The sequence below is a fragment of the Sebastes fasciatus genome, chromosome 17 (genome assembly GCF_043250625.1).
Source record: "Sebastes fasciatus isolate fSebFas1 chromosome 17, fSebFas1.pri, whole genome shotgun sequence".
In the NCBI taxonomy this organism is placed as follows: domain Eukaryota; kingdom Metazoa; phylum Chordata; class Actinopteri; order Perciformes; family Sebastidae; genus Sebastes; species Sebastes fasciatus.
Genome location: NC_133811.1, coordinates 19,921,902 through 20,498,617, shown reverse-complemented (window position 1 = coordinate 20,498,617; position 576,716 = coordinate 19,921,902). Strand labels below are relative to the sequence as shown.

The 576,716-nt window shown below is 40.3% G+C and overlaps 2 protein-coding genes and 3 long non-coding RNA genes across 12 annotated transcripts; 2 read left to right on the top strand and 3 right to left on the bottom strand.

The window, feature by feature from the left end:
* The first annotated feature begins 12,431 nt into the window (after positions 1-12,431).
* Positions 12,432-13,133, top strand: LOC141754721 (uncharacterized). The gene is made up of 3 exons (XR_012590711.1): positions 12,432-12,613; positions 12,718-12,786; positions 12,845-13,133. It is a non-coding gene; the product is annotated as an uncharacterized LOC141754721 (long non-coding RNA).
* Positions 13,134-136,821: 123,688 nt separating this feature from the next.
* On the bottom strand, positions 136,822-139,984 carry LOC141754855 (uncharacterized). The gene is made up of 4 exons (XM_074614238.1): positions 138,869-139,984; positions 138,559-138,714; positions 138,149-138,241; positions 136,822-137,328 (listed from the first exon to the last, which is right to left on the bottom strand). The coding sequence occupies exons 1-4, from the start codon at positions 139,949-139,951 to the stop codon at positions 137,020-137,022; spliced, it is 1,641 nt and encodes a 546-aa protein (XP_074470339.1). The 5' UTR covers positions 139,952-139,984; the 3' UTR covers positions 136,822-137,019.
* A 25,736-nt stretch (positions 139,985-165,720) lies between these two features.
* csmd3b (CUB and Sushi multiple domains 3b) lies at positions 165,721-574,329 on the top strand. Of its 8 annotated transcripts, XM_074614488.1 has the most exons (73): positions 165,721-165,960; positions 166,056-166,987; positions 257,195-257,417; positions 296,718-296,830; positions 325,222-325,419; positions 370,277-370,484; positions 395,700-395,812; positions 413,260-413,337; positions 418,325-418,412; positions 418,587-418,711; positions 430,473-430,594; positions 442,005-442,108; positions 443,339-443,451; positions 459,411-459,593; positions 459,905-460,231; positions 462,237-462,431; positions 464,561-464,699; positions 466,119-466,306; positions 466,712-466,900; positions 471,048-471,164; positions 472,360-472,575; positions 475,365-475,553; positions 479,696-479,796; positions 481,083-481,151; positions 481,338-481,494; positions 485,683-485,874; positions 490,100-490,226; positions 490,902-491,104; positions 491,561-491,752; positions 492,128-492,266; positions 493,666-493,853; positions 495,922-496,040; positions 496,251-496,326; positions 496,676-496,792; positions 501,595-501,708; positions 501,811-501,906; positions 502,204-502,407; positions 502,725-502,849; positions 503,395-503,491; positions 507,638-507,742; positions 507,839-507,957; positions 508,481-508,550; positions 509,133-509,249; positions 509,533-509,742; positions 511,196-511,384; positions 512,322-512,499; positions 516,655-516,800; positions 522,444-522,524; positions 523,283-523,396; positions 523,533-523,721; positions 524,149-524,307; positions 527,185-527,373; positions 529,104-529,289; positions 530,135-530,329; positions 531,992-532,165; positions 536,278-536,451; positions 541,084-541,269; positions 542,259-542,444; positions 543,508-543,681; positions 549,378-549,560; positions 549,726-549,902; positions 552,664-552,843; positions 554,681-554,854; positions 555,041-555,214; positions 558,494-558,567; positions 560,127-560,238; positions 560,346-560,525; positions 562,766-562,825; positions 564,636-564,794; positions 566,780-566,916; positions 567,314-567,401; positions 569,046-569,181; positions 569,755-574,329. In XM_074614488.1, the coding sequence occupies exons 2-73, from the start codon at positions 166,708-166,710 to the stop codon at positions 569,912-569,914; spliced, it is 10,959 nt and encodes a 3,652-aa protein (XP_074470589.1). In that variant the 5' UTR covers positions 165,721-165,960; positions 166,056-166,707; the 3' UTR covers positions 569,915-574,329. The 8 variants fall into 8 exon arrangements, with proteins under 8 accessions (XP_074470589.1, XP_074470594.1, XP_074470592.1 ...); XM_074614493.1 differs by having other exon boundaries at positions 165,721-166,987; positions 370,421-370,484; XM_074614491.1 differs by having other exon boundaries at positions 165,721-166,987; positions 524,149-524,295; positions 541,084-541,257.
* LOC141754986 (uncharacterized) lies at positions 298,942-302,417 on the bottom strand. The gene is made up of 2 exons (XR_012590747.1): positions 302,215-302,417; positions 298,942-301,818 (listed from the first exon to the last, which is right to left on the bottom strand). It is a non-coding gene; the product is annotated as an uncharacterized LOC141754986 (long non-coding RNA).
* LOC141754987 (uncharacterized) lies at positions 454,075-466,223 on the bottom strand. Its single transcript, XR_012590748.1, has 3 exons — positions 466,084-466,223; positions 462,232-462,375; positions 454,075-454,508 (listed from the first exon to the last, which is right to left on the bottom strand). It is a non-coding gene; the product is annotated as an uncharacterized LOC141754987 (long non-coding RNA).
* Positions 574,330-576,716: the final 2,387 nt, after the last annotated feature.

The following is a 576,716-nucleotide window of genomic DNA, read 5'->3' as shown; positions in this document are numbered from 1 at the left end:
AATTTTATTTCTGAAAAAAAATTTGAACTTTTTGCTGACAGGTCCTGACTCACATTCTGCTATACGGGGTAAACTTGCATGTATTATGCACATACTGTACAGTATACATACAGTATGTAGGGCCTATATAGCCAAAAGCCCCTGCAGGCACAAAAACATACACACACTGTTTTCAGTCTATAGGGACTTGGCTTGGGAACCGGAGGGTCGCTATTTCAAGTCCCTGCCTGGACCAAGTACTGAGTGTGAACTGGTAGCTGGAGAGATGCCAGTTTGCCTCTGGTCTCTTGAGCAAGGCACCAAACCCCCAACTGCTCGGGGCGCCTTTCAGGGGCAGCCCCTTCGCTCTGAAATCTCTCCATTCATTTTTTACTTGAATTTCCCTCAGGATCAATAAAGTTACTATCTATCTATCTGTCTATCTATCTATCTATCTATCTATCTATCTATGGTGTCCAAACAAATGTGTATAAGGGTTCACTTTTCTTCAACCTTTCAGTCAGCACCGCAGGGCATACACACATAGGTAACAAATAACAGGTGTATGCAAGTCCCAATATAAAGTCATTGTAAGCTACAGCAAAGTCAAAATTGAATTGATAACTGGCCTAAACAGGTTGAACTGAAGACTCTCGAGGCAAGTCTCGCGAGAGCACTTTGAGGGTTACCTTCCAGACACGACCCAGCATCACCTCTGATGAGTGATGCACAGGTGGAGGTGATTAGTCTAATTAATTAGCTAACACGGTGGTGTTGGGAGGAGGATGGCGTCCGTCCATCTCTGTGTGCTGTTGGAACAATACACGGACTATTGCTGGAAAAAACGTGTACTTTTTGGGGGATTTTTCCCCACAAAAAACTCAAAGGAACTTTTTCTGAAAGTGAGGATGAAGAAGGACATTTTTTACGCAGTGAGACGTTTAGCCGAAATTGGATGCAAAAAAAAGCTACAGCATGGTAACAGGCTACACCTGACGACTTGTTTGGCAGCAGAAAAGCAGGGAGGGGCGGGGGTGCACAGAGCAGGTACAGAGCAGGAGGGAGAGGAGGAGAGAAAGAGAGAGGAGTGCGGTGCACAAATAACAGACAAGATGAGTGACAGTCGGAAACGAAGCAGCATGTAAAATTATGGTACTCTGGAAATTATAGGGTTTAGTATAATTATATTGAATAATTTAAGTGATACATGTGCACACATACTAATTATAGGTCAACACAGCACTACATTTGGCTGAATTATAAAAGTCAGAAGTGGTAAAATGAAGAACTGTTTGGGAGCCGAAAGAGCCGGATCTTCTTGGTGAGCTGAGTCAAATGATCCTGCTCACTAAAAAGAGCCGGACTTCCCATCACTACCTGTAAGGTTTTCTGGTTAATGTCGTTAAAAGCTCATCTGGATGGAAAACACAGTTTCTGGCAGTTTGATTTCTCTGTTACCTTGACACTGTCGTGATCACGTATTGCCATAGCAACTAAAAGGTGGTGGAGTTGTTGTGCAGTGCCTTGAGGTAGTTTTTCATTATTTATCTGGTCTCACTGATTTTTATAAGCCTCAAATAGAAGTAGAATAGACCATCCTTGGATGTGAACATCCGTGAGACAACTCATAATAACTTAATTTATTTATTTATAAATTAATGTATTTTGGTGTAACTTATAGGCTTTGAAAGCCAGACATACAGTATTAAACCAGTAAGAGTGCACAATTGCTAAAACTTTGGCTGCTTTCACAGGGACAGTTCTGCAGCTACAGTAACAATAACTTTCATTATCAATTAATCTGTATATGTGACCCGCTCTATCAAAATGAGTCGGATGTCGCGGCAGCGCATTCTTGTAAAAACACGTTTTTTTATGAAAAAGTGTGTTTTGAGTTTTTTTTTTTTTTATGCGTTTCTGAATAAATAAAGTCTCAGCTTTAATACAAAGTAAGAATCAATGTAAAATTCAAATGATGAGTCTAGTTTTGAAGCTCTTAAACATAACGTTGTCGTAAAATTTTTACCGGAAGTCTGCTGTATTGACTCGGCTCAATAGAGCTGGTTGACAGAGGAGATAACGGGCTTGACAAGATGAATTCACGTGAGGAAAACATTGCTCGACTTTTAAATTAAATTCCTGTTAGAGGTGCTACATCTAACGACAACTGGACCGACTTAAATTCAGATTATTTCCCCGCACCGGGTGATGAGGACAGCGGGTGCGCCGAGTCGGGTCGGACACCCGGCTAACGCTAGAGGCTAGGCTAGCTCTCAATCCGCTGATCAGGACGGAGAAAGAGAGTTGGAGGAAGGCGAGGAAGAAGATATTCCACTCATGGCTGAGCCGATGATGGCACGAAATGTCTCTGATTATAGTTATTAAATCAGGACAGTGTTAAAGAGACTGAGATCGCCCGGCCGGGAGTACCAGTGTAGCTGCAAACTGTAAAACAGCGCCGCTCTCTACACCGGAGGAGATGAGAGAAGACGCGACCAGATGAAAGAAATGACTGATGGTAAGTTCTTATAGTTAAACTACACTATCCTTATTTTATCTGTTTGTTTTAAAGACTTTTAAAATCTCTAGAGCAGGCTAAGAAGCATTAATAGCAGCTACTAATGTGTGTGTCAGTGTGTGTAGTCTATAGGTGTCTGTCTGTCTCAGGTGTGTCTCTCTTGGAGGATATCATTTTAAATAGCAAAAGAAATAGCTTAACATATAGTAAAATAATATGTTGTATATTAATCTGATATCACATGGTGAATAGGCTATGTTAATGAATATAGGGCTTTATTTATATATGATAATGATCAAGCCTCATTCAACAATGATTCAACATGATTTAGCCAGCTTAAAATCTTTGAGATGACTTGATTTTTCACTTTATGCTTTTCCCTTTATGTCATTTTGTAGATGAGAAACATCTGGATCTCCTTGAGAAGATCAGCTCCCACATGACCCTGTCAAAGGACGCAGTGAGCTCCAGGAGAAGCCAGCAGAACGAGCACAGGCACCACATTTCATAGTCTTTCTATTATGTCTATATTTCTATTATATATAATATTATATAATATTGTACATACATAATATGTACATAATATTTGTTAATATGTTATCCATTTTCTAGTATGGTTTTTTATTGTTTGGATATGGACTTGTAAGTTTGTGCATGTACCTGTGTGCACATGGCTCCATATTTAATATTTTTAATTGTGTATTCTTCATATAATTATTATATTGAAATAAACATATATACTATATATTATATCATATGTACAGTATATTTTTTTTATGTTTTATCAATTTTATTCCATACATTTTGGATTCTTTTCTACATGGACTTCTAGCCCTAACTACTGTACTGCTTGTGGTCATACGCGTGCACGTGGCCACGTGCACATCACGTGCTCGTGACTATGTGCACATGTATGTATGAAAGTATGTGTAGGCTAAATTATGAAATGTTGGTTGTCACTTTTGACCAAGAAATATTGTGTTCATTTAGACTTGAGTCTCAATAAATGTGTTTTAATCAATGCAAAAAATGGCTGAAAATGAATTCTTATCTTTAATGCCCTTTTTCTCAAAAGTAATGTTTCATGACAGTCGAACTTTGAAAGAGCATATCTCATCGAATATTTGTCGTAGAAAGATAATCTTGGTATTGCCATAAAGCTGAGACTTTCCTCTTTACAGTCAGACAGATAACTCAAAATGTGTTTCGGGGTCAATGTGACTCATAATGATGGAGCAGGTCACATATTGTGTTTATGACTAATCCATTTATTGTTTATGAAATGTCAGAAAAATAGTGAAAAATGGCCAAAATAGTGAAAAAGAGATAAATATACAAGACAATTTCATTCTTTGTTGGTGTATTTTTCTTGTTTCTGTGGTTATGTGGCCAAACATGGATGAAGTGATGTCGTGTCATGTCAAGAGGCGGTCCCAGCCTCTGTAAGAAGTACATTTTTGGAGCCATTTGTAAACAAGTATTGAAAGTTTTACATTCCTAAGAAAAGGCCTGAGACCAGGACAGAGTGGACTTTTGTCAACGAGACTGGAAGAAGCTTGAATGATTAGATTATGATTGAGAGAATAAACGCTGTGTGCTAAAATATTTAAATTATTAAAGGGATACTTCACCCTTAAAGGGACTGTTTGTAACTTTTTAAGCGTATAAATGTAGCGGGTCGGCACACATGCGCGTTCGCATATGCGCGCTCGCGTGTGGCTGGAGCCTCGTCTCCGCTGCCTGCTCTCCTTCACTCAGACAGCGCCCGCGTTCTCGCGTACTCGCGCTCCACCTCTAGACGTGAACGCGCGCTCACTCCACACTGCAAAAGAGTTAGTTTAGCTCTGAGAATATCTAGTGAATGTAGAGTGGACGTTTGTGCAGAAATAAATGCTGCAGCTCCTCCAGACCAACAGAGGTTTTCCGTGTCTTGTGAAGTGACGGGGCTCCTCCACGAGTTACGTTATCGTCTCGTTACCGACCGGGTGCCGGTGTTTTCGGCTGCCGGCTGTGGTCGGGAGGCGATAACGTAACTCGTTGAGGAGCTCAGCTGCTGAAGCTTGCGCTGAGGCAGGAAAAGCCACCACTAGGATCAGATCTAAATCATGTTCATGGAGAGACCTTCGTCTGGTCAGCTAACATTACTGCCAAGCAGGTGAAATATAGAGTGATATTGTGGTTTTAGCTGACGTGTGTCACCTCACTGTTTTGAACGATGCTCGTTCATGTCTATTTAGAGCGAGCAAGCGCGAGCTCGACGCTGACTTTCGTTGATTTCACGGCCACAGGTGTCGCTGTTAACAAGCATTTCTGAATCTTACAAATGGTCCCTTTTAAAATGACAATTTGTATCTCAATTAGTTACACACACACACGTTACCTTGATGAGTTGTTTGAGAATTTGTAAACCTGGCCTCCATTTACTTAATTTCATCAAGGATTTACTCTGTTTTCGGATTCTATGTTCACCATGGAGGCATTTGTGAAATTCAAGGTAACATGAGGAGAGTAATTAACAACATAAATGGTCCTTTTGTGGCTGAAGTATTAGTTATGTTAATGAAAAAACCTTGTGCATAAAACATGCTAAGAGTCGGAGACGTATTGTAAGGTGAGGTAAAATCGGAGAGACAGCAATTGTGGTGTGAATGAGCGATTTTAAATGGAGTACTTGAGTAAGTGAGCAGAAGAAAAGAAAATTCGGTACAAAAAAAGCACAGAGAGTGCAGAAAATGAAGAGGTGAGATGAGAAAGACAGAGGGGGGGACATAAATTATGAAGCGACTGGAATAGCTTGCATGACAGAGAGGGAGGGACATGAATTGTAAAGAAAATGAAAGCCCCCACCAAGTGATACGCAATGACCGTAGAATCTCTCCAGCACTAAAGGCATTTAAAACAAGCGAGGGAGATACAGCAGAGAGCTGATGACTGAAGCGAACAAAGAGGGGAGGGGGGCCAAGAGAGGGAGAATGAGTGAACGAGACAGAGAGAGATGGTGAATGAGGTAGGGAAAGAGAGGCAGGACAAGAGAAATGGGGAACAAATGCATCGGAGGGAGTTAAAGAGTGAATAAATGAAGCAGCAAGAGAAAGCAGGGAATGATAATGATCCTTGTGGAGTTAAGGGGGAGAGCATTAGGAAGGAGCAAGGTGGAGATAAAGTGAGTGACGGATGAGGGAAGCGTCAGAGAAAAAGGAAACGGAGGGAAATGAATGGTGAGGACAAGATGACAACAGAGATAGAAAGGTGGAGGTCTTCTCTCATTTTCTTATACGTTATCACTTACTGCCATCCCATCATTCAAGGGCTTCTTTTTTTGTCTGCCTTACAGTGTCTCTTGCTCACCTGCTCTTCATTTCTTTGTCCCATATGGGTATCCTTTTTCCTCTGTATTTTTAGACATTTATTTCCTGGCAAATTAATTTAGCCACTAATACATCCTGTCTCTTGTTGTGTTATCCACTCACTGTCCAATCTAGAAAACAAGGATAAAAATGTAAATGTTTCCTTTGGTTCATCACAATTTACTCAGGCATAGTAACAGTCGCAATATCTCTTACACTGGGGATGCATTCTCTGAGGTCTTACCTATCCATAGAGACCAAGATCATGCATATGGACCTGGTAGTTGTGGAGCTATTCTTGATTTATTTTTGGTATGCCTGTCTAGGCGAACCACTCCTTCCAGCACCGGGGCTCTAAACTAACCTTTTTCACCATCCTCCCGGAACCGTCCCGAAATACAACTTAAGCTGTCCCGAAATGAATGCGGACTGTCACAAATTTAAAATCTTTGTTTTTCTACATTATCATTAATTAATAATTCAAAGTGACCTTTAATATAAATTGAAAAGTGGTTTATTTTTGTTTTGTAATTTATGTATAATTTATCCAAAACTCTTTTTTTTAAAATTTTAAAACGTCATTAGTCTTTTTTTTAATATATATAATTTGCATGTTTGTTTTGATTTTGATGTTAACAATGCAGCTAAGTTAAATTAAAATATTTTTTATGTGTAAAAAGAAGCACATATGGGCCCCCAATAAGCTAGAACCGACCCTGCTAGCTGTGCGTCTTAAAGTTGGAGGAGCTGCTGGACAAGATGCAATTGTCATTGGGAGAGGAGCAGCATGTTGCTACGGACATAATGTAATGGAGAGATCTCTTGCAGCCTTATTACCCAAAGGGGGTGAAGAGGAGTAAGGAAATAAATATGTGGTTAACATTAGCAACATGATTTAAGCTGAGTTTTGACTCCTTATAGTTAAAGGGACTATTTGTAACTTTCAGAAATGCTTGTTAACAGCGACACCTGTGGCCGTGAACTCAACGAAAGTCAGCGTCGAGCTCGCTTGCTTGCTCGCTCTAAATATACCTGAACGAGCATCGCTCAAAACAGTGAGGCGACACACGTCAGCTAAAACCACAATATCACTCTATATTTCAGCTGCTTGGCAGTAATGTTAGCTGACCAGACGAAGGTCTCTCCATGAACATGATTTAGATCTGATCCTAGTGTTGGCTTTTCCTGCCTCTGCGCAGGTAATTTTCTTTCAACTCTCATCCCAAATTTGTCCCAAAATGAATTTTCATCCTCCCCGATCATATTGTTTCGGCCCCGGGACGACAGAATGTCCTTAAGCTCGAGCCCTGTCCCGCAGCCTAAGCCTTAAGAGGTTAAAATAAATCCAAAGCTTGACAGTTGAATTGATCTGCATTGCATTAAGAAAAAAAAAATGACCTGCATCCAAGCTGTTCCTTAATGTTTATTTATTCATTTATTAATTATTTAAATAGAAAATAACAAACTATAAAATAACAAACTCTCTCTGTAATCTTTTTGGCCTTGTAGCAGTCTCAAGGGAATTTCTCTCTTCTTTTTTTAAAAGTGTCCTCCAGTGTTTGTTGCTTCGATGCAGCTTTTGTCTGAGTTACCTGAATGAACTGTATTCCGTTAAGTGTTTATTTTCGTCGTCTGTACATCTTTTGAGCGGATTACATTAATACATTACTCTTAATGGACCCTCAAGGTCAGTGGAGTTTGCAAATAAAAGTACACATAGGCCACTAATTAAAAACACTTAAAAACAATCTAAGAATACAAATATGACAATGTTAGAAAGACTTGAAATACAGAAGGATTAAGGGCAGCGGCCAATCTATAACTGGCAACAATATCCAACACTACAAAGGCAGTTGTCAAACAGGATGTGTCGGATTGTTGATAATCTTATATGCTGTTTTAAGGAGGACTTGTTCAGTATTAAGATGTGCAAAGGATCTTTGTGTTTTGCCAAACATTCAAAGCTGAGGTTAATAACACCCTGCGATCAGTTTTTGTCCTTCTGCAAAGGGATAATAATATTAATACCAATAATCCTACTACTAATGATGATAATAGTAAAGACTGTAAACCACTCAATATAATAGTCTAAACTTTAAAGCAAACAATTATAATGTAGTTAAAAGAAATAAATAAAGTGTTACTGTTCTGACTAGAGCTCCTTAGCAGCGTGGTCCAGATTTGCCTACTCGCAAAGTTCTGAATATGTTTATGTATATCACATTTCTGTTTCCCCAGATTTTTCAATGTGTGTCATGTTTCATTTCCTCTCTTTCCACCAAAAATGGACCACCAGGCATCTACACCATCCATCACTGTACCAGCCAACAACACAATCAGACAGAGGCAGGTCATGAAGATTTCTGTTAGTGAGAGTTGGACTGTAGCAATTAACTCATTCAAAAAGTATCAAACAAAAATGACATACAGTATACTGTATATCACCTATATGGCTTCATTAATCACATATTTAGAGTGAAATAAACGTGAGCAGATTTGTAGCACTTTTCCAGCAGTGTACATTGAAGTGAGAGATGACGCCCAGACACTTAGAGTACAATGAAGCATATGGCAATTTTAAGTCTTTTTTCGCAAGGAGCTATTTAACTTCTGAGAGAACTCAATACAAAATCCTTTTTAAAGGTACGTTTGAAATCAGTTTGAGCTTCTCTCAGCCTGCTGTATGAGTGCAAGAAAGTAGACCGAAGTGGTTAGGAGAATTTGCCTTAACATGACTTTGCCACTTTAACCACTGGAGGAAATGTTGAGTAAATGTAGTTGGATCAATACAGGAGCGACAGATTGTTCCTCATTTTATAGCTAAATAGTACGGAATACTTGCTCATAAATGGAAAAAATGTCTTTCAAGGCTTCTATCAAGGCAGGAAATTCAGTTTGTCCACTTTGCTACACCAGTGATTTAAAGAAAGGGAGTTCAGAAAATAGAAAAACGATATAACTTTGCACTTACTCTATTTTCAACTCTTTGAACAACAACATTCTTGGTCAAGGACCTTTTTATAATACCATCCATCTGCAGCGTGTTCTGGGTCTACCTCGGGATCTCATACTAGTTAGTAGGGGTAGGAAATAGAAAACGATTCACCTATGTATCGCAATTGTTTTTTTTTTACGATTTTGCGTTCGCTTGCATTACTGCTGATGCCACACCAATCCGCCAGTCGACCTCACGCTCCATTTTACTCTTACTTGTGAGCCGCCCCAGTGCTTAGGGTCACGCTATGATGAAGCCAACAGAATCACATCATCTGCAAAGAGCAGAAAAGCAATGCTGAGGTTCCTAAACCGGACACTGCGCCTTGAGATCCTGACCTTGACAATCAAAACGGAACGATGACAAGAGACAAACCTGGCGGAGTCCAACACCCCTGGAAAAGAGCTCAGTCCGGTTATATAAGGACCAGGAGAGCAATACCTCCAACTAATATTAAGGTGTGACTCAGAATTCACTACCTTTTTTATGTAATTGCATGTCAGAATGGTAATAATGTACCAGTAGTTGCTTGAGTTGCTGCTTCAGTCAGCTGATTGGTACTCACCACTAATGCCACTGTGTGAGGTGTCGGAGGTCTTTAATCACAACGGTGACCATATCACAGAGGAGATTATTGTTTTGTTGCCCGCTGAGCATACTGCATATTGAAAGCCTACATGCAGCTCAAATCATACTTCTGCCTTATTAAACATTCACAAAAAAATGATAAAACGTAGCAATTTTATACTTGACAGTTTAATTGTCTCTCGTCTATTATAAAACACAATCATATTATGGTCTATAATCATTTGGTCTGTCATAATATTATTTTTCTTGTTCATTTACCAGACTTTAAAATAAAGTAACTGTCCTTAAATGAACTACTCTTACTTTGATGTATGTATTTAAAAGCATTAAAAATTTAAAAAAAACGTTGCTACACTAAGAAAGTTGATTAAATAAATAATTTAATATATAAAATGAAACATTATTGGCAGTTAAGATATTCAGGCAGTTTAAAACTGCTTTGTAAAGCCCTTTTTCTAACAAATTAGAGTGGCACTTTAGTCACATCTGGTGTGATTTAAGAACTACTAATAGGAGGATGAGATAGACACCACATTGTCAGTTTTTTGTTGATTAAAATTGTGGGAGCAGCATTTTTTGGGAGCTGAAGATTTTCAATATGTGCGTTAGACACTGACCATCCAATCCACCAAATGAGTTTAAAAAGTTTCCAAAACTTGAAATAATGACTTTGTCTCTATTACTGTTAACATCTGCTTCGACAATCTGTTGCAAAAGGATGGTTAAAATATGGAACTGTTAAAACTGACTTTTATTTCAGCTCCTGCAGTGTTGTAGTCAGACTCCAATTTCACCATAATCTCTGCTTAAAAAGTTAATTACTTTGAGTTTTTGGTCTACCATGTACCATCCTAATGCAAGGTGTGTATGTGTGTCTTCAGCCAGGTCAGACCAGGTTGTATATAACAGTATAGGATAGAGGAGAGAAGAAGATTAGAGGGAGGAGAAGAGAGAAAAAAACAACGGGAGGAGTTCAGGGCAGGTGAAGTGTGAAGAGGAGGTGAGGAAAGGACAGGAGCTGAAGAGAGGAGTGGGGTAAAAAACAAGGATGAACAAGAGGAGAAGTGTACCCACGCTGAGACAATTAGTCCCACCTGCAGCTCACTCAAACTGTGAATACCTGTAAACTTGTGTCAGGGTGTGTGTGGGACGCACACACGGCTTGTGTGCCTGTGGTAGTGTAAGGTGTGTCAGTGCATCTTTTAGGCTGTGTGGGATTACATTGTGTCTGAATAGTCTTCGTTTCTTATATATATATTATATATATATATATATATATATATATATAAATTAGGGCTGTCAATCGATTAAAATACAATTGCATGATTGTCCATAGTTAATCACACATTTTCATCTGTTCAAAATGTATCTTAAAGGGAGATTAGTCAAGAATTTAATACTCTTATCAACATGGGAGTGGGCAAATATTCTTGCTTTATGCAAATGTATTTATATATTCATTATTGGAAATCAATTACCAACACAAAACAATGACAAATATTGTCCAGAAACCCTCACAGGTACTGCATTTAGCATAGAAAAAATGCTCAAATCATAACATGCCATACTCAAGCACAACAGGCAACAACAGCTGTCAATGTGTCAGTGAGCTGACTTGACTATGACTTGCCCCAAACTGCATGTGATTATCATATAGTGGGCATGTTTGTAAAGGGGAGATTCATGGGTACCCACAGAACCCATTTTCATTCACATATCTTGAGGTCAGAGGTCAAGGGACCCCATTGAAAATGCCAACATTTAGCATAAGTTTGGAGTGTTATTTAGCCTCCTTTGCAACAAGATAGTATGACATTCCTTAGATTTTTCTAGTTTCATATGATGCCAGTATCTGCACTCTAGCTTTAAAACTGAGCCCGCTACAACCTAAAAATGGCAAGTTGGGTTAAAGAAATTAGTGGCGTTAAAACTAATTTGTGCTAATGCGTTATCGCATTAACTTTGACAGCCCTAATATATAATATTGTTGGGCAGTTTTAAGCTGTACATATTTGAATATCAGTGAAGCAATTCCAGAGAGATACAGAGACAACCAGTGAAAGACAGTGGGTTAAAAGAGGAAGATGGAAAGAAAGAGGGATCGTACTGAACAACGTAGAAGAAGAAGACTGCAGCTAAATAGATGGATAGGTAGACAGGTGGGTAAGTCACTTTCATCCCAGTTTGGCTCTAAATACAGCCTTAGTCCACCTCTGTAATGCTCCACCCTTCGTTTCCTCTCTGCAAATGTTCTTTGCTGCTGGCATGATACTCATTTCCTGCCTCATCTCGACACACCGAGTCAGTCCCTGCTGGTCTGTTCCACTGAATAACTTTCATCGTCATTATTATTTGCAGAATGCTCTGCAATTTTCTCCCTGTAACCACAACACAACACAAATAGCCCAGAATGCTGTATGGGCTCTTATCCCTTCTTTCCCAGAACGCCACATTATACTCAGTCTCTCACACACATACTTGCTTTTCTGTTGTCGTGTCAGTACTGTATGTTGTTGTCCATAATAGCCTTTCAGAATATTGTAATTCAAGTGTTGTGAGAGAAAACTAGACTTCTCATGGCTCTGTTTTCAGGCTTTAAAATATCTAGCCCGTGACGGGAGACTTTGGCCAATCACAGGTCATTTCAGAGAGAGGGAGCGTTCCTATTGGCTGTGCTCCAGCTGGTGGGCACAAACTTTCTCATTTTACAGCTAAACAATACACTACAAGATGTTTCTTAAAGGTCACATATTATGCTCATTTCCAGGTTCATAGATGTATTTTAATGTTGCACTAGAACATGTTTACATGCTGCAATGTTCAAAAAAACCTTTATTCTTCTCATACTGCAGCCTGAGTCTGCCTGCCTCAGAGCCTAATTCAGCCTCTGTCTGAAAACCACTGATTCACAGCCTGTCTCCTCCCACTCTGATTGACAGAAAACGCTGACCAATCAGAGCAAACTTCCTCAACAACAACAGCGTCACCCTCCCCCTCCCTCCCGGAGAAGCTCTGGAGAGAGGAGTGGAGGGAGAGAAGCTAGAATAGAGCTTATAAACCACTTTAAAGTTTATAAACCAGAAACTTCACCCAGCGCACGTTACCGGAGGAATCTGATCAGAAATCGGCGACACATGATGAACATCTGCGGTCCAGATTCCAGGTTCTCCTGACGGTTTCTCTCAGGTAAATAATACTATTTATAGCTCTGTTAGTTAGCTCAGTGTTTACCTCATGCATCAACTCTGTAAACCGTAAACATACACTCTGTTTTACGTCTGTCTTTACAGATCCATCTGTGAGAAATGACCGACAGAATCATCCCAGAGGAGAGCAGACAGCTGAGAGCAGATGGCTCTGTTTACATGGAGATACAAAGCTAACCCGGTAGCATGTAGCTAACCCGTTAGCATGTAGCTACATGCTAACGGGTTAGCTACATGCTACCGCTATGAGACGGTGTGTAAACACAGCGACCATCAGGGTGGAAAATAGAAGATGTGAAACAGTAGTCAGTTCATTATTTCTGCTAAAAGATAAATGTATGGAAGATCAGAGTAATGGTATATTATTTACAGTAGTAGCTGTCTCTGTGTTACCATGACTACAGACCACCGGAGCTTAGCTTACCATAGTTTACCAGAGCTGAAGACTTTCTCCTGTACCATGTTAACATAACTAACTAACAGGTGAGATGATTACAAATGCTGTGAATAATTAATATTGTCATCTGTCAACTCAAATAAAGTTTGACTGTGAAACAGAAATGTGTTGTGTTGCTTACAAGTCACTATTTACTACCTGTACTCTGCTACATGCATGACATCAAATATATATAATATATAAATATCATCTGTTTAAACAGTGTAATTACATAAAGCCTTTGTGAAAGAACATTTTATATTTAGATGATGGGAGTACATGAAGCCTGTTCTGCTGGTTCTTGCAGACTTTGCTCAAGTTAGGTTGAGGAGGAGAGACAGTGACGCGCTGTGGGCCGGGGTCAGCTACTGAAGGTTCTCTCTGGTTCGACCAGGAAACCCTTACATGGCTTGCATTTCTGCCTAATGACGTCAGAAGACTAGGAAAAAAGCGATTTTTTTTTCTGCACCCATTTCCGGACAAACGGAGCAGGAGAAAAAGAGAGAGGATGGTCTTTTATGATACTATGGTGGCCTGTAGACACACTGGGGACAGATATTGATGTTTAAAAGACATGGAAAAGTGCATTTTGCATAATAGGTGACCTTTAAAACATTTGAAGTGAGAAATGGGCATTACAGTAACTGAATATTGATTCATATTTGATCAGCGCTGCCTAGTTTGATAGTTTGATCGGCGTTCGTGAGTGATTGACAGATGCCGTTAGGAGCACTGGAGGACACTGGAGGACACAGAGGCACATGATTTTTTTTTTGGGATTACCTGACACATGCACTACTATCAGGATATAGTGACCGTAAAATCATATTTGCTCCATTTCTACCCACTGCAGCTTTAATGACTGTGAGCTCTCACAAGCCCTCACTCCTAGTTTTCTTTGTTGCCCTGTGTGCAAAGTAGATTGTGACACTTCTCGACTAAATTGGCCTTTAAATAAATATGATAACTGAATAAATTACCTTCAGTGTGTGCATGTGCATGCACATATGTGTCTCGGAGGGACAATTTAGCCTGAGCGTAAAAGCTAGTTGTAAATTATTGCTCACACAGCAAAATGGAGCTGCAAAGAAACACACATACACACTGAATACACAACGACAGCCATGTTTCTTTGACATATACTGCAGCAATGAATCTTTAATGTTGGTTGACTTGGTGTTGAGTCATAAAACAACAAAACTTGAGAAGTAGGAATTTCCCTTTTCACAGCAAAGGGCCTCATAGGCCTTCAAACCGAATGGCTTTATGACTGCATGACTTAAAACTGCATTTATGATGCGTTAAAAAGCTGTTTTGGTATCATGAAGCTCTGACAATCAACAAAGGTGACTAAGCACTTAGTGAAAATACCAGTAAAAGAGTCACAATATGTTGAAAGTAATACGTTTGGCAATGGGATGATTTAAAATGCTCTTTGAGCAATTCAAATGATATTCAACATTGCGATGACTCCACAACCAAGTCATAAATGTGTTCTACAAAGGCTGTATCGGTTCCATTCAGACTATATGGATGTGCAGTGGTGGTAAGGGTACCAAAAGGTAAAAATACTTCATTACATGTAATGCATTGAACATTTTACTAAATTAAAAGTACAGAAGTATTAGCAGGAAAATGTACTTAAGCATCAAAAGTAAAAGTACTCATTGTGCAGGGCATCCCCTTCAGACTGTCACATGTAAGAGGTAATGTACAGCGAGCCAATCATTGTGAAATAAACCCCGAAAGGGCGATGAGGCTTCTTGCATCATCCTGAAGGGGTTTATTTCACAAAAATGACCGGCTCGCTGTACATTACCCCGCGTATTACACGGCTACTTATTTAAGAAATCAATAATTTGACACTAAAAACATCCGCCAGAGTTCGACATCAAAACTGCTTCCATAGCAAAGGTCTGTTATACATAGCAACGGTCACTATGGTCTGCTATACAGAAATAAAAGACCATAGAAAGCTGTGATCGACCAATCAGAATCGAGTATTCAACAAAGCCGTGTACTAAAATATGAAGATCGTATGTTTTCTGTTAAGTTTGCATCTGCGTAACTACTAACTACAGATGTCATGTAAATGTAGTGAAGTAAGTCTATCCGTGTGAAATGTAGTGGTCAAAGGGTATACAGTAGGGGTGGGAATCACTAGAGGCCTATGATATATTATCGAGATACACAAGTCACGATACGATCTTATTGCGATGTTAAACATTTTGTGATTTTATGATAAGATATATTGCGATTTATTACCTTTTTCCAACTGCAAATTATGCAGTTTGTCAACATCTGTTTTATCTAATAAGATACAGTTTTCACTCTGTTCATCTTTTCATTCACATATCTTGAGGTCAAAGGTCAAGGGACCCCTTTGAAAATTGCCATGCCGGTTTTTCCTCACCAAAATTTTGCATTACTTTGAGGTGTTATTTAGCGTTCTTCCCAACAAGCTAATATAACAGGGATAACATTGGTACCAATCGATTCCTTAGGTTTTCTAGTTTCATATGATACCAGTATCTTCACTGGCTTTAAGACTGAGCCCGCTACAACCTCTGAAAGACAGAACAGCGTCTGTTGGATTGTTGAGCAGTTGATAGTTTATGTAAAAAAAGATCAATACTTGACATCCGTGTATCGATATATACAGTATACGCAGAATATTTCCTCACAAAATATCGCAATACTATGCTGCATTGATTTTTTCCCCCACCCTTAGTATGCAGGAACACCAAATGGAAATTCTCAGGTAAAGTACAAGTGCCTCATTGTAGTGCAGAACCGGAGTAAATCTGCTTTCCACAACGGTGGAGTTGTTCAGAAACCAATTCAAATACACAATAAGACATGTCCATCATAGTGTTTACTGGTTTTAGTCTAGTATAAAAACTCGTAACACAAGCAGTGGGATGATTTTTAAAATGGCTATGACCTCAGAGGCCACAGTGACTGATGGATCAGCCAGCAGGTGGGCAGGAGAGAGTCCACACTGTTAGCGCTGTACAAAAGCTTTGCTTCTTGAACCCAAAATGCTCCGATGTATCGTCTACCCACACAAAAAAACAAATGTCTTCGGTCCCAGAAGGGATTAAAATGATCTGTGTTGTGTGGATACTGCAGACAGAGAATCAATAATCAGTGAAGCGACCCATGCTACCATTTACAGTTGGAATTGGACTAGAAACTTTTCATCCAGCACTCCTAAATGGTAGAAAAGGTGCCCTGATGTCGTGATGAGAAAAATGACCACATAGAAGAGTACAAAACAAGCTTGCTTTGCCAAATAAGTTGCAACCACTAACCGACTGACAGAATCCGCCAATAGAGTGATTTTACAGACAGGTTGGGATATGAGAAAAAGCTGAGTTGGGGCACAGTCTTAAGGCAGCTTTTAAGGAGGTAGTGTGCTCTTAGGAAAAAAAGCTTTTCTAGTGGCAGTGGTGAAGAAAAAGTATCTTCTCTCAAAGCGGGCTGTCTCAAGCAGGTCTTTGGCTCGGTGAGAAGGGTCATGAGAACCCCTGCTACACTTTTCTGACACTTTGCTGGTCTTTGATAGAGCGAAGCAAACAGCTACTGACCGTCTCAGCAGGAAAGATGACACTGCAGATATTTCTGAGGGGTAGTAGAAGACAGGAGCAAAGCAGACAGTGATGGACGTCGTGCTGATGCCTGTAAAAACAGATCTTATGGACTCGGATAAGTATTAGTTATGACACAAGTAGTATTTTCAGCTGCGACATGAAAAAAAACCCCTCAATTGTGCTTTTTTGTTGGTGTATGGTGGGCAGAATTTTTGGAGTGTTGTTGATAATGATCCTTTGGGATTTTAACAACCCTCCCATGCTCAGTGCTGTGCCTATTATTTTATAATAATGTGACGCTTTATTGATTAGCATACGGTCCCTCTGCCCCTCACCTCCATGTAGGTCAGAGCACGGGGCTGAACAACGTGTCCTCCTCTGTGAGTGATGGCTCTCTAATAACTGAGCCACCCTGCTGCCCATAATATCCAGGAGGGGATGAGTAGGCTGTGAAAGTGTGAGACTTGAATCTCTATTGTTTTCTGCACATTAAGCTCCAATTTGTTTGTCTGCACTCGACGATGACAGCCGGCCGACCCATGTCGCATCGATGCCGGTGTGGTGTCATCAGCGAGTTTGAGTGCTTTGACAGAGGGGGGGGGGGGCACCGGTTGGGGCCATCATTTGTGTGAGGAGCTTAGAGGAGGGGGAGCGTGCACATATCCCTCTGATGTACCTGTTCTCCTTATCAGGACAAAAACACACACGTACACAAACATGCAATGATTTTTCCCCTGGAAGTGGTATTATGCCAGACAACTCATCATTTGAAGAGTATTTAGTCACCATGGCAACGCACACCGTAGCTCGGTCAAGGGGCTCGATGGGAAATGGATGATCACTGAGTGCATGTGTTTTGTTTGTTTGGAGGAGATATCGAATGAGGAGCGTGCATGCGTCACATGCATGGGATATGGTTCAGCTTTTGTCAGATGTGTCTTTGATATAAAGAAAGAGGGGGAAAAAAAGTAATTGAGACATGAAGACAAAGAGGACAGACAGACAAAAAGAAAGTGATATGAAAGTCCATTTCGGACTGTGGGTTGGAGAATTGCCTCTCTCTGTATGAGTGTGTTCATGTGGCTATAAGCCCCTTTTCACAGCAGACATTTTGACATGTCGATACAGGGCAAACACTGGTGTAATTGATAAAATTAATTATGGTCCCTTTTCTATTTAGTGTGTCACAGCCATTCCAATGAGCCAGCATGCACAATACCAGGGCCTTGGCCCACCTAAATGGAACAAGGCCATAACTAATTTTATTAATTACACCTTTGTTTACCCGGTATTCACATGTCTAAATAGCTGCTGTGAAAGAGACCTATGTACAGTATTTGTGCTTGTAAGTTGGCGCCCATGTGTTCATGTGGTTGTGTTCGACACTGCCTGCATCCAACAGGTGAGGTGTCATGAGACCCAGATGAGGCCAGATAGACGGTGACAGAGGAAAAACCAAGCAAGCAAATCACTTATTTTTAATAACTTATTTTGTAAAGTTATGATTAGTTTGTTTTGTAAAACAACATCAAAAGAGGTTCAAATGGGTTTGAGCTTTCCAGGAAAGGCAGTGTTTTCTAATAAGAAGCACACATCAATTTTCTCAGCAGGAATGCAGTAGAAGAGTTCATTAACATTAATTAAAAATGAATGATAAAACATGAAAAATTACAGAGATGCAAAAAAGCTTTTCAATATTCCGTGACTTTTTGGCAACCAGAAAATAGACTCTCTAAAAGACAGAAATAAAGTTAGATTGGAATCTGAAGGTTAGCTTTTTGTTTATATATTTTTTATCTGGTCTAGCATGGTAATGTATAATGTAGTTTAGATTTAATTTTTCCAGGTATTAGAGATCCCTTCCTAAGATTTCTGCACCCAACACAGTACATTAGAGGTGAATGGATTTTTATATACGGTGATCATGGCATTGAAAAAAAAAATATAAAAATTCCAGATAAGAATGTCCTGTTAAGTCAGGATACTTACTGTAATTGTCACTACTTGCTGTATGACAGAAGAAATAGTCCGTATGAAAACTGCTAGCTGCATTGCTAGATATAGAGATAAGGAAGAAATTATGTATTTTCTACATTTTGGGTGGATCAATCCTTTATGCTCATGTGTAGAATCACTCTCCATCATTAAGCAGTTGATAACGCAAAGAAGGGTGAATGCAGGCCTAAAAGAAAGTCAGAAATCTAGGTAACCTAGTAAAGATATGATTCAATACTATCAGCCTCCTACAGGAAATTAACGGTGTTTTCCTTAATGCACCACTTAAAGATTTTTTGATTTATAAGATGACATTTTGCTCCTCAGCAGTTCCTCATTTACTTCACCAATAACCTCTCCCACGCAAAATTACCTTTCACAATGAAATGCTACCAGTCATCTTCATTTCTCATTGCTGTGCTGCATAGCTTTGATTAGGGCCAATGTCCCTTTAATAGAAAGGTCATTCACTGCTGACTCCGGGGGTCAAAATGATAATGAAGTACCAAAGTGTTAATTATAATCTTTATGTATAAAATAAAGGTTTACAGCTCTCAGATGTTTAGTGGGCAGGTTGTCTATATTGGAACGTACACACACACACACACACACACACACACACACACACACACACACACACGCACACACACACACACACACACACACACACACCAATAGCAGCCCCAGATGCATGCAGGAACACTGACTTAGACACGCAGTCAATATCTGACACCTATTCATAACCTTTAAATATGAGCAAATAAGGCCTCACACATGCACACACCCTGCTGCTTCCTCTAATCAATGGCTATAGATCTGAGTACAGACACACATACACACAATCACACACACACACATGCACACGGACAGCAAAATGACACTCAGTTTCAGTGGGACCTGCCCGTCTGTATGGTTGATCTAGGAAATGTATTCATAACCTTTATATGAGCAATACACACAAGAGATAAACTCAATCCGTCACACACACACACATCCCGAGTGACCCTGCCATTTTCTTTGATTGTGTGATTGATGAGTCTATTGATGTTCCATATGGTTCATCTCTGGGGTTATGACCCAATGTATTGATCCGACACTCTGTGTGAGTCTTTGTGCATGTGCATGTTTTGTATCTGTTTAGCGTTGGAATGTAAATGTGTGTGACGGATTGCGCGAGGCAGTCTGTCTTGATGCATGTGTACGTGTGAATGAGTGGTGTATCAATCTGCCATGACGTGCGTGTGCGCGTTTGAGGCGTGTGTGTGACCTTCTGTCATTGATTACAGACGGGGTGTGATTGGAATAATTGCTCTGCTGTCGGGGGGGCGCTTGTCACTGAGACGTTCAGTAGCTCACCTGTATCCTGCACAAACCTCATATGAGATGTTTGACGTTTTCACAAATGCTTTGAACAGTGGTGAAATTTGGATGACAGACCAAAAACACCCTTGATGATATTATGCTATTAAAGTTTTTTTTTGTAAAAATGCACCAGTCTGACCTTCATCTAACTGAGATAGAGCAGAGTTGCTCAGTTCTGTTCAAATGAAGTTCTATTGTTGTGTATGGTTACTGGTAGAACACCTTCTATAGTACACATGAAATGAGGAATAGCAGTTAAAGAAATACAGTAAGGCAGGCAGTGTGCAGTCTAATCATGTAATGCTAGATGATTTCTGAACCCTCGTGGTTCAAACACTCTTTTTAGTCTTCTGCCAAGTGCAGCTTGCTCCGAATTCACACCAGTGTTAACCATAGAAATGGAATGCGAATAGAATGGACATTCCCATTCAAATCAACATAGCAGGCGGCAGTCATTTTTATGTGTACTTTTCCCATTGCAAAGAACTGTAAATGTGACGTTCTATTTCTATGGTCAATGCACAGTGCTGAGCGCCATTGTTTTTTTAACTAGTCAAATGACCACGGCAAACAGTTCAATGTCTGTTCTACTCTAATTCTATTTCTATGGTTGTAACACATCAGTGGTTCCTAATGATTTTGCGACGGACTATCATCCAATACTAGGGGTGTGTACCTCGGCTTTGGGGTCACGGCTCGGTACATTTTTGGTACAGCAGGGAAAACAAAAATAAAAATAATTAATACATTTTTTAAATTTATTTTAATATAATAATAATAATAATGAAGACTTTTTTGTTCATTTAAAAAATGCAAACATTCAACAGTTGCTCATTGTCCATAATTCTTATTGTAACAGTTAAGGCACTCAAATTCTGGCATATTGTCATAATAAAAAATAAATAATACAAATAAATATCTCAAATGTCTGTAATGTAAAGCTCCATCATAAGGCTGTTGATCATTCCTGAACTGCAGCTTGTGCCCGTTTATACAGGACAGGCACAACAAACTGAATATGCACATGTGCATGCACAATGTAGCGGGCTCAGTCACTTCGACCATATGATTTAATTCCGTATTGTCTACGATCGAGTGTGGTTGCATATACGCAGCGATAAACACTATCATTAGTTACTTTGGCACGGTCTGAATCAGCAGCTGTGGAGAGAAGGACTATCCATCCAGTCTGTTTTTGTTTTGTTCCGCTGATCAACACATTCGGGTGATGCCGTTGTAAATTAAATGTTTGAATTGTATCCACAGATATATCCGGCGTCCCGAATTGAACAATGTCAGCATACAATTTGACACAAATCATTGTCAGTTCAGATTGACTAACCGGGCTAAGCCAAATATCATGCTACAGCACTGCTATTGCTGAAAGACAACAACTGGTGCGCTGCCAAAACTTTCCAGGTAACTCACTCTCTAGAATTTTTGTCCCAATTAGTAGACATTAATAGATTATTTTGACAGTTTAGGTCACATTGCGTATCGAAAGGATGTCGAATACTGAACAGAACGTCCTGTACCGAACGGTTCAGGACAAATACACGTACCTTTCCACCCCTATCCAACATACAGCATATCAACTCTGACTTCTGTTCACTGACTAGATGCCAATTGCTGTTTTTCCATAGTAAAGCAGCAGCAGCTGAGCAGAGATGTGGTGCTGAAAGGAAAGCGTCTAGCTAAGCTTTATTTCTTGTGGTTTTTCTGATTAGAAAAATAAAGGTATCTCAATGGACAAAACGTGCTTTCAATAGGCTACACAATAGTTACACTTCAAGCATTTACTAGAGTAAAGCCAGGGTTTCATCATCCATCAAGTGTCATGATGGGAAAAAAGTGCTTGCATAGAGATACACATCTGAGTAATTCTATTCTTCCATTATATTCTATGCTACTGCAGTGCTTACTGTTGAGTCAACAGGCCAGCATGGGGAATGAAACATCTTCAGAGTAGAGAATGGATAGATGAAAGGATAAAAGCATAATGAAAACAAATCTCCAGGTCATTGACACCAGCAAGTGCTATCTATATATTATATAAATGGAGAGTGTAGTAGCAAAGCTTTATTGAAATACTATCCTGTTGTAAATTGTTTCATAAAGAAATCGTAAAAATGTCCTCTGATGAACTTTTGTTGTTTATAAAATGAAAAAATAACTTTTTACAGCGGTAATGCAAAGCAGATAACATTTCTACTGTAAACACAACAGGACAGAAGATGCTATGTACTTGACCGTCCATGCAAACCACAATTAGGCTGTTTCCCACTGATGTGTATTTATACGTTGGGCTTAAAACAGTATGATGGAAAAGCAATTACAAACAAAAGTGTAATTTTTACCCTTTTTCTTGTTTTGTTGTTCTTTCGGGGACATTTGGACCCTGCATGGTGCTGAAAACAGCTCGCGTACACACAGGCTCTCACAGTAAGACAGTGCTGCAGCTGGAGATCACTGGCCATATACACTAGAACATTGCCTAAAGTCAATCTCTACCTCGCTTTTCCCCCTTCTTTAGTTTCTTTCTGCTGAGTTTGCAAATTAGCAGCTACACTCACATTCACAAGGATCCACGCACACACGCACGCACACACACACACATACACACACACACACACACACACACACACACACATTAACACAAAATCTAGAGTTTATATTGCTGGCTTTTGGCTCTAACATAAATAGAAAGTTCAGGAGAATTTTGAAATTTCACAGAAGATGGCAAAGCAAAAAAAACACCAAAAACTTTAAAGGCCATTAAAGAAACAGTTGGCAACTCCGAAAAGTGAAACACCTTAAACTTGCATTCTTTCTAACAGCCAGCAGGGGGCGACTCCTCTGGTTGCTAAAAGAAGTCTGATTGAGAAAATCTATGAGAAAATGACCCTACTTCTCACTTGATTTATTACCTCAGTAAACATTGTAAACATGAATTTATGGTCTCAATAGCTAGTTTCAAGTCTTGTTCAATACAGCATGATGTACATTTAGTAAATTATGGTCCCTGTCCCTGTTGTTAACATTTTTTAGTCAGGAAAATAAACGTTGACAAATGTTTGTCCATTTCTTATACTGTATATAGTTTACTCTCTGGACTGGCGTGTTGGATTGATTCACAGTTGGACCAACCAACCGACCAATCAATCAATCAATTTACTACATAACTTATCCTTGTTCACACACATGGTATAAACCATCTTGCCAATTTTCTCTCTTTAATCCTTTGTTATAGGTCGATGTGGACCAACATTTTTTTTATTTTAAATAAATCAACACTTAGAAACTATGTTGTGCTTTTTCACTCTCCTCTGTTTGATGCTTTTGATACTTAAAGGTCACCTATTATGCAAAATGCACTTTTCCATGTCTTTTAAACATCAATATCTGTCCCCAGTGTGTCTACAGGCCACCATAGTATCATAAAAGACCATCCTCTCTCTTTTTCTCCTCCTCCGTTTGTCCGGAAATGGGTGCAGAAAAAAAAATCGCTTTTTTTCCTTCTCTTCTGACGTCATTAGAGAAATGCAAGCCATGTAAGGGTTTCCTGGTCGAACCAGAGAGAACCTTCAGTAGCTGACCCCGCCCCACAGCGCGTCACTGTCTCTCCTCCTCAACCGAACTTGAGCAAAGTCTGCAAGAACCAGCAGAACAGGCTTCATGTACTCCCATCATCTAAATATAACATGTTCTTTCACAAAGGCTTTATGTAATTGCACTGTTTAAACAGATGATATTTATATATTATATATATTTGATGTCATGCATGTAGCAGAGTACAGGTAGTAAATAGTGACTTGTAAGCAACAAAACACATTTCTGTTTCACAGTCAAACTTTATTTGAGTAGACAGATGACAATATTAATTATTCACAGCATTTGTAATCATCTCACCTGTTAGTTAGTTATGTTAACATGGTACAGGAGAAAGTCTTCAGCTCTGGTAAACTATGGTAAGCTAAGCTCCGGTGGTCTGTAGTCATGGTAACACAGAGACAGCTACTACTGTAAATAATATACCATTACTCTGATCTTCCATACATTTATCTTTTAGCAGAAATAATGAACTGACTACTGTTTCACATCTTCTATTTTCCACCCTGATGGTCGCTGTGTTTACACACCGTCTCATAGCGGTAGCATGTAGCTAACCCGTTAGCTCTGTATCTCCCATCTGCCCACAGCTGTCTGCTCTCCTCTGGGATGATTCTGTCGGTCATTTCTCACAGATGGATCTGTAAAGTCAAACGTAAAACAGAGTGTGTGTTTACGGTTTACAGAGTTGATGCATGAGGTAAACACTGAGTTAACTAACAGAGCTATAAATAGTATTATTTACCTGAGAGAAACCGTCAGGAAAACCTGGAATCTGGACCGCAGATGTTCATCATGTGTCGCCGATTTCTGATCAGATTCCTCCGGTAACGTGCGCTGGGTGAAGTTTCTGGTTTATAAACTTTAAAGTGGTTTATAAGCTCTATTCTAGCTGCCTCTCCCTCCACTCCTCTCTCCAGAGCTTCTCCGGGAGGGAGGGGGAGGGTGACGCTGTTGTTGTTGAGGAAGTTTGATTGACAGAAAACGCTGACCAATCAGAGCAGAGTGGGAGGAGACAGGCTGTGAATCAGTGGTTTTCAGACAGAGGCTGAATTAGGCTCTGAGGCAGGCAGACTCAGGCTGCAGTATGAGAAGAATAAAGGTTTTTTTGAACATTGCAGCATGTAAACATGTTCTAGTGCAACATTAAAATACATCTATGAACCTGGAAATGAGCATAATATGTGACCTTTAAGGAGGACAACACTAATAACTTATGGCTTCCCTTGCCGCTTCTATATAATGCCCAGTAGTACAGGCAGATTTTGTACATTTTCTAGAGGAGGGTTGAATTGTATTTTGAGGAAATGTTAAATATAATGCAAACGCTAAGGTGAATGAAAGACTGCCAGTCAATCCCTTTTGGAAAGGTGGGGGCAAGAAGTCTGGCTAGGACTACACAAGCATTGCTGATTCCCATCCAGACCACATCTAAACATCTTTTTATGTTTCTGTCAGCATGTCATGATGTCAGCCATGTCAGCTCTTACACATATTGCTGTCCCAACTGTCAGCAGCCTGGAAAAAGGAAGCTGATAAAAGAAAACTGATGGCTTTGGAATGTAAATAGGCAGACTGGTGGACTGGTAGCATCACTCACAAACCAACAAGTAAATGAATGGCTTGCGTATATCAGACAAAAAAAAACATACAGGCAAAGTGATTCATACTGTAGCTGTGCGTTAGTTGAGCAGTAATAGAGCTTGTGTTGTTGGTGCAGGTTCATTTAGTGATGATGATGTTTTACCATTTGTACCGAGGTTAATGATATAGCATAGCATTGTGATTTGTATACTGCTCCTATGTTTTTTTGTAGTTGAGTGGGTGAGCTTGTATGGTTTTGTTATTTCACCTGCTAAAACATGAAGCCTGTCAATCCAAGGTCTTCTGAGCTGCAACGGCTTTGTCTTCGGTGCATTGAACCTGCATGGATTTTTTCAAACCTTGAAGGGGTAGACATTCTGATTAGAGCTGCAAGGGTTAATTGAATAATCAATTATGCCAGTCAACAGAAGGCAGCCATCTACGTCGAAGGATACTGGAACAGTATTCCGTCAAATTAATCGAATCTAAGAAAGAAGCATTTTCCAAAAGGTTTTGTGTATTATGCATGTTTGTAATCCCAAGAGGACAAAAAACACGACGAATATCCAAATACCAAAATTACCTACCCGACGAACGAATTGAGCTTGTGTGAGCTCAAGCATTTGTTTTAAAACAGCTTTATCGGGGGCTCGGGCCGCAGGCTGCCTTGATCCATTCCTGTCTGTTACGTTTGTTTTTAAATTAGAACCTGTAATTGTGCGTTTGCCTCTGCACTTTTTCCGCTGTATCGTTAGTTAGTCATTCTTCAAAGGAAACTGCGACATTTCCTGTAATTCATCATGTGAGCTACACATTGGCTGGCTTACTGCCAACTATCTTTATAATTGATTTTAATTGATTACTTGTGGCAGTCCTAATTTCACGTATGCTATAGCAGACAAAAAATGCAATGCATACATAATTTATGATGTTTGAAACTTCTTTTTGTACCATATGATTGGTATGTAAATTGGTTAAATTCAGGTTGGTAGTTGTGATGAGATGAGGAAGTGAAACCCTTACAGTTAATGGATTTTAGTACAAACGGTCTTCTGTCCTCATACTCGGTATACTGTAGCTCATTATAGTGATAGTCATTGATTAGGGGATATTAATATTGACATTTGTTACAACATTAATTACCAGTTGTTCCAGCACACAGACACCGTGGGTTACTTGAGAGTAGTTCTGTTTTGAAATATGTTATATATTTAATTATTTTTTTCACTCCTAATGTATCACAAATTACAAATCCATTTCCATTGCTCCGGCCAATGTCGTAAATATCTTTTATCTTCAAGGCTAGAGCCAGCAGCTACTGTAATTCGTCTGTGCGTGTGCAGACGTGTGCATGCATATACATTTGTATTCTTGTCTTTCTGCATAAGATTTATTGCATGGCATCAGAGGTCCTGATTATGCATCTACCTCCGGTTGTTACATAATTGATGTTTCACACACACATGCACGCAGAGGAAGTAATCTGTTTGCCACATTAAAGCTATTTTTGGTCCTGCTGTGTGATGCTCTAAGAAAGGCAGTGTTGATCCGTCTGATGCAGCTGTTTGGTTCACACTGCTTTGGTCACATGGGGCTAATATTTGTTTCCCACTAAGACGTGACTGTCATTGGCGCTAATGCATTGGTTGACCGGCACACTGTCAGCGGGTAATTCATAATGATCACATCAGCAATGCCTCACCCGCAGGGATGGAACCGTATGTAAGAGTCCTGGGATTAACTAGACGTTTCATTTGTCCTTGTGTGAAACTCAGAAAAGACTGGGTACAGTTTACAGCCTTTAAACTAGAGGCTTTACGTCTATTTGTATTCTTAACTCATATTGACTCACCTCACATCATCCTATATAGCCAATTCCAGCTCCTTTGCTCCAGTCGTCGGTTTGTGGCCCCTAGGAGGAGAACAAAACAATACAAACATACTTTTGTACCTGCACCTATTGCACTACTGAACAAAGCTAGCACAAGATGATGCACCTCACACATGCATGGCTTTAAGCCCTGGAGTGAGTGTGTGTGAGTGTGTGTGTGTGTAGAAGCACCTTTTCATGACTTTCTTAGGAGTTCTTACAATTTATACTATTTCTAATATGGTGTTTGTTTTGATGTTTGAATTTGTATCGCTGTGATATCTTGTGGAAGGTAGGAATGTCACGGTGAGGACATTTTCCCACCGGTTAGTAAACACGTGACAACACCGGTGTTACCGATTACACCGGACATTTTACAAGTAAAGATGACGTTGAGTATCTGTAGAGCGCTTACTTCGGTCTTTAACATTGGATGGCAGTGTGTCTGGCCTCTCCAGGTGAGCTTTTGCCGCTGCACCGCGCAGCGCACGCTGTACCCGTTCCCTTCTCCGCACAGCGATTGCCTCACGTTATAGTTCCCTTATAGCATTTAAATCCAAAATATTGCCAAATAGGCGCTTTTGCTTTTCGCTTTGACACCAAATCCTCCACCATTGTCAACTCTCTCTCTCATCCCATGTGTGTGAAATCTGCCTCCTGCTACTCTGTGCTGAGACTCTGTTTGGAGCAGACACTTTCACTTTCAGTTTGTACCGTCCGTCATGTGACTATGTATTGATAACACAACGCGGATACGTGAAAATGAACTAAATGGGTTTTATTTCTATTAGAAAAAGCAAAATGACGATGGGGTTGATGGTCGAGTAATATAATCGTGTATGCCTGAACACCGTGTAACACCGACTACAGCAGCAATCCTCATGGAAATTTACTCAAATTTATTAATTTGTAATATAGAAACCATGAACCTTAAAGTTGAAAACAGTTCTCCCCACCCTTAGTTTTTGAGTCCTTCTTGAGAGGAGAGTGCTATAAAGGGAAGCTTTAAGATAACTTGAGTCACTGACTTGTGACATGTATTGAATTGTATCACCACTATATTTTACATGAACACACAATCTAAATGTGGAGGGCTGAGGGCGAGGCCTTACAACAAGAACTGGTTGACCTCTTGTCCTCTCTATGTTGAATTTGCGTGATCTCCCATGTTTTTGTGGAAACACACTTGCATTCTAAAAGCATGCAAGTCAAGTGAACTGGACACTCCAAATTGCCCTTTGGGATGAAAGTGAGTCGATCCGTGTCAATCTCTGTTGGTTCCGTGATTGGCTGGTGACCCGTCCAAGATGTCATGGTGCACTCCACTCAAAGCATACTGAGAGAGGCTGCCTGCTTAATCCTTTCAGACAGTCCTTTTCAACTGCAATGCACTGTTGCAGCAGGAGAATCCAAGGATGTAGCTTGGATCCTGGAGCTTAATAAATATTTACTGTTGGCATGAAGTTAAATGTATGAATAGCAAAAGATAGGTTAGCAGACATGCTTGTTACACCAGAGGAAAACTCTACTTCATCAAGCTTTACCTCACATTATACATCAGCATTTTATACCGTGAAAGTTGGGCTGGGTGATAAATAATATCACAATATTCTTAGTCTATGAAGTCTACGATATACAAAATATATCTATTTTCTTTAAAATAACATAAGTGTTTGATTTAACCATTCGATACGTTTGATCATACCAGTGTGATCGGTCTAGTAAACTAATCTGAGTTTAGAGGGAAGACAGCTTGTATATGATTTTTTAGAGGGCTTTCATTTTGAAATTCCACATCAGAAAGTCCTGATATTGTCTGAGTGACACTCTGAGGTGGTTTGTTAGTATTTTAAAGTGAAATTGGTCTGTGGAATCAGGACGTTTCTCAATGACAGTCTGAGGTGGTGTACTGCCATTTTGAAGTCATATTTGGAAATGTATTCTTTATTACTAAGGTTGACTTGAGTTTTGACTAAATTCTTTCTCTGAAATGCAGTTTGCAGACAGTAGTTTTTTTTAATTATCCTTTTTATTTATTATTTAATATCTATTAATTTTGTCTGTTTTTTTAAGATTTCTTTTTTTTCCATTTCTTCTTATTGATAGTGAGAGAGACGGACAGGGAAGGCAAGAAGAGAGATGACATGCAGCAAACGGCCCTAGGCCAGTATCGAACCCGGGCTGCTATGTAAGTACTCAACCTTAATTGTATGCACTCTACCTGGTGATTTTTATGTATTTATTTAATTTATTTTTGTTTATTTATTTATTTATTATTGACAGACTGACTGACTGACTGACTGACTGACATATTCACGTTCACCGGAAGGTCGCTTTTATTTTGAAGTCCGTTCTTACACGCTCTTACTGTAATGCTTAGTATATACACGTACGGCAAAACAACGTGGGGGTTAGTATGACCGTCTTCTTTTAAATGGAGGCTGACATCTTCCATTACCATTTCTGAACGCAACACGTAAACTCGCTCTGGCGCTTCACTTCTTTCGCTCTCACCATGCTCCTTCCCTGTTCCCTGCTTCCCTCCAGATACAAAATCACACGTCTCATACGTCTCGCACACTTCTTTTTATGTCTGTGAGAGGGAGAGAGCCATAGCAGAGAGCGAGAGAAGCAAAAGGCCAAAGCGGGTCTCATGCCCACTGCTTAAAAAAAATATGTGACAATTTGTACTTGATGTTTACGATATTGTAATTTACTACCCCCCACGTAGAACAAGCCACAATACGTTGAGTATATTCAATATATTGCCCAACCCTAATTAAAGGTTATCTAAAACCCTTTTCACTACAATAAATGTTTTGAGAGCATAGCTTGTTCGACTATTTTAGGTGGCAAATACTCCAAACTAAACAGTATCTTGTGTTTTCGAAAGAAAATGTACTTGCCAATTTGTTTAACATTGCCCTAGGCTAACTAAGCAACCAGTTATCAAGTCTCAGTACATACATAGAGTACTCACTCAGTTACAGTAGTTGTGTGATCAGTCATATTTCAGGGCCTTACATAAAACTTTGCACATATCAGTTGATTTTAAATTTAAAATGTGCTTCTGCTTGCATGGTAAAATTGTATTATGAATCATTTTGTCCCAAATTTCAGCACTATGTATTCATTTTCTCTCTCCCTTCTGTCCTTGGTTCTCCACATCTAAAGCAAAGAGCAAACCCATGTTTAACACACAGTTTTAATGAGGGCATTTTGTGTACTGGCTATTTGAGCCAAAGACTGATTTAGTAGGATTGCCAGAGTTGATATTGTGGAATTAATTCCAGTTCCAGATCTCGCTCAGTACGGAGTTAAACAGAGCTCAGGGTTAAATACAAGGTCTGCTCTGGTAGTATTGGACTTTCTGGTTGTGTGTGTATATTTTAACATTTATTAATCCAGGGATGGTCATTGAAGTATGCATGCTATTTTTCAGATGCACCCTCGTTGACCTTCATACATACATTGACCTCTGGGAGCTACCCTGTAGACTCAGTCTTTTAATGTCAGCTGACAGAAGCAGTTTGGGGTTAATTGTCCTGGTCAAGGGCACATCAATACCTCCAGCCTCTGGTTACATGCCCTTCCACTTAACCTTAAAGGTTACTCGCATTCCAGATATTGTATATGTATGTCCAGATAAAAAGATAGTGTTATAAAATTGTCAAAACACAGTTTATCGATGTGTTTGCCATGTGCTGGCCACATGACATGACATGCTAACAAAGCTGACACACTCACACTTCTTGTCAGATGCAAACATAGGGTGAGAGTAAACAGCTTAGGTTTTTCTCACATCCAATTGGTGTGAAAATAAATATGTAGACAAGGTTCAAAAGACACATTCAGGTCACCCAATATGCATTCCTCTATGCTTCGTCCTTTACAAATACTTTTAAGAAGAGAAAACTTCCCGTCCCTCATTCAAGGTGGCACTGACACTGCCCTTGTACTGAACATTGATATTGGGTCATTTCCTGCTTTATTTATTTTGTGAGAGGTCCTGCTTTCTGAGTTGGCACTATCGACCACTGCTATGGCATGTTGCCCTTCAACAAATGTTTTGGTTGGTGACAACTGAGTGCCCAGTCACACCAGAAAATTTCACAGTAAAAAAGAATTTAATTTGCGTGTCCTACTGAGACAGGTGGTGGTGGAAGCTTGGGATGTAGTGACTACCATTATTGTATTGGCCAATATCGGTTGAAGCTAGTTTAGTTCGGCGCAAAGTGGATTTGACATGGAAAACTCACATGGAAATTAATACGCTTTTTAAGCCCTTTGGGCAAGTAACTGAGATGCTTTACTTGCCTTATAGCCAAACTTACTAAATGTAAAATAAATCTAAAATATAACTCATCAAAACTGTCTTGGCTAGTCTTTTCGCTGTTCCAACAAGCACCATTTCTGGTTGCTTTCTACAGAAGCTTGGCATTAGTAGTTTAATTATTTATTATAATTTGCTTAGAGCTAGTGTTAGGAAGTTAAACAGGTCATAATTCCTTCTCTAATTTCTATTTTATGTTGCTGTGAAAACATCTCGTTCAAACAACTATTTATTCAAGTTTCATGCCAAAAAATATTATTATTCTTTGCAGTTCTAAGAATCATGCACTCTGATTTCACACTTTCTTAAATGGACAAAATAAAAGGGCATGACTATTTGGGTTATTGAAAATGTTAATTAAATGGGAAGTGACAATGAGCAGAAATTGATCTAGATTTATAAGCTTGTATGACAGAGCATACATATGGTGTCCCAGTATCACCCTGGCTTGTTGTATCATAGGACATAAGGCTGTATTGGACCCAGTAAAATAAAGCTCAGAGGACAGCTGAGCCACTGAGAATGAAAGTCAACAATCCAGGGTCTGCAAGCAGAATTCAACTCAGGAGAGTTTGCCCCAGGTGAGGGAACACTGCTTGTATAACCCACGGAGACAGTTTTCACAGGGGAGAAAAAGTGCTTGTATTTCTCTCCAGTTTCAGGTTTGAATGAATTGCCAAATAGCACAAGCTGGTCTTTTGTGATTGTCATCCAACTCTGGCTTACAAAGAAGAGGTACCAATTCCAGAGCCTTGCTTAGATATTTGTGCCCCAACCAGGGTTCACTGATGTCATGTACACCACACCTGGGTTAGAGGTGCTGACCTAACAATATTGTTTGCTCGAAAACAAGGTCTTAAAGGTCTTTCAGGCAGAATTGAAATGCTGGCAATGGGAATAACAAGAGCCCACAGTGGCTGCAGCCTCTCCATTGTGCTTGTTCAATCCGTGTTGGAGAAACATGGTTTGATGTGGGACTACTTTTTGATGAATGTAGTATACAGATTTGATGTTTATGAAGTACTCAGGTGATGAACCACTGCACTTATCAGGTTGTGCTCGCTTTTATTCTGTACAGGATTCAAACAACTATTATCGTAATTGGTTGCTTGAGCGTAGGTGGTCCAGTTGGTCAGTAAGGTGCATCTATAGCTATTGAATTATTCAGTACACTCTACCAGATGAATGTATGATCGGATGACTGAAAGCGTTGACTGTTTTTGTTTCTCTGTAGCTTTAATATTAGACTTGTCCCTAACAAAGATAATGTTATTAGAAATATGTGCAATTGAACCAACACAAACACTGCTTCAATGTCTTCAGAGCTGATGCTGTCAAACACAACAATGTTATGGTTATTCTAATAACCTAATACCTTTTAGTTCTGGAATTGTAAATTGTTTAATGATTAATAATCCTAATTCTCTTTTGAAATGGTTTGTAAATTATTTTTCAGCTAACCAAATTGAAATTGACGAATTTAGGATCCAATGGTAATCCATATCCGATTACTTGTTTGAGCCATGTAAAATGTGTTTTGACATTGAACTTGATGACTGGTATTGAGCTGACTGAATTTCAGTGTTTATTATTTCTAATGATTGAACTCAACTGATACTAAAAGCCAAATATTTTTATCATTCAGTCTCTTTTATCCTTTAATCATTCTGTATTGTTTGATCTTGGAAACAAATTTCATCTCTAACTTTTATGGCCTTTGTAACACTGAGAATTCTTTAGAAGGACTTATGTTTTTGTTGTCTTTGATAAGGTGTGCACTGCAGTAGCAATGTATTCTCTCATAAAACATTCATTGTGATGGCCAGGTTTTGTCTACTCCCCATTGTATCTATGTGTGGTACATTACTTTTTATAAAACAGGTAGCTCAAATCAAGCAATCTGATTAGTTCATAGCTGTGGTATAATAACCACATCCCACTGCTATACATCTAATTCCTTTGGGATTTCAGTATCACTCTGTGTCATAGAAAAAAATGGGTTGTCATGGTTGCTTAGCAACAGGGTCACGGGGGGGGGGATCACTTACGCCAACAGGGAACAGGTTATAGACAAGCCATTAGAAAGAGCACCGGGTTTTGAAGCAAATTTTTGTAGTGGCCAAACGGTGGTAGTGGTAATACAGCTTCAATGTCCGTCACGTGATGCCATTGGGCCCAACAATACTTTTTCCCATAGACTTACATTGCTATAGAGACGTCCGTAAATCAGCATTTTTTTTTTTAGGTAAATCAACTTCCATAAATGCCTTAAAGAAATTAGTTCTGTTAAAACTAATTTGCATTTAATGCATGATTATCGCTTTAACTTTGACAGCCATAATTTTAGTTAGCAGTTTACAACATGGAAAATAGAAATATACTGTACCTGCAAAAAGGTAGTGATGTCTAGATATTGTAGTGCTTATGTATGTTTGGCTGTTATTTCTGCCAGAGAGTGGAGGTTTTGTGGTCACCATTCAGTTTGTATCTTGTTTGATCGCTTCAGTGTTTGTGACCAACTTAGGAATGGAGAGACATGGAATTTGACCCTATTAGTTTTATCTTTTGCCACCTGCATCTTATGCACCTGTTAGGTATAAATAGCCTTTCCCCTAGCATCACCAGCCAAGCATTGGGTAGATTTATATACATATGCTTTGTTGGCTGTGTAAGTAACCTGACTGGGGACTTTATTCAGCCTCGCTGTAAGTCTGCACTCTATTAACTGTGTTCTACAGTAGATGCTGTTTGTTGCTCTCTTCTTAATTACAGAGATTCCTGTTTTAGCTTTTTGGCCGCAGGACGGATTAGAATTTCTTTGTTCATGGACATGGAATGAAATAAAGTGACATACACATACAAAAACATGCCATTACCTTGTCCAACAGAACCTCTGTCCTCCACGACACATACCTGCCTGTCTTTGGCATATAGAAACATAAAGAAACATAAAAAAACATAAACAAGTGAATTCATTTAAGTTTTAATTGAATGCCATCGTGAATACCTTCCAGTGGGATTCAAATATTTACTGACTAATGAAGAAAACTCAACAGCATGCTGTACCAGTTTCAAGTGAGGAAGCTCATTGTTAATCAGTCCTCACAGTCAACCCTGTTACAAGGCGTCATCATGCCCCAAAGTTGTCTGATATGCACCTCCTCCTGTTCCAAGGACAAGCTCCAGCATGCTGTTTGTACTGCTGAGCGGATCAGATGCCCGTCTTTCAAAAAGCAGTATGACATAACTTAAGAGGGAAGAAAGGGGCAGTACTCTTAATAGTGTTTTCAGAAGCTTTTGACCTGACATGAATAAAATACTATGAAGGGAATTTTAATTTTATTCTACAAGAATGCTAAAGACATCGACTGCAGGTGCAAAAACTGGAGGGTTGTGTAAAACATAATGCTGGTATTAGGCTGTCAAGAATTCTTCAGGAACTCTTGTTGGAGTTGTTGCCATGATAAGTCCGCGTTTATTTGTTGAGCTTTGTGATTGCTGTAATTTTGATTGCTCAAGGACAATCATGACAGATGCACTCATGCATCTCCCTGCTGTGCACTGACTTTTTGCTAACACGTTCAGAATATTATATAGTAGACAGCAGGCAGACAGGTAATGTATTAGTAATGATATGTGGATTGTATATTTCTTTAGTCCTTCTCTGCTCCCCTCAGGGTTTACAGACAGACAACTGGGCTGGTAAAAACAAAAGGTACTTCTGTTTGATTCCTATAGAAGTGAGTCATTGTGATTTTGGAACATAGTGTTACTTATAGTGCCGGTGAAAAGGTGTCCGTTTGTAAGCACATAGTATACGCCATTAGAGGTAAGACTGTCTTGTTAAAAAGGAACAAATACTCTGAGACCTTATTTTGATTTTGGACAATTAGATGAAATCATATGTGAGCAATTAGTTGACATACGTTATGATTTATATCACTCTTTTAAGTTGCATAAAGTCAAATTTTGTTTCCTCATTTAAATTGCATGCTATTATATTTTAGATATTGTTCCTTGTTTTGTCACACAGGGTAGGTTTTTGGATTTCCTCCCACGTTGAAGCTCGTCTAAATTTGCACTTTCACGGCCTTTGGTTACTCACCATGGTGTCCCTTCTCTGTTTATTATACCTTTTTATTGACAGCTCTGTACCATGCAAACATACCTGGTGTGAGTACTTTGTACATACTTTGCATTGTACCTTGTCCAAGTGTGTGATTTTACTACTCCCTGTTGTAACCGTTATGCTGTCTTTCCTTTATACCTTTTTAGGAGGATCCAAAACATTTCTGTGTATTGTGACACATAAAGCCCTCGTTTTCATTTCATGACTTTGAGCTCATTTCATTTTAAAACTTTGATAGACCAGGTTGTCATGAAGCCACTTTGTTTAGGAGTGTGTGTGTGTGTGAGAGGCCACTTTCATCTCAGGATATGGGAAGAGTGTCTGCTCCACTGCGTGCACCGGGTTCTGTAAAATGGCCTCATATTCCTCAGCCGTTACACAACAATTTAGAACAATCATCAGACCTAATGAGTCCCACAAGATGGCTGACCGCTACCTAACAGATTTGACAGACACAGAAGGCCACATCATTACATCATTTGGCTCTCTCCAGAGGTGAACCTGTGAAAAACGGGTCTACAGACCAAGGTATTTTATTTTGGTGCTCTGCAGTTAGTAGGTTTTGAGCTCTGAAACCATAAATGCCATCTTCTGTTTCCTCAGTACACTTTTTTTCCTTTGAGCATGCCACGGACAAGTTGTTAAAGTTTTGACACAGTTAGTCTATTTGTATCTACTGTTAATTACAACAGTATATTTATCCCTGACAGAGAACTTTACACTTTAGATATTTTAGTGTTGACACACACTCTGAAGATTAAACACTTGCCAATTTGGTGCAACTCCAAAGGCTTTGTAACTCTGACCATTTGGCCAAACCATAACCCGGAGAATGACCATAACCTTGACATAGATTACCTTAGGGCACTCGTTCACAATTACGATGATCACTTCAAATATAGTCACCTGATGATGGGATTGTTCATGTAGATCACATAAAATCATGATGAAGATTTTCAACAAAGTTCCTCCAGATGACAGATTCCCTGTAGCCCTATGGAGCTGTTGTTGTTAATGAGTGTGTCCCTGTTTTGTTTCTCGTGCAGATGGGCATGGACACATGCATGCAGTTGTTGCGTTACACAGTCCTACCAATGATTTCACTCTATCCCACTGATCTACAGGTGCCTGTGGCTGCAGCTATCAATTATTTTAGTAATCGAGTATTCTACAGATTATTCCATCGAGTAATCGGATAAGTCATACTTTTACTTTATTAAAAAACAATATTAAATATACAAAAGAGAAAAAAGACTGGACAACTAATTGGATTTCCTTTCAGAAAAAAAATACTTTTGTGTTATATGTTGTGTGATACTGAAATGGAATTTAAATGAAACTTGAATAAAGTTTAAAAAAAAAGGAAAAATACTTTTAAGTTATTTTTTAAATTGCATAATCTATTGTCAAAAAACTAAACCCATTTAGTGCATTTAAGTGACATATTATACATTCTGGGTTTTAGAAAAGAAAATATTTTTTAAAATGCAAAAACAAATAAATAAATAATCTTTTTAAATAATGATTTGAAATTGCTTCAAAAATGTATACATACAACATAAAAATAAAAATGACGCATAAACATTGCCTTTAAGTTGTGCAACTTAACTTTAAGAACTACAAGTTTCAACCTAACTACAGCTCAGGCATAACGTACTGTAAGCCTTTACTGCCTTCTTGGAAGGCAAAACGAGTGGACAGGATGGTTGGAACGAGGTCATACAATTTACAAAGCCAACATGTAATGAAAGTTATTCATAAGAATACACCTTCTTAAATGCCTCTACATACGTGTGTGTGTGTGTGAGTAACCCTTTAAAAGAGCATTTTGTTGCAAAGAAGAAAAGTGAGCATAACAACATGCTCAGAACTGAGGCTTGCCCTGCGCTTTGATGCGATGTTAACTGCTGCACAAAACAGACGCTCTGTTGGCGTGGATGTTGCCGAACTTTGCCAGCTTTGCCAGTGTTGGATAGCGTACTGCATTTGTTTGCCACCTTGACAGCGGATTCTCCGTATTGGACAGGGGAGGTTCCTTAGAATACATCAAGACCTCTTTCTGCACAGTATTGTTTAACTGCTGCTCCTCATCCTCTTCACCACTGGTGCTGGAGTGTGATGATCTCGGTATGTTGTCGAGGAACAATATTGCACATTTGCTTTGTGCTGTGCTGGAGGCTCCACTTTCACTTATGTTGCGCTGCCTCGCTTCATTTTTGGCATCCACAGTTTGTACTGTTCTTTGGACCATGAAGGCTCTGTCAGCAGGCAAGAAGTTTTCTAAACCTGGGATCCAGAGCAGCAGCAATTAGGACTGTGTTTGGAGAATCAAGTTGAAACACAAATAGTCTTTTTCATCTTGCTCTGATCTGTTCTGCCAAATAAGCCTGGAATGACTTGACTGGTGCAGTCTCAAAAGCTGAACTCTGCATGGACTTCTTTAGGCTTTGCACTAGCTATGGAAGTGCAGAGAGGGTAACATATTTTTGCCCACTCAGAAACACCGCAGCTCCTTCAAATGGCTCAAGGGCCTGGCTCGGCTTCTCAGACAGGTTCCACTGTTCAGGCTTGAGATCAAGGTAGTGTTATCCTCTCTGAGTCACTGCTGGGTCCGAGTGCAGCAGTCAGTGGCCATCTTTGTTCCAGCAGCCTTGACAGCATGTGATAAGTACTGCTCCAGCGAGTACTTGTGTCTTGCACCAGCATGTGTTGCGGTGTGCCCATTTGCTGCTGCTTACCCTTTAGTTTGGTGCATGCCAGCTCGCTCTTCTTAAAATATTCGACAAGGCGTCTTGCAGCAGCCACACTCTTGCAGATAGCTTGGTGGTTCTTCAGAGCGCTTTGCACAACCATTTTAGGGTGTGACCAAAGACTGTATAAAATATGGATGTAGTCTCCGTGAAGGTTTCTGAAGAGCCGTAGTGAAGCTCAAAGTGGGTGGCTCCAGCTGCCGCCATGTTGGCAGTGACGACACAGCCTAACTCGTCGTTGGAGCTGAGGCGGGCCGGGTGATGCAGCAGAGCAGACAGCTAGCAGCTAGTGACCAGAGACAGCACCCACCTGTCACTCAAAGCGGCCACGCCCTCAATTATGCCTAGCTTTAAGCCTTAATATAAATTTAACTGGTGAGTTCCTTCCGTAGTGTTGTCATGAACAGGGTAAATAAGCTATAGAGATTAAAAAATGTTTATTTCTGCTGTAAAGTTGGGCATTTTAACATGTGGGTCTATGGGGATTGACTCACTTTTGTAGCCAGCCCCAAGTGGCCACACAAAGACATTTTAGGCACCCCCGCATTCATGGCTTCATTTTTCAGCACCGGAGGTTGCCTCTTGGGTGTGATCTGCACATCGCACTGATGCCAATCCATGCTTTTCTTTCAAAATCTGCACTGCTGCTACGACATTAGCACCGTTGTCATGGACAACAGCTTTGATTTTCTCTGGTAGAATGTCGAATTTGGCAATAACATCATCAAGCCGCTCTGCAATATTTGCAGCCGTGTGGGTCTCTTCAAGGGGTATCATTGTGAGGCTGTGGGACTCCCATTTCCCAATCTTTCCCAAGAAAATGACACGTAACGTCACCCCCAGATACACCTCTATTGCAACAATTGTCCAAATATAGGCTGTAAATGCAATACTGTCAGTCTCCTTAAGGGTGTTCTTCAACTCTCTTTGGTTTCTTAATTCTTTTTCTCCATCATTTTCATGAAGTAAGTTGTTGAAGGGAGCTTGTACCTGGGATTGAAAGTGGAAATCATCCTCTGAAAGCCTTGATCCTCCACCATGGACAACTAAACCAGGGCATGTCTGTGACAATCATGTTCAAAATGATGTCTGTGAGCTCAGCCGCTTGCTCAACTGACCACGGTGCAGCTGTCTGCACAAAGCTCTCCATACAACTCTGTGATCTATTGAAAGAGGTGAAATAAAGATTATTATTGATATATATTATGGGCCTAAATGAATATCATACTGTAAGTTCATAAGACTGGCTAATGGACATTTATTTACTATATTGATGGGTTGCCTTAAACCTGCTGACCCTACTCACTGAATATACCTGCTGTATTGAATTGGTGCATTTTATGCTCAAATTGTTACTTACACCACCTATTATTATGCTTTCTGGGGTATTATATGCATCACTGTGAGAGAAGTGTGTGTGTGTGTGTGTGTGTGTGTGATCATAATAATAACGTGAATGAAGCTCAAGCTTTCACAAATTGACTGACAGCAGCATATTATATACAGTGGTTATTTTCTTGAGCAAAACTTGGCTAACTTAAGGACAGCATAACAACCCACCATATTGATTTATGGTCTTACCTAGCCATTACATACAGCAAAAATTAAAGTACATTCTTTACTAGCCTTCATCTCAACTAGCAGTCATGTTGATTTACTTTAAATGCTAACGTTCGCGTTACCTTGCGTCTGCTGCGCTCCGTGAACTGGAAGCGTAGACTGCTGAGATGCTGAAGCATTGACATCGTGCTATTGTGCGATGCTTGTTGGTTTTTACAATACACACTCTGCAGAGTTTTCATTTTCTTTCAGCTTGAAATGATCCACTTTGTGTCGTTTTCTCCAGCTTGTATCATCTCTTCGCCCTTCGCTATTTTCCCTCTCTTCCTCCATTTTGCAATTCGCAGCGTCTTCTTCACGTCACTTGTCCACTGCGGGTTGTGCCACAGTAATAAGGTTCCGTGCGAAACACAGTGCGCCGTTATATGTATTACTCGAGTTAGTCAAGGAATTGTTTCAACCTCTAGCTGTAACACACTAAGACATAAGCCTATATAGGAGAAGAAAGAAATTACTAGCCAGTTAACGTGGATGTAAACAATACTGGTTTCAAAATACTTTAAAAATCGTCTGTGCAAATATTTTATGCGGCAGGAAATGCATTCATCACATTCGTTAGAGCTCAAGGATACACACTGTGCTTTTTGGTCGGTAACATTAAATAATCTTGCAGGTTTTTTGACTATTTATGGCCTAACTGCATCTCTGAAAAACTAATGACTCTTAGTGGTAGTAGTGATTATCCGTGTTAGTGCTACAGGAGCAATAATCTACCCATCTGTGTGTTTGTTTCCAGGTGTTTCTGTTTGTGTGTACGTTCATCGCTGCTGTATGCATAGTTTGTGAGGACTTAGTTTCAATATGTACTGTATTACACATTTGTGTTTATGCCTTTGTTTTTGTTTTCCCCCTGCAAAACAGCAAATGGAATGGATAAATGTTCAATCTTCTGCCAATTTGACTGCCTCAGTAGTCTCCTCTCACACAGAGATATTACACTTTCTCTTCATCTACTGTAGAATGTTTCTGCTGTGTGCACTTTGTGAATGCGCACATCGGGTGATTTTCACCTCTTATGCTATCGTTGTTTGTGTGTGTGTTCGCACGTATGTGAGTGATCTAGAATGACAGCCGCGTGCAGTGTGAGCCGAGCACAGTCGCCTTCAAAGATTCCAACTTGGTGGATTTACGACATACTGGTTGGGAGCTATATAGGTCAGTACACTTGCATGTGTGTGCAAGGAAGATGTGAAGTGAATTTGTCATGTATGAAATACCATTTCAAGTCAAAAATATTCACATATAGTCACATGTTGTTGTTGTTGTTGGACATTTCACGTGAAATATTACATGACAACATGAATTTCACACATGTAAGGATGACCTGAATGAGTCATCAACGTGAGCCAACATTTTCTGGTTAAAATATGAGAGTTTGTACTCTGGAGAGTCACTACCTTGTCTGAACGGTGGTGGAGCAGGTGGAAGATGGTGGCTGGCCAACAGCTGGTGAACCACAAAGGTTTTTTAAAGGCAGACAAAGGCTGCAGCAGAGGCAGTCCCCTAGCTGTCATGCAGTCTGTGTAGTGGGACCTGGGTCTTTCTCTTTCTGGAACCATGCAGTAGTTGTCTATGGACCAGTCAAAGATGTCACACACAGAAAGGGACTAAACAAACTACACATCCCAGTTATTGAGGTTTTTTTTATTTTCATGTGAGACAGAGGGTGAAGTGCAGGGTAAAGAGATGTAAAGCAATTCCTTTTGCCCACTTGCTTATTGATTGGTTGTTGCCAGTGTTAGTGTTCTATCTGTGCTAGGATGTGTTTGGATTGACTGCATTTTGAATTGGGTCGAATAATTCTTGGGTTTATTTGGACTGGGTCTGTCCTCTGGTCTCTTTGCTTTTGGCTCATGAACCTGCAAGTGCATCTTTGTCAATAACTGAATAGTTGAACAGATGATTATTAAACCAGCTTAAAGGTCTGTATTCTGCAACAAGACTGCACCTGGTCCTACATGGGAATGAGGCGTGGGGCATCATAGTTTTATACCGGCTGCAGGTGCTGCAATAAAATCATTTTGTTGCAGACATCCTCTGACAATATTGCTGGACATTTGGGTGTTGAGAAGACCTGAAATACAACTGTGTTGTAAACATATTTTTGGCTGGACCGCAGAGGGCCAGCACTACAAATGCAAAAGTCTGTCACTGAGTGACTGACTGAGTGATGAAGTTACACGATTGGTCAGCCGAGTGTTGGAGTTTCGTCATTGGCCGTTGCTCTTTCAAAATGAAAGCCGGGGAACAGTCCTTTATGCAAATGAGCCCGTCGAGTGCGACACGTCCGGCTCACGAAACTTGGACCAAGCTGTGAAACTAGGCGATCTAGTTCTAAAACAAAACGAGATCCAGCCATGGCATAGCCTGTTTCTCACTTAGAATGTTTTCAGAAGTAGTTTTTGGTGGATTGTTTAAACGGAATAACAGAAAGTATACAAGCAGACCGCCATGCCTGTTTCCTGTTTGAAACTGCAAGCAGAAAACCGGGGACCGATCAGGTGCTTTCCACGACAGGGTACGACCCCACTTGAACGGTCAGTTCAGTGGAGCAGCGTCCCCTAGTGTCCTCGCCGGACCTGGTGGACACATTATAGACATGACCACTAACTATTTGTGTAACAATTTAGCCACAAATTCACAGACTGACGGTACACGGTCCAGCCATATACTTGGTTTTGTCTGAGTCTAGTTTCTGACCTTGCCTCAAACATGACATTGCAGTCTAAATTAAAACTTGTCACAGTAACAATCCAAAATCACTTATCGCACCCTGGGCTCGAGTATTTAGCTACCTAAGCCCCCATGACTATAGGACATAATTACAGGTACACACAAACAAACACACACTCCAACACACACACAGGGGAGAGAGAACATCCACTTACACATTTCACACACCAAACTCAGGAATGCACAGAGAAAACAACCACTCAGAGCCCAGATGGCCTTTTCTATCCACTTTCCCCTGCCCTCATTAAATATCAAGTATCTCAGGGAGCAATAACACACAAGGACATACACACACAGAGGCAGGCCGACTCTCTCTCTGTCTCTTTCTCTCTCTCTTTCTTATATATGTCATCAAGATTTTCCTCTGTTACACACTTTCACACAAAAGCCCTGATTTTTAATGGTTAGTGCAGAAATCTCAGTCCCTTAACACATGTACACGCACACACTCACACTCTCACACACATGCGTAGCGAATCTGTGGCTTCCCTTTAGTGAGTCTCAGACCTGCAGCCCAGCGCTCTGTCGTCCCCCGTTTTCCTTAGTAGAACGCGTGTGAAATGTTCAGCCTGCTTTCAAAGTAATTACACATGCAATCATGTGAAAACGTGTAAAAAGCCATATGTAAATGACTCCAGAAGGCTCCAGAAACCACAACCTGATGTTTTGGCTGTGGCTGTGAAATCCGAACAGTGGAAATTGAGCTGTTAGAGCAATTAAAAAGACTTAAATCTGAATATTAATTATTTCAGGGATTCGTGATATCTGAACAGCTCAGTGGGCATGAGAAGACCGGTGAAATGGCCTTTTTGAAACGGCAGAGATAATGAGGTCTGAAATTCCCTGTTTCTGATGTATTAGCCGACTATCACAGGCTGGTCTCATAAACCCTGTACGAACATTTAAATATGAAACTGATAACACCAAAGTGCTTTAGAGGACAGTTAGAGAGGCGTGTGACAGTCGCTTAAGGTTTTTCACCAACCATACCTGCCAGAATATTGGCACTCATTTAGAAATGTTTCATTCAAACAGATTTAATCTTACTTGGGAGTACAATATTCACAAATTAGAAACATTTATGGGTTTCATCAATGTTATCTAATTTCCCAAAATGTTCCAATATTTGCCAAAATATCATATTATGGTTTATGGGTTTAGTGCATGAAATAGCAAACTAAAATACAATTGACGTCAGGGAATTACCAACCAGATATTAAATATCTTTATTATTACTTTATGAGGTATTTCCAATGTTTTCCAGGACAGTATTTTCAAGTGTTATTCAACAAGAGTCTACAGCCACGCTAGCGGCTCCAAAGGCCTTTGCACACCGAGTCCATATTTCTCGTCCAAAATAGTCACGTTTAATAAAAATAAATACAACCTCATGTTGTGTCAATCACGCTTACACACCAACTCTGAAACTTTTGTCCATCATTAACGTTTTCTGAACGGGTTCAATTTTCTGTATTTTTCCACATCGGTCTAAAGGCAAAAGAGGGTTGTTTGACCACTCAGAGCTACCGTCTGTGCAAACTTCATCATCCAAAATGGTTGTCCTGCTTAGTTTTGTTGTTTGATCGGAGTTCGCTGGTGATTGACAGCCAATAGGAACTCTCTCTCTCTGAAATGACCTGTGATTGGCCAAAGTCTCCCGTCACAGGCTAGATGTTTTAAAGCCTGAAAACAGAGCCATGAGGATGTGCAAAAGTCTAGTTTTCTCTCAGAACACTTGAATTACAATATGCTGAAAGGCTATTATGGAATTTTTGCCCAATGATGCCAAAAATTTTCTATCTTCTGCAGGTTTAACATGTACTAATTATCACTAAACATAAAGTATTGTGTAATTTGGACCTGATGGTGGCACTCGATTAAAAGTTAAGGGATCACCAATGTGGTTGGAATTCACCCTGAGGGGGGCAAGACTGTCTTTATTGGATTTCATGGCATCCAATAGTTGTCAAGATATTTCAGTCTGGGTGCACCAACTGCCTGACAGACCGACGTTGTCATCCATTGACACTTTTTTTAGGCATACTTGAACACAATGCTTTCCTGCTCAGATACAATTTGAGTTCCGCCTGTTATCTGGGGTAGGATGTTCTCCAGAGAGTGTGTCCTTATGCTAATGACAGACTTCCTGGATCCAGTTTAAATAAAATCCTGAATCACAAAGACGTTCATGTGGTTAAGAACAAGACTCCATGGTTTTCTTTTTTCCCCTCTTATGCACTGTTCACGAACACGGGAGTGGAAAATAAGGCTCATTATTTCTTCACAACTAACCTCAAACCTCCTGCCTGATATGAAACCAGTCTAGTTCTTCTATCATAACCCTAATTCATTGGTTGACGTCTTAACGTCTGTTGACTCTACAGCATCAACATTGAGTAGTTTTGTGCTTCACTTAATCACATAATCATCATGAAGCAGACATCCGCACTAAATTTCAACATGTGCCAATACAAAATACAGTATCTCCTCACTGTAGGCTTACTGAACCAAACTGTGCACAAAACACAATTAAAAACACCACCCACTGTTTCAGTATGAATAAAAGACAGTACAATTACTATACTACATGTATTAGATGAGGTTGCTGGAACTGCTACCTCCATGACTGTTACTATGCCAACTCTCCATTTTAGGCCAGAATAACAATATGGGGGCATTGGAGAGCTCACTAACAGTTTAGACATAATCACCCTGCCAGTTTTTTTTTTTTTCTTCCAAACTTGGCACACAGTGGCGGAGCAGCTCTAATAGCCACTCAACAAATGCAGTGCTGATTGGTCATGCAGTGTCTTGATATTCAGCTGTATTGCTTAAAAGTAGCAGGGATTTGAAAACTTGATGTGGCGATCAGAGTAAATCTGATCTAAGTCTTGACAGCTGAAGAGAATATCTCGCGCTCAGTGTTGTGCATTTGACTGATGTGTTTCCGGGAAAAAGCCACTTGACACTGAGACTCTTCATCAGAGGCTGTTACATTGGATCGTTGTCATCAAATGTGGCAATTTTCATGGATGTTTAGGATGGGGGAAAATACGATTTTACACGCACAGTTGAAGTCCATGGCTGTGAGAGGCCAGCATGAAATGGGTACCCGACAGCTCAGTAAAGCACAAAGATAAAGATTGATACAGATGTCAGAGTGAAGACCACTTGGGAGCAATATCATATTACATGTGCTCAGACGATCAAGGTGGCGTACCTCAACACGTTGCACACTGGACAGAACTGCTTTTCTTTTTTCGTTTTTGCTGTGGGATTGTTCAGGATATAGTAGAACTGATTATATGGGAGCCTTCACTGCATCTGTGAAAGGTATTGAATCAGAAGCAGAGCCAAGTACTTTCTTTGGCAGAGTGAAATGCAACACCTCTTCTGATCTATTCATCTATATGTCTGCCTTCAGCTTTCTCTTTTTCCCGTTTCTAAAATGATGAAACTTCACTCGACTGTATGGTAAGTCAAACTAAATTGAATTTTTTTTTTTGTGTTAAATTGGCCATATCAGACATTGACTTGTCCTGTTGTCCACCACCAGTGTTATAGAGGTTTTTCCTTGACCACAACTAAATGAAAAACCATATAAAACCTAACATTTATGTTTTTATCTTCTTTAAGGAGTAATTTTATGACTCTAATGGGTAGCTTTACTGTCCAGTTTTACTGTCCTATCAAGGAGGAAATATTAGGGAAAACACTCTGCAGACTGCTGGTGTGTAGATATATGTGAGTGTAGGGCAGAGCATAAAAGTGTGTGACTGGTAGCTGGAGAGGTGCCAGTTCACCTCCAGGGCACTGCTGGGGTGCCCTTGAGCAAGGCACCAGACCCCCAAACTCCTCCCCGGGTGCTCTATAGTAGCTGCTCACTGCTCCTAATGCTAGGATGGGTTAAATGCAGAGAGTAAATTTAACTGTGTGCTGTGTCCAAAAAACAATGTGTGACAATAAAATCTGATTTACATTTACATTATGTGTGACTACCCTTGTTCTTTCTCATTGGGGTCAATGTGTGTTTTGTACACATCCTTGGTCCACTCAAAGTAGCTGATGTAAACACTTCCACCACTACCGTTTCAGGCTTGCGCATGTGCGCTGTGAGTCCAGAGGAGTCTGAAGTGTATGATTATGGAGACAAATGTACATGTTTGGGAAGTACTGAGCATATGCCTGGGTAAATGAGACTTAGTTTATACTGCATGAGTTGTGTGGGAGTCGTTAAATGGATGTTTTGATATAGTTTTGCTATTGTTAAACCTGGCCTCCATTAACTTCAATTCATCAAGGGTTTTCCTCTGTTTTCAGACGTTTATGGATCCGTTCACCATGGAGGCATGTGAGAAAAACAAAGTTTTCTTCAAGAATTCAAGGCAAGATATACAAATGCTCATTTTAAGGGTGACGTATTCCTTTAAAGCCTTCATGCTCTGATGAACTGTTTGCTCTGCTGCGCTGCTTGCCTCAAAGCTAGGCAGTAACTGCTGTGATCATTTGCTGCTGCTACCTGCTGTTGTTTCTTTTCATATAGCATTTCATAAACACCACCTGTACCAACAACATCCACTTGAGAGTCAAAGATCCTCCGGGCTGCACTTGTGTCTTTGTGAGAGTTCAGAGGCTAGACATCAAATATCAACTCTTCATATATTTTTTCATGCAGCAATTCACAACATTGACTGAAGTTTGGAAGGCATTGGTCAACATTAAAGTGATGCCTAAAGCTTCTTCTCATAACACAGCAACTGTATGGATGGTTTGAATCTTTAACTGAAATGTCGTCCCACCCCTCTCTCTCTCTTTCTCTCTCTTCCTGTCTCTCTCTGCGATGTCTCATTAATGTGTGAAGCAGCCCCCAGGTGTTGTCCCCCTATCACACTTTGCCTTGTTATCTCCCCTCTTAATTGACCTGTGCTCGTTATCTCCTCTAAATTGAGGACCTCTAAACCAGTGTGTAACGAGGAGAGGAGGAAAGAACAGAGGAGAGGTGTTAAGGGTGGGACCTATGACATTGAAGCTCCCACGGGGGCGGGGGGTTCGGGTTGGGTGGTGGGGGATCAAGTGATTACACACACGCACACACACAAACACAAGAATAAGCAGGACAAAAAGAGAGACATATAAGCTTTGCACACACATTTATATACAAAGACACCGATGTTAGACATCACACACACACACACACACACACACACACACACACACACACACACACACAGAGTGACGCATAGTGACACAACACAGATGTGCAATTATGCCTGGGTCAAGTCAGATCTCCTGTCAAAGGTAGGACACAAGAGGTCACACTCTAAGAGACAGAATCGGAGCAGAGAGTAGAAGCATTGAGGGGAAAAAGAGCAACTATAAGATAGGGAAGAGGCTGTTATAGAGGCAGAGACAGACTGGTTAAATGGGAGACAGAGGGTAGGATTATGAATTAATTAGAACGTATAAAAAACAACGAGGCTAAAGTGTGCCACAATTGGCTACTGGCAGCTTCATTTGATTAGCAACGTAAATCAGTGGCTGGACTTCAATAAGCGGAGCTGTGTGCTTAGCATGTTTGTTTTTACATTTTCTAATGGGAATCAATCAAAGTTAATTTGGTACAATTCAGCCGCAAATGTGTGTACGCAGGGAGTGAGAAGTATTGACAGTGTCACAGAGGGAAAAATAAAAAAACACAAGAGCAAACAGCACAGTGAAAGACACAGCTGCCTTTGGACAAGAATTAAAAGTGTACGCCACCAAAACCAACCATGCGTCCTACGAAATTACGTTCCCATACAACTAAATGGCAATCTCAATTATGTTTTGCGGGGAAATGTATTTTCTCCCAGATTACGGTCGCACTTTTAAACAGTTTTATACACGTGGTTAACCTAAAGAAAACAAAATGCAACACTACTTTGTTCGGTTTAGGCAACAAAAAGTAAAAAAACACAATGATTTGGCTTATGTGACTACAGTATGTAAGTGAACTTTGACTTTTAGTTTCACACGGGACACGAACAGCGATCACCTGGGTGAAAGTCCTGTGTTTGTTTGACCCTTACTGGACTTTCTCGCTTGTTATACTCACTAACACATGACGGAATGGTCACTCGAAATACTACATCACCCAGTCTGCGCGTCGCACATTGTACCACGCCACTTGCTGCGGCCTTCTGCGGACGATTTGTTATACGTCAAAGACAAATGTAATGCGCGTCAAAATACATTTCCTTCCAAACATAATTGAGAATGCATTTTAGTTGTATGGGAATGTAATTTTAGGAGACAGGGCTAATCAAAACGTATCATCACATGAAGTGCAGATGTGATGCTGATGCTGCTGCTGATAATGAGTCATGATCTACTTCTACTTCTGCAATCATGTTGTTGGTATTTTGCTAAGAGATAAAAAGTACATCTGATAGTCATGTGAAAACCGAAAAAAGTAGCAAATCATAATTACTTCCCCAAATTGCAATCTCAGATCCCAAACTCCTGTATTAGTCGCATCCTAGTGTGTGTTGTGAATGCCTGTGTGTGGATGCGTGAGCGTGATAAGTACTGTATTTCTTTGATTGATCCCTCTCTTACACTGTGCTCCATGGCAATCACTTTCACAGCTCAGTTGGCATCTGATTATCTCTCTGTCGCACACAGAAACACAAATACAGAAATACTCACAGATACACACGCTGCATTATTTGCATATGCCGCTTCCATCTTGAAATTGTTATTTTGGTAATCAGAGAGACAGAGAGGAAACATAATTATGGAACTGGCTTCCACTTAGTAACAGCGAGGCTCTGTGGGTGTATGCGTGCGTGCATGTGTGTAAGCGATAAGTGGCATGTTTCTTCTTCGAAATTGTGTAGCAGAAAATGTCAGAATAATGCAGTGCGTAAACAAAAATCAGGGCTCGCTTTGTAAATTAACCTCTGAAATACAATATGGAGTCAGTCTATTTCCACTGGTTGAACCGTGGCGTTAGTTTGAAGAAACCATATTCTTCAAGAGGACACAAGGTGGTTGGAGATGATTTGATGCCTTGAACGCTGGTTCGATCCATCTCTGGGATCCTGATTAACAGTTCTGTGTGACAACAATGTGTACTGTAACTCTGCTCTTAGTTCAAATTCTGATATTAATACTAGGGCTGTCATTAGATTATAATATTTAATCACGATTAATCACATGATTGTCCATAGTTAATCGTGATGAATCGCAAATTAATCAAATTTTTTATCTGTTCAAAATGTACCTTAAAGGGAGATTTGTGAAGTATTTAATACTCTTATCAACATGGGAGTGGGCAAATATGCTTGCTTTATGCAAATATATGTACATATATTATTAAAAAAATCATTTAACAACACAAAACAATGACAAATATTGTCCAGAAACCCTCACAGGTACTGCATTTAGCATAAAGAATATGCTCAAGTCATAGCATGCCGCCATAACAGCTGTCAGTGTGTCAGTGTGCTAACTTGACTATGACTTGCCCCAAACTGCACGTGATTATCATAAAGTGGGCATGCCTGTAAAGGGGAGACTCGTGGGTACCCATAGAACCCATTTTCATTCACATATCTTGAGGTCAGAGGTCAAGGGACCCCTTTGAAAACGTCTAAGACAGTTTTTTCTCACCAAAATGTAGCGCAAGTTTGGAGCGTTATTTAACTTCCTTCCTGACAAGCTAGTCTGATAGGTAGTATCATATGATACCAATATCTTTAATCTAGCTTTAAAACTGAGCCCGCTCAACCTAAAAATTGGAAATTGCGTTAATGCGTTAAAGAAATTAGTGGTGTTAAAGTGAATTTGCATTAAAGCGTTATAATCGCGTTAACTTTGACAGCCCAAATTTATACTATACTTGATATTAGGCATTTTATGAATGTTTCCAATGGAAGTCAGAGTAGGTTTGCATAAAACACTTCCTGTTAAGATCTCAGTGGGCAACAGGAATTATGTTTGGGCAGATGGTTTTCACTTGGCATGTGCTGCTTATCCCACTGGCACCTTCAGGTGCCACATTATATCTCGTAACATTGCATTTCCTAGAAATCTGGTCTTGAACACATGGCAAGATTGCATCTAAATCTGATCTAACTTTCCCATATGCAGTGTTAAAGCATCATAACTTCTACTGGCCATGACTCAGTAACTTTTAATCTGATTAATTAGATCTTTGCATAATGCACTGTTGTGCAAATCCCCATGGACCCCTGGGAGGATTTAGTCCTGCAAATATCATGGCAACCTCAGCTCAAACTTCATTATGTCAAGGCAGCAATGGTTCATCAGCATGAAATACATGCAATTAGGGGCCTTGAAACACTGTGTAAAATTTCAGAGGAAGCGGTAATTGGAATTGGCCTCGGAAGTTGCACTACAATCATCTTTTAGACAAACCTTTACCTATGGCTAAGTAATTGATGTCTAATGATGAATCCGGCAAATAAGTCAGTCAGTGTAATTACTCTGTCAGTGTTCACGTTCTAAGAATCAGTAATGCGCATCAATCACAGGAAGTGATATAGCTGACGATGCCTTGCATTTAACGCCTCGGTCTTCTATAACACCAGTTTAGGAGCAACAGAAGTCAGACGGCGGCTGGCGATACCACGGTTTAGCACTATGTGGCTCACAGTTTCACAAACTTGTCGGAGAACTGCGTTGGCCTTAAGGTAACGTAAAAATTTGAAAGGCTCTCTTTAGAACCAGTGTTTTGTTTGTCCGTTCTGGGCTACTGTAGAAACATGGTGGACTCCGTATACTCACTATGTAGATATGAACGGCTCATTGTAAACTAACGAAAACACATCAATTCTTTTCCATTTCAGGTGAACATAGTTCTGAATATTATATTCCATTTCTGCTAATAGATCCACTGAAATGTTACACACTGTTCCTTTAAACTTCCAAGTTACTTGACAAATTAAATAATTCAAATTCTGGCTAAAATCACAATATTAACGTAAAATTGTTAAGTAATAATTCAGTCATAACTACTTAAAAGTCATCTTTTTCTATTGACTTAGACGTCTCTATTAATGAGTGATATTTAAGACACCCAATCCAACTCTCCTGTGCTTTATTTCGGTGTAGATTTATTCCTAACATGTTTGTGTGTGTTTTATTGGCTTAACTTTCCTGAGCAGCAGTTTTCTCAAGGTTTGTTCTATCTCAAGGTAAATGGATACCTCACTTCACAGACACTATATTAAGTAGTAAATAGGGAAGTATGAGAGGTGATGCTCAGCTGCAAATATATACGCACACAATAATGTACAGACACACACACATACACACACACACACACACGTTGAAAGGACAAAGAAACCATTTCAGAGTCTTTTGATGATGCAGCAGAAACTGTAATTGATAAACTGGTAGCGAATAATATGCTTTATGCTACACACCCTGGGTGAACACACACACACACAAACACACACACACACACACACACACGCACACACACACAAACACACACACAGATTTAGTCTCTAAGTGTGTGGTGTGATTATGGCTGTGGTTATTTGCTTTTCAGTGACAGTCACGATGGCCCAATTACCATCACACCTCCTCCCCTCTCTCCTCCTCTTGTTCCCTCCACTTCTCCTCTCTCGTCTCCTCTCCTCTCCTCTCCTACCCTTCGATTCTGACAAGGCATCAACAATATCTGTCGTGTGTCCCATTGACCATTTGATGAATTGCTCTGTCTTGTCCTCCCTCTCCGTGTCTTTATCCCATCACCCTGCTCCTTCGCTCTGCATCTCCAGGCCATTTGTTGAATAATTCAGTCTATCTATCATACCACCATTTGGTAAATATTACGCTATCTTTCTGTCACTTACTGAATGATTCCCACAATATCCATTTGCCAATACAACCTCATAATCATCTCCTCCTCTTCTCCCTTTCTCTGTTTGCCTCTCCAGCCCTCTCTCTGTTGCTCGCCAAATAATTCCCACCACCTCTCTGTCTGCTGTTTGTTGTTTAATAATCATGTATCAAGGATGTGCGTGTATATCCATAGACAATTTTCTGCAGTCGTGATGGGGAAATCTATTACACCCTCGTGTGTGTGTGTGTGTGAGTGTGTCAGAGAGAGAGGAGATAGGACTCGCTATTTGTTTTTGCGGAGCGCTGACTAAAGGCTGGCGAGGAGTGATTGTGTCCAGCGGGTTGTGTTTGTGTGAACGTGTACACTTGTGTGTCTGCATCTGCCAGTATTTGATCATAATGTTGGGCGAAAACTGTGCAGTAATACAGCCTGTGTTTGAATTGCAGATGATTGGATTTGTTCTGTATAGAAGCGAAATAAATGCGACACCGACCTTGTCACAGTTTACCTGTGAAACCTGCGTCTTTTAGCCGAATACAATATCAGATTGTGGTATACTATAGACGGTAATTTGATACAAAATAGGCCATTTTCTCTTGGTAATGTGTTGAACAATGTTGTTACATGTCCAATTCAGCACCGCGGGAGAGCAGTGGCTGTTGGAAACACTGTCACCGTGGTAAGTTATTTTTCACTTTTTGCTCTCTTCTACTCCATGGAAATGATAAAATACAATATTAGCAACATTATCGTCATCGGTATTTATTCAAATTATGTGATGTTGACATTATAACACCATCTATTTTTCATAATGTTGATAAACGGCATCATTACCATTGGCAATAATGTCACGGCTCAAGTAAATCACACTTCACAAGATGAAATACAGTAGCATCTTTACTGTCTCGCCTACAGCATGTAAGGGAAAAATGGAACATTCAACACATTGCAAGTCAGAACACGAAGCAAAACATGAGTGAATAATGTAAACAAACACTGTATTACATACATGGAAGACAACACCGAGTGCAATATGGGATTTTTGTAGTTCTTCTAATCCAGTATTTACATTCGGAGTGGTTGAAGTGACAGCGGGGTGATGGCACGGCCCTGAATAATGCATCTGGAACCGTTCCAATAGAACATAATCATAAAGTTCTATTAATATTAGATCAAAGTCTGGGGTCACGCACTAGCTTTAAAAAAAAAAGAAAGGATTGTGCGTCAGGGATCATGTCATCCCTAGACGACATTGTTAATTATATATCGCTTCGGGTCTTATAAAGAAATCAGTTCACAAAGACAATACACATAGAAAACCACTTTAAAACACACAAACACACAGCCATGCAAGTTAATAATAAATGTGATTTATTCTGCAATATACAACATCCTTTCAGCTCTGCCTGTCTGTCTATATTCTCTTGATCATTTCTGTGTTCTGTTGATTATTTGGATTATAAAGTTTCAGAAAGAATTGAAAAATGCCAGTCGTAAGATAAGGTGACATATTCAAATTGCTTGTTTTTGTCTGACCAACAGTCCAAAACACAAAGATATTCAGTTTACAATGATATAAAACAGAGGATTCTCAGGCAATTCTCACATTTAAGGAACTAGAACAAGCAAATGTTTAGCATTTTTGCTTTATGAATGACTTAAACGAGATATTGATTATAAAAATTGATTAATAGTATAATTGAGTTGTATTTTTTTATCTATATATCCATACTGTTTTCTATCTGTTAATCTCTTAACAGTAACTTTCTATCTTTATTCTCAACAGCTTGTTAAGCACACATTTAGTTTGGTCCATATTACATGTGACATATTCTCGTGGTCCAACAGCAAACATAGATATGTACTTTTGACATGATACACCCACAGAAAATATGCGCAGACATATTTTGACCGGTTCATCCGTTCAACCTGTCAATGTTATTCCACGAGACTGCGGCATGACTAAAATATGAAAACGCACAAGTTGTCAACACTGCAGAGTGACGTGTTTTTTAAACATGCGCTCCACATACTGTATGTAAAATTATGAGATTGGATGCGAAGTAACCTTTACAAGTCTGTCATGTGGAATAGGCTCGGTTATGTGTGGTCATGTTGTGCGTATGCATGAGTAATTTACATGGAATATGGTACCATGCACTGCTGACAAGCCTGTCACATGGGAGATGCTCGGTGAAACAGCCCCGATGTTCTAGTGTTATTCTCCTCTGCATTTATTTCTGTGTGTGTGTGAGTGAGTTTGTGAATATATTGGTCGTGTCAAGAAGCCTCGGTGGAATGCAAACAAGCCAAAATATCTGTGCAGGAATCAGGGGTGGACTCAGGCTGTCTGAGGGGCGGGGATGAAAAAGGGCACCAGCTTGCAGAAAGTTTTCTAGCATGTAGGGCAACACTGCATCATGTTTTCTCCATTCAAGGGCACCCAAGAGGGCACTTTATCATGTTTTATCTACAATAGGGGCATCCAAGAGGGCACTTTATCATGTTTTATCTACAATAGTGGCATCCAAGAGGGCACTTTTGCTGTGCTTTTTTAACATGGAGCACCCCATGCGACATGCGGTCGCCCCCTCCCACATCAAACTGTCTGGATGTTTTTAAAGCTCGTGTCTTGCTGAGACTTGCAAACTGCGCAGCAGAAGTCTAAAGTGTCTCCGCAGGTCAAGACACACATCAGGTACTTACCATGTTGAGAGTCTCCAAACTGGTGTCTCTGTATTTCATTAAAAGCGCAACAGTGTGGTGTCGAGCGGTGTGTCATTATGAGGATGACCGAGACTGGACTTGAATGCTGATTCACAGATGAGTTCAGATTCTGCATTAGTCCCACTCTGCACAGATAAAAAGGCGAGGAGGACAGAAAGCAGGGGAACCCAGGCTTTGAATAAGGAAACACTCAATTCATGGTGATGTCAAAAGTTCACGTTTTCTCTCGACCGCTTTTCTGGGAAATGCCATTCTTGTCATCAAATTCTCGATAGGCGTCTGATGTATTTCGTTCAGTATGTTAAATATTTATTCATACACACTGCAACTGCTTTGCAAAATTCCAGACATGAATAGACCCTATTTATGCTTATGTATTGCCTAAAGTGTTTAAATTTGATTGACAGTGGTGCTTTTTTACTCACTGCATGTTTTAGGTTTTGGAAATATCGGAATTCAAAAGTCAGAATCAACCGCGTAAAGAATTTGTTTCATCATTTCTAAGAAACTCTTTTTTTTTAAAGCAGATATTTCTCATATAAGGTCACATAAATACTAAGTAAAAGTCAAATAATTTATATTTGAGTCTACCGACTGCCTCTATCACAGCTTCCATTCTGACTGGTATGAGTTCTACAAGTTTTTGAGAAATATGTGAGTCCACATTTTTTTCAGGCAGTCTTTCTCAGCATATCTCAGTGAGAGACTTGTGATGTTACAGTAGCTTTCACCTTTTGCCTTTTCAAATATTCCCCAAGATGTTTGGTGAGGCTGACGTCTGGCGACTGTGAAGGGAAAGTCGTGCAGCATGTCGGCACTCTTTGCTCTTCCCTGGACTTCAAACAGACCTGGCACAGCGTCGCTGCATGTTTAGGGCCATTGTCCTGCTGGAAAATGACTCCTTTTCCACTCCATTTCAAGCCAGAAGGGATGGCATGCCTCTGAAGAATAGAGTGGCACTTCCCTTTGGTCAGTGTGTAGCTCATCCTGTTGCGAGTCATCAGTTCCTGAAAAGGCAAAGCATCCGCACACCACAATATTTTAACCTCTCATGTGGTGCTAGGCCAGCGTGGCCTTGCTTTGGAGGAAATTACTTGATCTGTGAAAATCTCTCCAGTGTGGGATGTACTGCCTCCGCACAAAGTTTCCATAGATAGACTACAATAATGCAGCCCTGAACTGCTCTTGTGACATCATTACAGTCAAATGAAAGCTGTGTTTCAAATGAAATCTGTTTTAAACCATTGACGTTTGCAGCAATACAATGAATGGACAGCCATATTAAATTAGTGTATACTTGAAAATAACATGCCAGATATGATCAGGATAAACACATTTGATATATGCAGATGAAGATTTAGATTTGTATCAGTTCAAAATAACGTATCAAAAATAATAAATTGTAAATAGATTCAGTAAACAATGAAAACAAAGTAACTGATGGCGGTAGACTTGGATTGAGCACCACTGTATGTGTGCAGCCTACTGTCCTCAGAGTGATTATTTCTGATGGCACAATAATTTCCTCTGTGTTTAATAAAATTATCTCACTAAATCTGAATCTGCTCTACACGGAGCAGACATTATTTGTGCTTGCTGTGATTAGATCCAGGAACAGAGAAATTAAATGTCTCACCTCTGACTGTTTGTTAAATAATTCCAGATGATCGTCTGCCTTCATACATTTATTCCAGCGAGCTGTTTCAAACAAAGCGTGACTGCTAGCTGAATGTTAAAGACTCCCACACAGTGTATTTTTTTTACTATTAGCTAATACTAGAGACAGAGGTACAAAAACAGCAATGCCAAGAAAACCAAATATAATGAAAAATCAATAATTTCCCAAATTTTTACACAAACTATAATTTTAGAAACAGTATAGGTGGCTCATGCTTCAGTCTTGACTGTTGCTTGTTACTGCAGTAGTAATATTACCAGTAATAATATTAGTCATGACAGCAGCAGTAACAATTATGACTGATAAAGTTGACGTGATAATAACGCACTAATGCAAAATCGTTTCAACGCCACTCATTTCTTTAATACAAAAACACAGTCGATCTTACAGAGGTTGTAGGGGGCTCAGTTTTAAGCCCTCACCGAAATACATTTCGGTGAGGAAAAATTGTCATGGCTATTTTCAAAGGGGTCCCTTGACCTCTGACCTCAAGATATGTGAATGAAAATGGGTTTTATGGGTACCCACGAGTCTCCCCTTTACAGACATGCCCACTTTATGATAATCACATGCAGTTTTGGGCAAGTCATAGTCAAGTCAGCACACTGACAGCTGTTGTTGCCTGTTGGGCTGCAGTTTGCCATGTTATGATTCAAGCATATTTTTATGATAATTGTAGTACCTGTGAGGGTTTCTGGACAACATTTGTCATTTTTTTGTATTGAATTTGCTTTCCAATAATAAATATATACATACATTTGCATAAAGCAGCATATTTGCCCACTCCTGTGTTGATAAGAGTATTAAATACTTGACAAAACTCCCTGTAAGGTAAATTTTGAACAGATAAAAACATGTGTGATTAATTTGCGATTATTTGCTATCAATCATGGACAATCATGAGATTAATCACGATTAAATATTTTAATCGACCGACAGCCCTAATAATAACACTAGTGGCAGATTTTGCATAGTTAATTCTTTTTTTTTTGTTCGAAGTACCTGTCAATTAGACTTTCTAGTGAGCGTTGTAGTAATTGTCTGCATAGTCTATAATTAAAATAAAGTGTGTGTTTCTGTAACATTAAATGCAGTGCTGGTAATTAGTGCTGGTTAGTTTCCATTGGGAAGCCTGGAAAAAAAATAGACCTGATGACACAGGAAATAATCTGCATTCAGGAAAATATGATTTTTTCCCCCCCGAAGCATTGCTCTTTGTACAGTCAAGGTTATTTCACATCAATAATTGCTAAAGAACCAGAGAATAGATTCCAATTATTTCTTATATTCATCTTATGTTTCTTATATGTTCTTTTATGTTAATTATTATTACCTCTGAGCAGCTACTCACCCACGTTACACCCACTCATGTTGTCTTCTTAGACCTTGTCTTTGAACTGTGTTGGAGTGTTAAGCCTATGCTTGATTGACATCTGCCTCACCCTCCTGTGAGTGACAGCTTCCACCTTTATTATTGTTTTCAGTACATGTAGCTTGGCGAGTCCTACCGGGTCCAACTTAAACCTTGATATAGTTTACAAGTTACAGAACACTTTCATGGTTTTTTATATATATATTTCTATAATATTTATATACTTCACTACTTGTGTACAGACCGGACCTGTCTATTCTTTACCTTTATTTTTCCAAATGTTGTCCTTATTCCTAGCTCTTATTTCTGTTTATGTGTAAGTACATCACCATTGCCTCTTTCCAAGCTTTGTCTGAGGGGAGGCACACAGTCTCAGACTTTGAAAACCCCTGCTAGGAAAAATGTTTTGGAGGTGTATTCATGCTGGGGTAGAGGAGGATAGAGAAGTCTACTAAACAAAGTGAGAACGAGCAAGTTAAAGAAGGTGTTGGCTTCGTAGGGATTTGGTAATGGAAAAAGCTGAATGTTACTTGTTGAGTGTGTTTGTGTGTCTGAGGGAGAGTACAAGAAGGAAAAGGGAAAAGCAAGTTGTCTCTTGTCCGAAATGTTGACAGTTTAATATTGCATCCGTATCTCATCTTTCTTCTCCTCTGGCAAGGTGTGTGTGAGAGTGAGCATCAAGTAAAGCACAATATTCCTGCTCTTTCACATTACATGCACACTAAGGGGTGTTTGTGTTTAGTGTGTGTGTGTGTGTGGACATTTTGAAAACCCATCTCAAGCTTTTTCAGCCAATAAATCTTGTTACAAGGTGTGTGTGTGCATATGTGTGCGTGCCTCTATCTGTGTGTATATGTGCGTATGGTGGTGTTTGTGCAGAGCCTTTCTACAAGGTGTACTTACAAACATACAGAGATCAAAGTAACTTACTATCGCATAAAACGGAAGCACAGTAGGGTGGAATCAGTGGTTTTCAACCTAGCAGGCTGGTCTCTCCAGGGGGTCACCAGATACTTGTTGTGGGTTGTAAGGATATTTAAGGACATGGGCTGACATCCTCTTCTTTACTTTGCTCCTGTCTTTTCTTCTCTGTTACTTCCCCTCAATCTATTATTTGTCAGGTTAAGAATAATGCACAAATTTGCACCTTATTGAACATCTGTTTCTTTCACTGTATCATCAGTGAAGAAAACACCTGTTCAATAAGGTGCAAATCCGTGCATTATTCTTGCAATAAATAGTATTAATGGCAATAGTTCTGGACTGACTGAAATTGTATTATATTTCTGCTATCCCCTTATTTTGCTGCTTTTTCACCAATCATTCTGAACACTGACTTTTATGTTCAATTTTGCCCAGACAAATATTTACTCACTAATTTTTCTAACTATCAGTGCTGGTGTGTTTTCATATTAATATAGATGAAAGATGGAGATCTAGATCTTCAGTTTCTAAAATGTTTCCCTCCAGCAGTCCAACTAAATTCAAATGTAAATGCTATGATCATGGGAATCATGGGAATGAAAATCAAACAGTTGCCTCAAATGCTCTTATCATAAGAATATGCAATGGGAAACAAGAAACATAAAAGGAAACTTGTTTAGAATTATTGTAAATTATTCTGCATACATGCATAGATGAATACAAAGAATGTAAATGCTAATACGTTGGCTAACAAACACATATTCGTTAAGAAAATATATGTTATTGGCTAAAGTAGCACAGTGCCTACTATCTCAGGTCATAAACGTATGTTATACATATACATCACCCTTTACCCTAGCACCAAGTTTTGCAGCTAGATAATAAAGTCTGTATCAGTGAGATTTTTTCAAATTCATCATTGTCTTTTTTGCGCAATTTGTAGTAAATAAGAATGAATGACATTTCAGATTACGTTTAGTTGATGAAACCACTTTTTATTTAGTGTTTGACCAAAAAGACCAAGGATGATAATTTTGGTCTGATTTCAGCAAACTGCTTTCAATTTAAAGTCCACCCAAGAACAATGATGTATTGATTTTTAGGCAAAAATAACTGGGACTGAAAATGAACCACAAAATAACAGGTTATGTCAATATAAATACTACTTTTTCAAATTCTACTAAGAGGGTGTCTGGTCTGTGGTTAATTTGGCTGTAGCACCAATTGATCAGCAAAAGCTAAAGAAGGAGTCAGCTCTCTCTGTTGATATAACATTCATGGAATCTCTGGACGACACATTTCCAGCTCTGCACAGCAAAATTCCTATGTATTGGATAGTGACTGTACAAAAACAGGAATGGCTGAACAATGTCATAGCCACATAATCAGTCAATTTTGATTTATTGACAATGTAGTGTCTATTTTAATTAGATCAAAATAAAATTATTGGCAGGACAGTAAGGACTAGGCTTGAGCGATATCGATCTTATCATTCCTTCACACATTCCCGACATTCACCGGGGTATACGGTATATGACGGTACATGACGGTACATGACGGTATATGAAGGCCAGTGGGCACTGAAAGAGAATAGATGGTCCACCTTAAAGCACACCTTAAGTGAGCCTGAGCCAAAGTTGTCGCTAACCTCAGGGCTAACCTCCTTCACTTTAATCAGCTGGTGGCAAGCAGGACACAGGAACTTGGCTTGGGTCTTGAGGAGTTGTAGCATTTATTCACCGACAAATAGCCTAAACTGTACACACACTGCACTGCTACGGTCACAGCGGGTGGTGGCGGCAGACTGGCAGTTGAATAAAATCATGTGGCTATAAACTGCTTTTGTAGTCGGAAGAATACTAAATCCCAAATACCCCCAAATACAAGTCTTGTAACGATATCCCCGCCACTCGTAGTCGCCATTTTTCTCAGCTTAGCTTCCTGTTCCACTAGTAGAAACTGACCTCTGGTAGCGTGTGCTCTGCACTGCAATACATCCCATCAATACAGTATCATAGAAAGCAAAGCGTCTGTTTTTATGATGGTATTGAAAATCAAACTGTTGGGATTTCTAAATACCCTGGTATGCCGTAATACCGCCCGAGCCTAGTAAGGACTGTAAATGGAGAACCCTCTGTTCTCCAGGTTAACTCTGTTAGCGCAAACAGTGCAAACAACGGCAACAGTGCTGACACTAACCACTGTTAGCTTTGTCAGCACTTTAGCTGTTGTTTGCACTGTTCGTGCTGTTACTGTAGCACCGTTAGCTGCTAGCCGCCAGCTCAACCGCTGCCATGTTGAGAGCCACGTGGAGGCAATTGCTCAATCATAGATTTGCTCTGAATTCCACAAGGAGCTCCTTTAACAAAGCCCCCTCACTGTTGAAATGACCCTGTTCCCACCTCTGTCAGAATAGCAGAGCAGCTCCCCGTCTACCTCATGGCACTCTCACCTCCTCTCACTTTTTCTTATTCTTATTTAAAAAAAACAACAACCTCAAACTCTCAACTTACCAAAGATCTTGTGTTTTATTTACTGCAACACTTAACTCTGACACTTTATTGTCACAGGAATACACAAAGGCTATGAATTTTGTATTTCCTCATTTCTGGCTGCTTGTAATTCAGGAATATATTCTCAGTCCACGTTTTCATTCATTATTCACAAGTCACTCTCGATTAAAGCAGTGAAAACTCCACATGTAAATACATCAAACCAGGGAGCCAGACTTGTTTAAACATAAACATGAGGGGACCCCAACGGAGCAGCCTGTCACCTTGGGACCTATGGGCTCATTAGATGACACCACAGCTCTTTTCACGTGGAGGTTCTAACGAGTGAATGTTGTCTCCCCGGCTCATTAAAACATATTAGCGCTCGTGTCATTTGGGGACCCAAACTGAGCAAACGTAGTCTCTCACCCTGGGAGCCAGGCTCATTACAACATACTAGTACTGCTGTCATGTGGGAGCCCAAAATGAGTACATATATTCTGTTACCCTGGGACCGAGGCTCATTAAAGCGTATTAGTGCCTCTGTCATGTGAGGATAACAGAGTCCAGCCCATTTTGGGTCTTGACCTGCAGTTTAAAAAATGAGACCCTGAGTTGGCCATAACGGAGCGACAACACCATCTCCTTGTCCAAACTCTTTTTGGCCCTCATTGGACTCTATTTTTCCCATTAGTCATCCTGTTGCTAATAGCGCCGAGAGAGAGGGTTAGCCCAGAGGTCATTCAACCAATCAGCATATAACGCTGTAAGTGGAAAGTGGGATGATTATCTCTTTTTCTTCTCACCTTCTCTCATCGTGATTGCATCTCTCTCTCTCTCCGACTCTCCTCTCTGATTGTCTTTGTCTCGCTCTCCCTCTGTTCCTGTCCCTCACACTCTCTCTTTTTCCTCTCTCAGTCTATGGTTTTCTCTTTATGTCTCCCAACCTCCATTTCTTTCAAAGTCTCTCCATCTTTCATTAATCACTATGTCATTCTCCTTTAGAAAACGTAGTTAACAGACGGATGACTGCAATCAACTTCAGTTCACCCACGGGTCACTCAACACATATAGTCTATAGAGTGTGTGAGTGCTGGCATGCATGTGCGTATGGTTAGATTTACTGTACCAGTGAATATGTGGCTTCCGTGTGTGTGTGTGCATGTGGGGTTTTGTCCATAGTTTGACAGTGATTGAAGCACAGTGCTCTCTTTTTCATACGCGATACGTCAATTCACAGTTCTATTAAATCCCACAGTAGATTGGATGGCACATGATCTGCATATTGCAGCAATATTATTATTGTCAGTGTTCTGATGAAACCCCGTCTATATCATAATTGAGAGATGACCCAGGGCGTGTATTAAATGTATGGAGCCCCTTTGATCATGCAAAACTGTGATGATATACAGTGTACTGTAAAATTAAAAAAAAAGAAAAAGATAAAGGAAGGCTTGGAGATGCACGCTCTCTACAAAAGAGTGATGACGTGTTGAAATCTCTGCGAGGAAATAATTAGAAGAGAGGAGTCGAAGAATGGAGGAGAGGCACAAAGGAGAGAGGAAGGGGAAAAGGAGTGAATGTAAAGACAAAAGGGGCAAAGACAGACTTTTAGAGAGGGGAAATGAGGTAAAATGGAGAGGAGTGTGTTGAAGATAAAAGAGAGGAAGGGAAGAAAGGTGAGAGGTCACCTGAATCCAGCCTGGTGAATCATGGTGCCTAATTTAAACGTTTTTAGTCACTGACCCTGAAACGTTTTTTTCAGTGCTCTCTGCTCAACTGCTCGAGTGTGCAGCCATTAAGCACTGTAATTGGACACACCGATATATGGCCTCAAGATCACATGCACCCACACGGGTAAAGTATCCATTTCCCTCTGTGATTGGTTGGGAACGATCTATAATGAGGGCTTGAATATGAATAGTCTAGGAGATGATACATTCACGTAAGAATCCTTCCATAGAAAGCTATGCCAGCAACATGAACCAGAAAAAATTCAAAATATCACATGCTTAAGAAGCAAATATGAGCAGCGACGGAGACAAATGATTCATGTGGCTGGATCCAGGCTGCAGGGAACGAGAAGAGAGATTTGCAATGTTAATTGATGTGGGAACAATAGCTCTAATACTTTGAGACAAGGAGGGATGTAGCAGCAGGGGTGCAAGTGAGAAGAAGGAAAGCGGAGAGGGAAAGAAGATATTAGCGGAGAGGGGGGGAAAGCAAAGGGATGAGAGGAGAGTCGAGGAAAGAAAAAAAGTGAGAAGAAGAAGTCGGGGAGGCGAGATTAAGAAGTGCTGAGGAACTGAGAGAAAGCAAGAGGTGGAGAAGAGACACAACATGAGGCCAAGAAGGCGGATGACTGGCCAGAAAGAAGAGTGGGGGAAAAAAGCCTCTCTAAAGGGAGGAGGTAACCAGGGTAATAGAGCTGATAAGAAGGGAGAGGATGATGAGAGGGGTGCAGAGGACAGAAAAGCCAGATGTAGTTAGAGGAGGAGCAGAGGAGAAGAGTACAGACAAGGAGGAGGGGGAGAACAGACGAACAGGAAAAGGGCGGAGAAATTCAGGGAAGGTGTCCTATTTTAGAATAGATGATGTCATTTATGCTCCAGAAAAGAATCCAGGCATTTTACGGTGACACCCCCTAAAGCAGGAAAGGACAGTGGAGACGACATGAGAACTGATGGTGTGGTTAAACGCGTTGAATGAGATGTTGTAGGATTGTGATCTAATACAAACATGTTATTTGGATATTAAGTACATCAAAAGTGGAGTAGTTGTTATTAACTTTGTGACTTTAAAGATACTTTTATATTTTGCATAATTTGTAGTTAAAGTGGCAAACCGTAAGATTTCAGTCCTGGTTGATTTGGCGACTCCCTGCTTACTGGTGATAACAGCAAATATGGTTTAATACTACATGTCCCAGAATACTTGGGACAGCAAAACAAACTATTGTTGTTTGCAATAAAGAAGCCAGGCAATAATTGGCCTTTTTCCATCATTCTGTGAGCAACCGTGATCTGATTTTATGCTGCACAGGGCATGAGTCTGAGAACAGCGAAAGTAAAAGTAGTTGGTTACCTCGCCGAGAAGTTGGTGTGCAGCCTGTCGCCTGCAGCTCTTCATCTAACAACCCACTGTGTTTGCTACTTCCTGTTCCAGTACTCCTTGCAGTATTTCAGACTGATCCGCTGTCAAAAAATTACGAAAATGGCCGTTGTGTTTTGTAGACGGTCAGTGTCAAGCTCACTGACGAACAAATTACATTTCCTGTAACTACTTTATAATAAAAAATCAACTCATGTTTCACCACTTAAATGCTTTTAATGGGAAGCTGCAGCAGCAGGAAATGTTCTGTTTGCATTAGTAGTAATTTAATACAGCTTTTTATTCCGGGAATGTCGCCACGGACGCCCAGTTCTGCAAATATATAAATTTTGCAATACTTACATCAGTGGGCTTTAGGATCAATCACCATTGTGTTACCTCATTTGGCACTAGATAGTGACTTAACAGACATTCATTTAAACAAAAATCTTTGAGATTATTCCTTTAAGTAGCAAGTAATGCCAAAGTCTTTTTTTTTTTTCAAACAATGACGTTAAAGTTTGCATATATTTGTATTTTGGGAAAAACTATTCATTACTCATAACCTACCAACAGTAGTGGAGGAAGTATTTACATTCTATATTTAAGTAAAATTACCAATACCACACTGTATAAATACTCTGTTATAAGTAAAACCTGCATTGAAAATGTAACTTAAGTAAAAGTGTGCAAGTATAATCAGGAAAGTGTACTTACAGTATTAAATAGGGATGTCCTGATCAAGTTTTTTTAGCCCCTGATCCCGATCCGAGTCATTTAGTATTGAGTATCTGAGTCTGCCGAGTCCCTAGATAGATAGAGTTCCTAGATAATACAGCTGCACAGTGCACACTTCAAGTACGTAAAAGTCAATAAACTCAATCCAATGCACATGCTTGACAATTGATTAGCTCAGCATTGCGTTGCAAGTTTAAAAGTGTCATCCAGTGTTTGTTGCTTTGGTGCAGTCTTTGCCTGAGTTACCTGAATGAGCTGTATTCCGTTGAGTGTTTATTTTCATCATCTGTACATCTTTGTGCAGATTACATGAATAAATTATTCTCATTGGCTTTTTATTCGCAGTGCTCCGCCCGCTGTGAAACTCCATGCACCATACATGATAGCAGAACGCAGGAGACTCTCACACTGAGCTGGAATGAAACTAGTGCACATAAATTAGGTAAATAACATAAATAAACAGACTCATACTGTGTTTTGCTGTCGTTTATGGTGCGTGATGTTTTGCCGTGGGCAAGTCTCAGCCCCTGCTCACACAGACATGGAGCTCAGCGGAGTATAGGAGAGACGGACAGCAGAGAGTTGGAGATTTGACTGTGTATGACTGCTTCGCAAGTAAAAAGACCTATATAACAAAGCATCCCATCAAGCTCATTATAGCCCATACCGATCAGTTAAACAATGCATTGATAGGCCTCCATACTGATCTTTGAGATCAGACTGGGACATCCCTAGTATTTAAAATTACTCGATTATTATTACTCATGCATTAATGTAATAGCAGGATTTTACTGTTGGACAATGTACATATATACATAGTCATTGGTGGTAATCATTCCTCTTCTCCATACCTTGGAGCGTCGTAACTACATAGTCAGAAATGGGGGACAAAATGGACAGCCATCGTTCTATATAAAAAGTTCAGCTGAAGCTAAAATTAGGCCTAAGCACTCTCAGTTAGTCAAATCAAGTGGTACTAGAGCAGTGCCCGTCCGGAACGGGTCGTTTGTTTGGCCCCCGGAAGTTCTGGTTCTTGATTTGATGAACGGCTCTCGAGATATGCTATGGGCAGTCATACATACATACACAGACAGAGAATATTTCCATTATAGTTAGATGATGCTGCTGCTACAGCACCACCTATTGGCCAAATGGCACCAAATTTGTCATGGTCGCTCTACAATCATGTCTACATACGTCCACCAAATGTGTGTGCAATATCACAAAGCGTTCAGGAGATATGACATTTTCTATAATATAAGCCCCGCCCACAACGTTTGAGCTAACGCCAGCTTTAGAAAAAATGTGTGGAACATCAGCAATCCAAAAAAGTAGTTTTTTTCCGGCTTGGTCCAGAGATGTTCTCTACCAAATTTGGTGTTGATCGCTCAAAGTTTGCAAGAGGAGTAGCAAAAAATCTGATTTGGACAAAATTCTAAATGGCGGAAAATCACTCTAAACGAAAATGAGTTTGGCTTATGGATAGATTTGTCTGGTCCCACAAAATCTAGGAAAGATTTAGGGAGAATTTTGTTTCTGAGACTTAGGATTCAAAAGTTACAGGCCAAAACGTTAAATTCATTGTTATAGCGCCATCATCTGGCCAAATTGCCCCACATTCAACACTGCACTCCTTTAGGTCTCGAGCAATACACCCGCCAAGTGTGAAGTCGATCGGAAAAGCGGTTCTTGACATATGTGAATGACACACAGAGGGACAGACAGACAGACACTTTATTGTTGGATAAGATTTGTCCTAGTAGTTGTGCTGTATGTCGGAATAATGCCGGTGTTCTGTTTGGGAAAATCAACTACTACTGTAGGACCTCTGCAACATCTCAGCAAGGAAACACTGTCTGGGAGAACACAAAGAGAGAATTTTATTCAAAAGAGACTGTAACTTTATAAGATACCCACTTGATTTATCTAACTCAGACTGCTGAAGCCTCATTAGTTTTGGCTGAACTTTACAATACAATTTTGCACAGTATGCGGACTGTAGATTCTGTCTTCCATATCTTACAGCGTAGTCATGCAATAAGGGGATCGCTTCACGGTCAGTGGACAGAATAATGATTACAGCAACCAATACCTCTTTCAACTTGCATATGGCATGTGAGTATTGTATTAGGGTAGACTTGTAAATAAATAGACCTTTCCTTTAATAGATACACTTAATGATAGTACCTTTGCTTTACATTCCTTGGTGTTGCAGTACTTCTTTTGCACGCTAAACCCAAAATAGCCTCAAGTTAACTACTGCAAACATAAACCTATCTTAAACCTGCCTAACTCCATTGTAATCCAGTCTGGTGTTCACTGATTGGTAAAGCTGTATAGTGGTTTTATGGCTGGAAAAGGATAAAGGAAGTGAGTTGAATGAAGAAAAAGGGGAGAAAGGGAGGACACAAGAATGAGGTAGCTTCACAGGTTTGAAAAGAAGAGGGGATGGATGGGATTACACTATTAAGAGCAAACAAGGATTTTCAACATCTGCGCCACAAGAGCAGATTAGACCGGGTGCATGAGGAGAGAGAAAATAGAGAGAGCAGGAGAAGACAGTCGATGAGTTGATAGGAGAGGAGAGGGGGGAAAGCACATGAAACGATTTGACGAGAAGAGAGATGACATCACGTACATGTCAGCGGTGGATGGTGGAATCGGGGAAGAGAAGGGAGACGTGAAGGGAGAAGGCATGTAAGAGAAGGAAGGGAGGGACGCTGGGGTTTCATATGTCAGAGCTTTCACATGTCATATGTCAAAGTCAAGGTTCCACGTGTCAGAGCAGAAGCTGGAATAGGGAGGAAAGGAAATGTCACATGTCAAAAACAGCGTTGTAATTTACTGTTAATGAAGAATACCAAGCAGGGGAGAGGAGGATGGATGTAAAGGAGATAAATGGAGTATAGAGAGGAACGTGGAGAGGAAAAGAAATGGGAACGTAAGGGTGAGCAGATCTGTTTAAAGACCAGAAGAAATGAGAGCGAAAGAGAAGGAAAACAAAGTGAGGGGTGAAGGATGTGTCCGTTGTGGTAAGATGTGTCTGCCGTGCCACAGCTGGCTAACCGTTCCCTTTTAAACTGTATCAATCATTCACATTCCGTCTCACATATATTTAGAGCGAGTTCCTAATTGCATTTGAGTCATTTAAATGTTTTAAAGACTGGAGAACTGAGAGAGATGGCGGAAATAAGAAGGGCATAAGAGTGGAGAAAAGGGGCAGATGAAAGAAGTGGGGAGAGAGGAGGGAATGTCATTTGTCACCAGAAATGTGTAATTATTTGCTGCGGAGTACAATGAAGCATCGCTACAATGACAGCTTTCTGACGTCAGCCATTTTCTAGTATAAGGAGGAATATTAATGACACAGTTAATGCTAAAGAACAGAAAACTGGGAGCTGTATAGATGGGAAAAAAGACTAGCACATAGGTTTGTGTATCATTAAAAAATCTGGCTCTGAGCCACACCAACCATTTAGTAGCAGACATTTAGCATCTCCTCTGTGTAATTCAGTCGGCTGAACACAATTACCAAATAAAATGCAAACCATCAGTCTAAAAGATTATATACTCAGCTGCTTCGTGTGTGGCAGAGGTTAAAGTTAAGTATGCAATAAAGCCTGGTTTCGTCCGAAATCGCATACTATACACTACATACTCAGTAGGCATACTATCGTTCAACATACTTTTGTTTGAATAAACAGTATTTGTTTGTATCTTTTTGGACGCACTGAACAGTAATTTACGTCGTCACTTCCTGAGAGCCTCCGTGCCGGTTGGAGACGTGTAACCATGGTAACCCGTGCCAACTTCATGTGACTAAACAACGTTTTTTGCGAATCAAAGTCTGAATTAATTTAAAATATATATTACGTCTAGCAAAGTAAAATCTTATACTTACAGTTAAATTGTCCTGTCCGCCATTATCTGTTATGAACGTTGTTGTTACTACCGCATTGCATTGTGGGATATTTATGCCGCCATAGTGTCCAGCGTTGCATACTGTCGTATGCAATTCTGCAATTCTGAAAATCTGAAATTCTTATCGGTGATACTGCTTACTTGTTATCATTGGTGCACTCCAACCAGATGTGGAAATACTCAAATCCACATGTCAAGTCAAGTTGATTTTATTTGTATAGCCCAAAATCACAAATTTGCCTCAGGAGGCTTTACAATCTGTACAAGATATGACACCTCTGTCCTTACAGTACGACCCTCTTATCGGATGAGGAAAAACAGAGTAACAACATAATGAAAATACATCATATAAATGTATACATATAATGTGAACATATATGAGACAGTGGATCAGGGAGGATGTCAAGCAGCCAAAAAGATAGAGCCAGAGCAACACGACCGCCTCTCCACCATGGAACCTAGAGAGAGGACCAGATTTCTGTTTTCAGTTCACAGTTGCTTGGTAATGTAAACGTATGTTTCTCATGCCAATAAGCCCCTTTGGACTGAATTAAATCGATAGAGGGGCTAAATCTCCTGGAGGATGGAGGTCCAGGTCCATCATGTGGAATGAGGCACAAGCAGCCAGGAGAGGCACATGGTGGCTCAGTGGTAAGAGCTGTTGCCGCATAGCAAGAAGGCACTGGCTTTGAATCCAAGAGCCAACTGGGGCCTCATTCAACTCTTAATTTTGCCGTATTATCGGCACATTGTTGCACACATTGTCTGATGAGTATAACAGCAGAGATAATGATTTTCATTTAAGCCAAAGAGATTAACTAAAGAGGTAAGACTGGCCTTCCAATCTGCACTATACCCAGACAAAAGGGTGCCTTTGCATGATTGTGCAGGTGGCTAATATTCCCACACATAATGCAAACTGCCCCTGGCATACAGAATTAAATGAATGTGTGTGTCCTTGTGTGTCTGAATGTATTTCCTAATCTGCTTTGTGTGTGTAATCAGTACCAAAGTTCACTGCGGGGACATGCCTTTGGGTGATGAGAAGAGAAAGGATAGGAACGGTTTCCGGAGAGGGAAAGAGGGAAAATAGAAGAAAAAGAGAAGGATGGGGACACAAGTGAAAGAGACTGATTCATAACTTCAAGAAATCAACACTGATAAAACAGAGAGCGAGGGCGACAGAGGAAAACATTTTTAACATTTCATGAATTGTTACTGAAGTCGCTGCGTCTTGATTGCCTGCTGTGCTGTTCACCTTAGATGAACTGTATCAAAAGTCTGTATTAGAAGGGTTTTTTTCACATTCCCCTAGCGTTTTTGTTCTGTCTAATGCTCTGTCAACAGAATTTAGTCCCCTGTGTTTCTTCTGTCCTTGAGTCAGCCCCTTGACCCGGAGAACATTCCACCCCTCTTAACTTCCCTATTAAATGTTAAGCAGCATGCATTAGTAAAGATGGACGAGAAAATACAAGCATTTGCTACCCTAAAATGTGAGCTTGTACCTGTGAACACAATTTGCATTACTCTTGGCAGTGGGAAGCTGGTGAGGGATCATGTCCTTGTTGGTAGGCTCACCTGCACTGGTTAGGGTGAGATATGGGGGGAATTGCGTAAACCTGCCGGATGTTAAGCTGAAGTTATACCTTCCGTATCTGCGAGTATGGGATGGTCTGCTGAGGTCCATGTGACGTAAATTTCGTCATCAGAGGGTGCATGCGTAGGCTCTGTGCGGACTTCCGCGTACCAGCAATTTGTTGTGACCGCACGGACCTGTCAGCGCAGCCACTACGCTACAAGTGGTAGCGTAGCGATCTACTGCGCATGTGTGGAACGTGCTCTCCGAGTGGACAGTATAAACCAAACTATGCGTCCGCAGCCGTCCGTGTATGCGTGCGTTCTGGACTATAATCGAGGCTTTACACAGTCTGGCTACCAACACCATGTGTTACTCAGGTAGCACATGGCTCTCTATATCCTCCTCAGGTCTAAAGTGGTTCAAGTAGTGACCAGGATCAAAGTACACAGACAATTTGATAGAAGCATCACCAATCCGTCACGTGGCAAGGTTGATATCACTCTGTATGCAACGTGTAATGGCTTCAAAGGTGCCGAATGCTTGTCCTCTTCCTCTGATTCTACCTGACTCCCGCTATTACTGACATGGTCACATTTGTCTGAAGTGTGTAAAGACAATGGTGAATAGAAGACTGGACTTTAGGGCTGTATCTAAGGATTATTTTCATTGTCGATTAATCTGTTGATTATTTCCTCGATCTCGAGAATTTATTTCTTAAATAATTACTCAAACCGATTAATCGATTATCAAAATAGTTGACGATTCATTTAATAATTGATAATTAATCGAATGATAGTTGCAACTTGCAGCTCTACTCTACTTGTCAGAACATCATGAGGCCGACCTATGATAATGTCAGCAACATATTCAGGATGAAAATGGCCTCCAAGCCGTCTCTTAAAAAACAGACCTATTATGTAAAGTACACACCCCACACTCACTGCACATTCTGTTAACTTGGTGGCAGTGATTATGGAAATAGATGTTCAGAGGCTGATATGTGTTTTCTTAGATTAGACATTTTATGCACATCAACTCATTGGTGTTCGAAAACTACATTCTGCATGAATATTCAGCGGTCGGTGTACGACACATGCAAAACACATGAAGAGAATTTAATTTGGAGTACTCTGAAGTTCAAAATGCAAAAGCCCCGTTTGCTGTGATGAAAAGGAAAGGAGGGAACACAGTGTGAATTAGGCGCCCTGAACACTACCATAAACTTGCTGGAGCCTTTACAGTGAATTTTTGTGATGAGCTCTACTTTCTAAATCTGAAGTGCTATACTGCTAAATATTGACATCAATCTTTTAACAACCGTTAAGCTGCTTAAATCCCTGTGAGCATGCTGTATCTCAGCGGAGCAAGTTCGGAGACTTTGTCAGTCCTGCTCTGGATCCGGTAATAACGTCTGGACCTTTCAAATTTCATGATCAAATTAACATTTTATGGATGTTGAAAACAGAATTTCTCTTTTTATTCAAACTGAACTGTAGATGAGGCATAGAGTAAATGTTTAGCTTCATGAACAACGCTTGTTGTACAGTTAAAGTATTAATGATATTTTGCATCTGGGAATTCACCTGGTTCACAAATCTATTTGATATTCTACGTGTTATGTGGATTTAGGGTTTCTTACTGAAAACGGCTTTGTAAAATAATAATAATTGCATCTTATCACTTATTTAAAATAAAATACAGAGAACTTCATGTTCCCTCAGCTAGAGTTAACGGGTACATGCAGTGAGGAAGTATAATGAGGTTAGACTGAGATGAGGGACTGCAGTAGAAGGTAGACCCCTTTTCAATTGCCCACTGTCTAACACCTCGTCAAAATGAGAACTGTGTTTTATGTTTAAATAAGCAAATACAAAATTTTTCATGAATACATGATAATATTTTTGCCATTGTAGCAAAAATATTCCAGGAGACATTTAAATATTATAAGTATTATCTTTTCTTTCTTTTTTTTGCTGATATACTCAGACTATACGCATTAAACATTGACATGTTAAAAGCATCATTGTAAATGTGCCAGGTTTACGCCCCTGGAACTGCTGCGACTTGCACTCGAGTGGGGTCCACACAGGCAGCGTTTCTGCTCCTGCACTGCTACTGCCAGCCCTGTCTTTCTACAAAGACTTTGCCTTTCATAATGGCCATTTCATTTCATAATGAACGTCATTTTTATTTATTTTACACAGAACAATGTTAAGAAGCGTGTGCTCATTTGTAAATAATAGTAATAATCCACAATTAATAGCCGGTATTCTATTAATTTATGGAGCTGTGCAAGTCACTGCATTTTCCACAACATTGTTCTGCAAATGTTTCAGAATTAAAGCCTTTTGTTAACAAATGAAAGGATTCTGTCCACAGAAAAACGCAAGAGGGCTTTTATTTTGAAATGAAAACAGGAAGTATTGAGTTAGAGATAAATTTAGCTTCTTTCATGACATTCTACAGATATAGACATTGAAACTGTAATGTTGCTGTTGTGATGTCAGTATACTGTAAAAGATTATTTTCACTGTCTATCTTTGCTGTGAACTGCGAGCGGCACATGAAAAAAAAAATAGGCAAGACCTCGGCTGCTCTGACCTGTTAACATTGGTGCCGAAATAAAAAGCAAGAGGCGCTATTCACGCATTATGTGGCCCGTGCAGGAGCATAAAATCTGATTTTGACTCATAATGCCTACAAAACTAAAAACTGAAATTATTCATCTTTTATTAATTCATTTGAATATATCATATTTTTTTTCTGTTTAAATCCTATGATTATGATTTTTCTGCCGATAGCGCCGCACACACACACACACACACACACACACACACACACACACATGAGCATATCCAGACTTCACATGGGCAAGAAAGCATGTACGCACAGTGTGATAGTAATCATGACAACTCTCCCTGTTTCTCTATTTCTTCATCGCTCTTTCTCCCCTCGTATGTTTGGCAGCATCTCATTTTCTCACACTGGAGCGAGAGAAAGAAAGATGAGGGAGATATGATATGATGTGATCAAAGAGCTGAATTGATTTGAGATGTGACTGGATTTAAACAGCCTTCCGCCTGGCAGACATTACTTGATGTCACAACTCTGGAAGGTCAGAACAAAATAATCGTCCATTTATTGTTTTGTTTGGAAAATTTGTAAAGCAGCTGTTTTGTTCATGGATTTATTTTCTCCGGGCTGCCCCATTTGAAATAAAGGTCTATCCAGTAAACCCAAGAGGCCCTTTGCAGCAGGCTGCACACAAAACATGAGCAAACTGTTCAGAATACTAAAAGCAAAACAGATATTTAAGATTTCCCACCATGAGTCTGATGCAACATTCAACAACCTACCTATATTTCAAGGACTTTGAGTATTTTCATGTTTTTGTTAAATATTTAATTTCCTTCCAGATGCATTTGGGCTGTTTTTCATCTCCAGGGTATAGTATTGTTTCAAAGCTAATCAGGTGACTATATAGTTCAGGGGTTTGCAACCTTAGAAACGCGTAAACCGATGGCACACTAGCTATAAATGTGCAAGAGAGTTTTTTTGTAAATGTTAAATCGCCTCTAATCCACATGCCAAATTACCTCTTTCACGGCCATTGGCAGTGGCACGGTGTGTTATGTACAGCTCCCGTAACCTGGCTATTTTGGCTTTACTTTCTTATAGTGGAAGGAGGTAGAGACGCGTCAACCATCTTTATATACAGTCTATGATTTCAACTCAGATGTGGATGTTTTCATAAGGATGGGAGCATTCTTGTACAGTGCTCTCATATGTAATTACAATGTCCTGATTATGGGAGATAGATGTTGCTATGCACGTATGTATATATGGATGGAATAAAATTACAGATTTACATTTCGATGTGTTGTCATAATTTAACTAAATGATAACCGTAATGTTTTTATGACACACGATTAACAAGAAAATTTAAAAGTGCCACCTCATATCAAAAAGGTTGCTGACCCCTGATATAGTTCCTCTAAATATATGTATAATGTACATAGCAACTGTTAGTACTTATAAGCGCCTATATTTTATTTTTGTTAGTTGATTCCTTTCCAAGATGATAATTACCTGATTTATTTGAAACACTTTCTCTACATAGATGATATATCAAGAGGCCTATAGTTCCGAATGAATAAATAAGGTCCTCGGTGGAGATGTTAAGGAAAGAAGGGAAATGAGCTTTTAATGAGTTTGGAGTTAACACAGTAGAACACCACATCATCAGTGAAGACTGATGAGAAGTGGGGCGTCTCCAAAGTGTGTTTACAAATAAGTATTCGCTCTTATTGCATACTTTCTGTTTAAAACGTTGCAGCATATTTGACCTGCTTCAGGCTCCAGAATTATTTTTCTTTCTCATCTCTCTTGTCTCTCTCTTTCTGGTTGTTTAACTTGTTGCAATGACAACTTAGACTAGTGCCCCTGAAAGCTCCCGGTACATTTAACTTGATGGTTAACCTTTTAAAACACACAGCATTCACACACATATGCAGAAATTCATACACACACACACACTGATCTTTTGCCCCTGAGCCAATAAAAAAGAATAACAGACATGCACATTTTTTCTCTCCTACAATACACATGAGTATCCATAAACAGTCTGAAAATATTGGTGCTATTGTTTTAATCCATGACAATGAGTGTCATATTCAGTCAACCCAATATAATTTAACCTGTATGTGTATTAGCAGGGGCGGGAAAAAAATGTATTCACCTATGAATCTTAATTTTTTTTTTTTTTTACGATTTTGGAAGGCCAGAATCGATATAATTGCTTTATTTGAGTCTATGCAGAGAAAGATAGAAGTTAACACTTCTATTGTTGTAGTCTGAGTAACGTGACGTCATATTCGTTTCAAAAACCAAAACCAAAACAAAGCTCCAGCCGGCCGCAGCGAGCCGAAACAACTTATCAGAAAATGGGGGAGGATCCGCGGAGATGCAACCTGCACCCTCACATTTTAAATCCAAAGTGGTAAACATTACACATTCAGTAAAGTATGGAAACACTTTGGGTTTCACACATTGTAGGAAAAGCAGAGCTAGACATCACGGCTAAAGCTGCATGCTAACTCTGTCATGGACAGCTAATGTTATCATATTGCGGTAACGTGCGGTCAAGCCAGCTGTCACTCTCATCTCCGTGGTCAAATCGGCCGATGTTACAACTCTAGAGCACCCATATACTAATATTTATGTTAAATGCATTCAAACGGCCCCGATGGAGCTGACCTTGGATGTATAACGAGAACAGAGCTGACAGGAGAGCTAGAGACGGACTTGGCGAAGTTACTGGAAGTATACACGTGTAACTACGTCTGGTTTTCAAAATAAGGTGTTAACAAAGGAAACTGTATATACAAAGTACATATATGGAAATAAGATTCATCGGAATATATTCACCAGAAGTATAAAGCATTACATTAAAAAAAAAAACTGACAATGACTGATATATTTGACTTCAGGACATCTGTGACTACATACAAATCAAACATTTTTATTGAGATTTTCCAAAGTAAAATCCCTAAAAGTGTATGATTCAACCTTTCCACATGCTCTAGTGTTACAAAACTACAATAAATCATAATATCGAATCGCAATACTTAAAAATCGCAATACATATAGAATCGGCACCCAAGTATCGTGGTAATATTAAATCGGGAGATAGGCGTATCGTCCCAGCCCTAGTGTGTATATGAGTATATTCTAAATGCTATAATGATAGAACATAGACTGACACTCCCATTGGAAGATACACTACTCTGTATTCTGACTGATTAATTCAGCTCTCTAATATTTGACATATGATCCCAATTGTTCTAATCCAGGTTAAAGTAAACGGGCCATTCACAAGACCCAAATGCAAAACAAAGCACTTGAGCCTTGAAAAAGATTGTATTATTAATGTGTATGTTAATGCACTCGTTTGAATGTTTTATGAAAGTTATTCATCTGCAGATCTAAGTAATTAGTGTTTGTATTTCCCGGCACAGACATTCTCCTGATTATCTTTAATAATATCATAGCATTAATGTGCATGTAAACACCCACTGCGGTGCACCTGTCAGCGCGTTATTACTCCACTTCTCATTCTGATATTTTATTCATTTATGACACATGCTTGTTGTCTCTGTCAAGGGCCTGACTTGAATTCACATTTATCCACTTTACTCGCTCCGCACCCACCCACAGCACAGGGAACAGAATAGATGTTGCAGTGACAAAACAGAAATGTCAAAGCAGTGAAAATGACACTCTCTAAATTAAAAGGCAAATTATGTGCAGTGGATTTCCACATTTTAGGCCAATTCAGTGCAATTAAAGCACAAGGCTGTTTCACTGAGCTCAGAGTGAGAGAGAGAGAGAGAGAAAGTGAGTCAAAGATGAGAAGAAATGTTACGATTCTTCTCACGTATTGTGCTAGCAGACTGCAGTCTTCTGATATCAAACAAAGTCATGTTTTGTTAATTAGATCAAAACATTCTGATTGGTTAATTAGCTCTTATCTCATTTCAAAGCAGTGGGTCAGAGCAGAAATGTATTAACGCCGTTGTTCGGATGATGTTTTTGTTGTTTTTGCTCATCCGCTGTTTTTGCTTTGTGGGATCCTACATTCGGATGTCGCGCGCATGCAAAAGTGCACGTACGCCCACACGCTGTAGAAAAAGACATTATTCTCAAACACACAGACATTCAAGTATATAGGCTTTTTAGTCTGGAATCATTTCAAACACAAGCAGTCTTTGTTCAGCAAAAGAAATGATTTACCAGTCAAGAATATAAAACTAATTTCACTCACGACAAGAAATAAAATGACAGGAATGTATGAGAGAGAGAGAGAGAGAGAGAGAGAGAGAGAGACAGAGAGAGAGAGGGAGAGAGAGAGAGAGAGAGAGAGAGAGAGAGAGGGAGAGAGAGGGGCTGAAATGAGAGGAAGGAAGAAGACAAAGGCGCGTTTTTCCGGACCGTATAGTATCCAAAAGAAACTTAGTGAGACAGACTACGTGATAAATACTCCTGACCGAAAGCGCAAAACTCGTGTTTGCCATGTGAACATGTTAAAAATGTATCACTCTCGTGACGTGAAAACTCGCTCCCCAAGACATGACCCCTCTCCGGTAAGTGGTTGCTCCGCGCTCATTGTAGCCGAAAAAAGTCCTGGTGACGAGGATGGCTTGGCTGTACGCCCCTCCTCACAGCACAGTGCGCGGTTACCAAATTCAGAGATGCTGAAAGAGTTACCACATCTGCTTAATCATCTGAACGCAGAACAGCAGCAGGACATTGTTAACTTAGTAGCTGAGTATCCGTGTCTTTTTGGTGATGTTCCCACTCGTACGACGGTACTAGAACATGACATAGATGTAAAAGATGCCCGATCAATTAAGCAGCACTCTTATCGTGTTAACCAGATTAAAAGAGAGCTGATGAAAAAAGAGGTAAGATATCTGTTGGAAAATGGCCTGGCCAAGCCCAGCACTAGTTCGTGGAGCTCCCCCTGTTTGCTGGAGGCTAAATCAGATGGTTCACCCAGGTTCATTACTGATTTTCGTAAAGTAAACGCCGTCACCGTACCCGACTCATATCCGTTGTCGCGGATGTATAACCACAACCAGCGGCTCATGCGCTGAGCCCTGCTGGTACAGGAACGCAACCTTGTGATTAAACATAAAAAGGGTTCAGAAAATATTGTGGCCGACGCCTTGTCCAGAGGGTAAGGAGTATTGGTTGGATGTGAGGTTGTGACAACTCCGGTGGGTTTGTATTTATGTGGGGGGGTGTTACGGTCGCCGAGGTGACCGTTCGGTATTGTTAGTATTGTATTGTTGTATGTTGCTGTGCGGCGCTGTTCCCTGTGTTCTTTTTCTCTTGGTGCGTCCAGCTGTCCCGTCGCTCCAAGACAACGTCACGTCTTGGAGATTCCCTTCGGGGCCACGCCTCCGGAACGCTCTCAGGGGGATGCCCTTTGTTTCCCGCCGTTTGTGGTCCTGCCTCTGCCACGTCACAAGTGGGAAATAATTAAAGGCCAGCTGTGACCAGACCAAGGCGGGCAGTGATTTCATTTGATCTGTTCCCCGTGCCTCTCGACTGTGTGTGTGGAAACTGTTAACTAGAACCTGTGTATAAGTCCCACTGGAGTCAGTGGACTTTAGATTGTAATATTAGCTGTTAACTAGTTTGAGGTACTCGTGTTTAGTTATATTTTGTTGTGAGTAGAACAGTTGTTTGAGTTGTCTGCTGGTTAGGCTCGTTCAGGGCTAGGGTGTGTGCCTTTTTGTTTCCTCCGTTTCGGCCACCCCTAAACCCTCGTTTTTAGTTGTACTAATTCCATCCATTGTATGTGTTATATTGCTTTAATTTCAATCACTAATTAATAAACAAGTGATTGCCTGATAACATCGGCTCAAATGTTACTTCCTTTACCCCTACCCCAACTCCGGGTTGTAACAAAACTAAATTAGCAATTTGACCAGGTCAATAATAACCCCTGAAATTCTCTTTTTCTTCAGCTTTATGAGCCTGTGAACAGACCTTGCATACTTTCTTTTGGTAATATCATACAGTCAGTTGTGCATCATACCTTGAGCTCAACTAGTGGAACATAGTCACCACTATGAGCCTGAGTGGAAAAAACACAAAAGCAACATAACAGCACATACACACCCCATTCAAGATGGCAAGAACCAGGATCCAAATCCAGACTCAGGATACAGGACTCGTATTATACAATATGGTTTTATGAAGGGTGATGACAGGCTTATATCGAAATGGGAAAGCAATATGAGGAAAAGAATACCCAGAATAATGGGCAGGCGACAAAGCATTAATAACAGCCAGGCAGGCAGACTGGTAGAGTTTGAGTTAGGTAAAACACCAAGGCAGCGTAAACAATCTGACAGGAAATGGGTGAAAAACACTTTGTAGAAACGTTTTTAGTGTATCTGCTATTTTGTCGCCGATGAAAAAGGCCATCATCAATGGAGCTCCGATACTACGATTCACCATGGCAACAGGTATATAAGCCTCTGCCTCCATTTCAATCCAGTGGACGAAGAGAAATTAATGCATGTATATTCGGACACTGCACTTTAAAAAAAAAAGTGAGTCAGAGCAAGGAAAAGTGTTAATGAGTTTTATTCTGTTTTGTCCATTAAGTCATTGTTTACCAGACTTAGCCTACATTTCCTTAAAGGTCACATATTATGCTCATTTCCAGGTTCATAGATGTATTTTAATGTTGCACTAGAACATGTTTACATGCTGCAATGTTCAAAAAACCCTTTATTCTTCTCATACTGCAGCCTGAGTCTGCCTGCCTCAGAGCCTAATTCAGCCTCTGTCTGAAAACCACTGATTCACAGCCTGTCTCCTCCCACTCTGCTCTGATTGGTCAGCGTTTTCTGTCAATCAAACTTCCTCAACAACAACAGCGTCACCCTCCCCCTCCCTCCCGGAGCAGCTCTCTCTCTCTCTCTTTCTCTCTCTGAGAGACGAGTGGAGAGATAGCAGCTAGAATAAAGTTTATAAACCTGGGCACAGCACCAGCGAAAATAAAGTCCATCCACTGGGTCTTCAGAGGATCCGAAGTGGGTACATGGTGCAAGCTTTTGTGTGGAGTATTGCAGCCAACAACAGAACAAGCGGGTTTTCCTTTCAGCATGTTTACTAGTAAACAGTCGAAATAACAATGGCGGACGCAGCTTGCTGAGCCGGCTACTCCGTGGGCGGGGTTACCAAGCCGGGGTATGGGGTGAGGGGGGTGCTGTTCTGTTTCACTGGAAACAGGAAAGCCATATATGGCTTGCATTTCTGCCTAATGACGTCAGAAGACTAGGAAAAAAGCGAATTTTTATTTCTGCACCCATTTCCGGACAAACGGAGGAGGAGAAAAAGAGAGAGGATGGTCTTTTATGATACTATGGTGGCCTGTAGACACACTGGGGACAGATATTGATGTTTAAAAGACATGGAAAAGTGCATTTTGCATAATATGTGACCTTTAATGGAATTCAACTTTCCATTTTTTTTCAACTTCAGTTCTTCTTTCAGCTTTAATCTGACATGACATAAACACCGGGGCCGGCAACTGAAGATGAAAACTATAGTTAAAGATTCAAATGTATTATAGATATATAGATTAAAGACACAGAGACATGATTGTAAGCTCACAATCTGATCCAGTAATAATGTGTTTGGTGTTTTGCACTTGAAAAGACGTCAAGGTTAAAATAGAATAGATTTAAAACAAGACTCAGTCAAAAAGTATATAGCTGGACTGTGTACGGTCAGTCTGTGAATTTGTGGCTGAATTTTGTACACAAATAGTCAGTGGTCATGTCTACGACTTGGGGACGCGCTGCACTCAATTGGTCGTTCAAGCGGTGACGTACCCTATCCTGCAATGCACCTGATTGGTCCCTGGTTTTCTGCTTGCCGTTTAAAACAGGAGACAACATGGCGGCCTGCTCGTAAACTTTCTGTTATTCCGTCTAAACAATCCACCAAAATCTACTTCTGAAAACATTTTAAGAGAGAAACAGAATATAGCACAGCTGAGTCTCATTTCATTTTAGAACTAGATCACCTAGTTTCACAGCTTTGTCCTAGCTTCGTGAGCCAGACGTGCGACCCTGGATGGGCTCATTTGCATAACGGACTGTTCCTCGCCTTTTCATTTTGAAAGAGCAACGGCCAGTGAGTAAACTCCAACACTCGGCCGACCAACTGTGTGACTTCATCACTCAGTCAGTCACTCAGTGAAGGTAGGGCTGGCCCTCTGTGGTCCAGCCAAAAATCTGTTTGGATCTTGGCTCAACAGTATTCAGAGGCTTTATTTCAGCTACTTCAACACATGTAGCCAATTTAAACAGTCACTAAAATAATGTTAAATACATTCACACACTATATGCAGCCTATTTAAAAAAAAAACCTCACTTCCAAACTCCATTCTGCAGCTGCACCACGATCCTGCTCACTCCGAAATATTAACATATAATCTCCAATATTAAGGGAATTATGTTCCATCAGTGCGACCAATCACATCCTGAGTGATAGAGATAATTATTAATTAATCCGACGTGTCTAAGCTTCATACCGATTTTTACTTTTTAAACTGAGATTACACATTATATGCAATGAACGTTTCAGTGGAACGGCTCTAACAAACTGACAGCTGTCTGTGTGCACAGAGTCACAGTGTTATGAAATAAAAGGACAAGCAGAGGTTTATTCTGAGCTTAGGGTGACTTGACGCTGTGTAATATTTGAATGTTAGAGCAAAAACCGCTGTTCAGAGAAATGACTGACGGCGCATAAAAGCAGTAACTTTAACCTGAGTAACTAATATCAAGCCAGAATTTAGATTCTGACATACAGTTAACCTTCAATACGCGCTTTGATACGGACTGAATCAAGGAGGAAATAAAAGTGTGTTCACAGAGTCAGTTACTGCGTTATAAGACCCTGCAGGTGTGTAGAGTAGAGACACCTGGTGGACAGGTGAGGAATCTGAAAGATACACACAAAAGACACACAGAGAAAAGGACGGATGCAGAAGGAGATGGAGCTGGTGTCAATGGGACACACACGGTGCTGGAGATTGTAACCCCCTGGCTTACAATTGGGAAATAATTGCACAGTTCAGTGCCACTGACAATACTCGGAGCATTTTGGTTGCCATTTGAATAAGCTATCAGGAGCAGGCACCTGGGACAGTGGATATTATCAGTAATATGTCAAGGAAAACTGGCATGCAAGTAGGCTGAGATAAAAAAAACACACCACTGTCTTCTTTCTGTGTGAGAATATATGAGTCATAAACCTCCAGAGACACCAGAAATGTTTTTCTCACTCACAGAATCACCTCGGCATTTGACAATTTACCGGTTGTTTATCCTAACCTCAAGCAAACAAATAGGCTACTTGCCATTGGATTGTATATACGGAGTTTACAGAAACCAGTATCAGAAGTGCCTCTGATACAGCCTAAAATAGGTATGGGCGAGTACATTATCACGCCATCATATCATTTCTCAGCTCATTTACGCTACACAGAAACAACAACAACACGTGTCACCGACTGCTACCCGATCCATACATCCTGTCTGATCGGTACTGCGCATGTGCAATCCTCAACAGAGAGGAGAAAGAAGCGAGATGGATCACTCATCAGCTATTTCCATTTCTGATTTTGTACTATCGCGTTCATTCTCTTTATGCATTGTTCAAAGGTTTAACCTGAGCTAGGCCATGCAACATTGATAGCTATCATATCATATCCATACAGAGTGAGTATTGTGCAGCTGTTAAAAAATAATAATATATTTTAGTATTTAACACACTGGTATCTGATCGGTACTCGTTATCGGCTGATACGCAAGTTCAGGTATCGGAATCTGTGTCTGGGAGGAAAAAATGGTATCAGAACATCTCTTGTTTAAATGTATAATGGGAAGAAAAAAATAGCTTTGATAAACTCCAACTCAGAGTTGCTGTAAAAAAAAAAAAAAACTCAACCCCCCAAGTTAGATTCCTATCACATTCTCATTGATGTCCTGACTCTGAAAAGTCCCACCTTTGAAAACAAATCTCTGTTATATCCACAGTAATTGCTAAAAATTGGTCATGGCTTTCTGTTGGAAATCCTGGCTCCAGACTGCCAGAAAAATCTTTTTCTGTGGGCGAATCTTTGAGGGGTTTACACCAAATTTCATGGGAATCCCTTCATCAGTTTTAGAGTGAAAAGCAGACAGACAGCAAACAGGAGCAAAAACATGACCTCCTTACTGAAAGTTAGTTTTTTCATGGAAGCGATTGAAAGTAAGGAGAAAATACCACCAAGAACTCAGTGATTTATCCCCGTTTCTGTGGTCTGGGACCTTGGTTTGGTATGTTTGGTCCAGATTATCTGGTAATGTGAGGGGGTTACAGATCCAATCTTAAACCTCCCAAACTGTTCGCAGACTCATCGGGGCCGTCCCGATTAATTTCTGACATGTTTAGTATTTAGGAGTTAAAATCTGGATGATAACGTCAGAATTGTCCAAGTGGGACCACTATAGCCAATGAAAGAGACGAGCCAGAGTAACTGACGGTGTTTCCAAGCAGCGGTAAACATTCTAGCTTTTGGGGCTAACGTTAGCCAGCATACTACTGGGTTAAATGTTTCCTACTATTTTCTAGATTTTATTAATTGTACCATGTTCTTTTTCTTCATAATTTCATTATTACCTGGTGCGTTGGCAATATTGTCCTTGTTACATTTATGCCAATAAAGCATATTGAATTGAATTATTAAAACTAAAATCTCACCTCCAGATCTCGCTGAAGAATAGACGACCCGTGTTGACCGTGTGCCCCCAACCAGTTTCTCATTCAGACTCTTTAAGCCATCTGCTTTTGATTTTTCTCACTGCAAAGCATACAGCAAGTTGTTGCGCCCCATTACGTTTACATCTGCGTCCCCAAGAGACACGTGAGGTGAAGCATTGCTCTCTGTCTGTATATATATATATATATATATATATATACTAGGGCTGTCAATTGGTTAAAATATTTAATTGCAATTAATCGCATGATTGTCCATAGTCAATTAATCGCACATTTTTTATCTGTTCAAAATGTAACTTAAAGGGAGATTTGTCAAGTATTTAATACTCTTATCAACATGGAAGTGGAAAAATATGCTTGCTTTATGCAAACGTATTTATATATTTATTATTGGAAATCAATTAACACAAAACAATGACAAATATTGTCCAGAAACCCTCACAGGTACTGCATTTAGCATAAAAAATATGCTCAAATCATAACATCGCAAACTCAAACCCAACAGGTAACAACAGCTGTCAGTGTGTCAGTGTGCTGACTTGACTATGACTTGCCCCAAACTGCATGTGATTATCATAAAGTGGGCATATCTGTAAAGGGGAGACTCGTGGGTACCCATAGAACCAGTTGTCATTTAGATATCTTGAGGTCAGAGGTCAAGGGACCTCTTATACTTATGTAGTGTGTGATACACCATTATTTTTCAAATCTAGTAGTGTGTGCACGTTTGGGATTAGAGAAAAGTACATCTGTGAACTTTCTCCTTATGTGTAATATGTCAGAATTTTAAAACTCCTGTAGTCTGAGCCTGGCTTTACTACTTCATTTCACTTAGTTAGCTAGATAGGTCATAATAACTCGCTGTCTTTTTGAAAGCAGTGGCAAAAAAGTTGAGTGTTACCAGAGTCATGATTTGATTTTTGCAAGTCTGAATGGGAATAAATATAGTGTCAAAGTACTTCCTTCAGTAATTCCTGAATAATTGAATACATTTTCATGCTGAGATGAAAGTTTATAGATGATAATAGTGTCTGATTGTGTCTGAGAGACATCAGAGGTGTGTGCGTGTATTTGTAATGGGCTTAGATGAAGACCAGATGAATATGTATACGTGTATCTGCCTGAATATACCTGTGGATCTTTGTGTGTGTGTGTGTGTGTGTGTGTGTGTGTGTGTCTCTGCCAGCTGTAGACTTGAAGAGGAGGCGGTGAGTTGTTTTGTGCTGTTACCAGGGTTACACCAATACGGGCCCCTGGGGTTTTAAGGAAGGGTTGCAAAAAGTCACCACACAATGCCTGCAGAAAAATAAATTGCTTTCCTTCTCGGATTCTTCCCCTGTGTCTCTGTCTGAATATCTGCCAGTTTGCCTGTCCATCTGTCTTCGTACTATCTCTCATTTGTCTGCCGTCTGCCATTTGTGGAAGTTTAAAGTGGTAACTTCTTACACCGGCAAATTCCAGCCCTCGAATGTGAGAGCAATTTCATAGGGATTCTACCGTCTTTTTAGAAGTCAACTCATTTGCCAGATGAGTCACTAAAAACCTAATTTGGATGAAACTGTGTTGAGAGGTTCAGATTTTATAAACCCCCTGAAATAATTAACAATCAGGAAAAAAGGCTTTTTAATTGCTCTTGCATGGCTCCGTTTCGACTGCTCAGATCGCTGCAGCAGATGCCTTGATGCTGTGTGTCAGCCAAAGCGTGAGGGAGCGTCTTTTAGGCGTCGTTTTTTTCATGCTTTTTATAGTCCGTATCCCACAGAAGTTGCTGATTTTGTTTTTGTGTCACTGAAATTAAATCAGGAGAACACATCAGTGGTGATTACAGAGAGATTGAGTGAGTTTAAGGGAGTGAGAGGGATCGTCTGAGCGCCCATCTGTTCGTCTGTGTTTCTCTGTGTGTCTCTATGTTTCTATGCGGGTACTTGGATGGCCACGTATTTGAGACTTTCTCTCTGTTTCTGTGGATAAATGTGTGTTTTTGTACGGAGTGCAGCCTTGTGCAACATGTATGACTATCTCAGAGGGACAGCGAGCTTTCTTTCTTTCACAGTCGGTCAGCAAAGCAAGACTCTGTGTGTGTGTGTGCGTGTGTGTGTGTACAGTTCATGCACGTGTGCATGGGGCCTAGACATAAGACTAGCTAAACCCCAAGGTGACCTAAGAGAAGTTTTAATGGTGACAACATATCCTTTTTATTCCTCCAGGTAGAGTATAGTCTCAACCAGACTAAGCTCCTACAGCCATGCTAGCATCTCTGTGAGGCTGTGTTCAGACACAGCAGTGTTTTGAACTGGGCTTGGGTCGGGTTAAAAATGTTCAAACCGGTTTGATATCAAGCAAAACACCTGACCAGATCGCTTTACCGAATCTTACCACTAGGTGTTGCACTTGACTCTTTGGGAATAGAGTGCTCCAGGGATGATGAAATTTTGCAGGCCAACCAGGAAGTTAGCATCGCAGTGTTTCCCTACACAAAAAGCCAATGGGATTTTTACATTAAGCGCTGTGGCAAACACACGTTTATGATACACGTTTTGTTCAGGAAGATAATCTTCAAGAATGAATTTATGATTTTTGAAGTGTGAATGTAATCGGCAGAAGTAAAAAGCAAGTGGGGCAATAAACAAACTACACTACGGTTGCATGAATGCGAGCGGACGAGTCGGCGTTAGCCACAGTCCTTATTTCTGGCATATAACTAAAAACCCATTAAAAAAAAACAATGTCTTTGAGACGAGGGAACTGGAAGTCCTAAAAAGCTAACTCATTTCCAGGTTGTAGGACTCATTCCTGTAGCACTCTATCCCTTAAAGTTCAGCCCTACTTAGGTGAACCTGTGCCAAATTTGACCCTAATTTTGGGGCTAACCCCCCCCTCACTTTCATCAGCACACAATCCCAAAACAATTGTCATTGGTTTTGATAGTTGTAATATTGCCTCCGGACAACAGTGGAGTGTGCTTGTGAGAGAGAGAGTTATTGGTACAATTACAAACGCACTTATTTTTACAATCTATTGGCCAAGCCAGATGCTGACAAACATATCATTTCCTAAAATTTCAAAGAGAAATGTCAAAGTTAACATAGGCAGCACCATGATATGCTGGGAAAAAAAGAAAGTATGTACCAAGGATTGGTTCACAAGAAATCTAAAATACAAAGTTTTCAGGAACATTTAGGGGATGAGTGTGGATCCTGCTGACGCACTTTTGCCAGGTCTCTCCACACAGATTTGGAGGCAAACTTTCTACTTATATGGGAGCTAATAATTTGCTCAGTTACTGTATATCCTCTTCTTCCTTTCCACCCCACTTCTCCTCTCTGTCTGCCTGTCCTTCTTTCCCCTCTGGCCTACTGCCTTCTCCAGCTCACAGTCTAAGTGTGCGGATTATCGCTGGATGAGCAGTCATACTATGAGAAGTCTAATCCGTCATTAAGAGACAGAGGAGTTACACAGTATTTAAAAGACACGGAACGACCTGACGTGTGCTTGGACGCACAAATGCCAATTTCAGAAGGATACACATGCAAATGAACAGAAAAAAACTTGTTATTTTCAGAAAGATGAAAATGGGAGCACCCAAACAATTTTAGGAATCCAGCATCTCCTGAAATCCTGGCTGTTGTTTTACACCTACATGCTAAACAAGATGTTTTGGTTTGGAACATTGTGCAAAACATCTCTGAAAAGAACTGTATCTCATCAAGAGTCAGATTAATTTTTCATTTCCATGCTCTTGTGTAAACAGATATGGGGCAATGAATATCATTTATTCAATGAATATTGCTGCTCTCAGGCAAAAAAAAAGACAGAAAAAGGTTTCTCAGATAGGTTGAAAATGCACACAATGATTAGTGAAAACCCATTGTATAGTTTCAGAACAGCAATTCTTTCCTTCAGTCCTGAGAAGACTTTTATCATGTTTTATCATGACACAAGTGATATTTTCATACTAAATGTCACGTCTGTGAACTGACTGTGTTTGAGACAAAACCCACCTGTTCCGCTGAATTGGTGGGCCGGTCGCCACGCTGCGAGCTCAGCTGAGTGGTCCAAGTTCCTACAATCCTAATTACCGACACTTCAGAGTGAGATGTGAACACCTCCTGCTTAATTAAGAACAGCTAAGGAGGATGTTCCTGCTGTAGCAGCTGACAAAACTCAACATGTCAACCTTCAGATGCACCCTGACATCCAGTATTGCAGCCTGCCTCTCTTCAGCCTTCTCCATTTCCAAGGACGAGGTCCAACTTGTTCATCCTGCTTGGCCGCTGATTGGCTGGCAGCTGCCCTTCATGAAGGGTGAGTAAAAGGGCAGGGAGGACTGCACAACCCTGCACAGCCAGGCAACCACCTGTTCCAAATGCTCTTTTTTGGAGACTGCAGCCACGTTTTAAGTCCGAGACCACCCGTCACTTCACAGCACCCATCGCAAAAGTTGTCCACGTCAGTCAAATTCAACACTTTGACATTTTGTTTGGATTATTGCCAAATGTTGTTGCCACTATCCTACAAATTACCCTACATTGTGTGGACACTTTGTACTAAAATTGCCTCAAATACGTATACACCGCCACCTTGCACTGTAAAATGAGGCCTTATTTTCCCCCGTTTGTATAACGTACGTCGCGACTTGCTATTTCATTACATTAACTGATTCCTCTACATTTAGTTGGATATTTACATAAATCATGTCTGATGTAGAGTGGTTTGAGCCACTCAGGGTTGCTATTTCTGTAGGAAAATGTCAGATTTTTTATTTGATATACAGCCAGACAGCGGCACTTTGACCAGACACATACTGCACATAATAACCTTTAAGAAAATTAGAAAAAAACTTCTTTTCTACTTTCTTTCATGTTGTGTGCAGGTTGCCTTGGCAAGCAGGTGGGTGGATCAAAGTAATCTGAAACTTGTTGACACTAACTTAGTCTTGGATTCAAATTCAAAATTTTGGTTTGGTTTGTTTGGTTTCTTGCCAACAACTGGCATTTCAAATTATCCTGTCTCAGGCTGTTCTCATACAATGTTTGTAGCTATACCTACAAAAGTAATGCACTGTGATTTGTATATATGCCACAAAATCAATGCATATGTAATCCACGTAATGGTGGACCAGGAAATATAAAGAGCAACAAACGGCGCTTAGGGACGGGGTCGGGATGGATGGGTGGTTCAGGAAATACTGGACTCCGGCCCAGGAGACCGGTGTATGTACCTCGAGTGAAACCAGATGTCAAAGTTGATTTATTTGCCACTTAACATTACGGAGTTATTTTAACCCAAACCATGATCTTTTCCTAAACCTAACTAAGTAGTTTTGTTGCCTAAATCTAACCAAGTTGTTTCCTGTGAAGTTTATTTTCAAAAGACTGTATGCATGTAATGAGCGGAAATTGACACATGCTGCAGGACATTCGTAGAAAATGCACAAAAAATGAGGAATAACTTTTTTGTAAAACATCAAACGAACTGTTGTATGAGGTATCCTCATACGTTCCCTGTCCTCACCTAGAAGATGATAATAACGACAGTGTTATCACTCTTTTGTAATATTGTGGTTGCGTGTATAGGCCAGACAAGAAGCATGTTGAAAATTCAAAATTCACACGGGAAAAGGTTAAAAGACTTTGGGAGCAGCAGGGAATAACAGCCCCAAGGTTGTGCCAGTGTTTGAGCCCGTCTGTGACTCTGTGTCTCTAAGCGTTCGTGATAGTATTGTGCATGTGAGTGGTGTCACAGTCTGACCTTTAGAGAAAGGTCAGTCCATTTGGAGGAGGAATAGAAAGACCACGCACAGACACACATGATGCCTGGTGATATAGATCCACTGCAAACGACAAAACCAGACTTTGTTGACCTTTTATCTATCTATATATCTATATAAGTAAGGAGTTATCTAGGAACTGATATAATTCATACAATGTGTGTATCTTTGTAGTGTATTTTAACCATCCGCTGATGGCATGGTTGTTGCTTTCCTCACCCTTTAACACTCTTTCTTCCTTACCTTGCTTCTCTGTGCCCTTCTCCTGTGCCTTCATGTTCGCGCTACACTTACAAGGAATTGGTGAACGATCAATAACCTTTCTAAAGAGACAGGTTTGACCCGCCGACATTAAATGGTGAGATGACTAGGCCTATTGCAGTTATTACATAATCGCCTGATCAGGAGTATTTGAGCTGACCACGTTCATTTTGCATAATCATTTTAATACAAATAGAAAGTGGATTAGTTGCGTATTCATCCACTGGGTAAATTAAGTGTCTACTTCACCGCAAGGTTACAATGTCATGAAAAAAACATGTAAAACGAGAGCTTGACTGTCTAGATCTCACTGCTGTGGGGCAGGTTGTTCTGTTTCAGCTCATATGAGACCATATTTGTTTCTTTCCGAAGCAAGATGATGACAGAGAGCTGCCAATAACGTCTCTCTTGATATATAGCGGAGAGTCTCTTCTACAGGTGCAGCTGTGTGTTACAGTTATACTGGAGTCCAGCTTTGTAATTAGATAATTCAAATAAAACTATTTGGATGGACACATGGTCTTAATTAATAAGAGTAAGCGTGTGTCCGTTCAGGAATAGCTCAGTGCATAGTGAGTGTGTGGTCGAGTGACGGTGGATGTGCTCAGAGCAGATGGGTGTTGGCGATCGGAGAGGAGAAGAAATTAGCAGTAAGGTTGTTCAGTGGTAGTAAATGTACATTGTAACCCTGAAGTGATCATCAACTTTGGCCCTTGATGCAGAACAAAGTCTCTCCCGTGTTCCCTGACCACGCTTTAACACTGGCTTTGTGTTTCCACATTGCATATTGCTTAGGGCTGTCAATCGATTAAAATACTTAATCACGATTAATAGCATGATTGTCCATAGTTAATCACAATTTTTTTTTATCTCTTCACAATGTACCCTAAAGGGAGAATTGTCAAGTATTTAATACTCTTATCATTATGGGAGTGAGCAAATTTGCGTCCTTTATACAAATATGTATATATTTGTTATTGGAAATGTATTAGCAACCCAAAACAATGACAAATATTGTCCAGAAACCCTCACAGGTACTGCATTTAGCATAAAGAATATGCACAAATCATAACATGGTAAACTCAAGCCCAACAGTCAACAACAGCTGTCAGTGTGCTGACTTGACTATGACTTGCCCAAAACTGCATGTGATTATCATAAAGTGGGCATGTCTGTAAAGGGGAGACTCGTGGGTACCCATAGAACCCATTTTCATTCACATATCTTGAGGTCATAGGTCAAGGGACCCCTTTGAAAATGGCCATGCCAGTTTTTCCTCGCTAAACTTTTGTGTAATTTTGGAGTGTTATTTAGCCTCCTTCGCGACAACCTATTATGACATGGTTGGTACCAATGGATTCCTTAGGTTTTTTAGTTTCATATGATGCAAAGATCTTTAAGTTGCATTGTTATCTCATTAACTTTGACATCCGTAATATTACTGTAACTTTTGGAAATACAATCAAGCGTCATTCTACATTAATTAACTGCCTTGAGCCATGTTTTGGTTCCATTAGGTCGGCCTAAACAACAGTTTTAGAACAAGCTATTTAAAATAAATCTATATGCAGCAGAGCGAGAGGTAAAACATTGTTTCAGCAAACTATTAATTGACAATCCTTTGCCAATGATCGCATCATTTCGATGAGCAGTCATTGAAAAAAAAGTAAATGGATTTAGATCTAGTCGCAAAGCCAAACACAACAGCACCGCTGTGTAGTATAAAATGAGCAGAAATAGTCTATCAAAATGTTAATCACAATTATCTGTATGGCAATTAATCATCAACTAAAATTCCTGATTGCGACAGCCCCAATGAGGACATTGTCAAATGCCATGAAATAGAATAGATCTTTATTGTCATTGTTCTAAGAACAACGAAAGTTTAGTTTAGAAAGTTTAGCAACGTAAAAGATAAGATCAGTTACATTAATAGTGCAGTATGAGTCGGTGTTTTAAAGAAATGTTGGCCATCTATTGGAAATGGGAAACAAACGGCAGTCTCCTGTGTTCAAGTTGGCCGTTTTGTCGCCGTATATTTGGCATTTGCTGAAACAACTAATGCTCTCGTTTTTTAAGGTAGGACAGTCTCTTTCTGTGTATTTGGGACTTTTTTTCACTGCTTTTACAGTATTTGATCAAGCCACTGTATTAGTTTGGGCATGTTTTTTCTTTTTTACTATGTTACTAATCATCAAGGAATAAATATACAGGGAATTTTACAGTACATGGCCATAGGGAATAATATAAATGAAAGAACAAAAAGACAGTGTTATAATCTAAACATGGCATGGAAGTATTCCCCGTTCATAATGGGGTGGATTGTTTATACACACACAGAGGGACGGGAAAGCCAACAGTAAATATAGTGGCACAATGGCGCTGTGCCCTGTAAGGGATACATAACTGATTCTCATTATCTGACAGAGATGAATCCTTAATTACTGTTATTGTTTTTCTGAATCTCACACACACACACACATTCACACAGACGCATACACACAGTAGGTCATTACGGTCCCTTAAGTCATGGACATTGATGGCATGCTAATGAAAATGTTAGAGTGGTGGGGGTGGGGTGTGCTTATAATAGGCAGAGAGATGGTAATAAGGGATTTATCAATGTCATTGTGGCAGTGAGTTAGTTAATGCATGGGGTCCTGTCTTGGCATTATGGTAATTGAATGTGGATTATGATTCTATATTAACAGAAATGTGGCCATATTGTCTTTTCTTTCAATAACCAAAGATTACTTTGAATTATATCTCTTAATGGCTGTCAGTGGCAAATGTCTGGCGTGCAGTTCCTATAGTATTTGAACTGTGAAGATTAGCGTTCGCTAAATTGATTTTGTTTCCGTTTTAACACATTTGGTCTTTAAACCAACCAGTTGTTTTTCAAACGTATGCTGACAAAGAAGAGAAGAAAGTCTGACAGAGAACTATAGAGATGGCGTGTTAATTAGATGACTTAACTGGCTAATTAACAAATGATGAAGTGTCATGATGCCCCTGGGAGACGCATACACACACACACAAACACACACACACAGAAACAGCTGTTGAGGTTCCCCATTGCAATTTGATGAGGCCAGATCTCATCATGCCCAAGCAAACACACACACACACACATCCAGTCTTAGCACTGACGCATATTCATCCCGACAATTCGACGTGTGTATGTGTGTTTGTCTGTTTGTTTGTTTGTGTGGGTGTGTATGTGACACCTGCAGCTTTGACAGCTTTTTTTTCTGCATTTGTGTCTCCGTCTATCTCGGTGTCTTGGTGTGCATATTGCTGTAGTGGTTGAACACGGATGTGTTTTTAGTGACTTTGCCTGGTGAAATAATAATGTGTTCTGATTCAGCTTCCTTCTTTAAAGCCACAGTAGGGTCATTCAAAGAAAACCAGCGAGACAAATTCACCCTCTTCTTTCTTCTCCCCTCTCAGTAAGAAGGCAACAATCGGCACACAGCTTTGCTCAATAGCCCAATGCTGAAATGGACTAAAAATGGACTTTGGCGCTGATACACAAAAATGAACTAAATGGGTTTTATTTCTGTAAAAAAAAAGCAAAACGACGGTGGGGGCGGTGGGTAAGTAATGTAATCGGTTTGTGCCCGACCACCGTGTAACATCCGTGTAACACCGGTAACCGCAGAAAAGCCTAATCGTGACATGAGACTAGATAACATCTTATATGGTATAAGTGTTGTCTTTTCCTGGATTTAAAGGCTATACTACAGTAAAATTACATATTTTTCTGAACTTACCAGACTGGTCTAGCTATTCTATTATTTGCCTTTACCCACCTAGTCATTACATCCACATTACTGATGATTATTTATCAACGATCTAACTGTCTGAATATTTTGTGAAAACACCAATAGTCAACCCTACAATATCGTCGCAATATCGACATTAAGGTATTTGGTTAAAAATGCCGTGATATTTGATTTTCTCCACATCGTCCAGCCCTAATATACAATAGTTTTGCTGGATTCAAACAAAATATCAACGTTATAATGACGAAACCCATGATGCTAAGCAGGCATTGCTGCTGTGTTTTTGCATTGTCCCTCAGAGATTATGTGTACAGTGAACAATGGCTACATATATGATCACAACCCACAAGTGGGGCCCCGTAGGCTTAACCATTCATCTTTACAAATCTGCACACTTTCATCTTACATGTACATGAGGATTAGCCCAATCAACTATATGGCGACTGCGCCTATAAAAAGGCAGCGGCAAGCTTATCCGACCCGTCCCCTGTGACTAGTGGAACAGCGGGGGGACTTGGTAGACGGCTTTGCAGGGAGTCTGATAGCTACACCTCCTGCCATGACACTGACTCGACAACATATAACATTAAGCCGCCGTGCAACATGTCAGCCTGTAGTAAGCTGCCACTCTTTAGCTATTCCACCTGCAAGGCAGATTATGTGGGCTACTGCGTTTATTTTTTGGAATAATTCATGACCAAAAATCAAGGTTTAAATGAGACGGATGGAGAATGCAGGAGACGGGAACAGAGGGGATAATGTGTGTTTGTCGATAACCTTTTTAGTGGGAGGTGTGGGCTTTGTGGCGCTTACACAGTTTCACAGCTTTCTGTCTGAGTTTTCAGCCTGATAAGCACCATTACTCTGTTTGCTGGTCATAGCAGCGGCCTCATCAGTGCAAACACCCACACACCGAGACTAGTCGGCTCCATTTAACTCCATGTACTCATCTAACAGCCAGCGTGTTTCCCAGCGACCCTACCTTTGAGCGACTTGCAAAGCGGCGTAAACTCCACAACCTTTTCCTTGGGGAGAAACCAGGTGTAAATAAGCAGCTGCGCCACCTCGGCCACGTCTGTGCTTTCACTCACTTGCGAAACAAATTACAGGCTGGCAATCTCCTGCTCCACAAACTGAAGTTATACCTCTTTATCAGATGTTTTTCTTTTCAGAAAACCAATTCAGCTTTGATATGATCAAACCAAAATCAGTAGCATCTTTACAATGGGCATGGAGACTAGTTGTGTGTAGGTTCAGGATAGGTCTCCTGGGTTGAATGGGAACCAGAAGATAGCTGAAATTAAAGTGTTTTTAATCTTCCAGGACATCCACTACTTCTTCAGAAAGGATAAATGGCTCCCCTTAAACTTTACAAAGCGAGCTTCACATAGCCCCGTTGCAGTTTTTTTTTCTCTGTCCATCCCATTATAAGGCAATGGTGCCACCAGGTGCAGCCAGCTGTGAGATCAGAACACTTCCTCTTGTTGCTGCGAGTAGATCAACCCATAGTGGGATGCAATGTAAAGGGCATTTCCTGCACCGCAGCCAATGAATGCTGTTTAGGTACCAATGATCCTGCTCCTGCTGTCAAGGGACAGTCTGCTCAAACACATCTGCTCACAGAGGACAGCCGGCTTTAGAGGAAAAAGGAAGTGACAATCCCGTCTTTACAAGCTCGTCCTCCAACACATCTGCTTCCCCGAGCCGCAGTGTTAGCTGGATTGGTAAAATGATGAGGAGAGCGGTGACTCAGCCCCCGCTCCTCGCTCCAGCTGGGGCCAGGGACGACGGCCACGATCTCAGCCCCGGTGTCTTTGAGCCAGAGCCGTAGGCCTCACTCTCCTCCAGGCTGATGTACTGGGCACAGAATAGGTTTTATACACCAGGGCAGCAGTTGACTCCCACTCGCCGAACCGGGCTCCGAACTGAGACATCATTATCGGCCGTGCCCATCAGCCCAAACACCGGTGCCCAGAGCCAGTGGAGCATGCTGCTGATTTTAAGCTGGGCTTGTCGCGAGCCCTCACCTACCATTGAGGCAGCATGCTGGGGAAAACCGCAACAATAAAGGGTCCAAGGCGAGAGAGAAGAATAACCCGCTGCTCCTCTGCTGCTGTCGAAAGAGACATGGAAGGAAATTTAAGTCAGGATTAAATAGTTTAACACTCTTATCAGCAGGGTTAGTGGACGGGTTCAGAGGAGGTGGTGCTGCCCTGCTCGGCAATGCACAGTTAGAATTGCCAAGCAGGGCCATTTCCCTCTCTGTTTAGTGATTGAGCTGCAGGTCCTTCTAAAAACCCAGATCACCTTTTGTTTATGAAGAGAGCTTTCTCCCCCTTCCACTTGGCACTTATAACAGCAATGTAAAACCTGTAATGAAAGGATGTAATGTCTCGGGAGAAGCAAAACAAACATCATTTATGCGAAGAAATGCTGCAGATTATCGCTTGAAATGATGAGTTGTTCTTCGTCTATTGGTCAAGTATGTGCTTTTAGTCAGCCACCTGGGATAAAACGGCACCGTCAGTTGGTCAAGTTAAATAAGAGTACTTTAAAATGTGTTACTATAGCAACCTTCAGATGAGCCTGTGGGTAATGAAGCTGGATATACACAAGTTGTGGTATCATAATTAGCTCCGTCCCTCGGGAAAAGAAAGGAGGTGGCAGCTTTACACTGCCTATTTGCCGTATGATCTGCAGACGAGATTTCAGCCACAGCGGCGTCGTAATATCAGGCTTCTGGCTCATGATCAAGAGGTATGGATTCGTATCAAATCAAATGCACTCAAGTGTTTCAATGTTTAATACTGTGACGCTTTATTTTTCAAACCACAAGGCAGTGTTTGTCCGATTTAAAACGGTCAGAAAAATAAGATGTTTTGTTCCAGTCCCTCTTTTTTTTCGGTGTCCTCAATAAGCCCACTGTGTCTCTTTTTGTCTGTCTCTGTAGAGCAACTATTTTAAACGACAAGGGGAGGGTGTTATCATTTGGATAAATGTCAAATATTCAACACTTGTGGCCAAATCCCACCCTTCCATCTCTCTATCTTTCAACCCCCTTCATCCCTCTCCCTCCTCATTAGCAGTCTCCTCTCTCCCCCTCCCCCCCATCACTCCATCCCTCCTCATTTCTCAGTCAGATGGGGCTTTGCAAGGCAGAAGGTCACAGAAATGTCTCACTTACATACACACAATCTCTCTCTCTCGCGCACACACACACACACACACTCTAGGTCTCCCCCACTTTTTTCTCACACACTTGCACTCTTTCTGCTCTGTCTCACATGAGAATGCATACATTATTAAATGTCTCTCCTGCTTTCCCAATAGTCTCTTCCCCACTCTCTATCTCTCCTCCTCTGAATACAGTACATATATTATTCTTTTTGGTCGGACTCCCTGGGCTTGATATGATACAAGAGGTGACAGATATGGGGTTGTGACCTAAAGCTGTTATAAAGCTGGGTATATTAAATACCCAGAGGAAAGAAGCAAGCAACACTTTCATCTAGATGCCTTTGAGCAAGGCACTTAACGTCTCCATTGTAGAAGCAAAGTAGGGTACAGCAATCTGGTTTCACAATAGAACGCTCCAGGGATGACGTATTTTTGTAGGTCAACCAGGAAGATAGCATTGCCCCGATTCCCTCGACAAAAAGCCAATGGGATTTTTCTATTGGGTTATGGATTAATGAAAATAAGCTCTGTGGCAAAAAAACATATATGATACTTACACGTTTTGTTTAGTTAATCGCCACAACTGAACATCACTTTTACGATTTTTGAAGCGTAAGTGCAATCGCCAGAAGTAAAAAGCTAACATTGAGCTATAAGGGAGCTACACCACGGTCACATGAGTGCGAGTATACACAACGAGGCTGTAAAGGCGGACGAGTCAGCGTGATGACGTTTACTAAGAGGCATTTAAATGGGGTCGCAAAAAATGACCGTAAAAAAAAAGTCTGAAAAATGTTGGAAAAAAAGGCTGAAAAAATGTCCCGGAAAACAAAGTCTGAAAAATGCCTGAAAATTTTTTTTTTTTAAAATGTTGGGAAAAAAAGTATAAAAATTGTTGGAAAAAAGGCGAAACAATGTCTGAAAGAAAAGTTAAAAAAAAAAAAAAAAAAGTTTGAAAAATGTCCTAAGAAAAGTCTGAAAAAGGTCTGAAAAAAAGTTTGAAAAACAAAGTTTGAAAATTGTTGGAAAAAAGTCTAAACAATGTCTGAAAAAGGTAAAAAATAAAAAGTGTTGGAAAGCAAAAAAAAAAGGTGGAAAACAAAAGCCTGAAAAAATGACCGTAAAAAAAAAGTCTGAAAAATGTCCTAAGAAATGTCTGAAAAAAGTCTGAAAAAGTTTGAAAAAAAGAAGTTTGAAAAATTGTCCTTGAAAAAAAAGTCTGAAAAATGCTGGAAGAAAAGACTCTGAAAAATGTCTGAAAAAAAAGTCTGGAAAAAATGTCTGAAAAATGTTGGAAAACATCATGACTGATGTGATTTTCCTTAGGAGGGTAACAAGAACTGCTGTTTTTCTGCTTTGGTTGGTGCTTACAGGTGGTTAATCCCATTGAGTCATCAGCTGTCATAGAGCAAGATTGATTTAGCATAAGTAAGTCATTCAGTTTTCCCTGTTTTACTGGCATCATGATAATATGCATCGTTTCATCATCAAACAAACCAGAAACTCGTGAAAATGAGAAAGAGGAAGCAGGAATTGAGATAGTTAAAACAGCTAGAGCAGATCCTCCAGTGCTTCTCTTCTGACAGTGCTCTTAGCAATGTTAGCTGGCCGGGGTGCCAGAGGAAAGACCCCAGCATCCAGCATTGATAATGTACCCTTTGCAAAAAAATTCAATAACCACCAAAGGAGCTTTATTCTGTGCTGAGAGGAGCAAGACTCCTGGCTGGGAGGCACTAAAGAGCACTTAAGGACTTTTTGTAGCCATTTCCTTCAGCCCCTTGTTTGTCGAGATGTGAGCTGTAGTTTCTCAGTCAGTTTTCAAAGATTTCCAGAGTTGACTGAGTTGCTGCATCTGCCTGCCTTCTGTCTGCACTTGGCTCCCAGATCAACCAACACTAACCTTATTTATTCATTTATTTTTCTACAAGTTTTATAGCCCCATTGGTAAATAGATAACCCTTACGCACCAGTAAGAATAAATATGTGGAGCGCCCATGTGCATAGTTCAAACACAGTGGTTGTCAGGAGACTTCCAATCTGTATTATAGACACTGAAGCCCTGTTTTGACCGCAGGAACTTTCCTCTGGAACTAGGAATCATTTGAGGAACTCATTTAATTTCGACCACAGGGACCAGGGTCTATATTACCTTCTGGGGACATTGGGGCCTTATTACCCCCCCTAAAAAGGCCCTGGTTGGGGTAGTACTTTCTGAAAGTTCAGGAACTTTTGGGGTGGGGTATGCAGGGATGACCATCGCTGATTGGTCAAACACACACAGTACTCTAGTATCAATTAATAGGAACCATTTTAGGGCAAGGGGAGAGCATTTCTCTTTGTTTTATAACATTAAAAGTAAAGTTAGACTCTGCTGTAGGCTTCCTGACTCATTTAAAAAAAAAAGCAGAGAGAAAAAGAGAGAGAAATCGTGTGAACGGTAGAAGAGAAAGAGATGTAGCGTGGTGGTGCCGTGAATGAGAGAGAAAAACATATTTTCTGATTGTTTCACGGTGTTTATGGTACAGAGCACACATATGTAACCATCAATCGCTCAACAGATGATTTACTGTGGAGACAGATTCTCTTAGTTTAATTTTCCTCCGCTGCATTTCATTCATTACATCCAACGTGCATCAGTAAATAGCAGCAACAGCAGCCCTGGTCAGATGCCATGTTGCATATTCAGCGGACTAAATTGCCTAATCTTTGCAGGTCTTTAGACCGCTATGGAAACGTTGACAACAGTGGGCTGATGGAACCGTTTTGTTCCTTGAAAAGTAGTTCCAGGGTCTAAAATTACCAGGAACTTCTTGGTGTAAACCCTGCTTAAGACAACCAGTAACTGGTGCATAAAAAAACACCATTCCAGTCTCTTCCACTCAAGCGCATCAATAGCGTAAAGGCGCACGTAACTATGATATTCAATCTTAATTTGGTTAAATCTCCACTCCTACATTTCAATTACACTTTGAAGAATAATTTCTAGCATTAGAAACTACTTTTGAATCCTGAAGTACTTAGGATTGTTTCTGAGTTTTGCTTGAAGTGCAGTGTAACAAGTGGAATCACACCAGTCTGGCAGCTGGAGAGAAAGGTAATTGTGCTGTGGTCCAAAACACATTCACAGTGAGTGACAGAGAAGAAAGGGAGAGGTAGGCAGAGGTGCATAGCTGCGTAACACCCACAAAGGATGACAACAAAGAGGCTGAATCAATAGTCCTACTCTGTGTTTGCACTCAGTAAGACATCTACGGAGTGACCCCACCATAACCATAGAGATTAGTTGTCACACACTTGTCAACTCCACACTCCCTCTGTGCGATGATGACTGATTGTGATTCTGTGTGTTTGCATGTGTGTGTCTGTGCGTGTGTATGCCATTTCATGCCTTTTTGAAATAGTTTGAATCGTCAACAATGGGTGTTTTTCTTGCCAACTACCTTTCCATCTGAAATCTATATTCCACTTTGGGGGGATTCAAAGGCACAAATCACCATCTTTGACTCCCAGCACTTCAGGGATCAAGAGATGGCTGATCTGAAATCATGCACATGCAGTACATGTTTCACATGATGCAAGAAACACTGGGATTTTTTTTAAGCCCTATTTCAACTAAACTGTGCCACACATGTTGTAGATTGATGTCTCTAATTGTAAGGGGATGATTAGAGCAAAGCTTTGGAGCGAGTTCCCAGCGCACCCTTTGCAATAATGTTGTTTATTTAAGCTGACAATGCTCTAGACATTTTTTTCAGTTATGCTGCTGATGCACCGCTCATTAGCAAGCACTGCTGCTGCTGCTGCTGCTCATATAGACAGTTTCAACGGAACTTCATTGCTAGGCAACAGCTTGGGTCCATGTCTACTTCCTGTCAGCTGATGTATTTCACATATGCTGTGTCTGAAATCGTACACTAAGCACTACACACAACGCATTTAGAATGTTTTACGTTTACAACTGTGAAATGGTCTGTAGCATTTCAGCCACCGCCTGAAGGCTCTCCTTCTTAGTTCCTCAGGGTGATTTATTGATATCATCCCCCCAATCTTTAGTCTATTCCTGCAAGAATGACAGTCGGAGCCTAGGTGCCAAATATGACAATGATTATACAGAAATATGTACCGAGTGAGTTGGCTGGCTTTGTGCATTTTAGTTGCATGATTGAAATGAGATGTGACCTTCATAAAAGACATTTCCCAGCTCTGATGTTTGATTAATGTGATTTTTTTAATCCATTTATATGATTTAACACCTCGTTGCAACCCCTTGCCATGGGTTGCATTTCCCCTCTGACGTTGTCTTCAAAGGGTAACACTACAGTGCGTCACAGGAAAGAAACAAAGATGAGAGAGACGTACAAAAAATAAACTCTTCTTTCCTCTGTAACCACCTCGTAACTTTCTAGATTCACATCGTGACCCCTTGTAGAGGTCCTCCCGACCCTCAGGTCTGGATCAGTGGGAGTCTGAAAAGTGAAGGCAATGCGGAAGTGCCTTAAACCTGCATTTACTTTATTAGCCAGCAGGGGGCGACTCCTCTTTTTGCAAAAATAAGTCTGATTGTATAGAAGTCTATGAGAAAATGACCCTACTTCTCACTTGATTTATTACCTCAGTAAACATTGGAAACATGAGTTTATGATCTCAGTCGCTAGTTTCAAGTCTTCTTCAATACAGCATGATGTTCATTTCGTAACTTATGGTCCCATTGAGAGTCAAATAGACCATAAAGCAGGTTATGCTTAAGGGCATGGCTACCTTGATTGACAGGTCGCTACCACGGCCGGTCTGGGAGTTGTCCGTGTTTTCGTCTTAGAACTTTAACCCTTTAACAGTGTGTTTTCAGTTCATCAAAGTTAATTGTAAAATTTTGGTCACCTAAAAATGTCTTATTCAGCATTTGGTGGTACGTAGCTCCACCCTCTCATCCAAAATGCCAAATTGGGACTTCAAAATAGCAGTTCACAAACCAAACCAATGGGTGACGTCACAGTGACTGCGTCCATTTCTTATATACAGTCTATGGTCTGGAACCACTCGACTCAGGGTTTGAGGCACCAACCATGAACCGCAACGTCCCCTATTCTAAACCAGCTGGGGATCCTTAATGCATTTCTCTCTCCTCTCATTTCTTGTCATCTCTACTGTCGATATTCCCAGTCAAACTCAGACGGGGTTGTTCTGGATCACTGGGCCACATGTGGAGCATAGCGTGAGTTCAGGCAGAGAAAAGAAGTCGTGCTTGCATTAGCCGATCATTTGTGCTGCACCATCACTGGCTCATTCTTCATCTGTTCAAATCCAAACATATTCATGCCGTCAACACAGTCATTATTCTCCTGCTACACTCAAACTAACACTATTTGTTGGTGCAACTCCCTCTGCAACCCCAGCCTCCTCCTGATATGCTATATTTTTGGTATCGTTGATTTCATACAACAAAGATTTAATGTTCATGTATGATTATTAAGGAGGATTTCCTTGCTCCATGGATTCTTTAAAAACTCTAAACAACAGAGTTTTTGTGGCAAATCTGACTGCATTACCATTTTCTATTGTATAAATGGTTAATTTCTAGGATGTAATGTGAACAACAGATATTCTAATTGTGTCATTTGACTGAGGCATTATCTGTTGAATTGTTACAGAGCAGATACAAGTGCTAAATTTGAAATTCTGAGCATTAATATAGCAGCTAATACATATTTTCTATGTAAATATATAGTGGAGTCTGAGCAGTGAATGAAGTCACTCTCCCTCTGTGTGTGTGTGTGTTGTAATCCAAGCTTCTCCATGCTTAGTGTATGTAGCTGGTCCAAGTCCCTCAGTGTGTGCCCCACTGGCTAGCTAATCGCTGCCGTCCCGACCCGAGGCACCGTCGTAGTAGTGTAGCACCCACCCTCCGATTCCCCCCAGGTTAACATTGTTAGCTCTGTCAGCACTGTTGCTGTTGTTTGCACTGTCAGCGCCGTTATCGCCGTTAGCTGCGAGCTGCTTGCTCAATCGTTGAGAGCAATGTGGAGGCAATAGATGCTTTTGAATATAGCACCTTTAAACGATGGTAAATAATATCTGGGATCTCTCCTGTCATGATACAAGCTTACAGGCTAAGAAATCCAATAAAGGCTAAGACATGTCTTCAAACTAATTGTGCAAATATGGTGACCCACAAGTTCTTTGACCCGCCGTGACCTGCAAATAGATTGCCCTGCCATTTCTTTGCCGTGTTTACAAACTCTGTCTAAAACCCTATATGTCGGCTCCTCACCTTAACAACCGCACTCAAATAAGCAGCCTCCTCTCTCCAAAAGTGCATCTACGGGTGAATGTGCACTCATATCTTTGTGTGTGTGTGTGTGTGTGTGCGTGAACATGCGTGTGTGTGGTATCACCAGCAGAGCTGCGAAGTTAATTGGCTTCAGCTGAGAGGAGAAGCAAGACAATAGCTTTAAACACACACACACATAAACACACACCCTGTCAGAAAAAAACTCCCATACAGATATACCACACACACTTTGCTCAAACACAGACGCACACACACACACACACACTCCCGCGGCGTAGCTTGGCTGAATCCAAACACTGAAGCGTATTGTTGTGTCTTTATTTAGACACATGGCTTACATGGGCCACAGCAGCACCTGATAACAATGTCTGTGTGTGTGTGTCTGGGGGTGTATGTGAGTGCTCGGGTCACAAGGGTAATATGTGGGCCAAGAAGCAGGTTTTGTGTTTTAAATGGCCGTGGTGCATGGCAAGATAATTTCACCACCCAATTATATGTGTACCTGCCAAACTTGTAGAATAGTCGAAGTGGGCTGCCTGCTGGAGGTGTTAAAAAAGCTGACAGAGCTGACAGCAACCACAACAACACCCACATTTTCCAACATTTGTGTTGGTTTGTCTCTCTCTCTCATAAATTCTTCCCATTCTCCCCCTGTGATTTCTGACTTCCCCTTTTGTTTTCTTCTTTTATTGACTATTTTCAGTCTGCTCTTTTGAATATTCCCTTCTCTGTATTCTCTCTCTCTCACAGAAACACACACACACACACACAGAAAGCTGTATTTTAGCAATAAGAGATAGATAACTCCAAATCCAGCTGCTTTCAGATTGTTTTGTGTGTAGCTTTGAGTGTTTGCTGTTTGGCAGGGCAGGTGTACGATCTCTAAATGAGTGTGAGGGATTCAAATAACGCATGTTGTCGTTTTTACGAATGTGTGTGTAGGATGTGTGTGTGCGCGAGAGAGATGGTAGGAGAGGTTTCATCTCGGTGAAGCCCAGACGTGCTCAAGCACCTGTACTCCGAGACCAATTCTACACACACACACACACACACACTCATTAACACACACAGAGTAAGAGAGACACACACATCCGTCCTAATCCAGCACCACTGCCTCTTATGCACTCCTTGGTGAGAAGAGAGAGAGAAGGAGAGACAGTGGGAGAGGGAGTGAGAAGTGAATTCAGAGTTGAAGTGTTTTGCCTAGGTATTCTCCAGCAGGCTTTACTCTCCATCACACATTCGCACGCGCAGTTGTGTACACACACTCTCCCTTTCTCTCATTCATATACACACACACACACACACACACACACACACACACACACACACACACACACACACACACACACACACACAATCACACCACAAAGTATGGCGGTGGAAATGACTTTCAGATTGTTTCCTCACGAAAACACTTTCACCGGCAGAAAAACAAACAGTGCATTTATCAGGGTATCAGATAGCCAAGGCAGAGATAGATTTCACTTACAATGGCCATGTACATTTAGTACATTTTAACACTGTGTATCTGCAGAAACAAAAGCATTTTCTTTTCAGCTCGGCCTGTTTTTGTAATGCATTGAAGAGCCGACGCTGTATCCCACCTTAGATCGAGGTGTACATGAGGGTGATACTCACAACAATGTTTTTGGGGCTTTTGCGGCTCTGCTGAGTTACTGGTTCACTACAATGTTGTGAAACAGTGCAGACATGGAGAGGCAGAGATCAGCACAGCAAAGTAACTAGTTCATGGCAAACATGTAGGTCTTTCTGCTTGTGGTTGTAGATCTTTTGCGGACAAAAGCTGAAAGCAAGGCAAAAATCATTTAAATATTTCTCACCATGTTTCTGCCATGTAGATTTTAAAGGGATAGTTGGGGTGTTTTGAAGTGAGGTTGTATGAGGTACTTAACCATAGTAGGCGTATACTTACAGTAGATGACGGTCGGATTATCCCCCAGTATCGAGAAACAGACATGTGCACCGGCACCGGACCAAAGCAATACAGTGCTTTGGATGGGAACAGCAGAAAAACTTATTTTAGCCACCTAAAAGTAAGGCTAACCTAAAAAAATTGATATCCGTTTCACTATATTTAAAATATTTTCTGATAGTGAACTGAATTGAAAGTGAAAGGTATTTATACTGTTTTTGTCATCTGAGCCTGCTGACTTTGGAGTGAGCATAGATATGTTTCAGTTCAGTTCCCCGTCGAAAAGGGCTGTCTGATGGCAAGATAAAGCTGTGAACAAATTCTAATACGTCCACTTAAACAGTCACTTTCTTTTAAGTGTCTAAATTATGCTTTTCTGCAGTCCCCGTCCACTGCATTGAATTCTTTGGCTCCGGCGCTGGTGCTCCTGTGTTTCTCCATGCTGGGGGTACGCCGACCGTCATCTACTGTAGGTAATACACCTACTATGGATAAGTATCTCATACAACCCCACTTCAAAACACCCCAACTCTCCCTTTAACGTGAGTTTGGTTGTCCACTGATTCTATTTATGTGACCTTGACAGTGGTAAATTAATTTAACTGTCAATAAGACTGACTCCTTTTTGTCGATTAGTCAACTAACTAAGATTTCTTTAGCCGATTAGATCTTTTTTTGTGATTTTTCATGCTGGGTAACTTATTTCTAAGAAACTTGTGAGCACATCTCTGGTAAACGCAAGATTTAAAGTGGTGCTTCTTTGTGGAGAAGCTCAGTTTTACAGCTCTGTCCATTAAATCAACTAATTGATTAGTCGACAAAATCCTATGAGTGTTAATTAAATAAGAATTTCTTTGGTCAATGACACCCTTAACTGTCAGACAGTTAGTGTATTAACTTGTCTGAAAAGTCTCTTGGCTGCCTCCCTGTCGCTGTCCAGAGTGCTGATCCTGGGTCCGTCAGCATTACAGGAACTGTCCGAGGTGCTAGCCCTTGTTGGTGCCAGCAGGCAGGAATGATGGGAGTTCATGGCCAATACAGATATTCAGTCAATCTGCTTGTCATTGCTGTGTCCTGTTTTTCCTTGCCATAGAGCAGTGTGTCTTTTAGTCACAGATTGCTCAGTCTTGGAATCGACTGTGCCAGGCGACGCCAGTCCATCTAGTTTGTCTCTCCTTGTATAGTGGGTGTGATAATTAGCTTCTGTTTAGCTGCTCAGTATGGTCCTCTATTTGTTGTTTTTTTTCCTTGCAGCTGTGTGTCCACAGTCGGTGTTCATATTTTGCTCCGGCCCTGTTGGCAGCAGTTTGTATTAGTTGTCCTGCTGAATCATATATAAAGAGACTTTAACCTGTGCCAAACCTCTTTGTCATCTCTGCAATTGGGTACTACCCACACAATGTTGCAGCATGCTCTTTTTTTCCCCCCACCACCAATGCCCTGTTTCACATTCACACTACATTTCAAAGCAGACATTTTGTTAAGCTAACAGGCAAAAAGCCAGACCCATGAGTGACTGAGTGAACTCCACCAGCAGATACCTGCGTGGCATCTATAATCCAGCAGAAACCTTATAGTTTCATTACTGTTTTTCAAATGTATTACTCTTCCCAGGTGAAACCTTTTATCTCTCCTTTTTTTCTACTGTAATTGACAGCTGAGTTTGAAACCTACATATTATTGAGGAGAATGAATCATATGTGGAGAGAAGTGAATAAAAAACACGACTCCCTCCTATCCCTTTCCTTCTCTCGGCCTAGATAACAAGCCTTCTTCTCCACCTCCTTCTCCCTCTCCCTACCTTTTGTGTCTTGAGGGAAGATTTTTACATGCCTCTTTGGCTTTGCACAGGCAAATCACTCCTCCTATACTGTAACCAACATTTATCCCAAGAGTGTGCACTGAAAAGAAATTAAGATATTGCCTCATCCAGTCTATGGACATACATGAAAGCATACACTTTCATTTCTAAATTAACATGCAACGGTAGGGGTGGGGGAAAAATTGATACAGCATAGTATTGTGATATTTTGCGTGGCAGTATTATATCGATACTCGGATGTCAAGTATCAATGAATCTTACCAATCCAACAGCTATTCTTTCTTTCAGAGGTTGTAGGGGGGTCAGTTTTAAGCTAGAGAATGAATATATTGGTATCATATAAAACTAGAAAACCTTACCAATCTACCAATTATGTCATGTTAGCTTGTCAGGAAGAATGCTAAGTAAAACTCCAAAGTTCTGCAAAATTTTGGCGAGCAAAAACTGACATGGCCATTTTCAAAGGGGTCCCTTGACCTCTGACCTCCAGATATGTGAATGAAATCTGAGATGAACACAGTGAAAACTGTATCTTATTAAATAAAACATATGTTTACAAACTGCTTAATTTGCAATTTTGTAATAAATCATAATATATCGCAATATATCTTATCGCAATACTTTGCAAATCGCAAAATGTAGGGATGCACCGATACCGGATCGGATATCAGGCCGATACTGACTCAAATAGCTGGATCGGATATCGGTGTCAATGGGGCCCATCTATTCAATTAAATTCTCTGTTTATATACTATATACATTATATACTGGCATTTTAATTCCGGTTTAAGTTTTGACCAATTTGTTGCTGCATTAAAAGATTTACACCTGAACTCTAATTCCTGATAATTTAAAAGATTTTTACCAAGTTACTGGTGTACGATTTGTTATTTAAATTTTATTTAAATATCAATTCAATACATTTATATATATATGTATGTATTTGTTAAATTTTGTTTTACAAAGTTAGGAGAGCAATATTTAAGTCAAGTCTGATGTTGCCTTACACACTTACACACAGTGAGGCATACAGCTTATTAATTAAACACTGGTAACGGATCGGTACTCAATACGGCCAAAACCCAAAGCCCAGGTATCGCTTTCGGTATTGGGACTGAAAAAGGCGGATCGTGCATCCCTAGAAAAATGTTTAAAATTACAATAAGATCGGGCGGGACTTAAATATTGTGATAATATCGTACCGTGGGGTCTCTGGTGATCCCTCATCTACACAACAGCTTTAAAAAGTAATACTTTTTGATGCATCTTTTTCATGTAAAGTGACTTGATTTGACATTCAGTGCACCGAGTCAGATCAACTATCTTCATCGATCAAGAAAACAGCCTGAGGGTAGGACCTCTTCTTGAACTTGGAGGTTTAAGCGCTAATCCTACAATACAAATCACGGAGACGCGCAGGCTGGGAAATCAGTGTTTGACCTGGACGGCGTGGGTCTTTACGGGGTAACGTAGATGAGTACAGTCATGGCTGATCAGTGATTGATCAGCGCGGTGCTTGGATGTTAGAACTTTCTGCTTTGTCACATGTATCATGGGCTTCATTTAACAAAGTATCTGTGATAGGACAATCTCTCCTCACAACCCCTGACATCACTGGCCTCAAACCGTTGAAGCACATCCGCTACACACACGTACGGACCAAAAATGACTGTGCTAATGTTCCTACCGTCTTCTATCTGCTGCTAAACTTTTAATTTGCATCCATCTGCATGACCTGCACATACAATATATCCTGCAGTGCAGATTTGCACAGCATACACACTAATACACTAATTACCTATGAAACCAAACACCCCAAATAGCTTTTTACTTTTAATGTTTCCCTTGCAGATTTGCAGTGTTGATTAGCTCATAACTCGCAATTTTATAACAGTAGATAGTTTGTTTTGGTGAAGCCACTTTATGGAGTTTGCATTTGTGTATAGGTTATAAACCAATTAGCTTTTTCCGTTTGAGAGTTATTACTGAAGTTGAGTCATATTTTTCAGTGACTTGGAATTGGTGCTTATTTTCATTCTTTTCTACCCCGGCGGAGCTGTAACTGATCTAAAATTCAGTACATATATCGGCAGAAAAACAGAGATCCTGTCAGTCTTCTTCTGGTGTCCGTGCTCTGGCTTTGTTTATCAAGCTCTGCATTGTGTTGTCTCTGAGACACTCCTGGGTCTCTTTGGTAATGTATGTAGATCTTGATCATTCCACAGACCAGGTTTAACCTGAGGGATGGAAATGTTTTTTGTTATTGTGACCCCAGGACTGTGGAGCAACTTTAAATTCTGGATATTCCGATAAAGTTTTTTTCAGCCCTATCCTGATTCGAATCCTTTAACATTGGGTATCTGGCTGAGTCCGATCCGATACTTATATTTACCTAAAAGTTGATTATATGTCTGAAACACTAAATAACATCTGTAGACTACTAAATTAGCCACATCGTATTCTTCACAACCCACTTGATCCAAATACTGAAGTCCTGGTTCAAAACTATGAAGTTGAACAGTTTAAAGGTGCTAAATACGGAATTCAGAGCATTTCTATTTCCTCCACACGGCTCTCAACATGGCAACGGCTGAGCCGGTGACTCGCTGCTTACAGTGAAAACAATGGCAACAGTGCTGACAGAGCTAACAGTGTTAACCTGAGCAGGAACAGGAGGGTGGATGCTACACTTCCTCAATGGTGCCGTAGGTCGGGGCGGCAATATCAGCTGTAACCGTCGTATGAGCGCAGTGCAGAGCGGTGGCCGTGAGCTAGCCAGTGGGGCACGCTCACATGCACTAAAAGGCACATGCAGCCGGCCCGGCTTTCTCAACAAAGCACAGAAAAGTTTGTATTAAAACACACACAGATGGAGAGTGACTTCATTGTCTGCTCAGGTAGACATTACTCCTCTATATCTTTACATAGCAAATAGTCGTTTGCTGCTACATTATATTAATGCTTTGGATTAGGGATGCATCGATACCACTTTTTTTCAGACCAAGTACAAATACAAGTACTTACATTTGTATACTTGCCGATACCGAGTGCCAAAATGAGTACTTAATATTACTGTTCTAATAATGACTTTGCAAACATGTTTTATTTCCATCAGATGTTCCTTACTTTCTGAGGGGAATGCTACTGCTGAAAATGACGTGATGCGATGAGCTAGAGAGAAGGTGTTTCACTCTGATAAAATAGTTGGAACTACATCTACACCCAGTCCACTTGCGATTGTAATGCGGTGTTACAGAGTGGAGGGTCTTCCGTCACAAACAATCTTTGTCTGAGTACAGACACCGACCACAGAGAGCACTTTAACCAACAGACAATGCTCACAGTACAGGCTGTCATTAAGGAGAAAACGTTACTGTTGTCCTTCTCTGTCTTCTAGCATTGACGTTTTTTTAGTGACATAGGTTATTTGTATGCTTGTATTGAGAACAAGCTAATGACTGTTTTTTATTCCACAACTCTTCAAGCCTAATTTTAAGCCCCAAATCCACGGGTGTAACAGAAACCTGCAGCGTGTTACTTTCACTCTCTTTGGGTCTTAGGCAGAAAAAGTTGAAGAGGCTCTCGTCTCACAGTGGGCTCTGCTTACGGAATGATAACTACATGCGAGCGCCAAAAGGCTGAGTTAGAACAACATACTGACTGCAAGATTGTGTCCTGTGTGTGTGTGTGTGTGTGTGTGTAGCACAGCATGTGTGTGTCTGAGGTATTACTGCAGACATGCTTGGGAGGTTTTCATCTGCTGGAGTCTGTTGCCTCAACCCTGCAGAGAGAGAGAGAGAGAGGGGAGGAGAGGAAAACAAGAAGGTGAAGCGGAGAAAGCCGACGACGGGGGGAAAGTGAAGAAGAGAGTGGTGGAGAGAGGTGTTTTTAGCGGAATTAGATTGTTCCTGAGTGTGAGTCAGGCTCTCTGCTTCAGCCTAATGGTGATGGATGGTCCACCGCTTTGAAACAATGGAACACACATAGATGTACAGCACAGTGAGGCATGCACACACACTCGCAATACACACCTTTACAACCTACAAGCTTTAACGCTGAGTTTACTGTATGTTACCTGAGACGTTTTTGGTTCATTTAAAGCATAATCCATACAGATTGGTCAGAATTGACAAAATTAAGACATGAAACAGCTCAATTCGAGAAAACTTGTTTGTGGAAGAAAGAAATCCTGGATCACTTAGCAGCTATTCCACCTCAGTGATACAGGGACCATCAGTCAGGTTGGATTTGTTATAGTTCATGGGATGGTAGAAGAAAATCAGGACACTTGGATTTCCAAAGCCCTTCTCTGAAAACAAAGCAAGAAAACATGTTGTCGAGAACAATGTCAAACACAATAAAGGACTGATTTAGGTTAGAACCAATGTTACACCCAAGATTAATCAAAAGAAATCAAGATGAGGATTATTTGTTTCTAACAACCATTCATTTTATGTTGTCAAGTTGTCTAATAACCAGACTATTTTATTTAACCTCTCACTGTTTGTCCAACTAAGAAGAAATGTACGATAATAAGGCGTAACGCTAACGCATCAACGCATCAACGCAATCGGTCTTCCGGAGGTTGTAGCACATTCAGTTTTAAAGCTAGAATGAAGATACTGGTATCATATGAAACAAGAAAATCTAAATCCATTGTTACCAACCATGTCATATTAGCTTGTCAAGAAAGAGGCTAAATAATGCTCCAAACTTACGCAAAATTTTAGCGAGAAAAAACTGGCATGCAATTTTCAAAGGGGTCCCTTGACCTCTGACCTCAATATCTGTGAATGAAAATGGGTTCTATGGGTACCCACGAGTCTCCCCTTCACAGACATGCCCACTTTATGATAATCACATGCAGTTTGGGGCAAGTCATAGTCAAGTCAGCACACTGACACACTGACAGCTGTTGTTGCCTGTTGGGCTGCAGTTTGACATGTTATGATTTGAGCATATTTGTTATGCTAAATTCAGTACCTGTGAGAGTGTCTGGACAACGTTTGTCATTGTTTTGTGTTGTTAATTGATTTCCAATAATACATACATTTGCAAAAAGAAAGCATATTTGCCCACTCCAATGTTGATAAGAGTATTAAATACTTGACAAATCTCCCTTTAAGGTACATTTTGAACAGTTACAAAATGTGCAATTAATTTGCGATTAATTGTGATTAACTATGGACAATTATGTGATTAATTGCGATTAAATATTCTAATCAAATGACAGCCCTAAAAAAAATGCAAATATATGAGTAAAAATATCAAAAGACAAACATCACACAATGTAACAAAGAAATGCAAATGCAAGGAATGAAAATAGGACAAGTGATGCATACCGCCACGACCTACATCCTCTCTCTCTAAACTTCACTAAAGTTGGATTTGGAAACATACTGCAAGTCAGACGTTCATGTTGCATCACCTAAAGCTATAACCTGAATGCTGATGGACATGGGACTTTTTCTCCCAAAACACCGAGTACAGACTCAGAAATGAGTTCTGTGAGGCAGAAATTTCAACACTATGTGTAGTGATTGTTAAGTCACAAGTATTGATCGATACTGATGGTTGAAACAACAACAAAAAAAGAATCAAAGAGTAAATGTGCACAGGAAGAAAGAGCATTTCTAGATAGGTTGCAGTGCTATGGAATGGATAAAGACGTGCTGTTGGATGCCAGGTTGAAAATCAACAGGCACCGTTTTGACTTTGCTACCTATGATATTCTGTTTATCAGTAAAAAATAATGTTTGAAAAGTGTGATGCATCTTTGTCTTTGTGTACCCTAAAACCTGATACTTTGGCCTTCATTGCAAACATCATTTCCTACTCAAGAGGTGTGAAAGCACTTCTTTGCCTAGTCGGTCAATAAATGCACATAATGACACAAAACACTTTTAATTTAATTTCTTTGAAATGGTCTATGTCTAATAAAAATCTGAACTTCAAAGGAAAATTTGAAGGTTGAGATACATTCCTTGAGAATTAATAGTTCTTCCTGTCCCTGAGGCAGGACTGTTGAATAAGCGTACGTACGTGTGCGTTTTATTTTTTTTTAAAATTTTTTAAAAAGAAAATATTGATTCTATATTGGTGTATGTGGCCAGGGTCATATCTCATAGCTTAGACTACATAACAAGACTGCTCGGAAGGCTGCTTCCCACCAGGTCCTGACCCTTTGACATTATTGACCCATTGACAACAGCAATAATGAAGCTTGTTCTGCTGCAAGTGTACAGTAACTCTCTGCTAAATTGTTCCCAGCAAAATCAGCGTTTAGTAAAAGGTTGGACTCCAGTCGCTCCCCGGAGCAGAGAGCTCATATTGGTCAATTCGAACAGTTGGACCTTTAAAATCATAATACTTTGAATTTAGGGCAATATAACAGTGGTAACATTGACACTGGATAACAGCATTTAGTTGTGCTTTGGTATGTATGTTACTATACTATAACAAATAAAGCTGTCTGACAGTAAAAGTTCATGCTGTCCCAATCATTCTCACACAGTCAGCACATAACATTACTGCACTGGAAAGTAATGAAAGGTGTCTGAAAAGTAACTGGCCTTGCTCAGTTTTTATTGAACTCATAAATGGGAATAAAAGTGACATAAGCTATTAACGTGGTCTGGAGAAGTTGTATTTCCCTCCAACATGCAAAGATGGCTTTGGTTTGACCGCATCACCTTACAGCTCCTTTGAATGAAAGAAATATTGCGCCATAAATATTCATTTTAAAAGACACCACAGTGGATTTTTTTGTCATACAACCCCTTTTTGACTTTAAGTGGGACAATGTTCTTTAGTGTTGATTAGGATGTTGTTCGACCATGTCATGTATTGAGTAGGCAGCACTGACATTGCATCTCTTGACAGTGTACCTAGAGGTGAGCCAAACCTGAGTGGGAGTTTTCATCATCTCGGCCATCACATATTATAGGTGCTGTCAAAAGAGAGTCATGATTTTCTCATCCTCCTGTATCTTTTATAGCATGGGAATTTGGTCTTCAATTCTTCTGTAATCTGAAGCCTTTTCTGTTCTGCTTACCAAATTAACTAGTCTTGCAAAAAGTTGCAAAAATAAGTCAGATTGTATAGAAGTCTCTGAGAAAATGAGTCTACTTCTCACTTGATTTATTACCTCAGTAAACATTATAAACATGAGTTTATGGTCTCAGTCGCTAGTTTCAAGTCTTCTTCAACACAGCATGATGTTCATTTAGTAAATTATTGTTCCATTTAGAGTCAAATAGACCATAAAGCAGGGGATGCTTTGGGGCGTGGCTACCTTGTCATTGACAGGTTGCTACCACGGCATTGTCCGATCTGGGAGTTGTCCGCGTTTTCGTCTTACAAATTGAACCCTTTCACAGTGCGTTTTCACTTCATGAAAGTTAATTTGGTTGCCTAAAAAGACTTATTTAGTTTTTGGTTGTACTTAGCTCCACCCTCTCGTGTCACTTCTGGTTGCAAAAAAACAAGACGGCTACGGCCAAAACGCTGAACTCAAGGCTTCAAAACCGCAGTCCACAAACCAATGGGTGAAGACACCATGACTACGTCCACTTTTCTGTATACAGTCGATGATCCCAACCATAAAGAACATTTTCACCATCTGAGTCACGTGGCTACTGTTAGAGAAAGACACACCATGGATTGCTTGGCCACTTTGGTTCTTATATTGATATTGATTTATCACATTTTCCTAGAAGGGGTCTTTTTGTTAATACAGCAGCTGTCACCCACCAAACCTCTAGAAATTGTTCTTTATTTCTACATTTAATATCATGTTTTTATGTATTGAAAGTCCAGCAAAGCTTTTCCTACTCAGCTGTGCATGCGCTGAGCGTGTGTGTCTGTTTTTTCCTTTCTCCTTCTCTGGCACATTTCTCGAACACTTGTACAAAGCAATACTGTGTGTCAGCGGATGCTATCAATGTCGTAGCTTCCACAGATGTGCGCGTTGGCTGACGTCCTATCTGACACTGTGTTTCTACCTGGCAGCGGATGCAGGTGCTGTCCTGGCTTCTGTTAGATATTGGCTGGAAGTCCCACTCCCGCATAATTTTTCTCCATCTGTTTCCTTATCTCTTTGTCATTGTCTAAATTGTCTGTTTTGAACCCGCAGGATATTTTCTTGTGAGGTTTTCTTGGGACCTTTCCCTGTCTTCTCCAAAGGGTCTAATGTGCATTATTTTGCTTCGTTGTATTTTATGTTGATGCATTCTATGTTGCCTAAATACGTCTTGTGGTGAATTCTTGATTAGTTAGATGTACCAGATTTAGCTGCTGTCAATACTGCCAACATGACTTGCCCTTTGTGAGTAGATGATTTTACCTTGAATCCACTCTTCCATCCCTCTTAAAAACGCTTTGGAATACAATTTTGGCTTGGCTGCTCAAGCAAGCCATCCAAGATTTAGAGGATCTGTTAAAATCTGGTGTTGATGCTCCAGTATCTGAATCAAGGCAAAGTGCTAATACACCCTCCAGTTAAGTGCACTCTCTTTAAAGGGGATGTCATTCTCAGTACATGTTGATTACTAATTGTATGACTCTTCCTCTCGTTCACCAGTTCTCCCCTCTTTTAGCTTCTCTCTGTTTTCTGTTTCACTTGTTTCTTTTATTGATCTAACCTGGCCATAGGGACTGCTAAGTAGATGCCCACACTGTCAGTCACACACACACATGCAGAGACTGAGTCATGCACAGTGGCCCTTCTGTGAGCCATTTCACCAGGGGCGACGTAACATGCCACCTGCGTGTGTGTATCTGTGCGTCCGTGTGTGTCTGTGTGTGTGTGTGTGTTCTGCCCTTTTGCAAATGTATGTCTTATGATTAATTCTTGTCATTCATCCCCATGTTCCCAAAACCCATTCTCCGTGGCTGGCTCTTTATCTCCCTCTCCGTCTCTCCCTCTCTCTGTTTCTCTCACTCTTTCTCGCACTCATTTGCTCTTGTCAGTACCAGATTCTGCCTGACATTTTTCCCATAATCCTCCAGTACCAGGAAGTTAAGCCCTGCAGGGGCCAGACTGACATTTAGGAACTGCTCTCTAAGCAGGATAGCTGAACTGCAGAGAGACACACACACACATTAATACAGATACACACTTGTAGATACGTATGATCACATATTCACACACAAACTCTCCCACACATATATGTAGAAACATGTAAGGAATCTTGCAGGAATTGAAAAGTAATATATTTCCCAATGTTGGCCATGTTTTATACAGCTGTTGGAAACATTCAAATGCATCATCTATTGACAAAACTATGAACTATGGAGGACCACTTAAGATGATGAAGAGCCTCAGCGTACAGTATTTAGCTAATTACAGTTGTCAAAAGTCATCAATAGGACAGCATTTCAATAGCGATTTCTTAATGAAGTTATTAATTGATCCATCCTCATAAGTGAGGCTTCCCTTCCCTGCACGCTTCATAGAGGAAAGCAAAAGAGCAAAATGGGTTAGAGAGTGTGTTGGGTATTCTGAAAAATGAACATGAGTATTAAAACAGTTTCAAATATTCAATATCGATATGTATCGATTAGGGCTGTTGATGTGAAAATAAGGCGTTAAAATAAAGTTGTTTTAACGCCACTAATTTCTTTAACGCATTAACGCTACTCGCTATTTTTAGGTTGTAGCGGGCTCAGTTTTAAAGCTAGACTGAAGATACTGATATATGAAACTAGTGAACCTAAGGAATCCATTGGTATCATACTAGCTTGTCCCGAAGGAGGTTAAATAACGCTAGAAATGTTCACAAAATTTTGGCAGGGAAACTGGCATGGCCATTTTCAAAGGGATCCCTTGACCTCTGACCTCAAGATATGTGAATGAAAATGGGTTCTATGGGTACCCACGAGTCTCCCCTTTACAGACATGCCCACTTTATGATAATCACATGCATTATTAATTGAGTTCCAATAATAAATATATACATACATTTGCATAAAGCAAGCATATTTGCCCAGTCCCATGTTGATAAGAGTATTAAATACTTGACAAATCTCCCTTTAAGGTACATTTTGAACTGATACAAATGTGTGATTAATTTGTGATAAATAGCAATTAACTATGGAAAATCATGTGATTAATCAAGATTAAATATTTTAATATTTTAATCGACAGCCATAATATATGTATATCTATATATATATCGATTGACCCTATTTTTTAGTGTTTGAAAACACTATTCTGAAATACTCTTGTGTTTGAGTTCATCCAGTGGCATTATTTCTCTGAAAACTTTGTGAGCCATCTCTGCAACCTGAGTGACTTTTCAGTAAGATCATAACAAATGGGTGAAATTAATGCGGGGAAACGATTCATCTTAGATTCATGCCTGCCTATGAATATGTCGTTGCTGCCTCTTCATATTTTTTCGCAATTTAAGTTCTATGCCTACTCCTAAATACCTGCAATAACCCATTTTATTTCCAAAAATAGCTAAGTTTGAATTGAGCATCTTGTTTAATATTCATGCTTGTCATGTAAGGAAGCCCAAGCCAGTTTGTCTTTATATTCACTTCTATATATTAGTTTCACAATTGGATTCAGTAAAGTTCAAAAACGACATTTCTACTATTATTTTTGATGTCAAGTGCTCACCGGGTAGCTGATTATGTACAACTAGTGCCTGTGCAAATATATGTTTCCCATTTCATGTATTTCACTGACCCTTAAATGGGCGAGAATATCAAAGCGCACCTCCTTCAAATGCAGTCAGAGGTTAATTGTGGACTCTAAATTGCCCGTAGGTGTGAATGTGAGCGTGAATGGTTGTCTGTCTCTATGTGTCAGCCCTGCGATGGACTGGCGACCTGTCCAGGGTGTACCCTGCCTTCGCCCAATGTCGGCTGGGATCGGCTCCAGCCCCCCCCGCGACCCCTAACGGGATAAGCGGTTGCAGATGGATGGATGGATGGACCTCCTTCAATGAGCCGCTCGTGGGCAAATCAATCGTGCTGTCAGTCCAAATGCAGTTTACTGCTCGCTTCCATGTTTTGCTGTTGAGGTTTCACAAATTATAGATGTTTTCCTCCCAAGAATGAATGGCATGCATGTCCTGCTAAAAGAAGTTGCTTCTCGACATCATTTTGAAGAAAATCACAGTGATTTGAACCCGTGTTGACTCTGCCTGTGCTGTCATTATATACTGTATGTGCTTACTTTAAAGTGCTGGCACAGAAGGTAAACACACCAGGAGAAATTAGATGAGACATGGAAGGAAATGTGGAGTGGGAGAAGTGAAAGAACATCGTAGGGATGAAGGATTGAAAAGTATGGATAGTTGAGGAATCCGAATAAAGCACAGCAGCAGACTGTTCGTATCTCAAATGTCATGAGCTTGGAAATTATATTTTCTGCTTAAAACTATTTGTAAAATGTGATTTGGCTCCACTGTGTCATTTCTACAGCTCTGGTTTATGAATATGAAGAAAAAATCTTTTGGAACGAGCTTTATTGGGTCCGTTTTTTCTTTGGCGTCTCGCCTGTGTCTTCAGAAATCATTAGAAATGTCTGTCCTCCCTCCCCTCTCCTTCTTAATCGACCCATTCATCCATCCTTCCAAAATCTGCTCAGCTTTTTAGCTCTACCCATCCATCCATCCATCTTCAACCGCTTATCCGGGATCGGGTCGCGGGGGCAACAGCTCCAGCAGGGGACCCCAAACTTCCCTTTCCCGGGCCACATTAACCAGCTCTGACTGGGGGATCCCGAGGCGTTCCCAGGCCAGAGTAGAGATATAATCTCTCCATCTAGTCCTGGGTCTTCCCCGTGGTCTCCTCCCAGCTGGTCGTGCCTGGAACACCTCCCAAGGGAGGCGCCCAGGAGGCATCCGTGCTAGATGCCCGAACCACCTCAACTGGCTCCTTTCGACGCAAAGGAGCAAGGACTCTACTCCGAGTCCCTCACGGATGACTGAGCTTCTTACCCTATCTCTAAGGGAGACGCCAGCCACCCTCCTGAGGAAACCCATTTCGGCCGCTTGCACCCGCGACCTCGTTCTTTCGGTCATGACCCAACCCTCATGACCATAGGTGAGAGTAGGAACGAAGATTGAACGGTAGATCGAGAGCTTTGCCTTCCGGCTCAGCTCTCTTTTCGTCACAACGGTGCGGTAAAGCGAATGCAATACCGCCCCTGCTGCTCCGATTCTCCGACCAATCTCACGTTCCATCGTCCCCTCACTCGCGAACAAGACCCCGAGATACTTAAACTCCTTCACTTGGGGTAAGGACTCATTCCCTACCCGGAGTAGGCAAACCACCGGTTTCCTGCTGAGAACCATGGCCTCAGATTTAGAGGTGCTGATTCTCATCCCGACTGCGTCACACTCGGCTGCGAACCGATCCAGTGAGTGCTGGAGGTCGCAGACCGATGATGCCAACAGGACCACATCATCTGCAAAAAGCAGCGATGAGATCCTCAGCACACCGATCTGCAAACCCTCCTCCACCCGACTACGCCTCGATATCCTGTCCATGAATATCACGAACAGGATTGGTGACAAAGCGCAGCCCTGGCGGAGGCCAACCCCCACCGGAAACGAGTCCGACTTATTGCCGAGGATCCGAACACAGCTCTCGCTTTGGGCGTACAGGGATTGGATGGCCCTGAGAAGTGCCCCCCTCACCCCATACTCCCGCAGCACCCCCCACAGTATCTCCCGGGGGACCCGGTCATATGCCTTCTCCAAGTCCACAAAACACATGTAGACTGGATGGGCATACTCCCAGGCCCCCTCCAGGATCCTTGCGAGAGTGAAAAGCTGGTCCGTTGTTCCACGGCCAGGACGGAATCCGCATTGTTCCTCTTCGATCTGAGGTTCGACTATCGGCCGAACCCTCCTTTCCAGCACCTTGGAGTAGACTTTACCAGGGAGGCTGAGCAGTGTGATACCCCTGTAATTGGCACACACTCTCTGGTCCCCCTTTTTGAAAAGGGGAACCACCACCCCGGTCTGCCACTCCTTAGGCACTGTCACCGACTTCCACGCGGTGTTGAAGAGACGTGTCATCCAAGACAGCCCCTCCCCACCCAGAGCCTTCAGCATTTCTGGGCGGATCTCATCAACCCCCGGGGCTTTGCCACTGTGGAGTTGTTTGACTACCTCAGTGACTTCCACCAGGGTAATTGATGATGGTCCCCCATCAGCTTCCAGCTCTGCCTCTACCATAGAGGGCGTATTGGTCGGATTCAGAAGTTCCTCAAAGTGCTCCTTCCACCGCCCGATTACCTCCTCAGTTGAGGTCAACAGTGTCCCATCCTTACTGTACACAGCTTGGATGGTTCCCCGTTTCCCCCTCCTAAGGTGCCGGATGGTTTTCCAGAAGCACTTTGGTGCCGACCGAAAGTCCTTCTCCATGGCTGCTCCGAACTCCTCCCACACCCGCTGCTTTGCCTCCGTCACGGCAGTGGCTGCTGCTCTTCGGGCCCGTCGGTACCCTGCAACTGCCTCCGGAGACCTCCGAGATAACATATCCCGGAAGGCCTCCTTCTTCAGTCGGACGGCTTCCCTGACCACCGGTGTCCACCACGGTGTTCGAGGATTGCCGCCCCTTGAGGCACCTAAGACCTTAAAACCACAGCTCACCGCCGCAGCTTCAGCAATGGAAGCTTTGAACATCGTCCACTCGGGTTCAATGCCCCCAACCTCCACAGGGATGCCAGAAAAGCTCCGCCGGAGGTGTGAGTTGAAGATCTCTCGGACAGGGGCCTCCTCCAGACGTTCCCAGTTCACCCTCACTACGCGTTTGGGCTTACCAGGTCTGTCCAGAGTCTTCCCCCACCCTCTGACCCAACTCACCACCAGATGGTGATCAGTTGACAGCTCCGCCCCTCTCTTCACCCGAGTGTCCAAAACATGCGGCCTCAGATCAGATGATACGATTACAAAATCGATCATCGACCTTCGGCCTAGGGTGCTCTGGTACCACGTACACTTATGAGCATCCTTATGTTCGAACATGGTGTTCGTTATGGACAATCCATGACTAGCACAGAAGTCCAACAACAAACGACCACTCGGGTTTAGATCAGGGAGGCCGTTCCTCCCAATCACGCCACTCCAGGTGTCTCCATCGTTGCCCACGTGCGCGTTGAAGTCTCCCAGGAGAACTATGGAGTCCCCTACTGGAGCCCCATACAGGACTCCATTCAGGGTCTCCAAGAAGGCCGAATACTCCGAACTGCTGTTTGGTGCATACGCACAAACAACAGTCAGAGTTTTCCCCCCCATAACCCGAAGGCGTAGGGAGGCGACCCTCTCGTCCACCGGGGTAAACTCCAACGGGGTAGCTCTACCCTTAAAGGCTTATTAGCGCTCCTCCTCTGTGTGTACATGTCTAGCTGTCTGTCTCTCATGCACTCCATCCCGTCTCCTCCCTCCCTCTCATCCCGCGCTATCTCCCTCCCCATCTTGCTCTCTCCCCTTCGCCCCCCACCCCCAATAACAGCCTCTGGCCATGAAAAGTTTTACAGATGTGAGTTGGCAGACCTTGTGTGGCTGTGTGTGTGCGTGCACATGAGTGTGTGTGCGTATGCTGGCAGACCTTGAGACCTGTCAGTGTCTCACTGTGTCAAACGAGGACGCTGGCATCCCGCCAACCCCTCAACCCCCCCTCCTCTCTCTCTATCTCTACCTCTCTCTCTCACTCACTCACAATCATGCAAACTCACAGGCAGTTAAGAAATCCCAGCACAGTGAACTCAACTGGGCACAGATCTGGATGCTGCAAACTAGTTGCTAACTACCCTGCAGATACAGTTTGGCCATACAGACTGAGTTGGCCCTAAAAAGCAATTTTGCTGCCTGGCACTTGATTGGATGCGCCCCGCATGTCTCCCATATCTGCCTGGAAGACATGCCAGTCCACCTTCAACAAGTTCACTTGTTGCCCATGCTCTGTCTGCGTTTTGGCCAGGAGTAATTCCTGTATGTGCTGCTCTCGTGTTTACCCTGCAGAGTGTGCAACAGTCAACCTTTCCAGCACAACTACCTCCCTTTAGTTTTTGTATATACAAATGAGTGCAACGCCACGAATGCCTTCGGGGAGAGACTGTCCAAAACTGTGCGCCATCAACAGATTATTCATCATCCTGCTCCGTGATGGCTGGCTTTGAGTGTGGCCACTCGAAAACAGCTATAAACGCTTGTGCTTGTGCAAAAGTGTTTGGACGACATGTCGTGCAAACTTGTTCATGTACTTGTATTTGAATTATTTATTCACTTGTGCATCAAAATGCGTCCTCTTAACTTCGTCTGCTTTTCCATCACAAACTAAATTCATAAGGAAACGATTTTACATAATAATGTAGTGTAAAGTTTGGTCACAAACATTTGGTTTTGGTTGTGTTTATCATTTACAGTTATTGCCCGTTGTGGTTCGTATATTTTGGCTTTTTTATTCTAACTCGCTTATTGTACAGAAACAAAACGGTGAGCCGATCTCAGATGAATTACTCAGAGCGTAATGTCGGGTACACGCTAAACGAGAATCAAGCCGATTTTGGTTCCGATTCCTCCCGACAATCGTTAGCAAAGCCCAGATGTTTTGATGGTTCTGAAAATTATCTTTCCAGATTTTCCTGTGGTTTGAGGTATGTTAAGAGTATTTTTTACATATCCCGATCGGCTCGGAAGTCCATCCTGGCCGCATCGATCTCAAATCGTAAATATTAAACATATTTAGGACAGCTGATGCCGCATTCACATGGGAAAGAACAATAGCCAATTGAGAACCAAGCTGACTGAAGTGGAAGGATTTGTGGCAACAATGCGAGTATTTATTCAATATGTCTCCATGACTTCATCCATATTTTTTTCTTTATTCTTCGTCAATTTTCAGTACAAAGTGCAAAAACTAACATTGCTAATTCTTCCTGACTGTCATCCCCCACGTTTGTTTACATTAAAGTCAAGTTTGATTGCGAGAGATTTTGCAAGATTTCACTTTTTTTTAATCGGGACTCTTATTGTTCATGAATGGAATCGTTGCTCACCACACACTATAGGAACAAAACAAAAACATTATCATAACATGTTGTTATGCTTGGGGTCTTTCACATTTTCAAAATCTGTTTTGTGGGCCAGCCTTAAACTGTCAATCACCCCAACCTGATGCTCAGCTCCTGCACAGAGCACACTAACTGCTGTTTATATGCTGTTTTTCCCTTTTCCACTCTCTCTAAGTTTAAATTTCCTTTACCAACATAACAGGACTGCACCTATTTAAAAAAAATCTATATTCCGTATTGAACACTGTAAGTAAAAGCACACGAAATCAATGGTTTTCATTAAATTGATTTTGGGAAAATTAGGATTTACCAGGTGTTTCTCACTAACGTGCCAAGCTTTGCTCTACATGCCAGATGAGAACAGCTTCAGATGGCGCCCACAATGTGCTTGCACAGCTGTTCTACTGTAGTTGAGTCTTTATTATCTTCAATAAGAGGCCCAGACCTCACTGCCATAAAGAAAAAACACATCTCAAAATATATGTAAACTTTCCCCTTTTTATGTGTTTCCAAAATGATCTTTTATCTTTGGGATTTGGATGTGTATGCCTGTGTACCCGCCAAATTGGTTCATATGGGTTTCTTTACAGCCTTAATGTATACACACAGCAGTTCTCCAATGGTAGAGATGGAACAGAGATTACACATGATTATTCTTTATTTTGGACTGAAATGACAATTTTGCAGTTACTTGCTCTAATTGATGTGATTACCTCGAGCAGGTAAAATGTATTAACCTTAATGTGAATTGCTGTATGTTGCCTTGAGAACAGACAGTATGTTCTCGCACTTTAATTTGTGTGCATGCTATATTCAGTCTTGGCGTCGTGCAAAGCAACAGCGGAGGATTAATGTTAACGCGAGGTACTGTAAAACACCTAATACGACCTACAGCCACAGGCGAAGCACTGCTGAAATGGAAAAATTACACATATGTATGTTGCTGTGCGTTGAATTATTACAACAAAAACTTAACTGGAGAAACTTCTGGAGCATCACAATAATGAGGGGAGTGGGACACTACCATGTGATCATTTACACTTCTCGATTTTAGCAGATAAATTACATGAAATTATATAAACGTCGCCTGGTCCTCCTCTAAATACATATTAAATACCTTATATACTACAGAATGTAATTTATTCTCGAGAAACTCCCACTCACACGCACTTACTTTAACATCATGCGACATCTGGACAGCGATGTGACCTTCCAATATGAAACAGACAGCTGCCACAGGGAAAATAAATTTATAGTCATCATGCTCTTTTATATCTGTTTCTCTCTCTACAGTTCTGTGCCCTCTTTCTTTCTACTTTGTTCTCCCGTCTCGCTCCCCTGTCTTTTTCTTCCACATCTCCCTGTCTTTCGCCGACCTTTTTCTTTGTGTGTCTGTCACTTTATCTCGGCCTGTCTCTGTTTCTCGCGATCTGGCTGCAAGGAGAGCAGATGGCACTGATCCATAACTTTAGTTAAGTGACTGACTTTAATGAGGAAGGACATAACGCACAGAAAGAGAGAGCTCAAGAGAGAAAACCAGATGAAAGCCAAGAGATTCCCAACATGCGAAAGACAACTCAGTCAGAAAAACACTCGAGTTGCAAAGTTCAAAACCTTTTTTGACAACAAATGGTAATAAAGAACTATATTTGGCATTCAACACTCTGCTCCTCAATGTGCCCTACACAAACCAAGCAGCATATTGAAGACTTGGCAAGAAGCTGCAGTGTATATACAGCTCGAACACTGTCAAGAACATCTTACATAACATAACATAATAAGCTAATATGAGAGCGATAGCGGACCGTCTGCTCTCCGGCTGGATACCAGAGGCTGATGCTACGTGCACATTGAAATCATTACGGGAAAAAATAAAGTAATTTTCTCGGAATAAAAAACAAATGCACACGGGTAAAAGGGAAGGAAAAGGCAGCAAGCCAGTAAATAGTGAAGCGGACAATTTGACCCGGAAAGACGTGATCAGTATGAGTGGTTTCCACCCTATTACAATTTCACATTACTGTCTAATAGGATAAAATGATGAAGTGATAACATTTCGGACAGACATGGATGTAAACTGCAATTTGACTGGTTGGCCGAGGCGTTCAAACAAGAGGCGGTAATTCTAGTTACACATAATCCCAGTTTTGAGGCACCTGAACATGGAGACTGTCTCCCCAAGAAGAACGACAGCATCAGTCGTATCAGCCAGTGCCCCAAAACAGCATCCGTTTACTCTAAAGTGACTAAGCCCTCTAGTGGCCACAGTAATTATAACGAGAGCAAAGGAAATCAAGTTGTTTTCGTTTCTAAACCTAACTTAACCTTAACCATAATGTTGTCACATCGTAAAATGGATAAATTTTTCCACCAGTGATTTATAACAGTTTAGGAAGACACAGACCAATGATGTCATCCTGCCAGTTGGAGTATCATATAAGAAAACACTTGTGTCATTCAAGAGGAACTGGGATACTAATGGTAATTTAACACCTAATGTAGGTTTTTAATGAATGTCTGCTTTCTGTGCAGGTTCAACTTTGACTGATATCAACTGGAAAAAGAAACGCAAAATATGATAAAACATAATATAATGAGGATCTACCTGCTGTAGTGAATGTGTGACAGCAGTAATGCAGAGGATAAACTTGATGTCACCCACTCATCATTACTTCCATTCCATTAGATGAGTGATACGACTGACAGTCCAAATCTAGCAGAGCATGGTAATCGCAGCGGCCAGGCCGCCAGAAAGCAAAGTGAGTTTACTCAGTCGGTGCAGAGAGGACAAAGGGTAGCAGGGATGTCAAAGCAATGCTTGACAGATGCAGGTAATCCGAGGCTCGGATAACAACAGACTGAAGTATACGGGGATATGCATTGCCATGGAGACATCATACCCTGAATATGATCAAAACCAGTATAAGTGCTTTGCACATGTACATGTACATGTACATGTTGTGCATGTAAATGTACTCAACACTCCTAATAACAAATTCAACAAAATTCTTGAAACAGGATGATTAGAGTTGAAAATTATTTCAATTAAGTTACAATATCATGCAGATGCAGCATGTTTCACATGCATTTAGAAAAAAAAAACAGCACTAAATTGCATAAGCCTAAGCAATATTGGATAAATATTTCCATTAGTATATTGATAAGGTGCTGCATGATTCATCTTACGTTGCATGGCAGCCGGATTCTAGTAATGCCATGAGATCACACGAGAATTGCGGGATCACACATCACATGAAAATCCATCTTGTCACGGCAATCAGCAACCAATCAGCGTCCTGCGAGGTGCTACCGGCAGCTACGGGCGTGGCTTAAGTGTGTGTGAGGTGACACGGAGAGGTGACTGTTCGTTCTAAACAACAATGGCGTCTCCTGAAGAGATTAGCGTAGATGCTGTAAGAACATAATTTTTATAAGAACTAGAAGTATTTCTTCATAGAAAGAAGAGGAAAGAACGGCACTGAAGGCGATGTTTTTGCTCTTCTCCTGACTGGCTTTGGCTAGAGTTTGATTGACAGATGGTTTATCCAAACACCTGCCAAGTATTTTTTGAAAGTGTCTGCCCCTTTCCAAACAGTTTCCAATGACGGCTTCTCAGATGGTTCAAACTATTTGGCGTCAGGTTATGATTCACCCGAAAAACCTGCCCTTTCAAACTGACATATATAGTAAAAAATCTTGAAATTGAGAGTTTCCTGCTTTCCTCAACTATTTGACATGAGGAGACATTCGATTTGTATTGTTCATACCAGTTCTAGCCTGTGTGGAGGTGCGCAAAGCAAAAATTCCCAGCTGTGTAGCAGCTCTGCAGGTTTTCCATGCTACAGTCTGGCTCCCCTTGCTCAATACCCCGAGTTAGTTCAGTCTTTCCTATTCTGCTGCAGGGATTTACAGTGCAGTGTCCCATGGGGCATGAACAGACAGGGGCTAAAACCCTTTCATGGGGGTGTATTTCGGACAATAGACTCGCTGTGTGTTCTTTGGACGTGGTGTACGAGATGTACAATAACTACTATGGACCCAAGCTGTTTCATTGGGATTTGGTCAAACTCCAGTCCCCATTATCTGATCACAGACAGGTCAATATACTTTCATCAAGAGATTAGACAATGGCTCAGCCTCCGGGGTGCAACCCTGCCTTCGGGGGAGCCTCCACACTGCTTTCAAATGGACTCCAGCTAATGCTCACATTTTTTTCATTTTACGTTACACTCATATGAAGTGACAGTTTCTTCTGCCAGATAATAATGAAGGCATCAGGTCGCCGTAGAAGAACTGTTATATATATATAGAGCCTCATTTTCTGTCAACACTATTTTCCAGAGAAGTCAGCATTTAATGAAGACCAAGGTCAACATTGTTATTACTGTAGAATACAAGATTGAACAACAGCATGCAGTTGTAGATTCTTTATTGTTTCATATACACAGGCTGACAAGAATTTACAGCAGAACAAGCATCAGCATTAAATTGGTAAGTGGTCAGGTTATGAGGGTTTCTGTGCTCTGAAATCTTCAGGTTTTAGATGATATTTCAACTGATGCAGGGCCGGCTCTAGCCCTTTTGGTGCCCTAAGCGATATTTGGATATAGAGCCCCCTTCCCAATAACTGTATTTTTTATAATATATAAACCATGGCTGCCAATCGATTAAAATATTTAAATCGCGATTAATCACATGATTATCCACAGTTAATTGCGATTAATTGCAAATTAATGGGAGATTTGTCAAGTATTTAATGCTCTTATCAACATGGGAGTGGGCAAATATGCTGCTTTATGCAAATGATATATATATTTATTATTGGAAATCAATTAACAACACTAAACAATTACAAATATTGTCCAGAAACCCTCACAGCTACAGCATTTAGCATAAAAAATATGCTCACATCATAACATGGCAAACTGCAGTCCAACAGGCAACAACAGCTGTCAGTGTGTCAGTGTGATGACTTGACTATGACTTGCCCCAAACTGCATGTGATTATCATAAAGTGGGCATGTTTGTAAAGGGGAGACTCGTGGGTACCCAGAGAACCCATTTTCATTCACTGATCTGGAGGTCAGAGGTCAAGGGAAATTTAAAAATCTTTGAAAATAGCCATGCCAGTTTTTCCTCTCCAACATTTAGCATACGTTTGGAGCATTATTTAACCTCCTTCACGACAAGATAGAATCACATGGTTGGTACTAATGGATTCCTTATTTTTCATAGTTTCATATGATACCAGTATTTTCGCTCTACCTTTAGAACTGAGCCCACTACAACCTGTGAAAGATCAATTGCTTTAATGTGTTAAAGAAATGAGTGGCGTTAAAACGAATTGCATTAATTACGTTATTATCGCCTTAACTTTGACAGTCCTAAAATAAACAATAGGTCCCTGATATTGTTGGCTTACGTATTTATTCAGTTTCACTACAGCAAGAGTTACAGGGTTGCAGATGTGTATTTCTTTCTTTCTTTCTTTATTTGTTCATTTGTGACCTCAATGCAGAGGCAATCTTTTTTTTTGGACTGGCGCCCTCGGCGACCGCCTATATGGCCTTGCCTTTAGCCCGCCCTCAATTTATGAATTAGGATGAATATTGAAAAAAGCCCTATAAGAGTGTCTATCACCTTCCCAGGTAGTTAAAAGATGTTTGGAGCGCCAGTTTAGAGGGACTAGAGAAAAGATCTAAGGCTTTAAAATAAAGAAAAGAATAGTGACAGTGTGAACCTCAAACATGTAACAACTAGTAGTGGGATCTGTGGTATAATATCATGGTGACAAAAAAAATTTCTGATTGATTGACAGGCCTTTAGGGAGACACTGCTTGCACAAACACACACACACACACACACACACACAAAGGGAAGCTATACAGAGACATATATTAAATATAAAACTCCACGGGTTGCCAATGTGATGATTGGGGTAAATTATATGCAGATAATAGAGGACCATTTTTCTCAGGAAAAGAAAAAAAAATCCCTTACCAGACTGAAAATATAATCTCCTTATCTCCTCTCTTCATTTCCTCTCCCTTCCTTCTTTTTTACTATCCATCTCCTCCTTCCAATCTGTTTTCCTCTTAGTCTGTCTCACTTCTCTTTTCCCCTTCTTTTCCTCTCTTCACTCATTTCCTTCTTCCCCTGTTTCCCTCTCACCTCGCTCACACCTCTGCTCAGCAGCCCTTTTCTCCTCTCCTAACAATTCGCGGCTGAGCTTGAAAAAAAACACACTGTGTTTATGTCTAAATCTCTTAGCTGTAAATTGAGAGCCACCAGTTGTTATAACCCTCTCTGTCTCCCTAAACACAAACTTTGTTGTTAAAGGGTGGAAGGCACGTCTTATGCTGCCTCGCCATCAGCTTTCTTTAATACAGAAATAAATAGAGGATTGACCGGCTTTAGAGAGGAATAACTTCAAGATTGAACATTGAGACAAGGATGGCAATGTAACGGCGCGTTAGATCAGCAGAGGACATGTCAGACGGAGATAAAAAGATGTTAGTCGAAAGGCCTGTGGCTCCAAATTTTGAGAATTGCTTAGGTTCCTATAAACACTCCAATTTACTCTTCAGGAGGAGACTTTATTTTAGACAATTTAATTTTGCAAAACACTCAAAAAGGTCCTCACCTCGTACAAGTTCATCATCCCATCCCATCATGTCAGGCCTCTTCACGCCGCACAAAAACAATTTTAACTCAATCTACGGAAGCATAAATTAAGCTGTTATGTTCAGTTTATTTGAAATCGCTCTCCAATTGAGGAGATGTGAGCGATATATTAAACTCAGTAAGCAGTAAGAAAATGATATCAGTGCTCAGCTCGTAGCTGCGTCACTGACAGCAGTTTTGCTTTTACATCGTCAATGGCAACATAAAAGCTCCGTTCATGAGCATTTGACAGCTGATGCAGTCGGGCCTTAAAGTGGATGGTGTGGGATGGGTTATGCATACAAAATATTCCTGAACACCCTCCAGGCTGGCAACAGCTAATGCTGCTGCTGATTTTACTGCGGGGGGAGGTGTTGCAGGGTTAGCTGGTAGTTGGCACACTCAGCGCCTGATGGGCTCTTTGGCATAGCTTTGTGAAATGAACCAATGACTTAAGGTCCTCCACTGGACTGACAGCATGTCATAGAGAGGGGTGGAGGTCAGTGCCTATTATAACAGAGAGTTTTGCTAACATCCTTTCCTCCAACTCTGCCAGTAAGCCCCGGCTCAGTCCAATGTCAGAGCTACAGTAGCCTTTCTCAGACTCCCATGTGTCCCCTGAGTTGACGTTTCCAGCCCTGCAGCTGCAGCGTTACAATAGCACAAAAAGGGACACTGGCTGCAGCAGTCTGGTACAACTGTACAACAGTGTGTTGTACAACTTGAGACACAAGAGCCTGGTGAAGACAGGCCTGTTTGCTGGTCTAATCCATTTTTTTCTGTGCAACTCACTTCAACTTATTCTTACCTTCCTTTACTTTGAAATGTTAATCAGGTTTACACACACCCGTTAAGATAAGTATACTCAGTCTCCAGCGAAGTTGCTCTCAGCTGGGAGAAGTGTACTCCAATGATGTCAACATTGAGACCGATAAAATCCTGAAATTTCATTTTAAATCACTCCCCTTTCATAGGAATCATAATATATGCTTCATTTCAAACACTAATATTTAGCTACTCACCTTGTGTGCCTAACAGGGGGAGAGGAGATAAGAAGCAAATGGAACTTGTTGGATGACCTGAATGTCCTTGACGAGTCCAAGAGGAAGGTAAAGTAACAAATCTCTGTGCATGTCTTTGGTGTTTAGTTTGGTTTAACACTATTTACTTGGGCTGTCCTCGACTAAAGAAATTCTTAGTCAACTGACACTCATACAATTTTGTCAACAAATCGATTAGTTGATTTAATCAGCAGAGTTTCTCCACAAAGAATCACACAAAAGCACCACTTTAAATCCTGTTTACCAGAGATGTACTCTGTATGGGTTTTTGGAAATAAGTCATTCAGCATGAACAAAACATAAAAAAAGACTAATCAACTAAAGAAATCTTAGTTGACTGAGACCAAAACGACCGATTAGTTGACTAATCGACTAAGAGGGGGGCAGCCCTACTATTTACATTAGGAACAGGTTTACAATAACATCAGATTGTCTTTATTTGAATAAGACTAATACAGAATAAAGCAAACATTATCACATGCATCAATGGAAACTTTCCTGAGAAGTTCAGTCAGCCTGTAGAGAATCCTGAAGATGGTCTGTTTTGTTGGATTTGGTGATATCTGAATTGGTCTGGTGGTGTTAAAGGAGCAGTGTGCAGGATTTAGTGGCGTCTCGTGGTGTGCTTGTGATTCACCAAAACACATGCATCCACAGGAATAAGTGGCACACGGTTAATTCACACTTATGGTTACTCATGTATTTTAAGATTTACAGCCTGTCAAGCCACCAAGCCCTTTATCAGTAGACAATGAAGTCATTCAGATTCCTGTCTTGTCCACAAACTTGAGGAAGTGAATCCATAGCAACATGTATCACATTTATGGGAAAATAAAAGGTATTGACAGGAGTATTGACCGTATTGAATGAAGGACCAGTAGTCATTTGACATAGAGGCTTTAGGCTCTGCACGTGTAATTATCAATGCCCATTTACATGAATAAATGATGGATCTATGTTTCAGAATTACCTTGAGATTGTTCTTCAGTGGTTTGCTTGAGATTATGTGACTAAAATTAATGGGTTTTATCAGAGAAATAATATTATTATATATTAGAGAGGCACTTGGTTATTTTCTTATGCTGTAGTTAAGCACCATTAATCAAGGCAATAATGGAGCATAGAAAATTCAGACCATTTCTATTAAAAAAATAAATAAATAAGAATCCTTTCTATTGTAGTTGATCTAAAGAGTAATGTGTTAATTAGCTAATTGGCACTCTTCATCTCGGCAGCACAGTTCATAAAAATCGGCTCTTGAATGAAGGGATGGATGGCTGGATGGATAGATTAATACGGCAGTTAGAGGGAAGGGAGAGCAAGTATTAGATGTATAGATGGATGGATGGATGGATGGATGAATGGATGGATTGGATGATGAGGGGGTAGAGTAGGGATAGAAGGGAGTGTGAGGGACAACGTCAGAAAGGTGAGGAGGCAGAGATCAAGATCAGACCACATCAATGGAAAGTTTGAGAAGTGAGAGACGGAAAGAGAAATATTCCCTATTCCCGATCTCTGGTCTCTCCATCCTGCATTCCTTTTGTGAAAGTCTTAAAGCAACGACCTCTTCAGTAGTCATGAAAGACATAACACGATAAAGAAAAACTACATTCATTTGAAATCAATGAAATTATATTTTTTCTTCTTTTAATATATATATATATATATATATATTTTATTTCAATCCATGCACTCTAAATTGCAGTGGTTGTTTTTTATCCAGGCAAATAGAAATAACCTAATTGCATGTTTTGTCCCTGCATCTGCATTTAATTTGATGTTAGCATCAGTACACATAATTAGTTGGGAAGCAAAAGCAAGGCAGGGGAAAGAAAAAGAAAAATATACACTGATTTACGTAACTATATGCAATTAAAGTCAGTGTTACCCTCATATGTTCCCCAACTCTGAGGAGTGTTTTTTCCAGCAGGACAATGCTCCATGCCACACAGGTGCGGATGAAGGACCCCCAGATCAGGACCCTGTCATGGCCAGCCCAATCTCCAGACCTGAATCCCATTGAAAACCTCTGGAATGTGATCAAGAGGAAGATGGATGGTCACGAGCCCTCAAACAAAGCCCAGCTGCTTGAATTTTTGCGCCAGGAGTGGCATAAAGTCACCCAACAGCAATGTGGAAGACTGGTGGAGAGCATGCCAAGACGCATGAAAGCTGTGATTGTAAATCAAGGTTATTCCACCAAATATTGATTTCTGAACTCTTCCTAAGTTAAAACATTAGTATTGTGTTGTTTAAAAATGAATATGAACTTGTTTTCTTTGCATTATTCGAGATCTGAAAACACTGCATCTTTTTTGTTATTTTGACCAGTTGTCATTTTCTGCAAATAAATGCCCTAAATGACAATATTTTTATCTGAAATTTGGGAGAAATGTTGTCAGTAGTTTATAGAATATAACACAACTTTTCATTTTACTCAAACACATACCAATAAATAGTAAAACCAGAGAAACTGATAATTTTTAAGTGGTCTCTTAATTTTTTCCAGTGCTGTAACAATGTGATGTGTACATTTGTATATATATCAAGTGTTGCAACTTTGGCGTGCTATTTATAGTGTTGTTTTGTACAGGAGGGTGGATAGCTCCACAACTTTCTGTGTTTGCATGAATTATTAAATGATGGGAAGGATGAGAGACAGCTAGAGAGAAAGAGAGGTTCAAACATTCTTGGAAGGCATCCAGTTATTCCAGTGGAAGGTTTCTTCAGCCTCTGCAACATCACGGAGCACAATTTGTCTGTCATTGATCCATCTTTAAACCGGCAACCTAGTGTTTTTTTAATCCACTAACCAGTGTTATACTGAAATATTCAGTTTGACTTGTAGTTGAAAGTGAATGTGCTTTCAAATATTGATCAGGAAAGGGAGAGGGTGTCTGCCGCTCAGCGCTTCATTGTAAAAAGTTATTTTATTTATTTTTATTGGGGTGTTTTCTTTCTGAAGTATTTGCCTATGAGGGTGTCTACACAGTCTCTTAGAAATTACATTTATATAATTCTAGTTTGCAACAGAAAATACATTTTATAAGAAATGCAATGGCGCCATCAGTGTAAAGACAGGCTTTCAATTAACGCTTCTGCCAAGTTGTGCATACTTTTGTTTTCCCCACAATATCTGCTCTTGCAATACAATATCCGCTCGTAGCAACTAAAGCAAAATTTAACTTTATGTTACGGTCCCCATAAAACTTGGTTAAAGTTTGGGAAAGACCTAACAAGGACATTAACATAGGACTAAGACTAAATAAAAAAAATAGCTGACAAAATTATCACTAGGCCACAGTGACTTAAAGGTGCTCTATACAATATCCAGAGCATTACTATAGCAGCAAACAACTATTTGCTCTGTAAAGATACAGAGGAGTAATGTCTACCTGAGCAGAGAATGAAGTCACACTCCTTCTGTGCATGTCGTAATCCGAGCTTCTCCGTGCTTTGTTGACATCGCCGGGCCTTTTAGTGCATGTTTGTGCATGTGAGCGTTCCCCAATGGCTAGCTCACGGCCGCTGCTCTGCACTGTGCTCATATGGTGGTCACAGCTGAACGCACCATTGCAGAAGCGTAGCACCCACCCTCTGGTTCCCCCTCAGGTTAACACTGTTAGCTCTGTCAGCACTGTTGCTGTTGTTTTCACTATTAGTACTGTTAGCACCATTAGCTGGGGGTGGCTCAGAGGTAGAGCAGGTCGCCCACCAATCGTAAGGTCAGTGGTTCGAACCCCGGCTCCTCGTGTCCTTGAGTAAGATACTGTGAATGAGTATTTAGATTAGACCCTGATGGGCAGGTTGGTACCTTGCATGGCAGCCTCTGCCATGTGTGAATGGGTGAATGCTGACATGTTGTGTAAAAGCGCTTAGAGTGGTCGGAAGATTCCATTTACAATTTACCATTAGCTGTGAGCATCTCAGCCCTGACCATGTTGAGAGCAGTGCGGAGGCACTAGAAATGCTCCCAATCACATTTAGCACCTTTGAAGCATGAGAAAGAAAGAAGATGAACTTTGATTTTGGTTTATTTATTATCTAAATATGTATTTCCACATTTCTTTCTTGCTGCAATATGTTTGTTTGTTGCCCTTGAACAAGGTCAGAGTTATATATTGCACATGCACAGTTTTAGAGCCACATTTAGTCAGACAAGGATGTCAGATTTTTTTAAGAGTCCATTAAATTGATGCCGTCAGCCAGAGCCCTGACAATTTTTTATTACTGCAGTGATCACTTATACACTGAAAAAAATTGTACTTTGGATCAACTTAAAAAAATTGCTCTAATTTTTTACAGCTAAATTTATTAGTTTTTCTCAAATTGTATTTATGATTTGGTTGAAACCGTAATTATGATTTAATATAAATCAAAATATTTGTTTGGCCAAAGTCAAAAACTTACATTCACACAAAGTAAAAAGATTATTTATTATGAAGACCATAAACTATTTTTTTTACTTTGTTACAACTTAATTTTTCATTTTGGATAAAACTAATATTTACTATTACATCCAAGTAGAGTTTTACTTTGGAATAAACTAATTAAAATGCTCTAATTTTTTACATCTAGTTTTATTAAGTTTTCTCAAGTCAAATTTCTGATTCAGTACAAACAAACAAAAATTTTAATTTACCTTAATCAATATATTTTCTTTAGTTGCAAGCCAAAATGATACTTTATCTGTGTCAATATAATAGCATTTTTTGCTTTTTTACAACTTACATTTTCACATAAACAAAAGCTAGTAGAAGTTTCACATAAAATCAAATTAAAAAAACATTTTATTACAGACAATGTTTAGTTTAGTTTACTATTAATAAAGACAGGAATATTCTCTTCAAATACCTAAATGTTTATTGTGATGTCTTTTTAAAATATGCATCACCTTTTCTGTTATGTACTAAAAAAAAGAAAAAAAAAAAAACCAAAAAAAGGAAACCCACAATGAATTGTGCGGCCAATAAAGCTAGCAAGTATACTCAACACTTGAGGAAAAATACATAGTAACTATAAAATCAAATAAATCATGATCTTTTCAATGTTTTTTAAACCTTATGCAACCTTTCTGTAACCTTAACCACAGATATCTTAACATGTGAAACGGGTTTGTACATCTCTCCTTTAGAACCTGAGATATGTAATGTAATAGCCATTAAGAAATGTAAAAATAGATTCTAACAGTGTTAAAACTTGACTATCCTTTGATAAAATGACCAGAATGTATGAATGTCACATTATTTTGAACCATTACAAATGTGAGATCAAGAGACCCAAAAAAACAACCAAGGAAAAGTGCAGTTCAATTGCTGGGGGTGCAATCTATGAACAAAGCTTGCTCTTTTGTGCATAAGTCAGTTTAAGAACATTACCATTACTAGTACTGAATTGCTGGTCATTGTGAATTTAGCATTATTCACATTTCAGTGTTAATAACAGTGCCACAATATTTATACCACAGAAATAATTCTGTTAACAGGGAAAATCTGAAATTAAGGCCATCTATCTTTCAACTCTTCCACTCCTGATTCCTTTCCCATAATGTCCTGTCTTTGCAGTGAAAAAGTCTTGTCCATTTTGTCCTTTATCACTGCACAGTTGTTTCGCTTCTTCACATCACTTAAAAGTTAGGTATGTCGTTGGCCTTTCCACTTTTTTTTTGCTGGCAATGCATCCTCTGGAGCCAGTTTTGAATTAAAGTCTGTTTCTCTCTCTTATTTACAATTAACAATGAAACTCTTCCATCATCTTGGAATGTATTTGAATACAAGCTATAAAACAGAACAAAAAACATGCTGTATCCAAATGTCTTTCTTGATTGATCCAGTATTTAGAGCTTGACACTCAGACTGCACACTTTGCGTGTCATTTTCTTTGGCTCTATCTCCATGAATATTTTCTGTAGTGCATCAAAAGTGTATTTGAGCTCACCTGGATAGCTCAAGTTTAGAGCATAGATGAAGTCAAATAACATGGCACATGCATGTGCGACCGATGGCAACTCATTAAGGACTTCCACACCTTCAAGAACAATCCCAATGTCATGTGGTGGCTGGAGAGGATCCTCCTCCTCCCTGATGACAAACACTGCCATTGTACACCTCTCAAGCTCGGTTTCAGCTTCATCCTTCTGCACAACCTGATAAAAAACAAGACATTTATGAGAAAACGATTCTGATGAAACCACTGACTGATGTACCAATACAAGAAAATATCTATACAAACAATTCTCTCAATCAAATCTCAATAAAAAACTTAAATTGGGGTTCTAGTGATGCGAAAATGTTAATGACTTGCAAAGTCCAGCAGATTAATGGCAGCTCCTCCAAATATTTTCCTCATAGCAAACATTTGACTTTATCGCAAATAAAGCATTGGTACACGTATTAATAAAACCTATATCCAAAAAGTTATAACATCTTAAATAGTACAATACAGTAGCATACATACTACTATAAGATTCACTATAATGTTAAAAGATACAACTGCCTTGTGTCTTCATATTTTCATTAATTTCAATCTGGCCACAGACTGACACTTTCCACAATCCAATATTTGGATATAATATTGATTTTATGTTCAGGCTTTTGCTGCTCCATTTGCACTGCTGCTGCTCTGAAGTGACAATTATTTCACACTGCACTTAAAATATCTTAATACGTTCCAGCCAAATATAGCCACACTATAGCGTTTTACAAAATATTACATATAAACTAGCACATACACTTTAGTCGTTGTGTTAGACATATTAAATTCTAAAAAAACGTGAGGATTAATGACCACTGGGGGGGCAGAGAACTCCACAATAATTATAGGCATAGTCAAATGTGCGGTACATGAATGTATGATACGCTTGACTATTTTTATAGGAACTGACACCATGGATATGAGCTTTAAAGTTTGAATATTCAATGTTTTATTTTGTCTAAAGCTTAAGTGATTCATGCAAAACTACTTACCAGATACTCCTTGATAAGTTTGTCCACGTCTTCCCCAAGGTACAGAATAAGGCACTTCAGCAGACACTCTCTTTTTTGATTCACCTCGAGGCTCTAGGTGAGAGCACAAACACACACATATAATGCAAAACTATGCTGTCCAATTTTGCAACTTATCGGTGTAACCTGAAGATTCAAACACTACATAATGCACATATGGGAGTTACAGCGATTGTGATTTACAAATGCTTTTAGCAAACCAGTTAAAAGGCCCGTCAAACTGAGAAGATAAACGTAGTACATCTTCCAACGTGTAATCTAACTCCACAATCAAATGTGTTGACAAGATGAGCACTATTGCTTCTATTTACAATGTTACTATTTATGTGATATAAGGCACATTTTTGTGTATTGTATGTACCAGTACATACTTGATCAAGAACTTTCAGTATGTTCCGGGTCTTCTCCCTGACAACTCCTCCCTTGTTTCTGATGATGTCAATCAGCTTGCTGTGGTGCTTGTCCAAGGACGCCAGGAATCGCGGTTGAAGTGGAACAGTTGTGATCCTCATGAATTCAGCATTAATCTTTAAAAAACAAAATAGCACATGCAAATGTTCTTACATTACACGTTACATTACAGCGGTGTGGTGTGTGAAATCTTATTTTTGACATCAAGTAGGTTTCTTATGATAGGGGATAATATCATTTACTTTACAGGCCACCACTGAAGTTACTTACCTCATCCATTGTGAACAATGCAGGCCATCTAACTTTCAACTCTTCCACTCCTGATTCTTTTCCCACAATGTCCTGTCTTCGCAGTGAAAAGGTCTTGTTCATTTTGTCCTTTATCACTGCACGGTTGTTTCGCTTCTTCACTTCGCTTAAAAGTGTCAGTCTCTCATTTTCTAATTTTTCAGGGGTCTCTCCAGTTGGAATGTCAGGTATGTGGTTGGCCTCTCCTCTCCTAGGTCTCTTTACTTTTTTTGCTGGCAATGCATCCTCTGGAGCTTTGGACTTCAATGAATTTGCAAGTAATTCAGAACACCCGATGCCCTTGAGCTGAGTTCGGTAGTTGCCCATTTTTGTCTTCAGCCGCTGCTTCCACCCGTAGCAACCGCTGTATGAACCAGGTTCAGAGAGGCATGGATGCTTCTTGATTAGTGCTTCGGCAACGTCACTGAAGTCAGAATCTGTTGGGTAGGCTTTGTACTTGAATATCTCTTCAGCTACCTTTTCCAGAATATCTGACTTTATTTTTGAACTCAGTGTCAACCTTGTCTTGTTTGACCTATACACGGCATTTCCCTTTTCTAACTGCAGTTCAGTGTCAAAGGAGAATGTTGGTATTGGAAATTCTCTTGGCCACATCTCAGTTCTTGTAGAGACAGTGCTGGAGGGTGTGGACAGGAGCTCTGTGTCATCTGATTGAGTTGACACTAAATCCTCACAGACATTGAGAATTAATTCTTGGCTGCAATCATCAGTTATGGGGACGACCTTGACAGTTGCAAAATCCTCAAGTTCCGCAGTAGATGTCAAGTTCACTAGTGCATCTCCAAAGTCTCTGTCTTGGTACTGCAGTCTAAAATTCGCATTTAACCCACACACTTTCCTGACTTCATCCATAAGCTGCTCCATCGTCTCTGGAATTCCATTAGGCAGAATTAGCTTCCTGGTGTCATCAGGATTCAGAATAACGCGCAACTTGGCTGGCCTTTTCACGGCCATGGCAGCCCATCCAAAAGGATCTAGTAAAAGTAAGAATAAAAACAGTAGTGTTAGTTGGAGTGCAAAATCGGACATTAACTTACATCTCATTCATATTCACAAATTCACTGATTCACAATTCTTCCTTTTCACAATATTATACACAGGATACTATATAATGTATACAATCCATTCTCATCATTTTTGATTATGCTTAAAAAGAGGAAAAGTAATATTCATATGAGTTCACAATATTTATATTACAACACGTTGTTTCAAGAGCAAAAAGAGCAAAGTCACCATATAAACTAACATATTCCTCTTAGCAAAACGGTAACTCTGGATTAAAAAATGTGTAGGGCACAGAAAATTGTCAATCACCTGTCGTACTATCAATCCCTCCCTGTGTTGCTAATCTGAGCAGATTTACTGCTTGGAGGGTACCCTGATGGAGGGAGGTGGGGGTCTGGAGGGTACCCTGATAGAGGGAGGTGGGGGTCTGGGGGAGCTGCATGGTTTTTCTGGCCTTTTCAGACATGGGATACCTAACTTTTAAAATAAACGAGGTTCCATGCAGTAACCAGACAGCGAGCTGAGGCTGTAAACAGACTGGCTGTGGATGAGAGACGGCCGGTGAACGTGCGTCACCTCTGTCAAATTACGTTTTGTTTGTTAAACACAAGTTTTAATAAATTGATTTCGTTTTTACTCCAAAGGTTTATGACACTTACAGTAACGTTCATTATGGTCGTCAATTCAGTAACGTTAAAGTGTCCGCGGAGTTTCACCTAGTCCTCCTCACCTGGCTCTGCGTGTCTCTGCAGCTCTCTGTGTCTCTGTGTGTCTCTGTGTGTGAGAGCGGCGGAGGAGCCCAGCCCCGCCCTGGTAGAAACATGTCCAGACCCGCCGGCCCTCTACCCTTCTCCCGGTCTCCCGTTATAACACAGCCATGCCTCTCCCGAGCACTTTTCTCATGTGAACTCCGGAGAAAATAACTTTAGCTAACAACATTAGCTCCAGTATTGACTTTGCACTTGTGAAACGTTGGTAAAGAAAGGTTTCTCTCTACATGACACATTAAAGCAGATAACCTGGTTTAGCTAGTGTTAGCTAACAACCGCGCAAAATACAAGAGACAGTGTAAAATAGTTGTCCATCCTGCCACTAACCATAAATGTACACGGAAAACACATGTGCCCCTAAAAACAACACAATTTAGAGTTCTTACCTTGTTTAAAAGAGTTTTCTTGAACAGCAGTCGGTCCTCTCTGTTGAAGCGAGGTAATGGCGGACAGCAAACTTCACGAAGGAGCGAGCTGATGTGACGTCATGTGGTCACGTGACATGAAAATCTCTGGTTTGAAGTGAAAATACTATTTGAGTTAAATTATTGCTTTACTTTACTCCAGGGGGAGTATTATTTGCTTTAAAGCAAAGTGAAAAAAACTGGTTTAAACTAGAAAGCATGATTTTCAATCAGACCAATATAGAAATGTACTTTAAATGAATGACACAGGTGATTGACTTTTTTCAGTGTAGGCCATTAGAAAACTATGTATTTTTAAGAGGGGCTGACTTTGGTCATTTAGGTCTATAACGTAGACCCATGGTAAGAGACTTAACATTGAGTTGCTTTACTATAACCTGGTTTGATGTTGCTGTGCATTAGCAGTTGCTTTACCTACTCCCTCTGTGTCTATCTCTCTTTCTCCCTGGCTATGAATCATTTCTGTAGCTTCTTTTAAATACTGTATGTGCAGTGATCAAGTTGGCTTTGTATTGAACGGTTGAACCGGTACACAGCAAAGTATCCTAAACATCCAGATCAATGGAATAACATGAACCCGTGCTGTGCTTTACATGTATCTCCAAGCAATTTACAACTCCTGCTAATTTCATTTGTTTCAAAGCCTTCATGCTGAATTACTATAAATAGTGAATGGGCAGCATTGAGTTTCTACAGTACACCTCTTACATCTGGACTACACAGTTCCATCTCTGTATGTGCTGCAAGACGCTACCTGCATATTAATGCTCGAATCTAGATTGAATGCACATTGATTCTGAGCATCAGTATTGTCTGAAATAAAACATGGCCATAAAAAAACAACTTGAAAGCTGCTCTCAGATTGATGGGCTCTGAGGTATGAAAACATGAAAAGAAGATTTTAATGTTTTTTTTGCGGTCAGATATTCCCTGAAATTGAAAGCCAGCATATACCTTTACGTACAGAGAAACTAAAATCACTGGAATAAGGATAGTTTAATTTATGTTTTGCATTGTATTGTGCCAACTTTTTTTTTTTTTTTTTTAGTAAATATCAAGTTTTTCCTTTAGACAGCTTTCAAGTTTTGTTTCAAAAATGTAGATGTCATCAGTGGAAAAGAAAAAGGAGCTGAAAGAAACACACGCAACGCTTGGTCACATACAGGTCCCTTGGCTTGACATAATAGCTGATATGCTGGGTCACGTTCAGCAGACACTGCGAGTGTGTTTGTGTATGCCCGTGTGTTTGTGTGTGAGAACAAGTAGAGGACATGCAGCCTGGAGCAATGAATTCCAATAGCTTAGTACCCAAAGGATACACACTCACACACATACACAGTAATTCAAACCCTCACACTAACACGCAGCTTGTATACAGCTCCAAACTATGTTTTATTCAGGGCAATACAGGAGCCTAAAGAAAATGCTAATGCAGAACTTTAAGATTTCTTACATCCTGCATACTCAGAGATGGATTGATTTGTTGTGTGAGTGTGTAAGAGTGTCTTTGCATTGCATTATTCAAAACAGAGCCACAAACACACACAAAAAGCAAGAATACTCAGTGGGCCTCCAGGACAAATATGAATCCATGACATTACTTAGAAGGGCTTTGGTGTTGTTGGCTTTGTTGGAGTTGTCTGGGCTAAAGGGAAAATTCGCCACCTTTTATGTGGATGTCCAATCAGTGATGATAGTAAATGTAGTCGATTGAAGCAATAAATACCTCAGTGCGTGCTATATTGACCCAGAAAGCTGAGTTTGAAGCTGCAAAATCTGTTGTTCTTCCTGCATCCAGCGCCGTCATTTGACGTGACAGTGGCGTAGTAGGATGCAAGGAAGAACAGGTTGTTATTTCAGATTGCATTTCTAGTCTCCGCCTCTGGGTAGCCAGGGGGTGTCATGCTCTAGATGCTGCTCAAAAACAGAACTTCCTTCACTTCAAGTTCCATTATGTAAATAAAAACTAGCTGTTTCCAACAGCGAAAATGTCATCCCAAAATATGAGTGCAGAGGATACATTCCACAGTGTTTTGGCTGACTCGGATTTTCAGCCGTATTTATTCGAGCCAGAGCATAAGGCCGAAGATATGCAGCGGAGAGAGGCCGAGACTGCGGCTGCATTAATTGTGCAAGTGGATATGTGCGGCGGGGGACCCTGGGCGCCATAAGCTCTTCTGGTACACATAAGCACTGCCGGCATGGCGCTGAGAGCAGGAGAACTCATCTTTCTTGGTCAATACAGCAGGCTCTAAGGAATTTATTGCTTCAATCGACTATATTTACTATCAACACTGATTGAACATCCACATAAACTATGTAAAAAAGTGTGTGGTAAGCATGTTGGAGAACTATGGGGCCAAAAAAACACAAATGACCCTCTCTGGAGCCATTTGCAGCAGAGCCAGTGCGTAGAGTGGAAGTGTACGTGGAAAGTGAGTGGTGAAGCAAGATAGAGAGAGTGGCGGCGAAGGGAGCAAGAAACGTTATTGACTCAGGCCCAAGCAGGAAAAGTTAACAGTGTTTCGTTTGTCTATTCTGGGCTACCGTAGAAACATGGCGGAGCAACATGGCGGACTCCATGGAGAGGAGACCCGCTCCCTATGTAGATATAAACAGCTCATTCTAGGGTAATGAAAACACAATGATTCTTATTATCAGGTGATTATACACTTAGGAAAACATACCTATTAATATTATATTCCATTTCTGCCAATAGATCCCCTTAATTGTTACACATTGTTGCTTTTAGCGCTTTGCTCAAGGACAGTTAAGAGAAACTGGGTTATACTCAGAAACCTGCCTCTATCACTTTATAACAGTATGTTTTTGTCATCTTTACCAGCCGCGACCGCAACGCTGTTATTGTTTTCACCTTGTGAGCCTGTGCATTTGTCATCATGGCAAAATGTGGTGCTTGAGACACATACAGTAGTGGGAACTACCACAGAGGCGGTTTTGAGTACTTTGGCAGGTGTTTATAATCCTGTCTGTCTGTCTGTGGACAGATTTTGTGGCCGGGATAGTGTCGCAACCATGCAAGATGCAGTCGCGAAACTTTTTATGTGTGTAGTTCAAATCAAAATGACGGTCGAGTTCAAAGATGGGCATGGTCCAAACAAGCGGGGTGAAGGGGCCATTGTCTATCCTACTTTACACCCCCACTTGGAGCCCCTGGCACAATTTGGCATCACACAGGTTTACAGATGTGTAGGTCATATCAAAATGAAGGCTGATTTTGATGATGGGTGTGGTCTGAGCAAGGGCGTAGGAAGTAGGGGGGTAGGAAGTGGGGAAGGGGCCATTGGTACTCCCAATTTAAGCCCTGGCGAAGAGATTTGGCGAAGAGACTGATGTGATCCCATCACAAGATGGTCTCGAGTTTTAATTTCCTTTATTAGTCTACAAGCATAAAAAATGAACAGAAACAGACAGGTAGGCAGCTGGCCAGTCAGACAGATAAATGGTTAAACAAGCAATAACGTAACTGTCTGATACGCAAATGCATGAGATGATGAGGAGGAACTTGAAAACTGGCCTGAGAATGTGCTCGTGCGAATGTGTATGTGTGTGTTTTTGTACTTCCATCTTTGTGGATTATTTTGTACTTTATTGAGAGTGACATTTTGGCTGGTCCCAACTTCAAAGGTTCATGGTTTAAGAATTCAGAGGGTCATAGTTAGTTTAGGATTAGCGTAGCGGTGATTAAGGTTAGGGTATAGGTATTTTCTTTTCTGTTAGGATCCTCACAAGTAGAGAAATACAAATGCATGTGTGTGATTGTGCTGCATAAGATCATCAGAGTACCTCAAACATAATATATTATTTTATTTCCAGCTTCTAGAGAGACATTTATGTATGAATCATCAGTATTCAGTGTACAACCAGGGGAGTAACATATTTAGATGTTCCATTTTAACACACACCCACTTCCACTCACATGCACACACAGAGTTAAAACTCCAAGCGTAATTGACATTGTTTCTCGTTGTCGGGTTGTGATCTTAGTGTTTTTATTCCAATTTGCTTGGCCCACAAGCTTGCTGTTAGCAGCGCCTCCAGCTGTGTGCCTTTTGATTTGAATAAGGCATGCTAATAATGCCAAGAGGCCATTTCAGGCAAAGTGAAGTGAATGATTTTTTCAGACAAAGTCTTTGAATATTTCTGAGCATATTGTGTTTCTCCCGTTGCAACCTGCATATCTCTGCATACGTGTATGCTTTTTATCCCCATAGTCTGTAATAATCTCAAAAATATTTTGAGCTACATTTACTCAGGATTTAAATTGAAGGCACAGAAATACATACATGTTGCAGTAATTCAACATAAATTCAAATATAAATCAAATATTAAAGTTGATATGCAGACACTACATTCAGTTAAAGACTTAACCATACCCCACATTGCTATTCATATATGTCTCACTGACTCACATAGCTGATACAGGTATGCTTTTAAAATTAACACCCAGCACAACAATAGGAAATGATCACTTCATTTCTTAGAGGAGGGCTTATAAAGATGTCTCGACCTCAGCCATGCTCTGGTCTCTCAGAAACATCTGCCACTGATCTTCACTAACATATTCATGAGCCTTGAGGTTTCTGGTTGTGACCACTGCTGCGCAGAACTCTCTCCCCCCCTCAGGGTTCGTCTCTACCGGATGCGAATCAGCCACATTTTTTAGTCATCTGTCTGTTAAACTGTCATTTTAACAAATGCTGCTGTCTGCACCAGCTCTGTGCAGGCTGGAGCTTCATCAGCTTCCATCACTCATGCATCAGTACAACCTGAAGCGTTTCTCTATTCTTGAAACCTAGTTTTCCTTTTTCTTGCATTCGTAAACCAAAGGATCTGGCCTTCATTATCAATCTATATCTTTATGCAATAATATAATGCTCTAAAATAAAAGAAATCAGTTGGCCACAGAAAAGGAAAGTGAGAGAAAGATGGAGGGAGACAAACAGATAACAAAAATACAACTGAAGTGAAGTGAAGTTCATGGGCCCTTGAGATGTAGAGGGTGGGGGAAAAAAATCTATACAGCATAGTATCGCAATATTTTGCTTGGCAATATTGTATCGATACATGGACGTCAAGATTCAATCTTTTATTATATAAACTAAACTCTTAACAATCTGACGTGCACTATTCTGTCTTTCAGAGGTTGTAGTGGGCTCAGTCTTAAAGCTAGAGATGAAACTAAAAAACCTAAGGAATCGATTGGTACCAACCATGTCATGTTAGCTTGTTGGGAAGAACGCTGTATAACACTCCAAAGTTATTCAGCTTGAGCTTCAACCTGAGCCAGGCCATACAGCAAAGATGATAACTATATCACATCTATACATGGTCAGTAGTAAACAGCTGTTAAATAACAATAATACCAATATATTTTTATTATCATGCTGGTATTGGATCGGTACTCCATATCGAGAAGGAAAAAAGGATATTGGAACATCTCTAATGAAAACTCTGAGAGGAACAGAGTGAAAACTATCTTATTAGATAAAACAGATGTTGACAAACTGCAAAAATTGCAGTTGAAAAAAGGTAATAAATCACAATATATCGCAATACATTTTATCCCAATACTCAGCATATCGCAAAATGTTTAAAATCGCAATAAGATTGTATTGGGACATACTGTAAGTATCCTGATAACATCGTATTGTGAGGCCTCTGGTGATATCCACTCCCCGGTTTTACTCTGTCAAGTTACATCCAAGCGTGCTGGCGGTCCAGCTCTAAACCACCGGTCCCCTCAGCAATGCTCTGACACATTCTGCCGAGCCGATGCCTGAGCAGTAGAGCTTCCTGGAGTATAAATGTCGTTGTCTTTGTCTCTGGTGCACCAACCCCTGCCCTCCCCCATGTACTGGCAGGTAGAAGACTGCTTCGTAAAGTCAGTGGTGCCTGTTTCAGAGGTTTTCTCTGAAGGCTTAGCAGGGGGATACTAGTTTCAAACAGCCAGCTGGTGCCACAATGATGATGCTGCCAGATTGTTAATAATCTGCACCCATTCTCTCTGTGACATCTTGGAAAGCAGCCACTTCCATTGAATCAGTTTGGAGTCCAATGACATTTGGTGCACCCAAAGACCCTCATCTGCTCTTTATTCAACTGTAGTCCTGCTGGTATATCCAGCATTGTTTTTTGCTACTTTGCGACAGTTTGTGCTCTGTAACTGTCCTTAAAGTGGACATCCTTCCCAAATGCTTTTCCCCCACCTGAACAGGCCTACTTAGCCTCCCGCTCACCTGAAATAGACACGAAGCTCCAGCATTCAATAATTCATCCCAGCACCATATTTGTCCCCAAGTAGTGAACAAGAGGAACAGGTATTTCTGGTACACTGTGTTTTTCTTAACCTGAAAGTGTTGAGCCAGTTGGTACATTTTACCACAATAACGAAATGACAAAAAAAAAAAGGTCTATTAGCAGACTCACAAAAGCAATGCCACTCAAGCAGCATGTCATGCCAGGCCTGACCAAAGCTTACACAGAACATTTGAAAAAGTCTCCTGGTAAGCCATTGTTGCATTGGACAATGCATAATTTTTAGAGGCCATGTGTGAGGCCAGTTCAGTTATTTCTCACTCTGTGTGAGGCTAGGTACAAGAACAGAACACAAGTTGATTTCACATGTGAATTCATGTCGTTTTCTGTGAGCAAAACTTTAAGTACAAGACTTTCTCTCTTAGTATAATATCCATTGTGGTATTGTGTCTTTTTTTGAAAGGTGCAGTGGAGATTTTGACCAAGGATGGCACTGTGGAATAGGGCTGCACGATTAATCAAATATTAATCACGGTTACGATTTTGGATTCCCACAATGATCGACTGTGATAGAACACAGGTCATAGAACAACTCTGCTGGATAAATCAAGTGCTCCCTTAACTAACAGCTAGAGATGAACCGTCAATCAGCAGCCGATTGAAGCTGACCGTTTTCAGCAGTCTCATATTCATATATTCAATTTTATGCTGGTCACACACACATGTGCAGCCACCACATGATGGTTTCACATTAGAACACAGCAGCACAGTCAGTAACGTCTTTCACACACAAACACACAGCATTTCGTCGGTGTGGAAGTTCCTTCAGTGTGAGAGGAGAAGACAAAGAGCTGCAATTTGTCACAACTGTAAATCCAAAATATGCGAAAAGGAACAACCTTAAACCAATCTTAAGAACAACTAACTTAATCAAAATGTATTATAATGTAATTCCTTCTCATGCATACTGCTCAGAGTAATCGCAGTGACCGGCTCGTTTGCCGACAGCACGGAGCACATTGTGGTGCTTTCAAGCTCTACTCAGTAAAAATTAATGTTATTATTATAACACTATCATGATGCGCTCACATGTAATCTTGTAAAATGACGTTTTTGTCAAAAAACTTGAATAAAAACAGTTGTTTGAAGGAGATGTTTTCACAGCAATATCAAATAGATATTAGAGAGACCTACCTAACACTAGCTCTAAGCAGCTTATAATATATAATAATTAAAACAAGATTTCTTTGAATCAAAGCAAATATTTAAATAAAGTTACAATAATTTATTTCCTAATCATTTGAATTTTGTTTTTATGCAAATAATCAATATAGATGACAATAACAAAGTAAAAGGACAACATTTAGAGTTTTTGACGATTGGAATTTAGCACAACATGGATGTGAAAACAGCGCTCCGTTTTTTTAAATGTGAAATTGTAATGAAAAGATTTTGTCCTTAAAATCTATGAATAATCGCAATAATTAATAATTGTGATCTCAATATTGATCAAAGTAATCGGGATTATCATTTTGGCCATCATGCAGCCCTATTGCGGAACGACATTTTGAATGGATAACATGAGCACAGTTTTGCTTGTTTATTGTGCTCTACATACGCATAATTGACTTCCCTGTTCTATGTTCAGCTTGTTCCAAAAAGGACCATCTTTAATATAGTTTGGCAAATTACTCTTTATCACCTTTTTTCCATTATTTTATCACTTTAAGTTCAGTATCTGAATACTTCTACTGCAACTATCAAGACTTGAGGTGAAACAACTTCACAAATGTGGCACCAGATGTTACTGCAGTTTGAGCATGCTGGAGGTCTAGATTTCAGCATTATGTCTGGGATTTCACACCTTAGGAAAGTCAGATGGTGACCGCTGGCTAAGTGACAGATACAAGAAAGCTCCCTAGCCCTTTGTCTTCAATTAACAGTGGGTATGAGACATAACAGCTCTTAAAGCTAGAGTTGTCAAATTTGAAGCCAGCACCAACACTCCCTGTTCTAAAACACCAATAGCAGTTACCTCGCTGTTTATCGGCTGCTTTTAACACCTTCTCTCTTGTAGCAGGTGCACAGCACACATCCTCCATTCCCACTAGTCTGTGAGATGCCATAAACCCCCCCTCCCTCCCTCCCTGATCCTGACCTCAAGCACATCAAATGCACCACTTAAACCAACGTGAACTAATACTACAACCACCTCTGCAAAGGTGGACAGACTGGAGCTAAACCTGAGAAAGAGGTGGCGCAGGTCCTCTACAGTTTGTTCACCTGTAAACAGCAGACCAGAGGACAGTGGGTGTGAGGAGGAGGACGAAGACAGGAAGTGCATTTTTTGGCTACAGCATCATCTGGGACTAATTGACTTCATATTCCACAAAAGCCTCTCCACTTTAATACAAGCGGTTGTATTGAGTGATACCTGGCACAATCTGTTATCTGTCACCGTGCCTCTGTCTGTCTCTGTCTCAGAAGACAACTGCAGCAGGAACACCTGACCTTTCAGTAGGAGACTCCCCTCATCCATCTATCTTTTTCTCTTCAATCTTCTGCCCCATCCCTCACTCCCTCACTCTCATCTCTCTCCATCACAACATCCATTTTCTCTCCATAAACGTACCTGATTGCATCTTTATATCCTTCCTTCTTTATTTTCCTTTTTCATGAAGTTGACAGTTTATGAAAAAATAAACTAATTATACTGATTGTTAGTGAATCTACTAATCATAAAAAAAGATTAATTTATATATTTTAGAGCTTTTTTATTTTAATTAAAAGTGCTCCGAAGTTACAACTCAGTCATAATTTTTCCCTCTAAAGAGAACCCTACATTACCATGAAGCAGTGTTTTCCTACTAGTTTTAAAATCCAAGTATAATTTATAACTTTAATGTTCTTTTATTTGGTATTTCTTCAGATATGGGTCTGATTTATTGCTCCAAGTTTAAGGACCAAAACAAAGAACAAAATATAATGATGATATTGTCTTTCTTGTTTTGATGTTATTGGCAATCTCAAACCGAGGTCATTTTCTCTATATTCTGCATTTTCAAAGACTTAGAAAGCTTCTGGTTGTTACTGTTGGTACTATGATTTCAGTAAGTGATACTAACTAAAATGTCTGAAGATGCTATTTTCATTTTCACATTTCTGAAAAGTGCTCTGGCTGAGTGGCACATAATCGCTCTGCTGTCCAGGAGCCTCATTTATACATGTTGCGAAGGCACAAAAGAAGGTGTATACCACTTTCTAAGCCAACTTTGGGATTTCTAAATTACAAACTTGACTGGAGAATGTGCCTGTGTCCACACGTACACACATAAACTGGAGAAATGAGAAGGAAGGATGAAACTCGAAAAACAATACTATGGTGTAAAATAAATTTACATATTGCCTTTTACAGTTTAATCGGGAATCATATTTCATTGGATCTGTAATTATTAAAAAAACACTTGCAAGTTATGAAATGTAGCCTCTTCCAATAAATAATATTAATTTATTCTGTTCTATTTATTTTGATTATATAGTTGATTGAAACAATGGTGTCTCTGAGTTTGTAGGACGGCGTCTGTCAGGCCACTGGAGGGTTGAGACGCACGGGGTTCGTTGGAGACGCTGGGGCTGGGCACATTCAGTTCCTCCTCAGCTGCAGCACCACCGATCCTGCAGCAACTACAAACATAAAAAAATCATTTTTTTTCCTTGTTTAAAATGTTTAAACTAGTCAGTCAATTAAAATATTTAACTGCGATTAATCGCATGATATTTCATAGTTAATCCCGATGAATCTGACATTTTTTATCTTTTCAAAATATACCTCAAAGGGAGATTTGTCAAGTATTTAATACTCTTATCAACATGGAAGTGGGCAAATATGCTTGCTTTATGCAAATGTATGTTTATATTTATTATTGGAAATCAATTAACAACCCAAAACAATGACAAATATTGTCAAGAATCTGGTCAGTGTGCTGACTTTACTATGACTTGCCTCAAACTGCATGTGATTATCATAAAGTGGGCATGTCTGTAAAGGGGAGACTTGTGGTTACCCATAGAACCCATTTTCATCCCTTTGAAAATGACCAAGACAGTTTTTCCTTGCCAAAATGTAGCTAGTTATTTCACCTCCCTCGCGACAAGCTAGTATAACATGGTTGGTACACATGGATTCCTTCGGCTATATAGTTTCTTTTGATACCAGTATCTTCACTCTAACTTTAAAACTAAGCCCACTACAACCTCTGAAGGATTGATTGTGTTAATGCATTAAAGAAATTAGTGGCATTAAAACAAATTTGCGTTAATACCCTATTATCGTGTTAACTTTGACAGCCCTAGTTTAAACACAACTTGTTTATAAATGAATTGGGTTTACTCACTTCTCAAACGACGACCTACAAGTTACGTACCTTGGGTTCTCCGGTGTTTCTTGCATATCCGTGTCCCCCTCCAGCTCCGTCACTACCCCACTCAGGAGGGCTGCTCCGATTACTTCAGCCAGTCGCTCATCAAGGGGGTTGAGCTCCGGTGTCCCCTTGCCCCCGCCATGGCTCAAACACTCTGTCTGTTAACAGCTATGGGCCTTTTGGCTTTTATGACTTTTATGTCAGACCACTTCTTTTTTATTTCGGAGAGGGTCCGACCTTCTGAGCTGGCAGCATTCACTGCTTCCACTCTACAGCCTTTCTGACATTTGTAATGCCCACACTGTGTCCACCAAACGATATATTCTTCCTGTTCACTACCTCCCCAACTAGTATTTTGATCTCACACTGGGTGAAATTCCATTCTTTAGCCTATATTTCTCTGAATTCACCATCATTCTCTGCATGTAGTCAGTATCGATTAATATTACTTAGGGGCGTTTCACTGACTATTTATATTCAGCCGTGGGCGTTAAACTGGTGGGGCAAGAAGCTTGCTTACGTGCGCCAAGTTTCAAGTTGATGGGGATTTAAAAAGGGAAATCAGTGTGGGGGACGTGCGTATGCACTGTTTTATAAATCAGCATGTGTTGGGGCATATGCACTTTTGTCGCGTCCAACCATCTGACGTGAATTCTACGCACAGTTTTATGAAAGAGGCACCAGGTATCTATAGGTGTACTTAACACTGACAAGCCTTCAAGCTCTCTAAGTGAGACATCAAACATTTTATTTCTTGCACGTTTAGCTGTATGTGATGAAGGTAATAGCCTGGATTCAACACAGACAGCTTCTCTAATTAACATCCTGAGATAAATATTGACTCCAGTATCCAGTATGTTACCATCGACCCCAGGGTTCCTCTTCTTTCTTACATTTTCTGTACTGGATTGTTCTGCATTTTGGCATAAAAGCTGTAGCTTTTGAAAGATTTTGATCATATTTTACAACTTTAAAATGCTGCTTTCATACACTGCCCTGCTCTTTTCACAACAACAATGGAACTTGCACCTTTCTGTTATATAAGTTTGATTACTATACAGGGTCTACCATCGTGTTTACCATTCGTGAACTTGAACTGAGTGAGCAGGCAGGCATTCAGGGACCATCTCAAGGACCATTTGACATGATACATGGTTGTTGATGGACAGTCAGTGGCTTTTTCTGTGATCAAACAGGTGACCTTTCAGTAATTGGTATCTCAAACCACTAGCTCACCTTGCCCATAATACTCCCCGTCACCCTAGACCTCCATCTTCATTCATATCACCTCTGCACAATGCTATGAATTGAAGTAAGGAATAAAGCGTCGGCTCAAGTTTTTTTTGTACCTGGTTTCTCACATAAAAAAACTCTTTATTACACTCTCCAACTTTAAACGATGCTTTCTTTCCAATTTTTAAACCCTGAACCTGAGTTGAAGGTGTTTTTGTGCTGTTTAGAGAAATGCATTGAGTGATGGCTTGCATAACAGCATGCGCGATCTTTATTTGAGGTATTTATGAACATTGTAGCACAATGCCTTGAGGCTCCTCAACCTGGTTCCCAGGAGTGTCCTCGGCTGCAAGTTTCTTGTCTTTGCAAAGTTCTGAAATCTATAAATCTAAAATATGGAACTTGCATTATTACACCTCTGCTTACTGCTCTCACATGCACACACAAACTCACTCTTACGCACACACACACAAATGACAGGAAGGGCTTTGATTAAACTGTGATTATGATTGTGTTTCTGAATGTCGTATTATATTCTGACTGTGTGAGAAGAGTGTTGTTGTGAGATAATTATGTATTATTATGATATTATTGTGTGTACCCTGGAATTAGCAGGTTAACATTGCTGTCCAACAATGGCACTGAGCACTTGCCTGTTTTCTTCTCTCACTGACTTTGCCTCTCTTCTGCCTCGCTGTTCCTTTTCTGTCTGTCACAGTCTTGACCACTCTGACACTTCATCTATTCTTTTTCCCTCTCCAGATGATTCTCATAAGTCCCTGACACAGATACAGTAGGCCTTTGTGGAGAACAATAACATGATGATGTACTCTCTAACAATACAGCCAATGGAATACACCATGGGCATAATGTAAAATATGTGTGACAGCAGGTATCAGATCAGTGCTCAGTCAGTTTGTTTTGTGATTTGTTTTTATGGAAGTCGATCTGCAAAACAGTGCATTTTTTTCAGTTTCTGAGTTTTGAGAAGAAGGTACAGTATGTAGAAAGCAAAGTATTTCAAGTACCAAATGCAGATCCAGGGAGGCAGTAGGGGTTTGCTGTACCCTAAGGGTGCTTTCACACCTTACCTGTTTGGTTTGGTTAAATCAAACTCGATGATCTGTATAAAGCCATGTCTATAAGCACGTCAGTGCCTTCATTTTTCCTAATTAATAGGTCAAAAGCTGTTAAAATTGCTGTGCTTGTATCCGACTCCGTGTACTGATGATGCAGGATAAGAATCGACAAAACAGTCCAATCAAGGAGTTACCAGTCAGTCTGTATAACTTAATGTTAACTCCTCTGGTTAATTTCAACCAGGACTACAATGCAGCAATGTATATTTATTTCCCCTTGATCCGGGCCAAATGAACCAAACTACTGGTGGGAAAGCCCCCTTAGTGAAAAAGCAATGCTTCATATGAAGTTTATTAAGAGAATGGATAGATTATTTGGATCCCTCAGGGGCAAATGTGGAGTAAATTATATGTTTGGCTTTTCAATTCAATCACCATATAAATAATAAATGTTAAACTTAAAATGTCAAAAAGCAGATCACAATAAAAACATTATAATTGAAAGCTAATCAGCATCTCCCATTGTCAAAAGTACAAAGAAACTCTTGCATCGGAGTCACCACATCTCAACATCAGCAGCTTTTTGTTGGATTAACCACTTCTTTACAAACTTCCTTATCACTGCCTGACATATGGGAACACTTACGCTGACAATCATAAGACTCGCAATGTAAGCTCTTTGCAAACACAATAACATCCCTATGGCATCACTGTAAGCGGCAGCAAGTCCATGCATACTGCTCTTTGTACCTACACCATAGCTGAGCAGTAATCCCTGAACAGAAAGATCTGGGCATCAGTTGAGCTCATTAAATGAACATGTTGCCCTGAGCATATACTGTATTTTCTGTCATTGTCGGTATGCATCTATATCATCCATTGAGTCATTTGTAAGAAGATAACAGGGGCAGCTGTGGCTCAGAAGCAGATTGTCCAGTAAATCAGAAGATCAGCGGTTTGATCCCTGACTTTTCCAGTCCACATGTCAAAGTATTTTTGGGCAAGATACTTAACCCCAAATTGCATGATTCAAAGTGCCTAACTCTGCCATCAGTGTAAGAATGTGTTTCAGTTGAGCTAATATCCCAACCTGCTTGACCATTACTCACATAAAAATACTCTAATTCAGCACTCCCCCCAATCTAACCTGCATGATCTGATAGCCAAACTCCTTTAACACTCATTTTATGAAAAAGTTGTTCTTAATAAATACAACACATCTTTGAAACAAATCTCATTATTAGGTGTTACAAAAAAGACACATTTCATCGCTTCATCAAACCCCTTGTGGCATAATCCATGCCAGAGGTGTAGATAAAGTGCTTTCCAGTTTTCAGCAGCAGCATATTAGCTCTAACCCTATACCATGGCAGCATGTTGCTAGGTAACTCGCCCCATGCCTGCTGTTCTCCTAAATGCTGGTCATCTCAACTTGTGGATGTTGTTGACGTCATTGCCATGTGATAGGAACTAATAGTTGGACAATGATATGGTTCCTACAGTATGTACTGTATAATAATATCACATGTCATTTGTAAAGCACTTTTCTAGACTCAAATCTCCAGTACAGTACAATGGGTCTGATTTACAGAGCTGCTACGTGACTCATTCAAGGACACTAAAGAAAATATATATTCAGCTGATGATCCTTCATGCACGTCTTATGTAAGTCTTTGTGAACTGTGTTTTTTGTGGATGTCTGAAAAGCAAGCAGGAAACCACATACAGTATGTCTACACGCTCCTCCTTGTGCCTGTAGATGCTCTTCAAAGTACTAAACACGCACACACACACACTACACACTACATTGTTCTGAAACAGAAGCTATGTGATAGTCACATGTATCTCGGCCAATAACAATTTTTCTGTAGATATATAAAGCTAAAACAGAGGGTGATCAATGAGCAAAAAAACAAACAATCATGATTCAACAATCAATCAATGATTGGCAAGACTTGACCAATCAGATTTGACTATGTACATTCCTGTACATACACGATAATGCACACGGCCAAAGCGTGTAATAAGAACGCAATTCTTGCTTTAGGCCTGTCATTTGTACGTCATGTAGTCTGTACAGAATGCAATATAAATGCATCCGTGTGAACATGCTACGCTAGACCTAGTAACGTTAATAAAAAAGGAGAAAGACCGCTTATGGCGGGCAGGAGGGGAGGTGGATTGGTCCAACTAACGCAGAACTTTCAATCAGGAGACCGTTGTAAGCTACGTTAGTGACGATTGTGCAGCAGCATAACATAACTGTGATTGGCCCTGGTGCAAACCTTTTTTCTTGGGCCCTCGCCCCAAACACAGCCGCACGCTCGTGAGCACACACGCACCTACACACACAATCAAACAAATGGAAGTCCATTTAACATTTACCATAACTCAATCAAACAAATGGATCATGGAATTGCTGCATGATCTTTTTATCAAGATTTCTTTTTTTTTATCAGATTAATAAAAATTGGATGATTGCTGACTATTAGACACTGGATTTTAGTTTTGACTTTTTATAATTATACAGAATTACAAGCACAACAAACCTCTTTTCCCTTTTGGACTTGGCATAATGGATGGAGACGCTCGTACCCCACTGTGCTCATCCCCCCTCTCTCGCTCTCTCCTTTGATGATTTTCTAAGTGTGACCTCATTGTTCACTTCATTAAACTGAAAGCCATAAATTCAAACAGCCCTCATCCCAAACACACATAGTCTACATACTCGCACATGCACACACCGCACGTGCGCTCCTTATTTATCAGGTGTGGCTGTTGACAGCTTCTCGGTTGGTGCTGAGATTTACAACCCCAAAACGCCCTGCCTGTGCATGTGTGTGTGATCGAGGGTGTGTTTGTGTCCTGTGCTGATAGTGTAGAGAGGAAAGAGGTAGTGAAAAGACGGAATGAGATGTAGATAAATAACCATTTCAGAAGATTCCTCCTTTCCTGCAAGCAGTGTTTGAAGTAGTGAGAGAGAGGTAGAGACAGAGAGAGGGAGAGAGTATCAGAGCAGGCAGTACGATACTTAGATTCAGTCCATCTCACTCAAAATAGCTGCACATCACAGTCCATCACTGCTTTATTAGAGATTACACAAAACAAACACTTATGACCACACACGCGCGCACACACACAAACATGGTGCAGTAGATTGCATCCAAATCACCACTATCTGAAAGTAATGGGAACTGGTGGCTGGGGGCCACGTCCGCTTTCACCCCTTAAAAACCGCACGCCACATCAGTTCCTCGCTTCAGTGTACAACAGCACCACCAGAATTGCTCTCAGACTTGTCTCAATGGTTTAATCCTCCAAAATGTATGTTTTCCGTGTCACTGGTGACAAAACATTCCTCTCTTATCAACTGAAACACTTAGGAAAGATAAATATCACTTGAACACGACGTCAGTGGGAGTAAACAAAGTAAAAAAAAAAATTTATCTGAGCATCAAGAACGTTGCTGATGAATTTACAGTGCACATATGTAGATGTCTATCTAATAAATTACTGTTTGTCATGTAGTGAAAATGCATTATTTTGTTACCAAACTAGGCCTTCAATTATTAATCGTAAACGTCAAAAAGACATCTGTACACAGCAGCAGACATCAGTTGTACTCAAAAAAGTTTCTTGTTTTGACAGTAGGGCTGTCACAATCATGAGTTGTTGTAGTTGATGATTAATTGTCTAAACCCAGGCAAGATTTAGAAGGAGTTACTCCACCATTGATCATATTTTTTTTAACTGAAACACACTGTTGGTCTGTGAAGAGAAGTATGTTTTGTTAACATTTAATACAGTTTGGAGGGATGCACTCTGGTACAATCTGTTAAAAACAGGTATTTATGGTAAATTCTTGGATGTAATAATAAAATTGCATCAAAACATCAAACAATTTGTTTTTGTTACTGGTATTGAATCAGAATTTTTTTCTAGCAGGAAGTAGACAGGGTGAAAATGTATCGGCATTGTTGTTTACATTATTTATCAATGACCTATTATCTACTACAGAATGGCTGTCAGCCTATTAATTTTGATGACACCGTAATCAATAGTTTTATCCAGCTTATGGTACAAATATATGCCGATGATACAATCACGTCTATAACAAAAGATGGGTTAGAATTTGCAATAGACTGTGTGGGATTTCTGTGAGAAATGGAAATTGAAGGTAAATTAGTGATCAAACTAGACTTTGCATACAATCGAAAAAATCTATTGTCCATAGTGTTTCCATCCAAACACTTTTATGTGAATTATCTAATTGGAAAAGCTGGACTACAATATAACTTTCCCCAGATCTGTCAAACACACTGTTGCACCTGTAGTAGAGACTATAAATCAAGAGAGATGGTATTGGCACCTCTTTGTCATCATCTTGCTTCGGAAAGCAACAAATATGGTCTCGTTTGAGTTGAAACAGATGAACCTGTCCAACAGCAGTAAGATCTAGACAGCCAAGCTCTCTTTTAACATGTTTTTTTTTTCTGACATTGGAACCTTGTGGTGAAGTACACACTTGATTTACCCACCAGATGAATACAAAACAAATTAACTTTACGTTTTGCCACATTTGTAACGTTGGCTTTAAATTCCCTTCATCGTGGAATCCAACGCAAAATGATTAAGATCCGCCGCAATCAGGCGATTTTATAATAACTGCGACAGGACTATCTGACACACGAGGTTCCTTGTGTGTCAAAAGATTCACATCTGGGAGGTCCGACAGCAGTGAAATCACAACTTTTTATAAAGAAAAAGGGGCCTGGGGCCATGTTTTAATCTGTGCAGTGGTCATGGGACTTACTCAGCACATAAGGCACTATGTTAGCCTTCACCTCAACATGAACTCAATATTATACACAAAATGTTGTCAGCGTGTCAGACAAACCTCATATCGCCAGTTGACTGTTGCACATACAGGGTTTCTGGGGGACACTGACAGTAATGCCATTCCTCCCCTCTTCCTCTTTTCAATCAGATGGCATCTGTATCCATCCTCACAATAACCGAGGGTAACACTCCTGATGTTGTCTGCCATGTGTGAAACTAATCAGAGCCAAAGCACTTGTGTGTGGGAGTGCGTGTGTGTGTGTGTGGGCGTGTGTGCTTGCAATAGCCACTGGCACCTTGTTGTAAAGTCAATGATGCTGCCGCTTGTTGTACATTTCCCCCCTTCACACAGACCGACACACACATTTCCGCGCCCATATACAATCTGTCTCTCTCCATACACACCCCACAAGCAACATAGCTTGAACACAGCTGGTGATGAACAAATATTCTCTCTGTTGAAGAGTGTGTGGGCATAAATGCCTCCGTGTGTGCATGTGTGTGTGTCTGTGTGTGTGTGTTTGCAAAATGGGAATCACTCGATTGTGTCGACAGCAGCCGCCTTCCCGCCCTCCGGCACTGTGGCTCCTGATTGGATATCTCGTTAGTCAATTACCTCATTTGTGGATATCCCGGTGAGGGACCATGCTCCACTGACAAAAACTAAATAAATCCGTCCTTTTTGTTTTGCTTGGATGCTGCTCTTTACAAGACTTCTTACAAAAGGGAATTTCCACAGTATGTTACACAGTCTCAGTTAAGCCGCCTGCTCATTTACAGACGTGACCGCTTTATGCCAGTCCCAGAAGGGCTCAAGTCAAAAAGTCAGAATACACATCTGACAGGGTCTTGTTGCCACCCTGCTGTGAGGATGTTGCTCTTCTCGAGCGTAGCCATTGCATCTGTAGGGAGTCCTCTTCATGTCCAATAGGCTTGATTTTTGCGATGAATCGTGGACCCCGTGGTCATCGTGGACAATTTGAACTTTCAGCAGTATGTGAAAAACCGTGTGAGGCAACTACTTGAGTATCTTTCTCTTGCACATTGTTTTAACTACAGCTTACTTGTCTGTAGTGTGGGTGGATAAATAGTGAAGAACAAAAAGAGAGATAGAGATCACGCCTTTTTTGTAATGCGAGACCCTATATAGTTCACTGCTCATCCAATGTGTGTTATATTAAGCACGATTTACTCTGGGAAAGTGTGGGGGTTCTTAGACCTTAGTTCTTAGAACTATAAAAAAGTTCCTCCGGTCCAAAATCGCCTTGAATGTTTTATCAGAAGTGCTTATCAGATGGTAGAACAGCGTCTGAAACCCCAGCGTTGGAATTGGGGGCTGCTTTTGAACATTTCTTAAACTTTCTGAAACCGGCAATCTGCAATTCACGCACACTTCAAGTAGCAATTGGCAGCGGTTCTGAAAGTTAGAGCGTTAGCAGGATTTTGAACTGTTTTTTCATGCCCTTTTTTTACTCTTCACACAACCACCTCCATCACTTTTCATATGTACAACAAATTTGTGCAACACTTTTGCCTTTGAATGTTGTCGGATGACATGTCGTACAAGCTTTAGTGGTTTAGTGCGCATGGTAAGGCAAGGCTATACTCAAGTCCACCAGTTTAAATCAGTCTCAAATTGTGAATTAGCAGTTCATAATTATAGAATGAAACTTCACCTGCCTAGTGTTAGTGCTAAAATATCCCTCAACTCATGCTGCCAGCGTCTCTGTTAGCTCTTTCAAAAAGAAGGCATTTGTCTGACTGAAAATACAATTGTCATTGCTCGGAAACAGAAGGACAGTGCTGCTCTTTCTTGTAGGTTACTAATGAATTCCCTTTAAGCTTTGCCTGCTGCGCCGCATGATGTTTCAGGAGAACTCACAGACACGTCAAACACAATACCAAACTTAATCTGTGTAAAAGGGTCGTTAAAAGATTTGCCGCGTTCCGCCCTGCCATCCACAATTTCAACAATAAGGATTGTATACCGAGGAGAAATTGCGGATTGATTTAAGCACTCGTCAGCTGTTGGCTTCAAGATCCGAAGAGACGGGGGGGTGTCATATTAAATCGTAAAAAACTAAGTGATTGCTGCGATCAGAACAATTGCACAGTAATGGACGCAAATAAATAGGTTTTTGGAAAAATAACAGTCATATATATTAACTCGTTTGAGCCAGTGGTTACCGCTCTGTAGGGAAAAATAAGGACAAGTTGACGGGTTCAGTTCTGTCACCAACATTACTTTGAACAAGACACTGATGCCTCTACCTGCTTAAGCTGCTCTGGATGAGGCTTAATATACAGTAGAATAAGTATGTAATGTGAACCTCAGTTCCCTGGGTTTCTAGGACATGCTGGAATACATTACATCTGCCTTTCAGTATAGGTCGACTTTTTGGGGCCGACTGCCTGCATAGAACCATTCAGAAAAGAGTTTATTAACTCATGCAAGTCTCTCCAGCTCGGCCATCTCATCCCTTCTCATTTTCTCTCCTCTCTCACTTTCTTTCTCCCTCTACTACATACATTTCCATTTATTTTTTTAAGGCACAGACTCCCATCCCCCCTCCTCTCCCTATCTACAATTCTCTAGCCTGAATGTTTTACATCTTGTACCTCCCAATTTTCCCCTTCACCATCTTTTCTGTCTTCATTGCTCATCTCCTTCCCTTCCGTTCTCCCTCTTTTCCTTCCCTCTCATACTCATTTTGCTCATCTCCTCTTGCCTTCTCTCTTCTCTTTGCTCACTTCCCTCCCTCTCAGGTCCTCTCTCCTTCTCTTATCCTATATTCTTCTTCTTCCTTCTGCTCTCCTCTTCACACCCCTCTATATCTCCTACCTCACACCCCTCCCGCCACTTCCCCTCTCCCCTCTCCTCTCTTGTCCTTTCTCTTCCTGTCTCTCTCTCCCTCTCAGGACACAAACCTCACACATGGCTTATTGATTTTCTGAAAGCAACGCTTGGACGTACAGCCGATGTAGGGCCCACAAATCTGCACACACAGAGGATGTGAGACACACACATGCAGTCAGGTACATGCGTACAGGCAGTATGCACAGCATGCACGCTCCCAAGTCGTGCGGTGAATATTTAGATGATGCCAGAATGATTAACAGCGGGTTTGTGATACTGAAGGAAGAGGGAGGGAGAGGAAGGGAGAGAGACTGCGCCTGTAGATGGCAGAAGAGTGCTTTAAGGGAACGTGTGAGAGCAGATTACACATACACACTCACACACACATATAGAGGCACACAAGCACACTCACCCACACGTATTCTCATTAACCCTCACACACAGGCGCATTTATATAGCTACACCTGTGAGGATATTCCTCCGCCTTACATCAATTCCCTAAACTGATTTCAGACAAACACACCCTTCAGCACACAAACACATAAACGCTGTAGATTACACCGACGCTGCACTCAGACTGAGAATGATTGGTCAAGAAATCAGAAACATGATGTTTTTTCCTAAACCTAACTAATTTGGTTTTGTTGCCTAAACCTCATGACATGCAGAATGTCCTTTTAATGTCGTGCTATTTATACGCCTTCCCTAACCGGTCTCACTCCCAACTCGTCAAATACCGCTGATTGGGCAGCGCCCCTTGGCATGGGAATCCGACGCACGGAGGTACCCTTTATCGACAGTATGTAACGAACCGCCGCTTTCAACTAACTCCAATGTAAACCGACCAGCGGCGTTATTCAACACTCAGGGCAAGTGACGTAGTATTAATAGCGTGAGAGTCCGCTTAGGGTGTGGAGGTGGATGGGTAAAAAAAAAACACAAGACTTTCAACCAGGAGACCGGTGTTCATGTAAACTAAAAGTAACATTGACTTATTTTGTCGTTAGTCACGTCAGTCGTTAGTTAGGTGAGTCGTCGGTATCCGCGGTCCTGTGAGTCACGTGAGTCACAAGTCAGTGAAGATAACGTCAACCACAACCGTTTCCTAACCCTAACTAAGTGGTTGTGTTGCCTAAACCTAACTTCCTGTGAAAACGGAAGTGAATTTTGAAAGGACACTATGCATGTAACGAGTGTATTTCGACACGCCGTCCCCGGTACGTCCAAAAGTAGCTCAAGAAAGGTACGCTGTGGGTGTCTCCGATGCCGAGGGACACTGAGAATGGGTGGCCTTCCCCTGAGATTGGGTTGAAAGATTAGTACTACTACTTCATTTTCAGTGATAGCATAGCAGTTGTAACTCCCAAGTAATTAAAGCTTACTCACTCTCCTTTCTACAAACGGCTAGGTTTCCAAAAACTACACCTACCAGCTCCCAGCTCTCTTAACTCAAATGGCCTCAAGATCAAGGTCTCCACATGATCTCGAGTCTGAGCACAGCCCATTCATAACCTTGAAGGAAAAACCACATGCCATGCAGCAAGAAACGGATGGTCGGAGATGGGTTCTGATGCCATGGCTTCCTCTGAGGCTAAATAAAAGATTAATGTATGTGAAAAATAGATACCCAGACAGTTCATTCAGTAGTTAAAATCTGCTCAGTGTCTCAGAATGAAACCTACACCTCAGATTCCTTCATGCCCATTTCTATCTCTACTTACTGAAGCTGTGATACATTTGGTTATACCACGATAATAAATACGACTTTGTTGCCGTTTTGAGAAAGAAACCCAAAAGTATTAAACTCCAGTTGCCTTAAAACAACAATAATGTCAGCTGGCAAACTCTGTATGTCTGAGTGTTATGATCTGAGTATGTATTTCCCAAGCTGTCTTTTTTATTTGTGCAGCAAATTAAGTTCACGGCGGCACTTAGGCTTTTTGTTGTTATTGACTTGATAGCTACTTTATCATTTTCTCTTTTTAAAGTGAAATCCATACACAGTTTAATTCTTTGCCTCAATATTTTTGAGAGTGTAAAAGAAGTGCGTTTGACTGACAAAAGAAAAGGAAACACCCCAATTACAACATTTTTATTATGAAATTACATTCAATAAAACTGAAATATGTGATACTATTGTCAGTCGGAGGTGACAGAAAGCAGTTTCTCTTATTACTGCCAGCATGTTTTGGATGAGATTATATTTTGATTGCAACAACCTACCAATGCTGCAAATACAACTAGGAAAATGGGCCAAGAAGTTACTGGGGGTTGTCAAGATGTGACATTTAGGGGACAACAAGCATATAGTAGCTGTTTTAACAATTGATAGTAGTGTTATTACTGGTATGAATAATAGATTTCAATTAGGGCTGTCAAAGTTATAATAACGTGTTAAAGCAAATTCATTTTAACGCCACTAATTTCTGTAACGCATTAACGCAGCATGCAATTTTATGATTGTATCGGGCTCAGTTTTAAAACTAAACATGAAACTAGAAAACATAAAGAATCGATTGGTACCGACCATGTTATGTTAGCTTGTTAGGAAGAAAGCTAAATAACACTCCAAAGTTACACAAAATGTTGTCAAATTGTTAATTATGGTTTTACAACCTCCGAGACCCACAATCCAGACCAATACTGGTATACCAATCCATTGGTATAAACCATGCTATACTGGCTTGTTGCCAAGGAGGCTAAATAACGCTCCAAACTTATGCTAAATTCTGGCGAGAGAAAAACTGGCATGGCCATTTTCAAAGGGGTTCCTTGACCTTTGACCTCAAGATATGTGAATGAATATGGGTTCTATGGGTACCCACGAGTCTCCCCTTTACAGACATGCCCACTTTATGAGAATCACATGCAGTTTGGGGCAAGTCATAGTCAAGTCAGCACACTGACAGCTGTTGTTGCCTGTTCGGCTTGAGTTTGCCATGTTATGATTTGAGCATATGTTTTATGCTAAATGCAGTACCTGTGAGGGTTTCTGGACAATATTTGTCATTGTTTTGTGTTGGTAATCAATTTCCAATAATAAATATATAAATACATTTGCATAAAGCAAGCACATTTGGCCACTCCCATGTTGATAAGAGTATTAAATACTTGACATATCTCTCCTTTAGGTACATTTTGAACAGATAAAAAATGTGCGGTTAATTTGCAGTTAATCACAATTAACTATTTTAATCAATTTTCAGCCCTATTTTTAAATGCACATTATTATCTGGATATACATTATCAATAAGGTAATCATCTTTGATGTTTTACTGCATTTACACATTTATTTGTAATATTAACAAACGCAGTAGCAGGTCATATTTAACATTGTTGAATTATATTGCTACTAAACACATATTGACTAGAAAATCAATTAGGTTGCCATGAAGAACTCAACAGCAACACTTCACCAGAGTGTCTGCTTCTATCATGTGCCATCAAATCCCAAATCCTCTTCCTTGAATTGATTTAATTTCAGTGGACAAGTGGATCAATGAGTGATGACAAGAGGAGCCATTATTGGTTGACTATTGGGTGAAGCTCAACGCATCATAGGGCAGTGTTATTCTCCTCATATGATTTCCTTTTATTTGAATTCTGAATATATTTCATGTTTTTTGTTTCTCTTCCTCTTCACTTTGATCAAATTTGGGCATCCTGTAGGTAAAGTTTTGGCAACCGCCCATTCCTCCATGCCAGTAGACGCCCCTGCATTTTGTCCTTTTTTTCACACTGCGTATACACTCTGCGTAAGCTGGTGATTTAAAAATAAACCAACATTCACCCAAAACAAAAAATCTAGTTTTAAAACAGAGAGTCCATTTTTAAGCTGTTATTTCCAAGCAAAAAAAAAAAGCACGTGAGTGGAAAGCAGGAGCTTCCGAGGAGCACTTGAAGGCAGCATCTCTCTCTACCGGCGGTGGAGGAAGGAAGGAAGGAAAGAGACGCACCGGCAGCTCCACCAGGGAGAAAAGACCTAAGTAGACCAAGCAGAGGGGATGATCCACGTCTCCTCTGCTTTTACTGACAACAACACGGATTGTCATCTCATCTTTTTTCCTCGGAAGAACTAAAAAAGGAGGAGGACTGATTCAAACACACAACGAGCAAAAGCTTTCTTTGGGTTTGGGCTTGTTTTGGTGAGGAGATTCAATGACTGATGGTGATGGTGATGTGTGAAAAAGAAGTGAAACGAGTGGTAGACTGATGATGAGAGTGATTTCTCTGCTTCCAGGAGGGGCGAAGATGCAACATTTTGCACAACGCCGTTGTTTGTGAGAGGAGAAGAGGAGGAGAAGAGAAGAAGAGAGGAAGGTTTGACCATTACGCACGAGTCGAGAGACGGAGGAGAGGAGAAGAGGGTTATCCGGACAGAAGAAGAGATACAGAACAAATACCCCTGTCCGATTTTGAGGGATTTTTTTTTAATTCTAAGAGATGGTGCAAAGGGAGGAGATGCTTTAATAGAAAGAGGGATATTTGAGAATGAAGAAGGGATGCAGCGCAGAGAAGGAAGAGTGGATCTGAAGCCTCTCCATCACTCTTTTTGCACAGGACGGAATAATAGAGAGACATTGACATCGACAGAGTGGATTTAAAGACAGACAGAGAGACAACCTGTGTGCCCGTCCCATGATCCATGATCCCACCTCTCTGTACTTCTCTTTCTGGATGTTGACTCATTCATTTTTTTGGGTGATATGAAGGATATGAAGGATTTATCTAGTCTATGTTAGAAGGAGGAGGCGAGGAAAACGCACGCGTCTCTCTCTCTCTCTCTCTCTCTTTCTTTCTTTCTCTCTCTCTCTCTCTCTCTCTCTCTCTCTCTCTCTCTCCTCTCTCTTTCCCTCTCTCTCTCTCCCTCCGTTTTGTGGATGTGAAGCAGCATGCGGCCCGGTGAGAGCTTAGAGGGCTCGCGCTCGGCTCGCGCAGGATGCATCGGTGTTAATAATAATCTCGCTAATAGCGGCACGGAACGCTGTTGTCTCGCGCACCCCTCCTCGTCGCCAGAGAGGATGAGGATGATGATGATGAAGCAGAGGGGGACGACGACGACGAAGAAGAAGAGGAGGATGGTGATGAGAGGGATGACGGACGGAGGGATGACGGTGATGCGCTGTTTTCTGTGGAGTCTCGTTCTCTGCTCGCTCTCCTCGCGCGCGCAAGGTAAGGGGGGGGGGATGCGACATACACACACACACACAGACACACACACACAGTCCACACACACGCAGTGTGACATAAACGCCCTCGCTCACACAAGTACACACTCATGGGTGAGACTTTTTGTCTCCCCCTCTCTCCTGCAGTCATCAGGAAGATGCTGCTGCTTCTTCTTCCTCTGTGCGCGCAAGTGGGGTGAAGAGAAGGAGTGTGTGTGTGTGTGTGTGAGGGGTGTCTGCGTGCGCGCGAGGGTGTCTGTGAGGTGTCTGTGCAAGTGTGTGCGTGAGGTGCGTGGATGTGTTGCGGAGGAAAGAGGAGAAATATAAATTGGCTTACAGGGAGGATGGAGAGAGAGAGAGAGAGAGAGAGAGAGAGAGAGAGAAGGAGGGAGAACCGGCAACAGCCTCTTTCCCTCTTTCCTCATTTTCTGCTTGCTTCAGTTTGCTCTCTCTCTCTCTCTCCTCCTCCTCTCTCTCTCTCTCTCCTCCTCCTCTCTCTCTCTCTCCATCCTTCTCTTCAATACAGCCATTGAGCTGGTAGCCAATAAATATTCTTGCGGTAGCTCTTGGGCTGTGGCAGTGAACGTGAGCTGCTTATACCAAAGTGTGTGTGTTTGTCTCAGTGTGTGTGTGTGTGTGTGTGTGTGAACGTGAGTTGTTTATAGTGATGAGGCCGGAGCCTTACACAGCATTTTATACCCATTTCTTCATCTTCTACTGTATTTCAGTTAAAAATATGTTATATAATGGTGGCATCTCCTCCTTTCTCTCTCTCACACACACACACACACACACACACTTTCTTACTTTGTCCCCCTCTCTCTCTCTCTCTCTCTCTCTCTCTCTCGCTCTCTCTCTCTCTCTCTAGCTCCCCGTCTCCCTCCCTCCTCTCTTTCCTTCTTGGGTGAAATAAAATGTTAAAATATTCACAGTATAGCACACTCTCTCTTTGTCTGTCTGCATCTTGGTCTTCCTCTGCTTTCCATTTTTAGTTTTGGTCTCTCTGATCTCGCTCAGAAATGCAGTATGGACACACATTTGAGAACACACACACACACACACACACACACACACAGACACACAGATATATACACTCATGCAAACACACCCAATTGCTGCATCAGGTGAGGCTTCAGTGGTATGGAAACTATTCATCACCGTATCTTGAGGAAGAGGAAGGGAGAGGAGGAGGCGAAAGATGGATAGGGAGGAAGAGATTGAGAGACTGACAATGGGCTTGTGAGGAAGTGAGGCAGCAGGAGGAGAGGAAAGGAGGAGAGGAAGAAGGAAAGGAGATAGAGTTGAGTGAGAAAAAGATGATGGAAAGAGACGGACCAAGTTTAGAGACACAAGCAGGACTGGGTTTCTAACTAGCTTCTGACATCACCAAGCATCGTTGATTTAGTCAAGGGTTGAGATGTGGTGAGCAGAAAGGTGGAGTTTGTGTTTGTAAATCACACAGGAAGACAACAGAAACCTCAAAAACACTGACTACTGTGGAAGCCATCGAGAACCATTTGTCATTGTAATTGTAAAGTCCGCATGATGCTCCAGTGTAGGGTGATCATGTGTAGGCTGACGGAGCAGAAATAAAATGGATTTCTACGTCTAGACTCTTGGCTTTGCACCATCACGGATTGTATTTTCACTCTAAAAAAACAGGAATCTCCAGCCTTCTTGTAGCCTATTTGGAAAGGTTTTTTTTCATGGTTCACTCTGATTGACAGATGAGAGCAGGCTGTCGGACGAACACAAGAAAGGTGGGATTCCCTCGGGCACAAAAGATCTAATTTTAAACTCTTTGGGGTCCAGATCTTGGCAGTGATCTCCTCATGAGGCTGTGAGAGACCTCGTAGTATCAGATACTTTCTCCTGGTATATAAATGTGGAGGCTGACTGAAGAATAGGTTTAGTTAAAAGCAAATTCCCATTAAGATTAATAGAATGTCAATGTATAAGTTGGAAAAGCAAGCAAGCACATAAAACTTTTTTTTCTTTTAAATGCCAATGCTGAAAGGAGAGGTAAATAAATGTGTAATTAAATGTCCCCTTGATCCATGCTGACATTTTGGGCACCAAGGCTTTAAAAAGAGGCTGGAAAATTAAAACCAGCCACCAGCCAAAACGCTGTTACATTTTGGCTGGTGGCTGGCGAATTAGTCTCCTCTACCGGCTCCTTTGGCAGGTAACCAATCATTGTACGGGCCCGCAATTCTATTCTAAAAACCAATCTGAAAAGGTAAAGTAATGAAATAGGCAGTAATGGATTCGCACGCTGCTGTAGACAGTGGACAAAAAAAATTCCTCAAACTTGCTTAACACATTTTTGACACCGAGACACAGCGCCGTTTTGCAAAGTAGTAGCGTCTCTTTTGTCGTGATGGGTTTTAATTGAGGAGTTCCTCAAAGTCTCGCCATGTTAAAATGAGATCAGGAGGGCAATCTTGTGATGAGAGGTTTCAACACGCCAGCTTGCTTTGGACCCTGTCTGATCTGACAGGTTATTATGAAACTCTTTTTGTATATTTTTGAATGCAGTAAAGTTTATGTCAAAAAAACCTCAAATGAAGTTCCCCCTCTAAGTCAGATGCTGAAAATTGCTGTACATGTCCTCTGCTCTTCCTCTCCCCCCCTGATCCCCTTGTGTCTGTTTCATCTGCTCTCCTCCCAGCCGCTCCGCTCAGCTTAACTCCACCTCTCCTCCTCCTCCTCCTCCTCTTTCTCCTGTCCCCTGCCCCTCTGTTTCCCCTCTCCTCCGCTCAGCACTTCTTCTGTGCTTCTCATCTCTCCTCTGGGCTCCCACTCTTCTCTTTTCGTCTGTCAGATTTGTCCTGTGGCTCCAGAGGCTTAATTTACTCACCAAACATACTCAATCGCACATGTGCGCACATGCACACAAGACAAAACCCACACACATTTTTCACCGTCTCCCCGGCTCTTAAATGTATTCTGGGCTACATTCAGCCTGTCAGGATCAAACCGAGGAGCCGAGTCCAACCTCAGCAAGCCTGCACCTTTTGCAGCAGATCCGTGTTTGAGCTTCTTTTTAACACCGCTTCTAAGATTAACCTTATCACAGGTTTTTACTGACAGTATGGATTTCATCAGCGCTCAATCATAGGGATAACACTGATCAATCATCGAGCACTAATTATCTAGCAGGCTAATCTATTTCTGATCATCGGTGGGGTGAGGATTTAGAACCGGTTCTACTTAAAGCTGCAGTGGGTAGCAAATATGATTAAAAAAAGTTATTTTTATAAAACGGTCACTATATCCTGACAGTAGTGCATGAGACAGGTCATCTGAAAAAAAACATGTGCCTCTGTATCCTCCGGTGTTCCTAACGGCATCTGCAAGATTTCACAGACCGGAAGAAAACAAGCAGTCAGAGCCGAGCTGGAGCCTGCCGTCTCTGAGCAGTTGTCAATCACTCGCAAACTGCGATCAAACAATCAAACTTGGCAGCGCTGATCAAATATGAATCAATATTCTTGTACTGTAATGCCTATTTCTCACATAAAATGTTTTCAGAAACATCTTGTAGTGTACTGTTTAGCTGTAAAATGAGAAAGTTTGTGACCCGGCAGCCATGTTGAGGTCAGTTGAGGAAATACCAAGCACCGCCCACCAGCCGGAGCAAACTTTCTCATTTGACATTTTTCATTTTTGGAGATGTTTCTGAAAACATTTGAGGCGAGAAATAGGCATTACTGTAACAGAATATTGATTCATATTTGATCAGCGCTGCCTAGTTTGACCGTTTGATCGGAGTTCACGAGTGATTGACAGCTGCCTCCGTTGAATGAACAGCCAATAGGAATGCGCTCTCTCTCTGAAATGACCTGTGATTGGTCAAAGTCTCCTGTCACGGGATTTTTTAATCGCTCTGAAAACGGAACCATGAGGATGTGGAGAAGTCTAGTTTCCTCTCAGAACACTTGAATTACAATATGCTGAAAGGTTATTATGGATTTTTTGCCCAATGATGCCAAAAGTATTCTGCCTACTGCAGGTTTAAGGCTATAGTCTCCAGCATGTGACCCAGTAATTAAACCAGAGGGCTAAAAATAGCTAATTCAATTTCTATTGACGAGCCATGGAAATGTAGTGCTTTGTTCCTGCAACATGGCTAAATTGAAATTTATCAGTCATCCCCTGGTAGCGTCTAGTAATTTAATGCCGGTCATCAGTGCGCAGTGAAACGGTCCTCCAGCCAGGTTTTATAACCCATCACTGGATATCTGAGATTGATTGGTGCGGACTTCAACTCTCATGTTGATTATAAGTCATTGATTGATATTGTCCATTAATACTCAACTGCTAATCATTTACCTGTGTTAGTTACTGGTTGGGTGATCATTCTCTTGCTGTCAATTATCGATTGATATTCTACAGTACGTACAATTAATAATGAGGTTTATTGAAGAGCTCGGAGGCCAAAAAATAAATCATGCCTGCACTGACAAGCACAGGAGCATTACGTCCCTTTGTGTTGAATTCACACACACGAGCATTCTGACTATTAGTACACGGTGTACACACACCGAGGCAGACGAGCACTCTCACACTGAACATTAGCGCAACACAGACTCTCTAACACACATTTAATCCTCTGGCTTATGGCTGCTTTCTCAGGGAGCGAGATGTGTCTGTCGCAGAGTCAGCCTCTTGATCATATAAATACTTTTGACTTACTGAGGAAGAGATGGAGAGAAAGGGGGGAAATATGGGGGGAAGACGAGGCTGAGAAAGAGGGGGAAGGGGCAAGAGTAAGGCATAATGTATATGCATTTTATTCATTTTATACGGTTGCATCCTCAACTACATTACTCATCTGTCCCACTTGACTTTCATTCACCTAATCCTCTCCTACAAGCTCCATACAGTGAATCTGTAATTACTTGTTTTTTCTTTCTATTTCACCTCCTTTCCTTTCCTTTCCTCTCCTCTACAACCTCTCCTCACCTTTCCTTTCTTTTCTTTTCCTTTCCTTTCCTCTCCTCTCCTCTATAACCTTTCCTTTCCTTTCCTCGGAAAGTGGTTTTCTGGATATTTTCAATATGATGGTTTTGTCTGACGGTGATCTGAGCAGCATTCATTTTCCCCAAAAGCTGGTTTTCTTAATGCAAAATAGTTATCTATTAATGTAATTTCTGGGATAGAGTTGGCCCTTAACCCTATAGGTGCAAGTGTGTGTGTGTGTTGCTTCATATTTCTTAAAGAATATGAAGCCTTTGATATTTTCCAACATTAGAGGGCATTGAAATTTCAGTTAGGTTTCTCCCTCTGTGCCTTTTTCGATCTAATTTGTGCTCCCTGTACTCCTTTTCTCACTTTCTCATTGGATTGAAAATCCTTGCACTGTGGTGTTACTACAGTGGCTGCACTGGGAACTCCATCGTTGAGTAATGAGCGAGTAGGTGTTTTGCTGCGTATATTCATATTCTTGATATTAGGCTGCTCCATACTCGTTTCTTTTTCCTCTCCATCCATCTTCCTCCACCCTTAATCGCCCATTCTTCTTCTCTCCTGCCTCCTCCCACCAACATTCGCCCATGGTGAATTTGTAATCACCTCCTTTCTCACATCCCACATCTGCCGTCTCCTTCCTCTCTTCTCTTTCCTCCATTAGTCTTGCCTCTCCTCTCCTCTCCCCTCTCCTGCCTCCAACCCCCGTCCTTAGTGAATTTGTTATAAGTGTTGATTGTAATAGGAAGCTACTCGCGGGGTACAGCTCTGATAATCTCTAATGTGTATTTTCTCTCTTAGCCAACAAACAGGGCGCACATTTAATTCCTGCACACAGATTGGCATCCGAATGATATGTTTTTAAATTGCTGGAGAGCCAAATCTACTCGCGTGTTTCACATTTGTTGCCTGCTATGATTTTTTTTCGAGATGCCAGCTTGCACATATTGAGCGGGCTGCTAAATTGAAAGAAGTGATAATTTTGCCATGCAAATTGGACTAAAGAGAGACTGCACTCCAGTGAGCCGTTCCAGCTGTTCCCGGGCCCCGTGGATCCATTACAGCTTTTTATATACAATTGCGCTTTTCCCTCCAAGGTCTAGTGCAAATGTGCATTTACAGGCTGGTGTCACGAGGGTAATAAGTATAAGCATAATTCATCATAATTGAATGCAAAGACACAAGGGCGTCCTGCAGGAGCCATCAGCAAAGATGGCTCTGCCTCGGACTAACTGTAAAAAATGATGGAATTCCAGCAAGTATATCTTTTTAATGTGTCTCTAATGTATTTTGTTACTGCAACTTTATTATAATTGTGTATTTCATCCAAAATTCCACTAAATACTAATATACGCACGCATACACAAATCAGATGCAATGCTTAAATCACTATGAAGCATTCCAAATATGAAACAAGGCTCTGATTAAAGGCCCGTCAAATTGGGAAAATCAACTGTGGTTCTCAGAAGGTGACTTTTGAGAGATGTATGAGGTTTCTGAAGAACACAGGCTGTTTGTACGTACGCACAGACACACACGCGCGCACACACACACACACACTCAAACTCAGACACACACGCTTTCACGCGTACACGATCTGTCAGTCTTCCATAGCCTCTTCATTATTTCAAAGATGATTAGAAGTAGACATGACGTGAACATGTTGATTGGGCGCACACACACAATCACACACACACACGCCAATAACTACACAAAAATATGCTGGGCACATAAAGATAGCATGTGTTACCCTGAGGTTGTGACCGCAAACACACAAGCGCGCACGCACACACACACACAGACACACACAGACTCTCTCTGATGCGTTACAGGAAAGACAGATGAGAAATTAACAAAGACAGACAGTCTCATATCCAGCTGGTGCTCCTTGTGTGTGTGTGTGTGTGTGTGTGTTTGTCTGTGTGTGTGTGAGTGAGAGAGGTGTTCTAATCTATGTAAAGAAACAGGAAACACGGCCAGTATACTGTATGAGGGGCTATTTTATCTAAGATGTAAGCTTGGGTTAAAATAACGTCTATAGGAATGCTTCTATATAGATAGATGGGCACGTAAACTCAAGCGTCGGTCAAAGGTTCGATCCCTGGTGACAGCCGGTCGGTCTCTGTCAGACTGCCCTTGAGGGTAGATACTGATGCCCTTAATGACCGTGTGCTCTCTGGGGGAAAATACATGCAGCAGCTGACATGAAATTCCTACAACACCAACACAACAACCGGACCGAAACGACACAAATAATGCAGAATATAAAGAGATAGAAAAGGTTGTTGATTATCGTTGTGAAAGCAGGCTGTGTTCATCACAAAAGCTCCACAGACCACATCATGTCGATGTCACGGCAACCTAAGATTAACTTGAGCTGAATACATTTTGTGCCATTGCTGTCACTTTGCCTTTGATTCGTACCTATTTAAGTAATTTGGCTGCCAGTGTCCTCACTGCGTTCTAGGCTGCTCCTGCTAGTGAAGGAAAAAGATGGTCAAATGAGGCAAACAAACAAAAGCTACACTAAATGCAAATAATGAGCCTCAATAATTATACTCCAAATTATTGACAGTTTAATTTAAGGGTTGAAACAGTTCTTTTAATGAGGAGCAAATTAGTCGTGAATAGCATTGCATTGTCTTCGTAGAGGATTAGGAATACCACATATAACAGCTTACCACAGGCGCAGTTTGCATTGGTTCAGGGGACTCGCTGAACCCTATAGTGGCCGTAGCCAAAAGTGCATGTCGGGATATCTATATTTTTTTATAATAACACAGCTAATAACAACAACAATGGCAACTAATAATTTATTGTAATGATGAATTATATCAACCTTGTTGTGTCAACAGGATAAGCCAACAAGATAAGAAGATAGATTTGTGGTCTTTTTATTTACTTATAACATCAGATGCCCTCTATGCACACACCGTTAAATATGCATTTTCTGTTACGTCATGTAAACAAACCATGTACCTATCATCTTTGCGCTTGAGATCAGACGGGAGACGTAACCACTTAAAAGATGGATGATACTTATTATCTTCCAACATTGCTACTTTTTAAACTGAAAACACGTTTTTATAATGTGATATTTGCTGGAAATGACTTACAATATAGCAAACAGCAAGTAGGAAACCTTAAGGCGATCTCCCTCCAGCCTGCTGCTGCCTTATTTAGGTTTTTGTAGTGAAATGAGGAGGTATCGTATAGATCGTTGATAGATCTCATTTCAACTTCATGAATCAGCCGGCCCACGTCCGTTGTGGCGCTTTCAAATTGAGTAACGGGATTAAATAGAAACAGGGCGTCCGACAAAAGTTCAGCTCCGAATGGCGTCACACTGTGCAGTGATGCGCCGCTCGCGACCAGTGAGGACATTCCAGTATAGAAATCAAAGCAAGCAAACTGATTTATGTCAATGACGCTCGCTCGCGTCACATTCACTTAGGACACAGTGTAATATGTGGGCGACACACCACATCCCAATACACTTGACCTCTCTGTGACGTACACATTACATTCCCTCTAGATTTGTTTTTGTGAACCCCCAATCTTAAAGTTCAAACTGCGCCTATGCAGCTTACATATGACTTGAAAACACCTTTTCACACTGAATGTCAGAGTAGAGACTGCATAAACCTGTCACCTATATAACATGTGCTTAACACCTACAAGCAAAACATATTAAACATGAACATTATCTAGATTAACAAGTTATCATTCATTATCATTCATCGTTCATAATGAATGGACGTATGCACATTGTTGTAGGTAATAATGTGCAGATGGTGTACCGGCATTCATAGTCTTTATTCATGAACATGATATAAAGCGTTGATAAATGACATCACTAATGATGTGCTATCCCCGTTGAACATGTTTAGAATATGATTTTTAATCTATCATTGTAATTGAACTCTTCATTAACTCCACTCTTATTTGAGCTCCATCATCACACAGTTCAACAAAGCTCTCAGTTTCTTTATCTGTTGTAATTAAACACGTTTACAGACGCTACCTCTAATATTTAATGGTTCCTTGCTCTGCTCGTTATATCTTATTTTACTCCGAGGTCTTTGTCTAATGTAGCAATGATGTGATGGATATCAGATTTTTTGGAACACTGTTGTTGCTATGGTGACCATGTGAGCGTTAAAATTCAGCCGTTGGTATAGTGCATCACTTAGCAATGCAACATAGACACACGCACACAGGCATAACGATAAAATATGTGACAAAACAAAATGTTTCAAAGGCAATTGAAATACCTAAAACCAGTTTATTGTCTTCTAATATCACAAAATTGTTGTTTAAATGTGCTTTGGTGATTTTATTGGTCTCTTAACTTGACATATTTATAAAATATGCAGCCATTTTTTAACAAAACTAAATGTAACACATGGCTCGTGCCAGTGTAGGAGCGAGAAAACATCTCAGTTAAGTGAGATGTTCATGCATTAGTAACAAATTAACATAGAGGCTTAAGGGACTTATTACTAAGCAACAGTAGTTATTTTTTGATTATTTGATTTTCCTGTTATTTTTATGTTTTGTGGAAACAAATAATTTGAATATTTATTCAGTGGTGGTTAAATAGTCTCTAAAGACATTAACACACAAGACACAAAGTAATTTGATTAGTCAGTTTGCGAGACAAATGAGCCGTCTGTTAACCCAACGTTAGTCTTTGCCGTCCCAATAATTTTAATTACTGTCAATAATAGTTTCAAGTTGTATTTTTTAAGATATATTAAGTGCTATAATTGGTTTAATCAATCCAATAGGGGGCCTTTAACAATCATCATATAACAAAACATTTTAATTTAGTTTTTTTTTTCCAATATGAGAAAATAATATTTTCAATTTCTGACACGCCGGGGTATTGGACGGGAGAGAAAAACAAAGCAACAGGAGGTGTTTTTGTGTTTATGTGTTTAGACCTGGCGTGTGATGACAGGAATGCCCATGTGCCCCACACCCACAGAAACATGGCTGTCAGCAGACATCACACACACTTCGCTATCCAAACGCACACACACGATCTCACTAGCTCATCACCTCGTGCTGTTATGCTCATGAGGATAGTCTATTGTTTTATCGTGCTGTTAAATTAATTCCCCCGTCCCCTGATCTTAAATAATTTTTTTTCTTTTATGACATCTCACGACATGTCTAAATCTTTGCAAGCAAGAAAGTAGTTGGATTATCATCATCATTATAATCATTCACTCGTGCTTGCATGCATACACACGCTCACTTTCTCCTATAGTCTTATTGGCTAGGAGTCTCAGAGCTCTGCAGGTGATGCATTTCCTTCCTAAGCCGTGATGTATTTCCTGTCTGAGCATTGCGCCTTGGGAGCCTTTTTCGTACTGTTGTTCATTCTGTCTATGTGTGTGTGTGTCTTTTTGTGCGCAGGATGCATTTCTGTAGGTGTGTGTGTACGTGCACACATGTGCTTGTCTGCTCCATTCCCAGAGAAGACTCATTTCCCTAGCAGGCCCTGTCAGGCTGTTTCTGGGCGCACTCAGTTCACAGCTGGAGGCACTCAGTTCACACCTGCTTACCTAACATCTCTCCTCTCTCCTCTCCTCTCCTCTCCTCTCCCCTCAGTCATAACATTAGTGAACTCTGTACCACCATATAACACTCACTGATTCATTTTGGCGCAGCTTTCTACAAGATAACTAGAAGTGAAAAGGGAACTGGTCCTTTATACTTGGCAATCAAATTACTCCAAAGAGACCGCGCAGCCAAACACTTGCACTGAGAGTCTAAAAGTCCTATTTTTACATCGGTATTTAGCGCAACTCTTCACTAAAATTGCTGTTTTCTAAAGCTTTCATGCTTGGGTGGCCACCAGCGTGCTCCAGAAAGGAGGACACCTCTGCAGGGCAGGCAGAGACGATAACCAAGACAGCTACAGCCACAGTTAATGTGTGTGTGTATACAGTATATACCATATATACACACATATACTATAAAAAGAACTCATCAGCCCCAATTCGGCCTCTGCATGTGGACACACACAGCCGCGAAGAGATTTAAACTTCAAATTGTGAACAAACAAAGGAGAAACACAGCAAATATCAGCAAATAGGAAGTGGGAATTAATGTATATAATAATAAAGTTACTGACCAGCCATGTCTCAGCAAAAGGCTTATGAATGAAATGGTAATTTGTAAGTCATTTTGTGTGTAATAACGCTTTCGTTGCTTTTGGCATGACACGTGTTCGAGACAAGGATTTGTGTCCCAAAGTTTTGTTGAGTTATTTTGCAGCTACCTTAGTGGCGTTTGTGACAGCCTTAAAGTGTATACGCCTGCCCATGAGATCAGATTTCATTTATATGTACAAACTAACTTTTGTCTGATGTGCAGGGAAATTAAGTTTGCTTGCACAGATATCCCAGAGGTGACGGCATGCGGCTCGCAGACAAAGCTCAGCAGGGTGTTGCAGTGGACAACAGTGAACGTTTTGATCTTTGACACTAGCCGTCTGTTTCCCCCACACCGACCCTATCCCTCTCTCTCTCTCTCTCTTTCTGTGTCTCCCTACCTCTCTCGATCAGGGTCAGCGGGTCAGACAGAGAGCAGATGCTTAACCACACTGCCACAACCAAACCTGACACCACGACATGCATACCCTCAATCTGTCATCTCCCCTTGTTAAATGTTTTAGTCTCTTTCTTGCCTGTTTTATTGTCCATTGCTTGAAAAGCAGTGGAGACTGATGAAACAAAAGCTGGATTTAACTCAGTGCACTGATTGATGGATTGATTGATATAAAGTATGTAGTATATATATCAGAAGTTTGTGTTGTAAATGTTTCCATTTACAACATATGTTAGGATTCACACCTGGGTTGAATCAGGTGAAGTCTATATGGACCTTTGTGGTTACATGTGTAGTATTGACTGATGTAAACGTGATGTCTCGAGCTGATGAAGTCCATCACTCCTAACAAACCTCCTCGTCTTATGTGTAACTTCATAATTTGTTTGGATTTGTTTTCTGTTCACGTCAATGCCACAGGTACAGCAAATGATATGATCATTAAGCTAAAAGATGTCTTTCTTCTTTGGCGAGCTTCCTGTGATACACTTTGACTCTGTTGCATTTGGTGCCAATGTCCCTTTATTTTTTATGTCGTTTTAAAAAACCCACGACAGTAGCTAAGTGCCTCTTTGGCTTGAAAGGCATGACAAACAATTTAATCTCCATTTTCTTATTAATAGAAAACCATAACCATATTTTTTGGTTGAGACATTGCCCTTCTCCTTCCAAGTTTCCTAAAAAAAGTATTTGATGGAAAAGAAAATTAATTGTCCCAACACATATCCAGTTTTGTTTCAGGGCAACACAATAGCAGTTGGTTTACAGTGTTATATTATGTATTATATTTTGTAAAAGGATAGGGAAAACACAATACAAATCAAAATCTTGGTGAATAAGATTAAGCATTTATAAATTTAGAAATATTAGACTGAAAAAAAGTGGAAGTATATGAAACACATCACTGCAATTTATATTAAAGAGACCTAACATTGTCATTATTGAATTATACTGTAGAAATGTCTTAAACCAATCAAGAACAACCCAAAGCAAAATGTAATATGGTCTCTTAGTAACTCTCACTTGGCCAAGTGATGTCTTCAGCTTGCTGCTGATCTTTTGGAGGTCATTTACTGTATATCCTCCAACAAACAAAGGACGCAAGAGGCTATTCTAAGTACTAGTCGATGTCCGAATGCCTGGCAGAGGTTGAGCTGAAATGAGTTTCTGAGATCAAAAGAAACCGAACGATAAAAGGATAAAAGGGATTGAAAGATAAAAAGGATTTCAGTCACTGGATCAGAATTGCTCCTTTATAGAACAGAAATCAACAGAATTAAAATCCATTCAAACACAAGGAATGCATCACTGGATGTGTCACAAAGGTCACCGCGTTCAAAAGACATTTCTCTGGACTCCACAAAACATTTTTTCTTACACTCCACAAAAGTCACTAAAGTGGCGGTCCACAAAGCATCTCCACTCAGATATCTATTTATCCGAGGTATAAAGTTTGTGCCGTTCAGTTTTCCACTTATTTTTTTTAAGTGAACAAGGACGATGGGAAAGGAGGTGATGACATCAGGCCATTTATTTATTAATTATGAGCCGAGGTTGTATGGGCCATGTGTTGAGCATTCCTACATCAAGTGTTCGAAGGCAAATATGATAACATTTTCCTGCCATTTTCATCGTCTCTCTGACCAGTTTGTTCTGATCTGAAAGCCACTTTGGCTGTAAATTTAACAGGCTGGGAACATTTAGAAAACCCCAGCCACCAAAGTTTTTAAAATATTAATTTGATGCCCTTTGCGTATGCATGAACTACTTAACTTAAAAAACGACTCTACTCGTGTTGATCTGGTTAAGCCATTAACCTAGTTCAGTGATTTATTTTGTCTTTTCAATTACAGCTGAAAATACAGGCCAACTGTTGTCCCACATAATGAAATCGAATACAAAATTGTCCTTCAAATGTATGTAAGACGCTGCTAATTGGAGTTTGATGAGTGTTGGGAGAGCAATACGTCTCACCAGTTTACACAAGATGATCTAAGGAAGTGCTACAGGTCAACCCGAAGTCATCTCTTTGTTACTGCTTCTGTCATTTATGCAGATGACATGCTGTTTTACGACTTGTTAGATGGAGACTAAAGTAGTTTTCCAGCTATAAGTTAATTTTTTTTTTATTCATGCCGAGGAGAAGAGGTTTGCTCTTTCCATTAAAAAAAGGCTGAGCATGTGGATTTATGTGTTGGCTATGTAGATGTTACTGACCTGTCTACCTCAGTCATTAGGGCCGATAACTCAAATTAATGACATGTTTTACCTTGAGACAGTCCTCATGATTTAGATTTGAAAGGCTGATAGATCTGTCGGGTTCAATGCAAGGACGTATGATTTATAGATATATAGAATGATGAATAGATTAGCAGCAGACTTTATAATTTTGCTTTTGCACAGAGCAGCAAACCAATTACTTGTGTTTGTTGGAAAAATTTTATCAGAAGACCAAGCAATTATCATCAACAGAGCTGCTGGGCAACTTCATCTCTCTCCTATGGCTTTTGTGCACAGAGTACACAGTATGTTTACCGAAAGGAGCACAAGAGACAACATGAATAGCAAATGTAAGTCTCAAGTTCATAACAACAAACCAATGTATAGCGTCTTTGTTTCTTCATATAATGGTTATATAAACACAGAAATTTGCATTTAAAAGGATAGGGAAATAAATAAAAAAATAGAAATAGAAAATACATACAAGTAGAAATGCTATGCATCACTTTGTTTTGCCTGATTCCCCATGATAGCAATGAGGTAGAGTAACATTTTGTTGAGCTTTGCATCAGTTTTAATCTCTTTTCCTGATTATTTACACAGTAATACATTCTTGTTTTTAACCTTGACATCAAAGGAGATATTCTTTCCTATAGACTATAAAAATAAAACTGAACATTGAGGTAAATAGATGGGACAAACCACCTGAATTTGTGTTATGATTTGGATTGTCAATCGATTAAAATATTTAATCGCGATTTATCGCATGATGGTCCGTAGTTAATCGTGATTAATCTCAAATTAATCGCACATTTTGTCATCTGTTCTAACTGTACCTTAAAGGGAGATTTGTCAAGTATTTAACACTCTTATCAACATGTATGCATATACTTATTATTGGAAATCAATTAGCAGCTCAAAGATACTGCATTTAGCATAACAATATACTCAAATTGTATCATGGCAAACTCAAGCCCAACAGGTAACAACAGCTGTCATTGTGTCAGAGTGCTGACTTGACTATGACTTGCCCCAAACTGCACATGGTACCCAGGTACCCATAGAAACCATTTTCATTCACATATCTTGAGGTCAGAGGTCAAGGGACCACTTTGAAAATGGACATGCCAGTTTTTCTTCGCCAAAATTTAGCCCAAGTTTGGAGCGTTATTTAGCCTCTTTCGCCGCAACATGGTTGCTAGCATTGGATTCCTTAGGTTTTTCAGTTTCATTCAGTATCTTCACTCTAGCTTTTGAGCCCGATACAATCTATTAATCCCAAGTTCTGTTAATGCGTTAAAGAAATTAGTGGCGTTAAAACAAATTTGCGTTAAGGCGTTATCGCGTTAACTTTGACAGCCCTAGTTATAATTAAGTCAAATTTGTATAAAGACCCCCATTTAGTTGTAGCAGCTTTCATCACGGCAATTAAAAAGGGAAATAAACAGAAATTATTACACAGAGTGAGGCAGTTCTGTGAAGCTGAGTGAAGGAGCTTTTTAGAAATTTGAGAACCACCTGAGTTCAAGTGCACCCTGCCTGCTTCAGCGTCCTTAAGCAAGTCACACAAAGCTGAGTGAGGAAGCTGAGTGACGACAATGTCAACGCTGATGATGGAATAATGTGAGTTAATGTGAAGTGTTTGAACAAGAGTGTGAACTCAGTGTGGTAGTGGCATTGTGAAACGGCATCTTATTATCTTGCGGGCATTGAGCGGTATTGAGAACAAGCTGTCACATTCAGTTTTTACAAGTTTTTTTTTTGTGTGTGTGCTTTGTTGCTGCTGATGTGCAGCCACTCAACTTAATGCACCATGATGTAGTGTCAACTGAGCGTGAGCTGTGGACTATCTCTGCTTGAACTGAAGACTTCTGAGAATCAGTTGGCAAACATGACATATTCATCTTCATGCTGGGTTGTTTACACAACACGGAAAGGTGACGGATCTAATTTAAAGGCTTACGAACCAAAACTCATTTAGGCGTGTGATTGACAAACGGTCCCAGTGGACGAGGCACAGGTAGCCTCCGTGTGTCCATCCATCCGTCCACTCCACCATTTGTTGCTGTGTCTGAACATACTGCGGATGTCAAGTTGGATTTGCTGGCTTGTTAGAAATGATCTGATGTGCTGAACATAAAACAAATGTCTTCTGTCTAGGATTTTATTGCGGCTTGGTTAAAATGTCTCCCCAGTTTTCATAGTGCTTTTATTGGTAGCGTCATTACCACGGCTGTCAATCGATTGGAATATTTAATCACAATTAATCGCATGATTATCCATAGTTAATCGCGATTAATCGCAAATTAATCACACAATTTTAAATCTCTTCAAAATGTACCTTAAAGGGAGATTTGTCAAGCATTTAGTGTAAGTTTGTAGCGTTATTTACCAATGGATACCTTAGGTTTTCTAGTTTCATATGATACCAGTATCTTCACTCTAACTTTAAAACTGAGCCCACAACCATCTAAAAATCTCAAGTTTCGTTAATGCGTTAAAAAAATTAGTGGCGTTAAAACGTATTTGCGTTAACGCGTTATCGCTTCAACTTTGACAGCCCTAGTCGTTACACGTAGCTTCTCATGATCATCATGAAAAGAAATCATGATCTCTTGCCTTTTAGAATAAAGGAATAAAGTCAAGAGTGGCCTTTTTAACGAACGCCATTCTCTCTAAAGGCTTACCCCACTCCTCAAAGCTTCACCATATTTGTGTTCACTTGCTTGATCTTATTGTTTCCATTTTGAAAGAGGAAGGCTTTGTTTGAAAACTCCCAGATAACTTTGAACAGTCCAGAAATCCCCTTTGAAATGCACGATACTCTTATTCAATTGATGAACATTTCGTAATCCAAAGTCCAAACATGTACACAAAACTCTAAAAACCTTCCGCAATCCTGAGAAGCCCCATGACGCAGAAATATGACTTCTACAGCTCATGATAATGGTGACAGCAATAGAACATGTGAGAATAGAATCAAATGTAGTAATAAGATGAGAGGCAATGGTATTTTGAATCCAATCTAATTGAACGAACAGAGCTTCCTGGTCGCTGTCGTCGCCCCGACTTTAATTTGGTCTAAGATGGAAGTAAATTGACCCCTGATGTTGCTGTCTGTACCCTTGGAGGGAAGAGTTATGAGTAAGAGCACCGGGGGGAAATAGATGGAGCAGGTACTAAGTACCGATGTAACTGTGGAGGAAACCGGTGGGGTGCTGAAATTATAATCGCACCTCCTCTTCACAGCTCAGCAGGCTTTCAGGAACCTGCCAAGATCACATTTAACACACACAGATAGACAGACGCACTCAGACACTCATACACACATGTAGAGAAGCGGCAGACAGTCCGCCTGGAACACCGACGCGCATCCACCCACACACACAGACCTCCTACTAAAGGGATATGACTGTTCAATTTGTGGGCATTGGCCTCGGTTTTGGCTCCAAACTGTCAATGGGAGTCAATATTGAATATATTTCTAACATGCGGCTGATTATCACTGGAGGGTGAATTAATTTAATTCATAGTGCAACTCTTGCCAATGTTGCGATTAAGCCAATACTCTGATTACTTTAAGCCGATACATGCATAAATCCCCCATAATAAATCTTGTTAATTCCAATTATCTGAACCATATTGTGTAGGTGTTTTTATTTTTTTCATTTTTTTAAGCACAACACGCTCGTCAAATCCACATCCCCTCCGTGGTTAGAGTGCCATCAATCAGACGTTGCTGTTTACATTTTAGGAAGCGGTTGGAGACGACACATGCAGCTGTCGCATCCCCAGAAGCTCTAAGCATTTGGTTTAAGACACCATGATTTAGCGATGATTGGTGAGATTGTAGGGTCTTAAGAGAGTGGGTGTAACTGTGGGCACTAGTTTCTTTTGTTTAGCAGACACTTATCTAAACCATACACAACACAGTTGTGTCTTTATAATTGGGTTCATCCAGAACACAGCAGGCTAGTGGGAATAACTCTTAATTAATGCTTAATGTTAACATGAAGAATTAACTGATAACGGAAACGAGAGTGTGAAAACAAACAGGGCGTGCTTTTAATGTAAAAAAGGCATTCTCCTAAATGTAATATATATTAGTTTGAATGCGTATCAATAAAAGAAACCCACAGATTGCACCATTAGAAACAATTACCTGATGTTATTTACGACCGAAAAATAACCTGAGTAGTGCTACTTGTTACCACTTCACCTCTAATATGGTGTGTGTGCCAAAGACAGGGTTTAGTATTGATTTTCTGTAAAAGTTGAGTGTGTGTTTTTGTGTGAGTGGCTACTCGTGAGTGTGTGTTTGTGAGTGTGTGTGTGTGCATCTGTTTGTGCGTGTCAGTCAGGTGGTTTATCTCGGCTTTGTGAGAGAGGCAGCAAATCTCCCTGTAATTACAATCTGAACATCCCTGACATTTTACCAAGACTCCCCAGGTGTGTGCATGTGCGTATGTGTGTATGTCTTTGTGTGCGTATGTGTGTGTGTGCTGAAGGCCTTTTGTCTTGCGGGGCTGAAACAGCTGGGTGCTCCTCGCTAATTAACGAGGAACCTCGTAATTACTGCTAACTGGCCTACTATAGCTGACATAGAAAGAGAGAGAGAGAGAGAGAGAGCGAGAGAGAGAGAAAGAGAGATAATCAGGAGACCGGAAGACAGAAACAGAGTGGAGTAACGTTACAATAGGCAAATATTTAAACGGTGAAGAGGACAATGAGAAAATGCAGACCGCAAAAATGACCTGCAGCAATGTGGTGCTCGAAAAGTTTTAGGCTTCAGGCTGCTCAAAGCCTTTCCCTACAAGATGATAAAATTGTGTCTTGTTTTTATAGTTATAATCAAAAATTACTATGGCGGTTATGATAACGTTGTACTCACTGAAGTAATTACTGAGGTCTGGGATCACAGTGTCATCGTTAGGGCTGTGTATTGGCAAAAATCTGGTGATACGATACGTATCATGATAAAGGGGTTACGCTTCAATGCAGTGGAAACCGCTTATAGTGATCATGGTTACAGTGATCAACTGCTTCTATTGATCGAAAGGCTTGGGACAGAACCATTCAAATGCTGTTTAAATAATTTTCTTACAGTAGTCAGTTAGACTGCTTATAGTGTTCATTCGGGGTCTTTTCATACCTGACAACATATGGAATGTTAAAGCTATGTTAGACTAACATTAGTTTAATTTTTGTTTTGTTTTTTACTTTACTCCCTTGATACTTTGCCTCGCGGACCATCTGCTTTTCGGCTGGATACCTGAAGCTGATGATGCGTGCACATTGATATGACGAGAAAAAAGGTATTCATTTTCTCTGAATAAAAAACGAATCTGCACGCAGAAAAAGCACCTTCGCCAAGTGGATTGATAATGCCTCGACATATGATGCCCCAAAAGTGAAACTTTGCTGATCCTCGACCGGCTCTGCGGCACACACGCAGACCGCCGCCCGTCTCCCTCCATGACGCTATAGAGCGAGAGAACTAGGAGCTGTTCTGCATGCTTGCTCGCACTGCAGAGCCGCCCAAAAACGGCAATGTCTCGGGTTTCAACATGTGGCGTATCACTGAACGACCAGTGACAAGGTCCGCCTGGTGTAGATGGCCAATCACACCACAGTAGTACTGGCTAATCACAGCACATTAGGGCGGGACTTGGCGCAAAGCAAATGGGAAAAAAATAACGCCTGGTGATGGAAAAATGTAAACAGACTACAGCGTACAGAGATGAGCTGGTATATTTTGAGTAGGTGTCTTAAACCTTTGCTAAATCCTGTCGCTAAGTGCAGTTGATTGTTCTTCTTTTAGCAAAAATATACCATCCAATTCGTTCTATACTGACGCTATAGCAGCTTTAACAGAAAGTTCCACATTAACTGCAGCCATCTTGATTGTTTTCGAAAATGCCTCAACGGCGCTCTCGTTGGACTTCCTCTCAATCACGCCCCATTTTAGATAAACGGCTGTGATTTTCCCGGCACATCTCAAGTAGCTGGAAATCTGTCCAAAGCAAAGGGAGGACCAGACACATCTACCAGAGCAAATAAAACATGAGTTCACAGATTTGGTCTGGTTCCAAGGCAAAGAAATCACTGCATACGACCAAGAAATAATCTGGCACATACTGTAACAACCCGTAAAAAAGAATAGATGCGAAAAATGAAAAATGCACTGAATTCAGGTGAAGAAGAACCTTATTTTAAGTCTTATTTTGATGCATTGATTTGATATTAGCAGCACAAGCTGAAAGCACAACGTCAAAGTGAAAGTAGCGCTCTATTGATTTAATTTTAGGTAAAAAGTATCATTTCTTTTGCTTCTTGGAGATGCACTGTGCATAAAGAACAAAACTATTAAAATAAGACAGAAGTTAATTCCCCTTTAAATTCACATTAGCTGACTTGTGAACTTTATCTGGTGTTGTTTTACCAAATAATTTTAGTTTTCCCTAGAGTAAGGTGCTAAGTGCTATCTGTCTGGTTGTCTGTTCCTGTAGCTAACCAGAGTTTCTTTTGTGCTCAGTCAGCATCATGGCTAATAAAATGACAACGTGAGAGACATTTAAAAAGTCCTAATGAAGCCCAATGATCATAGCAAACTACCCAATTAAATGCAGCTGTTGTGTACAACTGTCTGCAGAACTGAAACCGGAGGAAAACATGGTTGAAACATCAAAACAGAACAACGATATCCCACAGTTTCTGCTTCTTGGGAATTTTATAAGGGGCACACACACAAACACACAGTAGCAGTACTGCAGGGACAGATAGTAGAAGAAGAGAGAGGCACATCAAAAACAGAGAGAAACCAATATGAACATAGAGATGAGAGAGAGACAGGAAGGGGTTGTTGTTTCTCCCCAGGCTAAATGTCACTGCTGCCACATTGTTTTGGTCACATAAAGCAGCATTGCTAACCCTCAGTGTGTGTGTGTGTGTGTGTGTTTGTATGCATGCTTGCGATGTACATATAATGTCACGTTTGTCTTTCTCACTTGCTCTCTTCGGTTGCCTTGGGAAGATTCTTAAACCCTACCTTAAAAGGTCAAGTAGATCAGTCGAGACACACACGCACACTCGGATTACATGACATAGAAAAAAAAGAAACATCACATTCACTTCTTGTTGCGATGAAGTTGAAACGGATAAAACCACACACCGCTGACAGCCACATCTGAGAATAAGGGACATTTTCCTACAAAATAAGAGACCCATAGTTCTCAGGTTCCCGCTGTGTCTCTCGGATTCACACTGATGATTAAAGGAAAGAACCGTTGTCATGTATATGCTGTTTGTTTGTCTCCACTAGTACATATATAGATATTCACAGTTTTATCAAAAGAACATGAGCTGCATGCGTGTTTCTACTATTGTTGGAATCAAAGAGAATGCCTAATCAGCGTTGTATCATCATGTATGCGTGTATGCATATTTTTTGTAAGCGTAATTTGCTTGGGGTCTAAGCAGTTGGCTATTGATCTATGTGTATGTGCGTGTGTGTGTGTGTGTGTGTGTGTATAATGGTCCATATCACGCTGTGTTGATTTTCATGTCAGACAGCAGCGTTCTCTCCTCACTCCATTACTTCCCATCCTGTTGTGTGTGTGTCTGTGTGTGCGCTTGTATGTGTCTGTCTGTCTTCGTCTGTGATTTCACGCCCAGAACAGTTCTTGTGCTTTTTTTTTCTTTCTTTTTCTTCCAGGCTTACAGCTGTTTAATTGTTCCTCTACCCAAGCTCTCACACCCATATGCACACACACACTTCTCACAATAACAAGGTGAAGTAAATGAAATGCCAAAAAACGCTGCTCCACATCATTATGCAAGCGGCCTGTGCACTGTCACAAGAGAGTTGTGAAAACTGCTGAATTAAAATAGGTCCAAAACACAAAAATAAGCAACTGTGTACAAAGCACATAGTCATTAATGACAGATGGAGCCTGCCACACTGTATCTAAATACAGGACGCTTAGGCCTTTAAAAAAACTCATAATGCAGCCTATTATACGTTAAACTACTTCAAATTGTTTGTTCTTATTTTTTTCCCCTCAGGACGCAACATCCATCGCAATGCAAAGTTTTCCACTGAGCTTTTCTCATGTTCAGGATGTTAGGATCTTAAGTGTTTATAAGCAGAGTGCAGGTAGGAGAGAAGCTGTTGGATTCAGACAGCAAAAAGATGAAAAACTAGAGGGATGCTTACATGTTGTGGCATGTTTTAAGAGGAAAACATTTTAGGGTTGGTTTTAAATACAGTGTTGATATTGTTCTAAGGAGGAAAAAAGCGCACTTCAAGCGCAAACTCAAGCCCAACATCAACAATAGCTGTCAATGCGTCAGTGTGCTGACTTGACTATGATTTGCTCCACACGGCATGTGATTATCATAAAGGTCAGAGGTCAAGGGACCCCTTTGAAAATGGCCATGCCAGTTTTTCCTCGTCGATATTAAGCGCAAGTTTGGAGCGTTATTAGGCCTCCTTCGTGACAAGCCTGTATGACATGGTTGGTGCTAATGGATTCCTTAGGGTTTGTAGTTTAAGATGATGCCAGTATCTTCACTCTAGCTTCAAAACTGAGATCAGAACAAACCTAAAAATCGCATGTTGTGTTAATGAGTTAAAGAAATTAAAATAATTAATCTAATGATTATTTTCTGGATTAACTGTTTGGTCACAACCAACAGTGATGTCACAGGGTCCTCCTGAAGTACACCTGTACATCACTGCATCAAGGTGAGAAGTTAAACCCCTGAAGGGTGTTAAATCACTCTTTTATTTTTTTACATTATTTATTAATTTATTATTGTAAGAAGTGGGAATTTTAAAAATGTTGGTATTGGATGCAAAAAAAAAAAAAATGTTGTCACTGAACGTAATAGTATATCGACATTCTTGTCTGATAATTGTTGGAATTAGAAATTATAATATACTAAAAATCAGTTGATTTGTTATTATTAAAAGGAGGGACAGACCCAGTTCGTTTCATTCACCCACGTCTAGCAAACCGCCCCATGAACGACTCTTTTGTTTCTGTATTCTTTAATACCAGGGTGGGACTGAGGGCGAGAAGTGGCATTTACAAATCCGTCTGCTACTTCAGCACCACGGACAGCGCCATGGATTTATCAATACACAGCACAGTAAGGCTGCTGATATTTCAGAGCCGTGGTCGGGCAGATAGATTCAAACTTACACAAACTTGAGATAAAGATAAAGGATCAATGGGTCAGGGAGACTAGACTAACATTTCCAACTAAACCACCCCTCTGCCCACCACAAAACTGAATTTATAATTTGCTACAGTATATTTCAGAAAGTCAAGTCAGTATCAAACAGAGCTTTAAATCAGAGCATCCTGTCTCGAGTTAATGAAGTCATCAGGTTACACTTTTCAGAATTGAACCATAAATACAAAATTATGGACTGACACAATGGATTCTTACAGTTTTTGTTTGAGATCATACATCCAACTGAGTTGTATTTAAATGTACGGTATGGCTTACCGCCATGACTCATAGAAAATCCACATACTTTATACAGTCTCCATGGGTGCTCTCAATCACTGTCTGTGGAGCAGCTCCAGAATTTGTCGCGGGATGACATCACCACAGTCTCTCCCTTTTGTGAGCTCCAGTGCCTTTCAGGATTTCTTTTGTGATGAAATGTTGTAATTTCCTTTCTTGGTGTACCTTCTCTCCCTTTACCGGCCTCGTCGAGTTCCACTTCACTTAGCGATTGCCTACACAGAATACCTTTCAACAGTCCCCAGACAATAGGCCTGAACTTCTTCTATTCAGTTGAGGGTTATACGTGTAGGTGGAGAGAGCAGTAGCAATAGTCTGACAGTTTTTCTTTTCTCTTGGGTCAAGACAAAGCACGCGTCACACCTCTTACAATGTCTCATAGCGGCATTACATTCAGATATATAGATGCTGACGTCAGTGGAACATTGTTTGTGTTTGCCTTTATGATTGTTGTTACACAATAATAAACCCGGTAAGAACACTGAAGGAATGGCACATAAATCTGACGTTCACCTTTTTCTCACCTTTCTCAACTCTATTGTTGAGCTGAAAACTCTGTCTGTGACATTTCACTCTCCACATTTATTCAGATCTGTAGAATTGAAATAAGAAAAAAAAAAAATACCGTTAGACAACAGTCAGAAAGGCATGCTAATACACCCGAACAATTTTTAAAGAGCACTAAAATGTTTTTGGGAGCATTTTCTTCTATGATAACCTCATCTTATGGGCCTTAACCCTGTATACAGCAATTCACAGAGCACCGTCCTGCAATTTTAAAAGCCTATTCCTCCGAAACCTTTTCAGTCACTGGTCTCCACGGAGGGGGATGTAAGGTCATTGGTGTTACTTTCAGAAAATCAAACTTTTTTTTGGCAATATAGGGTTTTCATCTTGCACTATTGACATCCATTTGACTGTTTGTGCTCCTTGGCCCAGCTATAAAACCTGATTGTACCTGAAAATGGAGTCACTTTACAAAGGGGGATGGATATCATTCAGACAAAAGTGCAATGGATGAACTTGATTCTTTAAATATAAGTCAGAGAAAAGTTAATCTCCTTGTGGAAGTTCTCAAAATTGCTGATGAGCTCCACATCTACTTATTATCTTCGTGGAGCTGCAGTTAGAATATGATCCTGCACTTAACGTCTATAGCCCGTTTCCATTCGCTGGCTTTCTGACAGCTGTAAGGGATCCCGAGGACCTGGTCTAGTATCTATACACAAAGCACTGCTAATATATAGTGATCCCTTCGCTAAGCCCTTTATCGCGGCAATTAGCTGGATGTCTCTTAACGGCCGGAGGAGAAAAGGGCTTTAGAGCGGCCAGCACAGGTGTGAGGGGGAGGCGAGAATGAAGAATGGATTCAGGAAGTGATTCATTTACTGGCTGACTGAGTGAATGACTGACATGCAGGCTTTGTACCTGCTGACTGACCAACTGACTGACTGATGCAGGAGCAGACTGTGCTGGCTGACCCAATGATGAATAAAGCCGCTCGCTGACTGTCTGGCTGACTTGTGTTTCATAGAGGTCTTATGTGACGCATAGAGGATTTGATGCTTAGTACTAAGGTACTTTAAGGAAATCAACAAGGCCTTAGCCAATGGGGAAATCTGCCTGGTGAGATAATACAGACTCTCTCCTCTCCTCTCCTCTAAGTCGTTCCGTGCAAAACAAACAAGACGCAGTACAGAATGTGAAGGTCAGTAGCTTTATGTACTTGAATGGAGAGGCATATAGGAATCAGCTCTGTGCAAGATACAGGCATGAAGTTTAAAGATGTGATGGACACTATGAATGCATGTACCATGATGTAATTATGCAGTTGGATGTGCTTTGCCATCTGGTTTCTATTGCAGATCATTGGACGGTTATTTAAATACCAATTCCAATTCTTAACACTTTAGAGATTGTTATTCTTCGGTGCATTTGTGAACCATATTGTGAGTGAGTGACGGAGTGTGTATCTGCGCTGTTGGTATTGAAACAGGTTGTGTGTTGCTAGTCTAGGCTGTTTTCTGAGTGAAAAGATTCATAAATGCTTGAAAACACACACATACATACACACTTAATGGAGACACACTTCATCTTCATGGACACATCGCATCGTATAGTCACAGTCACTGCGAATAACTTTCATTTTGTGTTGATTTTGGCGGTCTCTGTCAACTAAAGCGTTAGTGTTTCTGAGCACCAGATTCCCTTTAGAAACATCTCATTTTTTTCTTCATTTGAAGAAGCGAGGAGTGGCCAAAATGTCCTCACTTTCCAAAGATGTCCTCACTCTGAAGGTCTGAAACTCACATTGGCACTCACAAAGATAGACGTACAAGTACACTCTCACACACACATACACACACAGTCATTTGGTATACCAGGGGACTATAGTTAACTAAGACACAAACAATGTTTTCTAAATTTGTGACACCACATAGTCGTTAACAGACACCCTGATTTTTTTTTTTTGTGTGTGTGTGTGTGTTCTGCGGCAGACAGCTGATGTTAAAAAAGCTCTAATGCTCTTTCTCCAATCTGACAACAACATCAATGCAAATTGTCCTGGGAGACGCACATACGCTCGCACGCACAGAAACTCAACTGGGGGATTTGAAGTGATTTGTTTTCATTCCACTTTCACGAACGCAGACAGACAGACACACAAACAGCAGCCCTGACTGAAACACGGACACTTTACCCGCCACACGCGCACACAGATGGGCACGGAGATAGACGCACACCTACTCAACGAGACAGACAAACGGACACACAGAAAGGAGATAACTTGAACTTAAAAGAGAGGCGCAAACAGAGAGAGACAGACGGCGGTGGAGTGGGGGGGAAGAAAGGCGAGACAGACAAAGAGGTGTGTTTGTTGTTAAACCGGAGTGACGGAGGGTTATATTTGTGCGACGGCTGCAAAGTCGCGGGGAGGAGATACAAACACCAAACATAACAGATAAGAAACGCAGGTTGACTGGTTATCTGTGAAGAACTCAGAGACAAAGAAAGAGAGCTAGACTGCTTGTGTGTTTGCTCTGTCAGACACCTGAAGCTGCCTTCAGGTTATGTCAGGTCACGTTTAATACCGGCCTGCTATTTCAGCTCTTTCAAAGGTTCCCGATGCCACACTAGCAGGTTAAATTACACGTGTCTCCGGAGTCAGTTTACCGCTGATAAAATTGTTTGATATGGATGCGATGTGTTTTGTTTCAGTGGACGTTTCCAACAGGTATTCCCTCATCTCAGCCTCATTGTTAATTCCCTTGAAGTGGTCTTGTTTGTAATGCCAGTCAGTGGTATCCAGGGACTGTTACAAGCTTCCTATCAGTCAGGCTAGTTTCAGAAAAAAAAAGCCACACACACATTTGATTTGAGCTCGTGGCTGAATTTTGAACAAGCATTTTCTTGTCTTGATTTGGATAAAAAAAAATTGTATATTCATTTTATCAAATAAATTCAGGCCTTGAGGCATTTTAGTTCCACTTCTCCCAATGGGCATGTTATTGGACGACTGGAAAACCCACACAGACGAGGTGGGGCTGTTGCCATGTCATTTAGCATCCGGTTAGCTTAACTACTGTAGATGCTGAGGGGTTTTCTCTTTAAAGCACAGGTTCAGCTAAACTGCAGCTAACCTCGATGTACAGTTTGATGTTATCTGATGAGGGCGAGATTCATAAGAATGCCGTAGAATAGTGCAAGATGTTTACTCGGAAAATGTGATTTAAGACAATTTGGTCCAGTTCCATGATTTTGCTTCAGACAACGCAGGTTTATTCCCATTTTAAAGCAGCAGTGGGTTTAAAAAAGTTACATTTATAAATGGTCACTATATCCTGACAGTAGTGCATGAGACAGGTAATCAGAAAAAAAATCATGTGCCTCTTTGTCCTCCGGTGCTCCTAATGGCATCTGCAAGATTTGACAGACTGGAGGAAAACAACCAATCAGAGCCGAGCTGGAGCCTACCGTCTCTGAGCAGCTGTCAATCACTCGCGAACGCCAATCAAACGGTCACACTAGGCAGCGCTGATCAAATATGAATCAATATTATGGTACTGTAATGTGTATTTCTCGCTTCAAATGTTTTCAGAAACATCTTGTAGTGTTGAGCTGTAAAATGAGAAAGTTTGTGACCCGGCAGCCATGTTGAGATCAGTTGAAGAAATACCAAGCACCGCCCACCAGCCGGAGCAAACTTTCTCATTTTACAGATAAACAGTACACTACAAGATGTTTCTGAAAACATTTTACGCGAGAAATAGGCATTGCAGTAACAGAATATGAATTCATATTTGATAGGAATAGGAACGCTCTCTCTCTGAAATGACCTGTGATTGGCTAAATTGGCCATTTTTTAAAGCCTGAAAAGAGAGCCAAGAGGAGGTGCAGAAGAATTGAATTACAATATGCTGAAAGCTTATTATGGAATTTTTGCCCAATGATGCCAAAACCATTCTGCCTACTGCAGGTTTAAACCTTCACCCACTCCTAAGCTAATGACGGAGCAACAGCCTCGGCAGCATTACCATGCAGACTCCAGACAGAAAAGCACCAGATGGGTCAGGTTCAAAATAAGGACCTTCTGGCTGTGAGGCAACAGCGTGCTATCCTTTGAGCCACCATGAATAATATGATTTGATCATTCATATTATTATATAAAGCTGAGGGAGCGAGACACTGACGGTATTTCAAGAATGAAAAAAGCCTCATATGTAAGTGCTACAAGACATCTCCTATTAAAATACCGTCACCCTGCTTCTGGCTTTGTTTACCTTGTGACTGATTGGATTGTCTTTCAATCGATTGTCTCATCTGTCACAAGGAACAACAGGGAAATCTTCTGAGAGCGGTCAACATTGATTTTGAGGCTGTGTAACCTCTGACTTTGTCAAGTTTATAACCTCTGGAGTAAAATTAACGTCTGTTTTGAGCTTTGATTCATTGCGAACATGTCAAATGGGCTTTGTTAAATATTTCCAATATACCTGAGATTCACACTGTCTAATCCTGAGTTTTCTAATTAACCAGAGCCAGAGATACACGGTTGATGTTGCTGCTTTTCTCTCTGTCCGTCTGTCGACTGGACTTTCCAGTTTTAAACTTGACCAAAGTCATTTCAATAACACAAACACACACACACACATACACACACAGACTCCCCAGTTACATCTTATGCCTCCTGCAATACACTGATAAGGCCCTCTCTGTCTCTCTCTCCCTGTCTCTCCCATTTTCTTTGTCTCTCTTGCTTTTTCTCCGTCTCTTTTCCATTTTGTTCTGTTTTATTCCAACTATCTCTCTTGTTCTCTTGGTCTCTCCCTCAATACCTCTATCTTTGTGTCTCCCCATCTCTGTCCACCTCTCTACTCCCCGCCATCTCTCCCTCTCTCTCATCCTCTCATCTTTCTCTCTTTCCGTCTTTCTCTCGTCCATGGACGGATTATGAGACAATGGGCCCCCTGGGCACAGACATGCAGAAATCCCGACCACCTCTCCTACATAGGAGCCAGACACATAGTTGACTGTAGTTGTTTACCCTCTTTTTGTTGTTTGTTGTTGTTGTAGTCCCGATACCGATAGCAATACCTGGGCTTAGAGTATCGGCCGGTACAGATCCGATGCCAGCGTTTAATTAATAAGATGTACACCTCACTGTGTGGAAGTGACTGGGATCATTTTGTTTTTTATTCGTAGGGCAACATCAGGCTTAAATTAAACAATGCTTGGTAAACTTGGTGAAAAATCTTCAAAATTAACAAGGTTCAAGTGTAAACCTTTTAATGCAGCAACAAGTTGGTTGGTTAGCAGGATTTAAAATGGCATTATATAATGTGTATAGTATATAAACTGAACTGAATTGAATAGATCAGCCCCATTGTCATCGATACCTGATCCAGCTGTTTGAGTCAGTATCGGCTGCATAACTGATCCGGTATTGTTATCAGTGCATCCCTACTTTGTGGTCATTTTGTGTCTCTTTCTAGTTGTTTTGTGTCTTTTTGTGGTCATTTTGTGTCTCTTTCTAGTTGTTTTGTGTCTTTTTGTGGTCATTTTGTGTCTCTTTCTAGTTGTTTTGTGTCTCTTTGTGGTCATTTTGTTTCTCTTTCTAGTTGTTTTATGTTTCTTTGTAGACATTTGTGTCTTTTTGTAGTCATTTTGTGTCTTTTTGTAGACATTTTGTGTATCTTTGTAGACATTTTTTGCCTCTTTGTGGACATTTTATGTCTCTTTGACCATTTTGTGTCTCTTAGTAGTTGTTTTGAATCTCTTTGTCATTGTTTCTTGTCTCTTTGTGGTCATTGTTTTCTCTTTGTGGGAATTTTGTGTCTATTTGTAGTTGTTTTGTGACTTTTGTAGTCATTTTGTGACTCTTTTCTAGTTGTTTTTATATCTCTTTGTAGTTATTTTGTGTCTCTTTTTGGTCATTTTGTGTCTCTTCCTAGTTAATGCTTATCTCTTTGACGGGTAGGCCTGTTCAGTAATCCATCCATGGTCCCCACTGTATTATTTGTCCTTTAAGATCTTTCAGTTTCAAATCACTCTATATCCCCATCTTTATCTGTCCACTTTGACAAGATGTTAACCACATCTTCCATTATATTTTTATGTGTTTGATGTATTCTCCAAGAACTTTTTACACTAGAATCTTGTAATGTTTGTTTTGGAATTCATTTGGGCTCAGGGCATGCTAGTTTTATGTCCACTAACAACACACATTTTAAGCATTATCTAAGGCCTTATTTTATGAGTAGAATTGAGTCCTGTTGCTTTGCAAAAATGTGCTGAGCACTATAGATTTATCCGAGTGCCCTGAAGCAACATATTGTAATGGTCTGTTATACCACAAAGAGGAAAGTATCAGCTCAACTGCTGATATTTACATTTAAAAAGGGGCATACAGTATTTACAAAAGAGCTTTGAGATAAAGACGAATCCTCTAAGGATGGAAAGTCAACTCTGTCCTTGTGCCCTTTCCAGTACTCTATAGAAACCTTGATAAAAGCAAACTATCAAGCTCACATATCATTGTAGGAACTAATATTTACACAGTGGATTATACACCATTTATCTATAGGCTTTAGTGGTGTCAGTGATGACAATCACATCCCACAAGGACATGTACTGTCTTCTGAAGTCACTCTGCTCAGGTCATTTATGCTTGCTTATTATTATTATTATTACACAATTGATGCTTTCCTCAATATAATACTTTGAAGACAGCTTTTCAGTCAGAACGCTAACATTGTTAACAAAGCAGTAATACCCACTATTGTTTTCTGAACTCAGATTGTAGTTATTTCGTTGTTTCACCTGCTGCACTACCATAATACCCGTAATCACAGTACGCAACGCTATCCTGGGGATTATTGGTAGACTGTTCCTCAGGCTTGATTTTATTGGACTTGAGCTCGCACAAGACAAGTTTTTAAATTTTCATGCACTTCTTTTCCGTTTTCCAAGTGCAAAAACGCATAATTTGCTGAAGCTCTTGCCTCAAAGACGACTCAAATGACTGCGATTATTTTGTCTCTGGGGGGAAAATTGCTGGAACAAATCAGCAGCGGGACAATCAGCAGCTCGTAAGTGCGATCACGACCACAATTCAGACAGTGCAGCGTCTTTCTTGACTATGAAAAGAAGACAACTTCTTCGTCCTAAGTTGAATCTTGTGTCTTCTTCAGCCAAATGAGCTCATGTTGAAACTGCTGATGTAGCAAACGCTGATGAGCGATTGTCAATCTGATTTTGGCCCTGTTAGCGGGAGTGTGGGGCTTTAAGGATGTCAGTGTCGGTCAGTTGGTTGCTCAGATTACTTGATTGTTTTTTGGCATCAGTGCTTTTATTCAATAGTATGCAGTCAAGATACAGATGAGGAATGTGGGAAGAGAAAGTGAAGGTTATGTGTCTTAGACTACTTTGGTAGCATTGCACCCAGTAAACTCTCATATATAATGTTATATGAGGTAAAAATAAATAAGAAATCTGATTAAATTGAGGAAAATGGCTTATGAGAGTAGCAGCTAATGGAGCTTTTTATATATTGCTTCAATAAAACTGTAGGTGCACTTACATCAGTGGTGAAAAGTATGAGAAACTTATACTAGAAGAAATTTCAAGGATAAAGATACCGCCTGCTGCAGAGTATCATATCTTCTTAAAGGCTTCTTTTAAATGCATAGAGGTGCACAGATATGGACACCACTATCACATTATGATCACACAAAAGTAAATAACAGTAGAGCATTATTATTGGAGAATTTCACAGCAGTGAAATCAGATAGTCATGTAACGGACTGGAAAAAAAAAGGAGCCAACGTAATTGTCTGCCTTTTTTTTCTGCGTAAATACAATCCAATATCACTGTAATGGAGACAGTAAGAGAATATCAAATTTTCTTTTTCTTTTGTAATTCCAGACTAATCATCCAAGCCTTTTCAAAACAGTAAAAGTGTGCTAAAACAGAACCTCAACCCATGCTAAGATTACTATCTGAAATTGATATCATCAGTCATAGAGTGCTATCAGTTCAAACTAAATGACACTGATAACACTAATCTTTTGCTGCATGAGGGTGCGTATGTTTGCATGTGTGATAACGCTAGCATGTCCTTGCATGTTCATGCTGGTCGTTCTCGAAGACCCTGTTGAAGTTTAGCACAAGCCGTTCATTCAGCTGTCACATCTCATTGGCTTCTGGCGCTCCTCTAAATGGTCCTGCGAGCCAATAAAGTTTACTCAAGGTTACGATGTCACAGCAGCTGTTTCCTGAAGAGATGGAGTAAATTAAATGGGCCAGATGACTCAGCAAAATGTCCTCACGCGCAGGCTGACACACGCACGCACACGCGCTGATGTATCGTCGCTCGCACGTAAACTTTGCATATAATACACCAACAGCATGCAGACACTGAACACTCATAAATATTGTCTATGTGTCACCCCGCAAACTACCAGGCACCCTCTCTCTCTCTCTCTCGCTTTCTCTTTCACACTCACACACAGACACTCAAGCACAAACACACATGAACGTTCAAGCACACACACACGTCTCCCTCTTCTGCACTCAATATGGCTCATGGCACTGAGAACAATGACTAGTGCAATGAGTGGCATGTACAGCTTAACTTGAGCTTTGGTGTGTGTGCGTGTGAATGTCTCTGTGTGTGTATGTGTGAGCGTATTTGATGTCAGCAGGGTTGATTCACACTCACTTACCCCCCGACAACTGGAATCATACCACCCGCCTCTTGACGAGCTCACATCAACACACACTCGCACAAAGCTAATTAGGAGTCTTCATTATTGTTGGATTATGCTGTTCAGCTCCGCAGCTACAGGCTTTTCTTTATGGGTGGAAAGGAGCTAAGGACTCTTAAGTACATTTAGCAGACTGCTAGTTTGACTTAAATAATGGATTTGTGCACAAGACTAACTAATGGAGAAGAGTAGTGATACCCATACCCAATGCCACAACACACAAGCCTCCAGTCCTCTTCCTGGTTTGTATGCTGTAGTGATGTATGTTTTTTTGTTTGTTTCATTTTACTACATTTGGGGGAAACAACTCCTCAGTCCAGCCAACTATGTTGGTTATCTTTTGTGCCAAATGGAAATGCTTTGTCTTTTTTGTGTAATTTTTCTTAAGCGAACTAGGGTTTTTACGAATATTTATGGGAATGGTTGAAGGAAAAAACTTTGATTTATTATAACCTTAGTCTTATATTTGTATTTTTTTCCGTCATCTGAATTCAGGTAGTCACACGGGCTGGAAAACAAACATCGACGTTGGCCAGATTTTTTTTAAACTGAGGCAAACAGTCACATTATTACTGTTTGCGCAAGTTGTCCTTTGTGAACATCAGTTTACAGTGGCCTGGTTCAATTTTGGTCTACCGTACTTACTGTGGTTGTGTGCACTCACAGTTTTTTTCTGTGCAATGAGGCATTATTACTGACGTTTTACTGTAGGTACGCTCACTTTCACTTTACCTCCAAATAAAATCCGTCCATCCATTTTCTGCTGTTTAAGCAGGTCCAGGTTGCAGCCGCCAAAGTCGTTTATTTAATACCTTTCTACCATAACGGACAAAGAGCTTTACAACTTAACCTTGTTAATCCATGTCTTGTGTTTATGCCTATGTGTTTGTGATATCTATGTAAAAAATCCTCCTTGAGGACAAATAATAAGCTATCTGTCCATCCATCTGTCGATCTATCTGTCCATCCATCTGTCCATCTGTCCATCCATCCGTCCATCTACAGTATCTAATTTGCCTGTCGTTCACCCATTCACACACACACACACACCAATGGAGGCAAAGCTGCCATACCCATCAGGGACAATCAGGGTTCAGTTCAAGGACACTTCAACATATGGACAGGAAAGAATTGAACTGCAATTAGTGGACGGCTTGCTCTACAATCCATGTCCTCTAGCTCTTCCTTGGGCAACTTGACATATTTCCAGATTAGATAGATCCCTCCAGTGTATTGTGGGTCTACCCAAGGTCTCCTCATGGGTCATCCAGAAAGCTTTCAGAAGGAGGCATCAAGGACGCATCCTATTCCAATGCCCAAACCACCTTAACTGACTCCTTTCAATGTTAAGGAGCACTAGTTTGTCTTCAAGATCCTCCCGGATGTCCAAGCCCCTAACCTTATTCTAAGGGTGAACCAGCCACCCTGCAAAAGAAACTCATTTCAGCCACCTCTCCAAATTTAATCGCAATTGATTGCATGATTGTCCATAGTTGATTGTGATTAATCACACATTAATCGCACATTTTTAATCTGTTCAAAATGTACCTTAAGGGGAGATTTGTCAAATATTTAATGCTTGTATCAACATGGGAGTAGACAAATATGCTTTGCCCTTTGAAAATGGCCATGCCAGTTTTTCCTCGCCAAAATTTTGCGCGAGTTTCTCCTTCTCAACAAGCTAGTATGACTTGAAATGTTTGGTACCAATGGATCCTTTAGGTTTTTCTAGTTTCATGTGATGCCAGTATCTTCACTCTAGCTTTTAAACTGAGTCTGCTACAACCTAAAGATAGAAAATTGCGTAAATGCGTTCAGGAAATTAGTGACGTTAAAACAAATGTGCTATTATCGCGTTAACTTTGACAGCCCTTTTTTTACAACCTGTCTGATGGTCTGAGCAGATCAGACTATGTTGAAGTGATCACACTTGGTGAATACAATCTAATAACCGATAGAATTGATGGCCAAAACTACAAAAACAAGACCCACGTTTAAACGAGAATTTTCTTTTAAATCCTATTTGGTGAGAACCATTTATCATCATTAGTCTGCAAATGGAGATTAAGCTAGATACCTGGTTGGCACGTACAGTACCAAAGGTGTCATTGCTCAAGGGCACTTTGCCAATATTGGGAACTGAACCTTTTCATTATGTTGCCTCTTATAACCAATCAGACACACTCCATTGATCCTCTTATTGGTCTTTCTTCCCCTCTTTAAAACCACCCCACTCACCTCCACTCTTCTCCTCTTCACTTCTCTTATGAAAATCATAAAATTAAATATTTAGCATTTCCTGACTACAGCGTGTGAGTCTTCGTGTCGCTTTGTGTGTGTGTACGTGTGACGGTGCGTATTAGTGCAGATGTGTTTGCCTCTGCTCATGGCTGCCTGGCTGTGTACCCGCGTGGGTGTGTTTGTGTGTACTTTAGTATGTGTATTTGTATGTGTATGTATTACTTTTGGTCACGACTCTCTCCTCTGCTGGCTTGTTGCTGCCTCCTTACATCATCAATCCAAAAGATCTTTAAATCTCTGCAGCTGCTTTTGATTAAAAACTGCGATTGCATTTAGTATTATATCGCAAAGGTTACTCCGGATCTCAACTCAGAGAAGAAATCCTTTATACGGTGTGGTGTGTTTTTCACAGAGAACAAGGTTGGCCCGAGGAAGAGAGGCAGAAAGGTGGTTAGTTCAATCCACCACTGACTGAAGGATGCACTCCAGCGGTGGCTGGTATAAACACCTACGACGCCTACTATCCCTGCCAAAGTGGCCTTGAACAAGGTGTCGACACTTTCTAAAGTGTTGCTGCACTCTGGGTGACCCCGCTCTCTGACGCAGAAATCTTTTAAAAACTCAAAAACTCGCCTTCTATGCAAAATAGGATTTTTTTTAATTTATTTTTTTTAGCTGAAGCTGGAGTAAAAACTAAGCAGCACCTGGGTAGTCCTGACTTTATGTAACTGCGTGACTAACAATGCACAGTAAACTCCAGACAGCTATTTTAGTCTTGCGCTGGCTGCGATGACAATCAAGCTGTGAAAGAATGACACCCATGCTGCGCGCTGTCCAGCACGACTCTCAAGATGCTAGCAAAATTAGCTTTAGTGGCAACTGCACCATGTGCTTTGTTATGCTTACGACTATAATCGTGCCAGCATGATATTTTATGGTAAAATATGCATGCTGCAGTTTTAGCTAGCAGTCTGCCAAAAGCGCCACAGTAGAGAGCAAGGGGACGAGCAGCTGGCTGCTGAGCCCGATTTAATTTGGAGAAGGTGGCGGCTTGAAGAAAAATGTCTTGATGTCGCTCCAATCAGTGAACTGATCAGTCATTTAGTTTAATTTATTTTTATGGTTTTAGTGGAACAATGTTTGCTTTGTTGAGAGGCAATATCAAACGTATATATTGTACAGTATGTGCTGGGTTTAAAGGCTCAGACTGTATGTGATGCTGAAAGAGTCGGCCTGTCTCTCGAATGATGAACTGAATGCTGATTCCTATATGAACTTATAAGATACAGCAGGAGGGATTGCTCTCCACTGCAGTGGGGATTAAAGTTTTTTTCTGCTGCAGACTTTTGAAAAAGAGCAACCCATGCTACATGTAGAAGTCATTTATAATCATATAAGATATGGAGTGTGGGAGAATATTGAATCCACTGCAGCTCTGATGGGGGAATGAAACATTTCCCTGCAAGTGTGTGTGTGTGTCGGTGTTAGACCCTCGGGTATCAGCTACCCTAGTTTAAGGTGTGATGCACATACACACACACATTGAGATAACATCAACCCTGAGGGGCAAAGTTGTGCTGACCAGATGAGTTGTTTTCCTTTTCATCTAATATGTGTGTGTGTTTGGCTGGTCGAGGTTTTGGTTGTGATTTTGGCTGTGTAAGTATGATTTTTTTTATCCTCTGTGTGCATGTGTTGTTTTGTGTTTCATGGGTCTTATAGGGTCATGAAGCGGACTCAGCACTTTATGAACATTCGCACGAACTTTGTTGCTGTGAAATTATGAGCAAGAGCTCGAAAAATGTGCTGCTAGGTTTTTCAAAAATTCCGACAAAATGAATTTCCATTCAGAAACAAGGCCACATATTAATTTAAAGTGTTCTTCTTCTGTCTCATTTCAGTTAGCTGAATCAGTTTTTCAATAAGCCCTGCTTCACATTTATTACTGTTATAATCTATTTTGAAACTGTTTTGATCGTATTTTTCAATTTTCAGAGGCGCTTTTGCTGATGATTTGAAACTGAATAGTCCTATAGCCATTATTCCCTTTTTCAATGTAATCAAATCATTTTTGCCAGCAATTGTATATGTGTCAGTGTGTATGTGTGCACAGTGGTGTTTTTGTATATCCTGGTGTTTGTGAGTGTTTCCCTTTCAGAGTCTCAGAAAGCTGCAGTAGAGATGAAAGTAGAAAAGAGATGGAAGAGAAATATTCATCTTGTTCTGTCTGTTTCCGGCCCGTTGCCAGCTCTCTCTCTCTCTCTCTCTCTCTCTCTCTCTCTCTGTTCCCCCCCTCTTTGTGTCTTCAAGGTAAAAAGCTGCTCCCTTTCTCATTATTTGTGTGCATGTGTGTGTGTGTGTGTGTGTGTGTGTGTGTATGTCAATGTAGGTATGTGTGTGTGAGCGTCATAGAGACAGAAGGATAGTTGGCGAGTCAATCTTGCTGACCTCATGCAGTTATGCAGTTTTTCATTTTTGTTCAACCCATTTGCTGCGGTATACACACACAAACACACATATATATATACTGTATAAATATACATGCAAGCACTCACACAAACAAGTGTGTGGCTAAAGAAAATAGAATCATAGTTAAACCAAGTTAAAAAATTTCAGTCAATGTTTTGCCCGTATCAAACTTTTGTTTTTCCCAGTGGGCAACCTCGGGGTCTGAAAAGTGAAGACAATGCAGAAGTGCCTTAAACTTGGATTATTTCTACTCTTCTGGTTGCAAAGAAAAGTCTGATTGTATAGAAGTCTATGAGAAAATGAGCCTACTTCTCACTTGATTTATTGCCTCAGTTTATGGTCTCAATCGCTAGTTTCAAGTCTCCTTTAATACAGCATGATGTTCATTTTGTAAATTATGGTCCCATTTAAAGTCAAATAGACCATAAAGCAGGGGATGCTTTATGGCAGGGCTACCTTGTGATTGACAGTCCGCTACCACGGCGTTGTCCGCATTTTCGTATTACCGATTTAACCCTTTCACAGTGTGTTTTAAATCCATTAAAGTAAATTGTAACATTTTTGGTCACCTTTAAATGTCTTCATCATTCGGTTGTACTTAGCTCCACCCTCTTGTCTCACTTCTGGTTGCAAAAAACCAAGATAGCTACGGCCAAAATGCTGAACTCGAGGCTTAAAAACGTCAGTCCACAAACCAATGGGTGACGTCACGTTGACTACGTCCACTTCTTATAACCAGTCTATGGTTTTTCCTTAAAATTCACGTTAATAATTGAACGTTGGTGAATAATATAGACATCAAGTGTAAGGAATGGGTGGTTTTGCATGCGACTGTGTCTCTTTACCTTCATTTGCAATATTATCAAATTTGACAGAAGTGCCTCCGAAGCGTTTTTAAATATGAGGGAGGAATGAGAGGTTAATGTGATTCACTAGTAGAATATATAACAATGTGGAGTAAACTTTGTCTTGACAGATACAATGGAACGATGAAAAAAAAGCAAAGCATTATTATGAAATAATAGAAATATGGTGATGAGAGAGCCAAGCAGGGTATACACTCCGGAGAGAGAGAGAAAGACAGTATACTCAGGGGAAGAGGAAGAGGAGGAGAAACGAGAGCACAGTGCAGTATACTCACGAGACGGAGAGGGAGCGAAAATGAGGAAGCGAAACGAAGTGCTTTGATTTACACATTTAAACATTAATAGCGCTCTTCAGGGAGAAAAAAACAGCATCACTGTGTTATTAACATGTTGCTTTGAGAGGAGCAAAAAGAGAGCTTGCAACATGCCTCCTGCTGGAAGCCTCCAGCGACCCAACACAGCCTCCACGCAGGAAATCAACCCAATAGCTAAAGGCTACAGGATTGATGATAACAGCTCCGTGTTCATCACCATTCACAGGATCTCTCTCGGAGTTTAGTTGGAAGTGCTTAATGTGTTTTCGTGTCAAATGTCTGAGGACAGGAGGAGAGAAGAAGAAGTGTGTGTGTGTGTGTGTGTGTGTGTGTGTGTGTGTGTGTGTGTGTGTGTGTGTGTGTCAGTGTGTGTGAAGGCTTCAGGGAAAAGAAGGAAATGCGAATGTCAGTGTGGGAGAAGAGGAGAAGCGAGAAAACATGCTTATAGTACAGGCAGCTCCTGGGGCCAAACACATGCACAAACACATTTACATGTATGTCTCTTTTCACACACACACACACACACACACACAGATGCTCTTTTTAAGTGAATTCATTCAGTGATTTAAAGTCGCTGGCGTTGAAATCGTCTCCAAATCTGCATTTTAAGTTGCTTTTAGCTGCATGATTGATGTTTTTGTTCCACAAGATGCAAAAAAAAACATGTTTCTTCTCCTAGTATTTCGCAGTTCACTGACACCCCTTCATACTGCATTCAAGCGTAGATTTGTTAATTGTTGACACTCTTGCTCTCTCATACCTCCTGCATTCTTGCGCATAACTTTGATCCCGCTCTCGTCAATGCAGCGGCACACAGAATGTTTTTGGGTGTGGAAGAGGAGTTTCTTATCTCCAGTTGTTTGTATGCTTTGTTTCCCGCACATTTCTGAGTGCTTTCTCATTATCATTATACAGGAATATACACAGACCATCTCTGACTTTGCCTTTATGAACCACTTATTATAGTGACAATCTTTCTCTAGTTTCATTTTTAGAAATCTACCGTCTGTCCCTGCGCAACCTTTACTGCATTTACCTTCCCCTTCCCTCTCTTTTTCATGCTGGGAAGCTGTTTCCTACCCGGCTCACACCATCACTGCTTCTTAACTCGTCCTCCCTCCTGTTGTCTTTACCTCTGTCTCTCTCTGCATGACCTCAATTCACAGGCAAGCTCACATCTATTGCTCTCTCTGCGTCTCTCTGCGTCTCTTGCCAGGTGTAGCTGTGTTGAGCTTCGGGCTAATGTGTGCGAGCGGCACAGTGTGTGTGTGTGTGTGTGTGTGTGTGTGTGTGTGTGTGTGTATGGATTTATGAAGCATGTTTGCTGTGTGTTTGTGAGACCTTCTGTTTTTCTATCATTTCACTGTCCTCAATTCACAGGCAGCCCTCAACCCCCCCTTCTCTTTCTTTCTTTTTCACTCTCCTTTTTTGTCTCTTTTTAGCGCATGCGTGCGTCTCTCTCACCAGGTGTATTTTGTTTTCAGCTTGAGGCAAATGTATGTGTGTGTGTGTGTGTGTGAGAGAGAGAGAGACTGAGTGAGAGGGAGGGTGCCCTAGTTCTTGCAGTAAAAGTCGAGGGGAAATAAAATAAACCGCAATCAAGGCAATAACAGTAAAACCCTTATGCCGAAAACTGTAAAAATGTCATGTGTGTGTCCGTGAGTGTTTCCGTGTGTGTCTGTGTGTGGTTGTGATCTTAATTGTGAAGGAAGCGCACCCCACCCTCCCTTCCAGCTGCTCTTCCAGAATCACTCTCTGGCATCCAGCAGCACCCTAGTGGCCCAAAAGTAATTGAAAGAACTCAAATTATATTAATCAAATGATCTGCTTCCTAGTTTTCTTTTGGCCCAGTCTGGGAGGTTCTCGTGCTCAATTTCTCAGCATATCTCAAGAAATCCCCTCCAGCCAGAAACACATCAAACGCGTAAAAAAGCCTTGTTAGAAGGGGAACATAATGGAATCTGTTGATGGAAAAGTCAACTTAGTACTGCGGCTCCAAGTGATGGCTGTTTTTTATAATTAATGTATTCAGTATGATATGTAAAGAGGAAATTCCGCATAGGTTACCTTGGACTCGAGGGACGGAAAAGCAGCCAATCAGTGAGAGTGTTAATTAAATGTACGGGTCATTGTCCAATCATCAGGGGTGTCATTTGGCCTCAGCAGTAGATTATGGATTCAGTGATTGTGGTTGGCTTGTAATGAGCCTTCAGAGATAGCTAGTGAATTTCACTGGGCATATGGCTGACACTTACTTAAGAGAATAAGCAAGCACTGATAGTAAAAGCCAACCGTAATGTTAGTAAAAGAGATGAGTATTTATGGAGGGAGGGAAAGGGGAGCGTAGGCTGGCGAGATGAGAGCTGTAATCCCAAAGACCTGCACTATATGACCTAAAGTATGTGGGCACTCGGATATTGCACCATGATTGTTAAACATGTCATAACAAAACCATGGGCATTATAGTGATCTCATGATTATGGCTTTGATATGATGCACTTCTTATATAGCTTGATACCAATCCTGAAACGATACAACGGCAAAAACCTAAAACATAACAGGAAAAGTAATGGAATAATAGATGATTTTTTTTTTTATTATCATTAATTAAAAATCAAAAAATTTATTTTATGCACTAATCTGATGTCCCTTTACTTGAGTTTATGTGATTTCTTTGATAGTTACTTTTATATTTGCAAGCAGATATCATTTATTAAACAGCATTTAATATTAAAACTGCCCGCTCCCAAGGGATCCCAATCAAAATGTCATCTTCTAAAGCAGAGCGCTGCACACACACACACACACTGCCCCACTGTAGCACTTCGACGCAACTCATATGAATACAACTCTTATTAATACACTGTTATTTTTAAAGTAATAGTAATAATAAAATGTGATATTGTACTGTTTTTTATGACAGGGTATTACAATACATTTTTAGTATCAGTATACCATGCAACACTCGGGCATTAAAGTAATAGATTTGACATTTTGTTAAATACGCTTATTTCCTTTCTTGCTGTGAGTCTGTATAGTAAATATGAAGCTACAGCAAGGAGAGGGTTAGTGTAGCTTAGCACAAAGACTGGAAACAAAGGGAAACAGCTAGTTAAGCTCTGTCCAAAAGTAGCACTTCTGTTTTTGTACAGATTAAACTCACTGGGTACATTTTTAATTAAGCTTTAGAGGTGCTGGCAGGTGCATTTTGTGACTTTAAGAGCTTTCCCCGGTTTCCAGTTTTTGTGCTAAGCTAACTGGCTGCTGGTTGTAAGTGTTGGAAATGAGCTTTTTTTTGTCCACCTGCCACTGTGGCTGCTGGATTCCAATATCTACCAACCACTCAATAGACTGCCATTGTTTCTTTGGCTGGTGACTGAAGCAAATCCAGCAGCCACTTGCATATTTCAGCAGCATTTGGCTGGTTGCTGGTGCTAATTTCCAGCCTTGGTTGTAGCTATAATTTACCATTTCCCCCACTCTAAATGACCAGAAACAAATCTTTGGCACTAATTTCTCTTTACTTATCAGCAGACATATACTGTACAAGTCAATACCAATCAATACATCAATATATCTGGATAACCTAATATTGGTCTAGCTCTTATATGGACATATTTTTGATCATATAGTGTATTGGGATTCCCTTAAATTTTTTCTCTACTTTCACATTCTGCCTTTGCACACCGGTATTTATTGTTACTGATGGCTAAGGAGGGTACAGGAGGTTAAATTATTTGTATGCACTGTACAAAAACCATAACCGCCTCTAACAAATTTCCAGTTTCATGACAAGAAGGTAAATATTTTGAGATCAACGTTGATGACTCTGATTGCAACATAAAATCACTAAATTTTCTGTAAACACGTCTTCGCATTGTGGTTTGAAAATTGGGTTCCTCTGAGATTTGTTGGTTTTTCCCAAGGAAAGGGGCTAATGCACATTCACCAGTGTGCTGACAGGGGGGCCTTGTGAATGATGTAACCCAGAGAAATATCATCAATCTGGGAAAGCTGCTGTCTCTTCTCCCTCCTCTCTCTTCTCTATATCTTATCAACTTCTTGTTTCTCCCTCCCCTCTGTGCCTCTCAATGCTCTCAGTCCCTTCTCTCTCCTCCCACCATCTCCCCCTTCTCTTACCCCCCACCTCATCTGTTTGGCCCTAAATACACTCCTCTCATTTTTAAACCCTGCCTGCTCTTTCTCCTTTCTGTCAATTTCTCCCTTCATCTTCTTTTGTTCGTTTATCTCCCAATCCCTTTGTTACTCACTTCATAAAGCTTTTCAATTTCTCTCAGCATCTCTTTACTTTATCCCCCCTTTTCCCCCCCTTTTCCCCTTTGCTTCCTCTTCCCTCTCTCTCTTTGAAATGCAAGAGAGAGAGGGAAGAGGGAGAGAGAGATTGAAAGGAAGATGAGATTGAAAAGAGGATGAAAACCTGAAAAGAATGGATCGAAGGGGGAGGGGGACAGTGAAGAAGAGAGGGAGGGGAAAGCGAGGAGCCGATCAAAGAAAAGGAGACTCCAGAGAGAGTTCTTGAATTAAATAGAAGATTAAATCGAATTAATATTGAATTGAGAGATAGAATAAGAGAAGAGAGAGAGAGAGAGAGAGAGGGAGGGGCAGGTGGATGATAAGAGAAACGTTCCATGTAACATATTTAAAGTGACTGGTTAATAAAGACATGCTCCCATTCTGGCAAGAAGCTTTACGATACACTGTTTAGTTTGTACCTACGGGAATGATTTTTTTTAAATTACAATCTAATGAAAGCTTAATTAGCAGGAAATCACATGTAAGTCACGTCAACCTTCATAAGCCCCGTACCAATTCTTGAACTGAAAATCCGCAGATGATGCAGGCGACAAAAAAGGCATGTCGACCACAGCGATTGCCAAAATTCACTGGCAAACTCTCATGTGTTTACTAGCCAAGTTTACATGCTGAGTTAGCTGGCAGAGTAGACAAACTAAACCAGGTTTTGCCAGGTTTTATTTGGTGACTTGTTAAACTCCTACTCTTCTTTCCAAAAACACAACAGCTCATAGTGACAATTTAGACGAGCATATGTATGGGGAATTTATTAGAAAACTATTTTTACACTCAACCTACGCACCAATTGAGCAAGCCTTCACAAAAAAATTGCCAAATATTTTAAGGCTTTAACCTTTTTGCATATGGTCAACGTGTGTGAGCCTTCACGTGTGAATGTTAGTCTGTTGTGCCTGCCCTGTATAAACTAGCATAAGCAGCAGTTGAGGATTTACCAACAGCCTTAAGGTGGAACATTACATTTACATTACAGACATTTGTGATTTTATTTTTGTAATTCATTTTTACTTATTGACAATATGTCAGTATTTGAGTGCCTTAACTGTTATAGTAAGAATTATGACCAATGAGCCACTGTTGAATGAGTGGGAGATACAAATATGTTTTTTTAGCATAGTTCTGGTTGAGCTTATGCCTCAATGTATGGCCTTAGTTTATACTTTCATCATATTTATATGAAAATAACAAAGCTGTTTGCACTAATGACTGTAGAAGACCTATTCTTTCAATTAAGATTTGTCAATGAAGTGTTTTTTTTGTTTTTTTTAAGATCTTTTTTTGGGGCTTTTTATGCCTTTTTTTTTTATTGAGAGTGATAGTGATATTGGTGAAATGGGGAGAGAGAGGGAATGACAGTGCAGAAAGGGCCACAGGTCAGATTCAAACCCTGGGCCGCTGCAGCAAGGACTCGCCTGCTTGATACATGGGGCGCCCGCTCTACCCGGTGAGCTAACCGGCGGCCCCAATGAAGTGTTTATGTTCCTTATGTAAGCCATACTTTTGTTAAGGCAAACATTTGTTTACTTATTTTTGCCAAATAAATAAAAAGCATGTTGAAATCAGAACATGACCTCCTTGCTGGAACATAAATGTACCGGACCAAACCGAAAACCATGACCCCAAAACCGTGATATGAACCAAACCGTGAATTTTGTGAACCATTCCACCCCTAGTATACAAGAAATTTCAAAAAATGGTCTCACTATGTTAAATGTCTACTATGGGGACTAACATCATCACACACGAATACAATTGAGCTCATTAAATCCACAAGAGTCTGAGATTTCCAGTCATACCCAATTTATGCAGTTCCAAGACTGTTTAGGGACCCCAGTATGCAGAAATATTCAAAAACACCATTTTAGAATCAGCAAAAATAACATTGTACTGCATTAAAAAAACTGCATGGAATTTACCCCAAACTTCATTGTATTATCAGAGTGGGCATGTCTGTAAAGGGGAGACTCGAGGGTACCAATAAACCCCATTTTTATTCTCATGTCTTGAGGTCAGAGGTCAAGGGACCCCTTTAAAAATCGCCATGCCAGTTTTTCCTTGCCAAAATGTATAATAGATTCATAGCATGACATGGTGGTACTAATGGATTCTTTAGGTTTTTCTTGTTTCATATGATGCCAGTAATTTCACTGAGCCTGCTACAGCCTCTGAAAAAAAAAAGAAAGTTGGCCAGAGTGGGAGAGGTTAAAGCAGCTACAATCAATATTTCTGTAATAACAATGCACTACCTGACTACAATCTTCAAAGGGGTTGCTCACAGTGATGAACCCACAGAGAATTATCAACCAACTCTCCGTCAGCTCTGTGCAGCATGTCAGTGTCTCTCAGCTCGTTGTTTTGATTTTCTACAGTCTGTTCAAAATAAACTTCTATCTTAATAGGAATCAAGTTGGTTAGGTTTAGCAACAAAAATTAGGTTTAGGAAAAGATCTTAGTTTGGGTTAAAATAACTCACAATTACGTGGATTACATACGGTGTTTGAGAACAGTCTGAAATGAGCAACTGTTGCTAACAAGTTCACCATATCAACTGCAAAAATGGTGTCAATATTGTGTTTGCAGTGTGTTTCTGCTGCCCCAGAAGTGACCAAAATATCAGTTAATGCAATGCTAATGCCATTGCCAATTTGCCATTTTGTATTCAAACATGAATATATATTATGAACTGTATGTCACACACTACAAGTCACTACATATGACACAACCTTTATATGACGCACACAGCCTTTCTCTTTAGGCCGGGTAACCACGTGAGTTACTGCATTTGGCCTTAGGCTCATGTTTTTGCAGCTTAGCCTGGAAGTCAGTCACAAGACTATGTACTGTACAATAGCGCTACACCCCTTTCGCAGCAGCTAGCAATAACATAGCCATGTAGGGGCATTCGCATGAGTCAAGTCTTTCAGAGGACGGCAGTCAGTTTCACTGCCCGACTGGCTGGAACAAAGTGAACTCTCTCACCTCCTTTTCAACCACCTCTGTTGTGAAAGAAACTTCCCCGAGCTACCTCCTCGACGGCCAAGAGAAGAAGACAATCTTTTGTACTCGGTATTTCCCAGGGGGTGGACATGTGTAACTCTTACTGAAAACATTTCCGTACCCTTCAAAGGTTCTTACAGGACGAATTCCTGCTACATCTTAGTCGTCAATCTCAAAGCGATTTGGAATTTTTTAAGTCCTTCACAATCAATCACGAGTTAAGTCCTGATTGACAGCAGACAAACCCTTGAGATGTCAACCTGCCTGTAATAATGGTCTTTCTTTCATGCTCGCTTTACCTTCCTTCATTTCTCTTCCCTTTTTCCCTCGCCTGCCTTGTTCCTCTTTTTCCCAGCGGACAACCAGGCATGTAACCGCCACCTGCTTTTTCTTCCACAAGCCTCCATTTAACATCTCTTACACTATTCAGATCATTTCTCAGTACGTAGATGTACACGAGCCCCTTTTCTTTTATCCCCTCTGTCCTTTACTTCTGTTCATTGGTTTCCATCTTTCTCTGCCCCGTCTTTCTTGATGACTTTGGGGAGCACTGGTCGCTTTGGCCATCAGATAACAATGTCCTTGATCAATACACTCTGTGCGTGCATGTGTGCAAGTCTGTTGTCAGTGTGTGTGTGTGTGTGCGCAAAAGTGTGTGTATAGCCTTTTAAGGCATATCTCTTTGGGATCAGCATGTGGTTGAGCATTGAGCTTTTAATACCCTTGCTAAGGCTATAGGGGCCAGCGTTCCTCTCCTATCGTCCTCCCTCCCTACCTAATTAAGCTTTTAATACAACTTAAAAACCGTAGAAGACAATGTCACTATTCATGGAAAGAAAGGGAGGAAATGGGTGAAAGAAAAAGGAGGAGGAGGAGGGAGAAGAGTTGGAGGAAGGAGGGGGCTAGAAATAAGGAGGATAGCAGAGAGAAGCTGGAATAAATGAGAGATGAATGGCAGAAAGAGAGAGGGATTACAGGAGGAAGAGATGGAGTGTATATGAGAGACAGTTGGCAGTCATACCGATTTAAAAGAACGCACAGTATTTTCCATAATGCTGACAGTCTTAAAATGCTAAATTAGCTGAGAAAATGTCACAAGGTCTCAAGGGATTCTCTGAGTGCAGACAAGAGATGGAAATTTTGACTACGTTTCACTGAGGTTGAGTAACCGACTAACCGACTATAGACAGGGAAATGTCAGTAGATCTCTTGGGATAATCCAGAGGCGTAACACAGATACTGTCGCACGCCTCAACTAATCTTGACTATAGTGTTACAAATGTGAGTTAACACATGAAATACAAGCATATATTCATATGTTCCTGAACGGTTTGAGGCCTAGATTTGAAGAGAATCTGAGTTGCAAGCATTAAGAGAGTGAGTGCAAGTAAAAGTAATTCATTTTGACTGTACAGTCACCTATTATATCACAAGATCAGTCAATCATTTCCGCATGCTTCAATCAGGCTACAAAGTAGAGTTTGCATTAGTCACTAAGTGGTGACTCATCTAGTGGATAAATAGAGTAAACAGATGTATTTAAAGTTCCTATATGCCAAAAATAAACACTTAAATGCTTTAATACTGAATTTAATGTATATTCAGGAGCTAACCTGACCTTTTAGATTGAAGACTGTTGTGCGTTTTAGACATGGGGGAAAAGCTGGACACTTTATTCAAACAAAACAATCTTTAAAATGTTTGCTACGAGACAACGCAAGGTAGATTTATGTGTTAAGCAACTTTGAAAGACAGCCCAAGGCAACCAGATGTGGGTTACATACAATAAAGCAGATAAATACAGTTTCAGTGCAGTAATACATAGTCATTAGAGAAACTTGATTATTTAAAGGTACAGGGACACAAGAGAATATCTAATTTATATTTCAAACCAGCTAACTATGGGGTGCATTTAATATCATCAGAAAGTTGGTTCCATTTAATAGTTAAATTCAGCTTTACTTTAGAGGTGCTATTACAGTAGTTGACTGATTCATAAAGACCTAAGTGACCTACTAAGGTTTATATTGCTCAAGCAAATCATAAATGTCTTTTGGCCGTAGACTATGAAGCAATTTATAGCATAAATCTATTCAATTACTAAGTGGTGGAAGCCAGGGTAAAGGAAAGCAGTAATACTCTCACTTCTCACACCACTCTGGCCGCAGCATTGTGAGATGTATCACTGTTGTCTAATGATCCTTTTGGGGAGATCAGACAGGTTTTCATTGGTTTTAATGGTGAATGCTTTTAACAGTGCTAACAGGTTTTAGGCTGGTTGACTGCCTGTGCAAGGCATCACGGAGGCTTAATGTCAAGTTGTGCTTCAAATCGACTAATAGTTTAAGCACCCCATGGTGTTTGACATTTCCCTCCTCTTCTTGCCTGGATTAGATTAGTTTTGTTTAAAAGTTAAAATAAAGGAAGTGCAGGGAAGAGCCACATAACAAGATTAACTATAATACAAGCACACCTAGAAAGGTCAGAGACTCATTTCCGCAGTGAAAGACTGGGTACGGCATATAACACGGCATATAAGACGGGGAAAAGGCACTGAATAACACACTCAGCAGGCTGTTCTCATACACCGTTCATAGCTTTACCTACGGAAAGTATTTTACAGTAATTTATATATATCCCACAAAATCAATTTGTATTTAATTCAAGTAATTGTGAACCAGGAAGTATAAAGAGCAACAAACGCAGCGTAGCGAGGTGGTCGGGGTGGATGGATGTCGCAAAACACCAGACTTTCGCCCAGGAGCCCGGTGTTCATGTCCAGTGTGAAACCAGAGGTCAACGTTGATTTGTTTGTCACGTAACTTACGTACTTAGTACTCCGTACTAACTTACGCCACTTCCTAAGTTATATTAACCCGAACCACAACCTTTTCCTTTTCCTACGTTTTGTCACGTAACTTACGGATTTAGGTTACGCCACTTCTGGTATTATTTCAACCCACACCGTGATCTTTTCCTAAACCTAAGAATTATCGTTCCCTAAACCTAACTAAGTTGTTTTTGTCACGTAACTTACGTACTTAAGTTACACCACTTCCTGAGTTACTTTAACCCAAACCATGATCTTTTCCTAAACCTAGCTAAGTAGTTCTGCTGAAGACAGAAATTTATTTTGAAAAAACTGGAGCGGTAATTGACGTGTGTCATGTGTTGCTGGACATTCGTAGGAAAACTAATGGGAAAATAAGGAATATCTTTTCGTAAGATATCATAGGAAACATTGTATGAGGATACGTTGCACTCAGCACTGAAACACAGTCTTTCTTTTACTTAAGTGTTTCTTTGCATCTCCCATGATAGTGTAGTAGGAACAAACAAGTGTGTTCAAACATGTTCACCCATGATGTGGATGTATCAGGATGTATGTGTGTCTACGTGTGTGCGTGTGTGTGTGCGTGTATGTGTGTTCGTGTGCGTGTGTGTGCGGTCTTCAAAGTGTTTATTTTAGGTTATTTTAGCGTCAGCAGGGTTCAACTTTCATCACATCTGGATGCCGTTTGATCAACTTACTCATCTGTCTGTCTCACTCCCCCCCTGTAACATCAAAGAATGGAAGTGTTGTTTTCCTGTGTGTGCTTGTGTTGTTGTTGTTTGTTACACAATGCTAACTAAAGGCCCACAAACAACTGATAGTGTTGTGGATGACACAGCAAAGAAAACAGCAGAGATGAATATGAATTCAGTCTGGGTCTTTTCAGTGGGCTGAATCGCTGAGCAACAATGCTAATTAAGTCAAAATGAAATGTGAAATGACTTCTTGACCTTGTTCGGTAATTTTCAGCGCCATAATGTACACCTACTTCAAAATAAACTCTAACAGAAAACTTAAGCTAATTACCTCATGCTGCAGGAAAAAAAACAACAATAAGACCAATTATATTTTTTTAAACGTCCTGGACATTCTTCCTCTCATGAATCTGAACAGCCTTTCTCACTCCAATATCCTATTTAAACATGAAATGCAACAAATTAAGTGAGCAACTTGCTTAAAAATTGTTATGTTTATTTGACTTTAAGAAAGGTAGTAAAGCATTTAGCTCAATCTTTAATCCACTGTGTATTAGGGACTGTACATACATTATTGGGGTGGGGAGGGAAGCGGAATCTTATTTCACTCACCATTAACAATATTTTGAATGGATCCTCCCTTAAACTTAAAAAGAAAACGTGAAATACCCTCCCCCCAATATCTGGAAACAATGTATATGTGGCAAACAATAATTCTCATGAATAGGTGTGTCACAAGAACACCAAGTCAATGCTAAAATTCTTAAAATGTGACAGAATCAGGGTTTGAAACTAACGGCGTCCTGTCATCCCAGGGACGATATAAAATGTCTTTGGAAGGCAGTAAACTCATGATGTAATGCTACATTGTGAACAACAAGTCCGTGTTGAAATCAGCAGGACGAATATCTAGTTAAAGTTAGCTGTTAGCAGCCAGTAAGCAGCACAGTCCTTCACGCATTCAGACTATATTCTGTAAAAAGGAGTATTGGGCAAAGGTAAATTCGAAGGTTATGATGATGTGTTCAAATGCAATCTTCTATGATGTAGTTTTTGAATAAATCAATTTGTTTGAAGGAGATGTTTTCAAAGCAATATGAAATAAGATGATAGAAAGGGAATTATGACCTGTTCAACTTCCAAACAAAAACCAGTATACAAACGGTAATAAAGGAGTGCATGTTGAAGTACATGGGATTAATTGTTTTACTTTGGTTTTTTTACCGTGGTATCGAATAGGCTTGTCACGGTAGTCTGTGTTGTTTTGCTTTTTTTTACAGAAATAAAACCCATTTAGTTAATTTTGGCGTATCAGCGCCGTGTTATCAATACAAAGTCAGACGACGGACGCTACAAATGGACAGTGAAAGTGTCTGCTCTGTATGGATCTTCAGCTCAGAGTAGCAGGTGTCATATTCACACACACAGGACGAGAGAGAGTTGACAGACAAGACGATGTGAAGCGAAAAGCAAAAGTGCTTATCTGGCAATATTTCAGATTTAAACCCAATGCTATAAGGGGACCATAACGTTAATGAGGTGAGGAGGACATAGCGGTCACAGCCGGTGTGCGGAAACCAGCGGCCCCGCAGCGAAAGCTGGAGAGGCCAGACACACAGCCACCCGACGTTAAAGATCAAAATAAGCGTACTACATATATTGACCGTCATCTTTTCTTGTAAAATGTCCGGTGTAATTAGTCTGGTACTAATTACACCGGACATTTTACAAGAAACCCTCCCTTTAGCAAAAAGAAAAAGTGCATAACCTTCTTTTCTGACCCGCACTCCCTTATTATTAATTTGGTACGGTCCCTTACAATGCACAAGGACCTGCTGGTATAGACATACTGGCCACTGCAGCAATCAAACCCCGGCTCAGTGCACAAGTCTTGTGTGACCTTTTGGATATTCAACTGTCATTAAATGAGTGACTGTCCCTGAGTTGAATCAAACATCCTACTTACTGCAATTCAATGAAGAATCACTTTTCATAGCACATTTATGTTTGGTTCAAACAGTAAAGAGCTGTCAATAAATAATATGTGTCTTGGTATACAGTATTTTTCTATTTATGGTTTCTTCGGTTTGACCTTGTTGTAAGTAAGCCACTTACCAATGCTTGAAAGCCACTTCATACTCCAGGAAGACTTGAAACCTTTGAAAAGAATTCTTGACCTTAAGGTTCAACTTAACTTTATCACCAAGGCCATTATAATAGGACACATATTTTAAGTCCTCCTAAGAGGCTCTCGGTTTAAATCATTCAGGGATGCAAACCAACTCACGCAAACAAAGCTAAACAGTCAAGACGGGGGCATTTAATTATTCTGGACTGAAAAACTCCTTCCAGCGAATCTTTTTCCACCCAACCTAACAAATTAATTGGCCATTTATTCAGTAAATGCGCATAATAAATTCTCACACCGGAACCACCTGGCGAATTCTAACTTCGACATTCAAACATTTGAATTCACACATCGTGGTCACTTTTATTTATTTATTATTATTTTTTTTTCTCTCTTCTGGGTTGTGACATGGGATCTAAAATCCTTGCTGAAAAGAGCTGTGCGCTGTGGGCAACTCCTAAGACGTTGACTTTACACTAACCCCTGACATTTATCTGTAAGGGTGACTCACATTAAAACACACACTTGTGGAAACACACACACACTTGGTCTTTTTAAGGCCTAGTGGTCTAATGCGAGCTGTCAGCTCTGCCACATTGTTTTGACTTGTTACAAGGGATAGCGCTGGAGGGTGAAGGCGTGTGTGTGTGTGTGTGTGTTTTCCTTTATGTACAAATGACAGCATGTGTACATTGCATGTTTGTGTGTGTATGTAAACTGTCAAGAAAAATTATATAAGACAGAATCCCATAACGAAAATGTGCATGTGCATTATGTGTTAAGCATATGTGTCCATTTATATCAAATGCTGAACGTACTCACAACTGAAGGTGCGTGTAACACCGTAGAAAGATCCATCTCTTTTGTCAGGCTCGCTCTTTTCATCTCCTCTTTGTTTTCTTTTCCACTGAAAACAGATTTGACATGGCCCTCACACACACACACACACAGATGTGCACTTTACAGCACACACTCCCACTCACAAGCACGCACTTAGATGTCTTTGAGGCAGATTATATCAGATTGTAGATCAATGTTTCAAAGAGAATAAAAGTCTTTCAGTGTACACGATCTGTAAAAGGAATCACATACACACCCATTGAAATAATCGACTCCATCTTTGTCTCTCCTCACTCTTTCTCCTCCTTCCAGTAACATCCTCAGATTGGTCATCTCACATCTGCATGCTCACAATCAGATAGAGGCATGGAGTTCTTCCTGTGATCACTTCCTTCCCAAACGGGTCTCAATGCTAAATTTACAGCCTGATAACATTATGTGAAGGGGGGAAAAAAATCCCTCGAGCGGGATGCATGCATCTGTTTCTGTGTCTGTTTTAACAAGCTTGAATTAAAGAGCAGGGAAGCTTCACTAACAGCAGACTGAGCGACATTTCGTACAGATGTTGTCGCGCGTTTAAGGGTGAGTAATCTTGCGGTCACAGGCCCTCAAGGTCGTTGCCACTTTTCTACATGCGTCACTTCACTGTGAATGTGAATATTAATGAGACCTAATTTCTGTCTCAAGCTATTTCACATCCTCAGATCAATTAAAATTGCAACTTAAAGGGACATTCCGCCACCTTTTATGTGATTGTCCAATCAGTGCTGATGGTAAATGTAGTCCTCTGAAGAAATAAATTCCACAGTGCGTGCTATATTGACTGAGAAAGCTGATCTCTCCTATTGTGGAGCCGTGCTGGCTTTGCCTACATGTACCAGGATGCATTGCGCGCAAGCGGCGAGTTCGCTACGTCTGATAAATAAACAAAACAAACTCACAAAATGTCAATGAAGGAAATATTCTTGCACGTTCTTTCAGAAAAATACAACCGTACACCTTCTGAATTCAAGTTTCTCTCTTACACCGAACTAACTAACTCATCGTAAAACATACTTCATTCAAACTGGACACAAAATAAAACTCACCAAACTCTCACAAACACGTCTAGGTTAGTCTTTCTTATGACAGTTTTTCCGCTACAAAATTTAGCACAAGTTTGGAGCGTTATTTAGCCTCCTTCTTGACAAGCTAGTATGACATGTTTGGTACAAATGGATTCCTTAGGTTTTCTAGTTTCATAAGATACCCGTATCCTCAGCTTTAAAACTGAGCCCGCTACAACCTAAAAATCGCAAGTTGCATTAATGCATTATTATCGTGTTCACTTTGACAGCCTTTGTCGAAATAAATCCTTAATTCATTGAGTAATATGTGAAAATATGCCGGCTCTACAGGCCGTTTTCCACTGCTCTATCTCTCTTCCTTGCCCGTGGCCCTGTTGAGCAGCGGCTCGTTGGCGACTCCCCTTCTTCGGAGGCTGACCATTAAATTAGCAAAATCCAATGACCAAAACCACCCTGCTGGTCTTGGTTGTGTTTTCCAGTTTATATTCGGGATCCTGGAGAAAGTCTGCAGCACACCTTTCTCCCATTGAGGAGGAAAACTTTCATGCTTGGTATAGCTTGCTCTCTCTGGGTTGTCGTCAGTGACAGCATCCAACAAAAACTTCACATGCTGACATTCATTACAGCAGAATGATTTTGTTTCTGTTGGTATGGGAGGGTAATTTGAGCAAAGGCGCCACCAGTCGGTGTTTGCCCTCGGCAGCTCAGGTTCTAGAGGGTCCCTGCCGGCCATATCCTCCCTGCTGCAGCAGCAGCCTCGAGCAGCCTCTAGCAGCCTTGAGCAGCCTCTCTCCAGCCTCTCTCCAACTGAATATCCGAGTCAGGCAAAAAACTGTAATTTGTATACTGTAATAATCCTCGTCCTGCACTGTACTGGGATGCCATTTTCACTGTTGGAAACGTTACACAAACGATGAGAACAAGGACGTTTTGGCTACCAAAGCTGAAATAGCCCTTTGTAGTTTTTCCGTATACCAAGTACGTCACTGGTATACGGAAGAACAACAGATTTTGCAGCTGTAGAACGGCAGCTTTCTCGGTCAATATAGCACGCACTGAGGAATTTATCGACTACATTTACATCAACACTGATTGGACATCCACATCAAAAGTGTCAAATGTCTCTTTTAAAAAAGAAAACATCAGCTCCAACCAATTTCTGACAGCTGCGACATGCAATCCCCATCAGCCTGGTGATGCAAGACATGTAAACCTTGCCTTGACATCAGAGGGTGTGTGTGTGTGTGTGTGTGTGTGTGTGTGTGTGGAGGGGGGGAGTGTTGAGTGGGTGGAACCGGCAGTGAGAAAACACTTGTGAATTCTCAAGAAAGGTGGGAAAATGTGGTCATGGTAAGTATCACCGAGACACGCTCCCCTCCCTGAGCAGCTACCTTCTTTCAGTTTGCCCGTAAGCAGAGCGCCTAACCACCAAACGCTCCAATTACAAGCGAAGAAAACTGTGGTTGTACCGGGCAGCCCTCAGGTCTGAATATGTTTAGCCGTATCAAAACGAAGCGGGGATTTGCTGTGTAAGGCGACGCATGTTGAGCAAAACCCTTCCTGGGATAAGTAACACTTTAAAAGACACTGTGAAATTGAGGTCAGAAGAAGAAAGAGATACCTCGGTGCTGAGGAAATGTTGGCAGCTGCGATTTTGATTTTGCCCTCAGAAAAACATACTGACTTTAAAGATACAAGCAGAAGTAGAGTCTTTATCTCTCACTGTCACTCTGTCTCTTGCTCTCTCTCTCCGCTGCTCTGATCATAGCAGCGGCGCCCTTTGCTATCTCAATAGCTATCTGTAATGGGCACAATGTTCAAAGCAAAGCAGTGGTGTTTGTGTCTGGGTGTTAAGTGTCTCGGCATGCCTGCCTGTGCGAGCATGTGTGTGTGTGTATCCTTGTAAAAAAATTATTTTCCGTGGCCCTGCATGCTCTCTCTCCCTCGCCATCCCTCTCTTTCTCTCTCTCATCCCTCCGGAGTAGTTGAAATCTTCCTTCCAGTCAATTGAAGCCGTTTTCATGTCTAGCACCCTGCGCCGCTGCAGGCGATGTGCGTGCGTATCTGTGTTTGCGAGTATGAAGTGAGTCTGCATTTTTGTGCATGTGTGTGTGTGTAGGCTGCTGCAGGCAAGCCGTGACTGTGTGATGCCCGCAGAGCATAGAGGAAGGGGGGAGACGATCCTATACTGTCTGTTTATAAATCAGCAAAAGTTCAATTATCCTGTGCATTATGTGTGTTTAAATCAGGGGATCTTATTAAAGCCGGTCATGTGAATCCTAATTTTCCATATAATAATTGTATTAGCCTGTAAATAGACGGCCATTAGCACAAAACCCATAATTCTGCCAGATTGTGTGTGTGCATGTGTGCCTGTGTGTAAGTGTATGGTTGTGCTGTTTTATGTAATTCCAGTGACATTTGCAATTACAACAACTCAAGTGGAACAGACCCCACATATACAAAACGTATTTTAAATATACTGTCAAGTTAGCCCGAATTACACCAACCTCCATTCATTCATGATAATTTAAAGGAAAGCTTCATCCTCAAGTATTTGTATGCACATAGAGATGCTCAACATATCCCGTGGATGCATTGGAGTGTGATCTGGTGATGTTGCATGTGCCTTTCTCATGGGTTTCACCTTATATAGACAGAGGAGTGCTAGTAAAAAATGGTTGGAATAGGCCTACATGATACAGAGAGTCTGTGTGCGTGGCTTTAAAACTGAAATATTTACTACTATGCAGTTTCATTGTGTGCATTTACATGCGTTTAGGTAACGGGGCTACAGTGGGTTGATTTCTTAACGGTCATGTAAACAAGGAACCTGGTTTCCGTAATTGGAGTTGGGGATTAGGGAAACCTGATTTCCCCAGGTAGATCTCTCCTGGAGAACAATTTCTCTGCCATGTATACGCGTAACCGGGTTTCTAATCAGCTTTTTACAAGTATGCATGTGCATGACAAAGACTTCAGTCAGCGGGAGAGTAAACGGGTGGATGAAACGACAGATCATGACATAAAGAGACGGTTGGGGGGTGAGGGGAGGAATCTGATGCTGCATGTGTACGTGGATTTACGGTAACCATGTTACTACAGTGCTTGTTAATATGTTCCCCAATTGCCCACGCAACCTGGTTACTTAAAGTGACTTTAATCAATATTTATCAATAGATAAAGACACAGTTCGCGACTATAGCTTTAGCATTCAGCAGCTACAGAGCCAGATGTTTCCCCCAGGAGTTGGTAGAGACCAAAAAACGGAAACACAACTGCAAATGAATGATAGTGTTGCTCTGTAACGGCTAAATGTGTAAATAAGCAACTCTTTCAACTTAATAGGTCAATGTTGTGTTCACAATTTGTTTCTGCTGCCCCCTAGTGCCCCCAAAACACTGTAGTGAAAGGATGTTTCATATTGCCATACTTGATGACCGTTTTATATAAGCAATAGCTCCCGACAGGCCGTGGTATATTGTGATTATATCACAGCTAAGCGGCGTTGTTCGACCCGACGCAAACAGCCCTTAGCTGTGATGTAATCACAACATACCTGTCGTGAGGTGAGCTATGGCACCTATATTATAAATTACATTATAAAAGTTAAAATATATAAAATGTATTGACCACTTACAAGCCTATAGACCTTACTACATATAGACACTCTGTTATCCTGGTTTGGTTTAATTCCCCTGCTTAATTGTTCCGACATTGTGTATGAGCTCACCTGCACGCATGTGTGTGCTAGTTTGTCAATTCAACTTGGTGCCTGCACAGCAATCATTGGAATAAACCCAATCGTGTATATCACCAGCACCCATCAGTATCGTGCAATCATTTTAACCATATTATATTGGCCTCGGGTATTTTCTTTCACAAACAGTTTACTTTTAGTAGCTTTATCGACTGGCACAGATAGAGTTACGGCACGTTCAGTTTCACGAGGTGCAAACATTGATGCATTGTAGTTCATTAGTATTGGTTGGAATGAGGAGTTTAAGTATCTCATTATCTAAATGCTGTTTTGGAGTTATCTAATTAATATTGGCATGTTTAATGATCTAAATGTTGTTTGAGAGAATGTTATTAGTTTTTCGACGGAGGCGTTTAGTGACACATGCTCCGTGCTGAATGTTATTCGAAATAATTTCATTAGTGTTTGTTTTAATGGGGGGTTTTAATGTGTCTGAATGCCGCTTTTAATTGTCTCAACTGTTGTGGTTCCAGAGTGGCATTTAGGCAACAGATAAACAGCTGGAAATCGCCAAAGGCTAGTCATTTTTGGATGTGGTTTGTAAATCATGTCAGATTTCAAAGTTTGTGATCTTCTTTTCTAAAAAGAAAACCACTTTGTGTACTATGATAGTGTAGTTTTAGAGGTAAATTAGATAGAACAGGATCATATACTTTGCGTTTAGATACAGATTGTTCATTATCCAGATGTTATCTTCTCCATTTACTGTATATTGAAATCATATTACATGAATTAACACATTCTAAATGAGAAATATTGAATTTCACTCCACTAAGCCAAATGGTATTAGACTGATTCCCTGAAATGCTCTTTTCAGAGCAAGCAGCGTATCTGCGACAGGATGCACTCAAAGCAGGTGTTTCCACCCAGGTGTGGTTTCTGACTTAATTAAGTTAATTAAGCTAATTGGTTAATTAAACAATCAATTATCCCATCATTCCCTCCCGTATGCCATTACAGTCATCGCACTAAACTCGGCCTCTGTCCAAATCCTCCGCTTGGCTTCAAATGATTTAAATGAGTGCATCTGTCTCCAGGATTGATGGATGAATGAATGGATTAAATGAGGAGGTGAAGGGGAAAATGATGGATATGCACAAACAGTAGAGGGAGCGGTAACGGCTGGATGGATAGATGGATGAATGAAAGGATGGATGAAACAGAGGGAGGGGTTAACTTTTCATGAGATGCAGTAATCGCGGTCCTACTCACTGAAATACTCCCCGTGCTCATCAGCAGGCACATTCACTCACCTTTACTCTCTTTTCATGTCACAGCTCACATTCTTTGCCATTTTTAGGTTAATTAAAGTGCCGCAGGCTTTGTGAAGCCATCACATCAACCATACTGACTCTGAAAATTATACTTCCCCCCACCCCCAGCATGACTAAAAATAGTTGAAATATCTTTTTTTTTATAGTGTAGCTACCCAGAAATAAAAAAGGAGAATAAAAATCACCCAAACGTCTGTGTGACACGCAACATTAGCCACTCACAAAGAGTTCAAAAAGGATTCATGACACATTTTACCTTGTGTTTTCAGACATAAGCAGGTGAAAATAATATTATTTTTAAATGTGAAATGGTTAGCTTTTCATTGACAGACTGAGTCTGTAGCACTATTTTAAGTAAAATTCAACATGCCTGCTATTCTCGGATATCATTTTGTATCCTTTTCTTATTCCCACCTTCAATTCAATTTAATTCAATAGGCTTTATTGGCATGACATTTGGCATGTGTTGCCTAAGCACGATAATGATTATGAAATACAATGAAAAAAAAATAAACAAAAACAATATTAAACAGAGCAATAAAAAAAACAGTGAATAATAATATTATACAATAGAATAAAATAGATAATTATACAGGTAAATGAAAAGGAGATGGTGGTGGTGGTAATCAGAAAATGGTACAAGTTACTCCTACTGGCTCTTTCTTTTCTCCACTACCTCCCTCCTTCACACACACACACACATATATACTGTATATATAGATCTCACCCCTTCCCTTCCTCCCTCTCTGTATCACCTCTGTGGATATAGTAGTCATGCAGACAGCTAATGTCAAACCACCAATTACACAGTCAGTCGCTTTTTATCCTCTCCCGCTCTCTCTTGTTCTCTGTCTTATACAATGCAAGTACCCAGTGACACTCACTTGGAGACATGTGGAGAGATCCCTCACCCCTACACACACATACACACACACAAACACACACAGGGGTTCCGGTGCCATGTTTATCAGTCACGGCAACAACAAGTATTACAACATGGTAAGTACCAACAAACTAAGCCTTTCCCATTTAGCCTACACAACAGCACATACACACATGTCACAAACACACACACACACACACACACACACACACACACGCACGCACACACACACACACACACACACACACACACACACGCACACACACACTCACACACACATATACACTGACTTCAAAGAGGAGATTAATCCATACATGTTACTCGTTTTGCCGCTTTCATTTCTCTCTCTCTCTCTCCCTTGCTCTCACTTTCTCTCTTTCTCCAATACCATTATTGGAACCATCAGCCAGAGTGGTGGCATGCACTGGCTCTGATACACACACACACACACTCACACACACATAGTGCCTATCTGGGCAGTCTGCCCGCTGCATGCTAAGCTAATGAGATTGGCAAACTGCCACACTACCAATATCAGTGGCAACCTTCCTTCCATTCTCTCTCAAATGCGCACACACACACACACACAGAAAGAGACACACAGAGATCCACGCTCTGAGACACCAATCAAACAGATGCAGACACACCGGTAGACACGGGTGATCACACAAGAAGAGAAACTCAACCACGTGCACAGAGTTATGCCCACAAAGACAATTTTCTGCGGTTAAATACAAAACAGATAGCTGGAAAGGAGGGAGGCATAATTAGCTGGCAGGAGTTTCAAATGAAAGGAGGCGATGGAGGGATGATGGATAGATGATGCGGCGTCCTGTAATAACTTTATGTTTTCAGAGTCAAGAAATTTTTAAGCTGTCGTCTTTCACTGAAAATCTTTTGCCAATAAAACATCTTTCAAGCTGTTTTCCTGAAATGTAACACACACACACACACACACACACACACACACACACACACACACGCACACACATGATGTGGTGAACATGTTGTGCATGTGTTCCTTTCTTCCTTCTTTTCTCCCTTTTATCAATCATTGTCAAGTAATTGGGACTTTATTACAACTCTGAAACAATTCACATTCACATCCATAGAAATGGAATAGGAGTAGAATGGACATCCAAATCAACGTAGCAGGATGGTCAGAGCAGCGGCTATTTTTATGTGTGCCGTCGCCATTGCGGCATAACTTCCATATAAACTAAGCCGACCTGCAGCAAGTCGCGGACTCACTGAGGTGAGGTTTTGCAGTAACGACTTAAATGAGCAGTGGAATAGTAACATTACAAAGCATAGATAGCCAGAGCCAGAGTAAATAAGTACAATTAAACAACGTAATGCTTCATCCACTCTTGTCACAGCGGAGGAAAGCACATTGCTATCGCCGGATGAGTGACAACTTTGTTCGGCTCACTTTCTGTAATCAGTGTAGCATTAAAGCATGGTGGAATGCTACCGGTTCCTTCGTTTGGAAGTCAATGGGTTTTTAGTTAGAGGCCTGAAATAAGGTCTGTGGTTAACACAAGCTGAAGAGATTTTAACGTTTTGTTTTACGACATAAAATATATCGATAAATACCCCATTCGTGAATATTGAAGCCTTTACGTGTGTTAAAAAAGACGGTTGCTAACAAGTGGCTAAATAAGACTCCTAAATGCCATCACGCTGACTTGTCTGCGTTAACAGCCTAATTCCGCTATGCTTTAATGCTACACTGGTTATAGAAAATGAGCCGAACATTGGGCCGGTGGCCAGCAGCAGTGCTGGTTCTAAGGACAAGGTACCGGATGAGCTGCGACCACACTTTACACCCCCGCTGATGTGTGTTGTCACCATAACAACTAACAACAATTGCTATTTTCTTTTGTACTAGTCAAATGACCGTGGGAAACCGTTCTATTCCTATTCTATCCCTATGTTCACATCCTTCCACCCACACATGCATTAAAAAATCACATTCCCAAGAGGCTTGAGAACTGTAGTTGTAAGTGTCACAGAACATTTGACCGAGGTTGTGACTCGGTGCTATTGTTGGAACTTTCTGTCCACAAGCGACACCAAAAGTGGGTAGAAATCACTTTGAATTTCCTTTATTGTGCTTGAAAGAACTGACATGAAATTTTCATGAAGCGGTGGCCCAAATTCTATTAAACTTTAATTCGGAACGATGCACTTGTTATGGATACGAAGTGCATTCTGACCGAGAACAACAGCACTGCAGACACATATGTGTATTTATTTGTTAAGGGCCAGTTGGAGTTAAGCCTGCATAATAGGAGGACTTTTCAAAACGGTGAGAGTGTGAGGCGGTGAAAAACGACAGCGTAACAAGAGCCAAACCAGTCATTGGTTCAGTTTATAGAACAGTGTCCCTCAATGTCTTTGAAGAAACTACTGAGTTGGCTAAATGTATTTCATTTGCAAAATTGTTAAAGTTTAGAAGGTCCTGCCTGCCAACATTTTGCCAACTTCTGTCTTAAAGGGAAACTTTGTAGATGGAGGACTGCAATTCTGTAAATTGAAGTGAAAAGCACTGTGATATGAGGTTGGACCAAAATAGGCATTGATGTAATAAATACAATCTTAAATGGAAATTTAAAAGGAAGCCAGTGTAAGGCAGTCCAAATTAAATTTCTGGTGGAGCCAGATTAAATGGTGTGTGTGCAGGTACAGCTCTTTTGTCGTTAGACCTGTGCCTCTTTGTCAAATTTCTCATTTTTGTAAATGTGTGTGTAAGAGAGAGCAGTTTTACCAAGTTTCTGTGGTGTCGGTCTCTTTGGCCAAGCCAACAATGCTTCCAGCTGGGCTATTTCCTCAAGTCATTCATCATTTACTGAATGAAATAAATGTTTTACAGGGATCCTGCAAAAAAACGAGGGAATATTGTCCAATCTGGGCTAAGAGCCGAGTGAAAATGTCCCAACATTTAAAATTTGCATAACTTCATTTACATGGGGAGATGTGCATGCATTTCTAGGAAACATTCAACTGCAATTGTGCATTTTGTCATTTGAATATGGCATGTATTGCAGTAAAAACGTACATCACATATGAATTACTTGGAATTAAAATCCGGAAACGGGTACAGTGCTTAGCAAGCCCATTGGCCATGTGTCAATTTTCACCTCTTTGGATGTTTTTTTCCAAACATTGCGGCTAGACGTGCCACACATTCAGACTTCTACCCACATATTATTCTATTTTGAGAACAAATATATGGTCAAGAAGAGTGTTGAGGCTGTGAAAAGACTGCTGGAGACAAGGAGAGCCTGTATTACACATCTATACAGTTATATATGCTATGAAGTGACTACACACTTTTATTCTCACCTGAAAATTGGCTCTTCATCCATCGCTACAAAATGAAATTGCTTCTTTCTTTGTATACTTCTTCCCCATTCCCTCTTCCTTTCATCCATCCTCTTTCTCCTACTTTCACTCCCTTTTTCTATATCATCTCTTCACTTTCGCAATTAGTATTTTTCCCTTCTCTTTTACTTTTCTCTCCTCCGCCCTAAATGTTTCACTTGTTTTCTTTGCCCTTCTTACCCTTACTCTCTGCATCTCTGTCACTCCCTGTGCTTTTCCCCCCCTCCCACTTGTCACCCCAGCCCTCTGCCTGTTGCTACGGTTACCAGACAGCGAGGGAGGAAAAAGAGCAAGGAAACCAGGAAGGAGAGAGAGAGAGACTTTAAGAAAGATGAAATACTGTGTGTGTGAAAAGGGGAAGATGGAGATGGGAGATATGGAACTGATGACACAGCGTGGGCTCATTCTTTCTATTTAGATTAAACAATCATGACAGTTAAAGTAACACGCTCTCAAACTTTGCCGTGTAAAAAAAAGAGACTGAGTCATCAACTTTAGTTAAAAAAAGACAGTCAAACCTCCGCCCTGAATAAACCGTGATAGGTGATCATCTGCTTAACCTGCCTGGATTCCTCTGTTGGGTTGTCTTCGGGGGTCTTTACTGAGCTTACAATAAATCAGTTTCATAGTTCCGGTATGTGTTTCTTGTATTGCTGAGAAGTTGCCCAAATAGCATTAGTGGAATTTGATAATGATAATGGACAGTAAAAGTACAGTAAATAAAAAACCTCAGAATGAATAATAGCATAACGTCCACTGTTCTCTCCGTCGCTGTCCAAGGTCCTGAACTGGCTCTGAGTGCATTCTCCACTTACAAATATGGGGATGCTATAAAACTGACTATATTGGTGGGTTATTGCTTACGTTTATAATTTTTTACTGGCCGTCCAACAACACATGCAGCTAAAATTGGTCATTATTGATCAATCTGCTGATTATTTTCTTGAATAATTAATTATTTGTTTAGTCCATGAAATGCCAAATTCAGGGGAAAATGCCCAACTCAGTTTCCCACAGTCCAAGGTGACATCTTGTAATTGCTTGTTTTACCCAACCAGCAGTTCACAACCAATTATACTGTATATATTTCATATATTGTCATATATGACAGTAAAGAAGCAAATGCTCCTTTTCAGGAAGTGGGAGCCAGCCAATATTTGCCATTTTTGCTTGTAAAACGACAAACAAATAATCAATTGCCTAAGTAGTCTGAGATTTTTTTTTGTTCAACTAATCGTCAAATAAATGTTTAAAGTTTGTATTCTGTATGTTTTACTCATGGCCTTTGTCTGGAGTTGACTCATACTGTATATTAGGGCTGTCAATTGATTAAAATATTGAATCGCAAATTAATCACACATTTTTTATATGTATATATATATGGTCTTTGTTCTAGAGTTATGATAATATAATGCCTTGGTGTAGTTTGAGTCCATCTTCAGCAGCAGAGAGGAGGTTGAAGCCTATACCCAGCCATGAAGGAGTATCCTGCCTCTTTTTTTAAAGCAGAGATGCAAGCGTTACTCCCTGTAGTCCTCAGTCGTCTACGGTCCCACTGATGTGTATCTTGAGTTCAACTCTGAACCGGTTAGTTTTGCTTTTCTGTACTCTTCTATACTCACACTAGAGGGTCGGAGGTAACAACAGAATTTCCCTACAGAGATCGATGATGTCAAAGACTTCTCTGAAATTGTAATGAGCTTCCCAAGGCAGAGTTCCCTGAGGTAACTAAATTTGATCCAGACCAGCGAATTGTTCATTTTCGTCACCGTTTTCTACTCATTAAACATATCACTGTCATAATTCATCCTTTTGACACCTCCTTTTTTTTAAATTAATCATTGCCTGGAAACAATCAATTCTCAGTCTAGACCGCTTGTGATCAATCACAGTGGCAATGAGTTGCTTTACCCATGTTTGTAGACAGTAATCGATTGATGCCAATACAGTCAAACTGGCTCCCCAATTACTTGCAGTGTCTGAAACCAGAGTTCAGTGGTCACCTTGTTATCCAGAAAACTGATTTATAGAACTGGACACCACACACCAATTTAGGGTCAGCGTGTCAGTGATTAAAGTACCCTATAGATGTACAGTAAAGCGGGTTGCCATATCTGAATTTGTGCCCCAAAAGTCACGACTCAAGAGAACAGATACAGTTTCTGGCTACATTATTTTTGTTATTCAATACTTTTATACCTCACCTGCTTCATTAGTTGACATAAAATAAACAGAGACGGCAAAGATGAAAGGGAAAGAGAGGATGACATGATTTGATAAAAGTGCGGTTCACTGAGAGAGCTGGAATGTTTTTAAATGTCATAATGGTGTGTCTTTCCAATCTGGCAGTCCTGCCAGAGTTGTTTTCACAAGTTTGGAAACCTTTGCTGTTTCGTTTTTAGGGCTTTCAGATCTTGCCAGGTTTGAGCAAGAGCACCCAATATAAAAAGAAATGGATCACGGGAAGCAGTATTGTGGCCTAATTACGCTTTTCAGTTGCCAAGAAAGATTTCTCAGAAATAGACCCAAGTATAAGAAGATAATGGAAGTGTCTGCCCCAAATGGCATTGCTGAAAAGAAGCGGAGATTTAAAAAGTGTTTATATATGGTACGTTTCTGGGTGAGAGAGAGAGAGAGAGAGAGTGCTGTAGGTGGAGTAGGGATAATCAGCTTCATGTCCCGGCTACAGCATCCATGTGCCCTGCTCAACTGTCCTTGAGTGAGACACTGAGTCCCTCATATAACATATTATGGTTATAGCTATGAATGCCTTTTCCCCTCCCTACTAAGCAATCTAAAAAGTCTTTGGACAAAGGTTGTAGGATGGATTATGGCGGAATGGTGCACTGCTTTGTCATTACAGCAGATGTTCAATGTTGTTAGTTGCATGACGTCTGTGTTTTTGTTGTTGCAGTTAGTGCAAAGTGCAGAAGTACCCTTTAGTGTCCTAAAAACCCATAACCAATTCTGCACTTTGTTTGCAAAGATAGTTATATTTTAGTTGATTGTGTTGTTGCATATCTTGTGTCATTGAGAGCTGTCAAAGAGTCTATGTTTTTCTGGCTGTGTATGTTGTACCTTCACTGTAGTTTACCTGACTTATGCCCATATTCTTCCTTACTAATGTATGAAAAGTTATGTTAGCAAGGTGGATTATAGTTGCAGCTGATTAGACTGTTGTCAGGCTATTAAGTAGGCGTTATCGGTCGCTATAAGCCCCATAGATGTGGGTCAATAGGGGCCTACTACACGTACGTTTTATCATCTAGTCATACGGTAGATCACATAAGGGATGGAGGTTGGGGACGATCGATGGGACACAAAACACAGGGTTTTCACCCAGAGGACTGGAGTTTGCATCATGTGTGAAACCAACAATGTGTCGTTGTCTTCGTGTTCAGAGTTGTTTTAACCCAAAACACAATGTTTTTCCCTGAACTTAACTAAGTGTTTTTTTCCTAAACCTAAAGAAGCCTTTTTGTTTGTGTTCAAAGCGTGACGTTTTATTTAGTTTTACAACATGTTAGAACATGTTGCTTTTAAGTTTCACTTTCACTTTTACAACGTAGCAGGCCCCTAATGACCCACATCTATGGTGCTTATAGCGACTGATAATTCAATGGCCTGATAACAGTAGAATCAATGATATAGGTGATATGATATGAGGTTTAAGATGTCCTTTTGATCACAGCTCTTGCTCAGTCCTGTCATGGTGTGTTTTTTGTCTTGACAAATATGTGGGTGGTATGAGGACGTTTTTATCATGCACACGTGGTAATGGGAATATTCAATGGTTGTCACATATGTGGAAATGATGTCCAGATGCACATTTCTTCTTTTTTTTGTTATTTTTTTGGGGGCATTTTTTCATTTTATTGACAGGACAGTGGATAGAGTCTTGGAAAGGGGGGAGAGAGAGAGTGGATGCGGAAAGGGCCACAGGCCGGATTCGAACCCAGGCCGCCGCGGTCAGGACCAAGCCTTGTTACATGGGCGCCCGCTCTACCAACTGAGCTAACCAGGCACCCCAGATGCACATTTATGTGATCAATTGTTGCCTTTACTTCACAGTTCCTGCTGGCATGTAGAGAAAAAAAAAGGGGACTCTGGAAAATTTTTTAAAGGAGTGGGTAGCTCACCTCAGTTGTATTAATGTGTGTCTTTCTTTTTGACAGTCTTGAATGATTAGTCTAATTTCATTCACATATGACAAGTGAGTCCCTTAAAGGGCAATTCAATGACGTTAATTCTGCAATAATTCACCACCCAACTTTAATCTGTATTTAAAAACGTTTCTTCTTAAGCCAAACAGCAGAGACACAGGCTGCAAAGATGATGTCATCTATAGACAAACCCCGGAGCTACTGCATAGACGGTAAATAATGAAACAGCTCCTAGGACACTATGACAGCACCAGTGGTGATTTTATTGGCATAATGGAAGAAGTCACAGCTGTAAGCCCTACAGTCAGAAACTCTACAACTTATTTGGATGTATTATCTCAAACCAAAATTTTATGAGCCCACAGAGTCAGTTTCCACTTCACTGTCGGTGGAACAACTCCAAAAAGTGTCGCCTAATGGGACTTGACAATGAATTTGGTGTTCAAAATAACTGGTATAGTGAAATTTAAATGTAGGTCTTGACCTTTTAAATGTGGGATAACAGTAGCCTGAAGGTTAGAAGTTTGCTGGTTTAAATTTAATAGGGAAGATGTGGTGGAATTGTGGGTGACACACACCATCCACCTTCCCTCATGACTAGCTGATCCCTTGAGCAAGCGTCTTACTGCCCCCTGCAGATGTGTTTAATGGCAGTTATGAGTCACCTGCCAGATGAGATTGTGTGGAGCCCCGTGGATTTGATGGAGGGTGGTGTACATGCGCGCTCAGCTGAATCCCATCTTAAAGTAAGTGATGAAGGCCTGTGGGTTTTGCTCGGTGACACTTCTCCACGTGTGCCACTCAGATACCAGTCAACTAGCTTTAGCACTTCCACTTATGCATTAAACATTATTTTTAAAGTACAATCCTCTGTCCAATCTTACTGTTCAAATGGCACAATGCACAGGATTCATATTGTTTATCAAGATACATACGAGTTGAAAGGTGCATTTAGTCTCTTGGCAGAAGTCTTGTCTCATCTTTTCAATGTGTGGCTAAAAAGTTTTATGGTGGTTGGAAGAGTTTTTATGTCTTTCCACAGCTATGTTAAGCTTTAATACCTCACTAAATGCTCTTGAGGCAGCACTTATTGGTAAAGGGAGCCCGAATGTGGCGTGAGAGGATCTCATGCTCATTACTATACCTTGGTGAACATATTTCCATCTTCTCTGCATAATGCAACTTACAGTATCGGCCCTCTGTGGCTTAATGGAATGTGTTTTAAGACCCGTGTTGGTGAGCAGCAACACTATCAAAGCAAGACACTGGGTTTCCCTCAGCTCTGGAAGTGCTATTCAGAATAAACAAAGAACACAACGGGCTCTGCTGGTTGTCTTTATAGTAAATCTCCTAAAGTCCTTTAGGGCAGTGTTTCCGAAACTTGTTTTCTGGGGACCAACTTTTTATATATGACAAACCATTGCAACCCAATTCACAACAGGCCTTATACATAAATCATGACTAGAGCAAATTTGTGCGTAAATGTTCCTGACCATTTTTACTGTCATTTCCGCATTATCTTATATTATCTTGAATAGGTAAAACCAGCCATTTCTAAGAGATATACATTTGATAAATCACAACTTAATGTCATGCATGTGTCATTGAAAACATATCCACATGTTAAATCATTTATAAATGAGACCAAATGAATGTATTTAACAGGCTATCTCACTTTTTTCATTTCCTCTCATCAGTAAATAAACAGAATGTTCGTTAGCCTCTCATATTAGATTGAATATTATAAGTAGGCTACAATTATCAGAACAATACGAACATTCAGGCTCCCTCATGTGGCTCAAAGGTGCACTGTAGATATATATCTTAAAAGACTATGGAATGAGCCCCAGTCCGAGGCTGGAGCGAGAGCTGGGAGGCGGAGTTAAAGGAAACGCTACTGCGCCTGCTCTATGGGCCCAATGGATGCGGAAGATCGCCAGATGATCCATTTTAGCTTCATGCGCCACTGAGCAACCCTCATAGAAATGAATGGGAGCCCACCTACAACACTGTATCCGTTTCTCTTAATACATCCATAGTAGTAACCCTATGCCGCCATGATTATTGTTTACATCATGCAAATCCAGAAGCTCTTAATGGTCTGAGTTCTCTGGTGTGCCCTCTCGTGGAATCCCCCAGTAACACACCATGGTACATAGGCAAGTATGTGAACAATTCCTTTCACGACACAGCCGGTTGTCTACACAAATCTGTGGTTAAAAAGCAACTATATATCTCAGACTTGAGGGCTGTTTCACATGCCTCGAGCTGTTCATTTTGCACACACTTGCCCTTTTATGTCACTAGTCATCAGAATGCAAAGTTGTTTAAAAACAGCAATATGAGCAGAACATGATTATATGCACATAGTTTAATTAGATTACTCCTCTGCCCACAATAATTGCAATAATTTGATTACCGCGTGTGTCTAAGTCTCTGTGTCAGGATTTCCAAGTTTCAATTTCCAAGTGTTTCATTGATCGACTCTGGCAGAGAGAGGAGCTGGATTGCTGCTAATCTGGCAACTCTGGAAATGTCAGTTGAGGGATCTCTGTGTGTGTGCGTGTGTGTGTACCTATGAATATGTGTGGTTCAGAGGGCCTCCTCCATCTGTGAGATGAGCTGTGTTACCACAAACACACACACACACATATACACACAAAGACTCTGAATTCAACATGATTAGTCGAGTGGAGCTTTCCCTTTGTGTTCAAGCTGACCAATCATCTTGACCTGAGTAATTGAAAGGGCAATGTCAACAAATTGTTGCAGTACTTGTGGAGCCTTTTTTGATGACTTCCCTGCACAGATGGATACATTAAAGGGAAAAAAAAAACAATAAATGATTGAATCATGTGCAATGGGTTTCTGCAGTTACCAGATCTCAACCCAACTGAGGACCTATGAGAGATTTTTGGACGGTTATGCAGAGCTTTCCACCTCTATCATCAAAACACTAAATAGTCTCTGGCTGGGGTTAACCTCAATATTGACAAGCCAACCGCATGGGATGGCAAGCAACCGCCACAAACGCCATGTTCACGTTTTTCTTTTTTTAATTCTTTGCAATGGGAGTGCTGCATTATTACACTTTGCTACTAACGGCAGTAGCGTGACGAGGCGCTGAGCGTCTATACTGTGCTGAATGCTACATGTGTGTTGCTTTTTTTCTGGTCGCCAAGAGTTAAAAAATGTTCACCTCCAAAAAGACCAGCCGCCACATCCTACATGTAGGCTACAAGTGCTGAACAACAACAGCAATAGAGGAGAAGTTAATACTCATAGACCGGCGGATCCGTCCTCTCTCCCTATGCGCCTCAACCTTTCCTTCATTCAGAGCAAGTACTCTACTTTGTGCCAATATTTGGATATTCCGTATCATAGCAACCAGACTCAACCAAAACGCAGCTGAAAAGAAATTCTGCGCCTCATTGCCCTTCTGTGTTCTGAATTTAACATTAAACATGTATTTAATTCATTTTAAAACAGTCATCTTTGTCATTTTAAAAGCAACAATATACCTAATAATAGCTTAAAGCTTATTTATATAGCACTAAAATCCGGATAAATAAAGTAATTTTCCCCAAAAAAAAGAACAGGTATTAAAACCCTCTTCTTTATGGCTTTAAACCAGTAAGAATGTCCCATGACAATGCCATCATGAAACTGGAGCAGGGGTACCGCATTATTGCCCAAGGTTCTGCTGGCGCAGGGTAAGGGGATATTCCCCGGGCGAATACAGGTTTTAACTAGAAAACAAACAAACAATGGAGCAGATGAACTGTCGCTCAGAGCGGTGCCATGTCGCGCAGTGCTGGTCCCACATCACTCCATTGTTTTTTGATTCCTCGTAATGAGACTTAACTTCCTGAATCCTCAACTCAGTTTATATCAAAGGTTTGTTTTCCCCCCTTTTTTTTTCCTGTGCTCAGAGGCCCCCGGTTTGACAGGAAGTGTTCACTGAATATTCATGTAAAGAAGTCCTTGCAGTGATTTGTGATGCACATTTGCTGTTGAGAGTTGACTGGGTGAATCCAAATGGTGTTGCTTGAAGTCGCTATCTCATACGAAATGAGTTTGAGGCATATGATTCAGTGAACATACAACAAACTGCAGCCATTTAAACGACTACTCCGACTCACTTTGTATGGAATTAAACATGTTACAGTTACTGTTGCATGCACACGTAAGTACTGTTATAAATGTATTTATGTTTATGTGCAAGTTACTGAGCTTCTCTTCTCTTCTTATGTGAAGATAGCATTTAAAAAATACTTTATATTTTTCATCGTTGTAATTTCAAAATTTCTAGATATTAAACAGTTTGCCCTCTCAGTGTGTGTGAAGCTGATAGCTGGGTTTGAAAGATGAAAATTGAAAATATTTTTGATATATTACTCATTAAAACATTTCTGGTAAAGTATCCTGACTTCATTCAGTCTGAAAAGCAGCGGGATTGTTGTATAACTGATGATTATTCAACTACTAATTGAGACTCCTTTCTCTTAACTAACGCTTTGTCTTGCAACAGCATAATTAGAAAGAGAAGTATGTGTGTGTGTGAGAGAAAGTGTGAGGGAAACAGTGTGTGTCTAAAGTAGGAATGCCAGCGAGAACATTAAAGGTAGAGTCAGCAATTCTGGAAAAAGATTGTTGATATTTGAACTCAACACCCAAACAAATACCCCCCTCCAGATGTACCTTCCCTCTCGCTCCCACTGCCTTTCTCTGTATACATCCTCGGTCCAAGCCACTTTACTCCTATTTACAGAGCCAGGGCTGTGTATGATCACCAGATCTTTTTTTCAGCGCACACACAGAACGGACAGCTAGCGGGCCGTGAACAGATATTCGATACATTTGACACAAAAAAAGGTGTATTGGATTATAATCGCTGACTAATGACTTTTGGTTATAATGAATGAATATGTGTGGGAATGTACATGTGATCACGTGGGCCATTTTTAACATGTTTTTACCTTTGCTTTACTGAATCTGTCGATATCTTAATGAGGGGGGCGGGGGGGGTCTGTGTAGTAGAGGAATACAGTGGATATGTGTCTTTATGCTTGAATGCCTGAATGAGGATGTGTGTTTATATCCTTGGGCTGTAGTACTCGAGTCCGGTCTCGGTCTCCTGCCTTGTTGGAATTGTCTTGGTCTCGGGCTCGGCTATTGAGAACTGCTCAAGTTGGTCAAGCTGCTGATTTGGGATCAGTTGTACAGAACTTTAACTGATTGTACCAACACCGTGTTTTTATCTGTTTATTTTATGTTTAATACCCCGGAACGAAAAAATAACCAGTAGTTACTGGATATAACTCTAGTTCTATGAGTGCGAGAAATGCAGGGAGAGGAAGAGGGTTAGTGAGACGCCGCTTGGACGACAGATATGACCAGATTATCATAGTTTATAAAAATGCAGCGCAGTGACGATACAGCTGTTTCATACATTGGGGTGGTCCCGGGGTAGAAACGTCAGTAGCAAATATCGGATCAAATTCAAGGTTAACTCATGGATGTGAAGTTAGACTGTAATGGTTCTCAAACCTACATTTTATGCAAGGATTAGTTTGATATAATACATTTCTTGATAGATCAACGTCAGTGTTCTCAACATACGACCCCCACAGAGACTGATGAGCGGTGAACCGTTAGCTGACTTGGGAATTCCCCCTTACATCCCATACAGTATTCAGATTTTCCAGAATACATAGCTGATTCATGAAGAGGCAAACTGACTGATTTTAAAATATTCCACAGAACAAAGAAAAAGAACAAGGAACACTTGGCGCTTTGATTGCTTTATATGCAGTCCTACCATGACATCCATTTCCACAGCTGGCCCACTTTACTGTGAATTTTAAAGAGCTGCATGCACTGCATGAACCTCTATCATAAAGGCATTATCTTATATACTGTACCATTGCTGCGGAAGATACAAGGCTGTTCTAACCACAAAAACAACGACTGCACTCATCGTTTGTACAAATAAGTAAAACCATATATGTTTATGTTTACCTGATGAGGGTCTCATGCAGCTGTACATGTTATAATAGTTTTCTCACAGAGGCAAAGATGGAAGTGGCGTGATATGTGATAGCATCACAAAACCTCTTATGAAGGAGGTTTGGGTCAACAAGGCGTCTGACTTGGACACAGAAGACTGCTGTTGGAATCCTGTTTCCTACCTACTGTCAATGTTGCTTTCTTTTAACCCTGACCACGGGCTTTGCCTAACCTTAACCAGGTAGTTTTAGTTGCCTAAATCCAGCCAAACCTCAAACATATTGGCGGCAGATCAGAAAATAGTCCGATGAATATGTTTTTTAATGGTCATGTGCATTTTGGAAGGCACTGACGAACAATATCATCATGCTGTTTTTTTGCGTTTCCTGATGTGCTGACACCAGATCAGGGTGGGTGGAGTTGTTACTGGAGGATAGTCTGTGGTGATTTGTTGCTTTGATTGGCTGGTAAATGTACCTAAAAAACGCTATATTAAACTGCAGGTTTCTTTGTCACACCATGTAAAAGTAGACATTGATAGTAATTATCAGGAAATACAGTTTAAAGGTAAAGGTTTACATGGTGGATAATGATTTACTTAGTGGCCTATTTGCTCTCAGATGTCTCTAGCAGGGAACAAACAAAATGGTTTAGTGATAATGTTGAAATAAAACAAGAATTGTAAAGGGAAATCAGTAAATTGGGTAGCGGTGTTTGCCCTGCTGGCATGTTTGCCTCCTCCAATTCACCCCGCTGTATACACTGTATCTAGAGTGGAAGGGGAAATGAAATTTGAATCCTCCGAGTGAATCCTGTAATTACCCTCTTATTGAGCTCATCCCGCTGTGGCTCGATGTATAATACCAGCTGGTGCTACACGCAGGATGATGGAGGGATGGGAAAAGAAAGCAAATGTAAGAAAAAAGTAAAAGTGTGTGTTTCTGGTTTCTGCGAGGATTAAACCCAAGGAAAGGGGACAAAATTACATATCCCAAGTCATCTTTTTTTTACTCTTGAAATCACGAACGGCAGAGAGTGAAAAAGAAAAATGACACAGTGGAGACGAGCAGAGGAGGGGGCAGAAAAAAGAAGAAGAGTGAGAGGCAGCGAGAACACCAGGCAACAATAGACGGAGAGAGAGAGAGCAATGGAAAGAAATGTACCAGATGAAAGTGGGGTAAACATGGAGAGGGTTGGGGTTGCAGTACAGTAGAGTTCAGTCCATGTTTCTTCGGTAATAGACTGCAACTAACCTGTAAGAAAGAGGAGTGGAAGAGGAGGCTGGGTATGTGTGTGTGTGTGTGTGTGTGTAGGACCTCATTAGTCAGATTGGAGATGATGACACTCAGCAGACACAAATCAATAGTAACCCCCTAAGACAGCATCTGTCTCCCCGTTTCTCTCTGTCTCATTAATCCTTTATTCTGTGTACTACCTGCCCATCAGTGAGGGTTTTATGCATCTACAGTATATGTTGTCTATATGTCTTTGTATCGGTGTGCCTGTGCATAGGAGAGGGCTCATTAGATGACTGATGAAATCAATACACTGCAATATTGCACCTTTTTCCTATTTCTCTCTCTTGCTCTTCTCTTCCCCTTTTCCAAGCACAATATGTAAATACAGTAAATTCGAAAAATGACAAACCCAAGTAATAGTCCCTCTCTCACTCCCTCCCACTCTGCAATGCTCAGACACACAAACACAAGCTTGTATTTACTAAAAAAATGCCCCCTGCTTAGCATTCTTCTCCTGCTCTCAATGACCCACTTTCTTAGAAAGCAGATTTTTTTTTTGTAATTTATTAGTGAAAGTGAGTGCTTGCTTATTTCTGTTTCTTCCTGTCCTCCCTGCTAACGCCTCATCTCCCCATTCCTCCTGTACGCCGCTGTGGTAGTGCAAAGCCAGGGGTCCTTCAGGCCGCCATTTAGCCAGCCGCCAGTAAAGCCAGCATACTGCAGTTAGAAACACCCTGCAAATAGTATTGTAATTTAGATAATTTGAATGTCTCAACCTAATTTGCTGTACACATTGCTATTTTTTTTTTTTTACAACAGATGAATAGAATAGGATAGAGTATTTAAATATAATTTCACGTTTCACCTTTCACTTTTTTACGTTACCTGAAGGCCACCGTAGTTCTCCGGCACGCTTGTGAAACTGCGGAAACGTGAGCCGCTGAGTACAAAACCGTGGTACCGCCAGCCGCCGCCCCACTTCCATTGCTCCTAAAGTAGGATTATTATGGTAAGGATGGCCTCTGAGCGAGGCGAACAGCGTTACCAGGGTGTTGCACTCTGCAGTTACCACAGGCTTGGAAAGGGAGGAGTGAGTGGAGGGGTACTCAGTTGGTTGCAATCTGCAACCACAATGCTAGATGTTGCCAAATCCTACACACAATGTTTACGTATAATGAACATCATAGTTCGAGAAAATTATGGTGAGAGGTTTGTCATCTACAAAAAACAATTCCCTACTGTCCATACAGTAGTATTTTTATATAGTTATTGGAACAGTGGAGTCACAATTTATATCTTAGGAGAACGATTGATTGAGGATGTTGACGTCCTATCTGGTAAAGAAGACCCTGGTATGAACGGGAGCTTTCTTACAATGCTAATTCTAAGAATATCCGCAGCAGCAGTGGAGACAACAACTAATACTAGTATATAATACTAAATATTATTGATTCAAAGAGTGTAGCTGAAGCAGCAGTTGTACTAGCTGTGGTAATTAAAGTAATATTGGTAGTACTAGTAACTTTTGTTGTGATCATTGTGCTAATAGTGGTATGTATCTTGGCTGATGTTGTTATACTGCAGTTGTATACACTAGTGGATATACTACAGTGGAAAAGTAGTATATGTTATCACTAAAACACTTCAAGTAATAAAAGGCAAGAATGAAGTACAAAAGGGCACCGGCATCAAAAAGTTTGAACCATTAGTTCTCCATATGTCATTAACCATCGGTGCTCAGAGCAGTTGGAAGGCACAATAAAAGGAACAGGTCAGCTGAGGAGATGTGTTCTGACTTTGAAAGCCTAATCACATTTAAAATGAAAAGGTATTAAGGTGAAATAGCATTAATATGAAAGTAACAATGAATCGAGATGGTGGGGTATAATTTATAGCACTTGTATATAATTTCCTGGGAGGGTATGAAAGCCCTTCAGAATTATAAATGGCCTCAACAGTAAATCTATGTTTCTACAACTCACCAACAATATGGATTACTGACAGTTTCCATTTTAATCTGAATACATTTGTGCTTTACTGAAACCTCATATGTCCACTCTTGAGTCAAATAAGGAGATTGGTCTTCTCAAGTTAAATTAAAGTCGCAGTGTGGAGCAAATGTGCTTAAAAAAGTTATTTTTATAAAACGGTCACTATATCCTGACAGTAGTGCATGAGACAGGTAATCTGAAAAAAATCATGTGCCTCTGTGTCCTTTCTCACATTTGAGGTGAGAAATAGGCATTACAGTAACAGAATATTGATTCATATTTGATCAGCGCTGCCTAGTTTGACCGTTTGATCGGAGTTTGCAAGTGATTGACAGCTGCCTCCGTTGAATGAACAGCCAATAGGAATGCTCTCTCTCTCTGAAATGACCTATGATTGGCCAAAGTCTCCCGTCACAGGCTAGATTTCTTTTTAAGCCTGAAAACAGAGCCATGAGGAGGTGTAGTAGTCTAGTCTTCTCTCTGCACACTTGAATTACAATATACTGAAAGGTTATCATGGAAATTTTGCCCAATGATGCCAAAACCATTCTGCCTACTGCCGCTTTAAGTCCAGTATTTCATTGCTGTACAAGACTTGCTTGACTATTTAAATTATATATTCAGCACAGCATTCTCTTATTTTCTTGTTTATTTTATAAACAAGAATCTTATTCTGTCTTTTTTTGTAATAGCTGCTACAAAGTGTTGCCTTTACCACTACAAAGAATGTGATGTAACCGTCTTTTGTGCTATCAAACTACAATAGGTGCCCACATACTGCAGCAAGCTGGCTAGAAGTTTGAGAGCAAAGAGATTACTGAGCTTGAGGGTTACAAAAAGCCCATCACTTTTTTTATTTTGTTGAGGAATTAAACTCACAACTCCCCCACAAAGGTTTAACAGTAAATCCTGGCATCCACAGGCTCATAATGATCACTTACACTACACTGCAGCTGCCCTGACACTGCACCAACACCTGGGCTTACTCTTAACTCGCATCTCACCCAATAATTTCCACCCTCAGCATAACTCTAGACAACAAAAGCCTAATGGGACAGCAGACCTTGTCAACATGAAATGGACCAGCGAGCAATTCAGAAACAGCGTTTTCGCGAACACCTACAGTAGAGACTAATGGAAGGTCTGACCCTGCTGGCTAAATCATACTTCAATTTCACGTTGGGCCTGCTAGTGTTGTGTTGAATAAATGCTGCTGATTAATAACTGAATTAGATTTGTTTCGTGCCATAGACATATTACTGTATATTAAAGGTGCAATGTGCAAGATATGGCCAGAATTTTAGTTCAAAGCATTCAGAAAATGAACTAACATTATCAGTCGTTGTATGTGTTGCAGAGATATCTACTGAAATGAGCATGCTAACCAGTCCTGTCTTGTAATACCACTTGATCCTTGAGAGGCGATAGTGAGTCACTGTAGCGTCCAGTCTGCCCTCAGTTCAACATGAGAGGATGAAGATGTAGAGCTGCCCTGAGGGCTTGTCAACAATACATGCATGGTCCATGTGTGTTTTATGGTTGTTTTTATTGAATTAAATTCAACGTGACAGAAACAAGAAAACGACTCGCATCCCCGACTTGACCTACCCGCCGCCGGGAGGCTGCTTCGCCGGGAGTAGAGCTTGAATTCAGCCAGTGCAAACCCCAGCTCTGGGGGAACTGATCCAGGGGGAATGCCCCAACTCCCTGCCGGATCAGCAAACACAGGTTGGACCTGTTAGGGCGCGGGCAGGACGAGACGAAGGTGCAGGTTTCTGCCACTTTGGATTTAGTCCAATAATCGAACTGTCAAAACGTACACAGATCGTACAGCCTCCGGTTAGTGGCACAGTAAACACAGATGGCTAACGTTAACTAGAAGCAGACGCCACACGTTAAGATTATAAGATAGCAATGGCTATGATCGGCTCTCAGAGTTTCAGCAGTTTGGTTGAATTTTGCTGGTTCTTGCAAATTTCAAATTTAGCCCAAACATCCACTCGGACTCAAGGATGAACTGATTCGATTTTGGTTCCATTTTCGTAAATGCGTTATCTCAGGAACGCCTTGAGCAAATTTCTTCAAATTTAGCCCAAACGTCCACTTGGACTCAAAGATGAACTGATCAGATTTTGGTGGTCAAAAGTCAAGGTCACTGTGACCTCACAAAACACGCTTTTGGTCATAACTCAAGAATTCATATGCTAATTATGACAATTGTACACAAATGTCTAGTAGGATAAAATGTATGGACCCTGGCTACATGTTAGACATTGCATCTTTAAGTGCCAAAACAAAAGTCAAAGCAGAGGATAATGTCATATCTACTTTATTTCTATTTTGTACTTTTGTACATATTTATATACATACATGCTGCTACAGTATGCTGAGTCACTATTTTTCATCCTTAGCCTCACATCTCCTCGTAAATATTTAATGTTTTACAGCAGTGGAGTCTGGTGGTAATTTCGGCTTTAATTTCATGTTCATCCCTTTTTTTGGTTGTAGTTGTAAAGGCCCTAAAACTGTTCTGTTCTTTGGACACTTTTATTAAATTCTAAATACGTCCTTTTGTGTGTTAGAAAAAAGTTGCGATAATTAAAATGTCTTCTTTAATATCTCGCATTTCAAGTCCCTGGAGGCTGTGGTGTATAATGAATTTAGCAATAAAAAGTGGTAACAGACCCCTGTATTAGATATCCTTAAAGTAGGTGGGTAATAATTAGAATTACAGTTATCCCTCCACCAGGCAATTCTTGAACAATAGTGTAGTGATTAAAAACTGACACCAGCACTGTATGAATGAATGATGATTGCAGGTTAGCTTATTAATATTTAAATGAATAGTTGCAGTCATAGCACAGCATGTGTTGTGAGAATTTAAGCAGTGGCTTAAACATGACACAGTTGATGATAATTAACAAAGTAATCCAGTGTTTCCAGTCACGTATCCATGATTTGTGGCAGTGGTTTTTGGAGGCTTTTAGTTTTTGATGCCGGCATTTTTTGAGGCCTTTAATTAGCGTAGGCCGATTATTTCTCAACAGTGGTGTATTATCTGAAGAGGCTCTGCCACCTGCAGTGGCTTCACTGGATGTTTGCAGAGTAGCATGTGTCTGTCGGTCTGTGTCTTTCTCGCCTCTTCACCACTTCCTCTTCTCTTCTCTCCGATTCCCTCGACACAACAAAGAGTCCCCTCTGTTCTCATCGGTTCTCGATCAGTCCCATTTGTTTACTGTTTTACCGAATCTTTGTCTTTTTCCCTTTCATGTGTCCCTCTTTCCCACTCTGTGTCCCCCCCTTGCTCCCTTTCCTCTCTCCTTATCTCTATCCCATCGTCCCCCTCCTGCCTCTGACTGACAGTGTTATAAATTGATTTTCAGCCCGGTGTGTTCCCCCTGTCTCTCTCTAGGCATTTCCCTTATTTAGCCTCAACCACTCCAGGGTATAGTCTAGACCACGGGCCGACTGTCAGTCACAGGCAACGTGGAGCAGTCTAATTCTTGGCTGACAAGCGGTCCTGACAGCAGGAACCAATGGGACGCTTCAAACATGCTTACTCTCCCTCGCTCTGTCTCTCTCTGTTGCATTTTGTCTTTGCTATCTCTCTTTCTTCTTCCTCTCATTCTCCCCCTGTCTGCCCCCGCCACTCCACTCTTCATTTGGTCACCCCTTTCTTTTTTTTTGCTTTTAGTTTGTCTACCTTTCTGTCACTCTGTCAACCCCCCTCGCCTCTGTGTTTCCTTTCTTTCTCGCTCCCAAAGCCACCTCAAGAAAATTAACAGATACTATCATTTTCAAGAGACATGGACAGCTCATTTAAATTAACTAACACTGCACGCCTGCTTGTGCGCAAATACACACACATCCCATTTCGCCCCTGGAGCTCGAGTGCTGCTGTGATCTGAATACTGATTGGACGGTTTGTCTGTGTGCGATGATTTGATTGGTCAGTTTGCTCCACTGGGAAAGCCATTCTTTAATCATAAATGAGAGTCTGTGAGATTAGACGGAATAGCCCTTTAAGCGTATCTGGTATCACTGAGGCCCCCAGAGAGACGCAGAGACGGAGAGAGAGATGAAAGAGAGACGGACAAATGGAAAGAGAGCGAGAGAGAGCGATGGAAGGGAATTTAAAGCGTGTTTTTCCCGGAGTTAGACTGGTGTAATGTCACCACACTGCTGAGAATAAGAGTAATATTTTATATCACAGGATGTGTGCTCACCCACACAGATATGTGTCATATGGAGACGTTGCTGGCCCCCCAAAGTATGAGCCGGGGACGCCCAGCAACCTTGAGGGGGCTACCGTGGGTCCCATTCAAATGAAGTATAGGGTAATTCCACTGTTTCCTCATTTAGTAGTCAGCGCCATGAGGAAATGACTATATTGATCATAGAGTTCCCCGTGGAAAATGACAAGCTTGGTAATTGATTTCACCCCCTCAGAATCATCAAGCTTATATCAGGATGTGTGAAGTCACATTATCTCGGCAATGGCACTATCTCGTATGGCAATGGTTGACTTTTATTCATTTATATATTCGTTTTGGTTTGGTTTCAATCATTTTACCCACTTTTTGATGTTGTTTTTACTCACTGTCTTTAAAGGCTCGAGGGGAGCTGGAGTCTGTAAGCATATATTAGCCTTCTGGCTAAGGGCATATAGTGCTGCATCAAAAAGGGAAGGGGAAGTAGTGTGGGTGTGTTGTTACAGGTACCTTTGAGAAGCTGCAATGCAAACCTCAATCCATTTTGAAGTCTCGTCAGAAGCAAAGACACTCCACAGTTTACAATCATTTGAGGACGTTTGGAAAATTTTAAAGATGCTATTGATAACGTTGATAAGATTCAGCCATTAGATGTCGCTCCATTGCATTCACTTCACAACCAGTCGTTGCCGGACACTTAACGCCACTCTCGGCCATTCATCTGTTTTTTCCGCACTAACTGACGACACAGAGATACCACGTGATACCAGCGTCGTTTTACTATTGGCTTACAAGCCTTGTTAGAAGAGGGAACCAAACGTCAGATATCTTCCACTGATATAAACAAAACATTACATTTTGGAAACATCAACATTTTTAATATGATTAATACACAGTTATATTTTTTTCGAGGAAAAGCCTTACTTTTATTCAGCACCTTTCTAAAGATTCTGTGGATGTATTCTTTTTTTTTAAATATGTGTCTGCTTAAAAATGTTATCAATTAGACCCTTAAAGCTGCAGTGGGTATAAATGGAGCAAATATGATTAAAAAAAAATACTTTTATAAAACAGTCACTATATCCTGACATTAGTGCATGAGACAGGTAATCTGAAAAAAATCCTGTTCCTCTGTGTCCTCCGGTGCTCCTAACGGCATCTGCAAGATTTCACAGACCGGAGATAAACAACCAGTCAGAACTGATCCGTAGTCTGCCGTCCAGCTTCGGTCTATGAGAGCCACGAGTCAATCACTTGCAAACTCCGACCAAACTGTCAAACTAGGCAGCGCTGATCAAATATGAATCAATATTCTATTACTGTAATTCCTATTTCTTGCCTCAAATGTTTTTAAAAACATCTTGTAGTGTACTGTTTAGCTGTAAAATTAGAAAGTTTGTGAGCTGGCGATCATGTTGAGAACAGTTGAGGAAATAACAAGCACCGCCCACCAGCCAGAGCATAGCCAATAGGAACGCTCTCTCTGAAATGATTGGTCAAAGTCTTTCATCACGGGCTAGATTTTTTAAAGCCTGAAAATAGAACCATGAAGAGGTGCAGAAGTCTAGTTTTCTCTCAGAATACTTGAATAACAATATGCAATGATGCCAAAAACTTGTTGCCTACTGAAGCTTTAATGGCAACTGACAGTTTCTCCTCCATCCTGATGCATGCAAGGCAATAACTTTCACAGCACTCCACAACACAAGCTCGCAGGTACCTATTACCCTGCGTTTTATTGCTACAGCCCTCTGCGGCAGCTCCCCTGCTGCACCAACAAAGTGATATAATTGAAGCTGATCTGGGGCCTGCATTTTTTGACCCAGAGAAATTGAGAAAGACTCTTAGCTGCCTAATGCAGGCTGTACAACATCCTGACCAGATCACAGGGCCAACACAAACAGACACTCACATTCATACCTACTGGCATTTCAGAGCCTCCATTAGTGCACCTTCCTTGTTTTTGGAAACTCCACACAGAAAGGTCCAGGTACTCATGTTGTGTAGTAGCAGTGGTTACTGAGAGCTTTTCATGATGTGCTATTTAAAGTTGTTAAACTAGCCCAGGCTACATTTTTAGAAAACTTTAGCACTGTAAAAAAGTGGAACGTCTTGAAAATGATGTGACGGGTGCCGGCATAAGCCACTTGTTAAGCTTGTGTATTTTTTTTCTGCAGTATATCATCTGAGACATTCAAGATGAGGAAATCATGCTTTGAGGAAAGAGATCAAGCCTATATCGCGGTCCAGGGTTCATTAAATCCACTCAATTCAAGAAGCAGATTTTCTTCTTTGTCTTTAAGCTTCTTTTATCCAGGGAAGGTTTTGCTGAGCATGCACGCTCTTTTCCCGCTAAACCCTGTTCCTCATTAGGATCGGTGCATATTCACACCTGGGAGCTACCCAGTCCTACCACAAATCTTTTACTGTTTGCCAATTAGCATTTCTATTTAAGTCTTTTGGGGGAAATGCCTTGCTTAAAATGATACTCCACGCAAAGTCATTTTAGTATTACACACACACGCCTTCTGTAGACTCCAAAGGTGGTGACAAGTTTCTAGCTGTCTCCTTTATAAGTGGAGTTAGTGTGTGTCTGAGCAGATTTGGTTAAAGACCACTAACATTGAATACATACAGAGGCACAAATGCTATTTCAGTATGTGTGTGTTTGTATGGGGTGTGGTGAACAAAAGCTGTAGTCCATGGCAACAGAGTCAGTGGAAAGGGTTAACTAGTAAGGGCCATGTGTGTTTGTGAAATAATGCATGGATTTGTGTGGTTATCCCCTCTGCCTGTTCGTGTATGTGTGCTTGTGTGGTGGTGTGTACATGTGAGTGTGTCTGTGTGGACCTCTGTGTGTGTACATGTGTTTGTGTATGTGTGTGTGTCTGTGTGTGTGTGTAGAATGGCTGTCAGTTTCGGTCTGGTAGTCAGCATAATTAGAAGTCTCTCTTTTACCCCTGTCTCCCTCTCACTGTTTCTCTCGCTCTACTCCTCCTCCCTTCCTTTTACTCTCCTCTCTCTCTTTCTATATTTCTCTCTCTCTCTCTCCCTCCTACGCTCCCTCGCCTCCATCCCTCTGAGTGATGAGGTTTAAATCATCCTTTCATTCTTCGCGCAGTGATGAACGAGGGGAAATCTGTCCTTTTCTCTCTGTTTATTCTGCTCTCCATCTCTGTCCTTCTGTCCCTATTTCACTCTTTATTCACCCTCACCCTGTATCCTAGCTATTCAATTTAATGAAGTTAACTGCATTTAAACTAAGACGCCCTCCAGTCTGTTGAGTTCAGATAAAAAAGTGATGGACTGAGTCATATTTTCCTGTTTGGACTGTAGGCTACAAATTGCGGGGTTCATCCGGGATAGCTTTACAAGTCGACAATTTTATGTTACATTTCAAGCCAATGTGAGTTCTGATTTTGTTTTATTGAAATGAACATACATTTTTTGTGAGATTAAACTTCCTGATGGAGCTAATGCATGCCTTACAGTGGCTTTATTGGGAGAATAGAACTGCAAACAAGCTGAGGTTGGACGTGCAGGCCAGTTATTGTGTGTGTGTCTGCGGACGTGCCAAGACTAGCACTAGCACTGGCTAGTCCTTACAACAAGTCCTTATTTGGCTACAGAGAACTGCTGAATACCAACTGTTGAGCTCATCTCCTTATTACACAGCCTTGTGTCTCCCTCCAACCTGCATGACCAACACCTATACATACTGTACATAAGAAGTGGACATTGTCACCATGACTTCACCTATTGGTCTGTGGATTGCCATTTTGAATCCTCGAGTTCAGCATTACCATATTGTTTTTTATATAATAATAAGACATTTTTTAGGCAACCAAAATGTTAATATTAACTTTCACGAACTGAAAACACACTGTGAAAGGGTTCAATTTGTAAGACTAAAACACTGACAACTCCCAGACTGGACACCGCCGTGGTAGCAACCTGTCAATCACAAGGTAGCCATGCCCTAAAGTATACCCTGCTTTATCGTCTTTTTGACTCTAAATGGGACCATAATTTACTAAATGAACATCATGCTATATTGAAGAAGACTTGAGACCATAAACTCATGTTTACAATGTTTACTGAGGTAATAAATCAAGTGAGAAGTAGGCACATTTTCTCATAGACTTCTATACAATCAGACTTCTTTTTGCAACCAGAGGAGTCGCCCCCTGCTGGTCATTAGAAAGAATGCAAGTTTAAGGCACTTCAGCATTGGCTTTACTTTTCAGTTTCACTTTTGAACTATAATAACTATTGGAATATATACTTTATAAAAAGGCATACAGAATATACAAAATTATATGGTACTAATACAAGATCCAAACATATACATATTTGATTATTCCATGTCACAATAAGAAAACCATCCTATCAACCAGGTATCTGTGACTTAATGGCCTGACTCCACACATATGTGTCAAGGTTGAATACACTTCATGCAAACACATACTTTAGCCACTAGAGGGATCATTTTAAAATATATATATACCATGAAATACTTGGCCCACAAGGGACAACAGAACAGAAAGTAAAATATAGTTCCTAATTCAACATGTCCTGATCACTAGGAGCATATTCAAAAAATGTATTATTCCATTTTAAAGACTTATAAGGGAAATGTAGCAGTGACTAATATACAGAAAAGGAACATACTGTTACCTCAGGTATTTAATGACCTGTTTGTACAGATATCTTGTCACTCACCCTTCTCATAGCTTGACTGACTGTATATAACATTCACAGGGGGACTCAAGCCTGTAAATAACAGGAATTGTGTTGTTTTGTTGTTGAGAATGTTTTTAAAAAATTTTGGCACATAATATCACCCCTGAGTCGCCAAAGCCACATGTCCTGTTAAGTAACTCCTAACTAGTCTAATTGTAGGTGCATAACTAAATCTCACCCCTGGGAGCTCAGTAAACACTTCACTTAGAGCATCATCACTCGAAGTAAAGTCCCAATTGCACTTTATATTATGCTTAATTTACAGCCTTTCTAACTGTAATGTGTGATAAAAATAAGGCCTTTGTGTGAGTTCCCGTCATTTTTCCTGGCAGAACAATTCACTCGTCTCCAGTAATAAGGTTCTATTGTGCGCTTAATCCTGAATCTTGTCCTCATAACGCCTCTGCTCGGAGCGCTGCTGCGTGTCAACAGACTGGGTGACAAAATCTTGATTGCAGTCACATAAGCATCAGTCAATCTGTGGATTTGGCTGTAGGGGATATTGACAGCCATCGAGCAATATTCTGTTCCAATATATGTGTTTTAATATATGAAAGTAAAAAAAAAGAAGATTAAACCCCAGAAATGTATGATAGTGTGTGGTCATATTGCAAACTTAATTACAAAATTGTGTTAACCATATTCACATAGGTATAGAGAAATCCGATAGCTCATCTCCAGAACCAGAGAAGAATGAGATTGCCTTATCAATATACCATCTGAAACGAGGTGTTGGTGGTGGTAAAATAACATTAAAAAACAACCGTATAGTTAGATGCATCGACTCATAGCAGTGTGTTTTTCCCTCCTTGTAAAGTACACCTTTAAAAATGAAAACATTTTATTCAATTAGTTTGATAATTAAATCATTTAGACGTATCAAATTAACTAATTATCTCAAAACCTCTCTGCATTCATGGCGGACAATGTTTTATAAAGACTCCATATCAATAATAGCCATAATCCATGAAGCAATGTTTGAAATCAGTGTTTATCTTGGACATGCAGGGGTTGTTACATCACAGAGTTTAATTAAAAGAATCAAATACATTTGGATAGAGGCTCTGATACGTCTGCCGTTTCTTTGTGATTGTGGGTATTTGTTGTCCTCGGGTGAACCGCTGCTTCATGGAGCATAAATCCCACTTAACTTCGATCATAAAATGTAATTCGTGTTGGGAACCATGTGGATCTACCCTTTCTGAACAGGGCCTTTATGGCAGTTCAATAAGTTCTTTTCTTGCTGTGCTGTGCACAATCTTTTTTTCTGCAGCGTCTTGAAGAAGAAAGCAGACAAGGAGGTGGCATTTTCAGCCCTTTTGTTTTCTTTTGAAACAATCAAAAAGGGATATGGATGTATACGTTGTGAGCGTATATATGTTGATTTTAGTTATTCTGTAGGTCTGTGAATATATGTATGAGTGTGCTCTGCCTGTCCCTCCCGGTTCCTCAACATCTCCGCTGTGATTGGTTGTGAAGGGACAGAGATACCGACCCTTAATTGCAGCTCAGACTGCCATTGGTCATTATATCCGTGTGATGGTCCTGGAATTGTCTGGGTAAATGAGGGTTGGACAGACACACACAGGCACACCAGACACACACTGAGTTTTTTGGGTTGCGGTTCTGTCTGTGTCTGGATAATTGGTTGGAAAAGCATCCAGCGGGATCACCCTGCTGTCCCCGTGGCCCTGGCTGCCATGGTAAATAACGAGGTTCATAAACATGAAAGGCAGGGGGATGATCATCGTGATTTGAGCTTTGCACTCAGAGGAGATCAATTAAGGCATCGGAGTTCAAGGACTTTAAACAAACAGTAAGAGCAATTTTCAATTAAAGCTTCAGTAGGCAGAATGTTTTTGGCATCATTGGGCAAAAAATCCATAATAACCTTTCAGCATATTGTACTTCAAGTGCTTTGAGAGATAACTAGACGTCTGCAGCTCCTCATGGCTCTGTTTTAAGGCTTTAAAAAATCTATTCTGTGACGGGAGACTTTGGCCAATCACAGGTCATTGCAGAGAGAGCGTTCCTATTGAGCATTCCTATTGGCTGTGCTCCGGCTGGTGGGCGGTGCTTGGTATCTCCTCAATTGATCTCAACACAGCTGCCGGGTCACAAACGTTCTCATTTATCAGCCAAACAGTACACTACAAGATGTTTCTGAAAACATTTGAGGTGAGAAATAGGCATTACAGTAACAGAATATTGATTCATACTTGATCAGCGCTGCCTAGTTTGACCGTTTGATCAGAGTTGGCGAGTGATTGACAGCTGCTCAGAGACAGCAGGCTCCAGCTCGGCTCTGATTGGTTGTTTTTCCTCCGGTCTGTGAAAACTTGCAGATGCCATTAGGAGCACCGGAGGACACGGAGGCACATGATTTTTTTTCAGATTACCTGTCTCATGGACTACTGTCAGGATATAGTTACCGTTTTATAAAAATAACTTGTTTTAATCATATTTGTTCCATTTCTACCCACTGCAGCTTTAAACACTTTCATTTTAATTTGGAAAGGCATACTGCTGCAGCTATTGTAGAGCGTTTTTTTTTCATTCCTTCTTTCTCTCTATTACCAGTGATATAAAACTGAGGATGAATAGGTTTTTATCTTGGATGATTAAAAAGCAGACAAAAAGCACACGGTGACACTGGATAAGAGAATGTCAAATGCAACAAAAAAAGAAACAGGCACAGAGGTAGTGATTTGCAACACCATCTCCCAGCAAGAAGACGGAGGATCAAGCCCAATATAACAACAACATTCCTCTCTGCTGTAGTGTCCTTGAGCAGGATGAGGCTAAATCCCTACCAGCTCCAAGGGTTTCTGCTCTGTAAGCTGACTCTGCAGTCTGGCTCTCCTGTGGAGTGGAAGAAGTGAAGAGTTTCTCCATCGGGGATCGATAGAGCATCGCAAAAAAAAAAAAAAAAAAACACTCTGGACTGACTTCACTCCTGGACACTCCGAGGTTTTCATCTAACACCTGTGGTCTGTTTGATATAAAAGGATGATTAAGATCAAAGAGAGAAGATAATGATCCTGATGTGAACCGTAAAGTCCAACGAGATCAATTACATTTACATTTGACAATTTAGGCATTTAGCAGGTTCTGTAACCTGGAGAGGTTTAGAATGAGCACAGCAGCAGAATGTGCTTCACTTCTAATTCATCAGTACAAGCAGCTGGTTAAAGGAAGTGCAAAGGATAAAATCTAAATCTACACACTCCTCTTACTCCACATTAACAACCTTTTAATATGTTAATGTCAGGTTGTACCACAGCCACAGAGGATGCTGATCACTGTCTGTTAATATTGTATATTTGGACACTTAAAACATAGTTCCCATCAACAGTTTATAAACATAAACTGTATATAGGAAGTGGACATAGTCACTGTGACCTGTAGATGGCCGTCCCAATCTTGGGTTTTGGTCGTCACCACCTTTTTTTTTTGCAACCAGAAGTGACATGAGAAGGTAGAGCTAAGTACAACCGAATGCTGAATAAAACATTTTTAGGCGACCAAAGACGTTATAATTAACTTTGTGATTTAAAGTTATTATCACGATATCTATAGAAAATTTAAAAAAAAAAAACTGTTTAAATAAAATTATTTAAGAGGCACTGGATTACTTACTTAATATTATCATATTATCAATATGATATCATTATTTCATTTTTAACTAACACGGTTATTGTCAATACCTCTATATCGTGACACCCCTATATGGTATAAGTCTGATAATGCACTCTGAGGTGTTCTGGTATTGAAAATAATGTCATTAATTAGTGTCTGGATATCCAGCAATGTGACATGTCCTGTATGTTGGTCTGCTATCCTACAGTATGCAGAGAGAAACGTCAACATTATGCCAGTTGCAGTTGTTTGTTTGGCATCTCCTCCTCTCCCTCTCCTACTCTCTCGTGATGAAGAGGCTATAGTAGCTCATTAAGATCTAGTTGTATTTATTCTCTGTCACTCCCTAAAGAAACCATTAACTGCCTTTGATGCTGCATATAGTGTGTGCAGGAGTTTGCATTTGCGACATCTCTCTGTCGATTTTTCATCCGAATAGACAGTGAATGTAGATATATACTGTATATCTCTTAAAAATAGAAACAAATGCTTGCAATCCATGTTCATAAACATTGTCAAATCTGACTTACAGACCTATTGGTGTCACGCATTTCGACATGTCAGTAATTGATTGGCAAAAACAAAGAAGTAGCCAGCTTTTGATCTTTTAGCAGCACACAGGGTGAATCCATGAGAATGCTCTGGTCGCTTATTGATTTCGCCTGTTAAGTCAGGTGGAAAGAGGGGGGGGAGCTCAGTGGCAACTGAGTTTGGGTTCAAGCACCCCATGCTGAATGTGACTACCAGCCCCTGGGGTGCTGCTCTGAAACAGACCCTGCCCTGTGCCCTCGCTGTGGGGGAGGCCATTAAAGAGAATATGTTCCTAGCAGCACCACAAAACTACAGATCCATGGAGCTATAAGACTCTCTGACAAATACTTGGTGCTTGCTACAGTATATATTCCATTAATATGTAATCATACATCAGCATCAAAGAACCAAGATGAATCAGACCTAAGCTGACCTACTTAATATGCCGACTTATGCTTTTTCCTACATTGATGTGAACCATTCATTTGCTTCAAAAAGGCACCTTTTAGCGCTATTACCTGTAAAAAAAAGGCCAGTAGGTCAGCACTATTCAATCCATTTATTAAAAAAAGTTGTCAAAAAGAATGATACTTATAGCACCATGTAGTGCCGTTGGGTCCAGAGGGATACAGAGAAGTAGTGTGTGTGCATCTGTGTGATTTTGTGTAATAATAGTGTCCGAGTGTGAGCGTACCCTGCAGTTGTTACTCAGTGTCTGTCAAAACACAGCACACGCTGCCAGACACACACTGACGAATGCCAACTACATGCACAGAGAAACACACATGGATGCACAAAGACACACATACAATATTCCTTCATTGTCGGTGCTGTTGTTTGTTTTAAACTCTCTGCTTTGTCTCTTTATCCTCTTGTTTACAACACAGTAGCTGTTGTTTGCCATCATTTCATTTTCTCATTATTAGAGTAAATCAAACTTTGTTAAAATAAATGAAATGTTTCTCTCTTTTCTTTCTCCTTCAGGTTTCATCTACACATGTGGCGGCACACTGAAAGGCCGAAATGGCAGTATAGAATCGCCAGGCTTTCCCTATGGCTACCCCAACGGGGCGAACTGCACCTGGGTCATCGTCGGGGAGGAAGGAAGTAGAATCCAGCTCATGTTCTTGTCATTCGCCATAGAAGAAGAATATGACTTCCTGTCCTTGTATGATGGACACCCGCACCCTGCTAACTTCAGGACGAGGTAAGACTAGTTATTGTTTTAATGAGAGCTTGTTATGCCTCCCCGCCGGCGACAGCCATGCCCGGATGTTTTCGGGTTGTCCATCCGTCTTTACGTACGAACGTACATATGTCCGTCCGGTTCATGCTTGTTAACGTGATATCTCAGGAATGCCAGGAGGGAAATTCTTCAAATTTGGCACAGAAGTCCACTTGGACTCAAATATCAACTGATTATACAGTATTTTGGTGTTTAAGATAAGATAAGATAAGATAAGATAAGATAAGATAAGATAAGACAACGTTATTGTCTGTTACAGGTAACATAAATTTGTCTTTGACAGGCTCAACAATAAATAGATAAAACACATATAAGACATAGCCAAAACAGAGATACACACTTGCCCATTGGACACGATATACAGTACAATTATAACTACAATTACAATTATAACTTAAAGGTCAAAGTTCAAGGTCACTGTGACCTCATATCCGTCCATTCTCGTGATATCTCAGGAACAGCTTCAGTGAATTTCTTCTAATTTGGCACAAACGTCCGCTTGGATTCACGGATGACCTGGTTTGATTTTGGTGGTCAAAGGTCAAGGCCACGGTGACACAAATGTCTAAAAGATCATTTGATGAAGTGATGACATTTTGGACAGACATGGATGTAAACTGCAACTTGACTGGTTGACGGAGGCCTACAACTACGAGGCGGTAATTCTAATGTCTTGACTTGTGGTGGAGACAAGGTGGAAGTTTTGTGTTTTTTCACTAAGTCATAATGTAATGGCAGTGGGCTGTTAAGTAAGACAAATTATAATGATTTTACACATTTTATTTAGACTACTTTCACAGCAAACTATTTTACGTCTAATCTCCATTAAAAAGTAGCACGGCGAACACAACACAAACACCTGTTATGGCATCCAGCCCATTGTTTATTATTGGGTTACCAGTGATGTGCAGCCAGTTTTCTTTAAGCTGAAGCTATGAAAAGCTACTCCTTTGTGTTTCTGCCAATTAACGATGAGCTGCGATGAGCTAATGTGTTTACATGATCAAATATTAGGTATCATGAATTCAAAAGAAAACTGGAAACAAAAGGAACCAGACGGATGTACTGCTTCTAAAAGACGAGTGTAGAAATGAATGAATCTCATATTTTGAGTTTTGATATGAATGCGTTTTTTTGGAACGCACATACTGTTATAGAACGACACAAATACTGGTTGTTTCAACAATTGTAGAAGATGTTATCGTGCTGGGCTGGATTCTCTCGAGCAATACTATTGCAGCGGAACAAATGACCTTGTATAGCAACAGGATTCTGTCCTGCTGTAGTACACAAATTCCCCAGGCTCAATCAGTGACACTGCGGTTTCCCTTTAGTTATTGAACTATTCTATCGAGCTCCTCTTGCAAGAAACACAATACCCAGAAAGAAGCTCATTTCAGATAAGCTATTAAACTCTCCTTGCCTTATGATTCTATCAGGCAATCAATAGTGCCTAATAGCATCTGTCTGCGACTCTATCCACATTCGACATGTTCTTTTAACCCTGCAATTTAATTGTTATTAACTTATTCAATTACGTGAGAGTGCTGTCTATTGACATGTTTGATTTCCACATGGCTAAACACTGATGGAGGAAATACTTTCGTTTGTTTATTCACACAGGAGCAGCGCTTGCTTAGACTTTTAATTGTTGCATGAGGTATTCGATAACCTTTAAATTGTTTTTGACAATCAATAGAATAAACATTTACTGAAGAATGGTATGAATGAAAACTTAAAGTTCTACAGTAACACATTCATATGTGCAGCAATTCCTTCTCCTTCCCAATAGAAACCAAACATGACAACCAATATATTATACATGCTCGCTATGGGCTTCTCTGTCTTGCTCACGTGGAAGCAATAGAAATTAGAAACTTAACTGTGAATGAGCCTCGTCATTTCATTTTGGATGCCGCGGATGTGAACATCCACCTGGAACTAATTCTTGGAATCAAGAAATATCCAACCTGAAACTAAGGAAAGCTCTACACAAGAGGCTCTTCTGTTGGCTCCTCTTCTTCAAGGCAACAGCAGATTTAACACACCAGCCTTGGCCAGCCAGTTTGGTGAGGGACGCACGCACAAACCCACGGAGGAACAGATCTTCCAATCAAAAGAAAAGACAACTGAAAAAGATTCCAGATGTTAAGACCAGCATTGTTGGCCACAAACAAGTTCATTTGCAGGTCGCAAGCAATGCTAACACACAACTCAAGTGCAACCTTTGTTCTAATACTCTTAAGAGCCCCGAAAACCTTTTTTTTTTAATCAGTTAGCTTTGTTTATGTGATTGGATTCTACATGAATGCACTATTTCCTTCCACAGTTATTGGTTATTTCACATGAGAGATTTCTGTATTTGTCTTTTTGCTCACTAATTTGAATTGGACGGGGCTCGGTTTAAAAAAAAGGTGATGTAATCATACATTTCCATGCACCAATCAGAGTTTAGCAACATGTGAATCAAAATTTAATGACAGTTTTGGGATCTTTTTATGGCAATGCAGATAAGCTTAGATTTTGAGAAACCAGAGGATTTCTTTTTCAAACTTTAAATGGTTGCTTATTGAGTGACAAAGACATTTAGAAAAAAAGATAGAAAATGATATTATAACAAAGTTTTTAGGAGCTTTGAAATTAAATAAAATTGTAATGTCAGTGTTATTATGCCTTAAGGCCGTTATTTATTTATTTTTTTGTGTTTTTTTGTCATGAATACTTTGAAAAAGTTGTTGTTTTTTTCTGGAACAAGGCGGATTTTCGCACTGCAAATAAAGGCATCAACCAGTCACGTTGTGCGGTACCAGTTGAGTGGAGCCAATATTTATGAAACAACAACACACAGGCTCAATAGTCCGAATCAGGACGGCAAACTGTATTACTCCTCTCAACCTTAACATAAGGCAGCGCAGACAAGATTCATTCCTTCTGTATGTACTTTTCACAAGAAAAGCCTTAGACATATAATATTCGCAGGTGAGTATTTCACATTTTTGTGTTGTTTATTCGTCACGCCCGCGGTGTGTAAAGGCCTTTATTCAGCCCAGTCAGTTTCGTCCAGGAGCACAAAAACTGGAACAACTACCAAACACAACAGAAAGAGTGCATACAAATCTGTCACTGGCCAAATTACAGCCTCACTATTCACTGTCAACTCAGGAGATGTAATGCTGAATTGCATTGTCAACATTAGGCAGGGGCGTCCACTATCGATGAAGTCCTGGCTAAGGTCATGAGAAACAGATTTCTGTCATTACATCAGGCATGCGTGAGGAAACTATCACTGACGTAATGCTAAGCAAGAGAATCTGGTTTGGTTCAGTTGAGGGTAAAGGATGTGGGTCATGGAGAGATGAAATGAGTCCTCTTGATACTTGGTCATTTGCTGAAAAGCAATTCTTTCACCGTGGGGAATGAACCATGTTCATTTGGTTCAATGGGCATAATTTCTAATCAGCCAGTTGCAATAATAAACCTTTCTTGAACAATCCGGTGGCTTTTAGTGCTCAAATTGCTATACAGAGCTAATTAAACAAGGGAGCAAAACAGAATAGAATAGAGTAGACTAGATTAGGGTGACTGTGAGATTTTCCTGCTTTGTACAGTGTTTGATTCCCGATTCGGCGCCGAAAAAGAGAGAGAGAACAAACAGATAGGAGGAGAGAGAGAAAGTGAAAGATGCCCTCTATGCTTTTATTGGTTGATTAGGATTTCCTGCTTATCTGAGATAACAGGAAATTATGTGCTGCGCGAGTGTGTGCACGCACACGTTCACGTGCATAGGATGGGTGTGTGCACGTGTCTGTATGTGAGGAAGATTTATGGTCTGCATGGTTACAATCGCCCCGCTAGTTAAGCCAAATTACCTCTTCTGTCTCATTCTTTCTCTCATTCACACCCACACACACACACACACATACATGCACATACACACATATGCACTGGGACACACGTGCACTGGGACACAGGGCAAAATGGTGATTAAAAGGTTAGATCCATTAACAAGAAAATGGTAATTATGGGGAGAGTGATTAACATGGCTCACACACACAGAGAGACATGTTTGTGCATGCACACACACACACAATTGGCAGAGACACACACTAGTCTGATCTCCCTCTTTTGGTGTCATAAATGTTACTGAAGGTCTTGTGTTTTCTTCTTGAGATTGTTCAAATTAAAGCTTCTAATGTCACATGACTGACACTCACCTCGTCTCACTGGGACACACTGGGAACGTCAACAGCGCGTGGCGATTGCGGAACCTGTTGTTTTTTATTTCGGCGCCCATGTTAACAGGTTAGAGCAGCCCCACTGCCCGTGTGAGCAGCGCGGTTCAGCTGTGTGTCAGCTGCGTCTCTTCTGGAGATTTGAGGTCTCGCCTATTTTTACCACGAGCCGCGTGCGGTTCACAGTAGCAGTGAAAACGATCTATTGACACTATATTGACATCATAGCAGCAACATTACTACACTTTCAATGTTTGTATCTGTAGAATATGTCACAAAATGTCATGAAAAAAAGTAAAGATTTATGTTTAAATCAACACTTCCCGCTTCCATTTCAAAATAAAAGCCATCAAGCGGTTTCTTCTGTGGACAGAATCCTTTAATTTGTTAACACAAGACTTTTATTCTGAAATATTTGCAGGACAGTATTGTAGGAAATGCAGTGACTTGCACGTTTCTTAACCTTTTCTGTCTAAAATAAATATAAATTACATTTATAATGAAATGGCCATTATGAAAGGCAAACTATGTAGAAAGAAAGAGCTGGCATTAGCAGCACTGCAGCAGAAACGCTAATGGTGTGGACACAACACGCGTGAGACACACAGCAGTTCAGCGAGGCAGCCGTCACGCACTGCTCACGCACTCCGTCTGTCTTGGCCGTAAAGCATCACTTCCTCCATTTGAAACACACAAACACAACAGAAAATCAGAAAAAGGCATAATTTCTCAAAAGGTATGGAAATTTTACAGACAGTTTTTTTTCAAATGCTCGAGGTGATGTTGTGTGACCTCCAATCAGGGTGACGTCTGTTTATGAGTTTCACCACTTATACTTTAATCAAGATTTAAGTGATTTTCCAATGATAAGTTCTCATAAAGGGCACCCACCTCCCTTGATTGCCGCATTGCTGCTGGAGCCACATTCCAGCTCGGCCTGTTGACAGCACAGCAAGCAGACACTTGTGTTAAACGTTCGTCTGGCTGATGAATCATGTTATTAACTGACTTTCACGTTAAACACAGATTCAAGCACTGTGAAATAACAAATCCTCTCAGTCCCCTCACTGTTATTTATTGGAAGTTGGAATTATTGACTGTGACACACAGTGTCTTGAACTTTGGGTGTGTCTTGTCTCACCTGTCCACCCTCTTCATGATGCCAGTGCAACAAACAGATATGAAGAATGGGAGCTAGTTTTGCTTCTTCTGTTTGTGCCTGTAGAGTTTCTTTTTAAAGCCAGGATGCACATTAATATTACATATTACCTTATTCTCATTATAGTTTAGCTTTTTTGGTCAGTGATAGCTGCAGGTCAAAGCAGGTTTAATGGCATTTCTGTGTCCCCCAGAAGCTTTTGAAACATATTTTCTCTAAAGTTCTTCCACTAATGCTGTCTTTTAATTGCTAATACTGCATAAGTGAATTCATTCCAGAAACAAGGTACCCCATGTGGCATCTCAGCCGCAAAGTTGGGAATACCTGGAGGAAATATGAGCTAATAAATATGTAATTGTACGAACAATTTCCACTCTAGCTCTTCCAGGGAGGGTTTTCTTAATTAGATTGATAAAATGTTTTAATTAGGGGGATTAAAGTATTTAATGAAACATAGTTCCTCATTAAAATTACTTAAATTATAGAATTGATTGTCTTCTTCGTTAATCTCGTAATCACTATTGTAGTAAATGGCCGGTACAACTTGACTTCATTAGGAAATATTAACAAAGGAACAACAAAGCAAGAGCCAGAGGAAAAAGTGTGAGTACCAATCTATTTGAATTTTTTGTATGGTACTGTACAGTACCTTTTTTCCCTGATGAAGATCCAAGCAGGATCGAAATGTAGTCAATAAAAATATTGTGGCAAGGAACAGTGTGCAGGCGTTACATTTTTCTTTACTGACGCTGTTTTGATGGCCTCTCACCTACGTGATGTGCATCTAATTAATCTTCTTCAACTGTACCATACCTAAGAACTATTAACCTTATTTTAACACAAACTAATGGTCTGTGTTATGTCCATAATGGATGATTTTGCGAGACAAGATATATGTCCATTGTCAAAAATCTGTGTAGATGCTAATCCCAACCCTCACGACTGGAGACTGTACTTTTCCTCTGAGCTTTTTAACCTTGACGGTGATCTTTCCCTAACCTTAACAAAGTAGTTTAAAGGAACAGTGTGTAACATTTCGGGGGATCTTTAAGCAGAAATGGAATATAATATTCATAACTATGTTTTCATTAGTGTATAATCACCTAAAACTAAGAATCGTTGTGTTTTTTTTTAGCTTAGAATGAGCCCTTCACATCTACATAGGGAGCGGGTTCTCTTTACGGAGTCCGCCATGTTGCTCCACCATATTTCTACAGTAGCCCAGAACGGAAAAACCAAACACTGGATTTAGAGAGAGCCTTTGATGTTTTTACGTCACCTGAAGGTCACCGTAGTTCTCTGACACGCTTCTGAAACTGTGGTAACGTGAGCCACTGAGTGCAAAACCGTGGTACCACCAGCCGTCGTCTGACTTCCATTGCACCTAAAGTAGTGTTGTTATGGTAAGGATGGCCTCTCAGTGAGGCGAACGGCGTTGCCACGGTTTTGCACTTGGCAGCTCACATTACCGCAGTCTCGGAAAGGAAGGACTGAGCCGTCCCAATCTGCAACCACACCACTAGATGCTGTCAAATCCTAAACACTGTATCTTTAAACTTTAACCATATTACACTTTCTATGCACAGATAATATATGACTAATTGATCGTCATTGCAGATAATCCAGGGTTTTGCAGATCATGTCTCTTATCATTATTCTGTTTTGTGGGTAGTTTGGTTAGCAGGTACTTAAAATACAATAGTGCTATTTGGATTTTGATTGTGCCTCCTGGCATTTGTGACCTTATTAACTGTAACTTCCTCTTCATTTACTTTGAGATTTTGGATTGAGATATTTTCCCACATTAAATAATTAAAATAACTGCATGCATTTGTAAACAAACATTTGTTATGAATCACATTTTGGTTTATGATCACCGTCTGTTGTCAGAGCAAATGTATTTTCAACTCATTGACATCCCTGCCAGTTTGTGCCAGTTTGAGGATGGACCCTCTTTGCTTTTATGGCTGCCTGGGCACCGGGATAATCCAATCAACCATCCATAACTGTGGTACTAGTGTGCATGTTAACATACTCATTAACAGTGAAGACAGAGTTACAAAGAGAGATGAGGAAGAAAACAGGAAAATGGGTGACAGAGAGGCCGAGTTAAGAGGCAAAGACAGAGTGTGTTTGTATGTAATCATTTTTGAATTGTATTGGAGCCTCCTGAGGTGTGCCTGATTTATCCTAAGAGGCCCTTAAACAGACAGTGTGACATTTCAAAATTAAATCTGTTAATTGTCTTCATTGGTCATTTGTCAAATTATGTTGTTGGCTCATCAGCTTGTTGGTTATCCTTTGCTTTGAACGTCTCTTCATTTTTCATTTAATAGAAATGTCAGAAATGTTTTTTAATTTATTTCTGATAAAATGGCAAGTGCTTAACACAGCTCCACTGAAGAATGTCAAAGTAATTTATGTCAACAGCTTTAATGAATAACCTTAAGTAAGTACGGCACAGATAAGTGGTGGTTCTTTTTATGGCTCTCGGTGTGTTTGTTAATAAAACTGCTTAATGTGTTCATGTATTTATTTTCTAAGACCAAAAGTTGAAGCTGTTTATTTCTGGTGAGGTTGACGGACGAGCACTGTTTCCTGGTTTGGTGAAAATTAGCATAAAGTCCAACAGTACATAGCTTTCCATTGTTGCCTCAGTTGCTTCCATCCCGTCACCATGCGTAGCAGCTGATGTCTTCTTATTGTCACAAGCTGCCATTTGAAACGACTGGCTTCCTGTCACTCACTGATGTTTTGTCATAGTGAATGTGAACGCCTGGTAAGGTCGCGGCACATAAATTGTTGGAGTAGAAGACGTGAGTGGGACAACAAGTAGACCTCAGAGAATTGAACAGCTGTCTGAGAATTAATAATGTGTGAGCGCCAAGGGAGCGTCTGAACGTTTTTGGGCATGGATGGGTAGATGGATGAAACGCAAGTACTAAATGATGGCAGAAGCAGAGCATGTCTTTCTTCGCCAGACTTTCAGGATTAAAATAGGAAATTACCAGATGGAGGATTTGATCCCGATGGCGTGTGGGACTGACTACATGTTGCTTACAGTCAAAAGCTTTGACAAAAGCTCAAATGCTAACTTGTCATTGCTGTCAACAGGGAAAATAAAGTCAAAAGGCAATCACTTTTGGTAATTGCAACAGAAAGTGGGGCACAAAATTCTGAAATAAAGTCATTATAAGAGTTTTGGAGAACGATAAAGTGTTTCAGATGAATAATTGAGAGCAATTCAAAGACTTTGAATACACCACTTACTGAAAGCCTACATTTAGACGACTCTTTTGTGAAAAACACCAACCTTCCCACCCAGACCTGAATATCTGGACGTATTTAAAGATGTATAACCAGAGGGACCTGCTTTGATGAGGAGGTATCTGCAGCCCACATTTCTGCTAAAAACAAAATCAAAACAGCATGAGGAAATAAAATCATTTCACACATTTAGGGCACAAGGAGGATTAAGGTTTAGTAAAGTGAGAGGCTCAAGGATTGTTATGAAACTAATGGTAAAAAGAGCTATGGATATTGTGGTGGTTACCATATTGTTATATGGAGATATACAGGCCCTAATAATTGTCAAGATTTCCTTCGTCATCATTATACAGTATGTCTCTAGTCTCTTTTGCGATATGGATATTATTAATCCTATTAGTGTTTCATTTTTTCAGCACCTATCTTTCATCCTTTCTTGAGCCCTTCTTATGTCATTAATGTTGTGTTTATGTGAAGTGGGAATATCCATCATAGCATCCTAACAGATGACTTTCTGGTGTCCATGCATTCAAATTGAAAGATTTGTGTAGACTTCAGGTTCCGTTATAACTATTGTCTTTACCTGTGCACACTTGAGATGTAAGTTTATGTTTTACAGCAAGAAACTGCAAAGTCCGGCTCTCAAAACCAGCTACTGAAGTTGTATCCGATCACTGTATGAATATTTGATCAATGCAATTTGTCAATCTGTCCATTCTATCTAGTGGCTATATTTGTTTTGTGCAAGCAAACCTGTTCTTAAACCGTTTACTAAAATAAAACTAGGTTTGAACAGTCTGACTGGGTTCGATCTGGATAATCTCAGACTCTAATCATTAGAAATGTGGTTAGGATGTCTGGATTATATTTATACAGAGGTCAAAAACACTGGAGGTTTTGAATGTAGTGGTGCGTACTGGTTTATTTGTGGTTTCAGAGAGATTCAGAGCAGACTTTCATGGTCATGTGAGCAATTTATATTGAACAAAACCTCAAAGTAAAAGTTTACCATTTCATATTACAATCTTTATATGACATTAATCTCTAAAGTTGTGATGTGAGTCATGGACCGCATTGTTGTTTGCACTTTCCTCCAACGATTATATGTCTTGGTGAATAACATCTAACAGCCCAAGGAAGTTGTTACATATTATTTATAGTGTGTAGCTGTAAAAAACAAGAGTTTTCTGGTCTAAAAAAAACAAAAAGAACATCTAAATGCAAAGAATGAAGGAGGAAATGCCAGTTTTTGTTGAGTAAAGTCATTATTTACATATTGTAGAGTTTTCTAGAAATACGCCCTTTTTTCCGATTTCCCCTGAATGCAGCATACAACCTACTAACAATGATGCTTAATTAATCAGGCAAATTGTATTTGATTCTGAAAGCACAATTGCTGGATTAATATTGACCAGAGAGTTTTAAACCACATATAGCATAATAGGTTTACCGCTTAGTTTCCCTTTTTGTTTCTTGCTTGTGGATTAGAATGGAAGATGTGATATTTTTAAAGGGACTGTTTGTAACTTTCAGAAATGTCTTGTTAACAGCGACACCTGTGGCCGTTAAGTCAATGAAAGTCAGCATCGGGTTGGAGTCTGAGTCTGAACAGCGTAGCCACACGCGAGCGTGCATGGGACACCGACCCGAATTGATTTATACCTGTAAGAAGTTACAAGTAGTCCCTTTTAATAATTTGGTTGTTGCTTGTATAATGTGACTTATTGATGAATTATTTTATGTTGATACGTTCAAGACAAGAACATCAAAAGATGAATTCAGTGTCACAGCTGTGGAAGGAGAAGAATAGGTGAGGTTTGGTTAGAACAGCGGGCCTGAAGGCTTATTTTGTCAGATGTCATCGGAGCAGCTCTGTGATGTGAGAGTAAGCTGGGAGTCCTGGGGGGTGCTGGTGAAGGAACTGAAACATGGGCATCCGACCGTCTGTAGGCAGGTCAGAGAGTGAGTGACTGAGGTTACAGAGGAGGGAAGCAGGACTGTGGGAGAGGTGAGAGGCCAAAGGGACTGGTCAGGGCCCTGGCAGCCTGTTGTTTTACTCTGGGAAAGGAAGCATAGTGCAGTGTGACAGTTATACTGTAGTGAAATGCTTCTCTTACCCCACCATCAGACTGCCCGAATTTCTTATTTCATGGTAGTGGTCCATTTTATGCTCTATGTCACGCTGTCAAGCTCCCTAAATAAATCCGACAACATAACGTATATGGCCACTGAAGGGGCAGTCAGAGCATACTACCTGATATCCCATCTATCCCAGCCAGCTACAGCTTAGAAACTAAATATCAAGCATCATATTCTGATTTTTGGAACCATAACTTATAATAATGATGATAATAAGTATTGTGCTTTTAACCACAACCTCTGTGACTATGACTCCAGATGATTTTGCTGAAGCACTTAAAGAGGAGAGAGAAAAGGGGAGACTGGAGAGTAGCAGATGAGAAATAGAGGATGGGAGTCCTAATGTGGAGAGGTGTCCAGAAGAAAAGGAAGACGAAGAGGAAAATGGATGAGCAAACAGAGGAAGCCCCAGGGGAAAGAAAAGATGCTCAGGTAACCAATATAGCAACAGCAGAGTAGCTTTCTTGGCAAACCCATAAATCGTACTGATGTATAAAATGTGACAAGACAATATATGCATAATGCAAATTATTCATAAAGTTTAAATATTTAATTATGGCTGCCTCCTCTTAGTTGATTAGTTGATAAATCTGTTGTTTTGGTCTTATAGTCAACTAAGATTTCTTTAGTGATATATATCAAAAAAACTTATGAGCACTCTGCTAAACACAAGATTAAAAGTGGTGCTTTTTACTGATTCTTAGCAAAGAAACTCAGTTTTACCAATCTGTCCATTAAATCAACTAATCGTTTAGTCAACAAAATCGTCGACTAAGAATTTTTTTGGTGGAGGACAGTCCTAATCGTAATGCCCAGCAGCTCGGTCACAATATTTATATTATATTCCATTAAAGGTATGCCACAGAAAAGAAGGGGAAGGAGCTTTTAATCAGATGTTTGTGGATATTTTTTTTAGGTTAAAAAGTCTGTAAATGTGTGTAGACAAGCATGCGAACAGCATTTGCAGCCTATAATTTGCAAATCCTGCCACTTTAGATGATGATCCATTCTCGACATAGGTGCCGTAGGGTCACATTTATATTAGATGTCAGTGATGTGTGGGCCTAAACATGGCCACAAACCTTTATGTTTTTCATTTATCATACAGTTTTTAAATCTATGAGAAAATGACCCTACTTCTCACTTGATTTATTACCTCAGTAAACATTGTAAACATGAGTTTATGGTCTCAATCGCTAGTTTCAAGTCTTCTTCAATACAGCATGATGTTCATTTAGTGAATTATGGTCCCACTGTGAGTCAAATAGGCAATACAGCATACTGTTAATCGTAACATTTTGTTCGCCTGAAAATGTCTTATTCAGCTCTTGGTTGTACTTAGCGTCACCCTCTCGCACTTCTGATTGCATAAAGCCAAAATGCCGAACTTGAGGTTATAAAAACGGCAATCCACACCCAAATGGGTGACGTCACTGTGACTACGTCCACTTCTGATATACAGTCTATGGCTTTGATACATGGTATGCTATGTGTAAACTGAATAAGTTGAATAGGGCTCGTTTTGGGAGATACCGTACATTTTGGATGCATAAAACATACAGTATCTACTTTACATATTTGTGTACTGCTTTGGCTAGTCACTTATGTTCAATGAAAACCAGTCATTATGTGCTTGATTTCTGTATGACAGAGCCAAAGCTACAGTATACCAAAAGAAATCCATTATTGTATGTCACAAAAGGCAGGATCTGTTAAATCTATTGTACTTGTTTTTGGTTGCCATGTACTGGCTAGTTTATTCCCTCTTTCCTGTTTCTGCCCTGACACAGTTTGTATCCGCAATCCTCTACAGCACCAAGTTTACACCTGGCTAAGTCACACCTACACCCTCCTACATGCACAGAAACAGAAACAGACACACACGCACAGTCACAAAACTAAACTTACACAGAACATCATGAATAAACACACACACACACACACACACACACACGCATACAGATAGACATGCACCTGCTACACACTGGCCCAGAAAGAAAAACGCGCACCAACACAAAGGCCGTGGGAAACGGCAGTGTGTGATTGGTGTGAAAATAAGCAAATATGGTCTTTGATGTTAGGACAATATTCCTGAGCGGAATTGAGTACACTTTTTGGGAAGGAAAATCAAGAGGTGTATATGTAGATGTATATGTATGTGTGTGTGTGTGTGAGAGAGAGTGAGTGAGCGGTTTGTGTGAGTGTGAACCGAGGTGTGTTTACCCCTGAGGTAGTGGTATTTCATCTCTTCCTGCATCAGTTCTGCCCTGTAGGGGGTAAGAGGTGTGTGTATGTGTGTGTGTGTGTACGTTAGAAGATCCAAATAGCTTTGCTTAGGTTAAAAAGAGAGGAAGGAAGAGAAAAAGAACATGTTTTTTTTTCTTTTTGTGGCTTTTTTCTCCCTTCATGCTCCTGTGAATGAGGCTCAGACCAATGTTTTCCTGCTCCAAAATCTGAATTACTTTACATTTGCCTGTGCATGGCATCTTTCTTAGTGACTTTGTTGAAAAATTAAACATGCAGTGGCTCAAACATACTTAACTGACTGCTTGTATGAACACAGCTTCCCATCTAGTACCAAGGGAATTGCACAGGAAGGCAATGAGCCTCTTGCAAGAACATTTTCGTATTTGTATTTGTATTGTTAATGCTACTCCTCAATATGTTTTGTTACCTGTCCGTAAATGAGAATAGAGAATTGTAAGTGAGCATACCGTATGAAATATACCATATAACAACAGTACAGTTGTGCTGGTCTCAAATTAACTTGCAAAAACCAAATAAGCCTCGTCTGGACAACTGCCTTGCTGCACCAGCTTTTATTGCAGTAAACAACATTTTTGGCACAGTGGGTGTCCATCAGGTGTCCAATTTGGTGTAATGTTCTCTGCAAGAAAACTTCGAGCAGCGAATATGTTGTGTGGACTTGCTTTGATTTGTGCATAATTGCAAAGTCTTGCACAGTGCACTGTGCGGGGTAATGCTGTGGATTTTTGTATTTGTGCTTCGTTAGAGGGATGCTTTCATTGGAAGTTGCAAAGATATTTTCAGCCATTTAAGAAACCAGTAATATTCTTATTTAATGTGAATGCAGTGCTGTGAAAAGGGCACATTGCAATAGATGTGTGCCTCTGCAAGGAGGGTATTCAAGTATCTGAGACTACAAACACACTTTTTGTTGTACCTTTTTTTCCTTTTTGATACTTTGCTAAATACAGTTTATTTTTGCAGCTTTGTGTCGGCTTTTTTATGTCAAATTACAAAGACACAAAGGAGGGAAGACAGAGAGAGAAAAAAGTTTTATGTGTTTGTTGAAATATAATTTCCTGATGGATTTAGCTCATCCATCATAACTCCTTTTTTCTTCGAGTTACATCATTTCTCTGTTTCTCATTTTTACTTTCTCTAAATCACTGTCTGTATCTCTGAACTTAAGCTTTCAGTTCATCATCATTCCTGTCTTGATATACAGTCACTTGTATCATCTCTCTTTCTCATAATCTGTCTCAGTCTTTCTGTCAATGTCTGCCTTTCTCTGAATGATTGTAATTCACTCTTTCATCTTTCTGTTTCTTAATTGCCATCTCTCAACCTCTCTCTGTGTCTCTCTTTTCACAATATTAATTCAACCCCCCTCTCCCCACCCCATCTGTTTCTCTCTCAATTCTTCCTATAAATGTCATTAATTCAGTACTGATAACCAGCTCTGTTCTTTTCAGCTCAGCCTGGCACAGATTATAATTATAATCATTACAATAACTTCAACAGTGCAGTACAATATTCAGGAGTCAAATCCCCTGGTGAAATATCTCTCTTGAGTCTTTGGAGCTCCTGTTCTTTGTGTCATATTGTGGCCACTGTAGCCTGGAGAGATTATTTCTGCAAATATTTAATACACCTGAGACTGGTGTTAATTGATTTTTTTCCCCTCATTTTCTATGAGTGGTGTGTTTAGGCTAATGAGAGAAAAGGTGCGCCACTTCACATCATATGCAATAACCTATGCATTACACTGAATTGATTTAAATACCAACTACCTAACACTGCTTGATGAAGGCAAAACTTCTACTTCAGAATCTGCCTTGTGTTTGTTCACATCTAGTTATTTCACTCAACCTTAAAGTTCATGTCTCATCCACATGTAAGAAAACACCTAACATATCATAATGAAGGTAAACAACGAACATGGCTATTGTTAATACTCACAGCTATCAAGCTTGCATGTTAGTATTGGGAACTTTAGTCTGTCTAGCCTTATTGAGGACTCCAGTCACGTGCAATGAGTACACTAATGAGCGTGCGCAGGTACTGTATTGGCAGATAAGCCGGTATCTGCGCGCACTCAGTGCATTTAATGCGGGCCGATAAAAATTGGACAGGCTTTTTACAGGCCTGCGACAGCTACAGATGCCAGATTTTTTTTTTTTTTGTCTGAACATTTGATTTATTGATTGCTGTCGAGAGAGAATTTCTACAAATATAACAAAAAAATGCTTATAAAATGAATTGCCTACCTTAGCATTAAGTCATAATCAATGTAAAACATAACTGGGTGAATCAGCCAAGAAAACTCTATACCCAAGAATGAACTTTTATTCATTATGAAATGATGCTACTTGGAAACATAGATGTTACAGTTGACAGGTTGACATAATCTCTGTGGCAGTGTAAACAGTGAGTATATACTGTATACTGTACTAGGGATGGACTGATGTGTTTTTTTTAGGGCCGATTCTGATACCGATTATTAGTAATCAAGGAGACCAATAACAGATATATGGAACCGACATACATTTGCAGTAAAAATTGAAATCTCAGTGTCAACATTTAGAATAGGCCTAACACAAATTCCAAAAAAAATTTTTTTTTAAATGCCTTTAAGCATATGTTTGCCATTGCTCTTCTCATGCTGACATCATCTTTGCTAACAGTGACAAACAAGAGTGACGGCTGGTTCCATCGCAGGTTGAATGCGCATCGGCAGGTCTGCGTTTTATAGCCCACGTCTGGTGTATGAAATGTTTGCATCATCACTGCACTACGTTTTTTGTAAAATATGATAATCTGGTCTCGTGTCACATCTCTCGCCCGCGTCCAGGCGGTTGTTACTAACGGCAGACTGTAGCAGAAACTGTGGGTGTTTTTTGCAACTTGCCTTACGTTCAACACACACCTCAGCTTCCTCACCGGAGCAGCTCCAGTCTGTGTTTGTCTTTGCCTGTCTGTAGTAGTATCCTTCAGAGTTGATTGGCTATTACATGTGACGTGTCACCAATCAGATAGTGCCGCGGGGCGGGACAGTGAGTGAGACTACAGAAGGTTGACATATGACGTGTTTGTATTGTTCTTTCGCTAATATTGAGGGTACATAATGTTCCTTTTAATAAGTCATAACTGAGAGAAGTGTTCTTCTTCGAACACTTTTTACAAATATTTTGCGATACTGCTAACTCCATTTTTTCCTATAGTCTGATGCCAAATTGCTATTTGTTGGCAATATAACCACTCACTACCATTCTCATAAATATTCATAAGTGGCTTTACATATTACGAGCAAGGCACGCACAAACACTTATCGAAGTTGGCACGAGTCTTGAAACCTTTAGCTTGTCATTGCAAATCTCAATGTGGCAATAAACAAGGCAATCGTGTATGTGTGTGTGTGTGTGTCTGTGTGTGTGTGTGTGTGTGTGTGTGTGTGTGTGTGTGTGTGCGTGTGTTGTAAAAAGTAATGCTTTCCAAATAAGAAAAAGTGAAGCTTGTGAGTTTTCTTGGCAACAGCAAGATGTGCCTTCATGATTAAAGCATTAACACTTTGGCAGTTCTTCGGGCACTGTTCCAGCATCAGAGGTTAACAAACTTTTTTTTTTGCAGTACAAATTCAATGTATGTCTAAGTTATACCGACTGTGGAGTCATTACTCTATGAGTTTGTAAATATATTCGTGACATTAGATTGTTGCCTTTTGTGTGGCCTTTTGCTCTTGTCAATTTCAAATTGTACTTTTGAAATAGATAATAGATAATAAACTGTGTTTATTTTTTAGGATTATAATATCACTGCCCCATTTAGGCAGATTTGACTATAATTACATATGTGTATTCCGTTAAATTAATGTGTTGCTTAGATGTATTTGTATGGTGTGTAAGTCCGTCTCACACTGCCGGGGTTGCAGATGAAAGAATAAGGCTACAATGGTCATACACTCCACAATTTCCCCAAGGGGATGAATAAAGTATCTTTTATTATATTCTTTAAGAATACATCTAAGCGACACAGAATAACACGGATGTAATTATAGTCAGATCTAGTCCTGCTCTAGATGGGGCAGTGATATTATAAGTCTGTTGATTTACACATTCACACGTCTGCGACTGTGCCAGCTGTCCTTCCTGCATTTGGCAGCTGCAACCATGTTGCTTTTAGCCTGGATTATGTGTATACGTTTTTCACATTTTTCTAATATTATAGTTTGTTCTTCGTCTGCCAACCGTTCATATGCTGCTTGATGTGAACGCGCTCATAGCCAGATTGAGAAACCCTGGGTTGACTTACTGAGTTGAAGGACCGTTTAGTGTGATTGCTGTTGTTAGGGTTAGTTAAGCCAGCTAACAAAAAGATACCCTGGCTATGTTGAACTCACTTTGTAGTACAGGCTTCTGGTCATGGCTGGATCTTCTTAACCCTGTTTGTCTGGATAGCAGGCTAATGAGAACCAGGGCGGCAGAACAAGTCAGCCAATATACCTTGGATGACTTTCCTGTCTGGTAATATTGACAGTCCTGTGTGCATAGGTGTGTGTCTGTGTGTGTTTGTGTGCGTGTGCAGTTCCAGTAATCCTAGTGGTTAAGCTGGTAATCCCCTCAAGCTGCCCATTAGCCCCTTGACACACACATACATACACACACACACACAGCTCCCCCAGGGCAGTCACCTAGGTGTCAGGCAGACTGGTCCTCAGGGAGGGATCACTATGATCAGCCACAGAGCTGGCCCACTGCCCCTGGAGGGAGGAATGGAGACACTGCCTGGCAATACATACAGATTAAAGAGAGGGAGACAAAGGCAGATGGGGAGATGAAGAAAAAAAACAGAGGAATGGAGGGCGAGAGAGGGAGAGAGGCCAGATTGGGTCGATTTGAGGAGAGAAGAGGAAAGGAGAGAACTGGAAAGGGGTAGACAGTATGTAGGATGAACAGACTAAGAGGAAAAACAAGGATTAAAAGTAAAAGGAGAAGTTGTTTTTGTCTCATTCTTCTCACTGAATTGGCCTCTGAGTTGAATGTTGTTATCTAGAGAATTTGAAGCTTTCAGATACTTTCCCCTCCAGTATTTGACAACAACACCAGATATCTACTATGATTGGCTATTTTTTTTGTCTCGTACTGAACCCCCCATTTCTTTATATCCCCTTTTATTGTTTGTGGTTGTTCCTGTCTCTGAGATGGCATCAGCTGATCTGTGCAGCGCTGTTTCCTTTGAGTTAGTATCCTCAAACAGATGATTCACCTGAGCCACAAAATGGACTTACTGAAAAACACAATGCCTCTGGGGATATGGTGTCTTTGTTCTTGAAATGCCTCTTTTCCTCACTCAGGTTGATGTGATAATCAGTGTTTGGACTCTTGTGGCCCTCGAAACCTGTAAAAAGCCCTCATAGGTTTCAAATGTGTGCCTGTCAGTGATAAAATAAGCACACCGTCGTTATTTCTGTAAAACACACTTTTCATAGGTGTGTGGCTTTTGTTCAGACAACAACGGCTTGCTGGCGTCTCGTAGACACCCGCTGTCCCTGTGAGTTTAGTAGTGATCTGTGTGGGCTGGATGAGATGCTTCTCTCATTATATGAAGAGAACCACACTGAAGCGCTACTATTGTGACTCATTCAGTTTGAACACTGAACCCATCAGTACTCTACATTGACGTGGGACGACAGAGGAATCGTTCCCTTTAGTATGTCACATAACACAAACAGCGAGACACAGCAACAATGACTCATTCACACTGTGGGCACGTTGTTTCTGTTTTCCCACACCTCTTTTCTGTTTCCACCACCACTTTTAGACAAAATGTTACAGATGGTGCTCTCGCTTGGTTCAGCACTGCTTCATTGAAACTTCTCATGTGTTAGTGTGTCTATGCCTGCAATATCCTCTGTGTCTCTCTCTTCTTTAAACAATGTAAGGTGGTCACGCTCATCCAAAACCGTAGTAGGCCGGTGCTGGAACAGTAGAAGACAGCAATGAAACATGTAGAAGAAGGTCCGCACATGCTCTGTAGAGCTTATGCTCAAGACGTCACTTAGATGTGCCAATAAATTGCACTCTAAGGGAGCTACAGTGTGCGAACCGTCTTGATACACATAATGCTTTGTCTTCTCGTTCTATGTTTTTTTCTGTGTTACAGTAGAGAAGAGTCGTATTAATTCTTTCGCTCAGAAAAATGCAAAAATAGTTGGTGTACTTTAATCATTTAGGAACTAGAGATTAATTTGTTGTCCAGGACGATTCAGCGTCTTGCTATGTAGAGTTTTATTCTAGCCAAAGACCCGAGCAAAGTTTACAGCAGCTAATTTCACTTACTAGCATTCCTTTAGCCAGAAATTCAATAACTATTAGGTAATAATTACCTCTTAGTTCCTGTGATTGGAATTGCGAGCTCTGTAATACTAAAAAAAATCCACTAAAATTAGTTGTGCAAGTGAAAGGAAAATCTATATTCGTAATAATAATAAAATCTATTCTGTTGATCAAAACAAACTATAGAATTCAAACATTTGTTTGCTAGCTAAAAGACCAGCCATGTAGCAATAGCTAAAATTATAAATGTATCAAATGTATTGCTCCATGCCACAAACACTCAATTTACTTAACAACAATAACACAAACAAACTAACCGATCGAGGCAGCGGTAGACCAGCAACTCCCGTGTTCTGCGAGGTTAAATTACTGTTTTTGTCAAAAGAGTCTGGTGGCTCTGAAGGGAGAATAGATGGTCATAACGGCGTCAGTTCCCCGTCAGAAAGGGCTGTCTGACGGCAAGGTTAAGTGGTGAAAATAATCTAAATATAGCGTACACTTAAGCTTTTTTATGTGGCTAAAATACACGTTGCTGACGTGGTCAACCACAGGAGTATATCTTACATGATTAGCTTGTGTGCTGATACACCTGCCTGCAACTACTGTAGGTAATACACTGACTACAGATAACTACCTCATACAACCCCACTTCAAAAAAATCTGAACTATCATTCATTGACATTAAAGTTTTGGGTATGCTGTTCTATTTAATTTAATGTGTTCTGTGTTGTTTTTCTTTGGCCTATCGTACGCTATAGGTCAGGCTGTGAGATACTGTCAAGTTCTACCTCTTGAGTTAGTTTGTGCAGTCCTGTCGGTGTTCTGTGTAGTTGATCATTGGACTCATATAAACGTTTGAAAACTATAAAACTTCCCTAGAGGCTCAGATTCAGTGCACATCCAAGTAATTGGCTGTCTGTGACCCTGTCTTACTTTACAGCACTGCTGATCATTCCTTACATGAAAATGTTGCTCATGACAGCTTAAACTGCAGTTTGGCTTAGATATGCTAAAGAAAGCAAAAAAAAGGCACAGTATGTGATGTGCGTGGCTTCAGGTAGCACTGGGGTCTGTTATCTTTGTGTAACCCTTTCATACAGGAGACATACAAGTAACACCGATTTACTTTGAATGCCCAACCACTTTGAACCAACTTTGACTGCTGTCAAAGGTTAATCACTGGTTGTCAGCATTAATAGACTCAATAGCAGTTCCATACACCTCTTTTTTTATACCACAGAATTACAAAGAATTGCTTTACATAAGAACGAAATAAAGTGAAGTTCTAGTTCTCTCATGCTCACCCACTCAATCGTATTGTCCTGCTCTCGCTGTTTCTATTGCTATCTTGCTCTCACTCTCTGCTCTTCTTTAGGAAGTCAGGAGGAATCTAAGTATGGACACACAGGTTGGCTGATGAACTTTGACCCATTCAGTGACACCACCACTGCAGATTTAACCAATGTTGCTGTGTCGGTCTGTACATTTTATTTAAAAAGAATACAGTCTTCAGAGCCTATGTTTGAGACAAGACTAGATTTGCAATTCTTTGTAGGCAGCGGCCAACAACAGGTGACGATTGGTACCTCACCACATGGTTTTGTGATGCCACATTTGAAAAATATGGCTCAGGCAGTGCAGAGCTGTGACACTGGTCATTTTAAGCTTTTATTTTGTGTTATTCTGTGGATAGTGATGCTGGTGTGAGACGGCTGATTTGCTTATGATTTATTTTGGAATGGGCTTCACATTTTCAGTAAAAAGCCTGCATTACAAATTGGGGATGATAAATTTGAAAGACATGGGCATTGACCAAGCAGCGAGTGTCCAAGTCTATTATCTCACACTGATGCTCTTTTATGTATTGTGTTGTTTTATGTAGTGTAGGCCTGTTTGTTGTTCTGTGGCTGTTTTTTTTTGTTTTGTCTGCCTGCCCAGGGACAACAGATGTAAATTAACTGCTGTAGCTAACTCTGGTGCAATTACTTTTAATGGTGCGCTGTCCCTGCAGAAATAAACACTACAACAAGAATAAAAGATATTTTTTAAAATTGCATTTTCGAAATTGTAGAATCTAGGGTTTCTACACCATCGCTCAAACTAAGTACCTAAATCAAGATGTGACGGCCTCCACCGCTTTGATTTTGAGCATTATTTTTTTAATCCACTTTAATTCATACTAGGCAAAATTAAATGTATCAATTTCAAGATGCATGTCGCTCCCACACGTCCCATAAATTAGAAGTTTGTAACAAAACACCCAAAGTAAAGTTAGCGCTGCAGTGTAAAACTTATACATAATGAGACGAATGAAGATATAATGACATACAAATCTCAACTAACATGTAACTAACTTGATGGGCACATTTATCTCAACATCTTCATCCCCATCTTGGACTGATATACAGTACATGGAAATTACATTTAATATATAGTCATGTGGTTAATTGCTTATGTGTGCACTCAAACTTGTAGATGGACATATTTAAAGATTACATGTAGGGGTCTAGAAACACTTTCAATCTCCACCCCGGAGGGAGAGTCAGAGACAGAGAGACATACGGAGACATAAAGGCCCAGAGACAGAGAGAGAGTGAGAACAATGTGTTTCTCTCTGCTCTATTGCTCTCTCCATTATCCTTCAAGACAGAAATACAAGAATTCCATTAAAAGACCATGTAGTGACCTTAAAACACATGCACATGCGTGAACACACACTCTGTTGATGTATCAATTAATCACCGTCTGTCACTTGACCATTATAGGCTGTGTATCCTCACTGGACCATGGGAATTATATAATGTGAGTGTGTGTGTATGTGTGTGTGTGAAATGTCATTCTACTCTATAATGACCATTGTTATTCCCAGCTCTTAAAAATGTTGTAAGCTCCAACAGGCTAATAGGTCTTTTTTGTGTGGTTTTGTGTGCGTGCACGTGTGTGTGCGTGTGTGTCTAAGTCATTAGTATGCAGTACTGTGTACCAGCCTTGTGTTATTAAACATTAAAACTAGATGACAGAATTTGGCCTGAGCCCTGGGGCTATAACTAACACAGTAGGATACACTCACGGAAACACACACGTACACAGCGGCGACCTCAAGACACTCACACACAAAGAGGCATTTAAATGTCCATTGGCGGCTAAAGCCATTTTAGAGTTGATCCTTAAAGAAGCAATTTTGAATGAAGAATGTCATTTATTTTCACACAATAGCGTATTAAAGTCACTGACTCTGGTCGGCCCATTGCTACTGATGTCTTGGTCTGCACAGGAACTGAAGACATTCACTGGCTTTGTGCCAGATACCCGTTGCACTTAACATTTGTGAGTCTTATTTATTTAGTATGCTACACAGTACATGCAGATCTTTTAACTCACATTCTATGTTCAAGAGTTTATACCTATACCTTTGTAAATGCTGTGAATATTACTGCTTTCATTTAGCACTGTGTTAATGGTATTTGTAGTTATCAAAAAATCCCCCAAAGGCCCATGGATAACAGGACTTTACGGTTGAGAGCACCTCAGGGTGATTTTATAGATAGAAGCTATACTGTATTTTCTGGCTTTAAACAAAACTTTAGAACAAAGTCCATTTGGATATTAAAACTGACAAACACCCCATCTGTCCACAAGTTTAGTATATGGTATCAAAGCATGTAGTGAAGTGGGAATTGAGCAGGAAGCAGAGCGGACATAAGTTAACCTGACTGTGAAGTTTAAAACGTTCTACTCCATTTCACTCTAGTGCTGCTTTCTGCAGACAGAGACTGGTCTAGTGTCAGCCCATCTCTAAGGCTGTGTCTACATGTATACAGACATCTCTGTCCACACTCAAACGCAAAAATGACTGCAAATGCTCCGCTTGCCGTAATATTTAAATGTCACCACAAGTGAAAACACAAGGTAAGGGTCAAGGAATTATGTTACTACCCTTCTCACTCCCTTTCCTTCAGTTTCATTACAGTCAATTCGATAACAGTTAGTGTTCTTGGGGGGCTGGGTTTCCTGATCGAACTGCATGACTTTCATCACTCTGCTGTCCTCAACTGTCTCTTAACTCGACGAAAGGGAGGTCATTCAGGTTAATGTCCATAACCCTTCTGAGAGCTCAAAACCTCGCCTTCAATCGCCCAAAACATTCAGCCTCGATATGTTTAATGTGTTCCCTGCTTTGGCCTCCTGTGACAGTAAAATTTTTTACAAGTCGCATTAGTCCGAGCAGTGCTAACAAAATGTAAAAAGGCCGGTAGTCCACCATCTTTGTTATTGTTTCTGGTGCATGCTCATTACACAAAGCAGCAATGGGCATGCACAAAATGAGAAGAGGACATCATCGTTTCCCAAACGCTCCGTTTTACATGTTCACACATATATAAAGTAACCAGAGTTTATAAAAATCTGCACCCTAGAAGGCGTTTTTTGTGACCCAAAACTCTGTTTGCGTGTGGACAAGAAAATACCAGTTTTTACAAATATCTGTACACGTGTGGATAGGGCCTAAGGCTTCTCAATTATGATAGGGAACTGGGGATGTCATGTGGAACTTTCTCACATATGTAGTTTACAAGTACTACTACACAATAGAAATCAACCCAGCATTGAGTCAATTGTCTATGTGTAAAATTATAAATTCTACATTTCAACCATTTCATCTTTTTAAACCATGTAACTAACTGCACATGTAAGGACAAAAAAACTATTTGATAGTACATGTGCACAACGAATGTTCACACGAAAAGAGATACCTCACAATATTATGGGAAAGATAATTATTATCATTAATCCATATACATGAGTGTACATTAGTATTCCAGCTTCATTAATGGGTGTGGTTGGGTGATGTGATGCATGCAAAGATGAGAAGAAGCTGCAAATGATAGCTTTCCACAGTACTGTGAAAGTTAGACTTAAACTCCTTGCCCATCCTCAATGCTATATATATATCCATGATATATGTTGGAATCAAGCTTTTGGTAGACTGCCAAATTCATCTTAATGAGTCTTGAGTTTTTCACTCACCCATTGGAAAGCTCAAAAGAGGTGAACAATTTATAAAGGAACTTTAGCTATGGGAGAGACTGCCCATTTTTTTTAAACATAATTCCCGGTAATGTGTATGTGTGTGTGTAAGCCATACTGCCAGCTGCTGTTCAGTCATTAACTGAATCATGGTGTGGGCCATTGTTTTGTATGCTTTTAGCATTCTTTGTTATTTTTCAAAATCTGGTCTTGACATCAAGTAGATCTCAATGCAATTTCCAAAGCTCTAGTAACAGCTTGTGGAAACCCGAACTGCTCTTTACACTTTGATTTCCACTCAGAAGATTCGACTCTCATCACTGCTTGAAGGCAAAATTTAGTTTCACAATGCAAATTTCTAAAAACTGCATTTTAATTTGCTGTAAGTGTAATGTTTTTTTCTTATTTTCTGAAAATATAATTGATTTTTTAGTTTAAATGTGTTGCCTTATGATTATCACATTCTTCATTTGGTACTTTTTGTTTTATCCAAAGACTTCACACAGACAACATAAGGGTGTGGGAAATATGCCTGTGGTTTTTGTTGCCTTTGTTTTTAATTTGGATTTGTGTAAAAGTTATTTCACATAAACAGGAAAAATGGGCCAAAAGACTTCAGGCAACAAGCCATTTTAACATTCAACCATTCTCTTAGTACATGCATGTACAACTACGTGCCTGCCAACATTTATGTGCTGCTTGTGTGTGTATGTTTGTTAATGTTTGTGTGCGTCTGCTGTTTGGCTCTGTGACACTGTGTTGTGTGGTTTTGTTGCCTCTAACAAGTCAAAGAGATAGTTATTACCGCAGGCAAGGTTATACTCCTCAGTACAAACAGACACACACACACAGAGGAATACAAGGTTGTTTATTGCAGTAAACATGACAAATTGATAAGATAACAATGGGACCACTAGCTGACCTCTACAATCTAACATTTCAAAAAACTTAATATCATCTCGAGCCAACAAGTGCCTCACTGAAAGTGAACCATTTTACAGGAGTTTCCCAGCAAGCCATGAGCTCACTTTAAGCTCTGTCTAGCAAGGTTTAATTAATCACATTTCACATTAATAAATTATTGATAGAGGAGTAGACGAGCTTTGTACAAAGCAAAAGAAGAGTCTGAAGGCAGGACAGATATATTTAATACTGTCTGTATTCATTTGCTTGGCAGGCTGTCAAACACGACAGTCAAAACTGAATAAAAACGGCTAGCAGGTTCAACGTTGGCAACAGAAATACAAGTACAGATAACTAAAGGGCCGCACTGCTACGGTAGCTTAGATGATCTGACCTAGGATAAGGGACATGCTCCAACGAATGAAAGGTGACTACTTACAGAAATAGTAGGGTGATTCACTCATTCGGATTGAATATTACCAGCACACTAGACTTGAGTCCTATAGAGTGCTGCAGGAATGCGTCCTAAAACCCAGAAATGAGTTAGCATTTTGGCACTTCCTGTTCCCTTGTCTGGAAGTCAATGCTTTTTTTTTTTATTTAGATGTCTGAAATAAGGTCTGTGGTTCAAGAGTCTGTGGTGTAAGAGATTTTAACGTTTTGTTCTACATCATAAAATACGCTAAATTAAACGTGAATGAAACGTCATCACACCAAACACTAGCCTGCCTTTAGCTTAGTGGTGGTGATGTAAAGTCATGTGACCGTGGTGTAGTTCGTTTGTTGCCTGACGTTAGCGTTTTACTTTCGGTGATTGCATTTACACATAAAAATCATAAAAGTTGTGTATCACAAATGTTTGTTTGCCACAGAGATTATTTTATGCAATAATCAAAAATCCAATGGAAAAATCGCATTGGCTTTTTGTCGAGGAAACCAGGGTGATGCTAACTTCCTGGTTGGCCTACACAAATATTCAATTATAAATGTCAGGTAACTAGAGGAAAGAATTTTAAATATGTCTTGAAAAATGTCCAAGATACGTTTTTTGCATGCAATTGCTAGAGAATGTGTAGCTGCTCTGGTGTGGGTCTCAACCTGTGTGTTTTAGTGTGTGTGTGTGTGTCCTCTCCCATCATATTTCTTCTCCTACATTCTCCCTCTGTCTTGCACTGTCCCATTTCATCCTCTCCTCCTTGTCTCCCTCCATCCATATATCTCTCCACTGACTGTCCCTTTAAGGTGCTGTCAGCCGTGACACCTCCCCTTTAAATGCCAGCAGACTCATGCAATCTGTCTCTACCTATCTACAAAATACAGGGGTGTGCACTTGCAGGCACACACGACATTTGTGTGCATCACCACATTAATGTGTGTGTGTCACTTCCAGAATATGCATTCACATGTTTGTTTGCCCCTTTTCTGTGTCAGGTTTAATAGTAAGTGATGAGGTAGCTAGCAGCTTAAACAAGCTTTAGCTCAGAGGGGCAGCACACACTCACTATCTATCTAACCGCCTGAGAGAGAGAGAAAGACAGAGAGAGACAGATGGACGGAGGTTCACAACATTTCTCATTTAATAGTGGAAGTAACTAGTTTTTGAACAAAGGAGGGATACTGTCTGCTGTTACCATAGAAAGTCTCATGAGGAAAACCAAGTCCAAGTATACAGGTTGGCATAGTGACAAGTGAAAGATTATTTTGCATGTGTAATATATTTTCCTACCTATTTGCTAAATAATCTGTGAAAATTACTTTTACACACACATCTGTAGATTATGCCAGATAAATATTTATATGAGATATGTTTAAAGAAATAGTAACAATGCTAAGAGAGATGTGACAATGCTCTAGGGCTGCACGGTTATGACCAAAAAAATAATCACGATTATTTTCATCACTATTGAGATCACGATTGAGATTGTTTATTGATTTTAGGGACAAAATATTTGTATTGCAATTTCACATTTAAATAAACAGAGCTCTGCTTTCACTTCCATGTTGTGCTACATTCCTGCTGTTATACAAATCTTTGCATAAAATTAAGACTGGTCCTTATTTACAGTGCATAGAAGCAAAATAAAATTGTAATGTTTTACCCACAATTAAATCAACGGAGCACTGTTTCAATTTAACGTTGTGCAACATTCCTGTCCTTCCATTGTTGCATCAAAATACGACTTCAAATAAGGTTTGTCTTCAACTGAGTTAAGTGCATTTCCGTTTTTCCCGTCTGCTCTCTGTTGTATATTACTCTTCGCCTCTGAACTCCAGCTGCAACATTCAGGAACGTTTCTCTGAGCGGAGCACTCATTTTAAAAGTCAATATCACAGTCGATCATGTTCATTTAATTGCGGGAAGCCAAAAATTGCGATAGAGATTAATATTCGATTAATTTCGCAGCCCTACAATGCTCCAGTGTTGACAAAAAGTTAATATGCTCAACTCAGACAGACAATCACAGTCAAACATGTTGAAGATCCCACAAAATCTGCATGCAAACACGAGAGGAGCCAGTATTCTACTCCGCAGTTATGGATCGGGCCTTTTAATGTGTTCAAGTCAGTCCGAGTTGCTGCATGTTTGTCTTGGAACCTCTGTGGCTGACAGGGAGGTTAATCCACTATTCAACCCCAGTCAGAGTGTCTCTCCCCGGGGGTGCACAGACGAGAACCCCCCCCCGCCTCCTCGATGCACCACAAAAGAGCTTATCATCCCTGGGCATCACAGCAATGCTGAGGGTGGATTGGAAGGAATGGATGTTTGCACTGCTGGGTGCTATTAAGTGACAAAGAGTGACACACACATATATGGTCATGCACATGCGTATGAGCAGGTAGGTGCTCACTAATGACATACGGCAAGATAAAAGGGGACCGCACATGCAGGCCAAAGTTTCTAAATTTAATAAACACACACGCAGGCACACATGCACATCGGTTAGCATGCATAAAGACCGACAGACAATGCCATGCTAGAAGCACTGAATGATATCTGCTGGAAGGAAATTGGTTTTCTCCCATTCTGACCCTGAGTCTGGTGTAGCTGAGAGTGTGTGTGTCCATGTGCATTCAAGCATATGTGTATGAAGGTTGAGGAGGTGTACTCTGCCATTTTTGTGAATCAATGTGTGCGTGTTCATCTTTTGTGTGTTTTCAGAGGTCATTGAGTCTGAATATCTGTTCAGTCTCATTGTTAAATATTTTAGTTTTGCCTCAACAAATATGATATGGTGCAGTGAATCAATTACACAAAATGATTCCCTCTCACTCTGATTTAACTCATACATTTTAGAGACTTAAGCGAGCTAACATCTCTTTCTGTCCTTCACTCTCTCTCTCTCTCTCTCTCTCTCTCTCTCTGTGATGAATGGAGCCAGTCAATGAGTGGGGTGTAAGGGTGACCTGGCCAGGGGGCCTATGTGTGTTTATGTGTATCTGTATCTTGTGAATTTACGTGTGTGTGACTAATTTAATGGATAGCATGTCACCACGGTCAAGGACCCCCCCCCCCACACACATACAAATGCACAGGCACACACACACAGACACAGTTCAGGGGGGTAGGGAATGACTGATTTACAAGACACACCAGTGACTATTGACCACATGTACTGTAAACTGAAAAATGACTGTGTGTGTGTGTCAGTCAGGCTGGTGTTGTTAATCAATCACTCACTACAGACCCTGAACTTTGGACACGAGTAGAGGAAATAAATCTACTGACATGAAGTGGAAGAGAGGGAAGGAGGAGACATATTTTTACGAGGACAATGCTCTTTTCATGTCACTTTGAATATTTACCTCCAGCGAGGAGGTTGTGTTTTTGGGTTCGGTTTGTTTGTTTGGCAGCAGTATTACGGAAAAACTACCGGCCCCATTTGAATGAAACTTGGTGGAAGGTTGTAGCAGGAAGAATCCATTAAATTTGGAGCGGATCCGAACCACGGAGCGGACAGACAAATTATTTTTCACTTTCGATAACATTGCGAGATAGAGCATGGCCTCGACGGAGCTCTGCGCTCTTCGAGTCCCCTTCTAGTTTACTAGTTTACTAATGCTAAACTACATTTAACCTCTATTTCTCAGGTGAAATGTATTAATGGAGTAGAGTAATTTGATGTATTGATGTGCTTTTTTACTTTATTTATGATCCTTCATTAGAGTAATTACCTGAAAAACTCCCTTTGAATAAACAGAGACGGTTCGGTGCCTCAGCTATGACGTCCTTTACAATATGTTACAAATTAAATTATATTTTAGTGCCGAAGATAATGACAGGTCATCTTCTTAAAGTGTTTCAGTAATGACCTTCACTCTTATTATTTAATCTTAAATCCATGTTCTAAGTGTAAAATTGTTCTTTAGTAAAAATGTCTGTAATGTGGACGATGCACTTCATCCTCTTACTCCTGCGAGGAAAGTTTAGTTACATTCGTTAGTAATGTTATTTGACTCACACAGTAAAACATAGGCAAGAGACAGTGATGAGACATAAGACAGAAACATGCTCAACACAAAGTTAGAAATTCATCACCTAGTCTGAAATAAATGAACTTTATGGTTTCTTGATATGTGCTTGTGTGTGTGTGTGTGTGTGTGTGTGTGTGAGAGAGAGAGAGAGTTTGTCTGATGATATGAATATTAACTAAATACTGCATGATGAAACAGCAATGAAATAAAAGAAACTGATGTTAAAGAAATAAAGTAAATACACCATTCAAAATATAAAAAAAACAATATTGGAGTGTGTGTATGGGTTTGATTAAGTCTGCGTAACTGTTAAACGGATCAAATATGGCAGGTTTCATTTTGGAATAAATTGCATTTAAAGATAATGTATGGCTTTGGCAGAGAGTGTATTTGACTTCAAAGTATCCTCATTGTACATTGTCTTTATCTTTGTAGGACTGGAACTTAGGATAAAACACAGCATCATCTGCATATATTAACAATGTTCAGAAGTCAAAAGAAAACATTAAGTGGTGAATAATAAAGTTTAAACAAGTATGTCATCACAGGTGTAATACATGACAGCTACATTAATTTCTGTTTGAAAAGCACAGGTTACCAGCAAGAAACATGTCCTAACAGTTAAATACTTTTTAGTAAAAGTGCTAGACAGTTTGACCAAAAACAAAATCAAAATGTGATGGACTCTACACTTAAGCAATACAGTGAAAATGTAATGAAGTTTTCCGGCTTCCTCCCACAGTCCAAAGACATGCAGGTTAGGGTAAATTGCCGTTAGGTGTGAATGTGAGCATGAATGGTTGTTTGTCTCTATCTGTCAGGCCTGTGATAGTCTGGCGACCTGTCCAGGCAGTACCCTGCCTCAGCCCCCCACAACCCTGAATAGGATAAGCGGTTACAGATGATGGATGGATGAATGGATATTCATCTCTTGAGTTACATGACCCTTTAGGGTCAAATAAAATAAGACAAGTGTTCTCCCAATTCAATCCTAAATTTAGTTGCAGATCTATTTTCTGCAGGCATTAAAAAAGTGAAATTGTGTAATGACTCATTATTATGAGTCACTCATTATGTATATAAATACCCCAAAACATGGAGCAAACAATACTGCCCCCTCACACTTTATCCCTCTCATCTGTCTGCTGTCTGTTTTGTCACATCTCTGCTAAATCAACTACTTTGTGTCACCAATACACTATAATAATGGACAAAAGGGACAATAATATAGGCTCAACCCCAAATAGTCGTATAAAACATGCAAAATCTAAAAAGTTCAGTTTTGCTGTTCACAATTAAGACAAAAATATTGATTGATGTTTGCTCTGAGTGGGAAGACAAGCAGAGAAAAGAGTATGAAGAGAGGCAGTGGGCAGTGGGGCTTTCTTGGTGTACATGTCGAAAGCTACCTGTCTCACGGGAAAGAGAGACGAGTGGAAATAAAGTAAATGGTCAGTAAATTGACACAGTTACTGTTCTCCCAATGGAAAGAGTCGTAGAGTCGAGATGGAAGGGAGGGAGGGATGGAAAAGAAAAGATGGAGGAAGAAGAGATTCAGAGCAGTTTGGTTTGTGAGGTCAGGCTTTAGGTCAGTATCAACTCAATAAAATACACACAAACTAAAGTACACGTAACACACACTCACACACACACACACAGATGTACACACTTTCTATAGCTCACAGGCAAACATGCCCAGTGGTCTCTCGGTACTGCTACTTTGGTGGTTAGGGACTGGTAGCTACACATACTGACACCAGCTGAGGGAAAGTAACAGACTTCATTACTGAGCTCTTATCCCCATTAATTCTGATGAGAAAAAAATGTAAACTGGCACCCAATTCTGTTTTACATTTAACAAGTACTTTGGCCTTAAGGTTGGTGACATCAAGTCGCTCAATATCTCTGTAATTTATACATGTGTTTTAAGGTACTGCAGTATTGCCTAACAGCCTGACCTACCTAAGATTTGATTTAATAATGTCTGTCACTCTGTTCATGACAAAAATGTATTTGACTATTGTGTTATGTGCGTTTCAATTGCTGTAATCTGTGCCTCTGCACTACATTTTACTTGCTGTTGACCACCATTCTTTGTTACTTTGCTCGATTGTGTAACAGTGAGCACATTGTGGTAACCTGACCCGCCAGATGGTTCGTTTCACAGAACCATCTGAGAAGCCGTCATTGGAAACTGTTTGGAAAAGGGCAGGCACTTTCAAAAAATCCTTGGCAGGTGGATGAACCATCTGTCAATCAAAGTCTTGCCGAAGCGCCAGTTGGTAGAGGAGCGAAAAAATCTTTTCCATCAAGAAAAGCTTTCAGTGCCGTTCTTTATCTTCTTTCAATAAAGAAATAACGCTCCAGTTCTGATATAACTGATGCCATTGAGGCATTTACGCTAACCTCTTCAGGAGCCGCCGTTGTTGTTTTGAACGAACAGTTACCACTCCGTGTCATTACACACCTAATCCATGCCGTAGCTGTGACCCCCTGTCACCGGTCAGTTATGTAGTTTTTAAAACACAATGACTTAAAGACTCACGATTACAAGACATTAAATTGTGTGTAGTGTGAACAGTACTATGATCTGACAACTTTGAAAGTTGTGTAGTGTGAACTTGGCTTTAGGATGGATACTGTGCCTAGATCAGGTAGGTTTAGTATGTTGTTCAAGGTTAATTTGAACACTACAACTACAAGCCCACCCTCCCCAAACCACCCTAAACTGACTGTTTCTCAGACTATTTCTGTTGCCCCCCCTTCTATGGATGACAATATTGTTACTATATATTTTATTATAGGTAATATGCCTGTTCTGAAAAGAAAAACATAAACATGTAAATCAAAACCCATGCTGTATGTTCATCAAAGCTGGTCAGCAAGACAATGTCATTATGCCAGAAAATAGTTGCTGTCAGTAAAGTGAAGTGAAATGTAATCTATATAAACATAATTATGCATGAAACGGGTTCATTTCACGTCCAGACAGACACTCACACCGCTCCATGAATATCTATCCCAAGCATACGAGAGTGCATGGTCTGTAGGTCCGTATCAGATGACTCTTTGATGTGATTAAACGATGCAGTACACATCAGATATGATTTGATCCGAGAAATTATTTTTCGACATGACACAAAAAACCTCAACTCTGCACCACTTGCCTCATTCTGTCCGCCCGTCCATCCTTTTTTCTTTTCTTTTCTTTTTACAGTTTATCTCTTTCAACCCTGTCTCCCCGTTCTTTCATGGCAGTAATAATAATGAAAAATCTCCTTTCCCTCTTGGCAATAAAGACACCATCAGATACAAGGGAAGGAGAGAAAAAGAGAAGGAGAAACAGAGAGGGGGGGGTCTGACAATCGCATTAGCCAGACTGCATGGTTGCTTTTTTGAAGAAAATAAAGAGAATGGTGTGTCTCTATCTGTGTTTGTGTGTGTGATCTTGTGTGACGCCCCTTATGTTTGTGTATGTGTGTGTGAGAGAAAGCACTCTGCTGATATTAGCTAGTTCTTCATTCACTTGCTAATGTGATTTCACTCTATACACAAACACACACACACACACACGTGCATACACCAGTGCACACACACTCCCACAGGAAAAGACCTTGAATGTCAGACACCATCTGTTCCATCTCTCTTTCACTTTCTGTTAAAGAATTTTGGTTTTACCTCATAAATCTCAAAACGCATAAATCCAAAGATAAATTGTAACACAGGAAATAGAGTATATATAGGGTGTGTATGTGTGTGCGTGTGTGTGTTAAAAGTTTGTTTCTGCAGGAGTGAAGCATTACAAATAAGATATTGGAGAGGAAGCGTAAGAGAATGGTTCGAGGCTTATTTACATAACACCGTATTTGCTTTTTTTCCTATGCTGGCTGTGTTTTTATCAAGAAGCTCCTTAGAATAACATGAATGCACACGACGTTTCAAAAGGATCTTCCATTTTCTTTATTTTTAGTGGTGATTGCCTTTTGGAACAACACATCTTGTTGAATTGAAATGTGACAAAGATGTGTCGTTGTATTGTTGTAACCACTGAATAATGTGTGTAGGTGAGAGCAGTGATCTGTATGGGTGAGCGAGCGGCATGAGTGCCCACGGAGACGAGACAAAACTCTGTCTGTAAATGCAGGTCATCAGTGTGTTTGTGCCACTTGACGAATAGTTGTAATATAAAAATAATAAACTGGAATTGATGCAACTAAACTGCTACATTCTTCTTCTTGTGGCGTTACCGAACAGCTGCGTTACCACCACCCTCTGTACTAGAATGGGGCCCACCCTGATTTGCATGTATGTGAGAAATGCAAGACGGATGCAATTGGATTTGTGATCTGGTTAACGGGTCAGCTGCCCTGGTCAGATTATGTCACACTTACTTTTTAATTAGTGTGCAATTATGCTGCAACTACTGTACACTTTATACAGCAAAAAATTGTTTCCTTGTCAACTATAGTTGTTTACTTCACTGATTAAAATTCTAGCATCCACTAATTTATATTTAGCAATTGTTATGACATGCCTATTTCTTTGATGGACCATGACAATTCATACCACTGTTCTATTTGTGATGCATTACCGCCTCTGACAATAGTGTTTACTGTGAAAATGCTACTCAACAACTACAACTACTCACTCCCCTTCCCCCGCTGCCGTAGTTTCAGCTGAGAGATCAGCATCGTAAAACACACTTCATTCAACCTCGACTGAAACAAAATAAAACTCACAAAAAAAAAGACTTGGTTAGTCTTTCCAGCAATCACCAACTCTGGTTTGGTCCAAATAAACCCTTATTTCACAGAGTTAGATATACTGTATATAATATGCAGACTCTGCATGTTGTTTTCCCCCGCTGTTTCTCTCTCTGCCTGCAGAGCAGCGGCTCACTTCAGAGGCAGAAAATATGACGAACATCTCCCCAAAAAACAACCTCCGAAGCCCAATCCTAGTTATGTTTAGTAAAAAACATCATGGTTTTAAACGACTACTAAAAATGCAACAAAACTACTTTGTAAGGTTTAGGAAACAAAACTACTGGGTTAAGTTTAGTAAAAAAAACATCATGATTTGGCTTAAAATGATTATGTCAGTGAATATTGACTTTCGCACTGGACACGAACAGCGGTCTCCTGGGGGAAAGTCATGTGCTTGCTTGACCCATCCACCACACCTCCCAACCAGACATAGTGGACTTTCTTGTTATACTCGTTATTATTCCACGTAACTTTCAATAACGGTCGCTCTGTATAGTATGTCACCTGCTCTTCGCGTCATTCGTTGTACTACGTCACTTGATGCTTCCTTCCGCGAACTATCATTACAGACAAACGTCAATGGCAAACTGCAACAAAATACATTTCCCTCCAAATGTAATTGAGTATGCAGTTCAGTTGTATGTTGGCATAATTTTTAGGAGACGGGGCTGGTCACCAAGGTTCCACACTGATAGTATTTCCAAACCTGCGTGCTTTACTACATCTTCCTTTACAAATAATTTGCATTTTACTCTGCTTTCAGGATTGCCAGATTGCAGAAATTGCATATATTGCTACACATCTAGCCATTATGTTTTGGTGCTATAGCATTTACAGTAACACAGCTGAAAAGTTTGCATGCGAACATGCAGAGATCATTTGCTTTGGAGGTAAAGCATTGTTACACCCCGTGCTTCATTACACGCACATCATGACTAACGTGTTTACTGTATGTTGGTCTTAACATAGGGAAGGGGAAAGAAAGTCAAGGGCAGTGAAATAAGAGAAATGAAAGCACATTGTTAAAGCATAAAGTGCGAGAGGAAGATATATTAAATGAGCGGAGATGAAAGGAGAGAATGAACCAAAAATAAGAAGGCAGCAGAGACAGAAAAACAGAGAAGATATGGATTAGGAACAGAAGGTGAGATTAAAGAGATGGTTGGGTGCTTTTAAGAAAGTGGCCACCATTCGTGCTTTGAGTGGTATTGGACTAGATGAGAGAGAAAGAAGAAATAGAAAATGAGTAAGTCAGCAAAGAAGAGCCAACTGAAAGAGACTGGGAACTGACAACAAGGGGAAGCAAATTGACATGAGAGATAGAAGCATGTTATTTGGGGTGAAGCGCAGTTTGGATGAGCAGAAAAGGTGGACAGAATGATTAGAGGAAAGTGCATGTGCAGGAGAGGAACAAATTCAAGTTAACTATGAAAGGAAAATGGGAGGAGGGACGGGAGATGGCAAACGAGTGGAGAGGGAAAATTAGAAAAATGAAAAGAGAGGTTAGAAACGGGTAGAAAATGAGTACAGTATGAAAAGGAGGAGGTGAGAGGGTTGAAAGAAATAAAGAGGAGAATTGAGAGATGAAAAGATGAGAGGAAAGGTGATAAAATAGGTCCACAATGGAGGATGAAAGCAAGGTAGGAGGGCGAGGAAGAAGATGAACGAAGGGTTGAGAGGATGTATAGATAGGGGGCTGAGAGAGGCCAGGCTCTTAAAGAAATGGTTGGTTGTGGTTGTTTTTCTGATAGAAAAGATGAGGACATATTGTGAAGAAAGATGAGGGCAGGGATGGGGCAGGAGAATATAGATTGAAGGAATTCAATGCATTGAATGTGGATGTTGAAAATATTTCAAAAACACTTAATCATTACTGGAGATGCATGTTATCTAAGGCTTCCTTGTTTGTGGTGGGTAGAGGTCAGACATAATATTTCCTGCCACAATCACATTGGCCAGTTTAACAACTCACAGGTAAACATATTGCTCGGAGAACATTGGATTTGTCCCCCGTGTCAAGTGTTAGATATACATGTTTTCTTCTTTGCATTATGAAAGATAAGGCAGGAAGCACATTGAGTGCGGAAGAAGAAAACACTTAATAATGCGGTACACGCAGTTCTGAGGAGTAAGTAAGGAACAATCTGGAACTAATGACTATCTAATGGATAGCTATTGAATCAGTTCCAATAAAATAAACAAGGCAACACATGTAATGCTGAAAGATCCGAGAGATTTATGTTAACCCATGTTTAAAAGTATCACACTCTGACTGGGATGGAGGGGGAGGTAATAAATAAAGAGAGACAGATGCCAGAGGGAGAAGGTCTGTAGGGTTAGAAGAGGGATGGACGTGAATGTAGGTTGAAAAGAGAGGTGATGTAGGAAAGGGAAATGAAAAAGACCGAGGAAAAAAAAAAGGTATGAATGCCAGGGAAAGGCGGAGAGGAAGAAGATTGATTTAGGTGGGTAAATGCCACAGTAGACCCTTTCACACAGCCTGTTCAAGGTGGGACCGCTGCACGGTTCCTGTTGTGTGTAAAAGGTACGGACATGGAATGGGGGGGCAGTGTTGCTCTGCCGCTAAGCTGGCAGTGTACTGTATGTAGTCACAGAGCCAAATCGATGTCTGTGTAAAAGGGACAGCTGGCATTGTGGTACTACGCACACACACACACACACTAGACGCAGACGGTCCTGTGTTACAGGTGACGCCTCTTTTGCTTCCGCAAATGCTGGCATGCTATTTAAAATCACACACTGGGGCAGCATTATGCCGCCGTTGTTTGGTTCAGAGTGAAAAAGCGAAACGGGCGTAATGGCGGGTCTTCTTTACGGCAGTATTGTGGAATCTCTGCGTAAAAAAAGGGGCTAGAGAGAAGAGCAGAGAAAGTGTGGAGGAGGGAAAGAAAAAGAAGAAGCTAGGCGACTTAATGCTAGAGGAAAGGCTGGTGCGAGTGAATTGAGGTAAGAGGAAGAGAAGGAGGAGGAGAGATGAAAGAGGAAGGGAGGAAAAGGAAGGAAGGAGGGAGGCGAAATAAAATGAAGAATGGTAGCTGGAGGACAAGAACAAAATGTGTTGCAGTGGCAGAAAGGTTTGGCTCTTGTCCATACCTGGAAAAAAGCTGGCCTTCCATTCCTCCTTCTCTCTTCTTCCGTTTAACTCAATGAATCTAAAAGTTGAGTGCATACCTGGACAGTTGTGTGCAAGCTTCTTTTTGGAGGACACACTCAAAACGTGGAGTACAGATTAAAGGCGGCTTTGCCTCCTTACTTGACTTTTTTGTTGCTATACTTTGATCTTGTGGCTTGGTTTATTTAAATATATATTATTTTATCTAGTAGTAGGGTTTGGTGCAGCCCTTCTTTGTGTTTTCAAATAATAATGGAGAGTTGTTTGTGTTCTGCCCAAAGGCTCTATGCCAGGCAGCGGTACTCGTAAGAGCAAACATCAGACATGTAACATCGGACTGTAATCAAACTGGAAGTATCGTTATGGATGTCTCACGGTTTCTTGAAAATACAGCTAATATGCACGTTTTGTATTAAACTTCACTAAATGTATTCAAAGATAATGTTTTGTATTTGATTAATTGATTTAACAGAAAGTAAAATGCATAGATTGTGGATAACATCCAAAAGTTAACAACATAACCTGTATAGAATTTCAGTAATAAAATAAGTATGACAGGCATTTCAGTTTTTGGAATTGTATAGTATGGGTTAATTGACCAGTGATGAAGATTAAGGCTGTCAATTGATTAAAATATCGAATCGCGATTAATAGCATGATTGTCCATAGTTAATCGTGGTTAATCGCACATTTCTTATCTTTTCAAAATGTACCTTAAAGGGAGATTTATCAAGTATTTAATGCTCTTATCAATATGGGAGTGGGTAAATATGCTGCTTTATGCAAATATATGTATATATTTATTATTTGAAATCAATTAACAACACAAAACAATGACAAAACCCTCACAGGTACTGCATTTAGCATAAAAAAATATGCTCAAATAATAACATGGCAAACTGCAGCCCAACAGGTTATAACAGCCGTCAGTGTGTCAGTGTGCTGACTTGACTATGACTTGCCCAAAACTGCATTTGATTATCATAAAGTGGGCATGTCTGTAAAGGGGAGACTCGTGGGTACCCATAGAACCCATTTTCATTCACATATCTTTAGGTCAGAGGTCAAGGGACTCCTTGAAAATGGCAATGACAATTTTAGCGTAAGTTTGGAGTGTTATTTAGCCTCCTTCTGCACAAGCTAGAGTGGATTCCTTAGGTTTTCTAATTTCATATTCCAGTACCTTCACTTTCATTTTAAAACTGAGCCTGCTACAACCTCAAAAAGATGGAATTGCGTTAATGCATTAAAGCAATTAGTGGCGTTAAAACAAATTTCCGTTATTGCGTTATTTAAACTTTGACAGCCTTGGATAAAATAAATGATCACAGGGTAGTCAAAGCTTTCACAAATACCATATGCACTCTTCCAGGCACAATATGCGGTTCTTTTTGTGTTTACCTGATGAAGGTGTCTGTTGGGTTTCTTACCACATCAATATGCTAATCTCTTTATTGCTATAGGTTAACAAGCTGTAAGGCCTTTTGTGTAGTCAACAATAGAAGGGTTATTGTTTTTCATGAATGTTTAATGTGTCTGGTAATTTGCTGATAATGTCAACATACTCTTCTCTGTGTTTCTACAGGCTAACAGGCTTCCAGGTCCCTCCCCCTGTCACCAGTACAGGAAACGTCTTCTCGTTGAGGTTGACCAGTGACTTTGCCGTCTCTGCACACGGCTTCAAGCTCAACTATGAAGGTCAGACAGTGTCTCTATGTGTATGTGTTTGTGTTTCTGTGTGCGTGGGGTCAGGTGGTATGTGGGAATGTATAGGCTGTGCTTCAGTGTTGACATCTATAGTGCAGAAAAATGAACAAGGTAAATAACAACCACTGGCGACTTACTAAATGTCAGATAAAAGTCCACATACTGTGGGTGTGAGCCATGTGAGAAAGAAAGACATTCAGACAGCAGGAACTCCCTCGGTAGAACCCTTTGTTTTTCAATGCAGAAGTAATTGAGCAGGTGCGCTGTGTGCTGTTTACCTGAAGCAACCCCTGTTGATATTTGCTAGACACATAATACGTAGAGAAAACAAAATGCAACACATAGAACCTCAAACATAAAGTCATATGTTTTTCTTTTGGTAACACTTTACCTTAAGTCCTCCTATTTAGCATGTGTGAGCTGTATAAATATTTAACAAATTGATTTTAACACACTATAATGTAATTGTAAGCAGACATTTCTAAGTGTTTATGAATGTGCAGTATTTGTCAACAATTATAAGTTCCGACATGAAGACGTATTTTATATAATTACAACGGTGTTTTACAGTATTGTCATTCATTATCTGTTCATACACCAGCATCTGGTTATGTGGAGTTATAGTTGTTAACAAATACATTAATAAACACTTATATCTGCTTACTGTACCCTAAACATGTATATACTGCTTATAAATACTAACTAAGGGGACTTAAAGTAAGGTGTTCTTTTATGTTGCAGACTTAGAGTACGTGCTTTCTATTCAATTCAATTCCTTTGAAAGGCCGTTCAGATTCTGAAAGTTTTCAAGGAAAACTGCCATGTTCTGAACTCAATCCCCATTTTTTGACTCCTTTCCACTCAGCACAGGAAAGGACATCCTAATGGGTGACAAGTTCATTCCTTTTCAAGATGGCAGGTTGTCAAATCCTGAGAGAGAGAGAAAAGCATGGACAGGGCATGACACAAAATGAGAGCATACTGAAGGCTCTGTATTATATAAAGGCTTGCAGGGACTGACGCAGAAGTTTTGTGGTCATTTTTATATCAGAGAAGACCAATCTACCCAGTTTTGCAAATCAATCCATTTAGGACTGCAACTAACGATTATTTCCATTGTTGATTAACCTGTTGGTTATTTTCTCAATTAATCCATTAGTTGTTTGGTCTATAAAATGTCAGAAAATGTGGATCAGTGTTTCCCAAATCCCAAGATGACGTCCTCAAATGTCTTGTTTTGTCCACAACTCAAAGATATTCAGTTTACCGTCATAGAGGAGTAAAGAAACCAGAAAATATTACATTGTACAATGTACAATATACATTTAAGAAGCTTGAATCAGAGAATTTTGACTTTTTTTTCTTTAAAAATGACTCCCACCTTATCGATAATCAAAATAGTTGACAATTAATTTAATAGTTAACACCTAGTTGATTAATCATTGCAGCTCCAGATCCATTTTGACCCACCAAAACCAAGTGTTTGGAAACTAAAACATCTTACTGTATATGCTCATATGATTTAACTTCAGCTAAAACAGACATATTTTCTTTCTCTGACACATGGGATTTCATATAATGAAAAATCAGTGTTCAGTATGTATTGACGTTGTTATATTTGTTCTTTTTTTACCATGGAGTTTGAACATTTTAACAAAGAAAAAGCGAGGGAACTTGTCCCATTCCAGGAGTAGCTAACGCGTCCCCTTTTGCCCTCTCCCTTTAGGGCCTGAGTAAACACCACGGTACCATTTTCACAGATGAAAGAAGAGATATGAATAGTTGAAGTGATGGTTAAAATTAGAACTCACTATGTATCAGCACCATGTCCTGTGTGCATTAACGATTTCAGATTAGATTTAGATTAGAAAAAACTTTGATGTCCTCAATGAGGCAGTTAGTTCCGGAGCATAAAACAGAGGAGCGTAAAATTGTCTACCGGAGGCACACACATGACACTGAGCACACCAACAAAACAAATAAGTACACAATTATGCAGCTCCTTGCTTATTCACTGAGCAGATATGTGAGATGTCAACAGCTGAAAAGATGACGGTACTGTTTTATCCAAAAGATTCACGTACATATGACCCCATATGTCATTTTAAAGGACACAGTGCAAGACGTTTATTTAGGCAGTAAATAATTCACATTACTCACGTTTAGGTTTTACAAAGTCATTACGCATGGGTGTGATATCAACATTATAATCATACACTTATTCTTACACATCAGTTGCAGTGTATATATTAAAGTTGCAGAGGTACACAGATGGTGTATGAGACGTAGTCATGGTCATGTAGTATTTATTTTATAGTCCTGTGTACTGCTGGGATATTAATACTAAATCTGGTTATGGCTTATTACAGAATGCACTGTAACCAAGATAGCACAGGAGATGGGTTTTCAAGAAACTAAAACTATAATAGAGAGTGTGGAAATATCATTTAAATACAAGGCACACATACTTAAAGCAGTATTATGAATTAGAGTCAGCCATTTATGCCCATATTTACAGGAGGGAATGTTCCCCATTAAGAAATGTATTCAGGCTTCCATGCCAACGTAAAAATAACTGGTATAATATTTAATGTAAATTGAATGTATGTTTGTACAATTCTGTTCACTAACTTTCAGATGTCAGCTTGCTAACATTCACATGCACACACACACACACGCATACACACACATTGTTGGTCACAGCTGGTTGCTGTGGAAATGATACACTGCTTAACTGTCTCTCTGTGTGTTCCTCTGCATCCTTCTGTGGGCCTTTGTGCTCGTCTGGATGTAGGTCGGATGGTTGGTGGGTGTTCAATTTGTTGATATGTGTGTCTGGTGTGCCGCATAATGACAATATCACTGATTGCAAAGTGCCTTGGTTTAAGTCTGCACACATGCTGCGTCTCTTGTTGATGCGTGTGCAAGTGTGTGTGTTTGTGCTACTTGTATGTCCAAGCAGTTGTCCCAGATTTATTCACTGGCACTAGTTTCCGCTTGCTACTTGGCTCATGTTCATTCCGTGTGATTGTGCATCTCTATGGGTGTGTGTGTGTGTCTGTGTGTGCGACACAAAGAGAGTTTGCTCCAGGGGACTTATCTGAAGAGTTTCTTGCTGCTGATACATTCATCTGTTTGACTTACTCTGTGTGTGTGTGTGTGTGTGTGTGTGTGAGAGAGAGAAAGGGAGAGTCAGACTACACTTGGCATTTGCAGAAATGCAACATTATGCTGATGATCTGTCTGTCTTTCTATATTCAGCATCTCGTACAGTCCACAACACACAGTTTTGGCTGTAAATTTATACAGAGAGGAGGAGATTTTCTCAGAAGGAATGATCCACCCTGGTATGGACAGTTTTTGGCAAGTCATCCTTACTCCGTGTAATCCTTCTGCCTAATCTGTTACTGGAGCCATTTCAGATTTGAGATTTTTTAGGGTTTTTGCTTTAGCATTGTCTACAATACATTTAAAGATAGGAAGTGTGTAAAAAATACCTGCTCATCATCATTATTGGTGGAATTGTTGTTTACAAGTACAACTCAATATAAGATAGGATTTATGATATAAGATTTATTTTGTTTCTGTTGAGTTTGAATGAAGTGTGTTTTACGATGCTCCGCCGCTCAAACACATCTCCCGGTTGTAACTACGGGGGGGCGTGGCGCCGCACATACACACCTGCGCCAAACTGAGCGTGCCACACACGTTTTAAGGCAGCGCCTGCGACAGTAATAACAAGACAAAATGTATTTTTTTGAGACAAGACGTAACATAAACTATTCAGTATTTTTAATTACTATTCAAAAATTCGAAAGTCATGACCCATCCCTACTTAATAGTTAATATGTGGGTTAAAAAAATATCTAAAAATCTTGATAATGAGATAACATAAATGCTTAGTAATATCATGTGCAAATGCAAAGACCCAGATGCTATCATCAAATAATGTATCCAGATACAGATCCCACATGTGTAAATGGTATCTAAGAGTTAGACTACTACCTCCATGTGTGATGCCAGTTACAATCTTGCAATTTTGTTGTTATAATCTAATGCTGTGTTCACACTACGAGCAACACAGCAACAGGCTACAAGTCATTTCAATGGAGGCTGGCGACAGGAAGCAACAAACTGACGCCCCTACAAATAAAGTTGAGCTGATCTAAATTTTTTACAGCGATCCAATCACACGGTGAAGCATCAACCAATCGTATGTTTTTTTGTTTCACCCTGTTCCGTTCCATCTAAAAGAAATGCTGTTAGTTAAATGCAAGTGCTATTTAACACACTAAATACGTCAACGAGCACCTGAGCAACACTTCAACTGTGACCCGCCGACAATGTAGCTGACCACACTTTTGCAGTTTTGTTGCTTTGTCGCTCGCAGTGTGAACATAGCATAACAAAACCAAACTTCTACTTATTTTAATACAATGATATATCCTGTTTAAGATAGAGTTAAGTTAGAGCATGAGAACAATAAGCAGATTATTAGAGCAGTATCAGAAGTGATATAGCCATTTTTCACAGACTGCTGTGTAGAGGAAGGCGAAATTCTGGATTTACCAAAAAGATGTATGCTCCAACCCTCACCTTTGGTCGTGAGCTCCCCAGGTCATGACTGAAATAATGAGGTTGCTTTACAACGTGACTGGGATCACCCTTAGGGATGGCATGAGGAGCCAAGAAATGTGGAAGGAGCTCAGACTCCTTCACATTGAAATGAATTGACGTCATCTGGTGCATCTGATGGGGAAGCCTCCTGGACATGTTGCTGTGGAGTTATTCCAGGCACGTCAAACCAGGAGGCAACCCTGGGGCACACCCAGCAGATGCTGGAGGGCTTTCATATCCCACCTGGCCTGCGAACGCCTCGGGACTCTTCCCTCGGGAGCCCAGGAGGAACTGGAGGATGTGGATGGAGGATGACGTCTGGACTGCTTTGCGTAACCTGCTGCACCTTGGAGCTGGATATGCTTTAGAGAAAGGATGAATGGATAGATGGATGGATTACCACACTGTATTATTACATTGTAAGACAGAAATACATGAAAAAGGTTAATTCACTGATCGCTGTATAGGAGGGAATTTTGCAATTTGCGGGGCTCTATCCTTTTCAGTCTGCTTGGTGGGATGCACTTTGAAGTTATCCTTGAACATTTTCTCCCCTTCCTCTGAAGACTGTCAGGTCATAACTAATTCATACACCAGCACATACCATACAGTGTGTATATACGTGCATGTGTACGTGAAACGGAAAGAGAATGATGTATTATTTAGCATGATGTCGAAGGCAGTCTGATATTTTGCTGATGAGACAGAATTACAGATTATCGCAGCACTTAGACATACACATGCACTCACACGCTCACCCACTGTTCTTTCTCAGCATGGTCATTGTCGAAGAATTATTCCTTTTGTTTCCTCTTCCTCCTCCTCCTCCTCCTCCTCCATCTTCTTCTGCACCACCTTTTCCTTGTTCATCTTCATTCAGCTTCTCTCGTTGTTATTTTTATATTACATTTGACCTTTATGAGGACAACTGCAGTAAGTAGTGAACAAAATAGTCGCAAAAATGTAAATAGATAGAAGTATCAATTTGGAGATAATAGGTTTTATATCACCTTTTTTATTCTATTCTATTCCATGCTGATTTACTCTGAAGCCACCATATAAAATTACATTTTCTGACATGAGAACACTAATTGTATGACACAAGTTCATCACATATAGTATTGCAGTTATATTAAGTGTGTGGGTGGGTGTATCACAATTCTTTTTTTTTATGATTTTGAAATAGATTTTTTTAATGCCAGAATAGATATATTGGCTTCATTTGAGTCTATACAGAGGTATTTTAGGAAGGAAGTTACGGCTTTTATGGTTGTAGTCAGAGTAATGTGACGTCATATCTGTTCCGTATCCGTCAACCAAAACAGACCGCAGTCGGCTACAGAAAGCCGAAACGAGAGTGTACAAAACAGCAGAGTTTCCACATGGATACGACCTGCATCCTCACATTTTAAATCCAACGTGGTAAACACTACACATTCAGTAGAGTATGGAAACACTTTGGGTTTCACACATTGCCAGGAAAATCAGAGCTAGACATCATGGCTAAAGCCGCATGCTGACTCTGTCATGGACATGACACGTTATCGTATTGCAGTAACGTACAGTCAAACCAGCCGTCAATCTCATCTCTGTGGTCAAATCAGCCGACGCTACAACTGTAGAGCACCCATATACTGACATTGATGTTAAATGCATTCAAACGGCAGAGGTATAAAACAGTACATGTCCCTTATAAATTAAAAGTAAAATACCACTAATTTGTGAGGGAAATGTCTTTATTCTTTGGTTTTTGGGTTGCTGGAAAAGTAATAATAAAAAATGACAATGACTTATATACAGTATCTGACTTCAGGACATCTCTGACTACATACATGCTGAAAATCAAACATCTTAACTCTATGGATTTAGATATTTTCCAAAGTAAATGTCCCTAGAAGTGTATGATTCAACTTTTTCAACTTAAAAAAGTTAACAAAAATCGCAATAAATTGTAATATTGAATCGCAATACTTAAAATCGTAATACATATCTAATCGGCACCCAAATATCGTAATAGTGTCGAATTGGGAAATAGGTGTATCGTCCCAGCTCTCATAAGTGCTGTGGGTGAATTTTCTCTCTAATTGTAGGCCAGTAGTTAGTTATTTGTCTGTAATTGGAGGCACCCACTTTGAAAAAAATCAGAACACTGGTTTGCGTGATATCAAAGAAACATCAGACCATGTTAACCTCAAACATAAATGTACATAACCCACATTCATACAATATGCATTGACACCTCCATGTGTTCAGAGGCACGGGCAAACATAGAAAGCACACACAGGCATGGACGTACATACACACGCAGACACACAGCTCCCAGAAGTAATCATTTTCCTCAGAACATGGCCTGGAGAACATGTTCTTCATCCTAGAACATGCTGCCATGTGACTAACAAGTCAGCAGAGATTTCGCTTCACTCCCCTCTTCCTCAACCTCTCTTCACTTCTGCTGTTTTTCATCCTCTCCTCTGCACTCACATTATCGCCACTGGTTGTTTTTCTCCTCTCTATAATATGACAATAATACGCGTTTTACCTTCGTTTACACTTACCGCAGATAGTTTACATAGTGCCTCAAGAGAAGGTATAAACAAAGACTTAATAAAATATAGAAGAGGGAGATAAAAAAGAAAAAAAACATTCAATGGAGAATGGTTAAAGGTGCAAAACACACTAAAATGTTTCTTTCTTTATAGGAAACAAAAGCAGGAACAGCAGGTTCCCACATAGTCTATCAAACACAAATCAAAGTCAAACACATTACTTTAAATCTTATAAAAGTAATTTTATTTTACGTAATGGCCTGAATTCCTTTTGAAGGTGGTTCCACTTTAGTAGCTGAATTCTGAAGGAACCAGAGATAATAATTCTGACTGAAGCAGGGGTGCAGATAGTGGCAGTGCTCCAAATTAAATAAGATAAAGGGAGGAATGACCTTCTTTCGATCTTTCTACTCCTTTACCTTTATCTCTTTTGGGTGCTTGAAATAGTATTTTTGCAAACAAACAATCCGCTGCTGGCAGCAGGTTAAACACTCTGGGAGCTCTCACTGGCCAGATGTCACTTGCATCAATAGACCCTTCTCCATCTGGGCATTTATCCATCAGTTCCACATAATATCATGGAGAGCGTTACTTACTCACAGATGTTTACAGCCAATCCAGTGACCTTCTGGTCACACGTTCATCTCCTGAACCTGCTCAGCTACCAGCTTGATATAAATGATTTAGATTTTCTATGAGGGAGCTAGTAGAAGTCTTTGCTTCACTCACAGGTCAGGGCTTACTGTATCAATGATGATAAATGATGTTTGGACAGTGAACACACACACACAGACGTGTCCTCTTCTCTTCCCTCTGTGTGTGCAAGTGTAGACGTACCTCAAAGTCATATTTGCGAGCTAACGCTGAACAATTTTGAGGAAAAAAAACAATATGCGAATAGCCCTACTATTTAAGAAAAGGTTTTTCCTCAAAATCACTCTACAGAAAAGCTGACTGTTCATGTCTTTTAAGAAATAAAATACTATAGCAGTGCTAATTTACATAGGAAATAACAGATATGGATCTAATTAATGGTACTGTATTTCTAAGCCACATAAACACAGTTGACCATGTGTGTTCTATTTTGTAATTTTTAAGCTTTTAGTGGGATCTTTGTGTGTTTTTTTTTTTTAACCTCTTCTACTCCTTGCATACGCAGGCATCCTCAACCGAATTTTCTTTCTTACAGAGGCTGTAGCAGGCTCAGTTAGAGCTAGAGTGAAGGTATCATTATGAAACTAAAGAACAAAAGGAATCCATGTCATTCTAGCGTCTATACTGTTGACCTGCTATCTCTCCCTAAAGATCCCCTATCCCCTGGACTTTATGTATAAATCAACATCCACCAACAACTTGTACAGTTTCCATTTTATCTTTTGATTTACTTATCTTTGATTTACATACATTTTGCCACCACTTTGTAGTTACATTGTATTACATTGTAACTGCAGTGAAGGGTATAGCGCACTTCTAAACTGTTTGACTTGACAAGCAACCTAGAAAATAAAGAGGAAAGTAAGTTAAGTAAACCAAAAGAAGAGTGCCAGGATTAAGGCCATTTGCCTGTAAGGCCATTGCTCCCTCTGGGTCCATCAAACATGTGGTCAATGGCCACCCTGGTCATCTGTTGACAAAATTAAACCAAGTTTGATGCAGAAGCATCAAGGAAGTGTGCTGTTTTAGTTAGAACATGGTTTAATGGCGTTTCCACATAGAATTCAGTAGAACAAACATCTTTCGTTGAGAAAGCTTTCCTAAATTTTTCATCTCCTGCATCAATTGTGTCTCAGGCTCAATCACTATTTGCCAGTCACGGCAGTAAACACAAGCCAACAACATTCAATCCACACATTGATGAGTCTGATCAGACTTCTGCATGCATGGCCACTGAAACCAGCTCCTCAGAGGAAACACTTCATGTAATGTGAAATTTAAATGATTGTGCAGCTGATGGGCAATGTTCCGGCGAAAACTGAACGGTAGTGTCTCATGGTGCTAAATCCCGGTTAGATAAGCCTTTGCATCCGTATTTAGAGGCAACCATTAAAGGAGCATTCCACCGTTTGTTTCTCCGTGTCTCTGATCCCTTATCAGCACTTGATTGATTGATTTTGACTCTAGTCTCTTTGACATGAACATGATCTGAGTGTAAAAGTCAAGCTCGTGTGTGTGTGCTTACATCTAAGCGCATGCATCAGTGATGTATATTGCACAAACGGCGTTTGTGTGTCCACGCGTGCATGCGTATGTGATTGAGGTTCTGGCTGTGGCTTCTCTGATCTTTATCAAAGAGACCTGAGGGGACTGATAATATCCACTCCTCTATCATCCCTCCATCTGTCTCTCTGTCTCTCTGTCCGTCTTCTTTCTCACTTCCATTGATCATTCTGTCGTTCTCTACTTCCCTCAATTCAACAATTGAATCCAGGTCAATTAATGGCATCATGGGAAAGAGAAGGTGACCATTATAGTGGAGGCTGGTTAAAGGAGCTGCACGTTAATAGGATTTGGAAGGTGATAATATAGTATATAGAAATTAGGGCTTTAAATCAGTGAAAATATGTAATCATGATTAATCACATGTTTGTCCATAGTTGATCGCGATTAATTGCAAATTAATATATATGTGGTAGATAAAGAAACCATACAAAGTATTGAAAGTAGAAGGAATTATAGAACTTCAAAGTCAAATACAGAGTCTAGTGACAATATGGTGACATACTTTATGCATATAAGTTTTAACACGGCTATCTGTTTTTCTTTCTCCTTACTCTGTATCTATATTTATTTGTTTCTGTCCCCTTTTCCCCCACAGATTGTACACTACTGTATACATATTCAGCACCCACAATAGACCCATTACAAAAGTAAACATGGGCATGTGCCTACACGCATATACAACTGTGGCTCTGTTCATATATTAAAAATGAGAAGTGAATAAGTCAGTTCTGTCCCTGGAGAAAAATGTTTTTACAGTCTTGGAGAGTGGGTGTGTAGGCGCGCATGTGTCTATGTTTAATATATACGCATGTGTCATATATTCCCGTGTTTATACTGTATAGCAGGCAAGAGTGAAGCATGTGAGATTTGAGAGGGAAGAAAACAAGTGAGACGGAAGAGGGGCATACTGTATATAAGGAGTAATGGAAAGCAGTGAGGAGAAGAGAAGGAATAGCAATTAAAGGAAAAAAAGAGAACTGTGGGAGAATATAGAAGAGAAGAAAAAACGAGAAAAGCAAACGTACACTGAGACAGCAGAAGAGAGTAAGGAATAGGAGAGGATAGAGGAAGAGAAGAGGAACTCCCTGTAATAATGTAATGTGCTCTATGCTTTCTAGTTGAACAGGAGAAATCAATGCCGTTTTAAAGCTGTGTGTGTGTGTGTGTGCGTGTGTGTGTGTGTGTGTGTGTGTGTGTGTGTGTGTGTGTGTGTGTGTGTGTGTGTGTGTGTGTGTGTGTGTGTGTGTGTGTGTGTGTGTTCATTATCTACAGTGTGAATGCAGCTCCTCACTGTTCCATCCGCTGCAAGGTCAGCTTCAACGCAGGGGCATCAATCAAAACAATCTCACACACACACACACACTCACGCGCGCACACACTGTGACAGCAGGTGTGGTGAGCAGCTTGTACGATACAGAATTTTGAAAGAAAATCTGGGTTCGGGACACGGACCATGTGCAAACAAAAAAAAAAAATCATGAAAATCATACAAATGTCAGTAACCACCAATACCTCATATACCTATAAATTAGTGATTTGGGATTTTGTTCATATCTGTAGCTATAGTGCCATGCAGCATTTGCAACCAGCTATAAAATACAGTAAGCCGCAAATGAAAAAATAATAAACCATAAGTCTTTTGACAGGACTGTGACAAAGTCATACATCTCATCATACGAGCTGTCTCGTTGCACTCTTTAAAATATTTTACTTTCTAGTATTGCATTATTGTTTTCTGTTTTGCTTGGCCCCAATCTCATGAAAAGCAATAAACCATGAAAACCACCCTCAATTTTCTTGCAAATATAGAGAACATCAAATACAAGCATTTAGCATTATCCTAAAACTGTTTCTCACCAGTGTGATGTGCAGTGCGGGAATGCTGGACGTCACTGAACGTGCTTATTTGCATAAAGGAGTGTTCTCGCCTTTTCATTTGGAAAGACGGCAAATGAGGAAACTCAAACACTCGGCCGACCAACGGTGTAACTTGATCACTCACTCAGTCATTCAGTGACAGACTTTTGCGTTTGTAGTGCTGGCCCTCTGCGGTCCAGCCAAAAAGTCAAAGTAATTATTACGGCAACCCTCTGACACATAAAGCAACAAACAACGAGTGAGGTTTTCAGTGTTCTACAGAAAGAAGTGGGACTCCACAAGGTTAGCCGACATTGTCAAAAGCAAAAGACATTAGCTTGTTATCTGGATCATTGTATATAATTCTATAATGGTATGGTACAAAATAGCTGCCAAATCTATCAGTGTCAGACCTTCAATGACTGTCCACACAATCTATCAATTTGATCTCTGGATAATGTAATTACAGTAAATGCCTGCCAAACGTCTTAGTATCTGTCTAGGCAGGATCCTGTAGGTGCCTCACATCACAAAAAGTCCAGCAAATGACAAATGACTGAGATACCTGGATGAAAACGAACCGATTAGATGATGGATTTATATTAAGAAGCTGCCAAATGTTTTAATGCCTGGAAAGGATAGGTGTCTAACATCATAGATTGTCCAAAAACAAAGTCATCAGTCTGATACTTGGATAATGTAATCAGAGTAAAGGGTAGAATAAAGTGCCTAGATTGGCAAGATAGGAATTTGACACGTCAAGAAGTCCAGCAAATCATATATTGGCCACATATCTGAATGATATTTAATACTATGATGGAATTATAGTGACGGCTACCAAACCCCTCTGTGCCAGGACAGGATAGAATTTACGTCAGATGATATATTGATTTGATATTCAGGTCTGTCAGACAACCAGTGGCGACCTGGCTAAAATATAGGCTATGCTGGTACATAGTTAATATCAGTGTGTGTGTGTGTGTGTGTGGAAGTGTGCATATGCGCTGCAGCAGTGCGTGTTTGTGTTTGTGTGTATGCGAGTGTGTTGATAATAATACGGCCTCCTGGCCAATGTCAGTCCATTATTCAGCTTTATATCAGCCAACCAATCAAACGGCCTCCCTTCAGGGTCACCACCTCGGCCCATCCAATCAGCTCCTCCTGCCAAGCAGGAAGGAATGTCACCTGATTAGCATAACCAGAAAATGAGCAGGGTCATGCTGACGTTGCAGTTTCTGATGCCGTGAGTCAGACAGCGCTCCGAGGCAGGATTTAGACAAAACGCATTCCTCAACGCTGTCAGCCAATCAAAGAGGATTTTCACCAAATGTAACACCATCCCATATTATGCGATAAAGAACATCAACAGAATGATCTCGGCTTCTCATCAGCAGATTTCATTATTTAAGGGCATTCCACGGAGGTTTTCTCTCAATATTTAATTTTCTAATTAATTGTTAAAATGACTATCAGCTCTGTATTCTCCAGCTCCTGTGCTCTGCTTTCTATAAGCAGATTTTGTTATTTCACTACCCCACTGCTTTTCATTTCTTAACTACTGTCTCCTAGGAAGGAGAACTGCAGTATAGCTGGGAAAGTACAGTAGCACAGCACTACTAGCTTTGTTCGACTGCTCAACTGATTCACTGGATTTAGTTTTCCCTCTTTTGATACAGTCGGGAATTTAAGGATTGGAAACGGTTTTTCACAATGAATATGTTCACATAAGATTATATCACAACACAAGTGTTCAACGTTTGGCCCCAAAGGCCTTGACACACAAGATGACGGTCGGCTGACGGTCGGCCGACGGTGAGCGTCCGTCAGCCTAGTTTTTTCTGTGTACCGCACCGTCGACTCTAGTCTGCCAAAAGACGCTTTTTGTTTCATGTATGTATCATAACAACAGCTTGTATATCCACACTCCTCGATCTTCCGGTTTCCCTTTTTGATTAACAGACTACCATGACCTGCTGGTGTGGAGAGTTATTTCATCTCACGCAGGTGCAGAAAGTACTTGGTAGTTGGCCGTCGGCTGTAATCTTTGCAACTTTTTGGCCAAAGCAAAGGCGACATGAGGCGACGCAGCTTTTTGTCTTCATCGATGCTAGTTCTTATTATTGACACTTTGTCGATTTATTTAACACATCTGTATGACACTTCTTGACCAGTCTCTACAATACAGCATTTTAACTCTTTTTTAAAAAAAATATTTACCATAACTTAATAACGGTAATGAAACTTTGTGCACTGATCGTTTTTGTTTGTAGTAAAACACATTATAAAACAACAACTGCAGAGCCAATATTTAAATCTTTGGGGAAAATATTAAACTAACTGATCAAATGCAGTTAGCTGTGGAACAAAAGCAAGTGAATCTCATTAAAGTAACTCCTTTACTTTGCAATAGATAGGCGACAGAGTTTTGCCTTGTGATGTCTGTGTCTGTCACAACAGATAGATGCAATTATTGAAGTTTTGTCCTGTGATGAAAAGAACAACTTTGTTTCATATTGAATCCCCAGTGACTGTGCACACCCAAATACACACAAAGACACAAACAACACAAACACTATGTCATCATGTGATATGAGTGAAATATGTTAGTCTTGTGCAGAGGGAACACTTGTTGGGTTGTGGTTGATGGTAGGTTGTACTACACTAATGGTACAAAGACTGGTGGCAGAGGATGAGATGAAAGAAGAAGAAGAAGAAGAGATTAAAAGGGACAGGTATGAAATGAGTTGAAAGAACTGAGACAGGACAGAGGCCGGCTGCTTATGTCTTCAAGTGTACTTCAGCGTAAAGGCTACCACCACACTGTATAGTTTGATATCACTTCAACAAGAATGGTTTTGAAAGCCAACATTAATCCATCCATTGATCAGCTTTTGGATCAGGGCCATGTCAAGTATTTAAACCAATCAACTAAAACAGCTATAGCAGTTTGTTTCAGAGAGTCAAGGAATATGGTTCTGGAAGCCTTATCCTTGTTTAACCTTAGTGCTAACAGTTTTGTGCAAGGCAGGGCTGAAGCAGCTATCAATTATTTTAGTAATTGAGTAGTTATTCCATAGATTATTCAAGTAATCAGATAAAAAATATGTTTGCTTAATTAAGGAGCAATAGTAAATATACAAAAAAGAAAATAAGACAGAACAACTAATTGGTTTCCTATTTAGAAAAATCGTTTTTATTGCTTAAATGCGTACAATATTGTCAAAAGTAAACCCATTTAGGCCAATTAGACTGTTGACTATTAAATAGGCATTATCAGTAGCTATAAGCCCCATAGATGTGGGTCAATAGGGGCCTACTACACCCACTAGTAGGTTTAATCATCTATTCACATGGTAGATCACTGAAAGAAGGTATGAACAAACATGATAGCAACAACAAGCAACCATAGTTATTATGACAAGAGCAGAAGTAGAAGTCAGACGCTGTAGTAAAGACAGAATGTCTGTGTAAGGGGTGGAGGTTGGGACAGGGTTTTCACCCAGGAGACCGGAGTTTGCATCCTGTGTGAAACAAACAATGTGTAGTTGTCTTTGTGTTTGTGTTTTGTTTTGTTTTTTCCTTCAAAGAACTGGATTTATTCAAGTTTCTTACCAAAAACTACATTTTACATGATTCAATTTAATTTAGGTGTTGATTTTCTTTGGCACCCGTAATGTTTGTTTTTTTATTCTTTATTGTGTCAATAGGAAAGTGAGGTAATGCAATATTTTTGCACCTCAATTTACATTCTGTTTGGCTTTCAGACACCATATAATCATTGCCTTTATATGTAGGATGATTACTCAGCTGAGTCTGTTTTGGTTGGTTAGTTTCACAGTTGAGGTATATTTGTGTGTGTGTGTGTGTGTGTGTGTGTGTGTGTGTGAATGTGTGTTTTTGTATGTGTGTCGGCATCTGTCAGTCAGCTTTCCAGGGGGTCGCTTGATGTTAAATTTAATAAGTCACGCTACAGTAACCACAGCTATTAGATATCACACACATTATGGAGCACACACACACGCAAAGCTAGCTAGCTCACCTCGACTGTGCAACCAAGCAACACACACACACACACAGATGTTATCAGTGATGACTCTCACGCACACACACTCAAAGACAAACTAGGTGCGGTTTTATTAAATATGCACAGTATTCACCAGAGTATGGCTGAAGTTGTCAGTCACTGTACACACACACACACACACATTGACAATGACTGTCTCTACAGGCAATAGTCTGCACATGGGTTACCAGTTAATGTTTCATATGCCACTTAACAGCATTAACCTTGCATAGCCCTCCATAGCTGTCTGCTCAGTTGGTGTTAGTTTGTTTGAGGACAAGCGTAAGGTCTGTCTGAAGGTATTGGCGATATAGGAAAGTGACAACAGTAAGAGCCGTGCTAGTGACCCCTAGAGACAGCAATAATCATTACACCCACGATACTAACTGTCAGGTGGAATGATCAACAGCATTAACAGTACTGTAGTAGAGCTACAAACTGTCAAGTCTTGAGAAAGGGCTGCACGGTGAATCAAAATTTGATCAAAATCGCAATATGGCCTCTTGCAATTTTCAAACCACAGGAGTCGCAATAATTGTTAAAGACGAAATGTTGTCAAAATAGCATTTTAAATTAAATATTGTCACAATTAATCGCAATTACATCTATGTATTCAAAATTGTTCAGCCCTAGTCTTGAGGATAGATCTGGAGAAAAAGCCACAGGGTCATTAAGATAAAAAAAAGAGAGGGCGAATGTGTTGAGCATGTTTCTTGGTGAAACATCTTGAGTCCAAAGTTAGAGGAAATCTAATTTACATCTTTAAATGTGTTTGTGTGTTTGCCCTTTCCAATGCCTTTGTGCCCTTTGTTAAACAAACAGAGAGAATGTGGAGTTGTGGTGAAGAAGTAGTTGGGTGGATGTTCAAGTTTGAGTTTATTTGAAGAGCTCCGCTTCACACAAAAGCAATTTATATTGGTGGAAGGGTGGCACTGGAGGTTAGTTGTGGCATGATGGTCTGTGTTTGGGTGGCTTTGAAATGGCAAATTGAGCCGACCATCTGCCAGCTTCGGAGCAACATGTCTTTATCCCATCAAGTAAACCACCAGCTCTGTAAAATTCCTTTTGTGCCGCCCTCAACTCCTCTTCTCTTCTGTTGTCTAATAATAGTAAAGCTGAGGTTGAGATCAGTGTTTTGTTCATAGTTATCTATCTGACTGAATATCATACTGACAATAGCTGATAGTTGGAAGACAAAAGAGAGTAGATGGATTGAAAGACAAAAGAGTGATTTTGAAAAGAAAGTATGTGATAGGGGAGAGAAAGAGTGCTCTGGTATTGATCAGCACAAAAAGGCCTTCTGAGAGGGCACACTCATTTACTCAGGTCTGTTCAATGACAACTACGGCATCAGATTCTTTTTTGAAAACATTTCTGCCCCCCCATCCCTCCCTCTCTCGCTTTCCTTAATGGATATTGATTTAGCTTTAGGAACATACAATAAGTTGTGCCAGTTGTGTCTTGCTAACCTCTTCTGCCTCTGAACTCTCTGCCTGTCTCTCTCTCGCAACCTTTGAGGTGAACCTATCCTTCAAGATGACAGTAGTGTGAGTGTAAGTACAAATCTGTGTGTCTGCGTGTGCATGTGTCACAGCGCAGTGGAGCTTTAGCAGAGTGACAGTGATGTCAGACACATAACGATTTCCTATTGGCTGTCGGCCCCTGAGGCCTAACGACCTGTTATTGATCTGCCCAATTAGCATTCACACCTTTAATTAATACTGAAGCTTGATGTGCACTCACAAGCATGTGCGCACACACACAAAACATACACACACACGTGCACACACACACACAGAGTTTTAATTAATAGTGAGGAGAGGGGTGGCTGTGAGAAGAGATAAGAGAAGAGGCGGGAGGGAGAGATGGATGCATGAGACAGAGAAGAGAAGGGTCAGTTAGAAAGAAAGAGGAAAGCAAATCAGGACCCTGACTTAACTCAGCGTAGCCCCTTGATATAAGGGCTAATGGTACATCAGAGCTCAATGGTATACTGACCTTTGAGAATACAAACAACAACTTGTCTTTGTGCATTGAGAAATTTGCTATTAGCTCTACTCTACCTCCGTAGTATGGGTGTAACGGTACACAAAATTCATGATTCATGTCCCTCGGTTTTGGGGTCACGGTTCGGTATGTTTTCAGTACAAAACGCAGACTTTTTTAATTTATTTTGAAAATGTTAACATTCTACAGTGCCTCATTGGCTATAATTCTTATTTTAACAGCTGAGGCACCCAAATACTGTCATATTGTCAATAAAAGATGAATAAATAAAAATAAATAACACCTTATGGCACCTTTTGGTTACAGGGCAGGCACAACGGGCTAACTGAAATACACATGTTAATTTGGTATTGTTTACGATCGAGTGTGGTCACATATGCAGCGATAAACACCATCATTAGTTACTTTAGCACGGTCTGAATCTGCAGTGGGATGCTGCCTGAATGCTATGGGGCCATCCAGTTTGTTTTTGTTTCGCTCAACTAATCAACATATTCACGTGATGCCGTAGTAAATTAAATGTTTGAAGTGTATCCACAGATACTGTATACCCAACTTCAGTTTAAGAGTGTCGGCATACAGTTTGACACAAATCTGTTTTTTGTTGATCTTGATTAAGCCGGCTAACCGGGCTAAACCACCTAGCATGCTACAGCAGATAGAGAACAACCGGTGCGCTGCCAAAGCTTTCTGTGTAAAGCTCTCACTCCAGAATTTCTGTTCCACGTGTGCGAGTAGTGTACTGTTTGGGTCACAGGGCGCACCGAAAGGATGTCGCGGACCGAACTGACCGTCCTGTACCGACCAGTTCAATACAGTTACACGTATTGTTACACCTCTACTCTATAGGTGTAATCTTCAGTGTAATACTGTGGACATGATGAAAATCTGTCTTACAGAGTTCGTTAAACTGTTTAACACACACACAAGTAAATAAATACAGTGCTGGACAAAAAGATTATTCAACCAGCTGTATTTCCAAGCATTGTAATTGCAAAAGGTCCCAATATATTTATTTAATATGACCATCTACAATAATTCAGTATGAAAAAAAGCTGTCTGTTTTTGCAATGCCTGTTAACACTGGGCCTTATACCATTTTTATTTGATGAAGTCCAATGGAGCTGATTTGTTCTAGTCTTCAGAAAGACGGAGTCAGCCCTTTCAGGTCAGATCAAACGAAAGCAGATATTGTACGGCTGTAGATTCTACAGAAAAGACCCAAACAAACTAACCCATGATCATATGCAATCCTGATGGCTGCAGCCTGTAAACACTGGACAATTAGTGAGAGAAGGTTTGTATGGTATTTTTTCTTTTCTTTGTATGTGTGTGTGTGTGTGTGTGTGTGTGTGTGTGTCTAATGAAGTTCTGTTGGCAGGATGTCTTTAGGGGGAAATCTAATGGTTTATTGAACCAGGCCTCAGAGAAACATTGATCACCGCATCAAGGAGCTATACCCACATGGACACACAGACACAAATACACACGCACACACTTGTCTTGTATATACACGTGCAATGGCACACACACACACAGTCACGAGAGCGTACACACACACACACCAGTGAAGTGGAGGTATAGGGCTTATAATTGACATCCCCATGTTTCTTTGTGAGCAGTCAGACTGCCATCATTATCTGCTCATTCAATTACATACAGGGAAATTGCAAGACTGGAAATAAAACCTAAGTGCATCTTTTCAACTAACGTTCTTAGATGGATATTCTATCCACAAAAAATGAGGTAATTGCGTCGGACAGGGTTATTGTCTTTCTCCAAATGATTAACTTGTTTCACCCGGTCTCGTTAAATTGCATCCCCACCCGGCTGACTCTAATTGTGTATTTCTCTCATATGAAAATGTATTCTTAACTCGAATACATTTGGAAGAAGGACCATACTATTCACTTCACTGCATTTATGTGAAAGTGTGTCCTTATTAGTTCTTTTGATTAACTCATGTTGCATGCCCAGTGGCCCATATCAGGCTGTATATTGACATTGAGCTGACCAGTATCATAAAAAGTAAACAAGGGAAAAAGGGATGCATTTTAGGCTAACCAACAGTGGTTGAGAGACACAAAGTTAAGCAAATATTATCAAATACATTTACTTTCATATTGTACTTTTAACACCGGTATTTTTGCCAGTTTGGCAGGTATCTGCTCCAATCAGTGATCATCCCTGATCATATTGAATTACCAAGTAAGCTAGTTCTGGCTCGGTAAATTCTGTTGTCAGGTACTGTCTCTATGGCAGCACATACTGTCTTGATGCTTTGGTGCTTTTTAGGTTTAAGAAAGGATCACCAGTATTGGACCAGTATTTGACACCATGACGGCTCAGAGCTGCTTCATGGCCGTATTGAATACAGATAATTATTGTTCACAGAGAACATCAAGGCACCACTAAGGCAATCCTCAGGACTGCTTTTACCTTCAGGGAGATTGGTGTGTGTGCGTGTTTGATTCTGTGTTGCGGCGTGTAATAAATCCAGAGAGACATTAGTGGTCTGTTGCTCTGAGTCCACGATGTTTGATCTCCACTAGAAGCTACGATCATTAGCAACACAGTTGTGTGTGTATTAACTGATCTACACAGCTGCCAGATGATCTTATGCTTTGAACAGCCGTTACTCTATATGGGAGCTCTCTCTTTTTCCCCCGCTTTAACTCTCCCTCGGAATCACCTTGTGCTGCCACTTAGTCCGTTTTCCCTTCATTAATGTTTTCATAATTAATCATAATTACTTATAATTACACCATCACCAAGCAGCTACCAATCGAAAGTGGTTTCTGGGGGGAGGTGCACGTGTAATGTGTGTGTGGTATATTAGGGAAGTTCATCCCTGTCCAAAACAAACCCAACCCCAGATACAATGTTGATATTGGATGATGTCTTTGAATGTTAATGCCAATGTTTTCCATTAATATTCCTACACTATCAGTGACTGACAACTACAGTATGGATAAATGGCAAAGGTAAAGGTTCAGCAACTAAAATGGTTGGCTATAGTTGTGAAAAGATAGCCGTCATATTTAGAAAAAGCCAACATCCATTGGTATGAAACCGACCACAAATTCAGGTCTCTGGCATGAAAGTTTCATGCACTAGTCCCATATCCACCACCCTAACTCTTGCACCCTTTACCTTTCGCTCAACTACATATAGGACAAACTACTTCCTGCATTCCTGCATCAACAAGATTGGAGCAGGAGACTTGTTTATTGTTGAAAACGATCTCTCTTGAGCTGGGCATACGCTGTACGATTTTAACCCGTTTTTGGCCCGAAGTTTGAGCCACACAACTCATTTTAGAGTCGGACTGGGTGTCTTTTGTCGCGCAGTGTACAGGGGACACCCAGAACCAATTAACTCCTTCCGACTGACCATCGGATGAGCCAATTCCCCAACGTCAGTGCCTGTTTTTTACTTCTTTTTTTTACAGTAATCAGAGTGTAGCTATCAAGATAACAATGCACAATAGAGTGTAATAGTACAGGATGAGTAAAACATGGCTAGCTTGCCTCCAATTCTCTCTGAAAAATGGACAAGCCATGCTGTCCACGTCTTCCTAGTCACCTGTGAGTCCATATACGCCGGCGCCTCTTTTTTTGTAGACGTTTCAGCAGGCACGATGGCACAGATGATCGAGGCAGCACGTTTCTGTCTTGTTATCATTGTGACCCGCACATACCTCTAATAGCAAATAAACTACCTGCCTCAGAGTTTTCAAACTAATCTTTACAGCCAGAACGGCCCTCAGGGGCCAGCGGGCTGTCTTTTTTTTTTTTTTCTATTTTAGATGTACAGTGTGAGCACTCAGGTCGTGGCTGACGATCAGATCGTACAGTCTGAGCACATAAATTGTGAGCTTAGGCTTTACATCCAAAACGATCTACTCGTACAGTAAGAGTAGGAGTTACACAACAACATTTCTAAAATCCTACAGTGTATGCTCAGCTTTACACAGTCAATTTATAAAGAAAAACACCAACAGAAAAAAGTTATAGTTATTTTACCTTTTATTTTAATGCCTCCTTATGACCAAGTATGGCTCTGGCTCCGTCCCTAAGGAGGACCCAATTAGACACCAATTTATTTTGGCAACATGATTAAAGCAGACACATTGCGTTGCAGTTGTCACCAAAATGCAGTGTGCTTGAACATTTTGGTACTGACAGTGTTAAGTGGTCATGTAATCACAATCAAGTGGATGATTGGTGTAGAAATGGAACTTGTTGTAAAGCCAACTACCCTAAATGCTTTCCCTGCTGTAATCTGCAGAGGTGAAATTAAATACGGCCATTATCTTTACACAAGTACTGCAGAGGGGTACTGTTTTTATGTCTAAATTAGGCATTTCCATTCCATTTCCAAGTTTAGAAGTTGCACCCACAGTTATCTGACACATTCTTTGTACAATGTCTTTGAAGAAAAAGATAAAATCAGTAATTCATTTGACAGGCCATGGTCAGAAGTATCTTCTTTAGATCAAGTTAGAGATCTTCTCTCGCCAGGAGAATCAGGAAATGTGCTTCTAACACGAGGACCATTCTCCTTGAGCTGAATTTACCCTCAAAGTTCAGATCATTTTGTGCCTGTGTATGCAGTGCTCTAGTTAGTATTACTTTAACGTTGTTTCTTTAGACCAGGACATGAATGAGAAAATGGTGTTAAATGATTAGTTATGTAGCTGGTGCTACTGCCTTGCTTCGACACAGGGAGTCGACTCAAGACTCAGGGAATTTGTCTGGAGTAGAGTCCGTACTCTTCTCCCCTGCTGTTCTTCTTATTGGACTGTGGATGATGATGGTTGGAGGAGGCCAGAACTGTGGGTGCTCGTTGTACCGCATGCATTATTGCGTTGCCTGGGCTCTTCTTGTGTAGTGGTGTGTTATTATCAACAATGAAGGGAAGTGCGCTCTGCCCGATTTACTCTTATCAAGCAGTGACTACTTATGAATCTTTATCACGCTCTTTAAGCTTTTATTAGGAAGAGGCATGCAGTAGTTTAACCCTCTTATTTATTGTTGGTTTTAAAATAGATTGTAAAATAGGAACGCTGCATTCCTTCCTTCCTTAGCTCCTTCCTATCGGTCTTCATTTTTGCTCAGCGTTTGCACAGCGTGATCCTCAATAATGGGCTTTTCAGTAGCGTTTTATATTTTATGCTGTTAATGCTTTTTATAGAAAGGTGTCACACTTTTCAAATAGCGGATGTCTCATCTTGGCATTAATCTTTTCATATTAAAAAGCACACAGCCATGTAGAATAATTCCATATTATCCTATTCGTGATTGTTGAGCTGTCATAGTTAGAATATGAGGAAATCGCCTGAATCCTAGTATGAATGACAGTTGCTTGACAGCTCTGCAGCAACTTTCTAACAATAGAGGGATTGCTTGAGGAAAAAAGTTTCCACTGTCAATATTACAAATATATGGATGTATTATATTTTGAGCAAAATGGGCTCATAAATGCCTTATTTTTTCAACCATAACACTCCAAAACTGCAAGGTAACCTCTTAAACCTCAACTCAACTTTTCTGCTGAAGTTTCTCAGAGTTTTGCTCAGTAAATTGAAAGCTCTTTAATCTGTCTATAACATTGAAAAACAAATAGATATTCTAGTCACACATGTTCACTTTGCTGAACAAAGTTAATCTAACATTGATTTAACCAATAATGATGATGCATGAATGAGATGCATGGAAGTTTACTGCATGTGCTGTATAATTGTATAATGAATCAAATCCGTATTTGTATTATGATAAATATCAAACTTGATAGGACAAACCTGCAAACAGCTTAAAGGGTGTGATGATCCATTAAAAAACCCTCTTATTGCCATTTGTGAGATGTGAAAGTACAGTAACGGCATGATTATTTTTTGATTGTTTTGTTTTTTTTAACTTTCCCTCCTTTCCATATTCATTTTGACAGAACCGAAGTGAAGATTTTTAGAAAATCAGTTTTCCTTACCAGTTCACATTCAATTCCAATTCCAATCTTCGAATTCAGTTGGTAATCCATCACTGTGAACAAGAAACTGACAACCATGTTTTGCCAAGCTGTGTCATGTATGTCAGGCTGACAAACCGTAACATATATTCATATACACACATACACTCCGCCAGAAAAAACCTTTCTGGCGGAGCGGAAACCCTGCTGCGGAAAATGTCAAGCCCATCTACTTTTCCTGGTTTTAAAATCTGTCCCACTTTAATTTGTAATTGAATAGCCCCATTATACAGTGCCCCTAGTGTTCAACACAAGGAAATGCATCTCCTTAGTTCATTTGTTAATTGTGTCTGTTTTTTTGCCGTCCAGTCTTATAAAATATGCGCATGGAGCATTATTAAGACAAAAGAGGACCAGTTATGCATGGCGACAAATAAGTGAGGAGGGTTTTTTTTATATTATATTAAGAAAAACTTTATGTGTTACGCAGCTAGCTTGCAACCAATGTTAACTGAATATGCAGTTGAACATTTCTCTTAGAAAAAATTTATAGATAGAGCTGTATTACATTCATCAATCAGTTATTAATTCGCTAATTCCACATGCTAACTACCTGTGGCACACAGTGCATACAGTTGGTCCGAAATCTGCTGCAGAAATGAATAATTTTCAACAAACTTGAGGCCAATTTCAGCCCGAAAAAAAACAAAACGCAAGCAAGACTTTTGCGAACCCATCAGAGATCACGGAGGTTCCCATAGGAATGAATGGACTTCTGGTTGACTCTCATACGTACACAGAGCTATGGGAAAACGAGACATACATAAACACACTGATTACCATACACAGTAACAAGTGTTAATGAGGGAAAAGTGTTGTCATGTTAGCTGAATGAACGCAGTGGAATCTAAATAACAGTATTATAAACAGACTAACTTCAATGTGAAACTAAATCTGTATTTTTGCTTTTGGCATTCAACAGAAAAATGATTATTCTATCAAATTTAAACTTAACGGACTAACAATGTTTTATGACACAAGTTCTCCACAAATCTATAAAAAAGAGTTGGTCAAAGTGTTGAATAAATCAAACTGACTCGGAAGTTGACAGCCAATGAAACCTTTGATAGATCGAAGTGCCCCAGAACACATACCGTATCTGTTTGTTAAAGACCTCAGGATTCATCCTCCTGTTCTGTCTAAAGTCCTTCCATCTTTTACGCGCAAATGTCTTGAAAAGAATTTCTGAAAATCATTTTTCAGATGTAGTAAATGGAAATCCATGTACGTGGTTTCTTATAACAGATTCCATGCATTGTTTTCAAGCGTTTCAGCATCTATTATGTTTAAACTTGGTTCATCTTTTATAAAAGTTACTGCTGACGGAGGCGTGAAGCCTCCAAACTCATTGAATCATCCCTCTCTGTCTCTGCCTCTCTTTCCCTTTTTCTGTCTCCCGATTTGTCTCACTGCGTATGTCTTCGCTGTCCTTCACTCCCCCTCTCCAATCCTCCAGTCTGCGGTGTCATCTGTCTCACTAAAAACTCTGAAAGCATGGCAGCATTCGAGCACTTTGCTCTCACTTTTTACCAACCACTCAGTTATTTTTTTCTCCCATCTCACTTCTTCCCTCTCCATCTCATGCTCCCTGTACCCACTGTAATTGCTTATCTAGGGAGAAATAAAATCCAGGTAAATGGTTATGTGTGTGTGAGTGTGTGTGTGATAGAAAGAATAGCTGTATGCTTGTGTCTGCCCTGCATGCAGACCTTTGTGTGTCCCTATATATGTGTGTCTGTGTGAGACAAATGCAGATAGTTCTACAGATGGCCCATAAAAGCAGCAGCTTGTAATGAAGCAACTGAGACTGAAATCATGGTTATGGTAAACTGGGGAGAGACAGAGATGGGGAAAGAGAGGCAGAGATGGATACATAGAGAGAATAGAGAGGAGGAAGAAGTGCGGGTAAGAGAGAATAAATAAGAGAGGGCAGGCAGCAATAAACCATGAAAAGGAGTGTGGTGTAGCCGCTGGCTACTGAATAAACTAGTGTAATGAAACTATGTGATGTTCACAATAAACTAGGGAGAAACAGTAAGGAGGAATGAAGGGATGGACAGAAGGGGTGATATAGTGGTATGGATGGAGCAGGGGAGAGATAGAGAGGGAGAGGCAAGGAGCTGGCATGTCATCAAAGTTTTTAGTTGAGGAGGAGGGAGCGGGGGAACAGGAGGGGAGGGGATGGGAGGAGAGTGCTAGGAAGAGACATTGAGGGAAGAGGGGGAGAGATTAAAAAAAACAGGGGATATGGGAGAGAAAGATAACAAAAAGGTGCTAAAAAAGCAGAAAAGAAGGAAGAAAATGAATCAGAGAAAACTTTATGAAAAATAGAACAAAGATATATAGAATGGAAATGTGATGGAGGCACCGTTTACAAACCAAGTGGCTAGAGGCCTTTGCCCACCAAGTCCATATTTTTCGTCCGAAATTATCACGCGTTTTCGTAATGGGTTAGATTTCTGTTTTTTTCCGCATCCGTCAAAAGGCAAAAGAGGATTGTTTGACCACTCAGAGCCACCATCCGTGCAAACATCATCATCCAAAGTGGCATGATAAACACTCACTTCGTCTTCCAGGACAAAGCACTTTACTATAAAGAAATAGATGCGGAAATTAAAGATAGATTGTGGCAGGTGGTTGCTGAACAGCTTGGAATCGGGGATGGTCACAAAACAAAGGATGTACTAAAGATTAGACAGTGGTGATTGTGCTCTGGGCAGCTAAACTTCTAGCTTCTTGCTAATGTCAATCATTCATTAGCCCCGTTTTGGACTGGCACTATCCATTGCACCCACGTAACTAATTCACTTTTGTCTCGTATTGCAAATTAGAAATAAAGAATTAAATAATAAAACACATCGGACTCAGTTATGCACGGTTTCTGTTCGTAATGATTTTATCGGATGACGGATTAAAAATATGGATACGAAAAATACTTACTTGGTGTGCAAAGACCTTAACATGGGAAAGTGTTGGTGTGTGTGATTGCGATAGTACCCTGAACAGACAGACCGGCACTGTATGTGTGTGTGTGTATGTGTGTGTGTGTTGTGAGAGTAAATGTGTGTCTGATAGGACACTGAACACCAAACATCCTGACACCGAGCGGGGCCACACTAACTGGCAAAATCGATAGGCCAACAGGTCGCAACACTAGGCCAACCTGACATCCAATCACAATACAGCACAGGGGGTCGCCACAGTGATGGATGACCCTGGGTGTGTGTGTGTGTGTGTGTGTGTGTGTGTGTGTGTGTATGTGCAGTGTCTAAATGTGTCTTGTCAGTGTGCTTTTCTCTGTAACTGTGTGTCTGTGTGAAGATAAGGAGGATGGCGGTCGGAGGGGGGTCTATCAGGGTCTTTAGCAAAACGATTTTCCTCTCTCGTTTATGTTGTCTATGCTCTGTGAGAACCGGAATTAAATAAACCCTCTAAAGAAAACCTTAAACAGAAACTTTATATCAACTAATTACAGCCCATGAGGGCATTCATGGGTGTTTTTGTTTTTCTGCAATGGAAACTCATTTAGAGGCAAAGTTATTTCTGTTATTAAGTTATTTTTGCTCTAGTTATATCTATTTTTAAATGATCCACAAGCTTTGGTCTAGTGGACCCCATCACATTCAAAATGCATGCTAATAATAAAAAAAGGTAGCAAGAATCATTTAAAGGAAACTGAAAGACTGCGTATGTGTGTGACCACTGACAAAAATGCAAAAATGTCCCCATAATCCTCAGAGTAATCAGCAAGCACTGTGGCTGCGGTGGCGGTACCGAGAGACGGGGGTGTAGAGCGTGGGAGGAGGGTGTAATTGAAAAGGCATGGCAATAAAGTCATTGTATAAATGAATCGAATAGCCAACCAAGAATCACTCAATCGTTTCATTTGCTGACATCAAATCTTCTCTACCCACTGTCTGCTTTGTGAATGATAATTGCAAATTTTTTTGCCGTTAGCATGGAAAAAGATTCCCTGCAGCTGTACACTAGCGTTCTTCATTTTAAGATTATTGCGCATATGTTTGAAGTTTGAGGAGGGAAGGTTTTTCAGATTTTCCGGTGACATTTTAAGAAAAGGGAGCAGCTCTATCTCCACCTCCACTATGAATTCTCCCTTTTCTCTCCTTGGCCCTCCCCTTTGAACTTTTCCCATTCCTCCCCCTTTCCCTCCCCCTGTCTGAGTAGTTTCTTACTTCTATCTATCATGTTGGGCATCCTCTGCTTCTCCCCGTCTCCCTTTTGTTTTATTTTTTCCATCTCCCCCTCTTTCTGTGTCTCTCTAGCTCTTGCCTCCCCCTCACCCAATCTGTCTGTCTCCCTCGCCCCCCTCCCTAAACCCCTATCTGTCTCAACAGTTTCATCGTTGTATCAATCAAGGTCAAACAATAAGACCAGAGTTGGTCCCTGTTCTCCCATCTACTTCCTAGTTTATGGCTTGAATTACCCCTTCTCTCCCTCTCTCTCTCTGTCGCTCTCCTGTGTCGGTGTGTTTGTATGTGCGGATGTTTATATGCACACTTGTGCATACGTCTTAGGCACAGAACTGTAAATGTGTCTAGAGGGAATAATGTGATTAACCATAAAACACCCTGCTATTGTCTCCCTCCCTTTCTCTGGGGCTGAGTTTAATTTGCTTTGACTGAGGGTGCAGTCAAAATATCCTTTTTACAGCCACGATCATGCTTTGCAATATGTGTTAAAAAGAACTATCGGCTGAAGGACATTCCCATATGTGTGCTTGGGGTAAGATTTTAGAACAGGCTGTAGGTATTTAAACGGCATCATCGTGATGCAAGTGTCTGTGAAACTGTGTTTTAACGGTAGATCCAGTGTGTGTGTGTGTGGACTGGGGCTGTAAGTGCTCCAGAGCTGTCTCTGGATTGGATGCATCGCTGAGCAAGGGTTGGATATATTATTGGGTTGAGTCACGGTCGAGTTAGGGGGGGAAATGCATACTTTAACATTTTCGTGCAATTAATTCAAAAAAAGAAATTGAAAAAGCTTAAATCCTTCTCTCTGTCTTGTTTTTTTCTCTCCCTCTGCAGAACTCCACAGTACAGCTTGTGGAAACCCTGGTGTGCCACCCAAAGCAGTGCTAAGTGGTGCCGGCCGTTATGCTGTGGGAGACCGCGTGCGGTACAACTGTGTTCCTGGTTACGTCTTAGACGGCCATGCCACGCTCACCTGCATCACCAATGCTGGAAACACCGCCGTCTGGGACTTTCCTGCTCCGATTTGTCGAGGTATGGGCGACTAAACCTGTATGTGTGTGTACATGACTGGATATGAAGAGTTTTATTCTAAAGTAAAATTGAATCGCATGAAAACAAAATGACAAAAACAGAAAAGGCTACTAGCAATTAGTTTATTTTTTAAAGAACACTTGACCAAATGATATAAATAATGACCTCCATATATTTCTTTTGAAGAAAACCCTTCATATTCATGTGTCTGTGAGAGAGACAGAACGACAGACAGACTGTGCATGCATTCGTGCGGGTATGTGAAAGCGAGCCAGGCAGGCAATCCAGGAACGCTTGTCTGTATTGAGTGTGTGTGTGTTTTTATGCCTTACTTTATAATCAAAAGATTTGTGTGGGAGAGGCAAATATGCGGAATGTACTCTATGCTATTGTCTATTTTTGGATTTTCGGGGTAGGTGTAGATGATCTGTGTACATAGTGTTGTATGCTATGACTCACCACATAAATATGCTGAAAAAGAACTTATTGCATAGCCCAATAACCCATATTGTGTAGGTGGATGTAAAACTAGAAACGTGTATGTGTGCGTGTCCAGTCATGCACAGTTCTCATTAAAATAAGTTTGAAGTAATCCATATTCTAATTACAACAGCAGGATCAGCATCTATAATATATCATATATAAATAACATCTTGTTGAACAGATTCACGTCATATACTTAATATAAACATTGTAGATAAAGATTACGTTAAAGCTTTAAAAATATCTTCATCAAATATCTGTAAATAACGCCCTATTAATGAGAGGGTTGGTTGTACAACCGATCCTATCGAGACTGACACTCAAAATCTGCAGATGTATGCTGCCTTCAGCCGCTGACAGCTCATTGTTTCACTATAGTAGACCATATGATTGAGTCCCAATGGCTCTCATTGGCCCCCATTTACAAAAAAAGTAAATGTGCTCGAGTATGCATGCTCACCCAAACACAGAGAATCAGAATGAGTGAGAATGAGTCACTGTTAAAGTAAGCCAAACATGTAGCAAGCCACAGAGACGCAGATAGTTTTCTGAGTACAGTAGTTTGTGGACAAAACCAGCAACTGAAGGCGTCTCCATATTGGACTTACAATTGACAGGTGATGACAAAGAGGACTCCAATGGAATAAATGTCCATGTCTGGGGTTTTTTTCTGGATGAGTAAGTAGGCAAGTAAGACCCCCTTTACAACTGGCATTAAAATGTGTATATATTTGGACTGTCAAAGGTAACGCGATAATAACGGGCGGATTGTGATCCAATCAGCCAAACCACCTCCGGAGGTGGTCAGGGATGCATTGTGACCACATTGAACACAAGTATAAATTGACTTTTCTAGACCGAGCTATCGGGTCTCAGTCGAATCTCAATGTGGACACTGGAGATGCATATTAATACCAGTTGTAAATGTAATCTGGTTAAATCATATCTACATACAAGACACATTTTAATGGGGGGGGTCTAAGTGATGACTAACCATAATCATAGCCATAAGAATTTGACAGCGTAATTACAGTTTATCTCCCGTTGTGTTTATCTTGAGTGGATGTCGGTCGGGAGATGGGCCTGTTAAGTCACATGACACGGGTGGTGCTTTAAAAAATAGGGGCTATCTGAAAACATCTGTCAACAACATGTTTGTGAGTGGCCAGATGGCAGCTGCATGTAAACCCTGGTATCTGGAAGGGATGTGCTTTAGGGGGAATGGAACTGATTGGTGGTTTAAGGTGTCAGGACTAATACAGAGTTAACACTGGAACCATAACATACGCTCCTGGTCACAATACGCTCATAGGCGAACGCACCCTTGAGGTGAACAAATAACATTATGTTACACCTGTTATGATTTCTCTACCCTGAGCTGCTTGGAAGCTGTAAGATTTTGTATTGAAATACATCATTAAATTACAGTTACCATAACATATAAGGATGCACCGATACCGGATCGGATATTGGGCCGATACTGGCTCAAATAGCTTTAGATATCGGTAACAATTGGGCAGATCTATTAAATTCAATTCTATGTTTATATACTATATATACTTGAATTTTAATTCCTGTTTAAATTTTGACCCTTCCTGTTAACTTTGAAGATTGTTTTAGCAAGTTGCTGGTGTATGATTTATTATTTCAATAATAAATAGCAATTCACAAAATGTATATCTATTATATTTATTTGTTACATTTTGTTTTACAAAGTTAAGAAAGGAATGTTTAAGTCAAGCCTGACGTTGCCTTCCACACAGTGAGGCTTACAGCTTATTAATTAAACACTGGTATCGGATCGGTACTTGGTATTGACCGATACCCAAAGCCCAGGTATAGGTATTGGTATCGGGACTGAAAAAGTCGGATCGGTGCATCCCTAATAACATACTATTCCAGTGACTCTCATCTGACTGTCAATCTGGCTGTCATCAATGACCTGAACTGGCAAAGACTGAGATTTAGATATTGACCTATGCCACTCCACCTGAATGCATTGCGGTCGTAGATGTGATGAGCAACACAAAGTCAGTCATCCAGAAGAGCAACATCTCTTCACACACAGGAGAAGGCATTTACACTTCTCATAGGGGACCCCTCCTAGGAGAGAGGTGTCGGATTCAATATTGAACTGGGAGGGCTGTCAGTTCATGGTATGTGAACTCTTTAGTGATGCAAGCAGAAGTGATAAACAAGAGACATACCGCCAACCGCTACAGAGAAATAAAAAGGCTAGGTGTAGATCACCACAGCATAAAACCTCAGGGAAAACTGCTATAGGAGCTGCACTCAGACTACCGCTCAGCAGCAATGATTCGGGTGACTCTGTCAACAAGGTTCAAGGACACACACTGGAAGCATTCACGCTAATATTCATGTGTGATGGCAGTGGACAGGATTGCAGTGACAGCAGCAGGACCTGATCACACAAACAGTTACGCAGTCCAGGCCAGGTTCTCCTTATCAAATTTTTGCTTGAACTCTGCATAGTAGGAGACGTTTGTGAATGTTTTTTAGAGACAGCGCTCAGCTCAATCCTGTAGTCAGTCTGTAAACGGAGGACATAGTGGGGAAGACACTGGATACTGGCTGGTGGTCACTAGTTCAGATACATTGATGTCACGAAACAAGTATACAGAGGTTAAAGCTGTCATGGATCAGCTCTGTGGAAACTAGTGGCAGTTTCATTAAGAAGGAGATGCAGAACAATCGCCTGGCATTTCAACATTAACGCTTACCCCCATAGGCCTTCTATGTTTTTATTTATACCACCTAACTAAACACAAATGAGAAAAAGATGGAACAAAATCAGATCCTGTGGTTACCCTAACTGAGATATCATGAAAATGTACAGTAAGATAGACAGCCCCGTAGGCACGGACGACACAGCGTAGAAAAGCCCTTTAGTTAAGACTAAATCTTTATTTACATGCTCTTTTCATAGAGTTGGTTTAAGAATGAAAGAGGCCATTGAAGAGGTCTTAAAGAGCGATTCTCACTAAACGGAGCAGATGACTGCTAATTCACTTATTCTCACTTTCTATTCATTTAAACTTAAACTACTTTCATAAGGCTGCGATATGACCCCAGATAATTTATGACACTTTGGTTGGGATTATTCTCAAAAGTTGAATGCAAAGGGTTTCCCCACTCAGTAGAAGTGATAACGCATCTTTGATGACTACTGAATTGTCTTCAATTACAAGCCCAATAGATTTTACAGACTATATTGGTGAATATCTGACCAAAACTACTAAATAAAGTGCTGCAACCAAATAAGGTTGAATATTGTCATTCAAACATCACAAGAGGGGACAAAAATGCTAAAATAGACATGTTAATTTGCTCCACTTTTAACCTCAGGGTACTCCGTTTTGATGGCCAATATGTATAATGCTCGTGCATTGTTCCCAATCAGCCCTGCCTTTTCGTGCACAACAATGCCAACCAAAAACTAATACATGCATTAATGGGCTGAATCGTTGCACAACATACCTCACTGTGCAGTGAACTGTAATTTGGGTCTAGGGGAGGAGGGGAGAGAGAGAGGGAAGAGGGGGGGAAATGGCAACTTGTCAGTGCTGGATTAGCAATGTCTCTGTCACTCTGTCAGTGAGGCTAAGAGGAGCTAAGCTACTAATACGTTCACACCAACTCAGCAACACACACAACTATTCATACCTCCCCCCCACAAACACACATCATGCAAAAAAAAGCATATACCCACACAACAACACTCACACATACACACAGAGTTGTACGCTTGCGTGTTTCTTCTTGTGTGTGTGTATGTGGTGACACCTAGAGGCATTCATACCAGCCGTAATAGCTTTCTATCAATTATTCAGCCATGCAATCAAATGACTTGAAATACAGTGCTTTTAGCAATATCACAGGAAATGTGCTCGCTTGCGCTCTCTCTCTCTCTCTCTCTCTCTCTCTCTCTCTCTCTCTCTCTCTCTGTGCATGCAATCTTGTCCATTTATTCTTACAATTATATAAATGTAAACATGAGCACCTCTCCACATACATAAGTACTCTTATGTACACTGTGGTTAAATTATCATGCATTCATCGTGAATAAACTACATAAGGATAGAATACCCACTCACTCAACATGGTACAATGCGGCTACTTTCAACACTCTCTTCACATTCATCACTCACCTTTATGACCAAAGCTTGCTATAGGGGAAATCAGTTGACCGCCTTTTGTTCCGACATTGAGCAATAGAATATAGGCGCACGACGTGTTTATTGGATATGCAGCACACTGCCCCTTCTTTGTGGAAATCAAATGTTGTTTCCGATTGAGTCTCTCTCCTACAGATACTCAGTCCAGTGGGATTTGGGAATTTAGATAAGTCGTAAGTGTAAATATGAATATTATGGCTTCATAATCCCTGCCTTTCAGTTGGAGCCACTATGGCTCTGAATGCAGGAACAAACTACAAACCAACCAAGGTACACCCTACAATATAATGCACCCTAATATAACAATAGAACTACAGTTTTACATATACAGCATTACCATAGAGATGTGTTAACACCCCTTTGACATGGTCCAAAATAATAACCTAGTATTTGTTGCATGGTGCTGGATCACATTACGTTGAGCAGGTGTTGCTTTTACTGTTCACTTTATTTATTTAGTGTGTCGGAAATGTTTTCCGACACACTAAGCCACCACTGAACAATCACTTTGCAAATTAGATTGTTTTCCAACAGGCATAAAAAATGACTGCCGTCACTGGGAACGTACAATATAATGCCATGCAAGCCCCCGATGATGATTCTAGTGGTTTAGAGAGACATCATTTTGGGATGCAGTTGGTATGAGTGGAACTCTCCTATGTAGTCTTGATTCTAAAACCCAAATTCTGCCAGAACTCAGTTTGTCTCACCATATGATATGCCGTGTTTATTGTTTTTATAAACTATGTAGATAACTTCTGGGGTCACTACAACAAACCATCAGTTTGTTATATAGTGTGCTTTGTATTATACAGTATGCCTTCCATCAGTTCACCCTCATTGTGAGGTCCTCCTGTTCTCATGTGATGTCTCAGTATATCCAATCTTACACCATTTGAAATTGGGCTAGTATTGTAAGGGTGCTGTTTCAGCACACTTTTATTGTACCCAAACTGTGTTATATAGTACCATGAGCTAAATATAATGGAAAAAAAACATACTGCCCAGCTACAGTATGCCACAGTAATGCAGTAGCAAAAGCATAAAAGGGTATATACGAATGTGTTAAGGATAGATTCTACGTGGGCCTCTTGAGTGCATCTGTGTGTTTGTGCGTTTATGTATGAGTGTCAGTATCTGTGCTTCTAAGTTGGTGCAGAATTATTTACAGGACAGAAATACCCTTCAGCATTCAAGGCATCCATATTCACAGAAATCAACACACACACACACACGCACACACACATCAGCATACTTTGCCCTGAGAAAATTCCATCATGATCTCACAGATAGAAAATATGCTTATGAATATTCATGGTTTGGGTGAATGTGTATTTGTGCATAAGTGTGTGGGGTGGGGGTGACCTGAGTGAAAGAGAGCAAGACAGAGATAAACTGAGACACAGCATCAATGAATATAGTGAGCAAGGAAGAGAGCTGAAAATGAAGGAATTTCAGAGAAAATGTGATTGACCCAGTTTGTGTATGTACTGTACAGGTGCATTAATACACCGTGACTAACTGAGTCAACCATAAACTAGGGATTGCACCGACTGCAAAATTCTGGGCAGATACCAATGTTTAAAATAATGATTCAGCCAATACCGATGTTTTTTTTTTATTATTAATTTGTTTTCTGCTGTTATTTATTCCCCTTTTGTGCCAGGGAAACAAATACCTCTTGATTAAAAAAAATAACAGCTGTTTTAAAGTAATTCATTATTTCATTACACAGTCTTTGAAAGAGCACAAATTCAATCATACACATTTATGAAACAACGATTAATATAGGCTGACCTTTCAATGAAAAATATTATTTTTTGCTTAAATAACTGCTTCAAAAGCCTTTTCAGCTGCTGTAGCCTACAATTACCCACTCAAAAATAATAGTGTTTCAGTACTTACATAGCTATTGCCTTCTGCAATTGATTAACTAGTGGACTAGTAGGACGACGATGCGGCGGCCCAGACGTGCTGCTGCAGGGCATGTGGAGGATGTTCCCAATGTAACATACTCTCGTTGGACTGACAGGCTTCTTGTGACACATTACGCACACACAAGGTTCGTTCCCACCCAGACCGCAGTGATTGTTTTAAGTCATTGTTTTACTGCTTATCTGCTGATGTCAGTCAGTCAACAAGGCGATATCAACCAATACCGATGTTCGGCCGCCGATAAATCGGTGCGCCCACACCATAAACACAGATGGATTTCTGTGCAATATCTTCTAGTCACAGTAAGACCATTTGGAGGTGAGAGAAAAAGAGAGAGTTGGGTGACACAAAGGGAACAACAGTGGGAGGTGGAGAGAGGGAGAAGTGCTAGAAGCAGAGGAAGTAGGGGGTTATTGTTGAAATTGAAAAAGTAATAATGTGCTATGACAAAACTCGAAATTAGACTGGCTGAGAAACGGAAATGAAAAGAGTACGTGTGTGTGTGGTTGTTTGTTTGTGAGTGTGTGCTTGTGTGTAGTCAGCATAACGAGATTGAGCCTGCTGCTTGGGTGCATGTTTGTGTGTGTTCACAGGGGTGTGGGCATTATTGGTTGAGCTCATGGTACTAATTCTGCTGCAGTCTGATCAGGCAACACTTTAATGCTTTTCCTGTTGTGAGCAATAACACTGCAGTCATACTATGTCCCAAACAAAGGCCATGCTGTGTCAGAATTTAGCTTCAGCTTGTGTCCTTACATAATCCTCAAGGGTCATGGCTCTAATCCTTAATCACTATAAACAGAATCTGCATTCATATGAAGAATCTCTAGGCAACAGGACTAGATTTTGGTATCTGTTTTTAGTCAGAGTAGTATTGACCAATCACGTTCGAGCAGGCTTTGGTTGAATGCAGGTTAATAGTCCGTGTGGAGGGCAAAAGAGGCCGAATACATTGGCCGAAATGCAATTTCGGAACCCACCGGCTATCATCGATTATTTAGCTTTTTATTGGCTTAAAATGAGCATGAGAGTCTCGCATCTCGAGTTGCTAATCAGACTGTAAACAATGAGCAACGTACGGAAAAGGAAAGTCTTGGCCCTGATATCCGCTGGCTTCACCAGAACCCCACAAATACAGCCCGTTGTCCCCAGAGGCTTATCTGTCGTCAGACCGATAGCTGATGGATTCCGAGATTGGTTCAGAGAAAAGGTGCAGCTAATTCTAGAGGTGGCATGTATGTGTAGAGTACAGGTTGACGTAAAAGTAGACACAAATCACAATGGATCCAGGCAACAATGATCTGCTTTAACTTCAGTGAAACATTTATCCTGAAGATGTGAGACTCCACTTCATGAACATACAGAAACGAGATGAAATATGAGAGAAACTGGAGAAAAAAAAAAGACAAACTACTGGGATTTCTAGTAAGTTTTGAGTCTGACTTTATACTGTCACACACACTCACACACACAGGCACACACAGTTGGGTATGCATTGTCAGCTAGCTACAGGCTAATATCTGTACTTTTGCTGCATTGGCTGTTTGTGCTGAATAAAACAGACTCCAAATCACTCCATATTTTCTGCAAAGCTGAAATTCACTTCACATTCAGCATCAAAGCCCCTGTAGTTATAGCTGATGGGGCTCCACTACCTGGGAGTCTGAAAGCTTGTTTTAAACTTCACCTACCTTTCCTAGTATTTACTTTGTACTTCACCAGCATCCTCTCCAAAGTCACTGCTATACAATAATGTATGTGTATGTATGCAGTGTATTTAATTCATCATAAAAGCTCCCTTTGAGCTGCGCATCACTAACGAGAACAACGTCACTGTCAAGCTTGTTTGCAGCAGGATTATATATTTTTTAGCTTCGGTATGTTAGCCATGAGTTTAAGCCAAGTATAGTCTGACATACAACAAACACATATAAGACATAACTGGAAGGCAGTCTGGCGGTAATGAAGAAATAAAAATGCTAATTTTAATCGGATCTGTTCATTCTAGCTTAACAAAGGGAACATTTAATATAGAAAGAGAATGAAAGAGCATCAAATGCATAATTGCTTGAGAATCTTGTAACATTTGTTGCAATGGATACATTATATCTGCTAATTAGGAGGGGTGTACAGGTGGTCTTTAGGGGTAGATAGCAGGTCAACAGTAAATGTCACATAGTGGTGAACATGATCTAAAAGCTGGGAACCTGACAATTAATTTGAGATGGAGCACTGGATGTGAAGTTGTTTTAGTCATAAATCAGAAAATTAATTAATTTGAATAAATTTTGAAAGCGCATAGGGGCTTAGAACATTATGTTAGAAGTATATGATGGCCATTCTCATGCGTACTTATGTATCATAAGTTGTTGCAGCAATTTTTGGGTTGATACCATTTGTTACACAGATTTGGTGCTAAATTTACACCTTTTTTTTACCACTTGAGAATTGATAAAAATGATCAATAATCCCTCCATAATACCACAATAAGACACCAAGACCTTGAGGAACACCATAGAAAAAGCCATGCTGTGATTTGGTATCAAAAACCTTTGACATTTGGAGATTTCTGCAAGAATTTAATTTTTCAGCAATTAGATGGTGAACATTTCTGTTCTAGAAACCTCCTTATTGTCAATAGAAAATCAATACATCCTTTGAATGCCCTAGGTCTCTAGTTTCATCTTATCTTATCATCTTATACAGCAAGGTCAAGTTTCAAAAAATGGTCTCACTACATGAAATGTCTACTATGGAGACTAACATCATCACACATGAATACAGTTTGGCTCATTGGGTCCACAAGAGGCCATCGTGTTTTTAAGAGTTCAAACTTGTATATTATTTAATCCTTGTTGGCTATAGTAGTAATGCCAAAGAGGACATTTTTAATGTGGTTTACAAGTCGACTCTCTGGTCGTATACTGTAAGGATGCTTTTGACAGTATGGTCTTGAGCAGGTGTTTGCTTTCTTTCACAGTCCTGGAAACCCACAACATTTTTGAACATTCCAGCAGAGGCTGTTTCTATCTATCAAATATTGAAGTCATAGGGCTTTAAAAAAAAAAAGCTACATCACATGGTGCATGCCCCTTTCATTTTAAAACACAACAAAAAACCTAAACCAGGTGTTAAGCAGTCGATATTAGATTATATTATTCACACTATTTCCTCAGCATAAGCTTATTGGGGATGTTTGCTCTTTTTTCAACAACATTCTGCCAGAGTCAGTACTTTAAACTCTGCTGAAGTTGGTTGTTTGACTTCCGCATAAACTTTCTACGACTTTCACAATTCACTTTACTTCTGTGTGTGTGTGTGTGTGTGTGTGTGTGTGTGTGTGCATGTGTGACAGAGAGTGTGAGTGACTGCTTCTGACAGTGCGCATGTCTTTTTGTGTTTGCGACTGTGTGTGTACATGTGCGTTTCGCCCAAGGCCATCTATAATTGTTGCTTGGTGAAATGGTGAGATGGTCACGGGAGTATTGTTATCGTCATGACTGTTAGTTTCCAGGAAGCATCTTTTTATTCTTTCTTCCTCTCTCTCTCTGCTTATTTCACCTCTTAAAGCTGTTGTCTCCTCTAATTTGCTTTTCTTTGTGTTATCCGCAAATCCTGAGCTTCTCTTTTACCAAGGAAATGAGTGATGCAGAGGATAAGATGATCACAGTTCAAAAAATTAACCATGTACAACTAAGGCATTTCTCTTTAATCTTAGGATGTGCATGCTTACCAATATGAAGTCACTGTGGTTAGACATTTAATAATGCGACAATGCTATGTTCAAAAATTGGTAAAAAAAAATAAAAAGTGCAGAGATAATCTATATACTCCATCTGGCCACAAGATGTGTTTGAAAGCTTTGGAAACAACAAGAAATGTAGACCTTATGTTGAGAATTTGTTGCAGTTTTAGTTTGTGTAATGTTATTTCATGCATCAGAGACCCACACAAAGAGAGTAAAGCGAGAGCAATTTGATATACATTATACTTCTGTGTGTGGGTGTGTGTGCGTGTGCCTAGTAGTATTAACTAGTTCAGCTGAGCTTTTACAGATTACAGTGTTTAAGCAGGTAGTTTGCTGCAACCTGAGAAGACACACACAGACACTTGGGCACATACACACTCCCCCTTGAAGTGCTGGAGATTCAACCTAGGCTGTCGTATTGATTTAACCATGTTGCACAGACAGACTGGCTGTATGCTTATGTATTTATTAGGGCTGTCAAAGTAAACGCGATGATAACGCGTTAACGCAAATTTGTTTTAACGCCACTAATTTCTTTAACGCATTAATGCAATCGATATTTCGGAGGTTGCAGCGGGCTCAGTTTTAAACGTAGAGTGAAGAGAAACCTAAGAAATCCATTGGTACCAACCATGCCGTACTAGCTTGTCGGGAAGGAGGATAAACAACGATTCAAACTTGCGCTAAATTTTGGTGAGGAAAAACTTTCATGGCTATTTTCAAAGGGGTCCCTTGACCTCTGACCTCAAGATATGTGAATGAAAATGGGTTCTATGGGTACCCACGAGTATCCTCTTTACAGACATGCCCACTTTATGATAATCACATGCAGTTTGGGGCAAGTCATAGTCAAGTCAGCACACTGACACACTGACAGCTGTTGTTGCCTGTTGGGCTGCAGTTTGCCATGTTATAATTTAAGCATATTTTTTTATGCTAAATGCTGTACTTGTGAGAGTTTCTGGACAATATTTGTCATATTTTTGTGTTGTTAATCATGCGATTAAATATTTTATTCAATTGACAGCCATATTATTTATATTTGTGTCTATGTGGCTGTATGCATCTTTGTAATGTCTGAGACTCCTGAAATTATCAAATTATCTTCTTTATATCAGCAGCAGTAATCTCCTCTCCAACAAGAAATACATTGCCTCTATTAGCAGCCAGGAATGACGAAACCAAGACACTGACAACAGGTCAGTAAGGATGACCTTATCTAATTAGAATCAGCAATCAATGGTTGCAGTTGGAAAAGCAAGATGCAAAGTGGCTGGAAAGTAAATCCGTTGTTAGTCAGCTTGTCCAAGTGGTAGCTAGGTGATATTCATCAGCGTTCTGAATTTCCCTCTTTAAAACAAAGTGTTGATGCCAGTACAAATTAAATAGCTTTGTATGTGAAGCATCTGTTCCTCATTCCTGTCAATTCAGCCAATTATCTCAAGGCACATCTATTCATAAGTAACTTTAAAGAGAATGTATTTTGCTAGAATGCTTTACAAAACACAACAAGCCCAACATAGCTTTAAACTAATGATATGCTTGTTAGCTTAACCAATGTGCACCCAAAGACTATATTTAGTACAGAATGTCACAACATACGGACATTCTTTAGACAAGTACCTCACAGTACAACTTTGAAAGTTTACAGATTACATGAAAAGTCACACTTTTATCAATGGACAAAGTCAGGATTTTAGAGGAAATGAGGAAAAACGCTAACATTGTGTTTATTAAATGTCTTCAATATGAAATATTTTTTTGACACTGCATATGCGTCCATCTTTGATATTTATGAGTTCATAGATACCAAATACTTGATAGTGTTCCTTGTTGTTTCTGCAATACAGACATTTTCTTTTATCTAACTATATTTAGTCTTTTGTAGGAAATGCCCTAGAATAAACAATACAAAAGTAGGGATTTGTATTATTTCCTGTACACACATGGGAGGGGTTCCTATCTATATAAAATCCATATAAATAAAAGTTGTGCAGAACTATTATTTGTCATACAGCAGGTGAAAACATTCCCCATTAGTGTCAATGGGTTTCAATGCATTTTCATGAAGTATACTGTATATTTATAAAGTACAAATCCAAAAGAAGACATTTTTAGTGCAAGAAACTATATTTATAATTTTCAACTCTTACATATTTGCTTTTCTTGTGAATGCAATACTGTTTGACAGTCAAAACTGTATGACCATCTGTCTGCACTTAAAGTAACCAACAGTGATAGCAAAGTTTGACAAAAATAAAGCATGTTGTTCACTGTGATGGATTACAAATAGGTCTCTAAGGCAAGTTTCATATAAAGTATTAAACACTGAAAAGAATGACTACCTCGTTCGTAGGTAAAATGCAAGTAAGGACCAAACAAAAGCCTAAACAAGTGATATAACCGTGGTAATAAATTAATAATTTTACAGAATTTAAGTTATCAAAAAAGACAAAACTCTTTGTATGCATGTATACAACTCAGACACAATCATATGTCACAGAAAAGTGCAGTATTTTAACCTCAAAATACAGATTTTTAAAGACTTCTAAAGACTTATTTTCCCTCACAACAACAACCTCTTAAATGACTCCAAAGTAGGATAAAAAAAAAAAAAGCGTCGCTCATGATGTTTACGTCTACGACTGGAGCAAGTTTGTTTCCCTTCTTCCGTCTCCCTCACTCTCTCTGTCGCTTTCTTTCACACACATACACACACCTCGTCCAGCTTCTCTATGGTCTCATTATTATCTTGCTAATGGTTCCCTGTGGATGTAAAGCTCTGCTGATCCAAGCAGCTGGAGACATAACACACACAGACGTACCGCCAAACATACACACACTCACACACACACGTACCTGTAGAGAGTGAGATAATCCAGGACCATATGTTCCCACTAGTGCAAAAAAATGACACATTTAATAATTTAATACGCTGCCCTACCTCTCGCCACACACTCTCTCTCTCTCTCACACATGCATATCCGTTCTGTCCATGCTAATCCCACTCTGTGGAAGCCAGTATGGGGACTTAATTCTGTAATACATCCTTGTTAATATCCAAGAGTGCAATTACTGAAACACCAAATTATAGACTACTAATAAACTATCCAAACTGTGTTGGCATATTTTACTCTTAATTTCTATAAAAAAAAAAAAAAAAAAGTAATCAGTGTCCCATCACAAACTGGGCATGGTTTGTACTTTGAAATTGTTTTGGCTGACACTGTTCAAACATTGTTCATTTTAATAAAGATGAAATGAATGCCATTATTGAAGTACAGCTTTTTTTATGTTGTTCTGTGGTATGTTTGAAGTAAGCATCTTTTATACAATTGCCAGTAATTCATTTAGATTCATTAAGTGAACTAGTTTTTGTTTTGAAGTTGAACATTTTACAAACTGTTTTGGCATTTTATTAACAGGAATACCATTAAAGGTACAGTGTGTAGCATTTCGGGGGATCTATTGTCAGAAATGGAATATAATATATGTTCTTTTGGTGTATAATCACCTGAAAATAAGACTCGTCGTGTTTTGTTTTTTTTTACCTTAGAATGAGCCGTCTATATCTACATAGGGAGTGGGTCCTCTCTTCACGGAGCCGGTCCCACAACGGACAAACCACTGTGTTAACTTTTCCTGCTCGGACCGGAGTCAATAGCATTACTCGCTCCGGAGTTAACCCCTGTCACTTCACTCAGCCGCCCGTAAACAAGACGCGGGAAACCTCTATATACTTGAGGAGCCGCAGCATTTATTTTTGCACAAACTGCAACTTCAACTGAACATTCTCTTGGTATTCTCAAAGCTAAACTAACTCTTGTCTGCTCCACTAGCTCACGTGTTCGCTCACGCACATCCGCCGCCGCTCTCTCTCTTGCTTCACCACTCACTTCCCACATATACACACAAAGCTTTTAAAACCTAAACTAAACATAAACTTGCTCTAGAAAGGGCCGATCGCGTTTTCACCACCGTAGTTCATCTACACGGCTCCAGTTGGTTGCAATCTGCCACCTCACCGCTAAATGCTGCCAGATGTTACACACTGTACCTTTAATATATTGAAAAACAGAATGATCCGTCACGACATATTTAACACTGATGACAACTTCTTGTTAAACTGTAGGGAACCAAATAATTGTGAAAAAAAACTGACTGAACTTTATGAAGCACTACTTATATCCATAACTGTTGACTTAGGTCTAAACATTCAAACTTCCATAAACCAGTTCATCATTTGAAATTATATTCAAAACACTGTGTTCACAGTAATGAAACTCCCTCTCTGCACACCTCTCCCTCTCCCTCTCCCTCAGATCAATGTACCAGTCTTGTAGTGACACTTGAAGTACTCTTATCTCCTCTCTGCAGACCTGCTCAATTCTACCTCTCTCCTCCCAAACACTTCTCTCTCCCCTCTTTTTCGCTTCCTGTCTTGTCCTCTCTTCTTCCTTGCTCTGCACATACTGTATCTCTCCTCTCCTCTCCCCTCATTACATTGATGCTGATGATGGGCGCTGTCTAAACTTTGGTTAACAATGACATATGAGGTTGCTGTTGCAGCTCATCTACAAGCACTCTGCACCGCTAACGTTTTCACAACAAGACTGATACGACTGCACTCTTCCTCCTCGCTTTCAGCCCACTTTCTGTTTCATCTCTTTCTCTTCTCCGTACTCTCTAGCACACACTGATGTGCTATTTTGTGTGTGAAATCCTTCTCTCTGTAACCTTTAGTGTTTTCCATGTTATATTTGTAGCAAAACTCGACATAATTCGTTATATGCAGAGTAGCGTCCATGACCTCAAGGCTGCGGTGGTAATGGTCTAAACTACTTCTCAATAGGGTGACAGAATGGCCTTGCATCGCAGCTTATGGTGTCATTTCCATTTAAATGCCAATTTAAAGTCTGCCCACAGCTGCTTCTCCTTTGTGTATATTCAGTCAAAGGGTACAGCATTACAGACAAGTGTCCAAGTGAAAAATAGTGAAGGGAGAGGAGAGAGAAAACCAATTACTTTTTTTTTCTTGAGCTACATGGGACAGGCACAATATTTTTGTCAAACATTGTAATATGGGTCACATGGCTATTTTTATTTTATTTTTTAATTAATCAACCTTTCTTGGTAAGCGTAGTTGTTTGATGGTATGGTATGGAAGTTCTCGAAGTATTTACATAAATAAAGGAACACTTTTAATTTGCTATATCAATCTTATTTATCCATCCGGAACTGAACCAAACTGCACTAACTTACCCAGAGATTGGATTGCCAGCCTGACGCACACAAATATCTGCAGCTTCAACACATTATTTATTTATCAAGAATCAAGTACCGGCAGTTGTAAGCATCAGTGCTGCAAACTTACACAGCGTTAGTGCTTGGCTGTGAGATCAGCCGATTTCTGGTTATTTATTTAAATGTACACCATCACATGTGCTTCAGATTATTTATTTTCTTAAATGAAACAAAGCCTCCTCCTACAGTTTTGCACAGCCATCATTGAGAGCGTACTCACCTCATCCATAACAGTTTGGTATGGTACGGTACCAAGATCAGTTATATCACAAGCACAACCAAAATGTCAAAAAAAAAAAAATCTCTCACCCTGCCCAACACCTCATCCAGCTGATGCCCTCTAGGAGGCGCTATAGATCCCTGCACAACAAATCATCCCGTTTTAAAAACACTTTTTTTTCTCCACTGCAATAAGAACTCTGACCTCACTAAACCTGACAGATATATTGAGCCAACCCACCATGCTGTACCAATAGCAAATCCCACCGAGCTTGGTCGTGTGGTCATTAATTAATTACTGATTGATTGATGCAGCAGTAGCACACCTGTGGTGTAGTTCATTCACATTCACCTGGAGGAAATGTCGGTCTTCGAAAGGTACAGAGTAGCTGATCTGTCTGAATAAATCAGTTAGTGATATGATATTACATGCAATGATTTTTGTATTATCACAGTAGAGAAACATCATCTACACTGAGCATAATAAAGTATGCCTTTGCACTTCCTCCTCATAAATAAAACAATACTGTGTATAGCCAACATGTGAAGTCTAACCAAGACATTTCCATTTACAATTTAGTTGTATGCTTCAAAGGCATCAGTTTAAGTGTACGCTATATTTAGAATATTTTCACAGCTTTACCTTGCCATCAGACAGTCCTTTCTTACAGGTAACTGCAGCCATTATATCGTTGTCTTCAAAGCCACCAGACTCCATTCACAAAAACAATAATTTGACCTTGCAGAACACTGGAGTTGCTGGTCTACCACTGCATCGAGTGGTTAGTTTGTGTTATTGTGTGACTTTCAGATCTGAACTAACGTAATAAATAGTCCTTTTAAATTAGTGGTCTAACTCGCAATGGACAAAATAACAGAAACACCTTAATATAATACCACACAGTATTGTATCAACCATTGCTACTGAGATGATCTCAAAGTTACAGTTGCAACGTGTTGGGAAATTGGTAAAAACAATTAGCAATATAGCTACATTCCTTCAAATCTACAGATTTGAACCAACTTCAGTGTGAAAATTGTCAAACATGGAAATAGCTGCCAAAAAAAGGATTTTGGTCCAATTCCAAGTAACTCCTGTAGTCTCAGTGTTCCTATACTTCTTGTGTCTGCGTGTCTTTCGGTGACAGCCTCCGGCTCCTACACAGGAGAAGATGCCAGACTTGCCAAGATTCCAGTCTGTGTTGTACACACGAGCGATTACACGACGACATGTGACAAGACAATACAATTACAATATACCAGCTTCACCATCACACTACTTTTTGATAAGAATGTTAGTGTTACCTGCAGGATCAGTCAACCTGAGGCTAGTTCATGGCAGTAATTGAAGTATTAGTCTGTTTCATTTGCAAGCACATGCGCCCATGTAGCATTATCGAAAAGGCTGGATTTCTTTGGAAGGTACTGACCCTGCAAGTGAGGTACTCAATACTTATTTATCAGCATTTTAGGGTCAAATGTATCCCTGATCATGCTCCATGCATCTGTTGGTGCTGTTGGTCCAGCTGTTTGCTGCACTTTGTTGAAATTGTAGTTGAGATTTTTCTCTCCAGATGAACTCCATCAAAATAAGCCAAAGACAAAAAAGTGCAAATTTGGATTTAGACACAAATTAGCAAAGAAATTAGCAGTTATCATTACTTCGAAGACATCACACCTCCACAGCTGCTTCACGACACCTCCATTGTTGTCGTCATTTGAATAACACATGTCTCAGTTTTGCAGTTTCATTTTTACATTTTTATCTTTTCGTTCTTTAGAAATTTGTCTCCTTTATAAGAATCTGTCAATATAAAAAGTATGTATTTATCTCCTCAGTTTCTGAAAATATTATAATTCAGTTGTCAGTGAGTTCAGCAGCATGCAATTAAAAAATGTGTTTTAAAATTTAAGATTTTTTTTTATGTTGTTGAATTATCGTGTGTCCCTATGACCCTGAGGGCTGTGTTGTCTGGAGCCTCGTGCTCCTGGTAGGGTCTCCCATGGCAAATTGGTCTTAGGTGAGGGGCCGGACTAAGAATGGTTCACAAAAAACCCAATGACGACACGAGGCAGAGGAGGAGTTACCCGGCCCGGAGGAAGCCCGGGGCCCACGTCTGGAGCCAGGCCCAGACGGAGGGCCCGTCAACGAGCGTCTGGTGGCCGGGCTTGCCACGGAGCCCGGCCGGGGATACCCCGAAAAAGGAACGTGGCACCCCCCTCCTCTCCATCCTGTGGGCTCACCACCTGCAGGAAGAACCGCTTGGGTCGGGTGCGCTGCCACACGGGTGGCAGTGAAGGCCAGGGACCTCGACGGACTGGACCCGGGCGGCAGAGGCTGGCTCTGGGGACGTGGAACGTCACCTCTCTGTGGGGGAAGGAGCCGGAGCTTGTGCGGGAGGTGGAGCGCTACCAGTTGGATCTGGTAGGGCTTACCTCTACGCACAGCCTCGGTTCTGGAACCGTACTCTTGGATAGGGGTTGGACTCTATTCTTCTCTGGAGTTGCCCATGGTGTGAGGCGCCGGGCGGGTGTGGGGATACTCACAAATCCCCGGCTGAGTGCCGCTACGTTGGAGTTTACCCCGGTGGACGAGAGGGTCGCCTCCCTACGCCTTCGGGTTATGGGGGGGAAAACTCTGACTGTTGTTTGTGCGTATGCACCAAACAGCAGTTCGGAGTATTCGGCCTTCTTGGAGACCCTGAATGGAGTCCTGTATGGGGCTCCAGTAGGGGACTCCATAGTTCTCCTGGGAGACTTCAACGCGCACGTGGGCAACGATGGAGACACCTGGAGTGGCGTGATTGGGAGGAACGGCCTCCCTGATCTAAACCCGAGTGGTCGTTTGTTGTTGGACTTCTGTGCTAGTCATGGATTGTCCATAACGAACACCATGTTCGAACATAAGGATGCTCATAAGTGTACGTGGTACCAGAGCACCCTAGGCCGAAGGTCGATGATCGATTTTGTAATCGTATCATCTGATCTGAGGCCGCATGTTTTGGACACTCGGGTGAAGAGAGGGGCGGAGCTGTCAACTGATCACCATCTGGTGGTGAGTTGGGTCAGAGGGTGGGGGAAGACTCTGGACAGACCTGGTAAGCCCAAACGCGTAGTGAGGGTGAACTGGGAACGTCTGGAGGAGGCCCCTGTCCGAGAGATCTTCAACTCACACCTCCGGCGGAGCTTTTCTGGCATCCCTGTGGAGGTTGGGGGCATTGAACCCGAGTGGACGATGTTCAAAGCTTCCATTGCTGAAGCTGCGGCAGTGAGCTGTGGTTTTAAGGTCTTAGGTGCCTCAAGGGGCGGCAATCCTCGAACACCGTGGTGGACACCGGTGGTCAGGGAAGCCGTCCGACTGAAGAAGGAGGCCTTCCGGGATATGTTATCTCGGAGGTCTCCGGAGGCAGTTGCAGGGTACCGACGGGCCCGAAGAGCAGCAGCCACTGCCGTGACGGAGGCAAAGCAGCGGGTGTGGGAGGAGTTCGGAGCAGCCATGGAGAAGGACTTTCGGTCGGCACCAAAGTGCTTCTGGAAAACCATCCGGCACCTTAGGAGGGGGAAACGGGGAACCATCCAAGCTGTGTACAGTAAGGATGGGACACTGTTGACCTCAACTGAGGAGGTAATCGGGCGGTGGAAGGAGCACTTTGAGGAACTTCTGAATCCGACCAATACGCCCTCTATGGTAGAGGCAGAGCTGGAAGCTGATGGGGGACCATCATCAATTACCCTGGTGGAAGTCACTGAGGTAGTCAAACAACTCCACAGTGGCAAAGCCCCGGGGGTTGATGAGATCCGCCCAGAAATGCTGAAGGCTCTGGGTGGGGAGGGGCTGTCTTGGATGACACGTCTCTTCAACACCGCGTGGAAGTCGGTGACAGTGCCTAAGGAGTGGCAGACCGGGGTGGTGGTTCCCCTTTTCAAAAAGGGGGACCAGAGAGTGTGTGCCAATTACAGGGGTATCACACTGCTCAGCCTCCCTGGTAAAGTCTACTCCAAGGTGCTGGAAAGGAGGGTTCGGCCGATAGTCGAACCTCAGATCGAAGAGGAACAATGCGGATTCCGTCCTGGCCGTGGAACAACGGACCAGCTTTTCACTCTCGCAAGGATCCTGGAGGGGGCCTGGGAGTATGCCCATCCAGTCTACATGTGTTTTGTGGACTTGGAGAAGGCATATGACCGGGTCCCCCGGGAGATACTGTGGGGGGTGCTGCGGGAGTATGGGGTGAGGGGGGCACTTCTCAGGGCCATCCAATCCCTGTACGCCCAAAGCGAGAGCTGTGTTCGGATCCTCGGCAATAAGTCGGACTCGTTTCCGGTGGGGGTTGGCCTCCGCCAGGGCTGCGCTTTGTCACCAATCCTGTTCGTGATATTCATGGACAGGATATCGAGGCGTAGTCGGGTGGAGGAGGGTTTGCAGATCGGTGTGCTGAGGATCTCATCGCTGCTTTTTGCAGATGATGTGGTCCTGTTGGCATCATCGGTCTGCGACCTCCAGCACTCACTGGATCGGTTCGCAGCCGAGTGTGACGCAGTCGGGATGAGAATCAGCACCTCTAAATCTGAGGCCATGGTTCTCAGCAGGAAACCGGTGGTTTGCCTACTCCGGGTAGGGAATGAGTCCTTACCCCAAGTGAAGGAGTTTAAGTATCTCGGGGTCTTGTTCGCGAGTGAGGGGACGATGGAACGTGAGATTGGTCGGAGAATCGGAGCAGCAGGGGCGGTATTGCATTCGCTTTACCGCACCGTTGTGACGAAAAGAGAGCTGAGCCGGAAGGCAAAGCTCTCGATCTACCGTTCAATCTTCGTTCCTACTCTCACCTATGGTCATGAGGGTTGGGTCATGACCGAAAGAACGAGGTCGCGGGTGCAAGCGGCCGAAATGGGTTTCCTCAGGAGGGTGGCTGGCGTCTCCCTTAGAGATAGGGTAAGAAGCTCAGTCATCCGTGAGGGACTCGGAGTAGAGTCCTTGCTCCTTTGCGTCGAAAGGAGCCAGTTGAGGTGGTTCGGGCATCTAGCACGGATGCCTCCTGGGCGCCTCCCTTGGGAGGTGTTCCAGGCACGACCAGCTGGGAGGAGACCACGGGGAAGACCCAGGACTAGATGGAGAGATTATATCTCTACTCTGGCCTGGGAACGCCTCGGGATCCCCCAGTCAGAGCTGGTTAATGTGGCCCGGGAAAGGGAAGTTTGGGGTCCCCTGCTGGAGCTGTTGCCCCCGCGACCCGATCCCGGATAAGCGGTTGAAGATGGATGGATGGATTATCGTGGTTGTTTTATTTCCAGTCTCTGATTTATTCACAGTACAATGATTTTGGCGGCACAGAACGAGGTTTTTGTCAGCCAGCAGAAGGTTTGTGTCAGGTGCACTTTAGTTGACTGCAATATGATTGGTTTAAAAAATGTGTTTACCATGATGGCTTCTTCTTTCACTTATTAGTCTGCTGACACTGCAACACACACACACACAATACAGTGCACACCACAAGCATCCAGACACACTCATATGCATGCATACACAGCCAGAGTACAAGACACACACACACACACGCACACAAACTTTTCTTTCACGCTCTAACACAGACACACACGGACACGCAGACACACACTCAGCATAGTGGCAGTGCTGTAGTCAGCAGGGGCTCATTTAGTCACTAAACGATTCAGGATGTTCACAATGTCTGTGTGTGTGTGTGTGTGTGTGTGTGTGTGTGTGTGTGTGTGTGTGTGTGTGTGTGTGTGTGTGCGTGCGTGCGTGCGTGCGTGCGTGCGTGCGTGCGTGCGTGCGTGCGTGCGTGCGTGCGTGCGTGTGTGTGCATGTGCATGTGTGTGTGAAGGCTCATGGCCAGCAGTGCCATGGATTTTAAGGACAGCAGGTTTCTCCTCCTCTTTCCAATCCTGTCTGACTCTCTTGCGGTATCTACTCCCTTCTCCTTACCCTTTCTCCAGCTCTCTCTAAGGGACACCCTTAATCGTAACTGACTTATTCTATCCTAAAGTTTGGAACAGACTTGTACAATTTTTTGCATTTGATATTGATGTTGACAACTGACCAGCAACATCGTCAATCCCCCATCTACAGTGTCCTGGGACACAACTTTCTTTAGCGTTTTTGTGAAAGAGGCATCTGATTCGACAGGATCATTAGCTGTAAAACAAAAAAACTAGAAGGCCCACCCTGACATCCTTTAGTTATAGGATCTGCCCTCTTTAGTGGTCTATTAAGGCAACACTCACCACACAAACCTCAGCATAGTATGAACCCTCCGTATTATCTATTAGAGTGGCCAGTAAGTTGGCTCTGTGTTAGCACCGATGTTAAAATGCAAGTGCACAGCCACAGAGCCTGCATCCTCCAACAGTTAACATCTCATTTTATTCAGTAAGCCCTTCATATTGCTCTTCACCAGTGGAGTGTTGCTCACGTCCTTAATTTGCCCTTCTGCTGCAGCTGCACTGTTTGCTATAATGATCCAACACGTCATGACTGTTGTTATTTGAAAGTTGCATGCATTCATAATCTGCATGCCTTGTTGTTAGACTCGTCCCCGCTGTTATATGAGGCTCCGCAATGTGGAATTGTATTTTAATCCAGCGGTTTGTGCAACTGTTTGAGGAAGAAAATAGTGGTGATGAAGAAATTGGTTAGCAGGCATACACAAATAAAGAGTCTCGGTTAAGGTATTTCCATATTTAAGTAAATGTCAACATTGTGTGTGTGTGTTTTGAGTGTGTTAATACGAGTATGTATATTTATGTGCAACCTGTGTATATGCACTTAATTGTTGGTTGGAGGGAATTAAAGATTAGTAATGGCTGCTTAGTCACATCTATGATACGCACATGGCTGCTTTGACAACCAAAACAGTCGTTTACACGGACAATAGGACAATAATCATGGCTGCCATGATAGAACAAAGAGGCTGCTGTAAAATTCTGCAATTACATTGTCACAAAGGGATAGATTTGTTAAAGCTCCTCTGTGCTTTGTTTACGTAGCCGGGCTGTGTCTATTAGCATCGTTAGCTGCTAGCCGCCGGCTCAGCAGTCTCCATGTTGAGAGCCGCGTAGAGGCAATAGACATGCTTTGGATTCTGTATAGAGAAACTTTAACATAAACTTACACATATTGCAAATATAATCATCTATAATGTTACAAACCCTCTAGACGTCTAGAGATAAGGGAAGCAACATCCTGCAGATGTAGTCAGTCAAAGAGTTACAACTTTCTGCTCAATAATAGGATACAAAAGCAACAGAATAGGAGTCAGGTGAGGCGAGGAACAAAGGGAAGGGCTGCATGTGGAGCAAAATCATGAAACAAAAAAAGCAAACAAAAAAAACACGTTTCGTAATCCATCATATTCCCACTGACTCACTACAGTTGATGACGGCTGAAAGAAACAAAATAAAAGCTTACCTTTTTAAAATAAAACACACTCTAGTAACCACCCATAAGATCTGATGTTCAACTAGACAGTCAAATAACTGTGTGGTGCCGAAATAACGAATGTATGAAAAAAACAAAGTAAGCCTACTGCCCAGATCCCGAAGCCACACACACACACAAAAGACCTGCGTAGCTAACTATCACACAAGTTAACATTGCAACAGAGCGACACTGAGGCAGACTGTTTAAATCACAGCCGCCTCTGGCATTTTTCACGCAGTGGCTTTTATCAGCTTGGGTGATGGATCAGACAGTCTTGTGATTGTTGGCTGGAACCGGTGAAAAAGAGGGGAAGGACCTGGCGAAGATGGGGAAGACTGGGGCGCCAACACAGGTGGGAGGTCCGGAGGCGTTGACCAGGGGGGATATCCCTCCGGAGGAGATGGTGATGTGTTGACTGGTTTGCTGTCAGAGGAAACAACTGCACCGCAGTCACAGAGCTGTCACCCAAAGACCGTAACAGTAGTACTTGTTGTAGTAATAGTATTCCATATTATTGAATAACCTGTATTGAAGGAAGTGTGATTAAGTTGTCAGTCAGGGAGACGTGTTAACATTGTTAACATCAAATGTGTGGATATTAGGCAGTATATATTAGTTAAAGGGGACATATCATGCTCATTTTCAGGTTCATACTTCTATTTTGGGTTTCTACTAGAACATGTTTACATGCTTTAATGTTCAAAAAACACTTTACTTTTCCCATACTGTCCATCTGAATATACCTGTATTCACCCTCTGTCTGAAACGCTCCGTTTTAGACCCCCTCCCAAAAAAGCTCAGTTTGATCTGATTGGCTTGTAAGAACAATATGGTGCACCTTTGCAAAGGTAGTTCTCAAGCTGTGGGCGGTATATTCTATTGAACCTGCATGTGACATAGGGAGGGGAGCCAATTCTGAACGGCTTGTTGAATCACAAGTTTTCTGATTTAGGCAGCCCACAGAAAACTGACTGGGTCGTCTTATTTCACAGTTTGTGGGTTGGAAGGCACTCTGGATACCCGCTTGTATGTGCACAAGCACTGAAAAAGAGATTGTCTTCATGATATGTGCCCTTTAAATGTTACAGTAGTTATGTGTTGAGTTTCATGACCCCTCGGCCCTTGAAAGTAAGTGTTGTTTAATATCATAAATACTGTATATAGATGTCAGTCGATCATACAGTACATGTGTCACGTTTATGAGCTAGAACATATTTTGCTGTCAGCACTCTGTCAGACAGACATGCAAGTGCTGACAAGTATGCTGACACACATAGACTTGTTAATTCTTATGAAAGATTGATATACCTTACATTTCGTACGTCATACTTCAATGCGCAGTAGTTATTGTTTGTATAACGGGCAGACTGTATATGTGTTAGAGATCCAGTAGAGAAAATGTTACCATGGGAACAGAACCACCTCCACTACCTAGCAACATGTAGAGTTCTGGATCTGTTGACCCTACTCCCTCCTCTTTTCTCTCTCTCTCTCTCTCTCTTTCACCCCCCATCTCCCTCTGTTTCTCTTCCTTGCTCTCTTTTTCTCCTGTCTCTCGATACTTTGACAGGTTAATGCTCAGCTAGCGTGTCTGGCTTACATACACACACACACACACACACACATACACGTGCACACACACAGCCTGGGGTGGTGTGAAACAGGGGATTTCAAGGGGGGACAGCAGGATAGACAGTTTAATCTGAGAGAGAGGGAGGGATGGTGAGAAAGCAAGAGGGAGAGGGAGATCCAGAGGCATAGAGAGAGAGAGAGGAAGAGAGACAGAAGGGGGGAAAGGTTATGGCCAGGTAATGTCAGTGAGAAACCGAGAGGAAGTGGAGAAAGGGGAAAACTGTATTACTCTTCCACTCCAGAGAGAGGAAGTGAGTTGTGGAGATCCAGGGCAAAAGTTTTGCTTTTGTAGACATTTTATTTAGAGTACATCACAAAACAACAGTACAGCAGGGCTCAGAGCGGCGTTGATTCATCCTACGACCAGTTGTAATGCTGTCATTTTATTCTTTAGGGCCCCCAGAATAGGTGCCCATGAGGTGATAACTAAATCTGAATTAATAAACAATATGGACACTAAGCACTCTGCTGTTAGTTGTAGTTTTGATTCAAATCTATCTTAAAGGAGAGATAATAACTTCAGGTTTAAAATGATATACCTGCTGTTTAGGTGGTGATTAAATCCCCATAGATAAACCTGAATATGTTGGCTGCTCAGGGGCCCCCTGGTGGTAAAGGGCCCTTATGCACCAACCTGCTGTTTGACAGTTGATGATGGATCTGGCCATGCCCAAGTTTAATGCCTGTGTGTGACAGTGTGTGTGCTCAAAGTTGTGTGTCATCTCAGAGCTGGTGGAGTGTGATGGTAAATACCCTCGACAACATACTTTCCGTGTGTGTGTGTGTGTGTATCTGACTGTCTTGTCTGCGTGTATGTGTGTGTGTGTGTGTGTGTGTGTGGGTGTATACGCGCATCATTTTTGGTGCATTCGCGTGCATGTGCGGGCATGCAGGCGCGTTCATCTGTATTTGTCTGTGCAGATGTGGGTGTATGGGCTTATCCCAAGTTCCCTTGGGACAGTGCTGATTGACAGCTCTATCCCCGGTTGTCATGGTGATGATGATGGATGTGTTTTGGGTTACCACGGAGACCGCTGTTTAGGCGTTCTATCTGCATGCATAATGTAGTTTTAGCATAAAGAGATTCTGTAGCTGACAGAGAGATAGAGAAAAGGAGACACTGAAGGGACTCGAAACAACTTCACTGGCTGACTTTGCTGCATGTAGTTGGCGTTCCATACAGGCTCTAAACATTATGCACTCCCTGAAGATCACACATTAAATGGGATGCATTACAACAGTGGTTGGCCTAGATGAAGCTCTGCATGCAGATCGAGATATGACAGACGGGCAGACAGTCAGAGAGACAGGCAGGCGAGTGTTCAAAACAGTGCACGTCCTCTGATAAAGATGAAAGAGTCGGTACTGTGGAATTATAGAATTTTAACTATCCTCCACCTGTTGTGCTGAATTTTTAATACCTTTATCTGCAGAGTTATCCAGAAGTTCTACTTTTTTTTTTTACAATGAAAGCACAGGAAAAGATCCGACCCCCAGTGGGATCAGAGACATGAGATGTGTTGGAATGTGGTTTCCAAAAAAAAAGTTACAAGCACTTCTCAGGGCTACACTTCTTATGACTCACTAACAAACAGAACCGTTTTTCTTTTTTTCTTTTTTGAATTATTTAAAGTGCGGGTGAGAGGGATTTTAGTTTTGATTCCGTGTTTGCCACAGTTTTGATTACTGTGAAGGTTGTAATGCCAGCTTGTACAGTATCACACAGAGTAGCTACACATTGTGAATATTTATCCTTGAAATGAGTTGTTTAATTATGTTTTCCTGCCGCTCAAAGCACTTTTACTACACCATTCACCCATTCACACAGACATTCATACCATTAGTTTAATAAGCTGTATGCCTCACTGTGTGGAAGTGACTGGGATCATTATTTTGTGTGTAAGGCAACATCAGGCTTGACTTAAACATTACTTTCTTAACTTTGTAAAACAAAATGTATCAAATAAATACATAGATATAAATTTACTAAATTGATATTTATTATTAAAATAATAAATCGTACACCAGCAACTTCAAAATTACCAGGAATTACAATTCTTGTGTAAACCCTTTAAATGCAGCAACAAATTGCTCAGAACTTAATCAGGAATTCAAATGTCAGTATATAATGTATATGTATCGGTGCATCCCTAAGTACCTTCTATCGCTGAATGAAAATTGATGAAATGCCACGCTACACCATACTGACATGAATTTAGTCATTCATATTCATTTTCATGCATCAACAACACACACATACATATACACAGACACACTCCCTGAGGAGACGCCACTACACATGCATGATTTGCTTGTTTAGTGTGGCCTCAGGACTACCGTTTAGTTAAACTAGGCGTGTCTGCATTTTACATGCTGTTTAAAAACAAACACACACGCACAGACACGCACACGCATAGTATAGTTACCGAAATAGACATAATGTATGTGTGGTCATACGTGCTCTCTTTCACAAAAAACATGCACATTCATGCTTCTGCACGCAAACACACAGCTGTGTGACACTCGGATATATATCCACACAGATGCACACACAAAAACACAACACACACACATTCTCCGTTCGGTGCTGGTGTATGTATCAGTAGTCAACATGCATGGCTGGCTCATTCACAATGTAGCAAGCAATCAGGCTGTTCACCTATGCATGACTCGGAGATACACGCCGGTTATCACACACATATTATTTGACATACAAATACAACTATCTGTGTTTACAAAAAACAAAGACACTATCACTCATAATCACAATTACACTCACGGGTCACGGAAATGCCACCGTTTAGTGCACCCAAATACGCCCAGATACACTTGATAGTCCATGTTAATGAAAAGCACATTGTATCAAAGGAAAGCTCGCACACACACAAATGCAGTGATCTTGTGTAAATGCATACAGTCAGGCTAAATCAAACAATAAGGAAACATTTCCTTGAGCATGATATATTGGTTGAGTGATCAGGCTCCAAGACAGCTTGTGTCAGGCCAGTGGTCCTATTTAGTCTCTATTTATTCACTCACCTCTTCTTCACATGCAAGTGTGGATTTGTTTTGGTGTAAAGTGTACAATTTCAGAGGCATTGCCTAAGACACTGATTCTCAACCCTTTTGGCTTGTGACTCCTTGTGACCCTTGCTCATTTTTGCTTCTCAGATTATTCGTCTTGAGTAATATATGAGACCTATAGAGTAGGGCTGCCACTAACGACTAATTTTCTATTGGTTAATTCATCGACTATTTTACCTATTAGTCGATTAATCTAAAGGATTAATTTTCCTCCAAAAAATCAAATTGACCATTTCATTTAAGTTAGTTTTATTTTAACAAACTGTAAGCTATGTCATTGTATAATGCAACACAAAACAAAACAAAATAGACTTCCCCTGAAATCTGAAATAAAGATATTGTAACAGGGTATCAAAATATGCTCCCCATTTCCTTACATTACACTTAACCCCTGCTTGCAATCAAAATGAATAGACTAGCATTTTTCGTCAAGGCAGCAAAAATCATCATAACACACCAGCTCGGTGTCACTGCAGCTCGGTGTCACTGCAGCGGGGGCACCGGACAGTGGCCTACAAGCTGCAGCACACGGCGCTCCCTCCCCTCGCTCACCCATTCATAACACACCTTTGCCGGTGTGTTGGCATCAACATAAGCCTAGCTCGGACTTTGCCGGTGTGTTGGCATCAACAGACGCTCAGTTCGAACTTTTGCCGGTGGTCACCTTTGCCAGTGTGTTGGCCTCAACACAAGCTTAGCACAGACTTTTGCTAGTGTGTTGGCCTCAACACAAGCATAGCTCTGACTTTGCCAGTGTGTTGGCCTCAACACAAGCTTAGCTCGGACTTTTGCCAGTGGTCACCTTTGCCGGTGTGTTGGCCTCAACCCAAGATTAGCTCGGAGTTTGCCGGTGTGTTGGCATCAACAGAAGCTTAGTTCGGATTTTTGCCAGTGGTCACCTTTGCCGGCGTATTGGCCTCAACACAAGCCGAGCTCGGACTTTGTCGTGTGAGCAGGGGGAGCTCCTTGCACTGCAGCATGGAGGAAAACCGCCCACTACCCGCCCGCTACTGCCCACGCTGCAGTGACACAGAGCCGGCTGAAAATCTGCAAAGATTCCCTTCAAACACTTATTCAAATGAATTTCTAAAGTAGCAGGCAGACAACTTTATGGATTTATGAGTCTATTTAACAGCTCCAAGGACAAAAATAAAAATAAAACTTGCATTTTCAGCGTCAACGTCATCAGTTACCCTGACTAATCGCTGCAGCCCTACTATAGAGGGAAAACTATCCAGCATTTTGAAAGAAGTTAAATCAACAAATATTTGAGAAAACTTTTATTAACATCAGAAAGTACTACATTTTCCGTCCTATCCCGTTAACTATGTCATGACCTTTCAGATTTATCTCGACTCTGACACCCAGGTTAACAATCAGTGACCTAACTGGTCTTGTATACTCAGGACACACATGAAGACATAGACAGTATGGAGTCGGTTCTGTCTATTCAACATAGGGTGTGTCTATAGGCGGCGCATACATATGCATGTAGCTCACCCTCGTAGACATGGGCAGTCAACGCCATTTACATCTCATGCACCCTTATCCTTTGGATATGGAAAGTATAATTTGCTCCTACGTTACCGGCTGTACTTGATGGCATGCCGTGCACTTTAAGACATGTGACAATAAAAAATTAATTCTGTACAGGGATAAATGGTATAGTCAAATCCATATGTTAACACAGGTTGTACTGACTACTGACTATAATCCATGCCTCCTTTGGAGTGCCGTCGACACCTGGGATCTTGTGCAAACCTTTACAGTAAAGCTACACCATGTTAATCAATGTTACCATGGATTAAAACACGTGGCAGTTTTGTCCCTGAGATATAGAATGTGCTGGAATGCTAACCAGACATTAACTACATTAGATCCTGTAATGTACTGTACGTGCCAGGGTAAAACATATACCGTGATAGCTCTACACTTGTTCAGGAAGCTGTACAACAGTGTGTGAAGATTAAGCACTGTGAAGATTGTTTAAAGATGTTGTGAGTATTAACTAAATAATGTTGAAATGGGTTGCGCAATGTCCAGTTTTTGGGTTTGAGAACTTAAATCTCCTCAGGCGATGCATGTTTTAAACACAGAAAGACACGTTGTGAATAAGATATTAGAAGCGCGTTGCATTGCATTTCTCCCAGAGGAGCACTTAAGCCTCATGAATAATTCAAACACACACTAACTCACAGACACTCGCAAACGCACGCTACCCGCCAACAGACATGCACAGATACACATGCTCACGCTGGGCGTATGTGCGCACACACACATCTTGATACCAGGCAGTTCCTTTATTGATCTCCGAGTATTTAAAACTGCCTGAAATGGACCTTTCCTAGTAGAGGGTGGAGTGATTGGTGGAGTGAACGTTTGCTGGTGAAAAAAAGAGATCGGGAATGAGCAGAAGAGGATGTTAAGTAGAAAGGCAAAGACAGGAGCTTTGCAGCGTCGTGCATGCAACATTCATGTGAGCAACCACATTGAACAAGAACTGAATTCATGGTCAGAAAAACTGAGAAGGTGGGGAGTGGGAGGAAAAACAAAACCTTAAAGAAACGATAGAAAATGGGAAAAACAAGGTGCTTCAGGCGGCAGTAGAGAGAAAGTTTCCAGCACTTTGTTCTCTTGCCTTTTATTAAACATTCAGTAGAGACAGAATGAGACAAAACCACAAGCGGTGAGCAGATCAAAATACTCAGACACTGTTTGGGTATCAGCCAGATACAAACATAATCCTTGGGCTTTCCATTATGCATGCTATTTTCCATTTTTGTAACATAATTGTTGCACTTCGTGACAAATTTTGTATTCGACTGTGTCGGTTTACTGTAATAAATTGGACGAATTTTATCATTTTTTCCCAAACCCAAAACCTAACCGAAAACTAGCTTCTTAGTAAAGTAAGCACTGGTGAAATGTTCACAGTTTGGAGTGTTTCTTTTTACTCTTCTGTCCTTTAAATACATTTTCAATTTTCCTACCGCACCTCCCTCACACACATCATAACACTCATACTGTATCTCTCGATATCTCTGTGTGATATTATCTGAAATTCTTATCTTTAACTCGCTCTATCTGGCGATCTTTCTTTCTCCTTCCCTGTCTGTCTCTGTCTACATCCCACTTTTGTCTATCTACCTCTGTCTCTGGCGTTGCTCTCTGTATTCATATTTCTCTATCTCTCTCTTTATCTCACCATTGTTCTTGCTAATCCTCTCAATCGCTGCCTTGATCCATCTCTATCCAATATTCATCCATCTTCCTTTCCATTTCTTTCTTTTCCATCTCTTTCTCCCTCTCCCCGTGCTTCTGTTGTGTCTTCTAATTGGTTTTCTTTCCTTCCAGCCAGTCAGTTCTTCATTAAATCATCTGTCATCATCTCGGTTTGGTCTGTCATCTGTCTTTCCCACTCTCTCTCAACCTCCCTCTCTCTCACTCTCTCTATCTCTCTCTCACGTCTTTATCAGTAGTCATCAACATTTTTTGACAACTGGATGATAGATGCAACTTCTCAAATGTTAACTTAATGCATTGGTATAGATGGGTCCGTCCTGAAAAAGCTCTATAGTTGCCGTTAACGGTGTTGAATGATGGGGATAGATGGGAACATTGTTACTCTCCAACTTCATCTACGTAGCCATTCATTAGTTTGCAGTTCTTGAATGTCTCTCTTTATGTGTAACTCTCATTTTCAAAATGACTTCATTGACGTCATTGCAAAAAGTAGTTTATTAAAAACAATTCCGTCCTCTCTCTCTCTTTCACAGGTCAGGTTGCATACAATTTATTCACGAAGCTCTTAAAAGAGGTTTATAATATTGCTTGAAAAGGCAACAAAACATAAATACAGATAAAAGCAGAGTCAGAGTAATCACAGGAGCATCTCTTTGTTTTGCCGTCGCTCTTATTCTGTTGCTTTCTATTTTCACCAATGAAACACTAATTGACTGAGAGTCTCAAAGTCATCATAGACACTGCTCTTTCCCCCCCTCCTCTCTCTGCTCCTTGTCTTTCCTTTCTATCTCAGTCTCTTTATCTCTTCTGATCAGTTTCCGTCCCTTCTCTTCCTGTTCTGTTTTATGTGACTTCTCTTTCTAGCATGGAAGCTTTCTGAACACAAGTGAACATCAATGACGTAGGGCTAGGCGGTATATCGACTTTAAAGGTTTATCAATATATTTTCAAACGAGATATAGGAGGAGACAATATCGATGCATAACGTTTCTTCCGTAAAGCCGTGCCACTGTATGGATCTAGTTTCTCTCAGCGCGGTCAAGGAACCCCTTTGAAAATGGACATGTCAGTTTATCCTTGCCAAAATGTATTGTAAGTTTGCAGCGTTATTTAGCCTAAGTTTTCTAGTTTCATATGATGCCAGTATCTTCACTCATTAAAAAAAAAATACATCGAGCAAAGTGAGATTTAGCATAGTTCAAATTATTGACGGCAAGACTAGATGTTAACATGGACACCTTTTTGCTCTTGAAATCTTGCAGCATAACCTGTTACATCCTGTATCGATTTGCATTTAAATGCCCAAGTATTGATTATGGAAAGCAAAAAATAAGGTCATCTATATACATTGTGAAGGTGTAATGTGGCTTGGTGGTGGTTTGTACATGTGACCAGCTTGCTGACTTTTTCTTGACTGATATTGATCAGCATGTCTCCGTGTATAAATTGATTAAGTAGGGCTAAATATCCACTAGATAAAGGAACTAGTGTCTGACTTTATGGTTGTGGTTGATCTGTGTCACGACTCATGTTGCATTTGCCTGTACAGACCATAGATGGCTTGTCAGAAACTGTTTGGAAGAGGACATTTTAACTTTTGTCTCATAAGCATTTCTGAGAGACTGTCATCACTAGAGACATGTGGCATTTTGCTATCAAATTCCTTGTGACAGTACCTTATTATTGTGACGGTACTCGGTGACAGTAATCTAATAACTCTCTTTTTAGAAAGACACATCACTTTTCAAAGTGTCATCTTTTTTTTTTCATTTTATCATTTTATGCCTCTCTTCTTGTACATGGCTTATCTAATAGAACAATTATCTTACCTGCCTTCATTATTCACACACTGAAGGTACACTGTGGATGTTTCTTGTAAACAAACAGTTTTGTCTGCATTCAGTGTATCTCACCATAGCTTTGTGTATGTTGTCCGTGAGACCTAACATACATGTAGGATACTTTGAAACCTGTTGTGTACACCGTTAAGACATCTTATTCCCTGCCTTTTGCTTGTGCATTTGCTACAGTCCTTGGCGCATTACTGACGTCATATAGCTTGCATGCAATGGAACTTTGCGTCAGTTCAGGCAGAGCACTAAAGTGGCGGTCATGTTGGCCGTTGGGCATCACCTGTCGCATTCATTCTCAGTATCACTGGCTTGTTCATGTAACATCTGTTTGGCTAGTTGCTGACTAAATAACATCCCGTCACATTCATACAAGTGTACATGGCAGCCCTTGTAAGTGTCAGTTCTCACTATACTACTATCACTATCACTGCTATGATGCCAGCACTGCTTGCTTATACAACTCCACCCACCGCCCCAAACTCATGGGATTTAAGCCTATAGCTTTTCAACTATCTTTGATCCTGTACTATTATGTGTTGGATGGCCAAGTCCTTGACATAAGTGTCTCTGACTGAAGTACACATTTGCATTATAGCCCTCTGCAGTCGGCAGGAACATGAATCACTGTATTGTGATAGTGTTTCTAATATTTTGTCCGACCCATTTATATCAGTGAGCGTAGGCTAAATAACAGACACACCTCTCTATGTTTAGCTCGGTTTACCGAATAAACTGGCAACTAAGTGTAGTTTTTGAAATTTGCTTATGTGTGTGTGTGTGTGTGTCCGCACAGGAGAGGGAAGGATTGAGAAGTAAAGAAGGGCAGGAGAGACAAGAGTTGAATGTATTTCATCAGGGCTGCGATGCGTTAAACTCTCAGTATGCAGCTATTTGTTTAAGATGTCAGGGATGACATTTAACACCAACCAACACCCAGGGTCTCTCTCTCTCTCACTCTGTGTCTCTCCCATACACACACATGAATGAAAGTACATTCAAAGACACAGACGCAAAATCAGGGACGGACACAGGTGAACACACACACACACGCACACACACAAACGCACACACACACACACACACACACACACACACACACACACACACACACACACACACACACACACACACACACACGCACACACACACACACACGCACGCACACTGTCAAACATGCTCATGAAGAGACACACAGTCTGACCCACCCACTCTCAGAGAATAAAAGAGAGGGAGACGGGGGAGGGTGAAGGAATGAGAGGTAATACTTATAAATCACAACTTTAGGAGTTTGTCGTTACGGTTGATAATTTAGAAACTCTGTTTAATGACCAAATGAGAAAACAGGGACGCTAGACTCATCTATCTCAATACTGCTCTGGAGTCAGACAGCGAGAGAGACGGAGAGGCTTTTTTTTCCCATCCACCTTCTTTTTTTTGTTTACTCTCAACTTGTGTATACTTTGTCCATTTCTGTTGCGTTCCATTTGATTTGTCATTTAGTTTAACATGTCTTACCTCCTTTTGCACTCCTTCTTCTAACTGCATGTTTTTGTACTTTGTACTTCCTTTCTGTTGGGGCAAGAGGGTGGTTCAGTTAGAGCTACCACTCTAAAGCCACAGGATCTGCAGTGCTGAAGTGTCCCTATGCAAAAAACTGCATCCATCCCAGCATATATACATACATAACTTCATAACAACTCATAACAACACAGCTTCATAGCAACAAATGATGCATAGCTTCATAACAACACATACTATATCTTCATAACAGTAGATAACAACACAGCTTCATTACAACACATAACACATGGCTTCATAACGGTACATAACAACACATAACACATGGCTTCATAACAACACAGCTTCATAGCAACGCATAACACCACGGCTTCATAACAATACATAACAACACATAGCTTCAAAAAAACACATAATGACACATAGCTTCATAACAGTACATAACAACACATAACACATGGCTTCAAAACAACACATAACATCACAGCTTCATAACAATACAGAACAACAGATAGCTTCATAACAACACATGATGACACAGCTTCATAGCAGTACATAACAACACATAACACATGGCTTCATAACGGTACATAACAACACATAACACATGGCTTTATAACGGTACATAACAACACATAACACATGGCTTCATAACAACACATAACAACATATCTTCATAACAATGCATAACAACACCCGCTTAATAAATACACATAGCTTCATAAAAACACATGCCAACACAAAGCCACAATAACAACAAGTTTTCCGAGGCCTGGCTTGACAATCCCAAATACAAAGCCTGGTTAGTAACAATTCCAAATGGGAAAAGAAAGCTGGATGCAAACTGTGTAAAATCTTGTCAGAGCATCTTCCCCGAGTCACAAAGTCAAAAATGGTCTGAAAATCTACCAGAAATGTGAGTCTGGATAAGTATGGAATTTTGAAATGGAACATGTGTAGCAACCCTGTGTGATGTAGTCCATCTTGTCATCTGCCAAGGCAAGCGAGCAGTAGGATAAACAGAGTATCACCTTAATGTTATTACAGAGTTTTTTTTGCCAATACTAGCCAAGCAATAGCCACGGTATTCAAATCTGGTATTGTCACCTTCTGACATAAGTTAAGGGGGGTCAGTAGTGAGGGCCAAATGGCATCAATAATGGGAAGCGTAGAATCACAGTATAATGAGAATCAAATTGTGTCTCACTATATGTGTCAGGGTCATGAGGCTAGTGTAGGAAAAAATAATCATGATAGCGATCTATCTATCCATCAATGTCTACTCACTCCATGTCTCCTTCTGGTGATTTACCATTAAATCACTCTTCTGCCCTAATTGGTCTAAATGTTGGGCTGTTAGTTGACTGGCAGACAACATCTGTTCTTTGATTTGTGGACAGATGGTGGGATGAGATGAAGGTCAGCATGGTTACTAGTTGTGTGTGTGTGTTTGTGTGTGTGCACCCTAAACGCTATGACTGTCTAAAATGTAATGCTGGCAGGCAGAAGAGGGCAACCAATATGTTTATAACAAGGTTTAAAAGAGTGATAGAAACACATGATAGCAATATGCGAGGGGGGAAAAAAAGAATGATGGGAACGGCACTTAGAAAGGACTGCATTTGAAGTTAATAAATCCCAGTTACAAGGGCAGCTACAGAGATGAGTCACACTAAGTTGAATGTGGGTATTTGTCTGCTTTAAATGTGTTCTGACGCTTTTGTGAATTTCCTCTGAAAAATGTGTCAGCAAAGTCACAAAACATTTGATATACCTGAATACCTGAGGGGGGCCTCCTACATCAGCAGACAGTGGTCACACGTTGAAGCTCACAGACAGGGACATAGACAATCTAAACAGGATATATTCAACCCAACAAAACAGCTTTAAAAGCAACCACTGAATTGAATCAACATCTGAGTAAATCTGAAAAAAAATAGTCCACCCTGATCTTCACAAAGCCGGTATTTATGATAGGGCTGCAATGATACAATGGCACATTCCGGGTCTGAAGAGATTAAAACATGTACTTGTGGAAAAAGTTAAGTCATACAGTATATCATGATTTATTCCGCGTCCAGATGGGTTTACATTTGGCAAAAGGAAGGATGCCTTTAGCCCACATGTCTGCTGCATGGTCGAATAGCAGCCAAGGAATAAGAGACCATTTTACAAGACCAGATGGTGCAAACACTGTTCTCTTGATGCATCATTTTCCATACACACTACTGAAACGTAATTTCCTGAACAACTAGATTAAGTCAGCTGTCTTCCCTGGAAGTTCTTATGGTGTATTTCTGTTTCATTTGCGCTTCAGTGAACTGCAGGCTATACCCTGGAAGAACAGTCCAATATCCTGTTACACACAGTGCAGGGCTGAAGCATCAAGAAAGGCAAATAGTGGCCCTACTTTTGTATATGAAAATGAAATGCAAACATATAGAGTAAATGGGCAGACTAATTCAACTGATTAAAACAGACCATTATATCGTAAAAGCCAGAATATCAGTAGTGGATATACACTAAATGGCAACTTTCCTGAACAGAGGAGATGTTGGAAAGGAGACAAAGGTTGAACAGAACACCATGTGAGCCTCCAACGGAGACTGTCCTCCAATGGAAAACCCACAGCATCAGTTGTTTCAGCAAATATCCCCAAACTATACATTCACGTCCAAGTGACAAAGCCCTCTAGTGGCAGTAGAAATTATGACAGTGAGCGTGAAGGAGGATGTAGTGTGACACGGTTATAAAGACACAATCTGCTTTTTAAAATGTGTATTTATTTGTTAAAACAAGTGTGTTAAAATAAGTAGGACTGAACATAATCATAAAAAATAAAAGATCTGGGGAATGAAGTGTCAACTTGCTGGGAATGAATAACGATAGTCGTTTGAGGAAATGATGGATTTGATTCATGGCACACTTTTTAAATAACATACTTTTTTTTAATCTTTGGGCTTCGGGGACGGTATCAGGAATTTTCAAGTCAAAAGGCTCAAGTCTAAGTGAAATCACGAGTCATTGATGTTAAAGTCCAAGTAGAGTTACAAGTCTTTTTTGATTTTGTTAAGTCGAGTCTAAAGTCATCAAATTTGTGACTCGAGTCCTCACCTCTGCCCTAAGCCTAACCAAACCTTAACCATAGCAGAAAAAAAATGTTAATTTTAGTAAAAGTTAAAGACATTGACAGATGATGGTGTCCTGTCAATAGGGGCGTCATATCAGAAGATGCTTCTATGTATCGGTATAGGATATTTACAATTTTCTTTTGTGTGTGTGTGTATAATTTGGAGGACTTTGTGCTCCAAAAGGAGGGCACACGTTACAGGCTCACATAAAGTATAGGTTGTATGTATAGAAATATAGTAGTATAAATATACTTTCTCTGCAATCTGATCCATAAAATCAGTTTATATGGGTCACAATAACATTTCTGCCTATACCCCGTCTTTTTTTTTTTTAAATCGCTTGTATGCACATTGTTGCTGGACTGCATCTAAAAGCTAAGTTGAATTCCATTTCTACAATGCCACTGATGCCAGCACTAGTTTTGCGGATCTGATGGATCTGTCTATAAGATCCCATTGTTATGCATACAGAACTGTTACTTAATGCATCCTGGCATGACTGGACGGTGAAAGTGACATTGAGACCACAAGTGAAATTGCACCCTCTGTGCTTTCAGGCAGCAGCTGCAGAAGGAAGCTTGATGAGTTGCCCAGTAACTCCTCAGACCAGGGGAGGAAATTTATTATGAAGAATAATATAATAATATGCTGGATCATTTGTGTGCACATGTTTTAAAAGTCTTCCTCCTGTCTTATTCAGTCATTCATGGCAGGTAAACTGAGGTATTAGAGGTATGGAGGGGAGTGATGAGGGAGAAAGAGTGCTAGCTATATATATTCAGCTTCCCAGCATATGGGGGCAAGAGGTTGATGGATGGGTGGGTGGATGTAGATAAGAGAGCAGGAGGGATGGATGGATACAGCCTGAAGAGAGAGGAGAGGAGAGGATGATGTAGATGGCCCATAATCCTTAGAGGCTGACAGCACACTGGGTCTTCTGTGATTGAAGTCTGTATGTGTGTGTGTATGCGTGCGTGTGTGTGTATGTGTGTGTACGGATCTGATAGTGATAGTGATCTGCCTATCAAAGTGATGCAGGGAAGGAATGGAGTTATGGGATAGAGGGGGAAAGGAAGAGGGGGAAGAAACGGCGAGTGGGGAAGAGAAGAGAGAAAGGGATGAGGCCAGTAAAGCCATTAAACATAAAATCAATCAGCAGAAAGAGAGAGAGAGAGAGAGCGAGGGACGGAGAGTGAAATGCGGAGAGAGTAAGATCTTAAAAGAAAGACACAGCGAGACGGAGAAGGATAAAGAAGGAATCCTCAGATGACTGCGATATTGATGACAGCACAGTGGGGAAGAGGGGATGAACGGATGCGAGAGAGGGGAGGCAGGATAAGGAGGCTAAGAACGAGTGATCAAAGCACCCCGGGCCATGAGAGAGAATGAGCAAAGGGAGGGTGAGATGGGGAGAGTTAGGACGGGGGTGGGGGGATGATGATGAGGAAGGAGAAGTGGGAGGGTGAGAGAGGCAAGGCTGAATGAGGAAGAGAAAAGGAAGTATGGAGGGGAGAACAGAGGGAGGGAGGAGGAGTGGAGGAGAATATGTGCTGTTTTACTTTTAAAATAATCTTGATACAGAAATGGTGTAGAGGAGGGGCGTACCGAGCAGAGACCAGTAGGGAAGCAAAGAGAAGTGGTGCTACAACAACATCTAGACAGAGCGAGGGATGGAAAGGCAAAAAAGGGCAACACCAGTTCACTGATGTGATAAGAAATGAAGGCAACATGGTCAACACTACCTCTCACAACACATACAGTCACACTCAATACTAACATATAGCGCCCTCCCTCCACACACACTTTCCTTCCTCCTGTGGGTCAGTGCGCTGGGGCATGGGCATGAGTTCAGCCTCCCCAGGTTGCTGTCTGAAATAGAAAGCAGAAAACGAAACAGAGCAGAACAGATAGTCCTCACTACCTATAGATTTACCCCCTTATGCTCATTTATCTTCTGGTTTTCTAAATCTTTCACATGTAATATGTGTTTATCCATGTGTAATGCAGAGATAATATAACAAAATCGGACAAATTCATGCAGGTTCACGAGAAACTCCCTCAGCTCAGAACTCCAGCAGGGCTCTCGGAGCTCCGGCGGGAGGTTGGAGAAGCTCTGCGCCTGGCAGCGGCGGCTCCTCCTCTGGCCAGGAGCAGAGCTTCATCTCACTGCTCCGCTGGTCCCCTCTGGGAGCCAACAACAACCCCACGCTACTGTAGGCCCAGGCCGTATTGCTGGGCCCGCTGGAGGGAAGGGAGGCACGGGGTAACTAGAACCAGGATGGCGCAAAGCAGATTTGTGAGACGCTGCTGCTGCGGTAAAATTGGAGGTTTTCAAAAGGTACTCTGGTGCTTGGAAACACTACCACTTGTGTCCAAAGAGACCACCAAAAGCAACACAAAACCGTGACTATATCAAACATAATGTGTCCGTGGGGATTGTGACACCAATGTAAAGTGACTTACATAGTAATGTTACTTTTGAACAGTAGGCCTAGTGCATGTAAGTACATGCATAACCCAACAATTTCTAACTTTGAGAACACACCCACAGTGAGGTGCAGACCACCACAAGTCCATCAAAATGAATGCCATTGTTAGAGATTCTTAACTACATGTAAACTTATGTACAGTGGATGGATGCATGGACAAGATGTAGATATGAGAAAAAAAAAGTTTGTAACCTAGCGTAACAAAACAACAGTGCTTTAAAGTTTTAATTTGCTGTTCTAACTGGGAGATTTTTGGATAACCCTAATCCATAATACAGTATCTTGAATCTAGCCAATGCACACAGGTTTAGGTTCAACCTTGACTGAACAGGGTAATTCACCAAATGTCAGTCACGTCGCTATCAGTCATCTCGTAATGATTTTATAATCAATAACTTTCATTTTGTGTCTCATTTTGAAGCAATCTCCACTTATGCGTTGGATGTGGCTTCAATGACCTCGGTGCTCCGTAGTTGTCAGCCTCAGATTAATTTAAATGCTTATTGGATTTAAAGATTTCGGCTGTAAGCTGATCAGACACGTATGTAATGAAATTCCATTCTCTGACTCAGATCATTTTTATTCAATATGCTATGCTTAAAAAGCAAGCTACAGTATGTTTGAATCATCACAGAAAAATAACAATATGGAACAGTATTCACTGTCACCTGCTTGTAATGGTGAGATTGTTTTAATAGTGACATATTCATTTTAACAGCTGCTGTAAAAAAAAAAAGAAGAGATGGGAGCAGAAAATGATGTGAGGTAGACACAGTAATATTTAATACTGTCACACAGATGTCCCATCATGATTGATGGAGCAGGGGCGAGCGATATCCAGAATTAGCAGGTGCGACATGGAAAGTTGACTGGTTCCGTGTCATGTCTGATGCACGCACATTTAACAGAAGGTAATCAGTGTTGGCTATAGGTACGTGGTCTTCTCCCCCACCCCTCCCCCTGTGAACACCCAACAAATGTCACTTTTTATTAGAGCAGCTGCTCCTGAAGCGGTCTCTGCACAGCCCCGCCGTTACTAGATGACACACATCGGAATAAGTGAGGATCCTAATTGCATCATGTGTCATCTAAAATTATCACATGGAGTCCTCACATGGCTCCCAGGTTTCCTCCACGATCTACATCAGTATTCAAGTCGGATATTTAAAAAAAAGTAATGATTAAAAAAAATGTTTTATGCTACAGGTCACAGTAATGCATTTTGAGTGACACAAATCCAGTACATCATGGCTGAAAGCCCTTGATGCTACAACATCATAATGTCAAGTTCACCAAAGGTCCACTGCACATAAGAGTCGCTGCTCACTAGTTTAGTAATCTGTTTTTTTTATTTCACAAGTTCATTTCCTCTTCTTTAATAAGAGCCACACATCAGTGCACCTTGAGGCCGTTCCACCTGTCTGTCAAGTGTCACTGGCACATCAGTAAGCTGGAGGACTGGAAGAGGGGCGTGTGTGTGTGTGTGTGTGTGTGTGTGTGTGTTTAAATGCATATATATGTGTGTGCATGCGGGTGCGTGTCCACCAGTGCTTGCGTTTCCACGTCCTGTGGATAAACCTGTGACAGCTGTCATCCTGAAAGCAGCACCCTCTCCCAAGCTGTGGACACACACACACACACACACACACACACACACACACACACACACACACACACACAACTGCATCATTGCTCTTCTGCAAATGTGATGGGGTCTCAGCAGGGCTTGGTTCAGGGTGTTGGGTCATTTATACGAATCTCTTTGACTGTCTAGCTGTGGAAGGAATGTCTGTCTGGATAACTGAATGGCCTGTCTGTTAGTGCCTGCCTGCCTGCCTGCCTGTCTGTCTGTCGGACTGACTCAGCTGCCTATATGAATCTGTTTTGAATCAATGAATTGTTGTATAAATAATGCATTTCTCTACTTCATTTTCAATACATCAGCACCTGTAGTTTGGGACAATGCACGTCTTTGTCACCAGCTTGTGTCAACACATTTTGACACAAGCATCATTCCTACTAAGGTGAAAACAAATAAAAAGCTTGTATTGTTCCCAACTTCACGCTCTGATCTATTGAAACAAGGCTCGCTCTATCTTAAAGGGATAGTTTTGGATGTTTTGAAGTGGGATTGTATGAGGAACTTCTTCATAGTCAGTGTAATACTTACAGTAGATGACGATGGGCACACCCCCAGCTTGGAGAAACAAGACAGGAGTACCGACATGGAAGCAAAGCAATGTACTGCTGTGGATGGCGGCAGCAACAAAACGTATTTTAGCCACCTAAAAGAAAATCCCACCTAAAAAAAAAATCTATATCAGTTTAAGTGTACGCTATATTTAGAATATTTTCTGATGGGGAAGTGAACTGAAAGTGAAACTTATCTGCACTGTTTTTGTCAGCGGAGTCTGGTGGCTTTGAAGAGAGCATAGATAAGTTTCACTTTTAGTTCAGTTCCCTCTCGGAAAGGGCTGTCTGACGGCAAGGTAAAGTGGTGAAAATATCCTAAATATAGCGTGCACTTAAACGGATATTGATTTTTTTAGGTGGCTAAAACATGTTATATATTATAAATATGTTAAATATTGCTTTGCTCCAGTGTCGGTGGCGTGCCGACCGTCATTTACTGTAAGTAATACACTGACTATGGATAAGCACCTCATAAAACGCCACTTCAAAAACACCCAAACTATCCCTTTAAAAATCATTTCAAACCACCTATTTTGTTTCATCCTGTTTTCTTGTTTCCTATCTGATACAGTTTGTACCAACCCTTTGCCTATTCCAATCTGGTTCTATATTATTTGTTTCACTCTAGTTCTGTTTGTCTCCGTTTGTTCCTATCTATTTATGTTCCCCCCGTTATCCTCCATGTATTTCCTGTCTCTACTCAGTGCACTCTGTTCTGTCCGATTTTCTAATATCTTTTCTAATATGTTTCTATTCATTCCTATTGGTTATCGTCTGTTTGCTTGATGTGAGTCTCGGACCACAGTCATTCTCTGTACCCCTCCTCTGTGGGTGGAGTCTGGCTTGGTCCCCTACCTTATCGCTGTCATCTGTACATGCATCCCCTCGAGGCAGCACCGCCTGGGTGAGCCTAAAGGATGGTGCATGTATACCTGACAGCGCCTGTCTACACTCTTATAAAGGATGTGTCTTTTCCATCTTATCAGTGAGTGCAGTTTAAGGACAGCACACACATGGGTGTTTCTCCGTCTTCTCTTAAATGCTGATGATATCAACATGTGATGTGTTGCAGAGTTATATAAATCATCCCAAATTGCACTCACTGGTGTGTAGGAAAATGCACGTCTGCTGTAAGAGTGTGTTACATACAGTATTGCCTCTTTTATGTATAACTATAAATTATACAGGTATAATTTATACCATGTTTTCAGTCAGACTTGAACGCTCTCAGAAAAAAAGGATCAACGTTGTATCTTTCATCACTGGGGCAGCGGATACTCGGCTGGGCTCAATTTGCTTTTCTATAAATACCTTTTTTTAAAAGATGTATTTCAACCGATTGGGAAAAAAACATTCATCGATCCACGCCGTGTTTGGAGAAAGTGAATTGAGCCCAGCCCTCTTCAATATCTTGCCGTACAACCAATGTCCCAGTGACAAAACAAGGTACAATGTGGTATGTTTTTTCTCCGTGAGTGAGTCTATATAAATTATATGTGTATAATTTATGCCGTGTGCACAGCGCAATCCATGTGTCTTTATCTGTTATCCAATAATCAGTACTACTACTCAATTATGAATAATACTATCAATCAGATGTGATCAACAATTAGAGAAAATTTGGCAAATTTACTATCACATCTAGTCTATATGTTTTGGAACTAATTGATACACTGACACCAGCCAATTGGGAAACAGCTGAATCTAAAAGTTCCTTGGTGGTGATTGGAGGAGACGAGAGCAGAAATCTGTGATTGGACAACTTACCTTGTTATTGGAGGAGAGGACAGCAGCTCTGAGTGTGACAGGAACTGCAGCCTAACCCTTAGACCCCCCAACCCCTCAACACCCCATCCCCCCGATTCTAACTGGCTAAAATAAAACCGCATCATTCTCCAAAATCTACTGGCTTAATGGGAGAGAACTATGACCATGTATATGCTTTTTTCATATCTACTTCATATCTGAAGTGTGATGTAAGCTCCATATTTTCACAATATGGTTTGCTAATATGACTTGACAGTTTATGTGTCATTAGAAAGTCATCCATTTCTAACATTCAAGCCACAATATAACATAATGAGCCAAGAGTGTACCTTTAATATACTCAAATGAAGGTACCTCATAGAGGGAGAGAGGTGGGGAGTTGGGCTGGCTGACCTGTAATCGATTTGAGGCGTTTAAGAATTTGATCTTAATTGCTAATTTGGTAATAAATTGAATTAATACATTTGGAAATTGATCCGCCCCATCTTATATAGCCGTTAAATTCAAAATAATTCATCCAAAAAGCAAGAAATTTAATTTAATTAACAAAAAAAAAAGTCCGCCCCTCGGTCCCTCCTCCACTCCCTAACCCAGGTTTTCTATTTGTCACTCTGATTTGATTGACAGCTGAGGACACATGTGGGGGCACTGTGAGGGGCGGCAGTGGGGTGGTGACCAGTCCCGGTTACCCCGGCAACTATGGTAACCAGGCCGACTGTACATGGATCCTATTGGCCGAACCTGGAGACACCATCTCTGTCATCTTTACAGACTTCCAGACAGAGGAGAAGTACGACTTCCTGGAAGTTGAGGGATCTGAACCACCAACCATTTGGTGAGTCACAGTTATTTAATTAATTCATACGTGCGTGTGTCGCAGTCATGATGTTGCTGGGAAACCGGATGATGTGAAAGTGGCAGAGCTGTCCGTTTATCAGCGTCCAATTCAATATTTCATGTTTTTCGAACAATTTCGGAAACGCAGTGGAGAGATGATTCACGGTTCAGTGTTAAATTGCAGGAGGGTACAAGACATATTTCCAGTTGTAAGAGACATACAATCATCCGGATGATGCAAATGAAAAATATGTACATATCGTACTACAAATTTCAGGGGTGGATATTGAGGTTTTGACCGGGTGGCTTGAAAAATGAAAAATGAAAAATACGGTATGTGAATATCCATTATTTCACGGCACAAATGCAGGTAGGTTAAAGTTGACATATCCAAACGAAAGTAGAGCGTTAGAGCATAAAAGAACCCACAGTCTGCAGCAGGAAAACATGTGGTAAACAGTATGATAGAGGTACAATAGAGCTCCACTGGACTCGTGCTGGTGGTGACGTGTGATCGTGGTGTTTGAAAAAAAAGAAAAGGATTCAGTTGACATTTTCTGACCTGGCATTTCTGCAAAGGTAGTGTAACCACGTAGCGGCTGAGTTTATTGAACAATTTAACCACACTTGGAGTACAGTAATAAAAAGTTAGAACAAGTAATAAAAATAAGTTTCGAACTCGAGTAAGAACAGGTAATAAAATGAAAATGTTATTACAGATATAAAGTACAGTTTTTATCTCTTGTTCTTGAAGTATTTTCCATGGAAAAAATAAATAAAATCTTGACGTATGATATGTGTGTGTGTGTGTGGGCGTGCACATGTTCATCCATCTGCATGGGCCTCGTATTTCAGAGATGAATTAATTGATCTGTGCTATTTTTTTTAGACTTTTAACAGCCCTCCATGGCTTTCTATCATTTTTATCATGTGTTTTCAGATGGTACACTCATAACAATATTTTATTGCGAGTGCTGCTTATCGACTGTTGGGTAAATTAGGGTATTGATAAACCATTGCTGTTGCTGTAACCAATTTGAATCTTATATGGTCGGGGATATTAGTGTGTGTGCGTGTGTAATTGATTTGGAAGTAATAACAGCTAGGAAACTGCTTTTAGAAAAGTGTTAGTGTGTCTATGCAGGTGCGTACCATCATGCTTGCTCATGTGTACCCTTGTGTGTATAGGTGTGCATGTATATATGTGTGTGTACAGTGGTAAACATGTTAAAAGAAGCACAGAAGTTGAGTGCTGCTGCTCAACAACTGACACATTTCCACCAATATCTCTTGTTGGTAACTGATCATGCTCTCCTGGTCACATTTCATTGCACTTATTCAATTGAAAAGTAATTTTATTATTCGTCCGAAATGCCATATTTGATCATTCATTGAAAAATGGCCAGATGGTGTTATTATTCACTTTCCATGATGTAGACATTAAATAAAGGCAAAACACTATTAATCCTCAAAGACAGGCCGATAAGGAGAATAAAACAAAGGTCGAAAGCAAACTTTTATGTTTGATTTCATTTATTTTACTTTGTTTTTATTTGACCTTCAATACAGTCTTGAGTTTGAAATCTCCTGGCCAAAATGACAGTGCAATTGTAAATATAGTACAAGACAACATACATGCAAAAGTAGACCAAGTAAAGTAGGTTGATCGTCAGTAATCACCGGTAATATTAGGGCTGTCAAAGTTAACGCTATAGCACGTTAATACAAATTTGTTTCAACGCCACTAATTTCTTTAACGCCTTAACGCAATTGATCTTTCAGAGGTTGTAGCCGGCTCAGCTTTAAAGTTAGAGTGAAGATACTGGTATCATATGGAACTAGAAAAACGTAAGGTATCGATTGGTACTAACCATGTCATACTAGATTTGTCACGAGGACAAACTGTCATGGCCATTTTCAAAGGGGTCCCTTGACCTCTGACCTACAGATATGTGAATGAAAATGGGTTCTATGGGTACCCACGAGTCTCCCCTTTACAGACATGCCCACCTTATGATAATCACATGCAGTTTTGGACAAGCAACAAAACATTTGTATAAGGCAAGTATATTTATCCACTCCCATATTGATAAGTGTATTACATACTAGACAAAACTCCCTTTAAGGTACATTTTGAACAGATAAATTGATTATGCTCTCAACTAGTACAGATATCATCTATGAGAGACACACATTCAATTTAAACATATCAATTTGTAACACATTTTAGGAAGCATAACGCCATTCAGAAAATTTGTTTCAAGGTTTCATTTTGAACTGGGAGCAAATACGAAACCTACAAAACTACTGTGAGAAATCACTTTCTTAAGAGTATTTACGACCAAAATATATTGCTCAGAGTTAGACTGTTGGCCTTTGGGGGGCGGTAGTGTGTGATTTAGTTTGACCAGACATGAGGGTCTTGGCTCATGTGAGATACTGCTGTGTAGTTATTTACTCGCTGAATTATCTCTCATACAGTATACTGAGGTCAGTGTGATTTTTCTCATATCTTGGATCTTTTTTCAGCAGCCAGGCTTATAATATGGTTGAACTGAGAGGAGAGCAGCGACATCCAGACGTACAGCCTGGAGCAAGACTTATACCAACTTGCCCTGGTGTTGCGAATAACTGAAGATGCTAAACTGACACGATTTACAGAGTTTTCTTCTATAGCTCTTGGTTTTCTACCAACTTAGGGAGTCAAAACCTTGAACAGTATAGTTAACTTCCAGAGCGGTAAGCAGCCTGTTTAATTTTCCCCTCTGGGATCAATATAATAAATACATGTATGCATTGTATTTTAGTAGAAAATACACAGGGAAAAATAATAATTTAAGAAATGACAGCGCCTGACATATACACATTAACAAATATTTCATATCAACCTTATTGTCCGTGTTAGTAAGAACTCTGTGTTCACAAACAGTGAGGCACTCACTGTGAAAGTATACTTTAGAAGGCACAAGGCGCCTAATTTAAGACTTTAATGGCTTCCCACCTGGAAAGAAAACAAAGCACTCCTGTGGGTAAGAGTGTCTTGTTCATCAGAGATGTCTGAAAAAGGGACATTGCAGAAACTGTGGATGAAAAAAAAAATAAAGTGGATGTGCTACAAAAGTCAGTCCATGGTTCCACTCCTGTCAAACATGAAGATGAAACAACGCTTGGCATAATATCAGCCAAACTGAACTCCCCAAGGAGTGGATAAATGTTCCCTAGTTTGAAATATTAAGTTCCTTTTGAGGCATCCTGATGACGGGGTCAGAATCTGGTATAAACAGCCTGGTCCCGTGGATTCTTTCATCCTGTAAATGGTGCAGGCTGCTGGCGATGTTGTAATTGTCTGGAGAATGTTTTCTTGACATGAACTATGCTGCACTAGACTCAGTAGTACCAATTTAGCATTGTTTGAATGCCAGAGTCTGCCTAGGCTTTGTTCCCTATCCAGGTGCATCCCCTCATAGCCGCAGTGTGCCTGTTTTTTTCAGTTGGATATCAGAAAGCATGCTTCATCTCCAGACGGCTCCAGGGAAATGACAGTGATGTTAGTTTCCTACAGTGACCTACAAAGTCCTCCCATCTCAACACAGTACAGCACCTCTGGAATTAGGTTGAATGGTATAGCGTGGGCGGCACAATGTGTCATTGCAGCTCATGGATGTGTGCTGGAAAATCAGCAGGGACTTTGTGACGTATAGAGTTAGCATGGACCGAGGTCTCTTAAAGAAGTCAGTCTGTTCTAGGGGAATAAAGGATGTTGCTGGCTGGGTGAAGGTGGATACTGATGGTGTATTCTGTGTTTGGCTTCTGTGTAGTATGGTGGGAGCATCGCAGAAATGAAAATAATCAATGGCATTTTTGATATTGGTTAGTCCTGTATGACATTTATAAAGTAAAAGTGTCAAATATTTGCAGGTTATAGCTTCTTAAATGTGAGGATTTTTCAGCGTTTCTCTGTTTCATATCCTTGTAAATTAAATATGTAGCATTTTGACTGGTGGCCAGACTACTAGACGTCACTTTGGGCTCATTAACTTGTCATGAACCTTATTGGAGGTGGGGAAGTTAACCCCTTACATTTTCCAAGCCCATCAGTTAGTCCTCATTACTGAAAGCCCTTTCCCCATTAAAAGCATCTGGGACTGTCTCTATATACAGTGGATGAGATGGCTCCATGTTTCCCCCTTGTACAGCACCAGGAGGAGCTTGTTGGAAAATAAATGAAATTGATTTTGTAGTTAGGTTCAGTGCGAAGATTGGAGATCAACAACTGATACTTGCTTTCACATGTGTCTTTGTCAGTGCAAGTATCGATGCAGGTTTGCATGTAAGTGCATGCTATGTAATGAGTAGGGCTGGGCGATATAGAGAAAATACAGAATCTAATACCTCGATATCGATATTGTGACGATATTGTAGGGTTGACCATTGGTGCGTTCAAAAAATATTTACACAATGAGACTTTTGATAAATAATCGTCAGTAATGTGGATATAATGATTTCGATATAATATCGCTATATTGCCCAGCTCTAGTAATGTGTGGCATCTATTCTCTTTCTGTGTATACACAGTAGCATCAGCTGATATTTGTCCTCTTTGTCCCCACGGAAACTCCTGAAGCTTGATATTGACAAAAAGTCACTCTGTAAACATTACTGTATCTATCCCCCATCTCTGTAAACAACCTTTATTTATCTGTCTTATCAGAATGATGATGATCACGGAAGAAAGAGACACATTGAAATGACATTAAAACAGCTGCGCAGGTAGCATACTAAATACTTTAAAGTCCAACTTTATGACCGTACATCAGCAATTACAGTGATAACTGTAGTCGGCTCAAATCAAAACCAAAGAAGTTTATTTTATCAAAGAGGAACTTGAAGCACAATGTAACCTTTAATGTGAGAGGCCGGGAACAAAAGGGACTTTCTTTAGAGGTGATCTTGACGACAGACTTCCACCAATGTGAATGCTATTAGCACTGTTAGCACTTAGCAGACTGGGAATCAGCCACAGCTGTTTCTGTTTGATTGGCCGTAATCTGTTGTCAGTCTTCTTTTCCTTTGTAAATTATGTGTTCCCTAGGCCTATTTGAGGTATCACATTGAAAACATTGGCCAGGTTCTGTAGAGACAATAAAAACACCTGACTGCTGTCTTTGGCGCTTATTCAGCAGTGATCCAAGCCAATGACAAATAATTTCTTAGGATTCCTGGCTACTTGATGGGGCGGGTAATTGTATTTTCACTGATGTTCATCTACTATTTTAAAATACTTTTTTTTTTCTGTGTTTCATTTGATACCATCCCATTTTTTCCCCACTTTACAACCCCGGCCCGATCACGGCCGGTGTGATCCCATCGCAAAATGGTCTCTAGTGGTCTTTGTCTTTGATTGGATTTCATCTGTTGTAGTGCATTCATGTGTTTTTTTAAGATATACGTAGTTATTGTTATATGTAACAAACACAGCCAAAGCACAATTCCAAAAATGAAAGAAACACAGAGGACAGATAAATATTCAGAAGATTACCTGCCAATTTAGGGATGCATTAGAGGACGCCTTGGCTAATGAGAGTGCCCCTGAGAAGTCCCAACACAACGTAACATAATTTCCAAACAACACTATTGTCTTGTGTGAAAGGGTGCAAATGAGATCTTTAATTATTGTGTGCACAATAACTACCAAGACAATCTGAAATCAAAGGATGCTCGCTTTCAAGAGGAGTTCAAACACTCAAATATTCAAGTAGCTATAAGTATCAACCTTCTTGTTAATATCAAGTTTTTACTCAAATCTAAACTGGCTGAAAATGAACGAAAGATAGATAGCCTTATACGTGCCACTTTTTCACCAGACGAAGTCCTTAAAAAAAACATCTGGTCTCCTTCAACTTTAACGGCTGCACTTGCTGCAGCAGGATTTAAACAACTGACCCTTTTGTTGCAGAGTAGTCTTTCTGAAAACTAGGCCATGCTTCCTGATCCCTTTAGCAATTGCTTCACAACACTCAGGGCTAATATACTAATTTCCATTGGCAATTTGCGAAAGAAGCTAATAGCTAAAATGCTAATTTCCAATGGCAATTAGCAGAGAAGGCTAATGGCTGATTTGCTAATATGTGAGTGTGTGTGGAAGAATTTGTTATGTGTTTTATCAGTCAGGGCTGCAGGGGCTGACAACAGCCGTCTCACACACCCCCAACACACACGGATGTAGCCTACATCCGTGTTCATACGCAGATTGTCACTCCTGACAGACACACACAGTCGAAAACATGCACACTCACAGAGACTCTCCCTCTCACATGGACACTTTTGTCTAATCAGTATGCGGAGAGGTGTGCTCGCGCCTATGAGAGTAGTATATCGCTGTGAGCTAAGTGCCTGTAATCCTAGCCTAACTGCACACACTAATACACATTCACACACACACACACACACTCACACAAACACACACAAGTTTTATATTTTGTTGTTTCAGAATCAGTTGCCCTTGAAACCAAGTAGAGCATCTTAAATTGCTCTCTCTGTCTTTCCCTCTCTGTCTCTCTATCCCCTGCCTCTCTACCTTTCTGTCTGTCTGTCTGTCTGTCTGTCTCTTTCTCTCCCTGTCTTGCTTGTCTCACTCTCCACGAGTCCAGAATATAGCACGCTGTTTAGTGCTCTTAGGTGCACCTACTTGACAGCCCATCACCAAATCCATGGTAATGGCGGACTGGGCCATTCAAAGTCTGTCATTTACCAATCTCCCGCTTGTCGAGGATTTGTTTTTTAGCGACACTGAAAAATTAATTTTGTCAGGTTTGAGCTGGATGCCATGTCGCCAAGCGCCTGGAGTCATATCACTGTAGGCGAGTTGGTTTAGCAGCAGACAGCTAATTCTGCCCGGACGCCACAGTGTGACACAGATACTCACATACATACATTGTTCAATATGAGCTGGATTCATTCTGCAATTCAGATACAGTATGTGTACATGAGAACCGCTCAGCCAACTGCATGTCAGCAACGTACTTATCCATGTACACATTTATCACCGACAGTTTTTAAGAAGTGTCCTGAGTCATTTCAGTACGCTTGGTGTTTCAGCGGCTAACAGTGATTGCATTTCATCTGGTGTAGGGCATTCATGGGTTTTTCATGACATACGCAGTCATTGTTATATGTAACAACCAGAGTTTTCCAAAATGACAGAAATGGAGGACAGATAAAGATTCAGAAGATTACCTGCCAACTTAGGGATGCATTGGAGGATGACATGGCTAATGAGAGTGCCCCTGACAAGTCCCAAGACTCACAACATCATTTTCCAAACAACGCTGTAGTCTGTGTGAAAGCATGCAGATGAGATCTTTATGGGCACAATAAATACCAAGACAATCTGAAATCAAAAGACGCTTGCTTTCATGAGAAGTTCAAACACTAGAATAATTTGAATACGTAATTTATAAGTACGCATTTATGAGAAAAACAAGCATTTTAAATTCCTGAAAGAAGATTTATGTTAGTGATTGAAGATCGTTTTCATTTACAACACACAAACACATTGAGGCATGATTCCTGACAAAAGTCACAACAAAAAAGGAAGACCATGTGGATAAATAAGCTTACAACACAGCTCCATAACAACACAGAGATTCATAACAACACAGCTTCATAGCAACACATAACAACACAGTTTCATAACTACCCATTACAAAATAGTTTCATAACAACACAGCTTCATAACAACTAGGGGAGGGAGTCACCAGAGGCCCCATGATACGATATTATCACGATACTCAAGTCACGATACGATCTTATTTCTATTTTAAACATTTTGAGATATGCTGAGTATTGTGATAAGATGTATTGTGAATTATTATTTTTAATTAAACTGCAAATTATGCAGTTTGACAACATCTGTTGTATATCTAATAAGATACAGCTTTCACTCTGTTCATCTCAAAGTTTTCATTCACATATCTTGAGGTCAGAGGTCAACAGACCTCTTTGAAAATGGCCATGCCAGTTTTGTTTCTCACCAAAGTTTAGCCTATTTTTGGAGCGTTATTTAGCGATAACATGACATGGTTGTACCAATCGATTCCTTAGGTTTTCTAGTTCAATAGAATGTTAGTATATTCACTCTAACTTTAAGACTGAGCCAGCTACAACCTCTGAAAGACAGAGTAGCGGCCAGGCCCGCCGTCGGATTGTTAAGAGGTTAATAGTTTATGTAATAAAAGATCTAAACGTTTTTTTTTCATTTTTTACCAAATTAACAACAACAAAAAAGTTTCTGTTCTACCTTGTTTACAGTCTACATTATAACAGGTATGGCCATCCTGCTGACATAGTTTGATTTAATAGAGAACAACAGCTAAGTACTGTACGATTGGAACGAGTCCAGGCTACTCCCAGAGATACAAACCCAATTTCTCCAACATCATCAATCAAAATTTACTCATTCTGTGCTGTGTTGAAATAGGTCTGGTGGTATTTCGCTTGGCTCGGCGTCACACTGCGTCTGTTCATAACCCATCACATGTTTGTGTGTGACTCTGCATGAGAAATGTGAAGAGTGAAGCATTTTTTCTAGCTGTGCTCAAAGGCAGTATAGTATTTGTTTGAGAGTCGCAAAAAGGAGCTGTGTGTAAGAGGCACACAGAGTTTAAGTGTGTGGGTATGAGTGTGTGTGTGTGTGCGAGTGCGTGATGTTATGCTTGCCGAGTGCTAATCAATGCTGCTGGCGGAGAGGATGCTGGGATAGCAGCACCATCCTGAATAGGAAATGGAGCGGTGACCTTGAACACAAACATACACCCCTTTTCTGTTTCTCACACACACGGCAAACAAACACACATATCAGATTATTTCAAATATGTATCTAAAGATACAGGGACACACAATCTTATAAATACACACAGGCAGGGAGGCAGACTTGCTCGGTTCCAGAGCTCTGAATCAATGTCCATAACACAATTTTGTGTAGCAGTTCAAATAGGTTTTGTGTTACTGTCAGTAATGACTGTGACCCTGTTTGGAGAAACGCCTCTGTGTGCAGGATTTAAAGGCACTCTGTGGAGTTCTTGACCGCTAGTACTACAGAGCTGTGTTTTGATGAGTGGGTTCCCTGTTCTGTTTGTATCTCATGCAAGCACATATGAGGATGCACATGTACAGGCACGAGTGGGTGACATGGTGATACACATTCCTGCCAATGGTTTCCCACTACTCCCCTGAGTGACAGGTGTGGGTAATGTGCCGAGGAAAAGTAGCCATGTGCCAGCAAAATGCAGCGACTCAGAAGACGGCAAGCTAGTAAACATGGATGTGAACACTTTTTTCAAAATTTGGCAAATGCTTTATGAGGAAGGAAATGTATTCAAGGCATTTATGAAGCCTCGAGGATAAATACGTTGTTACGTATATAATTACGTGATGATGTCCAAGATTAATCGCAAATTAATCACACATTTTGTATCCGTTCGAAATTAACCCTAAAGGGAGATTCAAGTATTTAATACTCTTATCAACATGGGAGTAGGCAGATATGATTGAATTATGCAAATGTATTTATATATCTATTACTGAGACTGCACCGTGGGGACCTTCTGTGAGTTTGCATGTTCTCCCCGTGTTAGCGTGGGCTTTCTCTGGGTTCTGCGGTTTCTTCCCACAGTCCAAAGACATGCAGGTTAATTGTTGACTCTAAATTACCAGTAGGTGTGAATGTGAGCGTAAATGGTTGTCTGTCTCTATGTGTCAGCCCTGTGATAGTCTGGTGACCTGTCCAGGGTGTACCCTGCCTTCACCATCCCCGTGACCCTGAATAGGATAAGCGGTTAAAGATAATGGACTCTGCTCAAATCATAACATGACAAACTGCAGCCCAACAGGCAACAACAGCTGTCAGTGTGTCAGTGTGCTGACTTGACTATGACTTGCCCCAAACTGCATGTGATTATCATAAAGTGGGCATGTCTGTAAAGGGGAGACTCGTAGGTACCCATCATCACCATCACTCCTCTTCATCCCCTATGGGACATAAGGCTTCAATGAGCTCTCTCCATTGTATTCTGTCCTTGGCAGCATGTTGGGCCTCTCCCCATGACAGGTTCATCTTGTCCAGCTCCTGTATGATAGTTCTGCGCCAGGTGGATTTGGGCCTCCCGGGTTTTCTTTTGCCAGGTGGTGTCCATCTTAAGGCGACTCTCGGGATCCGGTCCTGTTCCATTCTCAGCACATGGCCTAGCCATCTCAGACGTCTGTGTGTAATTTCTTTGATGATGCTCCGGCTACCGGTTTTCTTGTACAGATGGTGGTTGGAGATTTTATTTGGCCAAAAGATCTGGCATATTCGTCTGAGGCATCCATTGTGAAAAACTTCCACTCTCCTCATATCAGTTTTGATCACTCGCCAACTCTCTGAGCCATATAGCAGAACAGACTTGACATTGCTGTTGTACAAAAGCATCTTGGTTTCTCATCTCGTGGGTACCCATAGAACCCATTTCCATTCACATATCTTGAGGTCAGAGGTCAAGGGACCCCTTTGAAAATGGCCATTACACTTTTCCCTCGCCAAAATGTCGCGTACATTTTCACCTTGCTCCAAGGATTTATAAGTGTCCTCCAGTGTGTGTCAGTGCACCTTGACATCACTGTTGGGTTTTGTTACAGATACAAACGAGTTGCAACTGTAAAGACGTGAAACACTTCCAACCAGAGAGTGCAGTAAAATAATACTGATGCTAAGTTACTCTTTAAGACAGCCTGAGCCTCATTCTAGTATGTTATGTTTGTAGGTTACAGAGACACTGCAAAGTAGTAAAATATAACAACTACAAACAACTTCAACAGTTTGATGACCGTTATTTTACTATTGAGTTAGATAAACATATGATTTTTCACTGCTCCGGCAATTTTGTAGCCAGCATTGCATCAGAATTAGTGGCTGTTTTCATCACAGTAGAGTAAGATAACACCAAGTGTTGTTTTGTTCTTTTCCCCCAAAATGAACTGCTGCAAATCACATCAGCCACTTATTTTCGGAGCCAGGGAGGACTCCAGAGAATCCATTAGCAGACGCAGTCATAGGCCTGACGACTCTCATATAGAGCTAGTAAACAAGTTCATGATGCAGGCTATTTGCCTGCGGATCTATTTGCAACATTAGGGCTTATAGGTTATATCAGTGACCTTCACACTGTTTCTCTGGGGGTATCAATTTTTAAATCCAATTTCTGGTGGCCCAAGGTATAATTTAGGTCTACAAGTCTATTGTCTAGGCATGTCTAAGCAAATTTACCCCAATATTAACCCACACCTTTGACAGCCTTTGAAACAAATTACTAAAAACTTTTGGGAACCCACTTTTGAATTCGTGGGAGCCAACATACAGGAGAGGAAAGGGAGAGTAGAGAAGAGGCAAAATGAGAGGCGAGCGAGAGAGGTGTCATGGTGTTTTAGGGAGGCGGTGTCAGGTCACGCAGAAGAAGACAAGAGAGACAAGAGAGGGCTGGGTAGAACCGAGGAGCAGAAAGGGCAATTGGGGTGACAAGAGGAGCCAGGAGAGAAGAAGTGGAGATGAGAGGTAAGAAGGTGAGGTAGGGAGGAGACGAAAGCAGAGGTGCAGAATTAGGGACAAGGAGGGTGGAGATGAGAGTTGACAGGATAAGAGAGGTGGAAAGAAGCATAAAAGGAATGGTGGGGGAGACACAGGAAGAGAAAGCCATCAGGGGGACTCGTGGGTGAGGAAAGAGGTTGTAGAAAGAAAGAGACAGAGACACTGAGAGGGCTGGAGAAAGGCAGAGAAGGACAGACTGACACAGACAAGCACAAATAAACTTTATCTGACAGCTTGCTACCCGTACATAAAGCTAAATGTGACCACTGCAGTGAGATTAAAGCCATGTAAACAACTTAATCCACCATTTCTTTAACTGGGGTCATATAGAGAGTGTTCACTCTAGGATTAACATGTGTGGAGAACTGTGAAATTAATAGCATTATGCGAAGATTGTTCAGAGATGTAAACACCATACCCCGACTAAGCCTGTCCATCTGAGTTCTCCCGAGCTGTGCAGCTTGCCCAGTATATGAGAGTGTCAATTTTTAGAGCAACTGTCTGTCTCGCAGCTGGCATTAACGGTCTCAAATCTGGACAAACTGCAGATTGCAGTAACATCGGAGCAGCTGAAAAGGCAGCCGAGGAGACAGGCATTTGCATTTTATGAGGGCGGTTTCTGAATTTACTAGTTGCCTATAGGGGAAAAGGCGCATCCTCCTCTGCTATGCATGTAAACAGCTTAATCAAATTACTCCTCGAATCAAAGTAAGGTTTATAATTAGATTAGTGTATGATAATTAGATTATTGTGTTTGTGCAAACAAAGTCAACAAAGTCGACATTATACACATTCACTCAGGATAAGAAACCCAAAATAGGTCACTTCCACTCTAGGGCTTTGAGGCATCTTCAACTTTTGCACTTTTTTTATGCTGAGCACCGTGACAGAGCTAAGTCTCCATTGTCTTTTATGCATTTGATCTTTGTATTTTTTAACTGTCATCCAAACTGTTTCCCGTGGCTTACAGAGACTCCAAAACACATTTCTCTGAGTAAAAAAAAAATGACCGTTGTTCTTTTGACTACTTCCTTACTTTTAATGTTTTGGTGAAGGTCTCAAAGACTGATATTTGCCAGCCTGTTCTCATTCCCCGGGTGTCAAATACCGAGGCTTTGTCACGCCCCTCAGTGTGTGATACTGGCACAAAAGGCATCCTTTAGCGGCGTTATGAAACACGCTGGGCGTTCAATTAACTGCAGTGTAAACCCATCCACGGCAACGGTAAACACTCCAAGAAAGTGTGCCAGGAGGGTGGTGACATAGTTTAAAGACCGTAAAGACACACACACCGGGCGGACGGGAGGGGAGGTGGATGGGTCCAACAAACACAAGGCTTTCATCCAGGTGGGTTAAGTTTCACTTTCACGTTAGAATCAGCTGTTCGCTCGTGTTCCGTTTTCACAACGTTCAGTTTTATTTTCACTTTAAAAATGTAGTTATTTTAAAGGTCCAGTGTGTAGGATCTTGCAGTGTCTAGCGGTGAGGTGAGGAGATTGCAATCAAGCGTGTTGGAGAACTACGGTGGCCGACGCAAAAACGGGAATGGCCCTCCCCTAAGCTAGTTGTTGTAAGAGTAGTGTAGGTCATTTGGAGCAGAGCCAGTGCGTAGAGTGTGTGTGTACGTGAGTGGTGAAGCAAGAGAAAGAGAGAAAGAGCAGCGGCGACGGGAGCAACTAACTTTATCAATTCCAGCCCAAGCAGGAAAAGTTAACGTCCGTTCTGGACTACTTTCGAAACATTGCGGAGCAACATGGCGGACTCCGTGAAAAGGGACCCGCTCCCTGTGTAGATATAAACGGCTCATTCTAAGGTAACGAAAACACGATTCTTATCATCGGGTGATTATACGTTAAAGAAAATAATATTATATTCCATTTCTGCTAAAAGAATTGTTACACACTGGTCCTTAAATAAGCCCAACCATGTTTTTTTTTTCCATAACCTAACTAAGTGGTTTTGTTGCCTAATGGTAAAATGACGCCAAGGGGCATGACAAAGCGGCAGTATGTGACGAGTTGGGATGTGTGTTGTATATGCAGTGAATGGACTCTGCAGAGTTGGCTTTTTTTGTTTGTCTGTCTCCAGTACCACAGCAGAAAGACCTATTTCTGTTTTTTAAATCACAACTTACTTTTTTATCGTAAAGCTTAAATCTGTTGGCTATAAAATATAGTTTTTATTATAGACGATATTGTCAGACATTAATTTCAGTGAGCACATGTCATCACTACAGGAGCAGCGTTGTCGTAGGTCACTGTTGCCGGGCAGTGAAATTTGATATTTGCCGTTCCCTCGGCAAATAACCTTTTCCAGGTGATGCTAAGCCTAACCCGAGGGACCAGGCCAGAGTTTGAGCACCACCGGAGCATGATATGTAGTTGGGCCAGGCCACGGCAAATTAACTCCACAGTCATAAACAGGTTGTCATTGTCATTCCCTGCACTAAACCCAGTCTGTGTGTATGCATATAAACACATACTGTATGTACGTCTTTTTTGGGTTGTATGCGTTTCTGCGTATGTACTTGTGTGTATGTGCTTGGAAAGTGTGGTGTATTGAAGTGTCAGCCACGGGTAGCGGTGGCTAGGGTGCTGAAATTATAATACAACGTAATGTAATAATAATAACACCAGCTCCCTCTCCTTGTCTCCGTCCCCCTTCTCTCCCACTTTCTCTCCCATTCTCTGTCTCTGCTCTGATTACTGTGCTGTCCCGCAGGCTACACACACACACACACACACACACACACACACACATGCACGGGAAAGAGGGGTTTGTGAAGAGGCAGGGAGCCGCCCAGAATTGCCATGGCTTCTGGGAAGAGACTGAGCTAAAACAAAGGAGTGAACAGACAGAGTGATGGAGAGTAAACCCTGGAGAGGGAGAGTATGGGGAAGGGAGGAGAGGAGGGAGACATGGGGGGAGTAAGGAGAGATGAGAGAGGGGGAAATAATAGAGAGAAGTAATAGTTTTTAACTCTATTATTCACTGGCTTTATGACCCAGTTCTTCGTGTTTTTTTATGTCAAAGGAACATAATCATTCTTAAAAGAAGGGCTGAATACCTAACAAGGTTAGACACAGAACAAAAACACTATTCCCTAATGATAATTATTACCAATGAAACATGTATTTAAAACGCAGCTCTGGTTGAAAAACATATTCAGTTTCACCTAACATCACAAAATCACATTTTATTCAGTGATGGACCAATTTGGGTCCAGACCTTGCATTTCATCTACTCAGACAGATAGACAAGTAGACAGATATCCACATGGTAACACTTCAAAACATGATATTGAATCTGGTTTATCAATGTGGCGTTAACAAGCCAATATCAGATTTTTCTTTCTTAGAGGTAATACAGTATCTCACAGTTTGGCTGGGACTGTGATTTCCACCACATCAAGAAGTCGAAGAAGCTAGAAGCGTAAATTACCCAACAGATGGTATATAATGTTTTATACCGGGTACTTACCTCTATAATAAACAAGACTCAGCTGTTTCAGCTTGGAAAGTACAGTATATTATTTAGTTTAGGTTTTATTGAAGCTATGTTTTTTTACAGCATCACAGTCGATGCTTTGGGCCGTCCATATGACACTAAGATATTTAGCTTATTCAGATGTACTTTGAAGATACAGTGCATGGCTAAAAATATATACAGACACCCGAACATTACACCCATACATGAACCTTACTCTTCTCAATCCAAAACCATGAGCAATAATATGCTGCTATAACACCGCCCCACTGGTCTGGTTTCAGGCTTTCCACAAATTGATGGAACCTGGCTGCAGAGATTTGCTCCCACTGAGAGTTTAGTGAGGTTAGACACTGATGCTGGGTGATGAAGCCTGGCTTGCCGAGGGCGTTCCAAAAGGTGTTTGAAGGGGTTGAGGTTGAGGTCATGGTTCTGTGAAGGCCAGTCTTCCACAGCAAACTCTGAAAACCCAGCGTAGACTAAAAGGCCTTGCCCAAATTGTCGCCACAGCATTGAAAGCAAACTGTATGGGTATGGTTGTATGCTGTTGCATTTAACATTTGGAGCAAAGAAACCTAGCATAGACTGTATATAAGAAGGGGACATAGTCACCGTGACATCACGCATTGGTTTGTGGACTGCCGTTTTGAAGCCTCGAGTTCGGCATTTTGGCCGTCGCCATCGTTTTGTTTTTAGCTAAGTACAACCGAACACTGAATAAGACATTTTTAGGCGACCGAAAAGTTTATAATTAACTTTTAAGAACTGAAAACACACTGTGAAAGGATTAAAGTTGTAAGACGAAAACACGGACAACTCCCAAACCGGACAACGCCGTGGTGGCAACCTGTCAATGACAATGTAGCACCGCCCTAAAGCATCCCCTGCTTTATGGTCTATTTGACTCTAAATGGGACCATAAGTTACGAAATGAACATCATGCTGTATTGAAGACTAGCGATTGAGACCATAAACTCATGTTTACAATGTTTACTGAGGTAATAAATCAAGTGAGAAGTAGGCTCATTTTCTCATAGACTTCTATACAATCTGACTTATTTTTGCAACCAGAGGAGTCGCCCCCTGCTGGCTATTAGAAAGAATGCAAGTTTAAGGCACTTCCTCATTGGCTTCACTTTTCAGACCCCGGAGTCGCCCACTGAGACCTACCTAACCCAAACTATGCAAGCCAGCCGCGTAAGTGTATGTCACAAGTGATTTTGTCATTTGAATGGCTTCAAAGGTTAATGCCTTTGACACTTGCTCATTTTATGTGATTTGTTTACCCAATTTTGTCCACAGCCCACCCACTCATGTTTTATTTCAGCCCTCAGCTGTCCGTTTAAACAAGCCGGTTTAAAAACACCTTGCTGCTCTATGAGGAGGCGAGCGAGCGAGGAGGAGGAGGAGAGAAATTTAGATGAGATAAAGGGAGGGGAGGGAGAGACAGAGCAGGGTCCTGTTGTGAACACTGATTACTCTCTGCCCACTTGAGATTGATGGAGAGTGACACAGCAGGCGTGCTCACGCAAGCATACACACACACATATAAACAGCACGCACAAATACATACACACACACAATGTATCAAACAGACACACACGCAGAGAGGACTTCTCTGCCTCTGTATACTGATTGATGATGGCTCCAGCTCGACTACATTCAGCTCAACACTCCTGCAGTGTGTATGTGCGTGTGCTCATTTCTCTGTGTGAACGAGCATTTTCTCGCTCTGCATGTGCGTGCGTGTTTGCGGGTATATGTGTGTGTGTGGCAGTTCCCACCTGTCTTAATTAGAGGAGGCTATTAAGACAGATTGCCTGATTAAGTAGCGTTCCCCTACTGTCTTATGAATAGCCACACACATGCACACACAAAAGTTAGCGTCGGCTAGTGTAGCTTTCTATAAACCCCATGGCCACCGATGTCAGGATTCTGCATGTTTAGTGGACAGCCATTCATTACACAGCAGGGGGAGACTCTTAACCTTGTCTCTCTCGGGTCAGATATCAAGTTGTCAGTGCCACAAGTCCATCTGTCTTGTCTGTGCAAGATGTCACTCATGAGATTAAAGTCCTCTGCTATAGAACATCCACAGTAAACAATGTTACTGCCTGCACGGAAACGTTAGACCTTGATGATTATACAATTGCATTTTGCACCAAACAGGAAGTGGAATAAATCTTATGATGAAAGTGAGGCGGTCAAAGTTAAAGCAATAAAAACTCATTAACGCAAATTTGTTTTAGCGCATAATCACATGCAGTTTGGGGCAAGTCATAGTCAAGTTCACTGTAATAAATATATACATATATTTGCATAAAACAAGCATATTTGCCCACTCCCTTGTTAATAAGAATATTAAATATTTGACAAATCTCCCTTTAAGGTACATTTTGAACTCTGAATGTGTGATTAATTTGCGATAAATCACAATTAACTATGGACAATCAGGCGATTAATGGTGATTAAACATTTTAATCGATTGACAGCCCTAGATGAAAGGTACTATTAATTTGAAATACATTTCTGTGCAGTTGTTTGGACTCACAGTAACAGCATAACGCTGAAAAACCCAAGGTTTTTTCTCCTTACATAACAGAAAACATCAGGTTACTTGTCTCAGATGGATCGCTCTGTTGTCAAATAGAGTAAACAGATTGTTTACAATTTCCATTCATTCTAGGGCTGAGTGAACAACTGTGATTTCCAAGCAATTTGCAGTTGTTAAATGTGTGAGACGTGCTATCACAATCTGCAGATTGCACTCTGTGCGTCACAGTTGTGATTGAGCTGAGATATAACATACTGTCAAAACATGTCTAATCTACAGTATATGTCATCTAATGCTATATTAACTGAGCCTCATTTGGAAACCCATCCTGCTGCTGATTTGTCTTTATTTTTGTTTTCTGTAAACATACACAATCACAGTAAATTGCTGCAAATTCCAAAACAAAGCTCTGAAATATGTACAAAAGCATTTCATTTGATGATGAAATGTTTCCTGTTATGTGTTCAACACGGCAGAAAAGATCTGCTGTTTATATTTTATTAACACTAAAATCTGCTCTCTAGTAACACTGCTTTTGTGTTGTGTGATTACAGTCGGCTTAAATGCTAAAATGAATAATTAACAAGTTAACAAAAGAACTAATGTACCTCTGTCAGCCTCGGTGTGTCTTCCTCCCCCCTTTGCTGCTTCCCTTTCTCTCTCCCTCCATGTCTCACCACACCTCCATCGATCTTTGCCACCCCATGCTTCTTTACTTCCTCCCTCTCCCTCTCCCTCATTCCCATACTGCCGATAGAATAGCGGGTTTGTATTTCCATGGAGGAAGAGAGGCACAGAGGATGGATGGGAGGATGGTAGACAGAGACGGAGAGAGGGAGAGATGCTCTTTTGGTCTAGTGTATTTAATCAATTATGTTCTCTTGCTCCCTCTGGCAACACTCCACTTGATATTCTCTCTCTCCTGCAGACACACACATAAATGGTCACACACTCTCCATCACAGTATCTATTTTATGTAGTTGTAGTTGAAGATGGAACACAGGAGACCTTCGTAAGTTTTCGGTATAATTACCTGGGAACAATAGTTGTAATGTGACCTCCCCAGTGCTCAAAGTGGGCCGGTACTCACCGGTGAGCAATACCTGCACTTTACTCTTTAGCGTACTTTGACTTTTTCTTGTGAACCGGCACTTCTCACAAGCTGCCGGTATTCTTTTCTACCCTCTCCATATCAGGTTCTTAGGGCGTCTTATAATAGCAGGGTTATATCTGCCATAATATGGCGCAGCATCAGCGTTTCTGCCTCATATGAACATAAAAACAATATCTACGGACAAGCCGATGCACGGCATGGCATGGGGGAGTTGGGGTGAGAATAAGTTCTCAGAACTGTTCGTCATAACTTTTTAATTTGTGTTTGTCTTTAAGCTTCTTTAGCATTATCTGTAGTTTATAATAATGGTCCAATATGATGTGAAATTGCATAGTTTCAGTTGTCAAAAACCTTAAATTTGTCTTGGGGTTCTATTTTTATCCTCATATCTCTAGTGTCTTTTATTCACTGTAGAAGGAATGTAATAGGTAAGGGATAATGTACAGCCAGCCGGTCATTGTTGCGGTCGCGGAGGGGTCTTGCATCGTCCTATAGGGGTTTATTTCACAACGATGACCCGCTAGCTGTACATTATCCTGCTTGTTACACGGCTACTTACTTAAGAAATCAATCATTTGACTCAAAAATGGCCCGCCAGAGTCTGACATCAGAACTGCACCCATAGCAACGGTATGTTATAAATAGCAACGATCAGCTATAAAGAAATAACAGGATGTAGAACGCCGTGATTTACCAATCAGAATCGAGTATTCATCAAAGACTTGTATAAAATGTAATAATGATTGCTGATAACGTCCGATACACACGCCAACATGTGAATAAAGGGAGAACAGGCACTTATTTTGTTCCACTTCAAGCACTGGACCTACTTGCACATTTCAAAGAACGACATTGTTGGTGGTTGATTGCTGACAGGCTCCTGTGCGGTTCTGAGTATTCATTATGAAACATTTCCTCCCGGAAGGAACTACCGCATTGGGATCCACTTTGCTTTTTACAATAGTGTGAGATGGAAATATAACCAGAGCAAGTAATTTCCTCTGGTTCCCCAGAGAAGCACACCAATTCTCTTTATTTCATAATAGAGACGCTCAGTTTAAATATAGGATCAAGAGACCATCTCACAGTCTTTTATTTCCATTTTGTTTCTTTAGGAATATGTCTTTTATTTCATGCAAACACACTATTCCACAAGCTTTGTTGATGGCCCATGACATCTTCAGAAAACTCTTTTACTGCGTTTCCACTTTTCCAAGTTTTAAAGTGTTAGTAGCCCTTAGTAACAAGCCTGGCTTCACCCAATCTATTTTACGCCTATGTCACTGCCAAATCACAAAGTAGGACACCCTCTCAGACCAAGGTATTAAAAAAAAATTATTAGAGCCCATCTGAAGAAGATCTATAATACCTCGGGGCAGCTCTGAAGTGCCTTTATAGCAGATATCTTGGGAGAACACTTACCAGTCACAGACAGGAGCCATCAGCATAGATGAATGATTTAATAATGCATTACAAATTGTCCACACTGGGAAAATCAACCAGCTTCTCAGCAGCTCAGGCGCTGATGTTTTTTGGAAGTAGTAGGTTTCCTGCTGAAAGCATCATTTTAAGCTTTAATTATCCATAAAAGTAGTTACCAAGCGCACATCCTCTCGTCTTTTTTTTTTTTTCCAGTATCCTCGTCCTTCATGTAGTTTCTCGCCTGGCACCTATACAGGAGGAGTTCCCAGCTGCTCTGGGGATCCAGATGGGTGACCTTTTCAGTCGCCAGCTTGTTTCTCTAACCTCCCAGCTACTGCTGTAAGAGAGATTTTCTACCTTCATCCTGCCGCTTGGAGTTGTTAAGTGCTTCCTGAGCATGCAGTTTAATATTTTAACGTCACACAAAACTGGCTCTCGGTATAGATTTATGATTTAATTCCTGTTTTAATATTGGAACAGATTGAATATGCACACACGCTGCCCCTAATGATGCACTCTGGGTAATGATGTCATAGCAGGAAGTGAATTGAGAGCTGTAAACATGAATTATATGTTTGTGTGTGAGAGAGAGACAGAGAGGAGAGGGGAGAAAGCAAGGGGGTTTGTAGAGAAGAAAGTGGGGAACAGAGAGGTTGACCTACAAACAACTCCGGCAAAATAATAGTATCAAGATGAAATGCTCCTGCTGTGTTTCTTTGCTTTTCAGCCCGCATCAGATTATAATATAGGACCACATTACAGTCTTGCTAGATACACATAGAAAAGATAAAGTATAGAAAGATTAGAGAGATACAGAAGGAGCCAGATCTGTCTCAAGTGGCACCATGTACCTTCTCTGAAGCACTGGTACCTTGTTCCCATTGTTATCCAAGTGTTTGACACAACCTTTCAGTGCTACAGTATTTGGTCGAAGCCGAGGCTAGTGTTCAGAGTTCTTTCTCTGGAGAAGGTTAATCTATTTTGGGTAGTCGTAGGTCCCTCGAGAGTTGGTGCTCCTCTTGTTCCAATGCCTGTCGTTATAACTATTAGTTTATGCTTCATAATCCTTTACAGTCTTTGCAGTTAGTATATAATAATTCACCACACTGAAGTATAGTAACAAATCATCACTTGCAGCAATTTAAATATACATTTATATTGTTTTTATTTCTTCTCAAGTGAAACACTGCGTACGTAACTTTAAATGGGAATCTATACTTGGGGGTCATGTGGCCATATTAGTCATTTAATTCAATGATAATATCTAAAATATCTCTTAGTGCAGTCTTTTCCATAAATCTACCTCATGTCTTCATGCAAGCAATAATACATGATAATGCTCTGGATACATTATTTTTTGTCTTTTGTGTTATTTCTATTTTTTTTTTATAATTCACATCAAGTTTGAGGTAATCATTTCTGTCCAGATATAAGCGGAATGAATTGCCATTGGAAATTTCAAATGTCTTTTGTCCACATAGAGACACAGATGTCAGTGATTATTGTCCAGCAGCTTTATTATCTGAACCTCTTCCATCTCATTTACTGTCCGGTCTCTCTTCCAGCTAATAGACTAATCCAGCATTGTTTGGCCATTGTGTGTTCAATTTGAATACAATTTCAATAGTCTCCTTGAATATGATCTACAAGGTGGTGACTGGTGTTTTATTATGTACAGTATAATGAATTATTTGGTTCCAGACGAAGACAATTGAGGAAACAAATAACCGGTTTCAAAACGTGTTTGTTTGTTTGCCCAGAATAAACTGAAAAAAGACACTTTATCCGTGAGTGCCGGTTATTTGTTTTCTTCTGTTCTTACTACTACCTGGCACCCGATACTGTTCAAGATTTGGAGACGTGCTCGCTGCTATTTTCTATTTAGACAAAGAAAATTACCATTGCTTAGGGGTAAAGACATCAAATATGAACTGCAACGTTCCCGGGTTGAGTGCGACCGGGGGTTCTTTCTCTTCCTCATTTCCATTGCTCTGTTAGCTACTTCGATCAAAGAACATATATTCATTCGATCCACAAACGATTGGCCAGCTAGTCGCCTCAAGTCTCATTTGATTGGATGAATTTTTGTAAATCATCAAACATTTGAAACCATTCACAGGAAGAGAAGAGATAGGGATTTTGATCAGATTTTGATGTAAAAATACTCTTATACTGCTTTTTTAATTGTTCATTTAACAGGTAAATGAACAATTAACACAGAGACACAGGATGAAAACTGTCATGGGGACTTTAAACATATATATATTGCTATTACAGTGTTACTTTTTTCCAGAGTGCATGACCAAAAAAATCTCATAATATAGGTGCCTGTTTTATTTTTGTTGGTCACCAATACTCACAGTTGTGTTATTGTATTGTTGTGTTGGCATTGCTATATGTAAATCAGGTAGTTTGTGTCTCACTAAGCCTGTGAAACTACTTTGTGTGTGTGTGTGTGTTTACTTGTGTGTGTGTGACTAATAGCAGACATCAGAGAACCCTACTGATCTAGGGCACAAGGTGACCCTCCCTCTGCTCACTTGCAAGCAAACACACACACACACAGAGAGAGAGAGAGAGAGAGACACACCTTCTAAAACACCTGCTCAGCATTCTTGTGCTCCACTTTATCCCGCTGTTATTAGAGGGTACGCGTGTTGGATGGTAGTGTATATACACTATTATGCCACTATCCGTGTGTGTATGAGCACGAGTTTGTGTGCCCGTGTGTGTGTGTTGATATTAATGGACTGCGAAGGTTAACAGCAGGGGTTTATAGAAGGAGACAAGCAAACATGAGAGGGCAGTCCATTTCATACTCATACCTGTGTCTCAAATGTAACAGCCAAGGTGATACTATTGGAAAAAAAAAACGTAATGGGAGTAGAAACAGCACCTGTTGGCTGACGCTACAGGATGAAAGCACCATTTATCAAAGGACTGATGCACAGTATAGAAGAGGATTATTGCCAGCAGAAACTATATTTCAGCTGCAGATATTTGAAATTATACAGGAGCAAGGGTGTTTTATTCTCTAAGTGTCAACTGGGTAGCAGTCACCTCCTCTGAGGCTGCCAACAATGACACTCTCACTTTGCCAACCACAAGAGCCTTGTTCATCTCCTCAGCCAATTAAGGGATCTCATCCTCCCCACTTGATGAAAGAATTGCAAATTGGGTCCTAGTATCTGCTAGTGCTGTGTGCACCATCAAAGCCTCAGCTCATAAGCTCGCTTCCAATGCAATAAGGCTAATATTGTTAAAAGTGATCCAGTAGTTGTATGAAACCTTGTCGTATTTGCATATAACAGTCTATTAGGTACAAAACAGGTTAATAGTTGTGGACAGATCATTTAGAAATAATACAAATTAGTATACTGTGGTTCAATACAACACAAACGTCCTACAGAAGCTTTAGAAACTAACATGAGAAATGAGTTTGTGATCAAAAGTGGCAATCTTGGCAAGAGGAGTGGGCAAATATGCTTGCTTTATGCAAATGTATGTATATATTTATAATTGGATATCAATTAACAACATAAAACTATGACAAATATTGTCCAGAAACCCTCAAAGCTACTGCATTTAGAATAACAAATATGCTCAAATCATAACATGGCAAACTGCAGCCCAACAAGCAACAACAGCTGTCAGTGTGTCAGTGTGCTGACTTGACTATGACTTGCCCCAAACTGCATGTGATTATCATAAAGTGGGCATGTCTGTAAAGGGGAGACTCGTGGGTACCCATAGAATGCATTTTTCATTCACATATCTTTAGGTCAGAGGTTTACTTTGCCAAAATGTTGTGCAAGTTTGGAGCGTTATTTAGCCTCCTTTGCAACAAGAAAGTATGACATGGTTTCTTACCAATGGATTATTTTTCTAGTTTTCTAGTTTCATATGATGCCAGTATCTTCACTCTAGCTCTAAAACTGAGCCCGCTACAACCTAAAAATCGCATGTTGCATTAATGCGTTAAAGAAATTAGTGGCGTTAAAACAAATTTGTGTCAACGCGTTATTATCGCATTAACTTTGACAGCCCTAATTTGAACACATCATGATAATGTTATATAATTTACCTTCGCTTAATACTCAATTTTACTGAATGGAGCCTGCATCATATGCATCATAATGTAAATCAATGGCACCTCTCTTGCTGAGATCGGCAGGATGAGAGCTAGTTAACGTCAGCTGTTAGCAGTTGGTTAATAGTTAGAAGTTAGAAATAATAATAATTAGTATACTGTGGTCCAATATAACACCAACTTCCTACGGAAGCTTCAGAAACTACCATGAGAATTGAGTTTGTGATCAAAGTTGGCAATCTTGGCAAGAACAATGCATAAGAAATACCAATTTCCTACTTCATTAAGAGCAATTGAGGCACCTTTTAGCATGCAGCATAATCCCCAGTTACTCCCAGTGGAGCCGCAGAAACAGACTGGCAGCGTTGGGCGGTGAAGTCCTGACACTGTATGTAATTCACTGTGTCATTACAGACACAATAGGCTTTGTTCTCGCCTCATTCTAGACAGCAGCTACACTCACAAAGACACACACGGAACTACACAGGCAAGACGGAGAGCGCTAAAAGAAATCTAAGTGAAGCAAACTAAACCTTAGGCTGATTTTTTTAGTGTCTGTTGTTGCAGAGACATTTTTACAGCTTGACTACCTTGTTTTACAGACTTGGGCTTTGTTCTTTTACTGAACGGCTGCACAATTTGATGTGTTTTTCCTGCTCCTTCTAAGTATTTTTATTGGGTATGTTCTCATACACATGTGTGTGCTCGTGCATGGTCTGTACTTCTATCATTACAAGAGCTAATTGAAGTTTAAGACCTTCAGAGTGAGGTATTTTTGCAACACTCCTCTGCCTGATCCTCAAGGGCCTATTGTAGGATTAGTTGAAAAAAGGTTAACGGCCAGGTTTTGTAAGCTTGTGTGTGTGTGTGTGTGTGTGTGTGTGTGTGTTTCAGTTTCTTACAATGTCCTTTCTTTCTTTATTTCAGGTTGTCAGGCAGTAATGTCCCCTCTCCCGTCGTTAGCAACAAGAACTGGCTCCGACTGCATTTTGTGACTGATGCCAACCACCGTTACCGTGGTTTCAGCGCACATTATCAAGGTAAGATGGGTAAAATGGGATTACATCCAGAGAGGCAGGCATCTTAATGTACATACTTGCACACATATATGCATAAAGAGTGTTCATGTATGCTAAACAGAACTCTGTATATACAGTATCCTCAGATCTCTTTGTGTTTGCTAATGACGGTTCTTTTAAAGGTTCTGCTTTAGCTTCTTTGCCATTTTCTTTTCTCTTTTGCCTTTCTGTTTTTCTATTTCTCTCTGCTGCCTTTTTTTTTCCCTTTTCAACTGACAGTTTTCCCCCCATCAACTTGCCTCTAACTCCCTTTAATTACGCTTGTTGACTCCAATCTTCCCGTCTCTTCTCTACTACAGTTTCTCTCACTGTCTCCATCTTTTCTGCATCTCCCCTCTGTCTAGTTCTCTCTCTTGGACTCTTTCTCTCGGGTAACCGCTCATAGGCGCACAGTTTGATTTCTTTTTGACGCAAACGCTAACTGGTGGGAAACATTAGGAAGTTCATTTGCCAATGTTCACGTCTCCCAACAGCGATAATGAGCGCTGAATGTGTGGAGCAGCCTCACAGACACGCTGGAACAGATAGGGTTTATATTTCACACTTTACTTGTTTTTCATACCCTCCCATGTTCCGTTTTAGTCTCAGATCACCTCTTGCTCAGTACTTTTAAACACTATTGGCCCCTTTTTTGTGAATCGCCGGTGCATGGTACATGAAGTCCATTCAACATCACAAGGTGCACACGGCATGGAGCTGTGTTTGATATTTCCATGGCCAGAGGCTTGCTGCGCACCTGCAGCACAGATGGAAACAGGGTGTGATTGAAATACACTATCAGTTGGGGTTTTTATGGGCCGGCATCAATCACGGTCTACAAATCAACTCTACTTTAATCAAAATATTGGGAACATGTTTTATTCGTGTGTTTATTGTTGTAAAGTTAAACCAGTGTAAACTAAAGTCACGGAAACAGTACAGTGTGCCTTCCTCCACGCCTCATTGACCCGGTCTGAGTAGGCTGGCGGGCAGCACAGGCGTAAATCACGGTCATGCTTGACACCGAAATTGCACCGTGCCCCTTGATTATTACTGACACACTCCCTACTGTGCCTCGCCTCTCACTTCACAGCACATTCAAGTTCACAGCAAGTTACCAAAATACCAAGCAGACTCAGGCAAGAAAAATAAAGCGTGCGCCCATCCAAACTGCCGCCTCTCGGGAGCATGTGCTGTCCTCAAAACCGGGCCCTGTTTGAATAGTTTGTCAAGGAAAAACACTAAAGATAATGTGGATATGTTATGTTGGCATTTACAAAACACAGATTACGTTCAAATATGCTTCTGTTTCTATTTTCTTCTCCCCTCCCTCTCCTCTTATTGCATTATTTCTACGTGTATTTTTCATAACGCCGTTTAACACTGTGGGTCTTTTAGACAGTAATTATGGTAATTTGCTTATTTTTCGTAGGGCTGTTGCCAGCTGTCACAGTCGCCACTGAAAAACATTTCTAAGCATCTTTGAATTGATATTCATCTTTCTTCAGACGACAAATCGTGGTTTTCAATACATGAACATTTAGCGTCTGAAAAACAGGCTATTGAGGTAGAAATTAGCATCATTGCATTGAGCGGAGAGATTGCTAAGAGCCAAATCAGTGTAGAAATATTGTTTTATGGCTGGTATTATTGAAATGTTCCAACCCTTTAACCAGCAAATTGATTCCAGCTGTTTTCCTCTTTAGTGCTCATTGAGATTACTCTCATTAAATATTTAGATTTGAAAAAAAGTTTTTTTATGACCCAGTTAAATTTTACTGTATTGGTCACATGCGTCTCTTGCAGGACTGTGGTCAATTAAGACAATTAAGCAATTGAAACTGCAATTAATTCAGTTCATGATTTTAGATTAACTCGGCATAATTTCCCAATCTGGGTATGACGAGCTTGTTAGGTTGAATGTGACCCCAGATGACACCTCGCTGCAAATGTTGCTTGTGTTTGATTTTTAAAGGACAACCACTATGGGAAGATGTCTGTGTGGTTCTCTTTTGAGTCTCCACTGGGAAATATCTAGTAAAGTCACAATGCCAAAAAAAAAGTATTCTTAATGTACACATGCAGCATATACTGCAATATAATGGACCTTTTCAAAAGTTAAATCATTATTAAACCTCATCCTTCTTTTCCCCTTCCTCTTTCTTCAACACAACTTTCCTCCCTCTCCCTCCCCTTTAATTTTTCTCTCCCTCTTCCTCCGCTGATCCTTCTCTTCTTGTCCATATCCAGCATCTACATCTCTCCTTCTGGCTCTCAGATATTCTTGATTGATTGACTGACAACCCGACCACTCCCCTTGAGATTTGCTTTTAATTGGTTTAATTGATCTTAATTGATCTTAATTAGTTTAAAAGGTTAATCAACATGTTAATGGCGGGGTGTCAGTGTGATAGGTTAGCTGATTAATTAGTGGAGTTCCTAACAAGCTTGTGATTGATTGGCTACTTCCTGTCAGCTGTCAGTCATTCCCATGGCCTCGTTGGTTCTTGCATATTAGCAGAAGGGCGGGTTGAGGTGCCTGAAAAAGTTCCTCCTGATGAGAAACCTGTGAAACCTTCACATGTGGTTCCTAAGAATCCTGCAGATTAATATCATCTCTTCTCACACTACATGAATATATTCTCATACAGTTTTTTTTTTCTTTGAAATATAGTTTAATTTCAGTGCGTCCTGTGGATTTCAATAAACCAGCCAGTGAAAAAAATGAATACATTACCTGAATTTAGTTTATCTACTGTATTTATTAACATTACTACACTATAAGTTGGGAAATGTGTGTCAACCGCGTCACTGCGCCGTGAGGATCGATCAATTTTCCGACTGCAACATGCCACTACTGACATTGCAATCTGATTGATGGATCTCCTATTGATTTCATATCTTGTAGAACCTTGCAAACCACTGGCAAAGAAAGGAAACTTAAACACATATTAATGTACACGTGCAGTTCTTTTAAAGTGTTCATTTGATTATTTCTAAACTCGTTAACCATAACAGATTATATTATTTCATTTTTACTCTTTTACAGTTTTAGACTGTTTGTTTCCAGTATACTTTTATTATGCTCTGTTCCACCGCATTTATTATTCTCTAACCCCTTCAGATTTACTCTTTAATTAGCATTCTTAGGATGTGCATCATCTCCACTTTATTATAAACAGTTCCACTTAATGATAATCCACTTTTTTTAGATTTTACTTTGACTGTAATTCCACCCCGCAAGCCATATGTTGTTCTGGTCTGCTAAATTCTGCTTGTCTCCAGGAGAATAAATTATAATGGCAAAGCCCTCGGGTAGGGTTAGTGAAGTTTAGTGGCAAACACTGTATGAAAACAATTCCAAATTTGTCTCTGAGAGACTAAATGAACAAATCTGCTTTGGCAGGGCTTGTTGAGTTCATAAGCCATCGCTATGAGACCTCAGAGGGAGACGTTTGGCTCTAGGTGCTGCCAGCTAGCTGGACAGACTGCCGGTGTGTGTGTGTGTGTTTGTGTTTGCGTGTGTGTGTGTTACAGGTCAGCCACTCATCTCATAAAAACCTCCTCCTTCTGCTGCTGCCCAAATGATGAAGTTCTGAATTGATAATAATCTGCTAATGATTCATATCCACGTTTGCAGAGAAGCAGGCGTAGGGAGGCTGAAATGAGCAAAGAGCATCACAAAGGAACATCAGAGAAATAGAGAAGAGGGGAGGCGGTAAAAACAGTGAGGAGATCCAGAAACGAGATTAAAAGACAGAGGGAGACGGAAACCAACAGAGCGAAATAGAGAACAAGGCAACAAAGAGAGAGGTAGATAGCCAGAGAGAGACGGGGGGGGGGTTAAGGGGACAAGTAATTTGGCAGTGAAGTTTGGCTAAATATTTAAGTATTAACATTAAGAGTTTTTTAATGTCCCGCTGTCATAAATGGCTGTTGTAGACCACTTCAGAGGAACAGAGAGTGAACGTGTGTGTGGATGGATGGTTGTGTTCTTGGACGTAGGAGAAGCCCGTTTGTGTATTAGTGTACTGAGTAACATAAAGCCTGCAGCTCCTCTGCATGGCTAAACAACATTTACAGAGCTAATTGTCCATTTGAATGCTTAATTGATGCTTCAAAGTGATTCACAATGGCAAGGTTTGAAAACATACCCCTAGGCTATAGATGTTGATGGACCTGTTGATATTTAAAGAAATGATCAAATATCTATAAATGCTAGCAATTTTAATTTCTATCATATGTTACGTAGAATTAAAAGGACAGTAGAGCCAATCAGAGAAAATTACAGTCTATTTTTTTATAAGTGTAAGTGTAATATTCATACATTTCTGTCATTTTTGACTGTTTTGTCAATATGTCATACGTTATCTCTCGGCTCCTTAATGCCCCACTTTACAGCCGAATCCAAGCACAACCATTAAGTGTCCATTAGCATGTTTAATTAAAGCTCAGTAATTATTCAGCTACATCTCTGAGCAAGAGTAAACGATTTCCACTCCAGGACCGAAATGCATTTAAAGATTCAGTTCCTCCAAGTATAGAAAGCGTATATGTGATTGCTGAGTATGCTTTGAAACACGCTATACAGTAGGGTCTTTACTGTAGCCGCCTACTTTTGCAGGCCAAGATGCAATCAGAGTTGATGTAGTCTCACTCTGGGAACTGCTGTAAGATCATTTAATCATCCTTGTACTCATTACATGTCGTTTTAGGACTGTACCCAAGCTATGTACGTGTGGGGTCTCACCCTGGGACGCTGGTTTATTAAAACATTCGGCTTGTATTCTGATGGTCTGTGGACCGTAGGCTAAAATACCACATGGGGGTTTCCTTAGAAATCGGCCACATGTTATATAATAGCTGTTGACGTAGACTGAAAATGGCATTTCATGAATATCTTGGTACAACTTGCAAAAAACAATTCAAGTCAAAGAATCCATCAGTAAAAAGTATATAATAATGTGTAAATATTGTTGACATATTTTAGACGTTTGGTAATATTGCACTACGTGTTGAATATATGCTATGAAAACCATCATATACTGTCAGTTCTGATGTCACTTTCAACCCTTTAGACACTATCTTTACCATTAAGCTATTGGACGTGTTTCAACACGTAAAGAAAATGAAGATGCTCTATTTTTCATTATTTATCAGATATTTGCATTTACAATTAGATCAATTTAAATGGGGTAAAACCCTACAGATAGTGTACTTCGCATGGCAGCTGGATTCTCGCTATCTCACGGGATCACGCGAGAATCGCTGGATCACTGCTGAGCTACTGGCAGCTACGGGCGTGGCTTAGGTGTGTGTGAGACGACAGCACAGAGTGGCGATTGTTACTGTAGTTCTAAAACAACGATGGCAGCTCCTGAAGAGGTTAGCGTAGATGCTGAAATAGCATCAGTTATATCAGAACTGGAAAGTATTTCTTCATTGAAAGAAGGGCAAAGAACGGCACTGAAGGCTTTTCTCGATGGAAAAGATCTTTTCCCGACTGGCTTCAGCAAGAGTTTGATTGACAGGTAGTTTATCCTAGGGCTGTCCCGAAAACCATTTTTTTGGGCTTCTAAGCTTCGGTAAGAAAAAATAATAAAATATTCAAAGGAATTCAAAACTTCACGGGGCAGCATGACACGGCAGGCTGACATGTTCTTCAGTCTGTCCGTCTCCATCTCCCCCATTTCAGTGCCTTGGACAGTGCCGCTACTGCACTACTGTACACACATACGCACCTCTACACAGAACAAACAGCAATATCCATCTGAGAATAACTAATAGTATAATATATGTTCCTTATTTCATGGGCTCTTTTGGGATTTATACATTGTTATTACATACTTTAAAAAAATAAATAAATAAACAAAGCATTCAAATAGTAATTGGGAGGTTGAATACCATGGCAACGGTCAAAGCATCCGGGCCAGCTCTAGCTCATCCAATAACCTGCCAAGTATTTTTTTTTAAAGTGCCTGCCCTTTTCCAAACAGTCTCCAATGACGCATTATCAAATTGTTCTGTGTAACAAACCATCTGGCGGGTCAGGTTAACAAATAGTAGCAATCGTGACATTTCCCTTGGTAGTCATAGAGGAGGCACTAGTGGTGGGTGGTTGATATCAAAGTGACATAGAAAGCAATGACAGTGGTGAGACATAACAGATCAAATAGTTTAAACATCACTCAGCCAGGATGATCATTTGTTGACAACAGTTCCCAGTAAAGTCATTGGATAATAACTGAGGTGGATCCCTAATGAGATGATCAAATTAGACGGATAATTGTCTTCCTGCTTGAACCTTTAAAAGCTAAAAGCTTCATTACTGTAATTATCGTTTGAGATCTAAAGCCATTTAGAAGCCACTGAAACAACAAATCAGATTGAATGCTTTATGGCACAAGTTTGATCTTTATTATATGCATGCCATCATGGGGTCAGATCTATGTCATAATGAATAAATGCACACAAAAGGATTTGCAAATGCATTTCAGGATTTATATATAAATTACTCTCCACAAAAATATTTTTCAATGTGCACAAATATATTTAAATATATGTATTTAAAGAATTTGCAATTTTAATCAAACACATTTGGATGTTGTTACATTTATATACAAACTTAAATACATATATTTGTGGATTTCTATTACATATATTTAATACATTTATATACAATGATAACTATTTTTTGTGTGTATTGAAAAATAGTTTTATAGAGAGAGTCATTTATATTTAAATCTTGGAATACATTTTAAATCCTGTGTGCATTCATTCATTATGACACTGATTTGACTCAATGCACCATTTCTACAGATCAAATTTTGATAATGGACAGCTGGTCGCTTGAGTTACATCAGCTTGTGGACAGGTTGGGGAAACCGCATTGTGGTAAAAGACTGAGTGATGCTCAAAGTTCCCTTCAGCAAAGTGCTGATGCCCAGCTGTTGCATTGCCATGTGTAGTGACTGTGGTAGATCAAGCCAGCTTCCAGATGTGACTGGGTGCGTAACAGTATGGTCTCACCCCCCAGCAAATACACCCTTAGGCTGCAGCTGGAAATGGGAACGTGTTCTCAGTCATCTTGCCTGTTAAATAAAAAAGGAACATGAACAGCTCTCCCCTAAAGCTAGAAAACCAGTGATTCATGTTGCCAAACGACCACAAAGGCCACAGGAATAATATATGAGAAGACAATTTTACAGTGAATTTACCCTTTAAAAAGGTCAACTTCTATCAGTTTCAGGGTCATCAATTTTTCAAGAAAAACATTCTCACTATGTAATTATTTATATCAAGAACTGGGGGGAGGAGCCATAGCCAGCCATTGAGTCACACATACTCAGCTATTCAGCCACCTGTAAGCTACGGTTCATTCAGGTAACTGATATGAAAGTTGTTGGAAATCCATGTAATCGCGATAAATTGATTAAACCCTTTGCTAAACCCTTCTTCCGAAACAGTAATTCATCATAGCTTTGCAACCGTAAATAGGTGCGGCAGTTATGTCATGCTATAGAGCCCTTTTCTGTTAGTAAACATGATGACATATTTCTGCAGGTGGAGGCAGGATAATTCTTTGAAAATGTTAGCTAACGCTGGCCCGCAAGTTGTTTTGGCCTGTTTTTTTAACAATGGCTGGAGAATTTAAGACAGACTTATGTAAAAAATTGTATTGGGCAAAGGTAAATTCTAACATTATGATGATGTGTTCAAATGTAATCTTGTAAAATGTAGATTTTGGCGAGAAACTAGAATAAATCCAGTTGTTTGAAGGAGATGTTTTCACAGCAATATAAAATAGATATTAGAGAAGGAATTATGACTTGTTTAACTTCCTAACACTCGCTGTAAGCATCTAATAATATATCGTTAGAACTACTAATGCCAAAATTTTATTTATCAATAAAAATACAAATTGTATCTCCTATCATTTGTATTTGTGTGTTTTATGCAAATAACAACAACAGATGACTATAACAAAGTGAAAGGAACATTTCAATTTAAAAACAACATTTGAAAGACAAAAATGATCTGTATCGGTCGATATGGCTCATCAACAATCTGCGGTAGGTATCTGCAGCAAAAAAGAGTGATAGGGGCATCTCTACAAGTTATATTTGCCCCCTTTTTTTCCTCATGTGTTTTCATGAATCTCTCATGCAACATTTTCATCACAGTATCATTTAGTTTTACTCAATTTTACTCCTGATGAAACGCAGCCATTCGGTTAGCCAGACAGCTATGCAGTTTTTCAGCTGGAGCCTATTGAAACAAATTGCAGTGCATACCATCACGCATTAAAAACCAGCTATATTCTTACAGTGTAATTGTCATTCACAAAGTCATCCAGTCAATCTACTGGTCAATCAGAATTTTTCTACAGTTTCACTTACTGTAAGTAGCTCGGTTAACAGTGTCAGGTAAAAGCTTAGAGGATCTAGTCAGTCAGCCATTTGGGTCTGGCAGTCCGCCAGTTAGCAGGTCAGTCAGCCAGCCATCTTGTCAATTGAATGGTTGCCAGTGTTTCCATTTACTGTACGAATTTTAGTCTGAACACTGAGAAATAATGTCTGGCTCTTATTAATGAGCATTAACATTACAGAAAGTGGAGGTTGAGGGAGCGGATAAAAAGTAAGGATGAAGAGATCCTGGCAATGCCTCAAAGTCAGGATGTCTCAGTTTACCAGAAAACACGATGATTAAAAGCACCAAATGAACCTCACTAGAATCTCCATGTCTAAATCTGTTAAACAGACTTAAGAAAAAGGTGTGATCAGTATTTGAAGCAAACGGGGAGGAGGGGGAGAATTAAACATGGCTGAAAGGATATGATTCAGAGAAATATACCGGGTCATCAGAGGATCCTTTTCACTGCATCATTGCTACATTATTATTCTCTCTCAAACAGCAGAGGTTGTTTTTGTAATGCATAATTTCAACGATGTTTTAAAACTGTGTAGTGCTGGTTTTAGACAAATTACTGAACATTTTAAGTGGAATTTTGTGCTATTATAATGCATTCAAGATAAAGGTTGTTACAGACCTTGTACTCTGGTATTGTAGGTGAATGATGGCCTTGTCTTTTACATGTATTTACACACCCCAAATGCTGTGTCAATGTAGCCGTCTTTCATCAGTTTCACTATATGTGCAAAGCTGGAACAATTAATATTAATACTATAAAAAGTGCAAATTGGCCTCTTACATATAAACCATGTTTAAGTTGATGTCCGTAATGATTTTAACTAATAATATCTATACCCATTTGTGTGGTGATCACAAAACACTTAAACCCATTTCACACTTTGCTAATGTTGATTGGTTTGACATGTCTGCACCTCTTCTAATTCATGCTGAAAGCAAGCTAGTGCCCTGGGGGTTGTCCTCCAGCATTTTCACATCATATTTTATATTTTCATACATTGAAATTTAGCATAAATGCAGGAGTATGACTCTGTGCTAGCAGGTGCGTTTTCAAGGTTTTGCAAAGGCAGATTCCAATCAGCTAATTAAATCGCAGGCTTCCACACAACCTTCCATAACAATTTCCCTGTGTTTGCTCTGCACCTATCACCACTGGATGTTATATATTTCAGCTTTTAAGTGATGCAAATATTGTAAGCATCAAATACTCACCCCCTGTTGGCTCAAACAGTAACTTTTAAAAGTATGCAGTGCCATTCAGTGTTCTTCAGACAGAACAGCAACCTTGAGCAACCAAAGCTTGAATTCATGCCTGTCATCATGTTGGGAAAAAAAAGCTGAAAAACATCCATTGAAATTTCTAAAACCACACCTAAAGCACACTGGCCTCATGCAGTTACTGAGTTTGTGGTTAAAAAAACAAACGCAACATATTTTTGCTTATTTTGCTGACAAATGTTACTTCAGCTGCTCAATAATAGGCAGCCGAGTGGTCCAGAGATAGCTGTTGGTGGCACCTTAATTTCAAACAATAAGCAACAAAAAGGGGGATGCCATGGTACAGCCTGTAAAAGACCTCAGCTGGGTTAGGATGGTCCAATCAAATATATTGCTGTTGTATTCCTTTTTATTACAGTAATAAGGCTGTATTGTTATGGTAAGACACAGAGGACTGTCTTGTGTTCAGCGCACAGGAAAAATGTTTTGGAAATCATTCAGGTGTTTTTTTTTAAACTGTAATTAGGGCTGTCAAAGTTAACGCGATAATGCGTAGCGCAAATTTGTTTTAATGCTACAATTTTTTTAACGCAACTTTTGGTTGTAGCCAGCACAGTTTTAAAGCTAGTAAAGATACTGGTATCATATGAAACTAGAAAACCTAAGAAATCTACTGGTACCAACCATGTCATACTAGCTTGTTGCGAAGGAGGCTAAATAACGATATAATACAAATTTTTGCGAGGAAAAACTGGCCATTTTCAAAGGGGTCCCTTGACCTCTGACTTCAACATATGCAAATGAAAATTGGTTCTACGAGTCTCCCCTTTACAGACATGCCATTTTTATTATAATCCCATGCAGTTTGGGGCAAGTCGTAGTCAAGTCAGCACACTGACACACTGACAGCTGTTGTTGCCTGTTGGGCTTCAGCTTGGCTTGTTATGATTTGAGCATATTTTTTATGCTAAAGGCAGTACCTGTGAGGGTTTCTGGACAATATTTGTCATTGTTTTGTGTTGTTTATTGAGTTCCAATAATAAATACAGGCATACATTTGCATAAAGCAAGCATTATTGTCCACTCCCATGTTGATAAGAGTATTAAATACTTGACAAATCTCCCTTTAAGGTACATTTTAAACAGATAAAAAATGTGTGATTAATTTGCGATTAGTCGAGATTAACTATTTTAATCGATTGACAGCCCTAACTGTAACTAACTAGGAAGATGAAACATGATGTCCCCATGACAGAATGGAGGGAACGGTCGGACTGACTGCTCTCACTGACCTTCAGTCGTCACCTCGAAATCAATAGGCTCTTTCAGCAATGTGAAGAAAGCATTTTTTCTCCAACATCAGCATAATGAAAATGTCACACCGATCGTCTCATTCCTGTATTTCAGTAGCATCTTGACCCTGACCCTAACCTGTGACTATTTTAACAATGGCCCCTGCACAGGAAATAGGAACAATGCAATACCTTTTATGCAAATGTGAGTTTAACTCTAAATCACTTCTAATTCGATGTAAAGACTTCACCTACTGTAGTCATTCATTTGGTATTCTGTGATGCTGTTTCCTTGCTCAGAAAGTGTTTTGCAATAATTACTATGCACCGCAGGCACACAAATGCTTGAAGTCTGTTTACATACTGGAAACCTTTCATTTTTATCATTGAAAGATAAGATAAAGACACAGAAGTCCTTCTAGATCAGGGGTCCACTGGCTTCCTTTCCTCTGTAATTTACAATTGTTTACTCATTCTTTGGGGCTCTGTGTTCAGTTCTTTCTCTGCCGATTCTGTCTGAATATAACAGGGAAATACAATCTTCAGTATGGATTGGGTTTAGCAAATACTGAGAGTTACATTGATTTGATATTCTGTCAACACTCTTTTCCCCGCATGGCACTCTGCTCTAATGCCCAACCCTACACCCTCAACACCTGTGGATGTGCGGACTGTGTCGCTGTGTGTGCCTGTATGTGTGTCAGTGTGCTTAGAGTATACATACAGTGTATATATATATATATATATATATATATATATACAGTATGTGTCCTTGGACATATGTGTGTCTATCTGTGTTCCTGTCCACATACATAATTGTGTGCTAACGTATCTGTATGTGTGAACTCACTCTCGCCACTGCTGGCGAGTCTCCTGCTCTCTATACACTTCTGTGCATTTACAAGTGGGTGTTTCTGTATGTATTTGCGTCTACTTTAAGATGATGAATCTATCAATATGTGTGCTTCTCTGTATACGCAATGAGTATGTGCAGCTGTGTGTGTTTGTTTGCATCTAAGTGCACGTGCGTGTGCCAGTTTGTCTTGTGTCTATGCGTGTGTCAGGTGTGAGCAATCTGTTTCCTTCCCTGCGGCACAACCTACCAATCACATCCCTCCATCATCTCTCCTCGTTACGTATTCATGAGTTTCTGTGTCTGCAGGGCGGTGATTGGCTCTTAATGAACAACTGACGGCATTATCAGTCAGCCAATGCTATGGCAACAAAATAAGTCAGTCAGTACAAAAGAAACACCAGTCAACCACTGGTACGGGGACATTATTCAACTGGAGCAGCGAGACAGTATACCCCTCAGGGAGGCTGACATATTGGATATTGTCGACTGCATGGTACCTTTGATATGACTCTCGCAATGCCTCAAACCTGCTCATGATCAAGTGCACACATCTTGGAATGCTCTGAATAATTACAGCCAAGAAAACAACAGTGCATTTAACACATGTGGAATATACTATTTAGTTTTTCATGTAAATAAATCCCCAAGTCCTTTTCCTTTGTCAGCTTCAGCTTAAGAACCATTAGTCAAACTAAGTTCAGATACACTGTAGGCCTCAGGGGGGTTCATATATGAGCTCATCAATCTATGAACTACCCCTTTATCATCTTTTATGTTATTTTGGAGCTTACATTTTGCCAGTAGTGGCTTTCTCCTTTTTTTCTGCTGTTGCTATATCAAAAAGAGCAGCGAATGTACTCGGTTGTATTAATGCAACCAGTTTGCATAGACACAATCTGGTGATATGATATGATTGCTGGTCTGTAGTTACAAAATGTCTCATCAGATGTGGAGTGTTCCCACCCACTGATTGCACTCACTAATAGCTTACTGTATATTAAAACTGTGATTAACCCAATGTAGGCCGAGGCATGTATTTAGCATCGTAGCCTACACACAGTTACTCATATTTCTATCACGACCTTCTGACTAGTTCAAATAACATTTGAGCCAGCTAGTCCAGCTAGAGTCTTTTATATATACATATTAAACTGTGACAGAAAATGCACCATTAAAGGTGCTAAAATCAATATATTCAGAGCATTAATATAGCAGCAATCAACTATTTGCTATTTAAAGATATGGTGGAGTAATGGCATCCTGAGCAGAGAATGAAGTCCCTCTGTGTGTGTTGTAATCCGAGCTTCTGGTTTTATTTTTTTTTATTTTTTCAGAAGTTATTTACTAGATTTCACGTCACTTAAATAAATAGTTTGTTATTTTAGGACATGCCATTCTCATATCTCTCTGTTAAATGTGAAGCTGCAGCCAGCAGCCGGTTAGCTTAGCTTAGCATAAAGACTGTAAACAGGAGGAAACAACTAGCCTAGCTCTGTCCTTTTGCTGGACTTCCGTCTCATCTAACTCTCTCTAGCAGACGTCAAACTATTGCTTTAAAAGTCTCTACTTCTTATAAGCATTAGCTGGTAGTTCAACACCTCTTGCAGGAAGTGCATGGACTGTTTCATTTGACTGATTAGTAGTTGTCAACTACATCAAATCTTTACCGCCTCTTTGACTTAAACAGCCAGTCTGAACTACTCAAAACCTTTCTTTAGCGTGGACCTGTCCAGACCAATCACAGTTAATAGTTTAACCCCCCTATTCAGCAATTACAGTATTAGCAGTATATAAACAGTTAATAAATGGTTTATAACACTATCATGTAGTTGCACCCAAGTATAAGGACATTTTAGGTGTTGTTTTAGGAGCTGTTTAGATGCTAGAGAGGGGGAGTTGCTCATTTCCGCCTGTTTACCATGGGAATGTGACTGTTCAATTTTGGAAATAAGACAGATACGTCTGTGTTTGGAGCCGAGTTTCTAAACCCTTCCATGATATTTTAGTGATCTAGATCACCTTACCATAGACGGCAGTAAATATTTGCTTTCCCATGTGGGTACACTAAAACTCCAGCGAGGGGGCATCTAGCCCAAAAGCTGGTGAGTTCAATTAAAGTGCATGATGCCTGTCTGCTCGCATCACCTCCTTAGAGAGAATATCTCACTGCTCAACACTAGCACTCTTAAGAAATGTGAAATCCAGATGGCATTGTGGTTAACAGGCAAGTATGACTAAAATAAGTGAGTCACTGAGCTTCATCCTGCCTTGGGTAACAGAGTAGGTGTATTTTTTGGTAATACATTTTGAGAGAGAATATATTTAGTTTTGGTTTGAAAGTACAGTATTAAGCCTACATCAGACTCAAGGAGATGCTTTTTGTAAAAAACATATGGATCAGTGTGTATTTTATCAAAGTGTTTAATGTCTGTTCTCTTTCTGTTATACCTTAGTTCAGTTTTTTATTTTTTCCGTCGCTAGTTAAATATAGTTTTGTTAAATATGGAGTATTTTACTTCATAAATATGGTTTACTTAAATGCATCTGCCCTTCCATCTGTTGTTTGCAGTAGAGCTGCTGCTTGTAGGCTAGAATATTAACATGTGCATATTTAACTTTGATGCATATTCACACAGGACAGGTTTTATGATGCATATTAACGGGGGCTTGATACAGTGAACGAATTTGCACAGACAAATCTGACTTTTAACAATTTTTTGGCCCAGATTCCCCGATTTGGCTGCCTAAGAGGGGAGAAATACATTTCAAACCTGATTATAAGACTTTGATCTAGATCAGAGCTTCCCCTTGTTGTCAAAAATAACAAGTCTGTTGATGAATGTTCTTAATTTCTGACACTTGGGACATTTTCAAATACGAGTTTAATCTGAAGGCAGCCATACAATTACATAATGAATTGTTTGTCACCACTTTATGTTGTGCTATACTATTTGTTTTTCATGTGTACAAATAAAATCTATACCACCCAATGTTAGAGGGACTAAAAAATGTTTTCTTTATCCATCCAAAATTGTTGTCATGTGAGCAATGCAGTGGAACGGGAAATATATTCACTCCACTTTTGTCTTAGTTTATTGTGAAGTATAGTTTTTAAATACAGCTGTAGTTGTTCCAATTGTTTGTGAAACGACCTGAAAACATTAGAATAAGCCGGGGACGTATGAATCTCTGCTATTATATATTATAAATGAAATGCAGTGAAAGGCACTTCTTATGTGAGAGGAAGTATCAGATATCAAGCGTGCTCCCCCTCATTTTGAATAACTATGACACCAGTGTCAGGAATAGTACATTTTATTCTTTGTGTAGGTGGATTGCTGTGAAGTTAGTTAAAGTGTTTTTGCATTTGGTTTATTTGTGTGCTGCGCTTCGAGGCAGACGTAAACTGCTGTGATACATGAGTTGCTTGGAGCGAACTCATTAATGGAGAATTTATGACAGACTTTTTTTTAAAGGTGTAAGGGAAATTCATATGTGTTCATGATTAGTTTAACTTATTTATGAAGAATTGCATTGTCATTCGTCTTCTTGAAAGAGAGTATACGTTTAGTGAAGACGTCATCACAAATGTGGACATCATTATACTGCTTCAAAATACATCAAGGCCTAGAGCTAATGCGCTTTCAAACCAAACTCTATTAAGTTTTGAAATAAATCACCGTGTTCTTGTGATCTGCAGGTATCACAGTAGACCTTTTAAAGCACAGAACCTTGTGAGTTTTTATTTACAGCGATAAAAGGACATGAATTCTCATCCCCTCGCCTCACACAAAGGGACATTCTGAGCTGAACCACAATAAAAAGCGAGATAAATCGCACCACAAAGTTTAGCTTTTGTTTTGACTTACACTGCCTGCGGTTAGATGAAAACCTGTATATTCCGATGTGTTGTTTGTTGTCAAGTGTGTTACATGAGGTATTTTTGTCATATGAGAAAAAGTGATAATGTCTAGGAGTTGTTTAATTAACGAGGGATCACTTGCAGTTAATTTATGAAAGAAGATTGTGTTAGCACTTTTAAAAGGCTGTCTAATGTAAGCAAATGTAAGTGTAATGTGCATTCACTGTCACAATTTAGTACACGTTTGTCAACAGCATTTGTGATACATGTGCATGTTCAACAGGCACGACTTAAAGGAATACTTCACCGACCAAAATGACAACTTCTATATCAATTACTCACCTCGAGTTACCTTAAATTCTTGAGGAAAAGTTAGTTTTTCTCGTATGCCTCCTCGGCGAATGAAAAAATCAAAAGACGAAGAACAGTCTTGATGAATTGAAGTAAATTGGGACTGCGTTTAACAACATAAAAACTATATCCAAACGTCCATTTACACACTCTCAAACAACTTGTGCAGTATAATCCAAGTCTCGCCCCTTGTCAAATTATCATGCTGGTAAGTTAACACAATAATACACGAATGGAGCTAATGTTCAGCCACTTTCCATTAGATTAATCGTTAGCACATTAATAGATTTGGTATAATGTCAACATGGTAAGTAGAGTACCACTAATATGCGCATGTATGTCGCAACATTAGGATAATTGTTGGCATAAAATACATATGATGTAATTTTAGCATGTCAAATATAATGTAAATGATGAATGTGCACATATGGAGCCTCTGTATAACATTAGGATAATTGTAGCGCATTAACTCATCTGCCATTTGTCACCACTCAATGGATTAGTCAGGTCATTATGACAACAGCGTGTGTCAGCCACTCTATCAGACATTCATTAAACTGATTTGTCACTGTTCTTTGTCATGGAGGACAAGATATATTTGTGTTTATGATTTCATTATTTATGTCGGTAATGTATTCATTTATTTTGACAGGGGTAGAGCAGAAAAAAATCTAATCTGGAGGGAGTCAAATTGAGATTACCCCAGGGTGTTTTGTTTTTGTTATTATTGCACGGTTTCAAATACAGCTCTCGCCCACTCACTTTGTCTTCCATAGTGCCTCTCTTAACCATACATGCTGAGCTTCAGTAACATTCAGGCACAACCCTGCTAACCCTTTAATGAAATGATGTCCCCCATGTAAGAAAACAGAGGTCCTGCTGACAAGAACTCCTCCGTCAGTTTGCCTCCTCTTGTCTTTGATTCACGCTGATTAAAGGAACCATTTATTTTCTAACGTACCATTATCTGAATGCTTTGATTACAGAGCTGCATCATTGTCATTTTGATTAAAGCTGCAATTTCCTTTACCAGCTTTTGTTTAGAATATGATGGGGCTTCCAGCAAAAACACCTCGACATCTAAATATATGTGTTTGAGTGGCAGCGAGAGAGAAATGTTAAGCTTTTCATGAACAAAAACCCAGAATGGTGCTATTGTTGAGATCCTACTTTCTTTCCTCTGTCTGCTTCTGTCTTTCTCTCTGGCCCCTCTCGCTATCTGTTTCCACCATTTTAAGATATACTTTGCCTTTGTAACTTTCTTTTCTCTTCTCTCTCTCAGCATTGTGAGGGAGAAGAATCTGCCTTTTATTTCATTTTTTTTTTAAATTCCTTCGCTAGGTCTCATTTTTTTTTCCACTTTATCCAATCTGTTGTCTGATTTTTTCTTCTCTTTTCTGTATTCTGTTCTCCTCCGCAGTGAAGCGATCAGTAGATTTTAAATCGCGGGGCGTTAAATTGTTCCCTGGCAAAGACTCCAGCAACAAGTTTTCAATATGTGAGTTCACATCTTAATGTCACTATGGCTAATGAACTAACGTGTGATGGCTTGGTTTGGCCTGAACTGGTTTTGTTTTTTAGTTTTGGTTTTGCCTTTTTATTTTTGTAAATTTTGTCTCTTAAAAGGGCTGTCAGTTTCAACACTTTGTGCCTCTCTTTATTGACACTGTTACTTTGTAGACATCAAACACAAACTGTGATAAAATCTGTTAAAATTAGACTTTTTTTTTCGTACAGAAATGTGTTGAATACGCCACAGCCTTTATAAGAGAGCATGCTTTTGCGTTCTGCTTGACTGCTGTGTGTTTTTGTTGTTTGATGTTTTGTGTATGTATTTTTGTCATGGTGTCTTGGTTTATGGATGCTTCTTCATGGCTTGCTTTGATATATTTAATCACGGCTTGTTCTGATAAGCTGGTTTGTTTTGGATTGCTTTGGGCTTGTTCAGGGGATGTGAATCAGCTGTTGTAATATTGTTTACCGCCCCCTCCTGCCTCTTCTCCTTTATTTCCTTCATCCCTCTCTTCTCTTTCCTCTTCTGATCACACACCTAAACTATATTTGTGTAGACCTTTTATAGACAAGTCACATGAGGGCATCAAAGCAATTATTGAATTTATAACAACATCCCTCTGCCGTAGAGGCCAATGGTAAAATTATACCATTGGAACTAATATTTCTCTCCAATTATCCACGTCTACATGTGAGTATAACCCCTCACAGATAGCTGCAAATTAAAGCACAATTTTGGATTTATTATTCCAATATTTATACACAATACTTAAAATCCACGGATCCACCCTTAATAAGTATTCCCCATTAGTTAACTGCTCTTCTTTTGGAACTACCACAATTTCCTCCAGCTTTGTGAAGTTGTAAGACATGGAATCTAACTCGTTAATAAGACAGCCTGAAGAAAAATGATCAAGGTTAAGGGTGCTAATGGTTCATAAGTCATTTGACGCACCGTAATGCAAAAGTGGTCACACGAGTATTATTCCATTTCGTTCAAAGCCTTTTCGACACTCTGACATTGAGAGAACATGTACAAAAAGCAAGAAAAATCTCCATGATCAGTCCTTTTTTTTCTTTTTTACCAAAGTCCCACTTATTAAGCTGTCAGTACGCACATAAACCTCACATATTTTAGAGTTATCTTACATCCATTTCCCTCTTTATTTCTTTCTCACTTCTTTATGCCTTTGTTATACGTCTTCTACTCTGTCCTTGTCTATATTACACACACATGTACATGCACATACCCTCACACATTATACTCATACTCATAATGGTGATGATATGTATGTATGTTAATGTTTCCCATCTAGTTTAATCACAAGCAACACAGTACAAACATCAATTAAACAGACATTTGCACACCCAAAGGTTCACACTGTACATAAATATTGAACATGCACATATTTGCACATACGTGTCGATGCAAGGACATACGCTCATACATGCTAAAACACAAAAAGTAGACCTTGCTCGTCCATGTCTGTAATTGGTTTGCATGCTTGCTAATGATGTTTTTTTTTTAGCAACATTTCTGATTTATTTGCTTGTTTTCCCTCATTTCCTCGTCCACTTTGTGTTTATGTATGAATAAATACTGTATGAGCTGAGCTAAGCACAGCACAGAGACACGGCACATCCCAGATTCATCAGGTTTGCTGACAGGTTGGGGAGTCATGGTTGAGGTTTGATTCTACAGCTGTGAATTTGTATGTTAATTAGTCTGGCTCCGATTGGTTCAGATGTTAATTTGCTCTGCTCTGACTGGTTTAACTCTCCAGTGAAGCACAAAACCTGTGTGCGCCTATGTACATATTTATGTTTCTCTACATGGGTTTTTGTGTATGTGCATGTATGCAAATGTGTGTAAGTATGTGACTTTTGTTTTTGTGTGTGTGTGTGTGCGCACAGTACTGATACTGTAACCAGTCCCTCTGTTATGGTGTTAATAGTCCAGATGGTCAAATTAGCCGCTCCAACAAAGCAACAAACTATCCACTCTACACACACACACACCAACCACCTGCTGGGTTTGTTGATCGGACTAAACATGTACATGCATGTTAGTGGAATAGCCCGAACAGGCTGGAGGGAAATAGAAATGGGCAGTGTTAACACTCGGCCTGTGTTCGTTACACCTAATTGAGATCTCTGGCATCTGCATTTTTGTTTAAGATAAGATACATTTTTACTTGTTATGCAACTAGTGCCAGAACAATACATGAAAAATACTAAAACAATACTAAAACAGCATACTTAGGGCATACTTTTTTAGCTTTTATTTCAAAACGGTAAATAACTTAAGGCCATTTACACACCAGGGGCACTTTTTTTCGTGCGATTAATTTACAGGTCAATATATTTTTTTCAAAACTGATGTTTTTGTCATGAATACTTTCACACACAACACGAATATTACACGGCAAAAAAGCAACAAGGTCAATTTCAACCAATCACGTTGTGCGGAAGGGGTTAAGTTGCGCCTGTGTTTATGAAACAACAACTCAGAGGCTCCGTAGTCTAAAACAGGACGGTAAACTTGCAGATGTATAAGAAGACCTGGATATGGTGCTGCTGCTCTTCCATCCAAATTTGTTCCATTGGCCACTGCAGCAGTATTGCAGCAAAAAATCCCTCTGCGGCCCTTCTCTTGATCCTCCTTGAAACTCCTTGATCTTAGAAAAGGGATTTAAACATCTGCGAGGTCATCATAATTTAAAGTTTATGGGCCGAGAAGGAGCTTACGGGAGGGGCCAGCGGGAGAAACACTACTGCACATACTCAGTGGGCCGCATACCCCGGAAGTAAACCCGCAAGCTAGAAAACTTCTTAGCCTTAGGCACAAGACGAGCAATTCTCATTGGAATGAATAGGCACTATCTCGGGGCTCGGTATCCAGTTCTTATTATAAATCCATGGGTAAACTATATTACTCCTTTCAACCTTGACAAAGGCATCATAGACCAGAGCCACTCCTTCTGTTCTTACCTTTCACAATAAAAGCCCTAGACATATGATATTTAAAGGCAAGTATTTAGCATTTTCGTGTCGTTTATTCATCATGCCCCCCGATGTGCATTATTTTTTATTATCCACCCCGAAAAAAACAGTGGAAATTGAGATTCAAATAGCAGATACCATTTGCAGCCTAATGCTCAGCAGTTTAAACATTATTATTATATTATAAAAACATTATGTATTATTTTCTTCCCATTTTCCTTTTTGCTTTGTGTTAGTGAAGTATTTTTTGAGCTGTGTTCTCTACTAAAAGACCTTGTTCAGATGAGGTGAACAGTGGCTTATTACAGCAGCATAAATAGTGTTTAGACATAAAAGCTAGGTGAAGATGAGTTTAAACTTATCGAGTGAAGATTTGCGGAAAACAAAAATAATGAGACAAAGAGGACATCGTCCCTCTCCATCCAAATAACTTAAAATGAATTATACTCTTCCACAATCAAACATAATTGGATCATACTAATGAAATAAGTGATCAACAGAATACTGCCACATTTTCATCGAATTGCTGCTTTAGAAATGAGCTGAATATTATACTACACCAAAGTGCATGATTAGTGTTGTTTCCCTGTCTTTTGAATATCAGTCCGTGCATTTGAATATCAAAATGCACCACGGGGGTGTTTTGTTTGCTGTATAGTTGAAGTAAATAAGCACTCAAGACAGTTTTTCCCTCTAGTAATATTCCACTGACAGCAGGCATTAGGAAAGGATGAACGAAAAAAGGCATCAAAATCTTCAGAGTGGCCTAATTTTACATTAATTTGTGTGAATGAACGATGAGGAGAACTCAGGGATTATTCAAATAATTTTACTCTTCGCCGTGATCTCATTAAGAAATGCGAGAGATCCCGTCACGCGGGGCCTTACATGGAGTAAAAATAGGTCATCAATGGACTCCAGCTCATTAAGATGCTGTATTACAACTACTTATTTTGTTGTGACCTGCTAGAAACAGCTCTGTGGCACATGATGGTTCCTTCTCAGACAAAACTTTTAATGAAAAAGTTTTAATTTAAAATGTGTTTTGAATTGGAAAAGTTTAAAAATGGAAAGCTTTTGAATTGGAAGAGTTGTTTGCGTTTGGCATTCTTTCACTTACCTGACAGCTATGCTAAGACACACAACCCTTTCTCTCTTTGCTCATCCACACACACACACATACTGTCCGTTGCTCAAAGTTAACCCAGCAGCTATGTTTCTTGAAAGTTTTAAAACTTTCAAATGCTTGAGAGAAATAATAGACTCTGAATGGTTGAGTTTTATGGAAATACAAATTCCATACTGTAGTGTCTTTAAAGGACAGCCAATGAAATAATAGCTGTGGGGTTATTTGTATGGAAAAGGAGGCAGGGGAGACCGAGTGACAGGAAAAGATTAAGAACCCAAACAAGCAAGCAAAAAAAAAAAGGTAGTAAAACAAAGACAGGGGAAATAAATAAATAAAAGCTACATACATACTGTCAACAGCAGTATTGTAATTAGAGGAAGAGACAAGAGTAGAGATGAATCTTGTCAGACGCATGTGTGTTGTGATGTCGCAGTCTCAAAGTATTTGTACAGTTCCGTCTTGTCTGTGTGATGTTTGGAGTGTCACTGTCAAGATTAGCTCTTGTGTTTCTGCGAGAATTAAGATCGTATCAGGAGTGCCGTGTCGACCCTGTCTGTCTGCCTACCTAGCCGTCTAACCCGTCTGTCTCTCTATCTCCTGGTCTGTCTGACGATTTTCTCCTTCCACCTGTTTCCTGCCTGCCTGTAAAGTGAATTAGTGTCGAGGCAGGCAGGCTTCCAAAACCGAAACTAAAAGTGGATTGCCGGAAATTTCCTGCGGCCGTCTTGTCTTGTGCTGATTGCTACCAAATGACAGATGAGTCACTTTACTGTAAGTCTTGTCTGTGCCTCATTCTGACCTGTCTGTCCCTGGCTCTCCGCCTGTCTGTGTCTCTGTGTAGTAAATGAAGGTGGTGTGAAACAGGCATCTAACTCCTGCCCTGACCCGGGAGAGCCAGAGAATGGAAAACGCCACGGCAGCGATTTCAGGTACAATTTGCACGCTCAAACTTCCACACAGGGACTTTAAATTAAAATTGTTTGAATTCAGACATAGATGCAAATAAAGTACATAAAGTATATGCATTTACAAAAAAATGCTTGTCCATATATATTTCTGTTCGTCTGATTTGGTGTACTCCCTCTATGTGTGATTGTATGTAGCATTGAAGGTGTGGTGCAGTTCAGTTGCGGAGAAGACTACGTTCTTCAGGGCAGTAAAAAAATCAGCTGCCAGAGAGTTGCCGAAGTCTTCGCAGCCTGGAGTGACCACAGACCCGTCTGTAAAGGTAAGAAACGGCTCTCAACATGCGTCTAAAGTGTACAAATTACTGACACCACAGTAACAGATAAAGAAGGATGAAAATGGCAGTAAGCACACATGCGAAGGTAAGAAAACACTCCCCATGTGCACTGACCCAAACTGTTGCCTGCGTGTTGGCCTGGCCTCTCCTCAGGATGGCTTTGTAGTGCTGAGTTTATAGTGGAAAGAATCCCAATTCAGTTTCAAGCCTCTGGCTATGAAATTATGAAACAAAACACTTCATAATCCAATGTTTGCCGTGTAGCGCCTCACCAACATGCTGCAGTTGTATGCTTTCATCACGGGAGTTATGATAGTGATTGTTCAGGACCCGAAATTACCCCCTCTATCATAAACACAATATACTGTGGATAAACACCACTATAAACAAGCTCCAGGTCTGGTCATTACTGCTCAATATACCTCACAAATTGGAATTTTGCAACACAGTTTTAAAGGTGACACAAGATCTGCTCATACATACAGTACAGCGACAACAGTGACTACCTATTTTAACGTTTAATGGGGACACGTGCATTTGTCATCTTTTCTCTAAGTGCTCTTATTATAATTAACATGCTTCAGCACTGGTTCCGGTTTCACATCTGCCGCTGTTTTACACTTGCAACACACACCCACTCCCATATGCACACGGGCGCATGCACAGAGGGAGCGAGACAGAAAGAGAGAGAGAGAGAGAGAGAGAAAGAGAGAGAGAGAGAGAGAGAGAGGGCGTCTGTCATGTTAAATGCCAAAGTCGTTTGTCATGTCTCCCTTCACTAGGCTTCAGACTGTGGCTGGAGACACATACTTTAACATAAAAACCAATATTCACTGTGAGTGTGTGTGTGTGTGTGTGTGTGTGTGTGTGTGTGTGTGTGTGGGAGAGAGAGAGAGAGAGAGAGAGAGAGAGAGGGAGAGAGAGAGCTTCAACACCTAACTAATAATCACTGAGATATGGAACTGCAAGGGAGAAAAAAGTAGGGACGGAGGAAGTGAGGGCGGGGAAACAGAAGGAGGAGAGGAAGGAGGCAAGGAACAGCTGAAAAATGTCACACCTACTCTTTCTGCTTAAATTATAACCCCTCTGTGAAAGTAAAACTCACTATATCCATCACAAGGCATTAGCATATGAACGCCGGCTAAAGTTTTGTGCATCCGATATGAGATTAAAACTATTGAAACATAACTCCCACATGTAGATAGAAATGTTAAATTGAACCATTTGCAGCTTCCCCATTTTAATCTTACTGTATAGGATGAAACACTGAATGCATCAGACCTGAATGATGATTTTGTGATGTGAACGTTATTACCTCCGCCAAGGCCGCACGTCAACGGATCTGTACTCTATATCGGCCGATACCCAAAGCCTAGGTATCGGAATTGGGACTGAAAAAGTCAGATCGGTGCATCCCTAGTTTTTGCTTAGTAGAGAAACTTTCTCTCTATCGGCCCACTACAGTGAGAGGTCAAAGTACGAGGTCAGCTATAGAGTAGCGCTCTGGGAGTTGGTAGGGAGACAATATGTTGCTAAGGGACACCTGAGCAGGGCAGGCATAGGCCGTGCACTCTTGCCCCTCTGGTTAAAGGACACTGTCTAAACACAAGCCTTGACAGCTACCCTGGGTCTCTCTTGTGAACCAGACACACAGGAGGACTGACCTTCATTAAGCTTTTTTGTTAGCATGACAGCGCAGATCGTTGTACGCCGGCAGGATATAACCTGGCCAAAGCAGTTAGGATATGTCTGGCTCACTTGGGCTCTGATTGGTCCCTGCCAATCAACCCTATTACCAAGCTCATTATCAGAGATATTATAATGCTGATACCCTTTGATTGGCTCTTTAAGATTGTTAATGGCTCTTAGGGATTCATCATCACTAAATACTTTACTTTATAATGAGCAATTAAATATAGCTGCTGGCATTAAGCCAATCAAGTGTCACATTTACCTGCATGTGATGATGGGCTAAGCCTCCCAAAAGGGACAAAAGTCACTGATGTTGTCCCCTGAAGCAGTTAAAAAGAATGACCTCTATCACTGGGAAACAGAGGGATCAGTCCTCAGTCAGCGGGGATCTTTGTGGGAAAGATTTGTGAGCAGGGTGAGACACCTTCAGCGAGCTACTGTAGCTTCTCAGTAGCAGGCGTGCATTGTTAAAAGCTCTGTTGAATCTAAAACACAGTCGCTGGTATTCCCAGCGCGAGCAACTGTTCAGTGAGCAACTTTTTTTTTGACAAAGCCATGACAAAGTGCACAATCCTGCTCCATGGTTGTTGCTAAGTAACTAGTGACTCTGCTAGTTGATCTTTGTTATTTTTAGCATCTCACAATGGAGGGCACTGTTACTCCAGCATGGTCCCCTAATGCCCTAATATAAGCTTCCTAACTCGGTTTATGCTACCCTGTGCTAAAAGGCAAACAGTGGGAACAACTATTCATGTTCACAGGATATGACAATTTTAGGTGCATACTAGAACATGTTTACTTGCTTTAATGTTCTGAAAACACTTTATTTTTCTCATATTGGCTGTGCTGCAACACCTTTTTTCCACCCTCTTTCTGAAACGCTCTGTTTGAGCTCCTAACCCCCCATCCTGAAAAGCCCAGACTGCTCTGATTGGCCTGCTGCCCACTCCGTTGTGATTGGTCAACTGAACCATACTCTTTGGACTCCGCTCAAGCTCCGCTCTAACTAGCTTTGTTTGAGGACGTGCCAAACTAGCTGCTAGGCAGGTATTATGCAAATGTGTTAGTTGGTCACCATGTTGCGAAGAAAAGGCGGGACTTCAAGCAAGGCGTTTCAGGAGCAGTGTTTCTGTGGCATGGACTTTGCTCTTTGTAACTTTGCAGGCCTTTTACATGCACAAAAAAACAATATAACACACTAAAGGAAAGGGAAAAATCACAAAAGCACAATAGGTCCTCTTTAAATTATCCACAATTCATGCTTGATTAGACAATATTGTTGGAATAGAAGACCCCGTTTTCTGCTCATGCAAGTACTGCTGAGTGCTATTGTTATGCAGTAAACCTCTGTCCTACTTTGGTGAAACAGAAAGACATCCATCTTCAAAAATCTCATAAATCCCAAGATAACCACATTGAGGTTGCTTGAAGGACAAGTTACATGTAACACTGGAATCCTATCTTTTTGACAACATTGCTGAGTCTTTATTTGAGCTATATGCCAAGATCACTCAAGAGAGAAAACAATAAAGAAAAACCACAATACTATGCAACTGTAAACATTGCAAGTGTACATTTAAAGCTTGAAATAGGGTGTTTTGGTGGCGGTGGCTTAGCTGAAAAGCATATAAAAGAATATAGAGACTACTCCTCTATTTTTAAACTTGAAATCTGTTTCCCCTCAGGGACAAAAATCCAATATTGAAATTCCGAAAATAAAAAATGCCTCAGAGGCAAAAGAGAGTGGCTAGTCTAAAGCTAATAGACTGTGAGTATAATAAAATTTGCTGTTGTCTAGAAGGCTTTTATTTTATACATTCTTTGCTAGATGCCCTTTTTAACCAGTCAGCAACCAGGATACAATAATGACATTGTGTAGACATGTCCAGTCAAGAAGTGTAAGGATTTCTGACACATCAGGCTCTCTTACACTGAATGCAAGTGCATGTGTGACCAATTCGTTTTTGAAATCTTGTGAAACACAGTGGCAAACACAGCAACATCTGGAAGAGGAGCTAGTGCAGGACTACATTGTTAGTATGATACCATAGTATGAGCAGGTGGGGTGATGGTGGGCTTCAGTAATGGCCAGACATCAGCTCATCTCATCTTCTGTTTAAGCAGCAGTTTCTGGCCTCTAACAGAGAACCTGCCTATGATAAATATAGAGCGATGCCTACAAAAGCTCTTTAAATCTTTTGAAGTTTTACAGAGACGCCGCAATTTCTGATCATGCAGTTTGATTAGGGGTGTCACGATTTCGATTGTCATCGATCGAAATGAGCTTTTGATTTCGACAAAAGTAGGATTGGCGATGCTTGTTATTTTTTCTCTCCACCCCTGTCTACTTGTGCGCATCCGAAGAAAAAGAAAAGACAAAGAAAAAGAAAAAACACTTCAAAGACAACGCGTATCTTATTGGTAGCCTGCAGCTGCACTTTGGCCACTGCCGGAGTCGGAGATGATGAACAAACAATAGAGCTCCTTCCCTGAAAATCAGAATATTTAGAAACTGCTGAAACCAATGGAAAGAGAAAGAAAAAAGAGAAAGAAAAGAACGCTCAGCGAACTGTTTGGCGAATTCAGCCTATTGCGCCATTTCTACTTAAAATCGATTTTGTGTCTACATCGCTTTGTACGGTAAAGCATGTGGGCGTCGACAGGGACTTCATGGTGCATTCAGGTACACCTCGTTAACTCTTTTCTAAAGTATCAGGCGTGATACCATGTAGCCCTAATCTTTTTAAAGAATTTGAAAATGTAAACGTCAGGGCATAAAACCGATGATCTGTTGATCTCTAGGAATCAATACTCCATAGTCTAACAATGGCATAGCTGTCAGTGCTGAAACAAAAAAATAGAAGTTTAAAACAAATTAAATTATTGCCTTTAAATTGAAAGTCGAACCATGGAGTTGGAAAATTGTGACACCCCTGATCTAGACAACGGTTTTGGACAGAGATATCTGTCCAGTTAGGCTACAACTGCAGTGAGTTGTAGTACAATAACATGTTTCTAGTGTTATTATCATTCAACTATATTTCTGTTTACTAAAGGGTATACTCCAAACTATTTGCACTGTATAAACATGAAACCTGTGTGGCTTACCACTCAAGTGTGTGGAAAAATACAGAAGGTTGAGTACCTACTTTGATAAAAATTTAATTAAGGTACCTGCTATGTTTGAAGCGGTGGTGTGAGCTGATGGAAATACCAGTGCAGTTTCATTCCAAAATGTGTAAGCCAACAAAGAAATCATGCTGCATCTACATAAACACAACCTGAGTAGCACCAATCCATCCACTTTGGCATAAGAATGTTCATTGTAAGCCATCAAACAGATGCAAGAGCAGAAATATGTACTTGATCCCAATGAAAATGTCTGTTTGCACCTCCACTGGCTTTACAGTCGCAAGCAAATAAATACAATTTTGGAATGAGTTCAACAGGTAAGCCAGTGTGTGAGAGCGGAGAGCGGCCATAATTGTATTTCATTACATGTTCATTTGAGTGAGAAAACATTGTGTTCTCCTCTGCACAGTGTCCTTATTTAGCCTACTTTGTTTCATCCTGTTGAACAAAAATGGAATGAGAGAAAAGGCTTTGTCTAGCTGAACACAGCTCATATTTGACCTTTAGATCCAGACCAGCCAATAGCTAAAGTGGGAACTCATGAATAGCATTGTGAGCGAGGCAATCTGTCAGGTAGCATCAAGCCAGCTGACTTATTAAAGGGTCACCTCTGTCAAAACACTTAAATACAGCTTAATGTGTCGTTTGGAACATTAGTCAGAAAACAAAGTGAATGTATCTTGAAAATGTACCCTTTATATATCAAAACAGTGGACCAAAAGAAAGAGACAGATGAAGATAAAGAAGAGAGAGACAGAGTGGTAATCACTTTATTAAATACAACAAAACAATCGCGGAACTAAATACAAATAAACTACAAAAAAACGCCATCAAATCGCAATGTCCTTCTGTGCAGTCCTCCAACACTTTATGATTCAGAGAGAGACAGAGACAGAGAGTCCATGTGGCACCTTGATAAATGGACAGATGGCGAGGCCACCAAGCCAACTCTCTCTCTGTCTGTCTGTGTGTGTGTGAGTGTGTGAGTGTGTGTGTGAACTCCAGGGAGTTCAGTCGATCTGCCCGAATATACCGACTCAACGAAGAGTGCTGTATGTCAACCCGATACACACACACACAGACACACACATGCCCATATGTTGACTTCAAACAGGAAAGAAACTTAAGCGTACAGGCATTGTACAACTACACTAAATGACTTTGTGCGTGTGTGTGTGTGTGTGTGTGTGCGCGCGTGTGTGCGTGTGCCCATTAAAGCTTTGACCAGAGCGAGGGCCATTGGAACGCTGCGTGCCAGCTTAATGATGTCATCAATCATTCTCTGTGTCCATTGGTCAGTCTATCTGCTCCCGTAGGCAGCCTGTTAAAACAGCCAGCTCGGCCTTCCTGCAGAAGCTCCTGATCTCTAATCTGACTCAACACAGTGGTTTAAGTGTGAACACATGAACTTGGGAAAAAGTTTTCATCTTAAAAAAAATCGAAATTGAAGTGTATTCCACTCGTATGTAGTTTTTTTTTTTTCTACATTGTAATATTCATCCAAAATCAAATTTACTATGCATGTTGATACCATAAAAACTGTCAAACACACTCCCTGTAATTAAAATTGAACATGATCGCTTGTCAAGTAATATTTGTTTCCTTGTTATCGACATGAAAATAGAAGATGCCCCCTAACCCATTCTGTCAAAACCATGATTTGAGGTTTTCATTTTAGCTTACCTGTCTAACTGGTTAAAAACCTTAATGAGAAATTTCCTTTTATGGCGTTATTATCTTTTAATAATTAATGTGATTTAATCATGAAGTTCCTTTGATAAAGAAATTAGCATCACACTTAGCTGTCCCCAAGGCACACCATTGATTGATTCCTGCCATATTTAGCTGGATAGTCTTCCAACTGGATGGAGTTTACTTGATACAGAGGACAATCCAAACCAATAGTACTGTATTGGTAAAAGTGTGAAATAATGATTAAGTTTAAATAACTTTAAAACATTCAGCAGTTAAGAAAACGAGCACTGGGACCTAAGATATGTTTGTACCAAGAGGATGTTGCTGGTGGAGTAGATTTGTGTACTTTCGGAAACTCATCCGTATGATTCGATTTTTTATTTTCTATTTGATTTACCTCACCCCCAATTCAGTTTAAATGCTCTCTGGCTGGGCTGCAGGGTCAGACACATAATCTGGAACAGGTAGGGGTTAAGTGTCCTTGGTATGCTTCGGCGGTTATTGCTGTATGGATGATTGAACCTGAGCCCTCCACTGTGGCGACGACTCACTAACCACAAAGGCCATCCTGCTGAGAAAACAGCAGTACTAGACCTTGAGTGTAAGGCGGAGATCAGACAGAAGGAAACACTTTCTGCTATGCTAGAATGGAGAATCAAGTCAAAACATTGTGAAGTTGGAAATTCAGACTCAAAAGAAAAAAACATTTCTCCCTGCAACCTTCCCAATGCTTATGGGGAGTGTCAATTAGCCTATGCTCTGAAGCCATAAAACAAAACTTTGCAGAACTGTGAGCAAGGCCATTGGAGCTACACTAAAGGCTTTGGCAATGTGATCCTTGCCTGAAACATCATTTCATTTTGGTCCGCATCCCAACGGTTTATGAGTGTGCGTGTTTGTGTGTGTGTGTGTGTGCGAATGAGAGAGAGAGAAAGTGAGAATCCTGGGGGAATCCAGTTGATCTGAATATATAAATTCAAAAGAGGAAATGTTGTTACACACACACACACATACACACTGCGGTTCCTGCCTAGAGCATTCAGTTAATCTCGCTCGTGATTCCAACAATATGCTTTTAGTACCAGATAGACCTCATCAAAATTTTTAATTTGATCTCGAATTCATTATCGCTTCAATGATAGTGTGGCCCTTCTGGCTTCAAGCCCTCTATACTGTGTGCCAGCATAAATAATGATGAGGGAGAGAAAGAGAGACAGAAAGAGACACGGACGGAGACAAAGCTACATAGACAGACAGACAGACAGAGGCTGTAAGACAACCATTAAGAAAATACTCTATTACTATACAAAAATAAGCATCTTACTTAAAGCTGCACAGTAGGTTTTTATTACTAACATTGGATGAAATGACTATGTGTAATATAAAAGGTGTCGCTCTTAGTGACGAAAAAACACAGAGAAATACCACCCAAATGTGCACCTCTGCTGAGCTTTTTAGTGTCTTTTAGCTGATTGTTTTGTTTTTCTGGCCTGCAAACTCAGCTCTCATCAACCTAATGTCTGGCCGCAGCAAGCAGATTTGTTTTCAGTGAAAAAGCTCTGATATACATACTATACACTACTTGCCCAACATCAAGCTGCAACTTATGGGTAAACAAAGCAAAGTTTAGCAGCTGAAGAGCCAGATATGTTTCTTCGGACATGGTGGAAACCAAAACAGAGCAAAAAGAAGAGGGAATATTGGATTTATATGCGTCAGGTTGTCAGAAAAAAAGAAATCCAAATAATGCTACTATCAGTTGGATATGTTAATAGCCAATCGTTTGTCAACAATAGGTGAGGCAAGCAACTTTATAAGGTGATAATGGTTCAATGTTGTGGTTGTTCAGTTGCGCCAACTACTCATATAATTAGAGTAGTTTTACATATATATGATGTCTATACATACATACTGTATACATCAAATTTTATAATCTGATGTTTGTATATAAAATCTTCACCAGCAAAGTAACCAGTAACTTTAGTGGTCAGCTAAATGTAGTGAAGTAGAAAGTACAAAACTTGTAAAGTAGTGGGGTAGAATTCATAATTATACATCATCAATCCATATCCGAAGAGTGAAACATACAGAAGGCACAGGCAGAAAGGGACAGGAAGAGACATGGAGAGAAAGAGAGATAGACAGACAGGTAGAGCAAATGATAGAGTGTACTGTAAATCATATAGTACATACAAAGGCTGATACAGGGACCAAGACAGCGTGAATAAAAGGCGAGGAGAGACAGACAGACTGATGCGGGGAGACGCAGAGAGACGGGCGGAGTTTAATATAAATTATGGGATGTTAGCTCCTCTGGTAATCCTGGTGATAACTCTCTCCGCGCTATCGCTATAGCAACACCGTGCCCATTTTGCTCTTGGCACGGCGATGGGATGGCCATTCGTTCAGGCCACGCTGATTGAGCTGTCAACGCACACGCGCCCAGTTACAAAGACACACACACTTAGAGACATGTAGATAAGTCATTTTTCACGTGCAGCTCAAACACACACTTCATCTCCCGGTATCAGTTCATAAATTGCAGCGAAGCCGAACACAAGAGAAGGTCAACTGAAGATGCATTGAGAATTAGAGAAACAAGCATGAACTTGGTTCAGTCAGGGGGAACTCAGAGAGACGGGGATAGCACGGAGACGCAGACAGAGAGTCAGAGAGACAGACAGGAGAGGTACAGGGTTGTCTCCAAGGGATCTTGTACTTGTTCCGACAGTCTCTTACAACGCCACACGGACGCACCCCATTACACACACAAAGAAACACAAACACTGTGGTATGATTCTTTTACTTGTCCCTTGCCTTCATTCTAACCTCTAAGTCACAGTAGTGATTTTGCGTGGTTGTGTGAGAGTTTGTGAACTGTGTATGCATGGCGAGTATGTGTGAATTATGTTTGGGTGCACGTCCTTGTAAGTGTTTTATTCACATGTGACACGGCTAAATGTGTGTGCACGCAAGCCTATTAGTTTAAGTGTTTCTTGGCTGCACAGTATCGCATGTGTCACTGCATGTGCACATGTACTCGTTTGTAAAATGTGACCATAAAAGCATTCCCGCTTATGTGCTTTTGTGTGTGTGTGTGTGTATGGCTGTTAACTGTTTGTGTTCCCGCGGCCTACCTCTGAACAAACTAATTAAGGAACAAACACTGCTTCAAACCAACCAGAAAATTACCTCCCAACTCTAACAGGACGACCCAAGGACAGACGAGCAGGTTCTCTATCACATCCAGTCACAACACACAGCCTAATAAAGGCTTGGTTGGCTTATCGAACAACTAGCATGTGTCATTTTCAACACCCCACTGAGTGTAGCTTCACAGTTAGTGTTTGTGGGTTTGTATGACTTTGTGTTGACACACAGTGATATGCTTTAATGGAATTACATTAATACTCTCAATTCAAACCGCATAGCGGTGATGCCAGATTGGGCTTTTTTGATTAAGTTGACCTAGAAAGAAGAGTGTTTTGCTGGTAGGTGAGATTTTGGCTGCTTTTTTCCAACATTTGGCAGGGTATTGAAAATATCGTTTTCACAATATTACCAAACAAGCTGTCACTTTACGGTCAAGAACACAGATACACAATTCAGTAAACGTCCTTGTGCCCACGCACTATATATTGACTGATTTCATTTGAGAAATAATTGTTGTATTCTGTCATTGTGAGGGATAACGGAGGACCTTCTTACCTTGATGTCATTATCATCATTGACGTGGGAATTTGTGTATTTGGTTGTCTGACTGCACTCTTTTGTGGGTTGCGATAGATTTTTTATCTAACATTTTATCTTGGTTATTTGATGTGTTTCCTATTGCGCATGTAATGGTTATATGGTTTTATAAGGGTTTCTGGAAAGGTTATGATTTGGGCTGTTTTTTTATGAATTGGGCAGGTTTTAAAGGAACAATATGTCGGACTGACAGCTGGCGTTTAAAATGGTTAGCAGCAGTCCAAATTCAAAACATCGGAGCTGTGGCCCGTCCGCTCCCCCGGTGTGACTCATAGCAGTTAGCGCACGTTTTCGCAATTTGAGCGTTACCCTCTAAACATGACCGCGTTATCCACTTACCACCAGCAGTAGTCAAAATCACTTCACCGGCTGTGTCTCAAATCCTCGCTGCCTCGATAACCCAGCTGCACATGGACCACAGAGAGATGTGCCGAGGCTTTTTCAGGTCCAGTAGAATCTAATGTTATGTTATCTCTGTTGGTCCAGTTCGTTAGCTTCCCTCCATGGCTACAGAAGGCTGTGATTGCGTGCCAGTTTGTTTCATATGTGGCAACGGGGTGTCGAAATGGGCAGTGGACGGGATCACACCGGCCAAAACGAAAACAGACGTTCTAGACCGGAATGGACATTTCAAAGGAGAACATATCGGCTGTAGCGTTGTTGCCTGAGAAGCCAGTATTTCAATTTAGCATGTTTCCTTAATCTATGATGACATGTAATGCGTATTTTATGATTTAGTACAGTATATGTATTACATATTGGTCCTTTAAGTTATGATTGGGCTGGAAACTGTCAATCTGATCTGGCAACACTGCCGCATAGTTGTACACTTTTACAGTACTGAACCAAATGTAGCTTCATTGCTCAAGAAGAAGAAAGCCTTTGTATCTGTTACATCTTGTACCTAAGATGTGCGTTGTCCCAAGCTACACTTTCTTTTTTCTTCCTCTTTTTAAGATGGAATATAATTCTTACCGAGCTAGTAGTTGGAAGTTGTTGACTTTCAATAGATTCTGAGAGTAAATTGCTGGTGAGTGTCTCTATGAGTCAATACTACCTAATCCTGTGGTATTTCACAGCCAATAGCGTCCAATTAAGTACTTCTGTCCAGGGAGATGTCGCTGACAGTATCAATAACATCTTTCTGACCTTATGTTCCTCTTTCTGTTCTTGTCTGCATTTGGGTCTCTTCTCTCTTCTCTTTCTGTAACCACACTCTTAGCATTGCATTGGTGTCACTTTTAATTGTTTTTACTACGATGCTACTTTGATCCACAAACTATGCTATATTTTGCTGTTGGATTTGTTCAGAGAGTCTGTGGCAGAGCACAAACCTAATGGCTTAATTATAAAGGTAATTGTCTCTCTCGTGTTGTGCTGTGACTCAACAGTACACAAATTGTTGTTGCTAATACCGCTACAGATTTTCTGCAGTTGCTAATAACAATGACATTGTGTTTTTTTCTTCTGTTCACAGTGAAGACATGTGGCAGTAATCTTCAAGGGCCGTCAGGAACCTTTACATCTCCTAACTTCCCAATTCAGTATGAGAGCAACGCACAGTGTGTGTGGATAATTACTGCTTCAAATCCCAATAAGGTAAATCCCCTCTCTCTCTCTTTGTCTCTCTCTCTCTGTCAAACAAACACTGAAATTCAAATTGTTGATGTAAATGAACACACATTGCTATTTATCATTTTGGAACTAAATGGAATATGACCATAATGTGACTTCATCCACTCCATCATGTGTGATTTATACACTTGTGCCTTACCCATAGAAGCACGTATACCCATGTGTTAACACTTTATATTAAGGTACACATATTCACCATTAACTAGTTGCTTATTAGCATGCATATTAGTAACATATTGGCTCATTTTTAGTCATTATAAATCACTTGTTAATGCCTTGTTTTGCATAACAGTCTTTTTTTTAAGAGTTTTCACCTCATTAAGCTCCTAATTACTGCTTATTGATAGTAAGTAAGGGAATTGTTATAAATGAATTATGTTCTGTTAATTGCATAGACTGTATAAAAGAAGTGGACATAGTCACCGTCATGTCACCTATTGGTTTATGCACTGCCGTTTTGAAGCCTCGAGTTCGGCATCTTGGTTTTTGGCTGTTGCCATCTTGACTTCTATACAATCTGACTTCTTTTTGCAACCAGAGGAGTCGCCCCCTGCTGGCTATGAGAAAGAATGCAAGTTTAAGGCACTTCCGCATTAGCTTCACTTTTCAGACCCCGACGTTGCCCACTGGTTAATTGCAGTAGTTGTGTGCTATACTGGATTTACTAAGCGTGAAGAGGAGGCAACTTTAGAATAGGGAACCTGTGTGGGTTAATAAATGTCAAACTACTAGTGAATGAGTTATGAGCAAGACCTCACTTTAGAATGGTGAACATACATACATAACATACATAGTTAGAACGACTTAATTTAGAGTTATTTGGACACTATTAACACTTGTAGTTTTCTGTTTTATTACATAAGAATAAACCATATTTATTAAATGTTATTAAGGGGGAATTACTAATCTTGTGGTACTACCACTTTATAAGGCTCATACTGAGCAAAGCATATTAAGATCATAATTCATGTATAACAACTTCCTTACTTACTTTCAAGTAGCACTGGGTAATATGACAATATATAGCGTCGTATATATATTTCTGTCATTTCTATTGCGATATAGACTAGGCCTTTGTTTATTTCTTTTTCTGTCTATAATTTCACTGTAAAACATTTTGCACTCAAGTTCTTCAAATTAGAAAATACTCAGTACTTTTCATTTGTATTTAATTCACACAGGAGTATACACAAATATTTTAACCATGTGTTTATTTCACATAGACTATTTATTTATTGAATTACCAGCAAAAGCGTGCTATATCGTCATATACAGTATATTGGGAACGAGAAATGACGCAACCTATATCGTGATAGAAGATTTTGGCCATATCGCCAAGCCCTACTATCAATAAACTGTAATTAGGAGGTTATTGAGGGAAAACACTTAGTTGATGGTCTAGTAGTTGTAGAATATATTTATGCAGAATAATGCATTAATAAATACTTTTTTAATTACTAAAACAGAACTATATGCTACTAATATTCATGGTAATAAACAACTAGTTAATGGTGAATATGTGAACCTTTATATAAAAACAACAATACAATTTGTATTGTATTGTAAAGGTTCTTCATTATGAAGCTATTTCAGTAAACCAACACAAGTGGAATCCATTCACTATTATATGGAATCCACATTTGTAGCATGTACAGAGTTGATATTTTACATGTAGGCTGTGATCACATTACTCCACACAAGTGTATCCAAGCTAAACACATTGAGGGGGTGATGATGATAACCAAACTTAAAGCCTACAGGTGAATGTTGAGATATAAGTGGGTCTTGTGAAATATTAAAAAAGCAACAGCAGCATTGGCAGAGCAAGAGTGGGGAGCGCTTATCATCTTAAAGTGTGCCATATTGTACCAACAGTGTGTTTGATATACAGTATGCTGCAGTGAGTACAGTATGTCATGTGTGAGCGTAGCAGCTCAGCTCAAGTCGTCTGCCTGGACTAGCTTTGATCTAGCTTGCAGGCTTTGCTCCGTATTAATTTTATGCATTCAATGTAATTTTAATCGGTAAAACACAGCAGTCCTTACAGGCATTTACAAAGTTAGTTTAGCATCATTTTTACATAATTGAAATGTGTTTGATAATAATTCATGTAGGAGGAGGTACTGTAAATTACATGCTAGTCGGAGCGTATCAGTGTCTAATTCGGTGTAATCGGTTAATCCTGCAAAGGGGGCACACGATAGGCTGGAGGTTAGATGATAGCTGCGATTGGTCGCTCAGCGTCCCAGGAGAAATCTGATTGGTATTCAGGATACACTTCCTTATTCCACTCAGGGTCACTGTGGTGACCGCTCTGTCGTCAATGGCAACACCTGCGTCAGCACCATAGGGACGCACATACTCACACGCACACACACAGAGATACACTTTAACATACATGCTAGTGCTCAAATACACACAGTAGCTCTTTTAACACCCACAAAATACACACACACACACACTCACACTTTGCTGCTTTGCTCTCTCCCCCCGACTCTCTCACACACCTCTCCCTGTCACAGCCCAAGGCCTCTGGTTTATGGCCTAGAGCAATACATTCTCCGTTGAAGGCTACAATGTATATGTGACTGTTGAAGGCTAAAGCACTAATACCCTCCTGCACCCCGTAGCTTGCGTGCGTGCATGCGTGTGTGTAATGTGCACCAAGAAGTTGAAAATGAATGTGTATGTATTATGTATGATTATGGATATTGCCAAACACGTTGACCTGGATGAAGACCAGATCAACTGAAGCTACATCAAGTCATTTTTATGGCCCTTTATCGTTAAAAGATTTACAGAGAGCACCCTATCATATGCTGTAATGTTCCATTTCATTTCATGTGCATGTCATGCACCATACTGAATCACATGCATGTCTTTTATCACACCACATCATATATACAATATGTCACGCATCATGTGCGACGCTTCATCAAACTTAAGGTCGTCACGGGTCTGTAAATTTGTACAGCAGCTGTCCTGAAGGAGATGGACGTCCTCTTCAGGACAGGCCTTTAAGTCGCAGTGCCCTGAGGCAGGGGTCGAGTGGGGTCCTGGGACCCACAGGGGTCCTTGAGGGGGTTCCAGGGGGTCCACAACAAAAAGGGGAATAGTTTATTTTGAGTATAATTCCATACATAAGTAGGGATGCACCGATGCTCGGATCGGATATCGGGCAGATATTAACTTTTAAAGCTGGATCGGGTGTCGGTGACAATGGAGCCGATCTATTCAATTCAATTCTATGTTTATATACTATATACATTATATACTGTAATTTGAATTGCTCTTTAAGTTTTGACCAATTTGTTGCTGCATTAAAAAGGTTTACACCTGAATTGTAATTCCTGATAATTTTGAAGATTTTTAACCAAGTTGCTGGTGTAGGAGTTATTATTTTAATAATAAATAATAATTCAGTAAATGGATATCTATGTATTTATTTATTAAGAAAGCAATGTTTAAGTTAAGCCCGATGTTGCCTTACACATAAAAGAATGATCCCAGTCACTTCCACACAGTGAGGCATGCAGCTTCTTAATTAAACACTGGTATTGGATCGGTACTCGGTATTGGCGGATACCCAAAGTCTATCACTATTGGTATCAGATGGGGGACCCTGGAAAAAAATCCGTCACTGGTCCAAGTCTGGCCAGTCATTCTCCTCTTTGCTTCGCACAAAATGCCTAAAAAGTCATCTTAAACAAAATAACCTGACCTGAAAGCAAGTGGAAATGGTGGTCACATTCATCAGTTAGACACGTATAGAAATTATGTAAGAGGCTTATTAATACACTAAGCCCATTTAGAGAGCCAGATGAAGTTACAAAGCAAGAGAAAGGGATGAGCATGACAAAGAGTGACAAATCATTTAGTACAACTCCAAATCAGCTCCCATCCTCATTCATGTTTCATCTGTCTTGGTTGTTTTATTCATGCGGGGCACCTGTGAAGAGGCACATATGAGAGCATTCATATTAATAATATCATAAAGAAACTTAAACCTCAGTATGTAAATGTAGATCTTGCTCGTGGATTGGCATCGTTGGTACTGTAAGACTTGTCCTACTGTAAATTTTTGGCAGAATTTAAAGAATTTAAAGTTGCTTTAAAGTTGGTTTGAGCCAATAGCATTAATCAATCATATCGAGGATATACTTTTTTTTTTTTTTAAATAGTAAGTTCATATTATATAGTTTGGAAATACTTCAGTGACATGCATTATGATTTAAAGGAGCCAGCTAAGTATTATTCTGAGAAGAGCTGTACTTTAACAAAGCCAATATCGTACATTACAGTACACATTTATTTAATGAAAAGGGGGGATGTAATATTATAGAGCTTTTTAATATATTGGAAATTAAATCACATAAATGACTTTACCACACAGTACATTATATTGTAATGATTAATTTTTTATTTCAATTTTTAAGTAGGACTGTCAATCAATTAACATATTTAATCTTGATTATTCGCATGATTGTTACACATTTGTTATTTGTTAAAATGTGCCCTAAAGGGAGATTTGTCAAATATGTAATACTCTTATCAACATGGGAGTGGGCTAATATGCTGCTTTATGAAAATGTATATATGTATTATTCAAAATCAATTAACAACATAAAACAAAGACAAATATTTTTTCCAGAAACCCTCACAGGTACTGCATTTATCATAAAAATATGCTCAAATCGTAACATGGCAAACTTAAGCCTAACAAGCAAAAACAGCTGTCAGTGTGTCAGTGTGCTGACTTGACCATGACTTGCCCCAAACTGCATGTTATTATCAGAAAGTGTGCATGTCTGTAAAGTGGAGACTCGTGGGTACCCATAGAACCCATTTTCATTCACATAACTTGAGGTCAGAGGTCAATGGACCCCTTTGAGAATGGCCATAACAGTTTTTCCTCGCCAAAATGTAGCACCAGTTTGGAGCGTTATTTAGCCTCCTTCGTGATGAGCTAGTATGACATGGTTGGTACCGTGAATTCCTTATGTTTTTTAGTTCCATATGATGCCAGTTGCTTCACTCTAGCTTTAAAACTGAGCCCGGTACAATCTCTGGAATATCGATTGCGTTAAAGAAATTAAAATTAACTTGCGTTAATGCATTACTATCGTGTTATTTTTGACAGCCCTATTTTTAAGGTTACAAAAATGCATTATATGGTTTACAGACATTGGTCACCTTCTTGTTAAGACTTTCCTCACAGTTTGTGTTGAGGACATTTCATTGTTTTTAGGAACATGATGGTCGAGGAACTCACAATCTGTCATGGCTCAAGTGAGTAGTAGCAACAGGAAATTGCAGGTTCGGAGACACATCTCGTGGAGTCAACGGCAATTTAGTAGTTCAAATACAGGCTTATATCGGGCAGGTGGCGGAGGCAAACAAGCAGTGGGGAATTGGCAGGTAAACAACAGGTAATAGGCAAGAATAGAGTGGGAGCATTAATGATCTGGCGTACTGGCAGTAAAAAGCTGTCCTCAATTAGGAGGGAATGAGGGGCAGTTTAGTGGGCAGGTGAGTGGTCAGTTGATCTCCTGAGGAGAGAAGGCAACGAGATACACAAACACCGTCTGGGACCCGGAAAAGAGAGAGGCTGAAGAGTAAAGGAATAGTCCCAACTGAGCCTGCCTCTCCCACTAGCTTTTTTATTGCTTGTACACGTCTCTCCCTATTTCATCCTTTACTCCTTTTCTCTCAATCCCCCCGTCTCATCCTTCTTTTTGTCTCTTTTTTACACAACCCATCCCTCTCACTCCCAGAGGCACTGTCCCCAGAATTACCCAGATTCTTCATTAAAGAGCTCAAGAGCCTGAGACCATCATATTATGGAGAAAAGAGAGAATAGAGAGAGGAGGATGAGGGCACTCATATCACTCTCTCCATTCCCCCTACATATTCTACATTTCTCACTGTCTCCTTCTTATACTCTGGAGGTAAAGACACTCAGGGTTTCTATAGCACTCCCTCTTGTCTCTTTGTCTCTTTCCGTCTCTGTCAGCCCCGTTCCTCTCCATCCCTCTCTGTCTGCCCACACCCTCTCTCTCTCAAGTTAAGTGTTAATGGGGTTCTATAGCTCTCTGATGTTATTGCTTCATTTAGTTTTGGCAGAATGAGCCTTTAGAGCCAATTCATTCTCCCCTGTTCTCATTTAACCTTGGGGATGGCATGACGGGACGGCCATCATTATACCTCTCTTCTCCTATCTTCTCTCAGAAAAACAGATCTTACTGTACTATTGTCTTTTTCTTCATTTTCTCCATCATTTAGTTTCTCCTTTTGTATTTCCCGTGTCACCCAAAGCACTTTCTTCTTATCATCTGTTTTGTTTTTCAGTTCACTAGCGAACATGCAAATGCTAGGTCATGCTGTGTTATATAAATTGACAGCGATAAGTATGAACTGGCTTTGCGTCACTTCATACGCATTTGCATGCACAGTGTAATGCATGACCCATGGATAGAGGAATACTACTGCAGTGCTGGCATGCTGCATATTTAGTTAACACTGCTATGACCAAGGAAAATGAATGCAAGGATATTTGGTAAGAAGGGAAAGCTACACTTTTGGGTAGGCTCTTTGCAGGGTAAGGCAAAGGCCAAATAGAGCGCCACCTTCTGGGGGGGCGCTGGTCACCCTCTAAAAATCAGAAAAAGAAAAAATGAAATAAGAAATGCCTGTGAACACACTTCCTAATGTTCTGCATTGAGGTAACAAATGAACAAATAAAGAAAGTAAGAAAGAAATACACTTTTCGCCCATGTAACTCTCATTGTAGAGAGTTTTTAAGCCAACAATATCAGGGATCAATTTTTTATTTATATTATAATAAATACAGTTATTTATGAAAATAAAAATCTTAAATTTTTTGTCTTGAAACCATTGAGATGTCTGATGTGTATTGCAGTTTACGGGGCTAGTGATATGGTTCTGAGGGATTGAAACCCTAACCCTAGAGTGGCGCCGGCGGTGGCAGCGTGGGGGCCTCCAAATTCCAATTCCGCCTAGGGCACCAAAAGGGCAAGAGCCGGCCCTGGCTCATTGTACTGATTTACGAGCACTGAATTCAGTAATACCCTGTAGGCCTACAGAAATAAAATCAAACATACACACCGAAGCCATGAGGCAGAAATCACAAGACAAAAAAAAATCACTGCACCGGCTTCTTTTTCTTGCCGTTAGTCATCAAAATGACGTGCTTCATCTTCTTGACAAAACGAGCGGCGTAGCACTTTTTTAGGGCTCAGGTTTAAACATGTTTAACATTTAGTAAAAGAGCACTGTGATTCAGATTTTTCAGCACAGTAGTTGCATAGCAACAGTAAAAGTCATTGCCTTACAGTACATAGTCTTTCCCACAGGTTTCTGTTCAGATTGCTATCTAAAAAGGAGGCACCTGGTGGATTCGGCTCAATGAAACATAAGTAGGGGGAAAACGCTAAGTTGCAGCGGGCTCTGGCCATCAGTCTTCATCAGCTAAAGCCCGGGTCTTCTCGCAAAGGTGCAATTTATAGCGTCTAGGCAGAAACATGTTCAAGGGGAGCGGGCGGCAGGGTTTACTGTAATACTGTCACAGACAATCTATTATTCCCCGGCCCTGTCTGTGCCCTCTTTGCATCACTGACTGCCTCGCTCGCCAGGTGTTTCAGATATTCCTACAGTAACTGTATCTTCAAAGTATCCCCAGATCTTATTATGGTATGGGTAGGGAGGAGCCTCCCCCACCTCATTGTCTCCACGACAACCAAAGGAAGTGCTTTATCAAGCAGAAATCCAATTCTGTCGCCTCATTGGCTAGAAGCCATAGATGAATGGAAAGAAGGAGCAGCCAATTAGAAAGAGAGAGACCAAGAGGGTGACAGCAAAGAGAGAGGGAAAGATAGGAGGATGGAGGGGGAGAGATAGAGAGAGAGAGAGAGAGATGGATGTTTCTATGAACACCAACCTATTAGAGGATAGGAGAAATATGTAGAGTGTTCAGTTTCATATATCGAACACACACACACACACACACTGAAAGAGATACAGAACGCACACATAAACACTAACCCACACACTCTCAGTAATGAGGTTCCAATCTAAGTTGACTTCAGTACAGCGTTCACACACACACACACACATAGGCACAGTGTAATGCAGTTATATCCCAGCTGTGTTTAATGCTGTGTGAACAGTGCTGATGTGGCATTAGGGTGTTCTGTAAAGGACGTATACAAGGAGATAGATGGTCCAGTTTCCATCGTCAGAACACACTGGCCCTCCTCTATCTTTACTGCGTGAACAAACAGGTCCGGTCGTTTTCCTGCCATAGAAACAAAGAAGGCTGGATGTTCTCCATTACATAGCCAAATAACTAAGCCACTAATGGACATTATTTCTAGCCATTTCCATTATATGCTACTCGCTCAAGAACTGCTCCCCTGCTCCTGTTTGATTTGTTGATGCCTTTATTGCTCTCACCTTGTTTTTTCAAGGCTCTTTTTTATAATTTTATACTCCAAGTGTTTATTTTTGCGGCCGTCCGCAGACTTACAAAGGTATTTCTCATATGTAAAAAAACAAATGTAATCTGTGACAAATGTGTTTCCTTCCAAAAATAACTGAGAATGCAATTTAGTTGTATGGTAATGTAATTTTTCATGCTGTATTGAAGAAGACTTGAAACTAGCGATTGAGACCAACAGGTCATGTTTACAATGTTTACTGAGGTAATAAATCAAGTGAGAAGGTGAGAAGTAGGGTCATTTTCTCATAGACTTCTATACAATCGGACTTCTTTTTGCCACCAGAGGAGTCGCCCCCTGCTGGCTGTTAGAAAGAATGCAAGTTTAAGGCATTGGCTTCACTTTTCAGACCAATTACTCATGCCCACTGGGCTTAATATAAACCTTCTGGGATATTTTCCAGTAGAGAAGCACTGTCTGAAGTTCTTCAGGAAACCATGAAGCATGTAAAAGTCCAGAGGGATTTATTTTATGGCATGATATATATTTTCTTTTCAAATCATAATTTTGATGAGCCAAAAAGACTAAAGTCGGTATGAAATCCGACAAGTACATCACTTTTTAACATGCATACTGAGCATGTAACTACTAAAGTGAGCTGGTTATTGAAACAAGAATTTCCAACGTGATATTTTCACTATGATAATCATAATGATTAACCCTTTAAATGCAGGATCTAGTCTTGCCTTTGGATAAAATATGTAAAAGCATTCTCTGCGTATACCGGTGTACCTTATTCATCATCAGACTTCCTGTTGTATTGAACGCCTGCTTTGGGCTTATAGGAATATTGTGATAAGTGTGAAAATGGTGAGTATGTAATCACGGAAATAGACACATTAATCTCCACCAAGCTGTGCCTGTCTGTATAAGTGAATGTATTTCTGTGCGCGTGTGTGTGCTTGCCAGGGAGAGTTTAGCAGGTTTGTAAGGTGATGCTTTAATCCAATCTGCCTCACATGCCGATAAGACTGAGTCAGCATTGTGAGCAGCGGGCAGATCACTGCTTCATCTTTGTAACCCCCCCCCCCACCCCTCATTCAACTGCTCTCTGGTCACGTCAGGTGATGGTGGTGTTGGTGCTTGCTTGATTTTATTTTGGTATGGCTTCATCATGTAGACGTAATATCGCACAAAAAGTACGGCGGCTTCTGCTGCCACAAGCAAAATAAAGAATTAACTGAGCTGCTCGGTGTGGAATAAATAAAAATCAACCCCATGAACAAAAGCGAATCAGGCGACACTGCCAACAGATAAGCAGTCAAACAGCAGGTGCAAGTGGAAAAGGCACGGCCGCTGTTTTGTGTGCTCAGTTTTTTCATTTGTTCCTTCTTTCTTCATGGAATCAGTGGTCATAGTAAGAATAAGCTGATTATACTTCATGTCCCCAGGGTGTCCAGGTTGCAGATAGTGGAAGGCAAAAATATAACTACATTTACGATGCCTGACTCAAAGAGAATGTTTGAATACAGACTACAAAAACAGACGCTCAGAAATAAGAAGATATTGATAAGCACGTAAATATGCTCACTGTTAACACGCCAGCATAGAGGAGAGTCAGACCAGTGTGATGTTTGGGATGTTTTTGAAGTCCTGCAGCAGAATATTGAATCTGGAAATCTGTAAGTTCCTCACAAGGAGAGAGGAAGAAGAGGAAGGATGGGCAGAGTGAGGTTTCCCCCCGAGGGTCAAGTCAGAATTCTAGTTTGAAATATTCTAACACTGCACATTGCTCACATCAAAGATATGCTCATTATTACCCACCACTCCTCTTTGTTGCCACCTCCTCTCTCCTCCCTTCTTCCATTTGCCTCCATCTCCTCTCCCCCTTTCTGTCCGTCTCTTCTTCCTCTCCTCTCTCCTTTTCTGTCTTCTTCTCTGCCAAATGTGTTTCTCTCTGGTCTGAGATGAAACAGAAAGTGTTGGTTTAATAATTCCCGATCAGAGTTTCGAGCTCTGCGCCGATTCTCCTAGCTTCCAGTGCAGCGCAGGAGGTGTTTCTCATCTCTTCCTAGTTCTTCTTGTAACACTGAATGAACTCATACCACACTGTGTGATGCATTAATGAATTCTAGTGATTCACCTTTGGTCAAGGGTAATTCCCTGAGAGGGGAAATGTGTCTTTGATATGGTCGTAGCTGAAAGTCTAAATATAAAAACTGCTATGGAGCAGACTGGTTATGATTGGGGTCAGTGGAGGGCAATATCATTTCATGTAGTTTCTACTTTTTCTTTACCATGCCTTCCATTTTTAATCTGTATGTTGCTTTTTTCTTATTTCAGTTCATTTTCAAAGTCATTATTTCAGTAAATCTGTACTCTGTGGTATCAATGAATTTACCACAGCTAATTTCCCTAAAGTCAAAACATTTGACATGAGACATAAAGTTGTAATTTCAATAAAAAAAGTCACAGTATTACAAGGAAAAGTTTAAACGTTACAGCAATAAAGTTGAGACAAAGGCAAAAGTTTGCATGTCGCCCCCTCCCTATCTCCCCCTTTCTAAACTGTCCACTGTCCTATCAATAAAGGCCTGAAAATGCCCCAAAAAAATAAATTAAAAAAATAGAAGAAAAAAAAAAGTGGTGTTCATTTGTTGAGATTATTTTACAGAACAAAACATGTAAATATCATAAACGTGTGTTTACTGCAGAGCGTATTTTCTGCAATAATACAAAACCCAATGAAAAAAATCCCATTGGCTTTTTGTCGAACTTCTAAACTGATGTCTCTTAAACTGGGTTCAATAAACATTACCATATGCTGTATGGTTCTGATGTCTTTAATTTTGTCTGGTTCGGGCTGGAAGTGGCTTCAAACTGACGTGCATGTGTGTGTTTTTGTGTGTGAACTTTAGGTAATCCAGATCAACTTTGAAGAGTTTGACCTGGAGATCGCCTACGATACTCTGACCATAGGAGATGGAGGGGAGGTGGGAGATCCTACAGCTATATTACAGGTGTAAGTACACTATCCTTTTACATAATCCCATTTAAGCCCTGTGAAAAGTTATTTTTTTTCTAATGCAAATCAAGAATAGTGTGTGTCAAATGTAGACAGACTGTAAAACCCTCAGAGAAAAACTTGAGAAATATAGCAACTTGACTTTGCTACATTATTCCTTTATGAATAAGAGGTGGGAAATCCCACACTTTATAATCTCTCTAACAATGCCAACATGAACAGTGTAGTAGCTGCTTGTAAAAGAACAATTCTGAGGCAAATTATATGTTTAATTTATAATTCTTAGATTATTTTTTACTTTATAAAAAAAACTCCCAATACCCTTCAAATTAAAAGAGGTAGTTAGCAAAAAAACACACTCAAAGAGTGCTTGAAAATCATGCATTTGAAGTTCAATTGTCTTCTTAGAGCTATAATGATGAGATACGCACAGAGCAGGGTCTGCTGTCGCACCAGGCAGATTATGGCTACAAAACAGCTTCAGCAAAGTAATGTCATGAGATAAACTCCTTAGAGATGGATGTAATAACTTTCAGAGAACGTGCTGCCTTTGCTGCATTTTTGCATTTTCTTTTAGTGATTTTATAAAGCAGATTGTGCAACACACAATGTGTTTCCATAATGACCAGCTGCCGTCATGAACAGCAGCGCTATTGTCAGACTATCAAACGCTTCACAACACAGTTAACATGTTCCACATAAAGTCTAAATGATTGGAATAAAAATCTCTACCAAATCTCCTTTTTCTGCTTTGTCCATTTTCATTCTGGTTCTTGATTTAAGCCATCAGCTGTCAGCTACTGGAGCTCGAAATCCTCCATCCTCTTTGGTCGCAGTTGGTCACATCGTAAAACATTAGTCTGCATTATATGTGCTCCACTTAAAAAGATGTTACTAAATTTTGAAAGTGCTGCAAAATGGTGTGTGGAGTCCGTCACTGTTAACTTTTTATGCCTAAAAGGTGTTGGCAGCCTGAAAAAAAACGCTGGATAGTATGAATGTACTCTGAGTAATTTTCTTTCCTGAGGCAGCATTCTGCAAAACCAAAGCAAACCAAATCAAAGCATTCACCTCCAGCGCAGTATGCTGCTCCAGCATCAATTTGTTCACACTCAGAGCAGCACTTGAGAATTTGATTATGGCTATGATTGCACTGATGAAAATTATACATTTTATAATGCTGATTATCATGACAATGATTTAATATGAATGTATTTTGTGCTCCAGGCTATCAGGTAGCTTTGTTCCTGACCTGATAGTCAGTATGACCCACCAGATGTGGCTTCACCTGCAGTCCGATGAGAGCGTCGGATCTATAGGATTCAAAATCAACTATAAGGGTAAGAAATGAGCATGTGTTTGTGTGTGTGTGAGAAAAAGAGAGACGAGAACAAGTAGATGAATTCAGTGTGTGTGAAGGGGCTGAGAAAAGATGTTCAAACTCAAAAGGAACCACCTCCATGAGTTGTGCTCCATCATGGATGCACCACTTTACAGCCGCTCCTTTTCCAATGATTGTGTATGGGAAAAATGCTTCTTGGGCCGGTGTGTGTCACGTGATGAACGCTGAAGTTGCAATACCTCGTGCAGCCACTACGCCAAACTTGCTTCACAGCCCAGCTGCGTTCCTGGGGGCTTAGGCATGACCAGTAGCTAATACTATGATATGTTTGCAAACGTTAGGAAACAAGATAGTTTTGTTAAACATTAAAAAGAAGATATTGCTGTTTAACCTACTAAGTCAATTCACTAACTTTTGTCTCTTCTCTAATTGTTTTACTGTTAAGGCTAGTGTTGTCAAAAATATCAATAGATATCAATACTGAATATTTGAAATGGTTTCAATATGCGCTTTCTGCTCTCTCTTCTTTCCGACAACAAGTTTGATGCCCTGAATGTTGTGTCAAATTTCCCCATAGTATCGAAAATGGTGTTGAATATTAATATTTTTCAAGGTATTGTATCAAAGTTAGAAATTCCAGTATCGTGACAACACTAGTTATGGCACAATTTAGCATGTCCCAGACAAACATTTCAATGGTTCTATCACTAAAATAAAGCAAGAACATTAGAAGACATGTTTGGATAATGATGAAGTCTTTAAAGGGTCTTTATTCGATATCCAGAGTATTAATATGGCAGCAAACATGTATTTGCTACACTGTTAAGAATTTCCCAGTAAAATAACAGTAAAGAACTGGCAGCAGGGTTGCCATTATTCTACTGTAAAATTAACATTATTATACTGTCGCTGAAATTTACAGCTTTGTACTGTTAATGAAAAATACAGTATAAACAGGTTTTTTGATTAATTTCACAGTATTTTATAGTTAATTTACTGTTTAAAGATACATTATATAGCTGTTTTTCCCCTTTCTTTTACATTATCTTACTGATTTGTTTTAATGCACTATTTAGGTTGTATTTTTTACATACATTTTAATAAACATTATTTTTTGCCTATATGAATCAACTTAGCAGGTTACAGACAAAGGAATAGTCACACTAAATACAATTAAAGGCACTTGTTAAGAAAAAGGCTATAATTAAGGCTATGATGCCCAAAATGTCTGTCTATATGGCTACAAGCACAGAATGCAAACCATAAAAACATGTGAGTGAAGAACAGAGCTAATTCACTGCTTTTACAATCATGTACAATGTGTGAGAAAAGAACATCTACAGCTTATCTTATTGCACTTTACTTTTTATTTTCATATGAAGTTCAACACAGCGCCAACAAAAACCTGACACAGATAACAAACCAAATTTCAGAAGAAATAGCATTTCTGAAGACATCTGTCAATCTTACTAACCTTACTTTGTGGAACAGCTACAGACAGTTGAGCTATATCATAGAGTTAAAACAAAACTCTCAAATAATATTTTGCCTTATATCATAATGAGCACCAACACCACCAGACATGTGACATCATGTCCAAGTATGAATATTCAGTCTCTAACAAGGCACATGGATAAGTGTGGAAGTCCAAGTATTGGGCGATGGTCGGGGAGTGAGTTAGTGAATGACTTATGGCCCACTCAAAGACACCAGTTCTCTCAATCCAGCCTTGGTAGCCCGCTGACTGTGTGAGAGAGAGATATATGAGTTCCAACACAACTTTCATTGTAACTTCTCACATACAAAATCAGCGTGTGTACCCCTCATTTCCTCTTATCATGTATGTAATGTAAACTCACCATTTTAAATGAAGTCCCACTCAAGTCCATGAGTCCCATCAGCAGAGTGGCTACATGTGGATATACGGTTGTAGTCTTGTCTTGTAGCTCGTGAATTTGCCAGTTTTCTTTGAGAAGACTTTGCCCTGTCCATCCTTGGTGCCTCTCTCAGGGTTTATTCCTACGGTGCACCTGAAAAATGATAGTGTTTCTTCAGGTACTGTGTAAAAATCAAGTTGTGTGAATCACTTAGATTAATGCCACAATAAAAATACAGGTTTTACTGAAAGTATCTAACCTTGAGATTAACTTGAGCGTGCAGGTGTAGAAGGTGGAAAATAATGCAGCAAGCCCCATCGAGAAGGTGGGCTGGATCCCCTCACATATGAAGTGGCCCTCAAGGCTGACCATCCAGCGCCAATAGCTTCCTGCTGTTTCACCTGAAACTTAGAAAGAATTTTCCTCAGTCAACTTCATGGATTTTTAGTCAATGTTTTAAATGAATTGTGTTGAGTGGTGTGCATTACTGGTTGAGAAACCGTTTTTTGATCAATTATGAATATTCTGACCATCTGATCTATAGAACATGTGGTTTTCAGATATCATTCAAAAACACTAGTTAGCTAGTAAATAACCTTGCCTTCAATTTTGTATCTGCTCTGCTGAATTACCACCCAATAACCAACGTGCACTGAAGTCTTAATGCTACTTTAAATGTTGAAGGGACTTCCATAGACTGTAAAATGTATACACCGTCGTTATGCATGAATTCACTGGCAAAATACATGTGTCAGCACATTAACTTAGATATTAACTTGAATACATAGATATTAAAATGAGCTCCTTGTGTTGTCCGATTAATATGCAATCATCTGTGAAATTCTAGCTAGCTGTTGAATCCCTCTATCATGACATGCACATATTCTGTAATGCAAACTAACTGGAAACATCACTGATAACCTTTGCACAGATTTATTAATTAAATAAAATTACTACTTACCAAATAATCAGTAAGATGGGAATGGATGAATAAAAGAACGGATCCAGCCTCACATGTGCAGATCAGGTGAAATGCTCTTCCCAGAATTCAAAAAATACTGCATCAAACTGTTATTCATGATACTTTAGACTGTTGATCAGCAGTAAAGTGCTGTTTTTTAAGAATACATTATAGTTCAGTTAAAAAACGGCCTATGAGCATAATTTAACAGATTTTCTTTTGTATTAACAGTAAAGCACTGTTTTTAAGCAATAACAGGTTAATACTGTTGAAATTCTGCTGTAAATTAACAGCAATTGTTTACAGTGTATGTAAAGATACAGAGGAGTAATGTCTACCTGAGCAGAGAATGAAGTCGCTCTCCCTCTGTGTGTGTTGTAATCCAATCTTCTCTGTGCTTTGTTGACATAGCCGGGCCAGCCGTGCGGCTTTTAGTCCATGTTCTTTAGGGGTGTGGAGGGCACTGTTAGATCTGTCAGCACTGTTAGCTACGAGCTGCCTGCTCGGCCGTCGCCATGCATCTATTCATATGGAAAAGATCATTCTCTTTGGACATAAATTATTTTAATTTTTGATCCGTGGAGTTTATTTCAGGGCATTTCTTTCAACTTTTAAAATTAATTTTCTGGTTTATTTGTTGGGGTCCAAAATAAATGTTTTTCTAGCAACACCTGACCTTTATCTTAAAGTCAATTAAAAACAGTTTGTCTCTGTTTTGTTGATTCAGCCTCTGCCATAGTAAAAATATTAACCTTTACAAAGATCTCTATTTGATAGATGTAATGTGAATCTGATTACGGTCCATGAACAACAGGGAGGTGAGCTCCGCTACACAAATTAACTTTCTGCGCATCATTCGGGTGTCATCATCTTTGGATTTATCGCCATAATGAGGTCACAGTGCTGAGTCTGGTAATGCAGCGAGTTCCAAAAGTGGTGGGAAAATGGCACATTGTTTTGATATATCTTTGCCCTCAATTCTCCTTGAGTTACAATGTGAACTTCAAATAATACAGTGACTAAAAGAACAGACGGTCCAAAATGAATTCAAGTTTTTTACTATTGTTTTATGCTGTATTTTTAAATGTTGCAGCATTTTGTGTATACTTAAGTTGAAAATGTGTACAAAGTTAATCAAATAAAAAATAATCAAGCACCACAAGTCCATCATAAAGGGCGTCTGCTAAGGGGCTCCACAATAGCTGCACATATCTTCATTAAATTCTCCTGAATAATTTCCCCATAGTGATCAATAATGGAGAGAACCAACATTTAAATGGGTCCATACTTATAAAATACTCCACTGTATGAGCATGATGGCCTGACGTTCTTTTATTTGCAGGGATTAAGCTGCCTATATTCACTAAAGTAGGTATATTCTACTGTATACAATGGAGAATACCTTTATACCTATTCTTCATACAAGCATAATTAAGTCGTTATTTAACGTTATTTTTGGTCAATATTAGTCACAGATATATTGGTGTTAAAGTACATATCAACTGCAGGTTTTAAGTTTTTTTAAATAATCGTTTTATTGGGAAAAGTACAAAAAATAAACATATATTTCCCCCCTTTTTCATCCCCCCGCACACCAATACACACACAAAAAACAAAAAGATTCAAGTCGATCCTGCTGCACCCTCTCTTTAACTAAATTGTAGTAAAGAAATGCTTAAGATACTTTTGACATTCCTAGATACACGTACACCACAGTGACAAAAAAAAGCAGTAAAAACATTCACCTGGATGTATAGTACCCTTAAATTTAACTCTCTCACTCAAACCCAAATACCCTGAAAGGTTCCATCAATACTCAAGATAAATGTGTTTTTCTCTGAGTGCTGGCTCCATCACCCACAAGATTTACTATAAAGGTTGGCGCCTGTGGTATTAGTGGGTGGCTGTGTGAGATGTGTGTGTGTTTTGAGAAAGAAAAAGGTAGAGAGATAGAGAGTTTGTGTGTGTGTGTGTGTGTGTGTGTGTTCCTTAAGCCACATCCCATAGACCTTGGCTATGAAATATAAATATTATCAGTAACTCTAGCCTTGCTGCAAAGTCACCGATGCACTACACAATGTATGTGTGTGTTTGTGTGTGTGTGTCAGACAGGTCCTCCATCAGTGAGCCAACGAAGCTCTCCCAACAAGTCACTCACCTCTTTCACTCCTCACACTCTCTCTCTCTCTCTCCGTCTGTTTCTCTATATCTGTCATTTTTCCTCATTAGCCACCTCTCTATCACCATTCTCTCTTTCCCATCTTTCTAAAATCACAATGATTTTCTCTATCAGTTGCTCCCTAATGCACTGTTGTTTGGTTCCTCTGCTTCCCCCCCCCCTCTCTCTCTCTCTCTCTTTCTCTCTCACTCACCTATTCCTTTTATCAGACACACAAGAGTGGTGTCTCTTGTGTTGCCTTTGAGCTGACCACTCCTGCTTCTATGTTTCTCTTTCTCACTCTTTCGGCTCCCCGTCTGTCTCTCTGTTTCTGCTTCTCTCTGTCTCATCATTCCCCCTCTCTCTGTGTCCCTCTCTTTTTCTTGTCACCATTCATCTATTATTAAAGCCAAGGTCACCAACCCAGCAACACTTTGACTCCACTCCCCCGTTGCAAGGCATACAAATCACACACACAAACAGACACACATACACACACACAGCGGTCCAGACTGCCTGCCTGTATAGCAATCTTTCCGTCTACCCTGAATCATGTGCATGTCACACATCTATAGATTTAGGGGGGAGCACTGCGACATTATTGACATAATTTACATTAAAGTTTCAGTGCGTTTCTGTCTGCTCTATGAATAAATGCATTTATCATAAGCGTAAATATCTGTCTGCACAGCCCATAAAGAGGTGTCAGAGGTTTTAGAGCGTAATATATCCCTGTGTGTATATTGTTTGTGTGTGATTGCGGAGTTATACAATACCTATGTACAAGCACTTTCAAAGCATAATATTGAGTTCAACAACAATAAAACAGCATTTCAGTGATTTATTTTCATTTTCTATGAAATGAAAAAAGATATTGGCGCTGTTACTGATGCATGTCGGGGTTTCTCTGTTTGTATTTAAAGAACAATATCTGACTTACAATTGTTATGTGGTTGGTTTGAAAATATAAACCACCACAGTACACCACAGTAAGGTTATAACAAGACACTTAATAAGATTACACCTCAGGTTATATCCAAGGAATCATTTATTTATTCATTTTAATTTACTTACTATAGTTTTAAACATTATTTTTGTCCTTTATGGGGCAATTTTATCATGTTTTTTTGCATCAATATTATCATGATACTTAAATCACGATGCGATCTTAATGCAATTTTATACATTTTGCGATATGCCGAGTATTGCAATATGATATACTGCGATATTTTGTGATTTATTACCTTTTTTCAACTGCAAATTATGCAGTTTGTCAACATCTGTTTTATCTAATTGGATACAGTTTTCACTCGGTTCATCTCAGAGTTTTCATTCACATATCTTGAGGTCAGAGATCAAGGGACCCCTTTAAAAAATGGCCATGACAGTTTTTCCTCGCCAAAATTTAGCGTACATTTGGAGCATAACTTTGGAGCGTAAGTTTGGAGCGTTATTTAGCGTTGGATTGTTAAGAAGTTAATAGTGTATATAATAAAGGATTGATAATTCCGCCGACGTCCGTGTAACGATACAATATTGACACGCAAAATATCGCTGTACTATGCTGTATCAATTTTATGTTTTATGTATTTTATGAGTCAGTCATGAATACATCACCTCATCAAATACAGCACACTGATATCATTTAAATAATGTTCTAATTTGTTTAAGTCTTCAATAAATAATACATATTCAATATGTGAGCATGTCTTATCCTTCAAACTGAATGGTCAACTTCATGAAACACAGAGCAGGCAGAAGAAATGTGCTGAATATCCTTCTTGGAACGGGGAGATATCAGATAAACCTTTCTGAATAAAGTAATGTATTATTAACTTTCCCAGTCACATTCTCAGTCAGAAAGGAGGTTTAGTGAGCGGCAAGCAGGAGCAGCGATATCCAGCATGCACCTGCTTTGGTTCCTCTTCTCCTCTTCTATTTTTCTTTGTAATCCGTGATTGTTTTGCAAAGTCTGTTCAAGTGTTCAGTCAGAGATCTCTGAGGGGCTTCAGCAGTATTCCATCACCGGCTCATTGAGATTTTAAGGGCCGCACCTGAGTGGGATTTTATAGCAACACCATGGCTTTCTATAATTTAAATGCAGCAGCTGCCAATTGGATTGATGTAGGATTCAACACTTCACACAGAGTAAACCTTCTGCTCCACTTAGGAGTAGCAGCTGATTCCTGCCAATTCAAACAGGCACAGGTGCTCGTTTGCCCTCGCTCACCTGCTGCTCACTAAAGTCACATTGTGACCACGGACGCGGCGAGTAAAGACACCTGTCACCACATCCGATTGATTGAACTGTCATGTGGACGGTGGTGTGCGTTGTGTCTTTTCTGTTGCCAGAAATAATAAGACATAAGGGCCATCAGAACTGGATCATTTTTAAAGTTAGAATTAGTGCTCGGTAAACTATACTGTACATTACCAATATAATTTATAAAGTATATATTAATACAGTATACAAATCTGCCTGTAAGACACATGTCTGCATGTCTCCAAGTATCCAAGTATTGAGTATTATTTCTCCAACATGGTGGCCTTACATGACACAAAACCTAGAACAATAAGTGCAAATATTTGCTTCACCTCTCATCCGTTTCCATTGAAATACATGTGAGTGGTGATTTTGAGAATTTGTTTCCAGCGATGAGTCATTCCCTCGAGCTCCGGCTTTTTTTAAGTGCATCATTCTAGCATTATCCCATCATCCTGTGTTATATAACGCTGCGCTCGGAGACTACAAAAGTGCAGCATAAACGTCAAGTGCCTGCCTCACAGCCGGTTGTAAAAGAGGGGTAGATGGTACACGTGTCAATCTCATGACAAATGTGTTTTATCTAGTTTGCTCCACATGCTCGATGTTACTGGCTTTATGTCATAGAGTGCCATTAGCTTACTTGCAATTACTCTGCAGCCAAGGTTCATGCGTCAAACGCATGATACGGCAGCCTCTGACGGGAGAAGTTAAAAGAAAAAGCGTCATCCCTGAATTTGGATGTTACTGTAACGTCACTGTTTGGGCTACTGTTTTTCCTCTCTCCTCTTCACCGAGTCATAACGTCAGCTCTTACTTTTGAGATTTCATTTTCGATTTTTCATCTGCTTTTTATAGTTTTTAATAAGTGATGTGTTTTATAGGAGGAGAAGATGTCAAGGTGGATTTTTATAGCACAGTTGACCCCTGGCTGGATGGATCCGTAGTGTGTGTGTGTGTGTGTGTGCGTTTCACGTCTCCCTGCATTTGTGCGCTGTTTCTGGATTTAACTGTAGATGAGTTGAAAAGGTTGAAATGTTGTCTCATATTATTGACATTTAACAACATGAAGGAGACTACATGACTGGTCCAAATGGAGAGATTACGTGAGGAGGAGAGAACACAATTTAGCAATAAACCCAAGAGCAAAAAACCAGAACCAAACTTTATGAGGGTGGGAAAAATATTGATTCACCTATGTATCGCGATTTATTTTTATTTTTTTACGATTTTGAAATTGACTTTTTAATGCCAGAATCGATATATTTGCTTCATTTGAGTCTATGTGGAGGTAGAAGGAAGTCACCGCTTTTAATGTTGCATTCATATATCGTATCCGTTTCAATAACCAGAACAGAGCTGCAATGAGCCGAAACCATGGATGTATTCATTGTAGAACGAGAAAGCAAAAAACGGCGGTTGGTCGACCTGCACCCTCACATGTTAAATCCAAAGTGGTAAACACTACACGTACAGTAAAGTATAGAAACACTTTGGGTTTCACACATTGCCAGGAAAAGCAGAGCTAGACATCACGGCAAAAGCTGCATGCTAACTATGGTATCGTGTGGTCAAGCCAGCCGTCACTGGCATCTCCGTGGTCAAATCAGCTGATGCTACAACTCTAGAGCACCCATAAACTGACATTTATATTAAATGCATTCAAACGGCCCCGATGGAGCTGACCATGGATGTATAAAGAGCACGGAGCTAACGGTAAGAGCTAGCAATGGACTTGGCGAAGTTAGTGGAAGTACACATGTGTGACTACTTCCGGTTTTCAAAATAAGGTGTTAACAAAGGGAAGTGTATATTCAAAATACATATATAGAAATAAGATTGATTTGATTATATTCACTAGCAATATAAAACATGTTATGTGTCTCTTATAAATTAAAAAGAAAATACTACTAATTTGTGAGTGACTTTGATTTTGGGGTTGCTGGAAAAACTTCAATAAATAATGCCTGATAATGACTTCAGTACATCTCTGACTACATACAAACACAAAATCAAGCATTTTTACTCTATAAATTTAGAGATTTTACAAGGTAAAAGTCCCCTAGAAGTGTATGATTCGACTTTTTCCCATAATGTAGTGTTAAAAAAGCTAACAAAAATCGTAACATTGAATTGCAATACTTAAAAATCGCAATACATATCGTATCGGCACCCAAGTATTGTGATAGTATTGAATCAAGAGATAGGTGTATTGTCCCAGCCTTAGACTTTATATGGTATCGTATTTGGATACGTATCATTTACTGAACACATTTAGAAGCATGGTTAACCTCAATAACTACAGCCTCTCTTACTTTCATATTGTGAAATTGCATCCATGCTGACCAGTAAATATTTCCTGCGCCCAACCCGTGTGTGATTTGTGTTGGCTCCCACAGGATCTCAGTCCTATTGCTGCGCCGTAGTCCAGCTACTGAGCCGGACCCTGTTAATCACACAGCACTAAACAGCATTTCATTCAGAGTGGCTGAAACACCGTGAAATATGAATTCATGAAATATTCATTCACAACATAACCAGAAATGTGGTTCAATTTTACAGTCAATAACCTCACTATTCGGGAAGTGAGCCAAAGCTGCAAGGACGCTTTTTTTTGTTTGTTTGTGTGTGTGTGTGTGTGTGTGTGTTTGCATATATATTTACATGCTCGTGTGCTTCAGAGGTAACCTGTGAAGGGCAGGGGTTCCTTAATCACAGAACTGTAAACAGCATTTCATTTTCTAGTCATGAATTATTGACTCATGTAATGTTCAGTCCTCTTGTAGCCAACCAGTGTGGCTGATATTGAAATACACTGTATATATCTGTAGTTCATTCAGTCAAAATTCATCATACAAATGATTCTTTCTCTTATTAGGACTCAGTAATATATTCCATACATTTCAAATCACGTATGGCATTGAATAACCGAGCTACGTGAAATATTTATCCCGATTCCTATTTTGACTTTGATTGTCATTTCAAACTTACAATAAGTAGACGGGGATTGACTGACCAATATTGTGCTTACTACTTAACATGTAAAACCCACGAGATGCAGTTTTGGCCCTCACTGGTCATGAAGTCATTTGAAAGGCTCATCAAGAAGCAGCTCCAGATGGTTCAGAGCTCATTAGACTCTTTGTTTTTAGTAGAAGCAGGAGAGATGTTTGTAAAATGCTGCTTTAACCTCTTGCTTTAACATTTTAGAGGTTTTACTCACTTGTTTTGATGCAACAAAGTGTACTAAAAACAAAAGGATGCTTACATTTCTTTTGTTATTCATTCAGATTTTCTAACATGTCCTCAGCTGGGGAGTGGGAATTACCGTAACATCTTACTGGAACAAGAATCACAAAAAATGCCTTTGAGATGTGGTTGTCCTGTTCTCTCACCTGTACTTTCTGCACATATATGACAGACATCTTTTTGAGGACAGGCACATCCTGAAATTCACTGATGATGCTTGAAGCTCAAGCCTTTTACCGGGTCATCGAGACAGTCTGGGCCGGGTAGTTGAGGAGTTTTTACAGCAGACTGGAGTGATGTATTTTCTGCCCCATGATGCGTCCAGATCAAAGAAAACAGCCCAATTATTAGCTGTGATCCTGAAGTCCAATTTACAGAGAGTTCCAGGTATTTGGGAGTTACACCGTCGAGTATAAAAATGTTCAATTTATGTAACAAGAGATGACAGAGATTGTGTGTTTTAATGAGAACAGAAAAATTGATGTCTTCCTCATACTCCTCCTGTCCAATCAATCCTCAAAAGCTCCTCTGTGGCCTGGTTTGGAACCTGAGTGGGGCAGAAAAATGTCAGTATTGAGAGTGTAATAAATTAGATCATTTTCATTCAACAGACCGTCCTCGCTGACGTCTACAGTGGGAACTAGTCAAATGAGCCACTCCCTTTTGGTCACAGATTCAGACAACCACAAGCTAATTAGACAGGCTGAATTTCCCTTTTCTCTCATCACAATGCCAATCTGCTTGAGGGTGCACTCAATTCCTCTTCTTCTGTGGCTATTATAGCTATCTTAGATTATTATTTTACGTCGTTTAATGTAGAGCTGTCAATTGATTGAAATAGTTAAGTGCGATTAATTGCAAATTAAATCTGTTGAAAATGTACCTTAAAGGGAGATTTGTGAAGTATTTGATTCTCTTATCAACATGGGAATGGGCAAATATGCTTGCTTTATACAAATATATCTATATATGTATTATTGTAAATCAATTAACAACACAAAACAATGACTAATATTGTCCAGAAACCATCACAGGTACTGCATTTAGCATAAAAAAAATGCTCATATTACAACATAGCAAACTGTAGGCAACAACAGCTGTCAGTGTGTCAGTGTGCGGACTTGATTATGACTTGCCCCAAACTGCATGTGATTATCAGAAAGTGGGCATGTCTGTAAAGGGGAGACTCGTGGGTACCCATGGAACCCATTTTCATTCACATATGTTGAGGTCAGAGGTCAAGGGACCCCTTTGACCATGACAGTATTTCCTCGCCAAAATTTAGCATAACTTTGGAGCGTTATTTAGCCTCCTTCACGACATGCTAGTATGAAGTAAGAAATTAGTGGCGTTAAAACTAATTTGCGTTAGTGTGTTATGTCAGGGATAATGTACAGCTAGCCGGTCATTGTTGTGAAATAAACCCTGATGAGCAGCGGAGGGGTCTTGCATCGACCTGAAAGGGGTTTATTTTGCAACAATGCTGTACGTAAGTACTGTAAGGCTGTACATTATCCTGCTTATTACACGGCTACCTGCTTAGGAAATGAATAATTTGACCCAAAAACGGTCCTCCAGAGTCTGACATCAGAACTGCGCCTATAGCAACGGTCTGTTACACATAGCAACGGTCTGCTGTAAAGAAATAACAGGCTGAATATTCAACAAAGCCATGTAATAAGATCACGTTAAAGTTGGCAGCCCTAGTATAATGCGTCTTGCTTTTGTTATGAAGACATTGGTAAGGGATACACATGTTGAAAATGAAGCACAGCAACAGCCAGGAGTTTACAGCATGTGAAAAACATTAGACTATGCATACAACCATACATTCAGCCTTCGATTACTATTAGCAACCTAGCCGTAAAAATCAATTTCGCAATGGTCACAAAAGAGTTACAGCCAATAAGCCTTTTCTCCTCCAATCTCATTATCCCCCCGACAATCTATTACCTCACTCTCCCAGATCTTTACAGGTACTGCATTTACACTCCGTTTATGTGTGTGTCTGTGTGTGTTTTTGCGTGCATACATGTGTATTCCCATGGAAAATATGGTGCGAGCATGATGGAATATTGTAGGAAAGAGTGGAATGGGGCTCAATGTGCAATCACAAACCTAATATTGAAGTTGTACACACACACACACACACACACTTGAAGGAGCCTAATCCCCTTTGTGAATCTGTCAGCCTTGTTGTTACAAACACAATAGGATTATTTGTGTGTGTATGTGTGTGTGTGAGAGAGAAATGCTTGTTTGCCTTTGTGTGATGCTAAGGGAGAGACTGACTGTGGATATGTGATTGCGTGGCTCTGTGTGTGTGGTTCATGCATGTATGTGAGAGAGAGTAGTAGTATAGGAATGTTCCGACAGTACGCCTGTTTTCTCTCCAAAGCAATTTGTTTTCTATTCTCCTGCAAGGTGTGTGTGCGTGTGTGTTCATGCACAAGCACGTGTGTTAGGCAGGTTGTGATTGGTTGAGTCTGTGGGTCTCATAAAGACGGTGTCATGATGGAAATTAATGCAATACATCACGAGCGCGCACTCAGACACGCACGCACATACATATACTAACAGTGGAACAGACAGGCAAAAGCACACACCTTTTCTTCCCACCACGGGCCACTCCTGTAAATAATACTGAAAATGAGGGCGGAGAGCGGTGGGGATAACGGAGAGGAAGGCTGGGGAAATAGAGGTACATTTCCTGAAATAGCATACACCAAATTTGAAAAAGAATTATGGCGACACAGTGGCACCGTTTATATAGAATCAGAGGAGGATCTGTGTAACCTTATGGTCCGACTGAGTGTGAAAAAAGAGGTGTCGTGAATACTTGCAAACTCATGGGAAAGGAGGCGCGCAGAAAGAGATGGATGCAAACTTGCTCGAGGCTGCGTGAACTAAGAAGTAGAAGCATTCGAGAAATTCGCCTGACGCAGCAAAGCAAGAGCCAGTCATCTTCAAGCAGGACTCTATTCAGTTTGGCAGTATATTTCTGCTCGAAATGGATGATGGGCTCTTGCAGCATGACATGGTGTTTCACAGGAGGGAGAGATGGCCATTGGGTATTTGAGGCTGCATGGCGACCACAAATATTGTAAAAGTCAGACTCCAGACACTGGATAAGTTAGCTGCCAAATATAATCACTACATGTTCAACCAATCTATAGTATCTTATCATTCTCTTTTGCAAAAATGCCAGTCAAAACTAGTTAAGTAATACATTACAGTAGCTATCCATGTGGCTCTAGCTCAGGGCTGCCCAAAGTGGGGCCTGTATACCAAAGTTGGCCCACCATGAGGTTTGATTTGGCCCACCATGAGCGTTTTTGTTGTTGTTGTTGTAGTTTTTTAATTAAAAGACCTGACTTTACTGTCTTTCGGAGGCTGTAGCAGGCTGTTTTAGAGTTAAAGCTAGTTAAGATACTGGTATCATATGAAATTAGAAAACCAAAGGAATCCATTGGTACCAACCATGTCATGCTAGGATGTCAGAAAGAAGAAAGTTAGGCTAAAATTTGGCAAAGAAAAAATGGCATAGCGATTTTCTCAGGGGTCCCTTGACCTCTGACCTGAAGATGTGTGAATGAAAATGGGTTCTATGGGTACCCACGAGTCTCCTCCTTACAGATATGCCCACTTTATGATAATCACATGCAGTTTGGGGCTAAAACATGCAGTTTATTTGAATACAGCATACATTTGTTATTGCCTATTCTAAAAATGGTGCATTTGAATATTTCTGCATACTGGGGTCTTGAGCCTAATTGTATTCAGCAATTGGGTTTTAAGGGTTAACTATGTAAAAGCTAAAAGAAGAGCTCTAGCTGCTTCTAGTTTAGTTACAGTACAAAGAAAAGACAAATGTAAGTACTTGATGATTGCTAATTAACTAACTGCTCCTCCGGTTGCATGCCAATTAGCAGTGTTTGAAAACACTTGTGATTAAGCTGCTTAATTGTATCTATTCTATGCTATTTACATTGTTATGCCTACCTCTTGTATGTCACAATTTATTTTCTGTACATTAGCTAAGACATCTATGAACCTAATTAGCTAGCTTATTGGGTTAGGTCCTTGTTACAGGATAAGGCCAGCAATATTCTTTATTTTTCTTATTGTCAAAAAAGACCAAAAGCAGCAATATGTTAGTCCTTCTCTCAATATGTTCTAACTTCCCCTGCCTGTCTGCCTCAAGCTCATTGGTTCCTACTGAAGATGTAAAGCTTTTGGAATGAGTCATAAATATATCTATATGAATGAAAATATATGTTTGACACTGGTCGATTTTGAGATTTTGGGCTATTTGGCTTCAATAATATGTCTTCTTTCAGACTAATGTGAAGATAACATCTAAAATACACATTTAGGTGTTTATTTTACTACTTTGTCTATTTCCGTCTGTAGATTTCTCCTAAATTCATCTAAAGGTAGCATAAGATAATGCCTCATTTTACATATTTAAACATATAATTCAGAAAACTTTTAATACAACAATTAATGTTGTAATGTAAGTAATCAACTGGGGAAGTTTCATGGTGATATCTATTATCTTAGAGATTTTTTTTCCCTTTTCTCCTGTAGTGTCTTGCGAAATGTTGTGAATTTTACAATGTATATCTTTAAAGGCTGTTTTTCTCAAAATTAGGTTCATCTCATACTCTGAGTCAGAAATCTCTTCCTCAGTAGCACTTACATACACCAAACTTTAATGTCATTCCTATCTGTATTCTAAAGGTCTTTATAGAGGGGTTTGTTCATATATATCATTCATAGCCTTTATTTATAGAACATTGTATTCCGAAAAACATGGTGACATTTTTGATGTTGACAGTATTTTCTGATTTATGGAGTGATAAAAAGAGATATCCAAAATTCTACTCCCTTTTTAAAAAGCTTTGACTCTAATATGTCAACAAAATAAAACAATAATTTTGAATTTGGCTTTATCCAATGTTCAGATTTCTGTTCTGGAAATGTATGCAAATTAGCACATATTTCACAAGATAAGGCCTCATTTGCATATTTAATTATAACATTTCAGAAAACTTGTAATACAAAAATGATTGCCTTAATGTAAGTGCTCAACTTTCATGCTGGTATATATTTGTTAATTTTTTTACACTATTCAGGTGTGTGGTGTTTAAAAGATTAAAAAATATTAATTTTTTTAGCAAATGTTACTCAAATGAGTGAATCGTTCATTTGTTTTTTTCTGCTGCGGATTAATACAGATTTAGTGCTCTTATGAGTATTTACGGCAGCAGGACATTATACTGTATATGTGGGACTGACTCAAAATAAATAGTGCTCATGTTAATTAACCAACATGTCACCCAGTCTGACGATTGGGTCTATTGATGTGTGTTTTTATGTTTAACGGTGGAGGTCTATGGCATAGAGAAATAACACTCAGATGTTAATGTCTCCTTTGTCTTTACAGAAATAGACAAAGAGAGTTGTGGCGACCCTGGAACGCCTCTCTATGGAATAAGAGAAGGGGACAGCTTCTCAAACGGAGGAATCCTGAGGTTTGAGTGCCAGTTTGGCTTCGAGCTTATTGGAGAGAAAACCATCTCCTGCCAAGACAACAATCAGTGGTCAGCAAACATCCCCATATGCATATGTGAGTATTAAAATCATGCGCAGGTTATTTTCAGGGACAAGGCTGCAGAGGGAAAAGAAAACATGGCCTGTGCTCTGCCATGATGTTGATAACATTCAGTTTGACCTGTCACCATGGTGACAGTACAGAGTTTATTATGGCCCGAGCGGATGATGACCGATGATGCTGCGGCGATGAATATTTAACAGGAAATTTCTCTCTCTGCATCTCTTTCCCTCGCCCTTCCCTTTCTATCCCTAAATTGTTATTTCTCCTCATTCTCTGTCACTGTCTGTCTGTCTCTTTCTGTCTGTCTTTGTTTGCTCCCGCAGTCCCCTGCATGTCCAACTTCACAGCTCCCTCAGGAACCGTCCTCTCCCCAGATTACCCAGAAGGCTATGGGAACAACATGAACTGTGTCTGGCTCATCCAGTCTGATCCGGGCTCCAGAATCCACTTGGCATTTAATGACTTTGACCTCGAGGCACCCTACGATTCCCTAACTGTGAAAGACGGCGAGACAAATGATGCCGGCGTCATCGGGAGGTTCTCTGGAGCTGAGAATCCTTCCCATCTGACATCCAACACTAACACGCTGAGGCTGGAGTTTCAGGCTGATCACTCCATGTCAGGAAGAGGATTTAATATCACATACAGTTGTACGTCATCTCTCTATATTATTTCATTCTACTTTCCTTATTTAAAGGTAAAGTGTGTAACATTTAGAGGGATATATTGGCAGCATATAATTTTAGTAAGTATGTTTTCTTTAGTTTGTAATCACCTGAAAATACGAATTGTTGTGTTTTCGTTACCTTAGAATGAGTTGTTTATATCTACATACGAGTGGGTCCTCCACTAGATGCTGCCAGATCCTACACTGCACCTTCAAATACAAAAATACCTATTTGATATACTGTGCTGTAAAACAGGGTTAAATGTGGAAACAGTATATTGATAATATTCAACATAAGTTTAATACATGGTTATGGTCGAAAAAAGAAGAACATTAAGGGTCATATTTATTTTCTGTTGCGGCATAATAATGCCGGGCGTCTGAGGCTAAGACATTGTTTTCTTTTGAAGCTATATGAAACAGTACTTCTCATATGACTCTATATAAATGCATTTATGCATGACTTTCAGCCTGGACTTCTAGCAGTTGTATTAAATGCGAGGTGGTTTCATTGTGAAACCTATATATATATACAGTATATATCCATCCATACTTGAAAACATCCCTTTTGCCTGAAATTTGTCTGCCGCAATTAAAATAACGATATAGTTCCTTCCTCTTTCTTAGTTTTCATCACTTAAAAAGAGTAGGTGCGACTTTTCTTCCCCCTCAAATATTGGATGTTTCATTTTAGATACAATGTCTTTTAATTCACTAAAAGTTAGATCAGCCTGGAGGCTTCAACAACACAAAAAGTTTGTTTCGGAAAAGACAAACGTCATTGATCCAAGAGGTTTCATGTGGTCAGTGCTGCTGCTAAGAATAGAGGAGTAGATTGCAGAGCAAAGAGAAAAATAAGGCATTAAAGGACCACTTTTTGACTTGTTTGTAGTTGTACCCAGAGTCAGATGAGAAGATCATCATTTCATCATTTTTATCTCTGTGCGTCCAGTACAAAGAAAGGTCCAGGATGTGTTAGCACAAAGACTAGAAGCGAGAGGAAACCGTCTAGTTCTGTCAAAAGTGAAACAACGCACCTTACAAAACCACTCAAATTGCCTCTTTTTAAACATCATACATTGTGTCTTTCACCTGTGTCAAAATAGAAACCAAGACATTTAGGTGAAGTTAACATCTCAGATGTTCTGTCTTCATTGTAAAGTTGTCAGCTGTGCAGACTTTTGGAACTGATCAAAACCCAGGTGACTCTTAGATGCATTGATCACCAGTTTCTAGACAACAGGATACAACATGTACACTAAATAAGATAGTTTTAGATTTGTTGGAAGGCATATTTGTTCATTTTTGATGGTGCTGGCGAACTGTTTGCCCCCGCTTGCTGTCTTTGAGCTAATTCAGGCTAAACACGTCTCCATACCAGACAAACAGAAATGGAAATTGATATTGATCTTCTCGTCTGACTGCGGGTTTGACGGCAAACAGACAAAATGTTAACGTGTTCTGTCCACAAGTTTCCTCACAGTGTTTATGTGATTTCAGCTCACACCGTTCTGTGTATATCTGATTTTATTTGTAATTTTTTGGGTCACTGCATTTGTCATTTTTTAAATCTCTCTATCACCTGATCACCAGATTGCTTCAACTGGCAAAACATGAGCAATGTAAGGTTGGGCTTCACAGCCTTCTAATCTGAGCCGGACCATATCCTGAAGCTCACATGAGATTTATCAGTTACATTGCTTGGATCCAACCCGAGCTCGGTGCAAATATACTCTAGCATGAGAAATGAGCGTATTAGCAAAGATATAGAACAGACAGATTACAGGAGACATTTTCCTGGCCAGGACTGAACACCCAAAGACGTCACGTTGCAGCAATAGATCTATATGATTAGCTCTCAGAAAATGTCATCAAAAAGTAGAATGCGGGTGTCCGTTAAATGAAGGCTGCATATTCTTTGATAACATTTCTCGTGTATGTGTCTGTCTCTTATCATATCTGTGTCTTCTTGTAACTTCTTACCCCAGCATTTGGACATAATGAGTGCCCAGACCCTGGCATTCCCATCAACGCTCGCCGCTTTGGAGACAGCTTCCAGCTCGGCAGCTCCATCTCCGTGGTGTGCGAGGACGGGTTCATCAAAACCCAAGGAACCGAGACCATCTCCTGTCAGTTAGAAAAAGGAAAAGTCATGTGGAGTGGGCCCATACCGAAATGCGAAGGTAAATATTGACTTCGTTGCTGATTAAACTATTAACTCGGGAACAATATGTCATCTAAGATATCATTACTACAGCGTAAAGACCCAGGAGGTGGAAATGATCTGCTGTCAGCTCAACAGAGGGGAAAAAAAAGATGTGGAGGTGCCCGGTTAACCTAAATATCCAGGGAAAGAACTATTAATACACTGCTGCAACAAGTACAGCTACTAGCTTACAAAGACTGAGGCGAACCCTTTGTTGTCACCAATATGTGAGAAGAGATCTATGGAAATGACCTTTAATCCAGTTAATAACAAACATATGAATAGATATAATTATCATAATGGTATGTTATAAAAGTCAACAGAAACAGTGACCACTGCCTCGAAAAGTCAAGTGCACTCCACTTTGACTGCAGCTATTTCTTACACAATGATTATATCCATTTCACACTGCATCTCTGTAATTTATCCCCCATATACAGTCAGAGTAGTTATATTACCATTTAAATATCCAATAGTTTGCCGAGGTGGCATTAGCGCAAACTACGTATGTAACAATTGAAATGTAAAGTTGACCTGTTAATGTCAGCTGGAACAAAAGAACTAACTAGTACTTTAGCTGTAACTCTCACAGCAGATATAATTAACTTAACACGTTGATGGAACTGTGTGATGGCACAATGAAAGGCCATGTTAATTATGCTCCAGGTCATTTAATGCCCCCAGATCCTTTGTAGCTAATGTGTGTCTATAACAGCTTGGGTGAAAATCCACTTACCTGTATTCAGGAGTTACAGACCAGAACAAATTAACTTCAGACACTAAGTTAAATTCTAAACAAGATCAAATTTAACAGAAGACTGGAACAGAATGGCTCCCGGCTGAAGAAACCGTGTGTTACCATTTTGTTAAAAATCTAATTTTATGTTTCTGAATGTTGATTATGAATGTGCTTCATTTTTTATGTTCCATTGATTGCTAATGTATATATTTTTTTTGCATTAAATGCCATCCTTACGTTATGTGGAGTCCAATTAGTGCAGTTAGCGACTGGCTTGTGAACATAGTGGAGCATTTTAGCAGCTAAAGAGACAGATATTTCCCTCAGGAGTCGGTGGAGACCAAAACAAAGCTAAAAGGAGAGTGAATATTTGACTCATCATCATGGATTCATCAGGTGGTCGGAGACGCAGCTCCAAATGAATGCTAATGTCGCTCCATGTTTGTTCGATGTATATATGGCAACGGTTTGTTAACATGTTCACCACATCTGTCAGTGTTGTGTTTACAACTTGCTGCACTGCCCCCAAGAGGGCAAAAGAGTCCATTTAATGTAGGATTGAATAAATACATTAAATCAAATGAAATCTTATTGCCTTTGGACTGATTGCACAGTGATAAGGTCTCCAGATGGAGTATAGCTTGTTATCAGTAACTGATGCAAATCATACCTAGTACCTACCGCTGCATGCTTGCCCTGTCTGCTCTCGTTTGCTTGGCTTTTTGTCTTTGTTTGTCAGATTGCGTGCCTTGTGGTTTTACTTGTCTTCGGGTAATGTAATGTGATTTTATGTTGTCTTGTTTTAACTGTTTGTGCTTATTGCATGCTTTACAGTGTTTTGTATTAATTACCTGCTTTCTAAAAGTCCTACTTTGGATGATGCTGCCTTACTCCTTTTTTATCCTGTTCAATTGTTCACGTTTTGCTTTCTCCTTTATTAGTTGTTTTAATGCCCAATTTTAGCATTATGACCAAGAGACAAAAGTTGAAAATTTACACTTCATTTCACATTCATTTACACTGGCACATTGAGTGATGGTGATCAATGTGCATTATCTCTTAGAATAAATAAATAAAATATTAATAATCTTGTTGAATTGTGAAATCAGAGCATATAAATTCCTCATCAACCAGTTTACTGAATAAAAAGTATTCAAGAAAGCCTCCATGTCAGCTGCTAGTGAAGCCGATTCACTTGTGAGATCTGTCTGGTGTCATGTCTCACTCACCATATCAACTTGAACATGGACTTCACCTACAATGACACTAGACCCGGGTGGTCTTGATACAATTTCATCTCTCGTCTCCCCTTTGTGTCCACTATATCTCCCCTCACCTCCTTCTTTCTGTCCCCTCTCCTCCTCCAGCCCCGTGTGGAGGACACTATTCAGCCCCAAGTGGAACGATTTTGTCTCCTGGGTGGCCTGGTTACTACAAAGACTCCCTCAGCTGTGAGTGGGTGATTGAATCAGAACCTGGACGCTCCATCAAAATCACATTTGACAGGTGGGTGGCATAATTCTTTGATTGTGCATAATTATGAAGACTCTCAGAGCTCTGAACAGGCAGAGCTGCGCAGAGTCATCAGATAATCAGATATAATAACGATCTCTTAAATTTCACAGGTTGTGTAATTAATATTGAGAGTTGTATATTGATCAGGAAGGCTGGGCAGTATTTTGGTTTATATCATGTGCTCTCTGAGCTGTGATAGAAACAAGACTTGAGAGGATCCTGTAAAATAATTTTTCATTGGTTTCTGTTTCAACTTTATTTCATTGTAAAGTGCATTTAACCAGATTGGCTCAACAACCAGTAGGGGGCTTAAAAGACTGGACCTCTTAAACTTCTTTCCCCTGCGTCGTGTTGACTCAATTACACACATGTAAAAAGAAAGTAGGACTTTGATGGATGTGATTATCTCTTGATCAATAGTAATATTAATTCAAAGCAGTGCAATGTCAATTTAGCAGGTTTTAAGAACCAACTGGCCATCAAAGTGATTCAGCCCTTAAAGGTACAGTTTGGAGACATCTAGTGGTGTGGTTGCAGATTGCAACCAGCTGAGTACCCCTCCGCTCACTCCTCCCTTTCCAAGACTGCGGTAACGTGAGCCGCCGAGTGCAAAATCGTGGTAACGCTGTTCACCTCGCTCAGAGGCCATCCTTACCATAATAACACTACTTTAGGAGCAACGGAAGTCAGACGGCGGCTGGCAGTACCACGGTTTTGCACTCTACAGTAGTTTCACAAGAGTGTTGGAGAACTACGGTGGCCTTAAGGTAACGTAAAAATGAGAAAGGCTCTCTCTAGAGCCAGTGTTTGTCCGTTCTGAGCTACTGTAGAAACATGGCAGAGCAACTTGGCGGACTCTGTGAAGAGGAACCGCGCCCTATGTAGATATGAAGGGCTCATTCTAAGCTAATGAAAACACAACGATTCTTAGTTTCAGGTTTCATTTCTCCTTATAGATCCCACAAGATGAAACACTCTGCTCCTTTTAATGATCCCGTGAACCTTCAATTAATGCACCTCAAAAAATATACTTCAACAACAGCATCATCTGCATGTTGCCTTGACAATCTCTCACTTTAATGTTTGGGCGTATGCTGCAAACAGATCCAGCATAAAGTGAAGAACATAATAATAATAACTTTATTTATAGAGCAGTTTTTGTACAAGAGATGTAGCTCAAAGTGTTTTCCAAAAGAAAAAAAAAATCTAAGACATTCAAACAAGCAGATAAATTAGACAATTAGAGGACAGTAGATGCTAAAATATATTAGTGAAGTTAAAAAACAGAGGAAAAAATAAAAAAATAAGCCTGAACAATGCTGTTGGATATTAAATGTGAAAGCGTTTATCACTTTTAAAAATAAAAAATGATTACCAGCATTGTGATATTCTGATATTGTTGTCTTACAGGTTCCAGACGGAGCTGGGTTATGACTTTCTGGAGGTCCACGATGGGCCAAACCTTTTGTCTCCTCTGGTCGGCTCCTTTAATGGTACCCAGGTTCCCCAGTTTCTGTTCAGCAGCAGCAACTTCCTCTATTTGCTGTTTACCACCGATAACAGCCGATCAAACGCTGGCTTCAAAATATTATATGAAAGTAAGTCAGAAAGAAATACAGCATATTTATGCATATGTATGTACATACTGTATGTGGACATGCATTCATTGTTACAAAGCCGACTTTAAAATATTGTCCCTACAGATCTGAATAATACACATGCACTTTATACATTAACAGCACAGACATAACAGTAGATGTGCATGATGTCAGGACACAACATTACACAAGTAGCCCACGAGACACAGATTCACAAGCTGGCCTAACATGCAGGTCATTACCTGCGAAAAACAAACCACCATGAATGCACAGCGTGGCGCTTTATGTGGAGATTCACACCATCTGTGAGTGTTAGATTATGCAGATCAGCAAAACTGCAGATCAAAGTCTAGTGTTTATGCACATGTGTAACAGTTGGACATCTAATCCTTTTTTTTTTTTTAGGCGTTACGGTGGACAGCTACTCATGCCTGGACCCTGGCATCCCCGTTAATGGTATTCGGTACGGGCAGGATTTCTCCATCGGGTCCACAGTGTCATTTGGTTGTGATTCTGGCTACAGACTCAGCCACGAGGAGCCGCTAGTATGTGAGAAGAACCACTGGTGGAGCCACCCTTTACCTACATGTGACGGTAAATACCTACAAAATAAATAGAAATATTTGTTGTAGCACTGATCAGATATTATGTTTAAACAAAATCTGATTCTTGGGAAAACATGTGATGGCCTGTTTTATTGGGTTTGAAATATTTAACTTGACAATAAATTAACATAACATAGCCCCAAAAAATATTATATATGGACTTAAATGAGACTGCCTCTTTAGATAATGTTTGTTGATATCTCACACTAACCTGACACCCCAAATTATACCATCATCCTCAGTTCTGTATCATCTATCATCACATGTAAAACAGCCATTACCCACTCTGTTATCCTCATAACTTTACAGTCTCTTACTTAGTTTTAGTTTTGACATAAATTATTATAAGATGACCATCTTTATGCATGAAATCCAACACAACATCTGATCTAGGTGCAGAGACAGTGTACTGTACACAGTGTGCAGTGTGGGAGCACATACTGTCATGACATGGCCCCATCTTGACTGCAGTCCTGCTAATGATAGCACACTGATATTTATGGTACAAAAGAATCCTGTTCCACAATGAAACAGCCAGTTCTCAAAAATGACATTCCCTCTGACTAAATAATGCATTTTTAAGTGTTTTTTTTAAAGATGAAAGGTAAGAATTTTTTCAGAAACTTGACCCAAAACATTTTTTTTTTAGACAAAAATAGATTATCTAGTTGATCCATTAAAAAAAGACACAAAGAAGATCAGCAGTAGAGCCCAACCATCCCTATACAGGGAGCTGAGTCACATAGAACATGTTGTTCTGCGACAAAACCACTGGTTGAATCTCTCACACACACACACACACTTGGGTGTACTCTGGGGCAATTTGCAGGGAAGTCTGCTGTGGCTGATAGGGGATGATTTGAGGAGAAGATTAGAGATCTGTGGGCATGTACAGTGTGTGTGTGTGTCTGTGTGTGTGTGTGTACTGTATGTCAGCACATGTATGTGTTCTTGTGCCATGTGCCTCCTGTCACCTCCTATCCTGTGTGAACCGTGAACACAGGACGGTTAGAGGTAAGGTTGACGAGAGCCCGTGTCGGTTGTCACCTCCTCTCTCTTCTCTCTCAAATCAAGGAGTGAGGGGAGAGTAGCTGGAGGGAGGAGGCGATCACTCTCTCTCATTCCAATCATAGAGGAGCTGGAGAGGAGGGAGGAAGAAGAAGAGGCGCGGCACCGCTGCATCGGTTTTTGCGGCGGCTTGCTCGGTTCGGCTTGTTGGCTCATTCGCTTGTTAACCACATTTGAATTGCACAGTTCCTGGGACCGGCAGTGGTTTCCCTCCAAGGAGGCAGTTTGAGCATATAAACATCAAACACGCTGCCTGGAATTTGCGGGCTGAATGCCATCATACTGTGTTTACACAGCATGTACCCATACAAATATAGGGACTATTTGCTGCTGTGGTTGGTGAGAAATGGTCCAGCATGGTGATTGACGGCGAATCGACTATGAATTCAAGCAAGGCGGCTCTAAAGGTAGCTGACTCAGCACTGTAAAATGTTGCAGGAATCAAATGATGTTCAGATTATGATAATTTCTAGACGCTGAACTAAACTAGTTTATGTAATATTTAGGTATATAGAAAGAATGACCATAATAAATCAGATTTTCTCAAAGCCGAAGGTTTCCATTAGCAAGTATGTGGATTTAAATGAATCAAAGTACGATTCAAATAACTTTGTTGACCTTTTTTTGAAGTTTGATGTTTTAGTGGAATCACTCAACCCAACTTCATTCACATGAAAGACAGATGGATAGATAGAAAGACCTTCTAACAGATAGAGGTGGAGAAGGAGATCTTAAAGAAAGATAGAGAGAATGAAATGGAGAGAAAGAATCTGGCAGAGATAGAGATGTGATGCAGTGTTTCAAATTTCTCACATAACTCAGCATTCAACATTGGGAGCTTCCTGGCAGAAAAGTATTAATAATTAATAGCGCTGTGTGTGTGTGTGTGTGTGTGTGTGTGTGTGGGAATGCAAGCTTTTGTGCAGGGTGAATGAGTGTGAATGGCAGGCTGTGTATACAATATGTGTGTGTGTGTACGCCTCCGTGCATTGATGTGTTTGGTTTAGTTGGAAATATTCTCACTCCTCTCCGTTGTTTTCAGGGATGCTGATGTTGTAAAAACGCTGTTGGTTGAAGAGTGAAGATACTGATGCTCTGTTGTGGTTTGAGCACATTTTCAGTGTCAGACTTGCCTGTTTTATGTGGTTGTTGTGGCCGTGGTTACCATTTGTACGGATTGTAATCTGGGCTGCAGTTCTCAGAGTTGTTGGTTCTCAGCTCCAATTGAACTGGTCAATGTCCTGCTCAAGGAAACTTCAGCAGAACTTTCTGGTTTGACCTTCCCCCAGCGGCTCTGCCACCGTTGCACTTTTAAGGGTAATGTTATGGCATTTTATAGGTGTATTGTAAGAGGAAATGACAGGCCAGTCGGCCAACTGTAAGATGAACCAACTGGAGCGAGTAGAAATGAAGCACCTTGCAACACAAGCATGCATTAGTATGCATAGAATGAGCAATTTCCGAGCTTTTCCGAGGACCTGGTCTCAACTCTGAGCACCTCTGCGCGAGCACGGGTCTCTTACTGCATAACAATGTACGCGGCTAAACCGTGTGCAGAACTTGCAGGGTCATCCTGAGGCCGCACTGCGTGGTTCAGAATGTTTTAAGTAGTTTATAAGAAACATTTGCACTGCTTCACTGCTTTGAATATAACTGCTTCGAATCACTTGAAATCAAACTGTATTAACTGGAGGGGCAATTCAGAAACAAAAGACATTTTACGGTTCTTGCACACAATGCAGTTATTGCACAGCATTAATGTTGTGGAAAACTAGCTTAAATAATATTCAAGTATTGTTTTTCTTGAGATTTTTTTATTTTTTTTATTTCATGTCTCAGTTTTCTTCCTTAAACCAATTTGGAGCTCAGAGACTGTCCATCCCAAAGCAACACAATCCAGCAAATATGTTTCAATTCTCCCACTTCTCAGTAAAATAAATTACACTTATTGTCCAGATGGTCACTTGTTATATAACAAGAAACTTTGCATTTTAGTCAGTAACTCCAATTACTCCAATAACTTTGTGTTCTCTACTTTGTTCCTCACATTCCTTGGCTCACAACGTATCCACTGCACATATTTCTGATTGATTTTAATTGGTTGTTTTATGCAGAACCTTGTTAATGCTATTAAAACTGAAAACCAGACAACATAAAACTCCAAATATGTATTTAGAAAGTGGCACTGAAATACGGTTGATCGGGTTTGATCATGCTCAGTAATGCAGTGATGAGGTCAGGACAATGTGGAAGATACTAAATTAGCAGGCAGGGATCTTGAAGCTTGAGCTAATTATTACGTCTAAGCAGAGACGTGTTACCTTTTTGTTCTGCTAGAAAACAGATGTTATTTACCACAATGTTAGCACCTACAGTGTGAACATGTGGATGTGTTGAAGAGCTGTCTCCTATGTGCAACCACCCTCCAGCAAAAGTGAAACAACTAAAAAGAAGTCTGCACGATTCAGATACTGGTTCTTTAAACAGAAAAATAAACCTATTCCTAGTTCATCTCTCAGGATCATTATGCACTGTCAACATATACTGTATGAGGAATGACTAGAATCACCTATGCAGTTAATCATCCTCAGGGGTTGGTTAGTTTCAGGGACATTAGACTATAAACAGCAAATAATCCATTATTTATCATTCCAATGTGTGGTGTATTTTACATTATTTATGTCGTGATTTTATTAGTAACAGTGGGAGGAATAAATCAGAAAAAATATCTGAAAACATTTAAAGTAAAGCTATAAGGGAATACACATTTCCCATTTCCAAATATGTGACAAGCCACACAATTTTTGCAGCTGTCAGTGCATGCAGACCTTTTCTACCCACAAGTTTGAGAGGATCTCTCTCTGCATCTCTCCCTCTCTTGTGGCGTTTGTGTGTGTGTGTGTGTATACGTGTGTGTACGTACTATAGAAGTGGTATTAAAGGTCCACCGGGAAACATTATCTGTTTCAGCTATCAACAATCTGATGCTAACCTTCTCTCTGCCTCCGTCCCCTGTCTCTGCACATCTCTCTCTCTCTCTTCCACTCTGTCTCTCTCAATCTGTCTAGCTCTATGTGGCGGGGATGTTAGAGGTCCCTGGGGAACCATCCTTAGTCCCGGCTATCCAGACAGCTACCCTTCATCTCTCAACTGTACCTGGACCGTTGAAGTCAGCCACGGGAAAGGCAAGAGACACACACAGATCCGCACTCCCTAATAGAGAGAGACAGAGTGAGAGACAGTAGCAAGTAGCACTCACAGCAGTGCAGCTACAGTTATACTACGACCACAAACGTGCTATACATTGGATTCTTGGTGTTTTTTTTATAGTTTATAGCATATTCTGAAGGGCATGTTTACATTCATATTTATAGTTACTACTGTTGGAAACAGGCCTGTTGTTCAGAACGGGCTGAATCCTTGGCCTGTGGTGTTGCTGTTTGCAGATTTCTCGAGGAACCGCTCACACAAACAACTTCACACTGTGCATCCTTGAGTCCTGAGCAATACAACTGCCACGGCGTAGTTGCATCTCACACCCAAGCAACTCACGGTCAGAAACGGGAAAAACACACTCGGGTCACGGCTAATAGTGGTCCGAAACATCGGTGAAATACACTTAGCGGAGGCAATTTCCAAATAGCCGTTTTAGTCGCTCGCTTTGACATAACCACCGTCGTTGTAAAGGAGAGCATGGATTTCATTAGCAGAGGTATTTTACTGGCGGTAAACTAATAAGTTAGTATGGTAAACTTACACAATTTGAGTTGTAGTGGCAGAGTGGCACTGTTCCTGTAGGCTATCCGGTCGTTGACTCCCGGGAAGTCAAGAAAAGCTTTGTTTTAATGTTATTCAGCATTCATGTAGCATTCACAGGCTATATCCAGGATCAAGCAGCAAAAGCGAGCAGTCTTGGCGACATGCTTGTTTCTGTCTGCAGAGCCCTGAAGCCCCGGCCCCGCTGCTGCACAGTGCGTTTTTTGCTTGTTTATTCAAAGTTTATTAATATTGAACGTGTCGCGTGTCCAAATTGCACCAATTTTTATAAAAAGTGCTCCCCTCGCCAAGTGTGAAGTAGATCGGATGAACGGTTGTCGAGATATGTGTTATTCACAGACAGACGGACAGAGATTCCTCGCTTTAGTTGGCTGAAGTTAGTGCATATATGGAGAGATGTTGGTTTAAAACTCACAATGTTTAATGTATTTTGTAACCTGTCATGATATTATCAATGCAGAATTAGTGTCTGCTGTAATCACACCGTTTATGTATTATTAATTATTTATGCTGATTATAATTGTGGGTAAATTGATGAGAATGAAACAAACTTGTTAAGATTGTCTCCCTGTCCGTCTACCCGTCTGTGTGTGTCTCCAACAGGAGTCCAGTTTCAGTTCAGTTCCTTTCATCTGGAGGACCAACACGACTACCTCTTGGTTACTGAGAACGGAAGTTTCCTGCAACCTCTGGCTCGCCTGACTGGCAACGAGTTGCCTAGCAACATCAATGCTGGTCTCTATGGCAACTTCAAAGCCCAGCTACGATTCATCTCTGACTTTTCGATTTCATATGAGGGCTTCAACATAACTTTCTCTGGTAATTCACTTGATTATAGTCGCATTGCACTATTATACTCTAACAGTCTACATTCAATTGACCCTGAATTTAGTCGTTTTTCTCTTTCTTCTCATACTGGAATAACTCAGAGTAATATTGTAGGTTGTCAAAAGGTTTTAAATTCATACCATGCTGAATGCAAAGTATGGTATCAATCATAAAAAGTTGAGTAGGACCTCCACCAGAATCAGCCTAGAAACTCATGGAGGGGGATTCAAGACACCACAGTAAAATTATAGCTTCTCTTTAAAAAGAAGAGTGCACCACTCTACCGGAATAAAGACAATTACAGTCTGTTAGGTTTATTTCAGGTCATAAAGTTACTTAAGAAATGCTGTTAAGTTCATTTATATAGCACCTTATCGCAGAGTGCTTCAAGATAGAGATAAAAACTTACAGACATAAAATACACCATATAAGTGTGGGTAGCTAAACAAAGGCGGGTTTAAAAGTGGTGAGTCCCGAGCTGCTTTTTAGAGGTGTCCACAGGTCTTAAGGTCTGACAGGCCACAAACACTAAAGCACCATCTTATTCAGTTTAAAGCATGAAGTGAGGCACAGCTGACAAGGCCTGATCAGAGGATCTCAGTGACCTTCCTGTGATATAAGGCTGAAGCAGCTCACTAATGTAGGTGGGTGCCTGACCTTGCAGAACACTTAAGTGATCAAAGAGCTCATTCAACAGATGATGAAAGAGAGAAACATGTTTCTTCACCTCAGGGTCAAGACTAACTGGTGCACAATAAGAACTGTTTAAAAGGTTTTTCCCATTCAATTCTTGATTTAGGTAGGGCAATTGTGAAAAAAAGAAATTGATGATTAAATGAGATGCAGTTGTGGAAGAAGTACTCAGAAGTACCACGATGTATAAGTACCTTAAAACCTTAAGTAAAAAGAACAGTCGTACTATAATCAAAATGTACTTAAAGTATCAAAAGTACAAATGATATATTAGTGTATTTGTATTATATTTTGGGCTGTCAATCGATTAAAACAGTTTATATAAATAGTAGTCCAACTTTGGAGCGTTATTTAGCCTCCTTTCCTCTAATTTCATATATCTGTTGCTTCACTCTAGCCCTAAAACTGAACTTGCTAGAGCCTCTGAAAGAATGTAAAGTCATTCGGGGTCATCCCCGGGCTCACGGGTCTCTTAGGGTTAAATGAAGAAAAAATACGGGATCTAAAACAGAGCCTTGGGGAACACCACGAGTCAGCGTCAAAGGGGTCTGCAGGGCTGACCCAGAGACACCCACCCTCTGCCTACATAAATCCGCAGTGTCAAAAGCTGCACTGAGATCCAGCAAAACTAAGCTCCTGCATCCACACGCATCAAGATGTCTTTGGAGGTTTTGACAAGAGCTGTTTCAACGGAGTGGAACCGACAGCAGCTATGACTGAAAGTTGTCAAGAATACAATGCACATTCAAGCTTCTTGGCAACCACTTTTTCTAAAACTTTAGCTTTAAATGACAGTTTAGAAATAGGCCTATAGTTTGTGGTATCTTACTGCTTTTCAGGGAGTCCTGAATACTTTTTGTTGACTTATTGTGCCACATGAGAATAGTTTCACATAGCACAGCCACCGCCAACACAAAACTGTTGCTGTGTTAAGTGAATGTTAAGCTCTGGCCTCGAGTACTACCCATAAAACTTTGAGAATAGCTAAAGAACAAAAGCTTAACAGAGGAGAGAGGTCACACAACATTAAACTGAATGTAATCCACCATTAAACAATAAGAAAAAGAGAGATGGAGATGGATTCCTCATAGACCGTCGTGCTAGTTCTCCACCACCCTCGTCCAAAAGTAAGATAAGGGTTAACGGGCAGAATTAAGACAAAGTCCAAGGCTACAGCTGCCCTTCATAAACCAAGATAACTTGCCCAACTGCCCTCTCAGCGATCTCTCGTTGACTCTGGGATAAAGGAGCACTCAAATCTGAGTCGACTCCCAGATGGCATAAGCTGATACTCGGAATGTAACACATGGGAGGTGTCACCAGAGATGCGACTTGCCAATCTCAACATGCTCAACATGCTGCCTCCTCCCGCAGCACACTCTGAAATACATATCACATCCTCAGTCTTTCAGCCCGGTGAAAATAAATGTCCTGCTGTGCCATGCTAAACACGAAATCAGCAAGTGCATTTCAGGACACGCTGGAGTCAACTCAGACTCCCAACTTTTGGACTAATTGTTCACACTTGTGCATAAGTTCTAAGAAGTCAAGATTGTATTTTAATGGACTTCATTTTCAAGAGTTTTTTATCACAAAAGTTATTGAATTATTGAAAAGGGTTTCTTCGCACACACAGAGAGATCATGGCCATGAGGCGTTTGTTCGTTTTAGTTAATATTTAATGGTAACGTTGTTGGTTTTACTTCAGATACTGGGGTGGATTTTCCTGGACTTTGAGAGTGATGACTATTGATTTGTTGATTTAACACCATTAGTAGAGGACACTCTAATCTCATCACCTCTCACTTACTCTTATGGCACTTATAGTCAACACTCAGCAAAATTGAGTGTTGCTCAAAAAAATCACTGAATAAAGTATTAAAAAAAAGATTTTTTTTTAAATGTATATTTCCTTCACTGATATAATCCATCATTAGTTTTAGCAAATATAAGAAAGATGTACCTGCATAGATCATTTTATTTTCAATCCCTGGTTTTTAGCCGGAAGCATAGAAAGAGCAGAGTGTGTGTTTCATGTTTATTCATATATGTGTTATGTATTCAATCTCAATCTGTTTTTCCTGCAGAATATACTTTGGAGCCGTGTGAGGACCCTGGGATGCCTCCGTTTGGCAGGAGAAACGGCTACAGTTTCGGCATCGGAGACACTTTGTCTTTTTCTTGCAATATGGGATACCGCCTAGAGGGGGTGCCAGAGGTCATCTGTCTGGGAGGAGGGCGGAGAATGTGGAGCTCGCCTCTACCAAGATGTGTCGGTATGTGCTAATATTACTCCGGATTTTATTTTAATGTTATTATCTAACCTCCTGTCCCGTGTGATTTAGTGGTAAAAGAATACATTTGTCGAAGATTTCAACAAATAATAAAAGTTTCTAAACACGTGAAGATATTTGTTATTTAGAATTTTTAGTCACAAAGTAGCCTACGGCAAATTGCAAGTTGTTCACATGTAGCATTTTGGCAGGTTGTCCTCATACACCATTCGTAGCTATAACTACGAAAAGTAATGCACTGTAGTTTGTTAATATCCCACAAAATCAATTGGTATTTAATCCAAGTAATTGTGAACCAGGAAGTATAAAGAGCGTCAGTGGCCGCATAGGGAGGATGCGTGGGTCAAAAAACACCGGACTTTCGTCCAGGAGACCGGCGTTCGTCCCTGGTGTGAAACCAAAAGTCAACGTCGATTTATTTTTCAGGTAACTTCCGTACTGAAGTTACGCCACTTCCGGAGATATTTTAACCCAAACCACAATCTTTTCCGAAACCTAACTAAGTAGTTTTTTTGCACCTGTCTAAAGCAATATCAATCTTTATACTCACAAAATGTCTTGTCAGCAATTAGTGATAATGAAATGGTGTTTAGTCAATTGCTATCATTACAGTGAAGACACTGTATATTACTTTCTCAATTATCTCATGTTTTACAAAAAAAGACAAATAAGATTTGAATTATGTAACAGACGATGGAACAGCGTTGGCCTACGGTGACCAGAAAACCATTGAGCTGCTTAGCTACTGATGAATTGAGGCCTCGGATAAAAACTTTTAGTGTGATTTAGAACAGAAAAAGAGCATACCTGCTGTTACTACTTCCAGGTTGGGAAGTTGACTGTACCCCTGTCCTTGAATTTTCTAAGATTCTTTTGAAACTGTTTTCCAAAAACTGTTATTAAATACAGTGAACGTGACAGCAAACTGAATAGGACTTCCACAGAGAGTAGTTTGTGTAAAAGCCTCATTCCAGTTTCTGGATGAACAATAAATGTCAGTGATATTTCTTTGACGTGAGTGATCAGTGGGCAGAGAGTTTTGGCCTGTTCACAATCCTGTATCAGCCCTCAGAATTGTGAGTTTTACAGTCAAGGATATTTTACCAGAAATACAACTCCGAATTTTTCATTCGACTATGGAGCATTTTAGGATTCTTCATGTCTTTGGATGCTTTCAAAACGTGTTGAATAAACTGGAGTGAAAATGACAGATGAGGCAGAACATAGTAGGGCTTATGTCGTGGTCCAGTGTACAATCGGCTGTATAACTTCATGCGCCACAATGAACTCTAATCCATAATTAAGCACCTCAAGCAGTCTGTCATCTACAGTGTTAGAAGCAGCAAACAAAAAGCATGCATGTGGAAACAACTTGAAGTGAAATTTAGATGCAGTGAGCATGCATGCAAATGGGAGAATGAAGAACCTCTCTATGAACTATATGCTCAAGGCAACACAAATTGCAATAAAGATGTATCAATTAGAATTAAAAAGGTTTTACCTTGGGTGGAAAATGTGTGTTTATGATGAGTTGTATCACTAATTAATAATGTACAGTGGCAGAAGCAAAAAGAAAAGGGCCTACAGGTAAAAGAAATTAAATAATTGAGTTCTCACTAGGTTTTGAAAACATATAATGGCAATCATGACCACATGAGGCAGTAGGTCTTCTTACAGTAAACATCTGTAACCGTCAGTTTGAGAACAACAAAGAAACACTGTGAAAAATGCACAAGTGGTGAAGTTCATGCTAATGAACCAAGATGAAAGTAACAATAAGGACAAAAAAAGAGAGAAAATTAAGTTAGAGAGTCATGGGTTTGAATCATGTGGTTTTGAAGCCTCCAGTTTGGCATTTTGGCCGTCATCATCTTGGTTTTTGGCCGTCGCCATCTTGGTTCTTTTGCAACCAGAAGTGCCACAAGAGGGTGGAGCTAAGTACAACCGAACGCTGAATAAGACATTTATAGGCGACCAAAATGTTACAATTAACTTCCATGTACTGAAAACACACTGTAAAAGGGTTAAAGTTGCGAGTCGTAAACACAGACATCTCCCAGACCGGACAACGCCTGCTGGTTATTAGAAAGAGGAGGATGGTTGGCGCCTATCTTGACCAAGACACCGGTCTTACAATTGTTCCCTAGGCACCACAGAATGGCTTACCTGCTGTCTTTCAATAGTCAGAATAAGTCTAAGGCTGCATTCACACCAGATTCGGAGGTGCGGCGACAACGCATGTCCTCCCATTCATTTTGAATGGAAGTATTGCGTTTGGGCTGCGGCGGCCACTGGGGGTGCTGGAAAAAATGCAGCAGACTGAGGCGGACAAGTAGAAATGCAATGAACTTTTGGAGACACGCAACTTGACGTCACGCTGCGGTGGCCAATCACGTAACCGGCGATCCAGAGCTGTACAACCCAGCCGTGAGGCAACGAAAGACGTTAATCGTCGCAGTTAATGGGCCATTAAAGTGACTGTCCCACACCGCCACGCAACCCTGAAGCAAATCGCCTCAACGCCCGATCTAGTGTGAATGCAGCTTAATGCAGATCATGAATTTGCCCACAAGGCTCAACACCGTGTACTCATAACTTCAGGGTCTTTGTAAGCAAGAAATGTAGAATCAATAGAGGGCAATATAAAAATTTTAAATAAAAAGATTGTTTTCAGCAACACCATGAGAAGCAATGGACTATACAGGTGCAGAGAGACAGACATTACCATCCAGTTCTAGGGAAAGAGCAGATACAGTATATAACGTTTTCATTTGAGATTGCTGGGGAGAATATTTTAAACACCGATCTTATTTTCAGCTTTGCCTGATGTTTGCAGTACCAGTGTTTACGTCTTTGGCTCTTTGTCATCAACGTGCAAAGACTGATAATGCAAAGAGGTGGGAGTGGTGTTGCGTGCCGGTGTTCTACAGTGTAGTGCGGTTTGCTATATTTAGTGCCTGTGTGTTGTGTTGCATTGCTGCATGATGTGGTGCACATCACAAAGGAGGAGTGAAGAGGAGAGGAAAGAAACGATTAGACCTGTAATGTGCCGTTTTCTGATATCTTAGCACTGCAAACTTTTGCATTGTGCTTTGTATTTGCCTCTGCCTTAGTGTTTTGTGATTTTTATTAACTAAGGGATTTACTTTCTTGCAGGTTTAAAGTGTTGCTTTGTTGGCCTGTGTTAGTGGCTTTACATGAGGCTTTCTTTACCCCCCTAGTGAGTCAAACATATTGTTTTCATAAAGTACTGTCCAGAAGGGAGTTGGAGAGGTACAGAGGGTGGCTTTGCTTTTTCAGAAAATCCAACGTGCCTTTTGCTCGTTTTTATTCTACTATTCTATTATTTCTTGACATTATCTTCTATATAGAATGGAACAGAAAAAAAGAGGAGAAGGGAAAGGAGGAGAGGAAACTCGTGAGAAGCACAAGAGGAAGGTTGATTGAAGTAGAGGAGGGTAAAGGAGGCACTATTCATAGAGAGGGAACAGAGAGAAAGAGTGAGGGAGTTGAAGAGGGAAGAGGGAGAGGGTGGAGAGGTAATTTTCTAAATGGAAACTGTAGCAGCGTGATTTATTGACGATATGACAGCTGTAATATGACTATTACACCAGTAGAGACACAGGGAGGGGGAGAGAGGGAGGGAAGGGGAGGGAAGTAGGGAGGGAAAAAGAGGGGAAAGGGACATAGATACTGTAGATAGAGGGCACATGTGAGAAGTGCTACGAGCCGGTATCTTAAGGTAAATTAGTTCCTCAATTTTACTGCCTGCCCATTCTCCTCAACTGAGGTAGATGGCTGACAATACAGCTGTTTAAAAGGGTTGTTAAATTACACGCACACACAAGCACACTACGTGTTCGTCCATTTATAGGGAAAAAGGGAATCATCATTTTCTGTAAGATGAGACAATCATTTCACTCTAAGGACATCCTGTGTTCTCTATAACTGCTCGTACTTTGGACTAAAACTTTTTCAGACTGTACGACCGAACAATTTTTGAGGAGGGTAAAAAAAAAAGAGAATTTTTTTTCAAATGAAGGTTTTAAATGTGGGTCATTTTTGTTGGCATCATAAATACATATATTGGTTTTTAATGCTCTTCTTTCTGTATTTGTCATCAGCGGAGTGTGGTTCTTCAGTTATAAACAACGAAGGGATCATTCTCTCTCCAAACTATCCGATGAACTACGACAACAACCACGAGTGCATCTACAGCATCCAGGTAACTAATCTGTACATCCTGACTAAGGTTAATAGAGACCCTGGCACAAGTGTAAAATCCTTATGAAAATTAGTGGAGGTTAATAACAATCTCCAAACGTTTGTGGGGATGTAGAAAAGCAATCCAGTCACTCCAAAATCTTGGCGTACACCTTTGGGGAGATCATGCGTTCTGGCACGTGTGTGTGCATCTGTCTGTCTGTCCACGGCTAATCTCACATAATACTGGACCCATCAGCCTAATATCTTTTGTACTCATTTATGACTGTATGCTCAAGGGCCTCTCATGGTTGCGGTGATTCACAGTTTTTGAAAAACCTATTTTATTGACTGTTTCATATCGTCAATGAGTGCTGACTCCTCACTCATCTTAAAGGAGTGGAGGATTTGGTAGCATCTACCTCTGTGGTTGCAGATTGCAACCAGCTGAGTACCCCTCCACTTACTCCTCCCTTTCCAAGATTGAGGTAACGTGAGCCGCCAAGTGCAAAGTCGTGGTAACACCATTCGCCTCGCTCAGAGGCCATCCTTACCATAATAACACTACTTTAGGAGCAGCAAAAGTCAGACGTCACCTGACAGAACCACGGTTTGGCACTCTGCAGCTCATGTTACTTCAGAAAACTACGGCCTTCAGATTTAATTTGTCCATTCTGTGCTACTGTAGAGACATTCGGGGCAACATGGTGAAGAGGACCCGCTCCCTATGTAGATATGAAGGGCTCATTCTAGTCTAACGAAAACACAATGATTCTTAGTTTCAGGTGATTATACACTAAAGAAAACATAGTTATGAATATTATATTCAATTTCTGCTAATGGATCCCCCGAAATGTTACACACTGTTCCTTTAACCAGCCGGAAGGGGCCACAAGTGATCAACAACTGTTCCAGTAACAAAAGGCATTTCGGGCAATCGGTTAGGATAAAAAACAAGCCTTACCTAGTCCGTTGCAGGCCACATTTTGTCCTTTGTCGTGGCTCAAAAACTGACATCCATAGAAAAGTTTGATCTCCTTTTGAACCGGAGTATCTGCAGATTAATTCCATACCCGATATGTTGTGATCCAGTAAAGTTAGGCACAATATGAGATGAATAAATCCATGTTTTTGTTATCTTTGTCAACATCATGACTGTAAGAGAGTCAGGAGGGACAACTGAGTGAGATTCAACTCTTCTTTGTTTTGGAGGGGAGAGAGAGATGCAGCTGGAGGAGATCTGCATTCTACTGAGTGCACTTTTCGAGTTGGTCAATAAATCTAATTTGGATTTAATGTTTACACTAGGTGCAAGCTGGGAAAGGCATCAACATCTCTGCTCGAACCTTTCATCTTGCCCAAGGGGATATACTAAAGGTAAACACACTTGCACACACATTTGATTCCTCTGTCAGTCTTCCTGCCTGACATTTCTGTCTTAAACTGGTCAGTGATGATAAAAAACGACTCAATCCATTCCACTGACAACTACATTTGTCCATCACTGTTTGGCAATTATGTTGTATTTGTCATGTCAAATGCACTGTGATGTTGTTATTACAGATTTATGATGGTAAAGACACCACGGCCCACGTTCTCGGAGCATTCACAGGATCGTCTATGTTGGGCCTGACGCTGATCTCCACTTCAAATCACCTCTGGCTGGAATTTTACAGTGATTCAGAACATACAGGGGAGGGATTCAAACTGGTCTACTCCAGTAAGTACACACAGCTAATCAGTATACACTTTATACATGCACACAACCTAACCTAGTCAAAACCTGAAAGAGTTCAATTCTGACCAAGAATATGAAGTGTGGTATAAAAGAAACAACTTTACCCTGATACATAACTCTAGTATCGGAACCTCTATTTCAAACAGGCATGTAAACATTTATCGTGGATAGATTTTATTACAAGTAATTGTAGCAAGAGGCCTCAAGTATACAAAAAAATCTGCACTATTCACATATATATCACTTACACGTATACAGGATTAGCATGCAGTGTATACAAGCAAGCTTTTATGGTCAAGAAAGTATGTATGCACAAAGTAGTTTGAATTTCCAATGTTATGGGTCCCCAGGATGAGTACCGGCGTAACAGAAATGTAACCTGTATGAAGCAGGTAAAACAGCAGCAGTGAGGACACAATGCATCTCTTTTCCTTCTAGATTGCTTCTTTGGTTGTTTTTTATTACACAACTCGACACCATGTAGCCCCTAAACACAACACATTTGTGTCCTATGCATTTCAGTCCTTTATCTTTCATTAGAGTTCATCATTCAATTCAATATTCTCACCAATAATAGCACACATTCACTCTCGTCAGTTACTCTTTCTTTGATAAACACATTTCCATTCACTTTTATATTCCATAAATATCTTAAGTTCTTAAAGAAGATTTTTTTCCACAGCATGCAACTGGTTTACACACTACTATTCACATTTAGTCCAATTCAGAAGTAGTATACAATGTCCCTTTAAATATGCCAAATTTGACATTTAGCTTCTGTATTAATTACAGGCCACTGAAATGTGTTAACTAGAAAATGATTGCGTTACAGGTTTTAACCGTATGTTTAAACAGAAAACAGACTTTGTTGTAACTAACAACCAACATTAAAGGTCACCTATTATGCAAAATGCACTTTTCCATGTCTTTTAAACATCAATATCTGTCCCCAGTGTGTCTACAGGCCACCATAGTATCATAAAAGACCATCCTCTCTCTTTTTCTCCTCCTCCGTTTGTCCGGAAATGGGTGCAGAAAAAAAAATCGCTTTTTTTCCTTCTCTTCTGACGTCATTAGAGAAATGCAAGCCATGTAAGGGTTTCCTGGTCGAACCAGAGAGAACCTTCAGTAGCTGACCCCGCCCCACAGCGCGTCACTGTCTCTCCTCCTCAACCTAACTTGAGCAAAGTCTGCAAGAACCAGCAGAACAGGCTTCATGTACTCCCATCATCTAAATATAACATGTTCTTTCACAAAGGCTTTATGTAATTGCACTGTTTAAACAGATGATATTTATATATTATATATATTTGATGTCATGCATGTAGCAGAGTACAGGTAGTAAATAGTGACTTGTAAGCAACACAACACATTTCTGTTTCACAGTCAAACTTTATTTGAGTTGACAGATGACAATATTAATTATTCACAGCATTTGTAATCATCTCACCTGTTAGTTAGTTATGTTAACATGGTACAGGAGAAAGTCTTCAGCTCTGGTAAACTATGGTAAGCTAAGCTCCGGTGGTCTGTAGTCATGGTAACACAGAGACAGCTACTACTGTAAATAATATACCATTACTCTGATCTTCCATACATTTATCTTTTAGCAGAAATAATGAACTGACTACTGTTTCACATCTTCTATTTTCCACCCTGATGGTCGCTGTGTTTACACACCGTCTCATAGCGGTAGCATGTAGCTAATGGGGTTAGCTCTGTATCTCCCATCTGCTTTCAGCTATCTGCTCTCCTCTGGGATGATTCTGTCGGTCATTTCTCACAGATGGATCTGTAAAGACAGACGTAAAACAGAGTGTATGTTTACGGTTTACAGAGTTGATGCATGAGGTAAACACTGAGCTAACTAACAGAGATATAAACAGCATTATTTACCTGAGAGAAACCGTCAGGAAAACCTGGAATCTGGACCGCAGATGTTCATCATGTGTCGCCGATTTCTGATCAGATTCCTCCGGTAACGTGCGCTGGGTGAAGTTTCTGGTTTATAAACTTTAAAGTGGTTTATAAGCTCTATTCTAGCTGCCTCTCCCTCCACTCCTCTCTCCAGAGCTTCTCCGGGAGGGAGGGGAGGGTGACGCTGTTGTTGTTGAGGAAGTTTGATTGACAGAAAACGCTGACCAATCAGAGCAGAGTGGGAGGAGACAGGCTGTGAATCAGTGGTTTTCAGACAGAGGCTGAATTAGGCTCTGAGGCAGGCAGACTCAGGCTGCAGTATGAGAAGAATAAAGGGTTTTTTGAACATTGCAGCATGTAAACATGTTCTAGTGCAACATTAAAATACATCTATGAACCTGGAAATGAGCATAATATGTGACCTTTAAATTTACTACTTACTTCAGTCATTAATTTTAAAGTGCATATTACTTAAACACATCACTAAACAATATCTGAAATATTCACAGCATGCAGGAGCCTTTAGAAACACCATATCACTGTTAACGGAAAATGTCTGGCCACGTCAGTCAAAAAATGCCGTCACGTCAGGAAAACGTCGCCAAGATGGCTTCATTTCTTTCAGTCTCTTAATCAAAATCATTACAAATACTCTGAACATTTAGCAAACTGTCACGTTAATAAAGCCTGACCTTTTAAGGTAGATAGTAAAGGGTTTATTTACAGTATACCAACATGTATAAAGTGTGTAAAACAGGAGCAATGAGGACACGGTATTCACTCCGTTAGTGCAATGAAAAATAAATAAAGGTACAAACATAAATACTTATCATAACCAAAAAGTATTAGTATAATTACTCTCAATTTTTATCACATAAATGTGGTCACACTATCTTAGTTGCGCCACACCAACATAGCTGCATAAACTCCGTTACACAGCACAGCTAGTTTGCAACACAAACTCATGCTGGGATTGGTTAGTTAGACTGTTCAGATTACATTACATTAGCTCACTTTTAGTTATGTGCTGTTAAATGAAGTAAAACTAGAGTGGACAGTGACAGCAGGATGAGAAAAAAAAAAAGCCAGGCTGTATGGGAGTCACATTAATTCAGCAGTTAAATGCCACGTGACAGCAGTACTAATTCCTGACAAATGTAACACACTTACAGGATCAATTTAACTCTAAATGGTTCTCATTTGTGAAACCATCACAGAACTGATTGTAAAGTCCACCGGTGAAATCATCACAAGAAACGTGTCACATTTGATTAACAAAGACTTCAGAGAGCTGTGATTTCAGCCGTAGGATGAGGTGTTAAAGGTGCGTTCTGGTGTTCACTAAAGCACACCCACGTCTGTCAGTGCCCTCTTAGATGCATAGTTGGAATTAGAAAATCTAATTGTTTAATTGTTGAGTCATGCAGGATGATTAACATAGCACTTACGTACTCCTCCGCAACGCAACGTTCTTATACTGATCCAGATAGAAGTTAGTCTGCCATGCAAACTAGAGACATATGGAACATTGCAGCAGCATGTGTTGTTTGTAAAACCTACTCAATGCCTCATTATGTTTGTAGTTATGAAGGCTGAAATTCAATAAAACTCAGAGGTGTGATTCAGTGAATAATGCATGATGGTTTATTTTCTCATACAAGTCAAACATATATAGAACAATGTGAGATGGGCAACCATTCACACTACCTGTCAGGATGATGGCAGATGTGTTCAGACTGCCAAACAGAAAAAAAACAGCTTTGCAAATGGCCATTTTTAAGGATTTAGACATGCACCTACTGCAGTCTTCCAGGAGATAACTCAAATCCCGGCGCACCTCGTCTTCCAGGTAATACCGTAGATCAAATCCTGGTTAAGGTCTTATAAGGATAAGCTATTTATACATCTCTTCATATCCCTGTGCACATGAATAAACAGAATATTCAGAATATTACCATGGAAACAGGGCTTAGACAGGCTGTGAAAAACAACATTAAATTGGATAAGGTGTATATGCTCCAGTATCGCTCCTAATATTGGTATGCCTCATGTATCCTTTCCTGTTTTTTTATTAAATCTGGATGAGAGCTTAACAGGATCTGCGATATCATCAAGCTCATAAACAGAATACTTGAGTGTGCCAGATATTAAGGGAATATTGTTGTGCATCTAAAGAACACTAATTCTGTTTTCTCTGGTGGGTCCCTTAGCGAGTATTTTCATAAAGTACACACTGTCTTTGTCTCTTTCTAGGTTTTGAATTGTCTCATTGCGAGGACCCAGGCGTGCCTCAGTTCGGCTTCAAGGTCAACGACCAAGGTCATTTCTCCGGGAGCAGCATCACATACAGATGTGAGCCCGGATACACTCTGCACGGCGCTTCCACGCTGAAGTGCATGACGGGTGAAAGGAGAGCCTGGGATAACCCTCTGCCTTCCTGCATCGGTATGTCTCTTCCTGCTGTTAGTTGCCTTTTACACTTTGAGAAGAAGTTCATTGAAAAGACACAAACAGGTGTATTGAGACTCACACAAAGGCGCACACACACTCAATTATAGGTTGAACCTTGAATAAATAAGCTTGAGAGGGAAAGGTGAGGAGGTTGCCTTTGCTTTCACTGGTATGCTGCATCTTGTGATGTATGATGTGTGGTCCGTACTGCTCCTATCTACAAACATTAATCTATGTATTTGTTGAATAGCTGCACAGTTACCCAAGGCCTCTCAAAGGTACTGGGCAATTTAAATCAAAGAGTTTGTCACAATTGCTCAAGGCAAAAATCAAGAGCACGACATATTCAGTGAATATATATCAACATAATTAAAGGTCTTATTGATAAAATTTTTATGTAGACGAATTTGTTTTCAAAAAAACAATACATCCACAGAGCCTTTAGAAATGTGCCGAATAAAAATATAGCTTTTCCTGAAAAAAAATATTATGATTGTGAATTAATCATAGATATTGACGTTTGGTTCCCACCTCTTCTAACAAGGCTTGTGAGTGAATAGTAAAACGGTGTTTGTGTCACGTGGTATCCCTGGGTCATCATTTAGTGTGGAAAAAACATATAAATGGCTGAGATTGACGGTAAGTGCCTGGCAACGACTTGTTGTGAAGCGAATGCAATGAAATCGGGGAGGGAGAATGCGACATCTAGTGGCTGAATGTTATCAATAGCACCTTTAAACCCACATACACCTTTTAAAGGAATGGTTTGTAGGATCTGGCGGTATCTAGCGGTGAGCTTGCAGATTACAACTTCTACATCCATGCTTATCCCGTGTGCCAAGCGTAGGATTGCTTCGGTGTCTGACACGAAAATGCAAATGGCCCTCTTTGGAGCTAGTTATTGTAAGAGTAGGGTGCTTAGAGTGTGTTTGTACGTGGGAAGTGAGTGCTGAAGCAAGAGAGAGAGAGAGCGGCGGCGACAGGAGCGAGTAATGGTATCGACTCCGGCCCAAGCAGGAAAAGATAACAGTGTTTGGTCTGTCATACAAACATACTTATTAATATTATATTCCATTTCTGCCAATAGATTCCCCTAATAGTTACACATTGGTCCTTTAACTGATGCACATATAGAAGCAGGAACCATTACTGCACTAACTCCTGTTCTATAATACAGTACAGGGTCACTTGCTGCTTTATGCAAAGACTCTGCTCACAGGACGTCCATTCAATAATCTGGAAAGAAAGCAGGTGGCTGGCCAATTTCCTGTTGAATCGTCTTCCCGATTTTCTCATGAGGTCAAACACTGCTGTAGTTTCAAAGTCTCAATGAAAAGCCTATTTATTCAGGAGAGTTTACCACCTGCACTCCCTCTGCCCAATTGACCCATTTCCTCCCCTGCTGTGGGTGATTCGCTGTCTATTCTCCGCAGACTCAAACACACACATGTACAAACGCACACAGATCTAATCTCTTTGAATTAGATTTGTTTCTCTGCTTGTTTTTAATCCTTATTTATGTCATTCTTACTCCATAAAGAGCTAAGTGACAAACCTGTTTTTTCATTTGTGTCATAAACACATTTAAATCGATTTGTTTTTTTGCTACAAGCCGCTGCTTCAAATAGCTGGCCATTTTATGTAAACGATAAAACCTACGGGGAAGCAACTACTCTTTGAGTATTGACACATTTCTAAATATTCCATTATATCATCATTGCCTTTCTAATTCATTTTTCACAGCTTCAAACTGATGGGAAAATACAAACCACAGCTCTGAATATTGATGTCAACAAGTCAATAATGGTCTTTTACTGGCTGTGCATTATCAGGGCTCCAGAACAGAGCAGTATGTTGGTATATGGCTTACATCGTTCATACATATCAAACAAGCTCAAATGATTGGATTACGCTGCAGGTGCCGGCTGTTTTTACTGAGCTTGGAAAATCGTTCTCATTGTGCACCTGCAGACTGAAATAACGTGCAGAACAATCTAAAGCTTACCTCGTTTTTATCTTTATGTCGATTTGAATTTTCAATGTGATCCTATTTCACTTCCTGCTCTGCTTGTTTTAGCTGCTTTAGCAATTAAATTTGCTTTATATATTCTTAGGGTTTCATTATTTTACTAATTTGGCTTTTTATTATTTATTAGAGCTGTCAGTCGTTTGAAATATTTAATTGCGATTAATAGCAAATTAATCACACATCTTTTATCTGTTGAAAATGTTTAGCGCAATTGAGGAAGTTATATCAAATGTTGCCATTTCGGTACAGCTTTTCTAACGCGAAAATGCGAATAAAATACTTGAATGGAAACACGGCTAGTGACATGGCCTGTGACACTGTTAATTCAAATTTGAATAGACGATAAATTTAACCCTCTTCTATATATTTTGAAAGACATTTAATATTAACATAACTAAGAATATGTCATTGATAGGGCTGTCAATCGATTAAAATATTTAATCACGATTAATCGCATATTTATCCATAGTTAATCGCAATTATCTGTTCAAAATGTACCTTAAAGGGAGATTTTCCAAGTATCTAATAATCTTTTCAACATGGGAGTGGGCAAATATGCTTGCTTTATGCAACTATATGTATATATTTATTACTGAAAATCAATTAACATCACAAAGCAATGACAAATATTGTCCAGAAACCCTCACAGGTACTCGAATCATAACATGGCAAACTCAAGCCCAAAAGGCAACAACAGCTGCCAGTGTGTCAGTGTGCTGACTTGACTATGACTTGCCCCAAACTGCATGTGATTATCATAAAGTGGGCATGTCTGTAAAGAGGAGACTCGTGGGTACCCATAGAACCCATTTTCATTCACATATCTTGAGGTCAGAGGTCAAGGGACCCCTTTGAAAATAGCCATGCTAGTTTTTCTTCACCAAAAGTTAGCAGAAGTTTTGAGCGTTATTTAGCATCCTTCCCAACAAGCGAGTATGACATGGTTGGTACCGATGAATTCCTTATTTTTTTTAGTTTAAAATTATCCCAGAATCTTCACTCTAACTTTAAGATTGAACCTGCTACAACCTAAAAATTGCAAGTTGCATTAATGCGTTAAATAAATTAGTGGCGTTACAACGAACTTGCGTTAACACGTTATTATTGCGTTAACTTCGACAGCCCTATTATTTATACTTTTTATGGCCATATTCATCAAAGTTTCTTATTTGTGTTTCTTGGTTCCTAGGAATCTTTTTCCCGAGAAAAAAAGAAAAAAAAGGTTGAATGTATGAATATAAAGCCCAAAAATGTTTTGATTCGTATAGTACTTGAAGCTTATTTGGAGACTCACTTTCTCTAATTGGACCCAAACAACTGCTGAGCCAGTACAGAGTGACACACAAAATGTCTGCTGCAGCTGTGCCCCAGATGGGAGCTATAAGCATAACAGCAAGCCCGATGTTTTAAGGACCTTTCTTTCTTCACCGCTGCCTGTGAACTTTTCTGATTTTGGATTCAGCTTAATAAGCTCCTCTCCTTCTCACTATCAATAATGAAAGACTCATAAAACCACCGGCTGATATTCTCTGACTTTATATTTTAGCAGTGACACGCCGTGACCTCGGCTAACCTCCAGTCTTAATATTATATTGCTTCTTATTATTACTCGTAGTGTTTCCTCCTTTACCCCCCTTGGTTCTCTGCTTTTTTATCTCTTTCTTTTTCCCATTCTCATCTCTGTTTTTCTCCGTCCCAACTCTTAATATTGCTCCTAATATTCGAGATAATATATTCCAGTGACGGAGGGAGGGGAGCCTGAGGGAGGAGGAACATGGGGAGGGAGGGGATGAAGATTGTGAAAATATATAAAGGAGAGAGACAAAGAGCGAAAGGGGAATTATTTTCTGTTATATAATGTGTGGTGGTTTCTTTAGGGTTGAATGCAGGATCAGCACTTTGTCTCTTCCTCTTCTCTGTGCATGAGAAAGAGAGTTGGCTTCTTTCTTAATCCATTTGTCTCCGTGGTGATCGTTCAATCACTGCTCAGTGGCTACCGAGGTGCACCGAGTGGATCTGATTGCCTCGATAAACAATTGAAACAGACGGATAACTGGTTGACTTGTCATACATCACGTACACACTTAAATACACATGTGCACACCCATCAATTGGCCATTGGTTTGGCTGAATTGATATATCTAGCGGCACTTATTAACAGTCTTACCTGTGTGTGTGTGGTTCCTGTAGCGGAGTGCGGTGGTCGTTTTAAAGACGAGTCTTCAGGGAGGATTCTGTCTCCTGGGTACCCGTTTCCGTACGACAATAATCTGCGCTGCACCTGGACCATCGAGGTGGACTCAGGAAACATTGTGAGGTAATGTGGACTATCAAAAAACCTTCCCAGGAGTAAAGTTTAGGACTGCTAACGATTATTTTCATTGTCAATTAATCTGTTGATTATATTCTCTATTAATCGATTAGTTGTTCGCTCTATAAAATGGTGAAAAATGTCGATCACATGACATCCTCAAATGTCTTGTTTTGTCTACAACTCAAAGATATTCAGTCTACTCTCATAGAGTAAAGAAACCAGAAAATATTCACATTTAAGAAGCGGGAATCAAAGAATTGTGTTTTTTTTCTTAAAAGAATACTCAAACCGATTATTCAATTATCAAAATACTTTAATAGTTGACAACTAATTGATTAAATTGCAAAATAACAATGTCATTAATTTAAATTCCCACTCCAGAACTTTTGTAAAAATCTGTAATTGAAAAATAATTAGTTTTTATATTTAATTTAATTTCTTATATAATAATTATGATGAAAAAGATCCCAATTGGGTTTAAATCATTTATATTAAATCACCAATCACCAAAAAGGTTCTTATAATAGTCTCTCTTTGTGGGCGTTTAGTTGTTACACAAGGAAGACTGTTGTGAAGTTGTAAAAGTTTGGAGCAGACTTTGAGAAGAAGTCTGATTTAATGAAGAGACAATGTTTATATCGTTGATATTTAAAAAAACAAATTTCATGTAAATTACAGTCTGCAGTTCTTGGCCTTTGACACGGAAGCCAGCCACGACATGCTGAAGGTTTGGGACGGACCACCTGAGAATGAGATGTCTCTGTCGGATATCAGCGGGTCTCTGCTGCCTGAGAGAGTCCACTCCACACTGAACACCGTCACTGTCCAGTTTGAGACGGACTTTTACATCAGCAAGTCAGGATTCGCTATTCAGTTCTCTAGTAAGTACAATAATGTCCAAACGAATGTATTAAACATTGTTAGGAGTTTATCCACTACTGTTGTTGTATAATTTTACTTTACATGTCTTTGATGTGTGTAAACTAGGTTTACAGAGGGACCAATACTGTTTTTCTACTACTCTGAATATGTTTGTCTAGTGTCTTTTAACTTGATTAAATATCCGAAAATCAATATTTAACATAATTGAGAATCCAGATGTACAGTGTTCTACTTGAAAACCCCATTTGACCAGCCAGAAATGATCTCAACCGATATTTCATAATACAGGACAGCAAACAGTTACTTGAATTAGTACTGATTTAATGCATTAGCTTGATTAGCTATAGATATCCAGTGCGACACAGATCTTTACAATTGCCCTCCCCTCTTTCTCCTCCATTCGCTCTTCTTCCTCCCCGTCCCCTCTCTCCTTCTCTGTGTCCCTCTCTGTACAGGCTCAGTAGCTACAGCCTGCAGGGACCCAGGTGTACCAATGAATGGCAGTCGTAGTGGAGATGGCCGTGAGCCGGGGGATTCAGTGTCCTTTCAGTGTGACCCAGGATACGAGCTCCAGGGGGATGACAAAATCACCTGTATACAAGTGGATAACAGATACTACTGGCAGCCCAGCCCGCCTGTCTGCATAGGTGAAAACACCAGCTTCCGTATATTTATAGGGACGTGCCATAGTTGTGCTGCATGCACGACTGCGGTTGTTTAGGGCTCAAGGACACGTCTGTGAGTGACCTTTAGGAGAGCTGCGTAAAGAAGATAATGTCTGGTGATCTGAATTTGCTACGTAATACATACAGTATGATACTGCTCCACTATCTGGGCCACCTCTCTCCATACTGCTGCATATTAATCAAAAACTATGATTCACTAAAAACAATGAAAATGGTGTTGATTGAATAAAAAAATATATATTTCATCCTGCATGGTTGAGTTTGAGAGAATACACATTTTGTGGTATTTTAAGACATTAGAATGAATGTATACCTTTGCTTGTGTTCCCGTCACAGCTCCATGTGGAGGAAACCTAACCGGCTCCAGTGGATTCATACTGTCTCCTAACTACCCGCATCCCTACCCTCACTCCAAGGACTGTGATTGGCTCATTGCTGTCAACTCTGACTACGTCCTGTCGCTGGCTTTCATTGGGTAACCTGCTTTATTATGTAACAATCTAAGTTCAATGACTTTTTTTTGGGAAAAGCATTTATTTTCCTCTAGCAACGATGAATGTCTATCTGGTACATTTCAGACTATATAATGGATTTTAGAGACTAAAATTATAATCATTTAATATCAGATGATAAACGGCTTGTACCTACCAGGCTTCTTTTCATTTATTTTGCAACATACAGTACACTTTAATCAAAAATTGTCAATGGCAGCTTCTGTATTTCTTTGTTTTTTTGTTACTGTTATGAGCGCTTGAGAACTATTTGGTTCTAAAATGTGTTTTTCTAAAAGTGTAATAATCAGTGTTCTGAAAATGTTCTTAAAATCGGTTCCCAGCAACTTTCTGCACATGCTTTCTAGTATTAAAAAAAAAAAAAAAACTGTGTAAATAACCTGTGGCCTGTAATACAAAGCAGGATTAGGGGTTAGCGAGGTGACTTCAGAGTTAACCCTGGGTTTTCCGTCCTACGAGGGTGGTTCACTTCTTACCAGGGTAGATCGCCATGGTAACTTAAGCTGAACACTTAACCTGCTCCGGAGCAGGTTATGTTCCAGATAAGAGATCAATTGGTATTAAAGCACCACCTACTGACCTCGGTGCGCAGATCGTATAATAATATTACTCAAACACGAAGAAGATTAAATCATAATCCAGGCTAAAACCAACACAGTTTAAACTCACAAATGCAGGAAGGACAGCTGGCTGTATGCTGCGGATGCTTACCGTTTTGAATTATGTTTTTATATTTCTGAGTCGGGGACGCAGCTGAAAGAAGGCTGAAATAGTCATATATACCATGACGCTCCCATAGGGCATAATGAAGTGTAGTCTATTCATCCATTACATTCTGAAAGCTATTTATATTTCACTGCCCCATCTAGATGACTATATCTGACTTTTGAGTATTCAGTTAATGAATCATAAATCTGTTAATTTACGCATTCACACATTGGCATTTTTTTCTTTTGCCATCTGTCCTTCTTGCATTTGGCAGCTTCAGCTGTGTTAATTTTAGTCTGGATTTTGTGTTTAACTTCTTCATGTTTGTCTAATATTATATATTATAATTATTACATTATATATATTATAGATTATTATGTAGTCCATGTTTGTGATTGGTCATATGCTGTAGACACCACCCCTTTTATGTGAATGCGCTCATAGCCAGATTGAGAAACCCTGGGTTGACTTACTGAGTTAATAACCGCCGTCGTAGGACCGCTTACGGGATCTCGTTTGTTAGGTTAGTTAAGCCTCAGGTTTCTAATAAAAACTCAATCCTAAAGTGATGACTCTTTCTGTGCCCCTGTTCTCCCCATCTGCTTCCCGCTACCTCTTTTCCCTATCTGTGTCTTTTTCTTCATCCATCTCTAGTTTCAACATTGAGCCAAACTATGACTTCCTGTATATCTACGATGGTCCGGATAGCAACAGTCCTCTGATTGGAAGCTTCCAGGACAGCAAACTCCCAGAGAGGATAGAGAGCAGTTCGAATACCATGCATTTAGCATTCCGCAGCGATGGGTCTGTTTCTTACACCGGCTTTCACCTGGAATACAAAGGTAAAATATTCTCCCAGTAGTACCACCATCCTCATATACTGTGTTTAGTGCTGGAATAGCTTCAAAAGGTTCAAGAGGCACACAGCACAAACCACAGATTTTGTATTCTTCGGGTTTGTTTGAGAAACACTAACAGCAGGGGGACTTCTTAACAGCACAGACACATTTCTTTTTCAGTATCATAAGTAAACACATCTACAATATAATCAAAGTCACCCAAGCGAAAGCAGCACCCCGTCATTTGTTCTGCAGTCAGTATCTAATGGCTTATATCTTGGACTTGATGTCACCTGGAAATAGACTCGAATTGTGTGTCTTTTTATGATGACGGGAGATTTAAAAAAGCAGAAAATAGACACACAGTTCAACTGGGAGTGTTTTTAACACTGCCTTCATTGATTTTCAACGTTAAGAGACAAAAAAATTAACAACATGAAACCATTACTAAAATAATTGAATAAAAAAACAACAACTGACAAGACATTGGTTAAATTTAAATAAATACAATAATGTTATACTCATGGCAGAAGGTACGCAGCAAAAAAAATGTGATGTAAATTTAATTAAAAAAAAAAGTAAATAAATAAATGAGTAATTAAAGAACTAAGTAAAATGTTACTTTTCCCCACCTGTTCATAGCCAGCTGTTCATCTCTCAAACATTGCCTCTCTTTTACCTTTTAAGAAAATAAAGGTATAATTTGTATAATATTTTTAATTTATTTTTATTTTTATTTTTATTTTATTTTATTTTATTTATTGATTTATATTTGTTTTGCTTCTTTTTTATTCTTAATCTTTTCATTGGTTTTTGTTTTATTATTTTCTTTCTTTTTTTTCTTATCATTTCATATAATTTTCACTTTTTCACTATAAAATATAGAAACATTGTAGTATGAAGAACATCATACGTAAGCAAATGTAAATTTATATTAACTCCTGCACTCCTGCAATAAAGTAAAATGAAAAAAGAATAAAGAAGAAGAACAAAAAAAAAAGAATATACGTGATTTTCTCCATTGAGATGCAGGAAGACATCTCCTTGAGCCACTGGACAGCTAAAGCTATGTTCTTATGTTTTTGGGACGATAGGATTAGTGGGATGAATTCCTAATATAAACAACTACGGGTGTAGAGGTGATTTTATGCCCATCGTTATCCTACCTACTGCCCGTGATACATCACACCAAAACTCTCTTATCTCCCCACACTCCCAACGGCAGTGAAACAGCATCCTTTTCTCTTGACCACACTTAATACATGTATCCTGATTGTTATTGTGAAATTTATGTAGTTTGACTGGAGTTATATAAGTACGCATTAGCCACTTAAATTGTAATAGCTGTGTAAAAACTGTGAGTGTTTTTATTGCCACTTTGTAACTGTCAATTGAAAAATATTTTTAATACACTCTGCTTGATGTAATTGCATCAGGGGCTGTTTTCTGTCTTATCTGTTTTTCATAAGAAAGGTAAAATGTTTCAGATGTCTCCTGAATGTGTTTAGAATTATTTCATTTTCACATTGAACAAAGAAGACTACTGCATTAGCCCTAACCACTCAATATAAATGTATATGCAGTGAAGCCCCCCACACGGATGGCAGTGTGCATCACGCTGATTTGAAGATGAGAAAGAATGATTGCTCTCGCCATAAAGTCCCTGTTGAATTAGGGTTTGTTGAAATAGTCTGTCAGGGGGTTGAGTTTGATTCACTTGCACAAAAGAATCAACACCGGCTTCATGTGGACACAGGAATTAAGTCTTGTTGAGTTGATGCAGGGTGGCCGCTAATCTTTGAGGAGGGGGGGGCCAAAGCCATAATTTACAAGGTTCATGTAGCATGCAAAAGCCGGGGGATGAAGTTACCGTTCTTGCTCCATCTGTGGCAAAGGTAGCTAAGTCAAACAGACTGTTTTAAAGGCCAACGAAATGCCTGCCTCATTTGATTATGGCTAAGGATGCAGTTATTATTAATTTGACTTATTATTTATGTGTTCCTGTCGCTTTTTCTTTGCCTCATCCTTTCTCTCTCTCACTTACTTAATCGTCCTCTTTCTCTGCGTCTAGCCAAGCTGAGGGAATCATGTTTCGACCCAGGTGTGGTTCTGAATGGCACCCGGCTGGGATCCGATTATAAGCTCGGCTCTACTGTCACCTTCTATTGTGAGGCCGGATATGTTTTGCAGGTACAGTTAATAAATGGATGGATGGATGAATGGATGGATGGATGGGTGGTTGCTTACTTGGTTGCATGGTTGGTCGGGTGGGCTGGTCAGTTCGCTGGTTTGATGGGTGATTGGTCGATTGGATGGGTGGGTGGTTGCCCGCTTGGCTGGCTTGTTGGTTGATTTGTTGGGCTGTTTTACGATTAAAAACATTTCTCTTTTTTTCTTTAGGGCTATTCTACCCTAACCTGTAGTATGGGAGATGACGGCAGACCTGGATGGAACAGAGCATTGCCTAGTTGTCAAGGTAACACATACTAAAACGCAGACTGGAAAAAAACTTCCCCGCAAACACAATTTAAAGGTGCTAAATATGGGATTGGGCTTGCAGCTAACAAGTGCTAAAGTGCTGAAAGATCTAATGGTGTTAACCTGAGCTGGAACCAGAGTGTGGGTGCTACGCTTCTGCGACTACACCGTCAGACACAGACGGAGAGTAGGCAAATAGTTGTTTGCTGCTATATTTATGCTCTGGATATCAAATTTAGCACCTTTAAGCTTATTTTAGATCAACAATGTGTTATTTATTGTGTATATGTGTGATTATGTGCCTCTTTGCTTGTCTTTATTTGTGCACGTGTATGTTCTGTCTCCAGCACCCTGTGGAAGTCGTTCTACAGGAACAGAAGGGACTGTTTTATCTCCAAACTTCCCCAGAAACTACACCTCTGGACAGACCTGTGTCTACTCTATATCTGTACCTAGAGAGTTTGGTAAGTTCATCCACACACACAAACACAGCAGAGTGCACACATGCCATTGCATTCAACAGGATCTTGTATGATTGAATACCATCTAGGAATAATTCACAGACTTTCATTCAGTTCCTGTGTGAATCTGTTGGGTGTGCTGGAGTGAAAACTGCAATAGAAAAAGCAGGCAGTATTAAAGTAATGTATTCTTTATTCTTAAAATAAATCAAATGCAAGTGTTTAACGCTCTGAAGTGTAGGTGAAGAGACAACAGTCGAGAACAAAACCTGTGATCACAATTTTCTTTGACGTGTATTCTTCTATTGTTCTTTTACTCGATGAAACAAATTCGCATTAGAACTTGTTTGATTTCTAATGGGGAACCTTCCTGAAGGACCCCTTTGTGGTTTTTAAACCACTGAGAAACTAGTAGAGATATAACGCGTGATCAAAGGACGCTCGATGGCCATTTATTTGATTCCAGGTCAGGGTTTCATCATTGAAGTGACATTTAAAGATGAGGCAGTTTTTTATCTTGCCACGTTTGATCGAAGGTCCTTAAGCCAGATATAAATGAGGCATTATAAAGATATGAATATTGTAGAGGATTCGTCACATTAAGTGAGGCTGTGTTGGGAATATGGAAGCATTAGAGGAAATGAGAGTGTCCTCTGGTCATGACCAGGGTTGGAAGTGGTGCCTTCAAGAAGTAATGTGCTAGAAATTACTCATTATAGTCAGTTTGTTGGCACATTTAATGTCAATAACTAGGGTTGTCAAAGTTAACACAAAAATTACTTATTAAAATTCATTCTAACACCACTATTTTTTTTAATGCATTAGCCCAACTTGCCATCGCTCCAAACCAGTTCATTCACATTTATTTATTGCGACATTTCAAAAGTTAAAATTTAAATTTCTTAAAATTTCCTTGACAATTGAATGGAAACACGACTACTGTCAAGTTAAGCTTTAAAGTTCATTCTTGACCTTGGAAATAGTAGTTTGACAAAACAATCCCAACTCGAGATCCACTTACTAGCTTTTTTCTGGAGCTTTCAACTATATCACATGTCTTCATGAGCAAATAGAGGTTGGATTGGTTGATAAGCAAGCTCAGTGTTATGATTTCATAGCACTTGTAAGTGTTTGACCTTGTCTTCATCAGTAGAGGCTGTTGAAAGCTCTGCAGAAAAGCGAGTAAGTGGACATTAAGTTGGAGTTGTGTTGTCAAAAGGATCAATATCATTCCATTTTCATGATGTGCAAATTTACATGTGTCTCTAATCTCCATTCATACATTGGCATCTAAATTATTGGTTGACTGATTATTAGAAAGACAGACTCATTGGGTCTGACCTGAGCTTTTACAAACAATCAGTAATTGCTGGATGTGATGTCCAATTATGCCCTGTGGTGTTATGAATAAATAGCAGAGTTCCCCGAGGCTGTTGATGGTTGCTGTCTCATTATATTTGCGGAGCAGCTTTTGGAGTGTCAACTAACATTTGGTTGGCCTACATATTGTTTAAGACACTCAGACAGCCTCCCTGAGGTTGTTTTCTTACGTTGCAGTGCTTTTTTTTTTTTACCACCTGTCATTCTCCAAAAAAAAAATAACACGTGAACTCAACAGAAGTTGAAGGTTACAGGCTCATGGTTGCAGTTTCGTAAAATTTGATGATCAGAGAAATTATCAAATGTTAAATGATGTGTCAGCTTTCATACAAATGGCCCCTTCAGTTTAAAGACCAGGTGGGGAAAACCTTTGGCATTACCTCCTGTTGATTGAGGACGTGGCCGAGGACACCCACTCAGGCAGCTCATCAGGAGGCACGGCAGCTCCACGGGGATCGATGCCCAGGTTTTCTCCATCTGATGTCGAGAGCTGAAGCCGGAGCCTTTTCAAATGAACATTTCAATCATTTAATAACAAGTCCAGTGGATTGATTTGAACTTTGCTTGAAACCGTTACAACCTGGGCGACTGAACAGATCTACCAGGTGACTGCGGTGCAGCAGAGGGATTTCACTACCAACAAGCCCCGTGGTTAACACAGTGTGGGACGGCGCTGCTGTGATCACTTATCTCTCTGTGTGTGTGTGTGGCTGTGTTTGTGTGAGTCTTTCTGTGTCGGTAGGCATATATGTTGTTCTTTCTTGTTATCTCAGTATGAGTAAAATCCACTGGGATATTTTAACAGCATGTAAGCCGTTCCCTGTGTGTGTTAATGCTTTATGAGTCCGTGTGTGAATGTCGATTCATGTGTGTCCTCCTGCCTGAAATCTGTGCCGTTTTGAAAACGGTTTCAGCTGTGAACTCCTCCACCTGCTCTGCGGTCTGTCGATATTACAGCGGGGCATGATGGAAACCTTAATCACTCTAGTTTCCTTAAAATCTATACACGGTGGGAGCTTTAGAGTATTTCTGCTGACAGGCAGAATCTTGTCATTTTTTATGACCACTCAACCGCATGCCCTCATCCTCATGTATGACCATGAAATGGCTATAAGATACAAGTATAAGAGGTTACTTTCATCTGCCTTATAGAGCTCTTTCTCTGCCTTTCACACCTGGAGGGGCAATTCAATGCCAATTGGAAATCTGATTTGTTTCTGTTCTGCATTTTATCATGAAAGCAGACTGAGTATCTTTTGTGAGTCGGAACAATGTGTTAGCAAAATGCGGATCATGCTTTCAAAGAACTCCACAGAGAGAAAACGGCCGTGTATAAAGTGACCAGTGACCTTCTTATAGCTGAATATCCTTGACAATGTACAGATTCAATCCTTTACACCTCAGCCTTTGGCGCCAAAGAGAGAGAGAGAGGGAGGGAGGGAGAGATGGAGAGGTGATATCTATGTGTGCGTGTGTGTGTAATCAAGGAGCTGGCTTCATTGAGGCTGAAATAAATGTAATTTATCCTAAAGGACATTTTCTTCCATGTACTGCAGACCAATTAATTTTCATTTTTCACAAGTATACCTACAGATTTGCATCTTAAAGGAATACTTCACCCCCAAAATGATCATTTGTATATCAATTATTCACCCCGTGTTACCTTGAATTTGTGAAGACAAATTTTTCTCGCATGCCTCCACGGTGAACGAAGAATCCAAAAACAGAGAATAGTCTTGAAGTAAATGAAGGCCGCGTTTAACAACAACAAAGCTATATCAAAACATTTACATACTGACACAACTCGTGCATTATAAATCCAAGTCTCATTTATCCAATCCTGTATGCTCACTGACCATAAACAATCTCACGCTTGCTCAGGCGTGCTGCTTCTCCATGCGAGTACTAATTATGAGGAAGTATTTTAAACATAGACTGTATATAAGAAGTGGACATACTCACTGTGACGTCACCCATTGGCATTTTGTCCATCGCCATCTTGGTTTGTGGTTGCGCAATCTTGTTTTTTTGCAACCAGTGGTGACATGAGGGGGTGGAGCTAAGTACAACCGAGCACTGAATAAGACATTTTCAGGCAGCCCAAAAGGTTATAATTAACTTACAAGCACTGAAAACACACCTTGAAAGGGTTAAAGTTCTACGACGAAAACAGTGACAAGACAGCCAGACCGGACAACGCTGTGGTAGTGACCTGTCAATCCCAAGGTAGCCACGCCCTAAAGCATCCCCTGCTTTATGGTCTATTTGACTCTAAATGGGACCATAATTTACTAAATGAACATCATGCTGTATTGAAGAAGACTTGAAACTAGCGACTGAGACCATAAACTCATGTTTACAATGTTTACTGAGGTAATAAATCAAGTGAGAAGTAGGCTCATTTTCTCATAGACTTCTATACAGTTCGACTTCTTTTGCAACCAGAGGAGTCTCCCCCTGCTGGCTATTAGAAAGAATGCAAGTTTAAGACACTTCCACATTGGCTTCACTTTTCAAACCCGGAGGTTGCCCACTGATTTTAAATAGTAAGGTTTTAACGAAAAATGCATGTTTTTGGGAAGTAGTGAGCATATGACTGGATAAATGAGACTTGGATTTTACTGCACGAGAGTTTGTAAACGGATGCTTTGGTATAGTTTTGCTGGTATTAAATGCGGCCCCCATTTACTTCAATTCATCTAGGATTTATTCTGTTTTTCGATTCTTCTTCATTCACCGTGAAGGCATGCAAGAAAAACTACATTTATAATTATTTTGAAGGCACAGTGATCAACCAAGACAGAGAGAATTGTACTAGTTTGAGCAAATACGGGGATCTCAGGCCTCCAGGGGATTCTCTGAAGCTACCTGCCACAGCAGCTGCACTGTAAAATCCAAGGTTTAGTCTCGGTTCATGGCCACTGCAGCAGTCTTTTTACCTTCCATCATACTGAACCAGAGTAAAGCATGGGTTGTGGGACCTGAGTTTGACAGGTTACCACTCATATGCTTTCACTCTACCTGCTTGTAATACTGTAGGGAAGACATATAGAAACACATCTTATCTTATATACCCTTCTGACGTATAGTTTTTGCCAACACCAGCATTTCATACGAGCTGAAAACACTGATACACCCTAGCCAATTGACAAGGGGTGGGGGGGGCTGGGGGGGCGTTGCTGGTGCATGATGATGATAAGATGGTGATGTTTTGATTATTAAGTGTCCTGATATGTAATTTTGTGCCAATAGTTGGCTTGAAATAGAGGTTGACAGTGCAGCGTAATAAAATTTAAATTAGGTTTTACAGGTTAATTTTATCATTGGAAGGTCAGGCACAGAAGGCGGCATGGAATAATAATTTGCCACCATTCAAGTGTGGTTAACTCATCTCTTTATCTGTCTTTTTTCCCTTTCTTCTCCAGTCCTCTTTGGACAGTTTGTATTGTTCCAGACATCTCTAAATGATGTGACGGAAATCTACGATGGACCCACTCAACAAAACACGCTACTGTCTTCTCTCTCTGGGTCCCACTCTGGTAAGGATGGATGGATGGACGGACGGACGGACGGACAGATAGACAGCCTGAGACCTAACCATATAACTTTCTTTCTGATCTTGTCTCTCTTTGACGCCCTAGGTGAGTCTCTCCCTCTGAGTACGGGAAACCAGATCACGATAAAGTTTACCACGGTCGGACCAGAAACTGCGAAGGGATTTCACTTCGTCTACCAAGGTCAGCCAATCACAAGGAGCCAAAGCTGTTGTTTAATTTACCATTATTGTTATTAGTAGCCATTTTCAAACAAATAAATTATATTTTCTAGGGTTTTGCAGAACATGCTTGTATTCTTCATGTCGGACGGATGATTTTTAGTTTTTTATGTATTTAATTTTTTATGTATTTAATGTTTATTTAACCAGGAAAGCCACATTGAGATTAAGAATATCATGGCCAAGATATGCAGCAATAATATCGTTATCAATATTAACGTTTATTTGAAAAATTGTGACATCCTCCTTGTTTCTGCAGCTGTGCCGAGGACCAGCTCCACCCAGTGCAGCTCAGTCCCCGAGCCACGCTTCGGAAAGCGTCTCGGTAATGACTTTGCAGTTGGCTCGTTGGTGCAGTTCGAGTGCAACCCTGGTTATGTCCTGCATGGCTCCACCGCCATACGGTGTGAGAGCGTACCTGACAACCTAGCGCAATGGAATGACACCCTGCCAACATGCATAGGTAAATATGAATCCAGAAATCAGGCAGAAAGACAGACATTTTCCTATTTAGAATGCAGTAAGATATATAAGATTATATATTAGCCATACAATGGACTCTCCACTTTAAAACAAATACAGACAATTCAAATGCAGATAGCTTTCCAATGTGGCCAGACCCTTAGCCTAACTATGCACAAGCTGTCACCCAGGCCTCAGGCTCTTTGGTCTCTTGCTCTGCAGGGGAAGAGATAATACAACCGACTTTCTCTTACTTGCACACAAAGTGTTTTTTTAACCTCTGCTTTTCTCTCCGTTCTGCTCTCTCCTCTCTCTCAGTTCCCTGCGGGGGTGCGTTGACCCTTCGTCGCGGGACCATCCTATCGCCTGGATACCCAGAGCCCTACGACAACAACCAGAACTGTGTGTGGAAGGTCTCCGTTCCAGAGGGGGCTGGAATACAGGTAGCACATGTCACACGCTGCTTCCTGGCTGACCTGTGTATCATTGGCTTAAAAGCTGAGCAGGCAGGATGTCAAGGAAGATAAGATATTATTAGAAGGATGAATGGATGGATGGTTTGTGAGAGACGAACCATCCACAGATAACTAGATAGGATCTAATCGTGGGAGATAATGCCTGATTGCGTGTAAGCTAAACTGCTCTCACGGACAAATACAAAGGCAAAGATGCCTCTGACACAAAATGGAGCACATATTTGACAGATGCCTCACAGCATAACAAGTGCAGCTGTGTTCTGTATCATTTGACTTTATCATTATTTGTAGGTAACAAACAGTTTTGTCTCATGCCTCCGTTTATACTGTTTGACAGTTTCATTAAATATTTACAGCAATTAACAAACATGTGTTTTATTTTAATTCTGAATTTGTTCATAGAACTAATTCAGAGTTGTAGAGCATTGTACCAGATGCAATCAAATGACAATTTAGATACTGTTGTTGATAACAAGTTTTGTCTTTCTCTTCCTCTTCATCCGCCTCCCCAGATACAAGTTGTGAGTTTTGCCACTGAGCATAACTGGGACTCTTTAGATTTTTACGATGGCGCCGACAACCACGCACCAAGACTGGGCAGCTACTCTGGTAAACAGTTGTTTCAATATTTTTATAGTGTTGCACATATCATGGCCACTTTTGCCAAAAGTAATATAGAAAATGACAGTGATTAAAGGGGCAGTGTGTAGGATTAGGTGGTATCTAGCAGTGAGGTTGCAGTTTGCGACCAACTGAATTATACTCCTCCCTTTCCAAGCGTGTCGGAGATGGTCGTGTCTAGAAGGTAACCCGCAAATTGTGAAAAGTTGCGAAAACGTGCAAAACTCTTAGAGACTCGCTGCCCGATGACCTAATCTATTTCTACTATTCAAAGTTAATGCCTAACCTTAATCATCTCGCGAGATCCCACAATTGTGGGTTACTTTCTAGACACGACCGCTGGAGATCTATGCTGGAAAACTAAGTTTTGGGCTACCGTAGAAAACTGGTGGACTTCGTGAAGAGGACCTGCTCCTGTGTAGATATAAAGGGCTCATTCTAAGCTAACGAAAACACATTGATTCTTAGTTTCAGGTGATTATACAATAATGAAACATGCTATGAATATTATATTCCATTTCTGCCAATAGATCCCTCTAAATGTTACACACTGGTCCATTAAGTGTGAGACAAATTGCAACAGATTAGCCAGTAGGAAACTATTATAGCATATCGATATTTCCAACTAGAAACATGGTAAATCATACAGTTTAGAATTGAATTGATAGCAGTCGGTAATTTGGAGTAACCGTGAAGACACTACTGAACAGCATTCAACATTATTAATCAAGAAAGGCCCGTCACAGATTTGAGTATATACTGATAGTCCGACTGAGATTAATATCTCATTTTCAAGAGATACCTGAGTACATTTGTGTATCAATAGAACATAAAACAAACTATTTAAAAAATATACAATATCAATCGTGATAATTACAATAATATAGTAAAATAAAATAATAAAAGTAATATAGCACAACAATAGTCATTTAAAGTTAAAAACAGTCACAGCTAAAATCAATCAGGATTTTGACTAGATTTCTGAACTGACCCATTAAGTACATTGAAGTATCAAGCTTGAAACTACACTGCAGTTCATCCCACATGTATGGTGCAAAGACTCTAAAAGCAGACGTTCCCAAATCAGTATAAGTTCTAGGAACCTGCAGCACTAACGAGTCCTGTGACCACACATATACTGTAGTCCATACTCTACATAACAAAATGTAGAGAGGAAGAAGAACTCTGTAGTCTGTAACCTGACCACAGTAATTATAGCTTGACAGTTAAATACATAATGATATACAAAGAAGAACATTGCATGCTGTCATGGTGTTTTGAGGCATACAAGATGTTGGCCATGTGGCCCCCCGCTGAGAGCTAAACTGGTCCGATTCTAAGTCTCCCAGCAGGAGCTGAGGAACACACCCACTAACACCTGCTTGTTTATCTGCGATTCCTTATAAGACATATAAGAAATTTGTGTCGCATAGCTAATTGATCCTCTTACACTCTAATTCTCTTCTAGGAATAGCTATTTCCTGGGCAACCTATGACATGACGTGTCAAACACATTCATTTAAAAAACAATACAATTATTCAGATTTCTAAACACTCCCAAAATGTGTCACTAACTATACCTTTAAGTTGACTTTAAAGGGATAGCTCTGGTCTTTTGAAGTGGGGTTGTATGAGGTACTTGAGGGACTACAGTAGATGACGGTCGGCACGCCCCCAATTTGGAGAAGCAGACAGGAGTACCAGCATGGAGGCAAAGCAATATACTGCTGTGGACGGAGGCAGCAGCAGCTTTTAGCCACCTAAAACAAAGGCCCACCTAAAAAAAATCTATATCAATATAGTAGTAGTAGATAAGTACCTCATACAACCCCACTTTAAATTATCTGAACTATCCCTTTAATGGAAAGAGCGAGGTATTTTTTTCTTAATTATGGTAATTATGGTGTCACAGCCTGGCTCGCTCAGGGCCACGAAAAATATGGAGACACACCGTGGGAAGCCACAATGGTATGGTTGATATTTAATACTAATTATCATTAATAAAACAGTTGTATAAGAGGTATCAATTTTAATAGCATGTTTTACATTTTTTATGTTTTATGTAAAATAGATGGAAACTGCTTCTGGTGATCACTTACTGTCTGTCCAGGTCAAATTGATCACTATAAGCAGATGATTATTATGCAGATTACCATCTAATTGACATTTGTATGTTTAATACATGAATATTAAGTAATGAAACGGAAACCTTCTCTATTTACTGAATTATATTGACTGTTTCAAAATACAGTACAGTAAATGCTTTTCAATTAACAATACTGTAAAAGGAAATTACTATACTGTGTATGATTCAAATACACTATAATACAATATAGCACTGTTTATAACATATAGCTTACTGTAGGCCCGCTCAAGGTGGCATTACATGACTAGGCATTATCAATCCACTTGACTTCAACTACAGGTGTTTTCCCCATGCTCATTCATTTTCTGTCTCCATCACTAGCAGCTATGACTGTTTCTTGTTGTTAGAGTAGACTACACGAGGTAATCTGAGGAACACAAAGTTTTTCTGCGACATCTCGTTGGCTCATTTTTGGCAGTTTAAGCTTCGAGGAGGCTATGTTTTTTATTGAGATAAAATTACCGTCTTTTTCCCGTCATGATTTCAATGTGCAAGCAGCACCAGCCTCAGAGGCCAGCCGGAAAGCAGACGATATCAAGGGCGTTAAGTGAAATTTTTTTTAATATTTTAACTTTTTTCCATATGTTGTCATGTATGAAAAGACCCAAAAGCAACACTTTATGCTGACTACTTGATTACTTTAAGCAAATTATTTAAAGCATTTGTATATAAATGATTCTGTCCCAAGCTTTTTGATCCATATACGTGGTTTCCACTGTATTCTATATTTCACTCATACATGCAGAACAAAACTACATTTCTCTTCTCGTCTTTTCCTGTAGAAAAATAAAATAATAAAAAAGTGTGTCTGGTCCAAATATTGGCTCTGACTACAATGGAAGTCCCTCTGCTCCAGTTCTCCGACAAGTCATATTTAACACAAAAATATGTTGAGCCCTGAGAGAAGCATTCCTCTGGATTCATTCACTCGTGTAACTCAAGCCGTCGTCCAAGGGGGGAGTCAGCATATTCTGGGGATGCTAATACTGCTTTTAGGGAAGCAAAGTCATCCGATTATCTGCTAGTTGTGTTAAATAATCTATGGAAGGGCTTGACATCTTGATGGAAAACTGGATAAGAGATTATATTGTTGGCAAGAAATTTTTTTTTTTTTACTCGGGTTGATTACAACTGTTAATTAATATAGTCACACATTCCAAAGTAACTGTAATGGTTAAATCCATGCTGTTAATCATTCATCATCATTCATCATTTATTATTGAGTGGAAATATTTTTTTATTTTTTATTTTCCATTATGGTAATGAATTAGATTTTCTCTGGAATATGAACAGGAGCAGCAGGGGGGCCGCAGACTGTTCAAAGATCTGCTAATTAAATCCCCTCACAACAGGCAACCAATAACATCCATTGGCCTAATTCACTGTTCATTCACAGGAATGTCTCTTTAACTTTGATACGTTCTGCTGACACACCTGCCACCGAACAAAAAAAAACAACATGTAAGTCAAAACGAGCTCTCTGGCCTCTGAGCTAATGATCAAACTCCACAGGTGGCTGCCAGCAGAAGACACTTTTACCACCGCTGCGTCTTCAAGCAAGACAATGACATTTCCACTGATAAGGAGATTAGAGTAGGTTAATGTTCCTTTACATTAAAGTGCATCATTGTGAAGGACCCTGACAGAACCACACTGTTGCACGGTGCCAGCTTCGCTTCAGTAGTGCGGTACTCGTTTTTTTTTTTTTTTTACTTTGTACTTTCCCTTGCCATGCTAAGTAGGTCAAGCCAACATTTGAAAAGTGGTTTCAAATAAAACAGATGTCTCATATAAAAGTAATTCCCTTCTCCCTCCTTCGAGAACACTTCACAAACAAAAAAAAAAGTGAAAATGTAGGTTTGGGAGGCCTTTGTTGTTTCCTTTGCTGTCAGATAACTAAGATCCTGTGCTTTCAAGCCTCAGTTGAAGAATGGAAAAAAATGTGATTGTGGTCCTCTGTTGCTCTCCTCCTCTCTCCTCGCTTTCAGGCACGACCATCCCCCCTCTCCTGAACAGCACATCTAACAACCTCCATCTCAGCTTCAACTCTGATATTAGTGTCTCAGCGGCTGGTTTTCACCTGGAATATACAGGTAACATATTTGTTTTGTATACAAGCTTTATCCGCTGTGTATACATAATGATGAGTGATGCTTTTACAACTGTGTTTATTTCACATTTCTTATCAGCTATTGGCCTGGAGTCGTGTCCAGAGCCTCAAACTCCAAACTACGGTATAAGACAAGGAGACAGATTTATGGTGGGAGACGTCGTACAGTTTTCATGTGAACAAGGATACTCTCTTCAGGTAAAAACACAACCTGTTTCTGCACAGATTCATACAGAATTGGAGGATAGCCATAGAACACAGACATGCACTACAAATAGCAGTTTTGTTTAATGCAAAACAAGTGCCAGACATGCATGTGAAATCATTAAAGGCTGCTCTGCTTTTTCTGATGTGCTGCCGCCATTCACTCTTTTTATCCCCTGGCTGCACAAACCAAGAACTATTTAAACTATGAATCAGAAGGAAACCCTCGCTCTCGGGTTGTTTTCCCAGCTCTTACTAAACATACAACTCTGGTGTGGTTTTGCACAACTCTTGAATAATGTATGCCTTCTGGTGTGGTCTGCCCAATTTCTGTGGAGTACTGTATACGGCTCTAATGGAGGTTTGCCTTCCTCACGCTTAATATCCAGCTCTGCATTACTACAGCTCTACTTATTGCTGAGTAGATAAAACTGCACCTTTTAAACCTAATTATTTATTATCTGTGGCAATTTTTCCCAACTGTTATGATAATAGATTGTGGCTTTTACATTTCTAGGGCAATGCCCATATCACCTGCATGCCTGGACCTGTCAGAAGATGGAACTACCCGGTGCCACTATGTCTCGGTAGGTGTCATCCTACAGTACATGTATGCACAAACACACACACACACATGCACGCATGCCGCCTGGATATATACCAAGATACGTGCAAAACTTGAGTGCTGCAGAAATGATGCAATCGGCCTCCATCGCCTTCACCCTGACTCTCTGGAAAATAAGCCGTTTGATCAATTTGCTGTTCTGTGATGAGCTGATTATTTAGTATTCTGTGCAGAATGTGATTAAGCTTTTAAACTGATGCAAAGCTAAGTCAGAGTCTGTCATGAGCATGCAGAGTGTGTGCCAAAGCATCAGCATGCACCGAGGCAAACTGGAGGAAACAAGCCCCGGACACACATCTACTTGCTACAATGGTAATTTATTCAAGAAGAGTATTTATTAAAGACTCCGAATATTAATGTGTTATTCAAAATGATGCAAAGTGTCAGGTTGAAGATACTCAAAGTGTCCAGTCAGCAGCAGCAGCGTCTTAAAAAAAGGAGAAGTACTCTGTGTGTGTGCTGTACTCAGCGATGTGTTGCTTTCAACACTGAACCACCTTTTTTTCTCTCTTCCTGCATTATGTGTGTGTGTGTGTGTCTACAGCCCAGTGTGGTGGGTCTATGACAGATGTAAGTGGAGTGATTCTAAGTCCTGGTTTCCCCGGCAACTACCCCAGTGGATTAGACTGCACATGGACAGTCAATTTACCTGTCGGCTTCGGTAAGAAACACTGTCAACTTTGAACCTGAGAAAAAAACGGTGTGTGTGGTTCTCCCTCCGTCTGTCTGTGTATGTTTCTGTCGCCCTCTTCATCCATCTATGCTATTTATTGACTCATTTATTCAATCACTCCCTCACTCAATCAGTGTCGGTGGCATTTATCCCCGTCGTTGACGAGTGGCTGCAGGTGAAGCATCTACAAATGCTTTTACCGCCGGGCCTCTCTGTCAGTCAAGCTTTGCTAATTGCTTTAAATGTCTTTTCTGTTTTTTTTTCTCCTCAGGTATCCATCTCCAGTTTCTGAACTTCTCCACCGAAGCGATCCACGATTACTTAGAGATCCGCAGTGGAACGCTGGAGATGGGCACGGTCATTGACCGGTTCAGCGGCCCAGTCATCCCCAAGTCTCTGTTCAGCACCACCCACCAGACCAGCTTCTTCTTCCACAGCGACTATTCACAGAACAAACCAGGGTTCCACATCACATATCAAGGTAAATGAGGTCTGACTGTTGCCAACGTGGAAACTTGGTCGTTAGACGTACTTACTTTACTTAAAGCTGCAGTAGGTAGAATTGGAGCAAATATGATTAAATGATCTGTGTCCTCCAGTGCTCCTAAAGGCATCTGCAAGATTTCACAGACCAGAGGAAAACAACCAATCAGAGCCAGAGCTGGAGCCTTCCCGTCTCTGAGCAGCTGTCAATCACTCGCAAACTCCGATCAAACGGTCAAACTAGGCAGCGCTGATCAAATACGAATCAATATTCTGTTACTGTAATGCCTATCTCTCACCTAAAATGTTTTCAGAAACATCTTGTAGTGCACTGTTTAGCTGTAAAATGAGAAAGTTTGTGACCCGGTTGTTGAGATCTGTTAAGGAAATGCCAAACACCGCCCACCAGCCAGAGCACAGCCAATAGGAACACTCTCTCTCTGAAATGACCTGTGATTGGCCAAAGTCTCCCGTCACGGGTTAGATTTTTTAAAGTCTGAAAACAGAGCCATGAGGAGGTGCAGAAGTTTTCTCTCAGAACACTTGAATTATAATATGCTGAAAGGTTATTATGGAATTTGTAACAAATGATGCCAAAAATATTCGGCCTACTGCCACTTTAATTACTTTATTCCTCAGGAGTGACTAACGACAAAATGATTTACTTTTTCAGACAACAATAAAAATGTCTTCTAAAGCAATCGCTAAAAAATAACAGGGTGCAAACAAGTCCCAGCCATTGTTGGATTAATCTCAGTGATGAGATGAGTGTTATATGTATTCTATTTGACACTAAAGAGGTTTTGAGCAGTGTTATGTTTATTATGACAAATCTAGCCTAAATGTGTTATGGCTGATTCCATTAATGTGCAAATTACAGGGCCTGATGAATAATACCTTTTATCTCATGACAGGGGCACCGGCAAAGTGTTTTAAAACAGGAAAAAGGAATGTGAACACGAGCAGTTGTATTATTTCCACTGCTATTATTTCTACTAACGTTTGTCTTTCTTCAGTCACATCGCTTGTCTTTCTTCCCGTCACTCTTGTAACTTTTAGCTGTGAAAAGTCACTGTGACTAAAACGTTTAAATGGCAGACTGTCAGATTTTACTTGAGAGTATTTCGGGGACATCAAAAGAACAAGTACGTTCTTCTTTGGGGCATGATAACCTTGTCAAAAAGTTAGTAATCTTAATTTGTATCTAGAAGTCTGCAGCTGTTATTTTGTGTACCTCTCCAACATTTCATCAGTCAGTGTTATTTGAAATGTTGGCTGCAGATTGCAGAAGGTCTTCATGTTAAACAAGAGGAATTATGAGTTAGTCTTGTCTTGTACTGACTGACTATTGGTTATTCAGTGTTACAATGGATGTATTTATACTCTCGTTCTATGAATAACTTCTAAATTGTACTATTTTCCTTCACTAATCATGGTTATTGTCTCTCAAGCCTACCAGCTGCAGAGTTGCCCAGACCCTCGGCCGTTTCGCAACGGCATCGTGATTGGCACAGATTTCAGTGTTGGGATGACGGTGTCGTTTGAATGCCTGCCCGGATATTCTCTGATCGGAGAGGCTTCACTCACATGTTTACATGGAATCAGCAGGAACTGGAATCACCCACTACCACGATGTGAAGGTAATACTGAAGCTACAGAAGGTACCTATTACCACGTCAGAATGACTGCGTTTGATGTGTTTACAGCTAGGTATGAAACTACCCCGTGCTGTGTGAAGCGAATACAGAGTCAACGCACCCTCACTTGTAAATGCTTTTCCATAGTATTTCAGCCCTGATATTATCACTGTTGTGAATATTAATGTTGTTTCATATTCTTCCTTTCCTGACTCAAAGCATTATTCCATTATTAAACAGTTATCTTACTCCAAGCAATTTAACGTAGACAGTGTTTTTATTCATACCTGCCAACACTGTTCTAAAAATACGCACGGTATTTCCATGATATTTTCTACTACACTATAACCAGTTGATATTGAATTTTATGCTGAAAGCAAAGTAAAAAACAACAACTTATAAAGCAATTACAAGCACATGCAACACAATAATGTAATATATTCCCTGTGAACTGAATGAATGGGAGTACCTCAATTACAGGGTAGTATAGAATAAATCTGGAGAACATAAGAGAGGTGTCTGGCACGTCGTTATTATACATTTCCAGCGGTGAAATTATACCATTAAATGATATTATACTAACTTTATGACAAGTAACTGCACAATAATCCAATTTTATTCTTTTACTTTAGAGCACTAACTCTCATTCAAGGCCCTTTAATTTAGAAAACTGTAAATATTCCGTCTGATAGCTCTCAGCCGTGGTAACATCACGCCACCGATGAGCACCACCTACACTCCCGAGGAATACCTGCGAGGCAGAACTGAAATAAAACTGTAATGACAATTTATTAAAGGTATTAAGGTGTTATCCAGTGGTCATTACATTACCGATAGAGACGTGTCCTCTCTCAGCCACCCAGATAATTACTAAAGCTTCACAATGATAATACTAATTTGCTGGTATTAAAGGTGATTCTGTTAATATTCTATCTCGCAGCTCTCTGTGGTGGCAACATCACGTCATTAAATGGAACCATTTACTCTCCTGGTCACCCTGAGGAGTATCCCAACTTCCAGGACTGTGTGTGGAGCGTTCGAGTTCCTCCTGGACACGGGATTTACATCAATTTTACTGTACTGAGCACTGAGCCCATATATGACTACATTACCGTCTGGTAAGTGGTATTTACTCATTTAAATGACTTGTTTTTCCACATCTTAATTGTAACTGTTCATCCTCATCAATCTTGTCCATCGTTTCCTGCTTCATCAAGATTTATTTCACTAAGAATTGTTCCTTTTCCTTTGACCGAATAGCCTTTAATTTGTACCAGAACTACTGCTACAAACCGTCTCTCTCACACAGGATGTCATGCTCTTTAACATCTCTTCCGAGCTGGCCACTAATTGGCTAAATTCCTGCAAGGGTTACTATGACTACAGACACCTCTCCTTGAATATAAAGCTTCTCTGACATAATTTCCTTCTTGTCATGTTTTATCCGTCTCTCTTTACCCATAAGTCTCTCCCCCCATCCCTCTGCTCCTCACACTATCTCCGGGTCTCAGTCGGCCCCGTATGTAATACACAATACATCTCTCTCTCTCCCCCTACCTTCCCAGCCTTGACTCCTCTCTTCATTATTCTTCTTAAGGAGAGCAGCCATTGGCAACAGCTGACATTTTGTCAATGCAAAATGTTTAAACAGTGCTTAGATACCATGTTACATAGTTATCTGCAGGTACAAAGTGGCAGCAGAACCATAAATAGGACGTGCAATCTATTTCTGTGGTTTGCCATGTTGCTGCCCCAAGCCTGTTTCCTATAAATAGAGGCCAGGATGCAGCATCAACAGTTTAGAAACGTCACCTGGCATACAGACACGGAGAGGCAGGGCTAGGCAGGGAAAACAGAACAACCACACTGTGAGACGTGGTTTGCTGCTGATACATTCATGTGTATTTTTAGAGCAACACAGACGGACCAAATGTCTGTCTTGTACTTTTGTTAGCCTGTCATGATGTAAGCTCTGTCAGCCTTCCAGATTTTCTAGGTTTGGCTGTTTCCACAGCCCGCAGGAAGCTCTTTCAAATTATTATAACCAAAAACTCTGTTATCTGTTTAGAAAGTCAACACAATGTTCCTTTTCCTGACACGTACCTTGAGGACCCACAAGTGTCCAACACTGACTATATCAAAGCAATACTTTAATAGTGTTCTTCCTCCAGAGAAAGATCGACACACTGAGAAATTGAACACTGTAAGCTAAAAACAATGCCCTTATTCTCTACCTGAATAAATAATCCCATCAAGTGACCTGAGGTCAGTTACAATGACATCTACCACTATTTGCCCGAGTCTCTAGTTAAGTCTAGCTTACCTTTGGGAAAACTTTACTTTAGGAGATTCTAATTTAGATGTAAATATAGACGTAAGGGTTCCCCGCTAAATGCACCACCTCATGTCTCAGGACCCATTTATCACCAACAGTCTAAATGTTTAGGTATGAATGTTTGGCTACAACCTCTGTCAGGTAAACAACATGCTGTGGAAGCATTATTATGCCAGTTATTTAATGTGAAACAATCTCACAATCAACAGTCGCAACTAAAGATTATCTATTACTCTATCACTTCCCTTTTCGATTAAGTGATTAGTCTTGACCAGAAATGTCTCTCTGCACACTCCGAATTACAGGTTTCTAAGCCTTCAAAATGAATTGATTAATTTGATTAGGCTATAAAATTCCAGAAATTATTTTATAATTTCAGATTGCTTGTTTTGTCTGACCAATGATCTAAAAGTCAAAGAATGCTAATTCACAATAATCAGAAAGCAGCAAATCCTCAAACCAGAGAATGTTTGATATACTTTTCTTGATAATTGACTTAAATGATTAATCAGTTATCAGCTGCGAGAGCGTATAGCAGTGTTGGAAATAAACTTTTTTTGTCCACCGGCCACTGAAGCTGGTGGATTCCAAACTCTATCAGCCACTCGATAGATTACCGTTTTTTTTTTGGCTGGTGAGTGAAGCAAATTTAGAAACCACTTGCATATTTTACCAGCATTTGGCTGGTGGCTGGTGCTAATTTCCAACCCTGGCGTATAGCACTGTTGGGTATCTAAACACACTTGACATTGGAAAACTGCTTCTCTTTAGCTGCACAGCTTTTTAGTCGCTGCAAATACGATCAAGTACAACAGCTTGTTTATGAAGAAAACGAAATGAAATGGTTCTTTTTTCTATTTGGATTATTATTTAAGATATGAACAGGATAAGGGCACGGTGAAGACCTGAACACAAGCTATATTTACAGAGCCAGCATTAGAAAAGTATACAGTTAAAACAACCAAAGAGCTAACAGAACAATGGCCAAGCATCAGGGAGAAGAAAGCATAAAATGTTTAAAAAAGGAAGAAGCCTATAGTGCTCAAAACAAGTGTGGATCCTAACAAAACACCTTAAGAATTAAACAAGGCAATTGTGGGTGCCAAGGAGCTCCTAAAAAACACATTAAAGTATGGAATATATGCAGAATATAAGCAACAAGTTCAAGTAATCTCTGCAGCATTTGTAAGTAGATTACAACATATTAAGGCTGTACACATCTACGGTCCTCCCACGGGGGTGTTAAGACTTATTTTGCTGATTAGAATCCAATATTCGCAGGAAATAATCTGCTCAAAATCCACCAAAATCACTCGTTTCACACAAACTTCCTGCAGTTATTGCGCTCACTATTTGAGTAAATTATACAATTTATCAGCTGTTCTGTACTGTTAATGTATGAATCTTGTCACTTAGCCAGGGGTCGTAAGTTTAGCCAATGATAGAAAAGGGGTCCCTTAAGAAAAAGAGGTTTGGAGCCACATATGTCTTTACTGTATGGATGTAGCTCATAACTACAATATGCAGCCTGCCTTTCCCTCACCACAGCACTGTTGAGCCATGTGCCGTCCACCCACGGCCGATTCTGTGAATTCAAGGAATTGGTCGCACAGCGTGATCCTGACCCTGCTGTCAGGTGGAAAAGTGGACAAAGAAAAAGCCCACAAACACACTCACAAAAAAAAAAGCCCACAATCTCAGTCACAGCCACGAAGTTGGCTCCCCGTGGAGAGCACAGTGTCAGTGGTAAAGGTGTGATTTTCACAGCGGTCTTCTCAGTCCAGAGCCAGCCAACCTGACAGTCAGTTAGTCTGCTAATTGGTCTCATACTGGGAGGCGTACTACAGGATTCCATCGTACCGATTATCATATATGTCGCAGATGTTACCTCGTGCTACCTCAAAACGCTGAACGCCTTCTCCGTGCTCTGTATGTTGCCCCGATGTGCTCATAAGTGTTGTGTTAGCGTCAGCAATAACGAGCAGCGGAAAGCAATGAATGAAACCACTGTGACTCTAAAACACTCCATGTGAATCAGAGCAGGGGATGATTCCTTACATAACCTGACAGGTATAATTGGCCTCATCCAAAAACACTTAACAGCAGGAAATAATCAGCCCATTTAACTTCATGATGATACTTTTTAATCACTGATAATGAGCCGGCTATTGGTTAGTTCCAGTCTGACAGCTGGTGGGTCGGTCATTAAAGGTGAAATATGCTCGCGATGTTGCACAGAGAGGCTGACCTGCCAGTTGACGGATATCTTCCTGTCGGCCTTCTGTGGTAATTGTGTAACTTTTCATGAATGCCAGGCTGATATTAGTGGCAAAACTAGAGCCAAGTTTACAACGGGACTTGCATTTGTTATTCTTATGATCTGACGACAGCTCAATCAATATTTATGAATTTGTGCGTCCCAAAGCAAGAATAAGAGAGCCAGGGCTTTGAATTGTGTTGTTATCAGGAGACAAAAGGGAGCTGCTCTTTTGTAAGTGAAGTGGAATCTGAGTTTGTGAAGGTTTTATGTCTAAATGAGCTTTGTGACATTGTTGTTTTGGATTGTTTCGAGAGGGATGATGAGGCCATACCCATGCACAATCACTCCGGGCGCCGGCACTTTGTCACACAGTGTCCGACGACTCCATTCGCAGTCAATGGAGCAGCTCCAGGTTTTGCCTCATGAATATCGTCAAGTCTCGTCTATCTTTGTTTGTAGCCTCGGAGAAACCATTTCCCGATCACAAATAGCCTTTTAACTGTCAGCGATGACGGCAATAACTTATTCAAATTATCTTTTAGGTTGACTTTTCTCTCTCATTGTTCCATAAAGAAAGATCACGTCCATTCGTTTACGGGTCTTTAGTCTCTGAGTACCCCCTGAGTAACACAAGATTTCTGTATGCGTGTGTGTGTTTCTCTCTTTGTTTCTTCGCAGGGATGGTCCAGACCAATCATCTCCTCAGATTGGCCAGTTTAGCGGGAACACCGCTTTGGAGTCCGTCTACTCTACTTCCAACATCATCCTCATCAAATTCCACTCTGACTTCTCCGGAGCCGGCTTCTTTGTCTTGAGCTACCATGGTGAGACAGTAACGACATTATCAGTTTTGTCTCAGAGCTAGTGATGGAAACATTTGATTGAGTTTGTTCAGTTATTCTCATTAACTTTCTCTGCAGTAGGCTGTGTTGTCCTGAGGTATAGTGGAACTATAATGCTATCATTAGTTGCAGCTGCAGTGATGGCATCGATCTGTTTGTTGTTGTGTTAGACTCTCTTCAACTTCATCATCATTACGTTCCACTCAGACCTGCTTCCTTTGACTCATTCTGACTCATGAAGTTTGGTCTTTCACCGGAACTTTTCGCTCTCTGACTGAAGCCAGCGTCTCTGTCACAGCCAACCACATTAGTCAGAGTGGTGCTATTAATAGTTTTCATTGTCATGGCTACTCTAGAAAGGTCCTCTTTAGAGTTATTGAACACTTAAACATTTGATCAACATTTCATGGCTTTTATCAATATGATTTAATCTTTGAGTGTACTTACGCGTTATTTTAATGCCAATACTCCTGCTATGTGTATATGCAGTTAATTTAAATTATAGCAATTGGGCTTACAAATGAGTTACAGATTTTGTTTTGCGAATTGATTCAGTATTGAGGCAGAGCGCTATGGGCGGCAGCTGCTCACAGGCTGCAATATGGTGCTATTGGGGCAAGCAGGCACCGTCATTTACGTCCATTAAAAGTGTCTCACATTATGGAAAGAGTCTCGCTCAAGGAGAAGTCTTGTTTTTGGAATCTTGCGAGATGACGTGTTGCTGGAAGGCAATTCCACAATTTCATTTAGCAGACGCTTTTGTCTAAAGCGACGTACATTTCAGAGTTCGCACAACACAAGCAAGGATCTAGATAGGAGGGAACAACGTGAGTAAGTGCCAACAACAGCTTCAAGTCCGAGTGGATACTGGTGCTGACAGGCAGTGCACAGAGGCAATGCACAGGGTGTATAGAAGCAAAAAAAAAAAAAAATCATCATCATTAACACAAAAGAGAATGGTGGAATAGTTGAATACATCTATGTCAATGTAAGGTAAGAAACATATTACCATTGCCATATGCAATATATAAATGTTGCTATTGTTGGAAGGAAAAGTAGCTTTGCACAAAGAAAACGACAGTTGCAAAAGTCTGATTAACCAAAAGCTTAGACAATGAACTGCTAAATAGCTAAAGCTTATACAGCAAATGCACTATACAGTAAGTGAGCAGAGGATTCGATCTTTGTTCGTTAGCACCTTCCTTGCATTCGGCACCATCTTTTTCTTGTGGCAGAGTGCAGTAGTTGTCTATTGTTGGAGGGAAAGCAGAATTGCACAAAGTTGGTTTGAAAAAAACAACTAAAAAGTAACTTTCACTGAAGAGTTCATTAATCTTTCAACTTAACTTGTGTGTGAACATGAATCTTGTCTTGTCACCGTTGTTTACCTCCAGTTCCAATTTCCTTTGTTCTAAAGCGTTGCTATCAGATTAAAAGAAAAATACTTTAATAGCTTTAACTTTCAACCACACAAGAAAAACACTTCACAATCTAAAGAAAAACAAACTTTTTGATATTCTGATTTCTCTCAAATCATTTTGTTTTAGTTGGTACTGTTGTCGTGCAACTAATTCATCATCAAAAGGAAAAAGTAAACCTGTAATTTGTTCAACAAAACAATTAGACTCATAAGAATGAGGAGGTGTTCATGAAACGATGGTTTGTGCATTAATAAGTCTCTCTTTGCACAATAGTCTGAGTTTTTCAGGTTGCCGTCGTACACACACACACACACACACACACACACACACACACACACACACACACACAGTCATCTTCCCTCCACAGCGTTGTGGAGATTGTATTTTTGCTGGTCCTGTGCTGCTCTTTCTCCATGTCAAAACTGTCTATGCCATTCAGTTTTTCATTTCATTTCAATCTTTTTGCTGCAGTCCTTCAGTGCACTTCGATTTCCCTTTTGTTTTTAAACCGCAGTTTAAGATGGAAACCCTCCCCAATCGTCTTTTTTTTCTCGTTTCGCCTGTCTGCCTGCAAACATCAATCTTCAGACACTTTGACCTCTGTCCATTTTGTCCGTCTCCATCTATCTACTGTCATGTGACAACATTTAACTCCGTGACCCAAGCGGCAACCTCCGGTGCTGAGAAACGAGGCCAATGCGGAAGTGCCAAAAGCATCAGTTCTTTGAATGGTCACTTGAGGCTGGCTCCAAAATCCCCAAAGACCCTCATGTCCAACTTTACAGCAGAAATAAACATGTTTACAGCATGGAACAAAACGGCAAATTTTCCTGTTCCAGACAACTGTACGGGGGGGGGAATTTTTATTTAACTCACCCGTTTAAATTATATGAAGGCTTAAAGTTAGGCATAATTGAGGACGTGGACACTGTGACCCACAGTGACCGGTGGGTGCAGTACCAGGTCGCTAGCTGCTAGCTGTCTGCTCTGCTGCGTCACTCAGTCCCACCTCAGCTCCACCGACGATCCACATCTTTGCGACGGCCAGAGCCACCCACTTTAGGGGCCGATCACATCGAGACGCATCGCTACAGGCGCAGCGGCTTCAAAACGCCCCGTAGAAAAAGGCGTCAGGCAAACCATCGCCTGTGGAGCGGGTCTGGAAGGAAGGAAAAGTTAAAGTAGTAAAGTCCGCCTCTTCCTTGATTTGATTGGCTGAATATCACACTTGATCAAGTGTGACATTGAAGAGCGGTGCGACTCCGCACCTGGCGCTGAAAAGTTGAGAATATTTTAACTTTTATGAGAAGACTTTTAAGAGTTATGAGAAGAACTGCTAGAAAAACGCGACACAAGGAAAACAATGGTTTTGCGGGCGGCGCGTCTCAGTGTGATCGTGGCCTTAAAGTTCAGTTATACTTTCCCCAAGGATGGCTGCGCGGACATGAGCTGACGTGACAGGAAGAGTTTGAATCTCAATGCGGATTTCTCCTCGTGGTAAACAGATATTCTCAAAGTCCTCGTAGTTTGAAAAATTTGGATGTGCTCGGACGGGCAAAAACCTACCGCTTGGAACCGCCGCGAAGGGCCGTGTCTGATGGTGTGACGTCACTTTGGCCATGCAGACACGCGTGACCCTCGGGTTGTATGTTTTACATTTAGATATGCTGTAGTGTCCCTCGATTACAGTAAGTGTACCATCTAATGTTTACAGTAATGTGGAAATCTCATAAAGTTAATCCCATGATGTTTTTACTTTAACTAAAAGATAACAGAGAAAATAGTTTCAGATGAACCTCGTGTCTTGACAGCCATCATAATGCATTATCATCTAGCTGAAAAGAATGAGTGAAAGCTTCTACTTTGGCAGTGCGAGGTTTTCACCACTCAGTAAAGAAACGCTGCTTACATTCCTCATCGTCGTCAAAAAAGTTCCTGAAAAGCTGCATTTTTTTAGATGAAGGTTTAATTTGACAGAATGACTTCTAATGAGTCTAACTTCCTTCCCTCCTTTTACCCTTCACCACACATCCAGTCATGTATGTGTACATCTCTCCCGCCCTCTCCCTCATGAAGCTCATATTCTTCTCAGAAGTTTTTCTGTTCATTACTCTTTAGTGAAAACATGTCAAGTTGTTTCTTTCTTGAGTAGGCTTTCCTTTTTCAGACAGATGTCACGTTGTTAATGAATTTCTGTTGGCAGGTTTTTAACTGTCAGCTGTCACACTCACACAGGAACAGTAGCATCTGATGGATTCAAGTTTATCTTCAATTTCTGCTTTATTGGAGGATGCACAGCAGAGAGTGACAGGGGATGATGGATAAGAGGGAGAGGGGATGACATGCATGGCAGTGGTTGTGAGCATTATTTTGCCACTTCTGTTGTATTAGACAGTATAACACGAAAACGAGAAAGACAAGGGAGAGTGAGAGGTAGGTAACCACAATGTGAGCGAGAAGGACGCCCTATTTGATAGTACTGAGATGACTTCAATTCTTCGTTAATGAATACGAGAAGAATAGGCACCATTCCTGATAGAGTTTCTTCTCACAATAAGGGTCACAGTTTCAGCATTTCTTCTTCAGCGTCCTTCAGTGACTGAAATTCAGAATGTCACAGTTTGCATCTGAGACAGCTGCTAAAGTGCAGTTTTTGATTTGAAATGCCAAATCAACCCTCAAACAAAGCATCAATCCACCGTTTGGGGATGTTTATCTATGTCATTGTCCTACTAAATATTTATTTATATCTGGGTCAAGGTTCTGAATGCCAGTGCCTCCCTCCATGCAGAGACCATGAGGACCATGCGGTGGTGGATAATGTTGTCATGGACGTGAGACTGAGAAAGCCAATGTGACATGAATGTGGAAGTAGCTATAAAAAATGGTCTTGGAGCTTAGTGAGATCAATGACTGCTCACAGAGATCCTCTCCTCTCACGCACAGAAGCATAGACATAGCTGCACATGCACACACTCAGACATGCGCACACGCAGACCACAGGGCTTTGATATGCATGAGAGCAGCAGATACTATTGGCAGGTCTCATTTTCATAGTCAATTTCATCCTGACTTATAGCCCTCAGCCCTTTCTCTCCCTCTCTCCCCGAGTCCTCCCTTCTCTCTATCTCTGTCTGTCTGTATTCTCTCTCTCTCTCTCTCTCTCTCTCTCTCTGTTAGTGAGTGATCTATGGTCATGCAGTAATATTGATTACAGGCCCCACCTCAGTAGCTGTGAAGTCAGTTCCTTTTTATGATTTAAGGCAGTGCTGTGTATCTGCCCTGAATCTGTGTAGTCGGCCTGTTTTTGATTCCATGCTTTGCTGGCCTGACCATCTGTACTTAAAGAGTAAAGTTAAACTGAAACAAGCAAGATTAAATAAAAGAGACAGAAAACAGGTTGAGTCTAGGGCTGTATTGGCAAGAATCTGGCGATACGATACGTATCATGATCCATAACGATTCAATATATTGCAATACTGTAAACAAGACGGTATATTGTGTTTTTTTAAATCTATTGTTAGGAAAACTGTCATAGTATAAAAAATGCATCAACATATGCATAAAATCTTTACTACTTTATTATGCAATCAGAACAGTGGGATCTGCATTTGCATTTATCACAGTCCCTGTAAACATCCAACATCATAGCACTACCTTTTTGTGCAATCTGAGCTACTGTCTGCCATCAATTTCTGCATGTAAACTATTTATTAAAAATCAATATTGTTTTTTGAGAATCGATAGTATCACAAAACGTAATATCGCGATACTCAAGTGTTCCGATATTTTCTTACACCCCTAGTTGAGTCACTGTTTGGTTTTCTGAAAGATTTCTCCCTCTCAGGGTCAGTTGTTACAGGCACAGACAACTGGACGCTTACACATTAGTGCAGGTCAAATTCACAGTAAAAAAAGTGACTCCTTGCCAGTTTTAAAACATTGGAAAGTCTTGTTTTTCCTTTCTTACCGAGCTATGGTTTAAGGTCACATTTCCTCTCATACATCCTTATAGACCTTTTCAAACTTGACAACATAAACGTCCAAAATGGGCCCCTTTGTATTTCCAGTTGCAATGTTTGTTAATGCAATAACTGAGGAAGCTTTGACAAAAGCCGTTGCCCTAGCAATGGCAATGAAAAGGTGTATATAATATCCTTCTCTTTGTCCTCTCTCCTCTCCTCTGCTGTGTCTGTTCTCTTAGCCTACCAATTAAGGGTTTGCCAGCCTCCTCCGGAAGTGACCAACGCTGACATGTTGATGGAGGACGGCGAGTTGGAGATTGGTGAGTTGTCTGTCTGCCTGCGATGCCTCTAAATACGTCAATTTGATGGAGGAAGCAAACCTGAGACTTTCCAGTTCCTAATATGAGGACAAATAGCATCTTCCTGTAAAAGGATGTCATACTTTTAAACATCTGACACTCATTTACACTCAATCTTGTCAGCACGGATAATGACACAGTGTACATAGTGGTGGATGAAGTATTCAAATCCTTTACTTAAATAAAAGTAGCAACACAGGCAACAGAAATACTCCATTCCAGATAAAAGTCCTGCACTGAAAATGTTACTCAAGGTAAAGTGCATAAAAATTATTATCAAAATGTACTTAAAGTATCACACAACTAAAAGCAGCAAAATGACCTCTGTGAGTGATATATGATTATATATTATAATATTGCTGAAACATTATAATATGTAAGTATGATTTTACTGTCACAAGTAAGTGGGGGCTTCATCATCTTTATAAGATGATCGTATGTTTTTATGTAAATCCTTGATTTGTGAAATAACTGGTAACTAGAATAGCTGTCAAATGAATGAATGTAGTGGAGTAGAAGTATTAAGTGATGTGAAATAGAAAAACTCAAATTAAGTGCAAGTACCTCAAATTTGTGCCGAAGTACAGTACATGAGTAAATGTATGTACATGTCACCACTGACTGTATACTGTTGGAGAAATCAACAATGATGTTTCCTTCTCTCTGCCTCAACGTTGCTTTCTAAACACTCATAATTCACACCCATTTTGTGCATTCAGGCGACATCATCAGGTACAGATGCCATCCGGGATTCTCATTAGTTGGCAGTGAGATTCTAACATGTCGCCTCGGAGAAAGACTACAGATGGATGCACCACCTCCAACATGCCAAGGTGGGTGTGTGTCAATACAACAGCACAAGTGTTTCTGATTCATATTTCAAATAATTTATGTTGACAAAATGACAAAAATAGCGCATATACTCATGTAACATCACCATTTTTTTCTCCCTTTATTTTCTCTCTATAGTCCAATGCCCTGCGCATGATGTGCGATATGACTCGTCAGGTGTCATCCTGAGCCCCGGGTGGCCAGAGAGCTACCCTAACCTCCAAATGTGTTCATGGAGCGTCACAGTAGAAAAAGGATACAATGTCACCATTACCTTTGAAAGTTTCCAAACTGAGAGAGAGTTTGACGTGTTGGAGATTTTTGATGGTAAAAAAAACACACACTCAAAAGCACACATACTGCAACGCTGTCTCACACAAAATTACGCTCCCATACAACTTACCTGCTTTTTCAAGTATGTTTAGAGGGAAATGCATTTTCTCCCAGATTACAGTCACATTTTTTACCAGATAATGTTGTAAATTGAAAGACAACAAAACAAAAAGTGCAGGAACACTACTTCGTTAGGTTTAGGCAAGAAAACTAAGTGCAGTATTTGTTAGAACCACATGTGAGAACACTCACTCACACATGGTCACACACTCTTTCTCAAAGGTAAACAGTAAAGCTGTTAAGATGATCACCATGGGAAAACTGGACATTCAGTTACAAATAGAGCAAATCACAGTTTATTTGTACTGTCTCATTCGCTCTCTTTGTCTCTCTCCTCTCACTTTGTCTTGATCTCTCTCAGGTGCGACAGCCAACAGTCCCACCCTGGGGACGCTGAGCGGTGACCTGCCAGCACCCTTTAACCTCACAACCTCTGGTCACCAGTTCCTGGTCCGCTGGTCCTCAGACCATGGTACAAACAAGAAAGGCTTCAAAATTCGCTATGTTGGTGAGTACCAAAGTATGTATCCCAACTTTATTTTACTACTACTTTATACCGTCATAATGCATGGACAATAAAAGGACAGAGACAGACAGAAAGACATTCAGAGTGAAATAGCACTTGGAGGAGTTGTACGACCTCCAAGTTTCTCTATTTGAAAAGAAAAGAGTAATTTTTGAGAACAGGGAATCTTACACATGCAATTTGTTTCTTATATCTTACTTTTCTACGTCTGTCTGTCTCCTAAAACAGTTTACCGAATTGCATTATGGTTCGCTTTTGTTCGTTCAAGGAAAGCTTGATGAGCCCAGATGCTGTTTCAAAGCAATCTTAGCATTTAGACAGTCTTGCTCCTGCTAAGTATAACTTCACACTGTTGGGCATTAAGCACCTTCACTTGGATAATGAGGCTTGAGTGCTTTATTCAAGGGCAATTTTTGACATTTAAGGGGGAGGAGACAGTATTACCTGTTCGGTTTACTTTTTTCACTTCATGCCGTCTGGTCAGGAGGCTGCGTCTTTAACCTTTAAAACACCACTGTTCTGTATGATGAATTATACGCTGAATAATAACAGAGAAGCCTCCCAGGACTTTCGCACCCGTTAACCTTCTTTGGTAGCCGTGATTAATGTGAGCAACTGCAGGGATTGTTAAGCATATGTTGTAAGCCTACTAATATCATGGTTCGACTTCATTATCGTTTTGTTTCTTTCACTTGCACAACTAGGACAGTATATGACAACGTCCTCCCGCCACCACCACTGTGAGAAAACAAAATGTGCTCAGCTCAAGTGAACTCTCACAACGTTTTTTTCCTTATTAAGGCATACCAACTTATTTTGTTTTAAGAAGAAACTTTGTCATTATAACAAGATAAGCTGGTATCTCATTGTATAAAGCCCTTGTGTGATTGAAGCAGCAGTTTAGTGCCATCAATCGTAAAACTACTATAAGGGGGAAAGAGCCTGGACTGGATCTAATGAGAGAGCTTTGCCTACAGTACATGCCGGTTCGGTGATACCAGCCCTTTTAGAATTAAGTTGTGTCAGACAGCTTTAATTAGAAATCACTGACAAACTATACAAACCATTGCCGGCACTGATTGCGTGTTCCCGACGCAAGGAAAACACAGTAAAAAGGAACTCTTAAAGGTGGAGTCAGCGATTCTGGAGAAAGATTCTCTTTATACATTGATGGCTTTTCACTCTAGCTTTAAAACTGAGCCCGCTACAGCCAACCTAAAAATCACAAGTTGCGTTTATGCGTTAAAGAAATTGATGCCGTTAAAACGAATTTGCGCTAACGCGTTATTATCGCATTAACCTTGACAGCCCTACTAAAAGTGTATTGTATTAGAATCGCTGGCTGCTCCTTTAAGTGGTGCTTGTTCATTTTCAAAAACCCACCATACAGATGATACTGGGCCAGTGACAGTCCAGAGGGACATTAAAACAGGCTTATCACTCATAAATATGGGCAGTTAAGAACTTATTTTTGGGCCCTTGTCCAGTTTGAAGAGTTACAGAGCAGGCAACTTGCCTAAGTCAGCATCTAACTGGACCAAGGCCTGGGTAATCTTTATATGTTACGACTGAGGAACATAATGAAACTGCTGCTGTTAACTTCTTATATGAGATATTAACAACATTGTATAAGGACTTTTATCTTCCACCATAGATACAGAGACAGAGAGAGAATAATCCAATACAAAAATGACGTAACTTGTTGTAAAGTTGCAGCAGGATTCCCTTTTGTTTTGTCCGTATCTGCCAATATAGTCTGGAGTAAAGCATTAATGTTTCTTGGTATAAGAATATTTCATAAAATTGCATATAGCCATTGATTTGTGGGCAGTGTGTCCGGCAATGTCTGACATCTACTGTAACTCTACTCATTGATTGTTTGATCAAAAAGCTCTGCTGGGAGAGACTTATTATTCATTTTATTTAGTATTCACACAGCATGTCGGATAGATCCTAATTGGCTGGAACACTTGCTGGAAAGATATAATTACCATTATGAATGTGGTCATTAATAATTCTGGGTTTAGTTTTGCCCAACAAGAGTTTTGAGATATTGTAGTTGGAGTGATGACATCCTACTCCATCTCTAATAGCGCTGTTTAAAATGCACAATCAAAGCCATAATTGTGATCAGTCAAAATTAAAATTTACTCACAAATGAGATACATTTGCCATTAGTTCATTTTGGCTGGGCCTCCTATTGTGTCATAAATACAACGGTGACTCATAGTAATGGAAGTTTTAGGAAATTATCACAGCCTTTTATGCCAGAAACACTAAAACCCTGCTAATACGTTTTTGAATACAGTACCGGTAATGGTTATAATATTATACACCTGCATGCAGACATACATTATGTGTTAATCACAGCATTGATGTGAAGGCACAAACAGTTGTTTTCCTGGTCTGCTAGATTAAGTCACGACTATTGTACAGTAATATGGCATGGTAATAGAATAGCACTGTATAGCAGTAGTAAAAAATAGCAGTATCACTTTCTATGATGCCCATGTCTATAATGCATTATAAACATACGTATAATGTCAGTTAGTGACAAGCAATTATTAATTATTATGATGCTTGACCTTATAAATCTTTATACAATGCTTTATAATGTGTCATGATTATTGTTACAAAGCATTATGAACATTTATGAGTGCTTGTAACTATGATTGTACGGTGCTATAAACTGATTGTAAGGCATTATAAGTATGTTTATAATGCATTATAGACATGGGCGTCATAGAGAGTTACCAAAGTACTTTTTTCCTTGGTTTTAACTTTCTAGTTCCTGTTTTAGTGGCAGTGAACCGTCCTGTGTGAAGACATTTCAAATCTTTGTTTTTTTTTAATTGTGTTTCCTCCACTCAGCCCTGTACTGCTCGACCCCAGACTCTCCGCTCCACGGCTCTATCTCCTCTCAGAGCGGCGGCCACGTTAACAGCGTGGTTCGCTGGGCCTGCGACCGGGGTTACCGTCTCATAGGCAACGCCACGGCAACCTGCCGCCGCTCGACACCCGGCTACCACGCATGGGACTCTCCTGTACCTGCGTGTCAAGGTGTGTTTGTTTGTCTGTGTGTGGAAAGTGTGTATACTTACAACTAAACTGTGCTGAAGTATTTTGTGTATGTGATATTCATTAGTATAAAAATAATGATTGTTTTTTAAATATACACTTGAAAAACGTTTAAGTGTACACTGGAGCACAGATACTGTTTGTAAATGAATAATTAGGTAGTTATTATATTGTAGTTAACAATGATAGAATTGCCAAAACAAATGTAGGTTATGGTAAAGACAAATAGGTTTGTTATAGAACCTTGAAAATCTGTTTTTCTCATTTAAAGGGCGGGTCCATCTGCGTTGTGTTTGTTTTTTTCCAAATGGAAACACCCACTTAGCTGTTGCAAAAAGCAGTGACGTAGGTTACCAAAGTAAGCTTATCGAAGCTAATCAATAAGATTATGAATAATGTGAACGCTAGCAATAGCTGAGTCCAAGTTAGCTGTTTGAAGTGGGGTTGTGTTCTGTTAGGTGTTCTGTTAGGTAAAATTACTGCTTTTGTGAATGTAGTCTGGTGGCTTTGAAGAGAGCAATATAATGGCTTCTGTTCCTCATCAGAAAGGGCTGTCTGAAGGTGGTGTAAAGTGGCTGTGGACAGGAGCAGCAGAGAAACGTATTTAACCACCTAATAAGTCAATATCAGCTTAACTGAAGCCGTTGTATCGCTCTATTCAAAGCCACAAGACCAGACTCAATTCACAAAAAAATAAATTTGACCTTGCAGAATACAAGAGTTGCTGGTGTACCGCTGCATCGATCGGTTAGTTTGTTTGTGTCATTGTGTGACTTTCGGATCCAAAAGTGCTGTGTGGACGTGGTGTCCACACAGCAGTACATTGCTTAGCTTCCTGCCAATACTCCTGTCTGCTTCTCCAAACTGGGAGCATGCCGACCACCATCTAAATTACTGTCTGTAATGTATATACACTGACTATCATGCAGAAATGTACGTCAGGTCACGTGGGAAAACGTTTTTAGAAGGGCTTGGGAAAATAGCATTTTGATGCCAAAAGATACATTTTCAAAATTGAATACAAAAGGAACACCACTGTGAAGCCTCAGAATGATATAAAAACTTATAAAAAACAATATAATAATGGACCCGTCCTTTAAGCAGAATGTAATATTTTTGCTCCAGAGTAAATATCTTCCACATAGTAAAATGCCAGATTCATTGTTCATATGAAGGGGCTTGTGAATGCCACATATAATTGATATCCATTTGGTGAAGTAATGAAACATGTGAATGGTAAAAAAAAAAACTTGATGAGCTTTCTTATGTTGCACTTGTCTTACCCTGCACATCAAATAAGCTTAGGAAGGCACAGTTCGTAGCTGGTATTGATAGAAAGTCAAATGAAGGATTTATAGCAGATTGTGTAATTACACGCACCGGGTGCTCTACAAACCAGTCTATTTAAAACCAGTGTGGACTGTGGAGCAGCATTTTCAGCAAGATAAATGTTATTTTGTTAGAACCGGTTGGAAGTGAAGATCAAGCGCCTCTTGATTGTATATTTTTAGTTTGATGGCTTCATTGAAGAAAATATGTGAGCTTGTTTACAAAATGTACAATATACGCTCGGTGGCTTTGAATCCCCTGAAACACTTCAAACAAAGAACACATCAAACCTGCCTACCTGACAGACGTAAGTGTGCATTAGGGCTTCTGTGTGTCTGTTTGCATGTTGTCTTCTTAACCACTGCGTATCTGTCCTCCCCTAGCTGTCTCATGCGGGGCACCCAAGGCACCTATAAATGGCGGCGTTTTAACAGCCGACTACTCCGTCGGAACAAGAGTTTCCTATTTCTGTAACGACGGGTACAGACTCTCCAGTAAAGAACTGACGTCAGCCATCTGTCAGCCTGATGGGACATGGAGCAACCACAATAAGATACCACGATGTTCAGGTTAGTAACACATATATACATATGTACAATCTAATAGTGGTACAAATTTGGACATACTTAATAGCACTGTATGAATGTAAATACTAGACTCCAGTGACATTTTTTGTATTGCATATGATAACTCCCCTAGGATGTCTAAAGCCACTTGCACCAGTTACAAAAAAACACAAATATTTAAAGCTGGAGTTCAGGACTTTTACATATAAATGATCGTCCGTTACATTCAAGCCCTTGCCAAACAAGTTCACAAAAAAAGCCTATCATCGTCAGGGGAAGCTCTCTGTATTTCGCAGTATACCGGAGCTGAGCTCGCAGCATCTCCATCGCCCCCAGGACCGTTCTCTTCAAGCCTTCCTGTGCATTTTTTTTTTTTACTTCAATCTTTCCTCTGTCTTTAATATCTGGATCATCCACTCCAGAAACTTTTCCTTGGACACTTCTTAGGATTTTGCGTCATTGCTTCCGCCAAGCTGCTGCTCCGTCGCTACGGTCTCTCCCATATGATAATTACTCTCACTGCCAGAGGGGGGAGACAAAAGTTCTGCACTCCAGATTTAATATTAAATACTACATTGTTAAATCGATGCCAATTAGATAATCATCTCGCCACTGAGTAAGATGGATAGACTACGTTGTATGCAACATATAATTACCGCTGTTGCAGCCATTTTTGGCCAAGGCATTGTTATTTAAATTGAGTAATTATTGTGCATCTGTGTGGTATTTTACAGTGGCTTGGCCTCGCTCTCAGCCAGCTATTTAATATCTGACTATTCTAAAATGGTAATTGTGTTATTTGAATGAAAGCAAATTTTACTCACTCCTCCCACTGTGTGTCTCCGTAGTGGTGGTGTGTCCCAGCATCGGCTCGTTTTCTTTGGAGCACGGCCGCTGGAGGATCGTCAACGGCTCACACTACGAATACAGAACTCGCATCGTGTTCACCTGCGACCCGGGATACTACAGATTGGGCCCCGCCCACATCCAGTGCTTACCCACTGGCGTGTGGAGCTGGAGAAATGACAGGCCGCACTGCCAGGGTGAGTAACAAAGATGATTTCATGACCACTGCAACTGAAAAACAGTATCAGCAATGGGCCGGTCATTGTACACGATTGAACATGTAGGCATTGGAATCGTCCCAATTAAGATATCTAATCTAAATGCACCAACATGAGTCATGTTAACTTTTTGTGCATGTACGCTTATATCTACACATACTTGCCATTTACTGTAGATAATAACGGTAATCATTTACTCTTGCATACATTTAATAAAATATTAGGGGTTATATTATATTATATGGGCTCTGAGCTGTAACTTCCTGGAATTTCCTGTGGTTGCCTGGCAACTGGTCCCAGCCAAGAAATAGTCCGGCACAAAAATCCCCCTTAAAATGGTGAATAGTTGCTTTTATACTTTGGTTTCTGCACGGATTAAATAAATAAAATATTCCAATGTTATAATTAGTGAGCTTTAGAGATGCTGGCAGGCATATTTTGCTATCTTTGGACAGACTTTGGCTAGCTTTTTCCCCGTTTCCACTTATTGTGCTAAAATAAGTTAACCAGCTGCTGGCTAATCTACTCATCTGACTCTTTGCCAAACAGCAGATATGGAGCAAATAAGCGTATACAGTTAAAGGCCACCCCAGTGCCCTCAGAATAATTTCAGATTATTTCATGTACCTGTTAATATTTTAATAGGTCTGAACAATTTTGTAAAAATATCGAATTGCGATTATTTTGACTGATATTGCAGTCACGATGTTATTTGCGACATTAGAGGGAATGATCATTTTGAAATCATTATTCTCATTTTCATTGAAAAAACGTATTACAATGATTATGGTGTGATTTTTGCTGGGATCTGTACTGAACAAAGATGTTTTCTTAAGTCTGTAGAATATGATGTGTAGGCCAGGACATCTCTGCAGCGCGACAATATTTAATTTAAATGGTATTTTGACAACATTTTGTCTTTAACAATTATTGCGCCTCCTGCGTTTTGAAAATTACAGTAGGCCATATTGCAATTTCAATAAAATTTGGATTAATTGCGCAACCCTATGATACTGATATCAGGCAGCCTGATAGTACCATTGAATAACTGATGTTAGTAGGGGATGTGAAAAAAAAAGAATTTCATTTTTAAATTGTTGTGAGTTTCATGTGGAAACTAACAGCAACCATCACAAGCATGTAAACAGCGTTTCAAGTTGCAGCCTAACAAAGGCTTGACTTCAACACCTCAGGTTGAGCACAAAAAATACTTTGCCATAAAAGCTTGCCATGTGTGTTTGATGGTGCATTGTTTAAATTGTATTTCTATTAATTTGATTAAATCAATGATGAGTGAGTTACTGTACGAGGAAAACATTTCATTCGTCCAGTCGATGCTCTAACCGGAGAGTCGCCTTGACATTTTTGTCATCAGTTATTTGACGTTTGGGGATTCCTTGACATTTTGAATCAATGTTAGTTTGCTTTAAAGAATTCTGTGACATTTGAAAAAAATTACTGTTATTTTCTTCACCAGAAAGCTTTCCTGTGTAGGAAAAAAAAAACAATATTGGCCACCAAATGTGTGTGTGAGCATTCCTCACTGAAACTAAAGAGCTCTTTACCAACTACTCAAATAACTTGGTGATAAATTGGTGCTCAACTACCCTTTTAAATTGCTTGTGTCTGCCTGTGTTTCAGTTATATCCTGCGGTGAGCAGCCGTCTCCACCCAGTGGGAAGAAGATTGGTACTCAGACAACATTTGGCGCTACAGCCATCTATACCTGCGATGCTGGCTTCATGCTAGTGGGGTCAGCTGTCAGAGAGTGCCTGTCATCTGGGCTCTGGAGTGGAATGGAAACACGATGTTTAGGTACATATCTACTGGAACTAGTAATGTATTCAAACATATATGCCATACATTACAGTATTTCTAGACATTCTGTGATCTTCTTACTCACATTTAAGGCTTTTGGACAGACACTGCATGTTAGAAAGGGAGTTTGAAAGCTGTGATTTTTCAAGTCAATCTAATGAGGTTAGGTATCAAAGGTAGTCACCGCACTGTATGTGCCCTGCACCTCTCGTCTGACTGCACAGCTGCTCCTCTCTGGCCTCGTCCACCTCACAAGCCAGACTATCACGAGCTTCTGCTGTGTGCGCTCACCAAATTCAGTTTGAATGTTCTTTTTTTATATATAAGCCAGAAAGAAAAAACACAGCTACTTTCTTCTGTCAGTGTGCCAGCCAGAGGTAACAGATGTTATGACACGGTGCTGTCATTTCTCCATGAAGCCTCAGTAGAAACAGCGCTTCCCAGAATACTTCACAGGCTGAGGGGGATATGAGATGCAACTTATAACGGAGAAGTTCAATGAAACTTAACCTAGACTGATGAGGAGGCATGATTCTGTCAGAAAATAAATAGATTGAGCCCTAAAAAAAAGTGCTATGAACAGCATTTTTATTCAATAACTTTTCTTATAATTCTTCAAAACAAAACTGGCTTTACTGTACTTGTTTTGCTTATTTAAAGGGGAACTACACCCATTTTCAAAAGTCATACATGTTATTCCTATGGTCTAAGACGGTCCAAAAAATATTAGTAAGCATGAACAACTCTCTCCCAAATCCAAAAACTAGAGGGCTTAAACTCAAACTTGTGATTTCCTAGGGTATACAGTAAAGTGTGGAGCTGCTCCATAGACAATGAATGTGGAGAGATGTTATAGAAGACACTGAGAGCACCCAGAGCAATGTTCTGAGTGCATGGGGACATTTTCTGTTTCACAACTGACAACACTACAATAGAATAAAGATCATTTGGGTATAAAAAAGAAAACATTTTGTGGGTCCATGAAATCGGTCTCCCGTTCATTGACTATTGAGCAGCTCCAGACTTTATACCCTATGACATCACAAGTTTAAGTCTGACTTCTCTGGTTTCTGGCTTTGAGAGAGAGTAGCTCATGTTCACAAATAATGAGCGAACTTTCCTAGGCTATGAAAATAACATATTGGAATTCAATAATTTAGGTGGTGTTCCCCTTTAAATTGTAAAGCCGATAACACACCGGGGCAGCAGCGAAGTGCGGCCTGTGGCCCTACAGAATGCTGTGGCGGGCGCTCCGAGCTCAGCAAGTAGTGAATGTTTTTCTTCTGCGGCAAAGTGTGGCCAAACAAAAAGTTGGGGATAGTTAACTTTTACCGTACCCGCAGCTAATCAGTAAACAGAGTCCTCTGACTCCTGTGACATGTTGACCTATATCACAAAGAATGTCTTTCTGCCTGAAAATCATGAACACGCCTCAGAGCCGTAGAAAAGTTTAATTATTATGGCGAGCCGCACTTTACTGCTGCCTAGTGTGTTTTTCAGTTTGTTGTTTCCAATCACCTTAGTAATTAAAGCTGATGTACACAAGATTTTCTAAAATGACTGCTGAAAATAAGTGGATTTTTGTGTAGATTGTCCTTTCTTCAACACATAACTTTAAAGTAAGGTAAGGTGTGACTCACTTGAGTACTGCCCTTTAACTTTAACAGTAATCAACACCTCAAAGACAATGTGAAATGACAAAGGTCGGGCCCGGCCCGCCCACAAAGCTGTCTTGCCTCCCCATGGTCCACCATCCATCGTTTCATTCAAAATAGATTAAAAAAAAAGTAGCAGAGCTCACACAACCACTGAATCTTGTGTGGCAAACATACAGCAGGCGTCCCACCCCCTCACTCACGCAGGCACCTGACACACGTACATACAGACACACGCGCAAACAGTGTTGCCACCTTGCTGACTTTCTCACTGGACTTCTCAACTTTTCAGATCTTTTCAGCGACTTGCTAATCAGAGTCAACTCAGTCAGCGGCTCCTCTGGCAGCAGCACTGCATCTCTCTATCCCTCTCCTCTCTTGCAGGCAGGAGTGAGTTACTATGGTTACGCGCAATCGGCGTCACCAGGTCATATTGCCGGGGCTTAACCCCGAATGTTTTGATTGTAGTCCCGAATATAATTTTGAATGTAAACCTATGTGAAGCTCGATAAAAAACATAATGTGTGTGTGCGAGATAGTCCTCATGACACAACAGCTGTTACCAGGTCGAGGCTGATTCATTAAAAGCACAGAGACATCTTCATTTTAATGGCAGACGCTTTCGAAGTTATTGCAAAGAACAGTGACACAGCTGTGAAATTGTTGCAGGGGGGCAACTGACCATCTGAGCCTTCAGCGAAAATGACACCTGATCCAATTTATGACAGAGCTTCTAAAATTTTGTGAAGACTCGTTGTGCTCCCACTTTGATGTTTCTTGGTGTGTGTTTGCTCGGAGTCACACGTCTCATAGACGGGACAAACCAGGTTTCAAGCTGCAGTTGCCCACTTTTACAGGCTTGCAAAAGGGTTTCAGCAGATGTTTAACAATTTTCCCCAAATGAAATGTCCCATATGAAGGCAACAAACTGGACTGGAGATGTTGAACCCTCAAGGTTTGTTTAAAACTCCCAGGCGTAATTAAAATGTTACTGTTTTGCTGATATTGTCCTTGTATCCCTGAAAATAACCCAGAGGATGCATCTCATGTACAACAAGACCGTAAGGTATCGTATCATTTTGAAATATATGCAGGGCAACAAGTTAAACCAGCTCTCAGTCACGAAAAAAGTAAGTAAAAGCAAGTAAATAAAAAGACACAAGGCAAAATAGGGAATTTGTTTAAAAATCAAGATTGGAGTAAAAGTGCAAATGCAAGGTGAATACAGGATTTTGATTATGTCCATTGGTCTGTGTCTGAGCTACATATAGGAAAGCCAAGAACTGGAATAATAGATAACCATAGTTCTCTCATCCGATCTACTTCAGACTTGGTGAGTGTATTGCTAAGGACCTAAGAGAGTGCAGTGTCGCATGTGGTGCAATCTGGCCAGATGATGGCGCTATAACAATGAACTTCATGTTTTGGCCTTTAACTTATGAACCTTAACTCTCAGAAACAAAATTATTTTCTTGACTGATTTTTTTGCCATTTTGAATTTTTTCCAAATCTGATTTTTTTTGCTACTCGGCCTACAAATTTTGAGCAATAGTCACCAAATTTGGTAGAGAACATCTCAGGACCAAGCCGGAAAAAGTTACTTTTTTGGATTGCTGATGTTCCATACAGTTTTGCTATAGCTGGCCCTCAAAGTTAGCTCAAATGCTGTTGGCGGGGCTTATATTACCAAAAAAAACATGTCATATCTCCTGATCGCTTTGTGCCATTGCGACCACATTTGGTGGAAATGTGTAGATATGATGTCTGAGTGACAATGGCAAATTTGGTGCCATCGACTCTCTACAAAGGAAGTATTCTCTGTCTGTCTGTGTATGTATGTATGTATATCATCTTCAGACTTGACACAACTGCAAGCAGAACCTCTGGGGGCCAAGCAATCGGCTCGTTCTGGACGGGCACATGCTCCAAACGGGCGCTGCACTAGTACTAAAACTAGTAATGAAAGAAGCCGTTTACAAAAAGTCGATGCAACGACAATAGTATCTTCACAGTGACATTTCTGTGTTCTGTCTTTTTTATTGTTTTCATAATGAATGAATGAATTGGTGGTTATACAAAGGACATTGCAGATATCCTGACAAAGGTTTTTGACATAATACAGAACAGCTCGTAGACAGTGGTTCGATGACAGTTGACATTAAGTTAACTTTGAGTCATTAGATTAAGGAAAGGTTGAATTTTCAAAAAGATTGCCTCTCTAGTTGACAAAATGTACTTCATTTTCTCCAGGTGTAATACGTTCCCTTGCTCCCTTTGCATCATTTCAAATGAAGGAACCTTTTCAGATTTCCGGGAGTGCAGTAGTAGCTTTCTGGCTAACAATGTTGAAAAGGAGATAGCCAGAGCCTCAGACCCAGTCTTCACCACAGCGACAGTTCTAGGACAGTGTTACCTATAGTCTGATTCCTCTGTATCTCTGTCTGTGTCTTTCAGCTGGTCACTGTGGGATCCCAGAAGGCATTGTGAACGGCCAGGTGATCGGGGAGAACTTTGGTTACCGCGATACGGTCGTGTATCAGTGTCTGCCTGGCTTTCGACTAATAGGCTCATCGGTTCGAATCTGTCTCCAAGACAACCAGTGGTCTGGACATCTGCCCGTCTGTATACGTAAGGAAAACACACATTTACCTCTCACTAAATATTCACTTTAGCTAACAAATGAGCCCCTCTACTACACTTATCTATCCCCTGGACAATTTGTGGTCTGGACGGCTGCCTGTCCTTTCAGCAAAATACAAACACTCACATACCGTACGCATACACCCACATACAGACTGCATTAGTGCTTACACATACTCAGAGGATAAATCGAAATTTCACTCAAATGTTTGAGGCCAAAGTGCACCTAGAGGAAGCTTGAGTGGTATGGTATGTTTTGATATATTCCACTGTTTGCTGGATACCAAAGAGAGAAATTGAAGTCCTTTCAAATAGAGGCCATTTGAGGTTTTGAAAACGTGCTCAGCATTTTCATTTGAATTTTGGATATTTTATTTGCCTGTGGAGTTGAAGAATAAATATCATGCATCTTACAAATCACTCTGGAGGCATACTAATAAAAATGCCTTATGTTTGACAAATTAATATTTACTATTTGATATGATATTTGTAATCAGCCAAAAGAGGAAAATGGCCTTGGTAACTGTAAAAACAAAAAAATAAATCAACTAGATGTTTCCTAACTGCCTTGAAATTACAAAAGAAATCCAGAGTACATGGATGGTCATTGATAGAAATTACCTTTTACAGCAGGACGAGGTCGACTCAGTTGATGGGAAATAACTAAATCAAGAGTGCAGCCTGATCTAGCACATCATTATAAAAAAACACCTCAAGTAATATCTTTGTTATGGTTCAGTGATAACAAAAAATAATGATTTAGGGAATACTAACAGGAAACAACCCTTCCAGGTACGTGTGATTGAGTGTGCATTCATGTGTGTGTATTATGTTGATGTGTGTGTGTGTGTGTGTGTGTGTGTGTGTGCAGGAGAATTATTTAATTCATTTAGAAATTGTTTTCTGTTTTTAACGATTTGCAATATTTGGTCACAGTGCAAACTCTAAGTGGAAACTCTACACAGACAACGGGAGCCTCACAACATTAACTTTACAATTGAAATGTTAACATCACATTACATTTGGAGGCACGGTTCCCGGCACACCTACGGCATGAGACATGATGATGCAGAATACACCTCGTGCTGAAAACAACTTTAAAAAAAGGGGAAGATGTTACTCATGTTAATTTTTTGTCTTCACCTTTTATTATGCCTCCAAGCCGGTGACAGCCGTGGCCGTTTTTGGGTTGTCTGTCCTGACGTATGTTTCTTGTGAACGCGGTATCTCAGGAACGCCTTGAGTGAATTTTATCAAATTTGGCACAAATATTCACTTGGACTCAAGGATGAAATGATTAAAATTTTGGAGGTCAAAGGTCACTGTGACCTTGAATGATGTAGTGATGACCTTTTGGACAGACATGGATGTAAACTGCAACTTGACTGTTTGGCGGGAGGTGGTAATTCTAGTTAAAGGTGTGCCAGCAGAACTTGAGATATCACCTCTTTTATTCCAGTTATTCTCATTCCTCGTTAAAATCTGGCACCTGCAGTAGATTACCCACAATGCACCTCAACCACTGACATTTTGGCCAGGGATTCTGGTGTGTTAAATTGGTATAATCTGTAAAAATATGCAACAGCACATGTCAGTAACACCAGTGCAGCTACGTTTAACATTGTTTATGAAGACAGCACCGAGGTCTCCACCAGGGGAGTTGGTCTGGTAGAGCTGATAAAGCCCAGTCACATTTCATTCAAGGGTGGAGAAGTCCAAATTAAACCTTAAACCTTTTTGTTCAAGAGTGATTCCATACTGAGTAAAGCCAGCGTAAGGTTTGTATTTTGAGAAATATCCCTTCCTTGATGCATTCACCCAATAGTCCTGAGGTTCTGCAGATTCACACCAGCAGTCTTATATAAAGGGCCAGAGGGCCCTACTGCCAGTGTGGTCTGGATGAGATAAATAGCTGGGCTTGAGGATAAAGCAGAAGACTGACATTTCCAGGCTACTGTGAAAATCTTCTAAAATTGGTCACTTACTGTGAGTGTCCTGAATGTTTTTAGGCAGCGACTGGGCACAGTTAAGGTGGCGATGATGAGTGCCTTCTCAAGCCAATTACAGGCGCCTTTTCCCCAAAGAGACAGCCCGTTTGTTCACCAAATTAAAGCCATGTTTAACAGGCGGAGATGGTGACGCAGTGTCGACATTTGTGGAGTAGCAGCAGGGGCGTGAAAGGGAGTTTATTTCCCCTATGAAATTGTTTTTGACTATGACCCTTAAACAAAAAGAAATGTTCAACATAGGGACGCTATATCAGATAGTATGTTCGTGTGTGTGTTTGGGTATTGCATGCGTCTGTGTCTATGTGTTTAGGATAGTGTGTGTATCCGTCTGTGTTTCTGTGCTGGGCTGTTTTTATTGAGTTTATTCATGCAGGAGTTATTGAGGGAAATCATTTTACAGCCAAATTATACTGTAATTATGGAGATGAGAGGCTCTTGTTTAGAGACACAAACACAGAATGGTGATGAGACTATGATGGTGTGTGTACGTGTGTATGTGTGTGTGTGTGTGTGTGTAGCTGCAGGGCATGCTGACGGTGTCAGATAAATTTGTATCTTAGGCAAGCAAACAAACTTCTGATTCTCACTGATCAAGTGAGAAAAAAGACCTTGGCTTCTTTCCTTTCTTTCCCGTCTTCTCTTGTCATGATCATCTTGTCTTCTCCTCCTCTAATGCCCCTCTCTTCTGCTCCATTCTTTGGTTTTCTCCTCCTCTCTGTTCACCTTTCCACCCATGTGTGTCTTTCCTATTTTCTTTTCATTTGGTAAAACTCCTCTCTCCTCTCCTTTCCTCTCCTCTCCTCTCTTCCTCTCTCCTCTCCTCTCCTCTCCTCTCCTCTCCTCTCCTCTCCTCTCCTCTCCTCTCCTCTCCTCTCCTCTCCTCTCCTCTCCTCTCCTCTCCTCTCCTCTCCTCTCCTCTCCTCCCTTTCTGAACACATTAATCATGTTAGAAAATAAGTGCTAAAAACATACACGAAAAGACTGTGAACTATTTAGAGGGCCGTCAAAAAATCCATAAGAAATGTGCAGCGTGCTTGTTTCAGGAATGGCCAATCACAAACAAGTTTGTTAAACTTATGCTCCCGTTATAGTCTCCACCGTTCTACTCCATCGCTACTGGCTGTGAAACGGTGGATAAATAGTTTTGAGCGGAATGACTCATTTCATTAGCAGAATTTGATCGATTTGGTACGATGACATTTGGAAAGTATAGAAGAGGCGCATGATTTAATTATTCTATACATATTCATTTTAGCATAGGGCTAAACCGGAAGTAAGCTGCCCGGCAGAAGTCTCTGGTGGCATGCTCTGTCCGTAGAACATGTGTGTTAACATTCTGCAAAAGTAGCGCGCAGCAGTGTGAGATGGCCTGTGTCGTAACTGCACATACGTAATCAACCCTCACCCGTGATTGGGCGTGGTTTCAGAGACACATCCCCAGTGTTTTAGTGCAGAGAATACTGCTGATTTTATTTATTTTTTTAAAATTGCATTCTCGCCAACGTGTTCCGCCTCTTTTACTTTCCACACGGACTGTTTACCTTAATTCCACCAAAGTCAGCTCTAACGTGAATACTACTCTTCACTACAAACGGAAACCAGAACGCGTCCGATACCAAAATCTTGTCATGTTGCCTACAAATTCTGCATATGAATGCGGAATCTGTTTATAGAGATTACCCGGACTTTAAAGGGGGAGAGTTTGAGAGGCAGATGAGAGAGGCGCTGGTGGTAACTGTAAACTGTCTGTTTACACAAACATCAAAACACTGTCGTCAGCACAATGAGGACAGGGGACACACACAAACTTCTAAGTAGCTCCAGTGAGTGAAGTTAACAGGATGAATAATTATGATGCACAATGGCAAACAGAGGACACTCAATGCTTATACAGGAGATGGCGAGACCTAATATTTCCAAAATAATTACCCTAAATTGAGCTATGTATTCTGGATCATCTGACATTCTCATGCATATTTATGAATTACTCCAGGAAACGCATAGCTCGTTGGCCCAAATCTGTACTTCTTGTGTTTTTTTTAGACAGAGAACTACTGTACATGGCCGCTGTTTTTTTATGCTGCTTTCGATCCATGTTTGTGTGGCTTTCATGTCAAGAATACATCTTACTAAATTGGATGTTTTGAATTTAATGAGAAAATGAGGCAATGTGCCAAAAAAAATTACAAAATTTAAATCGCATCAGTGGTCAACAACAACTATGTGTGACACTGAGTGCTGAACTACTGTCGCACTGCTGGATATGAGGACAGAAACATTCACCCACGAATGAATCATAGCCATATCGCAAATAACTCTTCAGTGACATGTCAATTATATATTATTAAATATATTTTGAGCATATGCATATAAACTGTACATGTATATTAAAATGGAAAAAGAGCTAGGGATAACTATCTGTAAAGTTTGGTATACACTGTGATAACGCCTTTTCCAAATAAAAAGAAAATTAAAAAAAATACATATATATATATTTTGAAACTGTTAAAGTTGTTTGTTATGAGAAATCTCAAAGTGGATTTATAATAAATGCAATAAGATATCTGTATGCTGGTTTGTGTATTCATGATTCACTCTGTCTTCCCTATAGCGATCAGCTGTGGCCATCCAGGAAGTCCCATATATGGTCGTACGGTGGGAAACGGCTTCAACCTCAACAACGTGGTCAGCTTTATTTGTAATCGGGGTTATGAAATGGAGGGGCCCGCACATGCTCAGTGTCAGGCCAACCGCCAATGGAGCCACCCGCCCCCAACATGTAAAGGTGGGGAAAAAAGTTAAGTGTATTCACCCCTAACCTTATTTATCCCTTACCTTTAATACCACCTCAACTCTTATCTTTATTTACTCTTACTGCCTTTTCCCTATAGAGTGCTCCAGGGATGACGTATTTTTGTAGGCCAACCAGGAAGTTAGCATCGCCCTGGGTTCCCTCGACAAAAAGCCAATGGGATTTTACCATTTTTTTGGGATTATTGCAGAATATGAGCTCTACGGCAAATAAATACTGTCACGTTTTGTTCGGCAAAATGTTAAAATCTCTTCGTCTTGTTTTAACCACAGACCTTATTTCAGGCATCTAACTAAAAACCCATTAAAAAAAACCATTGACCCCGAGACGAGGGAACCGGAAGGGCTATAATGCAAACTTATTTCCGAATTTTAGGACTCATTCCTGTAGCACTCTATAGCAACATCCTTATATACCCCTACACTTCTCATTTCAGCTCGATCACTCTTTTTCCTTCATTTAATTGAATGAAGTTTTGAGGTAGATAAAATACTCTACATCCCTCCTGGCTCCAGCCTCCTGAAAGGAAACCTGATTGTTCTCCAACAATCACATACAAGGGTAGCTTCACTCACAAGTCTGTAAACAAGCTGTTGGCGTTCTGCCCAGTTTACAGCATGAAGTGCCAATGAATTGTGTAAAATTAAAAATGCAACATGATGATAGTGAGCCGTTACACTTCAAGGATGCTGGATCCAGGACACACAAACCTGCCTTCATCATGGCATCTCATAATGTTTGCCATATTCACCCTTTTTAAACACCAGCCCTAATTAGTTCTTTCGTCTTCACCACTACCTCCTTATTATGCCCTGTATTATTTTTACAGAGCTGTAATCCCAGTGTGAAACACTGGAAAAAAAGCAAGAGGGGGAAGAGAAATGACCCTCACTGGTTCATGCCAAATAACACATCCTTTTCTCTCTTGTTGTGTATTCCTGTGTGTCCGTCTCTGTGTCTCTCTCTGTGTATAGTGGTCAATTGCTCTGATCCAGGCATCCCAGCCAACTCCATCCGCCAGAGTAAAATAGAGCACGGCAACTTTACCTTTGGCACCGTGGTTTTCTACGACTGTAACCCGGGATATTACCTGTTTGGATCACCTGTACTGACGTGTCAACCTACTGGACAGTGGGACAAACCCCTACCTGAATGTATAGGTTAGTTTAATTCTTGTCTTTCTGCTCCTGTAATGAAAATGGTATTTACTAGTGGTTGGAAACAGAAACGTTAAACCTATGTATCGCGATATTCTTTTTACAATTTTGAAATTGATTTTTGAATGCCAGAATCGATATAAAATATTTGCTTCATTTGAGACTATGCAGAGGCAGAAGGAAGTTACCGCTTTTATTGTTGTAGTAATGTGACGTCATATCCGTTCAATATCCGTCAACAAAAACAGACATGATGTCTAAAGCTACATGCTAAATCTGTCATGGACAGGAAAGGTTATGGTATTGCTGTAACGTGCGGTCGAGCCAGACGTCACTCTCATCTCTGTGGTCAAATTAGCCGACGCTTCAACTGTAGAGCACCCATATACTGACTGATTTATATTAAATACAGTCAAACAGCCCCGATGGAGCTGACCATGGATGTATAAAGACAACGGAGCTCACGGGGAAAGCTAGCGACGGACTTGCCGAATTTAGAGGAAGTATACATGTGTAACTACGTCCAGTTTTCAAAATAAGGTGTTAACAAAGGGAACTGTATATACAAAATACATATATGGAAATGGCGATGACTGATATATTTGACTTCAGGACATCTCTGACTACATACATGCTGAAAATCAAACATTTTTACTGTATTAATTTAGATATTTTCCAAAATAAAAGTCCCTAGAAGTGTATGATTCAACTTTTTCCCATGGTCTAGTGTTAAAAAAGTTAACAAAACTCGCAATAAATCGTAATATCGAATCGCCACCCAAGTGTTGTGATAGTATCAAATCGGGAGATGTAGAGGTGTATCGTCCCAGCCCTGGTATTTACCACTCAGAATTCGTAGTAATTTTTGAAAGAATAGGTCCTTGATTTCAGACAGAAGAAGACGACAGCATTATTCCATTTAATGATGTGTTCTTGGCCTTGGAAGTAACACTCAGTTCTTGACAGCGGTCACTGCAGCTCTTCTCACAAAGCTGTGTTTAGTTGAAACGAGCTGTCTATCTTTCTGCCCCTCAATCTCTCTCTCTCTCTCTCTTTTGGTCCCTAGTTGTAGACTGTGGTCATCCCGGCTCCCCCCCTAACGGTGTGCTGAGTGGAGATAAGTTTACATTCGGTTCAACGGCTCGATACTCCTGTCTGGGCGGAAGACAGCTGAAAGGAGAATCATCCAGGACGTGTCAGCTCAACGGCATGTGGAGTGCCCCCATGCCCTTCTGCTCTGGTAACCATTTTAACCTCTATTAAATATACGGACTTTGAAGTCCACCCTATCAGAAGGGGAGATGGATGGATGGGAGATGTAGATGAAAGATGAGACGTCTAAAACATGTAGACTCAACCAAGTGTGGAGAGCTTCATGCCTTAACATCCCGCTGGCACACTTTCTTAACCCTTTTGCACTCAGTTGAAGGGATAATGGGATGGATGGATGGACAGATAGAGGGTAGGGTTGGCGCATGAAAAAAGAATATATCAGTACCTGTCTGTTAAAAGGGTTGCGGAGCATAACCTCCCCCTACACCCACATAAATCCTCAGCCGTGGACCCTTAGCCATGTCCTGGTAGTGTTATTTCAACTCTGTTAACCCTTTTTTTAGGTGTTATCTCAGGCTCTCTTCTTGTGATGATTCTCATAAAGATGGACAGATGAAGCAATGACTGTAGTTTCTTTAAATATTAACACATTTAAATTAGGGCTGTCAAAGTGAACTCGATAATAAACGCGTTAACGCAAATTTGTTTTAACGCCACTAATTTCTCTAACGCATTAGCGCAACTTGCAATTTTTAGGTTGTAGCAGGCTCAGTTTTAAAGCTAGAGCGAAGATAGTGGTATCATACGAAACCTAAGGAATCCATTTGTACCAACTATGCCATACTAACTTGTCGCAAAGGAGGCAAAAGAACTCTAAATTTACGCTAAATTTTGGTGAGGAAAATCTGGCATGGCCATTTTCAAAGGGGTCCCTTGACCTCTGACCTCAAGATATGTGAATGAAAATGGGTTCTATGGGTACCCACGAGTCTCCCCTTTACAGACATGCCCACTTTATGATAATCACATGCAGTTTGGGGCAAGTCATAGTCAAGTCAGCACTCTGACACACTGACAGCTGTTGTTGCCTGTTGGGCTGCAGTTTGCCACGTTTTGATTTGAGCATATTTTTTATGCTAAATGCAGTACCTGTGAGGGTTTCTGGACAATATTTGTCATTGTTTTGTGTTGTTAATTGAGTAACGATAATAAAAATATACATACATTGACATAAAGCAAGCATATTTGCCCACTCCCATGTTGATAAGAGCATTAAATACTTGACAAATCTCCCTTTAAGATACATTTTGACCAGATAAAAAAATGTGTGATTCATTTGTGATTAATCATGATTAAATATTTTAATTGATTGACAGCCCTAATATTAACCCATTTAAATACTTAAATACTTAAATTCCTGTGCATTTTCTTTAGCATTTAGCTGTATTGTCTTTCCATGGAGTGATGTTAACACAGCCATTGCCGTTGCTCTGTAAACTGCTTTACACAAGCATATTCCCTCCCTGCTGGATTTACTGTATATGCATATCTCACCACTTATTGAGCTAGACTGTCTCTCCAGACAGAAAGCCTCCTTACCTTCCATCTTGTATAAACAAACCATCTAACTTATATGGTTCTCAGTTGGCTGGCTGGGGGCATGATTATGGCTCTCCTGACTGGGAGGCTCCCAGCTGCCGCTTATATAACAACCCGACTGAAAACACATTCCAGACGAGTTGACTAAGAATTCATTGTTATTTACAGCAATTGCCTGAGGGAGACGCAGGGTGAGGGAGGGTAATAGCGTACGGAGCAGTGATTCATGGCTTTTACCTGGCAGGTCTGTACCGGAGCCCTGCAGAGATAAGAGCTCAGCCCGTGGCCCAAGTGCTACGTCTGCAATTCTGCTCCGTGACTGTTGATAAGCAAATGGCGTCTCTGATGTAATGTTAGTTTTGTTACCACATTTCAGGGGGCATAATATATTCATTTTAAACTAGAACGGAAAGTGGTTACTGTGTCTAGACCTGAAACCTCAAATTAAGTTCCTCTCATGGTTGCTTTATTGGGAATAGGCATGGGATGATAGGGGTGGGAATCACCAGAAGCCCCATGATGCGAATACTTAAGTCACAATACGATCTTATTGCATCTATTTTATCTAATAAGATACAGTTTTCACTCTATTCATCTCAGAGTTTTCATTCACATATCTTAAGGTCAAGGGACCCCTTTGAAAATGGCCATAACAGTTTTTCCACCAAAATTTAGCGTAAATTTGGAGCGTTATTTAGCTTTCTTCCTGACCAGCTAACATGACATGGTTGGAACCAATCGATTCCTTAGGATTTTTAGTTTCATATGATGCCAGTATCATCACTCTTGCTTTAAGACTGAACCCGTTACAACCTCGTTGGATTGTTAAAATTAAAGATCAATACTTGACATCCTTGTATCGATACAATATTGCCACGCAAAATATCGTGATACTGTGCTGTATTGATTTTTTTCCCCCAACCCCTATGGTATGATATGAAAAATATGTCACGATTATCCTGGCCAAACTAACTGGGATTCACAATATTATCTCAATAATCATCAAAATATGCTTAAAACCTTTAAAATGGCACTAAAACCTACTGGAATCACTTTACTTTACATTTTGTTAAGAAATGACACATAATTTTTTGTGATAATCCTTTTCAGTGAAAAACAAACAATCGTAAATATGGTAATCATAAATAATAAGGTCCCCCTGCATAAAGAAATAAATAGCAACACTGTGTGAGTCTGTTCTTTCTTTCATGATAATTCCTGTATTTTTTAAACAGGCTCTATTTTTCATTCCTCTCCCATGATAGCGAGCTAGACAGCTCTTTCAAGTCACTTGTGAGGATATTCACGATTATCACTATAATGTGAAATGGATGATAATGGGAATTATCATAAACGGCCGCTGGCTGCAGCTTCATATTTAAAGACACAAAAGGTGGAATGGACTCATATCACTGGTCAATTTTGCTAAGTTTCATGGTGATATCTATTATTAAAGTTTTTTACCCTATTCACCCGTAGTGTATTACAAAATGTATGGAATTGTATAGTAGATATCTTTAAAGCATATTGTCTCAAAATTAGTTTTTCCTCATACTCCAGATAGTCAGATATCTTCACTTCAGTATCACTTACATACACCAAACTTTCCGGTATCATTCCTATCTAAATTCTGAAAGTTTTTACAGAGGGGTTTGTTCATATATCATTCATAGCCTGATTTATATAACATTTTGTTCCTAACTGTATTTTTTTTGTGGTGGTTGACAGTATTTTCTGATTTATGGAGTGATAAAAAAGAGATATCCAAAATTCCCTTTGTAAAAACCTTTGACTCTAATATGTCAACAAAATGAAACAAGAATTTTGAACCTGGCTTTATCCAATGTTCAGATGTCTGTTCTGGAAATGTATGCAAATTAGCACATTTTTAATAAGATAACACCTCATTAGCATATTTAAACATTTAAACATTTCAGAAAATTTGTAAGACAAAAAAACAATTGTAATGAAAGTAATCAACTGGGGAAGTTTCATAGTGATATCTATTAGTTTTACCCTATTCCGGGAATAAGTGTATCTCCTAAAATGTAAAAATATTCCTTTAATCTTTGGTTAATGCAGGCTAAACGTATGACTACTACTTGGAAAACATATTTTATAAGAAACTACATCATGTTCAAACATTTGTCCTCCCTACCCTTCTCTACTCGATGGCCTACAGTAAGTCCCTGGATCAGACGAGTGAAAAGGTGCCTTGTAGCTTTTCTCCTCCAGCTTTATGAGATCTTCTGCAAACCTGGGGAAAGGAGCTTCAGCTCAGTAACCCGTGAATTTACCCGAGCCAGAGTACAGCCAAAACCTTTCTATCAGATGGATGTCCGTGTGTGTGTGTGTGTGTGCAGATGCATGTGTGTGTGACCGATTAGTGGTTGTTCTAAAGTCACCTGAGGGAAACGACAGAGATTAGTTTTCACAATGCTCCGTCCCAGAGAAACTCGTACACATACGTGCACATTCAAGCACACACAAGCACGCACACTTGCACCAGTGACACCAGGTAGATTGCTTGTTCTCCCCATTGAGACCAGATACACTTGAGGCTACATGGTGACTTTGGAGCAGTGCATGTGGGTGTGTGAGAGCATCCAGTGGGACTTGTGTAGGTGGTAGTGTCTCTGAAGATGTTTGTGTGTTTGTGCCCTGACTGGCTTTTGATCTGTTCCCATTATTCAGAAGGAAAATTCATCTCGCTATAGACAATTTCCTCCCATTTCCGAGCTTTTACAGACAAAATAATCATGACACAATGCGGTAAAGGCTTATTTGTTTACATCTGAGAAATCCTGAGGCATTACAAATGATGTTATGTCATTATGTGTTGTGTCTGTAGTAGGGCTATGTGTAAGCTCAATTTAGCAGCAAGCCCCCAGATATTTGCAGTATAGTACAAACCGAGCCGATGTGAAATTAGGTTATTTGTCAAAAGTCTGAGGAAAACCACAAAAAACATTGCAGACACATTTGGGAAATTCTTAAGGTGGTTGTTTATCACACAAAGTATTTTGTTGCACGGCATGAATTATGGTCAATAACAAACAGGAATGGTGTGAGTTAATTTAAAATCACAGTGAAAGTGGTAAAATATTCATTCTGTGTTCTGTGAGCTGTCCAAAAACCCACTAATTAGTCAGGTTTTGACATTAATGAGATGCACATGTAAGCCAATGCAAATTTGGAAGAGCATTAATAGGACCAAAATATACAATAGTGACCAGAAATGTTTGGCTTGTACATGTGGATGACAATGTGTGCATGGAAGTGCGTGGGTGTTCCCAGGAGCGCGCTCTGTCTGTCAGGCAGAATTTGCTGACCAGGCGGCTCTTCAAGGGCAGAGTGAGAATCACTCACACACACACACTCACACACACACACACACACACACACACACATACACGCTCTTAAGGCAAACATACGCCCCTTGTCACCAACATATGTGTGCAGTCAGTACCACTAGAATTTGTAAGCAGCCATGTCATACTTGAGTACCCTGAGAATGTGATTTATGTCAAAACTGGAAGAAAATATTCACCTCACACTGCTGAGTTCACTTCACTATGATGTTGATGAATAACAATTCATCTTAAAATAATTCTTTGCTTCTTTTTTTTCTTGTTCTACCTTCTCTATTTTCTATTTGGATTTTTAATTTGATGACTTAAACCTGCAGTAGGCAGAATGTTTCTGGCATCATTGGGCAAAAAATCCATAATAACCTTTCAGCATATTGTAATACAAGTGTTCTGAGAGAAAACTAGACTTCTGCACCTCCTCATGGCTCTGTTTTCAGGCTTTAAAAAATCAAATGGCTAAATCACAGGTCATTTCAGAGAGAGAGCGTTCCTATTTGCTGTTCATTCAACAGAGGCAGCTGTCAATCACTCGTTAACTCCGATCAAACTAGGCAGCGCTGATCAACGTTTCATCTGAGTTTGTGAGTGATTGACAGCTGATCGGAGAAGGCAAGTCTCCAGCTTGGCTCTGTTTGGTTGTTTTCCTCCAGTCTGTGAAATCTTGCAGATGCCATTAGGAGCACAGGAGGACACAGAGGCAATTATCAGATCTTGAATATGATTTTTATCAGATTACCTCTCTCATGCACTTCTATCAAGATAGTGACCGTTATCATATTTGCTCCAACCTGCCTACCCCAGATTTAAAAGTAATTTGAAGGTTTTATGTACATCCTGTCTTTATAAAAGATGTCAAGTATTGTAGTTTTGAAGTCGGGGACCCAACTCTGCCTCCTCGTTTTTCTCCCTGTAGGCGACACAGCTGGTTCCTGCGGCGATCCTGGCATCCCCTCCCAGGGTGCGAGGGAACAAACAGACTTCAGGATCCGTTCCAAGGTTCACTTCAGTTGCTCGGAGGGCTACGATCTGATTGGTTCTTCAGAGAGGATGTGTTTCCCTAACGGGACGTGGTCTGGCACGCAGCCGTTCTGTAAACGTAGGGAGATAATTTTCCTTAATCCCAACCTGTTATAATCCAACACCTTGACACTGATCCAGTTTTATAGATCCACCCATGTACTGCACAGTAAATAACTTAGAGCTGAAGCTCATTGAGATGCACGAGGCTTTTTACTCTCTCATTCTCTCATTTTTCCCCCAGCTGTCCAGTGCGGGAACCCTGGCACTCCCAGTAATGGCAGAGTGTTTCGTTTGGATGGAACAACATTTTCTCACTCCGTCATCTACTCCTGCATGGACGGCTACCTGCTCACTGGCGCCACCACCAGGCTGTGCCAGGCCAACGGGACCTGGTCAGGAATACAGCCCAACTGTACCAGTAAGTTACCTGATGTCTATTGAGGGATGGCTGTAGTAACACTTTATAATAACCATTATTTATAAATGGTAAACTTATAGTTGATTAAATAGTTATTTTAATGTTGACAAACAAAGAAATGTTAATTAATAATGATTACTAAATATTATTAATGCTATAATTTCTGTTATTTTAACAGTTTATTGTTGCACAAATAACATTTTATATACTATATAAACTGTATATATATATTTGTTAAGATTTAGATATTATTTATAAATCTTAAAGAAACTGTTTGTAAAGCATCTATAAATATAGATATTTGTAACACTTTGTTAATGGTTAATAATTCAGTTTCTGGTCCATCTATCTATGTAATGTTTATAGACATTTTACAAAAAATGTCTTAAAGGTTTAAAAATCATTTGGTAATCACTAACCAATACCTAATATAGTATATAAAATTTTATAATTTGTACAACAATAAACTGATAATAAGTACTTTACTAATGTAATCCGAATGTAATTGTCATCATCTCCTATCAGCTACAACACAATTTAGAATTTATAAACTAATTATTTCATATTACACAAACTAATGATAAAATAACAGAAACTATCATTACTAATAATTAGTAAATATTATTAATTATTATTTGTTAACAGTCAAATAACTATTGACTAAGTTAAAGTAACTATCAATTTACCATTTATAAATGATGCTTATTATATCTGTTTAGCCTTATAATTTTGAATAACCTCACATATAAGGGGTCTTGGAGGCTGAAGAGCAGCCTGTCAGCTTTATGTATTACTTACTATATATTATTATTATTAAATCCTTGCTGTGCAAATAACGTCAAGTCTGCAACCCATAAACCTCCTGATGTGTGACTATAAGGTTTTCCTTTCCAGCCTTTTCGCGACCCTATTTTATCCCCGGTTTTAAATTATCCTGCCACAGTATAGGTTCTGAGTAATGAAATCTGCCCCAAATCTTCATGCAGCTGCTACAGACTTTATAGAGTGACATGAATAACCTTGATCGTTGTTTACTTTAGCTAATTTGCTTTTTTGAACTCTGTAAATAACCATAAAATATAACATTCTGTTCCCATATGAAATGTGACCGAAGCCATGGTTGAACAAGTGTTAATCAGTGCTGCATGTTACACAGACTACAAAATCTGCATGTAAAGTGGCATATAACACTAAAAATTAACAGACAGCATGCTCGCTGACAAAATACTTTAATAAACACGTTGTGTCTCAAGGTGAAATTCACTTTGCTTGGGACCCCACATGAAGGAGTTCCAGCCGTATTTTCAGTGACATTCCTGACTTTAATGCACTACACAAAGAAATGAGCTTTAAAAAGTCAAGCAGAGAGGAACAAAGAGAGAGAACTGCTGAGAAACCACATCTCTTCAATACGGGCTCCTGGAAAGAAAGAAAGTTTTTAAGAATCCCCTGACTTAAAGGAAATAGCTTTTACAGTAGATTACAATACATTAATAGCCATGACAGTATCAGTGGGGTGGGTTTAAAAGCATTTAAAGTGCCTATTAGACTATGAAGGACAGTGCTGTGTAAGTGCAGTCTGGGGAATCCTAATGCTCCTTAAAAGAGTCCCAGGACAACCTCGGCCATTTTTAATATCTTTGTTGTTTCACTCATAAGAAGTGAGGCCCATAACTGAATCTGAAGAGATCATATGGACTGTGTGATCTCACAGATTCGCTATGCACTGTGATCTCCACAACTTCAAATTACTTTAGTTTAGTTAAAGGACAAGTGTGTAGGATCTGGCGGTAGCGGTGAGGTTTCAGATTGCAACTAACTGAAGCCTCTCACGTGGGTCGTGTCTAGAAAGTAACCCGCAAACCTCTGGCGAGACTCGCTGCCAGACGACCTATCCTAACTTTAACTATTCAAGGTCAACGCCTAACTTTAACCATTCGAGATCAATGCCTATCGTTAACCATCTCGCAAGAGTTTCCCCAACTCGGGGGTTACCTTCTAGACACAACCTCTCCCGTGTGCCAAGCGTATAGGAGAACTACGGTGTCCGACGCAAAAACGCGACTGGCTATTTGGAGCAGAGTCAGTGCTTAGAGTGTGTGTGTACGAGGAAAGTGAGTGGTGAAGCGAGAGAGAGAGTGCAGCGGCAACAGGAGCGAGTAATGTTATCTTGGCTACTGTAGAAACATGGCAGTGCAAATTGGCAGGCTCCATGGAGAGGACCCGCTATGTAGATATAAACAGCTCATTCTAAGGTACCGAAAACACGATTATATTATATATATATAATATTATATTCCATTTCTGCCAATACATCCCCCTAATTGTTACACACTGTTCCTTTAAGTGCAGTTTTTATAGATAAATATGCAGTTTTAGTGAAGTTATCTCTTGAATCACAGCCACTTTGTTTAGACTGGGTTTGAATCGTATGACTGTTACAGGCTTAATGTTGAACTATGCCATGGGATTTATCTGAGACCTAGACAGTTTTGAAAAACTCTAATAAAGATTTAGAACTACAAAAATAAATCTCTGACTGACATCAACATCAAACTGCTCCTTTGTCCCCGACAGTCGTCTTTTTTCTCTCTCCCTCTTTACCTCTCCTTATATTTGAATCACGTATTTCAAAGAGCATACATGCAGGAGTAATAAGCAGATTAAAATTCCAATTACCTCATGCCACAGCATGAACTGTAAGGCAATCTTAATCTTCATCTCATCTCTTCCTCTCCAATTCCACTTGTCCATCTCACAGTGATAAACTGCGGGGATCCGGGTGTGCCAGCCAACGGCCTTCGCTACGGAGAAGACTTTACGATCGGTCAGAATGTTTCCTTCCAGTGCCAACCAGGATACAGGATGGAGGAGGACGGGTCACCGGTGAGGACGTGCACCCAGAACGGAACGTGGAGTGGGATAATGCCCATGTGTACAGGTAAATTGTTTATTATCATTTAGCTTTTCTTGGCCATTTTAATTGTTGATATATTTTTTTTATAGTGTATATTATAAAACCACAACTTATACTACTTTGTCCAGAAGATGTTCCTGGAACAGCATATAAAATGTCCCATGTGTGCAGGTAGCATAGTACAACTGATGTATTCACAACAAGTGAGCTCTAAATCCAAATTAAACCCTTGTACAACCCCAGCTTTATAAAGGCTGACACAGCAGACTCTGCTCTCCTTGCAGTCAGTGCCTCTGTGAGGGAAATCAAGAAATACAAACAAAGAAGACAATATGAGTCACATAACAACTTGTAATTCCTGTGATTAGTTCAACGGGGTGTCTATTTGCACCCGGGTGAGAATAGTCAAACGGCAGCTATTCGGCTGTTTGCACCCAGCCAAGTTGAATATGCTACTTAAATTAACAATAGTTAGCTAACCGAAGGGTTTCTGCCAGGAAGCCCTTTCTAACAGAAATATTTAGTAGTAGTAATACTATTAGTAATATAAAGAGCTACAAAATATGTGTAGGGTGTATGTTGTGGTGGATGAATGGGTCAAACCCAGGATTCTCACCCCAGAGGCCAGGGTTTGAGTCTCTTGAGCCTATTTTTACACTTAGATTACTTCTTGTTTTATTAGGTTTAGGCAACAAAAGTACTTTGTTAGGTTTGTGGAAAAAAATACATACAGTACTTATTCACATACAGTATCTAATGTGTGCCTGGGTAGGGTGCAAATAGTATTGTTGGCTGCTGACACCTGGGTGCTAATAGCATCTGCCTCAGTTTAAACTGTATCTGTTACTGGACTTGATTGAAAACAGAGTATCTTTCAACTATTTGCATTGGTACATTTTAGTAGCTATGAAATTATAAGCTAATTTTCAAATCAGTAGTTGAAGTCAATGATCTAATCAAGCAGTCTCCCTCTCTCTACAGCTATCAGTCACAACCACGTAGCCAGATATTTTAATTTAGTTTGGCCTGTGGGATTTAATGTGTGCAAGAACCACTTCAGGCCGTAAAAGCCCAAATCGGGTTCCTCTGGCTTATTCTAATGCCACTATTCCATCATATACACTGATGTTAATTATTGCATATTTAATGAGTTTGCCTCCCCGATAGTAAACATGTAATGAGTTATTGTAAAGGAGAATTAGGCTTTTAATGCATTTTAGCCCACAACTGCTGTAAATAGCTATTAATATTTAAAACCACGTCTATTCCTGACTGATCATAAGTTTTGTAATTAAGAATCATTAGACCTTATTTTTAATTTTTTTAATTTTATTTATTGACACCTTTTAATGAGGATGTCCCCTGTTAATGCAATTTTTCATGCATTTTGTCATAAATTATTTTGCTAATATTTGTCAAACACTGAAAACGGCTCTCTACTCGGCAGGATGCAACCTCTCAGCTGAGCTCACACACACACATTCACACAGAGCATCTGAGGACAGGACTGATACACACAGATAAGCACTTTTCTATCACCGTGCTTGCATTGTTTTGAGGTGGAGGCTAGTGGTCGTAAAAAGTAGATGCATAGCGAATCGTAACTTGTTAATCAAAACTTTAGCAGAATCATAAATTAATATAATAAAGTAGCCGGCTGCACTTAAATGAGTAGTCGGCTGTTTGGCCGGCAAAATTTTTTATGATTATGCTGGGTGTGCCAGCTTGAGATTTAGACGGCACAGACATATCGGGGCACACTGTGGCTACGCGGCCGATCAGTCAATTTACAGGACAGTGATTTCTCACCTGCAGCTGCTAAAAACTGGATGATTTTTCTCTCCCTGCCTCTCTGTCATAGCTGTGACCTGCCCGGCTCCCCCTGCCATCAGTAACGGGGTACTGCAGGGCAGTGACTTTGAATGGGGCAGCAGCGTGAGCTACAGTTGCTCACCTGGATATGAGCTCTCATTCCCGGCCGTCCTGACCTGCGTGGCCAATGGCACTTGGAGCGGCATGCTACCACAGTGCTTACGTAAGAAACACACACACTTCAACACACTCATATACCAGCACACACATTGCCTGTTATTATTCTTTACCAACCATCAGTTACAATTGGAAGGAAAAATCTGCATTTGTCCTTGAGCTTCCCAAAAAGTACATAAGTGCTTGTCAGCAATATACTGAAATGGGATTGTGTGTGTTTGTGTGTGTGCAGCCAAGTTTTGCGGTGACCCCGGTACTCCAGTCGGTGGTTTCAGAGAGGGGCGAAGTTTCATCTACCAATCAGAAGTCTCCTTCAGTTGTGCTCCACCTGTCATCCTGGTCGGCACAGCAACCAGACTTTGTGAAAGCGACGGTACCTGGAGCGGCACGCAGCCTCGCTGTATCGGTAATTTGAATTATTTATGTTCACTTTATGACCAGACAAAGCAGGGAGGCCATTATACAAATGAAACTTATTATCCAAATATTTTTGGGAGTGCTTCCTGATGATGATATATTATTAGTTATATTATAGTAATGTGCACTTTCTTCTGTTGGCCAACAGAAACCAGTTTTAGTTTCTCCACATTTTTCATATTTTGAATGCAATCAACTCAACTGCAAGAACTTGTGTTGAAAAAAAAAATGTTTTTTTCATTAAACAAAAGAAGAAAAAGTTCTCAAATGTTGAATGTTTACCACACACAACAACACAAGCAACCACACAACAACTGTGTCTAATAACTATAGCCCATAACTGACAACTTTTTGATTTAAATCAGTATTGATCTGACGAGAGAGAAACTGACCAGACACTGAATGCCAGTTTTATGGAACTTGACAGTTTTCAGTACTTGGAGCGACAGATACATTTCAGTCAGTACCAAAAACCCCAGACCCATGGGTCTTACTCAACCAACTTAAAATATATGTCAAAACTTTGGCGCTGTATTTCTGAATACATTTACGAAACCCCCCCCCCCCCCCCCCGCCTATATTATGCTGCTCGACTAAGCCTACAACTTGTTCAAAATACAGTACAAGGCTTTTAACCTCCACCAAAAATGTATTTTAGATTTTACTGATTACTTTTTAATTATTTTCTGACTATATCATCAATCATTTAACCTCACTCACATAAGCTGGAGCACAGCCTGGTATCCTCAGGCCGGGGCTTCTTGTCCACTTCAAAGTCTGGGTTCAAGTTAAAAGGCGGTGATGGTGGTAAGACCACGAGAGCCCCCAGACTTGTGAATAATACTTCTTAGGAGGTAAAATCAGTATCGTATCAAAGCATAGTATCACAGACTTGTCCCATTGCTGTATGTTTTCTTTTGATTAATATTGTTGTTGCTTATTTTTCATGTGTTTACTTTCCTGATTGACTATTTGTGTGGGTTTATAACCTATGAAACAAATGATTTAGTTTATACTAGCCTGCCAGTTTATTATGACTGGTTTGTGGCTCAGCGGGGAGCCTTCACCGGCGTCTGATGTTCCCCTGCCTAATGATCACGGCAATTAATGGCCCATCGTTGACGGCCACATTTCAGTCTACTCATGGGTTTGCTGTGGAGAGCCGCTACTGTTCTGTCAAAGTTAAAGTTTCACAGACTCATTGGAATAGTAATGAATAGTGACTGGATGCTCATCTGAGACAATCTTGTAAATGAAAAAGAAGCCTTAGGAGGATGGGTCTTAAATGATTCCACTGATGTTTTTGAAAGCATCATTTCAAAATTGGCAACTCTTCCTTATAAAACTGCTGCTTCTCTTAATGCTAGATAGAGTCAACATCTCACGGCGCTAAGCCAACATTTAGTCATTTTTAATCGAACTCTGGTGCGGTTCATTTGAGCAATTGTGAACGCAGTAATCGTATTCTGGTGCGGAACAAATCAACTGGTCCAAGACTGCTTGCGAGAGGTCGACCGTTTCCAAGTCAACCAAAATGCAGGCTGCCTGTGTGGGCATTAGTTGAGATGGACACAGGTAAACGACAGGTTAACATGAGTGGGAGAGGACCGACCTCGACCTCTGCAGAAGTCTGATGTTTGCTTGACATGTGGGCCAAAGAGAACATACAGAATATGATAAATATAGTACACAAAAGCAGTGCCGTTTATGAAGTTAGAGATAAACTGGAGGAGAAGGGATTCATGCTCACGGTAGAAAAGTGAAAAAACCACAATGGCACGGCTGCCACATTGAGTGAACACTAAGGGTTATACAATATCTTTTATATGTTCATATAACTACTATTAAGTCTAGGTTGTGTCGCTGATCATTCATCAGAAAACTACTATAGTTTGGAAATAAAGTTCTTATTGTGATGCTTTCCTTTGAAGGTATCGCACAGTTCAATATATAAACATAATGTGTTTGTACTAAAGAGCTGAATTCCTTGCCTCTGAGAGAGAGGTTATATACGGTGGTACAAGTTCCAAAACAGTTAACATTCAATGTCTATTCTGGCCTAAAAAATAGGGATCTCATATAGGAACCCCTTTTCAGAAATTACAGAGAAAGTTGCAGGCTCACAAGCGAGACACGAGTACACGCTGTAACTCACAGTATTTACTAAAAGGTTTCCACCAATGGGAACGGCCGTCCGACTTCAAACAAGCCGCCGCTATCCGGGGATTAGGAAGAAAGTGAGAAGGGATATTCAGCACACATTACAAATGGTCCCACTGGGTCAGTTCAACACCACATGTGATGCTTAGAGCACCACTTCACATGTCTGATTCAGAGCAGGTGCTTAAAACATCAAGTATGGTAATGAATTGTAATAAATGAGAGCTTTTGTATTGCACTTGACTCTTTGTTCCTTCATAGCACTAGATAAGGCACGCTTACAGAACTTTACTGCTGCTATAAAGTCGGATGTTCCCTGTGAAATAGACAATCTAAAAACAGAAGGCTCCTTCTCACCGGTGGAAAGACGTAATCTATAACTACTGGAACGTAGTAGAAGTAGTTAGAGCATCAGTGCTTCTGCTCTTGCTTTCAGTTCTATATCATGACTTAAAAAACTGAGACTATGAAACAAACACGAACACACATACAAACATCTCTTTTTTGAAGAGAATGTAAGGTTCGGTGTGTGTGCACTTGGGTGATTTATTAGTGTGTGATTGCTGCTGTATGTTGGCGTGTGATGTGTATTACTATGTGACTGAAGCAGAATGAGTTTTGAGCCGAAGCAGCCTGCTCTTTAAATAAGACAGACGAAGAAAGGGGGGAGGTAAGGCGGGTGGGCAGAGAGAGATACAGTGACATGGGAAGATAGAAAGAGAGAGGAAGAGAGCAGTTAGAGAAAGAGAGAGGAGAGAGAGGGCAGTTAGAGAGGTACAGGAAGAACGAGTGAGGTAGAGGGGGAGAGTGAATCTGTCATTTCGGAAGCTGTATTGAATCGAGCTCTGCGTCAGGATGTGCTCTACATGCTGATGTTCCTGCCACACACACACACACTCGCGCACACACTCTCAAAGCTGGCCCTGCTTCGTTTTCTGATAAAGCACTACTGCCCCCTGCTGTCCTGCCGGGATCCATACCCTGCTGTTACCATGACAACAGAGGAGAGGAAAGGAGAGTTAAGGGAGGACATACAATGCTACTGCTAATTTATCTTTCTTTTAGATTTTGTGTGTAATTACTTCCACGCTTGTGCTGTTCTTTTCAGAGCCGACCAAAACCAGCTGTGATAACCCTGGAACGCCGCGCTACGGCTCCTTGAACCGGACCTACGGTTTCAAGGTAAAGTATCTGTCTAAACTAACTATCTACTTTCCTACCCAGGGAGTTAACTCACTAACCAATATAGAAGCTGTCATTGTGGCTTAACAATCTATCTATTCACAAAGAAAAAGAAGGGAAGGGAAGAAGGAGGAGACAGACAAAGAAGAAGAGGAAACAGAAATCTGGGAGAACTGTTGGTCACACAAAGCAAGACATTTAAAAATGTCAACTTGGACATTTAAATTTGTCAAACTTGATTAATACGGAAGTTATTTAGCAGTTTAATCAATTATGAAAATAATTGTCAGTTGCAGCCCTATTTCCCAGAATGGCCTCATACGACCAAACATATTAAAGGGATAGCCACCACGGTGTGACATGGAGGTGGCAAAATCTAAATCATGGGTAAGCGTGTTAAGCCCCAAGGCCATCAGGATGCCCCATGACTCTCTTCGTTTTAATCTTAATACAATACTCATATGCCGTATGTACGGTATATTTATCGAGTTATTGGTCGCTGTAATCATTCCTTCTTTCCCGTCCTTTGTTTACTTCACTGTAAAAGAGGTGAGGGGGGGATTCACAGTTGCAAAAATGCATTCTACGGTTCAGCCAAAGTTTCAGCACTCTGAATTGGTCAAACCAAGTGGACATCTTCGTCAGGTAGGTTTATTGCCGGTGCTGTGTCCTGGCAACAAACCTACATGCAACTACCAAGGAAACACTAGAAACAAAGAGGCAATGTCACTAAAAATGACCGTAATCATGGAAGATAACCACTTGATTTGAATAACTCAAACTGCTGAAGTCTCATTTTAGCTTCGGCTGAACTCGGAATACGAGGACTGTGGATTTTATTCACTATTTCTTATTATTACACGGCTTTGTTGAATACTCAATTGTGATTGGTCAATCACGGCGTTCTACGGTCTGTTATTTCTTAAGAGCACACCGTTGCTATGTAAAACAGACCGTTGCTATGGACACAGTTCTGATGTTGGACTCTGGCGGACCATTTTTGTGTCAAATTATTGATTTCTAGTAGCCGTGTAATAAGCGGGATAATGTACAGCTAGCGGGTCATTGTTGTGAAATAAACACCTTCAACTTAATTACTGTGAGTCATGTGCTTATTGTAATAAGATAGACTTGAAAACATCCTAACCTGCCCTCTAAACATGATGAGCATGTTGGATTGACATAACAACCATCAGTATCTAGTCCCAGTTATTGCTTGGATACTTATAACAATATTTTCTAAAAAATCAAGAATGTTTAATTTAGGAAGTTATAGTATACTGTTGGATGCATTTTGCAGTTGCATAGTCATTGCACATTAATCATCTACATGTCTGTATTGTATTAATTTGAGTGAATATCTAAATATATAAACAAGACATATTCTGAAATTTTGAATGAACAATTTATTGTATGTGGTATTTGTCAGAGCAAATGTTATTCATCTGTTATAATGACTGACCTAAATGACATCTTTTTAGCTTTACTTTGAAGTATTTCAGAAAATGTTAACACTCACGTTATCTTTGTGTGTTTTATCTCATTCTGTCTCTCTGCAGGTGGGCAACGTGGTGTCATTTCAGTGCCAGCCAGGTCATTTGATTCAGGGCTCCTCCTCTAGAACCTGCCAGCCTGATCTGACGTGGAGCGGAGCACAACCTGAGTGCATCCGTAAGAAAATATATATCCCATCATCTTGTTAACCTATCGCCCATCCATCCCCTCTCCGCCTGTCAGACTCTAACTCCAGTGCATCAAATGTCTCCTCCCCCCTCCAGCCCACGCCTGTAAGCAGCCAGAGAGCCCGCTCCATGTGGACGTGGTGGGGATGGATCTGCCTGGTTTTGGCTACACCTTGGTGTACAGCTGTCAGCATGGCTACTTCCTGGCAGGAGGTTCTGAACACAGAGTCTGCAAGAATGACGGCACTTGGACGGGAAAGATGCCTATATGTCGAGGTAAAAAAAAAACGTTTCTGTATTTGAATGTTATATGTCTTTCTAGTGCATTTGAGTCCAGAATAATGAGTATGAGTGAACAGGTAGGAGCGTTGAGTGTGTCTTGCGCAAGGACACTTTGTCATCACACATACTGGGGGGAACTGGCCATCTGGAGTAGGGGGAAATTTCCTGGTGGGATGGTCGCTGCTCTGGCAGCCCTGATAACAAAAAAAAAAGATAAAACAATATCCCACGGTGTTCTATCCTTTCAGCCTGGTAGGATCCTTACAGGTCAATGAATGAATCCATCACATCTCTTGAGCCAACAATGACAGACTGATTGTGTTGAGTTTAAGTTGTGACCTGGCTAACAAACACCTTTATGTGATCATGAAATTACCACAATGTGTGCACGGTATTATGTTTCCATTCATAAAATCCCAACTTCAGTAAAATAAAAGCTTAAATATTCTAAAACTAGGTTGTATCTCTAATAATACTTTTTTGCCTGTTGTACTATATTATAAGTGGGATGATCTCGTAGACTGAATATAAGAAGCGGAAGTAGTCGCCGTGACGTCACCCATTTGTCTGTGGACTGCCGTTTTGAAGCCTCGAGTTCGGCATTTTAGCTGGTGCCATCTTGGTTTCTGCAACCAGAAGTGACACGAGTGGGTGGAGCTAAGTGCAACTGAACGCTGAATAAGATATTTTTAGGCCACCGAAAAGGTTATAATTAACTTTCATGAACTGAAAACACACTGTGAAAGGGTTAAAGTTCTAAGACGAAAACGTGGACAACTCCCAGACCAGACAACGCCGTGGTAGCGACCTGTGAATCACAAGGTAGCCACGCCTTAAAGCATACCCTACTTTATGGTCTATTTGACTCTAAACGGGATCATAATACTAAATGAACAACATGCTGTATTGAAAAAGACTTGAAACTAGCGATTGAGACCATAAACTCATATTTACAATGTTTACTGAGGTAATAAATCAAGTGAGAAGTAAGCTCATTTTCTCATAGACTTCTATACAATCAGACTTCTTTTTGCAACCAGAGGAGTCGCCCCCTGCTGGCTATTAGAAAGAATGCAAGTTTAAGACACTTCCGCATTGACTTCACTTCTCAGACCCAGAGGTAGCCCACTGGATGATCTGAATGTTGGGCATCCAGGGCCAGTCTGGGTGAAATTGCCTTCTTGTAATGAGTATGTCAGCTAATGCTGTGATTGTGACCGATTGACCCTTTATCTGACCTTGTATATACTCACATAGAATACCCACCATTAGGGAGTACTTAAACTTCATCAATACTTTCAAAAACAATCTCACCATAATGTCTTTTTCAGTAGCTTGTTCTGGAGCTTTCAATCGTGTCACACAATCAGCAGATGGAGTTTGCCCAGCTGCAAATGGAATTGCAGCTGTTTAAATTTCCACTTTTCTGAGCACTTCAAGGACTCCTCGTCCACTTTTGGCAAGAAAGTGGAGATTGAAGGTGCCTTCTTGATCTTGAAAATTGTCGCAGACGAAACAATCTCACCACAAGGTCCATTTAGTAGCTCTTCTGTCGTATCGCAGAAACTCCCATCAACGCTATTGCAAATAGAGGTGCATGTTTGCACATTAGAAATGCTTGAGCTTTCATCTTATTCATCAAGATATGTTAACAGAGGAAGTTTTGAACCCACCCAACGATGGAAAAACTGCAAGCTTCAACTTTGAAATTGTTCCACCACGGCCATCGCCCTTTTGCCCCGAGGTAGCCTTTAAAATTGGAGCACTCTCTGATCCAATTTGAGATTCTAGGACAAATACCCTCTCCCTTGCTTGCCTTTACTTGTTGGCAACAATGGCTGCATCTTGAAGTGATGATAGAAGCTGCCCTGAATGGTCAAACCCAAAAGTGCAATCCAATATGCACCACAATTATTGGTCATGAACTCTATTTGCATTGCTTACAAATGGGCTTATTTTGGGTGACCCTTTTTAACCACACTTGTCGCTCATTATGCGCATGTGTGACTAATAGTGACCAGCGCTGCATTCTAATTTGGTCATTTGGTAATATTAAGTGCACTCTCCGCTGCATAAACCCAATGTCTGAAGATATCAGCTGATGGACCAAGTTAAACAAGAGGCAAACCAAAACCTTTTAATACCGTCTCATACTTTGTCCCTACAGCTCTGCTCATGTGTTTTAATGAGATATTATCTCTCACTCTCTGTCTCTCTTGTGTGTGTGTGTGTAGCTGGAGAGAAGAAGAAACCTGTGAAACCAGCAACAGGAACTCCCAGCCCCAAACTAAACGGTCAGTTCTATTACAGTCTTTTTCTATTCCAGGCTAGTACAGTCCTGTCATTCTTTGTCTCTTCTTGACTTTTCTTATCTGTTCTATTTTGGTCCGGTTTAGTTTGGTGTTGTCTGCTATAGTTTAATAAATTCTGCTCTGCTGCTGTCCACTCTGCTCTGCTCTGTTCCACAGTGTTGTTCTCCTCGTGTTTTTGTCGATTTTATTGTGCTTTTACTGCTTTCCATCATAGCGCTAAATAATTTATTTCTCCTCACTACACATAGAAAGGTGAATTAACTGCGGTGATGTTCTGCTTTTCTCCGTGCTGCCGTTTTGTTCAGTCCTCTTTTTGTTTTTCAGATCTGCTCTGTTGTAATTTAATAACTCTTTGCTTCTCATTGCACATGAAGGAGTTATTATAGCTACTGTATGCACAAGTTCCTGATTATCAAAGCAGGAAGCTGCCTTTATATCTAATGAAAAGCCAGGCATGAATTCTTGTTTCATGCACGACATCTGGATATAGGGTTATAGGCAGACTGAACTTCTGTGTATTTACATATTTATTGTATGTAAAACCAGTTAGGCATATGGGAAAAGAAGAGTCCAAATTGACCCTTTATGTATTTTTCTGCAACATGTTTATTTGATTCAACTAAACTGCATAACATATCAGATCTCACTAATACCGTAGCCCTCTGAGACTAAACCATGTCAAACAACAAAAACAAGCATTTAAGCAGTTGCTTCTCCTTTGTTCATGCATATTGTGCTCATGCATATTATCATCTGGTGTAAATGAATAGTTGGTACTAAAGATGGGTTTCTTGTATAAAAACAATACTGAGTGCGTTCACATTCAGGGGGCAAAACCGCGTTGGCAGCCGTTGTAATCTACGTAGAGTTCTCATTGTTTGTACAGTCTTGTTGACTATACTAGACCCCTGCAGAGTCCGACCACCAGATGCCATTATCATATGACGTATTAGTATGAGATTTGTTTCATTATTATCAAATGTTATGAAATGGGTAACGTTAGATCAGACATAAGTGTGATTTGACATGGGGGATCTGTGTCTGACATTCCAGTCAGGGTTCAAGTTACGTGAGCCCCTCTTGATGTCCACCGCCAGACCCTTTTTCTTGATTTTGGTCTAGTTATTAGTACAACCAGTCACACAGCAGCTCTTTGTATGTCGGGCAGGTGAACATTAACATTAGATTTTTTATTTTTATCGATCTGTGGAGCATGACAGCTCGCCATGACCACCCACTGCTTTCCCAGCACAGTGTGACTAGAATGCTTTTGCCCATCAGGCCTGGATCCATAATCTCCTTCTGTTTTTAGCAAAGGCATGTGATCCCCTCGCAATATTAAATATTTTCAATCCATCTTTTCTTTTTTCAGTGTACTGCACAACTCCTTGTCATCTCTGCTTTGCAGCTTGGCTCTGCTAGACATGCCGTGATTTCTTCCCCCTAGCTGTGCGCACATCTCTGTGATGACGTTGCACAGAAACCCGTCTATTGATACTTTAATTTTGACAATTTAGACTGTTTTGAATAAAGTCTAGTCTGAATAAATGTTAGTTATAAAAACATGATATACCTTCATCTAATTGCTATTTGATTCTATTCTAAGTTATTTTTTTGTATTCTGTTGTGTTTAATTTTTTTCTAATCTGTTCTCTTCTATTTTGTTCTGGTCTATTCTGTTTTGTCCTAATCTGTTCTGTTCTGTTTGATATTATATCATCATTTATTATTCTAATCTGTTGTAATCTATTATATTATATTCTAATTGGTTCTCTTCTCTTCTGTTCTGTAGTTCCAGATGATGTCTTTGCTCCTAACTACATATGGAAAGGTTCCTATAATTACCGTGGGAGGAAGCAGCCTATGACACTGAGCATCACCAGCTTCAACTCCACAACAGGGAGAGTCAACGTCTCCCTTAGCAACGGCAACATGGAACTGCTCCTTTCAGGTATGTTGGAATATGGATAATTAGATATACCCTCCACACTGTTTATCCACTACAGTATAAGTGCCCTTACGTGACATGTCATAGTCCTACTATACGTCATGATTATGCTGCAGTACATCATCAACACTAAATAAACACCTCGCCATTCTGTATAATATGGAGCTCCTACCATCAGCACTTTTACTGAGACTCTTTGAATTACATCTTCTGTTTTCTAACGGTGTCGGGATTTCACTACTTTCCTAGAGCTACCAGGCTTCTCTTTAATGTTGTTACTGTATTTACCCCCAAACTCACACACACACTTATTCACGCACACACACACACAGACCTCCCAGGGTCCTACAACAGTGTCAGCAGGGGGTTAAGACCCTATTAAAATACAAATCCTGTTGAAGCTAGAATTGCTTCCTGGAGTTAGCAGAGAGCACAAACACCATATCACAAAGCCATGCAGCTCCGGTATCAAGACTTTTTAATATACATCTTCAGGCTTAAAGGAGCAGCTTCACTGTAGATCAATAACAGCTAAAGCTTAGCTCACTAAGGCACCAAAAGGCCAAGGCCCAGTTGCATAAAACGTGAATGTTTTTCCACTTAAGATTTTTCTTAAGATGTCAAGTTTTCCTTAGCTAAGCACTGTACTCACAGGAGTAGTTCAGCATTTTGGGAAATACACATATTTGCTTTCTTTGGGAGAGTAAAAGGAGAGGACAATATCAATCTTAGGTCAGAGCATTAAGTGTGAAGCTGAAGTGAAGAGAAGTTCATCCTAGCTGAGCATACAGTATAAACTGGAGGCATAAGGGAACAGCTAGCCTGGCTTTAGACCATTTCAACAGAATTGCATTGCTAGGCAACAGCTTGGGTCCATGTTAACATCCTGTTAGCTTATGTCATTCACATAGGTTGCATCTGAAATCGCATACTATGCACTACAAACCCAATATGTGTACTTTTGTGTGAATAAACAGTAGTATGTATCTTTTTGGACACACTGAACTGTAATTACCACGTCACTTCCTGAGAGCCTCCAAGGAGCGTGAAAAGAGGAGATGTCACGTGTCATCAACGCGTCATATATATTTGGGGTACAAGACATGCGTAGTAAAATCTGGTCTGCACTCGCCGAAATTGGGCCAATCGCAACGCACGACCGCAGCTCCAGTTACACCATGCGCATGTGTTATACCCAAGACCCGTGTCCCAGCCTCTTGCAATAGAGAGCCTTGAGAGCCTCCTTGCCGGTTGGAGATGTGGAAACCATGGTAACCTGTGCCAACCTCATGTGACCAATACGACAATATGTGAGAATCAATAGTCTGAATGAATTTGAAATATATATTACACACAGCAAAGTGAAATCTTATACTTTGAAGCGTTATTGATGTTACAGAGCTGTCTGTTAACGTCTGTTATGAACTTAGTACCACATTGCATTGTGGGATATTTATGCCGCTGTATTTGCGTACTATTGGTTTCATACTAAGGTTTCGGACATACTCAAAAAATCTCACATGCTGTTTTAGAGTACTAAATAGCGTGTTAGTATGAAATTTCGGATGCAACCATACACTGCAACAGGAAATGATCTGAGACACATTTGGAATGTTTACATTCACAACTATTAAATCGTCTTTACCCAAAGTGAAAATTACAGTAGGTACATGTTTGAACTATTTCTTGACTTGACACTTTTACCTTTTGTCCAAACATGCTGTCAAAATTCTGCTGTCATCCAGTTTAACCCTTCTTTTTAAATCAATGTATATTTTATTTTATTTTACAGCTGCATTCAGATTCCCTTTCTTCCTTTTTATCTTTACGACTTCCAATTGGACATGATATATGCATCTTGCCGATGCACCAGGGGAAGATGAAACACATGCTTAGCGATCTAACGATCTGTAATAACCCAGCCATTGTATTCTGATGTGTTTCACTCTGTTATATTGCAAACCAGCTGTTTATTCTGTCATCTGTAGGAGTGTATAAGGCTTCTGAGGCCAGGCTCTTACTGCTGATGTACCAGGTGAACTACGCGAACCAGGGGAACCAGCTCAAAGACTCAGCCATCTCTCCAGCCAAAATCATAGATGACTCCTGGACTATGGATGGATTTGTGAGTCTCAGCGGATGCAGAGGAATCAACTTAATTAGATTCAGTTGAGCTGGATTAATTTAGAGGGGTTAAAACAAAATGTCACATAAGAAATGCTTCTTATTGTAGTTAATCAAAATTACAACACGAGTGTACTGACCTCTTTTTGTAAAGGCGTTTTGCTGCAGTGCTGTGAATTTTAATGGACACATTCAGGTCAGTCAGGGTGGGACAGTTCACTGTTCTTTACTTGGCAAACGTTAATGGTATTTGTCAAGCAAATATTTAAACAATACATTAATTAAAATTCAGAAATCTGTCTGAATTCGTTCATGTTGCCACACAAAATGTAACCACTAACCTTTGTCCCTCTCCTATTACTATGTGCCCCATGTTTTCGTCCTCTCTTCCTCTGCAGGTATCAGCGGAGCCTGATGGTTCTAGTTACGTATTCCAGGGTTTCATTCAGGGAAAAGACTACGGACAGTTTGGACTGCAAAGACTGGGTAATTTTCTCTTAGGCTTAATAACAGCGTCACAAAAGTCAATTTGGACTATGAATGATAATTGGAAAAAATCTGATGAACTCTTTGAAAGAACCTCACTAATGGAGGAAGCGATCAGGGAGCTTCTCTTTGCTGGCAACGGTGACCTTTTTGCTCACGCTGAGTCAGCCTTGCAGTGGACACATTCTCACCCAGAGCAAAAGCTGTGCTTCAGATATGAAGTCATCTTACAAGGGCTGAACTCCATTAACCTCCATCCAACGATGACTTCCATCTCCATCAAATAGAGCTGAAGGCAGTCCCTCACTTTGAGTTATCAGTAACTGATCTGCAGTGATGAAAAAACAGACTGCCCAGAAACTAAATGCTTTGGGGATAACAACAAATAAAACAAAATCTGACCACTTCTCCAGTGCATAGACATCCTGCAAGTGTAAAAAAAAATGTAATCCTCCAGCCTCCACTGTTGACAAGATGTCACTTGCAGCTGCTGTGGTGAGAAATGCCAATCGTGTACAGGCTTTTTTCAGTTACTGCAGCATCCCTGCCACAGATATCATATATACTGTAGCCTACAGTACTACTACAACTACTAACAATATAAAGTGCATCTATTACAGGAATACTTTATTTCAGACGCAGCTGATTAGACTGTTGTCAGGCTATTAAATAGGTGTCATCAGTCGCTTTAAGCACCATAGATGTGGGTCAAAAAGGGCCTACTACAACCAATATTAGGTTTTTATCATCTATCCACATGGTAGATCACCGAAAGAAGGTATAAAGAACATGACAGTGACCTTTAGCAACTGTAATTATGACAGACAAAATACAATCGGCCCTATCTTACACATAGACAGACAGACGCAGTTGTCATTTTCCCGCCCAGCGCCCACATTATGTAAGTAGCAAATGTACCTGCGCCCATCTGTGCTCCGATGGGAGTGTTGGTCCTAAAATGAGGTGTGGTCAAGTGATTCTTTTGCGCATCTATGAGGCAGCAGAAAGCGATTGCACCATGGACCAACAAAAACCTGGTCTAAAGTCTGGCATCCTATTTTCCTGCTATTTAAAGAGCACATTATTCCGGCTTTTAAAGGGAATGGGAGATGACACTCTGATTGGTTTAATTCCTGTTATGCCCAAAACAAAACTATGATTAATTAAGAGACTAAATACAACCCCTTTGCCCCTTGCTCCTTACTTTGCACCCAGATTATGCGCCGCTTAACTAGCAAAAGTGGAGATGGACACGCCCTAAATGCACTTGCGCCTTGCACTTTAGACCATGCGCTATAGGTTGTTAAAATAGGGCCCACTTTTTCCCTAAACTTTACCAAGTGGTTTTGTTGCCTAAACCTAAAGACGCTGTTCTGTTTGTGTTCAAAACATTTCATTCAGTTTTACAACGTGTTAGAACGTGTGGTTTTGCTTTCACTTTTAAAAGTGTAGAATCCTAATGACCCACATCTATGGTGCTTTTAGTGACTAATAACACCTATTTCCTATGTGGAAGAACGATGAAAAAAATGCTTCTTTTAGAGAACAAAATCACAGTTCTGATAATGTCAAAGCAATCCCTCTGCTTTTATTGTGTCATCTAATTGTGTGAACAATGACAATGCATTTCCTTGTATGTCGCAGGTCTGAATATGTCAGAGAGTCAGAACTCGCCACCTCCTCAGCTCGGTACCAACAGCAGTTCTGTGGCGATCGCTATTCTGGTGCCTTTCTTCGCTCTAATATTCACCGGTTTTGGCTTCTATCTCTACAAACAAAGGTATCTGCTAAAAAAAAGAAAGGTGTATTTCTGTTGAATTTCAGCAGTAGAAAAGAATACGTGCCTGTCACGGAATTGTTACTTCACCTCTGTTTTTCATTATTGTCATACAAAGATGTTGAAAGGCATTGTAGCTGCCTCGGTGGTTTGGTTGTCGAGGTGCTAAGAGACAGTCAAGTCATTGTCTATTGCGAACTGTGCTGCGAAACAATTCTGTTTAGGAGCTGTTAAATTGGATTTTTCAGAGATATGATTTAAGCACAATTGACTGGTGTTCGCATTGTTAGCAGATGCAAATAACTTCTGTTCTGCTGTTAATATCGCAAGAAAAAGCTTGCTGAAGGAATTAGTTTTGGATGGGCTGATAGGAATCTCACTTGGCTTCCTAAAAAGCACAACAGTCTCTCTAATCCTTCTTAAAGCTTGTTTACTATGCCTCTACTCCCAAGACTGCATTCACTGTTCTCCGCTGGCTACCCAGTTGTGTTAATATTAATAGGCAATTAGAACTATTTTATCACTCTAATGGCGTATTTATACATATTTATTACTATTGTTTTGTTTTTTCCACAGAACCACACCAAAAACACAGTACACAGGCTGCTCAGTCCATGAAAACAACAACGGCCAGGCTGCCTTCGAGAACCCCATGTATAACACCAACGCCAAGGCTGTGGAGGGGAAGGCTGTGAGATTCGATCCGAATCTAAATACTGTCTGCACCATGGTCTGAGGATTGATTATCCTCACTTGAACTAAATGACTCAGATATCTAATGGGACCACAATTGGCGCGAGGCTGCGGAGGGGAAAGCCGTCTGCTTCGACTCAAACCTCGACATCGACGGCAGCGCGGTCTACACATTGATCAGAAAATACCCTTCAGTCCCAGTTCAGAAACCTGAGCTCCCCCGAGCAGAGAGGAAAACTGTCCACCTGAAAACCAAAACCCAGCGTCGGCTCCTTTCATTCACAGCATTTTGTATCCACAGATGGAATCTAAACAAACGTGAAGACAAAATGTCTGCAGCCTTTTGACGGATGCAACACAGCCAGTGTGAACTCACAGTGAGATGTGACATCAAGGATGCAACATACCGGCTATTTTCCATCTCTAACCCCGAGACTCAGCTGGTCATGGACCGTTTATAATTTGATTCTCAACCAGACGCAGCCATTATACTTCGACCTCTTATTTAACCCCGCTCACTGTCTCTAATACCAGTGATTAAGCCATGACCTGCTTGTTCGGTTATCACGATATATCACCATAACCCGATGCCAGGTTTTGTATTTCACACAGAGCTTTGGAGAGACGGACCTGCTCTCAGCTTCTTGCTTGGTGAGAGGGGGGAGCACATCATCATCAGCGCTCTGGTCATGTTTCTACATCATGGAGATAAACTGCACTACAGAAAATGGTTTGATTTGTCCCACGTTGTGTCCCCAGCTGTATCCTTACTGCGAGGAACAGACGCAAAAATGGCCACAGATGGGAGAGTGTGACACTGTGAAGCAAAGAAAACAGTTTCTGAATATCTGACAGTAAAAGACGCTGTCACCAGCAGAGCATCAGTTAACCACACCGACTAGTTGTGAACTGGGAGCCTATTTCTAAAACGACCACGGAATACAACACCTTAGCAACCAGACGGGACAACCTCCTGTCTCCATGACAACCAGAAGCTGGTATTACCAGTTGTCTTTTTCTATGAAAGTGTACTCTAAAACGGCTAATGCTAGCAGACAGTAGCCAACGTTGCTTTTGAAAAGAGACTAACTCCTAAAGCAAAGGATAAGGGCAGCCCCGGAGACGGAGCTATAATCCTAACTGAACTGGGATTAGAGCAAAGCAAAACTAAAAGGAGTCTAAAGGGGAGCTAGCGCTAATAGAACAGATGAGAAGAGACTGACTCATCTAATGGATAAACTGCTCCTTCACATCCAGCGGATAAGAGGGGAGGCCGAGGAGACGGAGACAACCCCTAACTGAACTGGAGGCAGAGCAAGGGAGTCGTCAAGAGGAAAGATGAGATCATGAAAATCCTAACACAGCCAATCAGAGCCTGTCTAACCTGAAATCAACCCCTGAGAGAGGTCAGCCTTCCCTCTACATAATGAATCGGATCAGACAGAATATGGCCTTGAGGAAAGATGTTCCTGATCCTGTGAATTTAAATGGATTGTGATGAGAAAGACGCTGAATGGGATACAGAGGACTCTGGTGGACTAACAAAGACAGAGACTTTGAGAAACAGAGGAAGCTCTGGCACTAAAGCACATTTTACAGGAACACTACCTGTCTACCCACCGAGAGATGGACTATCACAGGGACAGATAGAAAGCTTAGGAGAGGAACTGACAGGATGAATGACCGACAGAGAAGATGACAGGTACACACACTAACAAGAATCTGTAGAGACAGAAAGACAGATGGTATTAAGACACACAGAGGAGGTTCAAGACAAGCAGGGTCTTAAGACTGTTGCAGACCATCGTCCATTACTCCACAGACAGATTTAAGGTTTAAACACAGATTAACAGGTTTATAGACGGAGACAGGAGACACATACATTGACAGACAGGCTCAAAGAAAGACAAACAGGGTCGTAGCCCTACGGTTGTGGACACAGTTCCACTGTAATTCTGCACTCTGCGAGTGCTTATCTTCTTTCTTTGTTATTGCTGCAGAATCTTCTGATCTGTAAATCTATTGCATATATATTCGGGAGCATTCACCACCTATATTTTTGTGCTATATATTTACCACAGGGGAGGGGGGGGGTGGAACTGGAGGGGAAAGACAGATTATAGCAGAGAGTTTTTAGAAAAAAAAAAAAAGAAATATCAGAATAAAAGATATTACAACTATGTGCTGTTCACAGAAGTCACACGCAGTCTTTTGGTTCCTTTGTAACATGGGATTGGTTTCTTTTAATTTCCTGTGTAACGTGAAGTTTCTCTCACCATCACTGTCTTTCCCCCACTGAGGCAATCACGAGTGTCGGTGGTATTGTTGTTGTCATTATTGTTGAGATGCAAGGTTTGCCAGCAACAATCATGCTCTTTAAAGTTAATGTTTCATCACAGATGGCAGATTTCGAAACCATTAACAGCAGAGGAGTTTGTGCTATGGTAATTTTTTTGTTTTGCCCCTTCACTACAACTGTTACAAACACACTACTGTACATGTCCTCCATAACTGCCACCGTTGTGATTCAATTTTAATGACCTGCTGGGAAAAACAGCACTGTTTTTCTAACCTAACTGGTGATACGATGCCACAGAAATTTGCACACCAAAACTCTTGAGCTCAGAGATGTCAACAAACTCAGCGTTGTCACGGCAACGCAGAAACATCCAAGCTCTCGATGGTGTTTGATTATACATGGCCAAACTCTTATCAAGCTCTGACTCTGGTTGAAGTCTCTCACGAGGCCACGGTAAAAGAAGAGACACACATTAAATATAGTATTAATAATAATAATAGTGATGTTTGCTGGTGAACTGCCCAACATGACGTTTTTTTGGATGATGTTTCGACCCTCGTGAAAAGAATTTGTGTGCAAGTTCATGTTTGTAATTTCCGTCATACATTTCCAGATGTTTTCAACGGGTTATGATCTGATTTAGTTGCAAAATATACAGGTTTTTAACCTTGTTTGTTCATAAAAACATCTGTAAATCTTAAAATGATCATCTCCACAAGTTCACTTCCAGGTTTGATATCACTGGGTCTTGGTTGTGAAGTTTCTCCCCGTGTTAAAGATGTCTCACAAATCAATACTGAAATGTCTGAAATCACATTAATTCTGTTTTTTTCTGTTAATTTGCTCTTTTACTGAAATCCACATCAATTATAAATTGCCGCACATTATTTTCAAGGCTTTAATTTTAGGTTTTAAACAAAACATTTGTACTGCCTTTGTCACTTCCTAAGTATTGCACAGCAGATTTTACTCACGGTGTTTTTGCTTGTGTACAAAAAGGCCTTGAATGTCATTTATTTGAGAAACACTGAAGCTTTAAGATGGACTGAACATTTGGGAGAAGATTTAAGATTTCACGTCGACAATTGAGTAAATCAAAACACATAACCGAGGCCGTTGAGATTCAATATTCCTCCTTGCTTTTGCTTATTTTTATTTCTTGAAAATATAGCCTTATAATCTCAGCTCAGTGTTGCTTGGCTTGGTAGTTATTTTATGGCATTTCTGATGGTTTCATGTGCAAGTGAACCTCTGCTGAGCGAGGAAATGTCTGATTTTCTTTGGCACCATGCATAACATCCATATAGTTTTGTCATATCGTAAGAGTTGGGCCTGAAAATGCACCGTATCTATATTAATTGGTCCCCACATGACAGGAATACGTGCATCAATGAGCATGACTCACTGTTTTTCAGCTTTGGTGCCCATTTCGAAAAAAAAAAAAGTTGGTTTGGGTCCCACACATGATAAATACCAGTTGTTTTTTAATGAGTCTGGGTGTCAGGGTGAGCGAAAACATCCACTTTGCTTTTAGAACCCCTGCTGTCGTGACCACAGGCGCCGACCGCAACCAGCCGACAGAAAACTCCTTTTAAAGTCATTACTGATTTAAAAGCAATGGTGGCCTCGGCTTCCTTGTTTGTCACTGCTGCGACTGTCCCGCACTGCATCGCTATGGTGACATTGTTTCTTATTACAGTTTGGATTGATTGTTGCTGCTGCTGTCGTCGTCGTCGTCGTTGCTGTTGTTGTTGTTTTCTTTTCGGTATGGATCTGACACAGTGCCTACCAAAAACCATCATCTACACACACACACACACACACACGCTCTTTCAAACACACACACGCACCTGCTCCAGCGCTCCCCTTCATCAGAAGTCATTTTTTTCTAAGCTTCAGTCTATTTTGCCACAAGCTTTTCCTACTGACTGACCGCAATAAGACCCACGTGATTTGAAAGACTTAAAGCTGTTCCTGCCCTGGGGACATTGGAAATATTCACCATTTGAAAAAAAAAAAAGATGAAATATAGAATAAAAAAGTGTTTTGTACAGAAATATATTTTTATGATGAAATTATTTGTAAAATGTATGAATCTATTATGTAAATTTTCAATGCAATGTAAGATTAAAAAAGGCTAATTGCTTTTGTAAAAAAAAGCGTGTCTTCCTTTGCTGTGTTTTTACTGCAAATGACTTTCTGTAAACTGATATATGGTGTAACTGATTTATTACAGGCATAATAAACATAACCACCTGAACATGCTGTCATTTATGAGGAATGTACACCAAGCTACAGATTATAAATGGATTAAGTCTTGTAATGTGGAATTGAAAAGTTGTGATTGGAAAGCTAGTTTCAAAGTCGGGGAGTACCTCGAAGGTGAAAAACTGCAGGCACAAAGTGTACAGAAATATATATATATATAATACAGTGCAGCTATCTCACCTTGAGATGAACTCCCTAAACTTCGTCCATTCATTCACAGTAGAAGTTCTTATCGTTGGGAATTATATTTTCCACTGCACCTGTGACTGCTGGTCTTACTTTCTGCAACAGAGGCAGGTAATAGAAACACAAAATGTTGAGTTATTACAAGAGATGTTTCAAACTTTGAGGGTTGAGCTTGGAAGTGCGCCTAAAGCATTCATAGTGTAAATCCATCAATGAATGAATGATGCTTACCATGTTGTATATTTATAGACAGAATCACATACTGTAGGCATCAAACAACTACCAACAAACAGGCACTGTTGCTGTCATAGGTGACCTGAAGAGACTCCAGTATCTAGCAATAATTTGCTGACCCACCAGCTACTGGTTTTAGATGGCAATGAAAAAGCAATATTTCACATTTTCTGTCACTGATACTTAGAATTTGATGACTTGCTTATGTCCCAAGAAATCTAACTGGGTTAAACAGGTCCTTGGTTGCCCCTATTAATGGATTGCAATGCTGAATTTTCATCAGTGTATCCATCAGAATGGAGGCCTAAAATGCACTTAATGTGGCACATTTTCATAATACATATGACAAAGTTACAATTGAAATGAAAGCTTTTCTCTTCCACCTTTTGAAACATAATTCCCTCTGCATACAGTATTTGTTGTTGAGAAATAACACTTTAATCACTCACGCATCGTGGCATTTGAGAAGATCAAGCGCATAAATGTTTCTTCACAAAATAGATTAAAGGTGCAATGTATAAGATATAGCCAGAATTTTAGTTTAAAACATTACAGTATCAACAGAATGTGAAGAGGTTACAGTGTTGACGTTATATCAAAGACGTCTATGTATTGTGTTGCAGGGATATCTACTGAAATGAGCATGCTAACCGACTATAGCCCCGACCCTTCCTGGCTTGTAATACCACTTGTACCTCAAGAGGCGACAGTGAGTCAATGTAGCGTCCAGTCTGCCCTCAGTCTATCATGAGAGGAAGAAGAAGTAGAGCTGCCCCGAAGGCATGTCAATCACATTGCAGGTACAAGGTCCCTGTACATTTAATAAAAAAAAAATCTAAATGTAAATGGACCGTACAGCTAGTGGCAGAGTAAACGCAATATAGGCCGATGCCACACGCAAAGACTATAAGATAGCAGTGTTATTTTGACCGGCAGCAATTTCGTAGAATTGTGCATATTCTCGCCCAGCTGTTAGTTAGTAGTTGGCTTTTTATTTTATAACTGATGTAAATGTATATTTTATGGACCTAGAAGAGGTGAAATGCTGGCCCTTATTTGTGTGGAGCATGTGGCCAGATTTTACACATTGCACCTTTAAGGTTGCCGATCAACAAGGGATCCAAGCAACTGCGGTCACATTCAGATAAATTGTGAATTAATTAAGTTTTTACATACCATGGGAGAATGGATTTCACTGGGAGCTGGACAAAAGCTTCACTTCTTATTATTAAGAGGAACAACTTTTTGAAAATGGAGCCATGTGTGACCTTTACTGACCTCTGTTGGTACCCAGTAGGAATTGCATCAACGCTATCTGAACTTTTTTCACATCCCTCCTGCCTCATTGAGTGATGACTGCTCTGGCTGTAATGGTAACAGTCTCACTATACAAATGAAGTGGAGAGACCTGTTGGAGGAGGTATAATAAATCACAAAATTACTCTGCAACCTAAATGTACGCCCACAATAAACCCAAAATATAAGCCTTCCATGACCTTCCTTGGTCTATATTTTTGGAATAACAAGCCTAGGGGATTTAAAAGCTAGAATTACTACTGTTGTTGCTGTTTTTTTATTGCCATGTAGGTCTCCAAATCCTGTGTTGTAAAAACAGATTGGTACAATGTTTTGTTTCTGACCTTGGGAACCACAGCTGAGAAAACAGTCTCACCACAGAGTCCATTAAGTCTAGCTGGTCTGGAGCCTACATAACACAGTCTTCATCAACATGGACAAAAGCCCTGAAAGTGTCTGGAAAATCTGTGATTTCTTGTCAATTAGGCAAAGTGCATCTGCAGACGAAGATAATGTGATATGATTATAATTTCCAGAGTAGGCCCTATCACCTAAATGGACC

What these genes read in the sequence shown, in the direction of transcription:
- csmd3b (XM_074614488.1), top strand. Translation starts at nt 166,708, where the DNA reads ATGCGGCCCGGTGAGAGCTTAGAGGGCTCGCGCTCGGCTCGCGCAGGA. An exon ending in GCCCATACCGAAATGCGAAG is followed by an intron (nt 462,432 to 464,560) that starts GTAAATATTGAC and finishes CTCCTCCTCCAG; the next exon opens with CCCCGTGTGGAGGACACTAT. An exon ending in TGAAGTCAGCCACGGGAAAG is followed by an intron (nt 471,165 to 472,359) that starts GCAAGAGACACA and finishes TGTCTCCAACAG; the next exon opens with GAGTCCAGTTTCAGTTCAGT.
- LOC141754855 (XM_074614238.1), bottom strand. Translation starts at nt 139,951, where the DNA reads ATGAGATGTAAGTTAATGTCCGATTTTGCACTCCAACTAACACTACTG. An exon ending in TACTGAAAGTTCTTGATCAA is followed by an intron (nt 138,242 to 138,558) that starts GTATGTACTGGT and finishes GCTCTCACCTAG; the next exon opens with AGCCTCGAGGTGAATCAAAA. An exon ending in AACTTATCAAGGAGTATCTG is followed by an intron (nt 137,329 to 138,148) that starts GTAAGTAGTTTT and finishes GTTTTTTATCAG; the next exon opens with GTTGTGCAGAAGGATGAAGC.